General features: G+C 44.3%; 1 protein-coding gene, 1 long non-coding RNA gene and 3 pseudogenes across 9 annotated transcripts; 3 read left to right on the top strand and 2 right to left on the bottom strand.

Moving 5' to 3' along the window:
• Nucleotides 1–168,834: 168,834 nt before the first annotated feature.
• Nucleotides 168,835–170,230, top strand: LOC146866093 (18S ribosomal RNA; annotated as a pseudogene).
• Nucleotides 170,231–171,312: 1,082 nt separating this feature from the next.
• Nucleotides 171,313–171,465, top strand: LOC146866092 (5.8S ribosomal RNA; annotated as a pseudogene).
• A 35,312-nt stretch (nucleotides 171,466–206,777) lies between these two features.
• LOC146866091 (transducin-like enhancer protein 1) lies at nucleotides 206,778–342,993 on the bottom strand. Of its 8 annotated transcripts, none has more exons than XM_085633189.1 (21): nucleotides 342,493–342,969; nucleotides 341,821–341,921; nucleotides 340,574–340,637; nucleotides 340,441–340,485; nucleotides 317,110–317,172; nucleotides 315,251–315,355; nucleotides 299,170–299,247; nucleotides 292,262–292,466; nucleotides 291,501–291,517; nucleotides 265,956–266,072; nucleotides 248,812–248,865; nucleotides 242,807–242,959; nucleotides 241,331–241,475; nucleotides 240,302–240,492; nucleotides 223,337–223,413; nucleotides 215,476–215,725; nucleotides 214,156–214,403; nucleotides 210,292–210,439; nucleotides 209,723–209,873; nucleotides 208,882–208,958; nucleotides 206,778–207,379 (listed from the first exon to the last, which is right to left on the bottom strand). In XM_085633189.1, the coding sequence occupies exons 1-21, from the start codon at nucleotides 342,514–342,516 to the stop codon at nucleotides 207,272–207,274; spliced, it is 2,421 nt and encodes an 806-aa protein (XP_085489315.1). In that variant the 5' UTR covers nucleotides 342,517–342,969; the 3' UTR covers nucleotides 206,778–207,271. The 8 variants fall into 8 exon arrangements, with proteins under 8 accessions (XP_085489315.1, XP_085489316.1, XP_085489319.1 ...); XM_085633190.1 differs by having other exon boundaries at nucleotides 292,262–292,463; XM_085633193.1 differs by having other exon boundaries at nucleotides 315,281–315,355.
• Nucleotides 340,830–527,652, top strand: LOC146866089 (uncharacterized). The gene is made up of 3 exons (XR_014970399.1): nucleotides 340,830–340,937; nucleotides 527,242–527,326; nucleotides 527,637–527,652. It is a non-coding gene; the product is annotated as an uncharacterized LOC146866089 (long non-coding RNA).
• On the bottom strand, nucleotides 358,003–448,915 carry LOC146866090 (uncharacterized; annotated as a pseudogene).
• Nucleotides 527,653–574,756: the final 47,104 nt, after the last annotated feature.

Here is a 574,756-nt window from a genome sequence, read left to right as displayed (position 1 = left end):
ATTCTAGTTAATTACCAAGGGGGCATTTTCCAGGAGGAGCTCATAGGATCAGGACGTCTTGTGCTGTGAGCGGCAGCCTAGCCAGCCGCCATCTTGCTTCCCTAAGGTAAGCTCTCAGGCTGCTATCTGCAAAGTTCAGGGCACAGTTTGGAAAATCGCCAAAGCATGTAGCGAGATCTCGGATCGCCTAACACAGCTTGAGACAAGAGCCTAGAATCTCGAGACTGACATGGTGGCAACACAGCTCCAAACCAAATCCCACGAGGCCAGACTTATAGATGTTAAAGAGTTTTTGGATGAACTAAATGGAAAAAGCTAGGGAAACTAATTCCTAAGACATATTACCAGTGTTGGGAGGATGGAAGTGAGAATGTCTAGGAACAGGCAAAGTCAGAGGGGGAGAATTGAGGAGGAGGAAAGGTTTAATGATGATGTAGATCGTTTTTTCTCACTATTGGTTTTATACTTCCTCGTTTTCTCTACAAACCCTAGCTTCCTTGCTAATATGAAAAATGGTTAGGAGGGGTTATCTTCTTTTTCTTTTTTGTGGGGGCATTGGATTGGGTGTAATCTGTTTTAAGGTTGGGTGCATGTAATTGATTAAAGGGGGGGCTCACGGATCACGGTGCAGCGCTGCCCTATCTCCAACCATACCATCGGTCTGGAAGCTTCCAGGGGCAGGGTGAGGGCTTGGGGGCAAGGGAGGGTTTCGTGGTTGGGGAGGAGAATGAGGACTGGGGGAGGGTAGATATGGCTCTTGCGAGAGCCAGCGGTGGAACTAAGAGGGGAAAAAGCCAGGCAAGGTACATTAAAATTGAGAGAACGGATGGACCAGAAGGACAGATAGACATCAGAAAAGTATAATATATAGATGGTTTTTCCAAATAGCCCAATATGGATACTATGTGGATCTGCTCAGTGAAAGTGGGAGGACTAAATGACAGAGCGAAAAGAGCCAAGATATTCGAGATTCTGCGGTATATGAACCCAGAGGTTATCTTTTTACAGGAGACCCTTATCCCATGAAGCAATAAGAAAGCCCTTCAAATAAGAGGCTACGAGTTGGTAGCCTGTTCCTCACAGACTTCCATGATTAGGGGAGTTGCAATATTCATTAAATATCAGGCTGGCATTAGTAAACGCACACTGGCGGATAAATTGGGTAGATGGGCAATTGTGACATTAAGTACGGGGTGACGATTGGAACTATTTATGCCTCGAATCAGGACGATCCTAAAATCTGGGAGGAGCTTGATTTGGAGCTTGCTTCTTGGCCGACACCACTAATATTATGTGGAGATTTTAACGTTCAACTTGGGATCTCTTGCGATGTTGGGTTGCACAGTAGCGGGAGAAAACCACAGGTAAATCGGGCACTAAATGCTCTTAAAGATAGTCTCAGGCTGGTAGAAACTTGGGCAGCTAAAAACATCAAGGACCCCGGATATACATACTTTTCACATCCTCATCAAAAATATGTTCGTCTAGATTACTTTTTGGTCCCTGCTAGGATTATTGATGAGGTGGAGATAACCAAATTGCTTCAAATGTTTTCGGATCACAATCCACTTCTGCTGGAAATAACATGCCAGGGTATGGAAGGGAAACACCGCCGTTGGTCCTTTGATAGGAAATTGCTAGTAGATGAGAAATATATGAGTCATATTAAAAAATGGACAAGAGAGTTTTCTTATATGACTTGCTTTAGCGCCTCCGGTACTATAGTGTGGGATGCATTCATAGCTGGCCTAAGGGGGAAAGTGATAAGTTATGTTGGCCAACAACAGAATTAGCGTAGGAATGAGATCAACTCCCTAATGACACGGTTGGCACAATTGGAGGTAGAACATACTAATGTGATTCGCTACGGGGGTCAAGAGAGTATAGCTAAATCAGAAATAAATAGCTAATTTCAGATACAAGTGGCCCGGGCGTATCAGCAACATCAAAGAGGGATGTATGAATATGGGGAAATAGCTGGCAGACTACTGGCCCTTCAGACTAGGAAGAAGATAACTAGGAATAATATAACTAAAATCCAAAACACCGAAGGGCAATATAAACCAACGCTTAAAGATTATGGGTGTTTTTGAACAGTTCTACCAAACACTATATCAACTAGAGCCTAATGATGCTACACAAATGGTTACTGTAAGGAGCTACCCATTGTTGAGTAAAATTGACAAAGATATCGGCTTAGAGCTGGAAACAGAATTCACATTGGAAGAAATAGTGACTGCTGTAAACTCATTATCCTCTGGGAAAGCATCTGGTCCAGATAAAATTCCGATAGAGCTGTATAAACCACTTCAATACGATTTGGTCCCCTTTCTACAGGACCTCTTTTTAGAAGTATAATATCGAGGAATTCCACCCATGTCTTGGCAGGAAACTGATATCATAATTTCCCCCAAGAAGGTGAAACCACCAGAGCTGCCTGGCTCGTACTGCCCTATTTCTTTGATAAATTTGGATGCTAAAATCTATTCTAAAGCCCTAGCCAATCGGCTTCAGGGGGTCATAGCCAAACAAGTTTTGCCATGGCAACATGGTTTTGTACCTGGCAGGGGAACTACAGATCACATAAGACAGGTGATCACCTTATTGGACATAGCCGAGGCTACTGGCGACGGAATGGCTGTGATACTCTTGGATGCCGAGAAGGCCTTCGACCGTGTGGTATGACAATATCTTTGGGAATCCCTATCAGAGAGGGGATTCGGCTCCAAATTGATTACAGCTATTCTGGCGATGTACCATAGACCACAAGCAAGGCTACAGGTGATGGGGAACACTTCAGTACCAATCGTGGTGGCCAGGGGAACTAGGCAGGGATATCTGTGCTCCCCAATTCTCTTCGCCATAAACCTGGATCCTTTCCTAAATCAGATAATCTTGAACTCCGCGATCGAACCAATAATAACTAACATCTATGAGACTAAAGTGCTGGCCTATGCGGACGACATTGCCGTTATTACATCTAAACCAGAGACGGCAATTTTAGAGATTGAGAGTATGGTGGAGAAATTTGGGAGCAGATCGGGATACAAACTAAACAAGGGAAAGACACAGATAATCTGTAAAAGCCACTGCATTATGCAAGACCAGTACCAGATAGAATCCACTATGTACCTAGGGGTCAGGATAGGATCCGATATGGATGCATTATGGTCAAACAATCTTGACCCAGTGCTGGACATATCGGTACAGAGCTAAGGCGGCTGGATAAACTGCACCTAACAATAGTTGGCAGGATCAACGTACTGAAAATGAACGTCTTCCCTAGAATATTATAGTTATTCCGATCTATCCCCCTAGAACTGTATTCTACCGCAGTACAGAAAATGAACTCAATGTTCTCAAATTTTATTCGGCATTATCAGAAAACAAGACGTGCACTGAGAACGTTAACTCTCCCGCGGAGAGAGGCGGCTGGGCTGCTCCGAATCCACTATTCTATTACTGGGCAGCTACCCTGCAGCAGAAGGGTAACCTGCTGACAACAGATAGATCTAGAAGTGAGGCTGGCTTACCTTCAATTTATCATTTAGCCATTGGTGATGAAGCAACGGGGCTCTTCCTTAGACAACTGGAGCCCAGCTACTATAAAAGAACCCGATTTAAATGCTTGAAAGCAGCTTGGAAGGTATGGAATAAGGTTAGTAGAATATTGAAAATCCCAAAATATATTGGATATACTCCTCTATGGGGCTCTTCATTCCTTTTAGCTGAGATATACGATGGCATGGCTAGGGGGTGGGAACGAGCTGGTATACAAAGTGTTGCGAGCCTAGGTAATAACAACTTAGAGATCATACCTTTTTCGGAATTAGTCCAGAAATTGAGGATTTATAGTAGGTCATACTTTAAGTATATTCAAATAAGAGGGTGCTTACAAAAAAATCTGGTTATAGGGTCTGATAACCTTGGGGGCGATACCGCTACTGGATATGATATATCGAGGGGACTGTCGGATTGGGGACTACTATAGCATACAGATGGAAACCCCCCCTGCCAACCTGGGAAAAGTAGAGACGAAGTGGGCGGAAAAATTGGGCGATAATGAGATTGATCTAGATATGTCACTAGAATTGGGGGAAAAACTTTTTTAGCGGCAAATCTCATAGCTCAACATTACAAGACCTTGGGTAATCTGTATTATACTCCCACGAAACGTTTTGAATGGGGAAACGTGAGAACGATGAATGCCCAAGGTGCCAACATAGCCCTCCAGATAGCATACATATGTTTTATGCATGTAACACCTTGACTCCTTTAAAAAAAGATATAGACATTTTTTGCCAGGAAACAACCTGGGCTGGTGGGTGAGGGAGAAAGGGTGTAAGATCTGGGTACCCATGACGAAATGGCTCAGTAAAAGATACGAGGAGCAATGGACACGAGTATGAGCGGCTTTAATCGGGGAGAAAAAAAGGGGTTTTCTTTCTTTCTGTCCCATTTCTAATATTATTGTATATTATATGAAATTGGATACTATGGCTTGAGTGCTTTAAAGTAAATTGTTATTTGCTAGTAATGAAATGAGTGATGTTGACTATGGAATTATGATGTTTTTTTTACATACCTTTGTACCTTGTGGCTAATAAAACAATAATATAATAATATTTTCCCATTACCTTTTGTGTGTCCAATGTAACGCCTTAAGTGTCCAAGGGTATGCCCAGACAGTAATGTTGAGCAACATGATCCAAAATATACCTCACGGATGAGGCCTAAACTGGTCTCGGGTTGCTTGAACTCTCTACAGGAGGGGGATCCCCTGGTGCTTTCATGAGGAGCAGGGTCAGAACTGATTAGTATAAGGTGAGCCACTGTCTAGACTACCATAATTGGTGTAAAACAATGCTTTGGAATGCTAACCAGATCAATTGCGAGTGGTTTAATCTTTTTACAAGCATTTCTCACATAATTTTATGAATCATATGAGCAGCTTCATATTAAATATCTGAAAAGTTATTTTTCAGGATTGTCAAGTCCAAATTTTGTTGAAGGGATTTAATCATCTGCAGTGATTGTGTAGGCCACATACACCAAATCTCTTTATAAGAAGAGGTCTTATTCTGCTCAAATGTGTCAAGAGCAAAGATCAAAATTGCAGTACAACAATAGATTGGATTATTTCCAGATTCAATATAATTAGTACAAAAGATTCTTTACTGAAAAATCTGCCTAGAAATTCCTTTATTTCTAATGCGGTAAGACCAGTTTTCTCTAAGCAGCACCCCAACTACTGTTACACACCTGTAAAACTCATTATAAGCTATGCCTTCTGTCAATACCCCAATAAATCCCATAACCCCCCAAAAAAGTGAATAACTAATTTACACTAGACAAATTTACATAATTAACAATATAATCAATGAACATTAAATAATATTTACATTACAAATCTACACTCCCAATCTCCAAATAAACCCATCAACCCGGAAACATGTTGTAAACATAACCATAATTTTGTTAGAAGTAGTTAAAAGTAATGGCACAATAAAATAATGATAAAACACATTTACCATAAAATTCCACCAATCCCAAATAACGATCTTGTTTGATCTTTAGCAGTAGATGCTGGGGGAGACTTGATGGGTTCCACAAGCTTAGCTATTCCATTTTGCCATGTTCACTGATTGCATATGCAAGATATGTCCCCATATCAGAAGCAAATTAACATTTAGAAAATTCCATTGTTAGACCCTTTGATTGTCATGTCCATCCTTATTTTCACCCATAAATAAAAAGCAGTTCTGGCTATAAGCAAAGATGAAATCCAATCCAGAGCTTACACAGGTTTGATTATATCCTGTTGCACAAGTCTGTATAATTCCTTAGAGACTTCAAGAAAGGTTTACTTATCTTTTTATTACAAATAATTAATATGTCCATGAGCTTTAGTCACTGTTCTAAACTCCTAGTCTCAACCATTGGACATTTTAATTGTGCCATATATGCAACCATATAAATATTGTCAGTCAGCACAAATATATTGTGAGCAAATCATTGAGTTTAAGGGTCTCTGTAAAATATTGGTGCACCCCTGACTTTTTCGATTAGTTGGGTTTTTCAGAGAAGGGAACCATATTTGTTGCGTTCTTTCTATCAGAGGATCATTAGGTTATTTATGACATGAGTGTTGCAGTCTGTTTATGAATGTTGTTGCTCAAGGTTCTTTCACTAGAGTTGCTGCCTATCGGTAATGCTAGCAGCCCCTCTGCTTATATCTGCTGAATACAATCTGTTGTGAAACTATTGTTGTGAATCTCCAAACTGATTGCTCACAGACGATATGAGCCTCCCTTGTGTGAAACACTATTGCATAGCACCCCGCTGTCACAATTGCTATATCTTTGCCTGGGGACCAGGGACACCCCCCTGTGTGTTCACATGGAGCAGCATTTCGGATGGAATGAACCTGATCTCCATTTGTTCTATCAATACAAAATGCCTCCCTCCCTCCTGCCCAACTCTATGCTGCAGGGTATTTACGCAGACCTGGATAGCAGCCACATAGAGCTATGGGTCAACACCGGGCTCTGCACTCAGGTGCCACTTTGGTGAAATGCCAGTCTATGTGCTGGGAGTTATGGCGAAAGAAAGGAATATGCAGCCTGAGTCACTTGGTAATCCAGGGGATCTTTAAAAGTCCTGGGGGTACATGATGGTACATAAGGATCTGTCCTTCTGGTTTCAGTCAGACACGTCCCCTCTGGAATGAGTTGTGCATAATAGACACTCTGTACACACTTTTGTGTCCCCTGCTCTTGCTACATGGTACGGTCTGTGATTTGGCACTCACTTTTCTGAATCACTGTTTATTGCTTCATATGACACTTTTTGCAAATGTATTTTAACTCTTATAAAACCAATAAAGAATTTTGACAAAAAGTCATTAAATTAAATGGAGGTGAACCCTCTGCTAGCTACAGCACAGAGAAGACAGGCTTAACTTAGGGCAATCTGTAACAGAGTTATGCAGTACCGAAACAGCAATCAAGTAAAAATGCAGAACAAGGAAAATCTCAACTCGAATTAGAAAAATAGAATAAAAAATGAGTAAACAAAATGACACCAAATGACAAAAATCCAGTAAACGGAACAGAAGTTTTTAAACATTTAAGTAAAAATAATGCCAAGAATCACAAAATGCCATTGATAGTCAATTGATTACGTGTGACCAGGACCTAGGTGCAATTTGACACTGATCGTGATGGAGTGTGGGTTGGATATGCCAATCATGTTGGTGTCCGCTTCTTTTTCCTAGGTACAGAAGACAGCCAGTAACATCCTTTTCATGTCCCGGACAGCACGTTCAGTCCTCTTCTGATCTTCCTCGGGTTTAGCAGTGTTCAGAAGTGGGTGCCTGTAGACATTTATGTCTGGCAGAAATGGGTGGGATTGATTCATGAGCATGCTCTAACCAATGGTGTAAAGGTTCCTGGGGCCACCACTACCCCACTACTGGGCATTTTCAAGGTGTAAGTCTTTGACCACAAAAAACGTGGGCTCTTGGGGCTCGGGCATCTGTGTGGGGATCCTACTCTTTTAATCCTACTGTCCTCCCACATCTAACAGTAAAATCCAGATTGAAGAAGTCACTGTACCCCCAATAAAGCTGGAGACAACAATCTGGTAGAACAAAGCAGAGTTTTCCATCAACCAGACAGTATATACACTAGAATTGTTTTGGCATCCTGTTTCTCCCCTTGATGTGAGCCCAAGTGTTATATGTAGAACCCTAGCAAACCTGTCAAGTAGGATTTGACATTCAAGCTATTTACTCCAATGTCAAAAAGTATGTTCAATATCCTGCTCTGCATATTCTGTCAGGCTCAGATAGGTCACCTCTACCCATTCAGGTCAGCCTATTGTTTGCTCCTTGGAGTCTTTACACTCCAATACACACCCATTCAAATGCAATTACTGGCTGGCTGAAGAAGGGAGAGCAAATGCAAATGGGCCTTCAGAGCTTAAGGCAGAGATAAGGTACCTTTCTAAAAAAGAACTTTTCCTTAGTATTTATCACAATTCTGACTTCACAATGGAATTGGAATTTTAATAACTATCAATAATAGTTGTTTCGTAATTTTTCTACCTGTTTCCTAATCGAAATTAGCATTAATAAATGTAATATGTAACCAAGTGTTTTACTATGGAATAGCCAGCCTTGCTTCAGTAAAATTTGTTTTTGTCAAAAGAGGTCCTTTTGACAGGCCAAATTTGTAGGTTAAATTTGCAACAGACAAATGTTAGACCTGCAGTCATGTTTGCCCTGTCAATATAGGGAATGGCATAATGTGTGCTGCAGTCCACTAGTGACGTTTAACTAAAAAGCTCTGAGTACCCTTTGTACCATTTAACAGGGACCTATAGGCAAGGTTCCTAGAAACATTGAAGTTGAATATTTATTAACTGTTAAAAATTGCTGTTTAATTATTTTCCAAGCAGTTTCCTAATCAAAACTATCATTATTAAATGAAATAATGTACCCCAGTGTTTTCTAATAGAGCAGCCAGTCTTGCTACAGTGAAAATAGCTTTTGGGACTTTTTCACTGTAAGGACATGTTTAACAGTAAATACTTGCATTACGTACTTTTAAATACAACGCACCCTCCCTTCCCTATTGGCAATAAAGACTATATAGGAAGGCTTATCAGCCCTAGGTACACTTTGTACCATATGGTAGGGACTTATAGGTGCGAATAATATTCCAATTTGGAGTATGTCAATGTAACCCTGTTGAAAGGGAAAGCACAGGCACTTTATCGCTGGTTAGCAAGGGTAAAGTGCACAGAGTTCTACAGCCAGCAAAAATATATAGGGTCCAACAAAGGTGGAAAATCCATGGTGACCCTGCAGAAAGGGAAAATTTGCTACAAACAGTAAATGTAACATAAAGTGGCATTGTCAAGCACACTACTCCCCTTTAACGTTACACATAAAGTGCTTCAGGAAAATACCATGACTGGCAAATCGCCCAACATGAGAATACACTGGCAACACAGAATGTAGGCTGTGCAAAGCAAAAAAGTAGGACCTTACCAATTTGGTCTGCATCTGTCCCAAACTGCATAAGCTACATTCATTAATATTCATTAATATTAAAGAGAAGCTACAACGATCGAGTGATTTGAATGTGCAGGGAAGCAGTAATTGCAAGCCTTAGCCCAGGGAACCCAGAGTTAATCTGTAAATTTGTGAGATTTTTGACTACGGCTACAATTGAGTCATCCCAGCCCAAGTTCTCACCAACGTAACTTGAGCCATTGGGTTCAGGGCCACATACCAGCAAAGGGACCTGACCCCCTGGGTTGAATTGCACAGACTGACCAATGCTTGATCTAATGTGTGCACTTGCACAAGCACAGATCTGCCCTGTTATGTAATTATTAAGCTTGGTTTCTAAGACTATGCTATTTAAAAAACGTGATTGCCCTATGCTCTGAAGGCACGACTGCACTTTTCCGTAACTGGTGCCTTTTATGACTTGCATATGTACACAAACAAAGATCAGCACTAGTTTTATAATAATTAGACTGTTTTTGAAGGCAATTTTATTGAAGATGAGATAGTTATATGATTAGTATGTATTTTGTCGCCATTTAATGTTATTTATGGCATTTTATGGTTGTAATTCTCTCATGGTTTAATAACGATGTTGTTATGGTTTTAATTAACTGAAACAATAAAGAATTACTATTATTACTCACCTTTCTAAAGCAATTATGTAATTTACTCCTTGCATCTTTAACAGTGGTTACTTAAAGGCCAAAGGTTTAAACCAACATTAACCCTGAGTTAAAAACCTTATACCAGCCACACAATGCAGAACACCTTACTTAGAACTGAACTAATTTGGTTGCACCAATGGACAACTAGACCAATTTTATTTGACAAAGAGTCTCAATGCTGACATATCCGCCATGGATGTTTCCTTTCCTGCTTTTGCTGACTTGCTGCGACCCCAAGGAGGTGAGCAGTTACGGCTCCCCTGAGGTTTCTATACACCATTGACATCTTAACAATAAATATACATTTTGAACATCACCAGATGCATAAAACCTGCGACCTGTGCCAGCTAACCACCGATGTCTTTGATGAACAGTGTGATCTGTGCAGTTTAGGGTACTGTATGCTAACATATAATCCCCCTTTTTTATAGGTAGCACTGTGTAAAGTACCACAAAACAGCCAATTAAAAGCAAACTCAGAACTGAATCAAGAAATCCGGAGGCCATGATCCTTCAATCAATGTATACAAGGAGGTAGGAATGAGGAGTCTGAGCTTAGAGCCCCATGACATTATGTTATGTCATGCTATGCTATGCTATTCTATGTTATGTTACGTTGTGTCCACTCCAAAGGGAGCATCCTGCCGCTTGGGGGGTTAATAGAGTTCAAAGATATAGTAAGGAAGAAGAAAACAAAATACGTAAAATATCCACGTTTTAAATTTTTGGGGGAAGATGGGCAAGCTCTTACAAGTACAATGGAAAATGGGAGCTTATTCCACTGATAGGGAGCCAAATAAGCAAAGGAGGAGAAAGCCCTGGCAATGGGGTTACTGGAACTTTGATTTATGGTTAATATATCTCTATTTTTAGTTGTTCAAAGATTAACATTCTTTGTGTCCTTGGCTATGGAAGAGCTGCCTCATTTCATGTATATTTACATCCCCGAATGCTATTGCGTTTCTACTGCTGGGTGTCTGATCTGTACTGTACTCTTGACCATGGCATATTTGGGTACGTGTCGGGGCGCACCCATGCAACCCCGAGAACAACCAACCTTTCAGAGTGCCTCTGTCGGTCTAGGACCTTTCCAGAGTCCAAGACATTGTGGTCCCTGCCCAAGATGTGGCCTTAGGCATTTTGGCCCGTCTTGTAGTGGACTGAGTAAACTGTGTCCCATTGTGAAACGGTTATGGTGGCCATTTTGGAACTCGCAGCCTTCCGTAAGAAAATGCTCCCAGTTCAGTTGTGGTCTCTTTAAATAGAGCCATGGCCAAACAATCGCAGCTAGTCAATGTTGACCCACAGTGAGAACAGCAGCAATTTCGTGGGCTCGGATTTGACTCAAGTCTTTGAGCCTTCAAGTAAGAGAGAACTCTTGTCAAAAGGTCTGAGTATCTTCGTTGAATTTAAAGGCAACTTTGGAGATCGAATAGTGGGAGACTTGTGATTTGTGATTTGAGACTTGGGATTTCTGGGAGACCAGACCCGAGGTTTTTGACTGTTGCAAGCCACTTTGGTGATTATTCTGAGGAGAGTCTGGAACTTGAATTTTCGACCTCAAGGGAAATTCAAGGTAATGAAAGAATCAGGAGTTGAAAGGTTAATCAGCCAATTAAAAAAGCCTGTGGAGAATTTAAACAGGTATGCGTACAGACTATGTTGTAAATCCTTGTGGCCGTTTACCTTCGAGAATCCTTAAAGAAAAACTCAAGTGACTCTAACACAATCAGAGAAAAGAACATTGTACAAAGAACTTACTGAAGAAGAAGCTGTGTGAGAAATGAAAGAAATAACCTGTTAAATGCAAATTGAAGCATAGATTTAATTATAGAAGGTGAATGTTATTTCAAAGTCGTTGAATGTCTGTAACAGTGCTATCCAAAATAACTCCTTTCTAATGCCGGTCCTATCAGAGGAGTTTCAGCTGCAGGACAAGACTTTCCCATCACATATAGGGGCAGAAGCAAACAAACTATAAAAGTAATTAGCTGTAAGAATTAAGAATCCAAATTGACGACGTCATCATCTGTGCAGGATCTATTTCTCGGTGACCCCGCCCAAACTCTTTCCCACTCACCTTGCACTGGTTTGCTGTTTGAACCTGATTCATGTCTGTCTGCCTCAAGGTGAGGGTGACCTGAGGTTCCATTCCACTCCCAGGTAAGTATCTAATCCTGACATTATGAAAAGTCAAATACAAAATACCCTAGTCACAAAGGCTAAATCAATCATTTACACAAGTTTTGGCCAAATGTACTTAAATTACAACTACCAGGAATTCACCAACAGATTGCTAAAAGACATGAAACCATTTAGAAATGCCGAGATTTTGCCATCAGTGTAGAGTTCTCCACACTTGTACATCCAATTCAAACGGTGGGAAAAAGTGAGCGTGGCTGTACAGGGCGTGATTAGTTTTGGAGTTTCATTAACCCTAACAAACAAGTATGCTTGTGGGCAATCACAAAGTCCTCTCATTCCAGTTTCCATCATGTAAAGGGTCTGATTTTTACTACAGACAAGGGCTGGTGTAAATCACTTTCCAGGGTGGGAAAAGGAATGGATCCTCTGCAGATTTGCTGTTCGTGTAAGGCAAGGGTCTTCTTCATGAGAAAAAATGTTACCCCTTGGGGGAAAAAAGTTTGCTTTTACACATGAAATCCAATTCCCCCTTTAGAGAAGACTCTGCACAGCGGGAACAGGATCCCAATTGGAATGTTATGTAAACTTCCTAGAAATCTACAAAGATGCCTGTGTGTGACAGAGCGTTTAATGTGGATTCCTGGAAATGTTTGTGAATCCCAGAAATTCACACTCGTATGTAAGTGTTAATCAATGAGTGCAGATTTATGACATTTGGGGCAGGTTAACAAAGGCATGTACGAGTAAGTGAAAGAGTACTCCTGCAGTTCTACATCGCATAATTTGTAAACCGGCCCTTTCTGTGTAAATCAGGCATAAATGTTTGATTACATTCCCATCCTTTAGTCTTAAATTAGCCAAACAATTCCATGAATATTGTGTTCAAAAAGTTTACCCACATACACTTTTCCCTGGTTCAAGCATTCCGGAGAAAGATCCAAAGTGACTATAGCTAGACCTACAATCCAAGGGCTTAGTTCACAAAGGTTTTGCAATGCTGAGTTGACATTAGATGCTCAAAAAGGTCTCTGCTAAGACATAAACTGTAGATCCTGTTTCACAGAATCTGCCGATATTTACACTCACAGATGGAAGCAGTGGCGGCTCCTCCTCCAAGGCGGAGGAGCGTCGCCCACTGCTGCAAAGCAATGAAAGAAAGAACAAATACAATGATAATAACTCCAGGTTATTACCATTGTATTTGTTCCTGCTGCTCGGCTTTGCGGGCTGCTCTGCTCTCAGAGCAGGGCAGGGGAGGAGTGGTTTGCCCACTCCAAGTGTGCAATGACTGTTTGGTCGGCCCTCTGGGCCGGCAAAACAGTTATACGCACTTCGTATGTTCTCCATGCAGGCTGCATTACAACCTGCATGGAGAACATGCCCAGGCCCCCATTCCCTGGCTGAGTGCCGAACCAAAGCGCTCAGACCAATCCCAATGCTGCATTGCAGAGTTGTGATTGGCTTTGGGGAGGGAGCTTGGCTGCTTTCTGTTCTGGTCCCAGAGAGGAGAGAGACTGAGATGATGTGGGAGAAAGAAGGTAAGTTTAATCTTTTTTTCTATTCTTTTTTTTTTTACATAGCCCCCTCCCCCACGGCTTGCCCCGCCATTCCCGATCCATGCCGGCTGCTGCTGGATAGAAGTTAATGAATTTGGAAAATATGGAAGAAGGATAGATTTCCACTGTCAAACGTTTATGAGTAGGACGAGGAACATGGGTGTTTCCAGGGAAAACAGGGGTAGTGAATACACACAAAGGGACCGATTACAATCTAGTTAGGAATCGGTTTCAGAATCGTTTCCGAACGGATCGGGTTTCACGAGTCCGACTGCCAGATTCAGATGCTTCCCAACATCGTTCGGTCAGATTCCCATTGACTTCAATGGGAGTCTGTGTTCTGAACGAGAACATAGGCTCCAATTGACAAAAGGGGTTGTTTGGGAAAACCTTGCACCCTGTGGCGGGCACCCCATGGTGCACCTTGCACCCTGTGGTGGGCACCCCATGGTGCCTGAAACACTGTGCATGCATGGGAAGGGGAGACCCATGGGTACCTCCACAGGCCAGATTCGGAGGTTCCCAGGTGAAGGGGGCCTGCTACGGACCCCCAAAGTTAGATTCCGAGAGGCGATCCGTCTCGGAACAACCAATTCAGAAAGGCTGTCCGAATCTGACATCCTAATCACTCGGCTGGAAACGCGGTCTGTAGACTGCTACGATTTTCCTCCGACCGACTTGGTTACTCTCAATGCTTTTCAGGACTGAGTCAGACAGTCCGAGCGCTTTCCAGTCTTCATAATCGCTTGTTGGGAAAAGTGTCTGAGTCTGTCTGAAAGGCGGGTTTCTAATCGGATTCGGACAAATCGAATACCGCTCGGAGCATTTCTGGACGACATCGTAATCAACCCCAAAGTTGTAAAGTTGTAGATTCCACATGTTTTCACATCAATTTGCAGATGGAAATTTGATATTAGATAAATAATATTATGTTATGTGCTTTTTCTGGAGCAAACATCTGCCAGTTACTTGGCTCCTTATGACTTTTATTGCAAGCATAAGATGTCATGCAGAAATAGGCAGATGAGCGTTTGTCCACAGAGAGTCGTCCATAGGGCTGCCGTGGTGTATCCCAGAGTAGTTTGAGGTTATTTGACTTTCCACCTAACTGGTGTCAGCAATGATAGTTAATCTGTCTTCTTGGAGCCATGATAAAGATCTTGCTGCATATGCTACAACTGTAGTTTTTTCAATGTTAGTAGAGTGTCAATGCAAACCTGTACCTATGTAAACGAAAGTTTCTACCTCGGGTGCGTATGCACATTTGGTAACATGAACAGCCTCTAAAATTTAGATCATGTTCCATATTCGTATTATCTTTTGTGAAATAATTGTTCTTAATTATTCTTGTTGTTACGTTGCTCTGTCAATAACATATCTGAGAAAATAAATTATAGCTCCTATTAGTCTTTTGTGTCTAATTGCAGTCCATTGTAAACTAACAGAACACTCAACCATGGCTTTGTGCCAAGAAGGAGAAGGGGCAGTGTAAAAAGAACAGATGGATTTGATTCTAAATATATTGGGCCTGCTAAATGGGATGTAACAACTGATCCTCAGTTTAAATGGTTCATTTCACTTCAGAACATATAAAGTCTGTTTGTGAATGTATGTCTGCTATGAATTAAGTTTTTTCCAAAGTTGATATGCCCTCTGCGTTTCCCAGCTACCCTGTGTCTCATCAGCAATGAACGACTACCCGCTGTTCCAAGTGTGAGATGCAAAAAAAAACTTCCTTTTAAGTTTTCTGGGCTTTGGCAAAATATCTGTAGCAGGAAAGGTCGCTGCTGAGAAATAAAGAAACCGCATTGTAAACTGACTCAGCATGCAATTTCAGACTGATACATTCTGAGGAGCAGGAGGCACGTTCAGTGCCTACCAGGGTGTGCCTGGGACTATGGCTCTTCAATGCACGAATGTTTAAGTATTGACTTGTCGGAAAACTTTCTTTGACCCTTATATAGGGATTTTGTGATTCAAAATTTCACATGAGAAAAAGGAAATCCGACTATCCAACAAATAATTTTAAAAAACTTGCCCCTTTCTAAATTGCACTGTTGCAAAGTCGGCACACGGGCAAATGTCATTGTTTTTACAGGGCTCCTGTCTGTGCCATAGGACTCGAGCTGCACTGCGTTCTGTCAGAAGTGATACGGTGAGCACAAAAATGATGGATAGGAATGTGGCCTGAATTAATTCGCGGTAGCTAAAATTAATTCAAGTTTTCCATCCATTACCTTTTTCGTTTTTCTCAGTAAAGCAACCTAGGTGTGACAGGTAAGCCCAGACGTGGGTGCTGTGCTCACTGTGCCATATGACTCATTGTTGCACCTCACTGTTGAGCCTAACCAGGTTGAAGCCGGTCTGGGGTTGCTTTCCCATTCAAAGCGGATGTGGCCTTTCACCTTTGGCTGGGCTGTTCCTATGTGAGTAGGACCAAGGCTGATTTTATGAGGTTGGTTTCTGTCTAAGTGGCACAGTGAGCAGCAAAAAGATGGATGACTAGAATGCGAACCAGAATAGTTGTAGGTGACTTGGAATAATTTCCTCATGGTGTTTACAGAGGTATCTGTTATTATGCTTCAAGATATTTGCACTCACAAGTATGGAAAGATTTTACCTGTGTAGATAGAGGATTTTTTGTAGATGGTCTGCGCCACGTCACTATGGGCCATATGTAGGTAGCATCACATTTACCGATTCATAAATACCGAATTTTACCGATTCGGTATTTATGAATCGGTAAATGTGATGTAGGTAATTATTCGGTAAATTTTACCATAGGAATCAATGGGAAGGTATGCCTCATTACCGATTCGGTAAATACCGATTCGGTAATGGGGGGAGCATATTCAAGGGTGGCAGGGTGTCACATTGACACCCTGTTGCACCCCTGAATCTTGCATGTGTGCACATGTGGCGCACATACATGCCCTAAGGGCATGTATGTCTGCCACATGGCATTCTTACATCTGCAAAATATTACTTTTTGCAAGGTATTCGTTATTTATCACCAACCTGTATTTGGTGGTAAATAACGAATTCTTAATACTAATTTTCACTCTTTAGAGTGCTCCCTACATATGATTTCAGGATTCGGTATTTACCGAATCGGTATTTTACCGATTCGGTAATTTACCGAATCCTGAAATTATGCCTCCTACATCTCAAATAGCTAAATACCGGTCGGTAACGGGATAATTACCGAATTTCGGCCATTACCGACCGGTATTTAGCTACCTACATGAGGCCCTAAATGCCTTATTCATAAAGGGCCTGATTCTCAAAGGCAAACTTAGACCCAAAATGTAAGTTTAGACCTGAAGTCTAAGTTTAGACCTAAAGTCTAACTTTACTACTACTAAAGTTAGACTGTTGGTCTAAGTTTAGTCCTGAAGTATAAGTTTAGACAAAAAGTCTAACTTTACTACTACTAAAGTTAGACTTTTGGTCTAAGTTTAGACCAAAAGTCAAACTTAGACCAAAAGTCTAACTTTACTAGTGCTAAAGTTAGACTTTTGGTCTAAGTTAGACTTCAAGTGGTTACCTCTACATATGAGACTCATAGTGATACAGGCCCCCATCACCAGCCAACTGGACTACAGCAATGCCCTCTATGTAAGAATCACTGCACACCTTCTACAGAGACTTTAAACCATATAGAACGCCAGACTCATCCTCGGCCTTCCCCGATGAACCCACATCACACCCCACCTCAGGCAACTCCATTGGCTCCCCGTACAGAAGAGATGCCAATTCAAGCTGTTGACCTATGCATGCAAGGCTCTACTCAACCATTACATTAACCACCGCCTGAACTTCCACCAACTGTCGAGAAGACTACGCACTGTCTTCCTTTCACTTGCCCATATTCCGTGCATCTACCAAAGCAGAAGTGTAAGACGCTCCTTCTCTTACATCACAGCAAAGACCTGTAACAGCCTACCCGCTCACCTCCGGAACATCACCAGCACAAATGGCCCTCAAGATCTGGCTGTTTGAATAAGCCTCCGGGACCTGCAGGCACCTGGATACCCTATTGGGTGATTAAACGCACTTTATATATCCTGATTGATTGATTGATGGCCTGCCTAGCACCAACGCAGGCACCGTTGCATCAGGGTGCAAGGGTGCCTTTATTACATGGCATGCAGAATTGTTTTTATGCAGGAAGGTGTCCATAGAGGCTTAGAGGCATAGTTCTCTTTCTATGTGTGCTGCATAATGCAGCACACATGGAAAGAGGAAATAAGGAGGAGAAATAAAGATACTTTTGCTAGTTACTCCTCTCCTAGTGAGGCGTATCTTTGTGGCACATTCCCAGGTGTACCAGGTTTGGTAAATCTGGAAATGCATCAAAAACCATGGGAGATTCATGGGAACACTTACGCAATGCCAGTGGAATGCCACCCTTGCGCAGAGTAATGCAATGCAATGTTGCATTACTGCAGACTTCTTAAGCCATTCAAAGCCATGCAAAGTGGCTTTGTGTGGCTTAAAAAATCTGACTTAGAGCTTTGTGTCACACATGCACCATAAATATGCCCCCAGATCTCTTCCCCGCTTGGTGTGCAGATATTCTAGTGTTTCTGTCTCAGGGGCAGTGTCGCATTGTGAGTGTCTCCTTGTCAGTGTTTGAGTCAGTACACTAGTGTTGCATCTCCCCAGTCAGTGTCCCTGCATCAGTGTCCATATGATGTGTCGTTAACCCTAGTGTCACTTTCTCAGTATTCTTGTGTACTAGCATTTCGGTGTCAGAGTCCCAGTGAAATTTGCCTGTACCAGTGCCACAGAGAAACTGCCCTATGTCAGTTTCCCAGCACTAATGCATGTGCCCCATGAAAGCGTTCCAGTGTCACTGTTCCCATGTCAGTATTGATGCTTCAGTTTCAATGTCTCCTGTATCAATGTGCTACAGTCAGAGTTGATTTGCCTGCGTCAGTATCCTAGCAGCAGTGCCAATTTGCCATTGTCCCTGTGTGTGTCCCCTTATTAATGTACGAGTGTCAGTGAGTCGTTATCGCTCTAGCGATGTCAATGTCCCCATATCAATGTTGGTGCTCTTACAGGAGTATGCCAATTACATTTGTGGTGCCCTTGTGTCGTTGTTGGTGCTGCTTTGTTTTTCTTAGTGTCATTGTGGTATGCCCGTGATGGGCACTACCCTTAGTGCTATGCAAGGTAATTATTTGCTTATAATCTATTTATAGTATCCTAGGTCCACTTCAAAGCCCCCAAGGAGTACAGATGTGTGATAAATTTAGTGATCTAAAAAATGGATCAGGGTTGAAAAGTGTTGTTTAAGAATGATACATTTAAAAAAAGTTGTGAAATAACTTTTTTGTTTGATAGGGACATTTAAAAAAGGGAGTGATGTAAAACAAGCATTTCACTAATTCATACATTACAGTTCTTAATGTGGTTTCATGATTATGCCCCACAGCAGAATCATTTTGTGTGGCTGACCACTGAGAAGTTGTTTCCCTGATCATTTTAAATTGATTAAAAAAAAATTGAAGTTTATTTTACAATCCTGCACTTGTCTTTAATTTTAGCTTCCATGCTAGGTGTATTATGATGTAAAGGAAGTGTTACCCAGAACGACGTTTTTTTAATCAATCCCTGGCCTACTGCAAGTTGTATTTAGGGACGACAAGCATTTTTATGGAGGGCCCTACACCGGCAGAAACCCCCAAAGCCACGCCTGTGACTGTAGGCTAAGGTCCTGTATTTTTTCTACTTTGTAGGTCAGAACACACATATCATTAATATTTCAAAAGGTTCATGATGATCCACTTAACTTTTGTGAACAGTAGCTAGAGCAGCACCACGGTGAGTGACCCACAACACAAATCAATAACTCTCCAGCGAAGAAGGACAAAGGAACGGATCCAGTGATGCACTCTCCCAACAGGTAGCAAAGCTGAAGCCAAACAGCCTGCTCACTTGGCTACAGCACAAAGAAACAAATGCAACAAATGGAGGGAAGAAGAAATTGAGTACCACAGTAGATTGGAAAAGGAGAAAGCAGCAAGGACAGACACAATACGCAAGGAAAAGCAGAAGTCCGTGTCCAAGGGAGAGCCTGTTGGCTAGCGCTAAAGAAGATTTACACAAATTAACACCCTAAACCTACATTAATCCAGTTCATGGTGGCCAGTTGCAGAAACAGAGGCCCCAATTCACAAAGGTAAATATACAAGTGAAGATGTATTCCTGTGCATATTCAGTACTACACTTAATCGTGACTTTTTACTCTTTTTTGCTATTCACCATTTTTGAGTTTAAAGTTACTATTAGGTGTAGACTTACATGTCTCCTCCTAGTGGAACCCCCCACACCAGGATTTACGAGTGTAAAGTTACCACTCCCAACTTATCCACCATGGCTAATGGCTTTCTTTGAAGTACAACTGGAGATAAATGACAAAAGGAAAACCCTACAACCCACTGGCTGAGGTTCCAAAGTCTATGCGGCACCAAACAATATGATAAGAAATCACAAATATCAGAGAACCGAGAGAATACACAAGTAAGGGCAGTTTGGAAGAGACTAAGCTATCATGGAAAATACCTTAAAGAGAGGTCCAATTATCATGCTTTGGGGTTGGTGTGTCCAGTCTGGGCCCATCCACCGAAATGAGAAAAGAAATCGAATTTGGCCTGTGTATGGTTCATATGGTTTTTACTGGACTGTTTGTTTGTTGGATGTGTGTTGGATGTGTGAAACGTGGAATGAACAACATGTGTGATGGGAGTATGGCACATGAGAGCTCATGGAGGTATGTTGAAATATGTAGTGATGTGGTCTGCACTGCATGGAATAGAAGGGTTGATCAGCTGCGAAGTGCAGCTCACCCTGGATCTTAACTGCGTGGAATAGAAGGGTGGATCAGCTGTGAAGTACAGCTCTCCCTGGATCTTATCTGTGTGGAATAGAGGGGTGGATAAGCTACAAAGTGCATCTCACCCTGGATCTTATCTGTGTGGAATAGAAGGGTGGATCAGCTGTGAAGTGCAGCTCACCCTGGATCTTATCTGTGTGGAATAGAAGGGTGGATCCGCTGCGAAGTGCAGCTTACCATGGATCTTAACTGCGTGGAATAGTAGGGTGGATCAGTTGCGAATTGCAGCTCACTCCAGATCTTAACTGCGTGGACTAGAATTGTGGATCAGTTGTGAAGTGCAGCTCACCCTGGACCTTAACTGCGTGGAATAGAAGGGTGGATCAGATGTGAAGGGCAGCTCACCCTGGATCTTAACTGCGTGGAATAGCGTAGAATAGAAGGGTGGATCAGCTGTGAAGGGCAGCTCACCCTGGATCTTAACTGCGTGGACTAGAAGGGTGGATCAGCTTTGAAGTGCAGCTCACCCTGGATCTTAACTGTGTGGAATAGAAGGGTGGATCAGCTGTGAAGTGCAGCTCACCCTGGATCTTAACTGTGTGGAATAGAAGGGTGGATCAGATGTGAAGGGCAGATCACCCTGGATCTTAACTGCGTGGAATAGCGTGGAATAGAAGGGTGGATCAGCTGTGAAGGGCAGCTCACCCTGGATCTTAACTGCGTGGAATAGAAGGGTGGATCAGCTGTGAAGGGCAGCTCACCCTGGATCTTAACTGTGTGGAATAGAAGGGTGGATCAGCTGTGAAGTGCAGCTCACCCTGGATCTTATTTGTGTGGAATAGAAGGGTGGATCAGCTGTGAAGGGCAGCTCACCCTGGATCTTAACTGCGTGGAATAGAAGGGTGGATCAGCTGTGAAGGGCAGCTCACCCTGGATCTTAACTGCATGGAATAGAAGGGTGGATCAGATGTGAAGTGCAGCTCACCCTGGATCTTAACTGAGTGGAATAGAAGGGTGGATCAGCTGTGAAGTGCAGCTCACCCTGGATCTTAACTGCGTGGAATAGAAGGGTGGATCAGCTGTGAAGTGCAGCTCACCCTGGATCTTAACTGCGTGGAATAGAAGGGTGGATCAGCTGTGAAGTGCAGCTCACCCTGGATCTTAACTGCGTGGAATAGAAGGGTGGATCAGCTGTGAAGTGCAGCTCACCCTGGATCTTATCTGTGTGGAATAGAAGGATGGATCAGCTGTGAGGGGCAGCTCACTCTGGATCTTAGCTGCATGGAATAGAAGGGTGGCTCAGATGTGAAGTGCAGCTCACCCTCTCCACTCTAAGAAGCAACGTATTTCTCCAGAGAAAGGAATAGCATTGAAATCTTGTTTTCAACAAATATGCAAAAAATATTAAGGCAGCAACAAACATTCACCTGTAATCACAATGAAGCAAACTGCACTGTTTCCGGGGTGGGCTGTTGTTTTTGGATTAGTGTGCACTAATTTACTCTTTCAAGAGAATTCGATCCAACAAGGCATGCGCATATGTAGGATATTCTCCAATAGTTCAAAAGGTTTTCATTTTTTGTTTGCTTTTCAGTTCCTCCACTGTCTTCCCTTCTTTTAGGTGTACGTCTATCTGCTTCTTGTGATTAATGCTAGCATGTTTATATGAAACACAAAATCAAGAGCTAGGGCAACGTCTTAATATATCCAGCTCGATCACTCTCGCGTGACGTGAGGTGAACCATGTCGAACATGCTCATTAAAACAAGGGCACAATGCTCAAAGTCAGACTGTAGCTGCAATTAACTGTAACGCTAGAGCAAACCGTGTCACGTGACTGCTCAGGACAGACTGCAGTATGATTATAGGAACCTTACTTTTCCGATGGTTAATTAATACAGTTTGAACATCATTCCCTCTTGCTATAATTGGAAAACACCCCAGGTCTAGCGAAACCTCGGAAATATTTAAACATTACTCTCTCCTCATTTATCAACAGCCAGACACATTGTCGGGTGCTTTGCTGCCTCCACAGCACTAATTTTTCAGTAAAGTGATACGGCCCCTATTATGTGCTATTAGTGCAGTGACAGGAATAGGCCAGCGCAGAAATGAAAGCAACACACAGATGACATATTAGTGAGACCTGCAATTTTCTCATCATTCTGTCTCGTTGGCAAAGAGCGGCTTCCCTAATATGGCCAGGCTATTTATAAACGGAGCGCTTTCGAGAATCCTGTTAATTCTGAAAGTGAAAAACAGCTTTCTGAGCGGATTTTCAAAGCTTAATGCGAATATAATAAATTACAACATTCCTAATGCCTGTTGTAATGAAAAATATATTGGACTATGCTTATTGCCACGTGTACAACGAGCACTGGGCAAAGACAACAGGTTTGGCCCTGGCAAGCTGGTGCGGTAGGTTATTTTTAATTTTTATAGCAAAGTGAAAACAACAAAATAAAAACATTAGTCCCCCTAAACACGAGAACCATATGCTTGCTATACAAAATGTAAATGTATTAATTTCAATGGAACAATACGGGTGTACTTAGAACAGGTATTGAAAACATTTTCAGTTTTAATGGATATCATAAGTAAATATAATTCTTAATGGTGCACAGAAAATGTTCTTTAAGTTTTGAATTACTTGGCAGTACTTTTAAACGATTGTGATCGTGATACCACAAAACGCCCTCTCACAGTTTCAGAGAGCTGGTAGCCACATACAAGAGGTATTTTTAATTTTCACGTTTGATCCATCACAATCTGCTATGCCTAGCCACAGTTGATGGCTCACATAGAGTAACAAATTGAAGATCTCCTTCCCCGAGTGGGAGTTGTAGCCGACACACTGACCCATTGGCTAAAGGGTGTGAGGAGGGACCCGATGATGAAGCATGTCACTATATGATGGGTTAGGGTTCTCGTCCTTAAAATAAAAATATTTGTTTCAGGATTAGGAGATCTATGTTTGGGTTTGGTGAATGTTTCTTAGTACCAATTGGTTTACCCACGGACTGGATACATTTATGCTGTGCTTCTATGAGTTTTTTGGGAGTAATGAATTAAGTGGCATATCAACAACAACCGGCGATAATTATCGCTAAGCGCACTTAGCGCTAGGATAATTATCGCCGGCTAGCGTGGATTTTTATCGCTGAGATAGCGTGCTATTAGCAACGCTTATCTCAAAAGCGATAAAAATCCTAGCGCGAACTGCCTAACGTGAGATTATCGCTGGAAACCCAGCGATAATCTCACAAAATGTGGCGTTAGCTTGTTGATAGGGCCTCACAAACTTAGCTATGATATCCACCCTCCATAGGATATCATGGCTAAGTCAGTCCTGAAGCAGGCGTAAGGAAAGTAGCGATAACAGGGGTTATCGCTACTTTTCCTGCCGCTATGCTTCATAGCGTGGGGCTTGATGAAAGGAGAAATGTCGCTTAGTGAAATTTCTCCTGTCATGTTAGGTCAGGAACGCCCACTTTGCATCTCATTAGAGATGCAAAGCTGGGCGTTAAGATTTCATGCGCTAAAGCAAGATTTCACGCGTTAGCGTGACCTTGCTAATTAGGCAATAAAATTATCTCCGCTTTTCGGCCGAAAACGGTCGCAAAAGCAACGATAATTTTCTATCACCTCGTTGCTGATATGCCCCTAAGGTCTTTAAACACTCCCACGAGACACTTTTTGTATGCGGAGGCTCTGCACGTTGCCTTTTTAGCTATAGGTAGCCAGTGGAGCAATTGCAAGACAGGGATCATGCATTCTCTTGGGTGAAGGCTAAGAAGAAGCCTTGCAGCAGCATTTTGGATGAGTTGTATTTTATGTATGATGAATGCAGATGCACCAGTGTATGTCTTGTTGGCGTATTCAAGCTTGGAGATTACAAGTTTGAGGATGGCTTGCAGCTTATTTCGATATACAAGGTATGGGAAAGGGCAACATAGTGTTTTCATTGTATACAAAGTATTCCATGTGGTATCAAGGATAGGTCTGAATCCATGGATACCCCTAGGTGTCAAACATCTCTTGATATTGTTGGAGGGGCAAAACCAAAGGGGATGATGGACGGAGTGTTGAACATTGCAAGCACTCACCCCCAGTCAACTGACCTGGGTTTAATCCATCATCATTCTTTAGCTCACTCCGCTACCCCAGTTCAGACATAGCCATATGCAAATCAGTCTGACCCTGGGCCTCATGGGAACAGTCCAGCCCGAACTGCCAAGCCATGTCTTCCCTGGACCGGAAACAAGCATCCTGGGACCGGTTTCTGGCTAATCAGCCGTCATCAGCCAGGCTAGCTTGAATCCAGTGGCAAAGTGAGCAAGGGACCCACGTCAGGGCATCCCCTGCCAACTTGGGGCGAACAAAGCAAAACCAAAGGGGATGATGGACGGAGTGTTGAACATTGCAAGCACTCTACCCCAGTCAACTGATCTGGGTTTAATCCATCATCATTCTTTAGCTCACTCCGCCACCCCAGTTCAGACATGGCCATATGCAAATCAGTCTGACCCTGTGCCTCATGGGAACAGTCCAGCCCGACCTGCCAAGCCATGTCTTCCCTTGGGTGGCGGAGTGAGCTAAAGAATGATGATGGATTAAACCCAGATCAGTTGACTGGGGGTGAGTGCTTGCAATGTTCAACACTCCACCCATCATCCCCTTTAGTTTTGCTTTGTTTGCCCTAAGTTGGCAGGGTATGTCCAGACGTGGGTCCCTTACTAATAATAAATCCTAACAAAATATAATAGATGCAGATAATAAATCTCTGTCATCTGTTGTCTGAAAACAACAAAAAAATGTCGATGTTTCGACCCCTAACCAGAGCAGCCAACTTTGCACCTTGGGAATGGGGAGTGGCCCCTTGGGCAAGGGTTGACCAACTTTATTGGGGGAATGTTTTGGCCAATTTGTGCCCCCCCCCCCCCCCCCCCGGGAGCAGATCAGACATATTTTTAGGCCTAATGAAAGCCCCTAGTCACCAGGAATTCTATTTATTTATATATTGGGGAGGGGCCACTTTGTCAAGGGTTGATCCCCTTTTTTGGAGGCATGTATTGTGCCCACTTCTGTCCCCCTTGGGGGCAGATGGGCTATATTTTTAGGCAAACCACTAGGCACCAGGGAAAGTTTCTATGTGTGTGTGAGTTCGGTTGAAGGCCGGTGTGTACTTGGTGCGTGTGGGCTAGCGCTTGGCTGGTGGTGTGTGTAGACTGGTGCTTGACTGGTGGTGTGTGAGGACTGGCACTTGGCTGTGGTGTATGTGGACTGGTGCTTGGCTGGTGGTATGCTTGGGCTGCTGCTTTGCTGACGGTGTGCATGGGCTGGTGGTGTGTGTAGATGGTGGTGTGTGTGGACTAGCGCTATGCTGGTGTTGTGTATGCACTGATGTTTGGCTGATGGTGTGTGAACTGGAGATTTTGCTGGCTGGGTGTGTCGACTGGCTTCTGGCTGGAGATGATTGTGGCTGGCATTTGAGTGGTGATGGGCAGACATAGAGTTTTATAAGGTTAACTGTTTTATTTCTTGCCACCATTTAAGATTGTCATGTTTTTTTCTCCTTTTTATTCTAGCATAAAGTATTTTATTTCCTGGGATGGGACTTCTGCTTACAGTTTCAGCACTAGTAGATTTGCAGTTTGTGTAGTTATGTGTGGAAGGAAACGTTTTTGTGCTGTTTACGGTAAATGAGTATTATTTCCCTGCATGAATGTGATTTTTGTAAATGCTGTAATAATAGCTGCAAATGAAGCTTCTGTTTTAGTGTGTGTGAAATACTCCTTGGATTTGAGCACAATGTGTATTGTCTTGTGTGCCATTTTCTTTCGTTCTTCTAATGTCTGTGCAGAGTAGGTGCTGGTGAGTCTATCTGTCTTTTGCAAGTGAGTGGTATTGTTTTTGAATATATAGGTCTTTGTCTGGCTTGTATTAATTGAATTTTCCTTTCAGATTACCAGTAGATTTACTTTCCGTTTGATAAAGCCACACTTTGTATATTACTTATTTTATACAGTGTTTGGTATTGTTGACTTATTTGTCAAGTTACTTTTCCTAGTAAGGCTAAGGAGGAAAGTTAGCTGCAGGATCACCACTCTGCAGGTTGTTGATATACTTTTCGAGTCTTCCTCTGACCATGATTATGAGACTGACTCTGCATCTGAATCAGAGGAAGAAGCATAGGATTCTGGCAGTGAATTTTCGGTCCGAGAGAAATCATCTGATGATGAAGCCACACTCAGAAAGGATGAAGTGCTGCTTTTAGTTGAGGACACTGATGTGCCAATAGTGCAGCAAGAGGAATCTGGATTACAGCCTGGGGCTGAAAGGCTTCCATTGGAGGAGCTGAACTCTGAGTTGCCCCAAACATGATGCAGCTGGCGTTGCCTGCTTTGAGTGGTGTCGCAGGGTGAAGCATGAATACATAAACCTTTTTAATACTTAAAAGACTTTATTTATATTCATTAATAAAAACAAAATAGCTAAACAATAAGAGCGATAGACAATTAAATAAAATGAATATTTAACTCACTTAAGTCTTTACATTTTTGAGGGAGAAAAAGGGGAAGAGAGGAAAAAACGGGAAAAAGTGCTAATATAACCCTTCAATACAAAGTAACAATATTAATAATATGATAATACCAAGAATATAACAATATAGATAATAATAATAACAAATGTCCTCATTAATTACCTAAAACTATAAAAAGCATTAACAATTAACTATAACAACGTGTCAAAAGATAAATGTAAAATAAGAAGTAACAGGGAGCGAAAGTATTCATGGAGATTGAAAATTCTCAGACATCATACAATCAATAGTAGTAAAACAGTGATGTACATAATTACAAAATGTAGTCAGAGGTAACCATAACGATTGGACATTCTGAGAGGGTGAATATTGAGCAGTGTAAATAGTATCCAGCTTATGATGAGAGCAAACGCAGTTCCACTAAAGCTTACATGATAATTTAGAGGAGGATTTCCAATCAAATGTAATTGTTGAAAAGGGATTGCTAATAGAATATCTGTTAATTTATGCTTAGGAAATGAAGGGATAAAATGAGTAGTTAACGTGCCTGAAAAAAGATACTGGGGATTTAAAGAGTTTTGCAAATGAAAAATCTTTATTATTTTAGGCTTAACCTTATGCCAAAAAAGAAGACTATACGGACACCAAAATAACATATGTATAAGGTCACCGTTAGGAAACCCACAAGGCCTACATTAAGAAATATTTTCTGGTGGGGGTGGGGCTAGCGCCCAAGGAAGATGGCGGCTGGTCCCTGATTCTCCTGTGGCGGAGGCTACGACGGCGAACCTGGCGCAGCACCTAACGCTCACTCAGATGCCAAGATGAAGGTTTAACCTTTAGAAGTGGTACAGACTCAAATGCCACGAACGTCGCACTACGTGGCATCCTGTAAGCAATGCATTTTATATATTGCGCTACGGAGCAGCTCCGTCTCTTGAACGGCCGCCATCTTGAATCGCACATGAGGAGATTTCAGGCGCGGCGCCCTCAGGAAGCGCGTACTTGCAGGCTATCACAGTAACTTTGTTTCTCTTTGCCTTTCTTTTTTTTGCTATGAGCTGCAAATAGCTGGGCTATAATATAGCCATATCCCCTATGTTTTCTTCTCAGAAATGATGTGGTTGGTGCTTTGAATACCACATGTTCATCAACACTTTGTCCCTTAACAGGAAAGGGGCATTTTAAAAGCCCTATTTTTTCTTTTTTGTTTCTCATTGGGAGGGCATGCCTTTTATAACTTGTGCCAGCCTCTTTCTCATATGTGAATAAGGATCATAAACCTTCATTCCATTATTCCTGCATTTTGTGATGCCATACAAAAAAAAATGCAGGGAAAAGAATAACAAGGAATTACATTTATAAGAGGATGTTTGACTAACAAGAAACTGTTTACCCTTCCTGGCCACATCAGTAAGGGTTAGTTAATCTGCATCTCTACTCCATACCAGCATATGATTGTTCAGCACCCAGACCTACATGGACTCTCCCTCAAAAACAACGCGTTGTGGGACACTTTCAAAACCTTTGATGAAAATGCCATTCCTAATATCTTAACAACACTTAAATCGTCAAACCACTTCTGCGATCCACTACCAGCTAACATCTTCAATGAGATTAAAACCTCTTTACTCCCTCTCTGGACTAAGATAGGGAATGCTTCGCTACTCCAAGGGGTTTTACCAGACTGCCTAAAATCAGGGCAGGGAACCCCCATTCTAAAAAAATCCACAGCGGATCATACGAACCCCGATAACTTCCGTCCCATCTCCATCATTCCCTCTCTGGCAAAGCTCCTTGAGAAATGCGTACATACCCAGCTATGCAATCACATTGATCAATTCCACCTTATTGAACAATTCCAATATGGTTTTCGTCCAGGTCACAGCACGGAAACAGTCCTTTCCCACATAGTAGATGACGCACTTAAAATGCTAGATCAGAACAAATCTTGCCTCCTAATCCTCCGAGACATATCCTCAGCCTTCGACACGGTCAAACATGACAGCCTCCTTGAATTACTTAAACACAGAATGTTATTATCAGGGGTTATCCTAAATTGGTTTGCCTCATTTCTACAGAACACAAAGAATTAAGGTTAACCAATCCTTGTCCACTACCACTCCTGTCACTTTAGGGGTCCCCCAGGGGTCCACTTTATCACCTACTCTCTTTAACCTGTTTATGGAGACTCTAACCGAAATTCTGAAATTTTCCAATGTACAATACCACATATTTTTTTTTCAGAGTTTTATATAGCGCGAACTTGACCCGAATCCAATCAGGTATCAGAGCGCTTTACATAGCACCAGTTACGCTACATTAGGACACACATTCACTCTTTATTAGGCACGGCATGTATGCAGACAACACACAACTATACCTTAAAATCTCCTCCCCTGAGGATATCCGGCTACACAACACAACTCTCCAAAAAACCCAAAACTGGCTAACCAGAAACCACCTTAAACTCAACTTGCTCAAAACCGAATTCCGCTTAATTGCACCACCAAAAAGATCCCTCGATATCGAAGATTGGATGAAACACCTAACAGTTTTCAACTGCATTCCACACATTAAAGATTCCACAAGATCACTAGGAATTACACTTGACAAAAATCTCAACATGCAAGAGCACATCAGCTCAGCCACCAAAGGAGCAAACACTCAAATGAGTATTCTAAGAAAAATAAAACCCTTCCCCCCCTGCGACAACCTTAAATCAGCAGTGCAAGCGCTAGTTATCCCTAGATTAGAATATGGGAGTGCTACCCTATGTGGTCTGCCAAGATCCAGGTTGGCTCCACTAAGGGCATCCCTTAACTCTTCTGCAAGGCTTATCACTGGATCGAAAAGGTACAGCCACATCACTCCAGATCTGAAGGCCCTAAACTGGCTCCCTTATGAGGCAAGGATTGAGATGAAAATTGCTTGCATGACCCACAAAGCCTTACATTTCAATATACCGAAGTACCTAGCTGACAAACTGGAACTGTCCGGCGGTGGCAGATCATCTAGAAGCACCAGCACTTTACTGTTGAAACCTCAAAAATTTCACAAAAATAAATCCTACAACCGTGCCTTCTCCGGATTGGCCCCTAGAATCTGGAACTCCCTTGCCCCCTGAAATCAGACTGATCCCTTCAATCACTTCACTCAAAAAAGAAGTCAAACTGCTTTTAATGAACAAATCTCTACCATGAACCCACAAACTTATTCTCTGGATACTGATATGACCAGCTGTTCTCCAACCAGGGCTTGCACGCCGTCTAAGTACTGGTTTATAACTCACTGCCTCACTCCTGATTGCAACGGACATCGTCATCGTTTATGTTTCTTGGTTATCTATTTTCTACTTCTTTAACTAATCTGTAAAGCACTCTTATACCCTCTAGGGTCAAGTTCGCGCTATATAAAATTTTATAATTAAATAAATAAATAAAATGCATTCTCTTTTTCACAATATTGAGGAGTCATCTCAGCATAGCTGAAGGGTACATCAAGGACAGAACTTTCTTTTGATTTGAGTTGCTCTACTTGTTACACCCTTGCTCCGTTGCATGGGCAAACTAATTAAGGTTTTTTCTCAATCAGCGCCCCTGGCACGCAAACTTTCAATTCGCTCCAACTCTCGCTCTCATTGCTTCTCAATGGAAGACTCAACAAGTACATCGCCCAAAGGCACCTCATCATTTGCCATTACTATAGTCTAATAAAGCGTCAAGTAAACGCCTAAAGAAAGATCCTCCTTCTCCGCCTAAACAACCCTCTTCAGTTTCGTTGGACCTGCTTTACGCCCGTTTGTTGAGGAAACTTACTCTAAACTGCAAGTTCTAACCCATAGATGATCAAGTCTGGAGGACAGTGTTACCACACTGGAACAAAATATTGAATCTCTGAGTTCTTCTAACATCAAGATGGACGCTCTTCACTCTCAAGTGTCGACGCTTCAAAAACAGGTCGAAAATCTCGAAAGAAGAAATAAGTAACCTTCTCATATACGGATTACCGGAAGGCTCGGAGGGCTCGGACCCCATCACTTTCTTCAAATTTTTTATTCCAAAAATCCTTAATCTGCCAGAGGATACCCGTCTCAATATCCAGAGAGCTCACCGACTGGGCCCTGTGTCTGCAATGTCTTCATTCACCGTGAGGAAACCGAGAGGCATAATATTATATTTTTTGGAATATACTGACTTGATCAAGATTCTATCAGCTGCCAGAGCAATCAATCGTATTACCTGGTCAGGTAATCCTCTGTTTTTCTTTTTAGGATTGTTCAAAATCAACAGATAGACCTAAAGAATTCCTGGCATTGAGACCAGATCTATGTTCTATTGGTGCGCGTTACAGCCTATTTCACCCGTACCTGTTCAAGGTGACCATCAACAATAAGACTTCCACATATGAAGACTCCATAAAACTGAAAAGCTTTCTCAATTCTTGTCATGCAGATTCTATGGGCACATCCTCATCGCATAATAAGTAGATGCCTTTTTTTTTGTCATGCCTTTGTCTTTTGACGCCTGTTTCAGAATGTTAACAACTTTTTTCTTCGTTTTTAAGTAGTCGATGACAATGTTTTTTCAATGCTTTTGACTGTTCATTAACATCCTTTTTTGCCTTACAGGTCATAGCTCCTTGTTGCATTTCCCTTGTGCTGTACTGCTCGTCGGTTCTGCTTACCTTCCCGCCTTCACGCACAGAGTCTGGACACGTCATTGTTCCATATGGCCTCATCTCCCCCACCTTTCCTATGTCTCGGATTACTTGTAAGTTTCTAGGTATGTTTCATCTCTTGTATTTTTGCTTTCTTCCCTTACTTATTTCTTTTTCTTTCTATCCTTTATCTTCTCCTTATTCTTTGCTCTTTCATATGCTCATTTCTTTTTTCTTTTGTTGTTTTCTCATCTCTCGAATGGAATATTTACATCTACATCTCTCTTTTTCTTGCCCTTCTTTCCTAGTCTGTTTGATTCACTTTGCAAATAGTTGGTTTGTTCTTCGGTATGCTTTCTGTTGTTTGATAACTCTCTTTGATTAGTGTCCTTTGTTTTTTTTCATGGTCGTCTTATGTCCTTAAAACTTGTCTGTTGGAATGTCAAAGGTTTACATTCACCTATTAAAAGGCAGAGGGTGTTAACAGATTTAGCTAAACTGGGGGCGGATATAGCCCATTTACAGGAATATCATTTAACGGCAGAGGAATCACTAAAATTAAGGAGAGGTTGGGTAGGGGATGTCTTTTTTTTACCAGGGGATGGTAAACGTAATGGAGTCATAACTCTTTGTCGTAAATCGTTTCCTGTTAAATTGCTCTCATAGTGTTCTGATGAAAATGGTAGATGGTTGTTTACTAAATTTCTGATGGGGAATGCTCCGGTCTCTTTACTTAATATATACGCGCCCACCCCTGGGGACTCCTCTTTCTGGACATCCTTGGCTCAACAAATTACACAATGTATTGATGATAATTTTATCCTCACAGGTGATTGCAATCAAGTTTTTGATCCTTTTTTAGATCGCAATTCAGCGGTCTCCTTTGTCCCTCATAAAGCACATAAATGTTTTATACAAACTATTAAACAATACAAGCTCATACATGCTTGGAGACTCTGTAACCCTACTTTAAGGGAGTACACTTATTATTCTCCGACTCATCATACCCAATCGCGAATAGATTATTTTTTTATATCGCATAATATCTCTCAGTCATTGGTGGCGGCAGACATTGGATCTCTTCTAATATCAGACCATGCTCCCACTACTATCCAGCTTGATGTTCTACAGAAACCTAGCAAGCTTTGTAAATGGCGTTTTAATAACGCTCTATTTTTAGACTCAACATTTACTCCCTCTTTTATTTCCTTTTCCAATGAATATTTTTCGTTAATCAATCTGATACTTTTCCTTTTCATGTGGCATGGCATGCTTTCAAAACATCAGCTAGAGATTTTATTATTGGTTATGTTTTTAAAAAATGAAAAGCGTCCAAAGAGCTCATCAAAACCCTCTTAGCCACGATAAAGAGATTGGAGCATTCTTAATACTCTTCCAAGTCAAAAGATTGTTTATCAGAATTTATAAATGCCAAATTTCAGATTAATAAGGAATCGACAAATAGTGCTTGAACATATTTATTACAATGTAGTGCGAAATTTTATGGAGGTCAGAATAAAGCCGAGAAAGTATTAGCCAATTATTGAAAGCTAAACATAACAAATTTAACATAGAGTCCATTATGGATAAGCATCAAACACTGAAATTTAAAGATAATGATATTTTAAATCAATTTCTCCAATTTTATAAGACATTATACACATCAGAAATCTCTCCCCCAGAACACCACAGTTCTCAATTTTTATCTGATATTCAAAAACCTTCCAATATTCGATCAGATTTCACACTCTTGGAATCAGACTTATCACAAAAGGGACTCCTTACCGCATTACAGACACTTAAGAAGGACAAAGCCCCAGGACCAGATGGTTTCACTGTTGAGTTTTTTTACACAATTCGCACATCTGTTACTCCCCAAATTACACAATCTTTTAGACTCTTTTTTACACTCAGGAGAATCCTCTGGCTCCTTTTCGTATGCCCTAATTTGCCTTATCCCTAAGCAAGGTAAAGACTTAAGGTATTGTAAAAATTATTGGCCAATTTCCCTAGTTAATATTGATTATAAATTGTTCTCAAAGGCTTTGGCCATACGCTTAAAATCCTATTTGCCTGGCTTCTTAGGAATGGAACAATCTGGTTTTGTTAAAGGCCGCGTTATTACAGACAATACTTGTTTATTTTTGATATTCTGTCCAAATCCTCTCATGTCTCACATTCCTTGGAAGCAATAGCCTTAGACTCAGAAAAAGCGTTTGATAGAGTGGAATGGCCTTACCCTTTTCACACACTTGAGGTTTGGCTTAGGTCCTAAAATTATTTCTTTAATATCAATTTTATACTCTAATCCACGAGCAGCAGTGTGTGCAAATGGTGGTATATCTTCTTACTTTAATTTAGGTAGATGTGTCAGACAAGGTTGTCTATTGTCTCCGTTACTTTTTAATTTGGCCTTAGAACATTTTTTACCAAGAACGTGTCCAAATAAAGATATCCATGGATTTAACTTTAAAGATACTCAAATCAAATTGGCAGCTTACGCTGACGATGTATTATTATTTATCTCACAACCTCAGACATCTCTCCCTGCATTCGTACAAGAGGTTGATTCCTTTGCAGGTGTCTCCGGATATAAATTAAATAAAGATAAATGCGAAATCTTACCTTTAACAAAATATACGTTCAAAGACGATTTCGCTATCTCAAATTTCACATGGAGCCCTCAACATATTAGGTATTTAGACGTACAATTTACCCCTTCTAATACTGTTACAATTACACGCTGTATGGAAAATTGTTAACAGCGAATATCCTCTATGACCACTGAATGGCACCCTTTATACTTATCTTGGTGGGGCCATTTAGATACCATAAAGATGATATTGTCCCCTATAATTCTCTATACAATTTCCAATATCCCATTATCAATTTTTTCGAAACTTTTTAGGAAAATTAACTCTATTTTGACCTCTTTTCGAAGGAGTGATAAAAATCACATATGCCTTTATCAAAATTGACAAGTCCAAAATCAGAAGGTGGTGTTAATATCGTACATAAACACACATCAAAAATTGTGATGCCTATTTCTTCGCTAGATCCTATGGATTGGACTTCTTTCTCCAGCTCCACAATATGGCACAATAACATTATATTGATATGTGATAGGCCTATATATTGGAAACCCTAGAGGCAAAGAGGTTTAATTTGGATTCATCAACTGTATATCCAATATGAGATTATGTCTTTCTCGCAGGCCAGTAGACCTTTTGGCCTACCTACATATTTCCAACCTAAATATCTCCTTCTGAAGCAAGCCATATTAAATGCTCACACCCAGCACGTACTCCCAAATCCTCTCCGGTCAACAAATTACATACTCTTCTACGCATCAACCCCAAGGCCTCTGCTATATAAAATTATTTCATACTTCATGTAATACACGGGAAAAAACTAAGGTGGAGCTCTCTTGGGAAAAAGATTTAAAGGTTTGTTGGTCTACGGCGGTATGGAACAAAATAAGGACCAAAATTAGGACATCCTCTAAAGCAGCAAACACCACACAGACACTGTTCTTTATATATAACAGACTTTTGTTATCCCCGGTTATTTTTAATGCAAGACACACTGAGCTCTCATATACCTGTTGGACATGCTGCTCTCCACATGCAGATTTATAACACTTACTTTTTACATGCCCCCCTGTTCATAATTTTTGGAAAAAATTATGGTCTCAAATCAATTCAATTTTTGACTCCAGTTGCCCTTTTCCTACTTCTCATGTGTTTTTGGGAAGCTTATCCCCTATCTGGGCAGACAGTGATTCTAACACAAACATAATTGACTTATTATTAGCAGTTGCTCTTCAACAAATAACCAAAAATTGGAAAGATTTTACCAAATTATCATATCAGGCATGGTGGTACGCTGTCTGCTATAACCATAGATTAGATACATATTTTGTATACTCTGTTCACATGGCAACGAAACACTCAATTTTATGGTTACCTATTACTCTGTTTATTGATGCTAGTGCTAGACATTCCTTCTCTCTGCCTCAGTGCAACAAGAAGTCTCAAAACCTCCTTGACCTTCCTCATGTTGATATTATACCAACCAGTTATTTTACATTTTGTATTAAGTTTTTTTACAGGAATTGCAACCTTCTTCTATTTACACTGATCAATGTACACAACCCTGTCATTTTCTCTTTCAGGCTATGTTAAACTGACTTATGCATTATTTTGATTCTTAGTTTTAGTTTTAGTTCGCCTTATGTAATTATTGTTGTTCTATTGATCTTTGTACTGTTATTTTGCATTCCCTCAATAAACTTCTTTTTGAACTTGAAGAAATATTTTCTGGTGAACATTTGGCACATTGTACGAGGGTAAAATATAATCTATGGTCAGGAAAAAACAAGGATTGTGTAATGCTCGCAGATCTGGGGATTTTATCAATATGTGACCAACACTTATTCCAAAATGGTATAGTCCAATTCAGGCCAAGATAATTTTCCCATGAAATTTCCGTTTTGGACTTGGTACTAGAGGAATCAGGAAAGGAAAGAGATTTATAAATAGAAGCAGCTTTAGGACCAGATTTAAGAAAAGTAGTTAGATCAGACGAAAGGGGAACAGAAATAGAAGTATATTGTATAGAAAAATATGCATCTAGGAGCAGCATTCATGAGCAGCAGGAAACAAGTATGAAAATGTTGGGGACTGTTGAAAAGCTGCTGAAATTGGGGGAAAGAAATAGGAGAATTGTCTTCAAATAGTCGACCAATCCAAATAAGACCTTTATCTTTCCATGAGCGCCAAAATATCGGACTGTTATTTATCTTAATAAGTGTGTTATATATAATGGTGTAATAAGGAGCAGCGCAGGAGTTAGAATAGTAGGAGAGAATATAGATTTAATCCAGAAAATAGTGTGATAAAAAATGGGAGAATTAAGAAGAGGATATTTAGATGAGAAAGCAGAAACAACTTTAGGAGAAAAGGGATGTAAAAGAGATGTTTTACTGTCAACCATAAAGGAGACAAAGGAGAAAACAAGTATAAGGTCCAAAAGGATGCTTGATGTAATCCAAATGCAGCGTGATAACGATAGAAATCTGGAAAATTCACTTCTTTCAACTTAGAGTTTTGCAAAAAGAATAGAGGTACTCTCAATTTCATGTTATTCCAAAGGAATTTAATAAGCGGGGAATTTACTTTTTAAAGTATTTTTTAGGAATATAAACTGGAAGTATTGATAGAAAATAAACAACAAAAGGAGATATCATCATCTTAATTGAATCTAAGCGTCCCCACCAAGAAAGAAATAAGTGATTCCAGGAAGAAATAGTAAATTTAAATTTAGGTAGAAGTTTATTAAAATTAATGGTGATGTAGTCTGAGATCGAAGCAGTGAACCAAATGCTTATGTATTTAATTTTCGAGGACATAGCTCATTGAAATCCAGTGCTCATACAGGGTTATTTCCATGACAAATTTATTAAGAGGTAAAATTTCAGTTTTTATCTTATGCACTTTGTATCCAAAAATATTATAAAAAAGTGTTATTCATGAACTAAGGCAGGTGAAGAAGTTTCTGGAGAAGAAATAAAAAGGAGTATATCTTCTCCATATGCTGCCAACTTTAAATGTTGATCACCATAACGGAAACCAGAAATAGAAGAATAAGTTTGAATATGGCATAGAAAAGGTTTAAGAGCTTGAACAAATAATAAGGGAGATGGAGGACATCCTTGTCTAATACCACGATGAAGAAGAAAATAAGAAACATTAACAAGAACGGATGCACATGGGAATTGATTAAAAAAAGCGAGGCAAAAGCTAAATTTTAGGACCAGATCCATGCCAGGATAAAGATTTCAACTTGAAGTCTCTATTTACCGTATCAAATGCTTTCTCTGCATCTATTATAATAGCTACAAGAGTGGTTTCGAGAGAGGGACATTTCGCTAAGTATGTTAAGAAATAACCTAGGGGCATATTTACTAAGACGGCGATAAATAAACGCAAAGCGCGCTTAGCGCTTGTTTATTTATCGCCGTCTATCGCAGAAATTTATCGCCCTGGTAACGCGTTATTACTCCAGGGCGATAATATTCCAGGGAAATGGGCCAACATCGCTAGAAAACCAGCGATGTTGCACCCAAAACGGAGATAGTCTTGGTGATACGACCCTGTGGTCGTATCACCATAATCCACCTCCCATGTTAGCTATGCCTTAGTCAGGAATTTAACAGACGTTAAGGCATAGTTAACAGGATTTAAAATATCGCTACCCCTCGTTGATGATATCACGAAGGTGGGGTAGCGATATTTTCCCATGGTGTTTTGTTAGGCACGCCTCCTTTGCATCTCATTAGAGATGCAAAGCGAGGCGTGAACAAAACGGTAGCTGAATCAAGGAAACACGCGCTAGCGTGTCCTTGCAAATAATGTGATATAATTATCGCTGCTTTTCGGCCGAAAACGGCCGCAAAAGCGGCGATAATTATGTCACCAGCCCTTGATGATATGCCCCCTAGTGTTATGTGATGCTAGTCGACCGTTCAGGAATCCTGACTGCTCTTTTCCAATGAGATACGGAAGAAAAGATTTCAAACGGAGTGCTAAAAGTTTTGCTTACACTTTATAATCTACATTTACCAATGAAATGGGCCTATAATGTTTTACAATGAGCTGGATGCTTGCTGTGAGAAGTTGGCCTGGCATATGCTGGTCACTAGTTATAGTGGCCACCTTGCACCAGTCCAATTCGACTCTTGAGGTGATAGGTTTAAAAGACAACCTTTAAAGAAAGCTATCCTAGTGGTAGCTGTGGAGAGCAGCCTTCAGGCTAAGTCTTGCAGGAGTGTTAAGCTTATTGTTTTACCATAGATAACCTCTTGAATGACCAAATGAAAGAGTAATCCACACAGGTATATATATAAAATATATGTATTTATTCCAAACCGAATCCCACAAGTCTCTTTATGAGGCTAGAGGTAAAGTTACAATTCAAACAAGCATTTATAGATACAATAAATAGCACTGGAATCACAGGGCCCCGGGGGGGACCAAACCATATATTGAAAAAAAAGTGGTATGAGAACCACGACAATTCTTCAGACAATGCCTAGGGCATTTAGGATCGCTGGCCTCTTAAGAATCCACCCCAGGTTATGAGGAAGGGGACCCACGGGAGGCGCGTGCAGTGGAAATAGCTGCTATCGGGATCTCTATTAAAGCCTATTGAGAATGTTGCGGTTTGATTTAAACAGATTAAAGACACTTCTAGCAGGAGTTCAAAGTTAAAAACTTAGAGTTAAGCTTTTGGGGAGCCCACTACCACGGGAGTACCGAGGTACCACTGTTACCTGCCCCAGGGAAGCCGGGTGCAAAGGTCGTTTTCGATGTCGGGTTGCGGGCTGATTTTCAATGGGAAAATGTACAAAACTGCTGCTAGCCAAAAGCGTTGATGATGCCGTGAAGATTGAAGTTGTAGATCTTGTAGAGAAGAACCTGAAAGCAGTGGGGACAGAGTCTGGGTCACGGCACAGTGACCAGGGAGCTCAAGGAAAAGAGCCCTTCAATGTCGGGTGCTTCAAGTGAAAAATATGTAGCTTGGATCTGCAGCCACGGGCTCCAGGAGGCTTCAAGGAAGGCCAGCTTCTGGAGAGCAACTGTCCCACGTCGGTTGAGGGTCGCTGCGGTGTTAGTGTCCGGATTGGATCCACTAAGCCTTGGCAACTGCAACCCATGCAAGATAAACAAATCAGCTACTGGTGCAGACCCACGAGGTCTGTGAGAAGTCTCCTTCAAGGAGACTGTAGAGCAGGCCTGGAGCAACCAGGGGAACTCTTAAAAGTAAGGATTGTCCTCCGCCAGGGCCCACAAGTCAAGAGACAAGGGACCGCGGAAGGCAGCAATTTGGAGTGCGTAAAAGGGTGCCCACGGGCCACCGGAGTGAGCTAGGGTGCTGATCTTTGGCACAGTTGCTGCTGAGAGGTTGGCTCAATATTGGGCTAAAGCACAACTTCCCCACTGGTCAGGGTCGTGTGCTACACAAGAGGTGGCCGGTGTCCTGGGGTATCAGGGATCTCGGCACCCACGTGGTCCACGGTGCTCAGACTTGCTGGGCACGCTCACTGGCCTCTGGGATGCTAGGAAACCCACCTCAAGGTTGAGAGGAGTCGTCGATGTCCGAAGGAGCAGCAAAGTTCCAACTGGGTCACTTGCAGGGTTTCAGGTGCCTGCCAAGCAGGGGGTTAACTCCTTTACCCCAAGGGAGAGTTCTTCAGTCAGCTAGTCAGGAGCTCGTCGAAGGTCAAGTCTGTGAAGTCCAAGATTAATCTGATTCTCCGGGGACATGTTATTCACCTTTATCAACAAGATTAGGGGAGTGTCCAGATCAGTGTCCACCAATGGTAGTTGAGGCGGGAAAGGGTGGCTACACCCTCTCCCCTTTGTGTGTTTCCCACCTGGGCGAGGGGCAGGATGCCCCTGAACCGGTTCCAGGCGGTGTATGCAGAATGTAGGCACTGTAGCAGCCTACATGCAACTCTGAAAGGTATCCTATGGTGCACCCACCCAGTTCCAATCCACATAGCCTGTCTGGGAAGGTGCTGGCACCTCCCTGCAACAGGATCTCTATTGTCCAGCTGCTGAGGCTGGGATTTTCCCCAGCAACAGGCCGCCAGAGTCGTGTGGGTGGCGACTAGCATCCATTTTGTGATACGTGTGCACTTTTAAATTGGTGTGTAAATTCTGCCGCTTTTCCCATATCGCCCCTCTAGCAGGGGGAATCATGCCCTCATGCCCATGACTGGACTGGGGGTATGATTCCTACATGTTTGACACAAAACACGATATGGTTCTGTGTAGCCATTCTCTAGTTATCACGCTATCGCGATATACTTATAATGCGGTTAAGAGTATATGGTATGCTACACTACAAACAACCCAGCAATGGTTTTACGAGGGTTGCAGAGGGGCCCTACTCAGGTAGGGGTCCCCCCTCACACATATCTCAGCACTCTGTCTTGTAGGATTAGCAAGGCCTGCTTGAGGGGTGACCAATGAGAATACATGTGTTGTACATAGGTGGGATACAGGGTACCTGTATCCCTGTAAGGGGGTGCAAGCACCAACTTACCCAGACTACAGTAGGGGTCTGGTGGTGTTATTTTATATGGCTGTCCCAGGGTGGCACAATACGTGCTGCAGCCCTGGTAGGCCTCTGAGGGACCCATGCCCTGTGTACCTAGGGTACCATCTACAAGGGCTGATAGGGTATCCTCAGTATCCAATTGGGTTGTACCTAGGGTACTCACATCAGTTTAGAGAAGGAGCAGATAGGATGGGGTCCTGGATAGCAGGGCCACAGCCTGGCTAGAGTCATAAAACAGTCAAAACATCAGCAAAACGTTGGGAGCAACTATGCAGTCGATGCCACTCTCCTACACTTGCCATCCTTATGGATAAGGCATATTGTAGCTTCCTGACAGTTGACAGAAATTTAACTAGAAGTAATAAAATGTTGAAATAAACAAAACAATTGAGGAAGAAGGATATTAGAAAAATGAAGATAAAATTAGACCGTAAAATGGTCTGGGAGAGGTGTTTTGCCCAATTTTAGCTTTTTAAGCACACAGAGATTTCATCAAGATCCAAATTCACTTCCAGTAAATCAAAATCGAAATCTTAGTAAGAAGGTCGAGGGATGGAAAGCAGATACTTTTCAATATCAAATTGGACTGAGATCTCTGGGGTATATACGGTTTGATAAAATTGAAAAAAATCCTTTAAGATATCTTGATGGTTTGTAATCTAAGTACCCTGTGAAGTTATTAGAGAGTGTGCTATACATCTTTGTTTATTTACTTTCAAGTAGTTAGCTAGTATCTTCCCAGTTTTGCTTTCTCACCATAATATCATGCACTAATTCTAAGTAAGATAGAATTAGCTTCATTTGTGGACAATGTATTAAAATGTAGCTTGGCTATAATTACATTTTGGTGGTCAGATGATGATTTAGAAGAAAAATATTGTTGTTCGAGGGATTTAAAAGAGGAAATCAGTGAAGTATGTTCGTTAAGGCATTCTTTCTTTCTTTTAGAGACATAATCAATTATAAAGCCCTGTGCTGCTGCTTTAGATGTGTCCCATAACAGAACAGTAGTAATGAGAGAAGAGTCATTACATGTAAAGATTTCAGATGCGAAAGAGTGCAAATCCAATTTCAAATCCGTATTAACCATGGTGTGATTGGAAATTAATATGAGACTGATATGAGACTGTACGATACATTGTGAAAGGGACTTAGAAACAAAAATATGGTCAAGTCTAGAAAGGGTACCATGTGATACTGAATAAAATGTATCATCTAGAGAGGTGGGATTTTACAATATCCAAGAATCAATTAACACATCTTGAGAAATGGTACAATGAAATTGTTTATGCATTTTATGAGATATGAATTGAATCAGGGATTGCCTATCTAAGAATGGATTGATAATCTGATTACAGTCTCCTCTTAAAATGAACTGAGATATTGTGTGCATTTTTGTGGTATTATAGGCCAGAAGGTATGTTCTGGTTGAGTTGGGGCATAAAAATAAAAAACTGTTAGAGGAATATCATCTATTAAAAAAGTAATAACAATCCATCTACCCAGATCATCTTTCTCTTGCGATAATACAACAAGATTAAGAGATTTCTTACATAGGACTAAGACTCCATTTTTGCTTATTGGATGAAGGGGATACAATACCGATCCCACACATTCATGTTTTAGTTTTAGGGCTTCCATTTTAGTGAGACGAGTCTGCTGGAGTGAAACTAGATCAGGATTGGATTTACTTAAGTAGAATAGTGCTCTCTGTCTTTTAACGGAATTATTAAAACCTTTCACATTCCATGTAAGTACTCTGAATGTAACAATAAATGTAGAATCTAAATCCTATGAGGACAATGCTATATATAATACATTACAATACATGGAAAAACGAAATAATAAGAGAAAAAATACTGTGAAGAGGAAGAGGACAAGGAAAGCAGAGGAGGAGGGTGAGGTAAATATAAGGGGAGAACAAGATGCAACAAGAAAAAATAGTACTTGTCATAAAATGACGACTGAAAATACATACGTGAATAAATGACAAGAGGAAAACGGAAATCTGTGGTGACGATACAAATGAGGATGGCACAGTCCAGAAGGGGGAGACTACGTACCACAGGAGAACAATATACAATCAGGAGGAGTCCCTCGCAGGGTATACAAACACTGCGGCCCTGTAAGAAGAAAAAGAAAGACATGTAAAAAGATATTGAGCAACACCATAAGGAATAGTTCATATATATTGACAAGTCAAGAAAAACATCGAGGAATGATACAGAAAACAGTCAGTGCATAGATTGACCAGCTGTATCTATGCTAATAGTCATATGAGTGTTAATAAACTTTTTAAGTTCAACTGGATCTTCACAGGAAATGGTAATATACTGATAAGTGACCTTAAAGAGGCAAGGATGGAAGAGCACCTATCGAGGCCTGAGGGTACACAGGGAGTAGATTGAGAAAATCTTTTCTTCCATTGGCCATGGCGTTGGATACATTTTGCGATATGAAGATCTTTTTTTCCGACCAGTTAAGTTGTTGTTTAGATTTGGCAGAACTGAGGACCTTCAATAAATCCGTAAATTCCAGAAAAAGAAGGATTATTCCTCTTGACTTAGCAGAGAAAGTAGAGGTGGAAAAACGTGGACCAAGGCTATGAACTTGTTGAATTTTGAGCATGGTGGAAGAAGGTAAATCTAGCAATTTAGGCAGAAACGAAGTAAAAAAAAGAGACACAGTCAGTGCCTTCAATTCCTTCAGGAAGGCCGGAGATGCAAAGATGATGTCGCCGATTCCTGTTCTCCAAGTCATCTGCTGCTTTTTTTAATTGAAGAAACTCCTTTTCTAAATGAGCAATTTAATTTGTTTCATTATGTATGTCAACTATTTGTTGTTCCACCAAAGTAACCCGATTTTCCACGAGAGTCCATTTATTATCAAGATTCTGAATATGTTTGCTGGTCTCTTCAGCAAATGGTTGCAGTGCTTGAATTTCTTCCAACAATATTTCCAGAGAAATATGGAGATGGAGGCTTGTCCAGTGAAGGAGAATCCTGTTTCAAACATTTAGTAGTAGGCAAGGGTAACTGACCATTGTTTGAGGAGCCAGAAAAAGACGAAGTACGAGGAGTCACAGAATTCGCCATATTAGCACTAGTAGGCACCCTGTCCATCAAAGAACTATTAGAGATGGAGCACGTAAGTGAAGAAGGGTCCGACTGTGTCTTTGACATGATAACAAAATGTTGTTTTTTTAGTATACCCATACACTTGTGCTAGACGAAGAGACCAGACAAGCCTACAAACAAGCAATGAGATGACCACCAACAATACTATAGGAGACACAGTAAAAGAAGTAGTAGACCTCCAGATGAATGTGAGAAGGCAGTAAAACACTTTTGAAAAATCCATGCTGGTCAACAAGGAAAAGCAAATCATGCCACAAAAAGGCTGTGTAGCGCACTATTCATGAAAAAGAAGACTCCAATGCAGGTAAGTAATGCAAGTTTTACATAGGCATATATGTCACAGCCACCATTGCCCGTCAATTCCAAAGTCTAGTTGAGAAAATGAGAGCACAAACATCCACATTTTAAAGAAGAAACTTCAATACAGCTAAAAAGCAGGTAGGATGTGAAGCAGAGTCATTATTATTAGTGCTTCAAAAGCATACAGTATAACAGTAGCTGCGGTTAAGGCAAAGAAGGAAATGAGATGGAGGTAAATAACTTCAAAATGGTGGCCACGAGTTAAGGGGTGGCTGCAGTGAGGAAAGAAAAGTCATGAAGCGCTTCACCTGGCTAAAAGGCGCAGTCCTGGTATCCTCACATCATCCACAGGGGACTGGAACCCAAAGCCAATGCGAAACAGCTTCTAAAGTGCAAGTAAAGCATCAGCATGTCTCCTGTGTGGGGGAGCTCCTGATTCAGGCAGCCATCTTAGGTGACACCAAAACCACACCCCTAATGAAAACCTTTTGCCTATAAATCTCTTTCAGTTGTTTATGGGTGATGTCTTTTTTGATGCGATTGTTGAACAGACTAATTTGTATGCTGAACACTATTTGAGGGACATCAGGGCCAGACTTAAGCCCACTCTAGAGCCCCACAATTCTGGATGAGTTGAAAAAGTTCTTAGGTTTAACTTTTTTGATGGGCTTGACAAGGAAGCTGTTGCAGTCTTCATATTTGTCTGCTAGCCCCTTGATGACATTGGCTATGTTTCCTGCAACCATGAGTAATGATGGGTATTTGCTTCTTCTTCGGATACTGCATGTTGTTGTAAATGCTTCAGCGTTGCCAGGAGATAACCCTGATTGTGACCGTCTTTTTAAGATTCGGCATGTCCTTGATCACTTTGTGGACTGATTTTCAGAGATCTATGTTCCATTGAGAGAAATAGATGTGGATGAGTCTTTGGTCCTGTTTAAGGGCTGTTTTGTTTTAGGTAGTAAATTCCTAGCAAGAGGGCACCATATGGAATTAAGATGCATTTGCTGTCTGAGAGTAATACTGGATGTGTCTATAATTTCAGTATTTAAACTAGTAAGGATTCCAGTATTGACCCCACTGGTTTTCCGTCCACTTTTCGAGTTAGTGAGAAAAGTGTGTGAGAACTTGTTAGAGGACATTTTAACAAAAGTCACCATTTATACATAGATAACCTTTACACTGGTATGCAATTGTTCAAGGAATTGTTCAAAGTGGACACTGTTGCTTGTGGCACAATCTGCTCTAACCGTAAAGGTTACCCAAAAGAGCTTGTTTGTAAAACAAACTTGAGAAGGGACAGGGCAGTGCCTTGAGTAGTGATGAAATTCTAGCTGTGAAATCTTCTGACAGGAGAGATGTCTACATGCTGACTATCATCCATGATGAAAGTACTTCACCTGTGACTGAGGTTAGGTTGCTGAAGTCCACAAACCTGTGTGCATTTTAGACTACAATATGCACATGGGTGGTGTAGATAGAGTAACTCAGAGGCTGGAACCTTACGCTGCTGTTCGTAAGGCTTATGTTTGGTATAAGAAGTTGGCTATCCATTTATTCCATTTAGCAACCGTCAATTAATTTTTGTATTTAATGATTGTTCTCCAGAGTCAAAGATGACATTTGCTCAGTTTCAGTCTGAGACAGGCAGCCTTGTTGTAGTGGAACAGGCAAGAGTTCCCAGAGTTGCAGCAGGGGAGGATGTGGCTAAATGCCTTCTGTGAATACCGAAAGTCTTAAAGTTAGGATTTTTCTCAGTTTAGGAGTAGTAAAGTTAGGACTCCTAACTTTACTACTCCTAAACTGAGAAATATCCTAACTTTAAGACTTTCGGTATTCACAGAAGGCATTTAGGAGTCCTAAAGTTAGGAGTCCTAACTTTACTACTCCTAAACTGAGAAAAATCCTAACTTTAAGACTTTCGGTATTCACAGAAGGCATTTAGGAGTCCTAAAGTTAGGACTCCTAACTTCTGTGAATACCGAAATGAGTAAGTGCCTTCTGTGAATACCAAAATGAGTAAGTGCCTTCTGTGAATACCAAAATGGTAGTAAGTTTAGGATTTTGTCTTAAGTTAGTTCTGTCAATCGGGCCCTATGCCACTGGATTCAAGATAGCTTGGCTGATGAGGGGTGATACCCCGAAACCAGTCCTATGATGCTTTTTTCTGAATCAGAGAGGACCTAGCTTGGCAGTTCGGACTGGACTGTTCTCATGAGGAGCAGGGTCAAGACTGATTTGCATATGCTTGGGTCCATACTGGGAAGGCGTGGTGAGCAAAAAGCGATGGATTAAACCCAAATCTTTGTGACTGGGGGTAAATGTTTGCATTGTTCAGAATTCCGTCCATCATTTGTTCTTTTTGCTATCATTATTCTTAAGATCTAAAGTGGGCAATGGAAAGATGAGCAGAGGCAGAAATTGACAGATTGGTTCAGCCAGGCATATTTGACCAGTTGGGCATGTGTAAGTGCCAAGACATGAAAGCAGGCAGGACAAATGTTCATTCTACATATGTCAGATTGATATTTTACTTCATCAGGCAGATTGGCAAGTTGAGAGCAAAAGGGAGATAGTAACATGAAGATTACTTTGGTGCAGCACTAAAAGAATACTATGAATTCAGAAGCACTTAAAAGGGAACTATCTAGAAACTTCTCCTACTTCAAAGAAGGCACCAGGCATAAAAGAGGACCATCAGACTCACCCTTCAGTTCACTTTCTGGACCTGTGCAAGGGATCTCAGAAGGCCACCTGCTACTGTGGCATGCTGAGTACATCTTCAGACTGCTTTGCTGCACCCGGAAGGACTACTCTGCTACCTGAAGCCTGCTTTGAACCCTCAGAGGCCTGCCCTGCAGTTCGAGGCATGTTTCACTACTTGACCCCAGGACTACCAGAGTGATTCCAAGGGCTAGTTGGCTGGCCTCCCGTGCAGAGACTCAGTAACAGAAAGCTCCAAACATAATGAACCCACACCTGGAACCAGCCTCAGTGAGTCTTATCTATCCAAGAGGTGCCCCTCCAGTCCTGGACCCTTGGTGGTGGCATTAAAGGTATCCAGATAGCCAAATTTCTAAACTTGGGAACACTTTTGGCTAAATAAATCTGCTCTGACAACCAAGAGGAGACCAGGACCAATGTGCTTGTCTATCTACTTAAGGTGCATGGACAGTTGACCTTACTTTGCAGCAGCTCCCACTACATTCTTCTCAGCAGTAGCAAATCCTGTACAACAGTCCTTTGCCAAAGTGGCATCCAGCCTCAAGGAACCCTTGTTGGTTACAGCCCCCAGCCTCGTCCAACTGGAGATTTTGCACTTCTAAAAAGGGACTAACCCTGAACATAGAAATCTTCACTGTGACTTTATCCAGTGGCTCCCCAACGATTCCTCCTCCTCAGACACACTTGCAGCCTTGCCCGCTGAACTTTACCTTCTCAGACAACTTTTGTGGAAAGTCTGAAGGTAAGCACTGACCGGGCCCATTCCACTTTTTGTATCTGATTTGTGATCCATCGTAGTAGGCCATACTTTTTGACTTTGACCCGGTATCACATGACTAGCTGTCTGCAGTTGTCGCTTTGATCTTTTAGGTGCTAGATTTTTACTAACATTTTAAAAATTTGTAGCTTCGGTTCTACTCTCTGGATTTTTGTCGTCTTGGAGTCAAATAATGTATTAAAAAATACTATATTTTTCTAAATTGATATGGGATTTGTATTGTGTAGTGTTTTCACTATATTGCTGTTTGTGTGCTACATGAATACTTTACACATTATCTGTAAGTAAACCCTGACTGCTTTTCTTCCAAGCTATTAAAGGAGAGAAGATGTGGCCTAATGGCTAGAGCGGTTGACCTCGGAGTGGGGGAACCAGGTTCGTGTCTCTGCATGAATTCTCAATATCCTGTGATTCTGGGCAAATCACTTAATCTCCCCGTGCCAAACAAAAATGAATGTGTCCGTCTGTAACACAACTGTTGTTATGTTATGTTAGCATTTTGGAAAGCGCCTGGTTACTCCAATTCGAAGTGTCCCCATACGGAAATTCCAAATGACAGAAGTGATAACAGACGTCTCTGCTTTGTTAATTGGCAAGGCCATTTCTAAAAAGTCAGGTTTTTAAGTGCTTCCAAAAAAGAACTTCAGAAGGATCTAATCTGAGATGGAGAGGAAGTCGGTTCCATTGTTTAGCTGCTAGGAACCTAAAAGAGCTGCACCAAGATGCGTTCTGCAAGTTTTGAGAACTCTGGACATGCCTGTTGCAGATTATCTCAGGCATCGGTTAAGAAGATACGGTTTAATTAGTGGAAGGGGATAGCCAGGGCCTTTTCCGTGGAGGATCCTATGAGCAAAGCACGTGGCTTTGAAGGAAATCCTCTCCTCATGTAAAGCACTCTGATACCTTCAGGTCTAGTGTGCACTATATAAAACTCCCCCCACCAAAAAAAGGGTTAAGCCCATGGTAATTTAGTGAATTTTGTGGTTCACCATGATAAGGATTGTGGCTGTTGCTTGAGCAGGGTTAACTCCCCTCTTAATCAACATCCCAATTTCTCACAACGAATAATTACATTTTTAGTTCAGTTATTAATTAACTTGTTCATTATATTAAATTGATTGAAATTATTTTTAGAGATGTAATTTAAAAAATCCTACTTATAGCAAAATGTTCAAATCTATGTATAGTGTATAACAAATACAAAAAATTATGCATAGATTTTTTCAAAACTAATTTATGTCTATAAGAAATTAAAGTTAAATGTATTTAAAAATTCAAGAAGGTTGTTATAATTATTTATAATAATATATTTCTTTTTTTATATATAAGTGCATGTCCCTACCTGAACACCTACTTAGGCTCCCTAAGCTCCTCCCTCCATCTCTCTAAGCCGCTCCCATGTTGTAGCAAGTAATTCCCATTTTCCAGTCAAATCAACCCATCCCTTTCATATTTACTACTAGAATGTAGGCATACATGTGCCAAGATCTCTACAGTTGGTAAGAGGCAGTGGTGGCTGGATACATTTGAAAGTGGTACACTACCAATCAATCAATCAAACATTTAATATAGCGGACAGCCACTCCGAAGAGTGTCCTGGTGCTGACACACTGCAAACAATTCACCCTAACTACAGAGAGATGCCATGCTCAAAAGGTCAGGTCCTCACAAATTTTCTGATTAGGTTCTTAGACCAAATCTTGGAAAAATGTTGAAGGAGCTGATTCCTGGTTTGGACCGCGAGGTAAGAGAATGATGCCCCTCCTCACTTCTTATGTCTGATCATCGGGAGCTGTAGCAGACTGGCATCAGGCAAACAAAGGTGTCTGGTTGCCTGTCGTAATATGTCAGAAATGCAGTAGGTGCCAGTAATATAAGTAGAACTCAAACTAAGATCTTGAAAGGGATCCTCCGAAAGACCAACAACCAATTGAGGCCCTTCAAGTGGGAGAGATTGATGATTGTGTGAGGTTCTTTAAGAGTGGCCTGGCTGCTGCATTTTGTACAACATGCAATTTCTTAAGCAGGTAAGTGGGCAGACACAGGAACAGAGTATTAGCTTAATCAATGCGAGAAGTGATCATAGCATAGATTACTGTTCTCTGCACCTGAAAAGGAAGCAATCCACCCAAGATAATTTTAATGATCTTAGTAAAGCAGAGAAGGAGCGAACTACTGAAGTGATATGAGAGCACATAGACAGGTGAAGATCAATCCTAACCCCCAGGTTCCAAGCCAAAGTTGTTGGAGGGGGAGGAGCGTCAGCCCTCTCCGGGCAGCAATCCAGACCAAAATTTGGTGAAAGAGATCCAAACAGAAAAATGCCAATTTTTCCTGTGTTGCACTGGAGGTTACTGACCCATATCCACTTGGGAATAGCTACCAGCACAAATATAAAAATAGAATATGGCAACAGTAGGTAGACTTTCCACTTCTAAACCACCAAATAACTTCTAGTCAGTTTAACCAATTAAACTCAAAACAGCTATCACAACCAAAGTCTCCTGGGAGGTGGGAATACCTCTTTTCAGGCTATGGGCACGGAGATCGATTGTCTTTCCAAAGAGATGAACAATACTCAAACATGGCTGGCAAGGAGTTCATTGCTAGTATGTGAAGAGGGTGGTAAGGGGGGTGGGCAGGAGGTGTTCACATAAACCTGGGTCCAGACCCGATTCCTTGTGCCAAATGCAACTTTCCTCTGGATTGATAATAAGGCTGCTTGAAGAGGCTCATTTGAGTTGGAAACAGACAATGAAAGTACCTTTACCAAAGCAGGATGCAATAAGACCCAGGAGACAAAAACTCAAGAGTAGATGTTTATTTACAGCACATTTTAATAATAAAGGAGTGCCCTTTGAAACTAGTTTAGTGTTGCACTTTAGAGGGTCTCAGTGGTGGTCAGCGATCCTCCAGTTGTTCTCCCTTCAATAGCCCAGTCTCTGCTCAGCATGTTTGTTCATGTGCATCTGCAAAACAAATGAAAACGTATTCAATTTCAATACTCTCTTCCTTATTTACCAAACTCTCCCTTATCCATGTCCTCTTTATTTAGCACCACCCACCCCACTCCACTTTTCTGTGGCAGCTGACTGGTTCTGTGACTCCCCTCTCATCCCTCCCAATACCCTTCTCTAGTTTTGCACTGCTGTGCTATTTCGATCATTTCCCTCTGAGTAAGACAGCCAGAAGCTCTCCAGAATGCAAAGACAGACTTTCTTCATAAAGCGTCAAACTGCGGTTGAACGCACTGTGAGAACACTAGACGATTCCAGGCTAATGTTTGGATGAAACCCCTTGCACCAAAAGGAAATGAGGCATACAGCAATCCAAGACTGGGAAACCTGTGGAAAATGCATCTGTGGCCACCACTTAGAGCTGGGCATGTCTGCACACAGCTGGTTAAACAAATTAGCTGGGATTGCAGCATGGGGAATATAAGCTGCTGAATGTGAGAGCAGGTAAAGCAGCGAATGGAAAGAGTGACTGTGTGTGGGGACAGAATCCAAGGGGCATATTAACAAGGGCTTTTTCTCTGCTTTTTTGGCTTTAAAAGCCAAAGAGGCGGAGATAAAAATATTGCCCTATCAACAACAGGGTGCTATCATGCAAAATCGCATGTTAGCACCCTTATTTACCACGCTTCCCTTTGCATCTCTAACGAGATTCAAAGTGGGCGTTCCAGAGCAAAATAATAGGAGAAATGTCACTAAGCGACATTTCTCCTATTATCAAGCTTCACGCTAGCCCTGTTAGAAAATAAAAAAGCAGCGCTAACCACGGTTAACGCTGCCTTTTTTACGTCTGCTAATTTTCAGACTTAGCCATGTAATCCAATGGGAGGTGGATTACATGGCTAAATCCACCATGGGCTATCAACAAGGATATCCCTATCCTTGTAGTTTTATCGCTGCATTACCAGCGATAACCTCCCAAAATGCCGCTATCGCTGGATTTTTTATCGCTTAGGCGGCTAGCGTTGTTAATAAAGTGATAACCAGGTGATATTATCCAGTGATAGCGGGCGTTAAAAAAATTTACACTAAGCGCCCTTAGCGTTAATTTTCCCCGTTCCTTGTTAATATGCTCCCAAGTCTCACTGACTACCCCTTCATCAATTAAATATAAATATGAGAAGAGACAGATTATATCAGAGAGTGACCGTCAACACATCTAAGAGCAGTAGTGTATGAATTAAACATTGGCAAAACCAATAGGTCTGGGTTTAAAGTGCAGTGTTACACATAAGAGTGAGGACCATGGGAGGGAGCAAGCAGGGCAATATTTCTTGAGTAGTATCTCATGCAGTTTAATGCAATCATTGGAGGCAGAAGGATGTACCCAAACAGTCAATGATATTAGGTGAGAGAGAAATACGCCACAAGTGTGAGCCAAGATGTGACTGACAAACCTTAAAGTCAGTGGCTAAAAGAAGCTGGTCAAAGAAATCCAATGGTTGAAAGAGATGGATCTAAAGCCCACTCAATGTATATTATATGCAATAGGTCTGCTTGACAACTGTTTTGTCAAAACCAGACCTAACTAAAAGAATCTTGTGTACAGGACTTTGTCAGTAATTGTGTGGTGTCCAGTTAAACTTATCTCAGGATAGACAGGAAGGTGTCTGCACCATCTATTCTAAAGACCAGAGTTTCATATCTGCATGAAGATTCTCTTTGAGTTCAGGATTGCATTATTTCACTGATGTACGTCCTTGTGTGTGCGATATATGTACTTATATTTATTTGAATTTTTCAAGAACCATCATAAGAGTCTTTAAAAACTATTTCATTGCAATTAATTACAACAGATGAATCACCTCTGACAAGTGTGGATTTGTAATGTTGGCAAAGATGATGTGCTGACTGCAGCTTCCTCCCCAGCACAGGAGCATGCAAATCAAAATGCCACACACAGAGCGCCATAACAGACCTCTTTATTCTTTCATGTACCATCACACACTGTACACTTACAGCAAGCTTGTAATGTCCACACTTTAACACCTCCCAACAGATCATGTAACTTCCTTTTCAGAGTCTGTTCAGAACCACGAGGGTCCTAGCGCTCCTAACCTCAAAGACATTACATCTCTCCCTTAGTTAAACATAAAGTTCAAATAACAATTAGCATCACATTTCCTCAATAAGTCATCGAGGTGATCGCACTGGTCGGCCAGATCGTGTTTTATGAGGTAGTTGAGCCCGCACCTGGACTAGGGCTCAGATGCTGGAGCAGGACCTTCAGGCAGAGTCGTCTCTCTCATGACCTCAGAAGCTGACAAACACTGAAGCCGATGTGTATAGTGTGACGAGTCTCTCATGATGGACTTTTGGGTGCTTTTATATGCATCACTTAGCGTGAAAGGGCATTCAATGGATGTTGCTAAGGGCGTTCCACCACAACACCCATTGATTTTGACGCTGCCCCAGATTTACAAGAATATGTAAATCTGAGGCAGTGTGAAAAACTAATGCCATGCAAGAGCAGGCGTCAGAATGGCAAAACGGAGAGAAATACTTTTATTTCTCCTCGTTTTTGATTTTTCTACGTGTGCAGCAGAATGCCATGAATGATTGTTTATGTGCAGAAAGATGGACCTTCCTGCACATAAACATGATGATCTGCTACTTCTATGAGTGCTACAGAATGCAGCACACATAGAAGTAACAAATTGCCATTATCTATTGTTTATGTGCTTATAAACAATCATTCCCTGCAGTTCAGGCCCCCTTGCATGACAGTGCAAGGGGGCATGCATTGGCGGTAGGCTGCTAATTTTAGCACCAGGGCTAGGGAAAACACAGGAGTGCATCATATTGTAAATAGGGCACATCCTTGCATTTTGGAGATGTCGGAGCGTAGCGCTGCCAAATTTGTTGCAGCTCTGCGCTCTGAAATGTTGTTGTAAATATGCCCCAATGTCTCTATGAGCATTCAGATGGCCATTGTGTTGAGCAACAATTGGCCCTAGCCCCACCTGGCTGCCATCAATTGTGATCTCAATATGTAACTGGTGGTCAAACTAGGCCATGTCAGTTGCATTCTCAATCGCATTGTTTATTCTTTTGAAACTTTGGTCGCACTCGGGAGATCACTGGAATGGAACATTTTGCTTTGTCAACTCTCTCAATGGAGCACTCATTGTGGCAAAATCACAAATGTATCTTGAGCAATAACTAGCCATGCCTAAGAAAGTTCACAGAACAGTTACATCTTGTGGGGGGCAGGTGGATGACAATGCCTGCACCTTGTCAGGGTCAGGAGGCATTCCCCCATCAGAGAATATTTGTCCAAAGAATTTAAGTTTGATTTTGTGAAACTCACACTTTGATGCATTCAGAGTGAAATCTGCATCAGCAAGTAGCTGGCACATTTGTGTAAGAGCCTTGCCATGCTCTTTTCTAGTTGTCCCAGTTACCAGTATGTCATCACAGTAATTAAAAACATGTGTAACAGGTTGAATTATTTGACGTTGTCTGCTATATATAAGCCAGGATATCTTTCTCTCTCAATTGCTTTGTTGGCTTGGCGCATATCAACATAGATGCGCACTGCACCTCCACTGTCCTTTTTTGGCACCCCCACTATGGGTGAAACCCATGACGTAGGACAGGTGGAGCGTTCAATAATATCATGCTTCAACAGCATTTCTACTACTTTCTCAATGGCTTCTTGTAAGTAAAAAGCAATTCTACAGTGCCTCTGTGCAACAGGGAAAATGTCCTCAGTGATGTGAAGTTGCACTTTCGTTTTGAGTCTGCCTAAACCACGAAACAGCAACGGGAACTGATTCACAATGTCACATTGGGCATGAAGGTTGTAATTGAGGGATAGCAGTCCTATGTCAGCAGCAGTAGCATACCTGAGCAGACAGACACTGGATGAAGTTCCTTGAAGGAAATTAATTGGTGCTTGCACTGACGTCGTTTTGTGTTGCATGGTTGCCGTGAACGACTCTTGACTCTGCAATGGTTTGAGACAGCCCATGTGTATACCTTCATGTTTGCATGGTACACGAGAGAGGCTATGGAAATTCTCCACTGGCATGATGTTAATTGACTCATCACTGCCTATAATGAAGGTTATGGGGCAACCATTCACCTTTAAGGTAATCTTGGGACAGTGTCCCAAAAGATTTGGTTGCTTCATCTTGTGATTCTTTACCGACTTTCAATCTTCTTTGCAACCAGCTAATCTTACATGTGCACGTCATTCTTTAGTCGACATTATTAGAGCACATCCATCGTCTTCGTCAAACTTGATACTAAGTTTGAAAAGTCTTTACACCATAAACTTGTTCCTGATTAACTTTGTTTAGTTTCTATTTGTCGTAGCTGATGTTGCCTTTTGGCTTTGTGGGTGCAGCGAGAATGTTTCTGGAACTTTCTGGCATTAATTTTCTCTTCTCGCTGTGATGCATTTTGTTTCTCTTTAGCTTTGCAGATCATTATGAAATGGTTTTCTTTCCCACAGCCTTTACATCTCTGTCCGATGGCAGGACATTTGCCTTCATGGGAAAATGGAAATCCACATCAGAAACACACCTTTTTCTTTGAAGACATCGACTTGTGTGCATCTACCTTGTGTTTATGCCGCCTTTTCATGATCAGTGCTGATTCACCTTGCATTGTTTCCAGATTCCATATCAGCAGCCTGTCAATCTGCACGTTCTTCTGCCCTCGCAAGCAGTAGCACTTTCTCTAAACTGAGTGTCTCTCTCAGCATGTGTCTTCTGAACGAGTCTGAAAGACAACCATCGACGGTATGATTTGATAGTATGATACTGCATCAGTTTGTGATATTTTCTTTAACACTCCATCACCAGCAGGGTTTTTAAGTACTTAGTGATTTTCTTATTGTCTGTTTCTTCCAACGCGTCTATGAAATCTCAATCAATGCAGTCCACATGGCGCAAATGTTCTGCTTCTTGGTGGTGTTGAACAGTGATGGTGGTTTCAGTAACACGGCTGCCGTGTATTTCATGCTCCCTTCTGCTGACATTGTGTTGGAACGTGCTGTCTGGGCAACCATGATAGAGGATAGTCCCTAGCACTTGCAACTTCTACCAACACAACACGGCTTTTGGTGCATGGGTCTCGACGTCCGATCAAAGGTCATTAAGCACTTTATGCTCTTATGTTGGTAAGTGCGTTTCTGCTTTCGTACTTGGCTGTCACTTCCTTTAGCATTTGCTTTGCATGGATGATGGCTCTGTGTTATGGTGCAGCGCAATATCTCTTCTTTCAGCCTTATCAGCGGATTCTGGTGGGCTTTTCGAATGTCCTCCTCTGCCGGGCCTTCCACTTCTTCTAGGGCCATGTTTGGGCAGGAGCAGGGCTTTGACTCCACATACGCCAACTTCAAACTGCTTTGCATTGATTTGGGGGGCACGTGGTGTGCACGAGCAGTTTGCTGTATGATTGTGAACTCTCAGGGAGAGCAGTCTTGTTTCTTCACGGCACGCAAACCCTACTCTTCACCAGATGTAGTGCCCTCTCCAGCCCAGAAGCATGCAAATGAACATACTACACACAGAGCTCCATAACAAACGTCTTTATTCATTCATGTACGATCACACACAGCACACATTACATCAATATTTTGATAGCCACACCGCAACACCTCCCAACAGATCACGTAACTTCCTTTTCAGAGTCTGCCCAGAAGCACGAGGGTCCTAGCACACCTAACATCAAAGAAACTATACTGACAAGTGTAATTGCACTATTGTATGGGGCAATGAGAAGCCAAGAAAGGCTATTAATAACAAGCATTGGCAAAGCCAATTGGCCTGCCTTTGGCTGCTAGAATTTTTGCAGTATCAATAAATGTTTTGTATTGTCATGGGAAGATGCTGGGCGCTTGTCAATCTAAAAAAAGAAGAAAAACATTGGCTAACAGCAGAAATATTTTTGGGGGTCTCACAAAAATCAAAAAGCACACATTGCCATAGCAGTCCCTGTGTGTTCTCCTTGTGAAAGGGCAGACTGCCAATCCTCACAGGGAAGTTAGTCAACAGCTTCACTGGGCTGACCCAGTACCCTAGGCTGTTAGCTGTAGTGGGTAGAAGAAATATGTGAACTATACAAGAACAGACTAGCAAATTAAGAAGACTGGTTAAAAGCCACAAAGTATTTTATGCATTTCCTTTTAGTCAAATCAAAACGTCTTGGCTAACATCAGACCCAAGAAGAGTATCAACGACAGCATAAGGCACCAAAGTATATGGTAAGCTAGGGATGTGGCAAGCAAATACAAGCAGACACATTAATAAGCATTATGGGCCATATTAGCAAGGGTAGTATCGCCGCTTTAGCGGCACTTTTTGCCGATAAAGCGGCGATATTTTTATCGCCCTATCAGCAAGCTGTCGCTAACAACTGTTAGCGACAGCTTAATGGCGATAGCGGCCGTTTTTTTACCGCTTTGCATGCCAGCGATATTTATCGCTAATGACATGCAAAGTGGGCGTACCTCACTAAAAGTAATAGGAAGAAGTCTCTAACACAACTTCTCCCTATTAGCAATGCCGGCAAAGCGATAAAAAAACTTGCGCTAACCGCGATTATCGCTGGATTTTAACACCTGCTAAAATCCTGACTTAGCCATTGTTTACTATGGGAGGTGGATTCTACGGCTGAATCCTCACCTGCCTATTAGCGACCTTTTCCTTAGTGATGGGAATTCATCGCTGGTATTCCCGCGTTATTGATGGAGAATCGCCGCTATCGCTGGTTTATTATCGCCTTGGAGATAAACGTTGATAATAACGCGTTATCTCCGCGATCTAAACCAGCGATAGCCGGCGATAAAAAATACAGCACTAAGCGCGCTTTGCGATGATTATCGCAAGTCCTTGCTAATATGGCCCTATGTTTTTAGTAACCCAATCTCCCTAACCTGTGGGGACAGCTTCATTATGGCACTGACCACAGAGCCTGTAAAGTCTGTGTTCTCCCCTCCTCTGACCACTGAATACTCAGGAGAACACTACCGCGTGGCGAGGGGCGGTCCCACGGGGTACACACCAAGGGAACTTTAACAGATGGCGGGCTGTGTATGTTCAGCACAATAAATTCACTTCAGCAAGCACGCGCTCCATACCAGTGTGCCTTGTGTGGCTATATACATACGTGCGCTTTTCAGAAGGACAAATTCCCAAACTATAATGAGCTGTAGTACGAAAATGCCTGTCCCCAGGGTTTAATTTCATTCCACCTCATCTGCTTAGTACATTTCCGAAAAGAAGGGAACAGGCAAGGGCCTCTCCGGTTACGATTAGGGGTAATTGTTTGTCTCCTGGTATTCCAAGCCCAGCCTGCTGTCTAGTCTGCGCCACATACATCCTCAAGCTGCCTGTCCTGGTTACAGCTTTATAGTGGATGAAGGTCAGAAGGAAGCAGAAAGTTTCTCACCAGAGCACAAAACCTATTTGGATTGGTTTTGTGTTCAAGTGATAAATAACATAAAACAAATGCTGTCTACAAACATTGTATTACATGTTACCGACTCATATTATTTTTACGCGTTTGGCAAACCTCACAAACTCGTTTTTAAAGCATTATTTGTTCTTTTTATTTAATTTTAGCTTGGCAAATGGCTGGCTTAGGTACTCAATCCAAATATTTTTGGGGACGTCTCAACAAGAAGGTGCACCGACTTTGGTTGTTTCCTTCCAATGCTTTTGTGCATTTAAGGTATTGCAAAATAATTCATACATAAAATAAAAAATACTGATGATGGGTCGAAATGCTACCCCGAGCAATTGCCAGTTAGTATGATTTTTTACAGGCATTAGTCCTCTCACCTTTTGGAAGCTTGATTGCCAATAGTGTACTTGAAAACCTGCGACTAGCACACCTTTCCAAGCCTGCAATGCCGCTGTTTGTGAATTCTTAAAAGTAGCAATTTTGCACCCATTCAAGGAGTTCTCCTATGGGGGGCAGATTTACTATTTTTGGGGAAATCAGTCACTTTGTATATTTAACATCCCGATCCAAAAATTGAATAAGTTAAAATCTCTCAGTGACATGAGAACCACAAGAGAAAGCAATACACAAAGAGCAGACCTGACTCAGGGACATCCATATCTGACTACCAAGCCAATGATGCATTTGTTTGGGGGAAATCGCATCCCAAACGCCCACCTCCCCCACACAGATTCCATCCTGGCTTCCAGCAACAGAAGTTTTTAGTGGCCGACTTCTAGTGAGAAATTGAGCTTTCTCTCTCGAAGTTCCTCACAACAGGTCAAAAAGGTAAAACAAGTTTAAAAAATAGACCCTCTGTTTTAGGTTTAATGGTTAAAAAAGAAAAATATGTGGGTTGATACATGTTGCCAAGAGGAAGCTGTGGTACACACTGTGGTTTTATTCCAAGTGTTTTAAAAAAAACATTACACACTGACTACACGCACACCACTGTTGAGCCGACTGTGTTCAAAGTCACTGATGAATAAGAAAGCACAGCTGAATGAATGTCTGATTAAATGTGATAATTATGAAACACAGATCAGTCATTTAGTATTGAGACCCGCCTGTGCTAGTATGCAGACACAGCTGACAAAAACACTATCTGTGCCTAAAACTGTGTAACAAGAATTAATAAAGTCAGGAAGTCTCATTTTGTTTTTTAATGAAAATGCTTCTTCAATGATTGGAGCTGTTGTGTGTGGTTGTGTAGATCAGTGAGATGGGGAATATACAAAAATGAATACGAAGAATCTTCATGATGAGTGCATGGATGACCTTGAGTGACTGGTTGCAATGATGGATGTAGGGTGAGTGATGGAGTGCATGAAGGGTTCAATGAGAGCAGACATTAGCTGATTAAATGGATAAGAATGTGGATGGATGAACAGGTGAATAAAATGAGTGAATGCTTGATTGCCAAAGGGTAGGGTGCTGGGTGCACCCGGGGCCCTATTGGTGGGAGGATGTTGCTCTCTCCTCTTTCAAGGCTGCTGCTCATTCACTCATTCACTCACCCTCTGCCTTCCACACACCAATTTATGAAAATTCAGACTTATGGGTTTGAAATTGCATGGTTCATGGAAAAATCTCACTTTCCCCATACAGAGGATTTAAATTTATTGCGACATTTACCAGATGTAAAAGTAGTGTCAGGGGTCTACAAACCATGTAAAACGTGTAGCAATGGTCCTCCTATAGCCAGAATTAGTTCTCTCTGCATATGTAATACTAATACAGATCTCACAGTCACCATGCCATTAGTAGCATCAGAGGGACATGAATGCTATGAATCCCACATAAAAAGTTGTACACATAGGGGGACATTCTCAAAAACGTGTGATAACTACCGCAAAATTAGCTTAACGCAACTCTTCACCTCGCAGTCTCTCGCGGGAAAATAACACCATGTTAACGTTGTAATCACAACACGGTGGCACCATGCGATAGTCCCACGATAACGCGTCAAATGAATACGTTAAAATCAATGCAACGCCGCAAAAATGCAAAACACGAACGCGAATAAAGTTGCAATGAGGCCAACCGCGATACAAAAATCAGCGATAACCAGCAACAGGCCTGCAATTCCCACGCGTCATGCAGGAAAATGTACTATAAAAGCCAAACAAGAAAAACACACCATAAACAAAATAAGCCGCGTAGCAACATGGATGCACCCAGACCGAGTGCTCAGGTCAACGTGAACCCTACAAGCCCCACAGACCACCAGCAAGGAACCTCGGGTTGGGGAAGGCCAAGGAGAAGAGGAAGAGGAAGACGGGGTACAGTCCGCATGAAAACCGGATCGTCGTCACGGAGGTGACAGAACACTAACAACAACTGTCCGTCACCTCCACGGTGTCATTGGCAACACGGATGGAAAAATGGCATTCCATCCTGTATGCAGTCGGAGTGTCGAGGAGGTCAAGATGCGCTGGCATGACGTGAAAAGCCTAAGCAAGCAGAAACCCGCTGCCAACAGGAAGGCAGCAACGGTGACTGGAGGTGGGAGTCGTGCACCACAGGAGGAGCTGGAGCAAATGGTGGCCACAGTCATCAGTGTGGAGACGGTGCAAGGAGTCAGGAGTCCGGACACTACTCAACATGACGACACAACATCAAGAGGGTGAGTAACGAACAGGGACTGGGGGCATGGGGGTGATGGGCACAATGGCAGACATACACAACGACGTGTAGCACATCGCACACCCACAATGACCCTGGGTCATGTCCCTGATCCCCGTGGCACACTGCAGCACACATACAAACATCAAGTAGGCCTCCGTTCATCATGTGCCCAAAGGGGTCCCACCCTACACATCACCAATTCCACAACATATACATACACCCGTGCGAAAAACAGCAAAGATGCGTATTTGTGAGCCACACTGACAATGCAGGTGACACTACATGACGAGCAGCATGGCTGGAGTACAATCACCATGACATTGTGCACGCCACAACACTGAGGTGGCTGAGTGTGGACCACATGCTTAAAGGAGCAGGTCACACTCTGACACATCCACGTGCACAAACAACCACTGATATCAACAGTACATATGCAGACAAACAATGCACAAGAGTACAAAAACCATTCAAGAGCACAAATGACCCAAGTCGCTATCATCACAGCACCTTAAAAGCACAAAATTCAAAGGCACACCACCTCCATGGGATAAGGGGCAGCAAAATCACAGCTACAGGGGCGACTCTCCCACAATGCAGCACACACACATAGCAATGACAGCACATGGACGACAATGTGGTACACAGTGCAACACTTACACTGCAGAACAGAGGACACAACTGAGTTCACTTGTGCGCAGAAATTGGCCAATCACATCTGACATAGCAGGAAACTGTGAGATGAAAATGTACGTGTTCAACCTCACCCACGTCATGTAGTCCAAATGTCCACTATCTCGCATCAAATAGTCCGCTCCTCCCAAATCGTCACAATGTACATTGTCATGCAGTCTGTATGTAAACGTGAACAATCCGTCAACATACATGTCAACACAATGTTAAAATGCATCTCCCCTTCACATTGCAGAGGGACAATCACACCTCCAGCACAGCAGACCAGACAACTCTACAGTGATGCTGAAGAGGACCTCCACACTTCTGACACCGATGCCCTACAACAGTTCATGGGCATCTTAGGCAATCGACCTCTAGGAGCAGGGCAGCCAAGCTGCATCGAGGATATCCCACCCCCTGCACAAATCACACAGCTGGACGCACCCACCACCACGGCTGGCTCCCAGCAGCCCACCGAAGCACACATCGTATTCCAAGGCCAGGTGTATGACTGCCAGAAGGGGGTGGCCGAACAGGTGCGGGTAGGGTTCTACCTCATGGAATCCGAACTAGATCACATACGTGGGTGTATAAGTCCCATTAGGGTACACCTACACTCCCCAATGGAGACCCACACTGTGACAGACAAATGCCTTTGCACATTTCCAGTACTGAACCACAACCAGAGCCACGGGACAATCATCCACACCCCCACGCTGGACTGGCGTACGTCGTCCCAGTCCATGCCTCTTACGTATTGAGTGGGGGACGACCAAGCTACATGTGCAAGGTGCCACCCGCTGCCTGCGATGACATGGCTGCGTCTGCTGTACATGGCACAAGGTAATGTTGTAGGTCCTGGGGCCCCAATTCGTACATCATAAGCACACGGACACACTCAGATAGTTCATTGAACTGGCTATGGGCACATGCGCTCAACACCTTTATTGCCAAGATCACATGTACAGTGACGCCTGTGCTGGATGGGTGTGGGGTGAGTGTAAGCCAGCCCTCATGGAGTCGTTGGTGCTGGCAACAACTTGAACAGTGATCACAATTAAAGCGGAAACAAAAAACACCAGCAAAACATAAACAACTGTGAAGCATCATGGTGGTAGCCGGAGAAAGTACAGTGTTAACCCAATATGCAACCAGAATGGTCTTTGAGTTGTTTGCACTGAGTTAGTGGCATCTGAAGACCTGAGCAGGGTATCAAGAGGATGATGGCACCCACATCAGGTGTGAGCAACTCTGATAGCCTGGCAGTAAGACATCCCCGACTCTGGCACCTGTTGTTTGGAGTTGGTCCTGGCGGCGGTGGCGCGTGCATCCTGCGGTGATGCAACGTCCGGGCAGGTCAGTACTCGATTTGATGTGTGAGCCCAGGTGGACTGCACTTGAGGCCAGAGGCAGTGGACTGCACAGGGCCACAGACACATGGCATTGATGACCCCCAGTCCATCGAGCCAGAGGCCATTCAATATTCTATAAGACAGGGTCCATGACTTGAACTGCACAGAGTTAGTGGCCCCGGATGCACTGCGGCCGGCACAGGCACACCGCGATGGGACGGTGACTTGCGGTGCAGTGAGATAGGGCCACGCGATCTGAGCGGGTCCTCGTTGATGTCGAAGGTGAATGTAATGGAGGGTTGCGGGTGACAGTGGAAGGTGTCCTCCAGGGCATGATGCAGAGGGCAGAAGCCGGCCAGGAGCGGCAAATGGAGGAGAGGAATGCTACAGCCTCATTTTTGCCACAGAGTCAGTATCACATGATGATGAAGACAACCCCCAGTCCATAGACTCAGTCGCCACCAAAGTTCAACCCAAAAGTGTCCATGGATGCTGGGGAACAGACTTAGTGGCACCGGAGCTGAATGGGGTTGCAGTCTGCGATGAGGCCAGTACAATGATATAAAAACTGCCATAAATAAATCAAGACTGAGTTCCCAATGTTTGACCTACTCGACTGCAGTGTAGGCCCGAGGCAGCGATCAGCAAGGGACCACAGACAGATGTTGTTTGGATGCTTTGCACAGATTTGGTGGCACCACATCAAAGGGAGTATAGTGACATAAAATCAGCCATGAAGTGTGTACTCTGCCATTGCATAATCAAAGCTCAGTTCCAAATGTGTGACCTATTTGACTGTAGTGTAGGCCGGAGGCAGCGGTAGAGTACGTCAATGAGACAGGTGTAAAGCGGGCCTGTGTCGCGGAGGCCGTGATGGTCTGAGGAGGCTGCCAAGTTCGCTGGCCTCAGGCTTGGAGCTTGCGCCGGCACGTGGTGAGCCATCTTTGACACACACCGGTGTCTGCAGGTGAGCAGTGAGGCCTGGCTGCGCAGGGGCGGGCATGACGGGTTCGTGGACCAGCGGCCCGGGGTGCAGCAGGCGCACAGGATTGCAGGCCACACCGCTCACTGCGTCGGCCTCATGGCGGGGTGGCAGGCGTCTCCCTGGCAGACACATTGGGCATTCCGGAAGAGAACCCCACCCAGTATTACGTGCTTTTTATTCACACCCCTACGCCGGTCTGGCATACGCCGGGCCAGACGACTCCGCACACGCTCACAGGGGGGGGACGTCACAAGCTAAATTTCCGGGATCTTCTCCACTGGCTGGGGTGACATGGTTGCGTCCACTGTCCACCACACTCCAAACACCAGCAGTGCATGTAGACATGGATACGTCTGTGGTCTGCATACTGCAGTCTGTCCAGCACATCTCCGCCACACTTGGCATTGTGTACATTCTCATTCATGGGTCACTTGCCTCCTTTGCACATGCCTGGTTCCCACCTCTCCCCACATACCGCTATTGTGTGGCTGAGGTGCCATGCCGTTGATGGCTCATGTACATGGCCAACCAAGGTTACCACAGTAAGTTGTGCTGCCATGTCTGGTGGGTGGGCATGTTGTTTGGCATGTTGTATGTGATTTTGTGATGTGTGCATTGCCAGAGTTGTGAGTTGCATGATTGTGGAGTTTAGGTGCGTGGTGTGTTCATTTAGTACTTGCCAACGAGCAGTGCATTCCCATAGGTGCCATGTTGGAAGCGCTGGTTGAGGTTGGACGGTCGGAAGATGAAGGTATCATGCACACTGCCTGGGTAGTTGGCGACGACATTGGTGAAGAGTCCCCAGTGGTCCACTATTGCCTGCACATTGATGGAATGTATGTGCTTTCTGTTGCAGTAATTTTGTACAGTGTCGGCAGGGGGCACAAGTAGGACATGTGTGCAGTCAATTACCCCCAACACGTGCGGGAATCCAGCTATGGCGTACATTCCTTGCTTGGTCTCCAGCTGTTCCTGCGCATTGTGGAGGACATATAGGTACTGGGGTACATAGCTGATGATGGCATCCTGGACAGGTGTGAGGAACTTGGATGGGGCTGGCTGTGAGCCTCCTCCAACTCTGGCGGTTGTTGGTTGAGAGGTACCAGAGTCAAACAGGTGCAGCACAGCCAGCAGCTTTGTCTGAGGTGGGATGTTGGTTGTCCGCTGTTTTGGTACCCTCAGCCTGTGGGCAATAATGGTCAGGATGGTTGTCCTTATGAGCCTGTAGTTGGCATTGACATTGTCTGGTGTTAGGTCTGTGAAGCTGGTGCATTTCCTGAAGGTCCGCTGTCTTTGTCTTCGCTGCCTCTGTGGTGGTCCGGGGGGGCGGTACTGGGGGTGGTGGCAGTGGGCGCTGTTGCCCTCTCGGGGCTCCGGGATGCATGGTCAGTGGCTCCATGGCATCTGTTGTTCTTCATGTGTGGCTCTGGGCTGGGCTCCGTTTGATGGTGCAGGTTGTCGTCTAACTTTGCACCAGGTCAGAGCAGGTGTTAGTTTCCTGCTGCTAACGCGTCATATTGCCTCTTTTGTGGTCTTATCGCCGATCTGGCTGGTCGTTGAGAATGTTGAGGTGTGGTGTTGTCGCGGCTTTTTGCTCGGGAACGCCTACTCTGCATCCCATTAGCGATAGTTGCTGGGGTCATCTGTGGCGATGTTTTTTGCGGATGCTATTGCAGGTAAACTGGTGATATCAGCTGTTTGCACCAGCTTGTGAATGAAGCGATAAATTTATCGCGACTTTGGCTGCGATAAAGTGGCAATTACTCGGCGATAGATCGTAGAGAATATGCCCCATAATCTGTAAATGCAAATCGCCCATAGTTTCCCAAGTCCTCACCGACTCTGTGGGTTGGAAGACTCTTAATACCAAAGTCGACTCAGATGAAGTCAGAACAGACATAACCGAAGGACCAGAGACATACAATAGAGCAGTCAGGTGGCAATAGAAGCAGTAAGTGCAGGAAAAGGGCAGAGAGCTACTTTGTGTCTTGAACATTTGACTATTTTATATTGGCCTTTTGTAACATACTTGTATTATAGCAAGCACTTCAAACAGTGTGCTAAGCGTTGTTGTGTAAGGAGTACAAGAAATGGAATGGCTAATGCCATGGGGACGTCAAAATGTTTTTCTGCACATTGGGGGATAAGTGCATGTAAAGGGTTGGCTGTTGTTCCAGTTTAGAATATTATGGAGAAAACCCAGAAATTCTCTAAAAAAACACAAAGGTTAAAGTGTTCTAACAGGTTAGTTTCTAAGAGCTTAACTTACATTAAAAATACCAGAAATTCACTAACAAATGTTAAAGTAATGTTATATTAGGTGTTGGAATGAAACATGAGCTAACAATAAAAAAAAACACTCTAATACACCAGTTATGGTTAGACAACTAGGTCAGACCCAACGCCCGACAGCCCACTGCACACAGCCAAAGGCCATGCGCAATGGAGGCGGTTGTTGTCCTTGGGGGGTTCGGTGCAGGGTCCACATAGAAGGCTGTGTGCAGCAAGGGTGCTGGCTGACCACAGTAGGTTTGGAGGGGATCATCCATGGGCATTGGGCACAGGTCACCCACAAGGTTTGGGCCCAGGTTCTAGATGGAGGCCAGGACATGCAAATGACCCCCCACTGTGTTCAGCCGAAGGCCATGTGCAGCAGGGAGGGGTGGCTACCCACTGTGGGTTGAACGCTGGTCACCCGATGAGGTTGGGCACATGCTCAACTTAGAATAGAATTTATAAAAACACAGAAATTGGCTGAAAAAAACAGGTTAAGGTTACTTCAAAAAAGTATGGTAATAAGATCTTAATAGGCATATGCTCAACTTAGAACATGTTAAACAAAACACAAAAATGTACTGGAAAAAACAAAGGTTAAAGTGATGTTATAGTTGAAATGACACAAGGACTCACATTTAAAAAAAGCTGACATTCATCAGTCATAGTTTAGTGAACTAACCATAACTTGTGGCCCCATCACACACTTCTTATGACCGCACATATTAAATCACTCAAGACATTTTAAATAACATCTCAAATGACATCTTTTGTGACATAGCTAATGACATTATCCATGATACTGTTATTCTCCATGAACCTATACATCGCATTAAAAAAGATGGTTGGGAGGAAAGGCCTACAGTCATACACAGCACATATTTACTGTGTGTATATGCATGAGTGCCTAAAATGGAAAGAACTTGATCTGATGCCTAGTGTGGCTGTGCAGAGTTGAAGCTTTATGGTGCACTGTTTACCTACCAGTAAATGTTTGGGTGCAATGAGTACACTTTGTTAAACAAGATGAAAGCTGCGTGCACCTGGTGTGGGATGTTGAGGCCAAAGGCTGTTGCAAAAAGTCTGTGAGAAAAGCCAAAGCTTCTGTTAACCATAGATTATCCAACAGTAGATGCCTGGGCACATGTTGATGTTAACATTTGTTATACAGCGCTATAACAAAATTCTACATAAGATGGATTTACAAGACATGGAGGTTTATTTGCAAAATTTCACGGAAGATGTTGAGTCATTGCACATCACTGAATAAGGTAGAATGTGGGGCCGATACACTTGGAGATGATTTAACTGAAAGTGTGGCTCTAAGGTTGTACGCTATTCAGCTTATCTCTGGAATGTGTGCAGTGTGTTTTATGAAACTACTTAGGGTTGTCCATAGGGCCTGGCTGCAAGTGTCTTAGTCTCAGTGGTTAGTGCAAGCATGTCTACATCTTGACTCGGAATGGAGGGTCTTGTGAATTCTGTAAGAGGGTGATCCCCCTTATGGTAAAAAGAGAAATAACACTTTTTTTAAAGGGTGTTCAAAGTTTAAAAAGTGAGGGCCCCATTAAAGTTTAGAGAGGCATTTGTTTATTGGGTGGGTGAATATCAGTAAAAAGATGGTAACATCTACCAGATGTGGGTAAAATTGGCAGAAAGTCAATGTGTCCTGCATGTTGGAAATGGTTATCTCCATTATCACTTGATGGGGGATAGATAATTAGGTACAGGTCTAGCTTGTTGCATTACTTGCATTCCACAAAACCTATACTACACTATCACAATAATAAAATGTTTCCATCAGTGAAGTCTTCAGGTATGTCATTTGAGGTGAAGTACTGGGTATTTTAGACCCAGCGGTGCAGGGGCACACACCCTATGACTTCTGGGTTCACCCTGTTCCAGACCTACAGAAACACAGAGTCTTCTAGGTGAAGTCAAAGATCGTTTATTGGCTGCAGACCAATTACAGGTATCCTAGAAGTACAACAGCGTGTATGTTCTCAGGAGACTGCTGAAAATCATAGAAACGGACTTCATCTTAAATACGCTTTTTCCTGCCTCAAGCATACATTCCTAGGTTTTATGATACGGTAATAAACAAGTGTACATTTCAAAGGAAAGAGCAGAGTCATGATGACCATCCCACATTCCAGTTCGGCCAGCCCACAATGATTTACACAGTAAGGTTCAGATCCCACATTTAGATATCAATAGGCCCCAATTAACATGACCATCTCCTGTTTTGGGAAACAAGCCATAAAGCAGGAACAGTCAGGTGTGAAAGAGATTAGCCGGGGGCTCGTGTAGAATGAAAGGGTTTTATGATGGGTCAAGCCCTGATGCTAATCACAGGTGGACGGAGGAAGGGGAGCTCGTGAGACCAGTTTGACCCGGGGCAGCAGAGCCAGCTGCCCAGGTCACAGAGAAGTCAAAGGAAAAGCCCATGTATTGTGAGGCCCGTATTTGCTCCATTGTAGCCTATGTGAGGGCAATCACAAGATGGCCACTGCCTCCAAAATGGAACCCGCGTAGTAACGTAAAACAACGTGTACACAGTGCATTCATAGCTAGAACGATATATAAAGCACTCGTACATATCGCATTAACCATTTGCAGTTTGCTAATACCAGGATAGACAGGGGTAGGGCCCTGTCCCCTACGCGGTGACAGAGATTAAAGTACGACAGACCCTCCTTTTGCCCTTACATAGGCAATCACTATACTCATCTTAATCCGAGTCTAGGTCAATGTTCACAAAGTCATGGAGATGTTGCTGTAGCATCATCCTATTACTTAGCTCGTCCCTCGATACAGGTTTCCTTACACATAAGGTAGCACAGAGGCCACATATCGCAGGAGCACACTGTATGCACAGACAGAACAGGAAAAGAATGGCTAAGATCATTCCAATGACCATTAGAACTTTCCAACCCCAGGCAGATATCAATTCCCAGAACCACCCCACCAGTGACCAATCTCCTTTATCCACATGTATGGATTCAGATATTTTATGGAGTTTGGAGATGGCTTGATAGACTGTTGGAGCGTTATCTGGTATGAAAATGCAACAACTGGATTGGATAACCTTACATACCCCACCGCGGTCTGCAAGAATAACGTCTAGAACCATGCGGTTCTGCAAAGTCATAAGGCGATCCGCTTGGAGCTCAGCTGTCAGATTACCAAGGGCACCAACCGTTACATTGACAGTGGCTTCAACCACACGAGTCAGTTGTCTCAGGTTCCTACTATTCACCATAGGTCCCCAAAACGGCAGGAAACCCAAGAAGAAGTCTCCCGCTTCCTGACCGGCAGTATCTTCCTTACTAATCACACCTCTCACAACTCTGGTCTTGTGATAATCAGAGGCAGCAGTAAATTTTGGCGGTAGCAAGTTCGCAATATAACATGTGCCCGAGAAATCAGGGGGCAACCATGTATATGCTCGGTCATTGCAGATGAAATATGTGCCCTTGGCAGCCAAAAACGCAGGGGAAAACTGTGACTGGAAAGTGTACGTTTCAGTACAGTCACTTCTCCCCAGTTGAGCTCTAGGATTCTGACCATTACCCTGTAAGCAGAACCGACCCATGTGGGGTACGACCTCGATTGGAGATGAGATTTTTCGCTGTCTTTCACCCAGACTAATACTATACCCCGTCGCGTTCCACCCTTCATAAGCTCTCAGTTCTTCTTTGGGAATGGATGAGTATGCATCAATATCCCTACTCATATCGGCAATTCCTCTCACTAAGGCTTTATTATTTGTACCAGGTCTGATGGAACGCGGTTGTCGTGGGGAGTAAGCATCTAGAGCATAGAGGAACATGGTCTGGAATGCCCATGACGATCCATTGTAACTAAATGGCAGCACCAAATAAGGAATACCCTTGTTAATGGTATGTGGCATTAACCCACACACCCAGCAATTGGTCGTATTCATTACTAGTTGGTGTTGGTGCAAGAGCTGGATAAACGAGTTATTTACAAACTCTGATCGTCTGGTCTGTTCGTGCTCAGGCAGGGGGTGAAAAGAGTGAGAGGAGGCAGTAGAAAGAGGTATAGGCTGTACAGTGGGCGCAATGGTCTTTTGAGAGGAGAAAAACACAAATCCTACGATGAACATTATTATACTACACAGTGTAAATAGGCACAAAAATACAAAACATTTACTTTTTACAATTCTACACATCCTTGCTTTAAAGTTCATTTCCTCAACGGGTCTCTCCATCTTAAAAAACTCCATCCTCTAATCGGGCCGCTCGCGGCGGATGAGTTTCTTCTGCTAAGGAGTACGCCTGTCAGTCCAGGGAAACGCCCTAGACCAACCAGAACCGTTGACCTAACGTCTTCGGCCTGTACCCCAAAGTCTTGGCACCGCGACCCTGCGGCTGAACCCGGATGGTGGTTCGAAAAACAAAAATCAAGAAAGTCCTTCAGATGGGAGAGCTAAAATGTCAAAAAGGAAATAGTAAGGAAATCTTTATTTGTCCATAGGCCTTGGTCTCAAATTATAGCGGAGACGGCCAGGTGCTGTTTGGTCTTGGAACAAAAGTTCAGGCTCTGTGGTGTCCAATCGATTTGACAGTGGCACAGCTTCTTGTAAAATATCGTCACTCTCTTGGTCTGAAGCTGTGTTTCTTATGCGTGCGTCACTGAATGGTACAAAACGAGGTACAGTGTCTGTCTCAGAGTCGGCGATACCCTCCTGGACCCACTGGTCGTATGGCAGAGGCAAGGGGACTACTTTGCAGTGGGTGCCATGGATCCAGTGTTTCTTCCCCTTTACTCGCACCGCTGATCTTGTTGATAAAAGCACGAGGTGAGGGCCGATCCAGCGAGGCTCGTCGTTGCTCTTGCGCTGGAAATTTCGGATCAGCACCCACGTACCAGGGTTGATAGGGTGTCCAGGAGTTTCAGAAGCTTGGGGAAGAGTATCATGTACCTGTTGGTGCAAAACACGCAGTTTAACAGTCAAATCATACAGGTAATCGAGTAGTACTGGATGCTCAATCTCACTAAATTTCGTAGGCCTCGGTACACCCCATACGTTGGCCGGGCGGCCAAAAACCACTTCATAAGGACTAAGTCCCACTCGTGAGTGTATGGTCATTCTGGTGGACAGGAGTGCTAAAGGCAGGGCATCAGGCCATTTAAGACCGGTGCTCGCCTGGATTTTGGCCAGCTTGAGCTTTAAGGCTCCATTGTAGCGTTCTACTAATCCAGCTGATTGGGGGTGATTTGCGGCGTGGAACTTTTGCTGGATGCCTAAACCTTCACATACATTCTTCATCACTTTACCCACAAACTCACTTCCATTATCACACCACACCATTCTTGGCATCCCAAACCTAGGGAAGAATTCTTTCACAAGGGCTTTGGCTGTGGATAGGGCAGTGTTATCTTTCAGAGGATAAGCCTCTATCCATTTCGAGAAAGCACAAACAACCACCAACACATATTTCAGGTTGTTGCACCTTTCCATGTGAATAAAGTCCAGCTGCAAAACTTCGAATGGACATGATGGGGGTGCAAAGTGACCAGCTGGAGTTGGGGTTCCCCTACCAGGGTTGTACTTCAAGCATACCATGCAATTCTTGACCACATTCTCTGCACACTTGGGAATTCCAGCATTCTGCCATACTGGAGCCAACAACTTACAAATTCCTTTCGTACTGATATGTGCCATCCCATGTGCCATTGTGACTACTGGAAGCACATATGCGTCGGGCAACAACCATCGCCTATGTTCTGTCAGATCAATCCAACAACCATTCTCGTCTAACTTACCCACACTTTCTCTCCACTTGCTTAATTCTTTCTCTGTAGCTTCAGCTTGAAGCGACTTCACACAATCTATTGTGTTTTCACACATCCCAACATCATCAACCCATCTTGCGGGGCCTGCCACATACATTCTAGTCTTTACATTCTGTGCTGTTTCTTTTGCGATTTCATCAGCAAACGCATTCCCACGTCCAACATCATCTGTGATTTTCCTGTGCGCACTGCATTTCATGATCGCAACTTGCAACGGTAGGGTCAGTGACTCAAGGAGATCATTCACCAACTTGCCATTCTGAATTTTAGCTCCATGCGACGTCAGGAACCCACGCTCTTTCCACAAACGCCCAAAATTATGAGCCACGCCAAAGGCGTACTGGCTATCTGTGTAAATATTCACTCTCATTCCTTCAGACAACACGCATGCTCTTGTGAGGGCGATTAATTCTGCTGCTTGGGCCGAATTATGTGGCACTCGTGCAGTTTCCACGACCGTGTGTAACGTCGTGATAGCATATGCAGCAGTCGTATCACCATTAGGGAGCTTGAAACACGAGCCATCCACCCATAGAGTACCATCACACTCAGTCAGGGGAGTATCTTTTAAATCTACTCTCCCCTTCGTCTCTTCTTCTGTTCTGAACAGACAGTCATGTTGCTCATTCTCATCTAGGTCTGCTGGATTTGGTAATAACGTAGCTGGATTCAGCGTATTGCATCTCTTTATGTGTATGTGGTTTGCTAACAGTGTGAGCTCATAGCCTGATAATCACGCACTAGTCAAGTGTTGTGTCTTGGTTCTGTTTAATAATGTGTCTACAGCATGTGGAACCATAACGATCAATGGGTTGTCCATTACCAGACCAGCAGATTGTCGGATAGACATAGCTGCAGCAGCTGTCGCTCTTAGACAGCTTGGCAATGCCCTCGCTACAGGGTCTAAGGTTGATGAAAAATATGCGCATGGGCACGGTCTGTCGCCAAAAGGCTGTGTTAACACTGACAACGCACATCCATCTTTCTCGTGAACATACAATGTAAAAGGCTTACTGTAGTCAGGGGTACCCAACACAGGAGCTGAACACAATGCATTGCGCAATTCCACAAAACTTTTCTGGCACTCTTCAGACCATGGGATAGGATTCGGTGTGTCTTTGCATGTTAAGGCTAACAAAGGTTTTGCCAACAAGGAAAAATTTGGGATCCAGTGCCTACAGTATGAGGTAATGCCCAAGAAAGCACGCACTTCTCTCTGTGTTTTTGGCACACTCAACTGTGCAATGGCTTGAATTCTTTCTGGGGTCAGTTTCCTTCCCTCCTTCGATAAGAGATGACCTAAGTAGGTCACTTCTTGTCGACAATATTGCAGCTTTGAGAGAGACACTTTATGATGGAAAGCAGATAAATGGCGCAACAATGACAATGTGGCTTCTTTGCAGATCTTTTCAGTATCCGCGGCGATTAGTAAATCGTCCACGTATTGAATCAGGATAGCGCCACTAGGTAAAACAAGTGCATCAAGCTGCGCTTTCAAAGCTTGGCTGTATATGGATGGACTCTCACAGTAGCCCTGGGGGGCGCGTTTGAAGCGGAAGCTTCGGCCTCCCAGACTAAAGCCAAAAATGTCTCTGCTCTCTTCTGCAATTGGGATGCTAAAGAAAGCATTCTTTAAATCGATCACTGAAAACCATGCAGCAGAGGCTGGAATCATCGTTAACAAGGCAGTTATATCAGGGACAACTGGAAACTGTGGCACAACAATCTTATTAACCTGTCTAAGATCAATCACAAATCTGTAAACAGGTGGCTGTGAAGGGTCCGTTCATTTTAAAACAGGTAAGATCGGACTATTGCAAACGTTGCCTCTTGTCTTTTCAATTACACCCTTATTAATCAAGTCGCCGACAATGTCTAACAATGCTTTTTGGCCTTCATTAGAGATCTTGTACTGGGGAATACGTGGCAGTCTGACATTAGCCTTTAAAGTTACCACATATGGCGGTATCTCCAAGAGGCCCACATCATTGGGACCAGTAGCCCAAAGGACATCCGGAAGGGATGACAATTCCGGCGGCATTGTATTTTTAGACAAGTACATCGGGGAAATCACTTTCCTACCTAATGTAAGTTGTACCCCTGACGGTGAACAATACAGTGTAGCATGCAATCTTTTCAACAAATCTAATCCCAGCAAATTCTCACCACAACCTGTTGTCAGAATCAGGGGTGCTTTCAGCTCGCAAGGCCCAATAGAAAGTGACATGGGACTAGAAATCGGGTTCCTAACTGGGGCGCCAGAAAAACCTACTGAAATATTTATATCGCCAGACAAAGGTGCGCCAGGGAGTTTGGAATGCATAATTGAACTCTTTGCAGCACCAGTGTCTAGCAGAAAGGGCTCCGTTACATTTGCTGTAGTCACCTCAACATACGGTCCACTCTGATCCACTGGCACTGAAACAACTCCCTCTCTCTGTCTACGGCTGTCCTAGTAATCATTATTTTCTGCATCGCCGTCCTCTGCATAATAATCATTATTGTAGTACTGAGCTGTGTTACTAGTTGCGTTAGCTTGCTGATCAAAACTATTGATGGTATTCTGAGGCGGCAGAGGACGCGCGTTCTGGGGAGCATTTCCACGCCCTCTGCCTCTAGGAGCTTGCTGACCACCCCTACCTCTTGCGCCATACGCATTACCGTTCCGCTGCATTAATTTAGGGCAACTATATTTAAAATGACCTTCCTCTTTGCAGTATGAACATTGGTTGGGACCTACAGGGACACGTGGTTGATAATACCCATTCATTTGCTGATTGTTCTGAAATTGTTGGGGTTGGTGATAGACACCTTGGGGTTGTCTATAATTATTCTGACCTCCACGTGGCGGATAGGCCTGCTGTAAAAGGACCTTTGTCTTTAATTCCTTCGTTTTCTTATCTGTTCTATCTTTCTCGTCTTTATCTCTGTTCTTCATAATACTGTGCAGTAGCCAGTATTTGCGCAGAAGAGGAAACAGCCCAAGAACTTTCTGAATCTTTTAACTTTTTACACAGGTCAGGAAGTAAATTCTGCACAAACTTATCCACAAATAACCGTTGGCCACCTTCAGTACTCATATCTTGCCCACTGTGATCAATAAACGTTTCTTCAAACCTGGTAAAGAAGTCTGACACTGTCTCATCTTTCTTCTGCTTGCATGCAGATAGCTTGTCCCAATTTACACGCATCGCGGGCATTATTGTCTTCATATACGTGATGATTCTACCAGGTAGTTCTGCTATTAAAGGCTCAGGTTTCGCGCCACCAGTTTGTCTAGCGTCAGCGGCAATAATGTCTGCCCATGTAGCACCTAGTTCTGCATCGTGATCTGCATTACGAATTGATCCCCATAGAGGCTGTGGAACAACATTACCAAACAACATGTCTATGTCGGCCAGATTCATAACGCATGACCCTGCCGTCTGTGACAACTCTTTATAATAACCTGCAGGGTTTTTACGGGGATCAGGCAATGACTGCTTAAGCGCTAACACCTCAGAACGCTTCCATGGAACATGCACCCAAACACGTTGGAAATGCGCTGGTACAGCAGCGATACCGGCACCGGCATCAGCTGCAACTGCTTCCTTCCATACCGGGGAAACTTCTCTCATGGGGTATTGTCGAGCTTTTACCTTCTTCCCCACAAGGACATCTTGCTCAAACAATGACTGTTGACAATCATCATTCCTGAAGGACAATACAACCGCAACTGCTTTATCTACCTCGCGATCCACAATTGTACCAGTTCCAAAATCAAACCTCACTCTACACAACTCCTGCGGGCTCGGGTCTTTACCACTATCCTCCAATTCTTCACAGAGAATTTCGCACATTTTCTCAAACACATATCTCTGTTTTGGGGCATCCCACTGATGGAAAACGTTGACAACTGATTCCACATCATACAGTGAAGGGAGAACAATCCATCTACGCGCCATGCGATCTATTACCTTTTTCTCATCGGGGTTAGGCAACTGACTACGCAGTTGCTTACGCTGTAAACCAGGAGTCGCACTAGATGACTCAAAGAGAGGAGACATTAACGTAGTAACCACATTAGCTAAGCGCTGTCGCGCTGAAGGAGAAGCTGAGGCAAAAACAGGGGGATAAACAGAGGGGAGAAAAGAGGATGCAGAAACAAGTACTGGAGTGGTGCAAGGAAGAGTGTCAGGGGAGGCAGCTGCTGAACTAGACAAAGTCGCAGGAAGCGCGGGGGCAGTTGGAAACACAAATGGCGGCCCTTGAGAAGGCTGCGCTATAGGGATAGGAGCCGGCTGCAAAGCAGCTGGCGGTAGCGGCAAGGCTTGCAGTATATTGACTGGAGGTGGCATATTCACAAGCTGGGGAGGTGCCGTGGCATTTTGAGCATACGGGGGTGGCGAACTCAACAAATGCGACATCAGGGGATCTTTCTCCTTTTCCTCTAACTCATTCTGCTTAGAGTGTGGTAAAGCTGGGTAACATTTGTCGATCCCTAACTTACGCTGTCTGTGCAATTGCTCATTCATCTGCGCCTCCTCATTGTCTTTAAATTGTACAGCTGCTTGCATTACTGTCATACCTCTCTCCCTTTTATTCTTTTTCGCTAGCTTAATTTCCTTCTGTTTGGCTTCCTTTCGCCATAAGCGGAAAGAGTCAAACATCGCCGGCCGGGCTTTCTTCTTAAACAATTTAATTTCCAAATTATCTAAAATATCGGTATCGAAACTACCATTTTGGGGCCATTTTAAAACACCGTCTTTTCTGGTGTAGTGGATCCATACTTCGTTATATGCAATAGGGCCTACGCCATGTTTTACATAGAGCTCATAAGCTGGAGTTCCAACCGGAGGAACCGGACATGATTCCTCCAGCTGGAAATCTCTTCCACAACCCAAACAGAACAATCTACCAAATATTCTAGAACCAGGCATCTTCGCTCACTAGTCTAGATCTAAACGTCAGAGGATTATCGATTACGATAGTCTCGTGAATACACGAGTCCTCTGGCTTTGGCGTTTGCAAACTCCAAATTACCAAATAAAAACGATCCCGAAGGATACCAAACAAATGGGAGACGCTCCACTTATACTTAACTGAATATTGCTGATCGATGGCGTCACCAGAAGACTCTCTCGATTGTTTCGCTCTCTCAAAACTCGTCAAGGGTCCAAAACAGGCCGATTAATCAGGGCAGCAGTCCTTCGTAGCCGTCGGGACGCGGAGAACCTCGCAGAAAAGACTTTCGGACCACGTCGACATGCAGGGGTCGATGAAGTGGCGGCCTTCCTCCGGAATTTCCACACGAAGCTCCTCACGAACCTCTGGCTTGGACTGGTACCGCTGAAATCGCCCCACGTTGGGCGCCAAACTGAAGTACTGGGTATTTTAGACCCAGCGGTGCAGGGGCACACACCCTATGACTTCTGGGTTCACCCTGTTCCAGACCTACAGAAACACAGAGTCTTCTAGGTGAAGTCAAAGATCGTTTATTGGCTGCAGACCAATTACAGGTATCCTAGAAGTACAACAGCGTGTATGTTCTCAGGAGACTGCTGAAAATCATAGAAACGGACTTCATCTTAAATACGCTTTTTCCTGCCTCAAGCATACATTCCTAGGTTTTATGATACGGTAATAAACAAGTGTACATTTCAAAGGAAAGAGCAGAGTCATGATGACCATCCCACATTCCAGTTCGGCCAGCCCACAATGATTTACACAGTAAGGTTCAGATCCCACATTTAGATATCAATAGGCCCCAATAAACATGAGCATCTCCTGTTTTGGGAAACAAGCCATAAAGCAGGAACAGTCAGGTGTGAAAGAGATTAGCCGGGGGCTCGTGTAGAATGAAAGGGTTTTATGATGGGTCAAGCCCTGATGCTAATCACAGGTGGACGGAGGAAGGGGAGCTCGTGAGACCAGTTTGACCCGGGGCAGCAGAGCCAGCTGCCCAGGTCACAGAGAAGTCAAAGGAAAAGCCCATGTATTGTGAGGCCCGTATTTGCTCCATTGTAGCCTATGTGAGGGCAATCACAAGATGGCCACTGCCTCCAAAATGGAACCCGCGTAGTAACGTAAAACAACGTGTACACAGTGCATTCATAGCTAGAACGATATATAAAGCACTCGTACATACCGCATTAACCATTTGCAGTTTGCTAATACCAGGATAGACAGGGGTAGGGCCCTGTCCCCTACGCGGTGACAGAGATTAAAGTACGACAGAGGTGCCATCAATGAAGTCATTTAACATGGCATGACTGATGCACTATGTAAGGTCATGAGCAGTGCATGATGGGGCCACAATTTATAGTTAGTACATTAAATTATAGCTGGCAAATTTGACGAATTTGATGAGTTTAAAAAAAAAAAAATTCTTATCTCATTTCAACACCTAACTATAATGTCACTTTAACTTGTGTTTTTTTAAATAAAAAAATATATATATATATAACGGACACAGTTCTAAACACTGCAGAAAAGCAACTTCTGGCCTTGGGATTATCCTTTTGCCCCGAAGGTTCATTTAACTATGCCAAATCGCAAGTTGATGTGTATAAGAGCGTAAGAAAATTAAAGCTCCAAAAATTTTATGCACAAGCCAAACCTTCAAAATCAGACAATGTTGACGCAATTGTAGCCAGTAATAATCAACCAATACAGGAAGAGCGTACTAAGGCCACAAGCAACCAAGAATCACAAAATATGGTGGAAATCCTATATGATCTAATACATGAGGAAGATCATGGAAGTCAAGTCAATGTTGAAAATTCACCATGAACTCAAACCATGCAGTGTCAAACACCATTTAGGCCACCTTCAACATTTTATCCACTAATGATCAAGGATACAATTGACATCTTTCAGGAGCAAGTCATCAATGGTTTAAAAAACCTGAATAGATCTTTATACAAAGCAAAAAACAAGTCCACAAAAACTAAGAAAGAACTTCAATACCACCAACTGATGTCAAGATTAAAAAACAACAAGGACATAGTCATTAGAAATGCCGACAAGGGCGGTAACGTGGTACTGTGGAGAAGAGATGACTATTTAAAGGAGGCAATGAGTCAACTCAATGACAAATCGTGTTACTGCGGCAGCAATAAAATGACTTTGAATTTGGTTCATTCAACATACAAAATGAAATTGATGGGTTGGCGTGACACAGGTCTAATAACTACAGATTACACATTTTTATGGATTGCAAACCCAACAACTCCAATAATGTGCTTTATTCCAAAAGTACACAAAGATGAAAGAAACCCCCCTGGGTGGCCGATTATATCAGCTAGAAACAGCATTTTTTAGAACATTTCAATATACATAGATTTCTTTCTACAGGAGCATGTCCACAAACTGACCTTAGCCAAAATGATGAATTTCCCTTGGCAAGAGGATTACCTTTGATCACACTCGATGTAGCCTCACTATACACATCCATCATACACAAGGATGGACTAAGAGCCTTACAATTCTATCTATCTAGGATAGGGCCACATTATGCTGAACACACCAGGATGTTGATTAACATGGTTGAAATGTGTTTAATGAATAATATATTCATGTTCCAAAATACTCTGTATCAGCAATCACGAGGAGTAGCCATGGGAGCCAGCTTCTCTCCCAGCTATGCGTGTTTACACATGAGCTGGTGGGAGGAGCTGGTCCTCATGGAGAACCGTTCAGAGGTCATGACTAACCATGTTAAGTACTGGTGGAGATTCATTGATGATTTGTTTTTGGTTTGGCAAGGTACGGAGGATGAAGCGGTCATGTCAATTGATTCAATTAACACCAATGAGTTGAATTTAAGTTTCACTGCTAACATCAGCCAAACCAGCATAATGTTTTTGGATGTAGAGGTTTAGATTAATCAGGGTAAACTTGAGGCTAATTTGCATAGAAAACAGACGGCAGGAAATGCAATCATGCATGCAAGTAGCTTGCACCCAAAACATCTAGTTCAAAGTATACCTTATGGAGAGCTACTTCGCGTAAAGCAAATATGCAGCAATAGCAAAGATTTAGAAACTGCACAAATTGAATCTCTGGCCAGATTTAAGAAAAGAGGGTATAGTAACAAATGTCTAGCGACAGCCCTAACCAAAAGTAGTCTCAAACAAAGGGAAACTCTATTGAAACAGAAGCCAAACAGGTCCATTCATGAGGAAACTCCAAGTAATTTCAGATTTATCCTGGAATTTAACCGGCAGCAGGCAACAGTAAGAAGTGTCATTAACAAGAATTGGTATCTCATTAGACAGGATCCAGTCATAGGCATGACCGTCCCCAAACGGCCCTCCATAACATACAGGAGGAACGTTTCAATGAAAGATACCCTAGTTGACAATGATCCTTGTGGTCATCCAGTCAAGGCAACCTGGCTAAACCAAAGATTGGGGTTTCACATATGCAAAACATGTAAAGCCTGCCAACATGGGGTGTCAACGACCAGCTATTCAACCCCCTTTGGCGGCCTGGATAGACAAATCAAAATGGCTTTAAACTGTAAAACGGATCATGTGGTGTATGTGCTGGAGTGCCTGTGCAAACTCAGATACATTGGGAGTACAATTTTACAAGGACATAAGCGGGTACTCCTGCACATATGCGCCATCAAAAACAATGATCCAGCGTATCCAGTGGCTCGCCACTTCAATGAGCGGCATGATAACAATCCAAAGGATCTTAAATATTTCCTTATAGATTTTGTTCCGAGGAACAAAAGAGGAGGAGATAGGGAAAAGACCCTCCGGCTATTAGAAATGAATTACATTTTAAATCTTGATACCAAGCATCCTAACGGATTAAATAGCTCGGAGGAGCTACATGCTAGCCTGTTCAGACAATAACATTAGCCTTATACAGAGAACCCTGCTAATCAGTTCTATCAGCAATCTTTCTACAAATAAATTGATCCTCTATGTTCAAATATGTTTCAGGCCTTAAAACATAGCCATACAATCTGCACTAAGTAACTTTACTGTACATGAAAAAACACATTCCCTTACATTTTAATCGCCATTTTTTATCTATTTATTAGGCACTATTCACTTTTTTAAGCACTATTTTTGCACATAGCCATTTTTACAACCAGCAACATTCATTGTGATAATGAAAAACAAGGATTTGTCCTAAATAATTTCAAGCTTAGACTTGAGGACTAAAAAGACAGACTAAATGAGTCCAGGCTTATCATGATTACCACAGATTTATGAACAATCGGGCAATCTAACAAGAAATTTTATTAAAATTTTAAATGTATTTGTACTATTAATTTTGTGGAAACAACTAGGAAGGATTTATCCCATTATTTTCCTATCTAGTTTCTCATTTATTTATTTATATATATTTATATATTTTTTTATATAGTTTAATAATTAATTCTCGAAATTGATTGTTATAACTGTCAATCTACAGTGGTGGAGATTCCAATGTGTATATATATATATATATATATATATATATATATATATATATATGGTCGTGTGAAGAACCCATTAATAAACCTTGGGTTATCCATTCCTGTGAGTGCTTGGTCCATTCATTTGTGCCGTGAGCTATGGATTGCTGATCCGTGTGGTTTCCGTCACCGCACTACTAAAGCACCCGATCGAGAGTGCAAGGGAGTTAAGGCGGGGATTGAGCTTGATATATATATATATATATATATATATATATATATATATATATATATATATATATTTTTTGTTTTTTAATTTATTTATTTATTTACATATGCATATTTGCACATTGAACAATGGACTCAACTGTGAACAACAATCCAGCCTCAATCAGATGTCGTTTTGTCAAATAAGCTCAGGATTTCACCTTTATCTTTTAAACAATGATGTTGGTTGTTTTAGAAAGCACCTGGCACTTTAAACTTGTAATCACGTGGTCTATGAAAAAAACTGGGGGGCATATTTATAATATCTGACGCATCCCTGCATATCAGCAGGGATGCGCTAGTTATTTTGCGCCCCAGCTCCGCCATCATGGATGCGCCGCATTTATAATGCGGTGAACCATGGGGCAAAAACGGCACAGATGCGTCACGCATCTGTGCCGTAAAAGTGGCGCATTGCTGGAGTTGCATCGCAAGCACGACGCAGCTCCAGCAAGTCTCTGGGGTGCCCTATCTGCACAATGCTGCATCAATCCTTACGCCTGCTTCAAGCAGGCGCAGGGTTTTGACGCAGCATGGGCTCAAAAGTGACTGAGTGAAATCTTGTAGATTTCACTCAGCCACTTTTAGGAGGCATTCCTGCACCGGAACGCCCCCACCTGCCCTGGAACGCCTACATGTGGCGCAGGGCTTTACAACGTGACACATCTCCCAGATGCGCCACGTTGTAAATACCCCGCACCATGGCGCAGGATTTGCGCCGCTGCTGCGTCACAAAAGTGACGCAACGGCGGCGTAAATGAGGCGCAAGTCAAACATAAATCTGCCCCTGGGAGTTTTAAGAAAAGAAAAAAAGTGTAACCTTTAAAAATGAAAGGCCAATGGTTGATGCGTGTCATGTGATCAAGTCCCCTGGGAGGGTCGAAACGCGTAATGGCTGCCGCTATGTGTTTGTGAGAAGACAGAAATAAACGAAGCGGTATTTTAAAGAATCCTGTGGTCCGTGCTCTGTTCAGTGCGCTACCAGCGAGAAGGTGCGGCTTTGAAGGAGTGCTTTGCCATATATATATATATATATATATATATATATATATATATATATATATATATATATATGTAACCAACAAATTGCCCTAAAGCATTAGGAGAGCACTCTACAATCCTCAGCCCTCCGGCATTAACATGCAGCCTTCCGGTTTCCTCCGTCTGATGATTAACACTGCCGACGCGTTTCAGGGCTCACGGCCCCTTCTTCCTCGGCAAGGAAAACACATCCGAAGCCTGCATGGGTCATTAACCAACTTTTATTCAAGCCCATCCCACCTTCATTGGGCGTGTTCACATAGCACTTTCCCTGGTGCAGTATGAGGGATGGAGTTCATCATGCAGGAAAAATCTCCTTTAAGTAAGTTTGTTTGTGTTTTGACATTTTCCTTTTTATCCTTTTTTATTCAAATCTCTTAGCTGGTGATTGAAGTATTCTCCAGCTAACGGTGGTGCCTCTCCCCACAGCTGGGCAGCTGTGCAGAATGTAGAACCAACAAATTGCCCTGAAGCATTAGGAGAGCACTCTACCATCCTCAGCCCTCCGGCATTAACATGCCGCCTTCCGGCCGGTTTCCTCCGTCTGATGATTAACACTGCCGACGCATTTCAGGGATCATGGCCCCTTATTCCTGGGCAAGGAAAACACATCCGAAGCCTGCATGGGTCATTAACCAACTTTTATTCAAGTCCATCCCATCTCCATTGGGCAAGTCCACATAGCACTTTCCCTGGTGCATTATGGGGGATGGAGTTCATCATGCAGGAAAAATCTCCTTTAAGTAAGTTTGTTTGTGTTTTCACATTTTCCTTTTTATCCTTTTTTATTCAAATCTCTAAGTGAGTCACAGATGGAAGCAGGTAGGCTCACTCCGCATTTTGAGAATGGTGCCGCGATGTCATGGACAGTCCCGACGGCGGCCTCTCTTAGCTGGTGATTGAAGTATTCTCCAGCTAACGGTGGTGCCTCTCCCCACGGCCGGGCAGCCGTGCAGAATGTAGAACCAACAAATTGCCCTGAAGCATTAGGAGAGCACTCTACCATCCTCAGCCCTCCGGCATTAACATGCAGCCTTCCGGTTTACTCCGTCTGATGATTAACAGTGCCGACGCGTTTCAGGGATCACGGCCCCTTCATCCTGGGCAAGGAAAACACATTCGAAGCCTGCATGGGTCATTAACCAACTTTTATTCAAGCCCATCCCACCTCCTTTGGGCGTGTTCACATAGCATTTTCCCTGGTGCATTATGGGGGATGAGGTTCATCATGCAGGAAAAATCTCCTTTAAGTAAGTTTGTTTGTGTTATCACATTTTCCTTTTTATCCTTTTTTATTCAAATCTCTAAGTGAGTCACAGATGGAAGCAGGTAGGCTCAAACGGTGGTGCCTCTCCCCACGGCTGGGCAGCCGTGCGGAATGTAGAACCAACAATCATCCAATGAGGAGAGAGCATGATTTAAATAAATGAAAAAGGAGCAACCCGCTACTCACTTGTTGAGCTGCTTCTGAAGAAGAGACCTCGTGTCTTGAAACGCATCAGGCAAACAATTGAAAATACCTGCATGCAAAGGCGAGCAGTCAGTGAAACCCGGATGGGAGGCTCATTGCTGAGTGCGTTCTGCGCAGATAGAGGGCATTTGTCGAATCACATTATCGGCACGGCAGCCCCCGTCGTGGCAGAACGCACCATCTCGGCAACATCGAGAGGCCGTGGTCTGGAACTGGTTCGGACTGTTGCTGCGCAATAAGCCAGACGAACAATAATGCTCACCTGAACATCCAGGATCCTATCATGGAAATGAATTGCTTTTATTAAACAAGTGAGTCGGAACCTACTCAAGGGAGACTTTTCGTTGTTCCTTGGGACTATCAAACCCAACATGCATCATGTTTGTGTCACTTATGATAGTGCAGCCCACTCAGGGCAAATCATCCAATAAGGAGAAAGCATGATTTAAATAAATTAAAAAGGAGCAACCCGCTATTGACTTGTTGAGCTGCTTCTGAAGAATAGACCTCATGTCTTGAAACGCGTCAGGCAAACAATTAAAAATACCTGCATGCAAAGGCGAGCAGTCAGTGAAACCCTGATGGGAGGATCATTGCTGAGTGCGTTCTGCGCAGCTACAGGGCATTTGTTGAATCACATTATCGGCACGGCGGCCCCCGTCGTGGCAGAATGCACCATCTCGGCAACATCGAGAGGCCGTGGTCTGGAACTGGTTCGGACTGTTGCGGCGCAACACGCCAGACGAACAATAATGCTCACCTGAACATCCAGGATCCTATCAAGGAAATGAATTGCTTTTATTAAACAAGTGAGTTGGAACCTACTCAAGGAAGACTTTTCGTTGATCCTTGGGACTATCAAACCCAACATGCATCATGTTTGTGTCACTAATGATAGTGCAGCCCACTCAGGGCAAATCATCCAATGAGGAGAGAGCATGATTTAAATAAATAAAAAAGGAGCAACCCGCTACTCACTTGTTGAACTGCCTCTGAAGAAAAGACCAAGTGTCTTGAAACGCGACAGGCAAACAATTGAAAATACCTGCATGCAAAGGCGAGCAGTCAGTGAAACCCAGATGGGAGGCTCATTGCTGAGTGCGTTCTGCGCAGCTACAGGGCATTTGTTTAATCATATATATATATATATATATATATATATATATATATATATATATATATATATATATATTGTGAAAAAGACCGCTACCACAATAAAGCCATTTGAAATGAGCCTGAGCGTGCTGGAACCTGTTTTTATATGATAACGGGGACGTTGAAATATATATATATATATATATATATATATATATATATATATACATAGATATATATATCCCGGCCCTGTTCGTGTTTCCTGTGTTCTAATGAACAACAATTAATTTGCTATAACTATATCTCATTTTTGACAAAAGGTTACCATTGACACTCCTTTTGTGTTCGCCAGTAGATAGTTAGGACCAATGTTTCCATAGAAGAAGTGATTTTGTTTTGCTTAGGCGCCGATTGACGAATCATCGTGAAATTTTTTAAAAATGTCCCATTTTTTATTCAGTAGCTGTGTTGAAAGTTTCATGGTGATCCATTTAGCCGGGGCTGCGAAAAAAGGGGGGGTCTCAAAACGCATTTTCCCCATGTTATGTCTATGGGAATTTTTCCATTTTTGAACACGACTAGAGCCTGAACTGCTGAACGGAATTACACAAAATTTGGCAGAATGTTAGTTGTTGGTCCAGAAAGCGTGAGTTTTGTAATTTGGTGTAAATCCGTCCTGTAGTTTTAGAGATATTAAAGTTTTAAAAATGTAGATATCTGGGGACGCGAGTCTTTGTAGTGGAATCGCGGAGCCTACTAAAATTTGCTTGGATGCCAACACTTCAACCGAGAATGTTAGTCAGCCTTGAAACTCAGATTGAAGTTGAGTCCCAAATAAAAAGTAAAAAAGAATGAAAAGTGGGCAGTGTAGGAATACCCTGACTCCCCAGATATGGTAGGGGTGTCCCAGAGGGACCCCACTGGAATTAAAAAGCATGTATTGGTTTTTTATGGACCCGCAAATCTGTGAAAAATAATTTTTAAAAAGATGCTCCCAAGGGGGCCTGGCCAAGCCGAGCTGCAAAATGGCTGCTTGCTAAGAGGGCTCTGCCGGCCGAGCCCGTGAATCCGACAATTATCCGGACACATCCTGTTGTTTCCATGCAGCAATAACACCAGCTGACTGCACATATGCCAGGAAACCTGTACCCCAATTTTCTGGAGTCTGGGGCGCCGCGGATTCTAATACTAGCCCGCACGGAACATTGCAGCCTGGTGTGGCTTTGTGCGCAAGCCGCCAGAAGAAGCCGGGGACTGGAGTGGGCGGCGCTGCTGTCGATCCTGTTCCTCTGCAGCCCCTGATTGTTGGTGACTCACCTGTGCTGCGGATTGTCACGGCGGACGCCTGAAGATTTGGAGGTGCTGGCTGCTGCACTCTGTGCTAACGAGAGACGGGAGATGCCGTCTGCCGAACTGGTGAGTCACGGGTGGGGGCCCGGGCTGAAACGGGGGCGTGGCGCGCTGGGTTGGGTGGCCTGAACTGGGCCTCCGCATGTGAGCGGGTGCCTGAGCGGCCGCTGTTGCTCTGTTGTGGGGTGCGACCGGGTCGGGTTGGGCCCTATTGCGTGCGGCGCTGGCGTGCTGGTCTCTCGCACGTCATACGCACATATCGGTACCTGAAGGCACACACAGAGAAGTAGGAGACGCAGCAGGCCAGATGTTTTGGGTCTGAGGTTCGCCAGATACGTAGCTCGACCACAGCAGCTTGGCACCTGCGAGGGGGCTGATTAACGCCAGACAAAAGCAGCAGACAGAAAACAGCTAGCAGAGAACGGGCACTAAGGGTGCTGGATGCACCAAGTAGGGTAACGCACACAAGACATAAGAGATCGAGGACATTAAGGCGAACAGGGCCAGAGGCCCCCATTTTCAGAGGCCTACTTGTAGGAAATCTCACTACTCACCACTGAAGAGAGGCGCGAGGGAGACGAAGCACACCAAGTAGAGAGAAACTGGAACATCGTATCTGAACAGCAAAGTGTGATAAATAAGAGTACCACGGTTTCTGCACTTTGCCCCGTTGGAGCCATCGGGAAGTTTTCTGTTGCGGTAGAAGGTCTCAAGCAGCTGCCGGTCGGCGGTGTGCTCACTATTGGGCAAAGTAATGGGGCAAACCAATATAAAGCAGCCCAAATTAAATTTTGACAAAAGAGTGACACAACAGCAGGAGGGTAGTTCCATGCTGCCCAGTGAAACAGCGGGGCTACCATGGACATCACACAGGAAGACAACCGGAGATCCATGTTGAAGGACGTTAAAGCTAGCCTACAGACAATCGATTCCAAATTGGACTCTATGTCTGCACGTCTGGACAAAGTCACCCAGAAAGTCGAAAAACAAAGCCAGACTTGATACGCTGGAAACCACAGTGTAGGATGCTGATGATCGTCAAACTGAAATGCACGAACAGCTTCTGTGCATGGATAAGGTTCTCCACCTAATAAAAGAAGGAAGATTTGGAGGCTAGATCTCAGCACAGTAATGATCGCATCATTGGAATTTCAGAAACGATGAATATTTCAAACATTGAAAAAAATTTGGAAACAATGTTGAAGGACTTATTTGGGAGTGACCTCTCTGACATGTTCTTGGTGGAGCGGGCAAACCGTGCGCTGGGCCCAAGACCGCCGCCCGGTGTGCCATCACGCCAAATCCTTGCTCGACCCCTCCTGAATTATCGGGACAGAGACACAGTGCTGTGGATGGCCCGCAAACAGGGCACGATTCAATATCAGGGCAACACAATCGCTATGTACCCGGATTTCACTCAACAGGTACAGGCGGCATGCAGGGAGTTTGTCCAAGCCAAGAAACTGCTCCAACAGGCCAACATTAAATATGCCCTACTCTACCCCGCGAAACTTCGTGTATAATCAGATGGCAAGCCACTCATATTTACAGAGGCCAGCGCCACATTGAAATTTGCTAAGCAAGCGGTAAAAAAATGACAGTTAGCGAGCCGCGCTGAGGAAGAATCTCCAAGCTGCTGACTGAGCGACAACAACTGAGTGCACTGACTAGAGCTATCGTTCTGTAATATACTACATGCTAATACCACTATGGGTATTAACTGACCATGATCGCTACCCTCGGCTCCAAACATCATTCGATTGCTTCGGTAGGTTGACTACCATAGCACTGCTGGGAGATGGCTCATACTTGCCTTATTTGTATAAGCAATGCATAACGAAATGTCATATTAGAATGTGCTCGGCCACCCTGCTGTACATGGCAGGGACATTTGCCGCCGACTCCACTTCCCCCCAGGGAGAACTCCCACCAACCCTAGACTTGCCTAGGCTGTTTCACAAGAGTTGGGTCGAATAAGGGGATGATAACACAACCTGACTGGGGGGTTGCTGTGGGTGGAGGTGGGTAGGGGAACTTAATTGTTACTGTTTTATACCGCTAGATGTATTGCCAATGTCTTAGTTAGCCAACATTCACTATGCACCACACTACAAAGCGCAAGACCTTAATACTGCATCTGAGTGGGGTGCAACTCTGTGGGCGCACCATTCAGGGGGTGTTGTATTTATTTGCAAATATTCCAATGTCGCTACCTGCACGCTTCTTTAGACATCTCAGATCAAGTATGATTGAACTAGTGTGGGCTGGTAAACAGCCAAGAATAGCTTGGGAAATACTTATATTGCCACTGGCACAAGGGGGATTCAGAGTTCCAGATTTTGCACTATACGCCTATAGAGCACACGCCCAATTTGTACAATTCTGGGAGTAACAAATACCATTCCAACCACATGTGGCCATTGAAATAGATAAGGTAGCACCTCTACCTCTGAACACTGCACTATATCAAGATTACAAACGCCCAAGGCAAGAAATTTACACTACTGAAACATTGAGGTGGTCAAGGCACGGCCTTTGCAAACGTGCAAAAATATACAGACTATATGCGCCAGCCATGCCGCTAGCACATAACCCACTGATTTCCCCGCTAATGGATAGAAACGCTCAAACTAGGGCACAACTAAACAAGATAATAACCGGCAGCGACCTATACCTAGAAGGGCAATTCTTAACGCTCCAACAAATGTGTAGCGCACCAGATATGTCGCGATAGATACACCACATTCCCCGCTGCCCCACCACCATTGCCTGCACTGGAACATATATTAACCATAGATTCCGCCCGCAAACTGGTGACTCGCATATATACCACCACTCAGAAAGAGTCCCCAATCGTTGTCCCCCAATCACGTAAGGCTTGGGAGGCAGACATTGGCGAGGAAATTACAGACTAGCAGTGGACCTTCTGCTGCGGTCAATTAGAAGAGCTGTCCCCGAATTACAGATTACGACTAACATACTCTAAATATATTCACCGCATTTATAACACTCTGACGCAATTATATAACATGGAACTGCGGACAGATGTGACTTGTTGGCGATGCAGGAGCCCTGGGGCGACATTCTTACATGTGGCCTGGGAGTGTCCGACTATGGCCACATTCTGGACTGAAACACTCAATCATATAGAGACTATCACCGAGCATACACTGCAGAGAACCCCCTTAGTGACATTGCTGGGATACGTACACAATACCCCATCCTCAGCAAGAAGTCTTACGGCATTACTTCTACTGTTGGCCAAAAGACAAGTGGCCTTGCACTGGGGAGTAGTACTCCCCCCAACCATAAAGGCCTGGATAAAAGACATAACGTATTGTAGGGATCAGTTGACCTGCTACTGGGAGCTTCTACCGGCCCAATCCTGCCCCAAAGATATATGGGCCAGATTTACAAGCTGGCTCCACTCCGCCGATGTGGGCGACCAATAGATTTACCATGTATTACATACAGTACTTAAAGTATATCCTTGTTGGTATTATGCGAGAGGACTTACAGTTTTTTTTTCAACAAATATTATACAATCAAATGACTTATTGCAGTAACGGAATATGTGATGTGTACAGTCAAAATGCGGGTACTTCCCTAAAATGATGGTCGTCGCTGAAAACGAGAGACTGGTAATTTCATTGTAATGGCAATAATACTGTGTACAATGCAGTAATGTTTTCGTTTTTCTTGTTCCATGTTTACTGATGCTAAAATCTTGATTAAAAAAAAAGATGCTCCCGGGTGTGCAAATCTCGGGGGCATGCTTTATATCAATGTAGGGGGTGCCCATGCACCACCCCCATACTCCGGGGACTACCACCTCCTCAGGGCAACCAAGGAAACTGATGTGGTAATGCCCTTATGGCCTCCCCTGCAGCCCTGGGGACCACCACTTCCATGGGGCTTTATCAATAATGGAAGCGGGAGGCCACACTGACCCTCTTTGCAGCCCCGGGGGTCACCACGTCTCTGGGGCTTGAAATTTAAATTATGCAGAGGGGCTGTGCAGACCTCACCCACAGCCCCGGGGACCACCACCTCCCTGGGGCAATGAAATGTACAAATGAGGTGGGGCCATCCTGGGGCCCGGTCTCTTGTCTGGGTGCCCTGGTCCCATGAGACACAGGGTCAAGACTGATTTGCATATAGCTCGGTCTGAACTGAGATGCCGAAGCGAGCTAAAGAACGATGATTGATTCAACCCAGATCTGTGACTGGGGGTGAGTGTCTGAAAAGTTTCAGCGCTCCGTCCATCATCTCCTCGTGTTTGCTTTGTTCGCCCTAAGTTGGCAGGGTATACCCAGACGTGAGTCCCTTGCTCACTTTGCCACTGGAATCAAGCTAGCCTGGCTGCTTAGAGGTGTTACCCCAAAACCGGTCCCAGGATGCTTGTTTATGGTTCAGGGAAGACCTGGCTTGGCAGTTCGGGCTGGACTGATCCCATGAGGCGAAGGGTCAAGGCTGATTTGCATATAGCTGGGTCTGAAGTGAGGTGGCGAAGTGAGCTAAAGAATGATGATTGATTCAACCTAGATCTGTGACTGGGGGTGAGTGTCTGAAATGTTTCAGTGCTCCGTCCATCGTCTCCTTCTGTTTGCTTTTTTTGCCCTAAGTTGGCAGGGTATGCCCAGACGTGGGTCCCTTGCTCACTTTGCCACTGAATTCAAGCTTGCCTGGCTGATTAGAGGTGTTACCCCAAAACCAGTCCCAGGATGCTTGTTTCCGGTTCAGGGAAAACCTGGCTTGACAGTTCGGGCTGGACTGTTCCCATGAGGCACAGGGTCAAGGCAGATTTGCATATAGCTGGGTCGGAAGTGAGGTGGCGAAGTGAGCTAAAGAACGATGATTGATTCAACCCAGATCTGTGACTGGGGGTGTGTGTCTGAAAAGTTTTAGCGCTCCGTCCATCATCTCCTTGTGTTTGGTTTGCCCACCCAGGGCACCCAGACACTTTGTTGGGGACTGCGGGCGATCCTGTATGCTCCCACGGTCCCTGCCGGCTCCCCATGCCCTGCTAGAGCCAGCATTGATTTTGGATAGAGGGACCTGCTGAACATGCAGCTCTCTCTGCCCAAAAGCAATTCTGCTCCACTTTCAGTGAGCAAGAGCATTTTTAATGCTTTGACTTGCTCAAAGCGGAGCAGCGCTTGCTATGGCTTCGCGGCAGCAGCAATGCTCCATACCATAGCAAACAGCTACGTCCTAGGGGTGGGCACCCTGGGACAAAGCAGGAGCTGGCCCTGGGGAGATGTGGGTCCCCAGGTTCATCTATGGCTCCAGGAGGGGTTTGTGTGGCCCCCTCCAATCTTTAATTTAGCCATGTGGTGGTGATCCCCATGACCGGGGGTCCACAATGGACCCCCTCCATTATATTATTTGAGCCCCGGGGAAGTGGTGCCACCCAGGGCTGTGAGGGCCGCATGGGCCCCCCGCATTTCAATAACTTAATTGCCTTGGTGGTCTGTGGGAATGCAGGGGGAAGTTTTTCTTAAATTATGTGAATATTCGTCAATCGGCGCAAATGGTATTGGCAAATCAAAAAAAGCTTTTCCTATGGAAACATTGATCCTAACTATAGCTACCTGTATATATATATCTATCTATATATATCTATATATATATATTCAGTGAAAAAACCATAGGTTTCACACACGTTATAGTTAGCTGGACATTTCACTCGTAAAAAACCAATGAAATTTCCCCGTTATAGTTAGTTAAGCTAACTATAACTCGCGCGCCCGCAATGCACTGCTGATGACGTCACATATTACATCACTCATGACATGGTCAGTGACATCACTGATGACATCACTGATGACATCTCAAATGACATCACTGATGACATCACTGATGACTTCATCCATGTGATGGAGTGGCAGATCTCCTCTCACCCTAATATAACCTTTGATACACACATTCAAAAATAGAGACTGAAATTTTCAAAAAAATGGACATACCAATACCAATTACAACAACCTCTTCAATAATTCTAAGAACCACATAAACATCCACTCATTCACCAACAGTCCTGTACAGTCACTCATTCGTGTACTCACACATCATATGTACTCATACACCAATACATCCTGTTACACAATGCCACTCATCCACAGAGTTACTGACACATATAGTCACTCATGAAAAAAAGAAAGAAACATACATTTACTTGCATATACAGTTATACACACCACCACACTTACTTCTACAGAAACTTACACATACTTATTCTTTTAAACAATCACTTATAGAAACACATACTTATTCATACAGGAACTCTTTCAATCTCTCACTCTCACATATACTCACTTATATACACCAATAGTCACATATACTAGTTTAAAACATATGTAGTTACTCATAAAGACACTATTGAGACAGCCATTCACTCACTAACACACCCATACACACACTCTTCCACCCATACAGTCCTGCACATATTCTGTCTTCAACACATACAAACAGTGAGTCACTCATTCATGCACCTATGCACTACGTAATACCCCCCACCGAACCATATAGACACTGATACTCAAAAAACCAACTAATAACCTATATAGACACTCATGTAGCTACTCACCAACCCATGCAGCCACTTATACACAAAGTGAGAGACTGATACAGATATTTAAATATTTAAACATTACTCACTAAGCCATGTATTCACTATGATACACTTAATCAGTCAGTTACACAATCAATTTTTCAAAAACAAATCATCCATTTAGACACTTATATACCCATTTATTCTTCCATCGACCTTGAGATATACATATATAAAACATATTTAATTTTCAGAAAAACACACATTCACTGGATGATGTCATGAGTGATGTCATCAGTGATGTCATTTGAGAAGTCATCAGTGATGTCATCAGTGATGTCACTGACCATGTCATGAGTGATGCAATATGTGACGTCATCAGCAGTGCATTGCGGGCGCGCGAGTTATAGTTAGCTTAACTAACTATAACGGGGAAATTTCATTGGTTTTTTACGAGTGAAATGTCCAGCTAACTATAACGTGTGTGAAACCTATGGTTTTTTCACTGAATTTGCAAGGTTTTTTAAATGCTAATTCCTAACTATAACATGTGTGAAACCTATGGTTTTTTCAGTGAATTTGCAAGGTTTTTTAAATGCTAATTTCTAACTATAACGTGTGTGAACCCCATGGTTTTTTCAGTGAATTTGTATGGTTTTTTAAATGCTAATTCTTACCTATAACATATGTGATTCCCATATTTTTTTTTATTGATTTTGTATGATTTTTTTATTATAAATTCTTATCTTAAATGTGTTTTTTTTTTAAAAAACAAGTTTTTTTAAAACTTTTTATTCTCTTAAAACACTATGTTTTTTTTTTTAAAAAATATGCAATATATCAAGTTTTCTCTGTTTTTTTTTTACCAAACAGGTAAGATATATTAGTATAACATAGAAAATATTTTTTTTTTTTTTTTTTTTTAGTGCGCGTACGGTAAGCGTACGGTAAGCGTACGGTTTACGTAATGTCCGTAATTTATCTACTCTGTTTGCGTATAGTTACGCAATTTGCGTAGCTGCGCGTACTGTGCGTGGTGCGCGTAGGCGTGTACGCTACACGCGCACGTTACGCGGAAGTGTTGTAGAGTGACTGTTTTGCGCATGCGCGCGAGCGCGTGTCTTTTTTACGCGCATGCGCACTTTTACCGTAAGCGCACCGTAAGCGCACCGTAAGCGTAACGTAAGCGTAACGTACGCGCACGGTGGGTCATGTGATCATGAAACACAACTTTTGATTGGTTGAAACTACTTTCAGTTCTAGAACTCTCCTACACCACACCCATTCCCCTCATTTCTGCTTGTGATCCCTTAGGAGAAGGAGCTGACTTGTCCTTGTGATACGATGGCAGAACAGCACTCTTCTGCTGAGAGTGAGGCTAGCAGCACCACCATCAGGCAGAGAAAGAGGAAACAGAAGAGCTCTTTCATATGGGAGTATTTCAGTTTTCCAGAGGGTGAGAAAAAAGTCAATGCTGCCTTGGTGACTTGCAAGCTGTGCCAGCGTGTACTTTCGCGAGGTAATCCCAACAAGAAGTATTCCTTTGGGAATCACACTATGTTGAGACACCTTGAGGATGTGCATCCTAGGACACATGCACGACATACTAGGGGCAACCCTTCAGTAAGTCGAGCAAGCACATCCACAGCAGCTCAGCCGAGTCCTTCTTCGGAAGCTCAGCAGAGCCCTTCATCTGTGGGGGCACATTCACCTTTTTCTGAACATCTGGAAATGAACCCTCGGTTTGGTAGGGTTACTATGCGGTGTTCATTTTGCCATGATCTAATTGTTCATAGGGAGACCAGTGTTTCCCTCATTAACAACAAAATAGATCAGCACAAATGTCCAACCAGCTAATGTTCCCATACTTCCTTTCCTCTGTCCCTGCATGAACACAACGGCTCTTTTAAGAGCCAACCTTACCTCTCAACTTTTTTTTATTTTTCCTTTAAAACTTTTTTTTTTTTTTTTTTTTACCGTACGCGTACGGTAAGCGTATTTTTTTTTTTTTTTTTTTTTAAAACACTAAAAATCAATTACCACATCTCAAGATCCTTGAGGAATTAATAACTAAATACTAAAAATCTTTTTGAGATAAAGTGGAAGAAAGAGACCTTCTAATTTCTCAGTTACCTGTCGCACCCAACAATTTAATTTTTAATTAAAATGTAATTGAAATTACTTGAAAAAATGGTTGGTTTTTTTTGAAAATTTTCTTTCACAATCTGAAAAAAAAGAAAAAAGTATTAATATTTAATAAATCAATATATTACACAGTACACGTATTTACATGTTTTTCCCCAAAAAAATTTTGCCTTTTTTTTGCTGTTTTCAGAATATATTGCATTTCACTATAAATTGTGAAATCAATTGCATTCATCATTTAACAGCGGGCAAAAAAAAAATAACAATCTCAAAGATTGTATAAAAAAAGCCCAGAATCTCTTTTAACTTAAACATAACATTATAGAAATGCATAATATTCTAAAAAAATATCAACTATTATCAATACTTATTTCTTTAAAATACCGTCTGACATTTTTGTTTCAGAAGTATAATCACAAAAATATATCTCAAATAACTCCACAATACATCTGGTTCCATTTCCTTTAGGCCAAATAGTAATTTTAAAATTCTTTTTTGATTAAATTTCCAATGGTAATCCAATAAAATTCTAAAGTTTAAATTGTACAGATCTCACCGATTCTCTGTAACATTTTGGTTTCCGAAAGATTAATTAATAATTAAATAAGTCCACAATACAATTGTTTACCTTTCCTCATGGCCAAATAGTAATTTTAAAAATCTTTTTTGAATAAATTTCCAATGGCAATCCAATAACATTCCAAAATTTAAATTGTGCAGATGTTACCGATTTTGTCTAAATTTTTGGTTTTCCAAAGTTTCATTAAAAATTTAAAAAATCCACATTACAATTGGTTACCTTTCCATTAGGCCAAATGATAATTTGAAAAATCATTTTTTTTGAAAATTCCAATGGTAATCCAATAAAATGGTAAAATTGTTTTGTACACATCTTGCCAAGTCTCTCTAAAATTTAGGTTTCAGGAAGATTAGATAGGAATTTGCTAAATCAAAAGGCAAACGTTGCTTGAAAATCAATTGGGAATCATTACACAGTGTCCAGCCTTTTTCACATTTAAGATAAACTGTGTAATGTCCAGAAGTAACAGTAGGTCCTTCATGGAAAATTATTGCAACTGTTACAAAAGTTTTTCCTGAAATTGATAATTGCTGTCCTGTAAACTTCTTTATTAAAGTATCCAATTTTGAACCATCAGCTTTACATCGTTGCATCATTAAAATTACATATTGTCCGTATTGCTTTAAAAGTAACGTTGAAAACATTTCAGATTGACACTCACTGCATTCCATGTTATGATTAGCATCTTTAACTAATTTAGCAAAAGTGACTGTTTTACTTTCTGGCAATGTTAAATAAATAAACCTTTCAGAATCAACATTAGAGTCACATGTATTGTAACAGTTTTCACAACTATGTTCCCATTTATAAGAGAGACCAAACAAATTTTCAATGGGAACCCCTTCTTCTTCCAGTACCTGAAGAAAAAACATCAAGAATTCCTGTGCGTCTTGCTGTACATTTTGAGAAAACTGTGTTCGTCCTGAACATACATCTAAAAGTTTTCTAATTGCAGTAGCACTTTCTATTTGAGTTTTATCATTACTCAGCTTTTGAAAAAGGAGACTCAACTCAGAACAGAATCTTTTTCTCTGATTTACTATTATCTGCTCTTGCACACTTTACAGATAAAATGCAACATTCAGCACTACATTAGCGTAGCAGTTGACACCAGAGCTATTTTCAAAATGACATCCTACACCCTGTTCTTCATTTTCCTTTTTCTTTTTGCTTGCAATTACATCACTCCTCTTTTTTTTCCTCCTCTCTACATCTTCATTACAGATATTCTCATTTCTCCTTTTACGAGAAACTACACGTTTCTCCAACACAGGATACTGACCTAAATGAGGAGCATAGGTTCTTCTTAATCTATTATACTCCTTTACACAATTTGTATCAGCACTAACTTTTGAGTCATCAAAGTCTATCATGAATAAACCAGATAATGTTTTCACTCGTGACAAAGCTACATAAGCCATACCTTCTTTGAACACAGTTGAACCAATGTTCACAAAAGCACAATCTACAGTCAATCCTTGAGACTTGTGAATAGTTACAGCATATGCTAGCGAAAACGGAAACTGCTTCCTACGTACATATAAGTCTTTCACAAGCATGAAACGAACTGAACAACGACAAATGTCTTTAACTTCTTCTATCTGATCAAATTTTATTTTTAAACATTCAATTCCATCTTTTTTCTGATAATTAATAAAACCCACAACTCTTCCCATAGCTCCATTAACTAAACCTTTTTCAACATCCAAATTTCTCCTTAAAAATACTCTACAGTTCATGCAAACATATAGATTTTTTTCTAATCCAGCTGTTTTGGAAATGTTCTTCTCTAGTGAATCCAATTTATTTTTCAGTGTGCCTGTTAATGTGATAGTAATTCTTCCCTCCTCAATTTTGTCCACTGCTTCCAATTTCCTGATATCTTCCTTTTCCAATTTTAAAAGCTCCTCATTGAATATTGAGCATTCACGTAGAGTTGGCATTAAGCAGATGACACTTTTCTTTTCTGCAATGTTCTTGTATATCTTCTCTGCAACTATTTCTTCCTTTGGAAATAAATTATGTAGCAGCCGACTCTGTAATGCTTTTTTGCCAACTTCTGTGAGTAGTCCAATTCTGATATCTTTCAGAATACTTCCATATTCTTCATCGTTTGCTTGCCTCATATTAGTAGTAAGTTCCTTGTACTCAAAGAAGGACCAAATATTTGCATTACCGATGCTTCCCAATGACTTCTTTGTGTCTTCATGTGTCACAGTATTAAACACTGGTTGTCCTTTAACTGGAGTAAGTTGTAGAAGATCCCCAAAAACTATGACATGTTTTCCACCAAATAACACGTCATAGTCTGTCCTTAGAATTTGCTGCATTCTTAAATGCACAAAGGCAAGCATTAAGTTTGATACCATGCTCACCTCATCAATAATGAGAACTTGCATCTTCTTCAATACTCTTGAAACTTCCAAGCATGCTTCTCCAGTTAGCTTGTTGTATTTTATTTTGTTCTCATGCTCCACTGGTAACATTAGCAAACGATGTAAGGTGATTCCTTTTATGTTATATGCTGCTAACCCAGTTGGAGCAGTAACCACACAAGACAAAGTAGAATCCGTTTTTTGCTGTAGGTAGCTTCTGATGACTTTTATTAGGAAACTTTTTCCAGTTCCAGCTTGTCCGCTTACATACATCCTGATTGGATGAAATGATGTGCATGAGCACTCTTTTTTTTCATGTAGAAATCCGTGATCAATTTTGTTTCTGATCTCTTCATAAATTTGTTGCTGCTCTTCATTCAGTTGTCTTTCCAAATTTTGTAAGTCTATAAATTCTTTTTGAGCTTGATTCATAGCCGTTTCCACTTCATTCATGGCTATTGATGCTTCATTTTTAACGATTGGTTGTCCTAGGGGATCTTGACTGAGTGTTCCTGAACTTTGGCTGTCTTGAGAACTGTCTCTAGCTACTTCTGCTGCAATTGTAGTTTCCTGTTCAATTTCTTCATTTAACATTTGCAGATAAGTTGAGAATGTACTGCATTGTATGCTGTCTTTGCAAGCATTAAATGAATCTTCATAGCTTTGAAATTCTCCCAGTAGTTCATCCTCTGTATGCCATGGTTTAAACAGCTGTAAAAGAGCCAAGTAGTAAAATTCCTTTTTGTCAGTAGTGTCGCAACTCAGCTTCCTGTGATTTATCAAACTTCCTTTTGTTTGCTTCACCAAACATCCTTCCTCACCAATGACTTTATATTTTCCATTGTTGATGTCTTCTGCGGCTTTCCGTGAATAAATGTAGTTCTGCAGCACTTCATAGAGACACATGTTCTCCAGATGATGACTTCTTTTTGGATAATATGTGTCCAACATGTTTGATTTCAAAAGATCTGTACTTTCTGGGTCATTCTCGGCCAAATATTCAATTTCTCCAACAGATTTCAGTACCCGATTTCTCATTGCTGCAAGGCCTAAACTTGCCCAAATTATTCTTCTTGATTTCGAGTAGAGACTTGCAGAAGATAACCTATCTGAACATTCGTAGGATCCAATTTCTCGATGCGATAACATCTTTAAACTGAAACTGTACAGCTTCTTACTGACAGTCTTCTCGTGAGAAATCTCTTCCCACATTTCTTTCAATTCAGTTTTTTCAGATTTAGTAATGTAAGACGTTACATATCGAGCAACAGCAATGGAATTGTCAGCTACATACTGTATATCCATGTTAGCATTCCACATGGATAAAATGACTGGGTTGTAGTCATTTATATTTTTTGATTCTTCTTTTCTTTTTAGGTTGTAGGTATTCTTAGGTGATTTTCTTGTGATAGTATGTCTCACAGATGACATAAAACTGTTTACTCTTCCATTTGAAAGAACAGGTCTAGGAAATCCAAATCGACATTTAGTGTAGTATTTTTCTTTGCTCTTGTATTTCCGTCGACAGTATTTTCCACACCGATGACTTTGGAAACGTAAAACTTGCTCCTTTAACTTTTTCTCTTCTGTGCTTTTTGGTATAGCACATGTTGCATATTCTTCAATGTAAGATAACACTGCTTCATCAGCATCTGTTCCAAACTTTGGGGCATCCTTGATCCATGTTATGTTTGGTTATTACTTTATGTCACTATGTGTGTATGGTACTTTAAATGTGGAGATTCTATTGTATGTTCTAATGTTGCCATAGGAACGTTATAGTGGTGTTCTGTGCTGGGCAGATGTATGCTGGCTCCTGAAGGGATACCAACGCTGTTCCTATGCTCCTAATAAACATCTATAATCTGGAATAACAATCTCTCTCTTGTTTACTGGATTTATTGATTACAACAAATGGCGACGATCTTTGGAGACAGCAAGTAGAAATTGATGGATGTCAGAGCACAGAGGAAGTAGCGTTTCGGTGAAAAGAACCCACTTTTGGAATTGACCAAAGAAAAAAAAAAGAAGGAGAGGGAGAAGAAAAGATAAAGCAGCGAATTCAGGATTGTTTTGGACATTGAACGAAGAAAACGGAGAAACAGCGTGAAATTGATGAAATCGGTGACTGCGTCAAACGGTAAAGTCAACTGCTACCTGTTCGTAGATCAACATCTCCACGCGACCACTCCGTGACGTCGGACATTGTTTTGTTTTCATTGTGCTGTTCTTCTGCCATCCTCGTGGACGAAGTTGATCAACCTTCGAGAATCGAGCGGAGGGGACAGTGTCCATAGCTGAGCTGAGTGATCGACGGCAGTGAGTGACGAGTGATAACAGCGTCTCGACGTTTAGACGACAGTGACGCGTGCGTGATGATGTAGTTGGCGGCCATATTGGTTAAGTATGAAGTTGCCGTTGCTGTGGTAACCAACACAAGTTCAAGAGATCGCGGCAGTTTCGAGTGAAATTGACATTCGTATTCAACGCGCTGAAGTGAAATGGACTACGGTTTTGAGCGGTAGTATTTCTACGGTGAAATACATGTTCTGCTTCAGACTTTGGGTCTGATGACTATAGTCTTAACAATTTAACGTATTTATTTAACGTAAAGGTTTAGGTGTTAAGGTAGTGTGCTGTTGTTATTTTTTCTTCATTGTATTTTAAAAGAAAAGTGGAAAGCAGGGGAATATGGAGAGCATTAATGTTATAGCGCCACCTTTATTTCTTCAACAACCAGGTGATCCACCCGTAGAGTGGGAAGAATGGATCGAGATATTTGAGAATTATATTGAGGCCTTAGATGGCAAAGACTTCAGTGCCTCAAGGAAAAAAGCATTATTACTAAGTACTCTGGGAAAGGAGGGGCAACATGCTTTTAAATTTCTACCACCTGGTGTAGATGTGGAAGGTAGGGCTATAGCGAATGTATATTTGGAGGCAAAAGAGAGGCTAAGGAAACAATATGCCAAAGAAAGAAATATAGTGATGTGTAGGCATAAATTCTATACTCAACCACAGAGACAAGATGAAACCATTGATCAATTTGTAACACGCTTGCGTGAATTGTCCTTGGACTGTCAGTTTGGAAATATGAGGGAAGAGATGATTAGAGACCAGTTTATCGTACAATGCTGTAACAAAAAGATGCAGGAAAGGTTATGGGCTGCAAAGAATCCCACGCTCTCCAATGCTATTGATATTGCTAAAGTAGTGGAGCAATCGGAATCGTGTATGAAAGAATTAGAAAAGAAAAAAGAGAGTACCACAGCTGTAACATGCATAAGTAAAGACGATGTAGCAGCGCTGGGTACTAGCAAAAATAGCGAAAGCAATGAAAAGAAGGGAGCACCTGGGAGGAGGTATAGCAATAATTCTAGTATGAACTTGGATAATAATAAGATGCATGAGAAGATGTGTACTAGGTGTGGTAGTACATACCACACAAGTGACTATAAAAAGTGTTATGCTATTGATAAGGAGTGCAAAAAATGTGGTCGTAAAGGTCATTTTTACAAGATCTGCAAAACGTATAAACCTAAGGTATCGGTAGCACAAGGTGAAGTGGGGAACATAACAGCATTATGTGAGGTGGAGGGTCTCAATAAGATTCTGTGTGTGGAGGATGAAAATATAACAGATCCGGTTGGAAGGAGGGTAAGACCCAAGGCTATGTTCGTTATACATGGGAAAGATGTGGAACTAATGGTTGATTCAGGTTCGTTTTGGACAATTATTCCTCGTATTTTGTTCGAACAACATTGGCCAAACAAAGAGTTACTTCCTAAAGATATCAACCCAGGAGGGTATCAAGGGGAGAAAATAGATATCATTGGTTATATGCTAGTAGATATCAATTTTCAAGATAGGACCATAAAGGGAAAGGTGTATGTGGCACATAGTGGACCACCGATATTGGGATGGGTACATCAATATGATCTACACATAGTTATCAACCCGAGAGCTGTAAACCAGGTGATGGTGGTTGATGAAATAACGACTGATACAATCATAGAGGGAATGAGTAATGTGTTTGCAGATGGTATAGGTGAACTTAAAGGGTATGTGCATAAGATCATGCTAAACCTGATGCAATACCAATGCAACATAAGGTCAGGAAAGTTCCTATCATTGCTAGGGAAGAGGTGAAGCGAATGATTTGTGAAATGGTGGAACAAGGTATAATAGAGCAAATTGAGACATCAAGCTGGATTTCACCTGTTGTGATCACGGGCAAACCTGATGGCTCTTATAGATTCTGTGTGGACTTGCGCACACTCAATCAAAATATTGTAGTTGACAACTATCCATTACCAAACATAAATGAACTTATTCTAATGCTAAAAGGGGGAAAATATTTTTCAAAGCTTGATTTACGCAGTGCGTACCATCAGATCAAATTACATGCAGAGTCTAAACCGCTTACAGCATTTATTACTACTGAGGGTATATTTCAGTTTACAAGAATGCCTTTTGGTTTGGCGTCTGCGGCTGGGGTGTTCCAGCGCATGATGGGATCGGTTTTGAAAGATATAAAGAATGTTGTTTTTTTCCAAGACGATGTTTTGGTGTTTGGGGATACGAAGGAACGTCATAATCTGGTTTTAAAAGAGGTGTTATCAAAAATGGATAATGCTGGGTTGACACTCAAAAAGGAGAAATGCAAATTTGCAGTAGAAGAGGTAGAGTATCTGGGGTACACTTTGTCCAGTGAAGGGGTGAAACCAAAACGTGACTTATTGGAGGCGATAAGGAAAGCTCCATCACCCACAGACAAAGATAAACTTAGATCATTTTTAGGTCTTATAGAGTACTATGCAAAATTTGTGCACAATTTTGCGGAAAAAACGGAAGGAATTAAAATACTTCTTAGGAAAGGTGTGAAATTTGTGTGGGACGTGGAGCAACAAGAAACCTTTGAGAAGATCAAGAGGGAAATTTGCGAGGCAGGAATTTTGACTCCATTTGACACTAGGTATAGGTCAATTCTTACGGTAGATGCTAGTGCAGTAGGTATAGGTGCTGTGTTGGCACAGGTTCATACGTCAGGTCCCAAAACTGTGGCATTTGCTTCAAGAACACTTACTGATTCTGAGAGGAATTATTCAATAATTGAGAGAGAGGCTCTGGCGGCAGCTTGGGGAGCAGAATATTTTCGCACATATTTGTGGGGTTTCCAATTTACTTTACAGACTGACCATAAACCCTTAGTGAAGATTTTGTCCCCTGGTGGAGCAGGGAAAGGGTCAGCAAGGTTGGCAAGATTGGCTGCACGTTTACAAGAGTATGTATACAAGATTGAATACATTGCGGGTTGGAGGAACAGTCAGGCTGATGGATTGTCGAGACTTCCATTACCGTGGGATGAGATTGACAAGGTAAATGTGGAGGCGTTTCAGTGTGAAGGTGCGGTTGCGGTGGTGGATGAGTTGATGGAAATGTGTGGCAAAGCAATTGACAAGGATTGTTGGGTTGCTGGTATGTTAAAGGACGAAGTACTTCAGGTGGTTAAAGAATTAATTGTTAAAGGGGGCAGAAGGGAGAGTACCCTTCCGGTGGCTGTGAGACCTTTCTTGAAGGTTTTGGAGGATTTGTCCATACTTGATAATGATGGGAATGTGATTATGAAAGATGATAAATTTGTCCCTCCACAAGAGTTGAGGTTTTCTTTGTTCAAGTTGGCTCATGAGGGTCATATGGGCCAGACACTCACGAAGAAAAGATTAAGGGAGCACTTTTGGTGGCCTGCAATGGACCAACAAATTTCTGATTGGGTTGAGAGGTGTGGTGAGTGTATGGAGAGTGAGAAAAGGTTGAGGGTAGGTAGCCAAGCTGATTTTGGCAAAATTGGGGTTCCTGATATACCTTGGCACACTATCTGTCTAGATTTTATTGGTCCATTTTCTGGGTTGGGTCCAGAATTGAAGTTTGGTGTGGTTGTAATTGATGTAATGTCAAAATGGTTGTGTGTGGAGTTTGTAAGGGAAATTACCACGGGTAGCACTATCAAGGTGCTGGCTAATATTTTCAGGGAGGAAGGGTTTCCGGTAAAGTTAATCACTGATAATGGCACACAACTAACCTCCACGGAAATGATTTCTTATTTGAAATCATGTGGAATTGTGCATTCAAGGACTTCCTTCTATAATCCACAGGGAAATGGTGTGGTGGAAAGAGCTAACCGCATGGTGAAGGGGATTATCCAAATGGCTATAGTAAATAGGAGGGATGTGAGGACTATGGTTAATGATTTGGTGTGGGCGTATCGTACAACAGCAAACAGTGTGTCTGGAAAGGTTCCGTTTGTTGTTATGAGAGGACGTACTGCTAGTACCAAGTTAATCCCGGCATGGATGAAAGAGTGTATGGGGTTGGCCAGTTTGGATTATGATGAATTAAAGGACAACAGGTCACTTCCACTTGGAACATATATTAGACCCAATGACTGGGTTAAAGTTAAACCTGGACGCATAGGGACTGGATTTACGAAATTTCGTGGCCCGTTCAAAGTGAAGAATGTGTATAATAGGCATGTCACTTTATACAATGGAGAGAATTGGAACTTGAGAAGGGTTGCTTTGTATAAAAGAAATTCGGGTATGGACAGGGAGTTGGAGTGTAGACAAGATGGTGATCTTAATCCATACCTTCTTATTAGTGATGGTGAGATGTGTAATAGACAACCTTCTGTGGTCACTGGAGACCATGGTGATAGTATCAATAATAGGGCTGTCTTACAGAGATCCAGATGTCCACCAAGGTACTTACAAGATTATGTATGTGGGGATAAATAAGCAGGTGTCCAGGATGGTGCTTTGGGGAATAACTGGGATATGTGTTCACTTTGATTGTTTTCTTTGTTGTTATAAATATGAATAGATTAAGGGGAAAGGATATGTTATGTTTGGTTATTACTTTATGTCACTATGTGTGTATGGTACTTTAAATGTGGAGATTCTATTGTATGTTCTAATGTTGCCATAGGAACGTTATAGTGGTGTTCTGTGCTGGGCAGATGTATGCTGGCTCCTGAAGGGATACCAACGCTGTTCCTATGCTCCTAATAAACATCTATAATCTGGAATAACAATCTCTCTCTTGTTTACTGGATTTATTGATTACAACAATCCACAACAGCATATGAATATGAGGAGCACCTCTTGCCTGGTACTCTTTTCTCCAAAAGAAATCCACTACTTCTCCTAGAGGTGGATTTTTTTTTATTGCAGATGAAGGACATCATAGCCTCAAATCTATGATTGAAATATCTGCAAACATTAACCGGATCCAATGAGCACAGTTCTCCTGCTGTCTTGTATTCGATGTTTTTAATGTTTGAATTTGCCTCTCGTAGAAAATCCAGTAAATCATCCCAAGCGTACTCAGCACAGCTTAGGGTAAGGAACCATGTTGGTGTTCCTAAATTCCGTAACATGCATTTTAATTCACCATGGCGTCGGTACCAATATTCATTTGTCCCACGCTGACAAGCCATCAGATTGATCAGTTGTGTTTCCAAATGATCATCTCGGTGCTGCACTTTCTCCATAAAATCCTTAGCAGACACATTTTGTAAATGTACTCCACTTTTTAAAATGTGATTTACTGCATAAGACAGTGCAGACAAGTCGCTTTCAAATAAAAGATGGAACAAATAAGGAATACTTTGTCGAAATCTGGGATCTTCAGCATATAGTCTTGTAGTCCGATACTCAGAAGCTGGAATCTGTTCTGGACGTTCATCGTATCGTCCTCCTTTTCCTTTAGGAAACAGCTGAGGAAAACATCGAGCTTCCAAGCTCTCCTCCCATACACTCACGGGAGTTCCTTTTGCTTTCTTCATCTGACACAGATCAATATTGTCTCCCATAACTTCTTTTGAATGAAGAGGATGTATGCTAAAATGTTCATAAATTTCTTCTTCCTTTGACTTGTCCACTTTTTCAATTTGTCCAGTTGATGTTTCTGTGTCTTCTTGTAAATCTTCTTCTTCTTCTTCTTCTATATAAATTGATTCATACCATTTGTTATTCCTTTTCAAATACAAATTTGCTCTTTGTACTTTCCGTACATCTACCAGCTCCTGCCAAATCTTCTTATTCTTTGTAGGTACACCATTAACCAGAATAACTAATGGTTCAGTTTCCAAAGTATCCGCATCAATAGTTTCCATATTTTTTTTCAAATCCAAGGGCAAATACACCACTCTACCTTTTAAACCTCTCAGTAAATCTGAAGGAGGTAATTTACCAGTTTTGGGCTCCATACGTACTATGGTCTGGAACGGATGAACACATTGACTAAGTATAGACTCATATGTATTTAATTCAGAAAGTTCAGCAGGAATAGCATCCAATTCTAAATTATTATGTACAGCTCTGGTCGGCATTCTATTTTCCTCTAACTTGTTGTAACAGTATTTACAAATACGCTGATCTTCACCCAATTCAAAACAATTTTCTAGAAATATATATGTGGCAAAATCTTTCCACTTATAATTATCTTCATTTTCACTCTTTCTGTAGAGATCAACATTCCTAGTTTGTTTTCTATAATGAGTTCTGCGGCAACAAATACAAGTAATATTTGGTCTTTCATTAGAGATTTTTTCAAATTTTGTTATGTGATCATTAAATGTCTTACTTACAGAGGGTTCTACATTCTCTTCCACTTCTTCCTCATTTACTGTGTCCTTTTCTGCACTGTTTTGTTCAGGACCAAAGTAACAAAACTGAATTTCATCAACAACCTTCTCTACATCTGATACCGATCCACGGAACAGAGCCCTATTCAATTTATCTAACTTTATTGCTGGACTTTTAGCAAAATACAACCGTCTCACAAACTTTCTCATTTCAGTATGATGAACAGCCAGCATCCTAAAATGATGGAAAACACTATTACACACTTTTCTAGATAGACAAGTCAGAGAATGACCCTGCAAACCAGTATTCTCTCTCACTCTGCATGGATCTAGACTTTGAAGCACCTTAATCTTCTGTTTTACACTTTTTTTACTATATTCTCTTAGAAACTCACGAAATTTATCAATAGATTCCTGACGCACAGTGCAAATACTACTACAATTCCAAGTGTACACTGGGGCTTTAGGACGTCTCCCCATAGCCTCATCCGCCATCACTTGTACCTCATCTCTTGGAACCATTATCTCCTTCTCCATTATGCAACCATTTTTCACTTCATAAGCACGACCTCTGGTGTCAACTGCATGCAGCAAACTATTACTTTGAAAATAACTCTCTTCATTAAAAAAAGGTTCACTACTTGAACTATGCATCCATTTTCCTAAAAACACTTTACAAAAGTTTGTTCTGTTCACTACTCTTTTCCTTTTGCTTTGTGATTTCAGTACATTAACCATTTTATCTAATGTACGCAGCCTATTCAAAATTAAAATGAATAGTTTCCTTTTTAATTCTAATGCCTTTGCTGCAATGGCTTCAATTTCTTTTTTTCTCTTGTAATATTTTGCCTTTTGCTTATATTTCTTCACATCCTTTATCAAATTGGACATAACTCTTCTCTGAAACATTTTACTACGTATCTCTTTAAACGCTGTTTTTCTGTTTAAGTTAATCTTTGTTGTTGCAGAAGGTATATTTGCATTAACTAAATTCTCAATTTTTTCCTGTTTTTTTCTATTGAAAACATTCTTTCCAGTACAGACATTTTGTACATTTTTCCTTTTTTTGAAGATGTTCTTTAAAAAATCTTTTGTCTGCTTACCAGAAGATTTGTTCTTTTTCCCAACATGAGCATCTCCAACTAACTTAGGTCCTCCAGTTGTCTTCAAATATAGGTTTTTTTTGTGGTCTTTCTTTAGTCTGGATTTTGTAGGCATCTTAAATTTTGTTCACTTCTCTTCAGCAATACCTGAAAAAAACAAAACAAAAATCCTTTATTTTATTTAAATATATTACTGCATTTTGTATGATCTTTTCAAATCTTAAAATACTATGTACCCCTTTCCTACAAGTGAAAATCACAATAACACCATCACAAATTAAATATCTAAAAACAATTCCTGTGTGCACACAGAGTCATGGTTTGAAATTAGGCAGAAAACTAAATTTCTTTGCCAATTGCAAAGCATACTTTCTACTACTTTTTTGGCAAGTGATAAGTACTTTTACAGTCTGACACATTTTGAATCCACTTTTCAGATTCTGAAAACAGCACATGTCCAAACAGCTTTTTCAGACCAGCAACATGTGTAACCTGGGTGACTGACTACACTCCAGCAAGGGCAACCAGCCTTTGTGATGCTGAATGTATTTGCATTACTGATTATAACTTCAAACCCCACTCGGTTGTGAATACTGTGCTTGATTCCACAGGATAAGCAGCTGGTTGTGTGCTAAGAGTCTGCTTCTGCATAAAAAAATAACACCCCCTTTCCATCTATTGCAAATGTAAAATCACCAGAGCAATACCAAACACCTTTTTGAGACCAGCAACATGTGTAACCTGGGTGACTGACTACACTCCAGCAAGGGCAACCAGCCTTACTGATGCTGAATGTATTTGCATTACTGACCACTGTTCCCACTAACCTGCGCGCGCGGGCGCGCGCGCACGACGGTCACCCGCAGCGCGCAGTGTCCTGCATTTGGCGCGCACACTGCGAGACATCCCTACAAGACCCTTCGCGCCGCCGTATTTTTAAACGTGAGCGGCGCGAAATCCCGGCGTGAGGCAGGGGGAGAGACATGGTGCTTGCAGGCGTGCAAAGCCCATTGTGCTTAAAGGGCTTCTGCTTCAGCCCCCCACACCCCCGTCGTGTGTCAGCCCGGCTGAGCCAGCTTCCCGCACCGAGTACTTCACGGGTCTTTAAAAGACCATTTGCATGTCAATGAGCTTTGTCGTATTGGACTCCTCTTCCCAATGGTTCCCGGACTACCAAAAGCACTCTGGCCCTCATTTGCACTCTGAGAAAAGTCACTTCTACTTCCATGTTCCATGACACAAACATCACACATTCTGCATAGAACTGACGAGTAAGTGCCTCCTGTTTTTATTTTTTTAACGCTCTTGGCTGTATTGTTTCTGTTGTGCCGAAGTTCCAAAGAGCAGACTTCCAACAATATGGTTTCAAGCACCTTTTCATATTTTAATATCCGAAAGTGATCAATATTGTGCTCCCAAAAAATGTTATGTCAGGGTTTTTCTGGAAGCCATAAAAGCAATGTTCTTTATTTACTAGATATTTAACTTACTGCAAATACGTTATTGACGTTATTGACAGTACATTTCTTCAGTTACTCCTATAAAGTGATTGAAAAATTAGGAATACGGGCACCTGAATGCTGCACAGGATGTGCCATCAGCACCAGGACTGCAGAATTCTCTTATCTAGCGCTTAGGGTATGTCCGTATGGAATTCTTTGCTGCTAGAACACTGCTCCTCTGCCATGCCACATGGAAGCGTTTCTCATAATTTAGCCATCGCCGTATTAAACACATATTTCCACATTAGCAGCCTCTGTTTGTGTATGGGTGAGGGAGAGAGGCAGCTGTGTATGCCTGAGGTAGTGTGTGTGTTTGAGGGAAAGAGAGAAAGACATCAGTGTATGTGAGAGAGACATCAGTGTATGTGAGAGACAGCAGTGTAAGAGAGACAGCAGTGTGTGTGTGTGTGTGTGTGTGTCCTAGAGAGAGACAGCAGTGTGAGAGAGACAGCAGTGTGAGAGACAGCAGTGTGTGTGTGTCCTAGGGAGAGCATAGTGTGTGAGAGAGACAGCAGTGTGAGAGAGGCAGCAGTGTGAGAGACAGCAGTGTGTGGGTGTGTCCTAGGGAGAGCATGGTGTGTGAGAGAGACAGCAGTGTGAGAGAGGCAGCAGTGTGTGTGTGTCCTAGGGAGAGCATGGTGTGTGAGAGAGACAGCAGTGTGAGAGACAGCAGTGTGTGTGTGTGTCCTAGGGAGAGCATGGTGTGTGAGAGAGACAGCAGTGCCAATAGCTTAAACTCTCGCTAATGCTATTGGCATTTTAAATGACAATGCGTTTTATTTATGTTTTTAAAAACAAAAGCAAAAAGAAAAGGCATTGTCATTTACGATGCCAATAGCTCAAAATTTCGCAATTGCGCGAATTATTGCATTGCAAATGCTGGTGTTTTTACTGTTACTTATTAGCTGAAACAACGTCCCTCGCTTTACCTTCCAGTGGCTCCCCTTACCCCCCCACAACACTGCTCGCAGGCCCCTTGCTTTCCTTGAATCTCCCTGTGCATCCCCTCCCACCTCACCACCCCTCCGAGGCCAAGTGTCCACTGTTCATATGGCGTTTATGTTGTGAAGGGCCGGGACCTCTGCTCTGACCTTATATATCTTTTTATGCTGTCCGTGACTTACTCTGAGCTCCCCTTCACCTCCATCTGGGAGACGCAATTACTGCTTTTGCAATAACTTAATGGAAGGTACTTTCTAATTATAATAGGCAACATCTGTTTGATTTTAAAGAAAAATAATTACAAATCGTATCATTTACTGTGCTCACACCGGATCAGCTGTTTAAAAGGATGGCTAAATTGGGTTTTGTGACAATAGTGGGGTGTTTTATATAAAAATCTAGGCTTGTCAGTTTTTTGGGCACAAGTTTGAAATATCCGCAATATCACATGCAAATGGTAGAATCTTTTCACAAGTGTACGTTGTTTTTTGCGTAACATCTCTGACTGAATTCATTTACATTTAACTTGCATTTGCAGACAGTTGTCCTCATATATGCCAACAACAGTAATTTTGATAATTTTCGACAAAGTGTGGATTTTGTATAATTTGGATGTTTCAGGATATGAATCTGGTGTGTTCGTATTAGCATGTGCATTCGATGGGTCCCGGTTTCCATCCTGTGTGTGCAACCAGCATGTCTTTGTATTGGACTCCTATATGTTTTTTTTTATGACGATTATAGCAGACGAGTCCAGTGAGCACGTCTGGAAATTTCAAATGAGACCACGTCCACTTGCAAAGCGAACAAGCATTTGCAATGCAATAGGTCTCGCAGTTGTGAGAGTTTGAGCTATTGACATTGAAAAAGTCAATGGCTTTTATTTACCTGTTGGTTTTTAAAACATAAATGAAAGGCATTGTCATTTACAATGCCAATAGCTTAAACTCTCGTTCTAATGTGCGCCCGAGGGTTTCTTGGCACAGTATGACAGATGTTTATTACACCACCATCACTAATTGCTAGTGTGTGCCTACATTGGCTAAATAATACAATCATGCCATGATCCATCTCCCAAACCACCATTAGAGTGCCTGAAAGAGTCCAGTTTGAAAACAAACTTGGTGTTGTTTTAGCACTTCCAAATCCCCTGTGCAGCTGCAGGAATTTACCGAAGTCTTGATTTTGCCTCATGGTTCTTCCATCCACCATCCGAAACTCCCTGTCCCTTTATTTCGCTCTTATACGGTCTTTTTCCTCCCTGTTTTCTGACTTAGTCATTGATTTTCCAAATTTCTCTTCCTCCTTCTTTATCCCTTTTGTGTTTTCTTTGCTCTTGCTCAAGGTCGAAGTTGGATGAGCAAAAACAAGTGCCGGTCCAGAAACAACAAGCATTGAAAATGCAATAGGTCTCGGTTTTGATTAAGTTAAAGCCATTTGCTTTGCTAATGGTACTGTATAGCAAAGCAAATGGCTTTAACTTAAAAAAAGGCGAGACCTATTGCATTTTTAATGCTTGTTAGAGGAATGGGACACATTTTTCATTTTTCAGACGGAGTACGAGATAAAGACGGAAAAAGAAGAAGGGATAGGAAAACTGTAAAAAAAGGAGAAAGCATAAACGAAAATGCACCTTTGAGAGGGAGATAATGAGACAAGCAGTGTTGGGGGGGGTGGGGTGAAAAAACAGACATTAGTTATCCACAAGTCTAGCCACTCCAGCATTCGGCTGCTCCTGCAGCGGGCCCCTGAGAAAATCTTTGGGCCCCTGTGCTTGTTATTTTTTTAATTAGGCACAGTCTCTCTCACTAACTCTCATTTCCACGAGTTGACAGTCTATGCTTCCCAGGAGCGAGAACGGAAACAGTGAGGAAAGAGAGAGGGGTAGGGAAATAAAAGGAAAGGAGTGATAGGGATGGACAGGACCTCTAGGAGAGGTGAAAGGGAGGTAAAGGCTAATGGACAGGAGAGTTAGAAGGGCAAAATGAGGGAGAGATAAATGGAATAAGGGGAAAGGGATGAGACAAGGCGATGATTGAAACAAAGATCACCTGTGTGATTGAAGGATCAGGGAAAACTAGAGAAAAGGAAGGAAAAGTAGGAAAAGAGAAAAATCAAGTAAGGCGACGAGAGGTGAGGACAGAAGAAGAGAAAAGCAAAAAGAAGAGGACGAGGGGAGCAATGGGAGGAGACAGAGACAAAAGGAGAAGCAAGACACATGAAAGAGAAAAGGAGAGAAAAAAAGGTTGGGTTAGAAGGAGGCATAGAGTCTTTTGGGGGTCCACTGCCATGGATGTAGTATCTTAAAATAACTATCTTTCAGACGGGCCTCCCTTAACCATCAATCATGTTTTTCTAATGGCTCCTCCGAATCCCCCTCAAAGAATTGTGTCTGTAATTGCACTTCTCTCCAATTATGAAGTGCATTTGAGGTGGCTTGCAAGAAGAGCTTAGCAATTAGAGTTGCATATAAGCCAGAATCTGTCCCACCATATTCCTTCCAGGTGAGTAGATATTGAAGAATTGGGGACTGTGGTATGTAGATAGGTCATGGGCCCAGTTTTCCACGTATTGGGTGCACCAGTAGAGCATATCTCCACTGTAGGGTATGTGGGATATTATGACATTGCACTAAGTCCTGGAAGGTTCTAACTAAAGTATGTCAGTTATCCCTGTCAGCTTGCAGGCTCTCCCCATCGCCCATCTAATTTCTTCTCCCCTAATTTCATTCTGACCATTCCGTTATAATGGCATTTTCAGCTGGAGAACTGCATGTACTTCAGGCAGTCTATGGACCCTCAGCCGTTGGAGTCTTGTGCTTTTCTAAACCTAAAGTGTACTTGCCTGTGTAACCAATTCATGTCATGTCGTTGCAAATCTGCCTTAAGCCCCTTAACGTGGGTTGTATGTGTGGAAATGCACCGTCTTTTCAGTTTTTTAAAGCAAACGTGTGGAGTGATATTTGGCTCTGCGCACAAGCGCGGTCTGGTTCCTGGCGCACACAGCCATGGCTGCAGCGCACAGAGACACATCACTGCCGCACACAGAGGAAAAAAATTAGAGGGAACATTGTTACTGACTGAAACCTCAAACCCCACTCGGTTGTCATTACTATGCATGATTCCACAGGATAAGCAGCTGGCTGTGTGCTAAGAGTCTGCTTCTGCACAAAAAAATGGCTCCCCCTTTACATCTAATGCAAATGTAAATTCACCAAAGCAATACGCAATAAATCTCTGCCTGTAATTCCTATTTGCACACAGAGTCATGTTTTCATATTAGTCACAAAACGAAATTTCTTTGCCAATTTGAAAGCACTCTTACTACTCTTTTTTTTGGCAAGTGATAAACACTTTTACAGACTGACATATTTTGAATCCACTTTTCAGATTCTTAAAAAAGCACATGTCCAAACTGCTTTTTCAGACCAGCACCATGTGTAACCTGGGTGACTGACTACACTCCAGCAAGGGCAACCAGCCTTAGTGATGCTGAATGTATTTGCATTACTGACTGAAACCTCAAACCCCACTCGGTTGTGAATACTGTGCATGATTCCACAGGATAAGCAGCTGGGTGTGTGCTAAGAGTCTGCTTCTGCATACAAAAAAATGGCTCCCCCTTTCCATCTAATGCAAATGTAAAATCACCAGAGCAATACGCAATAAATCTCTGCCTGTAATTCCTATTTACACACAGAGTCATGTTTTCACATTAGTCACAAAACGAAATTTCTTTGCCAATTTGAAAGCACACTTACTACTCTTTTTTTTTGGCAAGTGATAAACACTTTTACAGACTGACACATTATGAATCCACTTTTCAGATTCTGATAAAAGCACATGTCCAAACTGCTTTTTAAGACCAGCACCATGTGTAACCTGGGTGACTGACTACACTCCAGCAAGGGCAACCAGCCTTAGTGATGCTGAATGTATTTGCATTACTGACTGAAACCTCAAACCCCACTCGGTTGTGAATACTATCCATGATTCCACAGGATAAGCAGCTGGCTGTGTGCTAAGAGTCTGCTTCTGCACAAAAAAATGGCTCCCCCTTTACATCTAATGCAAATGTAAATTCACCAAAGCAATACGCAATAAATCTCTGCCTGTAATTCCTATTTGCACACAGAGTCATGTTTTCATATTAGTCACAAAACGAAATTTCTTTGCCAATTTGAAAGCACTCTTACTACTCTTTTTTTTGGCAAGTGATAAACACTTTTACAGACTGACATATTTTGAATCCACTTTTCAGATTCTTAAAAAAGCACATGTCCAAACTGCTTTTTCAGACCAGCACCATGTGTAACCTGGGTGACTGACTACACTCCAGCAAGGGCAACCAGCCTTAGTGATGCTGAATGTATTTGCATTACTGACTGAAACCTCAAACCCCACTCGGTTGTGAATACTGTGCATGATTCCACAGGATAAGCAGCTGGGTGTGTGCTAAGAGTCTGCTTCTGCATACAAAAAAATGGCTCCCCCTTTCCATCTAATGCAAATGTAAAATCACCAGAGCAATACGCAATAAATCTCTGCCTGTAATTCCTATTTACACACAGAGTCATGTTTTCACATTAGTCACAAAACGAAATTTCTTTGCCAATTTGAAAGCACACTTACTACTCTTTTTTTTTGGCAAGTGATAAACACTTTTACAGACTGACGCATTATGAATCCACTTTTCAGATTCTGATAAAAGCACATGTCCAAACTGCTTTTTAAGACCAGCACCATGTGTAACCTGGGTGACTGACTACACTCCAGCAAGGGCAACCAGCCTTAGTGATGCTGAATGTATTTGCATTACTGACTGAAACCTCAAACCCCACTCGGTTGTAAATACTATGCATGATTCCACAGGATAAGCAGCCGGCTGTGTGCTAAGAGTCTGCTTCTGCATACAAAAAAATGGCTCCTCCTTTACATCTAATGCAAATGTAAAATCACCAGAGCAATACGCAATAAATCTCTGCCTGTAATTCCTATTTGCACACAGAGTCATGTTTTCACAATAGTCGCAAAAAGACATTTCTTTGCCAATTTGAAAGCACACTTACTACTCTTTTTTTTGGCAAGTGATAAACACTTTTACAGACTGACACATTATGAATCCACTTTTCAGATTCTGATAGAAGCACATGTCCAAACTGCTTTTTCAGACCAGCACCATGTGTAACCTGGGTGACTGACTACACTCCAGCAAGGGCAACCAGCCTTAGTGATGCTGAATGTATTTGCATTACTGACTGAAACCTCAAACCCCACTCGGTTGTGAATACTAAGCATGATTCCACAGGATAAGCAGCTGGCTGTGTGCTAAGAGTCTGCTTCTGCATACAAAAAAATGGCTCCCCCTTTCCATCTAATGCAAATGTAAAATCACCAGAGCAATACGCAATAAATCTCTGCCTGTAATTCCTATTTGCACACAGAGTCATGTTTTCATATTAGTCACAAAACGAAATTTCTTTGCCAATTTGAAAGCACACTTACTACTCTTTTTTTTGGCAAGTGATAAACACTTTTACAGACTGACACATTTTGAATCCACTTTTCAGATTCTAAAAACAGCACATGTCCAAACTGCTTTTTGAAACCAGCACCATGTGTAACCTGGGTGACTGACTACACTCCAGCAAGGGCAACCAGCCTTAGTAATGCTGAATGTATTTGCATTACTAACTGAAACCTCAAACCCCACTCGGTTGTGAATACTATCCATGATTCCACAGGATAACCAGCTGGCTGTGTGCTAAGAGTCTGCTTCTGCATACAAAAAAATGGCTCCCCCTTTACATCTAATGCAAATGTAAAATCACCAGAGCAATACGCAATAAATCTCTGCCTGTAATTCCTATTTGCACACAGAGTCATGTTTTCACAATAGTCACACAAAGAAATTTCTTTGCCAATTTGAAAGCACACTTACTACTCTTTTTTTTGGCAAGTGATAAACACTTTTACAGACTGACACATTATGAATCCACTTTTCAGATTCTGATAAAAGCACATGTCCAAACTGCTTTTTCAGACCAGCACCATGTGTAACCTGGGTGACTGACTACACTCCAGCAAGGGCAACCAGCCTTAGTGATGCTGAATGTATTTGCATTACTGACTGAAACCTCAAACCCCACTCGGTTGTGAATACTATGCATGATTCCACAGGATAAGCAGCTGGCTGTGTGCTAAGAGTCTGCTTCTGCATACAAAAAAATGGCTCCCCCTTTCCATCTAATGCAAATGTAAAATCACCAGAGCAATACGCAATAAATCTCTGCCTGTAATTCCTATTTGCACACAGAGTCATGTTTTCATATTAGTCACAAAACGAAATTTCTTTGCCAATTTGAAAGCACACTTACTACTCTTTTTTTTGGCAAGTGATAAACACTTTTACAGACTGACACATTTTGAATCCACTTTTCAGATTCTGAAAACAGCACATGTCCAAACTGCTTTTTGAAACCAGCACCATGTGTAACCTGGGTGACTGACTACACTCCAGCAAGGGCAACCAGCCTTAGTAATGCTGAATGTATTTGCATTACTAACTGAAACCTCAAACCCCACTCGGTTGTGAATACTATCCATGATTCCACAGGATAACCAGCTGGCTGTGTGCTAAGAGTCTGCTTCTGCATAAAAAAACCTCCCCCTTTCCATCTAATGCAAATGTAAAATCACCAGAGCAATACCAAACAGCTTTCTGAGACCAGCAACATGTATAACCTGAGTGACTCACTACACTCCAGCAAGGGCAACCAGCCTCACTGATGCTGAATGTATTTGCATTACTGAGTGCAACCTCAAACCCTTAAAGTATTCCTTATTTTTGCCAGTACACCTTAAATTTTCGTGAAAACATAGTCCATATTATTTTACATGTTCCTCACATTTAAATTTCTCCCAAAACAGAAAATAATAAACACAACTTCAACAAAAGGAATTCCAATTCTATTATTCATTTCTTAATTTACCATATACATCCCCTCTCAAACTCTAAACTCACCTTTAAAATTAGTTAGTTGTAAAAGAAATGTGGCACTCAAACAGCAGATTATCAGAGCCAGGATCTCTGTTCTGTTCACCTCTCTCCTCTCAGTAGAACCAGATAATGGCAAACTTTCCCTCTCTTTTTCCACACATATACATGTTAGTTTCAAATCTCAGTGCTTCCCCCTTTTTTTCAAATGTAATCACACATTTCTATTGGTTGAAAACCAACCCTTTTCCAAAAGTACCCTTCCCCCAACTTGACTTCTGCCTAGTACCCTTCCCCCAACTTGACTTCTGCCTGCTACCATAGCAACTGCTCTTGAAACACTGCTGTGTAGAGTTAGGTCAGAAGTTCGCCACACAATGTTTCATTTCCAAAGAGCAGGAGTGCTTGACTTTTCAAACCTAACAGCAAATCCATAGTACTGTTCTTTGGTAACACATTTTTCTGTACCAATACAAAACATGCTTCTATAAATTTACACATACAACCTAGTTTTTATTCTAGAATGGTATGAAACAGCCAATCAGTTCTTTTTTTTATAAAAAAAATATGTATGCCTCCATTTCCAAACTGTCTTTCATTTCTTTTTACCATTCTACTGAATTACACCTCCTGAGTGCATCCAGTTCTCCTTTAAAGATGTTCACAGTGTGGATTGTAGGGCACAGCTATGTCTTCTGGAGTGAAAAGTATGCAGAGAAAACAGATATGGTGAGAGACCTTGCTTTGCCAAATGTAGACATTAAATGGATTGGTCAGAGAGGGTTAAAGTGGCACCAATTGATGCCATTGGTGAAATCCTTCATGCAAATCCAACACCCTGACCTCATAATAGTGCACTGTGGTGGCAATGACCTAGGCACTTTGACTGGGGTAGGTCTGGAAATGCTTATGAAGGAGACCTTTGCACAACTGTTTTCACTTTTCCCTAAAACTGCCTTTGTGTTTTCTAACATATGCCAAAGGCAAAAATGGAACTGGTCCCATCATTTTTGTCCGCAGATTGACAAAGCAAGAAAGCACGTCAACAAATCTGTTTCTGCTTTCCTCCGAGACTATGGTATGGGTTCCATTTACCACAACAACTCGCGTTACGACATGCAAGACATTTATAGAGGAGATGGTGTACACTTCACTGATAAAGGGAACAGAGTCTTCCTCTTGAACCTTAGACTCTGCATCGGTACTTACTTGTAGGTACCACTAAAAAATCAAATCACTTCATAAACACAACGGCTCTTTTTAGAGCCCCCTAATATCTAAACACTTAAATCTGAATTTTATTTCTTTTTTTATTTTTTTTTTCTACCGTATGCGTACGGTAAGCTTACCGTAAGCTTACCGTACGCGTACCCCGCGATTTTTTTTTAAAATTAATAAATGTTTTTTTTGTACTTTTCTGTCCTTCTTTGACCCCCTTTCAAATGTTAGGGGGTCTGTAACTCTCCTCCTTGCCCCCTTTTCAAGTTATCACCCTTTTTTTTCTATGTGAAACACACAAAATGGCGGCCGCCGCTTCCTGGTTTCGACCGATTCGAATGTTTACTAAGATCTAACAGCCAATCAGAATCGCGCTCGCGCACGTCACCGTACGCGTACGGTAAGCTTACCGTAAGCGCACGGTAAGCGCACCGTAAGCTGCCACAGATATATATATTGATTTAAATGCTATTTTCTCAGGAACTACTGAACAGATTTACACCAGACCTACAAAAGGCACTTCCTTGACCTGAGGACAACCTCTCTGCCAAATTTCAAGTAACTCTGTTCAGCCGTTCGGGCTGTAGCTGTGTCTAAAGGTCCTATGGAAAAATGCATGGGAAAAACGCGTTTTGGGACACCCCTATTTTCTCAGCCCCCGCTTGACGAATCCCCCCGAGACTTTCAGGGTAGGAGCGGAGCGTAGCGCCCCACCTATTTTGAACATTTCGCGAGAATTCGTCGACCGGCGCCAAAGTTATTCCAAATAGAATGTTGCGGTTTTCCTATGGAAACAGGGTCCTAACTATAACTACCTACTGGCGACCGCCAGTAGGTAATATATATATATATATATATATATATATATATATATATATATATATATATATATATATATATATATATATTCACTTAAAAAACCATAGGTTTCACACATGTTATAGTTAGGTGGATATTTCACTCGTAAAAAACCAATGAAATTCCCCCATTATAGTTACTTCAGATAACTATAACTCGTGCGCCCGCAATCCTGTGCTCATGACATGGTCAGTGGCATCACTCTTGACATCACTGATGACATCATCCTTGTGATAGAGTGGCGGTCGCGCGAGTTAAGGTTATCTGAAGTAACTATAACGGGGGAATTTCATTGGTTTTTTACAAGTGAAATATCCACCTAACTATAACATGTGTGAAACCTATGGTTTTTTAAGTGAATATATATATATATATATATGTTTTGTTTTCTTTTATGGTTTTTCACAATGCGCGCACAGTGCGCGCACCCCCGCGATTTAAAAAAAAATAATTAAATGTTTTTTTCTGCCTTCGGGGTCCTTCAGGGACCATGACAAAAGGTAGGGGAAGACAAGGATCAATTGTGATCCAGTAGGGCATTAATTACCATTCACAAGAGAATGGAAGGTCCGGCCACAGTCGTAGCCCCAGATATGAAAGCAACAAAAAGAGATGACTGGGCTGTTCCTTAGGACAGGAAAGAGGAAAAGATCACTAGGGAAAAAGGGTTAGTGCTCAATGGAGGACAACCCCTGGGTATCCAATTAGTTGGATATAATGGTCTCACACACCCTTGCGAGTGTCATGCTTCATCATCGGCAATGCTCCTCGTCGGGCAGGCGGTGCAATGCCCAACGGGCTCACCTCTAAGAGGGGCTCTTTATCGGAGATCTTTTATCCAACTGCCTATGAGTGAAGTGGGGGTGAGGGGCCAGGACAGAGTAGATAGTGTGGGTGAGGATAAAATGTGGCCTAAGGTACCGGAAAGCAATTTTTATTCTGGTGGTCCTCTGCCACAAATAAAATCAAGGATAGCCGGTACTCAGGGGGACTATGGTTTCCCGGAATGGACCAGGGCTAGAGTGCAAATGGTGTGGTCAACATGTTTCTCGCTTCTAGTACAATGACTGCGATTCTTCAGGACCTAGTAAAAAACTACAATCTACAAAACATGACCTAATGATTAGTATCAGTTTAAATACAGCACATAAGTTGTACTACCTGTATGACACTGCTCCTACCTAAAAAGTGAAGATAAAGGAGAACATTACCACAGGTAAGTAACAACATGTGACCCTGTAGTGACCGTGAACACACTGTGAAGAAGTGACATACTAGTGCAAATAGTGACTAGTATGTGATTAAAACCAAGTTAAAAAGCTGGTAGCATCAGTATCCATTAGAACTACTACACGCACCTATGGAAACGGTGATACTGTTACTCACCTAAGGGTTAGAGTTATAGGGTGTCAACAGTACCCGGTGGAACTGACATCAAGGGAGAAGCCATAACCTTTCAGGCTGGGAAGAAAAGGACAAAAGTGGGATGGTATTGAGAGGTAAACTCAAATGTAGGGCGCATATGTATCCTGCTGCCTCGGTGCAGGCATTCTGTCTAGGGGTAGAAAGCCAAATGGTGGAAAATTGGCCAAGTAGTATGTGTTTGAGGCACTACACGGCACTACGTGAGAGTAATCTAAATATCCTCTATCCAGCCAGTGGTAACCAGTTGGTAGATAGTGGACTGGGCTGGGTTGGTATCTAACAATGGGGAGACGCTCCCATTGTAGTTGTATTATAAAGATATTGCAAAGATAGCGTCACAGTGCGTACTGGTCAAAAACGGATATTAATTCCTGGTAGCTGTAAAAGCGCACAATGCAAAACTGCTGTTTATTCCTCCCAGGGCCGCTATTAGAATAACAGGAAAATAGTTAGAAAATAGTCAGGCAATAGGACCCTGCAGTGCGGTAAAGAGGTTTTAGTCATAAGGGTTGGAAATCTCTGTTGGTTTAGAAGGCGGTACACTTACTTTCTACTGCTCGTGTCAGGGCCAGTCAAGCCTACCCATCTCACCGGGTCCGGATAGTGGAAAGCCGGTCGTGTGCCTCCTCATTAAATAGCACCCAGGGTGTGTTCCACAGGATCCCAAACAGGAAGTAGAACCCGCCCGTAGATCATGTGGTTTCCCTCGCGAATCGGGCGGCCATGATGGAGTGGAGGGTAGTGTATAAAAATTAGTGAACACATTCAGGGTAATGTCACTAAAATGGCGGTGTCGCTCAGTGATAGGTGGGTAGTGATTAGCCTTATAAAGTGTGGTACGCCAAGGTAAGTGTAATGGCCATGATAACTGTTGTACGACCAAGACAGCAGGTATACACTGATCCCAAACAGGAAGTAGGATCCGCCCGTAGATCATGTGGTTTCCCTCGCGAATCGGGCGGCCATGATGGAGTGGAGGGTAGTGTATAAAAATTAGTGAACACATTCAGGGTAATGTCACTAAAATGGCGGTGTCGCTCAGTGATAGGTGGGTAGTGATTAGCCTTATAAAGTGTGGTACGCCAAGGTATGTGTAATGGCCATGATAACTGTTGTACGACCAAGACAGCGGGTATACACTGAACTTAGCATAGTTCGCTGGGTGGATCAGGGATGTTTTGGAAGAGATGTGTTCACAGAGCACTCCATGGTATATCCTCATTCAATCCCTGGCTGTCGGTGGATAAGCGATGTATCCACCTCTGTTCCTTAAGAAAAAGACTGTGCTTGGATTTGTCTTGGGAGGATTCAAGAACTAACCAGGACAATGAGTCAGCCGTGTGGTTCTGTTCTAGGTAGTGCCTGCACATCTTGGTGTTTGTTTTCTTACAACGGAAGTTGCTTCTATGTTCAGAGATGCGGATTTTCACAGGGCGGGAGGTCATGCCTACGTACTGCAGACCGCATGGGCATCTCAACAAGTAGATACAGTTAGAAGTGTTGCAATTGGTATGGCCACGTAGTTCCCAGCGGAAAGTGTCCGTCAGGGGGATAGTTTTGTATGTGCTGGTGAAGGGGCACACACTGCAGGAGCCGCAGATAATGCCCACGTACAGGCGGTAATTGCCACAGGGTGGTTTGTTTAGGTGGCTCTGCCTTCCTCGGTCTGGTATGCACCAGAATATCCTTAATATTCCTTGACCTTTTGAAGGCAAATCTGGGCGGTGTAAAACTGAGATTGCCCATGTTCAGAATTTGCCAGTGTCTTTTGATTATCTTTTTGATTTCGTTGGAAACTGGCGAAAAGGTGGTGACACAAGTAAGAAGATCTGACTCCTGTGTCGTCTGGGTCTTGTATTCAAGTAGGGCCCCCCTATGGTTATTTTTTGCACGTTTGCGTGCCCTAGAAATCTCTCTAGTGGGGTACCCTCTATCCCTCAGGTTTCTGGATAGTAAGGAAGACTCGGTTTTGTAATCTGACAGGTGGGAGCAATTGCGCCTGACCCGCAGAAATTGTCCGAAACGCAGGTTCAGTCTCAAGGCCTTAGGGTGGTGGCTGGTAAAGTAGAGCAAACTGTTGCGGTCTGTTGGTTTGCGATACATAGTTGTATCAATTTTGCCCCCCTCCAGTCTAACGGTGAGATCCAAGAAGGCAATTTTGGATGCAGACGCCGTTATGGTGAAGTGGAGGTATTCGTTCAGTGTGTTTAGTCAGCTGAAGAACTCCTTGTATAGGGTTTCAGTGCCTGTCCAGAGTACCAGGATATCATCAATGAACCTCCTCCATAGTTTGATGTTCAGATGGTAGGGGTTCTCTGGTCCATTGATGTGTCTTTCTTCGAAGTCTGACATGTAGAGGCAAGCTACCGAAGGGGCAATTTTAGTGACATTACCCTGAATGTGTTCACTAATTTTTATACACTACCCTCCACTCCATCATGGCCGCCCGATTCGCGAGGGAAACCACATGATCTACGGGCGGGTTCTACTTCCTGTTTGGGATCCTGTGGAACACACCCTGGGTGCTATTTAATGAGGAGGAACACGACCGGCTTTCCACTATCCGGACCCGGTGAGATGGGTAGGCTTGACTGGCCCTGACACGAGCAGTAGAAAGTAAGTGTACCGCCTTCTAAACCAACAGAGATTTCCAACCCTTATGACTAAAACCTCTTTACCGCACTGCAGGGTCCTATTGCCTGACTATTTTCTAACTATTTTCCTGTTATTCTAATAGCGGCCCTGGGAGGAATAAACAGCAGTTTTGCATTGTGCGCTTTTACAGCTACCAGGAATTAATATCCGTTTTTGACCAGTACTCACTGTGACGCTATCTTTGCAATATCTTTATAATACAACTACAATGGGAGCGTCTCCCCATTGTTAGATACCAACCCAGCCCAGTCCACTATCTACCAACTGGTTACCACTGGCTGGATAGAGGATATTTAGATTACTCTCACGTAGTGCCGTGTAGTGCCTCAAACACATACTACTTGGCCAATTTTCCACCATTTGGCTTTCTACCCCTAGACAGAACGCCTGCACCGAGGCAGCAGGATACATATGCGCCCTACATTTGAGTTTACCTCTCAATACCATCCCACTTTTGTCCTTTTCTTCCCAGCCTGAAAGGTTATGGCTTCTCCCTTGATGTCAGTTCCACCGGGTACTGTTGACACCCTATAACTCTAACCCTTAGGTGAGTAACAGTATCACCGTTTCCATAGGTGCGTGTAGTAGTTCTAATGGATACTGATGCTACCAGCTTTTTAACTTGGTTTTAATCACATACTAGTCACTATTTGCACTAGTATGTCACTTCTTCACAGTGTGTTCACGGTCACTACAGGGTCACATGTTGTTACTTACCTGTGGTAATGTTCTCCTTTATCTTCACTTTTTAGGTAGGAGCAGTGTCATACAGGTAGTACAACTTATGTGCTGTATTTAAACTGATACTAATCATTAGGTCATGTTTTGTAGATTGTAGTTTTTTACTAGGTCCTGAAGAATCGCAGTCATTGTACTAGAAGCGAGAAACATGTTGACCACACCATTTGCACTCTAGCCCTGGTCCATTCCGGGAAACCATAGTCCCCCTGAGTACCGGCTATCCTTGATTTTATTTGTGGCAGAGGACCACCAGAATAAAAATTGCTTTCCGGTACCTTAGGCCACATTTTATCCTCACCCACACTATCTACTCTGTCCTGGCCCCTCACCCCCACTTCACTCATAGGCAGTTGGATAAAAGATCTCCGATAAAGAGCCCCTCTTAGAGGTGAGCCCGTTGGGCATTGCACCGCCTGCCCGACGAGGAGCATTGCCGATGATGAAGCATGACACTCGCAAGGGTGTGTGAGGCCATTATATCCAACTAATTGGATACCCAGGGGTTGTCCTCCATTGAGCACTAACCCTTTTTCCCTAGTGATCTTTTCCTCTTTCCTGTCCTAAGGAACAGCCCAGTCATCTCTTTTTGTTGCCTTCCTTCAGGGACCCCCTGACAAAGGCTAGGGGGTCAGGAACTCTCTACCCTGCCCCCTTTTCACGTTCGCCACCTTCCTTTTCCACTCTCGCACTGATAACAAACAAAATGGCGGCCGACACTTCCTGATTTCGACCGATTCGAACGTTGACTGACATGTAACCACCAATCAGAATTACGCTGGCGCACGTTAGGGTGCGCGCACAGTGCGCGCATGGTGCGCGGCTATAGATATGTATGTGCTTATAAATGCAATTTTCTCAGGAACTACTGAACAGATTGACACCATATATGCAAAAGGCACATGCCTGACCTGAGGACTACCTCTTTGCCAAACTTCAAGTAATTCTGTTCAGCCGTTCGGGCTGTCCCTTCGACTAGGTCCTATGGAAAAATGCATGGGGAAAACGCGTTTTGGGACCCCCCTTTTTTCTCAGCCCCCGCTTGACGAATCACCCCGAGACTTTCAGGGTAGGAGCTGAGCGGAGCGCCCCATTAGTTTTGAATATTTCGCGAAGATTCGTCAACCGGCACCAAAGTTATTCAAAATAGAATTTTGAGATTTCCTATGGAAACACTGTCCTAACTATAACTATCTACTGGCGACCGCCAGTAGATATATATATATATATATATATATATATATATATATATATATATATATATATATATATATATATATATATATATATATATATATATATATATATTAGGTAGTTATAGTTAGGACCTATTTTCCATAGGAAATCTGCAACATTCTATTCCCAATAAGTCTGGCGCCGGTTGACGAATCATCGCAAAATTTTCCAAACTTTTGGCCAGCTCCGCTCCGCTCCTACCCTGAAAGTTGTGTGGTGATTCGTCATGCGGGGGGCCGAGAAAAAAGGGGGGTCCCAAAACGCGTTTTCCCCATGCAATTTCCCATAGGATCTGTTGTCGCAGCTACAGCCCGAACCGCTGAACGGAATGACACCAAATTTGGCAAAGAGGTAGTCCTCAGTTCAGACTCATGCCTTTTGCATAAATGGTGTGAATCCGTTCAGTAGTTCCTGAGAAAATTAGAGTTAAATGTACATAAATATATATGGCCGCGGAGGATCCGCGGACCGTACACGCACCGTATGCGCACCCTCCCCGAACCGAGCGCGCACCCTCCCGATCGCGCGCTGAATGCTAATTGGCTGTCAAGTGTCTCTCTACATTCGAAACCAGGAACTGTTGGCGGCCATTTTCTGCCTCGGTAGAAGCGAGGCTGAAGAAGCAAGGGGAATAAGTGTGTAAAACATATAAAGGGGGCAGAGTGGAAATACTCTGACCCTCTAGAGGTGCTTAGGGGGTCCCAGAAGGACCCCCTGGGGCCCCCTTTTAAAAACAAAACGGCAAAATGTGCGCACAGTGCGTGCATCCTATCGCGTTGGGTACGCGGATCCACGGAATTTTTTTTAAAAAGACAAGAAATCATTAGTTGTATGACTACTTTGTACACTGAAAGGTAGGGTGTATATTTCTGTTTTTTAAAGGTATGATTCTTATTGGTTAACAAAAACAGATTGTAAGGAACATTATATATGATTAGCTGATATGTTGAAAAGTGAAGCATACTTCCTCTCTTGTGTAGGAACATTGTGTGCTGAACTTCTGACCTGTGTGCTTAGTGCAGTGTTCCATGACCTGTTTTTATGGTAACAGGCAGAAGGCAGATTGGGGGAAGGGTTGAAATGTCTTTCAGTTGGAAAGGGTTGTTTAACCAATAGAAATGTGTGTTTGCTTTTGAGTTTATGTATGAAGGATTGTGATTTGATGTTTACATGTATATGTGTGGAAAATGAAAGGGAAACTTTTCCATTCTTTGTTTTTGCTGAGAGGTGCACAGTGCAGAGATTCTGTAAAAAGAAAATATGGTGAGTGACTGATATACTTCTTAATCTACAAAAGAACTTGAAAGATGAGTTATTTAATTGTGAGGGGATGTATGTAGACTATTTTGATTTTAATCAGACTAATGTATTTCTCCTGCTAAAGTGTAGGGAGTACTTTTTTTCTCTACAATCTTATTGACAGTGTGTGTGCATGTAGAAAACATTCTGTGATAAGCATTTGTGTTTTTCATGTGTTTGCAGACAGATATCTGTGCTGTTTTTATATTTTGGTAGAATTAGAAACCAGTCATTGTTTATGAATTTGTGAAATGAGTTATGTTATGTTTCTATACTAAAATGTAGTACTACTTCTAGATGAAGAAATGTGTTTTGGTATAGTGCAAGGGATACTGTTGTTTTTCTAGAATCACACAGTGAGTTTGTGTGCATTTGGGAACCACTGTGAGAGAAGCATTTGGTAACATTGTGTATTTGCTGACAGATAACTGTTTTAACCTGTCATGTTGTGAAGTTTTAGTAGCATTAGAAGACAGTTATGGCTTATGATTTGATTAAATGAGTCAGGCTTTGACAGAAAAGTGCAGTCCTGAAATATGTAGATTGTGTGCAGTTCCCTTACCACTTGCACTGTAGTGAATGAGTTTTGGTAAACTCCTAGGGATAGTGGTGCTTGTCTAGAATCACAGTGTGAGTTAGTGTGTATTTGGGATCAGTGTGAGAGAAGCATTTGGTGACATCATGTATTTGCTGACAGATAACTTTTTTAAAACCTGTCATGTTGTGAAGTTTTAGTAGCATTAGAATCCAGTCTTTGCTTATGCGTTGATTAAATGAGTCATGCTTTGACACTGATGTGCTGTACTTAAATATGTAGATTGTGTTCAGTACCATTAACTCTTCTAGACTAGTGAATGAGTTTTGGTAAACTCCTAGGATAGTGTTGATTGTCTAAAATCACACTGTGAGTCTGTGTGCATTTGGGTAAGGATTGTGAGAGAATCATTTGGTAACATCGTGTATTTGCTGACAGATAACTGTTTTAAAACCGGTCATGTTGTCAAGTTTTAGTAGCATTAGAAGCCAGTCTTTGCTTATGCTTTGATTAAATGAGTCAGGCTTTGACACAAAAGTGCAGTCCTGAAATATGAAGATTGTGTGCAGTTCCCTTACCACTTCCACAGTAGTGAATGATTTTTGGTAAACTCCTAGGTATAGTGGTTGTTGTCTAGAATCACACTGTGAGTCTGTGTGCATTTGGGATCCACTGTGAGAGAAGCATTTGGTAACATCGTGTATTTTTTAGCAGATAACTCTTTTAAAACCTGTCATGTTGTCAAGTTTTAGTAGCATTAGAAGCTAGTCTTTGCTTATGCATTGATAAAATGAGTCATGGTTTGACACTAAGGTGCAGTACCATGTACTATTCTGTTCACTGTGGCAGAACTGAAAATGTAAAAGTTTTACCTAAGCACTGTCCTAGAAGTAGTCTGATTATTTAGTCAGTTTCTAAGTACCAAATATATTGCTTCATATGTCTATGCAGTATGCATGTAGTGTTCTAACATACTATACACTTATCTTTTACACCTTCAATTCCCTAGTCAGTATCCATACACTTCCAGGAAACACCCTGTCACTCCCTTTGCAGTCCTCTAGAGACCCATTCAACAGCATGTACTAATCCATTCACTGTGCCAAAACCCAAACACTTATAAATTCACCAAGACACTCTCTTTCCAGTACTCTAATGATTCAGTCACTGCCCAAGTATTCATACACTGAGCCAGGTCTTAGCACATGGACTTCTTCAAACCCCTATCCACTATGCATGCAGTCCTCTAACCACCTACACACTTGTCTTTCACACCTTCAATTCCCCAGTCAGTATCCATTCACTTCCAGCAAACACCCTGTCACTCCCGTTGCACTCCTCTAGTGACCCATTCAGCATCATGTACTAATCCATTCACTGCGCCAAACCCTAATAAATTCACCCAGGCACTCTCCTTGCAATACTCTAATCATTCAGTCAGTACCCAAGTACTCATCCAGTGACCCAGGCCTTAGTATATGGACTGCTTCAAACCTCTATCCACTATGCATGCAGTCCTCTAACCACCTACACAATTGTCTTTCACACCTTCAATTCCCTAGTCAGTATCCATACACTTCCAGGAAACACCCTGTCACTCCCTTTGCAGTCTTCTAGTGACCCATTCAGCATCATGTACTAATCCATTCACTGTGTGAAAACTCAAACACTTATAAATTCACCAAGATATTATCTTTGCAGTACTCTAATCATTCAGTCAGTGCCTACGTATTCATGCACTGAGCCAGGCCTTAGCACATGAACTGCTTGAAACCCCTATGAATAATGCATGCAGTCTTCTAACCACCTAGACACTTGTCTTTCACACTTTCAATTCCCTAGTCAGTATCCATCCAGTCCAGCAAACATCTTGTCACTGCCTTTGCACTCCTCTAGTGACCCATTCAGTACCAAGTACTAATCCATTCCCTGTGCGAAAAGCCTAGCACTTATAAATTCACGTAGGCACTCTCCTTGCTGTACTCTAATCATTCAGTCAGTACCCAAGTAGTCATGCAGTGAGACAGGCCTTAGCACATGGACTGCTTTAAATGCCTATGCAGTATGGATGCAGTCCTCTAATCACCTACACAGTTGTGTTTCACACCTTCAATTCCCTAGTTAGTATTCATACTCTTCTAGCAAACACCCTGTCACTCACCCAGTGTGTCTCCTTATAGTACTGTAATCATTTAGTCAGTTAGCATGTAGAGTTTTAGTGAGGTAGGCTTTAGGGCATAAACTGCTTCAAAGTAGTATGCACTATGCATGTAGTGTTTTAACCATCGTCACACTTGTGGTTCAGGGACATAGTTTCTTAGTCAGTATTTATATAAAATGTGTTTGTACAGTAATGGAATAGTATAATTTTGAAAGTTATTAATATACTTTTATTTGTGATTCTTTTTTACAGATACAGAACAGGAGTGTTTCTCATCTGTTTGCACTCTTCTCGTGCAAGATTGTTTGGATGAAGGGTCCTTAGGTGTTTCATCATACTTGCTGTGCCGCATGAGTATTTTTTGTTAGGATCCCCTCGTAACAGAACTCTTTTGAAAATCTTGTGCATGAGAAAGGTGGTATTGGTCTTTGTTTGCCCCTCGAGAAAAGTAGAACATTTCCACATCACTGAAGGAAAACGTTGTGGGCGTGGTGCATCCTCCAAAAATTCAACTTTAGATTTTGTGAATATTTTATAGCGACATCATTTACAGTTTTTGTAAGTTAAAGTTAAAAAATGTTGTTAGCTGTGTGCATTTTATATTTCTGTGATTTGTATTTTGAGAATGGCATGTTGGGTTTTTTTTAACAATCTTTGAGATTGTGTTTTTTTTGCCCGCTGTTAAGTGATGAGTACAATTGAAATCACTATTTTTTAGTGAAATTTAATATATTCTGAGAACAGCAAAAAAGGCAAAAAAATTACTTTGTGGAAATTATGCTGTGTTGTATAAAATGTATTATTACATGTTATCATTTTTTTTCCTTTTCTTTCACAGATCCAAATTTTAAAATAAGCAATTTATATGAATTTATATCTGAATGAAAAACAGAAAAAAATGTATACCATTTTTTATTCCTATTACTGTGAAGGTAAGTTTAACTAAGTCTCAATTTGCAGAATGAAGAGGCCTGCAAGAAGCTACAAAGTTGAAACACGTTTCTAAAAACACTCTGTTTATGTAGTTTTTAAATCTGACCATAATCAGATATCATGTGACCTGCAAAAAAAGAGATTTGAGGGGTTCATAATATTTCACCTTTTTAGCTGTTGAAGGACCGCAATCATTTCAATCATTCTTCTTTGAACATCTTTGCAGACAAAACTCTGTGCTTACCTTCTATCATTCACAAGGAAATTTAAAAACGGAAATATGTCACTTTTTGTAAACATAGTTATTGTGCAAGATTCTCTTTTATATTTATAAAAAGAGGAAAAGGCACTCTGTGCACTTTTTAGACTCCATATAAATATAACCTCATCATGCACACCACTTTGTGTTGAAAGGGTGTTCTATAAGTGTTGTTGTACATGATTGCACTTAATACTCATAGAACAAGACACTCAGGTCCGGAGAGACGGCTTCTTTGGCCGTTCTGCTCTCCGTGACTTTCTGGTGTAATCTATTCGCAGACCCACCACCGGGGTTGGTATTGCTGGGGTATCTATTCTAAGTTAAGGAATCAGAAATCAGAAATCTCGATATGTGTGTGAATGCTACACCATTCTAAAATTGGTGTAGGAAAGCACAACAAGGAGAATTGTTTTAATGTCTCCACATTTTTATATCTTCAATGCATGCTGAAATGTTCAGCATACATTGAAGAAGAAAAATGCATTTTCTCATTGTTTTTGTGCAGGAAGGTGTGTCTTCCTGCAGAAAAACAAACAGCACATGACACAGATATCCTTGCACTATGGTGCAAGGGTGCCTGTGTCACCACATGGCTGCAGTTTATGCAGCCGTGCAGAGAGAAGCATAGATTGCAACATATTTATGTACATATGTTGCATCCCTGTGCTTCGGAAGTACTACAGCACACTGCAGTTAAAGAGGTTACTGTGTGATGCTGCAGCACTTCCTCATAGTTCTGCACTTAAACATTCACCATACGCTACTAATGCATTCATTCAGTCAATTACATACTACACATACATTCATCTAAACTAACACTAACAAAGAAATTTAGCTCTTTTTTTAAACCAGGAAAAATAGTTCTTACAAGAACTTTTTTTTTTCTTCTTTCTTCTTTTATAATTTTTGGGGGGGTTTTCTGAACAATTTTTTAATTTTTTTGGTTTTTCTGCAAAAACAAAAACATAAAAAAAAAACAGGAGAAACCAAACAATGAACTTCAGGGAACAATTTAAAAAAAAATAAACTAGCAAATGTGACTGTCTTGCCGGCGGCAGATCAGATCGATCGACTGCTCACCATAGCACAAAGTCTTATTGAACTTAGTGCAGAGCGCGTTTAAAAATTGAAATTGAGGACGGATGTCCAAGGTTTGGGCTGATGGATGCACTCTTGATGTGCTCAGCTGCGATGAGGTGGGTGGCGCAGGAGCAGGAGTGTTTCTCATCCGTCGGCACTCTTCTTGTGCAAGATTGTTCGGATGAAGGGTCCTCATGTGGTTCATCATACTTGCCGTGCCGCAAAAGTATTTCTTGTTAGGATCCCCTCTCGATAGGACTCTTTTGCAAATCTTGCATGTGACCAAGGTGGCATTGGTCTTATTCTGCCCCTCGGGAAAAGTAAAACATTTCCACACCACTGAAGAAAAACGTTTTTTGGGTGGTGCCTCCGGCAAAAATTCATCCTCAGAAGTATGAGGTGATGCAGGTGATGCCTGCTGCCCTGAAGCCATTTTTGGTTGAAAAAAGTTAGAGCTAAGTGTAAACTTAGTCTAAAAAATCTTCTTCTCTCCAAAGAGATGGTGCTCTAAAGAAGGTCAAAGAAGAATGATTGAAAAGGGCGGGGTTTTTCAATAGTTAGAAGAGAAAGTGAAATGAACCAATCAAATCACTTTTTTTGCAGGTCACATGGGATCCGCGCACCCTGCACGTACGCAGCACGCACCCAGTGCGCATCCGCAAAATTGAATTAAAAAGAAATATAGGATTAGATGTAAAAATATATTACTTTTAAGACTAGTTTAGAGTTTGTCTTCAATTGATATTCACATGAAATACATATATATATGTTTTTTTAAATGTTAAATATTTCGCGGGATCCGCGCACCCACCGCGTCATAGACGTAGATGACGCATCGCGGAAGCGCGTAAACGTCGCGTTACGTACATCAAACGTGTCGCGTATAGGCTGGGAGTCGCGTATCTGTCGCATTGCGATCACGCACTAAACACGTACCCAACTCGTACCATGCGCGGATGCTATCACGTAGGGATCGAGAACGGTGCGCATAGGGTGCGCGGATCCAAAAACATTGAAAAAAATATATAAAATACAGTTTTGAACATATAGTTAAAAACATATTTTGAAAAATATAAAAAAATATGTTTGTAAAACCCATTAAGTTCAAATGACGTTTTTTAATTTTTAAAAGAATTAATTGAAAAAATAAGTTTAAAAAATGGTGATAAAAAAGTGTTTTAAAAAAAAGATAATTAATGAAATTGACACACTGAATTTGAAAAATATAGAAAACCAATCAAAATCATTAAACATGATATCTTCAGAGATAAGTTATAGATAGGAATTAGCATTTAAAAAACCTTTGAAATTCACTGAATAAAACATAGGTTTCATGCACGTTAAATTTAGGAATTGGCATTTAAAAAACCTTTGAAATTCACGGAAAAAACCAAAGGTTTCAGGGGCGTTATAGTTAGGAATTGGCATTTAAAAAACCTTAGAAATTCACTAAAAAAACCATAGGTTTCAGGGGCGTTATAGTTAGCTGGACATTTCCCTCGTACAAAACCCTAGAAATTCCCCTGTTATAGTTAGTTCAGCTAACTATAACTCGCGCGCCCGCAATGCACTGCTGATGATGTCACATATTACATCACTCATGACATGGTCAGTGACATCACTCATGACATCACTGATGACATCTCAAATGACATCACTCATGACATCACTCATGACATCATCCAGTGAATGTGTGTTTTCCTGAAAATTACATATGTTTTATATATGTATATCTGAAGGTCGATGGAAGAATAAATGGGTATATAAGTGTCTAAATGGATGATTTGTTTTTGAAAAATTGATTGTATAACTGACTGATTAAGTGTATCTTAGTGAATACATGGCTTAGTGAGTAATGTTTAAATATGTAAATATCTGTATCAGTCTCTCACAGTTGGTTTTTTCAGTATCAGTATGAGTGTCTGAGTGTCTGTATGGTTTGTCGGGGGGTATTACGTAGTGCATAGGTGCATGAATGAGTGACTCACTGTTTGTATGTGTTGAAGACAGCATGTGTGCAGGACTGTATGGGTGGATGAGTGTGTGCATGGGTGTGTTAGTGAGTGAATGACTGTCTCAATAGTGTCTTTATGAGTAACTACATATGTTTTAAACTAGTATATGTGACTATTGGTGTATATAAGTGAGTATATGTGAGAGTGAGAGATTGAAAGAGTTCCTGTATGAATAAGTATGTGGTTCTATAATTGATTGTTTAAAAGACTAAGTATGTGTAAGTTTCTGTAGAAGTAAGTGTGGTGGTGTGTGTATAACTGTATATGCAAGTAAATGGATGTTTGATTGTTTATTTGTATGAGTGACTATGTGTGTGAGTAACTCTATGGATCCCAAGGTGGCATTGGTCTTATTCTGCCCCTCGGGAAAAGTAAAAAATGTCCACACCACTGAAGAAAAACGTTTTTTGGGTGGTGCCTCCGGCAAAAATTCATCCTCAGAAGTATGAGGTGATGCAGGTGATGCCTGCTGCCCTGAAGCCATTTTTGGTTGAAAAAAGTTAGAGCTAAGTGTAAACTTAGTCTAAAAAATCTTCTTCTCTCCAAAGAGATGGTGCTCTAAAGAAGGTCAAAGAAGAATGATTGAAATGGGCGGGGTTTTTCAATAGTTAGAAGAGAAAGTGAAATGAACCAATCAAATCACTTTTTTTGCAGGTCACATGGGATCCGCGCACCCTGCACGTACGCAGCACGCACCCAGCGCGCATCCGCGAAACTGAATTAAAAAGAAATATAGGATTAGATGTAAAAATATATTACTTTTAAGACTAGTTTAGAGTTTGTCTTCAATTGATATTCACATGAAATACATATATATATGTTTTTTTAAATGTTAAATATTTCGCGGGATCCGCGCACCCACCGCGTCATAGACGCAGATGACGCTTCGCGGAAGCGCGTAAACGTCGCGTTACGTACATCGAACATGTCGCGTATAGGCTGGGAGTCGCGTACCTGTCGCATTGCGATCAAGCACTAAACACGTACCCAACTTGTACCATGCGCGGATGCTATCACGTAGGGATCGAGAACGGTGCGCATAGGGTGCGCGGATCCAAAAACATTGAAAAATATATACAAAATACAGTTTTGAACATATAGTTAAAAAAATATTTTGAAAAATATAAAAAAATATGTTTGTAAAACCCATTAAGTTCAAATAACATTTTTTAATTTTTAAAAGAATTAATTGAAAAAATAAGTTTAAAAAATGGTGATAAAAAAGTATTTTAAAAAAAAGACCCCCAGGGATCCTCTACGACCTGCACAATTTAGAGAATCAGCGTCACTTTGTTTCCCTCCCCTGCGTGATCTTGTCAATCTATCGCTGACGTCTGGTTGTGTCCCTGCTAGCTGGAAACAAGCTCAGGTGATGCCGATCTTAAAAAAACCTGCCTTGGATCCACTAAAGCTGGAGAACTATCGCCCTATATCTCTTCTTCCGTGGGCTGCAAAACTTACTGAGGTTCATTTCAATTTATTTATGTTTTGGCACTCCGAAGAGGGCCACATAAACAAAATACACAGATACAAATACATATTCCCAAAAAATAAAATGACAATTACGACACTCTCCGCTGAAAAAGACAGACTAGACACAGACCTCTATATTTCATCAATAAATAGCTAAAAAACCTTTAAAAAAGTCACAAATATTGAAGCAAAACATTTCATTTGGAGGAGTATATAAAGCCTGCAAAAAAGAGTTCATATCAAGGATATCCAATTGCAAACATATTGATCTTAACCACTTTAAGCGAAGTGGACGCAATACCGGACATATAAACAATACATGATTACGATCCTGTGCAGACATATTACATAAGTTGCATAAAGGAGAGGACCCATACCATTTTGCCAAAAGAGTATTAAGTGGCAATAGGTCCTGCCTCAAGAGGAACCAAAATCTCCGAACACCATGAGGTAAATTCCAGATGACATAAGGTTGGACAAACTTCCTTAGGTATGTATTAGTCAGAAGAAGACCTCCCTTCTTAGCTACCATGGACTTTTTGTCCAACGTAAAACAAAGAGTCCAGGAAGCCTGTTTCAGAAGAGATTTTAGCTGGGAAGGAGAGATAATAAAAATAGTACTCTCATTTAATTCAAGAAGTTCAAGAAGAGGTTCATGTTAATGCCATCTTATCTAACCATCTTCATCGTGCTAACATTCTGGATCCCTCGCAGAATGGTTTTCGACCCGGCCATAGCACTGAGACTGCGCTGTTATTCATGGTTGAGCACCTGCGTACCGTGGTTGACTCGGGTCAAACGGCGGCACTGGTGCTTCTCGATCTCAGTGCCGCCTTTGACACCGTCTCCCACGCTATCTTATTACAGCGTTTGGGTGAGGCTGGTGTCGATCACGTGGCACTTGAGTGGTTTCGATCGTTTTTATCCGATCGTACGTTTAGGGTTGTTACTCCTCCTTTTCAATCCAAACCCTATCCTATCGCTCAGGGTGTGCCGCAGGGGTCAGCATTGAGCCCCACACTTTTCAACCTTTATGTGCAGCCGCTGGCTGCTGTCGCCAAGCGTTGGAACCTGACTATGGTATCCTACGCTGACGACACGCAGTGGGGCCTCCGACCTTGAGGCTGCCAAGTTCCGCGAAGGACTGAGCTCAGTGGCCCGCTGGATGACAGATAACTGCCTGCAACTGAACGCTCAAAAAACCGAAGTGCTCATTGTAGGCAAGCAGAGTCATCTATGGGATGATCATTGGTGGCCATCTGAGCTTGGTCCAACTCCCCTTCCTGTTACTGAGGTTAAGAACCTTGGGACTTGGCTGGATTCCAAACTTAGCTTTGCCTGTCATACCAAGAAAACTGCTGCTACGTGTTTTGGGATCTTACGGGGGCTTAGACCTATTTTTAAATTCTTTGACGCTCCAACCAGACAGCTTATTGTTCAAGCTACGATTTTGTCTAGGTTGGACTATGCGAGCTCTCTCTTGTTGGGAGCTAATCTGGCAGAACTCTCCAGACTTCAATGCGTTCAAAATGCTGCCGCCAGGGCTCTGGTTGGCTTACCGAGATTTTGCTCGGCCAAAAATACCATTGTTAAACTGCATTGGCTCCCTGTTGTACAGAGGGTTAAGTTTAAATCTTTGTGCCTTGTGTTTAAAATTCTGAAGCACTCTTCTCCTCAGATTTTGGAACATCTCATTCTGCCTTATGTTCCCTCGCGCCTTCTCAGATCCTCAGGTGGCTATTTGGTCACAGTTCCACGCTTTAAGAGAGCCAGGGCCGGAGGTCGCTCTTTCAGAGTTCTTGCTGCCAGGCTCTGGAACTCTCTACCTGCTCATATTCGTGCAATCAACGAACTCTTTGCCTTTAGGAAGGCTGTTAAAACCTTCCTCTTTCCTCTGGAATCTTAGTACTGTTATGTTTCTGTTTGTGGTATTACTTGTGTCCGGCTTTCTATTCTCTATAGCGCCGGGATGCCCCTTTGCTGGAGCAGCTGTGCGCTCTACAAATTCCGGATAACATAACATGAGTGGCGTTGTGTAACAGGATGTATAGTTGTATGAATAGATATGATGAGTGAGTACATGTATGAGTGACTGTATAGGACTGTTGGTGAATGAGTGGATGTGTATGTGGATCTTAGAATTACTGAATAGGTTATTGTAACTGGTATTGGTATGTCCATTGTCTTGAACATTTTAGTTTCTATTTTTGAATGTGTGTATCAAAGGTTATATTAGGGGGAGAGGAGGTCTGCCACTCTATCACAAGGATGATGTCATCAGTGATGTCATCAGTGATGCCATGAGTGATGTCACTGACCATGTCATGAGTGATGTAATATGTGACGTCATCAGCAGTGCATTGCGGGCGCGCGAGTTATAGTTAGCTGAACTAACTATAACAGGGGAATTTCTAGGGTTTTGTACGAGAGAAATGTCCAGCTAACTATAACGCCCCTGAAACCTATGTTTTTTTTAGTGAATTTCTAAGGTTTTTTAAATGCCAATTCCTTACTATAGCGCCCCTGAAACCTTTGGTTTTTTCAGTGAATATATATATATATATATATATATATATATATATATATATATATATATATATATATATATATTTATATATATTATTATTACCACAACTGCGGTCGCAAAGTAGCGCGCTCTGACTGCTGGTGCCAGCGTTTACGGATGGACCACAAATCCCTCACTCTTGGAAGATATACTACATATCAGGAGACTGGGTTAGCCTGGATGGTCATGGACGCTTACACGCCACTCTTTGTAAAGCTCTGCGGAGGGAGAGACGTTTAGAAATCGATGCAGCCTGTGATTGGAAATGGGCCCGTGAGATATATCACCATGTGAATTGAATGACAATTCGAAAACTACCTCAAGGTGATGCTAACACTGCACCTCAACTCCCAGAATGCCCCAGATCGGATGAGAGGGCATTTAAACAAATTGGACACACCCACTGTTGCCATCTTTTGGCGTGTTTCCCCAGAGTTTTTGCTTTCTGACCTCCCGGTTTTGACTTAGTATTTCTGCGCACTTTTATCACTGCTGATCAGTGGTAAACTGCAAGTGCTCCTGTGGTTCAATGTGTTATGGATTGGTGTTTCCATGATTGTCCTATTTGATTTATGTGTCAGTCCCTAGTAAAGTGCACTGCGTGTGCCAGGGCCTGTAGATCAAATGCTGTTGGTGGGCTGCAGCCCTTAAATGAGACTCTGACCTGCCATTGCAGAGCCTGTGCGCAGTCTGGTACTGCCATGTCGACTTGGCAAGTACACCCACTTGCCAGGCCCTAACCTTCCCTTTTTTTACATGCCAGCCAGCCATAAGGTAGGCCCAAGGTACCTCTGTGGGCAGGGTGCAGTTTATGTGAAAGGTAGGACATGCCCTGGTGTGTGTGGCATGTCCTGATAGTGAATTAATGCCAATTTCGTTTTTCACTGTTGCAAGGCTACCTGTTCCCCATAGGACAGAATGGGAAGTTTGTTTATAACATCATAAATGGCCCTGGGAACTAGGTAGGAAAATAAAGTTTAGCATGCCTGAACTCAGAATCTAAAGATGCATCTTTTAGTGAAGGTGATTTTTACATTCTGTGTTTGAAAATACCACTTTTAGAAAGTACGTATTTTCTTGCCCAGTCATCCCGTGTGCCTCTGCTGGAATGTGGATTGCCTGTCTGGGTTTTGGATGACAGAAGGCTGGGGAGCAGGAGTGGCTCCAGATAGTCTAATTGGGCCAGGAAAGGGCTGAATAGACCTGGGCTGCAATTGGGGAAGTGGGAAGAGATTTCCTCGCACCTCAAAGGGCCTGGTCTGCCTCTGACAATGCCGTCTCCACCTCCTGACAGGAAGTCACACCAGAGAAGGCACAACTGGTTCTGGCTGGGCACAGACACTCTCTGCCTAAGAGATCAAAGGATTTTGGGATATACATATTGGGGCCCAGACCCCTGAACTTTAGAACTCTTTTGGATCAAGAAGACTGCAAAGAAGAAGAGCAGGAGAAGCTGTGAGGAGGAACTACCACTTTGCTGTGTGCTTTGCTGTGTTGGCCTGCAGTGACTGCTTCTGTCTTGGGCAGTGAAAGAACTGGACTGAACTTTCTGCAATCTACTTTTGTGAGTTTCTCCAAGGGCTTGAGGTAGAGCTTGCCCCCTGTTCAAGAAGTCTCAGGAACAGCAAAGACTTCAAGTTCTTCTGCCCTCAGCACTGGGGAGTGTGTGTTTTGTGCTGCAATAGAGGAAAAAGCAACCCGACGCTGTCTACGACGCCCCTGCTGACTCCGTGTCCTGAAGGCACTGCAGAGGGCACCGCTGCAATGCCGCACTGTGACCCTGCTCCCACCAAACTGCTGCTCGCACCGTGACCTGTGGGCACCGCACTCCGCACCGCCTCGCTTCACAACGACATCTTGGTATCCCCGATGCCGGCGCTCCATGCCGAAATCTACGCCGCTGCTTGCACTGTGGTTTGAGGGCACCGCTCGTAAAGTTACACGACGCACCACCCTCATCCCACACCGCAGCCTTGACCTACCGATGCCGTCATCATCGACTCCAGTTCGTCAGCTGACGACAGCGCTTCAGCCACTACAACGTCGCTGCTTGCACCATGACCTGCCAGCACCGCAATGAGCACTGCCTTCCCCTCACATCGCGACCCTGGTCTCACCGACGATGCCATCTGACGCCGTCACCGAGCTGCTGCTCGCACCACAACCTGAGGGCACCGCAAGGCGCACCGCTGCTCTTCGCACCGCAGCGCCCGACGCCTGCCGACGCCAGCGCTCCTGACTTCAACAGAGGGGAGTTTGACCTGCAACGCGTTTGACTTCAAGGGCCCGACGACTCCTGCCCAGACCTCCGGAACCCACGCCTGTGGACGCCGTCCTTTTGGAAGCTAAATGAGAGGTCGCCGATGCCCTGCATTTCTAAAAGGTACTGTTTGCAGGTCTTCCCATCATCGTAGCTGACCCCTGACGCCACGGTCAGCCAGAACTGTTTCAGATTTGTTTGCTTACGACGCCTTGATAGCCCCGGACGGAGCTATCGATCTCAAAGAACTATTTTTCAAGCATATTTTGAAAATTGAAGATTTTTAAGTACTGTATTGTGGATTTTTATCGTTTTTGGTCTTGTCTTAAGTATTTAAAGTATTGGATATTTTTGTAAACTGGTGTGGTGTCCTCTTGTAGTGCTTACACAGTATTACTGTTGGTTATGTACAAATGCTTTACACACTGCCTCTAAGATAAGCCTGACTGCTCATGCCAAGCTACCAAGGGGGTGATCAGGGGTTATTTTAGGAGTGTAACTCCCTTATCCTGACTAGAGTGGTGGTTTCTGCCCGACTTTGGCACATGCCCTAGCCGACCAAATATCCCATTTCTAATATTGGTTGTCAGCGGTGAGGATAGGACTTGCGCTTGCAATTGACTTACAGTGATTGGTGTGCACTACAACCATATCGCAGACCATTACGTACCACATACTTTTGTTTTTGGCCCATTTTTGACCTTGCCAGTTTGAACTTGCTCCTTCATTATGCCTGAATCAAGAGCATCATCTGTTGCATCCATGGAAATTGCCTTTGAGGAGGATAGGTTGGAATCCTACAACTTGAAGGAGTTGAAAGCAATTTGCAAAAACCTAAAAGTCCAAGTCAGGGGCCTCACTAGGAAGGAGGAGCTACAAAAGGCACTGAGGGCCTGGGTAGCAGCCAGACATGCCAGCGAGCAATCTGGTATTCTCAGTGGAGAGGCGGAGGAGCCTATTCATAGGGTGGATGTGCTTTTGGGAGGGGGGATCCCTCCAGGCCAGGTAGCAGTTGTTTGTCCCCAGAGGAGCTGGAGGACAGACAGGAAGCTAGGAGGCACGAGATAGAGCTTGAGAGGCTCAAGATGGAGTCACAGAGGATGGTATTAGACCATGAGCGTGGGCTCAAGGAGCTGGAATTGAAAAGCAAATCCAGCACGGATGGTGGCAGCAACTCTTCAGTGACATACAAAGGTGGTTTCAAGGGTACGAGGCGGATATTCATATGAATGGGATCCCAGAAAGGAACTGGGGGGCAGGGTTATGGCCTCTCTTTCCGGAAGAAGCTAGGGATACCCTGATAGCTTTGGGTAAGGGGCAGAACCTCACTTATGCTGACATGAAGGACACTCTCCTCACCAGGTATGGACTTACTCCTGAGAAGTACAGGGATCAGTTTAGGTCCAGTAAAAAGTCTGACAACAACACTTGGTTGGAATGTGTAGATTCGTTCTGCAGGTCATTGGATGGCTGGGTGAGGGGCAGTAATGTAACAGATTATCAGGGGCTCTACAATTTAATTGAATGGGGGCACTTGTCTAGTCTATGTTTTGTAGATCTGCGCCAGCACCTAGTCAATAGTAAGCTGACTGACCCCAGGAAGCTTGCTATGGAGGCGGACCGCTGGGTGAGTACCCCGGGTCCACAAGAAAGCATTTGGGGGAGACTCAGCCAAAGGTGGGCAGAGTCCCCAGCAGAAAAGTGGGGGGACAAGGTAAAGCACAGGAGTTCTTTAAAGGCCCCCTAACTAACACCCAGGGCAAAGGTTCCCATCCTCCCGGAGATAAGAAGCAAGGGGTCTCTTCAGGAAAGCCTGCTGAGACCGGCCCCAGCAAGTGTTTTTCATGTGACCAGGTGGGCCACATGAAGGGGGACCCCAGGTGCCCTAAGGGGGCACAGCCACCCACCGGTGGGCAGTTCAAGGCGTTGGCTAGTGTAGCGCTTGGGGAGGAAGAGTACCCAAAGGAGGGTGGGGATCCCGCAGAAATGACCCTCATCTCACTAGGGGACAGTGAGATGGTCCTAGGAAACCAGGTGCCCCCTAACACAAAGAAATACAGCACCTGGGTGACCATCAATAGGAAAATGGTAGAGGCTCTCAGAGATACTGGAGCCAGTGTGACCTCAGTACGGTGTCACCTGGTCTCTAAGAAGCAGGTAGTCCCAGGGGCATTCCACCAAGTAACTGCTGTAGACAATTCAGTGCGCCAGTGTCTGGTGGCGCAGGTTCCCTTCGAGTGGGGGGGGGTCTCAGGTCCCTTGAGGGTGGTTGTGAGCCCTTCCATGCCTATAGATTGTCTGCTAGGTAACGACCTGGAGCAGTCCTTATGGAAGGATGTTGAGCTCAGGTCTCACTTGGAGATAGTTGGGTTACCAGAGTGGGCATGCGTGTCCAATCGGTCACTGGTGGCCAGAGAGGTGATCAAGAGGACTTGGAGCCTGAAACAGTGGCCCAAGTCCCTGTCAAGAGAAAGGACAAGGGGTGTGGGAAACTAACCCCTGAAGTTCCCACAGACCGGGAGGAGGCAGACCTTGAGGGGGATGCCCCGATGCCTACAGGGGAGCAGGTAGCTGAACTGGGGAACATCTCTGAGCTGACCCATTGGCAGCAAAAAGGGGGTCCCACCAGGGAGGAATTCTGCAAGGAGCAGAAGGAGTGCCCATTCTCTGGAGGGTCTGCGGCGGCAGGCTGCAAACCAGGCAGGTGGTGATCAGTCTGGATCACATTGGATCTAGTGGGAGAATGATCTCCTGGACAGCGAGCCTAAGGTCGCTGAGCCTGGGTCAGCCCGTGTGCTGGTGGTACCCCAGCGCTTCAGGACCCTCCTACTGGTTCTGGCTCATAACGTGCCTTTGGCAGGACATTTGGGGCAGGACAAGACCTTTGACAGGCTTGTTACCCACTTCTTCTGGCCCCAAATGCGAAGGCAGTCAGATGGACATTGCAGGTCTTGCCAATCTTACCAGGCAAGTGGTAAGAGTGGGAGGAAGGTCAAAGCTCCTCTCCATCCTTTTCCAGTTGTTGGAACGCCCTTTGAAAGGGTAGGGATGAACATTGTGGGGCCACTGGATCCCAAGACAGCCATGGGCAACAGTTACATCCTGGTCTTGGTGGACCATGCCACCCGGTACCTGGAGGCAATCCCTCTCAGGACAACAACGGCGCCAGGGGTGGGCCCGGCGATAATGGGGATCTTTTCACGAGAAGGGTTCCCCAGAGAGGTGGTTTCTGACAGGGGGACTAATTTCATATCCAAGTATATGACATCCCTGTGGAAGGAGTGTGGTGTAACCTACAAGTTCACCACCCCTTACCACCCCCAAGGTAACGGTCTGGTGAAGAGATTCAACCAGACTTTGAAAGGCATGATTAAGGGTCTAACAGAACCCATGAGGCGTAAGTGGGACGTCCTCGTGCCATGCCTTCTCTTTGCATACAGGGAGGTACCACAGAAGTCTCTTGAGTTCAGTCCCTTTGAGCTTCTGTATGGTCACCCTGTGAGAGGACCTCTGAGTTTGCTGAAGGAAGGCTGGGAGGCAGCCCCCAGGAAAACTCCCCAGGAGGTGTTTAGTTACATGCTGGGCTTCCGAAACCAAACTGCCCACTTCAGGAAGCTCGCTCAGGCGAACCTAGAAGCCAGCCAGGAAGAAATGAGGATGTGGTATTACCAGAATGCCACTCTGGTTGAATGTCAATCTGGACAAAAAGTGTGGGTCATGGCCCCAGTGGGACCTTGTGTCTTGCAGGACAAGTGGACTGGGCCATTTGAGGTGGTGGATCACAAAAGTGATGTATCCTACCTGGTGGATTTGCGGGCTCCAAGGAACTCTTTGAGGGTCCTCCAGGTGAACCCCCTTAAACCCCACTTCGAGATGTCCAAAGTGAGCATGCTCTTGGCGACAGATGATGGGGTGGAAGAGGAGAGTGAACCTCTCCCGGACCTCCTGTCTACCAAGGAGCGTGATGGATCAGTGGAAGTGTGATCCTCTCCCCTACACTGACTCCAGAGCAGCAGAGCGACTGTCACCAGTTGTAGGGACAGTTTGCCCCTCTATTCTCTCTGACACCAGGCATTACTCACTGGTGTACCCATGACGTAGACACCAGTGACAGTTCTCCTGTGAAGCACAAGATTTACAGGTTGACTGACCAGGTCAAGACCAGCATTAAAGAGGAGGTCTCTAAGATATTGGCGTTAGGGGTGATCGAGCCTTCCAACAGTCCTTGGGCCAGCCCAGTGGTCTTGGTCCCAAAGGCTGCTGCACCCAGTGCCACACCAGAACTGCGGTTTTGTGTGGACTACCGTGGGCTCAGTGCCGTCACCAGGACTGACGCACACCCCATCCCCAGGGCTGATGAGCTCATTGATCGGTTGGGAGCTGCCAAGTTCCTCGGCATGTTTGATTTAACGTCTGGGTACTGGTAGATTGCCTTAACCGATGGGGCCAAGGAGATGTCCGCATTTTCCACCCCAGAAGGACATTACCAGTTCCGGGTGATGCCCTTTGGGTTGAAGAATGCCCCTGCAACCTTTCAGAGGTTGGTCAACCAGGTGTTGTCAGGGCTGTAGGATTTCAGTGCCGCCTACCTGGATGACATCGCAGTGTTCAGTCCCAGCTGGAAAGAACACTTGCAGCACCTCGGTGAAGTGTTGAAGGCGCTGCAGAGGGCAGGCCTCACGATTAAGGACAGTAAGTGCCAGATCGGGCAGGGTTCGGTGGTGTACTTGGGACACCAGGTAGGAAGCGGCCAGGTGGCTGGGGAGAAACCCCAAGACCCAGACAGAGGTGAGGGCCTTCTTAGGACTCACCGGGTACTACTGGAGGTTTTTTAAGGGATATGGCAGCATTCTTGCCCCCTTAACAGAGCTGACTTCCAGGAAGCAGCCCAAGAAGGTGATCTGGACTGAGTCCTGCCAGAAGGCTTTTGATGCCCTGAAGGCCGCCATGTGCACAGCACCCGTGCTCAATGCACCTGACTTCTCCAAGGAATTTGTCATGCAGACTGACGCTTCAGAGCATGGTGTGGGAGTGGTGCTCTCACAACTGAAGGAAGAGGGCCTAGACCAGCCTATGGTCTTCCTTAGTAGGAGGCTACTCCCCCGGGAACAGAGGTGGAGTGCCATGGAAAGGGAAGCTTTCGCTGTGGTCTGGGCACTGAAGAAGCTGAGGCCCTACCTGTTTGGGACTCACTTCCGGGTTCAGACAGACCACAGACCCTCTCAGATGGTTGATGCAAATGAGGGGTGAGAATCCAAAACTGCTGAGGTAGTCCATCTCCCTACAGGGAAAGGACTTTACAGTGGAACACGGCCCTGGCACAGAACCCGCCAACTCAGATGGTCTGTCCAGGTTCTTCCGCCTTAGTGAAGAGAACTCCCAGGAGGTTGGGTAGTTCTCCCTACTTTCAGCTGGAGGAGAAATGTGTTAGACTTGGCATCTTTTGGTGTGTTTCCCCTGAGTGTTTGCTTTCTGACCTCCCAGTTTTGACTCTGTTTGTGCTGGCTTAGTGTTTCTGCTCACTTTTCTCACTGCTGATCAGTGGTAAAGTGCAAGTGCTCCTGTTGTACAATGTCTTATGGATTGGTGTTTCCATGATTGGCCTATTAGATTTATGTGTCAGCCCCTAGTAAAGTGCATTGTGTGTGTCATGGCCTGTAGATCAAATGCTGTTGGTGGGCTGCAGCACTGGATTGTGCAACCCACCCAAACAGCCCGTAAATGTGACTTTTGCCTCCCATTGCACAGCCTGTGCGCAGTCTGGTACTGCCATGTCGACTTGACAAGTACACCCACTTGCCAGGCGCTAACCTTCCCTTTTCTTACATGTCAGCCACCCATAAGGTGGGCCCAAGGTACCCCTGTGGGCAGGGTGCAGTTTATGTGAAAGGTAGGAAATGCCCTGGTGTGTGTGGCATGTCTTGATAGTGAATTACTGCCAAATTCGGTTTTCACTATTGCAAGCCTGCCTGTTCCCCATAGGACAGAATGGGAAGTTTGTTTATAAAATCTTATAAACATAACTGGCCCTGGGAACTAGGTAGGAAAATACAGTTTAGTATGCCTGAACTCAAAATCTAAAGATGCATCTTTTAGTGAAGGTGATTTTTAGGTCGAGCCTAATCAGCGCGCAAGCTCTGCTTAATATCTGACCTTTTGGAATCGGTCTGTACTTTTGGAAAACTCATGCATGTACTGCACTGTTTCCAATGAGTACTAGTGCATGTAAGGCATCCACCTTGCGGGAGCAAGCAGCTGCACCATCTGTTTGCAATTATCGTGCCCGTGCTTTGGAAACAGATGGCGCCGCTGCTCGCTCCCGCAAGGTAAACGCTGTACAAGATTTATTGCCCTCTTATCTCGCGCTAGCGGAGGATGCCTCGAGCTCAGTACTTGTTTTAGTCGCCCTCACTGCAGCGCTGCAGTTGTCGGCCATCACCGCGTGGCACGCACCAGCGTACAGGGTGTGTCGGCGATTCTCCCACGGTGAAATGTCCGTAAATCCATAAGGATGTGGTGGCATGTAGTTCGCCGGTGCTTGTAGAGGTGCCAAGCTACTGCTGCCCATCTGCAACTTAGGCGTGGTCAGAGGTGCCCACAGCTGCAAACCACACGATCACCAAGGATGGTTCACATGGAAAACACCCCCAGTCAAGCACGCTGTCCTTGCAGAAGAAAATATGCTTCTTGCAAAAGAGCGCCTTAAAAATAAACTCAGCGCATACCTAAGCTCTTGGCAAACCGCTGCCTCCTCAAACATTTTGACCTATTCATGTTCTGTGCTTAATTTCATCCGCTTATTATTATTTTCCAAACACAAGAGGCGCACATACCAACCTATAATGCCCCGCTCTGTTCTTAATCGCAACAGGCAGCAGCTATAAGCAAGCGCAGCGGGCCTTTTAGGCAATGAAGGAATGTCGAGGAAAGTGAACTGAGCAAGTGTAGATAGCCCGTTGGCAGACTAGAGCTGCCCTGTGGCACAACGTGCATGTTTACGACTGACACATCCCAGACATGCTGGCAGCGAAAGCTTGAGCATGCACAGATGGCAGACCGTCCATCGTGCAGTCCCAAAGACGAGACAGCATTAGTTTCAAGGCTATAAATAGGAAGATGGAAAAATATTGGCTTCTGGCCACAGAAAGGAAGTCACTTACGCACTCTACGTTTTATAATCAACAGCAACAGGTTCAGAAAAAAAATCAAAGACAGGATTTTGAAAGCATAACAATCTTATTACCCACACCTATTATGTACGATATAACCACAGTTTTGCCAATACTTTGCAATGTTTCCTTCGAGGCACACATGACATATGCAGGAAGGGTAAAATACTTTTTACATATACATGTAGTGCAGGGAATTAAGGTTTATCATGTAAAGGCACAGTAAAAAAGGCAACTCTCACTGACTAGTCCCTGCAAAAGACACTTCGCAAACAAACTTGGTTTCAGTTGTGTTTACAAGGTAGACAGTAACTTTAATGTTGCTGATCCTTGAAAATGGTCTCTAGAGCAGGGGTGTCCGACCCTTGCTGTAGGTATTAGAGCTACTTGTGTTCAATTAAAATCATTCTAATCTACTATTATTAGAGTTGGAATAGTGGCATATCAGACAAGATTACATTAGTGGCCAACAGCCATCACTTCAATGCATCAGGCACGGATACCAGCAGCAATGTTAAAAAAACAAGCATTGGCATAGCCAATAGGTCTCGGCTTTGGGACCTTATAAGTGTTTAGTTATCCGGCACAATATCCTTGGTGCAACAACATCAACTGTTGCATGGCTAAACACTTATAAGGTCCCAAAGGTGAGACCTATTGGCTATGCCAACGCTTGTTACATTCTGTGTTTGAAAATACCACTTTTAGAAAGTAGGTGTTTTCTTGCCCAGTCATCCTGTGTGCCTCTGTTGGAATGTGAATTGCCTGTCTGGGTTTTGGATGACAGGAGGCTGGGGAGCAGGAGTGGCTCCAGATAGTCTTGGTGGGTCAGGAAACGGCTGAATAGACCTGGGCTGCAATTGGGGAAGGGGGAGGAGATGTCTTCGCACCTCAAAGGGCCTGGTCTGCCTCTAACAATGCCGTCTCCACCTCCTGCCAGGAAGTCACACCAGACAAGGCAGAACTGGTTCTGGCTGGGTACAGACACTCTCTGCCTAAGAGATCAAAGGATTTTGGGATATAAATATTGGGGCCCAGACCCCTGAACTTTAGAACTCTTTTGGATCAAGAAGACTGCCAAGAAGAAGAGCTGGAGAAGCTGTGAACTACCACTTAGCTGTGTGCTTTTCTGTGTTGGCCTGCAGTGGCTGCTTCTGTCTTGGGCAGTGAAAGGACTGGACAGAACTCTCTGCAATCTACTTTTGTGGGTTTCTGCAAGGGCTTGAGGTAGAGCTTGCCCCCTATTCAAGAAGTCTCAGGAACAGCAAAGACTTCAAGTTCTTCTGCCCTCAGCAATTGGGACTGTGTGTTTTGTGCTGCAACAGAGGAAAAAGCAACCCAACGCTGTCTACGATGCGGCTGCTGACTCCGTGTCCTGAAGGCTCCGCAGAGTGCACTGCCGCAACCCCGCACCGCGACCCTGCTCTCACCGACTATGCCTGCTGATGCCGCCACCGAGCCGCTGCTCACACCGCGACCTGTGGGCATCGCACTCCGCACCGCCTCGCGACGACGCCTTGGTATCCCCGATGATGACGCTCCACGCCGAAATCTACGCCGCTGCTTGCACCGTGGTTTGAGGGCACCGCTTGTAAAGTTACACGACGCACCGCCCTCATCCCGCACCGCAGCTTTGGCCTACCGACACCAGCACCATCGACTCCAGTTCGTCAACTGCCGACAGCGCTTCAGCCATGACGCAACCACTGCTTGCACCGTGACCTGCCAGCACCGCGATGAGCACCGCCTTCACCTCGCACCGCAACCCTGGTCTCACCGATGACACCATCTGATGCCACCACCGAGCCGCTGCTCGCACTGCGACCAGGGGGCACCGCATGCCGCACCGCTGCACTTCGCACCGCAGCACCCAACGTCTGCCGATGTCAGCACTCCTGACTTCAATAGAGGGAAGTTCGACCTGCAATGTGTGTGACTTCAAGGGCCCCGACGACACCTGCACCGACCTCCAGAACCGACGCCTGCAGACACCGTGCTTTTGGAAGCTAAACGAGAGGTCGCCGATGCCCTGCATTTCTAAAAGGTACTATTTGCGTGTCTTCCCGACACCGTAGCTGGCCCGCGCCGCCGCTGTCAGCCAGATCTGTCTGGATTTGTTTGCTTACGACGCCGTGATAGCCCCTGACGGAGCTATCGACCTCAAGGAACTATTTTTGAAGCATATTTTGATGATTGAAGATTTTTAAGTACTGTATTGTGGATTTTTATCTTCTTGGTCTTGTCTTAAGTATATAAACAAATTGGATATTTTTCTAAACTGGTGTGGTGTCCTTTTGTAGTACTTACACTGTATTACTGTTGGTTATGTGCAAATGCTTTACACACTGCCTCTAAGATAAACCTGACTGCTCGTGCCAAGCTACCAAGGGGGTGAGCAGGGTTTTTTTTAGGAGTGTAACTCCCTTATCCTGTCTAGAGTGGTGGTTTCTGCCCGACTTTGGCAAATGCCCTAGCCGACCAAAAATCCTATTTCTAACACCCACTTTGAGAAAGACCAATGGGGTCGAAGCGTGTCAGTGGTTCCTGGTGGTGTGAGTCATAAGTACCTGTGAATAAAGTTAAAAAAACACCTGAGATTGCGGCGCACCTTGTGTGTTGTGTCTCTCTATATATATATATCTATAATTCACTGAAAAAACTAAAGGTTATAGGGACGTTATAGTTAGGCTCAGGTTTCACTTGTACAGAATCAGTGAAATTCAGCTGTTACACTTGGTGAGCTACTATAACTCACGCCCACACAATGCACTGCCTAAGACCTTGCATATTACATCACTCATGACATGGTCAGTGACATCACTGATGACATCACTGATGATATCTCAAATGGCATCACTGATGACATCATCCGCAGAACCACTCCCAACCCAAACATCTCTTATACCCACTCACACACCCGCACAACCACTCACATACCCATCTACAGACTGATACCAGTTGTAAGGAGCCTGAAAACCTTCTCTTTAAATTCAGGAATTAAGGAAAAGAACAAACTCAAGGAGAGATTTCAATCTAGAGCAAGGTAAGTCACTTCTTATTGCTTTTTGTACTTTAAAATGACTCAAACAATGTGTACTGTATTTTTCTACCTAAAATGCTAAAGATATACTTAGCTTGTAATAACAAGCTGTAGAAACGATGCAGCAGTTTTGAAAACGACTGGAAACACTGCTCTTTTTGTTTACACTAAGAGCTCAGGATGCACTGGAACACCTTCTCTCATTGACATCTGCGAACCAGAGACAGTAATCTCCGTTCAGGAATACCCGTTCTCTTCTTTTTTGACAGCTGCGAAGTGGAGACACTAATCTGCATTCCAGCTACTTCAAGAATTTATTGAACTAAACACTTCAGTGAACTGGCAACTAAACTACTGTAAAATAATTTTTAAACATAGGCAGCAGCCTTTTAGTATGAGTAACTTAACTCAAGATTACCAAACAGCTTTATTTACTTTTAACTCAACATTTCTCTGAGGAGGAAGAGCTATTAGAGTTTGGCAGCTGCTAAGTTGAGACACTAATCTCTACTCAGACACTGCCCAGTGACTTCAATGAACACTACAGAGAATAAAAGAGAAACTAGGAACCATCCACAACCAAACAAGGAGACTCCCTATAAGCACACTAGTCTCCTGCAGCACAACATAAATAATCTCAGGACACGAAGAAAACTAAAATGAACCCCACACACAACGTTTCTGCCCTCACTAACTAACTAACACGACGGAGTTTAAAAGAATACTTCCTACCAGGTAAATTGCCTCAGTGCCGTGCACAGAGTGGAATTCTTGCATCAAGAACATTCCACACATTCCACTCTGAGCTTCAAAGGGAAACCCTATAAACACTAGACCGGGGTTCTTCAATGTGCATTTTGGCAGTCATGTTGGAGTTCCTCTTACTCCACTTTATTCTCCAGTCATTTGATTTAACCCCTTCTGTAGAGTTAGGACCTCTTTGAAAAAGTGTTGCATTAACTGTTTATCCCTGAGTCTTAGGGGTATATTCACAAGAACGCGTGATAACTTCCGCAAGAGTAGCGTAACGCAACTTTCAATATCGCATCCTATCGTGGGGAAATAACCCCGTGCCAACATGGAATTCACAACAAGGCGGTAGCATGCGATAGTCACCAGATAACGCGCCAAATGTCGGTGTCAAAATCAATGCCATGCCGCATAAATGCGATACGTGAATGCAAAAAAAAATGCGATGAAGCCAACCGTGGTACAAAAAGTAGAGAAAACAATCCAAAGTGCGTAGCAACATGGATACACCCTGACACAGCGCAGGGGCCAACCCGAACCCCACAACCCCCACAGCAAGGAACAACGGGGTCGGGGAAGGCCAAGGAGAAGAGGGAGAGGAAGACGGGGTGCAGACCACAGGAAAACATCACCAGCGTCACGGAGGTGACAGAACCCTACCAGCAACTGACCCACTGGCAGACCACCTGGATTGCAGTCGGAGTGCCCAGGAGGCCAATCCAGGAGGGCAATAGGCACCGACTACCTAAACCAGGCACAATCCCGCTGCCTACAGGAAGGCAGCAACAGCAACAGGAGGTGGCAGTCCGGCGCCACCGGAGGAGCTGAAGGAAACCCAGGCCACAGTCATTAGTGTGGAGATGGTGCAAGGAGTAGGGAGTAGGGACACAGCTCGAGAGGACCTGACACAACATCAACAGGGACAGGGGGGACAGGGGGAGTGGGCACAATGGCACACATGCACAACGAGGTGTACCACACTGCACACCCACAATCACCAAGGTCCATGGCCCGGATCCTCTTGGCACACTGCAGCACACACACATAGCACAAACAAACAGCACACCCACATTGACGACAACGAGGAACAACGCGCATAGCCGACACTGCAGAACAGAGGACACAACTGGCTCCGCACATGCACAGAAACATGCCAACTACGTCTGAAGGAGCCGAAAACTGTGAAATGGAAATGTACGCATACGACATCACATCCGTCATGTAGATCAAATCTACACTGTCCCGCAGAAGATTCCTGCACCCCCCAAACAGTCACAATGTACATTGCCATACAGTCTGCATGCAAACCTGCACAACGCGCCAACAAACATGTCAACACAAAGTCAATATGCACCTCCCCTTCACATCGCAGATGGGCACACAACACATTCAGCAAAGCACAGAATACAACACACCAGTGATGCCGGAGAGGACCACCACACCGTCGACACCGACGACCTACAACAGCCAATGGATATCCCACGCAAACCACCACCAGGACCCGGAGAGCCAAGCTACTCAGAGAAGAACACCCAGCCTGCAACAGACCACACAGCAGGAAGCACCCGCAAGCACAGCTGGTTCACGACACTTCACCCACCCACACATCGCACCCCAATGCCATGTTCCTGCACGCCAAAAGGAGGTGGCCCAACAGGTGTGGGTGGGGGCCGAACCCATGGAATGCGAACTAGGACACATACGTAGGTGTCTATCACCCTTCAGGGCCCACCAACACCCCACTAAGGAGACCCACACTGCCATGGAGACACATGCAGATGCACATTCACAGTGCAGAACCACGGGCAGGGCCACTCAAATAGCAGACACACACCCATGTTGGCTCTACGCACAATGGCCCTGGACACTCTCCTTACGAATTGAGTGGGTGACGACAAAGCTACATGTCCAAGCTACAACCCGCTGCCTGCGGTGACACATCTGCATCCGATGTACACAGCACAATATAATGTCGCAGGGCCCTCATGCATACAAGACCACAGGGACACACGCAGATATTATGTTGAACTGGCTACGGGCATGTGCATCCGGCCCCTATATTGGCAGGACCACATGTACAGTGATGCCTGTGCTGGATGTGTGTGGGGTGAGTGTAAGCCAGCCCACGCGGAATGCTTGGTGCTGGCAACAACTTGAACATTGGACACCAGTGCAACGGAAACAGCAAATACATGCATGGAGGAAGCTGGAGTAAGGACAGAGGTCACCCGAAATTCAGTCTGGAGGTTCCGTGTGTTGCAGTGCACACTGAGGTAGGGGCACTAGAGATGAGCACGCTCATGTGAAGGAAATGCTAGGATTGTGTCCCTTAGTGTTAGTCCAGATGCAGATGCAGTGGGGTGTGTTACACCTGCATCAACTTCCACATCAACGTTCCAGGTCTCCCACACTGTCTGAGGTGACAGTTGCATGCACAGTCCACAGCGCAATACCCAGTAATGGTTCCGGGCGTGTGGTTCGATTACCACCTCCAGTATGCATTCCTGCCTTGTGGATGTTGCCTCCTGCCCTCCCATTGTCTGTGCCATCTCCTGTGTGCACACTTGACACATCTTCCTCATCATAGTCCCACATCTTCCCCACTGCATGAGGTGACATTGCTACGCAACCACTCCACAGCACAAATGTCAATCAGTAACGGGCAATGGCTTGCGGTGCACTGAGTCACTGGCACCTGGAGTGCTGAGCAGGGTCTCAGGCAGATGATGGCATCCATGACAGGCCTGAGCAACTCCGTAAGTCTGTCAGGACCACCGTGTCGACTGTGGCAGATGGCTGTAGGAGGTGGTCCTTGCGGTTGTGGCGTGTGCCTCCTGCAGTGATGCCACGTCCGGGCCGGTCAGGACTCGATTTGTTGTGTGAGCCCTGGTGGGATGCTCTTGGGCCCGGAGGCTGCGTACAGCACAGGGCCACAGAGAAATGGCATTGATGACCCCAAGTCCAACGCTTCAGGGGCCATCCAATTTCTCAAAAGAAGGGGTCCCGGACCTGACTAGTACAAAGTTAGTGGCCCCGGATGCACAGCGGCCGGCACAGGCACCCTGCCACGGGACAGTGACTTGCGGTGCAGTCAGAAGGGCCATGCGACCTGAGCGGGTCACCATCAGTGTCAGAGGTGTATGTTGCAGAGGGTTTCGGGGACAGTGAAAGGTGTCCTCCAGGGCAAGACGCCGAAAGGTTTGATTTTATCTGGAAGCAGCAAATGGAGGAGTGGAATGCGACAGCCTCATTGCCACCATCAATTCGGTATCAGCTACATGAGGATGAAAATTGCCACCTGGTCCATAGACTCAGACACCACGGAAGCCAGACCAGAGAATGTCCATGATTGTCGGGAAACAGACTTAGTGGCACCGGGGCTGAGATGGGATACAGTCTGCGATGATGCTGGTACACTGATATGAACTCAGCCAATGCAAAATGAAGAGTCTGTGACCTACTGGACCGCAGTGTAGGCTGGAGGCAGCGGTCAGCATGGGCCATTCACCGAGTGCTGCCGGCATAGGTTAGTGGCCCCACCGGCCTGCGTAGTTCAGGTTCAGTGGCACCACGTGTTTGCTCATCTCCGTGACTTCGACCCGGCTTTTGTCCGGACTGAGCCGCATCTTCCTCTTACTCCTCTCTGTGCGACCACTGGTGTGGACTCTGCCATTTGTGATTAGTGCAAAGATGCTAGATGTGTGTCCTACTGGTCCGCAGGGTAGTCCTGGTCCCTTATCCACGTGTCCCAGGCTGGCGTTGAACAGGGTTAGTGGCACCACGTGTCGCAGACTGGCGTTGAACAGGGTTAGTGGCACCATGTGTCGCAGGCTGGTGTTGAACACGGTTAGTGGCACCACGTGTCGCAGGCTGGCGTTGAACAGAATTAGTGGCACCACTTGTCACAAATAGCCCATATGGAACTATGCCTCACTGATCGGGGTGGGTCTGGTGCTGTGGCCGCTGGCCTGGAATTGGAGTCACTGCCTTTCATGAATCTGGACACATTTTCGCACATGTGACCAACTGGGCCGAAGAGTAGTCCAAAGGCGTCAACGAGAAAGGAGTAAACCGGGCCTGTGTCGTGGAGGCCGTGATGGACTGTGGGGGCTGCCAAGGTCGCGGCCCTCGGGCTTGGAGTTTACGCCGGCACGTGGTGGGCCTCCCTTGACACACGCCGGTGTCGGCAGGTGATCATGTGTGGCCTGGCTGCGCAGGAGCGAGCCTGATGGGTTCGTGGTCCAACGTGCCGGGGTCCGGCAGGCGCACGGCATCGCAGGCAACTCCGCTCACGAGGTCGGCCTCGGCCTCTTGGCGGGGTGAGAGGCGCCACCCTGGCAGAGACATCGTGCTTTCCGGAAGAGAACCATGCACAGGGCTACATGCTTTTTATTCACACCCCTATGCCCGCATGGTGTACTCCGGGCCATCCCACTCCGGTCACGCTTAGGGGGGGGTGTAACTGGCAAGATTTCCTTGAGGTCCCCCACTGGCTCTGGTGACGTGGTTACGTCCACTGTCCACTTCACTCCATACACCAGAGGGGTATGTCGTCATGGATATGGGTGTGTGCTGCATACTGTGGTCTGTCCAGCACATCTCTGCCACTCTTGGCATTGTTTACTTTCCCAATCATGGCTCTCCTGCATCCTTCACACATGCCTGTTTGCCACATCTCCCCACATTCGGCTATTGTGTGGCTGAGGTGCCATGCCGTTGACGGCTCATGTTCATGGATTGGCCAGGTAACCATTGTGAGTTGTTCTGTCGTGTCTGGTGGGTGGGCATGTTGTTGTGCATTTTGGTTGTGATTTTGTGACGTGTGCATTGCCAGAGTTGTGATTTGCATGGTTGTGAAGTTGAGGTGAGTGGGGTGTTCATTTGGAACTTGCCAAGGGGCTGTGCATTTCCCTTTGTGCCATCCTGGAGACGCTGATTGCTTATGGACTGTCGGACGATAGAGGAATCATGCACACTGGCTGTGTATTTGAAGGCGACATTGTTGGAGGTTCCACGGTGTTCTGTTGTTGCCTGCACTTTGGGGTGGGACGTGTGCCGGTGATTGTGTGCTGTGTCACAAAGGTGCACAGATGGGACATGTGTGCTGTGGATTGCCCCCAACACGTGCGTGCATCCTGCTAGGACGTGTGGTCCTTACTTGGTCTCCAGTGCGACCTGCGCATTGTGTTTGCCGTATGGGGACTGGGGTAGCAGGGTGATGGTGATGTCCAGGACAGGTGTGACGGACTTGGATGTGGCTGGCAGTGAGACTCCTCCAACTCTGGCAGGTGTTGGTTGGGGGTGCCAGGGGCTAACAGGTGCAGCAGCCAAGCCCACAACTTGGTGTGGGGTGGGATGTTGGTTGTCTGCTGTGTTGGTGCCGTAGGCCTGTTGGGTGATGATGGTCGGGATGCTTGGGGTGGTTGTCCCTTTCAGCCTGTAGTGGACAGTGACATTGTCAGAGGTTGGGTCTGGGCGGCTGGTACGCTTCCTGGGGTTCTGCTGTCTTTGTCAGTGCTGCCTCTGTGGTTGTCAGGGGTGGGTGTTACGGGTGTGGGGTGGGGTCCGGGGTTGGTGCTGGTGAGTGTTGTGGCACTCTTGGGTGTCCGGGCTGCTTGATGGGTGGCTCCTTGACATCTGTTGCACTACCGATGTGGCCCTGGGCTGGTTTCCCTTTTGTGGTGCTGGCTGCCGTCCGACTTAACACCAGGTCAGAGCAGGTGTAGATTTCCTGTTGCTAATGTGACCCTTGACCCTGCTCTGGGCCGGTCGCTCCACGCACCGCGCACACTCCCCGTGAGTGAGCCCAGGCTTCCCCCGCTTCTGCCGAGTTTCGCCGCTGCCCTGCAGCTGAGTTCCTGGGCCTCTGTATTTTGTATTCTGCCTCTGTATTTTGTTTCCTGCCTCTGTATTTTGTTTCTGTGCTTGTTTTTTCTCCTTGTTTGCGCCGTTACTGTGTCCTGCCCCTGCTGCGTTTCCTGCCCTTCTCCTCGCTCCCCGCCGCTGCTCCCCTGCGGCCCCGCCCCTTTTTCTTCTGTTTCCCTTCCCATTCGCCGCCCCGCTCCCACCTCCCAGCTGCTCCTCCCTCCCACTTGGCCATTTATGGCGGAGTGCACGCTGTGGTGAGCAGTGACCCTTGACCCTGCTCTGGGCCGGTCGCTCCACGCACCGCGCACACTCCCCGTGAGTGAGCCCAGGCTTCCCCCGATTCTGCCGAGTTTCGCCGCTGCCCTGCAGCTGAGTTCCCGGGCCTCTGTATTTTGTATTCTGCCTCTGTATTTTGTTTCCTGCCTCTGTATTTTGTTTCTGTGCTTGTTTTTCTCCTTGTTTGCGCCGTTACTGTGTCCTGCCCCTGCCGCGTTTCCCGCCCTTCTCCCCGCTCCCCGCCGCTGCTCCCCTGCAGCCCTGCCCCTTTTTCTTCTGTTTCCCTTCCCATTCGCCGCCCCGTTCCCGCCTCCCAGCTGCTCCTCCCTCCCACTTCGCCATTTATGGCGGAGTGCACGCGTACGCGCAGCGAGCACGCGCAGCGGACGTGCCGATTGCGTGCCGAAGGCGCACCAAAGGCAAGCCCGTCTATGCCCGTCCACGCCTGGACCATGCCCAGCGCCAGAAACCCTGGTCCTCACTGACGCAAGCCCGCCCGACTGAGCTACGACGCCGCCACCCTCCTCAACACCGGCCGGATCAACGACTGCTACCGAGCCACCCCGAGATGCACCCACGGACCCTTCACCTGCCAAGCCTGCAAGTTCACCTGCCTTCGGACCTGCACCGCACCCGCCAAACCCAACACCAGCAGCAACCACCTCAAGTGTATCCTGCTCAACACCCGCTCCGTCCACAGGCACGCCGTCGAACTCTGGAACCTCCTGGACACAACTTCACCAGACGTCGCCTTCCTCACAGAGACCTGGATGAACGCCTCCTCAGCCCCCGACATCGCCATAGCCATCCCGGACAGCTACAAGATCACACGGAGGGACCGCGTCAACCAAACCGCCATCGTCCACAAAAACACCCTCCGCATCATGACCAACTCCGACAACAGCCTCACCGACGCCGAACACCTCCACTTCCAGATACACACCGACCCCAAGACCACCCTCAGAGGCACCCTCATCTACAGACTCCCGGGACCACGCACACAATTCAGCGAAGCAATCGCAGACTTCGTCAGCCCGCACGCACTCACCTCATCGGACTACATCCTCCTTGGAGACCTCAACTTCCACTTGGAAAACAACAAGGACCACAACACCGCCGCCCTGCTGGACAACCTAGCCAACCTCGGACTCAAGCAACTGGTCAACACCCCCACCCACTACGCCGGCCACACGCTTGACCCCATCTTCTCCTCCAGCAAGCACATCTCCTTCAGCCACTCCACCAGACTACACTGGACAGACCACAGCTGCGTCCACTTCACCTTCAGGAGAACAACGATCCACCACCACCCGCAACAGGCCACCCGCAGAAGCTAGAGCAAGATCACCTCCGACCAGCTCACCACCGCCCTCAGCCAGAACCCACCCACCAACACAACGGACCCCAATGAAGCAGCATGCAACCTCGCACAGTGGCTCACCAGCTGCGCCGATGACCTCGCACCACTGAGGAAACCTCAAGAACTCCAAGAAATCCTGCCGCACCCTCGAGAAAACCTGGCGCTACAACCCGACAGCAGACAACATGACAGCCCTCAAGGACGCCACCCACAAACACCACCAGCTGATCCGCACCACCAAAAGGACGTCATTCAAAGAACGGCTGGACAACAACTCCCACAACAGCAAGGAACTCTTCAGCGTCGTTAAAGAGCTCTCCAACTCCAGGGCCAGCAACAACGACATGACACCCTCACAAAACCTCTGCGACTCACTCGCCACTTTTTCCACCAGAAGATCGCAGACATACACAACAGCTTCGGCGCCCAGACCACGCACCCAACCACTGAAGCTACGCCCCCCACTACCACCATCGGCACCTGGACCCCCGTCAGTACCGAAGACACCACCCGCATGATGAACACCATCCACTCCGGATCCCCTACCGACCCCTGCCCACACCACATCTTCAACAATGCCGTCTCCATCATCGCACCCCATCTCCGGGACATCATCAACAGCTCCTTCGCTTCCGCCACCTTCCCGGAGACCTGGAAACACGCCGAGATCAGCGCCCTCCTGAAGAAACCGACCGCGGACCCCACAGACCTCAAGAACTTCCGTCCCATCTCGCTCCTCCCCTTTCCGGCCAAAGTCATCGAGAAGACCGTTAACAAACAACTCTCCGCCTTCCTCAAGACGAACGGCTACCTCGACACCTCACAGTCCGGTTTCTGAGCAAACCACAGCACCGAGACCGCCCTCATCGCTGCCACCGACGACATCAGGTCCATGCTCGACAACGGGGAAATAGCGGCCCTCATCCTCCTGGACCTCTCGGCAGCCTTTGACACGGTATTCCACCGCACACTGATACAGCGACTCAGCAATTCCGGCATCCAAGGAGCGGCCCTAGAGTGGATCATCTCGTTCCTCACCGGAAGAACCCAGAGAGTCCGCCTCCCACCGTTCCGCTCCGGGGCCACCGAAGTCATCTGCGGCGTCCCACAAGGATCCTCACTCAGCCCCACCCTCTTCAACATCTACATGAGCCCTCTCGCAGCCATTGCACGTCAACACAACCTCAACATCATCTCCTATGCCGACGACACCCAGCTGATCCTCTCCCTCACCAACGACCCGCCTCTGCCAGATCCAGCCTCCAGGAGGGCATGAAAGACGTCGCGGAATGGATGAAGCTCAGCCGTCTGAACCTGAACTCAGACAAGACGGAAGTCCTCATCCTGGGACCATCCACCTCCACCTGGGACGACTCCTGGTGGCCCCCGGCACTGGGCACCGCACCCAAGCCTACGGACCACGCACGCAACCTGGGCGTCATCCTGGACTCCTCCCTCACGTTGACCAAGCAAGTCAATGCCGTCTCATCAACTTGCTTCAACACCCTGCACATGCTCCGTAAGATCTTCCGATGGATCCCCACCGAAACCAGGAAGACAGTCACCCAGGCCCTCGTCACCAGCCGCCTGGACTACGGGAACACCCTCTATGCCGGAACCACTGCCAAACTTCAGAAAAGACTCCAACGCATACAGAACGCGTCAGCACGTCTCATCCTGGACGTCCCCCGCCACAGCCACATCTCCGCCCATCTGAGAGACCTGCACTGGCTCCCCGTCAACAAGAGGATCACGTTCAGACTCCTCACCCACGCACACAAGGCCCTCCACGATATGGGCACGAAGTACCTCAACAGCTGCCTCACGTTCCACACACCCACCCGCCAGCTCCGCTCCGCCAGCCTCTCCCTCGCCTCCGTTCCAAGCATTTGCAAGACCACCGCCGGGGGAAGGTCCTTCTCCTACCTGGCGGCCAAAACGTGGAACTCCCTCCCAACCCACCTACGGCTGACCCAGAACCATCTCTCCTTCAGGAAACAGCTCAAGACCTGGCTGTTTGAGCAGTAGCGACCCCCCCCCCAGTGCCTTGAGACCCTTGCGGGTGAGTAGCGCGCTATACAAATTTGCCGATTGATTGATTGAATGCGCCTTATTGCCTGTTTTGTGTTTTCATCGCCGATCTGTCTGGTCGTTGAGAATGTTGAGGAGTGGTGTTGTCACGGCTTTTGGCACGGGAACGCCCACTCTCCATCTCATTAGTGATAGTTGTGGGAGGCCTCGTGGCGATGTTTTTTGCGGCTGCTATCGTGGGTAAACTGGTACTGTGGGCTGTTAGCACCAGCTTGTGAATGGGGTGGTAAATTTATCATGACTTTGGCTGCGATAAAGTGCCGCTAATTCGGCGATAGCTCCTTCTGAATATGACTCTTAGTGTCTTAAGAACAGTCCTGACATCAGTACTCACACACCCACTCACTCCTCCATCGAGGCACTCACTCATACACCCAGTCACTCACTCATACAGCCACTCATACAACCACTCACCCATACAGCTACTCATATAACCAGTCACTCACCTGGAGAGCAGTCACATAGCCACAAACTCACCCATTCAGCTACTCACACACTCACTTATTTACTTACACAGTCACTAACACACCCACTCACTCACCTATACAGCCTGTCAACAAACACAGCCACTCACTCACTCATACAAGCACTCACACACTCGCTCATACAACCTGTTCAAACCCATTAATGCATCCATACAAGCACTCATTCATCCACTCACTCACCCATACAGTCATTCACACAGACACTCACTCTCCAATACAGCCACTCACACACCGACTCACTTAACCAAACACCAGCTCATACAGCCACTCACTCACCCATACAGCCACTGGAACACCCACTCATATGTCCTTTGAAATGTTATCAGTGATATGATCAGTGATGTCACTGACCTTGTCATGAGTGTTGTAATATGTGAGGTCATAAGCAGTGCGTTGTGGGGGTGTAAGTTATAGTTAGCTCAGGTAACTATAACTGCTGAATTTCACTGGGTTTGTACCAGAGAAATCTGACCCTACCTATAACATCCCTGTAACCTTTGTTTTTTTCCGTGAATTTCTACGATTTTTTAAATTCTATTTCCTAACTATAACATTCCTGTATCCTTTGATTTTTTAAGTGGATTTATAAGGCTTTTAAACTTTTCCTAACTGTAAACACTAACCTTCGACCCCGAGTGTGTGAGTGAGTGCATGAGTACCTCAGTGGGTGTATGAGTATCTGAGTAGGTGTGTAAGGGGGTGTGAAATAGTATGAGTGGAACTGTAAGTGGGTATATGAGTATCTTAGTGGCTGTGTGAGGCTCTGAGAAGGTCTGTGAGTTGATGTGTGAGTCTCTGAATAGATCTGTGAATGGGTGGGAGAGTGTATGAGTGATTCTGTAAGTGGGTGCATTAGTGTCTAACTGTGTATGTGAGTGAGTGTACATGTATGAGTTCATCTGTGGGTGGGCACATGAGCGAATGGGTCTCTTAGTGGCTGTAAGAGCATATGACTTGTTCTTTGAGTGGGCGCATGAGTACCTAGGTGGATTCTGCTAATTTTCTGCCTTTCTTCTGCTCACTTCTGACCCTTATGTTGCCTGTTTCTGCTGGTTTCTCACCTTTATTTTGCCTTATTCTGACCTTGATTCTGCCTCTTTTTCCTCATTTCTGACCTTAAGTCTTCTTATTTCTTTTCTTTGCTGACCCCTGGGGGGGGGGACTCATGGCCCTATCCTTCTTTTTAAAAAAACGAAAGCCCGGGGGAGGTGGTAGTCCCCAGAGAGCGGGGGTCCACGAGGATTCGCTCCATTTTTAAGTTAGCCCCAGGGAGGTGGTGGTCCCCGGGGCTAGGGGCTCTGCATGCCCCCTAAGCATTTTATTCCAAGCCCTGGGGAGGTGGTGATCCCCAAGGGGGGTGCTCACATCACCTACTTCCTAATACAATTAGCCTCAGGGAGGTGGTGGTCTCTGGGGCATTTGTAAGCCCTTCAAGGGGGCCATATGTGCCCTCCACCATTTTTTCAACAATACCCACATTCCCCAGAGACTTGGCCCACCCGGGGGCTAGAATTAAAACAAACGTGGGAGTCAGCACTTGTTTTTTTTTCACAGTGATATTCATGAATACTTTGCGAAAATCACTGTAAAAATTAGCTTGAATGGTTTTATGGTGTGATGGGGGGTCCTGATGAACCCCAAGTCCAAGGCTAAGGGGTCAGGACATTCCTATGCTGCACCCTTTTCTTTTTTCCCCATTTTATTGTGGGACTCAGCTGTAGCTGAGTCCCAAGATGGCTGGCAACTCAATCCGGGCTCTGCATTTCCCTGCACAAGCTTGTTATTATTACGAAGTAGTGGCAGCCACAGATATTCTTATTCGCTTTCCCTTAAATTTCTCAACAACTAATGAACGAATTTACAACAAATAACAAAAATCACAATCTGCGTATCAAAAGCTATCTTTCTGCCAAATTTGGGGTAATTCCGTCCAGCGGTTCGGGCGGTAGTCGTGTCTAAAGATCCTATGGGAATTAACATGGGAAACACACTTATTTGACCCTCCTTTTTCTTGGCCACCGCTTGATGGGACACCCCAAAACTTTCCAGGAACAACAAGAATCACCAGCACACTTTCTTTGGAAAATTTTCTGAAGATTTGTCAAACAGCACCAAAGATATGGGCAAGTCATAAAATGGTTTTCTTATCGAAACGAGGTCCTAACTATAACTCCCTCCGGCGGCCGACCGTATAGTAATATATATATCCCACACACACACACTTATGTATACATATTTATGACTTTCAAAAGGCTATTTACATTTTCTTAAATAGTTACTAATACTACCCTCTGAAGTGGTGACTCTCAGTGTGAAGGTAGCAAAACGTATCTACAATTTGATAACAACTGATGCACTGCTTGCGACATAAAGGTAGCACACCCTCGGAGGGAAATGGAGACAAAGTTCAGTAATTTTCAATTATTAACATGTGCAGCACAGCAGAAGACCACAGGAAACGAGGCGCCAAATTTTATTAGATCTTGTTTTCCGTTTGATAAATGCAGTACAAAGAAAGGTGCATTCGGAGCTTGCGGGGGAATTGAAAGTCAGAGGTGGGCACACAAAATCTGTAGTTGGACCTTGGAAAATGTCAGTAACAAAATCCTCAGGAAGGTCTCCTCTGGTCAGGATGGGAACTTGCACAAGTGCACTTTGTACTAGAGATGGGCAAGCCTACAAATTAACAGGGAGAGCTGAGCCAAGGGTCTGGCTAGGGTCTAACATCCTGGGCACGAACCGAGCCATGAAAATGATTTACATATAAATCGTGCAACAAACACTATGTAAAAATACCTTAAGATTCAAAGAAGTGCATTGCTTAAAAATGCAAAAGAGTTTCACCTTAGTACATCAGATTGTACTGCTACATTGAAAGATATTTATTGAAAGAGACAGTTTTTACACGTGAACGCAGAAACATTGATGTCTCCTACCTTAACTTTGACATCCATGCCATCAGTGAAGCAAGACAGTTGTCATGTATGTAGCCTTGTTCTTATACATGAAGCCACACTACTACTACTGAAATACAAGAGTGCATACCCTAAATTTACGAATTGTAGGTGCTACCATATGTGATAATGAAGAAAAAGAAGGCTTGTTGAAATAAAATATGTGTCTAGGATCACACACTTTGGTAAAGTGGGAGAAGCTGAGATTGATTCCATGTTTCCTAATTTCACATTGTGCAAGTCAGAAACTAAATAGAACCTCTTTTTCTCTTATGTTTTACAACAAAGTTTAATGCCTAGTCTTCAATTCTTGGTGCACAATGTTAAAGCGTGAGCAGTAGGCAGAAGCCACCTGAAGCTTAGCTTGCTTTGAGCTCGAGGGTTCAAGTGGACTATGAGCTGAGCCAGAGATAGGTAACTGCTTCAATCCTTCAGGGGCTCAACAACCCCTGGGGAGAGGATGTAGCCCAACGGCTAGGGTGGTCAACCTCAAATCTGGGAAACCGGGTTCGAGTCTCAGCAACAACTTTCAACATCCTGTGATTCTGGGCAAATCACTTAATCTCCCCCTGCCTAACAAAAATGAATGTGTCCTTATGTAACACAACTGATGCTCATGTAAGGAAAAAGATATCTTATGCATGCCTAAAAACTGAAATATGGAGTGGGGTTAAGTTCAGGGAATGGCAATTGTTAGTAGGTTACACAGGCAAAATACAGACTCAGGTGATACCTTAGGGGACATAAAACCCAAGATTAATCTTTGGAAGATAGGTGTTTCAAAACCCAGTCGAAGCATCCTCTGGTCAGCAAAAAAAAGAGAATAGCATAAGCTTTCAAGTGGCACAAGCACTAAAATCAGGAAAATAGGGGAATAAACTCCTTGCAGGCAGTCAAACTAACTGCAGAAGAGCCGAAATGGCTGGCCAAATACTGCCTTTTCTGGCAGTAACTGTAGGTTTGAGAACTGGGTTTAAAAAACAATCGAGAAGGTTTGTAAATACGGGCTAAGTTTCAACTTTGCGGGCATCCTGGGCCCGGTGTAGAGGCAACTGTCCTTTCCAACCTCTCGGAATACCCATTTCATCACCCCTAACCCTGAACTTCGACAAGCAGAATATCTGCTGTGGTGGATGAGACAGACGTTCATCAACGGATGTAATTGTCCGTAGGTCCTGCTTCTCTTATTCAGCATCTACGATGTGCAATTTAGTGGAGCAGGTGCACCGGTAATATGGTCTTAAATGTGCTAAAAAAATAAAGTTGAGAATAGGACCTCAAAGGCTGGTGTCGAGAATGCTTTGGCCTTGAACTCTCTACTGGAAAGCAAAATGAAAAAGCATAATTCATGTTTCAAAAAGAAAGGCATACAATAGATTTGGTATTTGCTTGGAGTTTGGTGTTCACGCAGTGGGAAGCAAAATGATGTCTCTCTAGTGCAATAAAGTAGAGATCTGGCCCTGAGTGGAAAAAGCTGTGCAGTCAGCCAAGGAATCTCTCAGTCCCAGAACAAGAGCATCGTGTTCCTAATGAATTTTCTTTTCTTAAGGGCGCGGATATGGGTCACTTCGTGGAACATCTGACAAAAGAAAAGAAAACACGCAGGCAGATCTTCAAAAATAAACCTTACTCAGAAAAAAAGGTTTCAAAGGGCAAACGGACTGATGCTTGTACTTACTGTAATGGCTACAAAAGCAGCCATTGCTCCTATTAAAGCATTGTAACATCTCGTGATGTAATGTTCCCTGAACAGATTTTCCTCATCTGTCCTAAGTTAAAGGTTTATGGCAGACATGTAACAAATCCTTTGCAAGACATCTGTGGAGTCTGTTTCGCCCTGTCAGTTTAGCATGCTGGAAAATGAATGATTAAATTGAGGCATGAGAATCAGGTATTTGCATTAGAACAATGTAAAGAATGTCAGCACACTAGGCAAAATAATTACTCCCATTCACCCCAAAATTATACTTGTATTTTTCTATTATTTTGTATGAATGTGTTGCCAGCGTTAGGTGGCACTCCAAGGCTTTCTTCCCTTACGGAAGCAATGAACCTGCAAAGGTATTTTATTCATTATGAAGTATCCAAAAAGGTGTCAAGACTTCAAGCCAATCATAACAAGCAGAGACAATTGAATAGGCCAGGGCATAAGTCAATTTGGGGTATTTTACCATGCCTACATGTGTGGTGCAAAATGTGCCATACCCACTTTACTGGGGACATTTTGTACTTAAAAACATAATCAAAACATGTCAGTTCCTTCACGTGACTCAATGTTCAAAATTCCAAGCTGGCCTGGTAGTCCCAATGAGGGCTCATTTGAAGGTTGAAGCCCAGGCAGGGCTCCAGGACACCAGATGCATTCTCTCGAATGTTCCTCTCTGTCACTCGGTGGGCATGGATTAATAGAACTCTGGGGACCTGATCTCTATCTGCCATGTTGCAAAATACATAGATGGGAACCCGCAAGGATGAGAAGGCTTCCCCTGCTTGCTTGGAATAAGAGGCTCTGGCTGGACCCCTGAGCAGGGGCCCGGAGGGAAAGGTTGCAGCCCTGGGCTCTATTCATGGCTCGCAATGTCACTTGGAGCGCAGGATGGGGAACCACCCCTCTGTGTGTGTGGGATAGGAAGCTCCGACAGGGCTGGATGTCAGAGTTCCATCTGGGCTTGGGGTGGAAATTGCAACCCAGGGCTCCCTTCTCTGGTTTGCTGTGTCACAAAGTGCTTGGAAAGCGTTCTCAGAGGCCTGCAGAGGTTTGTCTTGCTTGTCTGGATTCAGAAGTTCTGACCGGGACATGGGTCCCTGACATCTTGGGTCCTGGGTGGAAGACACCAACCCAGGGCTCCATTCCCTGGCCCACAGTGCCTCAAAGTGCTTGGGTTCAAAAGCTCTGACTGGGCCATAACCCTGGCAGGCCTAGGAGTGGAAGCCCAGGCCCTGAACTCCCTTCTCCGGGATGGGGCCCCACAGGCCCGAGAGGTCTCTCTGGCTTCTTTGGGTTCGAAAGCTCTGAATGGGGCATGGGTCAAAGACCCAGCAGGCCGTGAGGTGGAAGACTCTTGCCCTGGGCTTTGTCTTGGCCAGCTACGTCTCAAAGTGCCCCGGACTAGGACCAGCAGGCCCAGGGAGGCCTACTCTGCCTGCCTTGGATAAGTAGATCTGACCAGGCCCGAGGTCAGAACCCCAGCAGGCCCAGGGCAGGAAGCCCTCTGCCCTGGGCTTAGTTCCATGGCCCGCTGTGTTACTTGGAGCCGAGGAAGGTGACCTGCACACCCAGGGATGTCTCCTACGCTTGTTCAGGTTCAGAAGCTCTGATAGGGACCTGGATCTTGGACTCAGTTTCCTGGTCCCCAGTGTTTCAAAGTAGCCTGAAAAGGGATTCACAGGAATGGGGTGGCAACATCTGCTTTTCCAGGTTTAGAACCTCTGAGGCTTTACCCCAGGTCAGAGTCACATTGTGCCCTTGGATGGAAGACCCCAGCGCTGGGCTCCTTTTCCTGGCTTGCTGTGTCACAAAGTGCAGTGGACAAAGGAAATGAGGCCAGGGGTGACCTCCCCAGCTTTCCCGGGTTCAGAAGCTCCAACCTGACCCCAGGAAATAGCCCAGGTGGGCACACGGGTATAGGCCCTGGGCCAAACCCTGGGATGTAAGACCCTGGCCCTGGGCACCCTTCTTCGGTCCACTGTGTTTCAAAGTGCCCTGGACAGGGTCCCACAGGCCTTAGGAGGCCTCCCCTGCTTGTATGGGTTTGGAAGCTATGGCTTCACTCCGAGTCAGATCCCTGACAGGCCCTGAAGTGGAAGACCCCAGTCCTGGGCTCCATTCCCCGGCCTGCCGTGTCTCAAAGTGCCCCAGACATGGACCCGCAGGCCCTGGGTGGCCTCCCCTGCTTGCTTGGGATAAGAATGTTCTCACCAGGCCCTGGAGCAGAGCTATGCCGGGCTCTGGGGTGGAAGATCCTAGCCTTGGGCTCTATTCACTGGCTGGCCATGTCTCACTGTGCCCTGGATGGGGTTTGGCAGAGCCATGGAGGTTTCCCCTGCTTGTCTGGGCTCAAAAGCTCTAAGTTGGCCCTGTGTCAGAGGTTGAGGCCCCCTAAAACCCCTTTAATGATACTCAGCTGGGCTCCGAGAACCCAGGCCTCAGAGAGCCTGTCCTCTACAAGTGACCTTTTTTTATAAGAGACTATGCGACCACATGGCTATCCTTCAAGTCCATGCATTTAGTCACACACCATGTATTCCTATGACACGCCCAGATGACCAGGCTGGCATGGAGGTCTTGATGGGGGCTCATTTGATTATTTGGTCTGAGTCAGGGCTCCAGAAGGCCATGTGTGTTTTCTCTGATGGCCCCCCTCTGCCACTCAGTGTGGCTGGATTACAAGAAAGGGGGGTAACCTTGATCCAGATTGATAGGGACAGGGTACTTGTGGACTCCCTTGTCGTCTAATTGTTCTCACCCAGGTGCTGCCATAGTCTGTGGCTGCCTTCCAGCCCAGTCTGATGGGCCTTTTCTCCAAGCCTTGTTTACTGAAGAGCAGGCAGGGAAACAAAGCTGAGATCCCCATTCAAGGGTGGCCTGCTCATGGTGGGGGGAAGGGGGGGGGCAGTGGGGGGCTGTGGAGACTTAGCCAGCACTGTACTGTGATTGCGATAGCCGGGCTGACATTGAAGTCCTGATGAAGGCTCATTTGACTCTCCAGGCCCAGCCAGAGCTCCAGGAAGTTGGATTTGTTCACTTTGATGGCTCCCTTCGTCTCTGTGTGCATGGATTACAAAAAAGGCAGGTAGTCTTAATTCGGATTATTAGGGACAAGGTTTGAGTGACCCCCTTGTCCTCCAGTTTTCTCCCCAGGTGCTACAAGGCCTAAGGATGCATGTATTTTACGAACCCAGACCAATACAGACTCGCCTGTCTGCTTTGGATACTCTACATAACCTCGGGCTGATCGCACATACCTGTGATGATAATGATACCCACTCCCAACTAAGGGAGGCAGTGACAAAAAATAACTCTACATGATACTTTCAAGACCCTGTAAATGATATGAGTATATTTTAAACCCTTTAACAAGGATCCATTGAAGGACGAGCCTGTTGCCATGGTAATTCTAGCTCCAGTAGTATATATTAAAGTTGTTGCAGGTAAAATGTTCGTATTTGGATCTTAGGATCGAGCGGCGGTCCAACGCAAGGCGAGCTATTACCTGTCCCAGCCCCTGACTCTCGGTGCTCCCTTGATGCTCTTGACTGAGTGCCCTGGGGATCCGCATTGTTTACTTTGAAAAATTTAGTGTGCTCAAAGCATGTTGGTAGCCTGACTACTTTAGCTAGGAATAATGGCATAGGACTCTGGTTCTATTTTGTTGGTTTTCAAAACTGGGCCATGATTAAAAGGGATGGCTTGAGGCATTTAGACTGTGCCACTAGAGGTGAAATTGTTTGACTAGCGCAAGATGAACCAAAGCGAAAGAATTTGCTATGAATGTTTTCATTATTCAAGAACGAAATTCAAAGGTTCAAAGATGATCAGATACTGTTGTAGTTGCGACCATAAACAATGAAAACTAGTGATCGAGTTGCGTTATTCCCACAACCTGCTGATCCGCTTCTGGGAAACCAAAGTCTTTGGGTTGCGGGGGAGTGTGATTGCAAAGTTGAAACTGAAAGGAATTGATGGAAGGGTACCATCAGGAGTGGAGCCTGCAGCTTAATTTAACTCAAAGCAAGAAGCCTCATCCAGCCCCAACATGGAAACGACTGACAGATTGATAGCTCTTTTTTGATTCTGTGGGTTGTGGTACATGGCCTTTCTAAGTTGGTGGAGCAATTTGTCTGATTAATTCTGATAATGAATGAGAGTCCTCCATGCTAACTTGTTTTGTCATGCCCAGCAGTTCGCATTCAACTTCTTAAAGGGACAAGTGGTATTTACCCACATGAGTTTGAGCAATAGCAGGTCTGTGATGCCCTTAGATGTCCCGGTCTGCACGCATGCTACACTGAACGGATCAGCATGTGTCTACCCTTTGCCAACCCCATTTGTAAAAGCGATTGGGGCTTGCAATTATTTCCTATGCACGAGGAATTCCTAGAAAGTGCGAGTGATAAGCTTGGGTTAAGTACCTGGCCTTTGAACACACTGCCTGTGGGTACTACAGATTGGATGGTATAGTGAGGTCCTTGGGTCAGCCACTGCTCAGGTGGAGAGCCGATAGGACAATCAAACTTTACTATCTAGACAAAGTAAAAGTCATAACAAGGTTTCCTTAGGCAAACCTGCAGAAGGATCATTAATAGTGGAGCGGCACAAGCAACTGACAGCAACAGCTTGAACCCTTTGGCCTTTCCCAGATAGAACCCAAAACATGGGGCCTAGCACTCCCCTTGTGCGTCCTGGCTGACAGAGCGGTCCGTGGCTGGCCGCTTGGGTGAGGACCGGGCACAGGGTGGGATCCTCCACCTGGGAGGACCTCAACGCCACATGAGGGAATGGGACAGCGATTCCCCAGGCCCTCTGGGAGGGCACGATGTGAGAGATATCCCTCAGGAGAGGGAAACCTTGTTCACCCAGCATGCATTTGGGGGTAACAAAATTGCAATGTCTCAATGGGCTGGGACCCCCTTGAAGACCTAGGCCCTCTCATGCCTGATATTGGCCTGGCCTGGCCAGGTTTCAAGTGACTGAACAGATAGCTGTTTTGGGTGGAAGGGCAGCCTAGATGAGAAGGAGTCGGGCCCTGAGGGATTCCTGGTTCCCTTCATTGGTTATACCTCGCCACAGAAGCCAGTGTGAACTGCCTCAAGGGGTAGAAGATGCTGCCTCTGGCCTCATGAACTTCCACACATGTACTGGAAGAAAGTGAGTCACTTTGATGGTGTGGGGGAACCTGGCTCTTCTCCTCTTTGTGCCTCCCACCAGGACATGGGGACCCCCGGCTAGGGGCTGTCATCTAAGTTGGGAACTCTCAATGTGCAGGGGCCAAGCCCTGGCACCCACCAGTCCTGGTGGATGATGGATGGCTGATGTGCAGGGGGAGTAACCCTCCCTCATTGCCAGTTACCTAGTAAACTTGTCCTGTGTGGCCACGTTGGGGGTTTAAATACTTGTGTGGCCTATCTGGGAGGGCCAGTGGTGGAGCTTCATGCCTCTGCTGCCCTGGGAGCATCTCGCTTGCCTGCCTACTGTGGCAGTGGGGTGAGGCTCCCAGGCCTAGTGTCTTTAAACACTGTCTTGAATCGTGGAGGATGACTTCCAGAAGGGAAGCGTGATGAGGTGCTGGGCTGTCTTGTTGTACGGGCGGTAGAGAGCTAGAGATGACTTCTCTCTGCCTCCCCTGCACTCGCAGGCGGGCCTATGTTGCGAAAGTTGCCTATGGTATCTTGGTGGTAGATTACTCGGCTTGCGTGTCAATGAAGAATGCAGCAAGCACATGAATGAGTGTGAATTGCAGGACACGTTGATCATAGACACTTTGAATGCAAATTGCAGCATTGGTTTCCTCTCAGGTCTACACCTGACTGAGAGCTGCTTGATAGTCAATCACCTTGGGGCCCTCCCAGGGTGCGGTTGGTGCTGTTGCAGAGGGCTCTGCTCCCTTTGCCCTCCCAAGGTCAGACCCCTGATCACCCGTTGCAGGGCCCGGCCCCAGTTAGCCTAAGCTTGTCAAGTCCATGTTTCGTGCTATACAACTTACATTTATTCACTCCTTACAGAAATAGATCCTAAAAATCTGTGGTATCCATATACCAGATTCGGTTAATTAGCTCAGTGAGTTAAACCTTTTTATGCTTGTATATAATAAAATCTGTGTGTCTTATATTGTAGTCCAGGAAGAGGTGGGTCAATTAAACCTTTCATCTTTCCAAGCTTAAAAACGGAGTACCAATTATGGACAGATGGTCATTTTCTTTAAATTGTTATGTGCTTTTCTTAAAAGTACCAAATAAATAATAGGTGATTATTATAGATCACAGAGCAGTATCCTTGTTCTGACATATAGGATAAAAGCTGCAGTATTTTAATTGTTAATACAACATGGTCAATTGATAAATACTGTGTAAAATATAGGCAAATGCTCTAATTGTGAAACATAACCTCAGTCACACCTAATCAGACCTAAATTTTATAAAATGTAGTATGTAGTAATAACCCCATTAGTAAATCACAACATTGGGCCTGAGAGACTAAACTATCACCCATAACTTAATTTTCATTGGTTTGAAGTACAATCAATCAAAGCTGTTAATGGGTTTACTAAGCACATGTTAGGTTTAATGAGTCCAATATCGTGTTCTATATATTTTGTGTCAAACCCCTTCAAACCACCAGGTTGCTTCTGTGAGCCTTGTTTATCTTTCGGCTAAAGACATTGGTTTTCACATTAGACCTGAAGAGTATTTACGTCACACCATCAAGCTGCTACCTGTTTTAGTGTAGCTATCTGGCTCGAAGGAAGTGCTTTTCTTATAGTGCATTAGAGACTAATTTACATCTGAAGTGTACCCAGATCTTTAACTTGTTACATGCATGGCATAAAATAAGTAATCCTTTTTCGTCATTTTTGTCACTGGAAGGCACATTGGTACACTTTACCTCAAACACATGATTTGCTAGGTATGCTAAATGGTCATTCCATTACTGATTTCCATTAGAGGAAGGAACCCTTGGTGTATCTATCAACTCCCTTCAGCCACCGGGGTTGTGATCAGATTCAGTGCACACTGCTAGCAAATTGGTCTGTCTTATAACTGAAAATGTAAGGCAGACCTTTAGCCTTTGTCAATGCTTGTTTTTCTTCGCATTTACATATGTGCATACTATGGGGCATATTTACAACGGAATAGCGGAGCGTGGCGTTAAGCACAAAATGCTAACACCACGCTCAGCCATTCCAAGAACGGAGGGTTGTGCCGTATTTACAAAGATACAGGACATCCCTGTGTTTCCCTAGCACTGGCGCTAAAGTAAGCTGCCTAGCACCAACACAGGAATCCTTGCACCATAGTGCAAGGGTGCCTGCATTGAGGGGATGATGTGCAGGAGGGTGTCCCTTCCCTCACATAAACAATCTCAAACTGCGATTTGTAACTTCTATGTGTACTACACTGTGCAACACACATAGAAGTTGCAAATCGTCATTTTTGTAATGTGTGCTGCATAATGCAGCACACATAGACACAGCAAAAACTAGGAGAAATAAAGCATTTGTCCTTGTTTCGCTATGTTAAGACCATGTTTTCCCTGGTCTTAATTTTGGTGCTGCCTCTTATTTACGCCACCATTGTAAATAGGGGGCAACTTCAAAATAAAGGGGTTTTGCATCAGAACCCACACCGCAACACCCATTTCCCATCCCTTTCATTCCAAGTATGGCGTGAAAAGGCGCCTTACTAACAAGGTGGCGTTAAGTGACGTTCCTGTGGTGATAGGGGCTTGTAAATATGCCCGCTATATTTAGTGAGAAAAACAAACTTTTAAGCATCAGAACGTGTTGATGACCTTCTCACACCTCAAATGGGACAATGTACGCTTTGAACTTTATTAATTGTAGCAAGACTGGCTCCGTTCCCATTGCTAAATTGATCATTTTATGAAATAGAGCATCACATTTAAAATGCCTTCTGATATTTTTAGCTCAACCCATCCCCTTTATTTCATTGCATTAAGGGAATTGCACAATCTTAAAATGAGGAAAGCAAAACTACAAAAGAAATTGCAAAAAATAAAAGCTGGCTCGGATAATCCACTGACCCATGACCCGCAGTATTTTTGAAGCATTGGTGACTTCTACAATAGCCTTCCTAAAATAACGAAAATAAAATAATATTTTATATGCTACCAAGAAAGAAAAAAAATTCAAAGTCAAGTTCGGTCAACAAGAAAAAACGAAAAAAGTACAAACAAACCCACAGTGTGCCTTTCCTCTTGTCTCATTACTTACCTTGAAATGATTGAAACTGCACACACATTTGACAATTACATTTCCAGGTCGGTAAAGAGTGATGTAAAATGTAAATGACCACTGACTCCACCACTGATTCCCCACTGCAACCTACCGATAACGACATAGTGAACGTGTAGCTGAGAAGGAGTTCTGTTGTATCTGCTACTGCAGGTGGTCTACACGTTTATCAGATCTGGTTCAGGGTGCCACAGTGCAATCTGGGACTGTTGGACTCCAATTGTGGGATTTGGGGTCATTTTCATTTGAAGTCCCGGGTTCCATCCTACAGTGGCTCTGCAAACTGGGCCAAGTGCAACCCCTTCAAGACTTGACTTTCAGTGGTAGCGTTGGCTCAACACAGTGCTCAACTCTCAAGAAAAACATTACCCAAATGCTCATTAGAACTAAACATAGAAACATGTACACAATGCAAATTAGTGTCCACATGCTAGGCTGGCTCTGTGCTTCATACTGCAACTGACCTCAGTCCTTCCCCCTTTTGGCCCAGGCTCTTCCCTCCCAGGTCTGGTTCTAGCATGTTTAGGCTCAGGTGCGGAATACCCCATACTCTTTTTTAGCACAGCCTTTTTGACTCATCTTATTAGCTCCTACCCAACAAGCCTCTTTCTGTCACAAGACCACTGAGATCAGGGTTAGAATGATACTCAAAGTGGATCACCTTGTGGAAGCTCCAAATTGGCTTGCTATTATAGCAGAGTATTAGAGTGGTCAGATGAGGAAAGAGGTTGGGGATAGGGGCTGCAGGGAAGGAGAAAGGAAGGAGAAAACCAGAGGATCTTATTGGATACCCTAACACTCCTCTACACTATCCCCCGCTGGAAAGGTAGGAGCTTGTTAATTCTAGTTACCTTGCGTTTAACATTTGAACTCGCCTATCAAGGGCTAATGCATGCATTTGCTTTCTTGCCTGTCTCTTCTTTCAGTTTCTGTATGTTAAACACAGTGCATGTGCAACTGTTATATTCCAGGGTTAGGCCCATGTAGCGAGGCAGATTATTCCTTACATTGTCCTAGAGAATAACATTTCAGCAATGAACTTTTGCACACATTTGCATACATGACAATGTTGGATTAGTTTCTCTGAAGCTACTCTGTTTACACATCCAGCAGTTCACATCATTATTACGATGCCTTGAACAGCATGAACTAGGCCTCTCTATGCACTGAGTTCAAACGTTGTCCTATCTTCATTCACGAGGTGACAGATTTATCCACATATCAATACAATCACATCGCGAAGGCTGCTTTTTATCATAAATATTAGGCACCCCGATAGTTTAGTAGAGGAGGGACTTCTGCTGACATCGAAGGTCCCTGTCGGCTGAGAAATCACCACACACCGGTCTGACATTCCATGAGGGGTGTCCAAATTGAGACCAAGACAGGGTCCCTCACTCTCTCCCATCAGGTAATGGGGTTGGATCATCCCTTGGGGGGATTCTTGGATCTATACCCATACAAACTCTAGGTACACACAGAGTAGGGTCTGCATCATAGGAGTATGTTAGATTACCATTTTGCATATATGCATGCATGTATTCATTGCTTCAGCACCATGTTAGAAATCCATCTACCTAATTTTTACTCTTTTGGTGCTTGTAATCTCCTTTATTTGCTTCTGTCTCCTAGTCATTGCAGCACACATATTTTATGCAAGAATAACATTGGTTCAATAAGTATTATTGAAAACATCCCACTGTGTATTCTCTGTAAATTTCTCTGAGAACAAGTGAGCACGAGTGACTGAGCGAAAGATTCTGTACTGTTTCCACGATCCCGAGTGTTCACGGTAGTCATGTTCACTGTTTGCCAGAAACTGTTCGCTCCCTGGTTGGTTGGAGGGCCAACAGTGGCACTGTGAGTTAGCTGGTCTATAGGCCAACATATCCTGCGGGGGTGTACGGAATCAGTCTTGACACAAAGCCCTTAGTTTAGAACTACACGACACAACCACTGTTCACATAAATTATACCATATCATTAGCCTCCCATGTCACATACCACAAGATTTATCAAACAGTGTCTCGCAGAAGTACTATCTCTTGTGGTAGTTTTTCTCTTTGCACCCTGCTATGGGTACAATCATAAAGAATTTCTTGTAGATTAGAATATTAAGCAAACAGTCGAACATGCATTATGGAATTCTCCTTTTCTTTGCCTTTTCCCATTCAATATCGCTGGAAATAACAAAGCGATTCAAAATGTTGATTCCCTTATTTTGCTATTTGCCATTATGCCAGAAAATGAATGTTTACAACAAATTTTATATTTTAACATTGTCCAGAAAGCCACTGTTACACTGAGGCGTATTATCGAATACTAATGTCGAATTACAGGCCGTCTTAAGTCAGTTTTTTTGTAGAGTGTCAGACTTACTTAACTCAGTAAAAGCTCTCCTGTATCACTTCAAGTTCAAACTCCTAAAGAATAACAATGATTCCTTGAAGTGGTCACTGTGATGGTGCAGGTGCGCCCCTACTCTGAAACCTGATCTGGACTTTTACACTGCCACCTGGAAATGTAGATCAATTTATTGATCGTGCTGGATCTTGCAAAATAGTGAGCATTGAGTCTCAGGCAGGGACTCCCTTATAGCAGAGAACCGCCCAAGATGGCCAGTGGTCAAATATTTTGGGACTTGTAGTCAGGCATAGAGTTTTGATGGTTGTAATGGGGTTGTGGTAATCTGTGAGCCATATCTGGGGCACTGCCAGTTCTGGTTAGATAGCAAGATAACATCCTACTCTGACCACAAAATGCTGTAAATCAGAAGAATTCCTTGTGGCCCTGTAAAGAGATCTCTTCTTATCTGTTGCAGTAAAAGGAGGCTTCTGGGAGTGTATCACCTCCTTCAGAGATAGCTGAACAGGCACAAACTGAAACCCTGACACTTTCAGTCCATGAATGGGCACATGCTTCTAAGCCAGCCACCAGACTCCTCCGATGCTCGCTCATCCTCTTTCAGGCTGAATGTGAACCTGCCTTCCTGTAAGGGTCCTCAGAACTCATGTCTGGGTGATGATGCTGTGGTCAGGGACGGGTGCTCAGGAGAGGGTTGGATCTTCACAGCTGGTCATGTGGGTGACCAGTGCAGCGCAACATTGGCTCTTTGGGTCTGTATCTGTGCAGTCACACTAGTTTGTTCTGCCATCCCCAGGTAATTGAATGCCCCTCTGCTTGAATCAATATTCATGTTGTGGGTTAGCGCTTAGGTGGTAAGGCAATATGATGTTTATTACATCTGTGCTTGGATTTGCCGAAATTGTATTTTTTAGCTCGTGCCATGATGAATCTGTGGTTTTTACTCTGTTCTATGGGAAGATTCATCTAAAACCCCTCAAATTTGGAGGTGAGCAGGAGACTATTCCGATACTACAAGTGATGCCATCCAGCCTAGAGCGTGCTATTGAGGTGTAAGGTTTTAAGAGTTCCACATGCCCACACAAATACAGGTCTAGTTATCACATATATTAAATATAGTGTGACCATAGCATGAACATAGACATGATATACCAAGTACATACCGATCTACATATGTACAACCATCAAATGCTAAATACAGTCAAAGACAATTAAGAACCTAAAGTGTACATTCAGTAAATGCATTGAAGCATATACAAATACTGATGGAAAAACCATCACATACCCAGGCACAACCAAAACATGCATAGATGTAGTCGCATAAGGCCACGTGTAGCTTCATAAGCACAGCCACACTGAACCACTGCAGCATTGTTATGGTTAGGTGTGGCATTAAATGTCCAGTGCATCCTCTCAAAGAATAAGGATCCCATGATAACTAGTGCAGCACCCCAGCTGCAGATATAGACTGGAACAAAGTGCAGCCTTCCTATGTACATGTTTGGCATCAACAGTTGAGTGCAGCCCCACCCCCAAGCATAGATGTAGCCTAAAATGCGGAGTGCTGTATTAACATGAACAGATATAGCCTCTAAAGCCTAGTACATTCTCCCCTTGTGCAACAATGGATTCTAATGCGAACTACACCCTTGGACAGGTTTAGTTTCAAATGACAGTGCAGCACACCCAGTGTACAAGGAATTTGAGAACTGTAGCATCAACGTCCGGTTTAACACAACTTTACCAAACCAGATTTTTCCTAAAATCATTGTTGTCAGAAGTTCTAGTTGAACTCCCGTAATTTCCTGATTAATTAAATGAAAGAAGAGAAATTGAAAATTGGTGCCCTGCTTATAAGTCATTATTTGACAAGACATCTCCTGGTAGACAGTGTTGAATGTGAAATGCTATCTGATAATGGACAAAAGAAATGAAAATACCAAGTTGTCAGAGTTGATAAGGGTAAAAGAACTGAGAATTGCAGATCATAACTAAGCACTGCGATGAGGACACATCTGCTTAGACATTTTGGGGTTTTTTTTGGAAAGGGGTGGCATAATGAGCCATTTTTTAATGTGCATGGCCTGAAAAAATGTTCTTAAGAAGGTAGGAACAGAACTATTGTGTGCACCCAAAGGCAATATTGCTTTACATGTAGAATGATGACTACTGGGCAGTGGAAATGCAAGTAATCTGTTTGCACCTTTAAACAAAAGGAACAAGTGACAGTAGGAGCCTTTTTAGTTTTTATTTGCTTATTTTTATACTGTTTTTTCTAAGATCTAAATTAATTTATTTTATGAGTTAACTGATTTTATAGCAGCTCTAAAACCACTGGGGGCAATGAATATAACTTCTCCAAGGGTTCTATTATGTGTGGATTTGAATGCTAAATTAAGGAGAGAATACACCGATCAGAGCATTCAATGCATCAGTACTGATATTGCAATTGGAGATTCCATGGGCTCAACCTTGAAGACCTAATAGGCCGTTTAGACTTTGAAGACGTGGTTGACTATTTCCAGGTGGCCTGCCCTGCCAAGCCAACATATAGAGGCGGGGGGAAAGCGTCAGTCATCGATTATGTGTTTGCCTCAAAATGCTTTCTGCAGTGGTGTCGACACTGATTAGCATTTGAACTCAGTGGAGTGACCACAATGCCTTACTTGTCGAAGAGGTTTTCCAATTAGATAGGGAAAGAGATCCCTTATCATTCGATGGTATCAATATTCACTCCAAAGATGGTCTAAGGCTGGTTTGGCACCTTAAAAACCCCTCAGCAGCATTAAATGATTTAGTGTAAAAGTATCTCCCTGTTTTTTTAGGCTGTTTGTCTGATGGAATCATGAATGAGCTATCCCATCTTCATCAGCATTTGATTAGTATTATTAGGGACTCCCTACTGAAACCCTTTAAACCTACAATAACTTATCCACGGTGGTTTGATAAGCAATATTCTGCAGATAGAAGGGTGATCTGGGAGGCTAGGAAGCTCTATATGACAACCATAAAGGAAAGGAAGCATTCTCTGTTCAGCAAGGACTAGGAGGCCTTAGATCAAACTGCTAAGCACAAGTGTAGCAAGGTATTCAGGGAAACTGCACGTAGGCTTTCCTTACATGATAACCCTCCAAACCCTCTTTAAATATTTAATATTTCTGGGCAGGATTGGGTGAAACACTTCACTGAAATGTATTCTTTGGACAGCGTCAGTCAGCATGAGGTTACATGTAAGCAGCCTTCTAAGCAAGCACCAGTTGTAAGGTGCCAGGTCCTGATGGGATCCCCATGGACCTGTTTGAAGCAATCTGGATCTCTGGGGAACTCTTTTGGTGACTATTTTTAACAATTCTCTGTGTTACAACATCCCAGAGACTTGGGCCAGTTCTTTAGTAATGCCAATGTTTTAAGACAGGGTATAGGGTGTCCCCATAATGCTACAGACCAATTTCGCTGGTGGATAGCACAGTAAAGATACAGGAAGAGCTATTTTTAACCGTTTGTAAACATGGGCCTTGGACGAGAAGATTTTATCTGCGCACCAATACGGCTTTCATCCTGGGCTGGGCACAGTGGATCAGTACAGACTCTGGTAAATTGGGAACCCACCTCACAAGTCTAGATGGTGGGTAGTGGGTTGGAAGAAGTTAATTTGACACTTCTCAATTCCTTCTTTACACAGTATAAAAAGTAGTTCTGTACTAAATAGATTGGGTCTTTTTTGTTGGAAAACTGATTTGAGTGGGGGACGACCCAGTCTTGTACTTTTCCCCTTCAGCTCCTTGTTGATATGTCACAGTGGATCAGTGCCTGAATTTACATCGGATAGTGAGCAAGTATACTGTCACCAGGTGCTGTCCACAATGCCTGCCTTTATGGACCTTCCTACCGCATTTGATTGCATAAACAGAACTAAATTATGGCAGATGATGAGCAATCTGGGGGTGGACATTGAGCTAGTGAACGTTTTGCATTATCTCCATGAAAACTTGAGTGCTAGAGTTAGATATGGGCGATCAGGAGGACTCGGATTCGTTTAATTTAGCTAGTGGTTTACTCCAAGGGTGTATGTTGGCACAGTTGCTTTTCATCTTGTACATAAACAATCTTATTTATCAGTCAACTAATGATGTGCCGAAAAATTGAGAACTTAGCCGTCCCGGATCTGTTATATGCGTATGATGCAGTATTGATGGCTAGAACACCACGTCCCCTTCATAATTTGGTTGATTTATTTGTGATCTCCATGAACACATTTGATCTGAAAACCAACTACAAATCTCATATTACGGCATGTGATCCTGGAAAGAAAGCTGTATCAGTACTGAACTGGGGAGATAAACAGATAAGTGGAGTGACAAGTTTTTGTTATCTAGGTCAGGCGTTTGGCTCAAGTAATTCATGCCAGACACAAGTAAGCACTGCACGTTGGAATTTAAGGAGGTTCGCAGATTCTCTTTTTAATTTGGCTAAGAAGGATGGTAGGTCCACTATTACTCCTTTTCTTAAATTATACAAAAAGCAGCGTGTCCCTACGGCCACTTATGGAGCTGGGGTTTGGGATGTTTGCAATGCCACCCCAGTCCAGGTGGAAGAAAATATAATCTGCAGAAGATTGTTGACTCTCCCTCCCTCTATTGCCACTTTCATCTCACACTCTGAATTAAACCTAGAGTACCTACTTGATATTGTTAAATTGTCCCCCCTGTTACTCTGGGTCAATATTTCTAGCAAAAGGGCGGCTAGTTTTAATATGGCAGTAATTAATGACTGCTTGAGCTTGGATGAGGGTTTATCCATTCCTTGGTTGCAATATGTATGACATTTTTGGGCGATATCGGCCTTTCAGAATTGTTTAGCACTCCCGATTTGTTTAATAAACGTAGTAAAAATATAGTGAGACAGAGTTACTGATCATGCTTTTACCAAGCGGTTTCAGGAGATTGTGATCAAGCATACTGTCTGTCATTATCACACTACGCTCGCCATGGTTGACATACCTCTGTACCTTACATTAGAGCTAGCCGGGTGGGAGAGATCACTCCTATATAGATTTAGCTCATGGTCTGTCTGGCGCCTGGTTTGTTTTCATGAACAGGCAGGTGTGTGGAGTAAAGAGCTTCCCCCTGTAATGCAGAGAGGAACAGTCTTTGTTACATTTCATGTTTTTTCTGTGGTTTTTATCGTTGTTTCTTTCAGTTATGTTTCAAATGTTATTTGAGCAAATTAGCCACGAAGGCTACTGGGCTTCTTACTGGCCTTGTAGTTGCTAAATGTCGAATGACTATTGATAATAAAAGATTACCCTCATGTTACAGATCTTGTAGGTTTACTCAGTCAGGCTATAGATGATACTAGGTTTGCACATCCCCCAAATAATCAACACATTGCCACTTAAGCTTCAAAATCGCCAAAGTGCACAATATGCTTTTGACATGACTCAGTGACAGAGGTGCACACTTAAATGCCTTGCAGCAAATAGAAACAGGAGGTATAGAACATTGCAAATAAATAGGTAATTAAAATGTCACCCTTCAAATATGCAGTTTAAAAGCAAATGAGATTCGAAGTGAGGTGACTACCATGTCTTGAAAGACGTTACATTTTCTCAAAAATATTCATGAGAATAGGTCTATGAGCAGAGGTATGGAAGGGAGTATTCATTACGAAGCAGAAATGCACTATACATTTGCAAAGACCCACAAGCTTAGACTTCTGAGGGTATTCACAAATTTGTCTCCAACCCCTTTCCACCCTGGAAAAAGTTAATACTTTAGGGAAGTGTAACCCCCATTCTAAGGTGGAATGGTATAGGGTGCACACACCCACCCATAATTAGTGGGGATTTGGAAGAAAGTCATTGTAGTGATTTGTAATAAAAAAAACACTGGAACTCTTTTGGTTACCACTGTACACGATATGCATGTGACATAAGCGTTCGAGGAAAGAGTTGAAGGCCGTCTTAGAATGTTGAGTTCTGACATAGCCGCAGCAAAATAAAGACATGTAAAATTACTCTCCATGTGTGGCATACTTCTTGTCGAGAGCCTAGTCTGGCAGAACGCTACAACTGGTGAGGAGATAGGGGGTCTGAAGCTGGTACACTGAAAGCGCTCTTCCAGAGAGTTTGCGGTAGTCCAGTAAACTGCTTGTGCATGACACATGTGCCGCAGTCGAAGAGTAGAATCGGCATTGGCACAGGTGGAGTCTCAGCACAACGCCAACCTGCATATAACACTTGAAGACAAAGAAAACAAAGTTGAAAGTATACATGTAGATGGACAGGAAATGGCCACAAATAAGAGGTACTGCACCATTACACAAATTAATACCATATGCTATACGGTGTAAGAACGTTAAAGACAGATGCAGCCAGGTTACAAAACAAAGCAGCGCACAGCAATACTACATTACAAATTACATAAAAATGAATGGGCTACGAAGCAGAGATTAACTAGGTGTTTGTGAAGAAACATTAAGCACAAAGCCAACCCAATATCATAACATTATCTGCTTTCATGGACTAGTAGAATAAAAGGTTTATCTATTTACCAAAACCGTTAACGAATCGTTGTGCCACAATGTGCTGGAAAGTGGCCCCAGAAGGAGGACCAGGGGTTGTGCGTGCGAAGAAGTCCCCAGAAGAGGCGGTCCACCACCAAAGCAGCCACACAGGGAACTGAAACAACTCCCTAGACAGCCATCAAGTAAACAGCATTGATGGAGAGCAAGGGCAAGAATCAAGCGGCAAAAGTTAGTAAGGCTGCCCCGCAGACAGCATGTCACAAGGCGCAAAAGAAGCTCTACCTGATTAATGTTCAAAAGAGGCACCTGAGAGACCACTACTGTGCACCATTATATATGTATATTTGGCTGCAACATTCTTAAAACTGCCTACTGCATTTGATACTGCCAAAACCTTTGCATTATGTATCTGCTTGTTCCTGATGCAGCAAAGAAAAGTCTTCCTTTGCAATTTAATTCGCTTAGGAGATCGAACTCGCAGTCAGGCAGTAATAGCTAGTTTGAATCCAGTTAATACTATACTGAACGTAAACATTATTAAGTTCTTCCTGCTGGCAGCGGCTAAACTGTGCTCTGAAAATTTCATTTGTCCTGCAAAATCCTGATCTTTAGTCTTATCACTTCAGTTACTGCACCAGTACAACAGATGAGGCACATTTTTGGGAATCTGTGGTAACTCTATGTATCTGCCAGTTCCCAAGCAGGTCTCTGTGTGGCACACTTCTGAGCAGCTGCCACATTACCTTGGGGAAATCTGCTGCTCGTACCAGTACTTTCTGTACATTGCTAGGATTCTTTTTAATGAAATGTTGCTCTACACTTGGAGGCAATAAACGAAGCAACCATGCGACGCTCCCCACCACCACCTTTCAATTATGAGATAAGCGCCCTGTAAACACTAGCATTTTTTACTTTTGAAGATTTCATAGATGACAAAAAGATTATAAAGTATCTGGTGAAGGCGTGAAAGAGGCCATGAAAAAGATACCACAAGAAGGTGAAGTTACAAACCAACAAATCAAAAACAGCCTTGAATGAAAAGTTTAATACAGTGCCAAATGACGTTTTTAAAGATACATATTCAGCCAAGAGTGCCCGAGACCAGGTGAGACCATCAATACGTTTGTAGACAGTCTGGATGTTCTAATTAAGCAATGTAAATTCAACGAAGAGGAAGCTACCTGCCTCAGAGTAATCAACAGATGTCTGTCAGATTCCTTTTGATGAAGAATGCTGAAGAAAATGTTAAAGAGAATATAAAATGTGAAGAAATTGCGCTACCCTAGACATTAGCATTGAGCAATGCAGATTGATACGTAGGTAAAATTAGCAATATATGCCTTGGTTTCAGGATGCTATGTGGGTTAAAGTTCAACAGAAAGAAGAAACACAGTTTAGCAAGTGTCTGTTAAATGGAAAAATATGTTTACTGAGCCTTGAAGAGACTGCAATCACATCACACAAGCATGCATTTCATTGTCAATACAGACGTGGTTTAGAAAATATATATCAAAGGTGACTTTAGTCTAAAGCACACAGAGTCAGATAAGAAGTATTGGAAGCAGAACGATAAACATGCCCATACGTTCGAGGGGAAGCTAATATTGTACTAATGTTTTGTTAGAGTTACGATAAGAGAATGTAAAGACAAAATTACAAGCTCTCCCTGCTGCAACAGTAACCCTGCTTTTGCCTTGTCAAGAGAAGTCGTCTTTCTTTACTTTAGTTTCTCCAAAACAGTTGATGAGCCAGCTAGGAGTCCCATTTGTACTCAACTGACTGCTGCCACCGGAATACCACCTACCCCGCTGCATAGACCACTGCGCATTCTTTGATAAGGCAAGCAGACACCGTGCTATTCTGCCTATTCACAGGGGCAGGTAAGACCCGGAGATTGCAGTCTTCAAGGTGAGAACAATGCAGACTTCGTTTCATGTTTTGTATATTTTATGACTTGTCTCTTTGGCAATGGTAAACGTTGATGTAATGCAAATAAGGTTATGCATGCAAGATCATATACAAGCCTTACACAATATTAAGATAAAGCTCTGCGCAGTCAGTAGTGTTTTTCTCAATATAGAGTTGAAAATGGTCAATGTGGGTGACAAGTGGCTTCCATCTAAGGCGCCGATTATGATGTTGTACAGAACGGATCCGAATGAGATTCAGAATCTCAGAATCCGATTCGGAACCTATGTTTCTGACCGAATCGTACACATTTCCAACTGACAGGTTACGATGCATGGAAACCGTTCCGGCTGTCAGATTTGGTTCTGAAAGGCATTCAGACAGCCCGAGTATTTCAGAGCCGATTCGTACAGCTCTATGGACACGGTTTCCGAGCGAGCGATTACGATGACCCATTCGTACAGCCGTTCCGATTCGGTCTGCCCTACACGAAACGGCTGTCAGGATCTGACTCTGGGGGCCCATAGCAGGGCCCCTTCACCCTGAAGAGTCTGGTTGGGGCCCGTGGGGGTATCCAAGCGATCCCCCTGTTAAACCATGCACAGTATGGCAGGCACCATGGGGTGCTCACCACAGGGTGCAAGCTTTTCGCCAACGACCCCTTTTTTCAACGGGAGCCTGTGTTCTCATTTTAGACACAGGCTTCCATTGAAGTCAATTAGAGTCTGACCGAACGATGTTTGGAAGCAGAACCCGATTTGGTCGGACACGATTCCGAAACAGATTCGGTCAAAATAGTTTCCAAACAACATAGTAGTCAGCACCTTAGTATACAGTTTAGAGTAAACAAATGTGAGTAACATTTAGAAGTAGCTGAAGTGTTTATATTTTACATATATTGGTGATGTATGCACGTGTGTGTATGCATGTAAACAGAAATGTGGCCACAGGGTGATGTTGTGATGTATAACATATGACTCAAAAAGACAAACTGATGGATTTTCTTATTTGCGAAGACTAGTGTAAAAAAAGATTGAAGAAGAGAAATACTGTGTGGACTGATAAAAAGTTACATTATAAAAAGTTGCTAGAAATTCGGGGGTCATGGAGACCCCTAGAACATATGGAAAAGACCTTCTTGTGGATAAGAAATATTGTAAAGAAGGGCATAAGGCTACTCAAAAATACACCTACCCCTGGTCAAAGAGAGAGATATTTGAAGATATGATATTAAAACACATTGTTACGCACCATAAGAGTAGGTATACAGGAGTTATGTAACAGAGGCAAGAAACCACTTGAGCTTTGTGGCAAGTCTTTAGTGAGAAGCCATAAAACTCCTTAATTACCAAAACATCTTGTACGTTGTCCGCTCTTCCACCCCCATATGACCCCACAAGTAACTCTCACAAGGTACCCGGAATTTAGCACAGTTCGAGGAAGCTGCGGTGGGATTTGAGAATCCCGAGGCTGTGACTTTTCCACTATCCCCGAAGGAACCCCATAGTGTGGCTCTACAGACAACAAGGCCAAATTACATAAGTACTCCCAAACAATAAACAAAGGGTAGTAGAGTCACAGTTCTCAGGACAATTGGAAGTACAGTTTACATTACATTTAGATCGAGCCTCTCCCCAGGAGGTTAGAAACGAATGGCAGGGTCTAGGAGATGATGACGATCGGTCACAGATCTCATCAGCAACATCACACTTGTTACAAAAAAAAAAAAAAAAAAGAGTCATAACAGGAAGGGTAAAAAAGAGCAGGTCTCTTCCCCACAACAAAGAGATGCAGATGATATAAAGTGGAATGATTATGTAGATAGGGCTGTTGGTATAGCCCGATGGGTAGTACCGCGAAAAAAAGACCACGTTTTTAAAAAGACTGAGGATGGTTTCCCACCTTGGCAAAAGGAGAAAGGAAGTGTTATAATTACAACAGAGAACATTTACAAATGGTTGACAAAAAGTGAAGATAGAAAAGATATGAGAGACGTTCGGAGAGAAAAGAGGATGGCATACAGAATAGAATCATAGGTACACAGATGATATGGGTGAAATACTTCAATCTCAGGAGGCTAGACGCCCCACTTACAACACCAGCACCCAAGAAAGGCTCTTCATCGATTCTGATCATAGAGATAGATCAATGGGGGCCACACTAATATGTTTATAAAGACAACTAGAGAGGGAGAGCACTTCCTCGAATACTTGGAATCCCTGAGCGACAGAGCTCGAGCAGTTATGGTTTCAGGGAACGCATGGTCAGCCATTTCTCAGCAAAAGGATCTTGTCAGATTACAGGTGAACTGAGGCTATGTTATAGACTGATACTATAGCTGAGTGTTCAATTGGCCTCGTGTGTCAATGATCTCAGCCCCAATGAGATAGTTGCTTAAGGAGAAAACAGTTGGTACACTGTTGTATCCTATACAGATATTTTAGCCGGGTGGACTAAAGGCCTAGCCCCATAGATGAGCCCATGGCCAAGAGAAGGGTCCTTCGATCCACATCACATGGCAAATGCTGAAGTTTGTATCCCCTACAGTGAGGGAGATCCAGACTGGGATTATTTCTATATGCAACAGAGTTGATACATATGGCAAACAAAAGTATGCCAAACAGCATAATCCCCAACATCTCTTTATCCCAGTGCACCAGATGCCCCTGATACGCAAGCGACCTGGAACACCTCATTATGTTCCATGGACACAAATGGAGAAGGAAAACCTCAAAAGGTTGTTATCCTCGCTTATTATTACCACCATTTACAAGGGAGAAGGGATATGGATTAGGACCTTTGAAAAACAAATTGCAGGTATCACCCTGGCAACAGGGGAAATAAAGGGTCTACTTAGCACCCTTATAGGTGATGAGACAGACACTGCCTTCCGTAAGGCTGAATTGAGAAATGTCACCCTTACTGAAACCAGGTTCCCATTTAACTCAGCCAGGACAATAGACTGGGATCAGCTGAGGAAAATGTGTCCCGATAGGCCAGACATTGGGTCTCTCATGGCTCAATCGATGCAGCCAAATGAGGACCCCCCCCAATTTCTCAGTAGCATGAAAGTGAAATGGATTCAAGAAGTAGGCCATGGTTGGGAAGTAACAGGAGGAAATGCTGTGCTTTATAATGTAGTAAAGAAGTGTTTACCCTCTGTTGTGCAGGATAATCTTGACAACATAGTGGCATTCAAAGCCAAACCTTGGACAGCTATACAGGCACACAATACATTTTTGCAAAGAGAAACAGAGGAATAAACAAGAGGTAATGGAGAAAGCAGCAGCCAAGTTAATGTAGCAAACACTAGCAAAGAAGGGACCAACGGAAGAGGCCGTAGTAGCAGGACACGCACAAAATACATCCTTATTACCTACTGGCTTTCACCATTAGGTAGTTATAGTTCGGACCTAGTTTCTATACAAAAGTATTCTTGAATGGATTATATCTTTGGCACAGGTTGACAAATATTCACAAAATCTTCCAAACAAATTCAACACTCACTACAGCTTCTGTCTGGAACGTTTTGGGGTGATCTGTGGAGCAGGGGATGAGAAAAAGAAAATGTATTTTCCCTTGCTAATTCCTATAGGGTTTTGGAAGAGGACTACAGCCCCAACCGCTGAAAGGAATTACACCACATTTGACAGCAAGCTAGATCTTGGTCCAGAGTAGTGCCTTTGGGTAGTTTGGTGTAAATCTGCTCAGTAGTTTTTGTGATATTGACCAAAATCCAAATATGTATAGATGGGGACACAGATCTGACAGTACCCTGCTGAAATCTGATTGGCTGTCAACACTTCAACCAGGAAGTGATGGCACCGATTTTGGAACTTGGCTCCAGCAGAGTCCACAAAAAAATTTAAAATCTAGAAAAGGGGCAGGATAGGAATACCCTGACCCCCTAGGTGTGGTGGCTGTAAATTAAGAAACTTTTTTGCATTTTTTGCAGGTAGATCTAAACATTTGTGGCAAAACTGGGAATAAAAAGTGCAGTCTCCAACGCTTGTTTGCACTATAGTTCTCAGTAGGCCAGGTTCCAGGGGCATGCGGGAATTAGAAAATAGAAAAGAAGGGGGCGCGATGGCCCCCTTCTCCGGTCCCATTAGCCCCGGGGTCCACCACCTTCACGGGTATTCATTATTATAATTAGGGCTCATGGTTTTGTTTACATTTTTTGTACATTTCCATCTATATTTATCCATATTTCTTTTTTGCTCATTTTTTCTGTATTTATCCATTTTTATTTTGTGTTTTCTGTATAAATGAAGCTGGAATGGGTATTTTTCCACATTTAACTGATGAATGTATACTCACATTTGAATGCCCAAAAGGTTTCAGGAGTACATAGTGCCATCTGAAAACACTTGCATTGTAGAATGGCCTAAATAACTGTAGATCTGCACGTAATTAAACTTAATTAGGAAATCTATTGTCTTTTTTCATCTCCCCTACCTCTTGGTCTGTAAACCTACAGACCTGGCACTCATGATTGACAGTAGAAACAATCATCCAAAGAAGGCCTATTTTCTGTATTTTTCTGTATATAAAAATAAATACAGACAGGAGAATATGTAGTTTTCTGTCTGTATTTATCTGTAAAAATGAGTCAAAAAGGGAAACTGGGAGCACCAATTAAAATTAAGAGGGGCCATACAGAATCTCCATGGACTCAAGCGAGCCCCAGGGACCACCTCCTCACCAGGTTTTTGTTTTTAAAGTGGAGGGCGGCTGTGTGGTCCCCTGCTCCCCCTCCTAGCGCTGTTTGATATCCCAGGGACCACCACCTTCCTGGGGCAAAATAAAAACAATTAGAGGTGGGCTGCGCAGAACCCCAAGGGCCCCGGGGGATCGCCACATCCCTGGGGCCTACGAAATCGATAGAAATGAGAGGGGGTGCACACCCCTCTCCAAGGTCATATATGGCCCTGGGGACCACCACCTCCTACGGCTGGCGCATGCAAATCAAAGTATGGCGGCCCCCCTCCAGGGAGCCAATAATGGCCCTGGGGACTGCCACCCCCAGTGCTGGCTCCTGCTATGTCCTGGGGTGCCCAACCCTGGGACATAAATGTTTGCTTTCGCTTACCAGGAGCTGTGACAGATCCCACCAAGCAATAGCAAACACTCCTGTTTCGAGAGGACGGGAGCTGCCAAAGTGCTTCTGCTTGCTGGAAGTGGAGGGTTCATCTCTTTCCCTGCTCGCAGACATGTGGGCAGGGAAAGAGATGAAATGATTGCTCTCCCACACAGGGAGCTGCATTTCCAGAAGGCAGGGAACCGTCTGGGATTGCAGGGGCCTCGAGGCTCCACTGGCAGTCCCAAGGAAAAAGAAGCAGAAAGAGAAAATATAAACATCAGAAGCTTGGAGAGAGACAATAAAGGCCAGAAACTAGCAGAAAGAGGCAAAATAAAGGAGAGAAATTAGCAGCAAGAGTCAGAATAAAGGTGAGAAATTAGCAGAAACAGGCAAAATAAAGCTCTGAAATGACCAGAAAGAAGCAGAGTAAAGATCAGAAACTAGGAGAAAGAGGCAAACTAACGGTGAGAAACAAGCAGCAAGAGGCAACATAAAGGTGAGAAATGAGCAGAATAAAGGTGAGAAATGAGCAGAAAGAGGAAGAAAAATGGTCTGAAACATGCAGAAAGAGGCAAAATAAAGGTCAGCAATGAACGGGAAGTGGCATAATAAAGGGGAGAAATGAACAGAAAGAGGCAGAATAAAGGTCAAACTAACAAAGACAAATAAAGGTGAGAAACAAGCAACAAGAGGACGAATAAAGGTCAGAAATGAGCAGTAAGAAGCGGACTAGAGGTCAGAAACAAGCAGAAAGAGGCTGAATAAAGGTCCAAAACTAGCAGAAAGAGGCAGAATAAAGGTCAGAAGGGAGCAGGAAGAGGCAGAATAAAGGTCAGACATGAGCAGAAAGACAAAATAAAGGGCAGTAACAAACAGCAAGAGGCACAGACCCACATATGGATGCACTCACTCACAGACCCACTCTGAGACACATGAATTACCTCACAGACATTCATGTACCCACTCACAGATCCACTCATGCACCCACTTACAGACCCACAGAGAGGGACACCCAAAGAGCCACTCAGACACATGCACCCACTCTCAGAATGACTCAGACACTCAATCACTGACTCAGATATTCATGCAAAGACTCAGTCAGACACTAACATGCCCATTCACTTACCCACACAGAGACTCATCCATCCATTAACAGACCTTCAAAGACACTTGTGCACCCACTCAGACACTCACACAACCACTTACACAACCATGTACACACCCATACAGCCACTCACACACCCACCTAACCACTCGCACCCCCAATCTGAGACCTATACACCTGCTCACACACCCTCTCTGAAAGGATACAGTTAGGAGGAAAAAAACACTAAAAGTCACTTAATAAGCCAAAGGTTACAAGGACATTATTGCTGGGAAATATCATTTTAAAAAACCTAGAAATTCACTGAAAACAACAACGGTTACAGAGATATTATAGTTAGGCTCAGATTTAATTTGTACAACACCTGTGAAATTCAGCAGTTATAGTTTCCTGAGCTATTTATAACTCATGCCCCCGAAATGCACTGCTTATGACCTCACATATTACTTCACTCATGAAATGGTCGAGGACATCAATGATTACATCATCCATATTACCACTCACTCACACACCCACTCACACCCCCATAGAACCCGTCATACACCCACCGACAACCTCACATACTGATTCACAGACCCATACCAGTACTCTGACAACCAATAACCATAGTGCCGCTCACACAATCACTCTCATACTGCCCCTCATACACCCACCCACTAACTCGCCAATATAGCCACTAATTCACCCACTCACTCACCAATACAGTCACTAACACAGTCATACAGACACATATACACCCATTCATATACACTTGTACCAATCACACACCAGCACACAAACTCACACAGCCATTCATTTGCCCATACAGGTACTCACACAGCCATATACTCAACCATACAGCCACTCGCACTGCTACTCATTCAACAATACAGCTACTGACACCTACCCATTTACTCATACAGCCTCTGACACAGCCACTCCTTCACCCATACAACCACTTACACACCCACTTACATACACATTCACACACCCATACAACCACTCACACACCCATTTACATACACATTCACACATCCATACAACCACTCCCACTCCCTGACACGTACAGCCACTCAGACATGCACTCTTCAAAACAGTCACTCACAGCCACTCACCTTTGCACACTCAGTTGCTCACTCACCCATATAGCCACTAAAAACACCCACTCCTTCACTGATACAGCCACTCACACAGATACTCAGTCACCCATACAGCTACTCAGACATCCACGCAAACACTGAGACAGTCAAACAGCCACTCAGATTATACATGTTAGATTAAATAAGACTAATTACTAGTAAGGAAAGAATAGTAATTTAACTTGTACTGTAGCTTAGAATATATCTAATATACAAGTCTCAGAAACATTTATGAAACACTTAGTCACAGAATGATGTCATCAGTGATGCCATTTAAGACACTGTCATGAGTGATGTAATATGTGAGGTCATAAGCAGTGCAATGCGCGGGCATAAGTTATAGTTAGCTCAGGTAATTATAACTGCTGAATTTCACTGTTTTTGTACGAGTGACATATGAGCCCAACTTTAACGTCCCTGTAACCTTTGGTTTCTTCAGTGAATATATATGTATACATATGCACAAACAACACCCTAGATACAAGTGCCAAGACATGTCTTTGCAGATAAAGCAGCACAGATGCACATAGTACAGCATATTTATCTAAGCGAACAAAGGCTGCTAAGTTCTTCCCTAAACCCAATGATGACCAGTAGGTCCACCCCATGATGAATGGCCAACAAGTTTACATACGTAGCCATATCCGGAAATGGAAGTTTCCCAAGTTCAGCTGACCTTTTTCCAACAATGGTCACCGCCACTGCCCTCAAGGTGGATGGCAGGAAATTATGATTTGGGGAGGGATAGTATGCAGCTATAGCGATACACCCCTGCACCTTTGCTTTTGGGACAATTCTTTCGATTTTACTAGAAGTTATGTATTTTGGTTCTATTTTTATGTGTTTCTATACTACTGTTGCATTTCTATAGTAATGCATGCTTAAGCTCTAATCATTATGTCACACCTGTGAAGAGAAGTGTCTGTAAATGCTAATGTGTCCAATAATATTGACGCTAGCTTGTTAAGTAATGTGGTATCAACACATCTGAAATTGGATTAGGAAGCACCAACGAATCATGCTATGTTAGCTCATTAATACCCCATCCCACGGAATCAGATAGATTACATTTAACTAGAGAAGTATCCCCGGGAACAACTGTATGACTAATACCTTTGTAGGATTAAAGCAGGAATGCAGCTGACATGTTTTAACGTGCCGGCTGCATTCTGGCTTTAATTCAGATTAACACCACAAAGTATGACTCCCTGGTAGAAACACTACACATTTTTATAGATAGACAGGACATTGAGGAAGAAATAGCACAGATGCAGAGAATAGGTTATAACAAGACTACCGAATGGATAGAAACATTTCTAGATTTAGGCTTTTTTGGAGGGACACACCCGCCCACAGGATGTAACAATTACCTACTAGATCCCATATCCAGATTGTGCTTGTAGGTCAGGACTTCGAATTGCTGGATTAGTTTATGACCAAAGGTATTCCAATATAGAGTTTCCTCGAAGAGCCATATCTTTATGGAATGGCACTGATATTAGGATACAATTGGGAAATATGAGCGTATATGGGATGATGATATTGAGCGATGTACTTGGATAGATGGTACAGTAAACCCCTGGAGAGTCCTGACACTAATATCCATTTCTTTCCTGTTTCGGCAGGAATGGTATCATCAATGTTGGGAGAAATATCAACTGCAACACCACAATTAATAACAGACATGCAAGGGGGCACAACTGCCTCATGGACTATTACTGGCAGTGTGGAGAACTACTATATTCCCAGTTGCCACCTAATTGGAATGGCCTCCGCACTTTAGTCAATTTGCACATGCCAGTCTTGGTTATCCCAGGAGTCAATAGATCAACATTGTTTGATCACCTCATGAGTTGTCCACTGACTTGGTTACATCACCGGGTGAGAAAAGCTTCAGCATATTATGGTACTACCACTTGGAAAGATGTTCCCCAAGAGCACAGGTTTTTCAATGATGCCCAGTTCTTTGGAAGAGTTCTACCCTTTGTTCGGGAAAAAGCAACTGCTCGATGGTTAAAAAATAACTAGATGGGAACTTCTGAAGACTATTAATGTCACTAAAAATGGGTGTAATGCCATCAAGCAAGAGCTGCGTGCCATGAGAATGCCAATAATGCAGCATCATTATGTACTTGATCTTATAACGGCTGTGGAAGGAAGAGTTTGTGCCAAGATAGGAACTACTTGTTGTACTTCCATCCCAGCAAATGTTATAGACAATAGAAGTCCGAAGCCATACAAACTCCACAATCTACAAAAGAAAACCGACTAAAGAAGGTGCCTCAGATTAATGATTTAGAGGATGGTTTATTTGGCTACCATCCTGGATGTAAGGACTGTTTAAAGCTTTTTCGACCTATCGTGGTGTTGCTTTTAAAAATGCTGCGTTTTCCAATTAGTTATAGCTTTCTGTAAGTGGAAGGATGTGCATAATGGTGGGAGGGATGTTCACAGTTAGGCCACTTAAACAAGTAGTAGACATTTAGGGTAATACATATCATTTGATATAAAGTGCAGATCCAGGATTAGAGAAAGTAGCTGAAATGTCAACTATAGGGGGAATATTAAGGAGTAAATAAAATCTGAAGAAATCAGCACTACCCTAGACGTTATTAGAGAGCAATGCAGAGCGATAGGTGGTTAAATTGAGCAATATATGCCTTGATTTCAGAAAGATGCAATGTAGGTTAAAGTTCACCAGAAAGCAGAAACACAGTTCTAAATGGAAATTTGTTTACCGTGCCCTGAAGAGACTGCAATCACAGCACACAAGCATGTATTTCATTGTCAATAGAGACATGGCTTAGATAATGCAGGTCAAAGGTGACTTTAGTCTAAAGCATACAGAATCAGATAAGAAGTCTTGAGAGCAGAACGATAAACAAGCACATACGTTTGAGGGGGAAGTTATTCTTGTATTAAAGTTTTGTTAGACTTATGATGAGAATGTAGAGGAAAGCTTATGAGTTTAAAGGACACAGGTGATGTTTATATAAAAGGTTATGATTTACTAATGTATTCTTTGACCGGTTATAGGCTTTGGAGATAATTGTAATCTGAGCAGAATTTTGTGTATATAAGAAGCTGCCGGTGAGCAGCAAATTGAGACCAGCTGTTTATCCTGTGTGGGGATAGCTGCTCTCCCTGCTGCAACAGTAAACCTGTCTTTGCCAAGAGAAGTCTTGTCTTTCTTTATTTTAGTTTCCCCTAAACAGAAACTCTGAGTTTAGAACAAGTCCTCAAGGCTGCAAGCGCTGAAGAATATGATGATCGTCAAGCAACTGACATGGAGGCCGGAGGCATCCAAAGTGAGGGAAACATGAACATGAAAAGTAAGCCAAGGTACAAGACTGAGGGACGCAAGGTGATGTCTCCACAGAAAAAGAGAACGTGTTACAGACTTTGATTTTCATTTACACACGAAGGTAAATATTAGTCATTTGACAAATACGCCTTGACTGTGGTAAAGCAAATCATTTCATGACGACTTGCAGGGCAAAGAGTAAAGTAAGTGTGTCAAAGTGTGATGACAAAATGGCCTACCAAACGATACCTCAGTGACTTTCGATGTGCTCCCACAACACCAAGCAGAAACACAAACTAAGGCAAATCAACACCAAACTAAGTCTATCATCAGATAAATCACCGACAGAGTTCCTCAGTTTCCAGTAAAAGTGACAATGATAATTATGCGAGATCGAGGTTTACCTCAGAAAGGTAAACACAGGTGAGACTGGTCAAATGTGAGAAAAAACTAAAAGTGAAGAAAACGTTAAATGAATCAAACCCATTCAAACGTTGTCCAAAGATCGCTAACAATAAATAGGCGTTCAATGCCATTCATAATTTATAGTGGTGCATAGATCAATATCATGCCGGAGTAGAAGTATCATGAATAAGGCTCCCTGTTTTCTGTTTTTACAGATGAATACACAGAAAATCATTTCTTTTCTGTATTTATTTTTAAATGTGGATAAATACAGAAATGGGCTGTTTTGGGTGATTCTAAATGCTGTCAATCAAGACTGCCAGGCCAATAGCTGTGCAGATAGACGGGCAAGGGGATTGAAAAAATATAGGGATTTTAGTAAAGAGCCTTAAACAGAAGTAGATTTGCACAACCTTGATACTAAAATGTACATATTTTCTTACAAGTGCATATTTTACCATTTGAGTGTGTATACATCATTGAAACCAGTCAGGCATTCAGGCACTAGTGCACATTAACTGGTTAAATAAATGCAGAAATATACACATTTCATCTTCATTTTTTCACAAAACCGAAAATAAATATGGATAAATACAGGTAAAATTAGCAAAAAATAAATATGGATAAATACAGACAAATGATAAAAATGTAAATACCATAAAACCGAGAGGCCTACTCATGAACTGTTACCACAACTTACCAAGTCAAAAACAAAAGTATACACATGGGCTGCTTCAACGCTCTTAAAAAGTCAAGGATCCCTTGTATCCACAATGAAATACAAGAAAAATATGGTACAATCACCTATTCATCCACTTCAAGGAACAGCTTCAAATGCCTGTTCACGGAGTTTTAATACTGCTGCTAATATAGGACTGATATCAGCGAACTACTCATGAAATTGTATGTCAATTTCCTTCATTATTTCATAGGCTAGGAAAACTCAAAACATCATAAGTAAAGTTACACATAAATAAGGATGTTCATCCTGTTGCTCAAAGTCACAGATGAATTGCGTTTCACTTATAAGATGCTGTTGAAAAGGAACTTAATTTGTTACTTAAACATGACATCATTGAACACGCCACTGTTCCAACACCATGGGTTTCTCCCAAAGGAGAAAGTGAATGAGCATATGCGTTGATATGCGTCAGGCCAACAAGGCAATTGAGAGAGAGAGAGAGAAACATCCCAATTCACACATTGCTGACATAACAACTGAACGGTTCATACTTCCTCTCTCAACTCATCTTAAATAAAGGATATCACCAATTCGAGCTTGAAGAAAAATCCAGGTACTTTACAACCTTTACTATGCATATTGGTCTGTTTTGCAATAAGCGATTGAGTTTTGGTGTATTCTCTGCTGCAAAAACGTTTCCAAGACGTCATTCGACGTATCATAGAGCCTGTAGCAAATGCATTTAACTATAGTGATGACATGCTAGTTTTCAGAACCACACAGAAAGAGCATGACCAAGCTCTCATGCAAGTATGTAGTTTGCTGACCAATGCAGGTTTAACCCTGAATGCTGTCAAATGTGAATTCCACAAAACAAGATTTAAATTCTTTAGCCATGTCTATTCTGATGTGGGTATGAAACCTGATCCAGCAGAAGTGCAAGCATTGTCTACTGCCAATCCCCCACAAGACATTTCTAGGTTACAATCCTTTCTTGAACTGGCCAGACACTGTTCGATATACAAGACTTTGTTATGGTCAGTGCACCATTACGAGAACCAACGAAAAAGAATGTCTTAATTGGTCACACAAGAGTGAGAGAAGCTTCCAACACATCAAGCAAGCTATTGAGAGTGCTACTAAAATGGCCTACTTTGATGCTGAACTACATATGGAGGTTGTAGTGGACGCTAGCCCTGTTGGCTTGGGCACAATCCTTGCACAGCGACAGCCAAATGCCTGGAGATGTATCGTGGCATATGCCATTAAGAGCCTGTCACAAACAGAACGTGCTTACTCGCAACCTGAAAAAGTTAGTTTAGCAGTGGGCTGGCTTGTGACTATTTCCATATTTTCTTGTAAGGAAAGCTTTTCACTGCAGCGACTGATCGTCAAGCACTGTTGATGATATTTCGCAACCCAAAGCCAAAATGCCTTCTTGAATTGAATGCTGGGGTTTGAGGTTACAAGATGTAGTGTAGGAACTTAAGTAGGAGCCCCACCAGGAGCAGCTTCCCTGCTGCCCAGCCCTTCATCCAACTGATTCACGCACGCACACATTCCAAACACAAACATTCCATCAGGCAGTCATTCTGGCTGAGCAGCAGGATACCACACAAGAATACAACCATACAATTATTCATCATCCAGGGAAATATTGGATTGCACCTGATTATTTTCCAAGAGTGCCATTACATTGAACTGGTACCCCATCTAAGACAGCGGAGGCCTACATCAATCGGTTCATGAAATTGAGCACAGCAGGTGCCCTGTCAGAACAAATGGTCACTGCCACGAGCCAAGATAGTGACATGTTAAAATTAAAAGACTTTATTGCAAACCAATCGTGGAACCAGCACTCCAGACCTTTCGCTGACAGTGAATATTTGAAGTTCAAAAATGTAAGAGATTAACTTTCAGTGACTCAAGAAGGCAAATTGTTATTCCTGAGTCGACAACAAGTAATCTAGGTCACCCGTGAGGGACATCGAGGCATAATTGCCACCAAGAGACCTCTCCGCATTAGTCTGGTTTCCGTATCTCGACAAGAGGGTTGAAAAAGAATTAAAGACTTGCCATCTTTGCAACTGCCTTTCATCTCAAGGCGTTCAGCATCCTTTGAACAGGTCAGAATTGCCACATCATACTTGGGAGAGAATTGCTATTGATTTCTTTGGTGCTCTTGAGAATAGACATCTTCTAGTGATTGTTGATGAATACTCCCGTTTTCCATTGGTGGAATACCTTTCATAGACTACATGTAAAGAAGTCATTCAAAAACTAGATGGTATCCTTGTCACATGGGGTGTATCTGCAGTATTAAAGCCAAACAATGGCCCACCTATCAATAGCTGAGAAATGAAATACTTTCCAAATCACCTGAATAGAAAGCATTTAAAAAAAAACACTCTTCGTTGGGTGGCAATAGATATAAGCACCACTTGTTGTTTCTAGGCCTTACGCTGGCTAAGCGAGATATCGCTAGAGTGTGGAGGAGTGAGGCTCCACCACTGGTTGCAACCTGGAAGAAAGGCCTCGACTTTTGCATGGGGCTGGAGATCCCAGTCTTTACACCGAAAGGGTGTCCCCAGAAACACTAAGATATGGAAGTGGTGGGCAGATTACAGGGGATTAGATCTAGAACGTCCCCCCTCTGTCTCTGCTGTCGAAGAGCTGTTGAGTTGATCGGGCTGTGCTGCACTATAGATGTGGGCTCTACCTACATGTGTGCAGATTTACTTAGACCTGTGTATTCTAGGTCGCTGGGTGCGTCCAGCGATATTGTTATGGCACTACTGTTTGTTGTTTTAAGTTTCTTTTTAATGTGTTTATTGCATCAACAGGACTCCGTAAATTTTGAAATGCTGCTTGTCATTATATACTGCTGGCGCTCTACGGGACGCCGAATCTGTATCAGCTTTCAACAATAAGATTGGGTTGTAAAAAAAAAAAAAAAAGCACTCTTCTTGGTTCGAGGCCAATAGCTGGGTAGAACAGTTCACAAGTACTCTAAAGAAAGTTGTTCAGCATGCTGCATTAGAGAAATACGACCTCAAAGTGGTTTTAAACACTACTCATGGAGTTTACTGCTCAACCCCTCATTCAACGACAAGGGAAAGCCATGCAAATCTCATGTTTGGAATAGCCATGACGATCAAGTTGCCCCAATGGACCAACCTCAGATCTAAGAATGAGGAAGACATTCAAATCAGACTTTGGTCGTAAACAGATGAGGAAAATATATGCTGACCGATGAGGTCATGCAAAGGACATCACTTTCACAAGAGGCGATCGAGTGCTTGTTAGATAATATAGAAGAAATCTGATGCCTGATAGAGCATTCTTGAGAGGCTGCTAGTCGAGCGCTCAGTGCTTATTTTAGCTGCATTTGATTTTTCCCTTGTGTCCGATCCCCCCCTGCACCTGAACCACATTTTTAGAATCATTTTAGGAATCTTCAAAAAAACGGAATTATTTTAAAATCATCTTTAGAATTATCCTACTGAACGCTCCTACCCTCGTTTGGGCTGTGAATTCATTTCTCTTGGTCCCTGATCCCTGGGTGCTTGTTTAGACCAGGTCCAGGGCTCGATCCCATTTTGGCGGCCATCTTAGGTGGGGTCACATTGGACGACCGGTCTAGTTGCCCTATAAAAGGAGGGCTTAGCTACCAGACCGGAGATAGAGCATTCTTGAGAGGCTGCTAGTCGAGCGCTCAGTGCTTATTTTAGCTGCATTTGATTTTTCCCTTGTGTCCGATCCCCCCCTGCACCTGAACCACATTTTTAGAATCATTTTAGGAATCTTCAAAAAAAACGGAATTATTTTAAAATCATCTTTAGAATTATCCTACTGAACGCTCCTACCCTCGTTTGGGCTGTGAATTCATTTCTCTTGGTCCCTGATCCCTGGGTGCTTGTTTAGACCAGGTCCAGGGCTCGATCCCATTTTGGCGGCCATCTTAGGTGGGGTCACATTGGACGACCGGTCTAGTTGCCCTATAAAAGGAGGGCTTAGCTACCAGACCGGAGATAGAGCATTCTTGAGAGGCTGCTAGTCGAGCGCTCAGTGCTTATTTTAGCTGCATTTGATTTTTCCCTTGTGTCCGATCCCCCCCTGCACCTGAACCACATTTTTAGAATCATTTTAGGAATCTTCAAAAAAACGGAATTATTTTAAAATCATCTTTAGAATTATCCTACTGAACGCTCCTACCCTCGTTTGGGCTGTGAATTCATTTCTCTTGGTCCCTGATCCCTGGGTGCTTGTTTAGACCAGGTCCAGGGCTCGATCCCATTTTGGCGGCCATCTTAGGTGGGGTCACATTGGACGACCGGTCTAGTTGCCCTATAAAAATAGCCCGTTATGGCTCCGCGCAGCGGACGCGCGCAGGGGGCGCGCCGGACTTGCGCCGGAGTTTCGCCAGAGTCAAGCCCGTCTGTGCCCGTCCGGGCCCAGACGGGACCAGGGCCATTGGTTATGCCCGACTCGAGCCCCCATCTAGCCTCTTCGGTCAGATACACGAAGGAAGAGCTTTTATCTTATAGAACACCAAAGCATGTCACATGCTGCTATACCGCTAAAGGGGGAAAACGTTTCAGGGGATGCAGAGTCTGCCAACCGGATTTAGGAGTAACTATCCCCACTACCCTGCGTCGTCTTGCCCTGCTGAATTGCAGATCCCTTCCCTGCCACGCTACGGAGATTAATTCCCTTCTCCTGGACCACAAGGTTGAAGCCTTGTTTCTCACTGAGACTTGGCTATCTGACGCCTCGGGTCCGGATGTGGTTACAGCGCTAGCGCCGGGATATTTGATCTACCATCTTGACAGAGGCGCAGGGAGGGGGGGAGGCTTGGCCATTATCTATAGGGAATCACTGGGCTGTAAAGCATGGGAGGCAGGGGTGAAAGATTGTGAGAGCTGCCAATTTTCCCTTAAATTCTCCCCTACCTGCACGTTGACAGGCCTCCTAGTTTATCGTCCACCTGGGAGTGTGGGGGAGTTTACATCTTCGCTTATGGAAACTACCACTCTCCTGGCCTCAGCTTCGTCCAACTTTATTCTGTTGGGAGATCTCAACTGCCATTTTGATGAGGCAACTGACCCAATGGCAACTAATTTAATGAGCGAGCTGACCGCCCTGGAGATGAATTTGATAAACACCGGGCCCACACATGTTAAAGGGCACCTTTTGGACCCCTTTTTTACGAACATGAGGGGTTTATTAGCTATGCCCCCTCTCGTTCTTCCCTGGTCTGACCATTCACTGATCATGGCAAACTGGGAGGTAAAGGAAGATGATACCCTCCCGTCCAGGAAATTTAGAATAGACAGGGCATGGTCAAGGCTCCCGGTAGAGGCCTGGAATGCCCGGTTGGAGGGCTCCCAGCCTGAGAAAGGTCAGGATCCAGTGACTGCAGACGCTATGATGAGGAACTGGCTGACCAACGCAGTGGACCATGTGCTTCCACTCAAGAAGATGCTTATTAGGGATAAGAGAGTGGGGTCTGCCCCATGGTACTCCCCAGAGCTTAGAACCCTGAGAAAGAACTGTAAACGGGTGGAGAGACTATGGAGGAAGAACCCAGAGACAGAGAGCAGGGAAAAATACCGTAGGGAATTAAGGACGTATAAACTTGCTATACGCGCAGCAAAGGCCTCCTTTTTTGGGGAGAGAGTGAGTCATGCTGCGTCCTCATCCAGGGAAGCCTTTCTAGTGATGAAGGAGCTTCTTAAACCACAGGATCCCATTCTTGTCCACGACAGACCACAGGAAAAATGTCTGGAATTGGCCACTTACTTCAAAAATAAAATTGACACCATTATTAGTTCTCTCCCTCCGGTGATGGGAACCCCGACTTCGTCTGAAGACTTAAGCATGTCGGAAAATTTATTGACGTCTTTTGGCCCCGTAACCTCAGGCGAAGTACTGAAGGTCCTCGGGAGCTTGAAGAGTGGCTCGCCTCGAGACCCAGTCCCAATGCGGTATTTAAAGCAGGCTGCCCCATCGATAGGAGAGCCTTTGACCGATTTGGTCAATCTCTCCTTCGCTCATGGCACGGTACCGCCAGACTGGAAGAGCGCAGTCGTTAAAGCGCTTCTGAAGAAGCCTGGCTTAGATCCACAGAACTTAGCCAATTTCAGGCCCATCTCCTTGCTACCAGGGATTAGTAAGGTTGCCGAAAAACTGGTTAACCGCCAACTGTCCAACTTTCTCGAGGAGAATGGTCGGTTGAGAGACTCCCAGACGGGATTCCGACCGGGTCATGGAACCGACACGGCCCTGCTAGCAGTTGTAGAGGAGGCCAGAAGCACTTTGGATACAGGGGGGTCAGTGGCAGTGATCCTCCTGGACCTAAGTGCGGCCTTCGATACTGTCAACCATGGAGTGTTGACACAACGCCTAGCAGAGACAGGAGTCACAGGAGCGGCCCTGGAATGGCTGGCCTCTTTTCTGGAGGGGCGTACCTTCGAGGTTTGGGAAGGCAACGCAAAATCTCCTCCCTTTCCACTTCACTGTGGGGTGCCTCAGGGCTCATCCCTAAGCCCCACGTTATTTAACGTGTATATGGCACCCCTTGAGGGTGTGGTGTCTCCGTTTGGCTTTAAGACCATAAGCTATGCGGATGACACTCAGCTAGTGGTGGGTCTGACACAGCTGGAGAAGCAGCCTGAAACGCTCCATTCATGCTTAAGAGAGGTGTTTGACTGGATGACCAGGTCATCGCTCAAATTGAACGGCTCAAAAACTGAGCTGATGATCTTGGGCCACTCAAACTTCGCCCTCTCGCCGAGCAGCTGGCCCAACTGTATGGGCACTCCGCCTGACCCAAAGAAGGAAATTAAGAGCCTGGGGGTCTGGCTGGAGCCTGATCTGTCCTTTAGGACACACGCCAAGAAGATCGCTGGCGTGTGTTATGGACTGCTCCGCTCGGCCCGTAAGGTTCTCCCCCTCTTACCGGAACTCTCCCGGAAGCTGTTAGTCCAAGGTCTAATCATCTCACGCCTGGACTACAGTAATGCACTCTTTCTCGGAGCACCGGAATCAACGTTCAAAATCCTGCAACAAGTGCAGAACGCGGCAGCCAGGCTGCTGCGGAACGTTCCGGCCAGGCAATCAGCCAGGCCCGCTCTAAAGGCACTCCATTGGCTCCCGGTCAAAGAGAGAGTGACCTTCAAAGCCCTCTGTATTGCTCACAAGAGCATTCAGGGGAAAGGACCTGCTATTCTGAAGGACATGATTCGGCCCTATAAGCCCACCAGAGCCTTACGCTCCGATAATAAACACCTCCTTCAGATAAAGAGAATTAGGAGAGCCCGTTCAGGTGGCAGGAGCTTTTCCATCCATACTGCACACGCCTGGAACTCCCTCCCACTCTCACTACGCTCTGAACCAAACCTGCTCAGGTTCAGGAAACATTTGAAAACTTATCTATTTCCAGAATAATTCTAAATCTGTTCTGCTTCACACAGGCAGCTTGCTCTGATTCTCTATAAGCGCTGGGATGCCTCTGGGTAACCGTGCGCGGTACAAAATTCGTTAATAATAATAATAATAATAATGCCCTTTTTGGAGGTTGAACCCTTTACTATCACCAACACCAAAGGATGCATGGTGGCTGTCCAGTGTCCTGTTAAGTCCCTTACGAGAGATTCCTCTAATTTTTTACATGAGGCCCAATACTCAAACATCGATGTCAATGTAGAGACTGGGTCCAGACAGACTTTCGATGACACTATCTGGTGATAATTCCACATCACCAGTGCAGATCACTGGCACTTCAACTGCCAGTTCCGTGTTTCCAGTGAACTGATCAGGACGGGTGAATCAGGTGCCATGACGCTTAATTGAAGAATTGCAATTGCTTGTGGATCTATGTATTTGTGTATTTACCTATTTTTGAAAGTTTCTTTTATTCAACAAATCAGGAGATGTATAGTCTTGCAATAAAGAACGCTGTAACTCTTTTGGTTCCCACTGTACACCGTAGTCCTGCGACGTAAGCATTGGAGGGATGAGCTGAAGGCAGGCTTAGAATGTAGTTTCAACTTGCACACAGTGGAATACAGGTGCGTAAAATTACTCTGTGTGGTATATGTATTGGCAAGTGCCTAGGCTGGCAGGACGCTACAGCGATTTCCTCAGGGGGAAATGTAGTGTGCCAGGGAGGGGGGGGGGGGGGGAATAGTACATTGGTATTGTGCTGCTGATTTTCTAATGAGAAAATATGCACATGTATATGTTTGCATGAGACAATTGAATTCATAATTGTTTTCTAGTAGTACGCTTAGACATACTTCTGGAAATCTTTGTGAATTCCTTACATTTGCACCAGTGAGGGTGTAAGACTTTGGAGGCAGTTTTGTGAATACAGTTTATGAATTGAGGCACTTGCGTCTAATGGATATGGGGAAGCCAGCCTACTTCTGGATCATTAAACCCATAGTTGCACGTGATCAAAAGTGAAAACGCTGGCAAAATAGTTGGGTCCCATGGAGCAGATAGTAAGCACTTAAAAGATGATTCTGTGCAACAGTGTTGTATAACGCACTCAATGCACCAATCAACTTTGACCAGTCCTCTTATTACTCGCTCCCATCTCTCCCGTGCCCCTGTCACTTCTATCTCTAATTGTTAATTCCTTCAGAATCCTTTCTACCACCGATACCCATTTCTCTTATTCCTTCTCTTCTTACCAACACATGCCTTATTCCTCGTCAAATGGACTCTACTGTCCTATCTCATACATCCGTAGCCTTCATTTCTCTTTCGTCTCCATTTCCCACTTTACCTTCTTGTACCAGTCCCATTCTCTCTACTAGTTTCTTTATTAACTCGATCATTATCTATTGCATCAATCCCTTCCAGTGCCCGGTTTACCTTGAAACGCATCTCATTCCCCCCCCCCCGTCCTATGTTCCTGCCCCCCTTATTGCCTGTCCCTCGTGACTTTAATAAAACCTTTACCACTTGCTGCTCCCACACGTTTCTCCTAATATTTTTTACCTCTCAACGATCTAATTTGTTCACTGTTTCTCCCAATTCGCCTCCTAGCACCATCTCTTATTATCTCACTTCTATCGCCATCTGTCCTGGTTCACCTGTTATGCTTCTCTTTTTCTCGCCAATTTACTCACATGCACATCTTGAATACTCTCAACTCTAGTCCACGCATTTTCCATTTCACCTTCATCCATACCTTTGACCACAAATGATATATGTATTTCCTTCTCATTGCCAGCTTTCTTGCTCAGTCCCTAACTCACCCAATGCCACTTTCAAAGCAATCCCTCCTTCTCTACTCTTCAATCCACAACTCTACAAGTTTCACTTACCCAATCTCTCATTAATTCAGGCTTTCCTTCAGATGCACCTTGCTCTCTGCTTCTCCTCGCATCCATCTCTCTATCACAATGGTATATCAAATCTACTTTTTTCCTCCCTACCTCCATTTCCCCCTTTACGTCTTTCACATTTCTTCAATACTTCTTTCACACTCATCCCCAATCACCGTCATCAACCTTTTCAATCCTTAGGTACACTGATTGTTTTAAGTCTTTCCATCCGCTTACTTCCTTAGTAAACTTAGCCTGGATAGCTTCATTCCTCCCTTGTTCTTTGTCAATCCGCTTTTAGATTCTCTCATCGTGATATTCCCATGCTTTGCCACATATTTTGGCATTTATCTCTTTCCTTTCTTTTGATCAATTTCTTTCCATTGTCTCGCTTTAATGTTTACTTTCTAGCTATGTATTTCTTATCTCATTCAGCATTATTATTCCTCAGCAATTGTGGTTTCTTTTACTCACATTTTATTTCGGTGTCAGCCGTTTCCCTTTCTCTTTCAACTCAGTGTTTTTCATACATATCTTTGTATTTGCTATCACAGTTTTGTTGCACCGTCTTAATATTCGGGTTCTTTCTCTATTCTATATGCTGCACTCACTTTCCCTTTTGCGACCCAGAACATCCGGTAAATGATGTGAATCCATGGGAGAACCACTAAATTTCTGCTCAAAATGAAGACAAGGGCTTAGCCCAGCAAAAGATGGGTAAAAGCCCTAAAGAACCACAGAAGCAGTTTATATTATCGCCACTATGTGGCAGAGACACCCACAGGTTGAGAGAATACCTGCTGACGTATTTGGGTAGGATAGACAGCAAGAGTATAAAGAGGGAGGTACCTTGGATGCAGGGAGCACAGAATGGGGAGAAACTTATCTACCACCACCTTGTTTTTGGTGACTGCTCAATAGACAGGGCTGAAAATTTCTCACAATACATACATTCATGAGATAAAAAAGCTGCTGCCATATATTCAAAGTATATATGGTCTTTTGTCACATTAGTCAAATGTGTTACAGTATGAAAATGACAACTTCTTGTACTAAAACCTTTACTGCAATTAACCAAATATATTTACAATTTGTACAAAATATTTGACCTTCAACAAAAATACAAGAACATTATCACATGATGCAAAAACCAGAAAACAAGTTCGTTGCAGACCATTACTGCTCTACGAAGGACAGAAGGCAAGTTGAACTGAAAGTAAATGAAACATAATCCCATATCTTCAGGTATGGTAAAGGTCTGCAGAAGTTCACAGAAAATCCCAAATCCAATGTTCATCAAAAGTTCATTTCCGAGTGCCCGAGACAGCGAGTTCGGCAACATGTCCATTCGTTTTGCACTGTTCGGTTCAGGCAAATCATAGCAGGTTCCTTTAAGTCCATTGGTTATATACTCCGTGTTCTTTTTATCTCAGGTTTGAATGCCAATTTCAATCTCCTTTATAAGACGCAATGTTTCTACTTCTGCAAAGTGAGAAAGTTTTGGCCCAGTTCAACATAAAAAATGTTCAGATCCCCGAATTTCAGTAGATCACTTCATAAACTGTAGCTTTCTTGTCCCCAGATCCAGTGACAATGTATTTATCATCCACGGAGATGTCACAGCTAAGCACAGATGAAGACTCTTTGGACTGTGGTAATAAAAAAACAAAAAAACATTCAGAATAAAAATTATATACCGAATGAATACTTAAGAGTTATTAGTAGCAAACTAACTGGTCACATGTAATGTTTATTAGCGAACTGTACTAAATACATATGTCAAGTCAGCAAAACAATAACGGACTTCCAACAGTCCTACAATCATATTCTGAGCTAGCATTGTGAACGAGTAAAGCCTGCATTTCCAAGGTTAGCAAGATGTTCACTCACCATACACCAAAAAACATTTGAAAATTACAGACAAATTCCACTTTATATCCTAACCTGGTTAAGAACATCATAAGTGTTGGATGCAATTCTGAAGGACAGCTTATGAAAGAATCCTGCAATTTAAAGTGGGATGCAAAAGCCCGGCCCAATATTCCACTGGAGTCAGAAACTGCGTGACCACCAGAAGAGGGGGTGTTCCGAAAGAAACACTAGATTTACTGCTGAGAGGGAACCAGAGCCTACTTGACAATATGGCCCTTGCTGATTTCCAAAGTATCAAATGATGCCGAGAAGTGCTACACTATTTACTTTCCGTAGTACTAGGATTCAGTAAACTTTCAGAAGAAGCCTATGGCGGTGTGGATGCAAAGTGTGGAACTGGACTAGAGACTGACTTGGTGACCAGGTGACTGTCCATATACTCCTTTGATCCCCTCTACGCTACCCTGTTTCCAACCATCTCCATGTCAGATTTGGTTGCTCTACTCAGGCCGAAGTAGCCGAACATAACTATTTCAAATTTTTCACAACTTTCTAAACTTTACGGTTACCATTGCTTGTTTGTGCTTTAGACTAAAAAGCGGAGAATTAATTTCTACTTAAAAATCTATATCTCCGGAACCCTCCAGTGGATTTCGCCAAGATATAATATAGTTTTATAAATTGGTGTCGGATTGTTTTGTATTGTGTGACTTTGTTGTCTGTTGCTTGTAAATGCTTTACACTAGATCCCTTGTTTAAGACTTGCTGCTCAAAGCCACTGCTACCCAAGGTTAATGGTTTTACAAACGAGTCTGACTGGACCCAAGACAGTTTTGCAAGTGTATTACACTAAGGTAGCACAACCATACCATATAATACACCACAATCCTCAGAGCTATTTAATCGGCATCTTGAACTGCATGTTAGGATCCTTTGCGACCACCTCTCGGGATAGCCAGGATAGCACAAACCTCTAGCAATGCAAACGCAGCTACTAAGCAGGTGTTGCTGGCCCCCCTGGTTTTGCGGTTTTTGCCTGTAGGTGGGCCTTCATCCACTGATCCGTAGGGTTCCAACAACTCAGTGCAGGCACTGGAGGCGCTCATATGCCTATTTTAAACTTCACTGCCTTTCAACAACACTGATTGGTAGAACACAGGGTCGAAAATCTCAAGATATCTCTTCAGGATGGTCATAACTTGGGGCGGTATACAGTCACCCTTCATACACAGCCATTTAAAAAAAAAATTGTAGCTACTGCAGTAGTCCTTGATCTTACCTGGAATATACTCGCTCCATAGGGCGTTCTCCAGGCATTCAAGAGGTTGTCTTTACCAGTACTCACAAACCATTTACCTGCAACAAACAAAATACAGACATTCAATCCAGATACAAAATGCATACACATGTTTTTTAAATGGAACTCTTTTACATAGTGGTTAGCTGTAAAGTCTGATATGCATCTGGCCCTACTGCTCATACAGCATCCTCCACCTGGACTCCGGCATGGGTGATCTCTATAATATGTCATTCTGCCAAACGCCACCCACAAACAAGCAAGGATGCTCGCAGTATTTAACATGGTGGGATCAGCATGCAGGAAATTCAGATTCTAACGAACAGTATTGGTTGCTTTCGCTGTCCATCACCAGCAGCACACTTCCTGCATTAGAAACAATGCTTGCCGTGCCCAAGAGATAAATGTAAATGTATTTGTACTTATATAGCGCACTTCTACCCAGGGGTCTCGTAGTGCTGTATTCATACCGCTGTGGAACCCTTCCTGGTTTTCCTGTGAGATGTCCACTCCTGGGCACCCCCAAGGTGAAGCCAGGCATCCTAGCGCTGTGGGGGCCGTTGTGGAGATTAAGCAAGCTATTGCCCAGAGTTGCACAGTGGGACCCATGATTAGAATAGGCACCGAGGCGAAAATTATCAGGTCCGGGGAAATTGAATCCAAGAGCCGCCGAGGCGCGAATTGAACCCAGGTCCCTGGCCAGACCTCTGCATCAGGGTCTGCCGCTCTAACCATTGAGCCACACTTCTCCACAAATGGCAGCTCTGCACAAATGCTACTTCAGCGCACACTACAGTCGGTTTTACCATGTACTATCACTTACCACAGTTGGCAAACTTCAGGGACAGCACACAGCTCTCGTGCAGATGCAGCTGGTACTTGTCTGGTTTGTTTACATGCAGGACTTCGACATTACTGCTCTCCATCCCCACCGCAAGCCATTCCCCGGTCGGGCAGTATCCAAGCGAGAAGATCTAGAGAAGCAAACCAACATGTGATTACAATAAGATTCCTCACATGGTGCAAAGTGGGTGGCGCTTTAGTGTGCACGGGGGCAACTCCTTCCGACCCCTGGGAAATGTGCACACTGTCTGAAATTCATACTAGTGTAAGGCAAAATAAAACAATAACTCCTGATGAATCACCGGCTGAGAAGATTAAAAAGGACGAGATGCAAGTGATTTGGCAGGCTGGCAGTGTTTGCTTTTGGTGAGCCTCAACATGTACGACTTCCAAACCATTATGAAATATGAAAATCAATATTTGACTTTCCAGAGTGTGCTTTCCTCTTAGAACCGGCTTTGTTATTAAGCGCTGACTGGAGCCGAGCTTGGAAACAAGGCCAAGGTGCAGTGCAAACAAGGCGCGCAGACATCCAGGGGGGTGGCTTACCTGTGACGTGAAGTCATGCTGCTGGAGCTGGCGTCCTTCCCTCAGGTCCCAGGATCTCACCGTGTTGTCCAGGCCTCCCGTCCACAGCTTGGTGCCATCGTTTGAAATGTCAATACAGCTGGCTCCGTCCGTGTGGCCCTGGAACTGCCTGATAAAACAAACAGACGGAATAATGATTTCCTGCCAGCGCTCAAGGTAAACACTGATGTGTTGTTAGTTTTGGACTCGGCCTACATGTGTCATCTCTTCGAGGTCTTCTGAGGAACAAGAACAAACAGATCCTTCTCTTCCCCCTCGTGAGACACCGGGTCCCACTGCACTCGCAAGAGCAGCCTTTCAGCTGAGGGCCCAGGCGGGAGCATCACTACTACAGGAGCCGTCTAGGGCTCAGCCGTGGAACACTAGCAGGGTGGATGCGGTGGAATTCAAAAGCAGGACATCCGACCTACTCTATCAGCATCCGTAGTGTGCACTGGGAAGTGCACACCCGACAACAGTGCAGGTGTTAAGCAGCAGGTCTAAAAGGCTGGAGATGCCTCCTGATACCCAGTGGTGAATGTATCTACAGTCTACACACATGCTGTTGAATATCAGAGAAAGAGCGACTCTTGCCTCAACTCCAATCCTTAATGAGGTTCTCTGTGCTCTTGTGAGGAGTTGGAAGGAGTGAATATTAAACACACATGCGACATCTGGCAAAGACATAAAACCTCACCCATTGTAAAGATGGCCGAGGACCTAAGGCGTTTCCAGTGGCGAAGATTCGCCTTACACAATTTATGCCCAGCAGCCCAAGTTTGCAGTTAAGTAAAGGATGAAACGCAGCCCTTAACTTTAGAAGCTCCTTCATTTTTAGAGACAGCACACATGTAAAGATATGATACACTTTTTGAATTTTTAAAAGACTTTCATGGACTTGTAGAATCGTTTCACCTTAGTTAATCAGATTATAGCAGTGCTTTCAGAAGCATATTTTTCACAAGTGATAGTTTTCAAACTTGAATTTGGAAACGTCCATGCTCCACCCTCACTCTGACTGACAACAATGCCATTAGTGATAAAATCCAAAACCAGGAGAAGGTTTTGTACAGCATGCAACATGAAGTCATGTATTTCGAGGTCCTCTTATATGTGATATTAAAGGGGAAAAAAAGGGAAATTGAAATAAAACAATTGCCCAGGATCACAAAATGTGGTCAAGTGGAGAGGCTGGGATTCATGCCAGGTTTTCTGCTTCTGCATTGTGCAGTTCAGTGAAGTAGCTAGATGTATGTGCTATGATCACCCTGCACCCACTTAACGTAACCTCCTGGTCGCTGGCATCAATGCAGTCCTCGGTCACACCAAAGATCAAACTTTTCGGCCCCCAGGAAAATGTTTGCGAGTACTCGCATAACACGTTCTGATAATCGGACAATCTTAGTCTGCAGAGGTTTGGATGTGATGCAAAGAAAGGGCAGCTAAAGGCAGGTCTATTAAGTGGTGCCGTTCTTTTTGGCGGAACGTCATCGGCAATGACAACTCAGCCTTAAACTGCTGAACTTAGGGGTGCCCAAGATTCTCATCGTCTTTATTACTGAATGACTACGTTTATACATCGATTTCACTGAAAAACTGTCCACCTTCAGTTTAGAAGTAAGGATACAACTTCCAATCATTGGCAAACTTCCCCTATATGCTGTGTAAAACTATGCTGACACAGAACCCAATGAACAGGAGCTGAAGGTAGGCTCTCGGCCACATTGGAGACGGCCATCAATATACACTGGAGGCCACGGACGAAGGCTTTTACCAGCAACGAGGAGCACAATCCCCGCTTCAGCTCACAAGCAGCAACAATGGGGGTCCAGATCCCCTTCATCAACATGTCGATCTCTAGGCAGACTACTCACTTCATTGGGCTACCCAAAGTGTGAGGGTGCTCTCAGAAAAAAATACACCAATAATAAACTAAAAAAAAAAACACACACAAACCACTACAGAAATCTATATATATCTTTTTTTAGAAATAACACTAACAACATTTGCGCTGATTGTAGACACTTATTGCAGTTACTTTTGTTAATCTTTTTACAAAACTTCGGAATCTATGCCCAAAATAAACCCAGCGGTATCCCACAATGGAATGCAAACTGAAATTGCAAAAGTCTATGGTAGAACAGCACAAATTTGTTCGAAGTGGAATAATAAGTAGCTCTAGGATATATTGAAGAACTTGAGGCCTATCTGAAGTCAACAGCTTGCAAAGCATCCAATCCCTGCTAAGGAATGAAAATACCCTGTATCTAAGAAATTAACTCTGCTTGGAAGAATCTGTCATAATAAAGAGGAAATTGGGCTTAGCTAAAAAAAAAAAAAATACATCATTCACTCAGAACTGCTACCCCAATTAACTTATTAAGAGTATATTCCTAGCGATTTAGCCAGAAACTTGATTTTTCAACCAAGTTTGGGCGTTTAATGGAAAACGCTTTTTGTCCAATGAAAGAACAGAATGATCAATTGAGTTATTAAACTCGTGAAAACACTACGCAGATTTTACTTTGCTTCCGCTGTGAACCGGAACAATGTATAGTAATAGGCCTAGTGTAAACAGATCATGCTTTGCCAGTCCCACGCCAAACAGGTTACCTGAGCATCTCGATCAACTTTTCAAGTCAATCCTCCAAAGATATCAAAGCAGTCAATACTTGGCCTAACAGATGCTGCCAAGGCCTAATTCTCGACCCTTGAAATTAAATTTGAGGAGTGACTGTCAGTGTGACAAGACAAGATAATTCCGCCATGTAGAATTTCTTCTAACTAAAAAGTGAGGCAAGCATGCATGCAGAAATCCCGCTTGGACCAGGTCTCCAATTGTGCTAAATGCAAGAGACATAGAAATGTCAGCTTTCCAAAACAAAAGCAAATACAGACATTGCCTAGATGAAAGGCAAAACTCCTCAACTCACCCATCTAAGAACAATTGATAAACGCGTATTAATTTGTTAATCTGTGTCCCTAGTAACACTCTGATTCGTGTGGTTTTCCTTAAAGTCCTTTGCCAAACTATACAAATTAATAAGGTTATCTGACTGGAGGTTGTCCTTATTACATTAGATTCACTTTGAACATACAAGTTGAAAACTGATGTACAGAGATGGCGCATTTTTGTATGTAACCCATTAAAAATGGTTTGAGTAGATTACTGGACAAAGTAGGAGGTTAACTTGAAGACCTACACAGCTTTAGGAATTGTGCAGCACCCTAAACTGTGCAGCACCCGAAAATGGAGCCTACCAATAAGGGTCATGTGTGATTAATAACCGATCACACTATTAGTACTTGAACTGCATTCCTGTGCAGCACCACCAGCTTTAAGTATCCAAAAATACACTTAACCTCTGGATGTCAGCACAGGCAAAATACATGAAAATGGTATGTGACTGGCAGTGGATTAAGTTTGTGGAGCTGCAGCAACTTCTGAAACAACGTTTATGCCATCCCTTCTGCAAAACACATCCATATACAAAAAACGCAACAAAGGCATACAACACTGCCCTCTTTCCACCAATTACAGGGCATCTGTGGAATACTTTTTTTTTTTTTTTTAAACTATCCAAATGTAAGCTTCCAAGTAGGAGATAAAAAAAAAAAAAATTATATATATATATATATATATATACATACACACACACACACACACACACACACACACACACACACACATATATATATACACACACACACACCATAGTGTTTAGTACCGCTTTCCATTTTAGAAATTGTTTTTTAGGAGTGTAAGTCAGAAGAAAAACTAAATAGCAGGAAATACACTCACATGAAATTTAACTCAAACACTGCAAACAAAAAATCATAACCCACCTGACCAGCGTCTGGTTGTGTAAATCCCACACTGCAATGTTGCCATCACTACAGCAGGAGAAGCAGACCTTGGAATCGGGGCTGATTGCCAGAGCGTAGCAGGCCGGAGCGGAGGACGTCAGCTCTGCCTTAATACGGGGTGTCGGAGCTGCCAGGTCCCAAATGGAAAGCGTGCTGGCTTCCCCGCCAACAATTAGGGTGCATCCATCAGGCAACAATTTACACGAACGGATGTAGTTATCTCTGTTCTGTGTCAATGAAAATCAAAATGCAAATTACTTTTGAGTTTATGAAACCACAGAACACAGACTGTTGAAAGCCTAAAGCTACACTCCAACATTGGGGGGGGAGGGGGGGGGAAGGATTCAGATCACTATTTATGGACAGTTTCTACCTTTCTGAAAGGTAGAATGTGAACACCTGATTGAATAGATCTCGAACAAATACACTTTCATTGTGCCAAGTTAAATAAAAGAAGTAAACTAAGTTTGCAGCCACCGCCTTTTGTAAATACCAAAACTAAAGGAGGAAAAAAAAATTCTTCAAGAGCTCGCTTCAGGCATTTCTGCTCTCTGCAATCCCAACTTGACAAAACAAGACAATGGCTGTGCGAGGTTATAAAAGTAGGACTCTGGCATGGTTAATCTAAATCTATTACACTGGATTTATCAGTTATATAATTAAGCAAAGCCGCATCAAATGTGCAACCAAAATAGCCAAGCAGAAGATAGAAGTGGGCAATTTAAAACAGGCAAGAGTGCACTGGTATACACATTCACTACTACCAGTAGAAGCAACTACAAACAATGAAAAAACAACAGGAAGTATAGCGCAGCAGCAAATATTCTTCTGCATAAAAGACCTACTGATTGCACACGCCACAAGTGCCCTAAAAATCATGAGATTTCACCCAAAACTTAGAATCCCAAGCAGAATCTCACTAAAGGACACATACTTTTTTTTGCTTCAATAATTGCGTAAAAGCAACAAAACTATAAATCTAAAGGAATTGTCATGACTGTTGACAAAGACAGACAAAAAGGCTGACTATCTTTGATAGAGACAAGTTTGAGGTTACATTGCTTTTCGCTTATAACGTTTTCACCATATTTGCGAAGAAACGCCAATTAGAATGTGGACGCCCATTAGCAAAAATTAGCACACCTCTCCCTCCCCTTTTGATTGTGCATTGACTCAGGGGTGTTCTATCATGAAAAATGGCTGACTGGTTGTTACGTAGATAATATTGGACATTTTTAGTTACGCAAGCTATTCTCACTAAACTGAGAAATGACAATGCATCAGTTCATATGTATGTACCAAGCAGTCCAGCTGAGAGACGGGGCTCTTATTGCCAGGTTGGCTGATGTCCCAGACTTTGACGCATCCCTTGCCACCCGTGTACACGTGCCGCGTGGGGTTGCTGATGGTGACTGCGCATACGACCTCCCCGTGATTTAGCGTGTTGATCTGACGGGCGTGTCGTGGGATTCCTTGTCCAATCAGGGCGTCTGGAGGAAATGGTACCGGCTGCATCTGGCCATCTGCGGTCACGTGAAATGAGTAGGCTCTGGGTTTTCAATTGCGGTGAGGCGGGCAAGAAAGAAACAGAAAACTACAATTTAAACAGGATAGGATTCTACAAGTTTCTGGTATCAAACACACTTTACACAAAATCTAACATTCTGGTAAATTATTTCTATTTAATAAATGCTTCACAAGTGATTTACTTGGCAGTAGACCGGATTATCTGGCAGCTGCTATTCTGTGGGGTGCAGAATTAGATGGACAAAATATGCACATAGATTGATTGTACATTACATTATTTTTATGGTAAGGACAATATAACCATATTCTGGTTTGAAAGAATTAACTTTAATACAGATGTTAGAGGAAAAGACGCCATAATTTCGAAAGTCAATGGTATAGTTGACTACCTACTGCCAGGGTCAGAAAGCAGTTGCAGAACATTAATTAATTAACTTTCACCACTTTGTTAGCTAAGTTTTAAGTGTTTTCGAAAGAAAAAAAAAAAACATTAAAAATGAACTTTTCACCCAACAGTACTTTACAGTCAAGGTGCAGTAATGGGTTGGCACAAAAATATTGACGTTAAATGTAGAGCGAATGCTGCGTAGGCCGGTCTCATCTCAAAATGCAAGCTGAAACAGATCCACAAAGGGAAGCGACAGAGGATAAATGAAGGACTCTGGGAAACATAAGCATGCCATGGAATCAAAGGTGCTTTAGCCATAAACACCACTGCATGTTGCTGGGATTATATACGATTGTTAAGTGAACTAAATTATTGTTGGGCTATGGTAAAATGCATCACCACTTCAGAGACACCTCCTCGGCACGAGCCTGAGCTCCTTGTATACACACTGTTGAAATCGGGACACAACACTTGCACTCTATCAGACACCAGGACCTGAGGCAGAATGGAGGGTTGCTATAGTAAGAGAGGACAACAGCCTTCACTTGAGATTTACCAAGCTGTACCAATGACAAACAATAATAACTACACAAAACAAAAACTATAGGTGCCAAATCTATAGCGTTCACAACTTACAAGACGAACTAGCACACACGTGCCAGCCCGTGACACACCAATCCTTCTCCAACGTCATTACTGCCATCTGTGCCCATCTGATAGAACACGAAGTTTGGCAACTGCCTAAAACCACCATGAGAAGAGGTCGATTGGTCTCCTATGCACAACGAAGCGAGCTTCACTGCGGTTCTCATTAGTGCTTGCTATCTCCGATTCCCAAAAGTAGCTGGCTCAAGAAAACTTAACAAAAAAAACAAAAAAGGAACCACACAGCTAAAGTATGTAACACACGCTTCTCAATTCTCTGCAAATACATTAACAAAGATGTTTGAGCACATGCAGTCGTCTGTTCGTGTACCCGAGTACGGTAATGCTGCCAACTAAAAATATGTTCGACATGACAGTGAGGAATGAGCCCATAGCCGGTTGTGGCGGGCGGCCACCACTGGCGGTCACGTCGACGGTGTGAAGCGCGCGTGCAGCTGCCGCGAGAGCTTCCTGTCAACGCTGCTGAGAGGCTCGAGGACCCGCGAACAGGGGTCGAGTGGGAGGGCGCGGCAGGAAATGTATAGATGGGAAAAAAAAGAAACCGCGGGGATGTACGAGTATGCCGCTTAAAACCACAAGCGCAGGAAGGCGACTTGGGTGAAACCCAGACTAAAAACAAGAACTGGCAAGGGCACTTGAATTGGCTTTAAAGTGCAGTTCGCTTTCGACACATTTTAAAGACCAACATTGCTTTGTCCAGTGTTTGCTGAATGTGAGCTGTAACCAAACAATTAAAAAAGCCAGCTACAACAGAAAACAAAACAACAATGTAATATGTGATCATCTGTGTACCTACGAGATGTAAAACACTTCCCTTGTATTTTTCAATGTAGCCTTCATAGGTGGAGAATGGCACCGAATCAAACGGGAGGACAGAAATAAACAGTCCTCCGGGCTGAGCCAATGACCCTCTCATTCCCTCATTACGAGTTTGTCGGAATAGGGCGGGCTGTTTATCACGCGAGGTAAATACAATTTATCCGACGGGAAGGCAATTACCACTTGTGGGAAATCTCTCCTAGTCTCTGTTTTGAGCCGGAAAACGAGGCATAGCATGCGAAATCAGTTTTTAACACACTGAATTACGCATGTTTTGCGACACCCCCCCATATATTTCAGCACATTTGACCTGGTGGAGTTTCTCAGGGTAAAACTTCAGGGGTGTGAATTATCAGGCGACTCGGAATTCCGATCCCTGTGTAAATATGGATTTGTACAGGGGTTGGAATTCAGCCCTGAACTCGTAATGAGGGCTTTAGTATATCTGGGAGAAATTCGGACAATAGGTTATGCAAATAAGAGCCTGTGAAGCAGAACATAAGACGAAGACCACGATGAAAAGTTAAAAAAAAAAAAAAAAAAAATACATTGAGAGAGGGACCGGATAATGACGCAATTACGACAAGTACGAGAACAACTAGGTTGCAGAAAGAGGGATTAGCCAGGATACGGCGTAATAACGGAGAAACGACTTCTATCCTTTTCAAGTACAAAACATCAAAGAGCGCGCCCGCACCGTTGGGGCTGGCGGCTGGGTGAATGCCTCGCAGTTACTTCACACAGGGCGCTTAGCTGCACTGGTGAGAAGTGACTAGAGTGTGCGGTGGTTCTGGCTCAGCTAACCACATCGGAGAAGAGCCGCCAGCGGACGCGTTAGCTGCGGAAGAGAAGTCGAAGCAGTGGAAATCACAGCCTAGCTATCCTCCGGGGGAATCTGCACATAAGACTGGAAAACAAAAGGGAGTCCTAGGAGGCAGCTTACCTTCCTGACTGAAACAGACACTACAAGACTGGACAGCGCGCCATACCGAAAGCAGAGACTGCTGAACGCCGCATGGCAACGACACAACAAAGCCACCACCTGCTGAAACAGCGGAGGGCACGGTCCAGCAGGAGCCATAGCCACTGTCACAACATTTTGAGTTCTGATACAAGGGAAGAGTACATGGTACCAGGTCGGTAAATAAGGCAACGAAGGACAATTCGAAACAATACTTCTCACTTTTCAACAAAATGTGAACGCCAAAACGCAACTTGTGTATGGCAGTCAGCCTGGTTCTTTTAAGTAAAGCATTTGACAACAGGACCATGCTCAGTTTCTAGTGTTAATTTCACCTTAAACCTTGCTTTTGTCATATGCATTTTTTATCTTTTCATTTTGCTCAAATGCACTGGGTGTACTGGTAGAAGTTTGGTACTCCATTTCAGGTTTTTACATATGCAGGTCAGTCACTAAGACCTGACTGACATCCGGAAGCAGTGGTAATGAGGGCTCTGTGTGTGAGACAAATTCTTCTCAAGGCAGCAGGACCATGATGAGCAAAAGCAATACGTGTATACTTTTTATTGTGTTAGGTTGGCTATAAATTGTAAAACTATGACCAAGACCACCGGCTCCACTAGCTTATTCCACAGCTTTTCCAGGGTGAATTGGTTTTAGAATTTGTAAATACTGCAATAAAAGACGGTAAACTTCAAATCGAGGAAGGCCTTCGAGCACAGGAGGAAGTCAGGGGTGCCTGAATGTGAGAGAAACGCTGGTCACATTACAAAGGCATGTGCTGATAGACTGAGGGCCGTCTGGTTAGGGCTGAGAGATGCTGCTGAGAATGGTACAAGCAGACATGAGTAAATCGCTCGCACAGAGGTACACATGAAGCACTGTGGCATCTGAACAGGCAGGGGATGTTTTGTGTACCGATGGGATTTACTTGCAACTGAAGTAGATACGACTAATACCAACCCAACACATTCCGAAGCAAAACTACATTTATTCAGAGGCAAGATATAATTATGTTACAGGAGACATGGGCAACGGTCAACCTCCATGTTAATGGGTTTCAGTGCCATAATATTCTCGCCGCAAAACCTAGAATGGGCCGCCCTTCTGGAGGTTTATCTATCTGGATTAACATTTCTGCTGGAGGCTCTTCCAGGGTCATACCAACAAACAACCAGAATTTCCAGGCTATATTATTTAAACAGAAAACTAGCTTTTTCTTAGTAAACTTTTATAATAATGATTTTAGCTCACTACCTAATATACATTTTAGGAACGTTTTTAATTTTATCACCACCCTGGAGGCCAGGGATGATTTTAATGATACCTCCGGCATTGTATTGGGTGGCGATTTTAATGCGAAATTAAACGGTGCTTATCCAACTCCTAAGGATTGTAATTCAGGCTTGGGGTGCCAAAGGGGCGTGGAACTAACTATTCTCTTGAATACACACAATTTGGAGAATGTTATGGACCGCTTTCCCACTGTCCCCCTAGTGCCAACATTCAGAGGTAGAGATTGTTCTTCAATCATTGATTACATTTTTATATCCCCTGGCCTGACAGATTGTATCAGTGAGGCCAAGGTAATTCCAATGACCCAAGGGGACCATAACCCTATCAAGATCAGTTTAAAGATTATCCATCGACCGGTTTATAATAAGGAATGTGGCGCTAGGAACCTTTCCTTAAGCTCAAATAACCTTAGATTAAAATGGAAGGGTATTAATGTGTTGACGACTGTACAGACCTTGATTAGAGACAATTTTGCTCTCTTCCTCACGTGCTTGTCCGATTTAAGTCCCAATACCGGGGTAGTAGATAATTTTGTTAAGATCGGCTCAGCCCTCCGTGCACAGCTCATGATTCCTTTGCGCGCTTTGACGGATGACCAGGGATGGTTTGATCATGAGTGTTCCCTGGCCAACCGCGAATTCCGACTAGCCTTATCTGCTAGCCCGAGGGATCCGACTGATGTAAAAAACGCTAGGTCACGATATAAATTAGCCATTAGGAGAAGGAAGGAGGAGATTCTCGAGGAGCGCTGGGAGGTGCTAGTACAAACTGCTGCCCATGGTAGGGGAGATATTTTTTGGGCCGCGGTCAAAGACCTGCGCGGGACAGGTCGCGACCCCAATAGATTGTACCATCTCCGGAGCTGCATGGGTGGACCATTTTTCTAAGATCTACGCGGTCCCACCTTCTGCGGCGGCCACCCCAATGTTTAACAGCCCCCCACGGGCTGATATATCACTATCTGAGGTAATGGAGGCCATCGCACAAAGCGCGGGGAATAAAGCCCCTGGCCCCGATGGCCTCCCAATTGACATTAAGACCCACCCTGATTTATGGGCCCCACTCCTACTGAATGTTTTTAAGAATTTAAATTTTACCTCTTCACCACCTCCAACCTGGACATCCAGCATCATAGTGCCTATTTTTAAGAAGGGTGACCGTTCACAACCATCATGCTACAGGCCTATCTCCCTCATTGACAATACTCTAAAGATTTTAGGGAGAGTACTGTATAATAAAATCCTGTTATGGGCCGAGGACAACCATATTCTAGAGAGTTGCCAGCTGGGCTTCCGCAATAAAGTGGGAACTGCGGAGCAATGCCTTAATCTGAACCTTATTTTGGGCAAGTACACCGTAGCACGTAATTGCCCAATTTATTTGGCCTTCATGGACTTATCCACTGCCTTTGACCTTGTTAATAGGTCATTACTCTGGAAGGCCTTAATAGTTTATGGTTTGGATGAATCGCTGGTACATATTTTGGCCTATTTACATAGGGATTTGAAGGCCTGTGTTAGGATTGGCACCTGGGGTGAGGTTTCTGAGCCTGTCACAGTCAATAGAGGGGTTAGACAGGGATGTGTCTTAGGCCCTCTTCTATTTATAATATACATTAACGGCCTACACAAATATTTGGTCTCTTTAACCGGCGATGTCCCGCTTATAAAAGATCACCATCTCCCCGCACTGCTATATGCAGACGATGCGGTTCTCATGGGACGCACTCCAAATGCATTACATATATTGGTGAATGGCTTTGTTGCACATATGGACTCCCTAGATCTGAAGACCAATTTTAAAAAATCTTTTGTAATGTCTTGCGGCCCGAAGAGACATCACATTGGCAGTATAGCAGTGGGGGCAGAAAGATTGGGATCAACTGGCAGTTTCCCGTATTTGGGAGTGGTCTTTGCTGCGAACAACTCCTGGAGTGGGCATATTGCCCACGCCAGGAGTAAGTTCTCAAAGTCCATTAATTCGATTTTGAGCCTCCCCCGCCCAAAATTGACTGGGGCATTGCCTGCTATCTTAAAAATATACAAAACTCAATGCGTCCCGGTTGCTACTTATGGTGCTGAGGTTTGGGGCATTGCCAGTTGCTCTGACATAACTACTGAGGAACACAGTTTTTGTAGGAAACTTCTCTGTGTTCCCATTACTTCCCCACATTTTATATGCCACAGGGAATTGGGTTTGCACTTTATAGGGGATTTTATTCGCGCCCGTCCAGCCCTCTTTTGGCTGTCGATTTGGAAAAATCCCGCTGCTAAACTGACTAGGGATATTATTGAGGATTGTCTCCGCTGCGATAGGGGCATGACCATTCCCTGGTTATCAGGGGTGCATAGTATTCTCCGCAGCGTGAACCTTGAAGACATTTTCTTGAAACCCTCTACCACTAAGCACCCCACTAAATGTGAACTTAAAAAAGCACTTTACATGTTATTGGATGCCGAAAGGGTAGCAAGGGAGTCCTCGAAATCTAGTGTTTCTGGTTACTTAGCCTGTAATTTTATAATGTATCCCATACCCAGATATTTATCTCTTCCATTGAGCCATTGGGAGCGAGGCCTTATATTTCGCCTTAGGGCAGGCACCATTAAACATGCACTTAGCTTCCCTTTATGGAATTTTAATGCCCAATCAGTTGAGCCATGCCCCTGCGACTCCCAGAGTAGGCAAACAACTCTACATTTTTTATTTTTTTGTAAATTTTATATGAAGTATATTAAATGGTTTTTAACACCGTATTTTAAAAAATCAAAACCAATTAGCCTGGAAGTTGCATTTTCAATGATTTTGTCCCTGGATGACGATGAACTTGTCTTTCGCGTGAGCTCTTTTTAAAAAAAACTGCGGTTCGTGCCAGGTCTACAATGTCTTAAAGTTTAGATGGATTATCCCCCATGTGTAAACAGTATTTTATTTTATCGCATGATTTTGTAATTGTTCTTTTGCACTTTTATGGATTGTCAATAATCCGAATAAAGTTTTCATTGATTGATTGATTGATTGTGTATACTTTTTATTGTGTTAGGTTGGCTATAAATTGTAAAACTATGACCAAGACCACCGGCTCCACTAGCTTATTCCACAGCTTTTCCAGGGTGAATTGGTTTTAGAATTTGTAAATACTGCAATAAAAGACGGTAAACTTCAAATCGAGGAAGGCCTTCGAGCACAGGAGGAAGTCAGGGGTGCCTGAATGTGAGAGAAACGCTGGTCACATTACAAAGGCATGTGCTGATAGACTGAGGGCCGTCTGGTTAGGGCTGAGAGATGCTGCTGAGAATGGTACAAGCAGACATGAGTCAATCGCTCGCACAGAGGTACACATGAAGCACTGTGGCATCTGAACAGGCAGGGGATGTTTTGTGTACCGATGGGCTTTACTTGCAACTGAAGTAGATACGACTAATACTAACCCAACACATTCCGAAGCAAAACTACAAATTTGCAAAATGAGGCCACATTACAGGCGAAGCAACAAAGACACTTACGGTTTTCCTCCGGGGATTCCAGACAGGTTTGTAGGCATTCCAGGGACACGCATGTGGGGAGGAGGGTCAAAGCCAACCTATTTTATAAAAAAAAACTACATTATTTCAGAACCAATACAAGAGCAAATCTGTTTATTCCCATAATTTACACTTGAAAGACTCCACGAAAGCAGATGTATGCGAATGGTCTTTTTACATGCACTAAATGTTGCTAACATATTTAAGTCAGCCAGTAAGAGCTAAGCCTCATTAAAGAAGTGTAAGAGGGCTGTGTATGAACATGTAGATGTGTTTTACTCACTTAAAACTAAGGCACAGATCAACATGGTATGTATGACATTTTCAGTAGTGTATGCATCACTCCCAAACGGTCAGCCACACAAAGAATACTTTTACTGCTCACTCATTCTCACCTGCCTCGAACACCGCTTACCTAATCCATCTGGGGAGGCAGGAATAACATCTCTCATTCAGATGATGCATCATCTGTATACTTTCAGTGTTAGGCTGAGGCTGCCCCCCTGAGTTCTTAAAAATAGAACTTGTCGCTCAAGTGTCAACCTGACCTTTCCAGGACCAACCAGTGAAGGGTATCACCGGCCCGTGCATACCCTTGAAGCACAAAACTTCATAGATACTCTCTGTTCCGACACTTCTCTACACTTAGTGTCAAAAAGTGCTGTGAAGCATCCATAAAACAGGTTAGTGCTATATATGAAACACCAAAAGAAATGGTTCTGCAAAAGCGTTCCCACTCCAGGTCTCGAAGGTAGAGAACTTGGTAACACACACTGTCATAACTGGTTCTACCAAGTCACAAAACTGTCATTTTCCTATTTGCTGTGGAAACTTTTTCAGGACTCCCAGTGTGTAAAGTGGCTACTGGGCTCAGATTGTGACAATCAAAGCTTTTTACCACTGATGTCCTGGGGAGTCTAACCTTCCTCTTGAGCCCAAAACCGAGTGCTAAGTATACTGGTTTATCAAGAATTCTCGAATTTTGTGATAAAAAAAGGACTCCCGTTTTACCCAGATGGGTTTCCGTGCAGACAATAGTACTGCACTCACCACTGCTCATTCCTTGACAACATACAGCGTGATGCTGAGGTCTGTATTCCCACTGCGTTGATCCTTTCGGATCCAACAGCAGCATTCAATACGGTCAACCACACTGTTCTTCTGACCGGGTGCTCCAAACTTGGTAACACTGCATGGGCTTTACTGTGGATTAGTAACATATCTAAGCATTATCCAGGTCGCAAAGGCCTCATGCGAGTCCTCAAATACTGTGCCCCTGGGGGCGCCTCAAGCCTCTATCTTGTCTCCACTGCTTTTAAATCTTTAAGTTATTCCTATGGCTCTTCTGCTCGAGTTTTTTTCGTTACTCGTTTTATATGCGGATGATACCCAGATCATCCTCAAATTTGAAGGTGACCCCCTCGGCTGCACGGGCTGCCCCTTCAATGTTCAGTGCCGGATCAGTAGACATTCAGACAAACTTAATGAAAGCAAGAAGTTTACACATCCAATTGCCCGGATTTCCGGAACCTTTTTAGGTCTCGCCTGAGCCAGCGTTTAAGCGCTGCTCTGGCGAGAGCTTTAGTAAGCGGGGATTTGGAAGTGCAGACTAGTGCTTTTCAGGCCTCCAAATACAGTGCATGTGCGCCAGGTGTGCGCACCATTTGTCAGCCTGCCTGATCACTTTCGCGGCCGCTTTGATGCTCAGTGAGCCGCGCGGTCACTGAGAACATCAAAGCGGCCGCGAAATTGCTCACCATTTGCCACCCCCTCCCTTATCCCACTTCCTGCTTGTTTTTCCAACAGCGGCAAAATGCAGCGCTTTTACGTTAACAATGGTGCCTGTGCGCTTTTGTTAGTATTTCTGCAGTTTCTAACATTTTTGCTGCTGTCCCTACGTGACCGTGTTGGCGCTGTTCATTTCGGCAGTTTCTAACATTTTTGCTGCTGTCTCTACGTGACCGTGTTGGTGCTGTTCATTTCGGCAGTTTTAAATTTTTGCTGCTGTCCCTACGTGACCGTGTTGGCGCTGTTGTGTTGCCTCGTCGCAGCTTCAAGACTTCTCCATTCATGTGAAACTCTGGCCGAAAGCTTGCACCACGCACTTTTGGGTGAGGAACGTCACTGGACTGAAAAGTAAAGATCATTGGGAAGAAAGCATGGCGGCTCGGATTTGTAGCTCAGCACGCTTGTAATAAAGCGGTGGGGTTTTTCGGCTCTTCATGGCCCAGCGTCACGGGTGGCTTGGCTTGATCACAGTAGTTACAGTCTTTCCCCCAATGTGATCCCTTACTGTAACAAACTGCCCGGCACTCTGCATATCCTTCCCTTACATGCTTGCATGTTTGAAAGGCTCTTTTTGCCTTGCTGAAGGTAGCGTTAACATACCAGGAAATGCAGTTTAATTGTTCCTAGTAATATTTACAAAGAACCGCACTCTTCTCTAAAATGTCGCCGATTTGAACATGTTTATTTAAATGAGGTACTCCTCTCTAAAGCCTTCCTGACTGGAACATGTCTGTTAGTGAGGCGCTAATTTTTTTTCTATATTGTGCAACAGCTGCGTAAATGAGGCACGGTCTCTAAAGCTTTGCCAATTTGATTATGTTAAGTAAATTACGCACTAGTAGAACAAGCATTGGCATAGCCAATAGGTCTCGCCTTTGGGACCTTATAAGTGTTTAGCCATGCAACAGTTGATGTTGTTGCACCAAGGATATTGTGCTGCATAACTAAACACTTATAAGGTCCCAAAGGCGAGACCTATTGGCTATGCCAATGCTTGTTATACTGGTCTTCCTCACTGGTGCCAGTAGCGCTCTCAATGAAAGTGGCAAAGAATTTAGAACTAAAATTTACCCAATACTACCTTTACCAGACGATGTCTCGGAGGTGGTGAAATCCTGTCTTTCAACACCATACTATTGAGGAATGCGCTTTATCTTTTTGCACTTGGCCGAGCTGTAATGTTTAACATTTTGAACGTCTTGTAGCCTCACACCGTGTACCGGGATTCGCCTTCCTTTCAGATACGTAAAATACAGCGGATTCAAAATTATGCAGCCAGGGCAGCGTGGGCGTCAGCCACAGGAATCACATAGCCCCTTTTTCAGCTTCCTCAGATTGGCTGCTAGTGATGGAGGGGATCCTTTTTAAATCAATTTGTCTCACAAAGTGATTTATTCTCCCAAAAGATCAGCAATTCAGCATGGTTTTAAGTGGCAGCTTCCTTACCGCACAATAAGATAGACAAATCTACCTTCTTCTGGCTTCTAAATCCAGCCTAAAATCTATGGATGACAGAGCCTTTCCTACTGCTGCTAGATGTAATATGCTGCCCTTGTACCTTGCTCTGAATGTAACTGACTAAAATTCAGAAAGGTGCTGAAAACGTTATTTCCTTAAGTCGATCAGCCTTCGTTTGCTCTGGTGTATTTGTGCACGTTCAGTAATCTATAGTTTCAGTACCATGATACCCAAGTAAGGGTTATAGAGCACTCTACAAAAACTATACACAGCGGCAAACCACACACATAGTGCTGTACACAATACTTTAACAAGCATTTGCAATGCAATAGGTGTCACACTTACGCAAGTTTGAGCTACTGGCATTGTAAATGACAATTCCTTTTATTTATTTATTGTTTTTTAAACCATAAATAAAAGGCATTGTCACGCAAGACCTTTGAAGCCCTGGTGTCTTAGAAACAGCAGGTGGAACCTAGCAGTGGCATGTGTGGGTTAAGCTTCAAGGTCTGTCCCCGACAATCCATACTGAAGTTCCTCTTCAGTCTTGCACACAGGCCTTTGAAGCAGCACACCTAGAGCAGCAATGACTCCGGCACCGAGCTCACAGGACCCTTAAGAGAGGACTGCTCCTGGGTTGTGCAACCGGTGTGACCTCACCAGGCACTGACTTTGGGTGGGGGTGTCACGTTTGCAAGTATATTATAGTTTTAAAAGATCTTGATGCCTCCTTCTTGGCCTCCAGGAATTTTCGGCAACAATAAAAATGTCTTGATGACTCTAGTGATTAATGTTCTTCATGGAGAGAGATCAAAGTTTTTCCTAGTGGAAGTTTTGACTCATGGAAAGAGTGCAGAGGGTTAATGAGCTTGCTGCAAAGAACACATTACATGCAGATCACAAAGTGCACATATTGTAAATAGGTCATTGGGTTACTGCTTTTAGCAGAAATATCAGTGAGCTATTAACTGTAATCTATGAGGTGCATGCAAGGTATAAATTAGAGCGTTATAGTTTTCCCTCCCAGTCTTTGATTATCCTAATGTTGCAAAAAGTGTTCGTTCAGATGGAAATCAATTCTGATATTTAAAGAGAACCCCCAACCTTGGTATTAAGTTTTAAATTCTGAGTATTAAACTATATTGCCTACTAGTATGGTTGTCATGTGACTCCTACACCTTGTAGTCCTTTGTCTTGTATAACATTTCCTATACTATGATTTTGACAAGTATAATTGATTGTCTCTGTGTAATGTGTGTGATGTAAAGTGCTCCGACACCTTACACTAATATAAGTGGCGCTGTAAATCAAATTAAATGCATCTGAGAGAGAGTGTGGTTATGGAGACTTGAGTGGCACTGTTAAAGGGTGGTAGCAAGGGAATACGTGGCAGAGGTGGTCATTGGGGAACACCAAACACACACTGTGGCACAGGGTGCCACCAGCACTAGAGTCGGCCTTGCCCTTGAGGCCAGTCCACCTCACCCATTGGTACCTCCATTGGCCTTGTTTCAGCAGTAGTAGCTGCAACTCACCAGGGTTCGGCGAAGCAGGATTTGCACGCACACCAAACTAAGTTGGCAAATTTCACAGTCTAACAGCGCTATCCCGGGTCCTAGAAAGCTGCTCTGCCCCCGGCCCACCCCGTCTATCCCGGTCATCTAACACCACCCCATGCAGACAGATGATTTTACCCGGTGCTCCAGCCTGGCAAATCCCCGGCTCATGACTCCATAGTTCTGGCCCACATGCAGGGGGTCAAAGGTCACGCACAGTAAACACACGGTTAGTCACACTGACCCCCTAGAGCCAGTCTTACCCAGGCTAAGATCAGCTGTTCCTCTGCTGGTCTCAGCCGTCTATCACAGGATGACTCCTCTCGCTGAGTCCTGCTTGACAAATCCAGCACCAGACCCCCTCCCCCTAAAGAAAATAAAATAGACGCTTAGCAGGCTTGGAGTGGAGTTTGAAGCGCTATTTTGGAGAGAAGATGTGGCTAACAGCCAGACCTCCTGACTTTTGAACTGGAGAACCAGGTTCGAGTCTCTGCTTCAGCGCACCATCCTGTGACTGTGGGCAAATCGCTTGATTTCGCCCTACTGGCCAAAAGACGCATGCGACCTAGTGCATGTAAAGCACTCCAGTACCTCATGGTGGAGTTCGCGCCATATAAAACTGCAGCAAAAAAAATACAAGGAAAATAGTAGTGTCAGAAGTTTAGGTATAGGATCGCCGAACTCTTCCTGGGTTTGCCATGGTAAATCCGCAGATCTTGAGAGCTTGGACAGACACAGTGTGTCAGAAAGTACAGAAGACCATCATGTCTGTCGTGTCCTCAATCTCTGGATGTACCTTGGACAACCAGCCAGCCTAAACTATTACCGATATTTGTGAGCACTGCAATTGGGTTTAAACAGCGTCTCCTACCCTGGACAAGCCGTGTTTAATCCAATGGTTACCGATTACGGTTGGAAACTGGAATTATTTTTTTGCTCCCAACGAAATCATTTCAAGCATCTGTTCCGGTTTCTCTCGGATTGATAAGAGGGGGTGAGATAGGTACCGGGGCCCATGTGGGTTCTTAGAAACGGATGGGGGACTTAGATGGACGAGAGGAGGTAATGTTTTGCTTAACTGTGCGAGTATGGTTCAAATGAGGGTAGGTTATGGGCAATGTAAGGAGATGTTGGCAATTTACAACAGGCTCTCCAAACACTGCTCGTTTGTTACCGCCCGGTCTCCTTTTGGGACGGCCCATCCGGACAGGAGCTCACGGCTTGTTTATATAACACCTCCTAAAGATAAGAAATTGCTTTGCAACAGCCACAAAGCAGACGAGCCAGTCCGGATGGGCCGTCCCAAAAGGCGAAAGGGCGGTAACAAAGAAGCCTCATTTTTAATGGAAGGCCATCGTTTACCATAAACAATGACGCCTTCCAATGAAAATGAGGGGCGGGGCTTCAAGCCCCCTTCTGAAAAGTCCCAGCCACAATAGTCTCGCCGAGCGACCAGCGCGTATGCTGCAACGCTAGGCGAGAGCTAAAAAGCAGGAAACGATAATATTCCAACAGTCATTGGTTATTGGGGAGAAAGCGTATGCTGTTACCATGGAACAGCCTCTTATGTTAGCCTGCATGCAGAAGTTCCGAACAGACTATGGATTTCCTGAAAGGGTATTAGTAAAGATAGACTTGGTTAAGTTCCAGGACTTTTTTCGCATCCTAAATTTACAATGGGCTTCCCCCCTTTGGGGTTGCAAGGCACCTTTGCTGTTTGTTCGATCGCTGTAGAGCACTGTCAGCATCCAAGGTATGTGCTGAAGAGCCCAGATAGCCAAGTCTCTGTCCAAGCCCAGCCAACCTAAGCATGCGCAGCAGTTGGGGTGCAGACATGTCTAATCAAGTAAGTCATGGCAGCACCCACACTAGTTGGAGGAACTGCATTGCTGGTGGCCAGTAGTTACTGAAACTTCGGTTCTTTGACAAACCAAATCACAAAATCTATTTTCCAAATAGGCAAGGTGCCCCTTCTGGTCATAATGGTGAGATCTGGAGAAGGCATCTTAATGCAGGTTTATCCTCCAGCTCGTGGACTATTCCTTTGTTGGGACCGCAGACTGTAGTTTGGTTTCTTCTATTCCCTTTCGACTTCAGAAGGTTTAGGTTCACAAAAGAACCTGTTTAGTCCAGAGTCCCTTAACACCCTTGTCCGCAGTGCAGAGTCATGTCCTCACTGGGGGAAACCTTGGGACTCCTGGGTACCTCTCTCTCTCACAGTGGTCCATATCCTGCCCTGGTGCTGCAGCACACTTCTTTAGCTCGTCTTCAAGGCAGTGTCACCCTTGTTTAAAGGCATTTTCAATGCCCCTCCTGAGAAGTTGGGCGATCACTTCCTTGAATCATGTTTCAAATAGCCCTCCTGGAAACTTTGCCAGGTTTCTGTCCCAGAAGCTGGCAAGATAAATTGTCAGTAGAAATCCAACCCTGGATCACAGTTTTAGTTATCACTGGTGTGGAAGCCCCACATTCCAGCAGATATATTTTCCCACACTGGCTGGACTGTATCATCTTTATACTAAAGTTAAAGACAACAGTTGTGCATTCCAACAGGCAGCTCTAAAATCAGTTTTGTGCAGTTCTTGCCTGTCTTATTCCACTCAGATTGGCCAAGCCAAGGACTCTGGTTAGGCACTAGCAGAAAGTACCTGGGAGTCTTCTCATGAAAAACCCAAAACAAGGGTACGACAGATATGGAAGCTGTTCCTCTAAACTACCGGTTAACCTGTGGGGTGGGGGAGGATAGGGTCTCCAGTGAATAATGTGTCAGGAAAGGGCACGGGGAACTTCCTTGGCTTCAGGGGCATTCTTGCATCTCTCATCCGCACACAAAAGGCTGTCCCATTACAAAGAATCTCTGGAATGTCTTGGAGGAGCCCTGCGATTCATATCTGTGATTTCAACTGTCTCAATCTGTGCATCTCAGGTACCACAAAGGCAGTACCAATTACAAAATGAAGGCGTGTGGCAATTGCCACATCTCATGCGCCACACACGCCCTTTATACTAGCAGATAAGCATACATGTGATACATCCATGCCGCACGTTGATGGGCAGTAGTAGTGAACTCGCAGAGCCATTAAAAGGTGGTAGATGCAGTAGGCAACTCCTCCCCCGCCCCTTCAAGCAGGGACTAGCAAAAAAAGCCCATCTTGACACCATTTTTTTTATTGTTGCTACCACGGTCAGTCTTATACAGCCTGGCAAGCTAACAGTAGACGCAACTGTCCCTACTGTCAAAAGATCCCTACGTGGTTTCCATCAATGTTACACAATGCCTCCAGGATGATAGTTATGTGTTGTGCTACTGCCTCTGCTTTTTTACCCAGAGTAAACTCCTCTCTAGCGACTGATTTTCTGTCACTGCAACACAAGACTATGAAACTTCACTCCTGGGGAGAAACAATGTGAATCCAAAAGCGTTCCCAAAGGTAATTAACTTGTTCTTCTGTTGGATACTTCTAACAGCAGATTCCATACCAAGTGACTAGATACCAAAGCAGTACCTACCAAGGTGGTGGATTTGTGGAATGGCACAAACCATAAATTCCTGTTTTTGCCTACATGGCGCCTGCTGTCAAGGCAATAGTGCTTCATGAACATGTGCACAGATGTCCTAGTAGCAGCCTGACAGATATCTAGCAGCCTGACAGATATCCAGAACAGGCCCTTCAAGCTCTAACAGTGGTAGCAATCTTAGCTCTGGTGGAATGAGCGCTTATATCTCCTGGAGGCTGCTTCTTGACCAGTGCATAGCAGATTTGAATACAGAGGACTATTCATTGTGATTTGGTCAGCTTCTGCACCACCATGCCTTTGTGTCACAGAGATCCCCACAAACAGCAGATAGCCCTCCCGGGTCACTTTAGTGTAATCAACATAAAAGCTCTTTTGGGTCCAAATGGACTCTCTTCCTCTTTAGTGGGATGAGGTGGAGCTAAGAATGTAAGAAGAGTAATGGATTGTCAGACAAAGGATTTCTCAGCCTTCAGCAGAAATGCTGCAGTCCTTCCCAAGTGCCATGCATGTCGCGTCAGGGTAACACAATTTAAGTTAAGTTCCCACATTACCGCAGGAGGGTTAATTTGTCAAGATGAAGAGACAGCTAAGCGGGATATCTCCAATTCCCTGCCTTGTTGTGAATGGGTCTACTTTTTGATTAGCTATCAGACAGTGACACCTATTGGCAGCCAGCTCTGTTGGTCAAAACAGCCATAAGAGCTCTGCTGACACATGGGCAAGCTTAAATAAGCACCCGAGAAGAGGCGTTCGTTCTGGAACACTCGGACGTGGTCAGGTTAGATGTTGCAGCTGCTGGTAATAGCAAAATAAATCCAATACATTTTTCAGGTCCAATTTAAGTTGATGAAAATAAAAAAAAATAAAAGACATCTGAAATTCCTTGGCCTGCAGGTGGGAAATGCCATTAAATGAGAAATACTATTTATATTTTTGCAGGCGTTTTGTGCTTTGCATGCGAGGCAGTGGTTGCCAAGTGGCATTCTCTCATGTGATTTACACTTTCCACCAGTTCTGACTGTGCAGATTAACTATTAACTGTGTCAGTTGGCTACATTAAATGCTGGTTTACACAAAGTCATTACTGCATGATATCACATGCCTTACAAGGATCAATGAATATAAACAGGTTTTAAAACAGCCTTGTGAATTGCCTTAATGTGCAGGAGCGGATATATCCAACACTACTGTCAATTTATATTGGTCCATCAGGCATATCAACAGAACTCAGCTGAGCTGCGCTTATGTTCACTGAGTGTACAGGGTGGGATACGGACATGCACTCTTTAAATGACAAAACCGCTTGATTACACTCGTTATCAAATATCACTCAAAGTGTCACACAAGGCAATCTAATGTCACACAAAAACTACGAATACACAGAAATGTCACAGTTAAGGAATAAGAAAACTTGGCATCTATGATGCTGCTCTGATCTGCACACCATACTGTATGGAAGGTGGTGGTGTAGGGCAGCTGGACAGAAAGAGCCTAGAGCTCGCTCACACTTGAGCTCAAGTTATTGCACTAAGAGACTGTTTTGAGAGTCAGAAGATGCAAACGGCAGTTGCGCATTGGCTCAAACAGTGTGTACATGAAGAATGCTAGAACCAAATTAAAGTCTCGTTGAGGCATCCTAAAGGGTTTAGGTGGAAACATATGTACCACACGTTTAAGATAACAAATCACAAGTGGTACAGTAAATGCAAGAAAGTCGAAAAGGCAGACAAATATCCTTTAACTGTGCCCACTGCAAGTCCTTGCTGGGCTAAAGACAGCATAAAAGGCAAGACATCCAACAGCTTTGCCTGTAATGGGTCCATAATGTGGGAACCACACCAGGCTACAAACCTAGCCCAGATATCGGTGTAGAAAGATTTTGTAGAGTGGCATCTAGCTGCTGCTCCAAGAGGGAGGTCAAATAAAAATCAACCTCCGTTCCACAATTTTCACGCATAGAGGTGTACACGGTCAGGCCTGGGTGCATGACACTGCACTGCTGCTGCTACAGAAGATCCTCCCGAATTGGCAGCCAGATAAGAGGACAGATGCTCATGTCCAGAAGTTCGTGCTACTGCACTCGTGGCCGAATCTACAGCCTTTAGGATGACTTGGGCCCAGTCATTATTAATCTCGTTCATAACTCTGGGACAAGAGGTAGAGGCAGGTAGACAGGAGTCCCAAATGCCACTACAGACAGAATGCAGCTAAAATGGACAGCATAATTGGGAATCCCAGCGTGCAAAGTTGTTGACATTGCTTGCTCTCTGTGATGGCAAAGAGATCAAGCCAGGGGTTTCCCCATAGCTGGAAGCCTCTCTCTAATCTGAGGGTGTGACTGCCATTCCTGATCTACTAGGCATCACCAACGTAGTTCATCCGCCTTTGCATTCAAACATCCCTGCCCACCTGGCAGGGAACTGCTCAGACTTCACAGCCAGTGCTAGAGGCTCAAGGCCCAAATCCTCTAATCTCCAACTCTCCCAGGTGACCGTCCCAGCCCAGCAGTGATGAATATGGCAAAGCCATCGGCTCTGGGTGTGGTAGAGAAATGGGTCTGCCACCAGTCCAAATGCAGCTGAGCAAAAACCACTGCAGGCCTTTTGCAGTTTCCTTCATAACCAGAATGGAATCTGGCAGGTTACCTTGATGCTGAACCCACTGAGATTTGGGATCCCACTACAGAGTCCCCATGTGCCTCATGAAGTTGCAAAGAAGCATGAGGCCAAAAGGACAGGAAGTCTAGCAACCACTCTGAGATCCAGGACTGAGGTTGAAACATCAGGATCTTATCCCGAATGTCCTGGACTCTATCTGAAAACTGCACTGTACGGAAAATGGCTCAGATTAATGGGAATCTCTGCAAAATAATCAGGTACGACTTTGGCATGCTGATCGAGCGCCTTCAGCATACGGTCACTGAGGTAGGGTAAGGCGGATATGTCTAGCCTTCAAAGATGTGCTGCGACCAAAACCATCACTTTCATGAACACCCCAGGGGCACTGGAAAAGGCTGAAGGGGAGGACCTAAAACTGAAAATGCAATTGGCCCACCTTGAACCACTGCTCAAGCTTGTGGTACAACAGAATGGGGATAAGAAAATAAAGTGTCCTGCTGATACAGTGCTACCATCCAAGTCTCCAGGAACCAGGGCTGACAATCTGGACCAGCATGAGAATCTTGAATTTGTCCTTCAGGAAGGACTTTAGACAGCGAATATCTAAAACAGGATTAAGGCCTCTATCCTTCTTTGGCATCAGGCAATAACATGACTTACAGTACCTATTTCTGATGTGCAACCCTCTCAATGTCTTCTTTGTCCAAAAGAGCCCAGACTTCCTGCAGCAGAATGGGCAAACTGTCTCCTTAAGTCCATACCGATGTAAGTGAAATATGCAGAGGGCTAGACAAGAATGGCAGGGTGTAGGCTTCATGGACTATTTGGAGGGCACATTTGCATGTAATGCTCTGCCTCTTCTGGAGGTCATTATCTATCCTGACTCAGAGGATGGCAAACTAACACAAACTGGAAACTGAAGCGTGAGCGACAGAGGACTGGACCGTACATTGTCCCTGCTGACCTGGACGTTGAGAGCTGAATCCCTGACCACAGCCACAATAGGACTGGAAGGCCTGCTGCTGAGCCTTGACATGGTAAGCCATGCCTCTTAGGAAGCCTCAAAAGGGGCCGAATTGCTAGAGATACTGTTGTACGGGTGCAGAATGCTCCAGTGAGCATGCTGTGTGCGCTCCAGTGCAGAATCTTTGTCTCGAAAGCAATGGGTGAAGTCAAATGCTTATCGATTATTAATGCCTGGCCATCACCCACAAAAACTTGGACATCATCCAGGTGTGATGAAGAAGCACCACACTGGCACAGAGCATCATGCCCAAGCAGTCATTCGCGTCTATTCCTCAGTGGATGGCATTTTATCACATCTTGGCCATCCTGAATGATTTGCGCAAGACTTGAGCAAAATTCATCGTCGACTGTTTGCAACATCTTATTCACCATGTCTCACAATACCTGTGATATCATCCAAGTAAACAGCTAGCATTGACAGAACGAGCAGCAAGATTGGCGGAGGAAAACACCATTATTCTGAATGTCATCATACTTTTCAAATTCCTATCTGGAGGAGTAGTACGGAACAAGTTTGGGTTCACTATTTGTAGATGTCTAGACCACTAGTTTCTCTGTTGTGGGATGCTGAGTGAGAAAGGCAGGGTCAACTCAACCATAACATTAGATTTGGCCTCTACCTAAGGCAGTCGTAAGTCAAACTTCAGCCGCACCATTTTCTGTGACTTGCATGAGGATTTTGAATGGGAAGAAGATCTGCTGCAAAAAAATGGCCTCTAGAGAGGGGAGCAAGTCTGTGCCCTCGAGTAGAATTTACACATCTTCAGTCGGTGTTCGACAACAGTTTACTTAGCGGTGCTGGATCGGCTTGGGGATCATTCAGGAGCAGCCCTCGCAAGTCATGGACTTGTGCAATGATTCTCGACACCAGAGGCATGCCTCCTGGACATCTGTCTCGGGCATCAATTTGAGACACTCCCTACAAAGCTTTAGCCCGGTTTTAGCTTGGGACATTTTTCCTTGCATACTGACGAGAAATTGACGCAAACAATCTGGTCAAAGATGTGGGAAAAATTTAGGAGCGACGTTCGGCTCTGTGGGGTGGCCATTATATGCTGCTAGCATGACAATTCCAGGGTGAAATGAAGCACATGACTTTACCTGCTGACATGTAGGAGCAATGCTATGAAAAATCTCTGGATCCATTCTGGCACGTGGGCGCATTTACAAAGCAAGGAATCTGGTGATTAGAAGTATCCATCAGGAAACAGAATCCAAAAATCCATCTGTATTGCACATGAAGCACAAGGATTTTTTGGGAAAAACAAGGGGACACGCGGGAATGTTTTTGAGCAGTCTTTGTCAAAAATTATTATTCCAAAGGGGGTCAGATGGGACAGGTCCAAAACAATGCCAGGGCTTGATATATACAGGGGCCGTATTACATAAAGTGCCCGAAGGGCGCAACAACAGTTTGTGCCCACTTTGCGTACCCCCATGGCACTTTGGTATTACAGAAGGGGCCGCAGATGCTAGTGTGGCCCCTTCTGCAATACCAATAGTACCGGCGCACATAAAGTGCCAGCGCTATCTTCAAGGGTGCGTTCCCTCACCTGCATCAGGCGTGCCGCATGCAAAGGAGGCCACCCCTTTGCTTCTGCGTCCACGCCGTATTACCGAAGCAGGCACAGAGGGGAAAAAGGCTCTCAGGAGGTGCACCAATAGGTGGCGCACGGTCAGTGCACCTCTTGATGGAAGCCCTCTGTCGGGGGGGGGGGGGAAGTGGGTCCCATGGACCTCCCTTTCATCCTATTGTAGGCGGGTGCAGTCACTGACTAATCCCCTTCATAAATGCAGGCTGGTTGCTGCCTGCATTGTGAAAACACGGAGCGGCTGTAAAACAGCCACTATGTTTTTTTACCTGAATGCGCTGCCCTCGGGGGCAGCACGAGTTCACAGCTGCCCCGGGGGCAGCGCATTCATCATAAATAATGAAAATGCGATTGTGCAATGTGGCCCCAGATTGGCACAGGGGAAATGAAAGGATATCCCTGTAAAATTCTGTGACCACACTTTTTTTTAACAATATAAAAAAGCATTGTTAAAGGATGGAGAGAGCTGTCTTTTCACACAATACACAATGTTTTTCTGCAAATCTTGCTGCATGGAGAGCTGCACCCACACCTGCTGTGCAATGGAAAGACTTCACTTCCAACATTAGTTATTTCAGCTGTAAAACTGCTTGCTTCACTGAGATTCTGCTGAATCAGGGAGCATAGCCTGCCACAAGAGGCAGAAGATATTTCCAAAAGTTATTTTTCCTATTAGGTCCCATTCTTAATGGGCAGGTTAAAACACAATTTATTCTCGGAAGCACATCAGGCAAAGCCCGGGGAACCTACATCAATTCACTGTCAACAAAATAACCAACAAAGTTAAACAAACCAGCATGAGAAAGGGGGATGGAGGGCGTACATGCAGCTGGAGAGCAAGGCCTAGGGCGTTATAGCAAGCATAATGTCAATTTAGTAATGTTGACAATGGAACTTGTGTTTTTAAAGAGACGTGGCAAATGGACAGCGCCACAGGTTCCAGTGCACTTGTGTGGTCCACACATGTAGACAGAAGCATAAGTGGCCATTTCTTTACAGATGTCGGGTGAGTTGATGAACGGGACTTTGCCTTGCATATTATGGGCATTAAATCATGAACAGCTCTTAGCAGGATTGTCTGAAGCTTGAATTTCTGGCAAGTAGACACCAAAAGAGATCAAAGCTGGATGCAGCACTGACCAGAATGAGAAACCGTTGATCCGACCAGATGTGATTTCAATCAATTTTGACTATGCGAATCTTCAACTCAGGAGTCCAGATGGGGGGAAAACAGGTGGTATTAAACATGGACCAAGGCACAGGCGTTTTATGCCCTTTGCATCGTGCATATTCCATTGTCAGACTGTTTATTAGGATAAGGATAGGACGCAGACTTCAACACTGCTTATTAGGCATTAGGTTTTCTTGCAGGGTGAAGGGTTTCGCCAGTAGAAATACACACTTCTTGGTTTGAGAGGCTGCATAATTATTCCTACATTGTTAGACAACTCTTTTTAGGCAGCACGCTTCTCAACTAAATAGATCTAGGTATTCTCATCTCACTACTTAAATCACATCGCAAACTTCTGTCGCCTGGAGGGTTTGGACAGATCCATTAGTAATGGAACAATACATGTGATAAAAGTGTCTAAGGAGCCACAGGGACGGTGCTGTTCCCAGCACCATCAACTGCCACCAGTCCACGAGGAGGAATATAACATAGGTAGTGTTGTGGCTGGACACCGACAATCCTGTGGAATAGGATCTTCTGATAATTTTTGACTAAAGCAGTACTAGGGGGTACACTGGAAAGCCAGCCCTTTATGCATCAATGTTCTACAAGAGAACGGTCATCCCCATTTGTCTTTATATTGCCCAAGACTATATGATTTTTCACCCTATTTCCAGTTTGTGTTTTTTTTGTTTTACCTCAAGAGTTAACTGCTACAATATTCTGTAAAAAATACATCTAGATTTCTCTAACCCTGCGATATACCAATGGGACAGACTTTAGTTTCAGAAAGCGCAGCCAATACCCTAAGCCTTCTTGAACACTGCGCACACGTTTGAAGCAGAATATTTTCATCAAGTGGAAGGAAAGACAAGGGGTCAACTCTTTCTTTAAGGTATCACACAGAATGTAATCAATGACAAGTGAGGAGACTACAGCAATCACTCTTCAATCACGCGTTAACGAGTTAGACCCTTGTGTTCCTGTAGAAGGACCATAAATCACAGAACCTGCATTGAACTAGTGAAGGTCCGGGAAGGAGGTTAGGGTGTTAGAGCACAGAATAGACTTGGTGCCCAGAAGCAGCTGAAAGTGCAGCATGCAGGGACATTTTCAATGACAAACAAAAAGGTTACATTTCCTATAGAAGGACAGATCAGGAACAAAAGCAGGCTTAAGTCACTGAGTTAAAAGGCATCCAAGAAGCTGGAAGAGGTTTAATTGAAGAAAGTTCAGTTATGTCAGCCATGAAAGCAGAGGTCATAAGAGGAGTTCAAGCAGTTAACAGAGTGCCATTTGCTGCTTGCAGGCAGATTGGAAGGGATGAAGTGGCAATGTAGAGGCAGGCAGCTCTGACTAACTATTCCTACAGAGGGACGGGGGGGGGGGGCATGTGGGGCCGGACAGCTGGAGGCAGGCTGTAAAACCAGGTTCTTTAGATTATTTAGATGAGTTATGGTCGTTATGACCAGACTCGCTTGGGACTGCATCTCAAATGGCCAGAAACCTATTCCTTCTCAGCAGCAAAACAAAAGCATAGCTGCTAACACCTACAAGCATAACTGCACCAGAACAGAAATTCCCGCATGGAAACATGAGCGTATTCCTTACTAAAGCAATCACACAGTGAAACAAATGCCCCATTTCCCTAAATGAATAACAAGCACTTCAGTAATTCATTCGCTTTCAGTTTGTTTGCATGATGTCGTTTCTGAAGACTTCATCGTTTTCATTGTTGCTGCTGGATTTATGAGGAGTCCTGGTGTGAATAATCCCTGGTCTAAGACAAAGTAGGTATTACATTTCAGGAAGGCAGAGGTAACAGTTTCTGCTCATTAAAGGAAAATTTTAACGAGAGAAAAGGATAACTAAGGATTAGTGGATGTCTTGAGATGGGGAATCGCAGTCGGTACACAAGATTTAAAAGTAATCCGGATCAAAGCAGCTGGCGGATAACCACAGCTACTGCACCTGCCCAGGACAATCGCATTCAGAACCACCAATATCAAATGGGCTATTTTTCACATCAAGGTATATTTGGCATTGCTTAATGAGCAGAACACAGTTGTAAGCTTAAAAAACCAAAGGTTATTAGGAGAGCACAATAACCTTCCAACCACACATGGAAAACAGTGGCCCACTTGTAGCAGAGCCTGACAGTATGTCAGATGCATAAGGCTACCTTTTGCTTCAAAACCCTTTAACACACTGTGGCCTACCATAGTGGATCGTCCATAGGCGACCGCAGCGGCAGCTGCAGCAGCCGCACTCATCTGGGGCGACATGTTATGTAGACTGGCGTAGGCTGCGCCGGGACTTGTCAGATCTCCATTCATGCCCGCATGAGACACCATCCCAAAATGTGCGCCATATGGGCCCGGAACGGCCAGTGGTGTCCTCAGACCCGCAGCTGTGGTAACAAAGTGCAGAAAACACATACATCTTAGTCCCTGTAGCCTTCTCTGTGCAGAGTAAGTCACCAACATTATTTTGCAACATCTTATTCAGGAACATGCATGGTTTCACTAGCACATCAGCTAAATGTGCATTCAAGTCCGCATTGCTGTAACAAGTTGCATTAATTCAAAAAGGCTAGCAACGCAGAGGATTTCGAAAAAATGCATTTAACCACCTATGTACGATTCCATCCACAAATAAGACCCAAAATAAAAGGTAAGTACAGCAGCATTTATGGAAAAACAAGAGACAGAGCACTAGTCCACGTTTCTGGCACCCTAAAGAAAACTTCTGCAGATTTCACATTGGCCAATGCAAGTGACATTTATGTGCTGCACCAACTTTGTCACATGATATAGTGGTTCAAATGCTACAAAAGCACCACTCGCTGAGCCCCAGAAGGACAATGCTTCGTTTTTGAAAATGCATGCCTCGGAGGATTTCCTTTAGGACAAATCTGGCAGTAGGTCAACAACTGCACTGCCTTTTCTTCAGACAGATCAGCAAACACTAGTTAACTCGGACCAAGCATGAGAGGTCAAAGGCGAGCTTTAAGAAGGAATGAAAATAAGCAGGAATCTTACTGCCCTCTTTGTAGATGCTGGATTATTCGAAAATAAACTAAAGCCGAGTGTAAACAGTCTGGCGAAAGAAATTGGTGCAGCTGCCGAAAACTAAGTAGGAACATCTGCTTCTCATCACCCCTCTTCAACGTGAAGGAGCGAGGCGGTGAATCCAGTTAATATTCATGGAGTGTTACATAAAAAACCATGTAAGAAAGATCAGCATACCAGCTTGGTTAACCAGAGGGTCCATGGAAGGCGGCTTTCCCAAGCTTGGGCGGTGGCCAGAACTTGCGCTCGAGCCTGGAGTTGGCACGTCACCGCGCGGCGTTGGTGTGCTGGATTTCAGGCTGGGAGTGCTGGCTTTTTCATGCTGGTATCATTAAACAAATAAAACGAGTATTATTTTTAATCCAGGCCATATTACACAATTTATCACAACAGCAGCTGCCCCGCTAGGCACCCACCACCTACTCCGTGAGCCAATTTTCATAAATCCACGCAATGTTGACAGCATTAACTCGTGAGCAAGAAAACGTTGACCTTTTCCACTCCTGCCAAAATGAAAACCCGAGCAAGGACTGCAGAAAGTGATTATATGTTTTTCTGCTGCCAAAAGGCAGGAACAATCTTGGCTCGTGCTAGGGCCTTTGCTCCACATCAACATTTTTCAATTAATTCCTGCCCCGGGAATTTAAACAACCAGGTAACTGCCGCGCGCATGGCAGGGAGGGTTCAAAGAGTGGGTGGCATAACTTCGAAATTTCGATATTGACTGTATCCTCTGGTACTAAAGATTCAAGAGTTTCTGGGCTGTAGGACTAATTTACATTAATTACTGGCTCACAATATTTTCGTACTCTGCAGAACTGTGGTGTGAGCGTGCCGGCTTCACCGCAGATATACCATACTATTCGTACAGCTCATGAGCTATTGTCAGGGATATTTGACTACTTTTATTAATTTTTGGAGACCAAAAAATTGCGATATGAAATCTTGCTGCTCAATACGCTGACAAATTAGGTAAATATCCCCAACAAATATTTGTGCCAATATTTGGTCTTTTCACAAACATTTCTCGAATGCTGTGAAACAGCCCTGTTTTGCTCGATTAGCTCTATTAAAATAAAACTAAATAAAACCCATGCCAATTAAAAAAAGTTTGAGTAAGGAAGAAAAAGAAATTGAGTAAGAAGAAAAAAAAATCATAAGTACTTCGAAAATGGATCGTGGGTCAACAATTTTTCGAAAACAAAATGGGAGCATCTCATTTTTCTGGGGCGTTTTAAAATTATTTCTCTAAGAAGCATCTTATTTTATTAATTGCAGTGGCCTCAGAATAACTTTTGCTATAAAAGCCCCTTACAGTAATATACCGAGTTGCTCCCCATGGATCTGTCGTTTGTTCATAGTAAAGTATTCGTACCCTAATCCTATCACCTGGGCTTCCAAAAAACACAAAACACCTATATTTTAATTTGATTACAGCTCATATTTCTATGCATCTGAGTCTGGGAGAAGGCAGCCCAGTGTCACATTTCTGTAATATAAAAATCCGGGAATCCCATGGAAGATTTGTGCTGGAAACCCTTTATTTTAAGCTTTCATTCACCAGTAGATCTTTCAGTGGTTACCTACTAACTCAATACAAAGACAGAGGATCACAACACAGCTTCTCTTTGAAACTGCACTCTGATTATTTACCATGCTAATTTCTTTGGATTTCAGAGAAGCTGAACTTCCCGAGGAGGCTGTTGACGCGGGACTGCTGGAGGCGTCTTTTTTCATCAAGCGGCTTTTATCGATGCCGTTTTCTCGTGGTGAGTGAGCAGGACTTGCTCGCGGAGATGAAGGGTCCTGATTAAAACACACAAACAAAACAGAAAATTATCTTCATAAAAGGATTCCCATTTAAACATTTACACTGTTTAGGAAAATATGCATTCACAGCGTCCTTATGGTTTTAGAGAAAAAACAACTGGGAATCTCATGGGATATCATTGCTTAGAGTGGGGGACCTCTTTTTATCCACCCACGCCGATCTACCTATGAAGACAGTGGAAAAATGGCTGTCAATTATCGCCAACCCTACGGGGATACAAGTCCAGATAATAAGAGGGCAGAACTTCCAGCATCGGGGCTTTGGAGTGCTCTGGTTTATGCTCTGCCACCTAGAATTCTCCCACCCATTTAAGTGCTGTCAATTGCCTGACCCAACTAAATACCTTTTAGAAAGTTAAATTATGAGAATTAATATACATGCAGACTGTACATTCTAACCCCAAATTAACAGGGGGATCAAAAGCAAACCTCACTCCCTACACACTTACCAAATCAAGAGATCCCGCAAAGGCATGTTTACACTAAATGGAATGCAATCTATGGCTTATTCTAAAGACACTTGACGGTTACAAAGATTACATAATCGGGCAGTTAGAATGAGTCTGGAGGTAGATTAACGTAATTATGCAAATCCAGACCTGAAATTACCAGAAAGACTGTGCACTGAGTCCTAGATCAAATGTAAAATACTGTTTATCATGCACAAGACCTACTGAAGCAAAGTCTCCGAACACTTACAAACAATAGGCTCACAATCAGTTACCAACAGCAAACTTTTGGATCCAACAATCTGCACTCAAGCGTCTAACAGAGAAAGGTAGTTGCTTAGGTGTTAGAGGTACTAAATTTGGAATGACTTTATTGTAACCTCGAGACCAGAACCAACTCGTGCAGTTTGGGATTCTTTTCCAATAAAGATCAACCAATGATTGGTCTGGATTCAAACTACCAGGAAACGTTAGATCTTCATTATTCTGCTGGAGAAGCAAAACCTGTGAAGTAGTCCTCTAGTGGTGGGAAACAAAGTCACTAAATAATGCAGTTTGCTGTCAAATAAAAAAACTAAAAAAAAACATCTTACCCGTACGACATGGCAGTCTAATCTGACCTTCAAAATGTTTAACACAGAATATAAACAATGTAGTGAAGAAACCAGGGCATGGCAGTGGGGATAAAGATCGTACCCCATATATTGGGCCCTTATAACTCCATGGAGCTCAAATCTTCAACAGGGGGAGAGGAGAGAGGGGAGGGAGACAGAGTGGGGAAGAGAGAGAGAAGAGAGAAAGAGGAGAGAAGAGAGAAGAGAGAAAGAGGAGAGAAGAGAGAAGAGAGAAGAGAGAAGAAAGAGGAGGAGAGAAGAGAGAAAGAGGAGGAGAGAAGAGAGAAAGAGGAGGAGAGAAGAGAGAAAGAGGAGGAGAGAAAGAGGAGGAGAGAAAGAGGAGGAGAGAGGAGACAAAGAGGAGGAGAGAGGAGACAAAGAGGAGGAGAGAGGAGACAAAGAGGAGGAGGAGACAAAGAGGCGGAGAGAGGGAGAGAGGGAGAGAGAAGAGAGAGATTACATAATTTCCCAAAAGCAATCAACCATACCCAGTCACATTGTTCACTGTGTGCATCTAAACATATTTATGAAAAATCCCATTCATTAGGAGTGTTTTGCTGCACCAATCAACTAAAGAGACTAGTTGGTATAGGGAGACCTGTACAGATGGATGTACACTACCTCAGCTGAGGTGCACAGTTTAAGGTCACTCTGGGTAAGCCACACCAGAATGCCACCAAAAAGGGGAGCAGTTTCTCTGAATTATATGTCATACTTGCACATGATTCCTCTGATGAGGTTCTTTTTCATTTAAGGGAAAGGTTTCAAAAGTACTCACTCTTTTATAGAATATTACATAAACGATTGCCTTCTTTCCCTACCATGAGCCATATTGAGACAAATTCGCTTTACTACTTACAAAAGCCTGGGCAAGGAGTGAAGGTATTGCTACAATCAAAACTGAATCGTCATTTCTGAACTTCAGGACCAGAATCTGGTGTTAATCTTCGAATTCTGCAACAGGAAATGCAAATGACAGCATGGCACAGGTGAAATGCGATTGTGGACCACTTCGGCAAATATCAGTCCCAAGTCAATCTGAAGGCTTTGAGGTAAGGAGGAGCTCTTGTGAATTGTTCCCCAACTGCCTTGATAGGACAGTCTGCCATTTCCTTCCACGTCTTCCAAAATTATAAGGAAATGCTTCTTGCAAGTACTACATTTGGAACGTCGGCGAGTATTCGAAGGAAACAATCTACCATTTTTGGAGACCTAAATAACACATTCTTAGTTTAGAGCAGAAGGATAAGGTAGTGGTCTGCCAATTTAAGCGTGATGCGCACTGAAGGCTTTTCAGGCTAAGAATTTTGGACACGCGCAAATAAAGTGCCTTTAAAGCTTTGGACACAGGCTAGATGAAACCTTCTGACCAACACTGGTGGGAGAAAAGGTTTGTAACTGTAGTGTATGGAATCCATGCTGGGGGTGGATGAATTGCAACAGTGGGCTTCACCCACTGAACGGTGCTACTCCGAGTCCTTTTGGATTCCAAGTACATTAAGATACATCACTGTGCAGATGACCAGTAACTCTAGCCTAACACAAGGTTGGACATCACAAATATCTGCCTCGATACCAACAGAGACTCGCCATCTAAGGCTGATCTCAAACTCTAAACAACAAGTGAATTTCCCCTCATCACACCACAGACTAAACAAAACATTCAAGGCTGGCTCATGAGTGATTCTAGAGGTCTCTACAACCAAACTGCTTAGCACTGGCAATCCACTTGGTTTCCCCAAGGACTCCTACTGTAGCTTTAAAATCCACCACAACAACACCATATTCGATATAGATGTCCCCCAGTTTTAATCTTCCATCTCATTGGGTCTCCCAAATGCACCAACCTTTCCTATCAGATCCACAAAATGCAAGGCCATCACCATGGCTCTATACATGGCTAGACGGGCCATCACAGCAATGTGGGGGGAAAAGAACAGGCACCAGAACATCAAAATACTCTGCATTACACAAGTTTGCCCGGAATGGAACATTCGAGTGTAAAGTGATAAGGGCACCGTATATCAGTCACAGAATTGATGGGGAGCAGGGCACCAGAGGGGTGAGGGGTCTTTGGGGTTTCTCTTTTTATTGTTTCAATATGTATTCCATTACTACTAGAAAGATTTTACAATTTGACACTCAACCGGTCTGTGGAAGTAGAGGGCAATATGTGATAACCTATCTTTAAAAAGACGCGAGCCATAAGATGCACAATAACAAAGGAAAGCAACAACCCCTGCAGCTTTGGAATATCAAATTCTCCTTTCCAGAAACAAATATTTAGAAAGAGATACAAGTTCTGATCCTCTTGCTCCTTGACAAAGGAAATGATCCGTTGAGAGAAGATTCAGAAACTCTCCTCACACCCCAAAAAAGTATCACCTTTCTTCAGCAGGTCTAATGAAAAGTCTGCAAAAGTTCAAGAGATCACACTAGCTGTCAGCGATGAGATTTCCAGTGCCTCCCCTCATTCCCTTCAAGACATGTTGCATCCTTTACAAAGTACTCCACAAGAAGCCCATCAACCACTTTACCAGGCACTTACACTAGTCACAGGTGACCAAAATGGAACAGGCTCATCAGAAAAGATAGATGCTAATCAGTATCAAGGATTACATCAGTGCCTATACTCTCCAGGTTATCAAAATCAAGCCGTTTCATTCTCTAGCAATATCAAGGTTTAATGGTTTTTAGCTTTACCGCCAACAATATGGTTCTGTACCTAAGCCAGCTGACCTCATCCTAGGATAACCATCCAAATCTGAGAGGCCACTTCTGCCACAGTATTAGAACTCCCACTGCATGAGATGCACTGTCAGTAGTGACATAAATGACTGCAAACAAACATTTGCTAATGCAAATATAAAAATGTATGGTCCTTATAAAAATCCTGGCAAACAGGTACCACAAGACAAGCAGTCAGGAGTATTCTGAAGCATGGGCCACTGGTAAGAAAATGCATGCAAAGAAAAGAGAAAAACGTGCATTCACTGGTGGACAAGAAGACCATGAGTTATGTCAATACTGTGTGTGATTAAAAAAACCTTAACTTTTTGTTAGTTCTATTTTTCGATGAATTCCAGTCCAACCACTGGCATCATGCAGTAAAAAAAGATCAAATAACTTCACGCAAGAAAAACAAGCATTTGCAATGCAATAGGTCTCGCATTGTTGAAAGTTAGAGCAATTGATGGTGGTAAGCTACTAAAGAAACAGACACTGTACTCTCAGAAGCGTTGCCTTTGCACGGTCAGCTAAAATAAGAGTTGATCTGCCTCTTTATTGCGTTGCCCCCTTATCTGCCGGGCATGGAACTGCAACCAGAAACAATGCCCCTGTGCCGGGTGTCTAATGCGCAAGCGTAATTACGGGACAGGGGCTGGTTTAGCAGGAGATGGGTGGGTGCGTTAATGCAATTGCTTTGCTGATGCCTTTGTGTCTTGGACACAACAGGTTGTCAACGAAGGGCGCTTCTTAAGCTTTAACATGAGCTACAGTGGACGAGATAGTGGGCTATGGTGTTTTGTAATAACATGCAGCATGTGCAGCCTGCACGGACGCTGGTGTCCTCTTGCGGGCTGCCATTGGTAAAGATGAACCGCAGCATGTCGTGCTCAAAAAATAAAAATCCACTGTGCCGCGCACAACAAAAGAAAAGACATGCGGCCGCTATTGGCAAGGATCAGGTGCGGCATGCCTTGCTGGAAAATAGAATACATAAAATGCTACCTTACACTCTATTGCAACCGAAAGCATAGAAAAACACACCTAAAATTACAAGAACTTGTCAGTAAAGTGCGGTTCGGCAGTGCATAGCTGTTGTACCTGCAGTGGCAGCCCTGCCGAAGTTATTAACAAAAGAGTGCTCACAAACTCTAAATCCATACAGGGAAAAACATGTAAAAGGGGCAAGTCCTTATCGGAGGTTAAAAGAGTAAAAAAGGAGGGACTTGTAAGCAAAGTAACAAAAGACAAAGCATTTACAAAAGACAGTCACAAGAACCAATTGAAAATATCGGCGGGCAATGGACGGAGCCTGAACACAGCAGGTCTCGAAGAGACCACGGAAGAACTACCTGGCAGAGAAGCAAAAAAAGTAGTCTTCCTGCTGACAGACTGGATAGTGCTAGTATGTACACTGTGTGAAAGTATTTATCTACATCAATTAAGATGGAGCCCTGGGGCCATTCGAGGAAACTGACAAACCACACCTAGACGATACATTGGAGATGTTTTAGAAATACCTACAAGATGTACAGAGATATAAACACACCCTCACAAACAAACATCTCGGTAGCTAGCTCTGGAAAGCTTTAAGAAACTATCCAAACAGAGGAGTCTCCGATCGAAGGGGGCTGCCCCTATTTACAGCAGTGGGTGCAAAGATGAGCAATCATGAAGAGTGCAATGATTTGCAAACAGCTGCTCGTGGGTTGCTTAAGGATCTAATTTTTTGGGAACAGTTTTCTGCATTTTATAAAACAGAAAAGGTGTAGCAATTTAAAGGAAAAGGAGGAAATAAGCAAATCTCTTAAGATGTTCGTTTAGCAACATCATACTCATCAGTTCTGGTTTCCTTCCCCCTTCGTTTTTTTAAATCTGTAGTATCAGCGTGGATCGACAATGCCCCTTAACGCACAATACCAAGGAGATAACTGTCAAGCATGTTGTCTAAAATATATTACATATATGGCATTCATCGCTTGAAACTTACAATGTATAAATTGAAATTTTTAGAATATCCAAAAAAGCTGTTAATTACCTCATTCGACACATCTACTACCAGGTTATCGTCACTTTTGTCCCCATCACTGTCCTAGAAAATATTTACATTCAGTTAATACATAGCAGGCAACACTGATGGTAGCCTTTTAAGAAAAATTGCTTCCGATTACAAACTAAATATATTCAAGCAGTGTGCAACAAGGAGTTTGAATTAATGCATTTGATATTGATAGTTGTTTGCTATCTAGTTATTTTTGACACAACACCTCATCATATACATCCGGTTCGGACAGAGATTTGTCTTATCTTGCCATTAGACTACATTTCCAGTGCTGAGGCAATATTAACGTACACCATTCTCATCACCACAGATACATTTCTCTGAAAAACATGGGACTTCTGCCATCTACTGAACCACCAGCTTTCATCAACAGCGAATATTAACCATCCTTCAATGGTACACTGAAATTAATAAGTGGATATTAATTAACAGAGCACAAAGAAATACTGAGCCGCTTTTGTTACATCAGCATCATACTTGCTATAGGGGGGAAAATCCAACCTAAAAATAGTTATCTTGATTGTTCCTGTACAGAATCCATACATTAACAAGGAAAATCAGCAACCAATGTATTACTGTCGTCATATACATGTGGGGTAAGTGTGTGAAGGAAATTAATTATCTAAGAATAGATCAAAGGTTGTGTTAGAAGGAATATCCATATTCTCAGAGTTGTATTTAAGCGGCTTTGCGAGTTCTATGTGATGCTAAATAGCTGTAAAAGCAAATAATGGTGCTCAGCCCATCCAATTCTTCTAAACCGGCTGACAAAAAAACTGCAAACACGGAGCAAAGTTTTAGGACCTTTTTCTTGAAATGTTTCAAACGTATGCTCCACTGGGGAAAGACTAACATGGCCTAGACAAAAGGCGTGCTGCAAGATCCGGCAAAAAAAAAAAACCCTTTTAATAAGAACCCATCTCTAACGCTCTGTGACATGTTGCTGGGTTGCCCAGTTAAAGCACTCTTTCTAGGAACCCATCGGGTAAAGCACTCTCTCAAGGAGGCCATCGGGTAAAGCAGTCTCTTTAGGAGGCCATCGGGTAAAGCAGTCTCTCTCTATAAGCCTATCGGGTAAAGCCCTCTCTAGGAGCCCATCAGGTAAAGCAGTCTCTCTAGGAGCCCATCGGGTAAAGCAGTCTCTCTAGGATCCCATCGGGTAAAGCAGTCTCTCTAGGATCCCATCGGGTAAAGCAGTCTCTCTAGGATCCCATCGGGTAAAGCAGTCTCTCTAGGATCCCATCGGGTAAAGCAGTCTCTCTAGGATCCCCTCGGATAAAGCAGTCTCTCTAGGAGCCTGCCAGGTAAAGCACTCTCTTGGAGCCTGCCGGGTAAAGCACTCTTTAGGAGCCTAACGGGTAAAGCACTCTCTCTAGGAGCCCATCGGGTAAAGCAGTCTCTCTAGGAACCCATCGGGTAAAGCAGTCTATAGGAGCCCATCGGGTAAAGCAGTCTATAGGAGCCCATCGGGTAAGGCGACAAAAGTGGAGAGAACCTTTGTTCTCAAGCCCTCAGTGTCACTCGGAAGGACAGAAGCAAATATACCACAACACAAGATAGCAGGGCCTCTCTTTGTAACATCTCATCCGCTGAAGTTTGAAAGCACACAATCCAATTCTGCTATGGAAATATTTTGAGAATGGTGTCAAGGCTTGGGGGAAGGTTCAGATTGATGAAGAGAAGAATGACCCTAGTTGTGACACGGTTACTGGGCATTTTGGTCAAAAGTAAATGTTGGAGTACCTGTATACAGCTTCATCGAATGATCCAGTGTTTAAAAATGTATGGGGGAGAACATGCATATTTAACCTTTTTGACGGGTAAGCATAATCTTTCCTTTAATCAAAAAATGAGGCCAAAGGAACGTTGGTGGAACTGCCAATGTTTAACTGGGTCCCAACAGATTTTTATTTTATATCTAAGCAAGTGCTGAACTATTGTAATGCTGCACTTGTTTCTAAATGTCAATACACATGACCTGCTGTAATGGCGCTCGGCATGTCATTAACCACAAACACATACAGAAGAGGGAGAATCTAACATTTTCAATTTGACTTCACACAAAACAAATTTCTCCTCTTGGACTAGGCATTCACAGTTAAAAATGGGAAACTTTTCTCAGGCTGATAACTTGAGCACTAGAAATCCGATATTTACGTTAGAGATATTAATGCAATAGAGGAAATGGACCAATGTTTTTTATTCCGGCTGTGAAGGGTCTTCAAATTTAGGCTGGGCTACACTGGAAACCAAGACAATGATGGATAGAGCCAAAGGGGAGTATGTGGAAAAAACGGTCAGTGTGAGCCACAGCTATGCAATGCACAGACTCCTTTTTACCACAACTCTCACTCCACCAATCTGGAGGGCCCTTCGTCCATGACCAGACAAAGCTGCGAACTGGAGGGGAAGAACGTAACAGTATGACACACTGCTACAACATAAAAGTGGCATTTAAATTGACATGACAGAGCAGCAGACCAACAGCCACAAACAGCTCCTTCATAAGATGAAATACGTACAGTTTCTAAAGTTGGAATGAGGCTACCTCTCTGCCAGACATACAATGATGATTGGCATTGGTCATCGTAATATTTAATAGCAGAGATGAAAAGTGATTGAGTAGTACTATTGCCCATGGGAGATAAAGCCATTCAAGGGTGAGAGATGGGGTTTATACCGCTGTGGTGTCCTTTAAGGATCCAAGAGTTTTTCTTTGGACCGGCTTGCGGTCGGCGAGGGTTTAGACGATAACGCAGTCTTAGCCTCTGTTTTTTGGGTTTCAGCCACCAGCTTTAAGGATGCTGTGTCTCTTAACTCAGTTGGACGTCTACTCAGCATCTACGATTTGAATCTCTGCCTCAACATCTCCTTCTGGCCACTCAGCGACATTCTCCTCCTCGTTGCTAGACAGGCCCAAATCTCACAGGGACGTTGGCCTTGCATGTTATGGTGGGTCACTCTTACGCTCAGGGCCTTCAGTGCAAAAACTATGCAGGTGTTACAATCTTCACTGCGATGGTCCACCAGTAGGCAGAGATTGTAGACTGGGTGTGGGTCCTTCTTTGGGAACTTGTGAGGACAGATCTTGCAGAACTGGGATGGTGTCTTCTCCATCACAGAGTACAAGGTGCCCCAGCATGAGCATTTTCGGTGTTCGTTTATGAAAATACTTTTTTGTGTTCCCGGACCTTCTCTGTATCTTAACTCATTCTCTCCAGCTTAGAATTCAGTCTTTCTTCTCTGGTTCTTCGATAAATTCTTTCTTCTCGTTGATGGAGACCCTCCTGCATGCATTTAGACCCAACAGCAGGAAAAAAAAGATTCAGAAGATGCCAACCAAAGGTGGGAGATTCCGGAGGAAGCACGACTACGTCACAAGGTGCATCATATGGAGGTGCATCGACCAACAACAAACAAAAGTAGTAGGACAACAGAAAATTTTAGACACCATTACGGACCCAACCAATAGATGGAGGAATCATGCACAGCATGTGAATCCAGAAAGATTAACGCTGCCGAAAGCATAAAAGTACACATAGAAGTATAGATTTACATGGGAGAGTTTAAGTATTTTAATAATGTATAAGTATTTTAATAATGTATAAGTATTTTAATAAAGCATAAACCATTAAAAGAAAATTCTATTTCCAACAAACAGGAACATAATAGGGCCTTTCGACAAAACCCATTATCTAGCAGCTAAAAAGATACAAAAGAATAAAAACAGTTAAAATCTCTAAAAGGGAGCCGTAAACCCGTTTAAACTTAAAGTGCATGGTGCGCTGGGGTATTGATAACTGTTTGTCTGACATGCTATATCAACTAAGTAGCTGGTAAATGACAGCTCCTAGTATCTGCCCTGCATATTCAAGGCATTTTGCCCTTCGTCTAGCCAGAGAAGGCGACAGAGGGTGATCACGCTGTTTGATGAATGCACCACAGAAAAAGAGTAGATGCTTCTTGTTCTCAACTGACTGACAACGCATGGGGCAAGAGATTGGAGGAGTTAAAATTACTCCCCCCCCAAAAGGAGGTCACATAAGCTGTGTGTATGATCCCCAATCTAAATTTGATATAAAAGAGACCTAGACAATGGCATATTCACATAGTCCACAACATCTCCATAATGAAAGACACATTTAAAAGACAGGTACTGATTAGATGGACTGCCAGTGGTAACAGCAAAAGTTTTAGAGCCCAGGACAACATTCCAGTAATGGTCTTTAATGAGATTTCGGGGGCTGCTAGTCACGGATGATGGTTGCAGCCAGAAATCAGGCTCTCCTAATTTAACCAGCTATAGTTTGGCATGGGCTAACCACAGGACCCTAAGGGCCAAGTAGCGGCCAAGGCAATCTCTGTACGGCACAAGTTGCTCTGTTGTCCATTATCTTGCCCAAAACAAAAAAGGATTAAGATGGTCTGTGTCTGAAATTTGCTTAACATTTATGTCAAACCTTAGGGGAAGTAGTGGAGTACCTTTTGGTAGCTTCAGTATAAGATTAAAAAATGAATTTGCGCCTTCATCCTACATGTCCAGATTGCAATATCCCCAACAAATCAGAACCATAAAGAGTAGCATTGCATGCTGGGCCCTATGCAATATCCCCAACAAATCAGAACCCTAAAGAGTAGCATTGCATGCTTGGGCCCTATACATTTCCATTGCTGGAGAATTAGGATAAGAGGAGGCTTTTTTAGCAGATCTAATAGACACTGCTTTGTGGTTAAAGGACAGAGCCTTTTTCCATCTGCGCTGACCAAATGGTGGAGTTAGACAAACTCACTGCTAGATATTCAAATTCTGTCACCTTATCCAATTTGGTTCCATCTAGAGCTACATTCCCTTTGACTTTCTTACCATGGGTGACTATTATATTTTGTTTTAGACTTGTTTATTTCAAGGACGTGGTCTTTACAAAATGTGTTAAACTTCCCAAAAGGACGTTAAGGCCGACAGCAGTTTTGGATAAGAGGATGAGTGCATCGTCTGCGAATAGCAGACTTGGTATTTCGGAGCCAGCAATTTTGGGACAGTCATTCACAAAATTCATTAAATAGGGTATACTTTCATTAAGAGATTGTAAAAATAATGTTGGAGCAAGGACACTGAAACACGCCCTATTGGAAAGTTCTATGGTCCCCCTCCCCCAGCCCGCTGGCTCCATCCGACTCTGGCATACTTAACAGTGTCCAGATTCTGAATCAACATCAATAGCCCTGACGGAACCACGATTTTCGTGAGGATCTTCCAGAGGTTGGTCCTTGGGACAAATGCTGCACAAAAATCAACGAAGGTGACACCCCCTGCCCGTTCTAGGTCGGCACCTTTCCATTTTAGGGTCTAAAACTGAAAAATATGGTCCACAGTGCTAGTTTTGGGAGTGAAGCCAGGTTGGAGGTGGGCTAGGGCTTCATTGGAGATAATCTAATCTAAAAGTCTTACCAGAAGTTGTTTACTATATATTTTATGTACGTTATCGATCAGGGATATAGGGCGTTAGTTACCAGGCTCTTGGCTTGAACAAATTATTTATAAATAGGCATTATTTCAGCCACTATCCATGAATTGGGGATAGGGTTCACTCACTAAGATTGCATTAGTCAGGATATTTATTATAGGGAGCCCATAGCAGAGGTCCAGCACAAAACAGGTCCGAGAGGAGCCATCAAGGCCAGGAACTTTCCCCACTTTCTGGTCTTTCAATGCAATGAATGATTCATCGATGGTGAAATATACTACCTCCTCAATAATAGCCCTTCCAGAGGAATAGGAATCCAGGTTTTTTGGGGATATTTTGAAGAGTGGCTCTGCATAGAGGGTCGTAAAATGCTCCACCCAGTCAGCCTCGGGATATGGCATTTGGGGGATGCATACTATTCGCTGCCATTGTGGATAACCAGATGCCAGAACAACCTAGAGTCCCTACCCTTAGCAGCTTCCAACAGATCCTCTCAAACTTTCGCTTCCCACTGGGACTTACTGGATTTAATTTCTTGGGTGTAATTCCATCTGGCTTGTAAAATATTTTACCTCATATTCCTTTTTAAAGCTTCCATCAGGGCTGTTTTAGCAACCGTGCATTTTTGGACAACCCATTTATGTTCTAATGGCAGCTCTGCAGGGTCGGATTTTCCTCTCAAAAAAAGGTTTCTGTTACCCAAATAATGCTTCATGCATGGCAAATATCTGATGGGAGAGCGCAGGCCTGATCTATACAATTGATGAGTGCGCTATGGACAGAACCATATATCACTTTGAAGCCTCGTTTCTTACAATATCCACCCACTTTATTTTGCACCTATTATTGCTCAAGGCCATGGTGTAAAGGGATGTTGCTCCAATACTAGCTTTCACCTTGATCCGGTTCCCTTTTAGTGTAAGGGCAAGAGGAAAGTGATCGCTCTATAAGCTATCAGTAATCTCCATATCTAACATCTCATGCCAGATCGTAAGATCCAGTAAAATGTCATAAATGTTGCTGGAATAGTCTCCTCTTAAAGGTTGGCTTATCAGTGAGATCTGATGGGGTACGTCCATTACAGGCTCTTAAGCCATAGGTGGCGGCAAGATCTGAAATCTGAATGGCGATTGCACTCATCTTGGGGCTCTTTGTCTTAAGTGAAGGCAGGAAACACCCCCCCAAGCATTTTTATAGTTTGGGACAACTTATTAAAAGACGACAACCTTTTGTACACATTTACCAAGATGGCGGGAGTACCCAGCTTCGGAGACAGTTTAATTGAGAGGAGGATGAGGGGGAGGGGAATCAGTACCCATAACCTCAATAGAGTATACGAGAGGTTTTAATCCATATAAGCAGACAGCCTGACGGTCTACCTGCTATGGAGGGGAGGGTATCAATACTGAATGTAGAATGTCCTAGCTTAATTCAAATGAAAAAAACTCGTCGGCAATTCTTCTTTTACAACAAACGAAAGACAATCAATTTAAATTAAGGGCGCATGTAACAATAACCAGAAGGACACGAGAGTAGATCTCAAATACAATACATTTATTGTTAAAAAAAGGGAATTTCAAAAATATAACAAAAATAAATAAATCTCATCTATCAGCCAACATACATCAGAATGATACAGGTTTCAAGTATTTCAATCATACAATCTCTCATACCCTCTCATACAGCCACAGCATACATCAAAAAATAGAGGTACAAAGTTATTTGGATAACAAAACACATGTGAAACATTACAAGTACATCTAACAGCGAAAGAGATAAATATCCAAGTGTTTTGATTTGTACAAGTTTCAGCATAAAGGGATTTTTCATGACATTTGCGAACAGTGGCTAACAAATAATGTTTTCTTTCTACACGCATTTAGGACCATTGCCTTTTACAGGAAGCCACAGGGTTTATGTATGATGCGGATTTTTACGGCGTCTACAATTGTGTAAGGATAAATAGATGGAAGGGGCAGCTGTATGTGAGCAGCATCCGAAACCTAAAAAACAAGCATTGGCTTAGCCAATAGGTCTCGCCTTTGAGGCCTTGTAAGTGTTTAGCCAGAGTTATTGACTTAACCAATGTCTTCAAGCTGTGCTGTAGAGAAGTGTGGCTGCTGCGCAGCATGCTGAAAAGTTATAATAAAAAAGTGTCAGAAGCATTTTTACCTTATATATAACCAAGAAGACATTATGTACAACTGAACGACCATATTAAAAAAAGTATGAGAAACTACTAGCCGCAGATTCCTTCACATAGAATTATCCCCAGGCGTGAGACTGGATCAGGAAACTTTTTGCCACAGCATTCCTGTGCGCCGGGGGCGACATCACGCGACTCCGCCAGGCGTCGTCCGCATACGTGACATCAGAGAGGTCACATAAGACCCGCCCCGGCACGCCTACGTCAGTTTTTTCATTTTCCGCGTTCCTCGGTCTGTTTCGGCGGACGGCTTCAGATATGGCTGTGGTCGCCGTCCTCGCCATTCTCCAATGTCACGTCAGCGTCGCTCCCCAGTGGGTAAGTGTCGCAGTTTTTTCCCCGGGGCCTGGTTTCTGGCCTACTGGGGGTGTGGACTCTCCGTGGGTGATGCGGCCCCGCGTGTAGTCCTATCCACCGTTTCCCAGTGTTGGGGCGTCAAGAGTCCAAATGGAGACATACGCGGTGGCTTTGCAGGCCTCGCTGGAGTCATCTCCTCCTTCCCCTCCTGGGGCATCGGCGGATCCCTCGCTCTGCGCAGGGCCCTCTGCAGCGCTGCCGGTGGCTCCGGCGCCGACTGGTTCGGATCCAGGCTCGGAGGATGTGGTACTGTTGGGGTGCGGCTCCTCTGGGGCACCTCCTTCAGGCCATGGAGTCTGTCTCGCCGCAAACACCCGCGGGGGTCCCTGTGGTGTCGCGGGAGGTCGCCGGGGCTCGGGTCACATCCCGAGCCCCTTTCGGTCCTTTGACAAGGTGGTCCTGTCTAAGGCCGAGGTGACGCCGCTATGGCGCCGGCAGCAGCTGGACCGTGCGGAGCCACGGGGGTCAGTGGACCCCCCCTCATCCCGCTCCGGGGTCAAGGGAAGACCCCTCGTCCCTCTCCAGGCCCCTCTCGTCCCTCCCCACAGGCAGCTGCCGTGTCGGAGGGAGAGTCGGAGGTTGAATCGTCCCTGGCACCGCCACATGGGTTGCCGAGCGATCTTCGCCTCATTCTGGGCCGCGGCCAGTGGAGGGCTTCGTGCCACTCCCCAGGCCCGTCTCGTTCCCCCACACAGGTGGCTGCCTCGGCGGGGGTCGGGGTCACTCTGGCGCCGCCCCGGGGCCGGTGCGGCTCCAGCTCTACTCCAGTCTCTGCTCTGGTGCAGGGTGACTTGGAGGTACCTTGTCCGGTGACGCCGGCTGGTGCGGACGTCCTACCTCAAGCAGCGGATTCTATGGTGCCACGCAGGGGTCGTACCGCGGATTCGTCTTCAGAGGCTCCTTCTCCGGAGGCAAGCTGCATATTGCCGTCGTCCTCCCCGGAGACTGGTCGCCGTGTGGTGTCTTTCACCGGCATCGAAGGGTGGCTCCCCGCACTTCCTGGGGCAGAGGTGTTCGTTGGAAGAGCGGCAGGTCCCTCATTCTTCGGCTCCTTCTGACTTCCAGGTCTGGCCCTTGCCCGCCCCGCATGGCCTCGGGGACGGGCGCCTTAGTTTGCAGCTGTCGCCCAAGGAGGAGCTGATTTCTCCACCGCGGGGCCCTACGGAGGCGGGTGCGGCCTTCACTCACGCGGTGTCCACGGCTGTGGGCATCCTGCACATGGGTGGCTCACTTTCTGGTGGACCATCTATTGGAGGTCCTCCACCAGGGCTCTGGTGGGAGGGAAATCTTACTTCCCTTTGAAGGTTCGCTCCTTTCTTCCCTGACGGGGGCTTGGAGGCGTTCTGCCTCAAGGGACCCGGTGCCTCAGCATCTTCTGCACCGCCACCTCCCGGTGTCGCATGACCCGGCGTGTCTTTCCCTTCACCCCTCAGCCGCCAGCCCCCTTTTGCGGACTACTTTTCCCTCCCTGCCACCACTGTTGACTCCGCCGTCCGAGAGGCCCGCTGGCTGGACTCTGGGGGACGCAACATGTTTGCCTCGAACAGCGTGGCCCTGCGGGCCCTTAACACCTTGTGTGTGCTGGCTAGGACCTCCTCCTGTTTGTGGGACTCTGCTGAGTCTCTGGGATCTGCAGCGTCCCAGGAGTCTGGCCTGGTGGACTTACGGCATCATGCATTGGATGGCCGGGAGCTTGCGGCGTTTATTCTCCGCTCCGGACATCTCAGAGGTGCTGGGCCGGGCCATGGCTTCCTCAGTCGCTCTCCGTCGCCATGCTTGGCTTCGGGACGGAGAATTGCCTGAGAATATTCGGGAGAGACTCAGAGACCTTCCATTTGATGGCAGCTTGTTGTTCCATGCCCCGGCTGACACCGCCATCCAAAGGCTCTTGGCAGGGCTCTGTCCTCCTCCTCCGCCTTATCCTCCTCCTCCTCTGTCCCCTCCTCAGTGAACTTCTAAGTTGGGTTGATTCTGAGCCTTCTTAAGCTGGCTGTTCTGGCTGTGCAGTCTGTCTGTCAGTTTACGTCCTTCCTTGGGACTTTGGCATTGTTGGCTGCGGGACGGCCCTTGTGTGGATGGTGTGTGGTTCTGCAGGAGTTGTTGCGCAGGCTTGGCCCTGAGATTGGGCATTCTGCTTTGCTTGGGCTGCTTGTCAAGCCTTCAGCGGGGGTGTTTTTTCCCCGTGGCTCTTTTGTTTTTTCCTCTGCTGCGAAAGTTCTTCCAAAGAGGGTTCCCTTATCTTGGGACTTCACGTACCCTATGTGGGGTAGTGGTAGCGGTCATATGGCTTGTGCTCTGCTAGAGGGTTCTGGCCGCCTTCGGGTGCCTGTTTTCCATGGCATTTAAGTAGGTTGCTTTTGCTTCCTGTGGTCGTGTGCGCGGCCACTCGTAGGGGTGGCCCGGGCATCTCCTCCTCTCCCTGCTGCTGTCCTGAGGTCTGGGATGATCCTGTGTCTCGCTTACCAGGCGGCACCTACTCTGCCTTCCTGGGGCCTCGGGCTGTCCTTCTTGCTTGACTGCCGGCGCTGTTCTGGCTGGCAGGCTTCTCTCCATCTGGAATGGGTGCGCCTTCTTTTCCCTAGTTTACTTGGGCCCTCTAGACTTCTTTTTCTTCCACTTTCCTATCTTGGCGCTGGGCGAAAGCTGTGTTGCCTTGTGGGGGAGTGGGGTGCTTTGGCCTCTCAGTCCTTGCCCTTGGTTCCTCTGCTGTGAGTGTACAAGCCTCTTCAGCCTTCTTTCCCTCCTACAAGCCCTTGGGGTCCGTGTGGTCCTGCTTATGGGGGTCCCCTTGGCCTGGCAGGGGCGAGGTTCTACCTGGTCCACAGATGCCCTGTGGGGTCCTCTGTTCTGCATTGGCTGGTGGGGTCCTTTCACAGACCCTCCTTCCCAGAGGGTATTGCTAGGGTATCTATTCTACGTGAAGGAATCTGCGGCTAGTAGCCTATCAGATGTACGAGTTACTAACCTTCGGTAACGATGTATCTGGTAGAGAAGATTCTAGCCGCAGATTCCTTCACGGCCCGCCCTTCCTCCCCTATTCTGCGAGGACCTTTGGGTGGGTCTTCGGTACTCTCCTCCCAGTGGGGGGGGGGGGGGGGGGGGCTGTGTCTCCTGTGTGTGCCTTCCTTGTTCTTGTCGGGTGGCTCCGTCTGGGGGCGATTCATTCCTCCTTGGTCCTTTGGAGAATGGGGTTCCGGTGCTCTGCTGCTCTGGTTACTCCAGGTTGGGGGGGTGGAGTGCCTTCTATCACTGTCCTCCCTCCCCTTCCTTCCATTGCTATCCCCTGCTTAAGGGTCATCTGGCCTTGTCTTGCCCTTGTACCTTGTGGGTGGTTGCCCTCTAGGTTGGGGTGGCTTGGAGGTTTGTTGTCCCTGTCTGTCTTGGGACTGGTCCCATTCCTTGCTCAAGATGGGGAGGGGGGGGGGGAGCTGGACGACGAGGACTGGGTGTCTGCGGTGGCCTCCCCGAAAGAGGTGGCCATACCGGCCCGCCTTCGCTTCGTCCAGCTCAAAATACTCCATAGGGTCTATGTTACGGGGCCGGGTCTGATGCGTATGGGATATTCCGTGGATGGGTTGTGTAAGCGTGGGTGTGGTTCATTAGGGACCTTCGTCCATATTTTGTGGGAATGTCCGGAGGTGGCGCGATTCTGGCGTGGTGTGCATGCGGTGTTGCAGGCGGTCACACATGTGCCGCTGCTTCCTGAGGCGAGGAGGTGTCTGCTAAATGTGTCGGAGCCAACTGATTACTCAGTGCCGCAGACGTGGTGGGTGACTCTGGGCTATATGGTGGCCAAGCGTGACATAGCGCAACTGTGGGGCTCCCAGAGGTCGCCAACGATCTCGGCATGGAAGGACAACATGGATTGGTGTATGTTTCGGGAAAAAGTGGTGTATGTCGCGAGAGGTAAGCCTGGGAAATGAGTGAAAGTGTGGGGCCCCTGGAACTCCTACCGTGGCGGAATTTGTACCCCGCCGCTGACGCCTGATCTGGCACTGGCCCCGTCTCCCTAGTCTCCTTGTCTCCTTGGTTCTGGGTACTGAGTCCACTTGTCTCCGCTCTGGCCTGTCCGCCCCCGCTTTTCCTGTGGATCGGTAGGGTCCTCCCCAGGGGAGCTCATACTGCTGCTTCAACTTCTTGCTGCCTTGTGGATTTGTTTGTTATTTCTTACATAAAAATGGAACCGCCATCTGGGGGGTCCGGACGGTGTGGCCGCCAACGTTTTTTCTTTCCAACTCCTGTGATCTCTCTCACGCTGCAGCGTGTGTTTCCCACTTGTATTCTATGCTCTTATTGTTTGCTAGCGGCCGGCCCGAAGGTTGTAGGCCCATTTTTGAATCTCTTTTGACTTCTGTAATAAAGGTTTAAAAAAAAAACAAAAAAAAAAAACAAAAAAAAACAAACAAAAAAAAAAAAGATGGGGAGGGGGTGGTGTTCCTCCGCATGCCATGACTTTTACGCATGTTCTTGCCTCCGGGGCACAGGGATGGGAAGTTGTCTATATGCTGGCAGGGTGACTGCGCAGGTTTCTGCGTGTTCTTCTTCTTTCCCTGCCCTTGGGTTCTGCGGTGTTGGCACTACTCTGGTGGCGGTGTTAGTCACAGTTTCTTTCCAATTTTTCTGCTCTTCGCACACTGTTCCCATGCTTCCACAGTTTATCTGATGGTTCCGCGTTGTGGTGCGGAAAAGTTCTCCGAAGAAAACTGACGTAGGTGCGCCGGGGTGGGTCTTATGTGACCACGCTGACGTCACGTATGCGGACGACACGTGGGTGGAGTCGCGTGATGTCGCCCCGCACCCCGGCACACAGATGCTGTGGCAAAAAGTTTCCGGATCCAGTCTCACGCCTGGGGATAATTCTACGTGAAGGAATCTGTGGCTAGAATCTGATACGGATACTGATGTGGCGGCGCCGAGCGGCGATGCTGTAGCGGCCCCGAGCGGCGAGGCCGCGGCGGCCCCGAGCAGAGGCCGCGGCGGCCCCGAGCGGCGAGGCTGCGGCGGCCCAGAGCGGCGAGGCTGCGGCGGCCCAGAGCGGCGAGGCTGCGGCGGCCCAGAGCGGCGAGGCTGCGGCGGCCCAGAGCGGCGAGGCTGCGGCGGCCCAGAGCGGCGAGGCTGCGGCGGCCCAGAGCGGCGAGGCTGCGGCGGCCCCGAGCGGCGAGGCTGCGGCGGCCCCGAGCGGCGAGGCTGCGGCGGCCCCGAGCGGCGAGGCTGCGGCGGCCCCGAGCGGCGAGGCTGCGGCGGCCCCGAGCGGCGAGGCTGCGGCGGCCCCGAGCGGCGAGGCTGCGGCGGCCCCGAGCGGCGAGGCTGCGGCGGCCCCGAGCGGCGAGGCTGCGGCGGCCCCGAGCGGCGAGGCTGCGGCGGCCCCGAGCGGCGAGGCTGTGGCGGCCCCGAGCGGCGAGGCTGTGGCGGCCCCGAGCGGCGAGGCTGTGGCGGCCCGAGCGGCGAGGCTGTGGCGGCCCCAAGCGGCGAGGCTGTGGCGGCCCCAAGCGGCGAGGCTGTGGCGGCCCCAAGCGGCGAGGCTGTGGCAGCGCCGAGCGGCTAGGCTGTGGCAGCGCCGAGCGGCTAGGCTGTGGCAGCGCCGAGCGAATCTGTGGTGGCGCCCAGCGATGCTGTGGTGGCGCCGAGCGATGCTGTGATGGTGCTGAGTGATGCTGCTGCAAATTACACCAACTTCGTCATCTACATTAAAGGTTATTCTATTGGTCTTTTGACGAAACCTGCGTGAGCCGTAGCCCCGCCTGTAGGGTAGAGGAGCGCGAACTAGAACCATGCCCCTTGAAGCACTGTACAGTGTACACAGATTGTCGTACACTGCGACCCTGAAAGCTTCAACAGTATTTCGCGGATTCAACAGTGTGAGAGGCGAGGCCAATATCAGGGGCAAAGTAAAGCATCACTTCCGTCCACGATTTTCAGTCAAATATGAAAACTCACGAGAAGCTCCTGCGACTTGCAAGTACCATCCTGAAAACGAGTGACGCCATTACTCTGCTGTTGAAGGGCACCGCGCGTAGTCTTTCAGCAGAGACTGTTGGCCGATAGGTAGGCGGGCGAAGGAAACAAACAGTTGTTTCATTGGGTGCCGTGATGTGGTGTGGGAAAGGCAGGTAACTTGATTGACACTATGAGCAAGTTGCTTGTACTTCCAGGCTGCAGCGGGAGAGAGAGGCGGAGGGGTGCACCCACGAGTGGTGCACACGTGCTCGGGAAGAGCACTCTGCTCTTTTTCAAAGCACATACTCATGCTTGTGGCGCGCTGCTGCGCACTCCCGCAAGGCGTATGCCACCACAAGCACGAGTGTGTGCTTAAAAGAGCTGAACCACGGCTATAGGTCTCCTATGCAGCGCATGCACGCTGCGTAGGCGAGACCTAAAAACTGAGTGATACTGCAAATATGCTTCTATCTCGGTTCAGTGCAGGAAATGTGATGACCGGCCTTCGTTGGGTTGTCCCTAAATTAGAGCAGCGATGCACAAACTTATTTGGTCTTTTTCTTACATGTTAAGGAGCATCGCAAAATACGTATGGCCAGAGTGCTGCTTGGTCTAGAAATGGTAATCTGTTGGTTCGGACATGAAACTCACACCGTTACGAAGTGTCTTCAGACCTGTCGGACCTCAAAGTCTTGCTTATAAAGCTTGTCAACTGTCCAAGTTTCTTGGAAAATGCAGATTTGAAATCCCTCCAGAAAGTGGCCCCAATTTGCATCCGGCATCTTGGATTTAATGCCTGCTTTGTTCCAACTCACAAGCCGGATACCCACTGTAAGGGCTCACGGGTGCAGGACTTGGAGTACCTAAACTGGTAGAGATGCTGTGGGCATTGTACAAATTACCAGATTCACAAACCTCAAGAGAAGGAGGTGCCATGAGTAGGATGCCCTCTTCATTTACCACAAAGCCTGGAAGGCAGCGTGCAGCACCCACGTGGAATAAGGATGGGGGATCTAGCTATAGTATTCTGGGAGGAAGGGTTGGAGGACTAGGGCAGACAGTGTGAATTTGTTTGCGCCCTCATGATGCTAATGGGAGGGGGGGGGGGGTGTTGGCCTCACTCCCGCCCCCTCTGGAGGAAGCCAACAGTTGCCCCTTCTAAAAGGCTATTGCTTTGTTGACCCACCCCAACACTGATTCAATCAACTCTATCCAGCACATCAAAACGATCTGAGACTTATGTTGTAGATCCTATTCGAGGATTATTGATCATAGGAAATAACCTTGGTGGAGAATGGGAGCAAAAGCAGCAGCCTCGGGAGGTCATATTTTAAATAGTGTTTAAGTTGTAAAAAATAGCAGAAGTTGCTTCCGATAGATTGAACGATGTCTGTGGCATACCTCCTGCATCCAGGAAGAATCTCATCTGTCAAATAAATATCAGTAGACTTCGTCCCAACTGCCCTCTGCAGCATCCGGTCTATTGATGTGGTTTTGGGAAGGGGATCGCTGTTACAGAACCACCAACACCAGCACACTTCCGTTTCCCCAGGTTGGTCACAAGGTAGGGGGGAGAAAAGAATCGTCAAGGTACAAGGAACCGGCCAAGATAGGGGAAAAATGCAAGATAAAGAACAATCGCAAAAGTGACAAGGCCAGCGAAGTAGGTCAGCAGTCTGGCAAACAATGTAGAAATGAAGCAGGGTAAGGTCCAAGGCTCCAACAGCAACAATAGCAACTGTGGTTGTTCACTTACCTCCCTCTCTTGGACTTGCTGAAGCAGCCCCCTCCACCCACACAAAGAATGGTGGCAGGAAGATTGGTAGAACAGGTAAAAGCTGGGTAGTTAAGTCCCTGTGGGAGCCTCAAACTTTCAAACTGACAGTCCACTCGCTCACGAGACATGCTGGGGTTGCTTGGTTAGTAGGACCCCAAGACAGATTGCACGCGGCTGGTAACCACTAATGGCCAAAACACACGTGCAGGGAGTCCAAAGTGCCAACAGAGTGCCACAACGCAGCCCAAAATGTGACTCAGCACGGAATACAACCGCTAGCACAACCACCACGTGCCCTAGCTGCCCTGCCATACACCTGTACCTGCCAGTCTCCACAAACAGGTCAGGTATAGTTGCCGTGAAACAGCAGCAGCTGTGCAGATAGCTGGTGCATCAGTACTTGGAAGTGAGCAGCAGCCCAGTTACCCTGGTAGACCTCGTGATAAAAGGGTCTGGAGAACAGGGCCAGTAAATTGGCGACGTTCAAAGTGTCCAGGTAAACTCCCCCAGGGCAAAGCAGGAACCGTACACAGCGACCTCCCCTCGTGGCTCCCTTGGCACATGTTACATGTGTGGGCGGGCACAAGCATGGCTGCTGGGGAGGGGCTGATCCAAGTCAGTTTCTGTTTTTGATATATTTGACAAATCGCTGACATTTATATTTTGCTGTTTATAAGACATGGGGATATCTGCATGTGCACATATGCGTCCAGCGAGCCTCAAAAACAGTGAAATTATGAGTCAAACACGTTGAACAATCATCCATCATATTGAGCATTTTGAAATAGCAAGGAGATGCTTTGAAAACTCAACATGCGAGTAAAAACATCCATATAGGACAACACATTCCCTTTAGAAGAATCAAAATAAAGGGAACAGAAGTGGATATAAGGGGACCCCAAGACCCATGTCCAACCTCACTTCATTCTCTCATAACAGCAAACCTGTCTTTTTACGGAATGTGGTGGTTTGCACACTTCAGGGTCCAGGTAACTGCAAGTTGACTCCGCTGCCATGCTGTGAACACTGCCAGAACCCTAGCACTCTTCCCTTTCTGCCAATGGAGCAAGAAGAACGCTCATGGAAAGCTGTGGTGAGGCTTTCACTATACCCTCCACTTGCTTCTCATCTATCCCTATATCACAATTCCACCAGTTTGGATGTTCACTTAACAGAAATGGTACAGGAATGAGTCAGTCTATCAGAGGGGCTATAAACCTTCCACAGTACACGAGAAGGCACTTCTGGGAGATATATTTTCGCAAATTGACGTGTCACAAAAACAAAATGGTGTTTTAGAAAGCACACAATACACTGCTCTCTCTCCTAAATATGGACGGTTTCCAATAACAGACATACAATGTAAACATTTACTTACATAGTGGCTGGAATCTTTATCGTCCACCTTCCGTTTCTTGAGGTCATTCGAGTAATCGGGCCCGTTCCGGCGTTTATCTAAGCCGCGCAGGCTGTCGGGGACCAACAGTGAGTTACTCTGCAGAAACAACACACAAAACGACCAACAGGATTAATTCAATATAACTTTGTGCGCACGTGAAAACCCCAAAATGGGTTGGCATTTCAGAAATGCGATACCTATGCAGCTCGATGGCAACCTGACCATCCAGGCTAAGTTTGTGTAGAGGACCACACATTTTTTTTGTTTGTTTAAAATAAAAAAAGAAGCAGCAGCAGCTGAATGTGAATAGATCTGTGAATCACAAGGTAGCCCCGGTCATCAGTCAAGTTCTATTTAGCTATCCTGTCAACTAATCTCTTTTGGTGGTGGCGCGGGGGGGGGGTTGGGGGGGGGGAGCGTTCTTTGCTGCTACCTCTTGAACGTGCACGGACTAATTGAAGGGAATGACTACGCTTAAGAATGTCAAACGTAAACCAGGGAAGTTTTCCACCCTATGCATTTCTACTCAAAAGTAGAAAGAAAAAAAAAAAAATCACGAAGAGGGGTTAACTAAAATATTCCACAATTAGCTGCATTTTCTCTTTTCTTTGAGAGAGGTCCTAATTTTATTATTCTAGGAAAAGATAAAGATTGTTATTTTGTGCGCCATAATAGTGTTTACTGGCTTCAAAAGAGGTCTCTTTGAAAACACTGTTTATTTAATCACAACCTCACCACTTGAGTCAACAAAGAGCTCCATTCTGCGCACAATAAGCAATGACTAATCTTTTCCACAAATTGCACAGGCAACTTAGCATTCAGATGCGCTCACTACTAACTGTTGACCCGAAGAAAGCAAGAATTCGATAGCTGTGGGTCACATGACAATTTGACATGCACTGCATTCCCATCTCCCCTCTGGCTACAGCACGAAAACATGTTACAATGAGTCCTTTTAAGTGCCGGATTAGCATATGCAAGGAGCAATTTGTTCAGTGATGTGTTAATGCCGCTAACAATGCTGAATAAGTTGTGTGAAAAACTCCTTTCAAAAAGCACAGATAGCTCGGGGTTTCAAAAGCCCTCTAAAACAAAAGCATGAAAGGCATGGTGCCAGCATACATTTGCATTGCTTATGTACACTGGTTTTTTGCCGTGCGATAAGATAGCCCAGCTTTTGACACTATAGCTGACCAGCTGCGGGTGCATTTGCAGTGAATACACTGGATAGCTGCGCCTGTGCTCTCCTGGCACAAAGTCGTTTCGAAGACGAATCCATTCATGCACAGGAGACACAATTATGTAGCCATTGGTCTTGTGGCTTTAACTGCTGAACCAGTGATCTGTTGTGTAAGGAGCCTTAGTAAGGTGCATTTTCACCATTTGTATGGTCCCACTGTGCCTCTGGAGTCTGTTCGCCAATTATGGTCCTGGGTGTGTTTCTCGGGGACGCAGCAGTTGCTTGGTGACTGTCGTACAGTAAAGAGTTTGATCCTCATTTTCCTTGTAATCACACCAGTAGGATAAATCAAGTAAACTAAGGCTTGGATGAAAATGCATCTGATGCATGCACTTTGCAGCCTACCGTCACCAAAATCACTTCCAAACAAGTACATTAAGCATGGTCGAGGTGGGCCCAGATGCAGGGAGCCTTGCTTCAGAATGATGCATTAAGCTTATCTTGCAAATTGCTTTAAATAATCTAATTCCTGGCTAAGACGGCTGTTGATTACATTTATTTAATCGCCATAAATTTTCCTCGCTCCCTTCCCCCTATGCCAGCCTTGCCCCTCAGAGCATTGCACTTCCAATTTGACACAGATGAACAGAAGGACAAATTTGTTTTTGTCTGGTGCCTTATCTGAGCAAAGGCCGGACCTACTTACCTGGTTCATGTCTCCAGTGAGCTCCAGGTTCAAAACCATAGCTCTATGATTTGAGAAAGAATTACATCTTCAATAACTTGCATGACTTACAGAAATAGCACACATAATTAGCTTTCACTTTGAACTCCACCAGAACTTCATTCTAGACTCAGGCACCTAAGACTGCCATTGAGTCTGGTCCTCAAAAATGTGGGTAACCCAATTGTGTGAGCAGCACCTGAGTGGAAGTCAAGGGTTGCCCAATGACTTAGAGGTGTTGGGTAATTAAAGTGCACATCAAGACTGATCACAATGAAAAAAGTTCAAACATGCAGCTTCTCCCGTTCCTACAACCAAGCTAAGTTTATGGGTTTCAGGAGTTATCTACAACCTTCCCTTGATTCATGATAAACTGTCAAATCCGCTTACAGATTCACCTACTAAGACAAATCAAGCACCTCCTACAGACTCATCTCCCGCAATATAGTTCACACACGGTTGAGTACCCTCATCAATAAGTACTGAGCTTCCTGAGACTTTCTAGCCACTAAAGGCAGTACTATCTTAGAACTACACATTATTCATGACAGAGTCCAAGTGAAATTACCACATGACAGCAGTGCTCAAAGTGCTTCACTAGCTCCTCTGAAATTTAATATAGCCTTATAGCCCGCCGTAGTGGGCTATCCTGGCTGTTAAAGGCCCGCTGCAGCGTTAAAGGCCCGAGCCAAAGCCAAAGCCTGCTACGAAGGGCTATAAGGCTATTAGAACATTCTGCCCTCTAGTGGCAGAATGTTCTAACAGAACAAAGCCTTCAGGGAGCGCGAGGGGATTGAAATCCCCTCAGGCTCCCTGAAGTCTTTGTTCACAGCCAGAGCTGTGAACAAAGACACATTGGAATGTTGGTGCTCTGGGCTTATACCAGCCATTATAAGCCCGGAGCACTCCATTGTTTTCAATGGAGCTCCCAACATTCCAATGTTCTAATAACATAATCTATCAAGTCTAAGCATTCTTCCATTTCCTTCAACTCTACATCTCAGTTCTTCTAACTCTCTCTAAAAGGTGGAAACTTCCAATTTTAAATGAAAAACAAGCCCTCGCCACTCCTTTTCAGGCTTTCCATATTCACTTTGAAACTTTCCCACAGAAATTCTACGCATTCCCTACTTCCTTAAAATTGTTTCCTCAACCAACGGTCTTTATGGTGTCTTTCCTCATTGTAGTAACGAGGAGCAGCCTGCTAGCTGCTCAGCCCCTCTCACCAACTGTCATCACTCATCCAGTCACATAGGCATTCCACACTTAGCCCACACACCAATATTCCACTCAGAACACTCACACAGGCTGAGCAGCCAGGGAACAGGAGAACATAGGAGAGAAACCATTACATCAGAATACCACACTCATGTATGTAATTTTGCATATTTTGATTCCTTAACTTGCACATCCCATAACAGTTTTGCCCTGAACCTATCCCTGACTTTACACAACACATTAACTCCCCATCTCCAGCTTTCTCCAAGACCACCATGACCACCACCAACCCAGGATCAATCTCACTTTTTTGCTTAACTTATTTTCGATACTGGTAGAATTGTGCACCTGGACAACTGTATTTTAAGCTAACTGGTAACCCTACTTTTCATTTAGGTTTGATCGTCATTAAATAGCAAAGACTAACTTTCCACTGTTTAAAAGGGAACTAACTACATTTAACTTTTCTCCCTTACCTTATTTATTGGGTAAAAGGCTACCATGCACAGTGGGGTTCAGCACCCCTCGAATCATAGTAAAAATAACAGGGTCAAAAAAAAAAAAAAACACGAATCAATGAAAAAACCCAGTAAAATAGTAACTTCAATTATAGTGTCTGAACCAATAATTAGCATGTCTAACTACATTCTGTGGCACAATGTTGATGTATCGCAATCAGCGTCCAAGGTCTGATGCCACTGCTTCGTTTTGTACCTCTTTAGACAATGCCGTTATTTTGAAGCAAATGGGTGAAACAGACCATCTGGACAGCCTCATCCTATATTGCGTTTATGTTTAAAAAAGCATGTTTTGCAAACTAAAATGGGTATTCGTTTTGTTAGTGTTCAACTTTTTCATAAGCAAATGCTATTTGTTGCAGAAAAGGCACCGTGTCAAAATTACACATTTTGTAAGTGAATGACACTATATTTGAAACTACATTTGCTGTCACCACACAGTCAGCTGAGGCTTGGGTTGCTTTCCAGTAGAACAGCACTTGCATCTCCAGTTGCGTTTGAATCATCACCTTCAATCTCCGTTATACCGCAATCGCATTCAAACTCACAAATTGCTGCACCTCAAATACAATGGATACAATAAAATAAAAAAAAAGCTTTTTCCAATTGAGGGGCTGCATAAGTGTCAAGAATGTTTTGGAAGTGAAATCCCAAGGATTAGAAAGCACCCTGACAAAGTCCATAACGGACTCTTGCAACCAACTATCCCCGGGCTGTATTGGGGGGTGATGGAAGTCAACACCAAACTAAGACTATGGGGAGAAATAAGTGTGTATAGATATATATATTTTTGAATGGTAGTAATATCAATATTTTAATGAGAGGGGATTCTGAAGAGGTGCAAATAGCCAGCGGGATACGAATCGGAACATTTACGGGTAAAAATCTGAATTTTATCATTCTGAAGTACAGTGACTGGAATTGGGGAAATAGTAACCGCGGCACCTGCAGCACTATTGAGCATCAAGAAATCAATAGCGCATACTTCGAGGAAAAAGAACTCCATGAAATGTTCCTCGCCATGACTGTGATTTGGATTTTATAAGCAGGCCAAAGTGAATCTAGGAATTACCTTAACAGCGATGTGGCTGGTTCAGGACTTCATGTCCACTGTGGTGCTAGTCCACAAATGAGCATTTATTTAATTACCAAGCTTTTCACTCAATTATTAACACCAACGCTGTTAAGGTATGCTGGTTGCCTCTTTAATCTTGGCTTGCAGAAGAAGGGAAACAGTAGCATTAACCCCCAAGGGCTCTACTAAATAGCAATCACGTGGAGCTGTATGAACAGGCCATCAAGGCAGGCCCAGCCACTGCTTGAAGGACCCTGTAATGTCCATTCCTACTGCCTCTGCAGTAGACCGAAGTCACATATTAACTAGCCTTGGCACGCATCACTTGGCAGGTGAGGTAACCTCAATTAGCCCTCAGAGCAATAGTTATGTTAAGAGGTTTTGTAAAGTGCTATGACCTGAATGGATCTAAGATTTGTTGCAAATGTGAATGACCTTATAAACTGAAAGCACCAACTTCAGGAGAACAAGGTAGTCCGTGTAATGAGTTAATGCTTATCCTGTTTTAAAAAAACTTTTTTTTTTTTGAATGTCAGTATTTTAATTTTATTTCTTTACAATTAACTTATCTGCTCCTTCCACAAAACAATGAAAGTGATTCAACTGTTAATTTCGGGATGCTTAAGATTACTTGGAGGGTTGTAGCTCACTTTCCTCCATTAAGGGGACAGTGGTTAGATTTCAGTGAAGAATTAATTCTTTGAGTTAAGTGACATCAATTAAAGAGACTATTAAATGAAGAGTGGGAGCTGTTCACTCCTGCCACTAGTCTGACGTTTGCAGTTTGAAACTTCATCAGATGCCTTACATTTCCTTGGCAGACCTGTGAGAAGGTGGTTTTAATACTGCACTTTGCACCTCACCTTGAGAACTTTAGAGAGTGGTTATTACAAGACGAAATCAAATAGTTACTTTTATTGCACATTGCGGTTATTTGGTCTTGAGTAAACACAATGAGCTTTGTGAACTGTTGAAGACAGGTTGTATCTGAATTCGGTATTCTTGAGTAGATTCGAAGATGCTGCAGAGAGACCTATGGGGCATTACACTCCACCCATGAACTAGGTTGTACATGCACAGTCGCACATAGACTAACATTTTAGCTGCGAAGCCGGAGAATTAAGTTACCAAGCAGGTAAGGTCTATGGTGGTTAAACAAATAACGCAGGTTAATCTGTACAAAACCTACTTCTCAGAAATTCTAGTTATTACAGTTTCTCCGAACTCAGCTAAATATGTCCAATCCATAGATAAACAAAAGTTAGCAAAAATAAGAAATTCCATTTCCACCCATAAATAAGCACTGGCAAAACCAAAAGGTCTGGATATAGCCTTTTGGCTTTGCCAGTGCTTGATTTGTGTTCAAGTTTTTGCAACACTTTCCAATATATATATATATATATACACATATATACACACATATATACACACATACATATACACAAAGTGGTTAAAAGCAAAAGTATGTTTTGGTTTAAAAAACACACACACACACACACACACACACACAGTAGTCCCCACAATTATGCAAAGTACTTTGTGTGGCTGTACTCCTGCGGAAAGGGCAGAATGTGGTCACTCGAGGTATCAAAGGCTGAAGTGTGCTGGCCCATGCTGTATGGTGGGCAAAATAATATTTTGAATGACAGTACCTACCTAATACATAAACAAGGCTGGCTAAAAGCCCCTGTAGATTATCATATATATCAATTTAGTAAAATCAAGTAGGACTTGACTAACGTCAGACCTGAAAAGAACATGAAACTCAGAGCAGCCATGTTTCCGGCTCAGACGATTAAATCCTGTACCTCATTAATTTTCTTCTTACAAAAACTTTGAAAGCCCTTGCAGATAGAGCCAAAGCTATCATAAATTTAACATAACCTGCAATGTGAATAGAAAATCACCAATCATTTTCGGGTCTTCGATCTATAAATCCCTGCTTCCTGACGAGTTATCATACCACACATTAGAATCATTCGCTCACGGACACAAAACTGTTTTCATAATGGTCACTGATCAGTACAAATAATGAAATATTGCAAAAAAGTTACAGAACCATTTCCAAACCAGGAATTAGATAAACTGCACATTCCTAAATAAGATTCTTTGCCTGAAAAGAAGTATTCTTCAGTAGTAAGGAGGATCTAAATCTTTACATATAAATTATTTCCTACTAAAATGCCCCCGGTCCTAAAGGGTGTGGGGGGAGGAGGGAGGTGGACTGAGTGTCCCACATTATACATTCTTGAAAATAAAAGCCCAGGCTCTGCTGCAATCTACACAGGCAGGTAGTACCAACAGTGGGTAGCCAGTCAAACGAAATGCAACACCGCAAAATACTACATGCATGTGAACTTCAGTCTAATGCCAGCTGTCAGTTACGCTCTGTACCATTTGCACGGGTCAATCATTTCAACAATATTCACACATCACTTTAGTACATTCATGCATAGTATCCTATTGCAGCATGCGCTTCTATTAAGGATTTTCTGAAGTGTTATGTATAACCTACTGAAATGCCAGTTTGAGTGTGCATTAGCAAAGATTATCGAAGCAACAACAGACTCGGCATGAAGGACAGAATGCAGCATTAACTCTCCCACTTATCAACTGGGCAGCTTCTGTGGCCTGGTATTGTACCAAAATATGCGCAACAAGGGTCTTTGCAGGACTAAATCCCATAGGACAGAAGTCTCTTCTGTACACGTTACACAGAGTGAAAGACTAGCACAGGCCTGTGGATTAATTTGCTATACTAGTTTCATTGTATTTTGTTATTTCTCCTTCCCTCCTGTGCCATTACTGTGCCCTTTTGCCTTGTTGTCCTTTTTGCCTTCTGTAGCCCTCGCCGCTCCTCACACCCGTTCTCCCGCCGTCCCGTTTTCCCGCCGCTGCGTCCCCTGCGGACCTGCACCCCTGCTCTCCCATTCGTCCACTCCCACCTCCCAGCTGCTCCTCCCTCCCACCTCCCCTTCTTATGGTGGCCACGCGCAGCTGGCGCGCTTAAGGCAAGCCCATCTGCGCCCGTCCGTGTCAGGACCGTGCCCAGCGCCAGAACCCCTAGCCTCCGCGAATGCCACGACACCCGACGCGGCTACGATGCCAGTACCCTCCACGCACTCAGACGATCACACACCTGCTTCCTGACCACCCCGAAACGCACACTACCCTTCTCCTGCCGGAACTGCAGCTTCACCAGCATCCGATCCGCAAGTCCACCCACTGGGAAAGAACCCAACTACCTCAGATGCATCCTTCTCAACACCCGCTCCGCCCGCAAACACGCCGTTGAACTCTGGGACCTACTCGCCTTAACCTCCCCAGACGTCGCCTTCCTGACGGAGACCTGGCTGAACCCCTTCTCGGCACCAGACATCGCCATAGCCATCCCGGACAGCTACAATATCACCCGCAGGGACCGCACCAAAGGAGTAGGAATCGCCATTGTCCGCAGGAACACTCTCAGAGTCTCGACCAACACCGACGACACCCTCAGCACCACCGAACACCTGCACTTCCAGATCCACACCGATCCCAACACCACCCTCAGAGGAACCCTCGTCTACAGATCCCCCGGACCCCGCCCACAGTTCAGCGACTCCATTGCCGACTTAATCAGTACACACGCCCTCGCCTCCACAGACTACATACTTCTCGGAGACCTGAACTTCCACCTCGAGAACAACAACGACCGCAACTCCACCACCCTGATCGATAACCTCTCCAACCTGGGACTCAGACAACTCATCACCACACCCACCAACTCCGCCGGCCACACGCTTGACCCAATCTTCTCCGCAAGCTCCCACGTCTCCTTCAACACCACCACCGAACTCCACTGGACCGACAATCGCTGCATCCACTTCACCTTCCGGAAACCAACCATGCATCCAACAGATTCCCCGCCGCTGCTGGAGCAAAGTCACCGAAGACCAGCTAACCACCACCCTCACCCGGAGCCCACCCGCCGACCCCAACGACCCCAACACCGCCGCCCGCAACCTCAGACAATGGATCGACAACTCCGCTAACACCCTCGCCCCGATCAAGAAACCCTCCAACAGACACACTAGCAAGAAAGCCAGCTGGTTCACTGAAGACCTCCAGGCCTCCAAGCAAACCTGCCGTAAGCTAGAGAAGAAATGGCACCGTGAACAGACACCGGACAGTTACGAAGCCCACAAGAACGCCACCCGCAGACACCATCACCTCATCAGATCCGACAAAAGAGCCTCCTTCAAAGACCGCCTAGACAACAACGCACACCAGCAGAGAGCTCTTCAACATCGAGAAGGAACTCTACAACCCCAGCTCCAACGACATCCCACCTTTGCAAGACCTGTGCGGCTCCCTTCCCAACTTCTTCTAGCGCAAGATCGCAGACATCTACGACAGCTTCAACGTCACGACTGCCACGACAACCACTGAGACCTCTGTCCCCCACAGCCACCACCCGCACCAACCGCCTGCTCTCCTGGACCAACATAAACGACGACACCATCAAAATCATGTACACCATCCACACCGGATCTCCGTCAGACCCATGCCCACACCACATCTTCAACAAAGCCAGCATCACCAGCTCACCCCATCTCTGGAAAGCCATCAACATCCCCTTCGAGACAGCAACCTTCCCGGAGAGCTGGAAGCACGCTGAGATCAACGCCTTACTCAAAAAACCCAAGGCTGACCCCAAGAACTTCCGGCCCATCTCCCTGCTCCCGGCTAAGGTCATCGACAAGACCGTCAGACAACTGACCCGCTACCTCGAGGAGAACAGCATCCTTGACCCATTACAGTCCGGGTTCAGCAGCAACCACAGCACCGAAACTGCCCTCATTGCCGCACCGATGACATCAGGGCCCTGCTGGACAACAGAGAAACTGCGGTCCTCATCCTCCTGGACCTGTCAGCCACCGCACCCTACGCACACGCCTCCAAGACGCTGGGATCTGAGACAAGGCTCTGGACTGGACCACCTCCTTCATCTCCGGCAGCACCCAGAGCTTCCACCTCTTCCCTTTCTGCTCCGAAGCCACCGAGATAATCTGCGGCATACCCCAGGGCTCATCCCTCAGCCCAACATTGTTCAAGATCTACATGGCACCGCTCACCCACGTCGCCCGACTGCATGACCTCAATATAATCTCCTATGCCGACGACACCCAGCTGATCCTCTCCCTCACCAAGGACACACTCACCGCCAAAACCAACCTCCACGAAGGAATGAAAGCAGTTACAGAGTGGATGAAGAACAGCCGACTGAAGCTAAACTCGTACAAGACGGAAGTCCTCATCCTCGGCTCCACCCCCTCGGTCTGGGACGACTCCTGGTGGCCGACCGCACTGGGAACAGCTCCAACACCCACCGACCACGCACGCAACCTAGGGTTCATCCTCGACTCTACTCTCTCCATGACAAAGCAGGTCAACGCTGAATCGTCCTCCTGCTTCAACACCCTCTGCATGCTTGGCAAGATCTACAGGTGGATCCCCACAGAAACAAGAACGGTAACCCAGGCCCTCATCAGCAGCAGGCTGGACTACGGAAACGCCCTCTACGCAGGAGCCTCGGCCAAACGCCCGAAACTAATTAAACGCATTAAAAACGCCTCTGCACTCCTGATCCTCGACATCCCTCGCCGCAGCCACATCACACCCCACCTGAGAGACCTGCAGTGGCTCGCCGTCAACAAGAGGATCACCTTCAAGCTCCTCACCCACGCACACAAGGCACTCCACAACACCGGACCAGCATACCTCAGACAACTCCGCTTCTACACCCCCAACCGCCAACTTCGCTCCGGCGACCTCGCCCTCACCACAGTCCCCTGCATCCAAAGAGTGACCTCCGGTGGCAGATCGCTCTCCCACCTCGCCGTCAAGACCTGGAACACCATCCCCATCCTCCTACGGAAGACCCAAGACATGCTAACCTTCAGAAGACTCCTCAAGACCTGGGTATTCGAGCAGTAGCACCCCCCCCCCCCCCGCCTTGAGACCCTCATGGGTAAGTAGTGCGCTTTACAAATGTTCTGATTGAGTGGCAGCTGTAGGTGTGCCACATGAAGGTCACTAGCTGCAATGCTAGCAGGTGGACTCAATGTTTTACTCCAAGGAGGACGATAAAAGCTGTCAACATGCCGGGAAAATATAAACTTACAGCAGTCAAAGCCATGTTATGAAATCCTATTTACAAACGGCTGGTGCGCTGCTAGAGATCTGCGTGTGGATGAGGTGGGCAGCCACATCGCCTGCAGGGTGGCGAAGTCATTAACACACTTTGTGTTTCGGAAACATCAGTGTTCACCCAGCAACAAAACAAAGCATGATGAAAATTCCAATAGGCTCAAAAAGCAAAGGTCATATGTATAGAAGCAGCCCGGTGTCTTCTAAAGCAGGTGCACGGACAAGAATTTGTAGTTTGAAACTGGTTTTCGAAAATGAAAGGCAACTCAAAAGGTATAGTACCATTAAAATCTATCACCACTACTTCGTGCAGGGGTGCAAAGTAGGGGAATGTGAGGATTACTGTGAAAGTCATCATCGATCTTTAAGATGTGATCAAAATTTAACAAGAGTACTATTGGGCACTGTCCAAGTACTAATAAGACATAAGAGTGAAACAAAAGATGTTCATGACCATTTTGGGCCAACTGGGATAACATCGTGTGAAAAGCGCAGAAGCAATGCATTACCCAAAGAATGATTTCAAGGCATTTTCACCTTCACAGGAATATCGTTCTTAGATAAATTGAATTTGGCCTGTTTCTAGCATTTATTCTATACAAATTTTTGAACTGTATTCTACATAGTTCTGAGCGTTTGTCTAACAAGCATTACCTGAAAGATTATGAGAAAGCATCAGTAATATCCTTAATTCTTAGTGAAAAACTAAAACCAATGTTATCATTTCATACTGGAAAACTCTAAGTATCTTTCAAGGAGTTAATAGGGGACACATGAATTAGTGCCATTGTACAGTTGCTCATTAGGTGTTTTGCTGACATTAAGCCAAATTCACAAAATCCCCCCCAAAAACTGAAGATATTTAGCTACCCTGTAGTACCGCTACTATTTTTGGGCATATTTCCAGTTTACAGAGATTCACAAAGAAGAACTTGAGTACTCGTGAAAAGTCACCTGCACAACTTTCAAACAGCACTTTAAAGCATACAATTTATTCAAGCAAAATTAGCACCTGGTGAAAAACGCCACATACACAAGTCTGCCACAGAGCTGCACTGTCAGACAAGTTACTTACCGTCGGTAACGCCTTATCTGGTAGAGAGACGAATTAGCTGCAGATTCCTGATCTTCGAATCTTCCCATGTAGCCAGACTGGATCTGCAAATCTCAGCAGTACCACCGGTCGTCGAGCGACTTCGTAGCAACGTCGTCGAGCGACTTCGTAGCAACGTCGTCGACCAAATGTGATGTCAAGTGAGTCCTTATGAGCCCTTCCCCGACACCAGTTTCTAATGCGACTATTTTCACGCTAACAACATGGAGCCACATAGATAAACAGCCTCTGAAGATAGTGTGCCACAAGGGGAAAAAGACTGAAACAAGTACAAAATTAAAGATCTTGAGTAGAATGCAAGGAGGGAATCCAGGAGACAGCAGTGTCCTCAGTTCGTAGTGCGGGGAGGCAACCCCCAACAGAAATGCAACCTAAGATCAAGGAATGAAGAGGGACCAAGGACAATAATCCGTAGAGTCCAGGCTGAAAACTAAAATGAAGAAGCATACACAGTGGGATCATCCTCAGCCAATAACTAGAACTAGTAAAGAGCACCCACCGATGGTAGAGTAAACTATCCTAAGAAACAGATGTGAAACAAGAGACCTTCAATCATAGAATGAAGAGAGAAAGAGCACACTGAAGAGCATGGCTAGAAAAAACAACAAAAACGACTAAGAACGGTTAAGAAGCCAGTCTTATAGTGAGAGCCTTGATACACAAGGCATCCTCCGGAAATATGTAACCAAGACGCTCACTGAAGAGAAGAAAACAGACAAGTACAAACAAGAAGGTTGAACCAGGTCACCAAGAAGGGTGTAAGTAAAATATAGCGACATACATTGTATAGAAGGCCAGATGACCATATGTGCAGCATGCACACAAATATATACCTGAAGTAAAAGACATCTACCTGAGATCCATTCAAGAGATGGGAATATACATGCAGAGATACATACATCCAAGATAACTGTATACGAGGATATAGATATATATATATATAAAAATTTCCACATAGATATGCAAGTCATAGAGGGTCCAGTAAAACTGTATTCACTCCTCCGAAGGCAACCCACATCCTCCGCTAGGGAATGAGAGGACGAGAAGTGGAGGAACGAAGGGTAGTCCAAGAACAGAGGTAACCAAGGGAGGACAGAAATAATACATTCCACCATCAGAAAGAAGTTATTACAGGAACTGAAGTGAAACAGAAAGACAAGTCTGGAAAAAACACCAACACCATGCTTCCTAAGAATACGAAATGGAAGGTAGCGCCCACTATAGAAAAACGGCAACATATGAAGAACAAACGCCAGAAGAGGTAGTAGTTGTAGAAGAAAAAGTAGTAAAAGCAGAAGCAGCAGCAGCAGCAGTAAAAGCAGAAGCAGCAGCAGCAGTAGTAAAAGCAGAAGCAGCAGCAGCAGTAGTAAAAGCAGAAGCAGCAGCAGCAGTAGTAAAAGCAGAAGCAGCAGCAGCAGTAGTAAAAGCAGAAGCAGCAGCAGCAGTAAAAGCAGCAGCAGCAGCAGCAGTGGTAAAAGCAGCAGCAGCAGTGGTAAAAGCAGAAGCAGCAGCAGTAGTAAAAGCAGAAGCAGCAGCAGCAGTAAAAGCAGAAGCAGCAGCAGCAGTAGTAAAAGCAGCAGCAGCAGTAAAAGCAGAAGCAGCAGCAGCAGTAAAAGCAGAAGCAGCAGCAGCAGTAGTAAAAGCAGAAGCAGCAGCAGCAGTAGTAAAAGCAGCAGCAGCAGCAGCAGTAGTAAAAGCAGCAGCAGCAGCAGCAGTAAAAGCAGAAGCAGCAGCAGCAGTAGTAAAAGCAGCAGCAGTAGTAAAAGCAGCAGCAGTAAAAGCAGAAGCAGTAAAAGCAGCAGCAGTAAAAGCAGCAGCAGTAAAAGCAGAAGCAGTAAAAGCAGCAGCAGTAAAAGCAGAAGCAGCAGCAGCAGTAGTAAAAGCAGCAGCAGCAGTAAAAGCAGAAGCAGCAGCAGTAAAAGCAGAAGCAGCAGCAGCAGTAAAAGCAGAAGCAGCAGCAGCAGCAGCAGCAAAAGCAGCAGCAGTAGTAGTAAAAGCAGCAGCAGCAGCAGCAAAAGCAGCAGCAGCAGCAGCAAAAGCAGCAGCAGCAAAAGCAGCAGCAGTAGTAGTAAAAGCAGCAGCAGTAGTAGTAGTAAAAGCAGCAGCAGTAGTAGTAAAAGCAGCAGCAGCAGCAGTAGTAGTAGTAAAAGCAGCAGCAGCAGCAGTAGTAGTAAAAGCAGCAGCAGCAGCAGCAGTAGTAGTAAAGGCAGCAGCAGTAGTAGTAGTAAAAGCAGCAGCAGCAGCAGCAGCAGCGGAAGTTAAAGAGGAGGTGCTGATTCAGGGAGATGTGAGAAGAGATAGAATAGACCCAAAGAAAAAAAAAAAAGGACATGAAAGACCGCCACCAAGGAAAGGGGGGGGGGGTGAAGTGTAACCCCTCCCATAGAAAAAAGGGAGGGGGTGGGGGGGGGTCGGGGGGGGAGGAGGGGTGCACCATAAAGGTGGGGCTGGAAAGGAGAAACCCTAGTCACTAGTGAAAGAAAGGTACCAGTTCAGGATCCGAACAAGGAAGGGGACTGGTGTCACAGGTAAAGGGGACCGTAAAGAAGAGCAGACACAACAGTTATCCCATGAATACGATGGGAAATGCGTATAAAACAGGCACCAGAATACTAGACTCCTGAAGACGAACAGTCACAGGAGCACGACAAGGCTGGAGTAAGGGAACCAGACCTGATCCAACAGGAACCTAAAAGAGTTTACCTGCCTGCGGCACCAGTAGAGCCCATATGGATAGAAGGACAGAAAAGGAGGACAGCTAAGTCCCTATAAGGGAAACAAAGTGTAAGAGTAGCTCACTAAAATGCCTTAGAGGCATACAAATCAGGTCCCAGAAAAGGACAACAAGGCTATAGTGCAACTGCACAACAAACAGAATACCTGCCACAGATTCAGCACTTGGGTAGGAAAAATCCAAGCTGTAAAAATAAAAAAGGCAAAGGACAGACTCTAGGAGACCACAAAACAAGGTAAGTTACAAATGGCTGGAAACTAAACTGGTCACCGATGGCATAAACGAGCCAAAAGGTACCTGCAGAAAGCAGTAACACCACACACTCTAGGAAAGCGGGAAAGAACAAGGGAAACAACTGTCCCCAACAACCGTAGTGCAATACCCGAGTTAAGACTCCATACTACCAGGACAATCACTGAACGGCATAAAGCAGAGTCAGCATGCACGCCAAAAAGGGAGGTGCCATCAAAAAGCATGTTGATCAAAGCAGTTTGCACAGCCTCTGAGAACCTGGAAGTACACAATCATGTGCTGCAACATAAAGTGATGGAAGAGGCCATAGCCCTACAAACAGAATTGCTGGGATCCATACTACATCAGCTTGCTGCCCATCTTGTACCAGGGGAGCAACAGCATTCTGGGCTTCCTCTAGAAGGGAAAGCAAGAGGCACTCCAGAGTCTTACAAGGTATGAGAGAAAAGGGCGAGCACACAAGAAGTATTCAGAAAGCGCAGAGCTGCACTAGAGGAGAAAATACGCCTACCACAAGAGTCCAATTTCTTGGCCTCCCTTTTCGAAGGAGTGGGGGAAGGAAATCAATATTCTGCATGGCTAAGGCAGCCTGAACCACAAAGCTTTTAGTAGAGAGATGTCTATGTAGACAAGAGGGATGCTCCGGGGCCGGGCGATGCCTGAGAAATTGAGCGATTTCACAGGGAACCTCGTTTCAGTTTACTCCAAGCACCCAAAAGGATATTGAAAAGAGTCACTATAAGGAAGTACAGGCTCAACATTAGACTGGGCAGGGTGTAGAACACCAATTAGGGGGTCTGATGGAAAATTTCACTGAAGAAAGGTGTAAATCCAGAGCAATTGAAACACAATGGAGCATGTCAGTAACCAAACCGGGAGGAGACAGTAGGCTGGGAAAGATAAGACACTGGTATCAGCCAATTTAGGTAACCAGCCAGATGGCATACGGGGTGGTACCGTGTCCTGAATTGGAGGACAGACCACACCTTCCATAGTACTTCAACACCATGGCCCTCGCATTAAAAAACAAAAAAGGGGAAGGGAGTCTGAGACTGTCTGCTGCATCAGCACCACATCAGATGCCGTAACGGAAGCCGGTCAACTCCGAGAAGGCAACATCTCTACGTCAGAAGGAGTATCGATCGGTGTCGCCAGCACTACTATCGGAGCCGGCCAACAAGAGCTCAACACCTACAATGGAGTTGCCAGACTAGAAGCAGGAGCTGAAGGTGGAAGCTGCGATGGGCTGTGCAGCTGCACCGCTGAAGGGTCAGACTCAAGAGGCCGACCCGAATCTGCGTGTTCGCGCGGAAAAGAAGGAACATCCTTTAGCGAGTCGGGGAGGGCTTATATGGACTCCATTGACGTCACATGACGAAGTAGCTACAGAGTCGCGCGACGCTCTCTGCTGGGTACTGCTAGGAACATTTTTACAGACAGGAACTCTTGCAAATTTACCCCATCTGTATTTCATACTGCTGAAATTGCATCACTGGTAGAATTTTCGCATTTGCCAATACTAACTCTGAGGGTAAAGTACCACAGTCCGAAATTCTGTATATTTAAATGTAACCAAAGCTAACAAAAAAGATTTGGGAATTAAGCCTATGATTTTGCTTCTTTATATTTTGATAATGGCTTTCTTTCAGGTTCAAAATCAATTTTTTCCACATTTAGACATGGCTTACTCCAAAACCTTGACTCACAATTAAGAGGCAGGTATGAACAGAAAAATGCAAAGAACTATGTGCTCTGACAATGCAAATTACTAAAGGGTGTTAATAATGTTCTCATGTTCTAGAGTCTTTACTAGGTAAACTGAGGTCTGGACTGCCCCCCAAAAATATTTTTTACTTAATCTTCTTTAAGTTGTAGCCCCCGCTCCTAGCTTACTTCTTTGTTGTTCTGCAACAAGCTCCATCATTCTGCACACCAAGACAAGTAGTATTAGAAATTGAATCTACTGGAGAGAAGTCCTGTTTGAGAAAGTTGTAATGCCAGAGTTCGAACAGACATTTATTTCCTTACTTTAAGCAGAGGGGCTTTATTTGAGTTTAGATTCTGAAAATAAAGTGTGGAATAAACTTTTGTTGATCAGAGCCCTGGAGGCAAACCACTGCAGTTTAGTGCAGAGTTTATTATCAAAGGATTAATTTGAACAATGAGGCAGACAATGTTAAAGTCACTCAAGCGTCCATTGGTGTTCACCCAAAATCTGCTAAGAGAGAAAGATAGGCCACTAGACACCTCAGAAAAAAGAAAAAGCCTCCCCATCCCAACACAAAAAAGGGCAGGCAGACTCCCCCAAGCATTGCGCTGCACTCCCATCCTAGAATTCACACTTTCTGCCTCACCAGGTGGCAGATTGAAGGAGTTTACCCACAATATGTCCCTGGTGGACAGAAAAGCCACTAAACACCATGGGGAAAAAAAATAGGAACAAAATGAAACAAGCATTGGCATAGCCAATAGGTCTCGCATTCGGGACCTTATAAGTGTTTAGCCATGCAACAGGTGATGTTGTTGCACCAAGGATATTGTGCTGGATATCTAAACACTTGTAAGGTCCCAAAGGCGAGAACTATTGGCTATGCCAATGCTTGTTTATCAAAAGTCTGGGAACGCAGAATAATAGGACATTTGTTATCTACCAAATGTATTTACATTTTTCTTCCAAATGCAAGTCACCATGCAAGAAAGAAGGTGAACGATAGCAGTGAAATGAGCAACCGACGGGAATGAGTGACATACAAAACAAACCTAGACGACCCACGATGTGAAGCGATAAAGATAATAAGCCAATGGATACGAGGCGACACCCATGGGGAAAAAAACGTGCGTGCAAACGTCACAAGTTGTGGACCTTACTAGAGCCTTGCACTTACTGAAAATAAAAAGAAAGAACTGCCAGTATCTTGCAAAATGACAATGTATTACGAACTCCTGAAACAAGGAGTTAAGCATTAAAAAACGGAAGCAGTAACAAAGTATGTCGAGTGAAAGTGATGAACAAAAAAATGCCGATACCTTATGCATGAGGTACGATAATGAACTGCCAGTATCTTGTGAAAAGACAGTTTGCTACGAACTCCTGAGACAAGAAGTTAAGCGGTAAACAACCGAAGCAGTGACAGAATATGCCGAGAGAAAGTGATAAACAGAAGAAAGCGGATACCTTAAGCATGAGTCACGATAATGAACTTCAACAAATGCGGGTCACCTATAATGAAAATGATGAAACACACTAAGGGTCATAGAGTACTCCCAAAAGGTCTGCATCGGTACAACTAAAAAGGAAGCCAGTTCCTGAAACTAACCTGAATGTATGCCAAACTTTTTCAAATGCTAATCTCGTGGCTGCGAGTAACACAATGCTATTACAAGCGTGTGCATACGCGGGCTCAGTTTTACCAACATGGGGAAGGTCATGTGATAACGTGGCGGATCGCTGTGAACCCAACAATATACGGCGACTATATCGGGAAGGTGTGGTGATCCTGAAAGCTCCGGACACCCAAAGTGAAGAGTACACATAAATAACAGCGCAACAAAGGTTACTAATTGCAATGTGGAGTTAATTAGCGACAAGATGAAAAAACCTGAAGAGAGATAACGGAGCCATCAGCTGAGCGTCAGTAAACACAGTACGGCGGCGGCGGCGGCCATGATGGAGCAGGATAACTGGACTGGGAGCTAAAGGCGCACCGTGAAGTGCGTCTGCAAGAAATAAAGCGCATGCATGTGATCTGAATGCTGCGGGAGGGAGGAGCAGTGAGGATTGAAGATGCATTGCTGCCTCATTAAGGGAAAGGCTGCGTCTATTGTGAAAGTAAAAGCGCGGCATGAGTCACATGATGTTTTTGCGTCGCAGCGCTCCTGCCAGCTGTACATGTGTGATCTGTGGCGGGGGGGGCAGTTGAATTGAGGAGAGGAAACCAGAGCGGCCACAACAAGTGAGTCACATGATTTTTTTGCGGCTCAGTGGTTCTGTCTGCAGTACATTTGTGATGCCAAGGCTGTGGCTACACGTGCACGCGCCAGTGGGCTGAAGCGCTTCCCCAAACGGAATGCATGGCGGCACGATGCACGCGATTGTGCACGTGCTCGCCATGCAATCCACTTTTGGGAGCACTTTGAAATGCCCCTCTTATTAGAGTCTCGCATTGCGATTGCGTAAACGCAATAGCTAGGCGAGACCTAAAAAGGGTTGACTAACCCACGCATCACACCTTGCCCCATGTCCAGAATGAATACAAGAGTTTTTCTGTTTCGCTGCAGCAGATTGTGGGCAATTACCCCCACCTCTTTTTTAAATAAAAGAAAAAACACTTTGATCTAAAGGGCTTTCAACCCTTTCAGGGGCCGGTCCTACTATCTGTCCCAGATGGGTGTAGGGGGTGGGCAGAAAGACTGTTAGGGCAATTTTTTAGGTGGGAGCTTAGCCTGATGTCTGGGGCAAGCTGCCAACCCCCCTTTAGGTATATTAAGAAAACCTCCTTGCGGTCTGGTCCATTGACCATTTTCCCCCTCCACTAGGGGGCATAGTCCTCATACAGAAAACACCTCCTGGGTGTCCAGTGGACCTTCTGCCACCCCTGGAGGGGCAGTAAAACTTTAATGGCCTTGGGTGAGTGGAGGAGGAAGCTTAAGTCCAATATGCACAAAATACCAGACAACAAAACAGATTTTCCACAGGCACTATTCAAAGTGACAGAGTACTGTAACAAACTGCCAAAATAAGGCTGCAACACAAGTCAAATTAGAAGCAAACTAACATTTTACTGTAAGGTGAAGTAGAAATGAGAACCTTCACCTACTTGGGCACAGATTTTGCACATAAACTGAACACCCCAAAAAAGGGAAAAAAAGCTGAACTGGTGACAGGACTGGAAAGGGCTGCCACTAAATAGTAATTGCTTTAATAATAAAAAAAGAAATTGGAAAAAAAAACCTTTACAGTGGCGAGTTATAGGGAGTATATAAATACCTCTTCCACGATTCGCACAATGCAAAGACTATTTTACCAACTTAAGATTCAAGTCACCCAGGCACTCTCCCCAGATATTAGAACCAGATTGCGATTATACACTTCTAGTACAATCAGCAATGGAAACAGTGGTAAATTATGCCATTAAAGTATCCGCATAAGAGAATTCAAAACTTATTGGCAGTTGATAAGCAAGTGTTTATGGAAACAAACCACACAGTCTAGAGCGAAGGTCAATTAAAGCAGCATCTCATGAGTTGGCCCCAAATCCATAAATGATGCTGAAACAAATGAGACTAGGAATCAACTGCACAAGTGACCAGGAATTATTGGCATTAACCCCTCGTCACTAGATCCTTTCCCTAAAATGCTACAGAGTTTGGATATGCAAAGCTGTGCAGAAAACACCAAGTCAGTGACTGTGCAGAATTTTGTGGTAACAAGTATAAATATACTTCTCTTACTATAAAGAACAAACATGGGTCAAGAGGGAGGAACACATAGTCCCGCCATCTAAATAGGGATTGGTTTCAGGTTTTCTGCTATTGGTACCCAAATCCAAGAAGATGCTCTTAGTGATAGATCAAAATAACACAGCTTCAAAGGCTGTGTTTCGGTTTATCAGGTTCTATCCTTAAAAGCTAGACAACAATTTGCACCAAAAATACCAGCAGAAGAGATCAGTCACTGAGCATTAGACATAAGTAGTCAGTATGCAACATACTGGATATTTAAAATGATTTAACTTCGTGCGGACTAGTCATATACAATAGACGGTGCCGTTTTTCCTATAACTGAATTTACGTAGGTGGCCAGCATGCAGAAGATTTCCTGTAGCTGGGTTAGTGGTAGTAGAAGTGATCAAGATTGCAAATAGTTTGAACTGCCATCATCGACAACTTCGGATGATCTTGAATTCAGTGTTTTGGCCCAGTCAGAGCATTCCCACGAATCTTCCCCAGTATGTACAATAGAATAAAATCAAGAAAAAGGGCAAAGCAAATCACAGAGGTTCTCTCCTTATTGAGAAAACTCTGTTTTACAGTGCAAGGTCATGAAAGATCACTACTCTGGATTATCCCTGCTCTGGATTATTTACAGATCAAGATCTGTGATCCATAGGCATGGTCTGTATACCAGTCTTTTTCAGCCTGCTTTTAACCTTGCTATTGAACATTGCTGTGAATATAGTGGGCATTTTTGAGACCCACCTAAAACTGCCAACAGGATCTGTAGATATTTCTAAAATCTTGGTTTGATATTTAGCAAAAACAAAATAAGTCTGGACCTTTCTAGAGGTAGCCTTTGTGGTCCGTATGAAGATACGTCTATACCAGTGGATACAAAACTTTAGAACCATGACCCACTTTTTAGATTGACAATCTTTAGTGACGCACCTGCTTTTTATGGTCAAGAGGTGGGGCGATTTTTTTTTAATGTACCTAAAATTGCAGACAGTTTTAATGATATAACTTTGCAAGTACACAAATGCATCACCAATTACAGTCTTGATTGTTTTGAGCCTATTACAATCTCATGCACAATTCACAATTACAAAAAATATGCTTCATTTTTGCTTTCCTAACTGTTGAAAGCGCAGTCATTTTACATTCGGTTGTGTTGCAAAAAAGCAACATCCTTTCCTTCGTCTATACTCCAGAAAGAATGTCACATACACTTTATAAACAAAACTAAACAGTAACTCACTTGTTAAAATAAGGCAACCGGACATTCAACCTCGGTCTTTGAAGCCCCAAATGTAACAAGATAAAGACAGAATTTAAAGGCATCTTTATTTATTGCTAGGACTTTCCCGACTCACCAAAAATCTGCTGGTTTTGGGAAACCCTGATCCATACCCTTCAGATTTGGCCTTCTCAATTTCCTATATCTTGCAGCATAGGTGTGTAGAAGGAAACTATCTACAGAACTATGCGAGTCCAGTTTAGCAATTTCTTTGTTCCCACTCAATGGGCTTGTAGTCTTAATTAAAGCTAACCTGAACGTCGAACTTGAAAAGCGCTCGGTGCCAGTCTGCACTAGCAACACCACCAGACCAAGGACTTGCAAGGTGTCCCGGCAATTAACCAATTCAACTAGCTCTGAGCAAGGCACTACCTCGACTCCACGGATAATTAAAGGGCTTGGTGTAAGCTAGATAAAAAAGTCTTGCAAAGACCACATTGGTGTCTCAATGGTCATTTCAATGAAATGTTAAATTAATAAGCAGATACATTGTTTTAGAAAGGGCAGCTACTGCGGTTTTCACTCCTCTTTTGAAGCAGGAGATACTGTGTGCTAGAAAAGCCTCTCTGTCTGTAGGAATCTCAGCTGACAGTAGGTTTCTCCTTTTTCTACTGAAATTAATGATTTTAATATAATGCCAACTGCAGAATATTTACATGTTTAGTCCTACTGACGAGGCACTGAATTAAAAAAAATATATATATATTAATTTTAGTGATAAATTCGACTCGGACGTATTCCACACCTCGCCATATTTAAATGTATTTGTGAGGAATGTAAAGATAAATAGAAGGGGCTCAGCAGTGGTCATGTGGATGCTCAGAAAACAGAGGCATTTTTCAGAATGAGTGTGGTGAGAAAGCCTACCGAGAGGCATATATCAAAGGTTTTCAGCCACCCTTCAATCCCACGCATCTAAAAAGTACCAGATTGAAATCTTCTGCTCATTAGTTAGAACTGGTGTGAAGGGACTACACACATCTTTTCACCAAGATGACCAAGTCTACAGCAGCGATATCATAGCTTTTCTATAATATGAGCTACTTATTTTCAATTAAAATAATCTCAAGATAAACAGATTTTACTTTATAAAAAAAACAACAACAAAAAAAACCATCCTTATAAGTTTTGGAAAGTTACCAAATTTAATAAATACAATTTTCATTTGCTAGGTTGAGCTGCACAGAAGGGAGCTACTCACAGGCAGCTGGAAAGCTATCAGTAGCTCCCAAGCTATTCCTAGGCGAACTCTACCGTACTGCTTATAAAGTAAGCCTGCTTCGGCATGTCTGCTTTGGGCATGGAAGGGGAACTTTGGGGCAAGGGAGTCTGCTCAACGCTTAGGAGACCACCCGGGCCACTGAGAAGTGACATATCCAAGCCAGCCTAGTCACGCATCACTTCATCAAAATCAGAAGTCCAGTGGGTTTCACTTGCGTGACAAAAAAAAATGAATTAACTATACAGTATTGCATTCTAGCATAATACAGTCACAGATGTGGCCCAGAAGCACTTGGTAATAGTTGCCCACTTTGAAACAAACCTCTATAATAGGCATGACTAACAGTTCATTTGTAATGTGATCAATGTGGATGGTAAGGAGTGTATTGCGTGGGAACAGAGGACTGATCCAGAATTGTTGACGAGAGCATGCTGGTGTTTGTCTCTTCTGTCGGAGATTACGGGTTTGAAGCTGAAAGGGTACAACTCACTGGAATATACCATTCCGAATCAAAAGGACTCTAGGTTGAAGCAATGGATACCGATGCGTTAATGGAATATTCACTGTACACTGTTCCGAGTCACCGGAAGTGGTGATGTGAGGATCAAGCAGCATCAGAGAACGAACAAGCCAATATAGCAGGTGATTATAGAGTTTTCAGATTCGTGTTGCGAGTACCAGATTTTGGCATCTGTACAGAATAGGATGCCCCATCAATTCATGATTTTTTTAAACTGGGAATGGTCAGACGCGGTGCCAGTCTTAATCTAAGGGTTCTTCTAGGCTGTCACTGGTTTCATAAAAATCTTCCAAGAATGGCTCAATATGCAATGCATTGTCTGCTCAGGGGGAGTGATCTAAGACACAGATTTGCAAGCTAATACAGATTTTCCTCTTCATTGTTTTTTTTTTTTTGCTTAGCCATTAATGGAGGCAGTTGAGACTTTTGTTCATGGAACTGCTGGAACCCATTGGAAATACTAGTAAGTATAGAGGAACAGGAGCAATTCGGGGGCAATAGATGAAATTAGGGATATATACCCTGGTTAATAAAATGCTATGTCAGCAATTGAACCAAAACACTCTAAGCCACAGTTGCGCAAGGCCAGAAGAGCACAAGAGATGAATCCATTCTCAATCATAATGGAAGTCATGAAATCTATACATTACGAATCTAAAATCAATTCTAATACATACTTAGTTATCCTGAAAAATCGGACATAGATAAGAGTCACTTGAACCCATGCTGGCACCCTTGACTCAGCTGTAAATGATTCACTTAGGCACAAGTTTGCTGTATAATATAATGGCGAGTCTTCACAGAAGTCTGTATAATTGATATTATGATTTTATTATAAGCACCTTGACTGACATGAGAGCTTCAAACTTTCAAAAACAGCTAACACCCAGTCATTCAGTTTCACCGTAAGACTGGACTTGTGTAGATTGGACTCATCGACTTGTCAAGATAACATGAAGTGTGTTTACATTAGTGTAGAATAAGCCAACTGGACAAATGAATTAACAGACATTAGACTGGCACAGTGGTTTATAATCTGTGGTCCGTGGACCCCTTGGGGAACATGACTCCTAAAAGGGGGTGCAGATTAAAGTATATGCAAATAAAAAAACAAAAATGTAAAATGGCATATTTTAACATCCTGTAAATGTGAAGGAATTTTAAATTAGAGGCGAAGATGAAGTTGTTATCCTTAGCTGGATTCGTGGGATCCGCCACAAACAGCATATAGCGCAGAAGGAGTGGCCTCGTTTGGAGAAACGATAAAAAGGGAGGACACATACGGAGCAAAAAATAAAAAATAAAACATGATATGCTAGAGTCTAGAATTTTGCATCATCTTCTAGAATTAAAAACTACATTTAGAAAAGGTTCAACCTTCCCACGAAAATTTATTTTATTTGTAAACTGAAATAAATGCTTTATTCATTTGTGAATCTATTTGATGTATACTTGTATTGATATTTGTGTGTACCGTTTTAAGGTTCAAATAGTACAAACTGGTTAGGCCGGGATCCCAGGATTCCGGTAATGACTGAATGAGGCTCCCCCAATTCAGGTAATGACCCTCCCTGGATTTCAGTAATGACTCAATGAGGGGACATAGACGGCAAAAGGTGAATCGCCGCTAGACCAGCATATCCGGTAGGCCAGCATTTAAAGCTCTTATATACAAGTTGAAAGAAATCATGCACTTTAAACTCTGCAAGACTCCACCCGCTTGGCCATCACTAGCTTCAGAACCATTAAACAGAACCTTACAATTTAACATGATCTGGGAGAGCAACATTTCGGGTGGGGAGAGGTTTGCGGTTTTGCAAAACCCTACACAACGCAGCTCTTCTGCAAAGCAGCTTCTAGCTGCTCAGTTATCACGTACATTTTAATTATTCAATTTTCACTAGCTCAAAACAAATGTATGCACAACAATTTCCATTTATGAAGAAAAGTTGAAACAATTACATCTACAGAGATCAACGCAGGTGCAAGACAATTATTTTAATCTTTTATGGTGGAAACTTTTTAATGTTTGCAGTACTTACTGTGCCTGGTTCTCTTTCTGTTCCCGTAGTGACCAAGTGCACAGACATGCCCGTTCAGACACATAAGCAGAACAGGAAAAACAAAAAAAAGGAGGAAATAATTATTACACGAACGCCAATGTTTTAAAATGGCTTTTATTTTTTAGGTCATTGCACATTCCTAATACAGTAAAATCCTGAAAATTACATTAATTCATAAAGATAAATGTACAATTTAACCATTTACAATGCCTAATTCATTTTAGAATAAATTATTTTTCTTCCAAAAAAACAAGTGCAATTTGCTTGTACTGGATGCGCAATTCTAGATTGGATATCAAATCTTTACAGGAATATATGCAATTATCAAAATCAGTTGTGTACATTTAATTTACATTTACTTCATAGTTCTCACTCGTGCCAGAAAACGATTTTCCAAACTAACCACATATGCAGTAAAAAGTAGTCAATTTTTTTTTTTTTTAGGCACAGACCCATTTGATAAATAGGTAAGATTTGCCAAGTTAAAGTATCTGGGACAAAACACAGCCAGAACACGCCAAAGAATCTTGTATTCAATTTTTTGCAGCCACTGAAATTTTCTCATGCCGATTTTTGCACAAAGGTTTAATACTTCCATAATCATCTGCAAGGTGCATCAACTTGCATTTTCTATTTACTTGTCTCAAATTCTTAACAAAAGTACACAAACTTTTGTGAGCATGAATGTTGAAATCACTAGACCAAGAAAAAGTCCTAATCAGGTTTTCCCCGCCTCTCACCTCGGTGGTGATCTGAATCATGATGCTTCTTGTCGTCTTTCATGGACATGTGGGACTGCCCACCCAGTGCATTAGAGAGGGCAAGGAGACTAGCACTGCTTCCAAGAGATGGCATTCCAGGGGGTGGGAGTCCTGTTGGATGGGGAGTGAGAGGCACTGGAGGTCCATGGCCATGGGAGAGGTGTTGAGCTTGCAACTGCTGCTGCTGTTTTAATTGTATGCCGCAGTGAAGTGTAAAATGTTCGATGGAGGGGTGATGAGTCGGACAGGAAGTTTCAATAGAAAAGAAAAGAGAAAAAAAAAACTGATCAGAAAATTGTGTTCACCCACAACATATGCTTAGAACATTTTAGGCAATTTTCATTCTACCTTGCACTGCAATTACACGATCAAGAAATAGAATGACAATTTTAGAGCTACAGCACTTGCATCCTAAATCAATAGAAGAGAGGAGCCTTCTAAACCCCAATCTTATATAGCCATGTACATCACAGCAACACACAATGCAATGCTCCACCTGTGCCCAGATACCCTCTTAAAGTGCAATGTCGAGAAAAATTTAAAGAAAATGCATAAGACATCTAGTAGTATAATAGGTTGACAACAAAAATCACAAGGCTAGAGATTTCACAGAATCGAAGCATGTTAACCTTGCTCTTAATCTTGCACGCATCAACTTTGAAACTGAAAGCAACCAACCAATTTTCCCATCACCAAATGCAAGACAGGCTTTTGAAGATGATAACCTGTGAGCATGGAACAATATTGATATTTAATGTTCTCCAGAGCAGATAAAATAACCTGATGCTCCCATTTTAGAGACTGATGTTATATAGAAGAAAAGGCATAAGGATGGGCTCAATCAAGATGGAGGACCACACAATAAACTTGCCTAGGATCTCCAGCAGTTCATTTGCCAAACTGGCCTGACAAAAGGCCATCAAATTTCGCCTTCACTTAAAAGTGAAAAACAGAGCATCTGAAACATACAGAGATCACCTACAAGGGTGTAGTTCTACAAAACACTAGTGCCAACATATTTTTGCAAGATTACTGAGTAATTCTTTCAAACATACCATCGAGGTATATGCCATGTGGTAGCTAATCAAATTTATAAACTTGAAGGATCACATTCCTTATATGTTAACAAGAGGTTCATCCACATTCAATCTATGTTGTATCTTCTGGAGATACATCAATTTTTCTTGCCTGGATACTACACCAGTGGTCTTCAAACTGTTTAATGCCGCGCCCCACTCAGTGGGGAAATAAACAAAAACACAGCTCCTGCCCCCTCAGAAATTATTCCCAATTATTCTATTAAATTGTTAATGTGTAAATATGTCTAAAATTATTTAAACACTGCAGTTATGTTACCATTTACAAAATGCAATCGAATACATGATTGCCAGACATACTATTCTGGTCAGGCAGGCCTTACTAAAATGTAAAAATATCCAAAGTGCAGGGCTGGGCGCTTTGAAGAATATTTGGAGTCCCTTTCATTTTGACACATACTCTCAGCTAAGATATAAATGACAAAAGAGGCTAGTGACGGCCCATTATAGGGCGTCTAGAGTGTCGCTTATTTTATTTCACTTAAAACAAAGCACTGCTATCAGCATGCTTCTTTTGGCCACAGCACCCCCACCCTCCTCCCAATTTGAAGACCCCATACTACACTTTAATCTTAGTTGACTGCTGGAGCCAGTAACCCTTGGTGGGACAATTTATGAGGCCATGCCAAAATAGAAGCTATACTGGTTTTCCCCCGTGTTTGCGTGTAGCGATTCTGCAGCTGCGGGATAACCAGCAACAATGTTTAAGTAAATCCAGCACGGTTGGCCAGTTACAGTGAAATTTGCAATAGTTAATGAAAAGTGAGTGCATTCGTTTTCATCTATCCTAGAGGAGAGATAAATGAATTGTCACGAACCGTGGTTTCATGCCCTTATTATCGCCATGAACGAACTTCAAAGGCGAGCAGACAAGTCAGGCATCTTTTTTGATACTGCTCGATATGTCTGCCGCCTTTGACACGGTGAACCACAAGATCCTACTGAGTCGCCTTTAGGAGGCGGGAGTGAGGGATACGGCACTGCAGTGGTTCCACTCTTTTTTGCAGGACAGGCAACAAGCAGTCTCTCTACCTCCTTTCCAATCTACCTTCTCCCCGGTAACGCACGGAGTCCCTCAGGGCTCGGCCATTAGTCCTATACTTATTAATATTTACCTTAGACCACTTATTCGTTTGATCAATAGTTTCGGTATCCAAACCATTAACTATGCTGATGACACGCAGATGATCCTCTCCTTGGAAGGTGAGGACTCTATCTCCATAGAGACCTTACACAATTGCTTGCGGGAGACATCAAGGTGGCTGAAGATGAATTCACTTCAGTTTAACGCAGGGAAAACCGAGGTACTTTTTAACAGTGGCTCGAGGACTCCCGGCCCATTCCCCAGCAATTTCTGGCCCCCGGAAACAGCTTCTAAGGTACAACCTGCTGTCTCTGTCCGCAATCTAGGGGTCATGTTTGACCACCAGCTCAGCATGGAGACCCATGTTCAGAAAACCTCTGCCTGTTATGCCATTTTGCGCTCTTTAAGGAAAGTTCTACCCCTCCTACCCACCCAGGCTCGCGCTCAAGTAGTCAGATGCACTATCCTGAGCAGGTTGGACTACTGCAACGCCCTCCCGCTCAGGGCCCCGGAGTATCTACTAGACAGGCTACAAAGAGTCCAGTCTGTGGCTGCAAAACTCGCCTTGGGGCTCTCGTCAAGATCTCATGGACCTTCCGCCTTGGCACAACTACACTGGCTTCCCCTTAGACAGAGAGTGCAATTTAAGGCCCTCTGTATTGTTTTTAGGGCTCTCCACGGTCTCGGTCCTGCCCCTCTTCAATCCAAGTTTGTGTTGTACGTTCCTACCAGAAAACTCCGTTCCTCGGATGCCAAACTGGTGGTCATCCCCAGATTCAAGAAGGTACGTTCAGGAGGCAGATCCTTTGAGGTGACTGTCGCTAGACTCTGGAACTCTCTCCCCGCCGACATTAGACATACCGATGACCTTCTACTTTTTAGAAAAAAGATTAAAACATGGCTCTTCCCGGGCTAGCCCTAGCCCCCCCTGTCTCCTCCCCCCTTCCTCTTCAGACTCTGTCAGCGCCAGGATGCCTGTCATGGCGACAGTTCGCGCTTTACAAATTCGTAAAATAATAATAATGGGCCTAGGGTTTTGGAATGCTTACTGCTTGTCACATTGAAATGAACATTTCAGAAAAGGCATTTTTGCCAATAACAGTTATATTTTGTATTAAACAGGCTGAAAAGGAAGATAGATGTCAACTACTTGAAATAATAAAGTAAGCAAAAATCCGACAACACTGAAAAAAAAGCGAACTGCGAGCTTGACCTCTACTAGGTAATGTCAATGAGCGTGGTCAGCAATGAGACAACTGCCTGGGGGTGGAAACAACCCAAACCGTCGAATAAAAATTCGCTCTGCCAGCAATCACAATTTTGTGAAAAACAGCATAACTAAAGAGTCAAAGACTTTAAGAGTTCTATCCCAGTGCAGAAAAAAAAAAAAACACTGGTTGACTGCAGGATGTGAAACCCTTTCGATAAATTGCAGCCGAAATGCGGATACGGAAACCGGGATGCGCAATTTCAAGATGAGTAAAGTTGTAATTTTTATTTAGAGACCAGCTGACTCTAGTTACTTGAAAAACATTGAAGGTATTACAATTAAGATGCAGCTATCGTAAACACGACATCGCTTGTCTCGAGGCAATTGACTGCAGTAATTAAAAAAAGCGAAGCAAACACGCAGTCCAATAATTATGTAAACTACATTTGCTCAGTGTCAGGCTAATTCCAGGGGTACAACCATGCACATAGCCCGCGAACAGACTACACCTCACTGCCTCAGAAGACAGACGTATAGATGGTTAAGAGCTTATAATCTTCGGGCCAGGATGACTGGTGCAACTTGAGCAAGAAGAAAACAGGGGAAGACTCACCAAACATTTTGCCAGAGTAGGGGGTGATATTTGACATTGTGGAATACCATCAGGGGCAAGGAGAAACCTATGACATGGCATGGGATTTTCAAAATGATACATTGATTGAGGAGTGAAACTGGATGCATACATTTGAAGAGCACATCAGAATGCAACACAAGCTTATATATTGGACTGGCTGCGACATGAGAAATGCCAGGCGTCGGCTGAGAAGAAAACTCACTAGTACCCGAAATTAGGAATTGGCTACCTTATAGTGCAATCGGTGGCATCAGTCAGCATGAGAAAATGAGAAACTGGTTATTTATTTCTTCAAAATGGTACTAAAACACACAATCCTTTCACCAAAGATAATATATTCCTTACCCCACTATCCAAGGGTGCATTAGTACAAAAGCTCGTACCTACTGATAGTACTCCGATAATGCACATTATGTGATTAACCGTATGAATAAATACTTTGTTTTAACTCAGAGTGGATTAATGAGGAACCACAGAGTACACTATATCTGCTGTGCCTATAGCACTGAACGTACCCTACCATGATTTCAAGAAAAGGGACTAATACTGCAAATTTTAAAATACACTTTACGATATAAATTTTAATCTAACAATTATTTTTGCCTTTACTTTGCAACAATCAAATCTGTCCTCTTACTACCCCTTACTCGAGGAACATCTAATACCATGGAATATATGAACCCTTTCTTTACTCAAGTACAAGCTTTGGGTTAACTGCTTAATTACAGAGTCTCTGGGAGGCCACAACAAACACCCCGCCCCCCTGTCGGACGCTTACATGGAAAGAACTGGGAAATGAACACGTATACTGCCATCGATCAAGATTGGCTATCCTACAAATAACCAGTTGTGTGGTCTTCCACAAATCATGGCTCTACAGCTTTGAGACGTACATTGAAAACCATGTTCAGAACCATGTATAACTATTTTCATCAAGGGTGACTATCCAATTCCGAGATGCTTTCACAATTTGAGGTCAAGGGGGTATTGCGTCAACCAGAGATGTGATCAGTCTCGTGCTTTTGTAAAAAGATAGAACTCTGATATAATTGTGGAATGATTGTAAAATCAACAGATAAAGATGGCTGAAACAGGATCCACAGGAAAAGGAAAAAGTAAAGTTTTCCTTAAAAGTATCCAATATGACAATAAATAGTTGTAGGAATGCAGATAGTGAACGCATCATCTTTCCTCCTCCAGCTGTTTAACCATAAACAAAAGTAACAGCAGCAGCTTTTGTGCCAACCCTTATACTGCTTAAAGACACATCATTAAAGGTTTAAAGAAACGAAACACAGGGTATTCAACTGTGATTGGGCATCTTTCGGTATTTCGCAAAGTGCCCATTTCGCCCTTCAGTTCATTCGATCAATGTACTTTTGTATTGCAATATTCCTACATTTGTAGAGGACAATGGCCATAATACCGAATCCAACAGCAGCAACTATCAGCGGGAAAAAGACCTCCCTCCCCCTAATTCTAAGCTTCTTCACACCCACTTATTCAACTGGTGATAAAATACATTTAAGATGCTGATGGTTTTCACCAGAGCACATGATCAACCTTCTTTTGTATATCCTAAGACTTGGCAAAATGACCTGAAAGGGACAGCCTCTAATTGTTTACACATGTCCTGAGATATATATATATTATATATATATATATATATATATATATATATATATATATATATATATATATATATATATATATATATATATATATATATATATATATATTCATGTTCCGTAAAAATGTTTTTAAAAGTTCCCTATACCAATACTTTGATTAAAATTTACTGACAGACGAGAACCGTTTGTTCTTCCAAGGTTTCCTCGTGTGCTTTTAATTGGAGGTCCTTTTGTCTGCCGATTGTTGTTCCTTCAGTTCGTTTCCTCTCCCATTAGATAGTCGAAGGAAGCGGAGTTCCATTGATGCAAACAGCCGGACACCTATTTCTGTTAGAACCAGTGCAACCCTGAGTGGAGGAGGAAGTCCTTGAAGCATTGCAGTAAGCTTCGGAAAATGTACAAACATAACAGCTAAGCAGAATTGTGTGCGAGGGGAATGTTGATAACCAAAAGGTAGATTTCAAACAAAACAAAAAAAATGTTTACCTCTTAATAATCTGCACAATTTAATTACTAAAATAAATATCAATTTCTTGAGACTTTATTCTTGACGTAGACTACAGAAATCGTGTGCCACACTAAAAGGCATTAGCATCACAACAAAGTCAATAAAAACGGTTGGATTTCCCCGAAACTGCAGAAATCGGAGTCAATACAGATGCGCTCCACAGCCAATTCACTGCCTCATGCAACCCTGCAGCCAATTATGGTCTACCAATGGAATGTCAGAAGGGGCATAAGATGCGAGGGTAAAGCACCAGACCAAAGACCTGCACACTAGTTGAAAACAACCAGAAAGGAATGCCTATCATCATTCTGAGGTTGATTAGCTGAGTACCATTTGCCTTTGGGTCCTGGACGAATCGGTCATCGCCCACCACCAAAATGGCTGAATTAAGGAAGAAGCCCCTCCTATCCGAACACTCACCTAACCGTTCTTATGTTCCTACTTTATCAAAATGTTTTACACATAGGAGCAACAAAGAATCAGAGGACAGGACGAGTTTCCATCAATAAGAAAGCAACAGGATTCATCTCTCTGTGCAAGCCATTGCAGACAAACACCCTTCCAAACTTCGGCTGATTAGGATAACTCTCACTTTAGACAAAACAAATTCACATTTCTGAGGCTGAAGATCTGATCATAAAGCTCAGCGCAGATCTCAGTGCAGTTATTTGGAAAGTAAACATGCATATTGTGAGAGCAGTCACTCTCTAGGCTCAGTTCTACCTGAAGGCAGCTGCTTAACCCTTGGCTCCAGACAGGCAGGTTGCGAGCTCTCATATTAGCATGCTGGGACTCCAGGCACTGATGAGTTAATAAGACATTTGATTCATAGTAAATGTAAATACCAATGTAGAAGCACAGACATTTTTTAAGACATTAGCGACACAATAAACACACTTTGAGAGGAATTCACCCCTCATGCAACATGTGACAAACCTGTTTAAAGTAAAGGTAGTTTTGCATAAAAGTTACATGTTTCGATTACCTAATTACAGAGGTGATTTCAAAGAGACACCCACGCACCGAAATACGTCGATTACATTTGGAGTCTGTGATTAGCGCGATTTTAGAATTTTTAATTCCAAGTACCTCTAGATATGCTACTCACGAAAAGCAAAGCCCCGAAGTATGGCATTTGCTTAGATACATTCTGACCATTGCACTAACCATTCTACCCAGCTTTCCTGTAAACAAACGTGCGCATTGTAACAGAGCAAGCATACAGAAATGATGCAATATGATGAAAGGTGCTTGCGGCGATGAAAGGAAAGTGTGCGTAGAAACAGCCCTGCCAACATGTATCATCCAGCCAGAAGCTACCACCAACTAAGACACCGCCACCAACCTACATCCAAGGAACTGCTGTATGCATTGGAAAGATGCTGGCTGCAAAACAGACCTCACCAACGAACTCTGGAGGCTGCCAAGCAGAGAATGCCTGGCCAAAAGCGAACAAGGAAACCTGTGCTAGGAGTAGAAATATAAGACTTTTGTTACTAGTGAGAGCCAAAGAAAAAAGCAAAACCACCGAATCCAATATTGAAATCTGTATCCCACATAGCCTTTCGGGTTACCGCAATAGAAAGGAGGCCCAGAACTAATGGCCTCCACCTCAACAAATTTTGGGGACAATGTGGTAGACAAATTCATGTGCATTTTTGGACTGGTGGGGTGGCAGAAACAGGCACAAATATAGATGTGGCTTCTACACCAGAAAAATACGTTCCAAAAATTGTTAAAGGGTGAAAATTCTTTAGACAGAGTTGACAAACTGCCATTTTAACCTCCTCATAAATCTTTTAACATGGGGGACAAATTCGCCCCCGTTTCTGTAACGCTGGGCATTCCTTTTCATTGTTATTTCTGCAGCACGTTCCATTCTTGAGCTAAATAAGTGTTACTAAGTTTTGTGTGGTGCACAAGACCCTCTGTCCAGCCCCCTCTGTTTCAAAGCCGTGCCCTCTGCCCTCCAATAGAACAGAGACAGCACTGCCCCAATAGGTTCTCGGAGAGGTCTGTCAAAGCAGCCAGGAATTTCTTTATGATGTGACAACGGTGGGGGATAACTTTTCTTACCCCCTGTTACTATGTCACAGGAGTGAATAAGGAGATTTTATAAACTGGTGCACCTTTTTGGTTAAGCATGGTTTAATTTCAGTTGTATTGGACAAGCATGGAACAGAAAAGTTAAGTTTTTACTGAAAGTTTGCGAATAATCAAGATTGGATAGCAAGGGGATAGCCAAAAAAATAAAATATTTCCCACTTTGAAAATATCCTGAATGTTTGAGTAAGTGAGCAACACTTGCACTTATTTGGTTGTTTGCCGGTTTGGTTGAATTCCGAAAACAATGTAGTCAAATTATGCTTTTTCCACCTCACTTCTCAAGGACCTTTGTTGTCCATCCATCTCTCCTTACCTTCATCCTTCCATCTCCCGATCTATCCTTCCCTCAATCCATTCATCTTTACCATCCATCCTTGCGTCTCTCCATCCACCCATTTTCCCTTCACTGATCCATCTGTCCATTTATCCATCCGAACTTCTCTGCATCCTTCCTTCTATGTTCCCTCAATACACCTGTACATGACAACTCTGCTCCATCATTCTATCCTCTTGCCATACTATTTATGAGCTTCCGTTTGGAGACTAGTGTCTTCGATCAAAGATAAAGGAGCCATTAAGAAGGCTTAACGTGACGCAAGTTGCCCAGTTGGACCCACCCACCCACCCTCTGAGATTAATGTAGCGCTTAGGTCTGCTCATAAACTGGTGCATTCTACGACTTTCGTCTTGTTGAGTGGTGGCCCGAGATCATCCCACACCAGTGGACAGGCGGCTGGTTTTGCCCGTACGAATGGCTAGAATGCAACTGCAAACTTGAACCTTAGTGTTGTGTAGCACACCGTCTGATATGTTGCTATTATAGATATGCTTTGAGGTATGTTTCAATGTGTCTGGAATGAGTTTTGAAACTTCTTTTAAAGGTTTTGAGCAGGACTATGGTTTTGAAATGATGCTGGAATATTAAATACAACCATTGTTAAACCCATAATTCTAATTTACGTGTTGGCTGGTTGTCCACGAATCATATGAGTTGGAGGTACTTGGGAACCTAAGTGAACATATTGAAGCCTAAATATTAAACCTAGGTAGACCAACACAAACTCATGCATCAGGCTAACAGTGGTGACAGCAGAAAGCTCAGTGGTGTGGAAGCTCAAACAAACCAGTTGAAAGCACGTGCCATTAAGAGTCCACAGCCCCAGGTAGACATCGACTGCACGCCTTGTCTGATGCACGCCATGGCTAGATAATATATGCTTTAAGAGTAGAATGTTAATGTAACCACCGCTGCACAGTTATACCGAAAGTACAAATGCTGAAGGCTCCCGGGCCTGTTGTAGTCGTTTTTCCTTTCGCTCCAGTTCCCTGCTTATAACAAAATACACCGCCCGGTTATTTATAGGCTTTCCTGGGATTAAGTGGATCCTCGTCCGAATAAACCCTCGAGAGGTTAACCTCATCCTCTTAAACCTCACACAGTACAATCCCGGAGATAGCCAAGGAGAGAAATAAACCGACATCTTGCTAATCCGTTTGCCAATCACCTCCTGCAAAGAGAGCCCTCAAGGAGGGAGGACAGCTCAATCTGCCTGCACAGACTCCTGCGTCTAGCCAAACCCACACGAAGATTTCACACAAGAGCGAACTGCGATAGCTAGTGGAGAAAATAGTTTATGTTTTCACTTTTTGGGAACGGTTTGCCTTTTGCGAAAACAATTCCCCGTAAAGCATTTCAATTATCCACCTACGAGCAAATTAAACAAATCTATAAAAATCCAGTAAGTCCATATAACAATTATATACAGTGAATCGAAATAGGACACATTTACATAGTCTGCAGTTGTTCTTTAAAGCTGGCTTGGGCCCGGCCTTCTGGGCCGAAGCTGGCCACCCCTGACCTGCACAATGGATGCACGATTTAAACACAACCCTTGAAGTAGCAATACCGGACACTTCAACAGCTTGGTATCTTTGTCCATCCATGTCTCTATTAAAACATCTCTAGGTCAGCCATTAATTTTGAGGTTTCTTGTGTCAACAGATTTCACTCCATGGCTCCGAAGGCATGACTCAGACATGTATAAAGAAGCCACAAAACGAAGCGTTGGCCACGTAGTGTTAGCCAATAGAACCCCTTAAGGGTAAGGCACACTACATACAAAATTAGTGATGCAGACAACTGGCTAAGAGAACCAGATATATCCTTTCAGATTAAAAAAAAAAAATCTATCTAGACGGAAAGAAATGCAAATAATGGAAAACGTTATGGGAAATTGCAGAATGTGAGAACAAGAGCTGGATGTAGGAGATGAACTAGCTAAAGAGACAGAAAATATATAGATGTATTTTTTTATACACACCAGATTACACTCTGGTCAATTACACAGGAAGTATTCTGCAGGCACCATGAACTCAACCTCAATGAAGATACCACCATAGCCGACAGAAAAGTATGGGTAAAGATACTCAATGTGCTTTGATGATGGCCTCAACAGTGTGCACATGAAAAAGGATCAAATTTGGCATCTGAACTCAATAAGATGTGAAATTTTCTCCACAGAGACAGAAACGTTATCAGACCTACGACAAACCAGAAGTTATAGTTCATATATATTTTAAACAAGAGCTTCAAGATTTGGAACGAAGGATCGTGTATGGCCATGCAAAACAGGTCTAGCAAATTAAAGATAAGGTATGTATCTTCACATGCAGTAAAATTTCTACTCCTATATTTGCCAGTGTCCTTAGTCACAACATCAAAACAAAAATAAAGGTTGACTGAGAAAAAGATATAGGCTGAATCAAGTTAGTCTCTGCTGAGACAGTTACCTTCCTCAGAAACATGGTTAGAACATAGATAGCACTTAGTAGATATTGACTGTTATCACGAGTGAAGAAGCAGTAAACTTAGTTACGGTGGTTTCCAATACTGTGAAAGGGATGTGTTCATGGTCTATACACAATGGACGCTTGACCCGATAGGTAGGAGTTATACAGAAAATATGGCATGCTTATGGGCTATCCATCACAAAAAAGTGGCCTGAGGATTAAAGGCCTAAGAGATTTCAGGGCTGGACTTGCCATTGTGCCACTCTGCCATTCCCAAGCAGTCTACAGTCCAGGGGACTGCTTTCACATGGGATAGACTGCAAAGATTCAATCATGTCTTCCATGAGACCACCCTAGTTACTGCATTCCATATTTAGGGTGCATATAAACATGGTTTTGCAACGTTTGCAGCAATGACTGCAATGTCAAAAGGTGAGTCAGCAGTACGCTCTGTCAAAGTGATGTCTGTTTGATTGACCCGTGGGCCTTCAGAGAACTGTCAATTCAGCAGGTGCATACATCAAAAGTACAATGCTAACCAGTTATCTAATGTGAATTTCAAAAGGCTAGGTCCTCTAGAATAAAATATAACACATCCGCTGTACTGGCATGTTTTAAATATATACAAAAAAATATATAAATTCATTTTTTTTTTTCAAACACACATTTAGACTTAATGGCCAACCCCTTGAAGAGGTGCCGTTTAACCGCTTGCATTCCAAATGCTCTTGATTCATAAACTAACCCCTAGAAGACACCATAAGCTTTGATAATGAAATTGAGTTAGTTCAGAAACAACCAAGTTTAAAATCTCCAAAACATTAGTTTTTGCAATTAATGCCATCAAGAAATCTAATGATACGCTCGTCCCCTCTCTGGACCCGAGAATGTTTTGGATAGGCTTCGTGAAACATCCAAGATCTCTTCCAGATTACCATCTTCTGGGTCTACACATCCCTCTAAAGAGTCTACTGTATGTACGGGATATTAGGCAATCGCTCAAGAAGTTTTCATGCTCAGAGGATTACATTAACTTACATTATGCTGTCCCTAGGTCTGGTGCTTCCACTTCACTCCTACAGATTACAGCTACAAACTGGAGCAACAGCAAATCATAAAGATCAAAAAACATTTTAAGTTCAAATGTTGGGGAAAATCACTCCATGGAAAGACCACTGCCGAAAAAAAAAAATAGCACAAACAGAGCTGTGAACAGACCAGAATTATTATTTTTTAATCACTAAATCCACTGAAAAGAAAAAAATATGAAAAGACTGTAAAACGGTCAGTTTGTTAAGACCGAGACTAAAATCTGATGACTTTCATTTCTACTAAGTCCTGAAAATCCATCAATGAAAAAAAAAAAAAAAAAAAAACACCTCACTCCCAACTGCTTGAAATAGGCAGAGAGCCCTAGCTGCGGCTCTGTCAGCCTCCCTAAAGTAGCAAAGCCAAGTGGACATCTCTCTCCAAATCTACCAAGTCTACTCTTTCTGCTTGTGAAAGCAGAACATGAGCCTCTGCTGCTCAAGTTTGTTGCATGAGCCACGTTTTTAAAACAAGCGCATTGTAGTCCGATTGTGTACCCAGTCAGCCTGTGCCTGGCGGGACGTGCATTCGCTAGTGGAGTTTTCTATACATTTCTTGACAAATAATGGACAGGGCCCATCCGACATATGGCACTGTTTTGGGGAATTTAAGTAGAAGTATTGTTCTGGCACGGAGAGCCCGGCCACTACAATGTAGTTTGTGGTTATGTATAAAGTGTAAACAAACGATAACAAAGTGTCTCTTGGTAGAATGGTATTGACAAGATATGATCAAGGGAACTATGAACAGAAAAGCCAGGTCTTCGTTTTTTTACTAAAAGCACGAGCTAGGATTCTGATCAGACAGGATGAAGGAGAGAATTCCACAATTTTAAGACTTGTAATCTGAAATTGGTTGCTCAAACGCTGCCAAGAAGAAAACTGCACCACAATACTTGGAAAGCAAGCCTTTGACCTTCGTGGTGGGCTGGACATGTAGCCAATCTCAGTTAGAAAAGTTAGAGCTATAATCTTGCACAAGTGCATGGTTCGTCGCTGACTCCAGGGTAAAAAAGACTGGGAGTCTCAAGTGCAAACTACATCTTCCTTTAAGAAGCAGAGACCATGAATAGAGTATTAAATAGCAATATTGTTCAGTGTGAGAAAACATTCATAGCAAAAGACTACCAATTTGGCAAACTGACTGCCTTTCTCAGCACAGACCCTCCAGCCATCCGTCGGTGATAATTCATTACTTCGGCCAAAACTCTCAAAAAATATTACATGATGGGCAAATCCATTTCCGTTTTTATTAACAAAATACTTGTGTGAACATCTGGAGGCAATTTATTCTTAGCCTTAATAAGATTTTAAAAACACTATGAAAGTTATTTGCCCCAGGGGCTGCTCCCGCCACCCTACGTCTTAAAAGAGAGGCAGGGGATTGACTGGCAGACATCAAAGTGTTTTCTTCATGGCAGAAGGTAGAGACTGGGTGATGCCAGGCAGTGGCGCAGGTGCAGCAACAGACCGATAAAGCAGAGTAAAAAGCCAACAAAGTGTCACTTTTAAACATCTTAACATGCCAAAACATAAAACAGAACGAGGAGGCCGCCAGGGAAGGTGCACCGGAAGTCATTTACCAATAAAACACGACTCAGTATTTTGCCATTATTTGCTGAATCCTGAAATGGCATTCTGTTCACAATTACTTTTTGGGGTTGGGGCAGTGTTTTAAAAGCCTTTCCCCATTAATTAAACATTGGTACAGCTTGCAGCAATGTACCCAATCATATAACATGTATGTTCAGGGACTACCTGTTCGGTAACTTTATTCAGTGAGCCACCAAGGCAAAATACTGGAATAAAGTGAGCAGCAGCTTTTGCGGACATCATGGACACCACTAACTATAAGTGCGGGAAAAGTCACAGTAAACAGATTATGAAATAACACAGCAAAACCTCAAAGAAAGTTTTTTCTGAGGGAACGGTGCATATTAAAAGGGGAGGTGATGGCAGCCTAAGCCTTCTCGCATGAAGCTAGTTTTTTTATCCACTTCGCAATGGTTTAAATCCTGCTTGTGGTAGACACGCTTTGCTCAGGGTGCCTACTGCAGTTTTCATCCATTCATTTATCCCATTAATTGCAACTGTGAGCTGCCTCAAAGCACTGCATGCCAGTTATGTGAATGTGGAGGGTGGTGACCGTCTGCATTCCACACTGACTTGCACTTTAAACTGCAATATCACCAGACTCCATTTTACCCATGGCCTGTTGACTAGACTCCGTTACCTATTAAAATGCAGTATAAATCATGAATACATCAAATAACAAACTGAATGATTTCCTACCAGGCACATGAAGTCACAAGTTTTCACGCACAATATATTCGGACTTTGGCGAGTTATTTCTTTAACTTATTTAGTCATAGTTAAAGCAAGGCAATCAGGAGCTCCCCGTAGGAAAAGAATCATTTAAGAGAAGGTTCCCTTAACCCCTTCGACGCGCATGACGGAGCGGTTCCGTCATGCACGACGGTTGCGCTGTGCGCATGACGGAACCGCTCCGTCATGGCCCCGCCCGCGCACAGAACCTTCAGCGTGGCGCGGAAATCCGCGCCGCGCTGAAGGGGTTAATAAAAAAAAAAAAAATGCAGTACGGCAAGACCTACTCCTAGATGCAGAGATTGTGGAGCAGTTGCTGGTCCCATTCCTGCATGCCAAAAGTCTAATCTGAGTCATTCACCCCTTGAACATTGGTGTGTGGCCCCAAAGGGCATCTAACCATAAAGATTCAAGAATGGGAGGTCACAGGTCTTAATATTTATCACCAAGGCGCGGGGGGGGGGCACATCTATATAATACTAGGATCGTGTACACCTAACCTAAAGAAAGATCGGAGAAGCGTATGCATCAGTACTACTACGGGGTAGTACAGAAAGAGCATGCCAACAACTGATCGCAGACAGAAGTGGGCAGCAACTTTGGCAAGATAATGGAAATTACCAAAGCGAGAAATATTGCTAGGCAAAGAGTATGTAAACAATACTTCAATAAGTCTGGTTTTACCTCGAAAGTAAAAGCCCTACATTTTTGGGGTAATTATCCCTTTTGAGTATGGAAGGATCCTTAATGAACATATAGATTACCCAGATTCTTGCTCATACCAGCACGCTGCTGGAACACTAGGAGCGTAATCTACTTTACTTTATAGCCTCACAATTTCAATGAAAAAATGAATAGATGAAAAAAATTATCTTTGAAAATGTTGCTATACAAGCCATTTCAATGCATCCTCATCTTTGGACAAGTAACTTCTTATCTCGTTGACTTCTATTATGGGGGCAAATATGCAGTTGCTTTGATGAACAACAGTGAAATACCCTCTTTGGCTAGCTGGTTTCCTCTTCACTAGATTCGAAGCACGTCAAAATCATTATACTGAAATTCCTTGCACAGGATCAGGCTTGGAACATTTATGATTTTTTTTGCTCAGGCAGACAAAAATTTGATGCTCCTGAATGAAAATTTGCCCATCAAGGCCAGTTGTGTGTCTTTGTAGGGAGAAAAAAAAATCTGGTTTCACAACAGGTTAAAAATGGATTTGGCCAAAAGGCCTCATATCCCTGGGTTGTCCCTTTCAGCTCCCCCACCGTACCAATAATCCATCATGCTCATTGGCTTGGCTTCCAATAAATAGCATCCAAATTCCTGCCTCATGAGAAAAACATCCTACACTGGTTCTGACAAGCAATAATAGTTTGATGGGCCTGTCACACTCAAAATCTTCAACTCACGGAGAGACGATGAGTCCAGAGACAGCATTAGGGACGCATGATAAATCTTCAAGACATGGAGGAGACTGTCTCCTGATGCTGCGTGCACCTCATGCCGCACACCCTCACTTCTTGAGGCATCGGTCCGATGCAAAGAACAGCGAAATCTCAGGTGAGAGACTGGAATGGATTTACTTTATAAACAAATTCCTAAAATAATGCAACACATTCCAGTGTGGGAAAACTCATTTGTACTTCAAAAATTTGAATTTAATAGGTCTGCTCAGATTGTATATTTCACTGGCAAGTAGAAACTGTGCACATGCTTCGCTTCATCGTCCATGCCAACAAGATCTGTGTGAATATCAGCCGGAGCAGAAGACAATTAAAATCTGAAACCAAGTTTACATCTGTACAGTCCTTGGCGAGGCAGATGGGGAATCCTGGAATCGCACTTCTCAGAATACATAAAAACTGATTCCACAAAAACATAAAAGTAAGGGCGTGGCAGGGGAATGATCAATGAAAGAGTGCACAGCACATTTGATTTTGTGAAATAAATCTCCTGGCAGGACAGAACAAATAGACTGCACATTAAAAGCAATCTGTACCGGCAAAGTGTGGGCCACTAGCTACAAAATTCAACGAGAAGAAACAAACCGCACTGTTTTTCAGCACACACATACATTTGCATAAAGCGCCAAAGAGAAATATATAAATAGAAAATTGCCACCCATTCTGCTACTAGACAATACATAAGTCTATTCTAACCTTGTCGGACAATATACAACAGGACTACTCTTTATTGCATTTGAAACAACCATATAGAATTTGTCACTTTGACTCTGTTTAGTAGGTAGCCCAGAACCATAAAAGGCATTGTTAAAGCGCCCTAGGACCATATAAATGGTACTAAGCGCTACACAAATATTTTTTTTTTTAGTTAATCAGCCGAACAAGCGTATTCCCAAACCAAAATGTAAAAAAAAAAAAAAAAAAAAAAATTGATTTCTGTAACAGGACAACGGAAAACCTACCCTCGGTAATCCGCATTTTGTTTGTCTGCATATACACATGTTCAATAAAAAAAACACATTAAAAAAAACTTATGAATCGTGGAGGAAGGTAAGCCTTTAATTATAGCAAATCCCCACCAGTCCCTGTCATTATAACGTGGCTGGCACCAACGCTTGTTCAATTATTGATGAACTAACAAAAACAATCCATTGTGGGCGTGGTCGGCCGGGTTAGCACCCTTTGAACAGCCCGAGTCTGAAAGGAATCTAAAAACGATGGGGATTGCATTTGTTTGCTGTGCGTGCTCGGTAGAAACAAACAGTTGCATGTACTGCACACAGCATCATTAGCAAAAAGATGCAAAACCTGCGACTTGTGGCGACGAGACGTACACGCATGGGACACCCTCCCCAGCGGCTGCCTCCAAACATTTGTTCGTGAACTTTTACACTCGTAATCGATGTATGAACTGCGGAATTAACATCTTTCGCTCTCTGAGCCTCGGCGACGCTGCTCTTTAAAAAGCAAAGCCTCCTCCATTGTTCTCGACACTAAATCGGCTCCCTGAACAATACTGACAGCTGCTCGAGGAGCGCCGGGCGCAGCTGCCGCTCGCCGGAGCAGACAGGCTCCGCGGCCGCCTCCCCCCGGGCAGACAGGTCGGCACACTGCATGCTCAATCAAGGGGAAGAAGGGGCCACTCAACTGTCAACCCAATTTTACGGCTCCCTGACTCCGGAGGATGCACACTACCTTTCAAGTTAAATCCAGCGTATGGCAGAGCATGAATCCCATTGTACTGAAGGGATAATTGTCGTTCACAGGCACTGGGAAGAGGCTTGAACAGTGGAATAAATCGAGGGGTCGCGGATAGCATCACACTCGGAGGCCAGGGACAACCAGAAATCTCGCATGGTGAAATGCTGGCCGCTTCAAAGCTTCCACAGTGCAACGCATTTTAACTGAAGATGCGAATGGTCAAAGGTAACAAGTTAAGTTCATTCACTGGAAGATGCACATCTAAAGGCACATGAAAGCATGCAACTAAAGGTTTCTTAAAACAAGAGAAAAAAAACAGGTCGCGAGGAAAGACACTAAACGTGGCTTTGCTTTTTTTCCTAAACAAGCTTCTCTAGTCCACAGAAATCAGTGTGTTTGAAAGCAGGCACCACATCACTCCGGATCCCTTGCAACTCAAACAAAGATGGGAAACAGTGCACACAGAGGTGAAAGCTCTAAAAATTATAAAAACGTTGATTGCATTGGCTCCCGAACCTTTAGTCATTTGAACTAAAAACACTGCCCGTAATCATTCCATCGCCATTTCCAGAGATGGAATGTGCCTGTAATCTTGACATTAGATGATTAAAGTAATTTTCAGACTCAATCTTCACTGCTCATCTGAGATTTCAAGAGAGGAAAAGGACTACGTTAAAACTGATGGCATTATCCAAAAATCAAAAGCTAAAACACAATAAACAGAACACGGGAGAGTTAAGCTATCAAAATGTGTCCGTTGTCACTACTAACAATTTGCGTTGTAGACAACCTCATTTGATCACGAAGCAGCCGGGAAGAAGCATGAAGTTGGACAAAGTGTGATCTGTTACTCAACTCGCTTTAGTTGGCGCTTGTCCTGCAAGACAGCAGAAAGTGAGGCAGCAGTAGTTTCCAAGCTGCATGGTTCTCCTACATGTCTCAACTCTGGAAAGACCATTGATGCTGAGGGGGATCTCATATTTTACAGAGGGAGTACTAGTTGCCTGTTTAGGAGTTTACGGACGCTCTTTCATCTTCCCACACAGCTGCGGAAACGACAAGCAAGAGATCAGGCGTTGTTAGGAGAGGCCTGTACAGGACTGGGGCTCTGTACCCGCAGAATTCTGTTAATTTACCCAGGAGGATGGCACCACCGTGAGGTCATACGAGTAGAAAAGCATGCCCTCCTGCCATTCCATGGATATAGCATGTGTTGCTACTACCTTGAGATTACAGACAGTTTAAGTAGTTCCGGCATTGAGGTGCTGTACAGAAAAGCAGGTGGTGTACCAAGTGTCACCCGTCAACCTCTCCAGGATTTGAATTGACTTATGAAGTGAAAATTAGTCACTGAAATTATTTAGGAAGTTTTCCATCAAAACGAACAGACCTGTTTTACACACATTTTTTGAGACAATCACTACCATGACAACAAAAAGCTCAACCCATATATATGTTGGCGGTGTAAGTAACAGAAGAGTGAGCGAGCTGTAGGGAGAGCTGGTATGTTTGTGGAAGTCTAAGCTTTCCATGGTAATAAAGCAGCTGGAACAAAAATGTAAGCTGAAAATCCACCAAAGCGCCACATTTCGGGGTGGATATAACTATTGAAGGGAAAAGAAGGTCACCCTCCCAGTTTATTTCACCTAATTGACTGCCAATGGCTTACCACTGGCGAGCTCACCGCGGCTCTGCAACTGAGCAACTGATGAAAGGAGAGTTTTCAAGCTGGCTCCCACTCTTTATCAGCACTAATCCTCCCTCGCTCTTGCCATTTTTTCCACCCCATCTCCAGTTGGGATGTAATTTTAAGCACAGATGGATTAACTGGTCCCATTGTCTGCAGACGTCACCGGACTATGGGCACTGCTAATCCGTGCAGCAGCATGTCTAATTATCATTACAAAGTGTCTGAGCGAACCGTAAAGACCAGCAGGGCATCTTCTCACAAGCAATTAACATAAATTGATAAATGAGTAATTTGAATTAGCTCAAGCCGCTCGCATATGAATAAAATCAGTAAGGACGCGCCTTGTTTCTGCAACTTCTTTCTCTGGGTCTGGGAGGGCGGCAAACGGTAGAGAGCGGGAGACTTTGCGGCAGGGAAACGCACTCATGTGGTGGAAGGAATGCATGGTTCACAGGGTGCATTAATGCAGAGCAGGGCACCGATGACTGACAAGCTGTCACAGGCCGGCCATATTAACTCATCTCAGCACATTCAGAGAGCAGAAAAGAAATATGAAAGGACAGCCAGGCACTTAATACAGACTCCACTGCCTGGCAAGTTAAGTTTCTTTTCCACAGATGTAAAATATGCATAAAACGTTTAGCGAGTAAATGACAGAACAGCTATAGAGTAAATCGTCTTGACAGGAAGAAATGAAGTAGGTAAGGGAACCGCACTCCCAATTCCACTATGAATTGTGAATGCTTTACATGAAGCCAAGCCTTTTTAGCGACTTCCAATGGGGGCTTTCAGTGAAACCTCATTTTCGCAGTGCACAGCTTAAGTGCAGCAAGTTGCAGTGGACTTGGTAAGCATTGTCTCTTAAGTGAGTAATAGAAAATTGATGAACTGAATTCAATTAAAACTGGATGTGGAAAGTAACTGTATAGTCCAAGATGGTGTTATTGATACAAATATCTACAAATACACAAATGTTGAAAGTGTAGATACAGTTAAAGAGGAGTCCATTACCATGTGGAGAGCATCAGACTTCTACATTATCAATATGAAGCGGCGAGAAGCTAAGATGTTGCAACATATAATCTAAACATCCATACAAGGTAACATGCTCGGTGGTCCTGTGGCAGCAATTAACGGCCTGGTCACGCTTCCAGACCAGTTTCCCTTCAACCTTGTGGTTGATCAGGCTACAGAACCACTCAATGAGTCTTTCGGCTCATAATGTATGGTTACACATACTTGTTTTTACGGATATTCACGTCTAACTGAGCAGTATGTGTTTGCGTGTCATATTGTGATGCTCAAGGTTATAGACCATTGAAAGACTAGTCATGTGGTTGAAGTGTAGTGGCCGCTCCGTTGCGAGTTAATGGGACCAATATTGTTTGACATTTTTTTAAAGTGGGAAAATAGGACATATAGGGTGTTAGTGTGTGGTATACAGGTTTCAGTAGGAAACCTGCTTAATAAGGAATATAGTCCCAAAATCTAGAAAATATTAATCTGGAAGACTGGTAACAGCTCATAATATGAAGTAAAATCAGAGCGAGAATCAAGCATCACTTCATGCATTTTGAATGTGAATCTTTGATTTGAAAGAAGCAAGTCTCTAGCTTTTTCAAACCACTTGTAGAGTTGTTAATAGGTCTATAAAGAGTAAAACCTTAGGAAAGGGTTTTAGCCCATCCTTTCTATAAGGCAGATATATATTCATGAAATGCACTCTTAATACTACTCAAATAAGTTCATGTTTAGCGCAGCTTTTACCCTTCTACAGGTCACTGCCAATTACTTCTACCAACATTTGTGACTGAAACCTGGCAGAGCTAAACAAGGTTAAAGGTGAATGGCAATCACAAGCAAAATAGGCCAACTATCATCGCGCAGTACAACGAAAGCGGATCGTCTGGAATTTTGAGGGAGACGGTTACTGGGAACATACTGTGCTCAACGCAGTCTCTGGCAGAAACGGGCACGCACGCTAGTCCCGTTCAGTCACTAATTTTAAGGACGAATGGGTCTCGAGCCAAGGAAATTTGGATGGATACACAATGGGGGTGAAGAAGCGGGACATCTCTTCAGCTGAAAGGGAAGTAAGAAATGTGGGATCAAAACTGTATTTTCACCCTAGCTTTTTTTTTTGAACCAGGAATCGTTCAGTAATAGTATGCCTTTACCTTAGTAACCGGATCAGAATCTGAGGTATGGGGTGTGTGGGAGCTAAGGACCACTGGCCCCCAAGGAAAGGCAAGTAAGGAAGCTATTGAGCACAAGCAAGCAGCCAGACTGATAAAGGTCCGAGTGTGTAATGCTGTGGGCTTCACGTGCATCTTTGATACTGCCATTCCTCATTTCTTTTGTTACAGGTACTTCGTATGGAGCTCCACCACTGCCAGGCTAGTGTGTACTATTTAATTTTTTATTTTAAAGACAATTTTTCTTCTTCTTTTGAAGAGGAAAAAAAAATTACAAATCATAGCCAACGTGTGTACTTTTGGCACCTGTGCAGGGTTCCGAATCTGAAGTGTCTTATGTACTGTGAAGGATGGCTCATATTTTAGATGTTTCCTGGAACAAGAGGTAGGGCTTAACTTGGGATTTAGTGCGGGCCACGGCAGCGGGTGCCAGATACTGTAGCAAAATGCCTTTGCCTTGAAAATAAGTATCCATGTAATATACAGAGCAGAAGCACACCACATTTACGCAAGGTGTTCTATGAACACAGTTCCAGTTACTGGCGTTTGCTTCTGCTCAAGTTACAATTAACATGTGGTGCAATCAGCTGTTCATGTGGACAATTTTCAAACTTGACCAATATTCTTGTTCGAGGTCTTCATGACATGGCACCCATCTTTCATGGCACAGGTTTAATAGGCGACTGGGTTGGAGCTGCACAAGCCCAATTAAGAAACTGGGAGAAGTACATATAACAGTCTATATGTAAACGAGTTGGAAGAGCAGGGCATCCGCAAAACCCGTCAAGGAGAGACTGGTATTAGCATTGTGCAACATCAGCAGACCGAGTGCTGTTCATTGCAACCCCATTTTAAAGTCTGTTATAAAGAATTTGAATTACAAATTATGCGGAAGGGAACCCCAAGGAAAAATCTATGCATCAGAGGATATCACCCGCATCATTTTATTGTGCAAGAAGAATGTTTTTTGGGACTGACCCGACTAAAAGAACTACTAATATACTTCTGAGTTGAGAAAACATCTACTATAACCTAACTGCAAGTGAAATTATAATTCTGTGCTTCACATTCCAGCACTCCCACTACATTTTGTAACAGGAAATCGAAAGATTCAACTGTGCATAAATCTTAGAAAGGTTTTCCGTGTTTAAGTGCAAGAACTTTAAATAAGGTGGTCCGAGAACCTTAAGCACCACTGAGATGCAAATAATTAATAGATCTTGAAAAACATAGGCAACCCCAGACATACCCAAAGTTGCATGTTACCCATGATGCTGGCTCATGAGGATGCAATTAGCACAGAATGCGCTTCCCTATACTGCAGGAAATGTTTACTAATTTTCTCTCATCTCCCCAAAACATAGGTTCTTAGTGCAATGCATGACAGTTTAACACTTCACAGTAGCCTCATCTAACAAAACGGTAAGAAAATGAAATACACACGGTAGGAGGTAGACCAGGAAGGCCACGTACCCCGATGATTGCATTCAGCTCTGCCATGGTCACTTGCTTGGCACGCTCGACAGCTTGGGCGACTTGTTGCTGATGCTATGAAATAAATTATAACATTTTAGGTTCACAGGACTAAATATAGCCAAAACGGTCGAGTCAGTTTCCTCTTGTCTTACAGTTATTATGTAATAGTCAGTTTTGGTGGAAAAGTTACAAACATTTAAACATTCATGAATTTCAGGGAAGTCTGAAGGACAGAAGTTAAGAGGCAACAACGCTGTGTAAATATTACAGGTCTATCTGCACCCTCGCCAAACATGCATGTGGTAGCTCAAGAGAGACACCCAATTCTACGTTTGCAGCCTTCTGACTCGGGAGAGTGCCGATGCACACAACTCAAATGTAGACCTTCGTTGTTATTCACACTAAATACAGCGTAGCATTTGCAACTTTCTAAACTGCATTTAAGGCCACTGAGATTATGCAGCAGGGAGATGACCAAATCAGGCGGTAAGAAGACACAAATTATGCAGCATGATGAGCACATTTTGCGACAGTACTACGATTAGTCATTTTTACACGTTAACTCAATCAAGGCAAAGGTTTCACCCTATAAGTACCAGTTTGTCACCCATGAACACTAATTAGCAACAGAAAGCTGACTCCATCTTTATGAATGGTATTCCACCACACAGCAACATGTTGCCACATTTGTTGTAGCTTTTGATCTGTTTGAGCTCAAACTTTGTTTTGTTAAACTCATCAGCTTATGAAGTAAATGGCGGATTATGTGACAAAGGCAGCAACTCTAAACGCAACCAGAAAATGGAGCCGCAGCAAAAAAAAAATAAAAAAAAAATTGCATAATTCCAGTGACCTACGTTACATTTTTTAGAGACACTAGGGGCAGATTCTCAACAGCTATAAATACAACCGAAGGCCTGCAACTGCGCATGGTTACAGATTCACAAATTTACAGGAAGCACGCTGTTGATGTGAGCAAAATGCAGGGCATTCCCCACCCTATAACAACCACTACACGCGCCGCCACCTTTTTCCTGATGGATTTGCGAGTCCCTTGGAGCAAGTACATCGCTTTGAAACTGTTAAGCCACCTTCTGGATTTTTTAACACTCGCAAAAAGGCTTTTTCCACATTTAAGTTAAATTTACGCACGTAAATGGCTTTGTTAATAGGGTCTGGACATGCCGGCCAAGAGAACAGTGCCATTCGGTGCCTAGGGAGAGAATCTTACACGGTGCATGAAAATAAAGGGAGGAACTCTTGTCATCCAGGTAAAAATGTAAATCCAGTAGTAAATAATGCAGTTATTGTCCAATTGAACTTCTCCCATTCTACCCAGTAGTCCCCGTTGCTCAGAAAAACGTCAGTCATCGTTGCTAGTATTGGAGTAGGCCAGGTCGAATAGTTGTGCTACCTAAGCTTGCTCCCGGAGCAAGAGCAAATTGAGCCGAGTACTTGCAAACAAACAGATAACCGTTTAAAAAGACAAGTGGACCATACTTCTCTTTGAAGTACACAACAAAAGGGCGCCACTGATAGGGAAGCCCTTCACTGATCAAGAGCTGCCAAACATGCACTACCCCCTCCCTTCCGTTGAACCACCCAAGCGCACTTCCGGGTAAAGATCAGTTCAGAAAGGAGCACGCGCCTCCTGCCGCAAAGTATGTATGATCTGATCGAGAATGCCAAGCAGGCAGCACGCGCTTTTCAACTAGAACAGATGTTCTCGCATTTGCGGGTTGTGATAAAATTAACATCTTAAACTAGTTAATTTGCAAACAGAGAAGAACATAATTGCACTTTAACAGCTGAACAGTTTTACTTACTTCCTGGGAGAGAAACGGAATAACTTGGGCACAGATCGTGTTCAACCGCTTGGCAATTTCAGTCTATGAAAGAGAAAATATGTAGGTGAGAAAATGGAAATAAAGGCCGAATTTACATTTGTAAAATAACGTCTATTTAATTAGGATTTATAATTCTAAGACGATACATCATCTAAACCTCTGGCCCAACTATGCAATGAAATATACAAATTAGAGTGAAAAAACAACATATCTCTGAACAAGCTGGCCCAGTTTCCACTTCAAAAAGGACACTGTAGATCTGTAGACGAGTTGATCAGTAACTGGTCTCTCGAACTATGTCCAGTGAACCCCTTGACATATAGACTTCAAGATCCCATGGGTCCAGATAAATGGACCTTTAACTTTGGACACATTCCTTGGCACCCATAATCCGTCTTTTCATTTTTCGGTAGTAGAGAATCCTCATTTCACTTTTGATGGGGTTCTCAAAAGGTGTGCTTGTTGAGTTTTTCTGCAGTTTCTCATACAACTTCTGACTTCCACCAAGTTTTCAGTCTCGCCATGCACCAAGCTACCATTTTGAAGATAAATTGAAGGTCAGACATAGCATACTCGATTTATTGAGCACTGCCTCACACTTTTGTTCCTAACTACACAAGTGAAAAAACCACAGCAAACGAACCGAGAGCCTAAGATAGCCAAGAACTAATGAACACACTCATTAAGATACCACTCAAGGAATTCCAGGTTATTATTTATTGTAACACCCGACTAATTAAACGCTGTGAAGCTGTTGGCGTTCTAGCCGTGACCGAAAAGAGATCGCATCCTCTGCATTTGTGGGTTCCTGGTTTCCACTGCAATGCATTCTTAGGCATTCATAACAACCCATTCTTTTTAATAAAAGCTGGCAGATTTAATTTGCACTAATTATGAAATTGGATCAGAGGCTCAAACCTGTAGTGTCAATTATGCACAAGGTTGCATTCGGATAAACCAAGCTGGGCGTAATAGTAAATAACAGCATTCTGGTACTAAAAGTACAAACATTACCACATTGTACAGCAACTGGTGCCTGTACAGAGAAGAAGTCCACAAAGCATCAGAAGCTACTAAATGTCATTTATGAAGCCAGAGGGTAAAACACTTTATTGCAATACAAGCATTCCTGAGCAGTTTTCAGTGTAAGCTATACATTTCAGAGAGCCAAGAATTAAGAAACTGCACTTTCTATAGCTGAAACAGTGGTACTTGCCACTTCACATCTCCCAGTATTTAGCCTTGATTATAGACAGCACTGCACTCCAGAACAAGTCCCAATTATCTCAGGAGAAGAAACCTAGAATATAATATTGAATGGGAAGCCTTTAAATAGTCCTATGCGTGATGGGAATGTGTAGATTGCAATCTTGATCCAAGGGCAACAGCAACAAATAAGGCCAGGATAGGAATTAGCCACACACTGCACCCACACACCACACAAAACCTGCATTGTGGGCAGAGGTAAAGCGTTTACAGTACAGCTGGTCTGGAGAAAGACTGTATACGATGGAGAGTCTGAACCAGAAGTATAGAAAAGCAAAAATGAAACAAGCTTTTTCTTCAGCAGGGACTTTGTTCTACAAGGACAAGGCACGTGGAGAGTAGAGAGGTTGGCTCAGGAGTAATGAAGGTAAAACACTCCATTACCAAAATAAGGTGGACTATACTTTGAATCTCTCTACATTTGGTGGAGGTGCCACCTCTTATAAAAAATATTCAACAATTCAGAAAATCCAGTTAGGATGTAAGCACAGTAAGGCGTAAAATGCTACTCGACACTGTCCTCATCACAGTATGATTCAGCATTGGCCACCCCCACTAAAATGTTCAAGAGTGAACAAGTCCATCAAGATACAATGGTATCAATAAGTATGATGAGGGAGTGTAAAGATAAAAGTTCTCCAGCGGCATATCAAGCAAGCGGTCAAGGAAATAAAAAGATACAAGAGTCCAAGCAATACCATAGCTGACACCAAACTCTAGTTCAGTGGCCCGAAGACAGCCAAAGGACAATGGACAAAAGGAGTGGTCACATCCACCTACTACAGCAAGTCATCATCTTTTTGGAGATAGTGGAGACAGCACTAAGAATAGGAGAACAGCAAAGCTTACAACATTCCACCCTAGAATTCGCAAACATATAGGATTGGACATTAACACAAGATGGGTCACTCCACAGTCTGAAAACAACCAAAGATTCTAGAACACCATTAGAAACTAGGTTGCACCAGAGACCGATTTCATTTAGTCACTTGGGTGAACGGACTAGCAAACCGCCCACATGTAATGAATGGACAAGTCCACATGCAGCGAGCACAACACAGATTTTGAAATAATAATTATTCTAGCAATAGGAAGAGTGGATATGCAGGGGCTTGAATAAGGGGTGAAAAAACAACAAAGCCTCATTAACGCGTAAATGGTCTTTTATAGACCTGTGAAGTACTGGGATGCGGCTGGCAGCTCCAAAACTGTGTGCACGCCCAGGAAGCTGTCTTACCCCGGGCTGACACACGGGGGGGGGGGGGGGGTCAGAAGGCCTTTGAGCACTATTGGCATTTCACACATGATGTGAAGGCATTTGTATCCCCCAAGTCTTAGTCAGAAGCCCCTTTTTGGGCGGCACCCTGATCTGGTCAAAATACACCACTGGGCCCAGCAGCTACCTCATCCCTTTGGTCTTCGCAACTGCAACTGGTCAAAAGAGTATGCCTTTGTTCCGCATTTCTCTTAGCTCTGATCCATACTTTGGGGACCCTCCTGCACCCACAGGGTGTGTCCGAACTGCGACCCTTTGCAAGTCGAAACTGGTCAGACAGGAGGTCCTGTATGTTTAAGGCCTTTGACATGGCTGCCGCCACCGATTCAGATACTGTCAATTCTCACATGATGATAAAATCCGTGTCCATACCATATCTCACTGTTGTGTCCTGCCTCGTGTACCCATGCTCTTCAGCCATGTCTGCGTGGAGATGAGTGACAAAGGGGGACTAGGGATTATCAGTGTTCAGCAATGCAAACAGACCCCACAGCCCTAGCTACTGTTGAAACTTGCAGGGAAGGCAGAGATTGAAATGGGAGAGCTCACAGGGGAGACTGCCCACTGGAGCTCTCCTCGATCCATGTGACGTTTAAAACCGGAAGCGTGGCCTTCTGCTGCAACATGTGCTGAGGCGGTGGCACCTGTCGCAGCATCACTGTAGCAAACCACAGTCGCACCCACACTGGCTCCACGTCAAAGCGGGTGTTGCACACTACCCAGAATGAGATGCCAACAGATTTTATTCCAGAATCAAAGATACTTTTTTCTGATATCTTGTTTAGGGGCAAGGATGTGGCACAACAGCCAGAGCTGATGACTGTAGAGCTGGGAAACGAGGTTCAATTCTTGATGTCTGCTCAACATCCTGTGATTCTGGGCAAATCACTTCATCTCCCTGTGCTTACAAAAAATGAATGTGTGCTTGTGTAATGTAAAAGATGCTCCTGTAAAGCGCTCCAATACCTTTGGGTCATGTTCTCGCTATATAAAACTGCAAAAAATATATTTACAAAATTTTGTGAGCACTCCCGTTTACAGGTACTGCTCAAGACTGAAGTGGAGCACAACCCAAGGATGGCAGAAGCAAGAATCCATCCACACTGTCTGTGGAGAAAAACATGCACTCCCACACCTGTGTTTTGGGAGTGTTTTTGCCAATCTATCCTAAATGTTATGCTTTATGTGAAAAATAAAGCACCAATGCAATTTTTTGTGCCAATTTTTTTCTTGGAGACTTTTCATTTGAACTTTAGAATAAGCACATGTACTACAAAAACGTCAGTTTACTAAACACTCTTACTTTATTAGTATTTGCCCAATACGACCTGGGCCCTGCAGGAGGGAATGGCCATCAATGATGCAGAATACCAGCTTCCAGAACTTTGTCAGGTGGTGGTGGTGGTGGGGTATTCGACGTGTAAAAAGGTTTAGATGGGTGGGGGCGCTCGACCGACAAAAGTTTGAAGACCTCTGCGCTAGAGTATAGTTAAAAGTAACTGTTAGGATGAGAGGCAGATCTGGCACCGTTCAGATACAAGCTATCGATGTGCACGCGGGTTACAAACATTTCTGCACAAATGCATTACCCGAATAGCAACACGAGCTACGAATTTCTATTCGATACCGTTTAAGAACTCGCACGTTTTACTGCAGTGACCTTTTAGCACACACCGCCCACACGCCCGTCTCAGAATCCATGACAGCGCGTCACGGGAATGACCCCGGAAGTGAACACACCCCTGCATCATGGCAGGGTAACACGACTACGGTAATTGCCCATGTTCTCTTTGGCAAAACAGAGTGCTAGGTCGTGCATGTCAAGAGAAAGCTCTCGCAGCAGCGAGGCAGCCCTTAACAGCTCATCTCAAGTGCCCCTAATTGTTTATGTTCTTAAAGCACAGCCTCTTGAACACATTCATTTTTTAATAGCAGGCTCGAACGCGTGGCCCATCAAGGAATGACAAAGCATTTCTGCTCACGCAATGATAGTCTTTTGATTTATGTCTAAATGACAAGCTTGGCAGCCTCTCCACACCAGCCTCAAGTGCTGCCCTCCTTTCAAGAACTCCATTAAAACGAACAGGAAGGATTCAGCTGCATTTTCCAAAGCACGTTAAGCCTGTATCCAGCATGGTCCAGGGCAGTCTTTTTCTGGTGCCATCTGATTAAATGGCTTTGATGATTAAGCTTAGCTATTGCCGAGCATGGGCTGGCTTCATTTATAACCATCACAGAACTGGCACGCATGGCAAAGCATCACCAACTACAAGTTTTCCACTGTCAACATATTTTAAGGAATCTTTAAACCCGCATGCTATGTGTATGCAGGGATACGCTCACATTACAAATCTAGAAAATACACTGTTCAATATAATCTACCCTGTTTACAGTAGATTTGATGCTGCAGAAAGCACGTGTTGATGGTGAACTCACTACAACAGAGCGATGAACGTAGACACTGGGACAAACAATCCCTGGTTCGAAGCCCCAAAAAGGTGTCTTACAACTGAAAGGCCCTCAGTTACTGGCGGGTTTAGACTCCATCAAACCCGCATACTGTCAGTCATCCACTCACTAACTCATGCTCGCATTCATCCACACACCCACCAACAATTAAACACAAACTTTAACAAGCATATGCAAAAAAATTAAAGAATAAAAGTAGAAAAAAGGGGACCCAAAGTCCATTTGTATATGTACATGTGTTCATGCATTTTTTAGGATGGTTTTTATTACAAGAACTTGGCTGACTGCTAAAGCGGTCAGGTGGGATTTAAATGCATTTTAATACACACACTGTTAAATGCTAGAACATAAAGCTACAAACATGTAGAAAATTACTGCTGGCAAAGTACACAACTCGTCCTATGAGCAACAGCAAAAATTCTTAAATGCAAATTTTCCACCCCTAGGGTTGGGCAGACAGTGGTAACAAGCTGAAAACCATTTACTACTACAGTAATCTGCCAGGTCGCACACTGAAAATATCTGAACATGTTTTAGGAGTATAATAACAATCCACTTTAGAACCCTATATCATGGGTTTCCACTATAACTGTCAGCCTTAGTGCCTTTGTCACAGCTTTTTGAATAAATAAGTATAACAGACATAGCGAATCGGACAAAACTCTTTCTAAATAACCAATGAGATCCGCAGCCTTCAGCAATGGCTTGTCCCTTTAGCCAACACTGATCAGCTGCGTGGAGCATAGGATTTGCTACAAGGCAACAATCAGGCATACAATTATAATTTGAACAAAATGCAGTTAGCAAATTATACAACATTCCTAAGTTGGCAGAACAAGGATTGTCATAGTATAAATCTTCTACCGTGCAGGTTAAAAGGCAGGAATCAACACCAAAATACTTGCTTTTACAAAAGATTTGTGGTCAGGCTTTACCACAGAAAAATAACAATTCACCCTAAAAAGACTACTAGATCGATATATGCTTTTCACCATAAACAGGTCACACCTACTGCCTTTGTAGTAGCTTTTGGTTACAAACAGACCAGACCTAGCCATATGGCACCTGACAAAAGTATTCCTCCATAAACCAATCAGGCCTTCAAAATTCATAAATAGCTTGCTTCCATAACCAACTCCGACCTACTGTACGGAGCATAAACTCTCACAAGGCATTCAGTCATAAAATTACAACCCTATACTGTATGACCACTGGCCAGAATTATAGAGATACACAGTCCCTTCTGAGAGGGCAAAGAAGGATTATTCTACTAAAAATCTTCACCCAGGTTGTGTCATAAATGAAAAGCAACACAAAATCTTTTCCAATAGTCTCTGAAATTCCATGCGACAGAATATGTGGCATCAGGCTTTCACACAGTGTAATATCAACCTACCTAGAAATATCTATTGCCTTTAAGCAGGTTTACCTGTAAAAAGTCAATCCTGCCGATTAAATCGTAATCTTTCAAAATAAACAGATTACAACTACGGAATTGGATATAACTTTTCCCAACGAACCTGGCAGCCCTCATCAACAAAAGCCTTCTATATTTATTGAGCATAAGATTCCTCATAACGCAAGAGTGATAGAACTTCAATAATCTAAAACCAGCGCTGGCAAATCCATATACAACAGGCCCCAAAACCATTTAACAAGGATTATCAGAAAGCAAATCTACCGTGAGTGTTTGTCAGAGGCGATGTCCAATACAAAAAACGTGTTTACTACAGTATTCTGTATGACAAAGTACCAGTCTACAGGCTGCATAATAACCCACCCATAAAAGGTTACTGGCTTTAACATGCATTTTGCAATATTTCAAATTAAACGGATCAAACCTATGGCATCTGACTTAAATTAACCAGTCAGGCCTACACATCATTTGGTCATCACCATAACAAACTCAGACCTACTCTATTGCACATAATCTCCCTCACAAAGCAATCTGACATACAGTACAAAAAAAACAAGCATTGGCATAGCCAATAGGTCTCGCCTTTGGGACCTTATAAGTGCTTAGCCATGCAACAGTTGCATAACTAAATACTTATAGTTCTCAAAAGCGAGACCTATTGGCTATGCCAAGCGGCTGTGCGGCTGCAAAAGTGATCGAGATCAAACATCAAAGCGGCCGTAATCGCGGTAAAAGCGGCACGCGCGCCCACGCACTGTAGCTCCAGGCTGGCCTGATAGCACTTTTTGAAGCCCTCTCAATAAGTCTCGCCAGACCAGCGCATGCGCTGGGTCAGGCGAGACCTAAAAATAGGTACAAACTTACAATTGGCAAAATATACACCCTCTTCAAAATGGGCCAGAATGGAATTCCTAAAGTCCAAATCTTCTTAGTGGTTTGTCAGAGGGCAGTCACCTCCAAGACAATTTCGTACTATGATAATTTGTGAGATTTTACATAATAAAATAAAAGTGTACTGTTTTGACTGCAGTATAATAACTATCCACTCTTAATGCCTACTGAGTTTGACATACGCTTTTCAGAATAAATAAATCACACCTACAGCATTTGTTGAAAAGGTTGCTAATAAATAGAGGAAACGTATGGCATCTAACAAATATCAGTCATTGGCTTGTCATCATAATCAACTCAGGACTACTATACTGAAAGTAAGCTTTTGAACAAGAAAGCATAAAACAAGCACTTTTTAAACAGAAGCACACAACTTCTGCCAAAAACAATGATGTGATTAAGGGAATGTGGGAAGAGCTGCAGTCAATCTCCGGTAGGATCTCTTTTTCTGCTGCACATAAGGTATGGCTGAGGCGGCTTTGTCAAGCCAGCCCTAACAAACACAAATGTGCAAGGAAAAAGCAAAAAACGGGCACATACTTCTAAATACATGCCACGATCTATGGCTACATAATAGTAGATTGAATTTGCACCGTGTAACAAGAGCACAGTTATTGTATTGCTGTGCCACTCGACCATCGGGCACCCACCCATGTCATTAGAAACCTCTCAAAGCATTTACAACTGACAGCACAATACAAGAAACGGACACCAAACCCTGCACATCTCCACAACAATACCCCCCCATCACTGTTCTCATACACTAGCAAAGTTACCGAAAGACAAAACCATCATGCCATTTACACCTTCCAACACCACTTGTTAGTCAACAATCCCACAATGCATAACCTACCATCAGATCAATACGAAAAGAGACCTCTTCACGCCTTTGTTGACAGATGTGGCCTAGCAGCAAGAGCGGCTTGCTTTGGAAGCGGGTTGAAATATTAGCCCTCACTCAACATCCTGCTATTCTGTGCAAATCACCTTATCACTGCATGCCAAAAATGGGTAACATCGTGTTCTCTTGCAAAGAGCTCTAATATCCTAAGGCCATGTGATTAAAAGGAGGACGACAAATAACAAAAAAATACAAAACACCCTGGCAGAGTCAATAGGTCTCACCTTTGGGACCAACGGCTTTGTCGTTTGCATTTGGTGGTGCTATCAAATCAAAATGCACTCATCGTACCATTAACACAATTGCCGTTTGCATTTCTTTTTAGCAGATCCAAGATGGCAGATTCCACTTTGTAATCAAGCTATGCTCCAGGGAAGGGACAAACAAGATAGACAATGCAAGCCTTTGAATAAGAAGCAAGAAAATTACAGTGACAAAGTCAACCAATGGGAAGCAACAGGCAGGCTATAAGCCCACTGCAAGATCTTGCTAAGCGGACATCTTCTGCAGACAGGTTGCGCTGTCTGCTATGCCCAACCTAAAAAATATAAAAATCCAAGGAGCTCCACTGGTGCCTCTACATAATTGACAACATAGTGTGCCTGAAGATGAATGGGCCAAGTAGAACTCAAAACACAGGCCATGAATTAAACACTTGCATTGTGGATCTGCCCAAATCAGAATTCAACAAGACAACCACCATCCTCTCCTCCCCCAAGCAACTTCCAACTAAGTGAATAACTCCCAGAATGTGCAAGAAAGAGCTTGGAGTGGTCCTAACCACTCTCAACATGTTGCAAAAACAAGGGGCAGTGAAATCTTGTCAAGCAATTAACCAGCACTAAATAAGACTAATAAAGACAGGATTACAAGATAGAGTGAAAGATAAAAAGAAAGCTCTACTAAACGCATACCTCTTCATAACAGATCAAAAGCTGTGTGAAAGTACAGAGTACTGTCACTCAGAATATATGTAGCCAATGGGCAAAGTGGGCCGCCCCACTGTTCGATGCTGTAGTGGGCACACGAAATATGTGAATGACAAAAACAAGCCAACTGATGAAGATGGGTGGCCGGAAGCCCCCCCAAAAGGAACAATCCTGCCATTTACACAGTCTAACATAGGTCTTGGCTAGTAGTAAGCGTAAAAACAGGGAGATATGATAATATATACTAAGGGTACCCTTGAAAACTGGGAAAGAGGCTAGGGGTAGCCATCACTGATTGACTCAATGCTGCTACAGTATAAGTTCAGAACAGATGCAAAGAGAAAAGGTAACAGCAATAGCAGGTGATAAACGTAGATGTGTTAGGTCACATCAAATCTATTAGCACCATTTCATGATCAGAGTACACATACCTAGAGCATATACTTTACATATTTAAAATAGATCAGTGTAGAGAAAAACGTTACTACAAGTTTACGAAACCACTAGTATGATAAAATCTGAACACTGTCCCATGTTACACCAACAAAGCCATGTGTAAATCACAGGAGGGCCTGAGAAACCTTCCATTGCACTAATGACAGTGGATGGTTCCAGAAAAATCAGTCGACATTGTGGTTACAAAATGTGGCAGTTTCCGTTTTACAACAGGGTTGGAAGTAAAGTAATGTCACAGGCAACATGCATCAAGCAATATGCCTTCTTACATCCACCACTGTCCTAAACTCATAACTGACGTATTACCAAAGCACAATCTCTATTCTAACCAAGTCCACAATTTGATTACAGAGTACCAATGTACCTCAACACAGAAAAGACGAGTAGGAATAGAAGAAACATTGAGATCCGGCTGCTGTGCGGGTACTGAATGAACTGAGTAACAGTGGGTATTAAAGAGCAAAGCGCAAGGAGGTCTGCACATCCCGTGTCAGAGCGCCGACCAGGTGACAAATTCTTTGCTTCTGAGCAACTGGTCAACTAACAGAATGGCAATGAGATTGTAACTGAATGAATTATTTGGGCATGCAATTAAGCTTGAAACCAGCAGGAGTGGGCCATGGCTCTTGAAAATTACACAATCAATTTTCCCTGGGGAATGTCTTGTGCACCGATTTTTTATTTTTTTTTGCAAATCGGAAGAAATGGAGAAAACGCTTTCTGAACAAAGCCCAAGGGGTACGCGTGGATAATGTGGAAACATACTGGCAAAGCGCCACTTTAGGTTTACCAGAGCATTAGAGGCCAAATTGAGAACACGGCTTGCCTTTCACAGGTCTGCGCCTGCACTCTGCAGGCACAGGAGGCCGCGCTCAATAACACTGAACTACTTTTGGCTGCACAAAATGGACTTCCTGCCATTTATACAGTGTAACATAGTAAACCACCAGGGAATAAAGGTCAGCGTTGCACTTTTCGTCATTACTGAATCATTTGAGATGATCTGTGCTGAGGATGAGAAGAAAATCGAAGGCTGCGAGAATGCTGCAAATGGCTTATTGACCTCAGACCAATTTTCAACTCCATCTGTCTAATAGCAGACATGTGGATAAAAAGCTCTCCTTACGGGGCACTCTGCTGGCTTTTTTAGATTTTAAATCCATGTCGCTCATCTTAAATGCTAGCCACTCATTGTGTAAGCCAGGAATGCATGCATTGATTTGTTAATAACAGGGCGGAAATACACATTTAAAACCCCACATTGCAGTTTACAGATTTTCACCCTCTAGAAAGACAAATGGATTTCAGACGCCAGCTCGGAACTTTACTCTAACAAGCCTCTAAGAGGGTTTCGCTGTAACTGAAAGTACTCTATTTTCTGGAGGCAACAGTAAATATTGAGCAGAATAAAGATTTTATTTGCTTTCTCAGGTCACCCCTTGATAGAAAAAAATCAGCCAGGGGATTCTGCTCTGTATTATGTATTTCCACGAGAAATTGGACAATTTTTATTTACGAAATTGTGTGAATCACAAGTTAAATCGGAAATTCGCTCACACAGTTACATGGTATGTGAGAGAGAAATGGTCCACTACGATAAGTGTATTCAGGAAGGATATAAACTATTAAAGAAAAACATGAACAGTTGAGGTATAACCCTAAATAGTAAGGATTACTCAATACTCCTGCCGAGTGCCAGGCGAATGCCTGTGTCACACTACGTTGCACCAAAGCATAGATACCTCAACTTCGAGAAATAAGCAGTTAGGAAGCTGGGATCTCGAATGAAAAAAATAAGTACTTTTTATTAAATGTTCTTTTCTTTACCTATGAATACATTATGGGTGTAGGTTTAAGCATCAACAGCAAGATACAGACAAGGAAGAAAGAGGGGGGGGGGACACAACATACTGCAATTATATATATATATATATATAAATAAATTTTTTTTAAAAACACACACAATCTCTGTTCCCAGCAGTATATCAGTGTCAAACAACCACACTGCCGGCCCAGATTCAATTCAGGTAAGTGCCCCTGCCAAATGTTCTTGTTCCCAGGCGTGCTTTAAGATTATTTTATTGCTTAAAATGTAATCTGTTCCAACTGGCGTCTCCATGACAACGTTGGCTAACCCTGCAAATCATTTGGATAATTGGATATCTTATCTCTCTACGGCTCTCAAATCCAATGATTCTGCTGAAATTGCATCAGCCAATAAAATTTACAGGCCACCTGAGTGTAAGCAGCGCAGGAGGAGCCACATTTCCATGCCCCGTCCGACCACAATCACCATCATGCAAATAAGACTACTTAGCGAGGCTACACACTTCGTTTTCAAAGGAAATGTACAGTCCCAACAGTTGTCTTAGCTCAAGCTCGCGCTTTGTTCGCTCTGCAGTGTAGATCATGGTTGGCCACCTGGGATATATGCTTCCATTCTATTAACACAGTCAGAACTACAAACACGCTACTATTGTTTTAAGTGCAACCCGACACGAGCAACAGCAGAGCCCAATGAATGTAGGTTCTGCTCACTTTTCTTAAAGTTAACCTTGCATGCTTATCTCTTTGATTTTTTACAGTAGACCATTAAAGGTAGGATGGATAGTTCGAAAAAGAATTTAAATTATTTTCAGAATTTATGCAACTTTGCATATTAATCACTCTTCATTTATATGAGCATTACCTCCACCATCCTTCATGCTCTGAAGGAAACTAGAAATTTTGAAAAAAAGGAGGCAGAATCTTAGCGTCTTCACCTCTCAATGCATTGAAGTTTCTCCACGACCATGCTACGTTATCTACAAAGCGCCACACTGCGGAAGCACAGTGGACAGACGCGATAAACAAGGAGCTGATGTCAGCCATTTAACCGCCATCATGATTCGCCTCCATGGTTGCTGCCAACTGCTAGCAATAAGATCAAGCAGGACGGTGTGTCCATGAAATATTATTCCAAAGAAACCCATTATCACTGAAATCATATCTTCGAGTCAAGGAACTAGCAGCTCTCTTCCCTCCTCTGGCAGAGCCTACTCAAGACGGCCAGTAATGAGCTGCATTCAGCCTGCCTCCAGCCTTTCATGAACAGAAGCATTCATGCGAGCACAAGAACGAAACCGCATGCAATCTGCACACTGCTGCAGTGAGCATGCAGCTGCCATCCCATCCATAGGAGAAGACAGGCCTATACCGAAAGCCAATTTGACCAGGGGAATAGGTTTTACCAATGGAGGCCAGTGTCTTGTCTTCAAAGTACTGTGATGCACAACACTAGAATTACCTATCAAGAACCTACAATCACTATCTTAAGGGCACACTGTTTTTTTTTTTCTCTCCAGTTTGTGTTAAATAAATTCATACACAGTCCTGCGTGCCTTGTGGATAAGGGCATCGGGTGATGCACATAAGACCCCCGCTATTCTCAATGACTGAAGTTACAGGGAGAGAGCACAGCTTTGAAGATAAATATTCGTGTAGCAAATTGAAGCTAAAGACATTAAAGGTGCGCCGGAAATATGCCCTCACCTGATGAAATAACAATGCCTGAAAAGTCAAAGCAGATAGGACACCACTAGGTTTTCTTCCTACCATCTCACTTGAGCTTGTAGTTGCCTGCTGCGACTTGTTCATTTCTGAGAAACAAAGCTACTTTGGACGACCTTGCCCATTAGAGCTTGCAAGGTATCACATTATTCAACATTATAAGATTTAGGTGCCGTACGTTTTTGTGTCTCTTTGCAGTTGGAAAGAAATACCAATACTAAAGCAATGGCCAGTGGCCATGGTGTATATCTAAATCGCGTTACTTGTTGTGTTATGTAAATCAGAGTCCAAAACATTACAAAATAATCAAAAGCTTACTACAATCACTTGACATCACTAAGCTATGCTGGAAGTGTTCTCAAACTGAAGGAGAAAAAAATATATATTGTGTTCGGAGACTAAAACATGATCAGCATCTCAACTAGCAGTATCCAAGTTTACCTTAAGTTAAGGCAACAGTTTAAAACTAGGCAACAAAATCTTGCAAATGCAGAAGATTGAACCAACCCTTCCACTCCAACAAGCAAAAAAAAAAAATTAACAGGGCATTAGACATTTCATTAATGAGTCGGTTATCCTGGGTTAACTTCATCTAGGACAATTCATACCAAGATCTCCACAATGTGTACTTCCTAAAAGAATTTTCTTTCAATATAAAAGGGCTGGGACACAACCTGAAACCGTAACACTGTCTCCTAAACTCAAATGCCCTCCAGCCACAGCACCATCCCATACAACCAACCCAGGATCACAGACCCCATGCCTTTCAACCAACTAACAGATACAGTATGCAACTCAAACTGTGTCAGTGTCTATGCTAAAGACAAACAAATCCGTGATAGCCAACAAAATCCACGAGTCAGACAAAAATTGCAAGCCGGTTAGAATATAGCGGTTACTTGAGTCAACAGGAAACTTGACAGCTTGTTATGTATGGTCTTTTGCCAAGATCAGAAATACCTCATGGTCTAGCCTCCAATTCAATGAAGTAGACACTGTTGCTATGCGACCACTAAGGAAACAGCCATTACAAGGCAGTCATAACCACGAGTGACCATTACCATGAAGTCATTACCAAGCTTATACCTTTACCACGCATGCTTTTACTACAAGTACGCATTTACCAGGCATGTCTTTACAACGAATTTCTTTAAAGCCATGAATTATAAAGGCATTTGCGTGGTAATGGCGACAAGAACGCGACAATATTTAACAAAAAATATAAATAGGTTTTAGGGGGCAGTGTTCGAGGTGGTGGCTAAAGTGTTAAGGGGTGTGGCCAAGCCTGTAATGAAGGATGTGTTCTCCGGAGCTTATGGCCCAATCTGAGGCCCCTCGGACATAAAACCAGACTATGGGCTTCATGGAGCCACTACGCCCTAACCGGACCTCCACTGGAGAATTGGCTGGGGTCTCCCTGACTGACCATTACTAGAGTGTGTGCAGCTGGAAACTGGTCCGCAAGACTGACTGACTACTAAAATAGCAGTGGTCTGACACTGCTTAAGCAGTAGCCGTCTACACTGCTGGTTCGGCGCCCAAGGGTACGGCTTCCTCTGGCTGTACCAGCTATCCTACCCAAGGATCTACAGTCCAATATATGAGGGTGTCGTAGGTTTGCAGCCGGCGTCCCTGCCCTCATCGCAGTACCCAGAGAAGAAAGGCTACAGAAGCAGGACTGCCTTGAGACAGCACACCAGACGTGGTGCTGAGAGTATCGCATGATATACTGCAGGTACAGAGGAGCTGGGTTACTCCTGGACTTTGCTGCCCCCCCTCCCCCCCCCCGGGCTAAGTGTTGGGTGCAGTGAAATTAGAGGAGAATACGAGGGCGAGAGTGCATTTTTGCTGCCTGAACTTCCGCCATGGCAGATACCCCCAAAAAGGAGCCACAGAGCTGCCAGATTGTTTGAAGGCAGTTTTCAGTGTTATAAGCAGTACCAAACATACCTCAATTGAATTTTAAAAGTTTGCGTGGGAGTGGTATGTGTGGTTACTGTATGCGCCGCAATGGCACTTTCAATGTGTCCTGGTAAATGTGTGTTGTAATAGCATGCATGGTAATGGGGTGCGTGGTAGTGGGTCATGCGTGGTAGGGTGCACTTTCTAAAAGCATGTGTGATTGATGCATGCGCTGTTCCATCAAACAGCCGATAACTAAGATCAACCAGGAATGCAGGTATTGCTTTATGCTACAAGGTTGTTGGTAAGACAGCAAGAGTAAGCTGTACGCCTTTACAACAAGTGGAATAAGTAAGTTTATGTATGCAAGTTACCATTTGAGGAAAGAGACACTTAAAAAAAGTAAAGAAAATACAAGGAAACAGATTGCCAATAGAAAACCGAGCAAAGAGACAGAACGCAACTCGCTGAAGAATACATATGCCGGCATGCGGTTCATTAACATTCTTCCAACACACCATCCACTGCCCAATATGTGCTGAAAAAGTTTTTATTTTTTTAAATTTCAGGGCTCACAACCGCCATTCCACAGATAGTTACACCAGCACTATTAGCTACATTACAGTAAAAATGTAAATCTTGAACCTACATCACACAAAATCATTTACACCTTGATGAGTTCCAACCTAAAACCGTATTATACATTAACTGCTGTAATCCAAGTAGCCTGAGATGGATTATAGGCCACATGGTTATGGCAGAAGCTGAACCTGCACATCACAGTAGCAGGCTATTTTTGCTGCTAGGTTATCTAAATTATACGTTATGCTATTTATAATGCTCAAAACACACACACACACACGCAATCCAGCATTCAGGGATCCACGTGGGAGCCTTGCACTCACCCCCTTCCCCCCCCCTCCCCGAGGGTGAAACCCAAACTGCCCTGTACTCAAGTGAGAAACAACCCTATCACTGAAAAAGCATATTGCACCACCCATTCGTAAAGGCATTCATGGATTATGCAAGAGGTTACCCACCCACCCTCCAAACACTCACAAATTTCCACATGTAAATTTAGGCAGGTCAATACTGCCAATATCTACCACATATAAAATGCACAGTATATAAATGCAAATGTTGTGATGGAACGCACCAAACAAATCTCCAAGTTAGTATCCCCCATTATTCAGGCAACAATCGTAACAGGTGTCTTTAAAAATCGGACCTGATCAATTCCGAACCGAGGCATCTCATTTTTGCAATTAGCAAGTGTGGGGAAAAAAAACAACGTTGTCCCAGGGGCAATTTGGGCCAGGCTATTACAAGAGATGGGCTGTGCCTAATTTTAAATAATAGCCTTAAAGAGCCTCCTGACAGAGAGAGACTATCACTACACCCTCAAAGTTAGTGGCAGCAAACTAGCTTGTTTTGGAGAAGTGTAGGTAGCAATTCTGGTGAAAGCAAATCCGTCCAACTGCTACAAATATTCAATAGAGGCCTGCAATTGTAGCAACTCACAAAACATTGAAGTGCTGCTACTGTCAAGTGTCGGAACTGAAACAAATCACTGGAAAATTGGGGGAAGTGGACGGACGGGCCACAGAAGGGAGGTCATATGCCTTTTCGTGGAATTGTCATATACATTGGACGTGTGAGTTTCGGTGATCAGGGGCTTTTCCCTACAAAGAGCCCATGGGCGCCAGAAGACATTAAATTTATATTAACGTGGGCCCTATGCTACATGCTGCTAGCCGCCAACACTCTGCAGGCAATACCAGAGTTCAACATGTTCTAAAAGTGGAACCATGGCCCAAAGCAAAAGAAGATAGCACTGGCTTAAGAACAGTCTATTTGAGAAGTCAGAGAGGCACTTCTCTGGCAGCAACCAGCTTCAGCAGCTCCAATAATGCTATTTATTGAACTTTGAGCTGGCTTAGAAATGTTCGGCTACTGGTTCAATGCTAGGGTTCTGGCTGGAATGACAGCACAGAGTACAGTGCCCAATTAAACTGCTTGTTCACGGAGCCCAGTGCTTCTGATAAACAGCATACGTGTGGGCATAATACCTTTCCCCAGTATTGCGGTTCACCATCTCCAAAGAACGCAATCGTACATTACAAGCAATCTCATTTTAAATTTGGGTCCAAAAGGGCATGTCGAAAGTTATTGGCATTTTGAGCTCGGCAGTTTCAGAAGGAGCTGCGGTACGAGCAATTTCAAAACAGCAAAGGGCTACCTTTAAAAAAAAAAAGTTAAGAGGAAATGTGATGCCTTCTGCGCCAATGTGTTGCCATTTTTGTTGGCACTGTAAGGCAGTTGCATGTGGAGGCCTTAATGGAGGAACAGTCGAGGCCACATGCGATTTGGCTGAGGTGCAAAGCCACCCTTAACTCAAGAGCCAATAAATGAACTAAGAGTGCCCAAGCAAATCACCACACTTTTTAAATACGTAGTCCCTTAATGTTACCACAATATACATTACAATAAAACCCTCACATAGGGGGTCATTAATATTGAATCCACAATACATAGTTACACCTCCGCTAATCTATATTCTTGTGGGAGGAATGGAAATACTTTCAGCATTCACTGGCTTTGCACCACATGAAGTTCAGTTTCAGGCACAAAAATTAAACTAGTTCAACATGTTCTGCGAATTAGCCTCAACAGCACTTGTTCATAGTCTAAAAGTGAAATATCAAAAGTGCAATGAATCCCTGTGAAATATGGGACCATGGAAATGTGCCATCTTAAAACTCAACACTGCTCACTATCGGCTGCCAACCAAGGAACAGAAAGGTATGCAACAGATGTCCCTTCCAATCTGCAGAAAGCAATATGCAGGAGCTCAAGATGTACATGCCGCAGTTAAAAGTTTGTTATTAAACTTGATAACGCTCAGCACTGCTTTGGAACTCGCTCAACTCTAAAGTGCAGTCACAAGATACATTTCATGTGTTCAATTTCAATTCTCAGCATCAGTACACTAAAAGTAGCTCCTTGTCAGCAATTGACCAGGCACAGCGAACAACGGCCCGGCCCACTTGCAGCTGCAGATACTGCTGAAGTGCAGCCAACTGGCAAGAGCAAAGCTGTTGTCAAGATTTCTAAGAGCTTTTCCCCTCACACATATTTAGTATGTCAGGACTCTACTTAAAACCAAGCTAAACAGAGCAATAGTCATCCACAAGCAGGGTTACGTCCTGATTTCAGCAAACCATGACCAGGCACTTCTGCCAACATAAATGAGTAGGAGGGACAGCAACAAAAAGCCACCGGGCACTATGTCTGTTGACTTCTGCAGAACACACAAGTGCATCATCGCGAGCAGGGCACTTGAACTAGAAACCTGGGAAATACCCATGGAAGAAATCCCAATGTTTGCCCGCAGCTCACTGGAAGACCAAACGCCATCAGAATGGTAATGGTTAAAAATTCCAATCTCTCGGGTATTCCCAGAGCAAGAGGTAGATAGTAACTAATGCAGCAATTTGACCATTTAATGCAAGATGTAAACTGATAAATAATTCACGCATTCTTTCAGAACACTATTCCACAACTGCCACTTTATTAAGCTGGATGATGGTTTGAGTGCTTGACACACGCATTTGCAACTTTGGCCACCTTGAAGCCGCATTCCACGTCTCTGCCACCCAAACAGTCACTCTTACTTCACAAAGGAATGTCCTCTACATGGACTGATGGGCCTAGAGAGTCACCTCTTCTCCATCGGAGGAGGCAGCGCAGAGTTTGGATTGCGTTGGTAGAGGTAAATACACTGAAAATGTGTGTGATGGAACATAGAGTTTTGCCTGGCAAAGTTTAAGTGAAGTAGCTTATATGCGCCTCGAATGAACGAAAATCCAGACAACGCACCAGCATTCGTCTTCTACAGACAATCACTTCAAAAGTGCCAGACAAACAATTGTAGCATTAAACGGGCAGTCGGTGGATCTTCTGAAAAACTAAAAACAACGAATTTAAAAATGGACACAGATTACAATGTCCTTAACTTGTAAGAAGTAATTATGAGTGCAGGCAAAAGAAAGCCCAAAAGAAAAAAAAATACAATTTGTTATCTTCGTTTATTTACCATTGTATTGTCTGGCTGCATTCCTCCAAGAGGGATCGTAGGCAGATATGGACTCGAAAATAAAATATTTGTGTATTTACTCATTAACAGACACCCAGTCAACAATCTGTTCTGAAGTCGATTTTCAGCCTACCATCAACTAAATGTTCCAGCAAGAGGAAAGAACAGTGCCTTCCTTCCTAATTCGAAAATCCATACTGCCACTGCCCTTGCAAACTGCTAAACAAGCACTATCGGCAACCCGCTTGTGCTGTGTAATGTATTTACCGCAGGTCTCGGCGGCCGGCCTGCCAAGGCCGCGCTCTGGCGTCTTATTGTCAATACACGGCCTGCTAACCTCGCTTGTAAGCCTCTCGCACCCAGTGTTTACTCAAGGCACCCAACAGGCCGAGAAAGAAAATAAAGCGGGCAGCGGAACCCGGGGCCTCTCATTAACAGACTACTGTGCAAACAGCAATTTATCAGCAGCTCTCCGTGGGCGCCCCTCCCAAGCACGCACTTACGCCGCCTGGATACAGCGCCAACAGCAGCGTAGCGGCGCGAGGGCTCCCCTTGTACGTAAGAAGCTGGCGTGCGCCCCCCTTGTACGTAAGAAGCTGGCGCGCGCTCTCCTTTCCCACAGCTAACACCAACGCGAGGGTGCAAAACAGAGAGTACTAAAGCGCTAGCTCCGCCGAGGGGCAGTCTACTTTACTCTCTGGGGCATGGCAAGGAGGAGAGGGATTTTAGATCCAGCGAAGGACAGGAAAGCAGTCAAATTAAATAAGAACTTCCGCGGCTACTCGCGGGCCGGTCCTGTGGTAATATAAAGTTGTATTATTACGTTGCATTGTATGTGTGTTTATTTTTTAAAGCTAGAAATGTTTTTTTTTTTTTTTTTTTAAACAATAACGCCATTTGAACTGCACTATATCAGGCCCAGCGTGCCTCAAATCTCTTATGAAACGCATCCCTAAAGCTTCAGAAAAAGGGAGCCGCGGCGTCTGGAGAGGCTTCTGTTTACAGGGGCCCACGCGACCACAGGGCACCACGAGGCAACTGACATTTTTATTTACATCAGCTACCATCTACTCCTCCCTCGCCTCAAAAAAAAAAAAAAAAAAACCAGGAGCGCCCCACAAATAAAGTAAGGGAGCATTGAATGACTGATGTGCAGACGCGGGTACACAACTTCCTCCCCCCACCTGTCACGCAGTGTGGACTGTCAGGGGGCTTAGCGCGGATGAAGCTCTCATGGCAGCCTGCCAGCGAACAAAGGCTAATCTTACACCTAAACAATCCAAGCTTAAAACACACAGGAAGCTTTATCTCCAGACCTATTCCAGAGGGGGATAAACGACAGACATGCCTGATGAAAACAAAGCAGTGTGGCGCTAATGCCTGCTGACAGCAGCCCTTAAAATACAGTAGCGCCATTAACGCCCTGCATGAAGCTGAAGAGGGGCCACAACCAAGCATCAACTCAACACCCCCACCAACACATCCTGTAGTGAATACACTTGACTAAGTATTAATGAAGAATGATTTATTGAATTACTCAACCGGACATGTAAATTGCGCCCTGTCCGGAGTCAACACCAATTCCAGTTTGCCTTAACATACGATAACATTTGAAACCTAACACCAGTTCTGAACCACAGTATACACGTGACAGAGTACACAAGCCTGCACCATTTAAAGGTAAACATGTTCTCGTTCTGCTTTGTCCTCGTGATGACAAAGCCAAAGCGACACGCGACAAAGCAGAACGAGACATGAAACACTACACATCTCCTCCTTCGGCGGGGCGCTACCAGCGCATCAAAACAGTGCTGCTCCATCAGTGCTCCCACAGAGCAAGGATTGACTACGCCAATGCCTTCGAACCGCACTTACTCACGTTCTGATCCACAGTAGTCAGTCAGCTCTAAACTGGTAAACAAAGATACATTTTAAACTGAAGAGAAACAGTTACAGAGCATGTTTTAATCACACTCCTACACCACCAAACAACTTAAATGCCAAAAAGAGCACCGCCATACTAGTCAACACACAAAACACCCCTCTACAAACCCACATGCGTCCAACAAAGCACAGTCCATGGAACAACTAACTACCACCACACAGTTCACAAAGACATCAAGTAGTGAGCATGCCCAGAGATGTGCACAATTTGGAAGGCTGGCCGTATGTTTATGATTACCCACGGCTATATGTGGGGGCTGACTAAGAGACAAGAAGAGTGCAAAAGGCACTGGGTGCACCACTCGCTGCCAACCTCGACGGGACACCTCACTTGAACACTATAAAGCTCACCTGCTCTAAACCATCAAAATCAAAGACCAAGGCCACATGAAGGCCTCAGAGAGCGCCATACAAGCAGGTGACAGGCCATTAACAATCCGCAGCGCGCTCTCCGTGCAGGGGCCGTATCAAAGTGCCTCTGGTAACAAAGACGTTGTCAGGGATGACAATGTTCTGTGTCCCCGGTGAACCCTCACTAGCATTTGGTTATTTGCCATAAAGCACGCATAATTTGCGGCTGTCAGGAGTCCAGCTAATGCCCAGTTTCCCCCGAGAGAACTTCTGTCAGACGTAATGAGAGCTGCAAAGTCCTCTCCGCAATATAATGAGCACTTAGACCATGCTGGTGATCAGTCAGCAAAAAGCATCAATCGCAGGCTGGCTGCACCCCAGGGCCCGGCGTCACTGGCTGCAAGGAGAGTTATGATTACTTGTGCCGGGGCCTCTATCAGCTATTGTTGCATTGCGCACTCAAGAGCCCTGCACCTTTCCTTCCTGACGTAAGACAACCCCCCCCCCCTCCCCCATACCGGGCCCTGCCCTTCTGCGCCGCTTACAGGACACCCCACGAGGATGCTTACGGCATTTTTTGCTTCAAATTACAGGCTCCCTCTGTGCATAAACGTAAAAGCTACAACATGGGGGGCAAAGATACGAGGAAAGAACACTGCAGGGGGGGGGGGGGGGACACTGCCCTAAAGGCGTAGGCTTGAGCAGGAACCATGACAACAGCCGCAAAAAACGGCTCTACACAACTAAAGCGCAAACAATGTCCGTAGGAACACAAATGTGGAAATCCCACACTGGGCCAATTTTCTAGTTTGGACTGCAGCCGTAGCCTTCTCTCAACACTTCCAAAGCAACATGAAACGTCAACAAACACCAGTTTAGAACAATACAACTTGAAAATAATAAAATTCTATTGAAAAATAGAATAACTTGGCAAATCCAGTTAATATTGTGAGACAGGAAGCCCAAACCAACCGATTTCTTCTAGATGCAATCGTCGGTCATCAATGTTCTTGAACGGCATGAAGCAAGGGCAATCCGGTAAGACAACAAACACACATGCAACGAGGACTGGAAGGTTGCATCTTGAAATGAGCCCCACTCCTTCTTGCGATAATTCCTTCCAGGAGGCGAATCGCTCTCTAAAAGTCGCGCTGTGCCCTGGTCCTGATGAGGAGCGCCTGGACCACCCCTCCACTGACAATGACCGCTCAATCCGGGTCCTCTGGGCGCAGCCATCACTCAGCTCTCCTCGCTGCCCTGTTCCACTCCCAGGAGCTTATTATACACCCACGTCCTCAGAAGTCGAAGTGGGAATGCATGTAAAGCCAGAGACCGGGCTTTCCTCACACTCGAGTTCTGCATCCCAGAACAATCGTATGTTCAGTTCTAACAACAAAATATCACGGAAAACTTAAAAAGATTTAAGATTGAAAGTCGATGTACGAAGTCCTTTGTTCATTTTTATCGGAGTAAAAGTATCAAACATTGAAAGAGGAACAAAACAGCGAACCACAATCCAATAGGGTTACCAGAAATGAATATGGAACTTCCAAAAGCAGCCTTTGTTGTTTTATCCACTATCGCCTCTGCGTGTAATCAAAGAGCAATTAATGGTTAAGTCCTTCGACAAACGCGCTTTCCCACAACTCTCTAAGCAGAGCAAATAGCAGATGTTTGCTCTGCTCGGCATATCAAATCCGAACATACATGTGTGTACCGAGCAGGGAAGACGTTTACCGAGTACTGGCTAACAATACCTGCTGCGCTGCGGCAGCCTCGTCAAATATGTGCTCAGCAGTCAGTCACACGGGCCACTTCAATGTCCCTGCCGAGGCCTGCGCGCCACCTGCCACCACAACTCACCTGTTTGTGCATTTCGATGTTTAATCCGTAGGACATCTCATAATACTGCAAAGAGAAGGGAGAACCGTGTTAGGATAGCACGTTGGTGCTGCAACTTAAAGGCCACAAACACATGTACAAGAATGACACCCACCATCACGTAGTGCCTCTGCATTTCGGTCTTCTCGCTGGCCAGTTTTTCGCATTCCAGCTTAAGGCTATAAGAAAAAATGTAAACATCAGGTGCTTTGGAGAGCCTCGATTCGAGCACCGAGGTGCTGTGCCATTTGCTTAGCTGGATCTAATGAGAGGAGCAACTTGGCGACCACAGAAGGTGCTCTTCAAAGAGACTGGAGAACCCCCTCCCCCCGCTAATCACGTGGGCCTGCATAGCCTCCCTGTGTGGTGCTTACGAAACAACCTCCCACCCCATGGCTGCAAAAATAGGGGACGGTGTTCACGTGTCAACCGGCGACATCTATGTATCCAAGGTCAACAATTCAACTCACCATTCAGGAGTAAGTAAACACCGACAGCATTGTGGAGTTTTTTTGGGGTGGTGGGTCGCAAAACAATGAGGGCATATGACAACTACTTGAATGTAACACAGCAAACGTGGAACATAATGGGTGACCGTTATACATGCTCATTCTTTGTAAAGGAAGACAAGCCAGATAAGATATTAAAGCAGAATAATGTTTTTCACGTGATGTTTGCTACTTTACACTACACATGACGACTGGAACTGTCACGCATGGGTATGATGCCATACATGTACACCACTGGCCCAAACCATTGTTAATGGTGGAATATAATAAGCCTTCATATGTTTATAAGCCAAATCAATGTTGCCCATCACAGACATCAGTCGGACCGTTGATGACAGCATCATTAGATGGCATAACAAATGTACTCTTGGCAGGCAAGTTAAGCTCTGGACTAAAGTGCAAACTTACATTAGCCCAAATCTTCAAAGAACAAACAAGCACATGGGCTCCATTAAGGTAGTGGTCGAGCCGTAGAAAGGTCGTAACATCGACAGGCGCAGGGGGCGCTATGTTAAAAGAGGTAAAAAGCTCCTGTGGTCAACAGGGCCTCTTAGCACACAAGCCACGCACTGTCTGCCGTGTCTGCTTACGTAGGCAAACAGAGACCCACCTGACGCTCTCTACTCGAAGCTTTGTAACAAATGGAAGGCAAATATTGACTGCTCTCAGGGAACTTGAAAACACAAACATAGAGCTGTGAAGGGGACAGGCGGGGCAGGAGCGCCGCTTAACACCCTGCCCCCTTCCGGTAGGAGGTAAGAAGGGCGGCCAGGGATGGAGATTAAAAGCCGGATGTCCTCAGGCGAAGGGGACATTTCTGAATTTAACACAAGCAAGGACTCTGAATACGCACCTGTGGTACTGCGCCTGCAGGAACTGAAACTCCTCCTTGATGCGGTCCAGGGACTCCGGGATGGTGAACTTGAAGGGCTGCCCGGCGGCCTGGTGCGGGGTCTGGGGGAGCAGAGCATACAACAACTTCACCAAGGCCACCCTGGGACAAGGATGGAAGGGGTGGATCACCAGCTATACTGGGGTGCAGACCATTAACAACCAGAACCCACCACACACCAGAGATCAGCTACGTAGTGAGCCACCAGCACCCATGTGATAGCAGGGATCACTACTCAGTGTGCCACCTGAGGGGAGCACCCACCCAAACCTGCAACTCAAGTAGTTAAGCACCTGGCAGAGAGACGTCCACGCGGTGGGATCACCCACCCATCCCCCACACATTACAGATGAAAAGGAAGGAAGAGGTGAAAGAAAGTAGGGCCTACGAGTAGTAGAATCCGGGACAAGGACAGGTGGAGAGACTATGTGGACACACCGGGCAGGGCACAGCCAGAGCTTTAGAAGGCAGGTATGAGAATGTGGTAAAGTTACTTGTGTTTGGAGTAAAGTACATGGGCGAGGTTATCATGGCATAACTTTGGGTAGACAGAGTATACGCGTGTAATGTTAGCTTTTTGGCCCCCCTACCCCGCAATTTTTTTTCACATTTTTACACACGTGCGATACTCACAGGGTGGCGGCTCTGGGGGAACATAGCTACGGCCGCCCCTCGGCTCCTCTGCAGCTCAATTCTTGAATGTTTACCAAAACCCACCTCCGGAAACCACCGACCGCGCGAGAGTCGAATACCGGGGTGTGTGGGGGGGGGGATTCCAACACGCAAAGGGGAAGGGTCCTCTACGAGGTATCAGAGGGTTCAGGTGGGGGGAGGCCCCGCTCCACTCATGCCGCCGCCAGCCTCCGGCTCACAAAGCACCCTAAATCCTGCAGGGGGTCAAGTAAATCCGAGATACGGAAGATCCAAAGCGAAGGCGCGCGGACTCCAGCCCACGGGAGCGATAAATTCCTTGGCACAACACGTAAGCGGTCCAGTGGATTTGGGGCTCCGGGTGGTCACGGGTCCACCTCCTGGGCGGGTTGGGCCGGCGTCGATGTCTCTTCTCCTGGGCTCAGCTCCGGCGCTGGCCGCATTCACACGCGGTTTCACACTCCCCGAAACCCGGTCCTGCCCACTGGCAAGCGTCGGCCAATTAGAGGTAGTCCATTCCAACGTGGGGTTCTGACGTACACATCACACGACGGGCCAATCATCTCTCCCTCCGCAGCACTTGGAAAGGAGGTTCACCAAGGCTGCCTGCAGTGGGACGCCAAGACGGGCCAATAAGGGGGGAGACTGGGGCTGGTTGATTGGCAGGCGGAATAGGAAGGTCGGTGGAAAGGCGAGCCAGGGCTGCTCAAAGCTGTCAATCAAAGTAACGTGGGGAAGCGAAAAGAGGACATGGAGTGATGGAAAGCGAAAACAGACTCGGCCTCCCTCACCCGCTGGTGGAGGAAGTGCTCAGAGGCTTTCATTCTCCCACAGGCCGTGCTCATTAACCAGAGGAGGGGGTCGGCGCACAATGGGCCAGATGCTGCTGGGCTGTAAATATATAAATCATCCAGATTCCCACCCTCTCCCCTTTGCTTCATTTGCCCAAGCCTTACAACTGTCTTTAGAAGAGAATGTCCTACTTCTGAGATCTGGGTTTCTACGCTCTTTGTTGTTCGCCCTTCAAACTAAATCCGTTTTTCTGCCTAATGCTTTTCAATAAGGGTTGGGGGCAAGCCGTTGTAGAAGTCTTCCTGAACTCGGGGGAGTCTCTGACATTGTAGGGAGGACAGGAGTGGATGATTGCGAATGAACAGATTGATAATATGTTGCATTTTGATCTATTGCCAAACTAATAAATAGCTACATTTTCTATTTAGACGGCAGACTCCTGTTTTTAAACAGAAAATTCGGCTTTTGTAGCGTTCTGCTGTCCAACATCTCCTCCACACCAGCACAAGTAAATGCTGATATTTTTACCCTTGAATGTAGACGTGAAACAGCAAATATCCAGGGAATCGTTTCAAAAGGATGTTAAAGCTGTCTAATTGACTATCTAGTACAGGATTGTATTGTAACATTTATATAGTGCTTACTATCTCGCCACCCCCCCCCCCCCCCGATATAATTGTGTGTGGGGCTCTGACTCGCTTGCCTACATGGATTTAATGCTACCCTAGTTAGGGTGTGTACTGTGCTTGGAAGGGTTTTGTCCTTGTTTTGATCCTATGCCAGATTTTTAAAAATGTTCATGATGACCACCGAGTTGCAGCTATTATGATATGGGTCGCATTGCATTAAGAAGTGTGGGCGATAAACACCCTGCTTATAGTTTTTAGTATAGTGGCAGCTTCAATTAGCTCTGTAGGCCCCTTTATGGTATTCTATAGCAGGACCGGAGGCTTCAGATTATGCTGTCTCAATTTCTTTACTGACTCTCAGCAGCCAATGAAAACACAGTAACATTAGTAAAAAAAACTTCATTTCCCGTGAGGCTTTGATCCACGCCTCCTGTAACAACCAATAGAATGTTATATTCTACAAAATATTGAGGCACCATCTTGGCTTCCTCTTTCTTTGCTGCTCCGCAGTCAAGATAAGTGCCACATTATTTTGTCTCTGATTCGAGTTGCCTTTTACTGGTATTTAAACTTTGCATTGGTTTTAATGCTTATAGTGAATACGAGTTGTATCCTGATACTTTTATTTGTCTTACTGCTGCGCCGCATGCATGCCTTCTCGTTGTGGTAATTAGTTTTATTTCACAGTGCGTGTTGCACTGTTCATATTTCTCCGCTTCAAAAACAATATTGCCGCTTCCGACTCTCGCACTGAGTCGAGCGGCTGTTCTTTGATGCGCGCTATCGGGGACTGGCCCCCCGCGAAGGAGCGAGGCGCACGCTAAGACCCGACTGGGATCTGTGCGTGCGTCTCGGGAGCCTGCACGCGCCAGTGCACGCGTGAGGCCCCGATCTTATAAGCTGGTGTGACGCCTTTCTCCCGGGCTGAATTGGGATCTCCACACACATGCAGATGGCGGAGCCGGTACCAGGGCCCGATTTTGATAGCGCTTTGCACCGCATCTGCAGGCACATTTAATTTAACTCTTTCAGGCCCAAGAGGGGCAAATTGTGGTAAATAAAATAAATATTACCGGACTGAATTTCATGCGGAATCTTAAATTAAAGTAAAATAGCTCAAAATAACGAGAGGCAGAATCCGTGGTATAAGAGGTTTCTAATGGGCTTTATTCCATTCAAAATGGCCGACTCGAGTCGCGGCCCTCAGGTTCCGTCACCACGAAGGTTCAGGAAGTGAAGTACAATAATTTATTAACAGACATGTATTTTTATAATAAGTACATTACAATGAAACGAATGTAGAAGGCGTAACATTTGATAAGAAAAATGACGTGACAGTGACATAATCGAAACTAGGCGTAATAAGGAATAAAAGAAACATGATTGGTTAGAATTATCAGACATAGGTGGATCTATAAGATAATACTTGGCATAGATGCGCGCGCGGCAGCATGACGTGTAATTGACGTGCAACTAGGGGGTGAAGGGGACTTGACATTTAGCTCTACATGTGGAGACGAGAAGTCTGGGGTCAAGTCATCCTAATCCCAAATCATATCTAACATCCTATGTTTAAAGAACTATGTTATCCACAAGGAAGAGACTCTCGGACAGAATCTATTCTATACTGACTGTGTGCGTGTACAAGCGTCTAAGTGTCTATATGAGATGCGAGGGGCAGAAAACTTTCCATGGCAACAGGGCTATGAATCACTTGCAGGAGGACGGAAAGGCTGAGTCCTTTGCTTGTGAGCTAAAGGAAATGTTTACCTAAATCACTGGACAGGAATGCATCGGCTGGAGAGCAGAATAGATAATTCGAAGGTGAAATACAACTTCTTGGCAGACAGGCGAAAACTGGCCGAGGCAGGCACCGTTAGCTGCACAGGGAGTAGGACAAAGTTCATGGATACAGATGCGAGCTCAAGCTGAAGCTGTCAGAGACAGAGAGCAGGGAAAGGCTTTGAGGACAGAATCGGGCCTACTCGCCTGAACTGTAAAAATGGAGTAACTTAGCCATATAAAGTCGGTGGCCTTTCATACTAAGGAATCGAATATCCAGCCCATTGATGGCGGATCTGACAGAGAACATGTTGACGGTAGACACACATATGTTTGCGTCTTAGAAACTGGAACTGGAGAGAACATACATGTACTTGTAACATGCATATAAAACCGTTGGGGTCCAAGATAGGGGACATAACTGATCAGGAAAATCCACATTTCCACATTCCCTCCTTGTCCCCTTCTTGCCCTTCACGAGACATCAATCTTCATTATTCCATCGATTTGCTCATGGAGCATCATTTCTTCTTCTTTCTTCTTCCGGGATCTTGAACGAAAACCTTGATGTGGAATGCATGATGTGGCACACAGACCACAAATCGCTGGTCCACATTGTAGGCATAAACAACAACTGAATAGCATAAGAAGGCCAATACCTAGGAAGGATAGAACTCTCCATCCCCAGGCTGATATCACACTCCAAAACCACCCGGACCACGTCCAAGTGCCTGGATTCTCGTGTATCTGGCTTACAATCTTATGAAGGCGTGTTATAGCTTTATATACAGATGGCGAATTTTTTGGTATGAATATACAGCAGCTGGATCCGATGACCCTGCAAGCTCCGCCCCTATCGGCCAGGATGACGTCAAGGACAAGACGATTCTGGAGAACTACAATTCTCATCACTGATTGTTCCTCTGTCAGATTGCCTAGGGCGGCTATAGTCTCGTTTACTACAGCTTCAAGAGTCTTGGTGAGTCTGCGTATCAGCTTACTATTTGATATTGTACCTATATAGGGAAAGATACCTTTATTGAAATCTACATACTTGTCCCATGCTGTCTCAGTATAATCGACAACTGGGAGATCTCTCCGCTCTCTATTGTGTACTAAATGAACATCTCGATAATAATCAGGGGGAGCTAGGAAAACAGGTGGCAAAAGGAATGCGATGTAACAGGTACCATCCCAATCTAGAGGCAGACGCATATATGCCGTCTGACCACATATGAAGTAGGAATGGCGAGAAGCTCTAAATGAAGATTTACCTTGATCACTATATTCTACTGTAGTAACGCATTGGCTATGGCCCATATGTATGGAACCAACTTTTCTTACACATAATTCACCCTTTACTGGAAATACTGACATAGTGGGCAGAATTAGTTCAACTTCGGATTTGACATTCAAAATCATAAGATTAGGCGTAAAATTACCTAATTTATACACTTCATTTTCTAAATCAGTTCCTGTTCTACTGGGGTGACCCTCCTTATTAGGGTGACAGACTTTGAATAAAACTAGATTCAGATTTCCCCATATCCAATGTTGTTGATAAACTGCTGTGTCTGGGTCTATGGAATTTAATAAACTAAACCATGCTCCACAGGAGCCATTGTGTGTGAATGGATGTGGAAAGAAAGGCAGAACTCCTTTGTTATTCTGATAGGGAGGGAGTCGGCCACACACCCAACAATTGGTCGCATTACTAGTCTGATGAGAATGATGTAACATACTAATGAATGTGTTATTGCGCAGCGCAAGTCTATAGGATAATTCATGTGGCGGTAGGTCACTAAAAGAATGTTCATCAGTTATATTGAAAACACGTTTAGAAACAGGATAATACATATGCAACAATATACTTGCAGTAACTATTAAAAAACTCAAGGAAAACAAAATTAATAAAGTCACAATACAGTGGTTACGCAGTAATTTACAATAAGCATGTCGTTTCATTATGATTCTGGACTCTACATGATTCAGACCTAAGGGATACATGTCGGGACAGATTCAACCGCTTCACCTTGGAGAGGACTTAAACAATCAAATCGTCCGACAGTTTAGATCTGGACCTGAGTTTCTGTTTATAGCACTGAGAGTCATTTTGTTCAACAAAAGGAAGTTTTGAATCAGTCTGTGAGGGAGTGCAGGGCACAGTGTCTATATCTGAAGGTAGTCCATGAAATTTTTTTACGTGACTGGAATGAATCCACCCTTTTCGTCCCTCGATCTTCACGGCTGTTCTTGTGGTCAACAGGACCAACTTGGGTGCTTTCCACCTGGGCTCCAATTGACTCTTCCTGTCGAAATTTCTCACAAAGACAAGATTACCCGGAACAACGTCATGGGGTTTCGCCTCAGTGTTGTCGGGAAAGGCTGCAGCTACCTGTGAACGAGAAGATTGTAGTGCAGACATCAAGGAAGCCAGGTAATCTGTCAGCATATTACAGTCAACATCAGTTATTTTACGTGGTATAGGCGTCCCCCACATATTCGGTGGTCTACCAAAGATCACCTCATACGGGGATAGCCCTGTTCTAGAGTGTGCTACCATTCTCATGTAAAAGAGTGCAACTGGTAATGCTACTATCCAGTCGACACCTTTCTCTCTACATATTTTGGACAGTCTGATTTTCAGTGTCTGGTTATGTCTTTCTACGAGACCTGCTGCCTCGGGGTGTCGGACACAGTGGAATTTCCACTGATATCCCAACAAGAGTGAGACATGTTTCATTAATTCGGATGAGAAAGGCTGACCGTTATCTGAATATACAACACGTGGTAAACCGTACCGTGGGAAGAATTCTCGAACTAGCTGCTTGGCAGTAGTCGGGGCAGTGTAATCTGATACGGGATACGCCTCTGTCCAACGGGAGAGAGCGCAGACAACTACGAGGACATATTTGAATCCTCGACAACGTTCCATCTGAATATAATCCATCTGGAGGACTTCAAAAGGATGGTCAGGAGGCTGAAATCCACCCTGCTCTACGGGAACACTCTTTCCTGGATTAAACTGGCAACATATCATACAGGTACGAACTTTTTGTTTAGCTGCTGCTCGTAAATGTTTGTTGAACCAAATGTGCTGAATGCTGTCTAGCATAGCCTTCTCTCCTAAATGTGCTGGACTGTGAACTGTAGCTATAATGGCTTGAACCATGGAATCAGGGAGAAACCATACAGATTTCTCCTTCGTCATCCATCCTTGATCTGTCTGGATCCCTCCTAGTTCAGTCCATTTCTTTATTTCTTCTGCTGTGGCATGTGTCTGTATGTCAATTACGTCAAGTGTGGGATCCTTAATTGTCATACACTGTGTTGGGGTCTGAACTATTGGCTTTGTCATGTCTAATGTGCGATTCTGAGCAGTCTGTTTAGCTGTTCTGTCAGCTAAATCATTGCCTTGAGAAATGGTATCAGTAACCTTCGTGTGTGCTTTACATTTCATAATCGATATAGCAGTGGGTAGATGTATTGCGTCTAACAAAGCATGAATGAGGGGTCCGTGCTGAATGTGGGCACCATGGGACGTTAGATAACCTCTCTCTCGCCACAGCACACCGAAGTCGTGTACAACTCCGAATGCATAACGTGAATCAGTGTATATATTAACTTTCTTATTTGTGGCTTGAATACAGGCTTGCGTTAGAGCAATAAGTTCTGCTGCTTGGGCTGACAGAATATCTATACAATGTGTCTCAATAACTTCAGTGTCTGTTGTGACTGCATACGCGGCCACTAAATCTCCTTTACTTGTTCTCATGCATGATCCGTCTACATACAACGTCAGGTCTGGATCTAACAATGGAACGTCTGTCAAGTCTTGTCTAGGTTTCGTCTTTATTTCAATGATTTCAACACAATCATGAGCTAGTGGGTCTGTTCCAATTACAGGTAATAGTGTAGCAGGATTCAATGTATTACACCGTCGGATCTCTATGTGTGGTTGAAACAATGTCAGTTCATAACCGGTAAGTCTTGCTATGGTCAAGTGTTGTGTTTGTGTTCGGTTCACAAGAACCTCTACTGCATGTGGTACTTGTACTGTCAATGGGTGTCCTAATACTATGGCATCGCTTTGTCTGATTGCTAAAGCTGTCGCTGCCACTGATTTCAGGCATGCAGGCAAAGCCTGAGCTACGGGATCTAATGTACTGGAAAAATAAGCACATGGCTTGCGTGATCCTGCTTGATCCTGAGTGAGTACTGACAAGGCAGTACCTTCGCGTTCTGTAACAAAGAGTGTAAAAGGTTTGCTATAACATGGTGTTGCTAAAACAGGTGCTTGACATAAAGCTTCCTTTAGGCTTTCAAAAGCTTGTGTATGTTCCTGAGTCCAAGGGAGAACAGTCGATGTGGCTGCCTCCTGTGTGGTTAACTGAATGAGTGGTTTTGCTAGAAATGCGTACTGAGGGATCCACTGCCTACAATATGAAGTGAGGCCTATGAAAGCCCGCACCTCCTTTTGTGTCTGGGGTATTGACATGTTAGCAATTAACTGGATGCGATCGGGTGTAAGCTGCCTTCCCTCCTTGGACAGCGAGTGACCAAGATAAATAACTCGCTGAACACAGAATTGCAGCTTAGAAGGGGACACCTTGTGCCCCTTGTCGGCTAGGAAATGTAAAACTGTCAGAGAAGCTTTTTCACATTCTGGCTCGCTTCTCGCGGTGATCAGCAGATCATCGACATATTGAAGCAGTGCAGTATTGACTGGCATGTGGATACTGTCAAGTTCTCGTTTCAGTGCTTGGCTGTAGATGCTGGGGCTTTCTGTAAATCCTTGGGGAGCGCGTGAGAATTTAAAGCTGCGCCCATTTAAACTGAATCCGAACAAGTATTGGCTTTCCGGATCTATTGGGACGCTGAAAAAGGCATTCTTGAGATCAATTACAGTAAAAAATGTTGCTTCGGAATCAATTGCTGTCAACAATGATGATATATCAGGGACCACGGGGAATTGTGGTACAATACACTTGTTTAGTTCACGCAAATCAATAACCAATCGGTACACTGGTGGAGCAGTAGGATCAGTTCGTTTAAGAATCGGAATTATCGGTGAATTACATACATTGGAGTCTGTTTCTACAACTACTCCCTGGGCAATTAGCTCATCAATGATTTTCAACAAAGCCACTACAGCATCATGCGGTAACTTGTATTGTCGCATTCGTGGTAGTACCACTCCTGCTTTCAATGTAACTCGATAGGGTGTAATGTTCATGCAGCCAACATCCGTAGGGCCTTGTGCCCATAGATGTACTGGTAAAATCTGTAGTCGGGGATCCATGTCTCTAGACACATAGTGACCTTTAAAATCACGCAAAAACAACCTTACTCCTTCCGGAGAACAACATATTATGGCTCCTAGTGCTTTCAGAGTTTTAATTCCTAACAAATTTTCTGGACATGATTTAGTAAGCAATAAATCTGTAGTTCGTGTCAAAGGTCCTATCGTAAGTGGTAGAGGCTGTGATACTTCATTAACAATAGGTTTTCCTGAAAAACCAAGGGAAACATTTTGAGAGCCTGAGAGGGGTGCCCCTGGAACTTCACTACGTTTTATGGTTGTTCGACTTGCCCCTGTATCGAGTAAGAATTTTCTATCTTGACCTAATAATTCACTATGTACATAAGGTCCTTCTTGATCTACCGGAATCTCGATAAGCGGTAAGTCAACTTCCCTCTCTAGGCTGGTTCATGCGTAACGCTGATACTCAGGGTATTCATACTGTGCAGTCTGATACATTTGTTGTGTTGTGGTTTGTGTGGCAGTAGCAGGCAACGGTGGTGCAGCTGGCACAAACTGTATGGGTTGCTGTGAGGCTGGCATGGACTGTTGCTGAACTGGCATGGACTGTCCATGCTGCATAGCTCCTTGTTCATTCTGATCTTGTCTAACTAATCGTGGTCTCTCTTTTGCAATACCTGTAGCTATATTTCGTTTCAGGACTTGACAATCATGTACATAATGGCCTAGTTGTTTACAGTAATTGCAGGTTCCTTTTACAGGAACTGCAGAATCACCAGAATGTGTCACACCCTTTTTGTGACCATCTGCTGGTACTGTCTGAGAAACTAACATTTTCATTTTTGTATCCTTCATGCGTCTATGCTCGTGTTCTTGTTCATCCCTAATTCTATTGTGATGATACTGTAACATTTGTAGCATTTGCGACGGAGTGTTACTTTGCCAGGTACTCTCGAATTTCAATATTCTATTCTTCACTGGAGGCAATGCATTTTCCACTAATTTTGTCACAAATAAATGTGGATATGAGTCACTACTTGCTTTTATACCACTATTTATACCAAAACATTTTTCAAATCGAGCATAATAATCGCTTGTGTCTTCATCTTGCTTTTGTTTACAGGCTGTGATTGCACCCCAATCTTCCTTTTTTGTAGTTAATAAACGTGGCAATACCTGTACTAGTAAACCTGGTAATAGTTTAACTTTATCCCCGAGCCCCGAACCTGCGGCTCGGCCTCTTTCTTCCTCTGCTAATGCTGTCCAGTCTATCTTTTGGTCTCCCACTTCCCACTCTTTTTCTTTCAGTTTTTCATATATGCCAGCAGGCAAAAGCACCTTTAATATCGTCATAATATCAGGAAAGGTGTACTCTCCCATCAGTAACATGTCTTTAATTTCTCGGTGGAAACCCGCTGGGTCTTTGTCATGACTAGGTACTACTTTCTTCATTTCTAATAATTCCATTTTTGATATGGGTGTGTAAACAAATACACGGTGAAACTCATTGTCTTCGCCTTTTATTGGGTGCACTTCTCGTAGAGGATTTTGTCTATCCATGTAGTACGGTGCTCTTTCTCTGGGGGGCAAGGAGAGAGAATCTGGATTTACAAAAAGGACGTACTGTTTACGTGACACTAATATCTCTTTAATTAGCTTGTTACTAGAACCTCTCCATCTGTTCGTGAGTAGTTCCGTTAATATATCAGGTAAAGGACCAGGGTCAGCATGTTGGCTCTTATATAATATGAGGAGTTGCTGAATCATATAGATTCCAGCTAAACGTTGGTCATCTGTACTGAGGTTGAGAAACGTGTGTGCTACGGTCTCATCACCGTATTTTTCAGGACTAACAATCCAGTGAACGGCTGATCTGGCTAATTCTTGCTCATCCATGGAATCGAGGAGGTGGTAACCTCTTCGTTCTCGTAGTATTTTTTCTGCGGCTTGAAACGAATGTTCAGGAGATTTCAGATTTATTACAGGCGTCGGATACGTTCTGCTATTATTTGGACATACAGAGTGTATGGGATCAGAAAAACATCTAGTATTTTCACAAGATCTTCCTCTGCCTACGTAGGCTATGGTCTCTGACTGTCTTGCAGAGTCCCCTGATTCGGACACTTCATCTTGCTCAAACTCGTCTGTTCCCAATCTCTCTTCATGAATACGCTCTATTTCTTTACGTATTTTTCGGCACATGGCTATTATACAATTTTGCTTATCGTGTCTCCCTTCTGATATATTCTGACTCCATCTTGTAAGAATAAGCATTGCATTCGGGTCTACCCCCGGACGATCTTGATTTCTGATCACACAGTTTATGAGGAAACGTAACAGTTCCCCCTGTATCTCTACTTTCTGGAATTCCATAGCTCTGTTAATACATCCTGGATCTCGTCCTGTTTGAACAAAATGATATATGTTATCCAGATGCGTAGTCATTCCTGGTAACCTTGCTAAATACTCTGCGGCTCGTCTGATACGTAATGATGCCAGGACCATTTCGTCCTCTTTACCAACCACTGGGTCATATCTACAATTTACAAGGAGTTCCTTAAGCGTACGTTCATTTACGAACTTAGGTGTACGTGAATGTGCTGACTCTTGAAAAACAAGTTTATTTATTCTAGGTGGTGTAAAAATACTGCTAGCACCTCCCGTGGCCCCATCTGGGGCGTCGGGCGTGAATGGGTTCGTCGAACGTGATACAGCAACTATGGGCGTCGATACCCCTGTAGAGTCGACTGCGGAGACAGATGCGGAAACAGATGTGCTTGCCGAAGCTTGTATCGGGACTTGCTGTTGCACAGGGACAGATACCTGATCCTGACGTTGAACCCCTCCGCCAGACGGTCTATGTGGTGCGGCGTTAGCATACTCGGGAGCTGCGTCATCTAGATACGAGGAAAGAAAAACATCTTCTGCGGTTCTGGGATGCCCCTTTGGATGTACCTTAATTGGAAATAATGGGGGTGGCAAGTCTTTTGGCACCTCCGTAACAGCCTTAGGTAATCCTTCGGCTAGAAGGGGATACATACCATTCATAAGAGCATTCCTTTGCCTATTTACTTGTTCTGATTTCACTCGGATACCTTCCTCAATTAATAGATTTTCTTGAACTTTATTTGAACTTTCTTTACTCCTCTCTTCTTGTCTACGTGCTTTTTCTGTTCGTCTATGAGATTCTTTACGCCATAACTCGACAGCGTCTTTCTGTGACTGTCTGACCTTTCTTTTCCATAACTCTTCCTCCACTTTCATGATGCACTCTGCATCCCAGGTTCCCGCTATGGGCCACCTTTGACTTTCCGGTAATCCTTTGGTATAATCTACCCATAGATCAAGAAACAATATGGCATCTAAGCCATGTTTATGGTACATGAAATGTCCTGGAGTGTCTCTAGGAGGAATAGGAACTGCTTCTTCAAGCACCCCTTTTCTGGTAGTAATCTGTCTTAACTTCGAGAAGAGCGGCATATTGACAACTGACCTGATACTTACTCTTGAACTTACTTAATACGAGAAACACAATAATGAACAGTGAACAATGAACAATCATTCATACCACAATATGCAAGACATTTTCTGAATACTTTAAACATTAAACATTTAAACATTATAACAATGATCGACAATGATGACAGTCTGCCTAACTAATCACCACGCTGAATTCTTGACAATAACTGAATACTTCGGAATACTTGATATACTGCTAAACAGTACATATACACTGCTAAACAGTGCAGACCGGATTTGTGTACCCAAATCCGTCTTGACCGGCACAACCTATGTGCGCGTCAACACGCCTCCTCGGCGATGGTACTCACCGAGTAGCTCCTTGAAACGGAAGGCCTCAGAGAATGGACAGGACTCGATAACTGCGGACATCGGACCCTCTGGACGTCGGAATTTCGGAAAACCTGGTGGGCCTCTGTATACCTCGGATCTTGCTCTCTCAGCTAGGCTCTGGTCGGGATACTTCGCACTTCTCACCGCCTCGTCTGGGTTGATCGCAGCCTCAGTCGCCCCCGCTTGACCGGAGGGAGCTTACAGGAAATCCTGCTGGTACGCGTTTATGGTCCGTCCAGCTGTGGCAGGAGACCGGGCCTGCAACGCACCGCCGGCGCGTGAGATGAGAAAGTGTCCCTATTCGGGCGCCATTATGTGGTAAATAAAATAAATATTACCGGACTGAATTTCATGCGGAATCTTAAATTAAAGTAAAATAGCTCAAAATAACGAGAGGCAGAATCCGTGGTATAAGAGGTTTCTAATGGGCTTTATTCCATTCAAAATGGCCGACTCGAGTCGCGGCCCTCAGGTTCCGTCACCACGAAGGTTCAGGAAGTGAAGTACAATAATTTATTAACAGACATGTATTTTTATAATAAGTACATTACAATGAAACGAATGTAGAAGGCGTAACATTTGATAAGAAAAATGACGTGACAGTGACATAATCGAAACTAGGCGTAATAAGGAATAAAAGAAACATGATTGGTTAGAATTATCAGACATAGGTGGATCTATAAGATAATACTTGGCATAGATGCGCGCGCGGCAGCATGACGTGTAATTGACGTGCAACTAGGGGGTGAAGGGGACTTGACATTTAGCTCTACATGTGGAGACGAGAAGTCTGGGGTCAAGTCATCCTAATCCCAAATCATATCTAACATCCTATGTTTAAAGAACTATGTTATCCACAAGGAAGAGACTCTCGGACAGAATCTATTCTATACTGACTGTGTGCGTGTACAAGCGTCTAAGTGTCTATATGAGATGCGAGGGGCAGAAAACTTTCCATGGCAACAGGGCTATGAATCACTTGCAGGAGGACGGAAAGGCTGAGTCCTTTGCTTGTGAGCTAAAGGAAATGTTTACCTAAATCACTGGACAGGAATGCATCGGCTGGAGAGCAGAATAGATAATTCGAAGGTGAAATACAACTTCTTGGCAGACAGGCGAAAACTGGCCGAGGCAGGCACCGTTAGCTGCACAGGGAGTAGGACAAAGTTCATGGATACAGATGCGAGCTCAAGCTGAAGCTGTCAGAGACAGAGAGCAGGGAAAGGCTTTGAGGACAGAATCGGGCCTACTCGCCTGAACTGTAAAAATGGAGTAACTTAGCCATATAAAGTCGGTGGCCTTTCATACTAAGGAATCGAATATCCAGCCCATTGATGGCGGATCTGACAGAGAACATGTTGACGGTAGACACACATATGTTTGCGTCTTAGAAACTGGAACTGGAGAGAACATACATGTACTTGTAACATGCATATAAAACCGTTGGGGTCCAAGATAGGGGACATAACTGATCAGGAAAATCCACATTTCCACAAAATAAGAATTTTTGGAGGCCCTGAGCCCGATTACGCAATTAGGGGCCACGCCCTCCGTTAGTCCTATCGGCCAGGAGCACATTTGGTACCTTTTGCCCCCCCCGCTTCAGCTTTGCTCCTACCTCACGCCCTTGGTATTGTGAACTCTTTGGGCTGCATGATTGAGCTTCCCTCTGGGGACCTGTGATTTCTTTTATCTAAAAGAGCAGATATGTCAGACTGTGAAGACTATCAAGAGGAGGTGATTGCGTGTGATGACCCTGAGGATGCAGGGTACTACTATGATGAATCCATGGAGGAGATCATCGACAAAAGATTGGATGCTAAGCTAGACAAGGTCCTGTCCTCCGCCCTCTTACCTATAAACCAATGTTTAGAACAACTAGTTACAGGTACTCCCAACCCCTCTCGTATCCCTGCTCCGGCCCCCCTCCTACTCCCAGAACCAGTGGGGCTTTCCTGGACGCACGTCAAGGTTTACTACTCTCTATACAAATCCAAAGAACAGGCCACGGCTGATGCCCTGGTTCCCTTTCCCGCCCCCTGAGCACTGTCCCTGACACTACGACTGACGCTGGCACAGATACCGACTCCTCTCAGGTATCCAAGCCTCATAAAAGCGCCAAGAAGCGCAAACATTCCTCCTCACCCACCCTTCCCTCCCCTTTTTCGTTTGATCCCTCGGACATAATCCACCCCCGCTCCGCAGACTGGGTTCCTCCCCCGGCGGTGGCGGAATATATGCAAACTCACCTTAGGAAAAGTTTTGACAAAGATGTAAGAGCACGCTTGAAATCAGAATGTCCCCAACCCGACTTAGCACATAAAGTGGCGGTTACCCCTGACATAGATTCTTCACTGACCACTTTGCTGAAAAAATACAAAAAAGATCCCAAGAACCAAGAAGGGTATAGATCGCGCCCTCCGGGCGTGCCAGGACAAAGTATTGGATATCACAGGTCCTCTTGCAAAGATCCTTGAATTGGCATTGCAGGCTCAAGAAACCGGTGCAGCCATTCACCCGGAGGTGCTGGCTGGGTGCACCCAGAGAGCTATTTGCCTCCTTGGTAATGCCAACTGTGCCCTCGCTTCGGAGCGACGTAGGTCTGCCCTGTTGCGCATTGATCCACAGCTCATTGAGTTGGCGACGGCTGAACCAGGCCCATTGTCTGAAGGGCAACTGTTTGGCGAACGGTTCGTCAAGGACATTGACAATTTTGTCAGTACCTTCGCCTCTCTGGATAAATCCCAGTATTCTCTTAAGAGAGTCTTTCATCAGGTAGGGCCGGGCGTGGCAGAGTACTCTCGACCGGCCACTACGTCAATCCCAGTCCTCAACGAGGATTTGCCCCTCGACGCAGAGGGTACACCCAAGAGCCTGACGAAGCGGGCTTCTACCCATCGAGATCCCGTGGGTTCCGAGGACGCTTCAACAGGGGTGTCAACAGAGGCCACAAAAATTTCAATGCCCAGTCATCTGGTAAGACCTCAGTTGTTTTCAATGACCCCCCTCGGGGGCAGGTTGTTTAATTTTCTAACGAATTGGTCACGCCTGACCACAGATGCGTGGATTCTCCACACAGTCCAAGGCTATCAGATAGAACTTTTAGACTCCCCGTGTCAGATGACCCCTTCTCGTCCTCTCCTTTTTTCCCTACAAGAGCAAGCTTTTATAGATTCAGGGCTGCAGGAACTTTTGACCAAGCAAGCCATTGCCGTAGGACCCTTCCTTCCGAGAGGTTTCTGCAGCAACGTTTTCCTGGTACAAAAGAAGGGAGGAGGCCAGAAATTGTTGTTAAATCTCAGAGAGTTCAACCCCAATGTGGTATACAGGCATTTCAAGATGGAAGGGATCCATCTGTTGAGAGATCTTCTGTTGGAACAGGATTGGATGGTCAGATTAGATCTGAAGTACGCCTTCCTCACGGTTCCCATCTGTCCTTCCCATCAGACATTCCTTCAAATCTCATGGAAAGGGCAATGGTACCGTTATTGCTCACTTCCTTTTGGCCTGTCCTCAGCACCCCGGGTGTTCACCAAACTGCTAAAACCAGTGGTAACATGCTTGCGAGAAATTGGAGTGAGGTTGATAGTTTATCTAGACAACAAGCTGATCCTGGTTCAGGATCGGGACCTTCTTCTCACCCACTTGGAATGGACGATGTCCTTGCTACAGGAGTTAGGTTTTGTAATAAATATTTAAAAATCCATGATTATTCCAAATCAACAGATAGAGTTCCTGGGATTTCAGATAAATTCGGTCTCAGCTCAGCTTCTTCTGCCCATAGCAAAGATCAGATCTATCAAGAGGGAGATAACTTCAACTCTGTCCAAACAGATGATCTCGTTAAGAGTATTGGCGAGGATTGTGGGCCTCCTGGCGTCATCTATCCAAGCCATCTTTCCAGGCCCCCTCCATTACAGGGCCTTGCAACGACTGAAGATCTAAAAAAAGCGAAAAATCCGGGTGGCCCATAGTGTCAGAACCACCTTCTAACACATGCAGCGCCCAGCTGATTCCTACAGGGAAGAAGTAGCCACTCTACATGGGTACACTTCCCGTAGTCAGCGATAACTAGTTATAAGGGGTTCTTACCAGACCCCCCTTACTGACCAGTTATCCGCTTAGACCACCTACTCCTCCCATCCATGAAATCTCCACCCATGACAGGGATCCCAGACTACCCTAAGAACCCTCCAGGCTCTGGTTAGATACCTCTAGGTCACTCATGGTCTACATGGACTCAGCCTAACTAGGCTCACCTTTGCCCTTGGGCATGCAACACTATGCCTACCACTTCTCTGGACAAGGGTCCGGTGCCTCAGCACTGATGCGGTCTTCTGGGACAGGTCTAAATCCCATCCCCTCGGTCACTAGCTGGTCTCCCTTCCAGAGTTTGTTCCAACCAGTACCCTCTCTCCGTTTGGTCCTTGCACCCCAAAGATGCAACCTCTCTGGACCCTCACCCTCATCCTGCCACTGAGGTCATTCTGCTGCCACCACCCTTTCGGGATGACTGTCTTCCCTAAAGAAAGCACAGCCACTTGTGCTTCCCCACACAGAAAAGCACCCTTTGGCCACTGGCCTGGCTCCCTGATAGGACCTCAGACCGACCTCACCACCACACTGGCAGTGCCAGGAAGGAACACTGAGGGTGCCTCATCAGACATCCTACAGCTCATTCGCCCCGTCAGTAGCTCCACACAGAAACTACCCCGGGAACCTAGACTCCTTCGTTGTTCTCCGCTGCGAGAACAGGGCCTATGTACCCTTCCCTCCGAGAGGTGCGCTCTCCCCCCGGAGTACCCTTTGAGAGCCTGTGGGTCCCGAGTTAGCTAGACCCAGGCCCACCTCTCAGGGCTCTCCCCGGTCTCCCTGCAGCACCTTGGGAGACCACCCAGGGACCTACATGGTCCCTGGATGGCCTGCACCACCCCTTATGAAGAGCAGGGTCCCTTCACTTAAGATAGGCCCCACCTGCCTTCAGGGTAGTACTACCACTCTCAGCCAGGAACCCTAAAGATCCTGGCTAGGCCTGCACCACCCCTTCACGAAACACAGGGTCCCTTCACTTAAGATAGGCCCCACCGGTGTTCAGGGTGGTAATACCTGACAGAAGTCCACCTCCTGCCTCGAGCAAGGGGAACACCCCCATGCTCTTGGGTTCAAGTCCCACAGGACCTACCTGACTGGTTACCGGCTAGGCATTGCCCCAGCCACCACCTCAGGTTTCCTCCACCAGCTCCTGGTCCTGGGGTTCAAGTCCCACTGGACCTACCGGACTGGTCACCGGCCACCGACCCCGACACCTCAGGGTCCACCACTAACCCTTCCCCTGGAAACTAGGGAGCACATCGCCCCCACTCAGATCTCCACTGGATCAGTTACCTAGCCCACCGAGGGTACCTAGGGGATACCACTACACACCATCACTCAAGAACTACCCTCCTTGGGGGCCACCCACTACCCGGGGCCACCCCTGGGTTGCTCACCTCCCCACCAGTTAACCTGGGGGACCTGCTGGACACTCAACTCTACCACACCCTCCTCCCACAGTGGGAAAAGTTTCTTGGGGTCCCCCACCATGGGAACCCCTGGGGCGCTACTACCCGGGGTAATGAAACCTCCTGCCCCACCCTTCCAGTGGTTTTGGCCTGCGCCATTAGCAAGAAACTTCCAGTGGGGGAAGGATATCTGGGGCCCCTCCTGTGGAAACCCTCCCTGCCCTTAAAAAGCGCGGGAACCTCCCAGGACCCTACTTCTCCTGTCCCCCTTGAAGGTCAATCCACCCCTACACCCCCACCTGTGATGTAGGTATCAGTTGCTGTCCCTATCTCTTGAGGAGACACCCTCCTCATGCAGGTGTAGTGTATGTAGTGTTAGGGGTCAAAGGTGTACAATATGGCTTAGAACTTTTGTATGCAATCATTTCCTGGAAAGCACCATCCCGCTAGCACATTATAATCAACATAGCGCGATCATATCAATACAGCTTACATTGAAACCATAATAACTTCACATGACACATATGGGCGCTGGGATTTCCTTTCCCATGCCTTTAGTTCACATAACCAAAACTTTGAACCCTTCTCAGAGCCTTGCGCTCTTCCATTTGCTCATTGCTTCATAGGTAATGTGTGGCAAAACTGGACTTATCAAATGCTATAAATGCGCACCAGAATGGGATACTATGTTTCCCGCCGCTAGACACCAATGTTGGAAAACGAGGCAGCATCTGTGAGGCCTGCACAAATAACATGACTATATTTGTCCTTCACTGGGAACCAAACACCCAATTGTAGCGCCTGACTCTCAGAGGGTAGCGTTGCAGAGCAGTCTGAGGCTTACTCAAGGGAGGTGGTGTGGGCTAGTAATCACCATTTGCAGGTGCACAAAAATAACACTCAATAATTGATTGTCCAGTCTGTACTTTGTTTTATAAAAGTAAGAGTTCATTTATTAAACACACACACTACTCAATACTATGCACCAATTTACAAATATACATAAGCTATTGGAATTACTTTGTGACACTGCATAACATCTCCACCCCTCCCGCAAAGGGGAGGTGGGGTCTAGTACCACCTCTCCCATGTACGCACATCAACTTGCTCCCAATGCAGATAGTTGAACATAACCTGGAGCGAGGGCCCTGCGCACTGGCACCATCCCAGTGGCGACCCACCCCATTACCTCAACAAGCATTAAAAAGGGGAAACCTGCCTTGGTGACACATAACCCTGACTGAGCATCTCCTACTGACCATAAAGTATGCACCTCTATATCCTAAGGGCTAGCAGTCTGGGGACTTCACCTAAGCGCAGCAGCAAGAATCCATGTTTACGCACACTTTAGAATGACAGTTCTCATCACCTTGGTTGATCATTTGAATGCATTGCAATTACAGCCCCTAAAGGCATCACAGATCAAATCACAGGATTGCGCATATACAGCCAGACACCCTAGCAGGACTGTCTGGCAACAAAGCCCCACTTGGCTTATGACATCTCCTTACACATGTGACTTACAGTCCTTCAAAAGAAGTACTCCTGGCAACTACACTTCTCCTGCAGTGCGCCTCTTCACTTTAAAAGGAATCACAGGTAAAAGCATGGGATTACGTAAGTACAGCCAGACCCCCTAGCAGAAAGGTCCAACAACATAACTCCAGTTAGCTTAACATCACCTTACACAGGTACTTCACTTTACACATGTGACTTCCAGTCCACCTAAAAAGAAATAACCAATAGTAAATGCATTTCGGTGCAATTACACCACTTCACCTCCAGGGGATGCCCTTCTCCAGACATCCCCAACTCAGCCCTTCACTCCATGATGCACTTCATAGTACACCCTCAGCTGTAGAACACAAGTTCCAGCCTAGAAGGTGTTAAAGGCTGGCTGAGCCCTTGAGGGGTTATTCTTTCAGATGCCCCGTGAAACTTATGGGTGGACTGTTCTTCTTTATGCTGGGGGAGGCTGCGGTGCTCCTGCAGCCCCCCTGCACCCCTTTTCACACATGAGGGTGAGCCCCTCCTCTGGGGGCCACCAGGCACCAAAATGGCAGATTTCTTCATGCTGGGGGGGGGGAAGACTGAGCTTCTCCAGCAGCTCCCCCAGCACCTTTTCACAAGGGAGGGTGATCCCCCTCCTCTGGGGGCCATAAAGCACCAAAACTGCATATTTCCAAATGCCTGGCGAGGCATTATGGGGCGCTTCATGCTCCTCTTTACCAGCCCCAGCCACTGGGAACACTCTCCTCCGCCCTCAGGGTCGCTGATACAGCAGGGTGCTGTCTTCACTAGCTCCCTGCGCCAGCCTTTCGCCTGGCTCTCCTTCGTGGCCTCTCTTCTCCCTGTGCAGAGGCCACTGCTCCTGCACACCGGTCCTGGGCTCTTCTTCTGGTGCTGTTAGGGTCCTGGGGGAAGTCAGGGGGTCTCTCCTTCCAACTGCCCATTGCGCCAGGCTCCAGCACCTTCAGCCTCAGCAGACCACACCCCAGAGAGGGCTTCTCTTCCTGTGCAAGCACTTTTTAAAAGTTGAGTAGGGGGCTGGCAGGAAGTCTCTGTTGGTCCTATCAAACAGCGACACATCACGTCCCTGCCCCTGCTCCCTCCTTCTTGTCCAGCCTCTGGGCTTGTTCAAAATGGTGTCCTCCAGGGTTTCTGGCCACATGTCTCTGAAGCCCCTTTCGCCCACGCTGCCTTCCCTCCTTGGTGCAGCCTGGTGCCTGGCACCCAGTGACAGCAGTTGATGGATTGGCCTGTAGCCCCTCCCATCTTCTCTTCGTGGAGAGGAGGCCCTAGCTTGTGGAAGAAAGGTTATCAATCCATCCAGCTGAGGTCAGCCCTTAGCCTGGGTCTGGACCTGGCTGGCTCAGAGAAATATGACAGTTCTGGATGACCCAAAAGCAGTACAAATATGACTTTGGACTCTGCAGAATACTTCTTTTCACATTTGCTACATTGGACTTAAGTGCATGTCTGGAATCTGTAGGCCTAATGGAAGTAAATCTAGCCCATGGCTCCACATTCCTATAGGGGAATAATGAAGTGAAAAAACAGTAAGACACACTGACTTTCCCTGGCATGTTTCTTTCCAGGGTATAAAGCCTATTCCATGTCACCACCCAATACTGCATAAGTCCTGCCACACCATTCACTTTGTAGCTGCTCCTGGACTGCGCACACTAGGAATCTCCCCTGCGCAGCCCGTACACGTGTGCACACGCATGTACACATGTGTCTGCATGTAACCAGCCCGGTGTCCCTTACTCCAGCTGCTGAACAGTGGCCTGGTCAAGCCAGGGGAGCACCAGTAAAATCCCCATGCAGTCTCTTACATCCTGAGTTCACTGTGGGTGAGTCCCAACTTATGAGGCTCCCCCACAGTAAAAGCTCCACAATTAGGTGCTCAAAAAGCGAAAAGTCCGGGCGGACCATAGTGTCACAACCACCTTCTAACACTGTCCAAACAGATGATCTCGTTAAGAGTATTGGCGAGGATTGTGGGCCTCCTGGTGTCATCTATCCAAGCCGTCTTTCCAGGCCCCCTCCATTACAGGGCCTTGCAACGATTGAAGATCTAGTATCTACAAAAAAAGTTTTCTTACGACCATCTGATTTCACTGTCCCCAGACGCTCGAGAGGAACTTCCGTGGTGGTTGGAACACACAACGGCATGGAACAGAAGAGCTATTTTTGGCGCCTCTCCGAACACCATAATAGAGTCAGACGCCAGCCGCTGGGGTTGGGGCGCTCAGTGTGGGGAATTTGCCACCGGTGGACGTTGGTTCGCCAACGAGTTAAAGTTGCACATCAACTGCCTAGAATAACTGGCGGGCTCATTCGCTATAAAGTCGATTTCCCCGCTGAAGAGCAATTGCTGTATCCTTCTTCGGATGAACAATGTGTGCGTGGAACAATACATCAATCGACTCGGCGGGACGAAATCCCGAATGTTAGCCAACATTGTGAAGGAATTTTGGCACTTCTGCCTGGATCACAAGATCAGCGTGGTGGCGGAGTATCTGCTGGACAAATTCAATCAGGTAGCGGATTGGAACTACAGGTTCCTGAGAGATTACAGTGATTGGAGGCTTCACCCCTCATTGTTTGCAGAGATCATGGGTATGCGAGGCCCGTGTCTAATAGACCTATTTGCCTCTCGCCTCAACACTCACCCATCTTTTTCAGTTGGAGGCCGGACCCGATGGCAAAGGGAACGGATGCGTTCCTTCAACATTGGGGACCACAGAGGAATTATGCCTTTCCACCTTTTGATCTGATCCCGAGAGTGGCGGCACACATTTTCCGGCAGGTAGCGCCAGTAGTGTTGGTCACACCCTTGTGGAAGACTCAGTCTTGGTTTCCGACACTATTGGAGTTATCGGTGGATTTACCATTTCAGCTCACGATATTCCAGATGCTTCTCCAGGACCCAGTGAGCGCTCCACACCCGCTGGTCCTGCAGAACCAGCTGTCCCTCATGGTTTAGACGTTCTCAGGCGACATGAGCGAATTGAGGGCCTTTCATTGGCGGCTGCCGAGTTTATAAACCAAGCTTGGGCTCCATCCACCCGCAAGCGGTATTCAGCTTCATGGAAACGATGGATGGGTTGGTGCCTTCAACAGCAGGTGGATCCCTTGGGATCAGATCTAAATGAAGTATTACATTTTTTGTCAGAATGTGCGGAATCTGGCCTGTCCTACAGGTCTGTGAATAATTTTAGGTCTGCCCTTGCAGCTGGACATAATCATATTGATGGTAAACCAGTAGGGATGCACCCTCTAGTGTGTAAGTTACTCAAGGGTATTAGAGTGGCTATACCGCCATGACCTCGTTATACCACATTGTGGGATGTTTCTAAGGTTTTTATCTTTGTTGGAATCTTGGCCTGATAATAAAGACTTATCATTGAAACAGTTATCAGCCAAGCTCACAATGCTCTTGTGTCTGATCTCCTGTCGCAGGGTTTCAGATGTTCATGCATTAGATTTGGCTGGAAGAATTTTTCCCCCGCAGGGTGTCTCTTTTCTCATCTCGAGCCATACCAAGACCATGTCATGTTCGGTTGAGTATCCTACTTTTCCACACAATGCTAAATTATGTGTTTTACAATGTTTAAAGACTTATGAAGAGCGTACTCTAGCCCATAGAACTGTTCCCTTGGGTCAATTATTGTTAGCTATACAGAAACCATTCCGACCTGTTTACGCAGCCACGTTGGCGCGTTGGGTAAGATGGGTGATGGCAGATTCTGGCATCGATGTTTCGGTTTATGGTGCTCATTCATCCAGAGGCGCTATGGCCTCTAAGGCGTATATTTTGGGATCCAGATTAGAAGACATCCTTAAAGCGGTGGATTGGTCTTCAGATTCAATGTTTAAAATGTTTTTTACAAACCTATTTCGCATGTTTCTTCAGTTGTTGGTGAGCTTTGAACCAGCATAATCTGAAGCCTCCGGTCCTGCTATAGAATACAAAATGTTCCAGCTATCGCAACAAGAATTTTTGATTCTATTAAGGACACGGAGGCGAGGATTATCCCACCCGATGGGATATGTATGATGTAAACTGTCATAGTGCATTACATAAATATTGAACCATTATGGGTTCCATGTTTTTATGACTTTCTGTTTTCAGGAACCGACTCTAAACAAGCTTAGTGTCCTGTGCTTTCCGGACATGGATCTTCCTGTTGGACGATGTCTACTGTTTCCAGGATCCTGGATTGTGTTTTCCGTTGAGAACGAACCCTGGTGTTAGTACTCTCCGTTGAGAGTCAGGACTGTTATTTGGTTTTCGGACATTTAAAGACTGGTTTGTAAAGAAAGAGGAAGCCAAGATGGTGCTTCATTATTTTGTAGAATGTTATGTGTAACTATTGGTTGTTACAGGAGGCGTGGTTCAAAGCCTCATGGGAAATGACGTTTTTTACTAATGTTACTTTGTTTTCATTGGCTGCTGTGAGTCAGTAAAGAAATTGAGACAGCATAATCCTCGCCTTCGTGTCCTTAATAGAATTAAAAATTCTTGTCGCGATAGCTAGAACATTTTATATTTCTTATGATCACAGTCCGCTAAGCTTCCTACTGCATGTGATTGTCTTGATATGACGCAGCAGAAAATCGGCAGAGAGCCGTCAGAGAACCAGAAACAGGAGTGGTCCCTTCTCCCAATGCCTTCCAGTACATCAGGAGACGGTAGCCGGGACAGTGTTTGTGGTCTCCTGTTCAGCCGAATGCTGCCCTCCACAGCAGGTGATGCCAGCAGCAATAAGCGGAGGGGGCAAAGCGCAGAACTCCATGGCCTGTTCCCTGATCCCCTCCACATGTAGGACTCTGTGGCTCCACACAGCTAATTTACAGAATCCAGGCAGGAAGAGAAGCAGCAGTGGCAGAGGTCACGGGTGCGAGCCCCGGGGTCCCCGTGGAGGCTACCTGGCTGGAGTTGGGTGCAGCTTGCAGGGACCCTGGAGGGCCTTGTCCACTGCACCTGGAAAAACATTATTGTATACCTGCAGCTTCAGTGAACCCTCCACCCAATTTCACCCAGGTTGGGGAAGCTCACCACTCAATACCCAGCTTAAAAGCAACCAAAAGGGAACAACAAATCAACGGCTGCTAACATCAATTAAGGCAATTACACACAAGGCAGGGAGGAGCAACCTGGCCGTAAGAAGACTAAGGATATCAAGTAGCAGAGGGGTACTGGGACTGGTGCTCTACCACAGGGGGGAAAGAGGACTCCACTCAACACATTTGCCCACGAAAAAGACCCTTAAATAATGACATTTGGACCCTGTCCCCAGCCTGTGGGTGGCAAATTACAGGCAAGCTGACAGCAAACATTCCCTAAAGTTGAGCTTTACGGTATTATACACCTCCAATATGCTCTTAGCTGGTATCCTAAAAGGCCTAAGAAGTGTGACATGCCCCCTAAACATATAAAAACTCAACAAATATTACACCCCCAGGGAGCCGGACAAGCTAGATCGACTAATTTATTTTGATAAACAAGTTTATTGTTATTATATGCAACAAAAACAATGAGCCTTTCAGACCAACAGTGCACATTAGCCCCATCTGAGAAACATTCCCCCCCCCGTCCCCTCCCCGAACTACCTTCCCCCCCGCCCCCACCCTGCACCGCAAAGTCACACTACATTTCCTAGCCATTTCCCCCAAACCCTATGATACTTTTTGTGGCAGCCCCGAGCCTGGTAAAGAGTCCGCTCCTGCGCCGCACACCAGTCCACTCCCGCGCTCCACCTGGTTAGACTGGGTGGCTGCAGCTGTTTCCAGGCCGCCGCAATATCCCTTTTTGCCACCATTAATGCCGTCATAAGAAACACTTTTTCAGCGCGCGTGCCGTCCAGGCCGTCAGTGATGCCCAGCAGGGTGTGTTTGGGGTCGTGCGGCACTTCGCACCCCAAGACCTCCGTCAGATCAGCTTCAATGCCACGCCAATACCCCTCCAGTTCCGGGCATGACCACACCATATGGATGAAGTCAGCCGGGTCAAAGCTACAACGAGGACAAGCTGCGTCAGTAGAAAGGCCCGCACGGCGCAGACGCGCTGGTGTGAGGTAGGCCGCGTGAAGATAGTAGATTTGAATAAGCCTCAGCTTGGCAGAGGCCGTCACCAGCCTGGGAGCCATAAGGGCGTCCCGCCAATTGATCTCGTCTAAGGGACCCACCCACTCCTCCCACCGCTCCTTCAGACCCTCCCGGGGCGCGGGGGCATTGTTAATAAGGGAGCGATAGATTCTGGATATACCTCCCCTCCCTAGGTTACCCATCAGAACCTGAGCCTCCGGGGGGCTATGATCCGGCAGCCGGATGTCCAGCGGGGTGTATGCCCGTATAGCGTGTCGCAATTGAAGGTACCTATAGAATTGGGACGGGTGGAGAGAAAAGCGCGTCTGCAGTTCCGAGTACGAGCACATGCGTCCCCCCGCCATACGTCCCCCAGCTGAGAGATGCCGAGCAAATCCCATGGCCTAAAACCCTCCAGCCCCGCAACCTCCCGCAACCATGTCCCATGCCAGAGGGGGGTGGCGCGCGTCAACTTCCCGGTCCACCTGGTGTGGCGGAGCGCCGCCCGCCAAGCCAGAAAAACCGCCTTAGTGATGTCGGGGCAGGAGGCGGGAATAGGGGCGCCGTACATGCGGTCCTGAATACTGGAAAAACCCAGGGCCTCCAATTCCACCCTGTAAGCTGGGTCAGACCATCCTCCCCCGAACCAGTCGTGAATGACCAGAAGTCGGGTGGCCAGATAATAAAGGTAGAGGTTGGTCATGCCCAGCCCCCCGTCAAAGGTGGGGAGACGGCAAATGGATAGGGCCAGCCGAGGCCGTCCACCACCCCAAAGGAATCTGGTGGCCATCCCGTCCAATTCGCGGAACCATGACCGTGGAAAGGACACCGGAGTGTTCTGCAGTACATACAGAAACCGGGGGAGAATCATCATTTTGTAGAGCGCCACTCTCCCCAACGGGTTTAGTGGGAGCGAGTGCCACCGTATGAGATCCGCGTTGGCTTTCTTGCCTAAGGGGGCCACATTGAGTGCCCAGCTCAGTTCCGGGAGGAGGGAGACCCAGATCCCCAGGTATTTGAAAGACAGCCGGCGGAGGGGAATCGTGGTCTGCCAGTCAAAGCATTCCCGGGAGGGGTGAAGAGGCACGAGGACCGACTTGTGTGGATTTAGATGGAGGCCCGAGGCGCGGGCAAAGCGGCCCAAGATGTGGAGAGCCCGAGGACCCGAACGCGCCGGGTCACCAAGGTACAGCAGAACGTCGTCCGCATAAAGGGCGATCCTGTCTGCCTCAAGGCCCGGCCACTCCCATCCCCGAATGAGAGGGTCCGCTCTGATCAGGGCCGCACGGGGCTCCATGGCGAGCGCAAAGAGAAGGGGTGAGAGCGGGCACCCCTGCCGCGTGCCCCGGCCAATCCGGAACGCTCTCGACATCGCCCCATTAACCAGCACTCTGGCGCGAGGGCGCGCATACAGAACCCGCACCATCCCGACAAACCTGGGACCGAAACCCATGTGGGTCAGGACGTCGAACAGGTAGGGCCACCCCACCGAATCGAAGGCTTTCTCGAAGTCGGCAAGCAGGAGAGTGAGGTAGGAGATAAGCGATGGCAGTGTGCTAGCGCCACGTGAAGGCGGCGGAGGCAGTGGCGGGTGCCCCGGTCCGGCATGAAGCCGCACTGATCTGGGTGCACCAGGCACGACAGGAGGGGCCGGAGCCGCTGGGCCAGGACCGCAGCGTACAGCTTGATATCGGTGTTGATCAGTGAGATCGGCCGGTAGGCCGACCTGTCACTGGGCAGCGGAGCGGACTTAGGCAAAACCACAATCGTGGCTATGTCGGCCTCCGGGGGGAAGGAGCCTCTTTCAATCGCTTCCGCGTACAGGGCACCCAGCCGTGGAACCAAGTGATCCTTATAAGTGGCGTAAAACTCCTGCGGAAACCCGTCCGGACCCGGGGTCTTCTCGGCGGACGTGCGCCCTATCGCGTCCCCGATCTCCTCGGGAGAGATGGGCACCTCCAGGCTCTCCCAATCACTCGGCCTCAGCCGGGGAAGGCTTAAATCACCAGCGGCGAGCAGTGAAGCCAGGGACAGATCCGATGCCCGGGCCCGGTAGAGTTGTGAATAGTACTGAGCGAAAGCGTCCGCTATAGCCACGGACGAGGACTGAAGCGTGCCACCCGAATCGGTCACCGCCGGGATGATGCGTGATGCCCTGGGGTAAGTGGCCAACCGGTGCAGGAGCGCCCCATTTTTGTCACCCCAACCGTACACCCTCGCCACCGAGGATTGCCAAAGAAGCTTGGCCGCGTCAAGCGACCGCTGACGAATCTCCTCACGTAGGAGCCGCAGCTGCCGGGTCTCAGCCGGATCGCCAGATTCAGAAACTGATTGCTCCAGGCGCAGCGCCTGTGCCTCGCAAGCCGTGAGCTGCTGCAGCTGCGCCTGGCGGTGTTTCACCACCTGAGCCTTGGCAACCCCCCTAACCGTGGCCACATGCCTCCCAAAGGGTGCCCGCCGAGGAGACCGATCCGTCGTTGTCGCCAAAATAGAATGCCAGCGCGGACCCCACTTCCCTACGGAGCGTCTTATCCTGCAGGAACCATGCATTAAAGCGCCACATTTGGCGAGCCCCATGAGGCGGGGGACCCCAACCCAGAAGAAGCGGAGAATGGTCGGATATCCCCCTGGGGAGGATACGGACGTCCTGGATGCCCAGACAATCGGCCGGGGGGACAAAGATCGCGTCGATGCGTGCCTGAGTGTGGTGGGCGGCCGAGGTGTGCGTATATTGCCGCGTGTGTGGGTGCCAGAGTCGCCACGCGTCGCATAAGCCCTGTGCCTCCGCCCAACCGGCCAGCTGCTTCGCCCGCGCCGCGCGGGAATCCGAGACCGGACCGGAGGAGTCAAGGTGTGGGGCCGAGACGGCGTTAAAATCCCCTCCAAGGACAATAGTGCCAGGCGGAAAAGTCGCCAGCCAGAACGCAGTCAGAGATAAGGCCGAAGACAGCCCCATGGGCGGCACATAAAGTGACAAGAGGCTGAGCGGCCGGCCCTCAAGCGTGCCACTAACCGCAACCCCCCTCCCCTGGGAGTCATGGACCACCCGGGCCAACACAAAAGGGAAGGAACGGCGCAGGAGGACCGCAACCCCCTGCGACCCGCGTGAGAACCCGGAGTGCCACACCCGATCATACCCAAAGCGCGCCAGGAAGGGACAGTTCTCGCCGAGGAGGTGGGTTTCTTGAAGCAGGAGCACATCCGCACCCGCGCGCTGGGCGTATCTAAGGATGGCAGTGCGCTTAAGCCGGTCCAGCAGGCCATTCACGTTCCAGGACAGGATGTGCACCTGGGCTTTGGGAGCTAAATCAACCATGGCAGCAGTGAGTGTGGAGCGCGCCGGGAAGGAGGCAGGCAGGGAGCGCCGGGAGGACACCCCTGGACCCGGGTGCCAGCGGAAGGGGGCACGGAGCGCACAGGTCCCGGAGGGACCACGGACCCCCCATTAGGGGAAACCATCGGACGAAGACGGAAGGGGAGCAGCAGTGGAGCGCACAGGTGGATCTGAATGAAGTGACACGACGCCACGCGCCACGCAGCTCTGTGTGAAAGGCTCAGTAAATAACAACCTCAACCCAAAGAAAACAGTCTCACAAGGAGAAACATCAAACAAAAACCAACCCCCAACCCCCAACCCCCCACCCCCCACCCTACACTTCGAAACCAGAAGCATCTGTCGCCCAAACCGAACCAACAGTCACAAGACCCCAAGCTCAGGCGCTCGGGTATAAAGAGCGTGGTGGACCCCTCCTGAAGTACGGATAACAATGTCCTGACCTGGGCTGGCACTGGGGAGCGCAAGATTATGGAGCCCCCCACCCCCACCCTCGGGCAAGGCCGTCGCCTCTCCCGCGAATACGAAAGACAAGGAGAAGTCATATAGCGGGACTGCGGGAAAGGTCAGATGAGTCAATGTGCGTGTTGAGGGGGGTCGGAGATCCATCCGGCCCAGGCGACGCCCGGCGCCGGGATCCCCCGGCCGCCCGGGAGGAGGCTTCAGAGGAGGCGGAGGAGTCTCTCGCTGGTCTGCCGGAAGCGCTCGCAGACCGGGCCTTGGTGACCGCTGCCCGGCGCCTCTGCCGGGAGCGCGTGCGCTTCCCGCGTCTCGGCCTCTGGGACCCAGCCACGGCGGGACCCCTGAGCCCAGCAGCGGACGGCCCCCGGCCCGGCTGTCGCAAAGGCCGCTCCTCGGTAAGCCATGTCCAGGCCGCCCTGGGGGTGTCGAAGAACAGCGTCGTACCCTGGAAGACAAGGCGGAGGCGGGCCGGGAACTGAAGCTGGTACTGAAGGCCCAGGGAGCGCAGCTTTTGCTTCACCTCCGTGTAGGAGCGGCGCTGCTCCTGGACCTCCCGGGTGTAGTCCGGGAAGATCATGATGGTGTGGTTGTTGTAAGTCAATGGGCCACTCACCCGTGCCTTCCGCAAAATGGCATCTCTGTCCCTGAAGTTAAGGATCCGAAGGATAAAGGGGCGTGGGGGGGCCCCCACCGGGGGCCTAGACGCCAGCGACCGGTGCGCCCTCTCCACAACGAACCAAGTTGACAGGCTGTCTGCTGGCATCCAGGCTTTAAACCAGGCCTCCAGGAAGTCGTCGGCCCGGCCCGACTCAACCCCCTCCAGAAAGCCCACCAAGCGAAGGTTGTTGCGACGGGCGCGATTTTCGGCATCTTCCGCCCGCCTGTGCAGTTCCTTGGAGCGGGTTGTAAGCTCCCGGACCTGGTCCTGTAATTGGTGAATGTCATCCTCCGCCGTGGAGATCCGCGATTCCGCGTCCGTGATGCGGGCCGTGGCGTTGCGGAGATCCTGCCGTAGAAGCGCGACATCTATCTTCACCTCCCCAACCATCCCTTCCAAAGAGGTGCGAGATGCATCAATAGCGTGTAGGATGGTGGCCAAGTCTTTGTTTGGGGTGGGCGCCTCCCCCCCGCCGTCACCCGGGGGGTCTGGGGTCGCAAATCGGTCAATCTTCGTCTGGTGGGACGCCGCCGGTGGCTTAGGGCCTTTTTCCTTGCCCATGGCGGGTCTACGCGTTTCACTCTCCGGATCTGGGGCCGGGCCTGCACCGTCCCCCCACTGGTCCTGCGCCACCGGCAACTCCCAGAAGCGGCCCCCAGGCAAGCCGCGACACTCGGGCCGCACCAACACTGTCCACGGCCTCAATCCGCAGGGTCAGTCCAGCAGCGTGGGGCACCGCCACTGCCCCAGGTCAGGGCCAATAGCCAAACCCTCCCGGGACGCAGGGGTCGTGAAGCGCCCCCCTCCAGCCCCGACACAGCTCCGTGGGCAACCTCGCCGGGTAAGGAGGATGGGGGGCACTGGGCAGGGGGGGCCCCTTCTTCAATGGCCCTTAAACAGATGGCGCCGGGCAGGGACAGTCCAGCGTCGCGCCCCCTTCAGGTCGCCGCCGTGGGTGCAAGGGCGCGACACCACTCCACGCGCAGAGGCCCACCACAAGGCCCGGGGGCGACCGCGCCCCCGCGGGAGTCAGCCCGCCAGCAGCAAGTCCTCACCAGGCGTGCAAAGCAGGAGGACGGAAGGGGCAGAGGGAGGCAGTCCTCCGGAGGGACGCACCAGTCCACCAGTCAAATCACAACGAGGCAGCGGGTGGCGGCAACTGCGTAGCCGGGCCCAGTCCCACAAGTGAGCCCCCACCGCCCGGGCCGATCCGCCCGCCGATCAAGGCCTCGCAGCCGGAGGTGTTCTGGGGAGGCGCTTGGGATCCGCCGCCCCCCCCCGACTCACCCGCAGAGCGCCGCAGGTCAAGGTTCCTCTTCGCGGACTCCTCCCGCCACCGGCCAACCGCCAGCCGTCACCGGCCTGCACCCCTCGTTTGACGCCGCGGGCACTAGTGACAGGCGCCGCCGGGCGAAGAACCGGCCGAGTGCGCTCCCCAGCAGCGGTGCCGCTCTCAGGCGGCAGAGCTCGGTCCACACGGCTCCAATTCTGCCCAAAGTCGCAGCGAGGGTGGGGCTACCGCTCCTCATCAGGTGGCATTAAGCGGAGTGCGCCCAGGACAGCGGCAACGGAGTCAGGACGGATGCGAGGGGTCAGGCATCACAGAGATTTACCTCGGCGCGGCCATCTTGGCTAGCGCCACCTAGCGCTCTCGCTAGATCGACTAATTAAACAAATTGAATCACCAATAGCACACCATGCTTCCTTGGAAGTCATCTTTTTTGGAGATTTTGACATGCACCAACTGGGCGAATGGATCTTTCAGGGCAGGTTCAGTGGAGACAACGCAAGTCTCAACACCCTCCTCCGGACCCACAATCTAGAATCAGCCTAATCTGTATCAACACAGGCCAAACCTGGGTCAGTTTACCCACTCACATTTAACAGCCAAACAACTATTGACTATATCTTTCTGAGCCTGCGTGTGGGCAAAGCCATGCTAAGACTCACAAAAACATTCACAAAGCCCTGCTGGTCAGCCTGGAGGTTACATCTGGAAAAAGACACATCCTCTCCCCCATCGAAAGATCAAATGGGTAGGAACAATATAAACTTCTGCAGAGAATAAAATGGACACAAATGACCACCAGCAATTTTGTCAGATAGAAATCCACCTGGGGAAGTTGGCCACCAGGAACAAATAAACTGTCCACCATAGAGGCCTGGAAAAAGCTTGTACAAGAACTGGGTACGCTGCTCGGAGGAAATAGTCCATCATACACTTGGCACAGTCCTGGAGATCAGACAAAGTGCATTGCTGTTAAAAACCAAACAAAGGGTACATAGGATAATAAAAAGGGAACTCCTCAAAAAGGCAGCTAAACGCAGCAGCAAGGCAACACAAATAACTTATTTGAAAACTGAAACGCAATGTACATGATGAGAAAAGGATAAGAATCTTCGAGCTGCTAGTTCCCAGCACATCCCAACAATTCTGGCAGTATCTAAATAATCTAACTCATGGGGCATTCAATAGAGGAAACAGGGTCCCAGCTGAAACATGAGTTGCACATACTAAATTGCCGTATGTTAGAAACCAGGAAAACATTGGCCCAAAAAATATAACCCGTGGAGGACATTAAAAGACAGGGGAACCGAAGTATATGCTGGCCCAAACAAAGCAGCAGTGCTCATCATTAAAAAAAAGATCAGAAGGGATGGAGCCCTGGGCCCAAATGGCCTCCCAGGCTACCTATTAAGAGAGGACATGAGGTTTTGGGCTGCAACCCTTCCACCATTATACTCAGAATGCAGGCTTCCAGAAGAAGTGCCAGACACATGGAGAGGCTCTTTTTTACAGCCTATATTTAAGAAAGGGGCAAACACTCACATTGGACATCAAGGGAAAGGCCTATTCCAGCACCTTGTGCTGAAACTAGCAAATTGGGCACACAACAAAGGTCTTCTACAATTCTACCAGACAGCCTTTTGCACAGGGGGCTCGACAATTGACAACATCATTGTTCAATCATATCTAGCCCAACAAGCAATCTCTTGTGCTTCCCCTCTCAGTTTTCTCTTGCTTTGTCAACTACTCTGCATCTTTCGACTGGGTAGTCTGCAACGTCCTGTGTCAGAAATTGGAGGGGTGCAACTTTTGCCCAAAGTTACTGAGAGCCATAAGGTCACTATATTCCAGTGCCTGGGGAGCCGGGTACTCTTTGGCGACATAGTGAGGGGGCGAGGGGCCTACAAGCCCCAGCAAGCTCCAGTAACACCGCACGAGACTGATGTCACACCGCACCCAGAGGCGCTTTTCAGCAACAAGGGTCTCCAACAGTGAAGGGGAACCTGGTACTCTTTGGTGACATAGTGAAGGGGCGAGGAGCCTACAAGCCCCATCAAGCTCCAGTAATTCCGCACAGGACTGATGTCACACCGTGCTCGGAGGTGCTTATCAGCAACACGGGTCTCCCGTAGTGCAGGGGAGCCCAGTACTCTTTGGAGAAATAGTGAGGGGGCGAGGAGCCTACAAGTACCAGCAAGCTCAAGTAACGATGCATGGGACTGCCGACACACCGTGCCCGGAGGTGTTTTTCAACACTGTGGGTCTCCTGCAGTGCGGGGGAGCCTAGTACTCATCCCCGACATAGTTAGGGGGCGAGGAGCCTACAAGCCCTAGCAAGCTCCAGTAACGCTGCATGGGACTGAAGTCACACTGCGCCCAGAGGCACTTTTCAGCAACACATGTCTCCCGCAGCACGGGGAAGCCCGGTACTCTTTGGCGACATAGTGAGGGGGCAAGGAGCCTACAAGCCCCAGCAAGCTCCAATAACACCGCACGTGACTGACGTCACACCATCACACTGTGCCCAGAGGTGCTTTTCAGCAACGCAGATCTTCCGCAGCATGGGGTGTGCATGGGCATGCCCGGGCCAAGGGCGGACCTGTCCACGCCCGTCGGAGCCCGAAGGAGACTGGGCTGGCCCCCCCATAATATGTGTGATTCCAGCTGCCCATGCACCCCGGGCTCCGGTCTGCAGATGGGGAAATGAGAGCCTACCCCAACTACATTTGGAGGTGAACCTTGAAGGAAGTGACCCGATTAGGGTCACCCGAGTAACTCGCTACCACCTCTCAGCCTTCCGTACAAATGAAGAGTCGGTCAGACAGTAGAGAATACAAACCAATATATGTTTATTCAGATACACTCGAGCATAGCCCTGTCTGCCCAGTCTCTTAGGGGTGCTGCAGAGAGGACTGACATCAGCGAACATGGAGATACATTATGTACAATTCAGAGCAAATGAAAGTACTCCCATATGCAATTTTCCAAGCAGATGCAGCTAAACAAAGAAGTACAGAAAGATAGGTATCGGTTGTGAGGCTGGACACACACTATCTCCAACCCACGGTCACTTTGCCAGTGCCTGCCACTAGACTAGTGGAAGAAGGCCTCTACCTATTGGGAAAGGTATGCACTAATAAGAACAGTGTACTCATTAGCAAAGCAAGGCCCAACCTTGGAGAAATGAAAGTTTCCACAACCTGTTTTCTCGAAGAGGCAAGGAGCAGTTTCGAGCATAGTTCAAATTGGCGGCCAAACATATAATGGTGCAACGAATGATAACTTACATAGAATAATACACAGGCAGAATAACGAAAACATTTTCATTCCAACAGACCCTCCTTTTACCATGAGCTAACAATTTGTATAAAATGATCGAAGAAAATATGACATTTTCAAGGACAAAGGAACATCAGTATTAGGAGCAGGTCATAAAGTCAGTATCAGAGATGGAGGCTGCAAGGAAAGACGCAGTCTCAAAAATGCCTTCATCGATTTGTATCAAGTCGTCAATATATTTTTGTATCATAATCGCAGTATTAGTATCATGAATTGATGTTTTCTGTTTGAAGTGAGGATATTGACACAATAGGAGCAACAAGTTGGGAGACATTGTATACAGAGGCAACATGTAAAGATGATACCGGATATCACAGCCAAAGAGAATGAGGATCTTCCAACCCCAAGATGTTAGCATATTCCAAAACCATCCCGACAGAGTCCAAGTGCCTGTCTCTTGGTGTATCTCAGATGATATTATATGTAATTATTGTATAGCTAAATAAACATTGGGAGTATTATCAGGTATATAAATGCAACAGCTACTTCCAATGACGCAACAGGCCCCTCCACTATCTGCAAGTAAAACGTCTAACACCATCCTGTTCTGCAAAGTGACTAATCTCATAGCCTGGAGCTCAGCAGTGATATTTGTCATTATCCCAGCAGTCGTATTGATAACCCCTTCAACAACTCTTGTTAGCTGACAGATTTAAAGGCTATTAGCCATGGGGCCCAAATAAGGACATAGGTCCTTCACAGCGTCCCCAAAATGCTGTGCATTGGTGTCAGTCTAGTCTATATATTTGGTATCAACAACCCTTTTGACTCGGGACAGGAATGGAATTCTACGTTGCAGTTGATGACTTTGGTGATAGTTAGATGGGGAAACATATACAGGGGGAAGAAGGAAAGAGAGGTAACATGTGCCAGACCATTCCCTCTTGAGCCAGATGTGAGCTTGTGATCCACAGACAAAATAGATATTATTGGGTAGGATCAAAGGCGGACTATTAGTCGTATTCAAGCTGTAGGTAAAATTGCATTTACTGTACCCCACCTTTATCTCCCTGGACACAAAATCTAGCTCCCTGTGAACATCAGACGCTCTCCGACCCTTCACACGTTCAGGAAGGACCTCAAGACCTGGCTCTTCAACTGATACGGAGCTGCCCCCCCCCCCCCCACCGCCTTGAGACACTCACGGATGAGTAGCGCTTTATAAACACCAGATTGATTGATTGATTGAAAATACTCAAATGTGTTAAACCATTGGAAATCAGCCATTTCCATTTGAAACCAGGCATAATGCTTTACTTTACGATATGTATTCAAACATCACATATGGATGTCAAGATGTTATTTGTTAACTAAAACAATAAAAACAAATTAAAAAAAAAAAATGTATTCAAACATCACTTTGAGGACAATGTGCCTAGAGTTCCTTGTCCTGCCGGTCCTATGGGGGTAAAAACCCTGGTAGAAGTGTAAATATTCAATCGCAGTGTGAGAATCAGAGGATGTTGAACCCAAAGTAGAAGGATGAAATTGGAAGTACACCAGTCAAATAATTCGTACCAACCATTGCAGCTGCCAGTATACGACCGTGGCATTGAAAATAAATTGCGATCATATGAGTGACCCAAGGAAGTAACCCACAAATCCAACAATTAGTTGTATTGGACACATTATGAGCCTGATGCAACATTTGTGTAAAATACCTTGTCTGTGTAGAACTCTCTATGCGCTTCTTTGTGAGGGGCAAGAGTAACAAAAACGTGTTCGGGGGAGGGGGAGTTGTACCAACCAAGGAATGCATAGGACATTTCTCCTCTAAAAACCAGGATATTCCAAGTATTGTTACTAGTGCAATCACAACTATTAATATACCTATTATTTTACTCCTTGTCGACCAATACCTCATTGAACGTGGCGGTGTAAATGGCTGTTCCTCCTCCTCATCAATAGGTCGGCCAAAGGGATGCATTATTGAGGAAGGAGAGAATGCAACAAAAATGATAGTAAAGTTAAGTGCTCCCAGTGTCCGTCAGAGCCTCACTGGTACAGGCTCCTATTGTTTATCAAATGTTGGCACTCTTGAGCACCGGCATTGGAGCTTGCTCAGTCCTAAGCTCATGATGTATCCCACGTCAATCAGGATAATGTACCCCCCACCAAGGGAGCACTCTCAATTTATCATGTCCAATGTCAAAACAGTGCAAAAATCTCACTTCACCCTAAACTAACTTAGTTGGTACTACAGCACATCCTAACTTGCACAGTCCATCCCTGTCTAATCTCACTTCTCATTTTGTGCACCTTCCCTCAACTGAGGACACAAATTGTACCTGGTAGCCCCAGGCACTGTTGGATCAACAAACAGCTGCTCCTTTATACCTCATACTTCTGGGGGAACCTCTGCACTTAGCACTTCATCATTCTCCTTTTCCGTTTGGGTCCAAGTCAGCTTTGCATCATTAAAGGGGACAAACTGGGGCACCTTCTCACATTCAGAGTCCCCAGCCACTGGTCAAAGGGCAAGGGCAGTGGGATCCTGTGGCAGTGGGTGGCGTGCACCCAGCTCTTCCGGCCGGCAACCTTCACAGTGGTGCGCGTGGATAGGAGGACCTGTTCTGGTCCCTTCCACCGCTGCTCCAAACTCTTCTTCTGCTGGAAGTTGCGCATGAGGACCCAATTGCCAGGCTGGATATCATATCCAGGCACCTCTGGTATATCTGGCAGGGTTTCCCGGACCTGTTGACGAATAGAACACAGATTTTCAGTTAACTGGCAAAGACAATCGATCAATAAAGGATACTCAATATCTGAAAACCTATGAGGATGCGGGACACCCCAGACATTTGCTGGGCATCCAAACATGACCCCGTACAGTGACAATGCCATCCTAGACTGTGCCATTGGTCTTATCGACCAAAGAGCTAATGGTAATGCATCAGGCCACTGTAACCCTGTTGTCTCCTGAATCTTTGCCAATTTCAGTTTGAGAGTACCATTGTACTTCTCAACCAAACCTACTGACTGTGGGAGGTTTGCAGCATGAAACTTCTGTTTTATGTGCAAACCATCGCAAATTAGCTGAATGACCTTGGCATTAAAATGACTCCTGTTATCACTCCAAATCAAACGGTGCAAGCCGAAACAAGGAAAGACCTCCTTCAGGAGTACCTTTGCAGTCATAACAGCTGTATTGTCTTTACTGGGGTAAGCCTCAACCCATTTACTAAATGCACAGACAGCCACCAACACATACTTCAAATTATTACACCTGTCTAGCTCTATGTAGTTCATCTGGAGGACCTCCAAGGGGAAAGTAGGTGGTGCAAAATTACTGGGTGGCGTGGGGGTACTTTTTCCAGGATTGTGCATCATACACACCATACAGTACTTCACTAAATGTGCAGCTGTTTTTGGGATGTTGTCATTCTGCCATACAGGGTCTAACACCTTGCAAATACCTTTAGCGCTGATATGGGCTGGGCCATGGGCCATTGTGACCACAGGGAGGACAGATGCATTTGGCAACAGCCATCTCTGTTTCCCTGAGATCTCAATCCAACATCCCTCATCATTCATTTGTGCCGTGCTCTCTTGCCATATTGCTAATTCCTCTATTGTAGCATCGCTTTGTATTTCCTTCACATTTTCAAGCGTATCCTCAATAATAGTGACCTCAGGCACACAGTTAGCGGGACCTGCTACAAACATTTTCGTCTGTGCTGTTTCCTTAGCTGTCTGGTCAGCAAAAGCATTCACCCTACTTACATCATCAGTAATTTTCCTATGGGCGCTACACTTCACTATTGCCAACTTCTTAGGGAGCAGCAAAGCAGACAAAAGCCTCACTATAAGGTAACCATGTTGGGTCTTTGCGCCATGTGAAGTAAGGAACCCTCTCGCAGTCCAGCGTCGCTCAATTTGTGGGCGACCCTGAAGGCATACTGGCTGTAAGTATAAATATTGACAATCAGTCCCCTGCTCAATTCACAAGTTCGAATAAGGGCGGCTAACTCAGCTACTTGGGCTGATTGATAAGGGACTCGTGATGTCTCTGCCACTGTACGCAATGTGGTGATAGCATAAGCAGCAGTTGTAGTGCCATCTGGTAATTTGAAACAAGAGCCATTGACATATTGTTCCCCTTGTGGGTCAGATAAGGGAACATCAGTCAAGTCTAACCATCATTTTGTCTCTTCTTCCGTCCGTAAGATACAATCATGTTTCTCATTTTCATCATTTTCAGAAGGGAAGTGACAGTAACGTGGCTGGATTCAGAGTGCCACATCTTTTGATCGTGATGTGTTTTGCAAATAGCATAATTTCATAACCGGTCAGACGTGCACTGGTGAGATGCAGTGTCTTGATCTTATTCAAAAGTGTATCCACAGCATGGGGTACCATGACTGTGAGGTCAGTATCAAGTACGAGTCCAGCCGATTGTCTTATCGAGACGGCCTCGGCTGCGACTGTTATTAGACAGCTCGGGAGGGCTGTTGCGACAAGGCCAAGAACAGCGGAAAAATAAGCAAAGGGCCATTGCTTATCTTTGAATTTTTGTGTTAGAACACAAAGCGCTCAACCAGCTGTCTCATGGACATATAATACAAATGGCTTGCTGTAGTTAGGCGTGCAGAGCAAATCACACTCTTTAGTTGCTCAAAAGACTGCTGACATTCAGGCATCCAAGACAGGGGCTCATGCAAATCTTTAGTGGTTAGTGTGAGCAAGGGTTTGGTTAGTATGGAGTAGTTAGGTGTCCACTGACGACTGTAAGAAGTCATACCTATGAAAGTGCGCACTTCTTTCTGAGATTGTGGAAGGGCATTTTAACAATGGTACTGATGCGCTCAGGAGTCAATCTCCTACCCTCCTTCGACAGTAGGCGACCTAAATAGGTGACCTTCTGTCAACAATATTGAAATTTGGAAAGGGACACCTTATGTCCGTGCTGCGCAAAATGCAACAATAGTTTAACCATACTATCCCTGCAACCTTGTTCCTTGTCAGAAGCGATGAGGAGATTGTCAACTTACTGAATCTATGGATTACCTGTAGGAAGTGAAATGGAATCCAATTGGCTCTTTAAAGCTTGACTATAGATACTTGGACTCTCAGTATAGCCCTGAGGAGCTCAACAGAATCTAAAACCTCTGCCAGCTAGTGTAAAACCAAACAAATACCTGCTATCTGGATGGATAGGAACACTGAAGAATGCATTTTTCAAGTCAATGACAGAGAAGAATTTAGCAGTGGAAGGCATCATTGTCAAAAGAGTGGTAATGTCAGGGGCCACATGAAATTGGGGAACTACTATTTTATTAACTTCGCGCAAATCAATCACAAAACAATAAACAGCTACATGATCATCAGAGGAACCTGAAGGTGTCTGTTTTAGAATGGGAAGAATAGGACTATTACAAATATCAGCAGTCGTCTCTTCGACCACACCTTTCTCAATCAAATCCTGTACAATTTGCAATAAAGCTCGCTCACCTCCCTGCGGTATTTTATACTGAGGGATACGAGGAAAAAAAGGATTGTCTTTAACTTGAATCGAAACCGGCGGTATCTGTAACAGTCCCACATCTGTGTCGCCTGTTGCCCACAAAGTGGGCAGCACATCCTTAAACTCAGCAGGAAGAGGCTCATCTTTGAACACACACTGTTTAGCGTGTACCACATCCGGACCCATTGTCATGTAAAACACCTGCCAGGGAGCAGTAAATCGTAACATGCAATTTGTTCAACAAATCCCAACCCATCAAATTTTCTCCACAATTAGATGTCAACAAAAATGGCAAATTCACAGTGAAAGGACCAATAGTCAATACAAGAGGTTTTGAAATGGGGCTTACAACCGGTACACCAGAAAAACCTAACAAAACATTTTTATGGCCAGACTGAGCTGCCCCAGGGACCAAACAGAGAGAAATAGAACTGTTTGATGCACCTGTAATCACCAAAAATTCCTTAGCCGAGACATGCAAGTCCACAGTAACATAAGGACCACGTTGATCTACAGGTATCTGAACTGGTCCCTCACTCCGTCCCTGGCTGCCCTAGCTGTAAGACATTCCTGTCACATCATCTGTGTCATAGACATCATGATCGAACTGTCCGCCCGAGGGTCATCAAAGTAATTATTATCAGAACGACACTGTGAGGCTGCAGAATTCTGAGTCCTGTCAGCCCCACCAGCTCCACGACCTCGTCCACGAGAACCTCGTCCTCTAGGGACCTCTACCTTCTGCAACAACACAGGACACTTGCTACGTCAGTGTCCCTCCTCCTTACAATACGCACACTGATTCGGCCCTAAAGGCGTAGTATTAGGCTGCTTGCTAGAGCGTGGAAGCTGTCGGGCCAAACCACCACGTCCTCCACCATTCCCTTTAGAATCCTGCTGCAACAACACCTTCGTCTTCAAATCCTAAGGCATTTTTCTCCATCCTCTCTTAATCCTCGTTTTCCCCGTTTCATAATACTGCGCCATATTCAAAATAACAGAAGGGGAAGTGGTGGACCAAGTGCTCTCTGAAGACTGCAATCGAGTCACTATTTCAGGAAGCAGATTGGAAACAAATCTATAAACAAACAACCGAACACCTCCCTCAGTAGACAAATCCTGCCCACTATAATCCAGGAACACATCTTCAAACCGAGTGAAAAAATCAGACACACTCTCATCTTTCTTAAGACGATAAGCTGATAACTTGTCCCAATTAACTTTTCTCGGTGGAATAAGAGAATACATAAACGTGATAAAGCTGCCTAGCAAAGCAAAAATCTCTGCCTTAGGCTTCTCACTGGACTTCCTCTCCTGATCCCATACTTTAATTTGATACCAGGTGCCACCCAGTTCCGCACCATGATCCTGTGTGTGCATTTGTCTTGAAATATCAACCGGAACCAGTAAACTAAAGAACATTTTAATGTCTGCAAGCATCATTACTGTTGAAGAGGTAGCTTCAGTCAATTCTTTATAATAAGCAGTAGGATTTTCCCTAGGATCCGGTAACTGAGTTTTAAGAGACAAAACTTCACTCCTTTTTCATGAAGTATAAACCCATTGTTCTTGGAAACCGGCCGCCACACCTGGTCTAGTGACAATACCTTGCTCGGTTAACTCTGGTATTTCGGGGTGATATATGGGATAAACCTCCCGCCTCAGAAACTGAGATACTGGGGTGGGGCTCTTCTCAAGTAGCCTACCCTGGTAAGCAATCAAGTTCGTAATACTGCCAAAAACTTGATCAGGCCCCATATAAGTGACAGATACATGACCTTTAATGTCATAAGATCTGTGGGGCTGCATCTTTGAAACACTGCTCCCAAAGACCAATCAGAGTAGCAGACATATGCTTAAGGGCATGCTGTTGTACAAAAGGCTCATGATCTTTCACCACGTTCCACGGGTCTTCTAGACCGTAAATGGAATTTCGAGCCCACTGGGCAGCCTGATTAGCTACTACGCTTTCCTCTTCATCTCCCACATCAGACCATACTAATGGCCCTATACGTTCCTTAAATTTCGTCCAGTCTCTATCCTCAAACCCACATACTGGTGTCCCACTACTCAATAATGTCGGGATGAAAAGCACAGAGTGAGAATAGCAATGGAAATAACCGGCACTAACGTCGCTGCTGGCTGCATCGTAGGTGTAAGAGCTGGCAAAAGGGACGCTGAAACAATAGGTGTGACAGGATTACTAAGAGTCATAGTTGCCACAGATGGCGAGGACAAAGAAATGACGGTAGTTGCCTCGGCCAAAGCAGTCTGATCAACAGTAGCAGGAGCAGAAACAGCAGGCACAGAAGGAGTGGATGGCTGGGTCTGTGAGTGAATAGCGGGATATATCCTCTGCGGGGTATATGGAGGTGGCGGTCGAGTTTCTAACAATTCTTCCACTAAAGTGTCATTTTCTTTTTGGGCCACTTCAGATTTATCAATCTGTAACAAAACCAGTGCTTAATTTGTGCCGGTGCTTTCCGGTGCTGAGCACCGGCACTTATTCTTCAGGGCCGGGTCTACACTATGCGTCGGCACGTCATATGGCATTGTGTTTAAGTAAATATAAAATTACCTCCGTGACTCACAGCAGAAACTGTTGTTCCTCCCCCGAGTCTCCGGTAAAGAGTTTTGAGGCTGTGAGAGCCGACGATAGAAAGATTCCATTCCAGCTATCCATGTTGTGAATATTAGGCCTTAAGTTCCGTGTTGCCGGTGGGCAGGACACTGAAATTGGGCTGGATTTGGTTCTGCTGGTAGGGGCTGTGCGCGCAGCATGCGTGTGTGCGTAGATCATTTTCAAATTGCCATGCCCTGTCAAACATGCGCCAGACAGTCGCCATCGGTTCAGCTCGACCTCGATGGCTGGCAGAAGCAGCAGGCCTATTAATAAAGACAGTGCCGCCCACCAGTAACCGTAAGTAGCCAAATCAATGTTGCTTGCTTGCTAATAAACAGATTTACACACACAGCTGACAGGCAGCCGACACTACATTTTCACACGCAGCGCCGTGCACAGCCCCACGCACACGTTCGGAATAACTGCCATTTCCAGCTTGGTACCAGTAACTAAATGAATAGCTCTGCTTTGTTCTGCAAAGCATTTACTGCGAAACACCTCACTTGCACAAATGATGCCACAAAAGCAATGGTTGCCGCTGCGTGGTTCAATCACTGTACAAATCAGGACAGGTCACAGATATCGTAGCTCTGTGCAGCTCTAGCGGCACTTACCATCCACTTTATCCAGATCGCCTCGGCCCAACCGCCATCTTCTTCATGTACACAGCCCACAGCAGCAGAGCAATCATCAAGTCTGACAGAGGAACTCTCAAAGGGCTGCCAGGCGACCTTCAACTGCTGTCCTCGGGGCTAATGAACCCCAGTGTGGGGGAGACTGCAGGATTTTTTTCAGGCAGGTGCGAATTCACTAAGTTATGCGACTGACAAACGTTTACGAATTAGGGGGTAAGTGGCAGCTGCTGAAAGTGCCCATAATTGAAAAAAGGTACATACTTTAATATAAACACCAGCGGATGTATTTAGGTTTTCTCGGCCAAAATCCCCACTCCTCGTGTTGGCAACGCAGATGTTGTTAGGAAACAACAGGTAGTATGGCCTGAAAACATGTGCGCCACATCCTCACCTCCTTCTCCCAGCCCAGCCTGCAACGCTCAATGCACCAAACGTTGTTAAACCCAGTGTTCGAAGTGCAGGGGATCGGCAGGGCACGGCGTGCCCCTACTTCTTCAATTCCAAGGATTCCGTTCCCCTACTTTTTAGGTCTCGCCTGACCCAGCGCATGCGCTGGTCTGGCGAGACTTATTGAGAGGGCTCCAAAAAGTGCTACCAGGCCAGCCTAGAGCTACAGTGCATGCTTTGATGTTTGATCGCGATCACTTTCGCGGCCGCACGGCCGCTTGGCATAGCCAATAGGTCTCGCTTTTGGGACCTTATAAGTATTTAGTTATGCAACTGTTGCATGGCTAAACACTTATAAGGTCCCAAAGGTAAGACCTATTGGCTATGCCAATGCTTGTTTATTTTGAAAATCCGTCCCAGGACACAAGAAATCACCATCGCCTTTAAATAAAGCTCGGCGTTTCCAGGATTTCGAGGACGGGCGGCAGAGAAGTAACAGGACTCTGTCTTTTCCTTCTTGCTCAGAGAAGAAAAATACAGTGTCCACTTCTGCTCTGCCGCTTCAGCTGCCCCCCCCTTTCCTTTTTCCCTCTCTTTCTGTCTCGCAGTTCTTCTCTTACTGAAAACCGTGACTTCAAGATGGGGTTCTGAAGTGTATTCTCTCTTTCCTCTCCTTTCTTTTATGTGCTCCCCTGTGAAATGGATCCAAAAAAGAAAATAATTTTTGCTGGAAATGTCGTATTTTATTTCCAAAGTGCAGCTTCTGGAATAAAAGGTTACAAATATGAAAAATAGCTAAATAAAGTAAGACCAAGTGGTAGCAAACTGGCCAGATTGATTTTATTCACACCCAAACACATTAGCGCCACTTTTACAGACTTTACCAGTGAAGCGCTATTTTTGTTTTCTTGTCTTTGTTTTCCCTGGGCTTGCAACTACTGCACCAATCCTGGAGGTACTGCAAAGTGTGGATTGGAAAACAAAATGTGTACTGTGGCTCTGCGTCCAGGGATTTGGTCTTTTTACCATACTGCTAATGTTTTGTAAGGATATCAGCAATGGACATTGAAATGGGTCCATTCAAGGCCCTGTAGTCATGTCCTTAACTTTTCAGGCAAAAGCATTCACTGATTTCTGAATGGTGATTGTAAAAGCGCTAAGGTAACCATGTTGTTCCTGCTTACATTTCACATTGTTTGCTGAATTTTGCATTCCCTATGAGTGTTTGCCTTTTCCAGGATGTTGTTACTTTTTTTGTAGGCCACATATTGCTCTTGTCTAGTGCGTCATTTAAATTGAGCCTCATCCAGGTGTTTATAGCTGGCAGCAATTGGGTTGTAGTTGAAGGCAGTGTGAGTTTTTCTCAGTGGGGCAGTATAGTGCTCAGTGGGGGAGAGGATGTGGCACTATGGCCAGAGCTGCTGAAATTGGAACTGGGGAACAAGGTTCAGCCTTAATAACCAGTCCACCAGACGACTCTCCTGAGAGAGCACAATCCCATGCTAGACCTTAGAAGGCTTCAAAATACCTTAGAAGTCCTGGTGTCTTAGCACCAGCAGGTGGACCCTTGCCGTGGCAAGTGAGGGTTAACCTTCAAGGTTTGTTCACCACAATCCATACTGAAGTTCACCTCCAGTCTTGCGGGCAGGCCTATGAAGCAGCCCAGCCAAGAACAACAGTGACTCTGTCGCTTAGATCACAACACCCTTGAGAAGGGCCAGCTCTAGGGCAGTGCCACCGGTGTGACCGGGCACTGACTTTGGGTGGAGGCATTATGTTTGCAAGTATATTAAGGGTTTAAAAGTGCTTGCTGCCTCCTTCTTGGCCTCCAGCAATTTTCGGCAACAATAAAAATGTCATGATGACTCTGATGTTTAATGTTCTTCCTATAGAGAGATCGAAGTTTTGTCTAGTGGAAGTGTTGACTCTTGGATAGGTAGCACAGAGGGTTAACGTACCTGCTGCAAAGAACATGTACCATGCAGATCACAAAGTGCACATAATGTAAATGGGTCAGTGGGCTACTGCTTTTGTCATATAAATCCTTTTGTTCCTTGCAGTTTATAAGTTAAAATCCTAACACAGAACAGTGCGCTATTAACTGTCATCTAAGAGCTGCATACAAACTGCAAGATATAAATTAGAGCATTGTGTTTTTCCCCCAGTCTTTGGTTATCCTCATGTTGCAAAAAGTGTTCTTTTGGACAGAAATCAATTCTGATTATTAAAGAGAACCCCCAACCACGGTGTTACGTTTTAAATTCTGAGTTTGTGTAACTCCAGACCAATCACTATTAACCTATATGGCCTACTAGTATGGTTGTCATGTGACTCCTACACCTTGTAGTCCTTAGTCGTATGTAACATTGTCTATACAGTGATTTACACACATATTGATTGTCTCTGAGTAATGTGTGGGATGTAAAGTGCTCTGACACCCTACACTGGTATGAGTGGCGCTGTAAATCAAATTAAATGCATCAGAGAGAGTGTGGTTATGGAGACTTGAGGGGCACTGTTAAAGGGTGGTAGTGAGGGAATCCATGGCAGAGGTGGTCATTGGGGGACAATAACAAACATTAATGCACAAGGCACCACCAGTGCTAAGGCTGTCCTGCCCTTGAGGCCAGTCTGCCTCACCCATAGATACCTCCATTGGCCTTGTTTCAGAAGTAGAAGCTGCAACTCACCAGGGATTGGCAATGCAGAATTTGCACGCACACCAAATTAAGTTCGCAAACTTCAGTCTCTCTGCTTCATTCACAAGCACTTTTACCATGTGCTGCTTGCTGTGGGGCCACTGGAATTAATTATGCAGCAAGCAAAGGAGGACACTATTATGCCACAGTGTTGACTAAATTATGCATTAAAAAAAGGCTGCAGAGTAATGCAGTATATTTTCTGATATTTTATTATTTTGACATGTGTACACATGCTAACAGTCTCTGGAAAGATTTTGCCTTATAAGTACCAGTGTAACATACAAATGCAAAAGTGAGAAAGGTGATCAGTCAACCTTTGTAATAAGCCATCTACTCCGCAGCAAAACAAGTCACATTTTTTATTAACTTTTGATACGTTTGAGCTATAAACAATTTATTAGTTTAAATGGTCAGATCATGCAGCAGATCTTGCATTATGAGGCAAATATGGCAGAGCCATAATTATATAGAAAACATTTGCAAACTAGGATATTTTGCCATTCATGTTTGAACTGCTGTTGTGGAAAAAGGGAGAAGTGCTGATGACAGAAACTCCATGGCTCGGCGACAAATGGCTTGTGCTTCCACATTTTCTTGTATTTGGGACATTCTGTGATTAGAAGCATATCCCTCTTTGTGAATGTGTTTTAATGTCAATAACTCATTATAACCGTAAAAAATCATGTATATCCATTGGTTGATTAAACTCGGCAGTGAAAAAATTGGGATGGTTGCGCATTCTGGCCATCCCTCTGATTCTCCGCCCACAGTTTCTCTACTTTTTTCCCCCCACTTCGACCACTGGTTAAACCAACCTCCACAGTGCAGAGGCAGTGCCCCGGCTCTCCCCTACCCTCCCCTCACCCTCCCCATATAACGCGAGCTGTGCTCAAATATCGGCCTCGGCCTCAAAGTGCGGAACAAAAAAGAGTCACCTGCTTGTTCCACTTGCGGGCTAGCAGGCAGAAAATCACTGCAGGTCAAAAATGATTGAGGGTTATCCTGGGCCTGATTCTTTGTGACTGCCCCTGTTCTTGCTTCTAAGAGTCGGTGTAAAGAATGGTAAACCTGTGAGCACTTCAACATTGGCGATTCGGGCACCTGGTTTCTGGCCAATGCTGACTTGTCAGGCTAACCTACATTGTCCTTTTTGTTCAGGTGCTCTTATATCGCAGCTGTACAACTAACACATGTCTAACACTACAAAGTGAAATTTGAGTCCACCCCCTTCAACCACTGTCTTTCTTCGACTAGCCTCTGAGCCATGGGCTTGGGACTTTATAAACCACATCTTGCCTCAATCCTGCTGACTAAACATCTCTCACCTAATGTTATTGGCTGCCTCATTGTATCCTCCCCGCCTCTGCTCCAGTTCTTGTATTGAGTTGCATAAAGGACTACATTACAACTGTTACCCTCTCTGGCAGCTCCCACTGGAATCTTCCCAAGTATCTCTCTTTAATGTGGTAATGCCTCTTGTGTAAGCAAATTAAACCTAGATCTACTGCCTTTGCTAATGTTTGTGCTACTTACCCCTTACTGCTCACCTTTCCATCATTGCATTACCTTTGGATATGTAAATAATTTAAATTTTTGTTAGCCAACGTCAAGGAAGAGTAGATATAACTGAATCTAGAGGAAAGTGAGCGTAGACTGACAGGGGAGAAGGTCGCAAGAAGAGTGTGTGACGCCTGATCTTAGGAAGAGTTCCAGCACATCAAAGTGTTAGCCATAGGGCATCAAAACCCTCAGGAACTTCCATAGAGTGCACCTGGAGCGGGGTGTATCATAGGTGTTGCCTGCGTTCCATTTACATGACCTCTGGTGCTCATCACAGTAGCCTCCCAGAGCACCAATGTGGCCTTCTTAGCAAAGAGCAAAGCTACCATCTTGCCATACATGGAAAGGAGCAGATCTCTCTAGCAAGACAGTGACGGGAACAGGTGTCGCCACAGTGCAGGATGATCTTGCCACCGTGATGTTCTCAATGTGATGTGGGGTAGGTAGGCATAGCTTATCAGATCAAGGAGGTGATGAGTGTCTTTAGTATTAGGAAACTATAGGGCAGGGGAAAGGCACCATTGTAATGTGGAGAGGAGTCAGTAGGTGATGGAGGGTAGTCACTTACTTGGTATGAAGTGTGAAGTGAACCGAGTCGGAGGCCTGGTCTCTCAGTGGAGAGTTTCATTTGCCAGGTCATGAAGTCCTTCTGCTCTCGTCGCAGTGTACCATTCGCCCAGTGACAATGACACCCGCTGCATAGCTGCCAAGGTTTCAGATTCCTATGAGTGCCATTTTCATCATTTCTGTCATTTCAGTGTAATTATGAGTGACATTTTAATGACTATGAATGACACTTTCTGGGGAGCAAAACCTAGCAATGAAGATGAGAGAAACATGTAAATATCAGACATTGCACCCATTTGTGCATTGAGATTGTCTGACTCCTACGTTTTGAGCTAAATCATCACCCTTTATTAAAGCATCCGCTACATTATGCTCCCAAACAGGGCGTTGTGCGTCCATGATTGTTCAACACCTTTGAGCGATGCTTGTAATTTTTAGGACAAGGTTATGCTGAAAATGTACTCTATTTTGCTCCGGAGCTAAAATATTTCTCTAGTGTGGCCTGCAACAAAACCGGAGTCCAAAATATCTATAATACTTTAGGCCTCCTATTCTTAATCCCTAAATTCATTACATTGAAGTTTCTTTTTCAAATGTGTAAGTTTGGAACCGCCTGTCAAAACCTTACTATGAGGCAGGCTCCCTTGCTGAAATTCAGATCTGGTATTACATCTGACTTTTACCAGTTCAGGATGTGGGTGGAGTCAATAGAGTAAGTGGGTGAAGCCAGTGGAGGAAGTGGGTGGAGCTGGTAAAAGTAGGTGTGGCTTCCGACAAACATTTGAGCACCTGCACTTCATATTTTACAAATTAAGCACTGAACAAAACCTTCTATCTTCAAATTCAACACATTGCTCCTGCTTTTCCCTGTCATATGCTATGGCCTTCTGAGTTAATGTCTGCATTCCTCCCTTCCGGGCCTCTTTCTCTGCTTTCATTTGCCTCTGTTTAGCTTCCTTTTGCCACGTTCAAGGAGAATTAAACATAGACTGCCTACTTCCCTTCACAAACAATTTTTCCTTTAAAAAACAATTTTTCGCTCATCAAAAGTGCCCGTCAATGGCTACTGTAACTCGGCATTGTCCCTCGTATATTTTTGCAATAGCGTAATAAACATAATAGCGCCAAGGCCATGTTTCACATACATATCAAAATTAGGAGTGCCTTCTGGAGGCGCCGGCTGAGCTTCTTCCAAACCAGCATCTGCAGTGCAACAACGACAACAAGAAACCAAGAATTGACTAATCCCATGCATGTTCAAAAGGGACCCAAATTTGTTATGTTGCCTTGCAAAGCAATTGCAAGTTCTTTGATCCTAAAGACAGTCCTCAGACCGTACCAAATACAAGTCAAAATGGTACCATATCCACAAAGAACCAAAACAAACTCTCCTGATATATGCAGGTCAAAACGAATTTATTCTCCACTGCCGACTCTTCAGACCAAATGGTCAGATTCAAGGGTTTCACCTATTAGGACTCCAGTCGGGATGACCACTTGACGAGGCACCGTCTGGCAGGACAGAAGGGGCATCTGCGAGTACAGGAAATCTCTCATGCAGGGATCCCTGATCCATCCGTCCGACCCAACGATGGCCCGACTTCCCCACCCGTCCGTGGGAGGAGATGGGTCGCTCACCTGAAGGAGTCCCTGTTCGGGCACCAACTGAAGGAAGTGACCCGATCAGGGTCGCCCGGGTCACTCGCGACCAACTCTCAGCCTTCCATACAAATGATGAGTCGGTCAGACAGTAGAGAATACAAACCAATATATGTTTATTCAGATACACTCGAGCAGAGCCCCGTCAGCCCAGTCTCTTAGAGGTGCTGCAGAGAGGACTGACATCAGCAAACATGGAGATACATTATGTACAATTCAGAGCAAATGAAGGCATGCCCATAATGGAATTTTCGGAGCAGATGCAGCTAAACAAAGAAGTACAGAAGGATAGGTTTCGATTGTGAGGCCAGATACACACTATCTCCAACCCAAGGTCACTCTGCCCGTGCCCGCCACTAGACTAGTGGGAGAAGGCCTCTATCTAGTGGGAAAGTTATGCACTAATAAGAACAATATATTCAATAGCAAAGCAAGGCCCAACCGTAGAGAAATTAAACTTTCCACAACCATTTTGTCGAAGAAGCAAGGAGCAGTTTTGAGCATGGTTCAAAATGGCAGCCAAACATAAAATGGTGCCACGAATGCTATTTACAGAGAATAACGAAAACATTTTCATTCCAACAGCCTACCAACACATTAGACTCATTTTTATTAAGAGCTGCTAATGTACTGGACAAGGAGATTCACTCCATTGAGCACAGACTCTACATGGGGGTCTCGGGGGCACTGGGCCTATTAAGTGAGTCTTTATATAGTGAGTTTTCAGCGGTTACCGCAGCTGACACATTACACTCAATGTCAAATCCAGCTACTACTAGTTCAAAATGCTTGGTTCCCCGCACAGAAAGTATTATACTTTCACCCTCGGTATCTTCAGAACCACCTTCAAAGAAGAAAAAAAGTGGGGGGGATTAGCCAAGCCAACTTCAGCTGCTCTCCAAGATCCCATTGTGGCTTCTCCGCCTATCTCGGATATTTTGATTTTAAAAATTGAACAGTCAATCACAGCATTACTCCAACCGCTTGGAGACAGACTGATCAGAATCAAGGCTAATATAGTGACTCTTTGTTCAGTAGCGGAAGGCCCAACTCCTTCCAATTCGTCGGCTCAAGTAGTAGAGGCACCTATTCCCAATTATCCAATTCCTGCATCGTTGTTCCCCTCCCCCCCCCACAATAATTGTATGGATAACCTGGGCACTCCGAGAGTGGCCAATAGTGTAAGGCCCAAACACTCTTATTTAGGCGCCATGACAGCAGGGGACCATATAACCTTGGTTCAATCGCCAATGCAGCAACCTAATCACTTATCCCTTTACCCACCTTTTGCCAATATTAATGCCCCACAGTTCCAGGGGATATCCAAGGGACGTCATTGCCACCAACAAAACCTGACAGAGAGAACGCAGCGAAAAGAGGGGGCGAAACAGACTGCCATATGAGTATGGCCCTCCCCCCAGCAGCTTGTCCTTGCATTGTAGTTCTGGCAAATGCTCCCAAATTACATAGTATTCAAAAGGAAACCACAGACCAATTGATTTCAAAAGCATGCTATTGGAATAGTAACCATGTAGAGGGGCGGGAGACGGGGGAGAAATTGCCCCGATTTCTAATGGCAAGAAGGGTGGGCTGGGTGGAGGACTAATTGAAATCTATTGAGGGGGGCTGTGTGGTGGTCAATTTTAACTCGTACCATCAGCTCCAGCAACTGTCTCATTGGCTTCCGATGGCGCCATCATCGCTCACCCAAATATTTACATTACCGCTGGGCTTTTTTAATAAACCAGTCAGGACCAGCCCCTGGGGACAAGATCCTGTGGCTCTTCTCAGTCTCCCCCACCCTGAACCCCATTTCCTTTTGTCGGGACAACCCTTTATCTCCTTTCCTACCACCAACCGATTTAATGTATTCACAGACTTAGAGGGCTGTGACTGACAGAGGACTCCTGTTCAAAGTCACATTATATCAGATCAGAAAGCCCCAAGCAATAATCTGCATTATGCAATCAGACCGATCATGTTAAATTAATTACCTGGAATATTGTTGGTTTGAGTTCCAATCTGTCGGACCCTGATTTGCTAAAAATGTTCACCATCTTTGACTTGATCTGTTTTCAAGAAACATGGGAAACTGAGCCAATTAGTCCATATGGTTACCGCTCTTTTTACACCGCCACCCTTCCGTCTAAATCAGGTTGTGCCAGGGGAGGGATCCTGACTCTGCTGAAAAATGCTTTAAGTCTGGTAGTCTTGTCATACCATAATGTTTCCCCTTATTATCACCTATTACATTTAAAAGGCCCAGGTGGTAAAACAGTCCTCCTAATCAATTTTTATAATAATAACTTCTCCAACGATTTTAAGGTGGTTGTAGACCAGCTGGAAGGGGGAAATCAATGTACTTTTTAACACCTCCAAACAGATTCCGAACATCCTATGGATGGGGGATTTTAATGTGCACTGTTGTTATTTCTTAAACTTAACAGCTTGTCGCTTAATCGATGAGGCAGGTGAGCCTTTATCTCATTTTACACATAACTATTATGGAGATGCCCTGAATAGATTCCTTGTGATTAACCATCTAGAGATTCAGAATCCTATGGATTTAAGATCAGGCATGTTACAAAATACATTTGGCACACCTACCCAGGGTTCAACTATCGATTATTTATTAATTTCTGACCCTCTTAAAAAATCTATTTGCAATGTAGAAATTAAGTATTTTTAACTTTAGTGATCACACTGCCCTTACTGGTGAGCTGGAATGGGAAGTTATCCTCATAGAGCATTCAAGACATATCGAACCCACGATAGTAGGGAATAAGGGATTTCCTCAAATGGGTCACAATAGACAAAGCATACATTGTTCCAGCCGTGGGTGCAAATAGGCAAATCGATATCATGACCTGTCTAGAAGCGGAATCCAATCCTTCCCAGGTTACTATAGCCTTTGGACTGATATTATCTGAGATCAAAAACCTCCTAATCAGAAAAAATCCTACTGCCAAAACCTCAGACCCTAGATGGTTCGATCATGCTTGTACCAAATCCCTATCAGACTTATATCAGGCTCTTAGAGCTATGACTAGAGACATGGAATTAGTCAAGTTTCTCCGTCTCTAGTATAAAGAGGCCAGGAAGATCAGAATTAAAACTTTAAAGGAAGAAGCATGCAAACAATTGCATTTAGCCGCTATTTCAAATAATGCTGGGGACTTCTTGAGAGTTATCAATGCTCCCTTCCTTAAACCATCCACAGCCCGAGTCTGGATTGTCATGTAGATGAGGAATCTTGGGTTACACACTTTTCCCTAATATTTGACCCTAAAGCTGAGGGAGCGACTACACAGCGAGCAGCTATTTCTCTCCCTATCAAACCTCTGCTTACCTTTAAACATCATGAGATAAGAGAGCTCCTTATGCAATGCTCCAGCAATGGAGCCCCCCCCGGATAGTACTCCGATAGATTTCTTTACTGAGCTGCCAGATCTATGGGGTTCGGTATTGACAAATCTTTTTAACGTAGTCGCCACAGTGGGTCCACCAGACTCATGGACGAAGTCTATTTTAATCCCCATCCACAAGAAAGGAGACAAAGCAGAGGACAAAAATTATAGACCAATTTCTCTCATGGACAGCACTGCTAAGCTTATAGGGTCAGGTTCTATTGAACAGACTCGAGGAATGGGAAACCAGTAACAATGTTTTGATCCCAGTTCAATACAGTTTTAAATAGGGGATGGGTACCCAGGATCAGTGCCTTAATCCGAGTCTGTTAATTGCCAAGTGCACCTAAGCCAAGCAGGGCAAGTTATACTTGGCTTGTACTGACTTATCTGCAGCATTTGACTGTGTGGCACATCACCATGAAGGAAATGGGTATCGATGAGGCAATTACTTTCTTTATGAGGCAGCTTTATTCCTCGGCTTCAGCCTGTGTCCGATATGGAAGGCAGAGAGAATGTACTAGGGAATTTCCAATCAACAGGGGCGTCCGACAAGGTTGCATACTTGCACCATTTCTTTTTCCCATCTATACTAATGGGTTGGAAACTTCCTTGTCGGACTCAACACCAGATGTTCTCAAGATTAACAATGTGCATACCCCAATCCTCCTGTACGCAGATGATGCAGTGGTAATTGCCCGCAGAGGCTTAGCCCTACAAAAGTTATTAGAGGCTTATGTGAATTACATGCAATATTTGGACCTCAAAACCAACGAGGTCAAGTCTTTCATTTTAATTACCAGGCGAAAGGACAGGAAGGCTCCAAGTTTCTATATAGCTGGCCAGAAGGTAGCCCAAACTGATACCTTCTCTTACCTTGGTGTGATCTTTGATAGACAACTAACTTGGTCTAATATGATTACTACAAGGGATCTATCACTAGAAAAAAGCATTATTGACCTACATTCTTTCATTAAAAAAACTAGGCGTTAAACCTATTAATATGGTGAAAAAGGTCTACACAGCCAAATCAGATTCGGTAGCAACTTATGGGGCAGGCATCTGGGGTTATTCTAACTCCTCAGCTCTCCAGATCACGGAGGACATTTTTTGGGAAAAATTAGTAGGCCTCCCCGTAAGTTGCTCAAATTATATATGTCACACAGAAATTGATGTTCCATGCATTAATGATAAAATTAGCCTGGCTCCAATCTTTTTTAGGTCTTGCCTGACCCAGCGCATGCGCTGGTCTGGCGAGACTTATTGAGAGGGCTCCAAAAAGTGCTACCAGGCCAGCCTAGAGCTACAGTGCATGTGCGCGGGCGCGCACGCCGCGCTTTACCGCAATTACTTTCACTTTCGCGGCCGCTTTGATGTTGGATCGTGATCGCGATCACTTTCACTTTCGCGGCCGCATGGCCGCTTTGCATAGCCAATAGATCTCGCTTTTGGGACCTTATAAGTATTTAGTTATGCAACTGTTGCATGGCTAAACACTTATAAGGTCCCAAAGGCGAGACCTATTGGCTATTCCAATGCTTGTTTGGTATTCTATCTGAGGAAGAGAATCTGTACCCATTACCCAGAAGCTAATAGAAGACTCTCTCTCTGGAACATGCACACAGGATTCCATGGATTATATTTATCAAAAATAGTCCCTCTTCTCTTGGTTTAGGGCAACTATTTGTTTTGCCAAATGATTGCTCTAAAATTTCTAAACAAGAGATTAAAACTTGTTTTCTCACACAAAGGGCAAACGAAATATTGAAAACCAACTGTCTAAAAGTATCAATAAAATCTTATTTCGAGGGACCTATTGTCCTGGAAGGAATACCCCCATATTTACTTATGGTGACAAATTTATGTCACAGATTTCTTTACTTAGGTTTCAACTAAATGTTATGCCTTTATGTTGGCTCATCCATCAGGAATGTTTTCTATGCATGATCTCCCGTCCTGTCCCTGTGATGGGCTTTCCGCTCAATCAAATGTGCCAATCTTTTCTTTTGCAAATTTTATGTGAAACATCACAAAAGATTCATATGGCCTCTTATGTATAAACATAATTTTACACAATGCCGCATAGGAATGTACTTTTTACAATCACTACCTGATCCCCTTGTTTGCTACTCCATGGCATCTTTTTTATCCTTATCATACAAAACTAGGCGATTGTACAATACCCAAGAATGAACTGTATGTTATGTCAGTTAGTAATTGCTTTTAATCGATTGCTTAATTATTCCGAATGTACTGTACGCTTTTAATGGGTGGTTTTATTTGATCTTTTGAATTTTTTTGTACTAGGATGGATGTTTTTATTCTGTGAATCTGTACTTTTATGATCTTACAACATAAGTATCGAATAATGTGAATTGACTGACTGACTGACTGAGTAATTATCAAACTCACCAGGGAGTCTGCCACCAAAAACATTCCTGCAGACCGAGGGTTAAAGCAGGGGTGCATGATGGCTCCACTATTATTCAATGTATACACTGCAGATCTGGGCCCACTGCTAAGTGGAGCCTTTCTTCTTACACCAAAAATTGGAAACCAAAAATCCATCTGCTGCAATACGCCAACGACGCAGTCCTTCTAGATCACACCAAGGTAGACCATCAAAGAGCACTTAATGCCTTTTATAAATACAATCTTCAGAACAAGTTGGTCGCCAACACAAGCAAATCCAAAAGAATGATCTTTGGCAGTTACCCAAATAACGGCTCTCAAAATAGCGGCTGGGCCCACTTAGCATGGGCTGCGTAATAACTACCTGGGTGTTTGGCTGTGCGAATCAGGCAGACCCTCGTTCCATCTACAAAAAATGAGTCTGAAAGGTAGGATGGTGATGCACGCCCTTTGCAGAGTAAACACTGTGCTTGAAAGCCCTACAAAGATGGCAATACCAAGGGTGATACTGGCCACATTGCTACAGTCGGTCAACTACGCGCAGCAGGCATTCCGCGGCATGCTCGCCTCGGACCTGGAAAAAATTCAATGCTCAGCCTACAAGAAACTATTCCATTTTCCCTCCTGCATAAGAAATACTCTCTGAAAAATCGATCTTACTCAACAAAAGCTGGAAGGGCTGGCCTCTTTGGCAAAATATGTTGTCTTAGCAATTGCAACTCCAGACAATTCCATGAAGGCTCTCATAAAAATCATTTTTAGCAACCCAAACAACCCCTGGTCTGCAAATCTCATGGCTGTAAAAGAATCCCTGCAACTGGCCATGGAGAAATGGGACCCAAACATTATCTACTACACAATCGTCAAAACATCAATAAACAAGCATTTACAATGCAATGGTCTCGGCATTGTTAAAGTAGAGCTATTGGCATTGCTCATGACATTATTTTTGTTTATGTTGTTGTTTTTAAAAGATTTAAAGAAACGGCATTGTTATTTAAAATGTCATAGCTTAATCATTCTCAAATGCTCCTGCAAGGGAAACGCTTTGTGTGCTCTTGCACTCCCCCCCCCCCACCCCTCCCATTTGTAGCGCGAGGCGCGCGCTTGTTTAAACTAACGATGTGTATATTCACAAAGCGCTTACAGGCTGTGAAGTCAAAGAGCTATGAACACCCACCTCTGCGGCCCCCTTCTCTTCCTAAACCTATTGTTTATTTTTTTGCAGGTTGATATAGCGCAACCTCTACCCGAAGGTATTGGAGCGCTTTAAATGACCACCAGTTACCTTACACAAGACACATTCATTTTTTATAAACACGGGAAGATTAAGATATCACAGGATGCTGAACCAAGGCCGACACTCGAACCCTGTGTGTCAGCTCCAAAGTCGGCTGCTCTAGCCCTAAGTCTACGTCCTCTGTTTGAATTATAGGACCCACTGACCTGCCTCTTGACCTCGACCACTTAGGAGACTTTGAAGGCGAATTAGTTTAAGTTGTCGTGTGCCCTGATCCATGCGTGAGCAGCTCGCCGAGTTAAGGTTTTTCGCTGTGCCTTCTAAGACTTGTAGCCCTACTTTTAACTCATTCTTACAGGAGAATTATAAATCCGAACCTGTAACAAAAATACAATCTGGGTAGGATTAACTACCCTCGCAAGGACCAAGGAAACTACACGACCCATCATGCATCTGAGCTCACACTCATCATGTAAGCAGAACGCGTTGCCCCGAACAGTCAGAGGTTGTTAACTTTAATCTCCCCCCTCACAAGTACTCCCAAACGTTCCCTTCCCACCACAGCCGCACCACAATCACTATGTCTGCCAACTTCAGTGCTGAAAGGAGGTGCAGTAAAGGGGTAAGCTCAAAGATGCTAGATCTGCCGGAGAGAAAAGAACCAATGTATAGTGTATGCTAACATTGTGAATACAATCCTCGAGACAAATAAGAGCTAAGATAATACAATTATAGAGCATTTCTTTCCCCCCTCCTCCGCCCCTTTCATGGTATCATCTAGATTGCTGTTGAACAGTGAAGGGAGTGAGTAGAATGTCCTTCACATTAGCAGCCTCAGAAGGATTAAAGGCTGTGTTACCTGCAGGACTATTTTTATCGACCTCGGAAAGATGACATGCCTAATTTGAATTATGATATTTATTATCTCCTAGGCCACTCGAATGACGCAGAAAGGGAGGACCAAACTAGGAGGCAAAAAAGGCAACTATGCAGTATAATGAGGCACTTTTTTATAGTATTGCTTCATTATTTTGTGTTTTTTTATACTTGCTAACACTTTCTGGCCAAAGATTTGACCTCATTGGTACCAGTTTAACAACCAAATACGGTCATAAACAACTGAAGGATGGATAACCAGTCAACCTTTGCGGGTGGCATTCTATTGTGCGGAAACAGGGGTCGCCACATATTTAGTAACGTTTGATGTGATTCAGCTAGACGCATTGTTTGGTTAAAATCTGCAGATACAGCAGTGGATGGATCAAGTGGCAAATGGGGCAAATCTATAATTATGTGGAAAACGCTGCGGCTGCAGAATCGCATAATTCAAGTGGCCCTGATTATATAGATCTCCGAAGGATAACAGGTTGAGTTTCACATATGGCTGTAAATATATCGACCTCGTAAGGATTGCGGCCTATATCTGCCCAATCATGACAGCCTGGGTTTAACGGTACTCTTTGCAGTAGGGTCCCAACACACTGAGCTGCCTTTAGAGGGGTGACCTATAGCGCCTTGCCCATCACACGAGGGCACTGTGGGACGTGCCAAGACTTGAAGGTTCGCCACCGCAGCGCCTCATGAATAAGGCACATCCTCCCGGCCTGGCAGAGTCTGGCGGCTCTTAAATTGCATCAGAAGCTTGTTAGCAAACAATAGAGCGCTCAAGGGGCCGGGAGGGGCCGCGGGGGGTGGAAATGGCGCTGTAATTGGCTAGGGCGGATGCACTGTACTTAAAGGTAGGGGGGAGGATCCGTGTCAAGCACCGGTACTGTGCCATAGCTGAGAGCTCCGCAAGGCTAACTGCAGGGGAAGAAGAGTGCACCTGTGGCACCCCACACACTCACCTCGCACTCCCAGCTAGACCCATGCTGACCCAGGGGTGCCAGGGCACCACGCCCACTCTTCAGCGGATCATTCGTTCTCCACCCGCTGCAGCTGAGGGTGCAGTGCACAGAGGAGCCAAGGGCGCATAAGGAGCGACGCGGCAGGGACGGACCCTTGGACCTCCTTTCTGCAGCTCTGCCAGCACCGAGGACATCCTGGGGTACGGGGGACCCCAACAGTGCGGCTCCAGTGCAGGAGGATGCAGTCTTCCAAGATAAGGCTTAATATTGGAGCTTAGACCGTTCCTGGGGAATCCGGAACTTTGCACTGGGAGTTAAAGTGGTTTGCGCAAGATCACACGGTTGGTGTCAAGTGGAGAAACCAGGATTTAAACGTGTTATGGTTTGTGACCTGAGTTGGAAACGTAAACATCAGAGCACACCTCACCACAAGCTCCAGGTTGCGAGGATAGGGCAGCGAGAGCCATGAACACCGCCGCCTTTCTCCGAGGCGAAGCAGAAATGCCTCGGAGAAACGCAGCGGCGGTTTCGGATTCGGGGCGTGTTTGTCTTTTCTCTCCTCTTGCCATTGGCTGGAGGAGAGAAAAACACGCCCAGCGAAAAGTAGCGAAAAAACACGCACCCGAATCCGAAAAGGACGGGGCTTGTTTTGCGAGACAAAGACTCTTCTCCAATGGCTGGCCAGCATTTAAGAGGCCAGCCAATGGAGAAGAGGTGAGAAGAGGGGCGGGTTCAAGCCCCTCTTCTCCAAAACATTAAATCTCGGAGCGAGACTGCGCAAGCGCAGCCTTCGAGCCGAGACCTAAAAAGGGCGTGGCTAAAAAGTGGAAAGAAGAGCACGGAACACGCCCCCGAATTTGAAAGAGACGGAGCTTATTTGGAGGGATGGCTCTCTCCTCCAATGGCTGGCCACCGTTTAGGAAGCCAGCCAATGGAGGAGAGCCAAAAAGAGAGGCGGGCTAAATAGCCACTCTAAGCATCATAAGATCTCCGGACTTCCGGTTCTGCCTTCGGCAGACCGGACGGTCCCTCGACCTAAAAACAACTGAGCCTTCAGCCCCGTTCTCTAGACCTTGAATCCCTCCCGGGAAGTAACCTTTACGAAACCATCAAATTGTCACAAATATCCTCTGGAACAAAACATGATCTTAGCCAGGCCGTGTTGAGACGGACCCTTAATCAGATCTTAGCTGCAAGGCTGCACAGGCTCCTCTCGAAAGAACTGTACCCAACCTGGAAGACGCTTGGATGCTCCACGGAGTACAGACTTTGCAAATATAAAAGGGAATCGCTGGTACACTTACTCTTATGCTACCCAGCACTGCAACAGATACGCCAAATTCATCTTAGGCCTATTTTTAGCCACTCGCACAGCAAATGAAGCTCAACGACAGCTCTATGTTCTATACCTTGGAAACTGTCAAACACATGGGCAATTGTGGTAAATTTGTACATCATAAACGCTCCCTTTTGAAAAGTAGAATGGCCGCAGCAGGCAGTGAATAAGAACAAGATGACCATGCATGGCCAAACATATGGGGAATGTAGGAGTCAAAAGCACTGGCACTTTATTGAATAACTTCAAACAACAATATCTAACAGCTCTGTTTTAATTTCACACAAGGAAATGGCCCAGAACCAATGCACTCTGCTCTAACTTTGCCAGAAGAGCCCTTGCCAAAGAATCCTATCCTACTCTACACACAACCGAATAGTCACTAGGCACGTGGTGACAAACAAACACTGACACTTTAACTCCAAACGACAACAGCTCTGTTTTAACCCGCCACAAGAAACTGGGCCAGGAACCAACATGCTTTTCTCCAACTTTGCCATAAGGAACGTGGCCAAGAACCATCGCAACAAGCTTCAAGTAGTGGACAATTTTATAAAGCACTCTTGTATTTAATAGTGATTTAAAAAAATAAATATATATTTTTCTTTTTTTTTTGCTTTCCCATTTCTAATGCTCTTTTCTAATGATTTTAAGTAATCACACAATAAATTATAAATTCATTCATATGATTGTCCATTTTGAGATTTTTGTTTGTTTATGATAATGCAAAGTCATTAGTTGGAGAGAGGGGTGGTATTGAGATCTGCTGTGATTGCGTTTTATTACAATCATCCCTTATATGATTGCCATTGTGAGAGGTAAAGATGCACTCTTAGTATTTAGTTAGTGGGGATCTGTAGTGGTGGATTAAATTAGAATCCTTTGGTGGCTTGCATTTATATGGCAGACCTCTCCAGTTATACCACGCATGTTCAGTTTATGAAATGTTGTTTATTGTTGTGTGCTAATACAGTACTGGGCAATAAACATGACATATAGTAGTTATGTAACGTCTTACGTGGGTGTGAGAGGGCCAAGCAGTATAAGGTAATTCATATGCCTACCATCTGTCTGCAAAAACACTGAGTGTTATGGTATTAGACTTAGTGATGGCCGGGAGGTTTACACTTAAATTTACATTACTAAAGAGTACCCAGGCAAGACGCAAGTCAGGACTCTTGAAAGTAGGATAATGCCAAACTTTAGAACAGTTAGATACTATTACGGGCACTCTACAATAGTTAAGAAACCACAAGAAAAATGAAAGGGACTGGACTCAGTCCTCAACTTTGAAGAGTATGGAGGAAATACCTCAAGGGAGAGACATGGGATCGCAGAAATAACAGTTACTATGGGGCTTCTCAAATTTGGCGCTCTCTCCAAGGAGATTGAGAGGTCAGTGAGGCAATTTGATTTGTTAATGAGTTTCCTGAGTTCTTTACATATAATGCCTGCCAGTGTATCTGACATGTTACTCCTACATTGTGCAGCCCTTATTGTCCTATGTAGCATTTCATAGATATTGGTTTACACATTTGCCTGATTCATTGTCTCGGTATACTACGCGTGTGTGATGGAAGTTTCTCTCACACCCAACAGTGGGATGGTTAGTGCTGTAAAATAAATTAAATAAGTGCCAGAGAGGGGCTATGGTGAGACGAAGGGCACTGTAGAAGGGTGAGACTGAGGGAATTCCTGTAAGGAATCTCATGGTTCGCCTCCATGCCTGACACCAGTTGCTCATAAAAGAATTCACTTCACTCATTCAAGGTCCATTGAGTTTGCCGACCTTGATAATCATCATATCTGAAGGTCATTTTCCCCTTTTCTCATGATCTCTGATACTGGCAACTGTGTACTTCTTTTGTTTTTATGTCATGTGATTCCCATTGAAAACCTCTATAAGTAATCTTAAGTACTTGTGTTTTGATTTTGCTTAGGGAGCTCACTTCTTTTATAGTTGCTGAGGTACCTCTGGTCGGACAAATCTGTAGCTTACTGAACACATTCCCTTCCATTTTCTATAAACCCAGTCATATTGTGATTGGCATGTGCGCTTTTGGATTGGCATGTGCGATTTCTGTTAACATTACTGGTGTGTTGGCCGTTAAATCCCTGCATGAGGTGGAGATCAGAACTGGAATATATGCCACACTATAACCCTACATACAACAAGGTCAGACAGAGAATTCTCGGGGGAGCCATGTGTGGAGCACAGCATCTAACCTGCTAATCAGCTCATTCAGTGCTAGCGTTCTTAGAAATGTATGTAATTTGAGTTCTGATTGTTTTTGTTGACTGTACAAAGATTAAGTACTGTAAAGTGAAATTGTTATCAGGCAGGTGACAATGGCATAGTCCTGGAGATTGTAGTGTGTTTGTTATCCAATGTATAACATAGTAGGCTCTACAAAATTGTGAAGTAGGGAAGTAAAGAAGTGCCTAGGATCCCTAGGACAGACTCTAGCAGAAGAATGTGTGAATGTAAAATGTGCTGGGGTCTATCCACCCTGGAACGTCTGTGAGCCCTGAAAGTTTGTGACCGTAGGTCTTCAAATGCAAGGGGGTCAATGTACAGATGTGAACGAGCTCTCTTACCTCATTCCTCAAGAATAGACAGGCCATACTTACCCTTCTTACCGTCTATCACACACAGGATGATGAACTCTGGTACAAGACCGTCAGACCCCCTACATAGTATGAATGACCTTTCAGTAAGGAAATGGGAGCAGAAAATCCAAGCTTGGAAAGCCTCAGGAAAAGGGACGCTTGACCATGTGATGCACTACTGTTCTAGAAAAAGCATGTGCAAGTATATCGAGGACTGGATCAAGCACACTAATGCTGAGGATAAAGCATATTTTTCAGACGCAGTTACATTTGACATTGAGCACTTGAATAACCTCAAGAAATGCATGAAGGATACTAAATATAAATGTAGCCAGATCTATGGTTTGCTTTTTTGAAATTGGTACATAGAAGCCATAAAACATAGGCAAGGTACCTGGATTGAAAGCCACTCATGAGAACTGAGATGCCAAATTATTTGATAAATAATGATACAAGTGGCATGACGACAAGCAAGAAATTGGTACAAGGTTCATTTACTACCCCACAAATCCAAAACAATGCATTGGAGCCGTTGGACTCACAGCCTAATCACCACTCACCAGACTCTAATAAAAACCCCGGGTCAAAGGGCAAGAAAGACCAAAATAAATCCACAACTAGAAAAGCATCCCTCTTCAGATAGTAAGGAAGACAATGATATCCCTAGTGATATTGCCCATGCCCTGTCTGATGCCCTACGTACACTGGAGTAGGTGGCTTAGTACCTGATTACGATCTTGTTGGATGGGATACTCCATCAGAAATGTGACGGATATCCTGTCCATCGTATTACAAGTTCCATATCTGTCATGTTTGTGACGTGGTATCCCATCCTCCAAGATCGCATTCAGGCCCTAAGTCACCTTAAATGTTCAGTGGTGCCCAGACGGTCTAGTAAACATCAAACGCCAGTTTCCCAAAAAACGAGCTACTCATTAGCCGCCAATATGACCCTGCGGAGGGAGAGAGCTGCAGCAAGAGTCGCCACAGGACTCCCTCTCCCATGAGCCCCCTGGGACCCCTATGCGCACAAATATGTGACTCAGTCCCGTGGCCATGTAGCCGCCAACGCAATCCTGCAGAGGGAGAGAGCTGCGTCAGGAGACGCCACAGGACTCCATCTCCTGGTATCCCGGGAGAGATAGAGCACTGCTCGCAGATGGGAAACGGAGAACTAACCCTACAATACATGGAGGTGAGTCTATTAACACTTAGGACTCACTCCTCATAAGGGCATCTGATGCATTGGATAAGAAAATCCAAATCACTGAGCGTAGGCTCTCTTTGGGGGAACTAGTTCCTAAGAATGAGCACCCAACCACCGTGTCTTCATCTGTGACTGTTAATGACCCCCAAATCTCCCAAATCCCAATCCAACAATTACCTGCTCCAACCGCCTGATTCCACAGAGTCCCTGACTGGGCAATATCTTACTCTCCCCTTCAGAACCCCCCTCCAAGAAAAAAAATGAGGGGCGCAATCGAGCAAGTCCACTCCCCTCCACCAGGCCCTACTGGGGATATCCCTTCAGTTTATGAGGCATTGATTTTCAAAATTAAGCAATCGATTACAAATTTGTTACAACCCCTCTTGGAGAGACTATCTAACATCAAGACTAACAGAGCAGTACTTACATCAACAAGGGGAGGGACTTTACGGAGTAATCTGACAGGCACCTGCCATACCCACTTATAACAATCTGACAGTGCCCACCCGTGCCGTCCCAAAAAAAGCAATGACTCTCAGGTTTCAACGAAGGCTGGAGGTGGGGGAGGGATCAAAGGCCATTTAACAAGTTGCGCCCTCCACAAGGCTCCGAGGGATTCTATAAGCTCAGCCCTTCACTCATCCCAGATAACCATTTGCCTGTCCCCCCAACCTGTTTCTACCAATTCAAATGTACTACAATCACAGAGGCCAACTAAGGACAGGGACCCAAACCTTTTAACTTCAGTGAAGAGGCCAGAAGGAGGACACATAGCTGAACGAAAGAGCCAAGCAGGATCTCACACGAGATTGGCCCTCCCGCAGCAGCTTGCCCATATGTGATTATCCTGGCAAATGACTCTATGACGAGCTAGATAGAAACCAAAAGGAAAAAACTGAACAACTAATGTCTAAAACATGCCACTGGATTGATAAACACGTGGGGGGGGCCTGGGGGAAATTCTCTATAGAATTCTAATGACTAGAAGGGTGGGCTGGGTATGGAATTCACAGAAAACCTTTCGGGGGACTGTGTGGTAGTAAACTTTAACTCGCACTCTATGGTACAGCAACTGTTAAGATCAATACCTAACAGGCCATCATCGGACACACAGATGTTTGTGTTGCCGTTAGGTTTTTTCTATAAACCAGTAAGGCCTATCCTGTTGTTCTTTCCAGTTTTTCTAACCCAGAGATTCAATCTCATCCTATGAGACATGCCCCCTCCCAACCCAAATTCGGTTTACTACACTAGCAGACGTTGAAACCTGTGATTGACAGAGGGTGAATATGAGGATCCCTAATTCTGTTCCCAGCTAGGATACAGTAGGGTCAGAGTACCCGCTGCATGGGTTAAGCAGATTGCGGAGATCATACAGGAAAGCAGATTGCTCTCCTGGGAAGATTTGTCTCTGATTACATAGGATTGCTTGACTAGGTTCAAATGCTACCTGTTGACCAGCTGGGCATGTAAAGCAATTCAGGAGGGTAGGGATAAGTTTGGATTGGGGTCGCATCCACAAGATAACTCTCCCATGAAGAAAGAGGTGCAGCATGGTACTGGATGTTATTGAAAGGAATGGATGGCGACTTCACCTTGCCAGAGGAGACCTGGAGAAGGGACCTGCCATCGCTTGAGTTAACAAACTTTAAGCAAGTATCAATGTCTACTGTGTATAAATTAGTGAATTCTGCATCAAAAAAGCACCATTTGTTTACTTTGCACAGAGCGTACTGGACCTCGCAAAGGCTGCCAAAGCTGGGTAATTGGCCTGCAAAGTGCTGTTTTAAATGTGACCTTGAGATGGCAGGTGACATACACATGTTTATGCAGTGTCTTGGAAATCAGCTCTTCTGGCAGAAGTGGGTAAGGCTCTATCGGAGATACTGGGTAGAGAAATTAAGGTAAGCCTTTCTTTGGTGATTTTTGGTATCTTTGAGGCTAATGGGTCTTTTGTTAAACTTCCCAAGAGCCAAACCCTACTTTTATTCACATTAGTCCTGTTGATGAGAAGGAAGCGATGGATAAAATGGGCTTCTCCTGTTTCCCCACGGTTTTATAGAGTAGGTCCAATTAGCACTGCGGGTGGACAGACACAATAGTAACTGGCAATCTCTAGGAAGGGGGGGGGAATGTGGCTCCATGTAGAGAACTGGTGGAAGAGATTGAGCATGAGGTGAGTACTAAAATGAGTTTGAAGGTGTCCGATGATTTAGACCCACTGACCAATGCATCGAAGGTACCATGTGTTCAATATTTAGGTCACAACATCTCAGCAGGGGAATGACACCTGACTTCAGACTGAAGTGAAGATATCTGTAAGCTGTCCAGACCCATTGCTGTCTCCAAGGTACATGTTCTTTTGGGGATGGCGAACTACTGTAGGCATTGGTTCTTTCACTATGCAAGAATTGTCAAAACCATTGTACGATTTTATGTAGAAAGACACACCTGAACCTCTCCCTTAGTCAGAAGAGGCAGCAATGTCTTCTGCACCTGCATTAGGGATACCTGATTACTTCAAACAATTAACTTTTCAGAACTGAAACATTTTCAGTTTTAATTATTTACAACAAAATCGTTGTTACTCGTTTATCTTAAACAGCTAATGGTCATTGCCAAAGCCAATAGTCTTGAAGAGTTTTAAGTGTATGTCAGTTGTTCAGATGCAATAACATACATAATGCTCAGAGAGGCATCAAAATACCTGTTGGAAAATACACTATGGATTCACAGAAATGAAGTTTACACTTGTAAGCCATGTGGCCAAACAGTCAGAGATGACGACTTTGGAACTGGGGGAGCAGGTTCGAGTCTCTGCGCCGACTCAACATCCTGTGATTCTTGGCAAAATACTTAATCTCCCCGTGACTACCACACAATAGTAATGTATGCTTGGGTAAGTAACTGGTGCTCATGTAAAGCGCTACAATACCTTCGGGTCAAGTTCACGCTATATAAAAGCTGCAAAAAAAACAAAAAGTCCATGTCACTTTTAGAGACAACGACTTTTTCATACCACTTAAAGCTCTGATGATGAGGGCCCTCACATTATTGCTTAGGCATTTTACGCTAGTTCGGCTGCTCACTGTGAGAGTCGAAATCCTCCCATTGTAGAACGGCATCCTACTGCTTATCTGGGTTCTCTTCTTTTCCAATACCCGGTGGCAACCCACCTTAAGAGGGACAGCAGAGGAAGATGGCTGTTTGAAAAATCCGAGTTAGGTGTAGTAAAGCAGATGTGAAATTATATGATGTAACAGGGTGAGAAAAGGATGCGCGTTGTGGGGAATGGCCACATAGCAGCATTAACGAACGGCTGTTTTAAATTGGTAGTAATTAAAGCATATTATTGCAAGTTGGCAATAACTTCCTCTTTGAGGATTCTATCTGTTTGCACTTATCGCATACTTTCCACTCTGAATTCTATGTAGCGAGTAGTTTGCCGCTGCTGGCTGCCAGCTGCTCCACGGTGCGGCAGGCACACTATGCAAACTGCACGTATGCCATTTGCCTGTGTGTACAAGCTGTGGTTTATACACGCCGTTGTTTGTTCCTGGCAGATCACACAGAGGCGGTGAAAGACCTTTGCATAAAATAGTATAACCAGACACACATGCAGGTCTTGACAGTGACTTGTATTATTATAAACGACCATATGTAATGAAAATCTGAGTGAAAGGAAAGCGTTAGAGGCCTCTGCATTCGCTGCTAGATAAAACGAGTAATAACAGGATGTGCTGTATGACTGGGGGTGGGGGGATTCTAGGGAGGGGGTGAGAGAAAGAGAGAGAGAGATTTGTTCAAAGACATGAAGGTGCTGTTTGCCAAGCATGTTAAAAGCATAATTACATCATCATCACCATTTTAAAGTTGACTGGCGAGTTCTTTCCAGTTGTAAGGCATACAACCTGATTTTTAAAAATTGTGGGAATTTTATGTATTTGAAGTATATATTTTGTAACACTCCGTGGTGTGTTGTCACCCAAATCATAGTGAGTTACAAAGAGATGTAAATGACATGGTTCCTAACAAATTAAGACTGTGATCTCCTGCATCTCATTGGTTCAACTGCTCTTATCAATGCCCCTGAGCTAATCTCGCATCACAATCATACATTGTCTGCCATATTTGATAACCTTGCTCCGCTCAAATAAGTGAAGAAGTCAGCTCTCTGGTTCAGCTCACTAGTCACACTACATTAACTATTACTTGCCACTCTACCATGCAGAGTGTTCTGAGAAATGATGTCCTTTGAGATGTGATGTGTTGTTATGAATGCTGTGATTTTACATAATGTATGTGATGTAATATGAAAGGGTAAAAGCACTGCATGGTAAAGGCGCGAGTTATAGTTAATTATGAATTTTAAGTTATAATTATAACTTTAGAATTTCTAATCTTTGTGTAGTTTAAGTTGGGTATCTATAGAAATAATACAAACGTTTTCCTAACTATAACTTATCCTTAACCTTGGGGTTTTTTTCATTGTATTTCAATGGTTTATATTTTTTCATTAAAATGTGTTTCAAGTCGCAGAGTTGCGTGTCAAAGATTGAAGTGTTGTTAAGTTGAGTGTCATACAATACAGTGGATGAGAGTGTCAAAGTGTGTACTGTTGTAGAATGGAGTGTTGTGGAGTGGAATAGAACAGAGTGGAGTGGCTTAGCATACAGTGAACTAAAGAGTTATATAGTGGAGTGGCGGGGGGTGTACAGTGGACTGGAGTACTGTAGCGTGGAGTGGAGAATTGGACAGTGTTTTGTTTTTTTACATAGTTTCATCGTTTAAAATTAGTTTTGAGTACCTTGGTACTTCCTAGGTTGTACCCCAGTACTCTGTTTAATTTAAAAAAAGTAAATAGAAACTATATATAATTTTTCCAAACCTATTACCATGTTAATAAAGTAATAGGGAAAAATTATAACACCTAATTCTTACCTATATCTAAGCCCCTAACCCAGAACACAGTGAAAGAGTCCTTAAAACAACGTGGCTGCCTTTAACTTTTGTAAAGGCAGTCATTGGCCAATCACATAATGAATTGTCATCGCCATGTACCATGATACCTTCATGAAGTACCACAAAACTTGTAACCACCGCAGCCACAGATATGACTAAATTTAAATGCCTTAAAACTTTCAAAATACTTACCCTAGATACCTCTAATACCCGTCAAAGGATCATCTGCACACCATAATGTATAAGCCTGCCAAATATCATGGAGACCCATTCAGTTCTTTGGCTGCTTTGCGTGAGTACAAAGTCTATGAAAAATGCGTGGGCCAAAATGCGTTTTGGAACCCCTGATTTTCTTTTCTTCCCCTTGACGAATATCCACTAAACTTTACATCATATGCCAATTTAGAAAAAGCTATAGGTCTAGAAAGCTTTGCGAAGATTCATCAAACAGGCGCACAGTTATTAGCATGCACAAATCAGAGGAATTCCTATTTCCTTGGGGGTCAACTACTTCTCCTGTTACCTCCAGTAAGTCCCATAGAGCAGAACTGCTGAGACCTCATAGGAGGCCACACTCCTTTTCTTCTTTTGGGAAACTTTTTTTAAAATCACATTATGGTTGTCACATGCTCTGACTGTGGAGAGGAGCTCAATGCCTTTTTGTTTTGGTTTGCTTTGATTTAGTTTTGGTTCATTTGAGAATTTGTTTGTCAGTGATTTCAGCTGGCTAAACTTAATCTGATAGCCACTTGGCAATGATTACAATGAAAGGAGAAAATATGGTGTAAAACACTGGACTTTGTGTCGTTTTAATTTATTAAGCCTCATAGCTATGAACATCGATTATATTCATTTAGCCACAGGGCTTCTAGTATTGTATAACATGTTTGTTTTCACATGGTGATCATGCTGGTATTTTGTTATATGTTTGAATTTTTATTACAATATTAATATGACCTTCATATCACTTTTTCTTAAATTTTGCACGACACCGTGTTGTTGTAGAAATTATTCATTTTGAATATTTTTGTACAAACTGTCATGCCACTGTCAATTTTATCCCTTACATTATTGTGTTATGAGTTATGAAAACAAGTGAACCATGACAAACCTAACATTAAGGGGTCTATTATGATGTAGGGCGGATCGCCACCGCCCGCATGGCGGTGGCGATCCGCCCTACATCATACCCCGCCTGCCACCCATTTCCCCCGCCATATAAGTATGGCGGGGGGACCCCGGCGGACGGAAAGACCGTCCGCCGGTTTTCTGCCAGTCGACCGGACGGAAGAGGCGCTGGATATGGTGACAGTGTCTGCTAGACACCGCCATCCATATTAGCATGGGCAGCGATGCAGGGCTTTCCATGGCGGAGACCCCGCCATGGAAAACCATGCAGAGTTTGCTTAGGGGGCCCGTTGCGGGCCCCCAGGGTATTGGGGGGATGGGGGGTGCACATTGTCATGGACAAGGTGGCAGGCACCGCGCGGTGCCTGTCACCTTGTGCATGACAATGCACAACGTGCATTCCCAGCATTGTGACAGGCAGTGCTGTGAGCACCACCCGCCACAATGCTGGGAATGGAGGATGCCACCGCCACGGTGGTGGTGGCATCCTAATTGCTGGTGCGGGACCGCTGCACCACTGGCGGCCGGTCCCTGCACCGCTGCATCCTCATAGGCCCCTAAGTTTTCAATGACTGGCTTTATTCCAGTCCAACCACTATTATCCTATTTTAATTGATGATATGTTCAGCTCTCACGCATAGATTTGCCTGTTGATCATACCAATTGCTAATCATGTTCTCTCCATGTAAAGCGCTCTGATACCCTCAAGGGTCACGTTCACGCTATACAAAACATTTGAAATAAATAAATAAAATGTGCAGTATTTTTTTTCATGTGTGTCGCTGGTTGTTTTTTTTTAAGGAAGTTGTGCACAATGTATTGTAATGACGCTGTGATGAAGACCCAGTTGGGATGAAATTAGATTTGCCCTCCTTTGGATTTGGAGTGGGGTTCACACCCGCTTTACTGCACTCTCCCTGTTTATATATAAAATATATATAATATATGTATATCTATCTATCTATCTATCTATCTATCTATCTATCTATCTATCTATCTATCTATCTATCTATCTATCTATCTATCTATCTATCTATCTATCTATCTATCTATCTATCTATCTATCTATCTATCTATCTATCTATCTATCTATCTATATATATATATATATATCACCAAATCCTCCTTCAAACGAAAAGAGCAAAGGCCACACAGGGGAATCTTGGAAGCTCTTTTAATGAATCTATGGCAAATGCATTTCGGTACAAACGACCTTCTTCAGTGCCAGAAGTTATGGAGAGGCTGCCACCCACTGCTTGATATTAGTCCTACCATGTTTCCATTGGTGGAAACCCGCTCCTCCCCCATCACGTAGCTGATCACCTGTTCACAGTTCACAAGATGCTAGTGAACTGCAAGTCCCAGGATACACTTCTGCCGAGGTAGGTGGTGCAAGGGGTCTGTATTGCCAAGTGGTTAGCGGCAAGCAGGATCGCAGTATAGGTGAGTGCCAATATCCTTTTGTGGTTCAAATTAAAAACGCCTCCTCGAGTCCCCTATACCGTTGCAGCCTCCGAGTTCAGGATTCGTTTAGGCAGGGGCAAAAGAAGCAATCCATTCCGCCCAGCACGGAGTCAATGACTCCAGTACACCGCCACCTCTTCTCCCAAACCGAGAGGCGGGCTGAGATCAATCCAATACCTTGGAGCACAACACGACACCGCCGAAGCAGATACCAATGGTGTCTCAGCCAACTTGCGCAGCGGGAGCCTCTGAAACGCGTCACTGGCAAACGCGTACCATATCACCAAATCCTCCTTCAAACAAAAATATATATATATGTCCAACACATAGTCTCCAAATGTTGAGAGCTGAGAGCCCCTATCCCTGCAGGTAGCTTCGGTACGGGTATGGAGAACCCCGTGAGCAACACCACAGCAAAGAAAAATAACAAAGGTGCAACTCAATGATTTCTTGCCATTAGTTTTAATATACTGGCAGCATGTTCATCCTTACGTGTTTCGGCAGAGTAGCCTTGTTCACAAGTGATCATAATCATTCTATTACTGGCCCCTTGAAAATGATACTCCAATTACCTTGTAGATTCAGCCATCTTTTGCCAGTAAAGTCTAATGCAAGGTTTTTTTGCATCAACATTTCTCTAAATGCTAACATTTCTACATTTACCAGCTTGAAAGACCCTGCAATAACCATGACAGGTGCCCCCAATATATCCAAAACTACTTGCACTTCAGCTGCTTGAGCCACAACTGAAGAAATTACCTCCGTAGAGGAGGAGCTTGGCCTTAACACAAGCTTTTCAGCTACACCTTCCAATGCCAATGTCTTGGTCAATAGCCAATTAGCCACAGCCTCTACTAATTTCAATTCTGATATGTCATAGAACTCGCTAACACAGGTCCTAATATTACTTCTGCAGTGGCTACTGTACAACCCGCACCCAAGGACCAAGCATTAGACCCGATCCGACCAACCGGGAATAGAAAGAAAAAAGCCACCCCAGTCATAAATTGGGCAGTACTCGTAAACCACGTCCCGAGCTCGCTGAAGTGGACAGCATTTGCTATTCTACCCCAGCACCAATAGGCTCAGAAAGCGCCTAGGTGTCCTTTGCTGCTCCTAACCCGCTCATAGATTCTCTCTTAATTATGCTGTAGACCAAAGTGGAACTTATTTTGAAGAATTTGCTGGAGCCTATTCATCAAAGACTTTCTTTCATTGACATGACCCTTATAGGGCTCAGAGACCACATTGAGCTTTTGGGAATCAGGAGAATGGTGGCTTGGTTTCAAAGCAACATTTCTCTGCACCCAGTGGCCCTACAACTCCAAATTCTTGTTTTTCTAGTCATCATAGGGCTGGAGATCAGGCCGATTTGATTCTAAGCACCATGAATGCATAGTCAATTGCTAAGGATCTTCCCCCGCATTCCCTTGGGTCATCATCTCCGACGACTCATAAATGTACTCTCTCGGTTGGCGCACTGACTTGCCAGACCACCTCTTCTGTTGGCTCCAACAAGCAGTTCATCGTGATCTCACCTTTCCCTTTAAGAGTCAGTGCTAAACTTGGCTGGCAGCTCCATAGACTTTCTTATACCCACAATACAAGCTAGTTCTGGTTAATGTTCTGCAGCTGAGGGTGGGTGTTTATGAAACTACACAGCAGTTAATATATACACAGTTGCACTGGTATAATGGTCAATAGGGGATACTCTTTCTTTGTTTAATCATGGCAAGATTGGTTGATCGGGTAAGTGCAGGACAGACGGTATTTGCTGGGGAATGTGTTGTCATAAACCTTGACAGACCTGTGATAATAGTTATTTTGCTTTCATGCCTTGCAGTCACTAATGTTGCTTGTTCACCCATTTATGTACTGCCTTTAGGCTTTATGTACTCGCTAACAATGCATTCCCCCACCCTAGTTCTCTCAAGGTTGGGGCTGAGGTAAGTGTCAAATCAAAACCCCAGATATGTTCCTAAAATCCCCACATTTAATTCATTTGAGTCATTAAGTTCTTTGGATAGCCAGAATTGACTGGGTTCCCTTTCAATCTCTCCTCCTGTTCCTTAGCCTTTGCAGTGGAATGGCAAAGTGCATCCTGATTTTGCCTTGGATGTCCCTAGGTGATATGTTGCAAGTTTAAAATCAAAGAAACACTTTATCACTTAGCTTAATTTTATTGGGAATTGTTAATTTTATTTGTTTTGAGGAAACTTGAGCTGTTGATCTTTCTTTCCAATTTAATGACTATACTTTTTTTTTTCTTACCAGCCAATTCCACCTCTATTGCCCAAGAAAAAGGAAGCCTGGTTACTTTGTTTTCTTTGAAACGGGGCTATGAATTCTCTCTATTGGCCACAGACTCATCACATATCTTGGCTACCCACCTACAATTTTTCTAAGCTCAATAGCTTGTTGGCCCTTAATTTTTATAATTCTCCCTCATCTTTAGACAGGTCTGAACATTTACTGGCACTTCAAGCTTTTTTAACTCCCACTCATCAGTCAAAGTCCACCAAATCTTGTCAGTATTTTGTCACTGGCAAGAAAATTTCCAATTATCTAGGGTTTTTTGTCAATCAAAAGGGCACTTTGCCCATTGCTTTAGCGCATAAAAATCCTTATATGAAGAGGTTCATCTCTTCCGTTTTCTGCCAGACTGAGAAATAAACCACCCCTCACTATGATTAAAATACTTCAGTCCTAGGGTCTCTCTGCTGCGGCTTACGGGAACGACTTTTGGGGTTACGAGGAAGTCTCTATTTTGCAAACCTTTGAGAACTCATTTTAGAGACATGTCCTGTCTCTTCCTAAGGGTACACTGGCCTATGTTGCTCACAATTAACTCTGCTTGGGGTATCTGTCTGACTTTCTCACCCTGCGCCCTTCACAGATTGTTCTCGGTCTAGTTATTAGTTTTTAACTTATGTTAAGTCATTTTGTGCCCTTCGTCGACTTGATTGTTTTACTAGAGCTGACCCGAATCGGACGAAAATCAGTTTTTATAATTACTAGAGGGCTGTTGGAGAATCTGAGCAACATGGTGATGGTAAGTAGCACAAATACCCATTTTCTCTTCTCTTAAGACTAAGCTTATTGCAGTTTCTGTTGGTGGTCCCAAGAGACTGACACAAGGCTGGGAGTCTGGATCCTTGCTTGTGGGAGTCAATCTCAGCAGAAGACAATTTACATGTAGGTTTTGTTTGCAAAGTTTATGCTCGCTTGAGGGCTTTTAAAGGATAAAAATGTTATCCAAACTAGACCAGCCCTTTTGTTTTTACACTTACTCTCTTTTGAGCATATATGTTTTTCTGTGGCAAGCTTTCTAAGAGAAGCCATCAAATTGAGACGCGCAATTAATTTTCAATAGCTTTATATTGAGTGTTGTAACACCCATTTTTGAGGGTTTTTCTAATTTAATGTATTTTGATTTTCTTTTCCCATTGTTTTGTTTTTTTGGGGGCTGCTGGTATTATGTTTTATGCAAAGTTCTACTTCATTCATTAAATGGAATTGTATATTTAATATTTTTACTGTTGATGAATTGTGATTCTATTGTACTTTTATCATTTATTTTCTTATAAATTGAATAAAAGGATTATCAACTGATTCTAGGGAAAACTAAATTTAAATAGCACTAACCCACTTAATTCTATGGCAATTTGAAATAAGCAGTCTTCCCACAAACATAATTAATTCTTCTTATAATGCGTTCTTACTCTGTTAGAAACTCCCCACTAACTTCATAGGTTTTATCACATGTACTTGCAACAAAAAACTCAACCATACCTCCTTCCATAGGACTACGACTACCATGCACATTTCATATGTGCTTTCATGCTCCATCCTCAATCTTAAATTGTAAATCCGAAAACCTATATGTTTCTTCTTCCTTGATCTCTTCTAAAGCAGTCTCATGGTCTTCTAAAATTCTTACCACCTTTATGCCTCTCTCATTCTATTCCATGACAAAACACTCTCTTCCTTACCTAATAATCAGAAATAAGCAACATCTGTATTAGTTTCAGCTTTGATTTTTATCATCTCTTTTAAGAATTTACCATATTTTATCTGTTTATCATTTTCACCAATGAACAAATTCTCTAGTGTCACTATAAAATCAGTCAGTCAAATACAGAGAAAGGAACTCCTTACAGTTAAAGATAGCTACACTACGCAAGAGTACTTAGGAGAGCTCCAGTTGTTCACAGGTTGCCCTCCCCAGCTGATTTAGGAAGAAAATTGCACACAAAGCAGTTTTCAACTTTTATCACCACAATATTCTCTTTGATCATTCTTATTTATACATTATCTCTAAAATCAATCACTAAATGGTTTTCCTGTACAGGTATTGCATGATCTAAGTCCTTATGATTAATTCTAATTGCAACATCACTGGTTATATGCTTTGCAACACTTCCCACTTTGAAAGGAATCACAGGTAAAAGCATGGGATTACGTAAATACAGCCAGACCCCCTAGCAGGAAGGTCCAGCAACATAACTCCATTTAGCTTAACATCACCTTACACAGGTACTTCACTTTACACATGTGACTTTCAGTCCACCTAAAAAGAAATAACCAATAGTAAATGCATTTCGGTGCAATTACACCACTTCACCTCCAGGGGATGCACTTCTTCACACATCCCCAGCTCAACCCTTCACTTCATGATGCACTTCTCCACACACCCTCAGCTGTAGAACAAAAGTTCCAGCCTAGAATGTGTTTAAATGCTAGCTAAGCCCTTGAGGGGTAGTTTCCTTTAGGTCCCCATGACACTGAGGGTGGGACTTTTCTTCGTGCTGGGGGGGGAAGACTGCACTTCTCCAGCAGCTCCCCCAGCACCTTTTCACAAGTGAGGGTGACCCCCCCCTCCTCTGGGGATCACAAAGCACCAAAACGGCAGATTTCTTCGTGCTGGGGGGGGGGGGGAAGACTGCGCTTCTCCAGCAGCTCCCCCAGCACCTTTTCACAAGTGAGGGTGACCCCCCTCCTCTGGGGGCCACAAAGCACCAAAACGGCAGATTTCCAAATGCCTGGCGAGGCATTATGGGGCGCTTCATGCTCCTCTTTACCAGCCCCAGCCACTGGGAACACTCTCCTCTGCCCTCTGGGTCTCTGAGAGGGTAGATTCAGCAGTGTGCTGTCTTCACTGGCTCCCTGCACCAGCCTTTCGCCTGTCTCTCCTCCTTGGCCTCTCTTCTCCCTGCGCAGAGGCCACTGCTCCTGCGCACCGGTCCTGGGCTCTTCTTCCGGTGCTGATAGGGTCCTGGGGGCAGTCAGGGGGTCTCTCCTTCCAACTGCCCATTGTGCCAGGCTCCAGCACCTTCAGCATCAGCAGACCACACCCCAGAGAGAGCTTCTCTTCCTGTGCAAGCACTTTTTAAAAGTGGAGTAGGAGGCTGGCAGGAAGTCTCTGTTCATCCTATCAAACAGCGACACATCACGTCCCTGCCCCTGCTCCCTCCTTCTTGTCCAGCCTCTGGTTTTGTTCAAAATGGTGTTGTCCAGTGTCTCTGGCCACATGTCTGAAGCCCCTTCCGCCAACGCTGCCTTCCCTCCTTGGTGCAGCCTGGTGCCTGGCACCCAGCGACAGCAGTTGATGGATTGGCCTGCAGCCCCACCCATCTTCTCTTCGTGGAGAGGAGGCCCTAGCTTGTGGAAGAAAGGTTATCAATCCATCCAGCTGAGGTCAGCCCTTAGCCTGGGTCTGGTCATGGCTGGCTCAGAGAAATATGACAGTTCTGCATGACCCAAAAGCAGTACAAATATGACTTTGGACTCTGCAGAATACTTCTTTTCACATTTGCTACATTGGACTTAAGTGCGTGTCTGGAATCTGTAGGCCTAATGGAAGTTAATCTAGCCCCTGGCTCCACATTCCCATAGGGGAATAATGAAGTGAAAAAACAGTAAGACACACTGACTTTCCCTGGCATGTTTCTTTCCAGTGTATAAAGCCTATTCCATGTCACCACCCAATACTGCATAAGTCCTGCCACACCATTCACTTTGTAGCTGCTCCTGGACTGCGCATGCTAGGAATCTCCCCTGCGCAGCCCGTACACGTGTGCACACACATGTACACATGTGTCTGCATGCAACCAGCTTGGTGTCCCTTACTCCAGCTCCTGAACAGTGGTCTGGTCAAGCCAGGGGGACACCAGGAAAATCCCCATGCAGTCTCTTACATCCCGAGTCACTGTGGGTGAGTCCCAACTTATGAGGCTCGCCCACAGTAAAAGCTCAACAATTAGGTGCTCAAAAAGCGAAAAATCCGGGCGGCCCATAGTGTCAGAACCACCTTCTAACAGATCGGCAACTGCAGTAGAATCTTGCATGAGCTCAAAAGCTGTACAAATTATTTGAAACTCTTAGTTCTTAAAATGAGTGCAACAATCAGTTTCAATAGAAGTCGGAAGGCTGAAACTTGGTTTCAACTCCCTCAACAAAAAGTTTACTACTGTAAGGCTATCTGCTCTCCTAGTGGTGTTGTGTGGCCACATAGGCCTCAGGCAAAGAACACCACAATTTTTAAAGATGACATCTTTCTGAAATGATGTTTTCTGACACACATTTGCTTGCGTGCCCATATGGGACAATATTCTTTGAAATGGATTTGCTTACAATTACACTTCGTAGGCATAGGATCAGGGCTTAGAGCACTCTGTACCAGGACTTAATTCACTGTCCAAAATGTTGATGTTTGTTGTTGTCTGCATGGTGACATTTCTGCAAGGGTAGAGTCAATAATGACGGCCTGACTGGAGCTCCAGCATGGTAACATGGAAGAAGTTTTATTATATAAGCTACATTAATCTTTTGTTTAGACAGATGAGCATTTCGCTGGCACTGTCGCCCCATGCAGGAATTCCTGCCCAGCTGAATCCCATTACCATCCTGAGAATGACAGTGGCCTGTTCTAAACCAAAAATGGGGTCCCAGAAGATGCATACCCTAAGGTAGATGGGGAGTTATTCCATTCTAGGGTATTCTGACAGATATGCACACCCAATGTCACAGCACAATGAACGACCTGTTTCTTTACCATTCTCGGAATGCTGATTACTCTGTTTTGTTTCCTTCTATTAATCATTGCAGCACATGTATTTTACACAAACATCTTATTGCTCCAATAAATGTTTGAAATGCCAATTTGAGTATTTCTTGTTTCCCTTTAGGCATGCCTGAGTTACTAACAAAAGGTTTAGATCTGTTTAAACTATTTCCTTGGCGAATCAAGGTTGTCATGTTTTGAGGTTGCACATGCCACTCGGTACCTTGTAGGGTTTATGGGTCCAAATGGTGCACTGTGAGCTAGCCACGACTAAGGTCAACATATCCTGATGGTGTGCACATACTTAATCCTGCATAGTTTTGAAGTTTATGTTGTCCAAATGCACAGTCTCACTGAAATAGTATGAACGTACAACAGTGGGCATTGCCTTGACCCATTGGAAGAACAAACAGACTGCTGCCAAGATAATTTAAGGCCATTACAAAGTGGCATCTCAATAAATTCTGATTGCAATCTTGTAAATGGGCCCTCTGATTTGCCAATGTGATTCATGACAGCAACAGCCTTTTTACCTTGACTGTTTTAATGGCAAATTAGACATCTTTCAAATATATCTTCAGCAACATGTCGAAATGTATGTATTTTCCCTGTATTTCCTAAATAACCCGATTAGACTATCTCTTCCTGCATGAGTTTGATTGTGCAAATATTTACGCTTAGGCTGTTGCATTGCATCAGGTAGAATACGTATTTGATCTTTATTCAATGCAAATCCAGATAATTTTTTCATAACCCAAATTTATCCATTTCAACTTTTCATTCTCTGGAGCATGTTCCAGCAGATTTCTTAGCTCACTTAAGGAATTCTGTGATGACTTCATAAAGAAACAATTCACATTACTTTAATACTGTGTAACATCATCATGTGTAAAATTCTCATCTTCAGTTTCCTGAACCACTGTCCCTTCGTGCAAGGCACAATACCTTTCCATTTGATCAGCATACCTATTACCTAATGTGACCAAATCCTTGCCAGCCTTAAGGCCTGGCACTTTACAACTAGCAATTCTTTGGTTTTTAAAATTCCATTTGTTAGAAACTGTGTCTCTAGTTTGGCAGAGGTATACACCCTTTCCAAGTAAGGACTGCAATCTTTGTCAAGTTTTGTACAACACACACACACTAACAATGAAAACACCACAAAAATAGTCCACACAGCTGTAAAGAAAATTGAGATTAATTTTATAACTCAACATTGTAAATAACAAAATAGTAAATAATTCTATCTTTGACAAATTTCTTTGTTCTCGTGGTGTATTTCCTTTTCCACCCCTTTGTAAAAAATCACTTGAGGACAACTCGGAATTGAGATTTCATTTTGTATTATATGCACAGATCAAAGCAATTGTAACTTCCCTACAGAACCAATTGTTTGATATATTATTTTCCAACAGCGTTCTACAAATCCAACAAAATCCAACAAATACATACTATTATTAATGGGAGCTCCTGAAGATGTCATAAATCCTCTTTGCAACTAGAGCTGACTATAGTCATTCATAACTCCAAATCCTTATGGGCTACCTGTACAGATTGTAACAATTCTCTGATAAGGAGTATGTTCTGGTTAGAGCAGTTAATTAAGCTACTTGTGAATATGTCAGTTGGTAAGGAATATGCCTCCAGCATTTCTGAAACAGAGCATACTGAGTAAGCAGCTCTCAATCCTTCATATGGATTCCTTCGACAGGAACCATCAACAAACCATGATAAATCTGAGTCCTCCATTGGGACTTCTTTAATATCTGATCTTGGCTTTGAGCATAACTCAGTAACCTTAATACAATCATGCTCCAAGTTGTCATCAGCAAACTTTCCCTGCCTTGACATTTGCCTGAAATCAGAAGCATTGTCTCTGGATTTAGGATAATACACCTTTGAATTGATATTGAAAGGAACGCCTGCACAAGTCAATGACTGTGTACCATTCTGCCTCTGCTGGCATGTGGAACAGAATTACTGCTGGATTCTCTACCATAGCACAGCAAGGAACCAGAATGTATTAACATTTTAGAGGTCTTCCAACAATTCTTAATTTCCCACTCGGTTTCTTAATTCCCATTATTGGAGAATTGCATAGATTGCCAAGAACCTCTTTAGGGATTCCATGCTCAATCATTTTCTTAATCATTGATGTTGTTCCCTCCTCAGCCTCTTTAATTAGCATGTACTGGGGAATATTGCATTTGGCTTCACCTTTATTTTTCCTAGTTCTGCCATTTTAATTTCCAATCTCTTTCCCTAAAAAATCTCATACCTTCTCTCTGACGCTAAGTCTTAAATCTGGAGGGACTGGAGGGAGGACTTCTTATGTCAAAACCAGGTACATATCAATCCAATAATAATCTGCCTGTATATTTTTTAAAGACAGGTCTAACTTTCTGCAATTTTATCTATAACTGTATTTATTTCTTTTAGCTTATTATAAAAAAAATTGTAATTGACAAAATAAAGATTCTTACTTTAAAAAAAATTGCAGTACTCTGTGCTAACTAATTTTAAAAAGGAAATCCTCATCATGTGTTTCTAGTGCAAGACCATCCTGTGTAGAGTAAATAACACACGTATTCTTGCAAATCCCTTTCAAGCAAGTTCACTGGGCTTGAATCACATAGAATCAACAGATTTTAAACTGTATCTGTCTTTTTGACTGGCACACTGCTGAAACTTAATTAACACTTTGTTTATTGCTGACCTCTACAACTTGGACTCCCTTAGAGGGGTGGGTCCGGGACTTATACAGGACGAACTGTAGAACAGGTAGCCCCCGTATCAATAAGAAATGAAACAGACTGGCCATTGACTCCTCCGTCAATATATGGGCCACTCTGATCCACCTCTAGAACTGCACAAAGTAAGCAGTCCTCCCCTCTCAGGCACCATCACTGTGAACTTGTGATTGCCATCCCATCAGTGATAATCATGATTATATGCATATTATTTCTCACGTTTCGCTACATTACTAGAGCAGAAGGTACTGGCATTTTAAATGTTTTCTGGTTCTGCATGTTCTACATATTTGACATGCTTTCTGACTGTGCATATTCTTCATATTTGACATTACATTATTTCTCTGCACCTGCTGATTTTGTTGTATATTGTTCTGAATTCTCTCAGGATTCTATCTGAATTCTCTTTTCCAATGCCCAATCCACCCACACTCCGTGGTTGTTTTCCTCATGTAAACATTTTCAATCATTCCATTTACTTCATTACCTTGCGCCATCTGATTCATCTAATTCATTACATTTTTCACAGAATTTGTATTGGAACCCATTTGTCCCCTTTTAAATTGCTTTTTCTAAGCAATCATCAAACTTCTTTTCCAACTTTTCTGCTTCCTTTCAAGATAATTACTACTGTTTTTAACCGATTTGCAAATCTCCTAAATGCCTTTTGTTGACCAACACTATTCAGTTTGCTGAATATATTTGCTAATCTTTAATCTCAGTTTCTTCATGAAAGCAGAAACAAAACCTCCAATAGTATCTTTGTTTGGACTTTTGACTCCGATATGGTTTTTCAATATTTGCAACAACCTTTGACAATAAGAATGCTCTGACTCTTCTGGGCCCTGTGTTGTCCTCAAAACCTTTTACCAATGTATATCCTTTTCTGGAATTTGTTTCTTCAAATGCAGAATCACTGGCTTATATTTTTCTGGTGATGGTGCATTATTAGGATCCTGTTTATATGGTTCCTGCGTCATCTATCCTGCTACCACCTTACACTCCAACCATAAATCATCTGGAACAACAATCTCAAATAATTAATTCAAATCTGTCCACAGCATTGGAGAAAGTTGTGTCAACTTATGGACCTCATCATACCATGTTGCCAGATCTTCTCTAAACTCTGTCACTGTACTCGTCCCCACCTCTGAATAACTTGCTAAGAATTTTCTTGCCTTCGCCTCTCCTTTTCTGTTGCATGCTGTCCCATTTATTCAGTGCTTTGAAGTGTGTAGTTCTAGGCATTGGTTTCATATCATTTGTTTCCCCAGAGTTTTGTATAGCACGAACTTGACTCGAAAGTATCAGGTATCAGAGTGCTTTACATGAGCACCAGTTGCATTACAGACGGGCACATTAAATCTTTTGTTAGGGAAGGGGGATTAAGTGATTTGCACAGAGTCACAGTATGTTGAGCGTTGTTGCCGAGACTCGAACCCGGTTCCCCAGATTCGAGGTCAACCGCCCTAGCCATAAAGTCACATCCTCTAGTCCTTCTCTAAAAGTCTAGTTTCTGAAATCTAAAGGTACCCTCCATAGGAAATTGCAATTTCTCATTTATATATTTATTCCATTAGGGAATCCACACATATGCATAATACCCAACCTCTTTCACAATTTCAAATGCTGGTGTGCCTTCTTTCTGCATTTCGTACCAACCTTAGTCTTATTCTTTCTCTTAGGTTTAAGTTTTGTCAATACTCCACCCATGCATTAGACTTACTCAAACTCAAATGTACTTAAATAATCAAAATAATGCTAAAAACAAGTTTAACAAGCAGCAGCCAATCACAGAGTGGCTCTGTCAAAGGTCACCCTTTCCCAGAATGGCTACAATGACAAATAACAAAACAGATCACTGCTAGTGGTGACATCACACCATTCCCTGGCTGATCACCAATCTCAGCGCGATTTCATTGTGAAGAGGAAAACAACTACAGAACCACAATATACTTCCTTGTCTGTGAACTCTAGAAAGGAAAATAAATCCGTAACAGAATCTTTAAGAATTTCTTTATTCTTCTCCATTTTTGTCTTACTTTATTTTACAGGAAGAGATTGAGTCATATCCAGCCTGTCATTCTCTTCTGACCAGGTTGACCCATGGGAAGAAGAGAGGTATTTGTTCATGAAAATTAAATAAAATAATGAAAAGAAGTACTAGGATTATATATTCTGAATTTACTCTCTTTCTTGATTTTTCTCTCTCTTGTCCTTAGGTAGAGTGTCTTTATGACTTTTCTTTTCTCCAGTGGCTTAGAAAATGATTGCTATTCTAGTGAGATAGCTAATGTTTTTTCTCCTTCTGTTTTTGATTACTTGACTTCCTAGCACTTTTCGTTCAAGGTGTTTCTCTTTCTGGCTTCCTTTTCTTAACACTTTTCTTTTTATGTGGCAGTTACTTTCTTAATCTCACTTACTGGCTCTTTTATACCTGAGTGTTTTATGTACTTTTCTTTATTCCACCTTAATTAAGATATATACTTACTTTGTGAATGACAACCCACAAGTATACATAAAAAAATGAGCATTAATAAAAAAAGAAGAGAAATCCTCAAGCCCACCTGGATTTTTGCCCCCACTCAGGCGCCCAAGCTCATTCACTCAACTGCAGGCCACGGATTATTCTTGAAAAATGATGGGGCTGTGGTTTGTTTGACAGTTGTGGAGCTTAGAAACTACCAGTCTTTTGACCAAGCATCCTTTGCATCCTCATCTTCCTGTTCTTTCAGGTATGTCGGATCTGTGCCTCCCACTCCCTTATCATTGGTGGAAGTTGTGAGGTTCCTGGAATCCTGGGTGGAACTTGCAAAGACTACTGAATGGTCACCTCATTCTCTTCCCTCCCTGACCAGCATGCCTTTTTGAGCATTCTTTCTGTCCTTTTTACTGCAGGGTGCAGCTTCCTGAAAAGAACATAATCCCTCATCAGCCTCTCTTTTTATAGTCTCTGTTTCTTTATCTTCTATCTCTTAGTCTGTCCTGCTTGTCTATAATTATTGTTCTTAGTCCTTTCTCAATGTTGAGTCCTCTTCTGTCTTCCCTTAGGTATCTATGGGGGCCATGCTGAGAGACTGCAAATCCTGAATTAGAGTAAGTGCAGCCCATGACAACGCCATTATGCAGTTCTTCTTACTTTTAATTATTAGATACAATTATGTCATGCAGTTGAATTAGACTACCATTGTGTTTCACCTGCTACCTGGTTTTCATGCTAATTAACTCTTGTTCGGGTAATGCTTAGTGACTAGACAAGGAACAGTAAGTAACAGGCATAATGCAAAATTCCCCAAATTATGGGAATTTCATTGGCATCATTTAAATTTTGACAAGGTTTATTATTGTAAAATAAAAAAAAACACTGTCTCCAGGGTTCACAAATTCTCTGTGACGCCAAAGGTATCCACTGGGACTACGGCACTGGTTGCCAGTACCACAACTCCAAAAAGTTTGAGAACATGGACATTTCGAAATGCAACAATACAATTCTGGGTTTCAGTTTGCTCTTAGCAAATCCCCAGTCTCAAAAATAAACTCACCTAGTTTTTTTACCAAATCTAACTTTGTTGCCCCTGAGGATCCTTGCCTCCACCACATGCTCAACCTAGGACAAAGCACCATCAGCAAGGAGCTCACGAGATTCATCATCGCTTCCATCACATCTGCCTCTTTACCTGAAGGCTGGAAACATCCAGAAATCAATCATCTCCTCAAAAACACCCATCACAGACCCCTAAGACCTAAAAAACAGCCCGATCTCCCTGTTGCCTTTTCTAGCCAAAGTGCTAGAGAAAACAATAAACCTCCTACTCACTGCCAGCCTGCAAAAAAACAACCTTATAGACCCCTCCCAATCTGAATTTTGCTCAAATCACAACACTGAGAACACCCTGATTGCGTCCGCAGATTACATCTGGGCCCTCCTAGACAGGGGAGAGACCGTGGCCCTTATCCTCCTTGATCTCTCTGCAGTGTTCGACACTGTGTCCCAACACACACTCCTGCTCTGTCTCCACCAATTGGGAATCCATGGGTAAGCCCTCAAATGGGTTTCTTCATTTGCATCCTGACAAACATAAAGCACCGGCCTCCCACCTTTCACCTAGGGACCGAAAAATATAATCTGCCGTGTCCCTCAATGATCCTCTCTACGCCCGACCCTTTTCAGCACTTTGATGGCACCTCTGGCCACCCTGGTTGGATCCCTTGGCATGAACATAATCTCCTACGTTGATGACACTCAGCTCATCCTCTCACTCTCCTCAAACCTGACGAATACCAAATTTAACTTACACAGGTGCATGATCAGCGTCGCAGGCTTGATGCAGAGTAGATGCCTCAAACTCAACACAGACAAACCAGAAATACTTATCTTTAGAAGCAGCAACTGCCTGGTTGCCAACGGAGCTCAGCCCCTCCCACAGAGCACGCTAGAAACCTCGGAATAATACTCAACAGCAAGTTCCCAATGAGGAAGCAGATAAATGCTGTCTTACCTTATTGCTTTCTCACCGTGTGCTTACTCCAAGACATCTTCAAATGCCTCTCCTTCAAAATCAGATGCACCCTCACCCAAGTCCTCATCACCAGCCGCCTGGACTACGGTGACTTCCTCTGTGTGGAAATCACCGCTCAACTACTAAACAATCTCAAGACCATCCAAAACACAGCAGCCAGGCTCATCCTCGACCTCCCGTGGCAGACCCACTTCTCCCCCCACCTCAAAGCCCTAACCTGTTTTCTCATCAGCAAAGAGTGCCATTTGGAACTGCTCAACCATGCCTAAAAAGCCCTTTACTACAAGGGTCCAGCCTATCTCAACTACAGGGTGAACTCTCACCAACCTACCCAAATGCTTCGTTCCCCTATCCCTCTCGCTGGCCCACACCCCAGTATTCACAGAAGCAGGAGCGGCAGCCGCACCTTCTCACACCTGGCAGCCTTGTCCTGGAGCAGCCTCCCCCTCCACCTCTGTACTTCCCCAACCCTGCAGGCATTCAGGTAGGACCTAAAGACCTGGCTCTTCAACTCACTCATCTCAGCAGCAACACCCCTGCCCCCTCCAGCGCATGGATACTCTCATAGGTGATAAACAGCGCTCTTCAAATCCTATTTGATTTATTGATAGAGTGGTTGGAACTTTGTAAAAAGTTACATGTTTTGTGCTACAGGCTTCAGACTATGGTACCCAGTCTCGCAAGAATACTGTAGCACTATAGAGTTATTCTATTGTAGATGAGGAGGATATGTGTATCCAAAACATTTAAAAAAAATGAAAAGAGCTATCTGGGTTGGCAGACAAATGACACTTAAAAAAAACCAGGCTACAGCCTCCAAAAGAAAAAGCACAACCTTTGAATGACACCATTTTGACTTCCCTTTTGACTTTTGACATGACTGATGACATTATCCAAAGACACTAATACTCTGCTCTTTTCATCTTTACTTAATTACTTTAAAGAATGTAATTATTTAGTGACTCACCTCCGATATTTCTATTTCTATGTGAATAATAGTTTAAAATTACTCAAATACTGATACACACATTTGTTGGCTTGAATACATAGAGCAGTAATATGGTGTGCCCCATTAACCGAACATAATGGATGTTTACACATTCAACTACAGCCTTATCAGAAATACATTTTATATTAATAAAAATAGAAGAATATTGTGACAGAACACCACTGTTAAAAAGTAGTGACAGAACACCACAGTTAAAAACTGGTGTAAAACAAACAATGCTAAAAAGATACCCATTTCCTCCATAGCACACATACACCATTAGATAAATACAAGGGAAACCACAAACAACTGCTTTAAAAACGCTAAATGTCATACTACAATGCAGTTCATGATTTTGAAATACTTCCTTGTAATATAAATGTGATAAAGTGGATTATTAGATGAGGTGAATGGTAGTAACCACAAGTAATAATAGCACTATTCTTGTTAAGTCCAGTAAAGGTTTCAGTAGTTTAAATATGAGCTCAACCCCTGGTTAATATGCACAGAGCATGCAGGCTTAACTTAAGAAAATATGTAAACCATTTAGAAGTTCAAAAACAGTTAAAAAACAGAATACTTAATAAAACGTCCCGCTCCAATCTATAGAAATAGAAAATATTTTTTAATGACAAAATGATATCAAAATGACATGAAAAAGTGCCAAAGAGTGCAAAATACCAACCACAAACAACTGGTCACACTAAACCGAGACATGGGTTAAGCTTTGAGGCCCACTGCGATGGAACACATGTCAGGTATGAGCACAAGGATGGTCCCAGTCAAAAGAGTTGCCTTCAGAATTTCCAAAAAGGTAGAATCATCAGCGGGGCAAGGCTACAGGCTGTATATGAAGACTCCGTGAAGCCTTCGATGAAGGTTGGAAAAGCTCCAAGTTGAAGACGTCTGTAGATCACACCCAGGAAGTCAGTGAAGTTGAATGGATGCTGCTTGGTGTCAGGCCCGGTGAAGATTTCTACCTTCAGACTTAGGCTCTTTTCTGGAAGTCTGCAATGCTCAGCGGGGCAAGCCTGCAGTCTGTAGTTGAAGAGGGTTCAACTTCATCAGATGTAAGTCGACTTTTGACTTTCTGAATCAAATTTGCTGCTGAAGAGAAGAATGTAGAGGGAGCCAGGCAAAGTCATGCCCACTGGTTATGCGCCCTCAGTGGATTGGCTGGCACTTTGGTCCCAGTCCCATGACAGTTCTCAAAGCAGAAATTCAGCAAAAAGTTTCAGAATCCCAGCTTTTATTGTTCGGCAGGAGGAGTACACTCTGACACCAGCTAATTGTTACAGGGTCTCAGGAACAGTACGTGGGGGTTAGTGCTCACTCTACCAGAAACCACCGGCAGGGTCCAGAGCAAGTCAGCTTGGCTTTTCCAGGGGAGCGGGCTTCTTGCAGATTTTTGGTCCCTGTAGCTTAACAGGAGGTGAGTTAACTGACCCTTCAAGTCCACGTTTTTGTCCTGGGTACAAGTGGGAACAGATCCAGCCCTTAGGTATCTCCTCAAAAGTCACAATAGGAAGTGCAGTACTTCTTCTCCTGTCTTCCACAAGTCCAACAGTGTTCAGAGTACCACATTTATACCTGTCGCTAGTCTGTGGGTGGGGTGACTCCTAGCTTTTCCCAAACCACTAGGGAACAAGGTGCCAGAGGTAACCTTGCCCGCATTTGCAGCAGTTCCTATGTACCCTACTGCAAACAAATCCAAGAGTGCCCCTCTCTACCTAAATTAAGCATTGCAGAATCTTTTTACCCATGTTTAGAGCTTCTGTGACCCATCCTATAGGTTTCCTAGGGAAATGAGCAATCCCTCCTCTTGGGTCACTCAAAATTTATTCTGGAGGAAGCTTCTCTCCAATTGGGATTGAAGCCTGGCTGGCAGGGACGCCAAAAGGGAGGCAAGGCCAGGTTTGAGCTACATCTTCCAGTGACAGTGTAGGCATCCTTTGAAAGTAACTAAGTTGCTGGCCACAGCCCATTTGGTCATCCTTTCAGAGGACCAAAACACCTCCCCTCACCCAAGGACTTTGTCTCAGCTCTGGGAGCCAGTTCATACCCCTTGAAGCAGCTCATGCAAATGGACTTCTAGGGACGTTTAAGCAGGTTAAATGTGACATTTTTTAAAGTAGCTTTTGTAAAATGTTTGTTACTAGTGTGACTGTACCAATGAATTGGATTTGTAATAAATATTCTGAAAAGTCTAAGAATCAAATGTATAACTGGTTCCTAGGCGGGGCAACGTTTTAACTTTAAAAATGTATCCCTATGCTTTTATGGAATAGTTTACCTTACTACAGTTAAAATAGCTTTTAGGGCATGGTGACTGTAAGGACATGATTAACATTAAACTTTTACAATTCTGACCTTTAAACATCATGCACTCTGCCATAAGGGCATTTAAGGTCTACTTAAGGGTAAATTATTAATAGTTAAAGATGGTTTAAGTATATCAAAATGGGATTATTTTGACAGGTCAAGTTATCAGTTTAAATCTGCACAGCCGGGATACTGGTGGCAGGCATGCAGACATGGTTTGCATTGTCACTTTGGTGGTGGCAGAATATGTGCTGCTGCTCACTAGTGACATTACATTTTCTTGTCCTGGGTACATTTTTTACCATACACTAACAACTTATAGGTAAGTTAAATGTATGAATTAGGAATAGAGTCAATTTCGACACCTGTTAGGGGTCAGAGTATATGCACTGGGGCCTGGTGAGTAGAGTTCCAGAGTCAAAAACCAGCAGCATTATCCCAAAAAATGAGGGTAATGATGCAAAAAGAGACATTTTCTCACAATTAAAATCCCAAAGGTATCATACAACCACACATCCACTGCTGAATACAAAAAAAACAGAGCCACATAAAGTACTGCAATCATCAGCATATATAGATCGTCATGTACTCTGTCAGTATATAACATATGGTAAGATAAAAAAATCAAACCCCTATTTAGTATATGATCACAAAAAGTGCAAAATATAATTGTATAAGCATTATACAAACATTCGACTATTTCCACAGAAGACACACTCAGTTATATTGTGAAATAAAATACTTTAGCAATAAAAATCTCTTAATTACTTTAAAATGACACAGTCAATAAAGCAATAGACCCAAACCAAAGTATTACTAAAATGTAAATATCTAAATTTTGCAATCACATGAAATGTCTATACATTTTCATCCTTAATTTCTCAAAAACAACTGAACAGTTTTATACAAAATCACAAAAGAATGATTTCTGGTTCAAGATCTAGCTTTCTGTCAAATTTGGTGTAATTCTGTTTGTTGAGGTAGATTAAACTTATTTCTGGAAAACAATGTCCTATGCCACTGAGTAATATATATATATATTCACTTAAAAAACCATAGGTTTCACACATGTTATAGTTAGGTGGATATTTCACTCGTAAAAAAACAATGAAATTCCCCCGTTATAGTTAGTTCAGATAACTATAACTCGCGCGACCGCAATCCACTGCTGATGACGTCACATATTACATCACTCATGACATGGTCAGTGGCATCACTCATGACATCACTGATGACATCATCCTTGTGATAGAGTGGCGGCTGCGCGAGTTATAGTTATCTGAACTAACTATAATGGGGGAATTTCATTGGTTTTTTTACGAGTGAAATATCCACCTAACTATAATATGTGTGAAACCTATGGTTTTTTAAGTGAATTTGCAAGGTTTTTTAAATGCTAATTCCTAACTATAACGTGTGTGAAACCTATGGTTTTTTCAGTGAATTTGTACGTTTTTTTAAATGCTAAGTTATGTATGTATTATTATTTTTTTTATATATTTATTTTACAATAAACTGTGTATTAAATTAATTTTTTTAATTTTGTTTTGGGGGGGGGGGTTTTCACCGTGCGCGCACGGTGCACGCACCCCCACGATTTTTTTAAAAAAAAATTAAAATGTTTTTTTCTGCCTTCGGGTTCCTTCAGGGACCCCCTGACAAAGGCTAGGGGGTCAGGAACTCTCTACCCTTCCCCCTTTTCACGTTCGCCACCTTCCTTTTTCACTCTCGCACTGAAAACAAACAAAATGGCGACAGACACTTCCTGATTTGGACCGATTTGAACGTTGACTAACATGTAACCACCAATCAGAATTACGCTCGCGCACATTAGGGTGCTCGCACGGTGCGCGCACGGTGCTCGCACGGTGCGCGCACGGTGCGCGGCTATAGATATGTATGTGCTTTTAACTGTAATTTTCTCAGGAACTACTGAACAGATTGACTCCATATATGCAAAAGGCACATCCCTGAGCTGAGGACTACCTCTCTGCCAAATTTCAAGTAATTCTGTTCAGCCGTTCGGGCTGTACCTTGGACTAAAGGTCCCTATGGAAAATTGCATGGGGAAAACGTGTTTTGGGACCCCCCTTTTTTCTCAGCCCCCGCTTGACGAATTCCCCCGAGACTTTCAGGGTAGGAGCGGAGCGGAGCGCCCCACCTATTTTGAAAATTTCGTGAGGATTCGTCAACCGGCGCCAAAGTTATTCCAAATAGATTGTTGCGGATTTCCTATGTAAACACGGTCCTAACTATAACTATCTACTTGGCGACCGCCAGTAGATAATATATATATATTTATATATATATATATATATATTTGGTATGCGCACATTCTTCACTTGATATGTATGACTTAGAGTAAGATTGGTGTACTATACCTGTATTTGCATGCACTAGTCGTCAGCAGCAGTTTTTTCCTTAAATATAGACACAAAAGCACTACCTTGGTACTATACCTTACGCCTTTTAGTATAGACACGAATTACTACTATTTTTCGTCTATCCGTGACTGACTTTATACAATAAATATTTCCCAACTGCAGGTTATACAATACATTAATGATTGTCATAACGAACATGAATTGAAAATACAATGCTGATATTGTAGAGTTATGGTCACAAACACGATGTACAATGTTACAAGAATGATGACATTATGAAACTTTAATAATTATTACAACCATGTTTCCATTGTTCGGGAGATATATGTCCAGTTATGTATTTTCTTTGACTAATTTAGTCTTGATAAAAACGAACACTTTTATGTAATCTGAAGAACTATCCCTCTGTTGTGACCAAATCTGTTTTCACTTTCTGTTGGTGCACGCTGCGACGTGCCCGGAACTAATTTTGATATATACTTCCTGGTTCACAGGCGAGGTCATGTGACCAAGGCTGCTTGTCAGCCGAAACGCGTCTTCTGGTGTGAATAAACTTTACACTTTTTTTCTTGCAACAACGGAGTGGCTCGTCTTCTTTCCTTGGATGTATGGAGAGAACCTCGATGCAAAATATATATATATATATATATATATATATATATATATATATATATATATATATATATATATATATATATATATATATATATATATATATATATATATGAAGGGTCTGGGGCTCCTGTGCCTGGAGGTTTTTCGTGTGGATATTAATCTGGAGCTCGACTCACTCAGCACCAGGAACCTAACCCAGGCAACGCTACTCAGCAAATCCATGGTGCTGTTGGAAGGGATTCGAAGCTGGGTGACCCCCGCTTCTATCGTGCCGGAGGACAGACCTTGCTGCAGGTACCACAAACAAACAGAGCACTGAGCACGATAAAATCAACATCGGACAGTTTGGAAAAATATACCCACTAATTGTGATGCCAGTATGATTAACAAACTTTTAATATGAAGGCAGATGGAGTTCATAAAATTCCCTGCAGGAAACATTCAATGAAATGCATCATGGGAATTGAAGTGCATATCAAACTGTCACATGACTTTTAACTTTAAAAGCGCGCACAAATGCATTTTGCAAAGACAGACTCCAACCTGTGATCAAGGCGAAAGGTCGCTGAAATGCGTAAGGGGAGAGGAGATGAAATTTCTGTGCGCTGCTGTACCTGCAAATAAAAGAATTAACTCCGGTATTGGGCTTCACTTTCCTCTGTGACGAAAAGTTAGCAAGATGGGTCTCTCCGGGACCATTGTCGTGAGGCCGCCCTGAAGGGTCTGGGGCTCCTGTGCCTGGAGGTTTTTCGTGTGGATATTAATCTGGAGCTCGACTCACTCAGCACCAGGAACCTAACCCAGGCAACGCTACTCAGCAAATCCATGGTGCTGTTGGAAGGGATTCGAAGCTGGGTGACCCCCGCTTCTATCGTGCCGGAGGACAGACCTTGCTGCAGGTACCACAAACAAACAGAGCACTGAGCACGATAAAATCAACATCGGACAGTTCGGAAAAATATACCCACTAATTGTGATGCCAGTATGATTAACAAACTTTTAATATGAAGGCAGATGGAGTTCATAAAATTCCCTGCAGGAAACATTCAATGAAATGCATCATGGGAATTGAAGTGCAAATCAAACTGTCACATGACTTTTAACTTTAAAAGCGCGCACAAATGCATTTTGCAAAGACAGACTCCAACCTGTGATCAAGGCGAAAGGTCGCTGAAACGCGTAAGGGGAGAGGAGATGAAATTTCTGTGCGCTGCTGTACCTGCAAATAAAAGAATTAACTCCGGTATTGGGCTTCACTTTCCTCTGTGACGAAAAGTTAGCAAGATGGGTCTCTCCGGGACCATTGTCGTGAGGCCGCCCTGAAGGGTCTGGGGCTCCTGTGCCTGGAGGTTTTTCGTGTGGATATTAATCTGGAGCTCGACTCACTCAGCACCAGGAACCTAACCCAGGCAACGCTACTCAGCAAATCCATGGTGCTGTTGGAAGGGATTCGAAGCTGGGTGACCCCCGCTTCTATCGTGCCGGAGGACAGACCTTGCTGCAGGTACCACAAACAAACAGAGCACTGAGCACGATAAAATCAACATCGGACAGTTCGGAAAAATATACCCACTAATTGTGATGCCAGTATGATTAACAAACTTTTAATATGAAGGCAGATGGAGTTCATAAAATTCCCTGCAGGAAACATTCAATGAAATGCATCATGGGAATTGAAGTGCATATCAAACTGTCACATGACTTTTAACTTTAAAAGCGCGCACAAATGCATTTTGCAAAGACAGACTCCAACCTGTGATCAAGGCGAAAGGTCGCTGAAACGCGTAAGGGGAGAGGAGATGAAATTTCTGTGCGCTGCTGTACCTGAAAATAAAAGAATTAACTCCGGTATTGGGCTTCACTTTCCTCTGTGACGAAAAGTTAGCAAGATGGGTCTCTCCGGGACCATTGTCGTGAGGCCGCCCTGAAGGGTCTGGGGCTCCTGTGCCTGGAGGTTTTTCGTGTGGATATTAATCTGGAGCTCGACTCACTCAGCACCAGGAACCTAACCCAGGCAACGCTACTCAGCAAATCCATGGTGCTGTTGGAAGGGATTCGAAGCTGGGTGACCCCCGCTTCTATCGTGCCGGAGGACAGACCTTGCTGCAGGTACCACAAACAAACAGAGCACTGAGCACGATAAAATCAACATCGGACAGTTCGGAAAAATATACCCACTAATTGTGATGCCAGTATGATTAACAAACTTTTAATATGAAGGCAGATGGAGTTCATAAAATTCCCTGCAGGAAACATTCAATGAAATGCATCATGGGAATTGAAGTGCATATCAAACTGTCACATGACTTTTAACTTTAAAAGCGCGCACAAATGCATTTTGCAAAGACAGACTCCAACCTGTGATCAAGGCGAAAGGTCGCTGAAACGCGTAAGGGGAGAGGAGATGAAATTTCTGTGCGCTGCTGTACCTGCAAATAAAAGAATTAACTCCGGTATTGGGCTTCACTTTCCTCTGTGACGAAAAGTTAGCAAGATGGGTCTCTCCGGGACCATTGTCGTGAGGCCGCCCTGAAGGGTCTGGGGCTCCTGTGCCTGGAGGTTTTTCGTGTGGATATTAATCTGGAGCTCGACTCACTCAGCACCAGGAACCTAACCCAGGCAACGCTACTCAGCAAATCCATGGTGCTGTTGGAAGGGATTCGAAGCTGGGTGACCCCCGCTTCTATCGTGCCGGAGGACAGACCTTGCTGCAGGTACCACAAACAAACAGAGCACTGAGCACGATAAAATCAACATCGGACAGTTCGGAAAAATATACCCACTAATTGTGATGCCAGTATGATTAACAAACTTTTAATATGAAGGCAGATTGAGTTCATAAAATTCCCTGCAGGAAACATTCAATGAAATGCATCATGGGAATTGAAGTGCATATCAAACTGTCACATGACTTTTAACTTTAAAAGCGCGCACAAATGCATTTTGCAAAGACAGACTCCAACCTGTGATCAAGGCGAAAGGTCGCTGAAACGCGTAAGGGGAGAGGAGATGAAATTTCTGTGCGCTGCTGTACCTGCAAATAAAAGAATTAACTCCGGTATTGGGCTTCACTTTCCTCTGTGACGAAAAGTTAGCAAGATGGGTCTCTCCGGGACCATTGTCGTGAGGCCGCCCTGAAGGGTCTGGGGCTCCTGTGCCTGGAGGTTTTTCGTGTGGATATATATATATATATATATATATATATATATATATATATATATATATATATATATATATATATATATATATATATATAAATATATATATTATCTACTGGCGGTCGCCAGTAGATAGTTATAGTTAGGACCGTGTTTCCATAGGAAATCTCAAAATTCTATTTTGAATAACTTTGGCACCGGTTGACGAATCCTCGCAAAATTTTCAAAACTAATGGGGCGCTACGCTCCGCTCCTACCCTGAAAGTCTCGCGGTGATTCGTCAAGCGGGGGCTGAGAAAAAAGGTGGGTCCCAAAACGCGTTTTCCTTATGCATTTTTCCATAGGACCTTTAGACACAGCTACAGCCCGAACGGCTGAACAGAGTTACTTGAAATTTGGCAGAGAGGTAGTCTACAGGTCAAGGATGTGCCTTTTGTAGGTTTGGTGTAAATCTGTTCAGTATTTCCTAAGAAAATAGCATTTAAATCAATATATATATCTGTAAGCGCGCTCCGAGCGCGCACCGTAAGCTTTCCGTACGCATACGGTGCCGTGCGCGAGCGCGAGCGCGATTCTGATTGGCTGTTAGATCTTAGTAAACATTCGAATCGGTCAAAACCAGGAAGTGTCGGCCGCCATTTTCTCTCTCGCACTCTGAGGGTGGGAGGAAAAACAAAGTTGGATAACATGAAAAGGGGCAGGCTAGACAGCTCCTGACCCCCTAGCCTTGGTCATGGTGTCCCAGAAGGACCCCCAAGACCAAAAATTAAATTTTATTATTTTTTTAAAAAACGCCGAATGCGCTTACCGTACGCGTACGGCAAAAAATAAATTAAAAAAAAACAAACTCCACATATTCCCCCCCCCGTGTGTAAACGGTGCCCGCAGGGCATCTTTCGTACATGGCATATAAATTGTGGTTGAACATTTAATAGATATCCTTTGTCAATGAAGCGCATAATATGTCCTCCGTGTGCGGACGGTGCGCGAAGCGCATCGTGCGTACATGGCCCATCCAGCGTAACGTTGGCACGTGGTGCGCGTAGCGCACCGCGTGCCCACCGTGCGTGCACGGCACCAACTGCGTAAAGTGGGCGCGCGGTGCGCGAAGCGCACCGTGCGCGCACGGAACGAACTGCGTGAAGTGGGCGCGCACGGCACGAACGGCGTAAAGTAACTTAGCATTTAAAAAACCGTACAAATTCACTGAAAAAACCATAGGTTTCACACACGTTATAGTTAGGAATTAGCATTTAAAAAACCTTGCAAATTCACTGAAAAAAACATAGGTTTCACACAAGTTATAGTTAGCTGTACATTTCACTCGTAAAAAACCAATGAAATTCCACGTTATAGTTAGTGCAGGCAACTATAACTCACGCGACCGCAATCCTCTGCTGATGCTAATACTGTATTTAGACACTTATTTGCCCATGTCTTCTTCCATTAAATTTTAGCTATACATATATTACAAATATTTTTTTTTCATAAAGACACATATGTCATCAGCAGAGGATTGCGGTCGCGTGAGTTATAGTTGCCTGCACTAACTATAACGTGGAATTTCATTGGTTTTGTTGTTATCAGTGATGTCATTTGAACTGTACTCAGTGATGTCATCAGTGATGTCACTGACCATGTCATGAGTGATGTAGTGTGTGAGGTCATAAGAAGTACATTGCAGAGGCGTAAGTTATGGTAGCTCAGGTAACTATAACTGCTGAATTTCAATGGTTTTGTACGAGTGAAATGTGAGCCTAACTATAACATCCCTGTAACCTTTGCTTTTCTCAGTGAATTTCTACGTTTTTTAAATTTAATTTCCCAAATATAACATCTCTGTACCCTTTCGGTTTTTAGTGAATTTCTATGTTATTTATGTAATTTCCTAACTTTAACGTCCCTGTAAAAGATGTTTTTTAAGTGGATTTCTAAAGGTTTTTAAAAATTGTACTTCCTAACTGTAACCTGTGACCTTTGCGAGTGAGTGTGTGAGTGAGTGCATGAGTGTTTCAGTAAGTCTGTGTGTCAGTGTGAGAGTGTCTGAGTGGGTCTATCAATGGGGGTATGTCAGTGGGCCTGGGAATGACTGTAGAAGTGTCTCACTGGGTATATGAGTGGGTGCATGAGTGTTTGAGTGGATCTGTGAGTTAGATCGTGAATGTCTGAGTGGGAGGATGAGTGTCTGAATGGGTCTGTGAATGCGTGTAAGAGTATATGAGTGGGTTTGCGAGTGCCTTCACAAGTATATGAATCAGTCTGCGAGAGAGGGCATGAGTGTCTGAGTGGGTCTGTAATTGGGTGCATGAGTCTCTCAGTCAGTCTGTGAGTGAGGGCATGAGTGTCTGAATGGGTCTGTGAGTGGCTGTGAGAGTGTCGGAGTGGTTTTGTGAGTGGGTGCATGAGTGCCTGAGTGGGTTTGCAAGTGGCTGAGTATGTCTGTGAGTGGGTGCGTGAATGTGTGAGTGGGTCTATGAGTGTGTGTGTGAGAGTGCTTGAGTAGCTCTGTGAATGGGTATGGGAATAGGTCTATGAGTGGATGTGCGAGTGTCTGAGTGGACCTGTGAGTGGGTTTATCAGTGTCTGAGTGAGTTTGTCAGTGGGTGTGTGAGTGCCTGAGTATGTGAGTAGGTATCTGTGTGGGTGTGTCAATAACTGTGTGAACAACTTGGCCACAAAGGAACCACGCCGGTGACTTAATCCAACAAGACTCCACAGTTTTGCACAAAATTACCACGCAAGTGAGTACTTTATACTGGTTTACTACTAAGTGCTACCTCCTTGGGTAAATTTCCAGTACATATTCTACACTACAGATTTTTTTGAATTTCCTATATCTTTGGTGCTGGTTGACAAATCTTCACAACATTTTCACAATAAAGTGTTCCAGTAATTCTAGTTGTGCATAGAAAGTTTGGGGATGATCCGTCAAGCGGGGGCTGAGAAAATAGGGGAGTGGCGGTCCAAAAAGTGTGTTTACCATGTTATTTTCCATAGAGTGTTTAGAGAGGCCTACACCCAAACCGCTGGATTGAATTACACCAGATTTAGCAAAAAGATAGATTTTGTTCCAGAGATGCACACATTTTTGTTATTTGGTGTAAATCCATTTAATAGTTTTATCTGGGCATATGTGGTACTTTTGTAGTGCCATAGTATATATGTTTAACACTGATAAACCTTTAGAAAACACTCACAATCACTGGATGATGTCATCAACAATGTAATTTGAGATGTCATGAGTGATGTAACTGACCATGTCATGAGTGACAAAATAAATGAGGGCATAAGAAGTGCATTGCAGGGGCATAAGTTATAGTTAGCCAGGTAACTATACCTGCTGAATTTCACTGGTTTTGTACTAACAAAATCCGAGCCTAACTATTACGTCCCTGTAACCTTTGTTTTTTTCAGTGAATTACTAAGGTTTTTTAACATTAAGGAAGATGTCCATCACAATGGACAGTGAGCGGGTTGAATGCAGGGCCTAGCCTTTCATTGTGCTGCCCCCACCCAAGCTTGATGGTCCTGCCTCCTCCTCATTGACATCCGTTGACCAAGTACATGACCCTGCCCCCTCATTACAACTGTGTGTGGCCATTGTTCTGCCACTGCTCTTCCTCCCTGCCCTAATTTGTTAGCTTGCTGCCCAATACACCTTCTTCCTACCCTCTGTTGTCCAAGTCCATGCACCAGCCCCCTCCCTTCTGCCTGCATGGTCCGATGTGTGGCCACTGCCCTCCATTTAGCTTGATGTCCCTGTTACCTTTGCCTGTCCTCTGTCCCTTAATTCTATTCCCCATCATTGCCCTCCTGCTTAGCCTCTGTGCTTAGCTTGCTGCCCTACTCTCTTTCCCCCTGCCCTCTGATGTCTGTGTGTATGGCCCTGCTCCCTCCTTTCTGTCCACCATATTCCTTGGACCTACCACCCTACTATCTACTCTGAGTGTTCTGTTGAGCTTCCACTGCCCCTCCCACCTGCCCAGAATGGTCAGATGGCTACCAGTCCCTGCCACCTTCACCATGCCTGTCCGAGTTCTCTGCCCCTATCCCCTCCCTCTTATCCTCCATGGTCCATTTTGCTGCCACTCCCTTCTGCCTGCCATGTTCTGTTGTGCTGCAACTACTGCTTCTGTCTGTCCTTCGTGGTCTCTTGTGAAGCTCCTTCCCCTGCCCTCCATGATCCTTTTTGCATGCCCCTTCCCCCTTCCTCTTGCCTACCATGGCCTTTGTGCTGCCACTAACCCTGCTGCTTATCATGCATGTTCTTCTGCACTGCCACAGCCCCTCCCAGCTGCCCTGTATGGTCAGCTTGCTGCCCTTTTGATCCCCTCCCACCTTCCCTCTGTTGTCTGTGCATATGCCATTATAGTCTCACTGTCGCCCTCCATGGTGTGTTGTGCCTATATTGCCTGCCCTCCATGGTCAGCTTGCTGCTCCTGCCCTGCTCCCAAGCCCCTGTCCTACGCTTTCCATGTGCAGACCCCTATCCCCTCCATCCAGCCTTGTCTTTTCCACTGTCATGCCCCTACCTCTTCCTACTTCAGGGTCCTTTATACTGCAACTGTCCCTCATGACTATGCGGTATGGCCAGCTTGCTGCCCTTGCCTCTTTCCCCTCTGCTCTCTGTTGTCCATGATGTGCATGGCCCTGTCCCCTCCTTATTGCATTCCATGGCTCGTTATGCTGCACTGCCTGCCATCCCGCTTGCCCTGTGTGGTATATTGTGCCGCTGCAATCCGTGATATCTGCCCTGTAAGGTCAGTTTGGTGCCCCTGCCTATCTCCCTCCTGCCTCTCTTATCCAAGTCCAAATCCCTACCCCATTCCTCCTGCCCTACATGAGCCAATGTGCCTCAATTGCGAACATTTTGAACTTAGTAAGAGGGAGATGTTGACCAAAAAAACCTGGGGTATTGATTTTCCGGATTGATTTACATTGAAAAAGAGGCGATTTTAGGCAGGAGACAAAAAAAATAAAGCCCTCTGGGCTTTAAATATCGGTAGTCTCCTGTCTGAATTGGGACTGTTGGCATGTATGGTCTTCTATATTGCCACACCCTTTCTTGCCTGTACTGCATGGTTGGTTTGCTGCCCCTGCCCCCATTTCCCCTGCCCTTCATGGCCTGTTGTGCTGCCGCTTCCCCTCCTGCCTGCATAGTGTGGTCAACTTGTTGCCTCTGCACCCTCCTCCATGAGAGGGTCTTATTCCCATAGAAAGTGTGGTTAGTGCTCTAAATATCAAAAATGAGGAATATTTTCTGAGTTCTCAAATAGCGGCAAAGCACCTATAAATAATTTGCTATCTTTATATTTTTTTAATCTAGTTGATCACTTGATTATATGTTACACTTAAGGGAGAGGATGTGGCGTTACAGCCAGAGCTGTAGAATTTGCAACTGGAGAACCAGGTTCAAGTTTCGCCATCAGCTCGACATCCTGTGATTCTGAGCAAATCACTTAATCTCCCCATGCCTAAAACCAAAATGAACATGCCCTTCTGTAATTTAACTGATGCACATTTAAAGCACTACTATACCATTGGGTCAAGTCTGTGCTATATAAAACTGCAAAAAAAAAAACAAATTAAGTGTTTTGCACACTTCTGTCATAGGGCTAGATTGGGCTACAAGTGGGTGGTATTTGTGCTATATTTGGGCTCTTTTTCTTTGGTGGCCATCTTAAGATGTTATATACCCCAATCTAGGCCTAAGTAGCTACACAACCTTTCACCTACATTTGTCCTACCTTGCTCTGCATAACGGTTCTAGCACTGACCTTTTACCTAGTTATGTGCTAAATAAATGTCGAACAGTTTCCTTGAAACTAGCTTCATTTATTATGCATGATGATTCTTAGAAAAGTTCCCTACACATGACGTACATAACAGGATTAACATTCTCTGTATAAAAGTCATGGTCATCTTCATCATACTCACAGCAAATCGTTTGTGTTATGAACCCTGGGGCTATCTTTATGGTATAAAAGAACCATACCTACACTAGATAGACAGAGGAGAAGCTTCCACAAGACAATGAGGTCCCGTCCTGCAGAAGCTACAGCACGCAGCGGTCTGACATTTCTCTCACAGGGTGTCCAACTCGAGACCAAGACGGGGTCCTTTGTTCTCTCCCAACAGGTAATGGGGTTGGCTCTTTCCTATGGGATATGCTAGGCACAATTGGGTAGGATTGTATCGTAAGAGTACGCTCGATTACTGTCATATTTATATGCCTGCATATATTTACTGTTTAGCACTATGGTACAATTCTACCTTCCATTTACTCTGTTAGTGCTTGTAATCTTTAACATTTGCTTCTGTCTAATGATTGTCATGGCAAACGTGTTATACTAGAATGAAGCTGGTTCAATAAATGCTTATTGAAAACGTCCCCATCGTTTCTTCTGTGTATCTCTCTGAGACTAAGTGAGCACGATTGACTGAGCAAAAAACGTACTGTACTGTTTCCACGATCCCTGAAGGATCAAGGGTTGTTATGTTCGATAGTTGCCGGAAACTATTCGCTCCTAGGTAAGGTTAGGGGGCTTATGGAGGCACTGTGAGCTAGCTGGTCTAAAGGCTAACATATCCATCGGGGGTGTCCGGAATCAGTCTAGACACCAGTCCCTTAGTTTATGGTGTCTAAACGCACAGATCCCATGTATCTTTAGGAACTACATGACAGGGAGACGTATTTGTTATGAAGCTCTCTAATTTCCTCATTTACTGCAGTATCCGCAGTAGAAAATGCTTTCAGTTTTCCACTTCGATTCCATCAAGACGAAGTTCATATGTACCACACTTTTGGTATATGTTCAGTATGTTAGCACTCTAGTTGCTCATTAGAACACTGTAGTAAAAATGTTGATCACCCAGGAGTTAACCGGCAGTCTGCTGCTGGTGTTGAAAGCGCATGTTTCAGTCTGAATGTCAGAATGTTTTAACAAAATAGAAGAGGAAGATATTTGAGAACACACTTAATATGTGTCTAAAAGTTTTCTTGCTACAACACTAACCATAAGTGAGATTTTCCTAGCATTGGTGTCTGAAAGGCTAGATTTTATTAAAGGCACGGAGGTGTGTACTATTCTTAACTTCTCCTGCTTTATTAATATTAGAACTTCATTACCCAGAAACCCTGGGAAAAGAACACATTACATCACAATAGAATAACCAATAGAATGTCGAGTAGCACAATAATTTTCCTGACTGAAAGCAACAAACTATTTTTTTGTGAGAGTCAATCAAGATAAGATTTAGAAATTAAAAACCTAACTGAACAGAGAGTCAGAGTCAAAGTCACCAAATCCAAAAGTAAGTTCATCAAGGGAAAAACGGCTAAATCCGGAAATGTAGAAGTGGAAAAAAAGGTCCACCATGAGAAATTTGGAGGAGCAGGGGGTCTAATTGAATCAATTGGATGCTGCCAAACGTGTTGAAGGTGCTGCAACTGCAAATAAAATAAACCCAGGAGGGTTAAATAAAGAGTGGTGGGATAATATTTGCCTCTGTGTCTTTATTTAAATCTAGCCTTTCAGACACCAAGGCTAGGAAAATCTCAATTTTATTACAAGACTGGAGGCTCATATTATGCTTGTTTAAAGCAATGAAATAACAGAATCAGAGGGCTGAGCAACTGGTTCACAATAAAAAGTTCCAAAGGTGTTAACGTTTGACCAAACTGCAGATCTGAGAATATCATGTAAACTTGACCCAGCCCAAAACGCCTTGGAGGCCATAGTCCTCTGGCTTAATGGGCTCCAAAGGAGACAGTGCAATTCCCTTCCAGGGACATGACCCATCTTACTCAACTGGACAAAGTAGGAACAGAAACAGGTCTGTGGGGCTTCTGAAAGGAAATAAGGAGCTGAGAGGATGAGGAACTTCTGAGATCTACAGTTTGCGAAACGGAAGATTTCAAATAATTACCAACACATAAATTGGGCTGAGAAGGGAAAAAAGGGTAGTGAACTGACATCAAATTTGTTTTAATACGTCTATCCACTTGAAAATGTACACCTGAACAATGGTATTGGAAAGAAGACACATCTAATGCTCTAAAATCAGAAACACATTTGAGTGAGACCAAACACAAAAGCATAGTTTGCTTGGCAGACAAATGCTTAAAAGATAAATTGTCATTGATTGGCCATGAAATAAACAAACGTAGAACTAAATCAACATCCCAAGTGACATTGTACTAAGGCACCGGAGGTTTAGCAAAACATACTCCTTTTAATAGTCAAAAAACCATAGGATGTTCACCAATAGGTCTTCCTTCAACTCTCACTTATTTGGCAGATATTGCGGACTTGTATTTGTTGATAGTGCGATAGGCTTTACCCCGGGACGCCAAAGATGCTAGAAAATTAACCAGAAATGCTACATTTGCTAAAATCGGATCAGTGTTCCTGCCCAAACACCAGCTACACCAGACCAACCAGGCTGACCTGTATACCTTAGCTGTGCTTGAAGCCCAGGATTGTTGTATAAACTAGATAAGTTCTTGCAAAATTCCTGGGGTTCTCCAGGGAGACCCGAATTCCACCATGCTATGAGGAACAGAGAGCCCTGAAGAATGAGATTGTGAGGTAGACCCTGAGGCTTAAGCAATCGATCCGCAAAAGGTGGGAATCAAAACAGGAAGGTCCACTGACAGTTCCAGTAACGTTGGGTACCAAGGCTGAGTTTGCCAGTACGGGGTGATTAGTACCAAGGCAGAATGTTGACGGCGAAGATGGGCAAGAACTCCTGAAATTAATAGAAATGGAGGAAAGCCATAAAGAAGAGAGGGTTAGCAAATCCGGTCTCCAACTGAAGAAGGATGGGAGTTGAGTATTGATGTGTGAAGCAAAGAGGTCTACAGACAGGGAGCCGAAGATTGAAGAATGACGATTGAAGACTAAAGGGTGAATTGTATAATCGCTGGAATCGTGAAAATGCCTGGAAAACGAATCTGCTGCTATACTTAACCTGCCTGGAAGATACTCTGCTTTAACAGAAATATTCAGTTGAAGGAAAAATACCTGAAGACTCTTGGCAAGAACTGCCAAAGTTCTGGAATTGGTATCTCCGAGATGGTTTATGTATCTGACCGTTGACAAATTCCACAAAAGTACTGTGCATCTGACCCTCTCTTTTATAAAGGACTTGATAGCCAAGGAACCCCCAAGCATCTCTAAACATTTGATATTCAGTGACGACTCCTGAAGCGACCAAGTACCTCCAGTTGAGAGTTGAACAGATCTTGCGCCCCCATCCTACCCGACTTGCATCTGACTCTAAGACAAGATCTGGGGTGGCAGAGAAAATTATTCTCCCGTCCCAGGCAAAAAAGCCAGTGAGCCATTAAAGGAGCACATCCCTGGATTCTGAATCTAGAGAAACTGGATCTGAAAAAGCCAACCCTCTGCGCAGATGGCAAATCTTCAACCTCTGAAGGGCCCTGTAATGCAGAGGACTGGGAACTATGGCTTGAATGGAGGAGGTTAGAAGCCCTACCATACGGTCTAGAGATCTAAGGGAACATGTGGAAAGAGACAACGCGTGATGTATCTCCATTTTTATTGGATCCACCTTCTGTAGTGGGAGTTGGAGAATGGATTGAGAAGTGTCTATGATGAAACCGAGAAATTCCAGATGTTGAGGCGTAACTAAAGAAGACTTTTGGATGTTTATTAGGAAACCGAGGCTTGACAAAAGATACTGACGAAGATGAAGTTGAGTCAAGAGACAAGATTCATCCCGAACCATTGTTATGAAGTTGTCGAGATAAATAATGAGATGCACTCTTTGATCTGTAAGGAAGGCTACCATAGGTTTGAGAATCTTGGTGAAACACCAAGGAGCTGACGAGGGACCAAAAGGAAGAGTTTTGAAATTTAAAAAGGACTGACCCCATTGGACATGAAGGAACTTTCTGCAGGAAGGGTGGACAGACAGATCTCTGTGATGAAGGATGGTCTCCATCTTGAAATGACGTTAAACAACAAAATTGTTTAAAACTTTTAGATTGATAACCAGAAAATACTCTTTGTTCATTTTGAGGACCAGAAAAAGGGTGCTTAGGAAGCCTGATGGGTCAAAAGAAGTTTCCTCTGTGGCCGGTTTGGAAAGAAGAAACAGTTTTTAGGAAAAATGAAGAGGAGGAGGAAAATAACACTGAATTGGAATCTGATAAAGATCCTTGCAATACCCTTCGACAGTTTGAATAATCCAAGGATCTGCTGAGAAACACAACCAAGCATCTAGACAATATGCAAGCCTGCCTACTATGGGAGGATGACCAAGATTGAAAGTTCTTACCTGGGAGATGATCTCCTTTGTTTCTTTATCCCCTGTTCCGGAATCCACAGGAACGGCAGGGATAGAACTGAGGTTTGTATTCCTGATAGTACTGCTGGCAGCCTTCATTGAAGGAGCCTCTGAAAGACTGGCCCCTTGAGGAATAGCGGCCGGCAAAGTGACTCCTGCCATTGCTGGCCCTGCTAAAAACCTGAGGGGAAAAAATCTTCTTCATAGAAATTTGGGTCTTGTCGATTGTAGCAAAAGTGGAAACGTACTTGCCCATTTCCTTTGTAAATAAATCACCAAAAAGAAGGACCATCTTCTTTTGTTGCCAGACTGTTGAGCTTTGGATTGATTTTCAATAAGAGACTCTTATGCCTCTCTTGGGAAATAAAAGTGTTTACATTCTCCAACAAACAAATAGCTTGTTGAACCCAATTAGAGAGAGTGTAAGGATTCATCCTGATCCTCACCCATCTTAGCCTCTTCGGCCAAATCCAAAATTCTGGTCAAAGGACCCATTATATCCAGACTTCTATCCTGGCAATTGGATCAGGCTCTGTTGACACACTTTTTGGGGTCCTTGCCAAATTTGGTTAAAAATAACAACATATTTGGGTCAATAATAGGGGTATCAGCCACTTTGTTAGGGAGGGAAAGACGGGGGCACTCTGACTTTAACTTATCCCTAGAGGATTTATCTAACGGCTTGCGTATATAAAAGGAAACATAATCTGATTGTCAGGAAGGATCTGAATGTCATTATCACAAGGCGTAAGACAGTGGGACAGCATCGGGTGTTGGTGAAACCTTCCCTCTGCAATTACTGGACTAGTGTCTAAAGGCTATGGACTCCGTTCTAAGATGGCCGCTCAATTTTCCTTACTAACTAATGAAGTTACGAAGTCTCGCGAGAGAGGAGACTTCTTTTGCTCACGGAGCGCGTTTTGCCGCGCACTTCAATTTAGTCACAGTCGAGTGAGGTAGCTTTAGTTCTCGCTCCTCGACTCGAAGTTTCCCTCAGTAATTAAATGTATTTTGGTCATAGCAGGTCTCTAGGTGTAGTTAGAGACATTAGTGAGGGAGTAATTCTGAATTAGTCTGAGCCAATATAATCCTTGGTCAAGTAGAGATAGAACCCAGAGTGGGAGAGTAACTTGACTCCGCCGTCTCCGAAGATATTTGAGGTAATTCCAGGGTCTCCTTACTCCGGTAGGCTTACCGTCGAGTGAAGGAGACCGGCTGCAGTATTTGAAGATAACTCCACACAAGTAAGCCGTTACCGGAGAGATTTGAGAGCACCAGAACTACCACACAAGTAAGCAGATAGCAGAGAGACTTGAGCACACCTGAACTTCAGTCGATGAAAACCGTTCTTCATCTGTTTGCTTCTACCCTAACCCTCCTTGCGACTTACCTACTCTTACCTTCCTCTGTCTACCCTACCCTGTCCCTTTTTGCGCGTAATCCAAGTAACGCAAGAAGGACACAGTGAACTGCATTCTTCACCTAGGAAGCAGCTTAGACTAAAACTTCTGTTCCAGTCAGTTTGTCAACCAGAGTGGCAAGGAAGGCTGGGAGAATTGGTAAGAGGGCACAAGGGTAAGAAGAGTATAAGAATTGAAGAAATGAATAAGACCTAACCAGTTCTTTTATGTGTGTATTAGGTCTTCCTGTAGAACAAAACCAGTGATCATCGAACTGGGAAAATAAAGAGAGGCATAGCTCCTGCAGAGGAACTGGTAGGGTAAAGGTCCAGGGGAAAGCACATTGTCTAATAACACCAGTTAGAATGTTGAATGGAATTTTGTTCCCTTCTGTGCATTAGGTCTTCCTGGGCAATTACTGAAAGACGAAGAGGGAGCCAGTTTTGCACGAGTGTCTCTTTTCTGTCCACTTCCCCTTTCCCCCTGCCTGGAGCAGTTGAGTCAACGCAGCTAGCTCCGGGAGGTGGGCATTGGGAATTCAGCTTCATTCTGCCTCCGTGAAGATTCCGTCTGGCCTTCCTGATAGATTGAAGTGCCCACGTAGTTCCTTCACCTGGGCAGAATGGCAGAGGGTTTCAGTTTAAAGGCTTTAGGAGAGATGTTGGAGGGTATTCAAAGAGAAATAGGGACCTTAAGTGAAGAAAATAAGAATTTAAGGCAAGAAGTAATGGCCTCCAGACAGGAGGCAATATTATTAGCTCAGAAGGTTAGAGAGATATCCTCGGGGGCTACACCCGCTCAAACCTTTCCTAGAGAAACCCAGTCCAAGCAAGACCCGCACACAGTAGCTCAGGTTGTTCACTCTGTTTCCCCCATCATTCCACTTGCCCCTCCCGAAAGATATTGTGGTGATCCACAAAAAGCTCAGCTCTTTCTCACCCAATGTTCTTTGCATTTTATGTGTCGAGCAAATTTGTTCCCAGATGCTCAATCACGGGTGGCCTTCATCTTGTCTTATTTGGGTGGGGATGCTGCTAATTGGGCCATGCCTTTAGTTACCCGTAATGATCCCTTTTTGTATAATTTGGAACAGTTCAAGGCAGAATTCCTTAGGATTTTCGACAGACGCAGAGTTTCTCAGGCTACAGACAATGAGCTCTTAGAATTGCGCCAAGGTAACCGGGATCTAATCTCTTACCTTACTCAGTTCAATAAACTGTTGGTAGAAACAAATTGGCCGGAAGAGAAGAGATCTGCCTTATTTTATCGAGGATTACGTGATGACATCAAAGATACCCTGGCGCAGATTCCAAAACGACCTATGGAATTCTCTGAGTTGGTGGATTTGGTTTTGGAAATCGATTTCCGAAGCTCCGAGAGAAGAGGTGAAAAGAAGACAAAGGATCTTCGCTGGAATTTTCCACGCTTTGATCGGATAAAGACAGAAGCAGGCAAGACTTCAGGTGGAACTGTCGAAAATGAACCTATGCAGATTGGATCTGTCCGGGGACCGCTAAGCAAGGAGGAGAAGGAGCAAAGGAGGCTGAAGAAGTTATGTATGTACTGTGGGGGATCGGGACACTTCGTAAGAGAGTGTCCGAAGAGGCCGAAGTTTTCGAGTTCGGGAAACTCTCAAAACCATCTGTAGGCGGAGTCGCTCAGATGGCGAAGTTGGAAGATCAGACTCCAAAGGTGCATCAAATATCGAATACCCTTCAGACTCGGACACCACATGTAACCCTACAGATGAAAGTGAAATTTCGAAGCCAAGAGATTGAAGGAGTGGCGATAATGATCGATTCAGGTGCCACTGGCAATTTTTGCGACATAAATTTTGCCAAGAAGATGGGAATCCAGGCGGTGCGCAAGGAGCAGAAGGAATCAGTCCGGGCGGTAGATGGTACCAACCTCTCTTCGGGTCCGATCACCCATCACACTGAAATTTTGGAATTAATTCAGTCTAATGGTCATCATGAGGTCCTTCAGTTCAACTTGATCGACGCCCCTCAGTTTCAGTTAATTTTGGGACTCCCCTGGCTAACCCTGCATAATCCAACCATCAATTGGGAGGATCGAACCATCAAAATGGACTCCTCCTTTTGTGCGAAACACTGCTTCTCTTTGGTTTGTGACACCCATGAACCATCCGTGGCCACCTTGTTGTCATTCAGTGGAGAATCCATTGGGGTCATAAACACCTTAGAAATTCCCACAGAGTATAAAGAATTTGAAGATGTCTTCAGTGAACAAGAGGCTGAGAAACTCCCTCCACATCGTTCTTACGATTGTACCATCGATCTCGAACCTGGGGCAGCGCTACCTTGCAGTAGGGTCTACGCTCTAACAGAAGCGGAGAACAGTTATTTGAAGGAATACCTAGATCGTTACTTGGCGAACGGATTTATCCGGCCGTCACAGTCCCCAGTGTCGTCGCCGCTTTTTTTCATTCCTAAGAAGGTGGGATCACTGAGGACTTGTATCGATTATCGTGCCATCAATCGGGTGACAGTAAAGAACCGCTACCCCCTGCCTCTGATTTCGGTCCTTCTAGATCAGATTAAGGACGCCCAAGTATTTACTAAACTGGACCTCCGAGGGGCGTACCATCTCATTCGAATGAAGGAAGGCCACGAGTGGAAGACTGCTTTTAGAACTAAATACGGGCTATTTGAATATCAGGTCATGCCCTTTGGCCTGTGTAATGCTCCGGCAGCCTTCCAGCACTTCATCAATGACATCATGGGAGATTTGGTGGATCGGATAGCCGTGATTTATTTGGATGACATCTTGATATATTCCACCGATCCCAGAGATCACCCTGATCATGTCAAGTTAGTTTTGGAAAGATTACGAAAACACCAACTCTACGTAAAATTGGAGAAATGTGCCTTCAGTGTGCATACAGTGGAGTTTCTGGGATTTGTGTTATCTCCAGGAGGGATCACAATGGAGGCCAAGAAGGTACAAGCAGTGGTAGATTGGCCATCACCTAAGGATGTTAAGGAGATTCAGAGATTCTTAGGATTCGCCAATTTTTATCGGCGATTCATCCAGGGATTCTCGCAGAAGATCATCCCAATTACCAGACTGCTCAAGAAGGGAGTTAAGTTTCATTGGTCGGCAGAAGCAGAACAAGCATTTGAGTTTCTAAAGAAGAGTTTCACTTCGGCACCCATCTTGCTTCATGCAGACCCTGCAGAGCCTTTCTTTGTAGAAGCAGATGCTTCGGATCAAGCGATTGGGGGAATCTTGTCCCAGCGGCACAAGTCCACCGGGCAGTTGCATCCTGTGGCTTACCATTCACGGAAGTTGAATGCAGCGGAATTGAATTACACCATCGCCGAAAAGGAACTGCTGGCGGTTAAGGACGCTTTTGTGGAATGGAGACACCATTTGCTTGGGGCACGGCACACAGTTACGGTGTTCACCGATCATAAAAATCTTCAATTCCTTAAATCAGCAAGAACCTTAACTCCACGTCAATTACGATGGTCTCTTTATTTCGCTGATTTTGATTTTGTGATTACATACCGCCCTGGAATTAAGAATGGTAAGGCAGATGCCTTGTCCCGGATCCAAACTGAAGTTACTGAACATTCTGTGGCTCCGCAACCAATTATTCCTGAATCAAAGATCGTGTGCGCAATGTCTGGAAGCAACTACAAAGAAGGAATCAGAAAGATTATGTCTTTGACGGAAATGGCTGAGTGGGCTAGTCAACAGGAAGGTCGAGAGGTAGTGGATTCCTTGCCGTACCAAGATGGAGCTCTGTACTTACCTACCAAAGAAATGCAAGAACAAGTGCTGAAAGACTGTCATGATCAGCCGTTAGCAGGCCACAAGGGTGCCTTGAAAACTATAGATCTGGTTCAACGGTACTTTTGGTGGCCCAATATGATTTCTCAGATTAAGAAATTTGTGGAGACTTGTGAGGTTTGTGCCCGAGGAAAAGCTAGTAGGCAAGCTCCACAGGGATTGTTACGGCCCTTACCCACCCCACCACATCCTTGGCATACAGTCACGTTAGATTTGATTGTAGATCTTCCACTGAGTAAGGGTTATAACACAATATTGGTAATTGTAGACACCTTCACCAAGATGAGCCATTTTATTCCTGTCAAAGGGGTCCCTTCAGCTCCAGAGTTGGCCAGGCTATTCAGAGAGAACATTGTAAAGATTCATGGGGTTCCCAAGATTGTGATTTCAGACCGTGGCCCCCAATTTGTGTCACACTTTTGGAAGTCATTCATGAAGGGAATGGGAGCGGAGGTCAGGCTTTCCACCAGTTATCACCCAGAGACAGATGGTCAGACAGAGAGGGTAAATCAAGAGCTAGAACAGTATTTACGTCTGTTTCTTTTAGATCAAGGGGGTGACTGGTCAGATTTGCTTTGGATGGCTGAATTCGCACATAATAACGCCAAGAGTGTCTCTACTGGCTATTCTCCATTCTTCTTAAATTTTGGACAGCACCCTAATCCTTTCAGTAATCAGGGAGATTTTGGGGTTCCAACAGTCAACAATTTGTTAACTAACTTAAATCAGGCCCGCAAATCTGCAGAGTCCAATCTCCACAAGGCTAAGGCAGGTTACAAGAAACAGGCAGACAAACACCGGAGGAAGGCCCAGCAGTATCAGGTGGGGGAGTCGGTTTGGTTGTCTTCACGGCATCTTAGGTTAAAGGGAAATAGGAAGTTTCAGCCTCGTTACGTAGGCCCCTTTATTATTGAGCAAGTGCTGGGTCCGGTAACTGTTAAGTTAAAATTACCTACCCAGTTAGGCATCCATCCTGTGTTTCACGTGTCACTCCTAAAGAAGACAGCTCCTAATCTTAGATTAGAGAAACCACCCCCTCCTTTGTTAATAGACAAACATTTAGAGTACGAAGTAAAAGGAGTTTTAGATTCAAAGGAGACAAAAGGAAACTTATTCTATCTAGTCGACTGGAAGGGGTTTGGACCTGAGGAGAGATCATGGGAACCAGCAGATGACGTACATGCCCCAAGACTGGTAAAACGATTTCATGCACAGCATCCTTTGAAACCAAGACCGAGAGATCGGTCTTTGAGAGGGGGTACTGTCAGGAAGGATCTGAATGTCATTATCACAAGGCGTAAGACAGTGGGACAGCATCGGGTGTTGGTGAAACCTTCCCTCTGCAATTACTGGACTAGTGTCTAAAGGCTATGGACTCCGTTCTAAGATGGCCGCTCAATTTTCCTTACTAACTAATGAAGTTACGAAGTCTCGCGAGAGAGGAGACTTCTTTTGCTCACGGAGCGCGTTTTGCCGCGCACTTCAATTTAGTCACAGTCGAGTGAGGTAGCTTTAGTTCTCGCTCCTCGACTCGAAGTTTCCCTCAGTAATTAAATGTATTTTGGTCATAGCAGGTCTCTAGGTGTAGTTAGAGACATTAGTGAGGGAGTAATTCTGAATTAGTCTGAGCCAATATAATCCTTGGTCAAGTAGAGATAGAACCCAGAGTGGGAGAGTAACTTGACTCCGCCGTCTCCGAAGATATTTGAGGTAATTCCAGGGTCTCCTTACTCCGGTAGGCTTACCGTCGAGTGAAGGAGACCGGCTGCAGTATTTGAAGATAACTCCACACAAGTAAGCCGTTACCGGAGAGATTTGAGAGCACCAGAACTACCACACAAGTAAGCAGATAGCAGAGAGACTTGAGCACACCTGAACTTCAGTCGATGAAAACCGTTCTTCATCTGTTTGCTTCTACCCTAACCCTCCTTGCGACTTACCTACTCTTACCTTCCTCTGTCTACCCTACCCTGTCCCTTTTTGCGCGTAATCCAAGTAACGCAAGAAGGACACAGTGAACTGCATTCTTCACCTAGGAAGCAGCTTAGACTAAAACTTCTGTTCCAGTCAGTTTGTCAACCAGAGTGGCAAGGAAGGCTGGGAGAATTGGTAAGAGGGCACAAGGGTAAGAAGAGTATAAGAATTGAAGAAATGAATAAGACCTAACCAGTTCTTTTATGTGTGTATTAGGTCTTCCTGTAGAACAAAACCAGTGATCATCGAACTGGGAAAATAAAGAGAGGCATAGCTCCTGCAGAGGAACTGGTAGGGTAAAGGTCCAGGGGAAAGCACATTGTCTAATAACACCAGTTAGAATGTTGAATGGAATTTTGTTCCCTTCTGTGCATTAGGTCTTCCTGGGCAATTACTGAAAGACGAAGAGGGAGCCAGTTTTGCACGAGTGTCTCTTTTCTGTCCACTTCCCCTTTCCCCCTGCCTGGAGCAGTTGAGTCAACGCAGCTAGCTCCGGGAGGTGGGCATTGGGAATTCAGCTTCATTCTGCCTCCGTGAAGATTCCGTCTGGCCTTCCTGATACTGATACATAGGGAGAAGGGAACCACTCAGTGGAATTGGGATGATGGATGAAAACAGGATCAAACATAGGTTCTCCTGAAAAATCAACCACATTATTTGACTCTGAGAGGAATGAACCCTCAAAAGGAGACGTTTCTCGCCTTTTCTCTGAAGGCCCATTATCATAAGAGTCATCCATAACATTGCCACTGACCCATCATCCTTTAGGTTATTGTCATTGTCACAATCAGTGTCCTATAACATTGTAATGTGAAGGGGAGAGGAGGGGAGCCCCGAAGAAGGAACCTCTCGGCAGGGTCGGATTGGGACCAAAAATAGGCCCGGGCAGCCTCCAAAAAGTGGCCCACATTTGAGGAGCGCGACCTTTCACAAAACATTGCTTGGTTGGCACCAGGAGGCTTATTTTTGGAGAAATGTGTGGTACATTAAGCATTTTTAAGCTTGAAGGGTCAGTAGTATTGGTGAAGACTGGAAACGCTGGAGCTGTGAAAACTGAATACTTATTTCAGTCTCAACACCTTGTACAAGGTTGCAAGAATCCTGCTCTCAATCAAATAGGTCCTCAACTCTGATTATAACATCAATCAGAAATCTAATACAAATCCAAGGGGCAAAAGGGGTTAGGTCAGGATCCCTGTGAAAAGAACCTACATTGACAAATGGAAGAGAAAAAGCGGCTCTGAAATACCTCCTCTTGATTCACTACATAGGGGTTACATAGAATAAAACCTGTTACTTTCAGTAGCGCTCCCCCTTCTTTCTGCCCTCATTTTTATAATACCAGTAATAAATAATACCCATTTATTAACTGGTATAATAAAAAATGTGCCCACCCTCACAGTCATCAGCGAGATTGACCAGGACTAACAATGTCCTAGCCTGGGCCTCTGGATCCTGCCAGGCCTCAAGACCTCTCAATTAGTGGCATGCTGTGGTGTCACTGGTACAGGTAGCCCTGGGCACTTTTGTGGTAATCCCTACCGTGCCCAGCGCTACCCATCAGTCATGCTGTCAGCTATTCCTCTCCCATCTCATCACGCGGGAGAGGGTTTGGCAAGAACATCATTCACCTTATGACAAGATGAGGTGAAAAAGCAAGAAACTGACAGCTGGAGCCAATGCACCACTGTGCAGACTCCAACTTTGTGCTTCAGTTTTTTAGGCTGGAAGAAGGTCTGTATCTGCCCTTAGAGTCTATCCAATACCATCATCTGAAGCCTAGCAGGTCAGGTAGCTGCAGGGAAGTAAGTAAAATAAAACCATGAGAAATGTTGTGTGTGTACCTAAGTGAGACTGAGTGAGTCAGAGAGAGTGGGAATAAGTGAGACTAAGTTTGGATTAGAGAGTGAGTTAAAGTGAGTGTGAGCTAAAGTGACTGAGTGAGTGAGAATGAAGAAAAGTGAAGTCGGTAATTCTTGTTATATGATGTACCTAGGTAAAATGCAGGCACACAAACTGTAATTAATTAATCTTGGTGCAAAGGAAACCTATGGCAAAATACAGGCACTGGCATATTGGAGGTAATTCTTGGCATATGGGATGCACCACCCATGGCAAAATGCTGGTGCTGTCACACTGGAGGTAGTTTGTTGTCTATAGGACACCAGTGGTAAAATGGTGGCACTGATATTAAAATAATTTCTAGCTCAGTCACTTTAAAAGTTACAAAAAACGTGGCGATACATGTTCCTGCGCATTGGAAGGCTCTTCTCAAAGGTTGACTGGTCATCTTTCAGTTGTTATTGCTGTATTGGATTATAAAAGTTTTACTAATGAGGTGAAACGTTTTCCCAGACTGGGATGACAATGTTATAGAGTGACAAAATAATGAAACAATAACATCAGAAAAGTTGCATAATTTGTCTTTTCTTGCCCCAAAATGTAGCCAACTGCTGCTTAATTTGGCCCTCCCTACCGCATAATTCCAATGACAGTGATTCTAATTTATAAGCTGCAAGTAACAAAAGGACATCTGAGCAACAACCAATTGATCTTTGTACGTAAAATACACATCTTTGATCTGCAAGCTACAGGTTGTGTTTGCAGCAGATATATAACCCTCTATGCTAAATTATTGATGAGTTAAGCCTGAATAGACAAAACACGGATCTCTCCAGCAAGTACATGCTACGAGTACAGAAAACAAACTGGGAATGTGCTGGGTAGATTACTTCATGAAACTTGAACTGGCCAGGTCAAGGTGAAAATGGCCATAACACGTGACCGGCCTGGCCTTCCAGCGAGGACTTTCAACGTTTGTGCACTCCTCCACCCCCTCCCATTAAGACTTAAATGTGAAGTCATAGTGGAGGAGGGAGTGGATGAAAGGTGAATGACATAGCTTCGCTTCTGGGACAGGCTGGCCCCATGGGGGCCGAGGTTAGAACTGACAACTAGGTGAGAATGGCCCAGAGGCCACAACAACACCTGGCCTCTTCAGACACAGTGGGAGGTTGAAAAAGGCCCCCAAAAAAGCAGCCCCCTGCCGGCACTTTAGCACTGGCCCATCGGCCCACGCCCGATTGCCCGCATTGGCAATCCGACTCTGCCTCCCGGGTAGGACGACTAATTTTTACAGAAACGCCTTATTCAAAAACACACTGAGGAGCAACACCTTTCTTTTTTTGGAACCATCCAATAAAGAAACAGAAACTGCTTTTTGAACCGAATCTTTAATGAAGGATTTTAAATTTTCTTTCACGAACTGGGTTGCCTCATCCTCATACATGACAAATTGTATTAAAAATACAACAAAACAGTCAGAACTACCAATAAACAGGATGAAAGAGACTTAAAGGTTGACACAACTATATACTGAAAAACCCAAGTAAAAAAAACTGGGAACTATAGTGTTAAATCAAACAGGGAAGCCAAGGGGAGGGTTATAGAAGAAAGAAGCGTGACCAGGGGTGGGGTCTCTATTGGGAAGATCTCACCGGCACCATGAAGAAAGGAGAAAAGCTGGGAGGGGCAAGCGGACGCTTTCAACAATGAGCACGGAGAGCTGACACGTGCAGAAGTAACTGTTGGACTTAAAAAAAAATTCCGGGGTGCGTGGCCAACCAACCGGGGAGCCATCCGATCAGCTCCCTCCCAGGCCCTACGAAATTGAAAGTAACAAGGCACCTTACCAACTTGGTGGAGGGCGCTCCGAGATGCCGGAGTAGTGCTGCACCGGGAGGCGTAGCCTGCTACGTCCGGGGACACAGAGGGCATTTGATTGCAGCCCAAGAAGAGGCAGGCAGCACACAAGCAATGGAGGAAATGGCGGCCACCCGAACGCGAATGACGGGAGCGTGCGGCTGAGGATCTCCCGCGAATGCTGCACTCCGCTCCCGAAAAGCCTTACCGCAAGTGCTAGGGAGGGGAGCAGTTCTGCGGTCCTTGGACTCCTGGGAGCCCCCAGTGAGCATACACGGAGGGGGGCGGACCTGCCCCGGACCTGCCACGGAGCAGCGCGCAGAATGGCTGACGGCGCCCACCCACAAAGCGCATTTGGCAGGTTATGACATCTGCAGTTGCGGCCGCCCTGTCCCCAACAGTGAAGCCCATCCTGCACCATCGGCTCCAGACTGCCGGATGGAGCTGAGGCCTGCCGTGCCCGACCCACCACGAACTGCATGAGTTATTTAACCCCTGGGGTGATTGGGGGTGAATGGTGGTGCCCCAGGGGTGCTCTTCAAGCAGCTGCAAGCTCCTATCTAACCGGAGCTGCGTCTCCACTGGGCTAGAGTGAGTCAAGGTCGCTCTATGATGGGGACAGATGTTCTCAGTGGGGGATGCACATGAGTGGAGTGCCTGAACCCGATATGGCGGACGGAAGGTCCTCTCTCACTGAAGTGTGATTTCTGGTTGGTGCAAGGCGACGACAAGGAAAATCGTCTAGGTGGCAGAGCTGACGAAGCATGCAGATGTGGTGACTGGATGCTTTACACGCTTGAGCATTCTGTCTCTTGTGAGATGTCGAGAAGGGCACGGTGAAGACGGACTCTTCTTGGCCCTGAGGGGGTGGAGCAGTGAGCCTCAGAGAGCGGCGAGGGAATCTCTTCTAGAGATTATTGGGAAGGCGCAGTTTCTACGTACCTGAGAGGCGGCTGAGAGCTGACCGAGTGGAGGGCCCCTTATGCCACCCAAGAAGAACCCCAATAATAAGGTCTCCAACTACTTCACTTCGGCTGGAAGGGGGTCAATAGAAGATGGAGCTACCATGGCGTTGACACGTGAAGACCTCCTGGCCTCTCTACGCGACTTTAAACAAGAACTACGCACCGAGTTACGGGCAGATATCAAAGCAGACATAGAAGCCTCCTTCGAAACCTTCTGCGCGGAGGTGCGTGAGAAATTAGTGACTGTCCAAGCAGATATAGATTCCCTGGGCACTCGCACGCTCGACTTGGAAGCGCAACATCAGGAAGTGGTGGGCAAGATCTCAACTCTGGAAGAAAGCACGGCCGACCTCCGCAAGCAACTTCGCGACTCCTTACTCAAGTGCAAAGATTTGGAAAATCGCTCTTGTCGCGACAACATAAGAGTCCGGGGCCTGGAGGAAGGTTGCGAAGGATCAGATTTAGAGGCGTTCATGGTGGGCCTCTTCTCCTCTACCCTCGGAGAGGGTGGTCCGGAGGTTCGACTGGAGAGGGTCCATAGAGATGGCCCACACCTTTCGGGGAGAACTGCCGCCCACGGGATGTTCTGGCCAAGTTCAGCTCTTTTAAGATAAAAGAACTAGTCCTACAAAAGGCTAGGGCCTCTGAGTCCATCTCTTTTCAGAACACAACGTGCACCCTCTATTAAGATGTAGCCCAAGCCACTCTCCAGCGTTGACAGCAGTTCCGACCGGTCATGGAGCACCTAAGGGAAAAGAACGTCAGGTACCGCTGGACATACCCTTTTGGGATAGTCTTCCTATGGCAAAATAAACAGCAACACTGTGTGGATCTTTCGGAGGCGGTAACCTTGCTGGGTTTGGAGCTTTCCAATACCTCGTCGGTGCAGGAAGGAGGTGGCCGATCGGATCGTCGTAATGGCAGGCAATGGCGCAGAGTGGGAAGAAGAAACACATAAGCTCCAGAATGAGTCCAATGATTGAGAGACCAGAGTGATCCCCAGCTCCTTGTATGGCTGGTCTGATGACTGAATGGGAACCCTTTTGAAGGGAATCCCGGCCATCTTGAGACGGTTGTACCCACTCACCTCTTTCCTTCCCCCACAGAAGGGGTCAGGCGGGGAATCCTGGGGACTTGGATGGAGCGGGGGACTTACATCTTACGCATGTGGCCGGGTTCTGGGTGCCCCGAGGCAGCCGGGGTCCTTACTTCTGATGCCTGACATGGTCAATACGGGAGCACAACGGCATGGTGAAGTCAGGTCAGAAGATGACTTCTATACACAAGGGGGGGGTCTCGAGGGGAAGGATCTAGGGTACCGGGAACTGCTCACATCGTGAGATGGAGCTGTTCTCTATAGACAGTGTTGTGTTTATTCACTGCTCAGTTCAAAATGTCTTAGTTCAAGAGTACTCAGTTTGGGAGGGGGTCTTCTTTGACTATGCAGGATTGCCTTGTGTTTTTTTGCTTTGATAAGGGTTGGGGGACGGGAAATGGTAATGTCCCTAGAGTGTAGTTTAGGTTTGGGATTCCCCTCTAGGAGGAGGTCACCACACACTCATTTTACAAGTTTGTTGCGCTTTTTTAATTTATTTAGATGTATTGGTGCTTTTTTTTTTATTTGCTTGGGGGGAGGAGGAGAGGAGGGTCCAGATGGGGTTAAGGTGGGGGGCGATACCGTTTCTAAGGCAACTGTCTTCCTCATGTTCTCATGGCAGTTAGAGTAGTTTCATGGAACGCTAGGGGGAGGAATTCCCCAAACAAGCGCCAGCGATTCTGGAAATACATGCTTGATCACAATGTTCAAATTATAGCTCTTCAAAAGAAACACACCTCAAAAAATCCGAAGATCAGAGATTGCGCCATAAGGCTCACCCCCACATATTTAGGTCCTCGCACTCTTCGAAACAAAACGGGGCGGCACTGGTGTTTCATGATGGGTTCCTTTTCAGGCTCAGGACACTAAAACGGACAGAAAAGGGAGATACATCATGGTTAGGGGAGATCTTCGAAGTCGCCCTGTGCAGCACTCTATGCACCTAACACAGGCAACAAGATTTTATTCTTTCCTTCCTTATGACTCTAGAAAACTTTGCCCGGGGGGATATACTGCTCTTGGGAGACTTCGATTTAGTCTGGGATTTGGACAGAGATATATCACATTCACACAGGGCTCCAGGGGGGGCATTTGGATCGGAGCTGTGCTCACAACTTCAATGCTTGGGGTTGGTAGATGTTTGGAGGGATGTCAATCCCACGACAAGAGACTTCTCTTTCTTTTCGCACTCCCACAGAATGTACTCCCGTGTTGATTATATCTTCCTGAGCCAGTCCCTGCTACCATCTGTTTTACAATCACAATTTCACCCAATTTGCCTCTCGGACCATGCCCCCTTAGAGATGACGATCACATGGCCAAATCCACGCCCTAAGCATGCCCGATGGTACTTTCCCAACTTTTTATGCAGAGACAGACTCCTCAGAGATGAACTTAGGAAGACTATTAAGGAGTACCTCGAGATAAACGACCCTGAGGACACCTCTCACTCTAACACTTGGGACGACCTTAAGGCAGTAATTCAGGGCAAGTGCATTGAAATGGTCACTAGCTTGCGCTCCCAACAATGTGCGGAGCGCCTCCAGCTCGAAAGCGAACTTAAGTCCGCTGAACAGGTACATAAGACCCAACCCTCAAGACTTATAGATTGTGCTTGGCTCGACGCAGTGACAATGAAAGATCGCACGAAGGGGCCCGGGCATGGATGGCTCTCCTGGACTTGTTCAAAGGTTCGGTTATGGGGGATGGGGGTGATCCGGTGGGGGATGACGGGACCCCGGTTCCTTGAGTGCACTATACAGGGCTTCCCCCCTCTGCTCTTGCGGTACTGTCTGTTGGGATTGCTGGGAGGCGGACTCGACGGGTGGTAGCTGAGGGTTTGATGTACATGTACTTCTGATAGATACGGGCGACATGCTTGGGTGGGTGGGTAGGGAGGAGGGGCTCGTTGGGGGGGATGTTGGGAGATGGGGTGGGGGTATTCTGGCTGTCTCGCACACTCATGGTGGATTACTCCTGTGGATGCACTACCTAGTAGCACGGACATTATTGGGGTGAATGCTGTACAGAGGTAGCTTATGTGCCGGGGTGATTATTGCAAGATGTCCTGATTTGGCTGGGGGGAGGACTATGGGGGACGGGGATTGACTGCATTGTGTTCTGTGACCTAATAAAGTTTGTTTAAAAAAAAAAAAAAAAAAAGAAAAATAAGACCCAACCCTCAAGTCTGACTCTTCAGAAGGTTACGTCAATAAAGGGGAAACTACAGGCCATTTACACTAATGGAGCCGAAAAATCTATCTTACGGTTGCAAGCCAGTGGTTATGAGAGTGGGAATAAGGTGGGCACCTTATTGGCGCGCAAATTACGGGCCAAACAGGAATGTGAGTACATCAAACACATAATAGATGGCAACGGCATCTCTCACAGATCGGAGGAGGGTAAGGCTGGAGCCTTTGAAGATTTTTATAGAGCCCTGTATACCTCGGAGGCCTCTGGGTCGAATGACCCCTAGGGCTACTTAGATGCACTAGACCTCCCTCAGGTAGGGGTGCGAACCAATGAAGAGATGTCGCAGCCTATCTCTGTTGAAGAAGTGCAAAAGGCGATAGATTCCCTTAAACTCCCAAAAGCTCCCGGACCGGATGGTTTTTCAGCCCACTTCTATCGTACCTTCGCACCGAAGCTTGTCCCCTTCCTAACTACTCTATTTAATTCCATCGCTTCTACTCACAAGGTTACTCCTTCCATGGGAGAGGCGATAGTGGTTGTAATTCCTAAACCTGGTAAGGATCCAGCACACTGCTCCTCATATCGCCCGATCGCTTTGTTGAACCTTGATGCCAAAATGTATTCCAAAATCCTGGCTACACGTTTGGATTCTATCTTACCTGCGCTCATGGATCCGGATCAATCTGGATTTATTAAGTGGAGGCAAACTCATGACAACTTGAGGCGCATTATTCATATCATCGAAAAGGCCAACAAGAAAAATATTCCCGCAGCGCTCCTCTCGCTAGATGCGGAGAAAGCTTTTGACTGCGTGGAATGGCCCTTCTTATTTAAAGTACTTCAGCGCTTTGGCTTCAGCGACACCTTAATTGAGATGATTCGCGCTAGCTATCACTCTCCTCGTTCTCGGGTCCTTGTCAATGGAGTGGCGTCCTCCCCATTCCCCCTGACACGTGGGACGAGGCAGGGATGTCCCCTTTCCCCCTCCTCTTTGCCTTGAGCATTGAACCTCTGACGCATAGGATCAGGGGAAATGAGGAGATTCGCGGGTTGACTTTTGGCGCAGATGCCTATAAGATATCGTTATTTGCCGACGACGTGCTACTTTCGGTGACGGATTCCCAGGTTTCTCTCCCGGCCCTCCAATCTGAGCTGAAAGTGTTTGAAGAGGTGGCAGGCTTTAAGGTTAACCGAACAAAATCCTTTCTACTGAACCTAACAATTCCCAAGGATGAATGGCGACGGATCGAAGGGTTGTCACCTTTTCGCTGTACCTCGAGGGAAATTACCTATTTGGGATTTAAGCTTACCCCCGGGTGCAGGACCTATACCAGGCTAATTTTCCTCCTCTTCTGCGCCAATTAATGAGCGACTTGGGCAAATGGAGTGCGGCGTACATCACCTGGTTAGGCAGGATTCATGCCATTAAGATGAATGTGCTCCCCCGTCTACTTTATCTCTTCCAGGCGCTCCCTATACCGGTTGAAAGGGGACTCTTTCAGGACCTGAGAACCATGCTGACCCGATTTATCTGGCAGGGGAAGAGGGATAGGCTTCCATATAAGTTGCTAATCAGACCACGCAAGGAGGGCGGCCTCGCGCTACCGGACTTTCAATCCTATTACAGAGCAGCACAAATGCGGGTAGTCACGGAGTGGTCTTTGAGGGAATCAGAGAAGCACTGGCTTCACATAGATCGACAGATAACTGGGCGCACTATCTGGGATCTCCTCTGGAAACCTAAACAAGATAGGCCACTCAATGCTTATATTAGCACTCCTACCTCCACCACACTGAAGGTTTGGGACACTCTCACCTCTACACTTCAACTTACGACCTTTCCATCCCCCCACACGCTTATACATTTTAATGCTGCGTTCCCCCTGCTCTAAAGGACGGCCCCTTTGACGCGTGGCTGGAGGGGGGGGTGCCTCAAGATCTCCCACTTGTTTGATAAGGGGGAACTCTTCACGTTCTAGGAATGCAAGGCACAGTTTGCATTAACTAACAAGGAAGAATACCATTACTTGCAGCTGAAACATTGGGTGCAACAACCCCTGGTGCGGCAGGCCGCAACCAGGGAGTTGCTCCCTATTGAGAGGTTTGCGCAGTCTGGGTCCTCTTCCAAGGGGTGTATCTCCTTCTTGTATGCTCTTATCCAAGCGCTGAGCCACAGAGCAACGCCACGCTTCAAACAGTTTTGGAATGATATGTTTGAGGCCCTATGGAAGACGAGCAGTGGGAACACTTGGGTAGGCATATAGCAAAATTCAATCGTTCCATGTATCTCAGGGAGGCACACTACAAAATCATGTATGATTGGTACCTGTACCCTCAGAAGCTACATACGATATTTCCGGGAACCTCTGATAGGTGTTGGAGGGGGTGTGGACTCTTAGGCGATTTCAGACACATTTGGTGGGACTGCCCTGTCATCAAGCCTTTTTGGAAGGAGATCCTTTCTCAAATAAAACTTATCTTGGGCTACCCCATTCCCGACTCTGTGGAACATGTCTTACTGGGGTCTCGGGATCCACTTCTGAAAAGACAGACACAGAGTGACAAATCCGTCCTATGGCTCTGCTTGGGGGCTGCGAAAATGGCAGTAGCTGCGGCTTAAAAGAAGCCGGAGGCCCCATCCCTAACCCAGTGGCATGCACGACTGTGGTGGGCTCTGGCTCTGGAGCGAATGACTGATATTGTTGAGGACGCCAGGAAGGGTTTTGATTACATTTGGTCTCCACTGGTCAGATACCTCTCAGTGGGGCTCCCATTGACAGCTTGAAACCCACGGCTTTGGGCTCTCCATCTATTCCTACTCTAGATAGCCACCATCACAAAGCGCCAGGTCTGATGCGCTGATCGTCGGGGCATGAACTTCGACTCCCCAACCCCCGCATCCATCTCTTTTTTTCTTTTCATTGGCACCAAGACATCTTAGTTCGATTTACTCCCTTTTTTCCCCTTTTTTTATTTTCCTTCTTAGGTATACTTAAGTTTCCTTTTCATGTTACTCTCAAGGGAGGGTAGATAGTTATAAGCTTATACTATCGGGTTTGCGACTTGTCCTGATGAAACAGTGTCATATATTAAACTTCATCCGTTTAGAAGTAGGGGATAAACTCTAGCTCTTATGTTTATTTGTATACCTGGGCGGATGATGCTTTTGAAATTGGTCGCATTTGTAACGCTTTTTGGATGAACACTCTGAGTAAAATTTCAATAAAAACATTTTGGAATGAAAGAAAATTCCTCACAGCAAGAAGCGCCCGAGCCACGTGCGGCATGCCCTAACTGACCGCATAGACAAAATGCCCCAGGGAAAGAATGCTGTGACGAAGGGAGCGTGCACGAGGATTGCGCTGAGAACAGAGCATAACACATGTGCTAACTGCCTAAATAAGTGCAGCACAGACACTGCAAGTTAACAAGGTACTATAAAATATCAAATGAAATGCATAATTATCCACAAGAGTTAATAGCTAGCAGAATACTTAACTTGACAGCGAGCAGCAAGAAAAGAGGGCCTGTTGCTCTCAGTAGAGATAACTATTGTGGTACTCAACATCCTATTGGTTATTCTATTGTGATGTAATGTGTTAGTTCTTTTCGCAGGGTTTCTGGGTAATTAAGTTATTTTCTTTTCTTGGCTGCTGTGTTAACAAAGCAGGAAAGGTTAACCATATTATGAGCCTCAGGTCTTGTAATAAAATCTCTATGACAAACGGAAGCCCTCCATTTTGTTCTTTCTAAATTAATTGTTTTATGTTTTACCAGTTTGATACAATCAACGTGGCTTCAAGGGTACCATACCTTTTTCATAAGTTACACTGTTAGCGCTCTAGTTGTTCTTTAGAACACTCTGGTAGGCTGCAGTAGAACACAAGTGAATCACCTGACAGGCTGCTCTTGTTGTTAGTACATTATTTACTGAGAATGTCAGACTTCATTTTCATATGGCTGAATTTATAGAAAACATGTTCTCCTTTTAGCTGATGAAGCACCTTCCATAACTTTTATGGGACAATCATGAAAATCGTGAGAAAACAGTTTTCTTTCAAACATGATTTATGAAATCCCAGCAGATGGCTTTTCCACAGGATAAAATCACCTTATCACCCTTTATAGGTTCTCCTTTTTTTTAACTCTCAAAATCTGCCATTCACTACAATGCTGTTCAATGTGGTGCTATTGTGTAGATTGGTCCTAAGATGGCTGCCAACACTTCCTGGTTGAAGTGTTGGCAGCCTATCAAATCCCACCATGAGATCTGTGCTTAGGCTCAGCCCAGGTATACAAATGTGGTTTTCCTTTAAGAGCTCCTAAACTACTGAACAGATTTACACCACATAACAAAAGCATAATCTCTGGAGTGCAATCTTCCTTTCTGCCAAGTGTGGTGTAATTCCATCCAGCGGATCGGCTGCAGGCGTGTCGCCCTTGCTGAACCTATATTCATCTGAAGAAATTCAAGAATCCATTTCTTCATCCAGCTACAATAATCTTTAAAGATATGGATGGAAAACTTGTAGAGACACCATCTCTGGTTCAGGATGCCTTTAAAAAATATTATGAAACATTATACATGGCCGAACCAGTCTTGAGTCCTGAGAGCTATCTTCATAAAATGCCCTGTGTGGGTTTAGAGGATAAGGATAAGGAATGGTTGTCAGACTCCCTTTCTTGGGGGGAGATTAAAACTGCAATGCTTTCATTAGCTCCGGGGAAGGCGATGGGACCAGATATGATTCCTCTGGAGTTTTATGTTAAGTTTAGAGAGCCTTTAGAGGAGATAATGATGTTAGTATTTCAAGGGGCGTTTGAAGGGGTACCCCCAGCATCCTGGTCGCAAACAGTAATTGTGGTGTTTCAAAAAAAGGGAAAGGATCCTCTTGATCTATCCTCGTACCGACCAATATCCTTAATTAATGCGGATAATAAAATCTATTCAAAATGTCTAGCCAAAAGATTGGGGGTAGTCATCCCTTCATTAGTTTCATTACGTCAGCATGGATTTATTGCAGGGAGGGGGACCACGGACCATGTTAGACGGGTTATCTCTATATTTGATTGGGCCAAGGCAATGAGTCTACCTGTCGGGGTGGCCCTTTTGGACGCTGAAAAAGCGTTTGATAGGGTCTCTTGGGAGTTTCTCTGGGCAGTGATGAGGTGGAAATCATTTCCGGATGGTTATATACGGGCGATACGCTCAATGTATCTTGCTCCAGGGGCAACAATACGGCTGACTGGAGAGGAGTCACAGAGGTTTTCGATAAACAGAGGCACCCGACAGGGCTGTCCCTGTTCTCCACTTTTATTTGCTTTGTTTATTGACCCTCTCATATCCAGTCTGGAGGCGGACCCGGAAATTAGACCAGTAATGGCATACTCATACTCTGTTAAAGTCCTGGCATATGCTGATGATCTGGCTGTTTTGTCCAGTGATATGAATAAGGTACTGCAAAGAATTGAGGTTATTACAAAAATGTTTGGGGCAGTGTCTGGTTACAAATTAAATCTGGGGAAAACCCAGGTGCTACATACAGAAGTTGGACTAGTATCTGGGATGGAGGTAGTTACGGAGGCTATCTATCTAGGCATAATTATTTCACCTCAAATTCAAACTATCCCAGAAAGAAATGTGGAGCCGTTGATTGCTTCCGTTAGTAAAACTTTGGAACGGTTAGATCGGCTCCATCTATCACTGTATGGAAGAGGTAATGTCCTAAAAATGTCTGTTTTCCCAAAATTTCTGTACCTCTTTCGGGCTATTCCAATCCTTTTTTCCAGATTGCTGTTTACCAAAATAGAACGAATGTGCACACGTTTTTTATGGGGATATCACCGATCAAGAAGAGCAATGAAATTCCTCTATCTCCCAACGGAACGGGGAGGTTTGGCTCTCCCAAATTTTTATTTGTATTACTGTGCAACATTATTTCAATTTATGGGCGTGTTGGTTTGTGGCCCGATAGCGATTCTGGATGCTGCTTTTTCTCCTTCAATATATGAATGGTGTCTTGGTGATTCAGCACAAGGCTTATTGTTGAAAATTTTGGAGCCAAGCTATTACAAAAAAACTAGGTTTAAAATTATTCAGGCAGCTTACTCAGTCTGGAAGGGGCTACGTAAGCAACTGCATATTCCGAGTATTCTATGGGAAACACCACTAGATTCTATTGGTATCTTACCTGGGATATTTCATGATGTGGTTATGCGGAGGTGGGCCCATTACGGTATTAAAAGAATTGGGGATCTGTTGGTGCAGGGAGAGATGATCTCGTTCGTAGCCTTGCAGGGCAGGTTTAATGTTAGTAATGCTGATTTTTTTAAATATTTGCAGCTGAGAAGTTTTCTTCAGGGTGCAGTCGCGGGGGGTAGATGTCAGATTCGACAGATTCGTATTTTGGATTTAATACAACAGAACTCTAAAATACGTCAGATTTATATGGATCTTATGGGTATGCAACGGGATGATATGGCTAGGCAGGAAGCAATATGGAAGGAGAAACTATCAGTTAGTAATTTAGACTTAAAGTTGGTAACCCAAATTGCTGGTTCCATTTTGCTGTCTGGTGGTCTTAAGAGCCAGTCATATATGGCTCTGTTTAATCTGTATTATACCCCGGCAAAGATAGCAAAATGGAAGGGTGGGAGGGGTGATAAATGCGCAAGATGTGATCTCTATGCTGCAGACTCAATTCATATGTTTTTTTCCTGCCCTGCCCTTCAGCCTCTGTTACTAGAGATAGAGGGGTTTATGATGCAATATCTGGGGATACAGATAACTATTACAGCAAGTCTGGTATTGTTTGGAATCGAACCTGAATCTATCTCAGATCCGATTGGATTACTGGTGCCCTACAGAGGCTTTAAGTTTATGTCTATGTCGGTTTTGAGGTTATGCATAACGTCGCAGTGGCTTGATCCGGACCCCCCATCCTTCTGTGGTTGGAGGGCCAAGATAATCTCAATATTTAACACCGAATCAGCCCTGTATAAATTGAAAGGTCTCTCAAAGAAAAAGCTAGGGGCTCAGATATGGGAGCCAATGAGAAAATGGATACAACAATGATGGTTATTATTTGTTTATATGCTTTTATGTATGCATTATCTTGCTACTTTTCTGTTGTGTACAGGAGAAATATCTGTATATTTTTGTTTTATTATGTAATGCTTCCTCGCTGAATCAATAATAATAAAAAAAAAAAATAGATACTAGTGTCTAAATAAGATGCTCGAACATAATCTCTGTAAACTTTCATTTAGCATGTCTTCTCACGAACTGCAACTCTTGCGCAGCCCGCCCCCAGTTCCAACACTTCACACCAGCTACAATGTCGTCATCCACCACAATATAATGTCCTTCAATACACTGATGCAGCAAATAGATAAGCACCAACTAGCTAATCTTTCAACAAAAATGTCTCACTCAGTCACCTAAAACTATATTTTTCACACATCACACTAATCGAACCCACGATTGTCCGCCTCTTCAAACCATGTGCATTATCCATCTCTATAGCACAGAAAGTCCAATGCCATAGGTTATGTCCGCATTGTATTATAGAGAGGAACACAGAATGACAGCATAGTGTGAGCACGGGGCTTTAGGTCACTGTTGTACATTTCCAGTAACAGCCTTTCCTCGTATAACCTATTGTAATCTAGAACGCTGGAACAATTATAGAGATTCAATGTTATGTTCATCTGGTGAATTCAATAAAAGTAATGTATGCAAATCGGAGCTAAGAGGTGCGTACCAAAAAAGGATACGTGAAGATATCCGTTAAAAAGTACACATTTAAAAAAACGAACAACTGGTGGCTTCTCATTTAAAAGCATCACAAAAAGTGCAAAAATCTCCCTCCCTTCTACACTATTTATAACGTTAAGGGAGAGTGTAAAATAAATGGCAGCATATGCGTCGACTGTGCCTAAATTTGTGACATAATACAGCTGTTTGAGATAATCGGCAATTGTTTCCCTTACACACCTACTTACGTGACATCATTTTGTCTTTGCTTAGGAATGGACATTGACACCCCACTGCCCCATCCCTACTTACATTGACATCCTAGGCCCCTTCCTGTTCACACGAACCCTCCATTGTATATGCTCTCGCATCCCCACTTCAGGTATACTGGTCTGGTTGCCATTCAATACTGTGGGAAATGTAGTTCAATTGTAAAGACGAAGTCGGTCATTCGCATAGGAGTGTAATTCCCACTGGACTACATCTCCTAGCAGATCAGTTCTGGGTCCTAGTCGGTACTAAAGAACAGCAGTCGGCTCCAACGATTATGTGTGCATTGCAGTAGACATAGTACTCCACTGCAAACAAGTCGCCATTTTGTAAAAAGAATCATCCGCCTCATGGTCACCCAAAAATACGTATATCGTTCTAAACAGTAGCTGACATTTTAAAAATAAAAAACGTATACAAAGAAAACAGCTTACTTATAGAGGCCATCTATAGATTTAAAGATATGTTGTATAAAATAAAATGTTCTGCCATTCCACGACCCTCATGTATTAATTAAATATGCCAGATCTATTGCTTTATGGTGTCTCTTTAATATTAATTTATTTACTCAACACTCAGAGCTCATGCACGCCCAAGAAGACACTTGCTAAATGAGAAATACGAAGCAACCTAAATACGGCGTCCTTTTTAGGTCTCGCCTGACCCAGCGCATGCGCTGATCTGGCGAGACTTATTGAGAGGGCTCCAAAAAGTGCTACCAGGCCAGCCTAGAGCTACAGTGCATGTGCGTGGGAGTGCGCGCCGCGCTTGCCGCGATTACTTTCACTTTCGCGGCCGCACGGCCGCTTGGCATAGCCAATAGGTCTCGCTTTTGGGACCTTATAAGTATTTAGTTATGCAACTGTTGCATGGCTAAACACTTATAAGGTCCCAAAGGCGAGACCTATTGGCTATGCCAATGCTTGTTTTTAGGTTGAGCCCTGCTATGCATGCTGTATTAGGGTATGCACTTGAAGTCCCGCCCACTCTCCACCCATATTTGTAATTGGTTTGTGTGATTGTCCTTCAAAAATGCTGACTTCTGAATCATACATAGGCTTGTTAGTCCCGCCTTGGTACCGCCTTGTCTGCTTTTGTTACCGCCCATAACGACTGGACTTTTTACTAGGCTTGTTAAAGTGGGTGAGCACTATTTTCTTTAATTGTCTTTCCTTATTCCTGCGCAGTCAGCTTTCACTTTAACGTCCGCGCTGCTTTATTTAATTATTTTGCAGCGCGGTCCATATAAGTTTAGTGTAGGACACGCAAACAAGCATTTGCAATGCAAAGGGTCTCGCATTTACGCAAGTTTTAGCTATTAGCATTGTAAATGACAATGCGTTTATTTATGTTTTGGTTTTTGAAACATAAATAAAACGCATTGTCATTTACAATGCCAATAGCTTAAACTCGCGTAAATGCGAGACCTATTGCATTGCAAATGCTTGTTGAAAATTTCATGAGAATCATCAACCCGCACCAAAGATATTGGCAAGTCAACAAACGCCTTCCCTATGGAAACATTTTACTAACTATAACTACCTACTAGGGACTGCCAGAAGGTAACAAGTGTGTGTGTGTGTGTGTGTGTGTGTAATTTCTCTTGAGTGCCTGTGCCTTCCCATCATCGCCATGTAAATTAACTCACATGTTGAACTGTACCCACAGCTATACTTATGTGTAAACATAAGTGCACATGTGAGTAACAGCTATGGTTAAATAAATTACTACATATAAAACTACATTTCATCTGCTAAAGAATTAACCTTAAACATATCAACTTGAATTACAATAGGGCTTTTAAGCAGGTTGTAAGAATGCATATCATGGCTCCTACAATAAAACTACAACAAATACAATTTAGTATTATTTTAGCATGAAAGATCCTAACTGTATATGCAAACAACAGTTTATTAAAATCCTACTTTATGTATGTAATAGTTAAAAAATGGTAGAAACCAAGCCTATTAGTCTATAAATAGGTTAAAAGCTCCACTTGTTGAGAAAGTGTGGCTTTAAAATTATGTTTCTTCTCTGAAAAACATCATTGCTCCCTATTGTCTATACCTGGCTAAAGTACATAATTAGTGCACTTGTTCATGGATACTAATTTGCCCAAATATTGATATTCTTTTGTTTGTGAGAATGGATTAGTCAGAGCTGAGTTTGTAACACCAGCTACAGACTCTAAATAGTTTAACCATTTCTCTCCAGCACCACATTTTGCGAGCATTCATGACTGCATCAGCTAGAATTGATAACGCAATGTCAGCACAAATGAAATAATGTCTTTACAACACAGTACCTCCTGGAACTGCATCACTTACACCTAATCATCTTTCCTTTTGCTCTGGGGCTACCAGAGAATGATTTATTTGGATTTGTCTTGACAGACTGGGAGGAGCAGTTCAGAAATGTCTACTTTTGTTTTGGACTTGTCATTACAAGCAAGCAGTCCTGTACTTTCAGGTTGACAAAAGAGGCACCCCTTCTTGAGAGGCACAGCGTGTCATCTTTATCTCCTCCTTACTGCTAACACAATATTTTGTTTCTCCACTCCAGTAGACTGGGGAATGTTCCTTCTGATTTTTATATCAGGGTAATTGGGCTTTCAGTTCCGTGCTCTGACAAGCCTCCATCTTGACAGCGGTAGAATGAGGATACTTGAAACTACGTAGAGTGGCATGCCATTTTTGGGCTTACAAGTAGCATTTGCTACATCAATCATGGTAGGACAGAGAATCCCTATCTGTGTCTGGATTTACAGATTACATTGTGGATGCAAATTACCAGTAGCCATAGGCAGCAGCTGTTTGCCTGTACTTGGGCTTTGTACCTATGAATCTGTTCTTGCTACCACTCATCTCAGTGGTAAAAAGTCCATCAAGATGAACAGAAAATAATTGAGATCCTATGATCCTAATTTCTTTTTTGTAGGTTACACTTCTTCCAACTAATAGGAAAAGATAGGCTCAGAAATGAAAATGAGAGGGCGAACCCCATCATGTCACCAGATAGCCAAGTGTGCCGATGTCACTTTTGCTTTCACCAATATTTTGTTGAGTCAAAGTCCAAGGGTTACATAACATGTTGCTCGTGTTTATAGCACAGGCTATTGATTTGTAAAATGGTTCTTTATCTGCAGTGAACCTGAGTAAATACGTATGTACAATGAATATTTCTGCAACTATGTGTTTAAGAATTTTATCTTTTGCTTAAGCATAGTTTCAAAATGGAAACATGATACTTATATTTCACCATACCCAAGGCATCCATAGTATGGTAAATACATTAACAAATATATAGTAAATGAATTTTTATGAGAAAATGTTATCTTCCAGAACTAGTTTACGGTTGCTGGTGGGAAATTGAAACACGATACCCTAAAACATATTAAACACATTTTCCAGAAAAAGTAGGCCACGTACAATTTCATATAAGAATTTAGGAGAGCAAGTAAGTCTAGATAACGAGAGCATAATTGTAAAGTGTGTTGAAGAAGACCAAGGGCCAGTAGAGTTTATTTGACACCTCAATCAGATTCCGGCACTAAGATGAACAAGGGTGGTGGTGTCCAGGATGGAGATTAGATGTTTTAATATAAACTGACTCGGGATGGCTGGAGAAATAAAAAAGTTTGGGCATGAAATTATTTGAAACTGGTGAATGATCAATGGGATTATCAATGGTCTGGAAAATAGTTAAGGCCTTTTTGAAGGGAAATTATTTATTTCGCATGCAACATATATAAAAAAGGCCGAACAAATAAGGAAAAAAGAGGAAAGAGGAAAAAAGTAAATGAGATTCTGCTCATCACGAAACAAGTAATAATCCTTTAGAAGAAAATGTTAGTAAATTAAGGTCAATAAAGACAAATGTAAGATTACTGAGATTAGAAAAATAATTACTTGATCAAAATGCAATCCATCAGCGGGTATTTGAAGAAGATAACAACATTGCAAGATTCTTAGCTTGGAAGATGTACGGTATAAATCAAAATAATGTTGATAACATTTGGATGAAAAGAAGGGTGTGAGTTATTGAGGTGAAACTGCATGTGGGCACAAGGTCTTTTTGAAATTTGATCAACAATGATATACAGAATAACTTTCCCCTACTAAGTATATGATCGAATATTTTTGTCCACAGCGTAGCCTAAAAAGATACATTTGAAAGTCTTAGAATAAGAGGGTGAAAGAAGCACTTGTGGCATTCTAATGAGGGAAAGCAATTAGGGGGGAGCTGGGGCTATAGATGGCCATCCAGTGCCAATTTATAAGGCACTCACAGTAGTATTGCTTCCTAAGGTGGTTCACATTTTTTATGGAATCTATGTGAAGCAGTATATACTTGGTCTCTTTTTTGAAACGCCCAAAACATCCTGTGTCATCTTGATCATGCTGACAAACCACATCATTCAAAACAGACTGCAAAATATGAATGAAGTTATTAATACGAATGATGAGTATGATCCCAGACATCATGCATCCTGAGCCAGTAAATTTCATTCCAGACTGATTACAGCATCCAAAACACATTATCATTTAGACGCTCTAGATTATTGGCGCCACACCTCTACACTTTCAGCAGTTATTTTCTTAGATGGAATAAATACGTTTGATCTGGTGAACTCTGTATATTTGGACGTCCCAGAATAGATGAATATCTCTACCCAGTTCACCAGGGTGATTATGTAACTATACAGCTAAGCAACAACTAAAATCTCAGATAATGACAATGCTTAGAGTCAGTTAATGTGGAGAGGGAACCTGACAAGGAGAAGATATTCAGGGAAGCACTAATGTTTTGGGAGCTTCACAAATCTGTGTGTGATGTAGCACTTTATATAGGCCCACCGCGGTGGAAGAGCATCAACAAGGTGTATAATCTGAAAGATCAAGTCTCACAATTTTCCAGATACCAAATTAAGGGTAAAACAGACGTACTAGGCTCATATATTTCAAATGGAAAATTACCAATTACACTGCAGGGTTAAAATCAACTGCTCCCAATGAGATATTTGGCAATTAGGACTACCTCTAGGATGGAGGAATTGTAAACACGGAACTAGAGTCAACTTTTAGATAAGATTAAGCAAGACTTTGAACAATGGGGACACATCTCACGATTGCTATTTTGGCATTTTATTATGGTGAATATGATCATGCTTTCCCCATGCTTTTTCCATTTAAAAAATTTAATAAATCCATAATAACTTTATCTGGGCAAGTAAAACCTTGACAGTTGCTAGATTAAAATTAAGTGCCAAATTGGAAGATGGAAGATGTGCTTCTCCCAATTTCAGATGGGAGATACCTTTGCCAAGAGGATTTTCTGACACTTTCTTCTTCCTAGCAAAAAGCTCTAAGCAGGATATACTAGGATATCTTGCTTTCCAAGGGTATACCTACCTGACAAAGTTTCATTCCTTTTTCCTGGAGTCTAAAAGTTGGGAAAATGACCAAGTCCCACAAAGGTCTTGCTGTTGGCAAACTACCTCCTGGTCACTCCTATAGTTCCCATGTCCTTAAGGTAGGATTATAGACACCTATTTCCCTCTAGCCAAGGTACACTAAAGGTCAAGTCTTAACTGGTCATTTAGGTTTTCTTTATAACCCAGAGCCATTCTGCCTTTTGTGTCCCTGTACTAGCAGCAGGAGGCAAACCACGTGACCCTTTGAGAGCAGTTCCAGCCCTGGGTGCCGGCAGAATGTGCCACATTGCAGCCTCTGTTTGCAACACGTTCTTTCCCTACTTACTGCCAACTTTCCCGGAGCCCACCAATATAGATTGCACTCGCTTTCCTCACCTTCAGGGGCCATGCCAATGTGGAGATCACGTATCCTCCACTATCCTAGTGCTGAAACTGATTTTCCCTACTGCAGGGAGCATGAATGTTTCCCATTCACGTGACTCCAATTTAGAATCTTCATTTTCAAAAGGAATAGCTATTAAACCTGCCTTTTGTGCTGCCATCTTTTGCGCTTTTCATCCCAGATGTCTAAGCCCTTCTAAGTGACATTGTTGATACCACTTCAGGCTCCCTGCTCCCAGATGCATTTTCATTGTCCTCCACAAGGCTAGTCATTGACATCCATTCTGGGATGTGTATCTCAGTCTCTGGAACAGGATGATTGGCACACTGGTAGTAAACCAGTTTGTCCACAGGTAGCAAAAAAATCAGTCTTGTTCATGAAATATGAAGATTTACCAGCACAGTGACAAACAGCTTTTTGCAGCTGTTTACTGTGCATGCATAATTTTCCTTAATTATACACACACCCCACCTTTATATGAAAAAAACACCCAACCCTGTGGACTTAGATGACACACTTAGATAAAATATAAAAACACTTTCCTTGCCTTGTATCATTACAGAAGCCTTAAAACTGAAGCCCGTCTGAGCACAGTACTTGCTCTTGAGCCATACACTTTAGGGCTTGGGTACTCACATACCTTTTCTCTGCAGCCAAAACATTTTGTCTAGTGTGTAGTTGAGAGCCGCATTGGTGCCTTGGCTTTCCCAAGGAGACGGTGAAGGGTTGGAGATTATGGGGACAGGAAAAACCACACCCTTTCCAAAGATTACTTGAAAATATTTCTTTCAATCCTTTTTACACATTGCAGCAGCTCAACTGACACTGTGTCCAGAGTATACATGTTTCAAATTGTGTAGCCTACATTCTACTGTATGTAATATATTTTAAGTTAATTAATTGCATATTCACATTACTTTCTGTCACAAGATGGAATCTCATTGCACTATGAATGCTCGTAATTTTCCCTAGTGCACCAACTAGGTTTTAGCTCAGTGACCTTCTGGTTACACACACAGACATTTCATTTCTGTCGCGTTCGTTGAACTTTCCTATCAAATCAATGCATTTCCACAGATTAGGTAACCTTGCATTTTGGGGCCGATTCCGATCTGGGTCGGAAAGCTCTCCGACCGAGCCGGATCCAGAGTGTTTTCCGACCAAGCCGGACTCCTGCAGTCCGACCGAGCGAGTACGATGCGGCCGCATGCTGCTGGACTTGGTTCGGTCGGACTCCCATAGAAGTCAATGGGAGCCGATTGTACGACGCGTACATGTGCTCCCATTGACTGAATGGGTACGTCTCGCACAAGGGCACCCCCTACAGTGGGTACGCATCGGTGTCATCTGCGCCGTTCATGTCTGTGCTGGGGAGACTCTTGGGTCTCCCCCTGTGTCCGAGTCATAAGGCTGCGGGTGATGGGGGTCCGACGTGGACCCCCAAAGGCAGCTTCCCGGACGTTTTGCAAGCTGGAAACTTCGGCTCGATCTGGCTGTCCGGCGGTCTTAAAACGTCTCCATTGCACGGTGCGAATCGTGTCCGTACAAGTCAGTCAGAGCGGGTCGGACCCGGAAACGGTTCGGTCCTAACAAACACGTACAGTCGCATCGTACTCGCTCGCTCGTACAGGTGTCTGATTCGGTCGGGAAACACACGTCCGACTCATTCCTTTTTCCCGCCGGATCGCGTTCGGAGCCCTTCCGACCCAGATCGGAATCGGACCCTTAGTGTTCGCTGAAAAACAAAACAATGCATTTCCACAGATTAGTTTAACATGCATTTATTTTCATTTGAGGTGTGTGCATTAGATTATATACAAGTGGGAAGGGAGCACACTGCCTCTCATCCCAGCACATTTCACCCCATTGCATTCTGGTAAATACAGTATGCTTACTTCAGAGTTGCTGTAGTTTTTCACCTAAATTAGTGCAGGTAGTGCTGTTATCTCTAAACACTTGTTTCTGGGTTTAGCCCTTCAACAGTGGAGAGCAAAAGTAATAGAGACCAAAAGAAAGTCATCTGGGGTTGCTGTCCAAGTCTTCACAGGTCACAGTACCACTCCACAGGCACACAGGTGCATCCGAGGTGAGCTCGTCAGCTTGTTGGCACAAGGGGGCCTTTTAAGCACAAGGGGGAGAGAGCACGCTGCCTCTAATCTCAGCACAGTTCACCCCATTACATGAGAGGTACTGAGACCTGAAAGGACTGTGGCAGTATTCTCAGCAACCCCTGATGTAATTTGTTTTCTGATCTATACTGATGAAGGCTAGAACCCAGAAAACTGTGTCTAGAGATGAACAGCACTGTCTTCATCACCTGTCAACTGTGATGAAACACTACAGCTAATATTCAACTAAGCACAAACATTTTAATTCATTTACCATAATGCAAGGGGCCAAACTGTGCTGTGATGTGAGGCAGTGTGCTCCTACCCCCGTCTATTTAAAAAGACTCTCTTGAGCCAGCAAGCTGATGAGCATTTGGAGATGCACTTGTGCACCAGTGAGAAGTACTGAGACCCGAGAAGACTGAGGCAACTTTCTCAGCAACCTCTGATGAACAGCATTATGAGCACCCACTGTGGTGAAAAACGTCAGCTCAGATTCAAGTAAGCACAAACATTATACTGCATTTACCATAACACTAAGGGGCGAACTCTGCTGTCATGTTTGGCAGTGTGCTCCCATCCCCCTTCTGTATTGGATTATATATTTAGTTACCTCGATGTTGTAAAATCCACAGTACAGTCACAGAACATTTTGGGGCTGATATCGATGTCGGTCGGAATTGCCTCTGACCGACACCATTTCGGTGTGGGAACCGCCCGAGGTCATCGGTTCTGCACACCTCATTACGATGCGACCGCATATGGTGCAGTTGCAAACCCCTATTTCTCTATGGGAGCTTGTGCGGCGGGTGGAAACCTCCCGCAGCACAAACTCCCATTGAGCAATGGGAGCTTGTGTAAATTCCTGCAACGTGTGGCACATGGTGCAGGAATTTTCATGGGATTTTCAGAGGGGCACCATATGTGCCCCCCAGGGCCACAACAGGAGGGCCAGGGGGAAAGGGGCCCTGCTAGTGGCCCCCAAAGACACTTTCCGACAGCAGTTCCATTTCAGAAGGCCGACATGGAACTGCTGTTGGAAAGTGACATCATAATCTCGACGGCGAGAACGCTATCCGTTAGGGATTATGATGCCCTTCCGTCGGTAACGAGACGGATTCCCTGGTTGTAATACGGCGGTCAGAGTTCAAACCTACGATGTCGGTTGGAAAGTCTCTGAAATCAGCCCCTTTGTTCTTTTTAACTCACTGTCTTACCCGATTGCTTACACTCACTGACCCTGCTCCATTGTACTCACGATCACTGTTCTCATTCTTGTTTATGCACTTCCCTGTTGTAATCAGGACACACCATTTGTGAGTCTTCTTCTTAGTTTAATGTCAGGAGAATAGCAGGTACCAGCAACACCAGACACCTTTACAAAGCATCTCTTAATCGCTACAGAACCCCGTTACCTCACCACAAACAAACCCTGTACATCACTGACTACATATACAGTATTCCAATCCAGATGAAAACCTTCATTGTAGCAATGCCATACAGGCCAACACTTTACAGCTACAAAAAGAAAGATTTTGAAGAAAAATAACCTGAGGGGAATTTATTTTCCCCATTGATATATATGAAAGCAGAGGCAAGTTTAGAAGGGAGAGAGCTAAAACAGAGATATTTTCAGCTTAAAACACTGGGAGCCTCCTGCCTGAAATGGGTCTGTGGCAGTATAACTTCCTCGGTCCTCCCACCTAAACTTTCACTAGGAACAGGGTTGAAACCTGTTTCAGCAACTTATTATTTTTTATTTTTTTTCTGATTCTTGGCCTTGTTTCAAATGTCACTTTAGCTTGGTCTCTGAGCAGGGCAGTCATGATAATAAAACAAGGAGAAGTGAATATAGAAACACTGGCCAAAATCCCAAAACGATGTTGCTTGGCTAAAAGAATTAGCCCCAAAAGAGGAACTCAAGCAGCTTTCTCTGCTGCACTCTTGGTTTACCAGGGGTTCCAGGAGAAGATCTGTGCACCACTGCTTTAGGCGTACATGTGACTGGTGTAGGTACACACAGCAGCCCACATATCACATATAATTTCTACATTCTGGTGCAATTCCAGCACCAAATTAACATGGACTTTATATATATATATATATATACATATATATATTTATATATATATTATCTACTGGCGGTCGCCAGTAGATAGTTATAGTTAGGACCGTGTTTCCATAGGAAATCCGCAACATTCTATTTGGAATAACTTTGGCGCCGATTGACGAATCCTCGCGAAATTCTCAAAATAGGTGGGGCGCTCCGCTCCGCTCCTTCCCTGAAAGTCTCGGGGGGATTCGTCAAGCGGGGGCTGAGAAAAAGGGGGGTCCCAAAACGCGTTTTCCCCATGCATTTTTCCATAGGACCTTTAGTCCGAGCTACAGCCCGAATGGCTGAACAGAATTACTTGAAATTTGGCAGAGAGGTAGCCCTCAGGTCAGGGATGTGCCTTTTGAAGGTCTCGTGTAAATCTGTTCAGTATTTCCTGAGAAAATAGCATTTAAATCAATATATATATCTGTAGGCGCGCTCCGAGCGCGTACCGTAAGCTTACCGTACGCGCACGCCGCCGTGCTCGAGCGCGATTCTGATTGGTTGTTAGATCTTAGTAAACATTAGAATCGGTCGAAACCAGGAAGTGTCGGCCACCATTTTGTCTCTCGCAGTCTGAGGGGGTGAAAAACAAAGGTGGAGAACGTGAAAAGGGGGCAGGGTGGACAGTTCCTGACCCCCTAGCCTTTGTCAGGGGGTCCCAGAAGGACCCCCAAGGGCAAAAATTAATTGTAATTTTTTTTCAAAAAATCGCGGAATGCGCGTAGCGTACGTGCACGGTGTAAACGGAAAAATTCCGCAGACTTCGCGTAACAATTCCGCGACTACGCGTACCATGCGCGCACGGCAAAAAAATTTTTACAAAAAAAACTTAGCATTTAAAAAACCGTACAAATTCACTGAAAAAACCATAGGTTTCACACACGTTATAGTTAGGAATTAGCATTTAAAAAACCTTGCAAATTCACTTAAAAAACGATAGGTTTCACACATGTTATAGTTAGTAGGACATTTCACTCGTGAAAAACCAATGAAATTCCCCCGTTATAGTTAGTGCAGGCAACTATAACTCACGCGACCGCAATCCTCTGCTGATGACGTCAGATATTACATCATTGATGACATATGTGTTTTTCTGAAAAAAAAATATTTGTAATATATGTATAGCTAAAAATTAATGGAAGAAGACATGGGTAAATAAGTGTCTAAATACAGTGATGTAATATCTGACGTCATCAGCAGAGGATTGCGGTCGCGTGAGTTATAGTTGCCTGCACTAACTATAACGGGGGAATTTCATTGGTTTTTCACAAGTGAAATGTCCTACTAACTATAACATGTGAGAAACCTATGGTTTTTTAAGTGGAGATATATATATATATATACATATATATATATATATATATATATATATATATATATATATATATATATATATATATATATATATATATATATATATATATATTCACTGAAAAAACCATAGGTTTCACACATGTTATAGTTAGCGGAAATTTTACTGATAAAAAACCAATGAAATTCCCCCGTTATAGTTAGTGCAGGAAACTATAACTCACGCGACCGCAATCCTCTGCTGATGCTAATACTGTATTTAGACACTTATTTGCCCATGTCTTCTTCCATACATTTTTAGCTATACATATATTACAAATATTTTTTTTTCATAAAGACACATATGTCATCAGGAGAAGATTGCGGTCGCGTGAGTTATAGTTTCCTGCACTAACTATAACGGGGGAATTTCATTGGTTTTTTATCAGTAAAATTTCCGCTAACTATAACATGTGTGAAACCTATGGTTTTTTCAGTGAATTTGCAAGGTTTTTTAAATGCTAATTCCTAACTATAACGTGTGTGAAACCTATGGTTTTTTCAGTGAATTTGTACGTTTTTTTAAATGCTAAGTTACTTTACGCCATTCGTGGCGTGCGCGCCCACTTAACGCAGTTCGTTCCGTGCGCGCACAGTGAGCACGCGGTGCGCTTCGCGCACCGCGCGCCCACTTTACGCAGTTAGTGCCGTGCACGCACGGTGGGCACGCGGTGCGCTACGCGCACCGCGTGCCCACGTTACGCTAGATGGGCCATGTACGCACGATGCGCTTCGCGCACCGTGCGCACATGGAGGACATATTATGCGCTTCCTTGTGATAGGTAATCTGTTGAAATTTTTGGGGGAAATGCTGTGCTCTTTTATGCCATGCACAAATGGTGGCCTTCGGCCACCATTTGCACACGGGGTGGAGAGAGTGGGGTTTTTTTTTTTTAATAATTTTTTACCGTACGCGTACGGTAAGCGTACGGTAAGCGTAATCGGCGAAATTTTCGAAAAATAAAAAATTACCGTTTTTTGCCTTGGGGGATCTTTGAAGACTCAACTAACATGGTTATGTGCATGGGCGCTGTCTAAACAGCCCCTTTATATGTTTTTGGCATTTGTTTATCAGCTCCCCCCTCAGAGTGCGAGAGAGAAAATGGCGGCCGCCGCTTCCTGGTTTCGACCGATTCGAATGTTTACTAAGATCTAAGGGCCAATCAGAATCGCGCTCGCGCACGCCACCGTACGCGTACGGTAAGCGTACCGTAAGCGCACCGTAAGCTGGCTCAGATATATATATTGATTTACAGGCTATTTTCTCAGAATCTACTGAACAGATTTACACCAAACCTACAAAAGGCACTTCCATGACCTGAGGACTACCTCTCTGCCAAATTTCAAGTAATTCTGTTCAGCCGTTCGGGCTGTAGCTGTGTCTAAAGGTCCTATGGAAAAATGCATGGGAAAAACGTGTTTTGGGACCCCCCTTTTATCTCAGCCCCCGCTTGACGAATCCCCCCGAGACTTTCAGGGTAGGAGCGGAGCGTAGCGCCCCACCTATTTTGAAAAATTCGAGAGGATTCGTTAACCGGCGCCAAAGTTATTCAAAATAGAATGTTGCGGATTTCCTATGGAAACGTGGTCCTAACTATAACTACCTACTGGCGACCGCCAGTAGGTAATATATATATATATATATATATATATATATATATATATATATATATATATATATATATATATATATATATATCACAACCAAACCCGATCTTCATAAAATCGGACACCGACACAGGAGATGCTGTTAGCCATCCGGCTAGGGTTTATTCTTCTTTTTGCAACGCGTTTCGGCACAACTGCCTTGCTCACACAATTTAACATTACGAATCAATTTCATTTAAATACGAGTCACAGAGTCACATGACCATTTCCAAAATAACCACTGAAAACAGACTCATGTTATTTTTCTCGTAATGCTGATGCTTTTAACACAATAATTTTTAACACCGTATTCAATTATAGCTTAGTGCCACACTCCCTCCTCTCTTAATATATTAATATCCTAAAATTCTTTTTCATTTAAGGATTTCAAAACCCATAATACTGAAGCATTTCAGTTATATTAAAAAAACAATAATTGTCACAGAGGACACCGGGAGTAAGTGATTCTTAAGCATAAAAAGCCTTAAAAATGTTAATACAGCATTACACAGTAATATAATTAATACTCATATATTACAAAAGAACAGTGGTAATTTTCAAAATTTGATGCAGTGTTTCTGGGCAAGTGCCCCATCATTATCAACAGTTGATCATTAGATGTCGTATTGATCTGGTATAACGTAGTAACTATTTTCTGTCAATCCACTGTTCAGACCTTAATGTGGACAAGAAATCAAAAGAGGAAAAGAACATTGTAGAATGGTCATTTTTTGGTACATACCATTATTTATATTGTACTGTCTTCTTAACAATAAATAATATAAATATTACAATTATTGTAAAACACTTGTGCGCATTGGTTCTAGATAAAGTGCTAGTGCCTGCTGTGTGCAAAAACCGCAATTCCAGTAAAGTGCAACTCCATTAAAGTGCAAATGCATTACAGTACTTAGTTTTAAGACAGTCTATAATTAACTTATTAGGTATATCCTTTCTTATCATTACAACGGATGATGAGATTCTCTTCATACCAGCACCTAGTTATTAATGATGTTTTTAAAGGAATTTGTCTAATTCGTTTGTGACCCTATGACAATTTAAAATCTATAAAATTTGGACTAAAAAGAGGAGCAGCACTCACTCTTAATGGATACTTCTATATCAGATGTACATGGAGATCCTCTTCAACATTCAAACCGTTTGGACTTTTCGTATTAAACATCAATATATATTTAGACTCCAATTTCCGTAACTTTCTTTCTCTATCTCCTCCTCTCTGTTCTATAGGGATCTGGTCAATAGCAAAGTACACTAGTTCACTAGTGTTGCCTTTATGGAATTCATTCATATGGCGTGCTACTACATAGTTTTTGTCATTATTCCCAATTGCCCTAAGATGTTGTAGGATACGTACATGAACCATGTGAATAGTGCTTCCCACATACATCTTTGGGTATATATATATATTTACCCTGTGGAATTTAAGCACATTCTAATCTGCATTTTCCGTTTCATTCAGAATTTCGTAAGGGACTTCGTGTTGAAGAAACTGTAGAATGGATTCACAATAATGAAGTTCAAATTGAGATGCATCATTAATCCATAATATTATACGAATATGATGAAAAGACACAAGGTACACACAGTTTTAAACATGAAGATGTTTACTGAAGTACACAACCCACAGACTTCCTAGGTTGGCAGCACCGGTCAGCTCTGGAAATCATACAGCTTTAAATCAGAAAACATTCTACTACCTCTCACTGAATAAAGGTTCTACATTGCAAAGCTAACATTACAGTGGCTAAGCAAAATTCAACATTTTCCTCGCCTGATATCCTTCTCACGACAGGAAATGTGTGATTTCTCCTCGCGGTGAAATTCTTGGAATTAACTTTTAACACTGTTGGAAATGTATTTACTTAATTGTGTGAAACATTCATTGGTTCGATCAACCATCACTGTCTGGATGTCATACTGTCAATGTCTGATACACATACGTTAATTTCCTATAGGGACATATGTAATTCATCCCAACTCTGTTCTGCAAAGCTTGTAGTCTTGAACCAGGTTGGTGGTCCCACATTTTGTAACATGCAATGTACTACAGATTGTTTACGATATCAGTATTCTTTGTTGTCTCACATGATTGCCGTATAGAATGTAGTAGTGATGTCTTCCTTTTATTAGAAAGCATTGTTAATTTGGATATCCATGCATTTGTCATCAAAAAGGAACTATCGTCCTTTTTTTATAGAATTACCCATTCTGTGCATCTACCTGAGCATGCAAGTATGTAGTAAGGTAGGCCCTGCGACGTACCCCGGTATTACTGATTGATAGATCTCAGGTGGGAGGACTTATAGCTGAGGCGGAAACACTCGCGACGGAAACTCTTGATCAAATCCACAGATAGACGCAGCAACATTACAATGGTTAGTGGAGATTGCCCCAATAAAACACAGTTTGCCGATGGGGGTACGTGCTCCTAAAAACACCATAAAGTTAGATGCTACATGAGTTAGGAATACATAGCCAATCAGGGCCTAGCACACGTAGTGATCAAATGCTCCCCATGGCGGACATCTGGACACATTGTCCGCTGGCCACACTGTGTCCACTCACGTCAAGACCCACCTGTAATTACCATTGACCATTCATTTATGATGCCAAGGTCAGCAATCAACATTCCTCACCATATATGGTAAACCATAAAGCTTTTATTGCTATTGTAATATTGTATATAAAGAAACCCCAAACTTGATGTAAATTGAGACAGTCCTCAGACCTAGTGCCTGTAACTGTTCTCCCGGCTGAACTGTTTGATTAAACAAACTGTTCCTGTGTTGCCAAACACCTCTTGTCTTCTGTTTTTTAAGGATATCCAATTTGAGCAATAGCATAATGGTCTAAAAACATTTGTAATGCCTTATTAGGTTTATTTAAATGCACCAGATCATCCATAATTTGTGTTCTTTAGTTTGTCCGAAATTAAAAAGTATCATATGTTTGTCATCCATATTTCTTGGAAAATGTATTGTGTCTACATTCTCAACATCATCCAAGGATATACATGAAACCTTTCCACATATTTCTATTACCAGTTGTTAGAAATGGGATTTCTGATTGGCTAGGGGAAGCGCCTAAGCCAGGTAGAAACCATCACTCTAGTCAGGGTAAGGGAGTTACACGCTGAAGATAACCCCTGCTCACCCCCTTGGTAGCTTTGCACGAGCAGTCAGGCTTATCCCAGAGGCAACACACTAGGCACACCACAAAAGAACCTCCACACAAGGTTATAAAAATAGCCTTTGTATTATCATAAACACATTAGAAAATAATCACAAATGTACACTGTGTCATCTGGCACTTGGTAATACTTTACAGGGGATTATATACATGAGAGGGCCAATTGGGCCACTGTCAGAACCATTAGAACCGGTAGTAACAGATAAAACAACCAGTAACTACTGGTAAAATACTGTACTCAGTATAAACACATTATGCATAAACACTGGGCATAAACACATTATGCATCATCACATTAGGCATAAATATATTAGGCCTAAACACTGAATTAAGCCCCCGTGCACCACAGTAACTCTGATAAGGTGCACAGGAGCTCATTAGCCCCTCATGGCCATAAATATCACTGTTCACGGGCACAACGTGCCTCCAAGTCCCCAAGAGCCCACTGGCCCCCATGAGGCCTTCACCCTGGCCTCCCTGGCTGCCGATGCAGCCACAACAAATGTGCGCAATGAGAAAGAGGCCTGGGGTGTAACTCACCCCGATCTCCTAAAAAGAATGCCCCCACTTTGCAGCTGCCTGCCCTCTGGCGTTGCAGCTGTGAAACCCGGCACCACAGTGCCTTGGGACCCCCTCCGTCCCAGGGCTCCGCTTTGGCGAGAAATTAGGCACCCAACACTTGGGCACCAACAGTGCTCCCCCTCCAGCCCCACTCACCGGGGCCTCTCTTCTCTTTCTATGGGCCTGGGGGGAGCGCTGCTGCCTCTGTGTGGCGCGGCCAACAAGACTCCGGTGGCAATGTTGCGGCACGTCCAAGATTCTTCAGGATCTCCCAGACCACCATGGCCAGACTCCCGCCAGGAAGGCACAATCCTTGTCAGCCACGTGGTCGTCGCACTGAACTCCTTTCCCTCATTCCGGCCGAGAGGGTATGAGGGGCTCTCCCCGATGCTGTGGGAGCCCCGCCTTTAGCCAGGCGTCCTCTGCCTGGCTTCCGACCTCAGCTCTCTTTCCTCTGGCCGGCCCCGTCCAACGTCAGGTTCTCCTTGCCTGACTTCCGGTTTTCTGCTGTGCCTCTCGAGTCACTAGGGCAATCCCCAGCCTGGGATTCCCTGTCGTTCGTGCTCATCTCACAGCCCGGGGGCCTCGTAGCAGAGCCCCTGCTGCAGGACCAACCTTTTGGGCCACGGAGGAGAGTATAGCGCAGCCCTCATTTCTCTGCAAGGCCAAAAAGCACTCCTCTCATACCGCACCGATTGAGTCCCCCTTCTGGGTTCAGGCAGCCAAAGATAAAAGCGCTCACCACACGCTTCCTCCAGGAGCCTAGGCAGATGCTCTCCTCAAGCCAAGTGCGCTCCCCAGAAGCCACAGCCCGTAGCTCTCCAAACACAAGGGGGAAACCCCAGAGTTGCACAGGGCAGTACTGGGCCCAGGCAGGCCAGCTCACAGGGCCCACCAGCAGAGGGGCAGTCCTTCGTGGCGGTTCCTCCTGGTGCCCAGCAGTCCTCTTCACCCAGATCCAAGTAAGCACACAGACATGGTGTCACAGCCCCAATATTTATATCAGGCACATCTTTGTTCTCTCCCCCTGGCACAGGCATAGGCCTGGTCCAAACCAGTTCTGGGGGGCATTCTAACATTTGTATACAGTGCTAACACACCTTCATTGTTAAATTAGGCTCTGGCCCCAGACACACCACAGGGGGGTGGAGCCAGCATTGTACAAGGCAGGCACAGACCTTTTCAGGGTCAGGGACTACTACTCCCACTACTCCAAATGCAGATCTGCCCATTCAGCCTAGCGCTGACTCACCCAGCCCCTCTGGAGCCACACACCTCACCAGCCCCTGTCACTCCAGAGCCATACATGCAATACACATCAGGCAGGCACAAAAACACATAGCACACAGAAATGGCAACTTCTAAAAGTGGCATTTCTGAAACAGTGATAATAAATCTGCACACACCATTACGCAGCATTTATTATTACTATTCCAAGCATACCAAACTTGACCACGCTGCTTCTCTCATATCAGGAATTACCACTGAAACACTTATCAGGGAATCCCCAATGCATTCCTATGAGAGGGCTGCCTCACAGCAGTGAGAAACCAAAATGGCTGTTTGTCACTACCAGGACATGTCACACATTTAAGGTACATGTCCTCCTTTTGCCTACAATGCACCCTGCCCATAGGGCTAGCTAGGGCCTACCTTAGGGGTGACTGAGATGCAATAAAAGGGGGATCACAGACGTGGCACCCACTTTATGTGCCACGTCACAGTGGCAGTAAACTGTGCGCACAGGCCCTGCAATGGCAAAGGCCTGAGACAGGTTTGAAAGGCTACTTTGGTGGGTGGCGCAAGCAGCACTGCAAGCCCACCAGTAGCATTTAATTTACTGGCCCCGGGTAAATGAGCTACCACATTACTGGGAACTAAAGGTAAATTAAATTAGCCAAACAGATGTAGACCAATCTTACCATGCTTTACCATAGAGAGCACATGCACTTTACAGTGAACAGCAGTGATAAAGTGCCCAGAGTCCTAAAACCATCAACACCAGGTCAGAAAAAATACTAGGAGGAAGGCAAAAAGTTCAGGGATGACCCTGCAAAAAGGGCCAAGTCCAACACCAGTCCTTTAGAACGAACTCAATGTGTTTTGTTTTAAACTACTATTTAAAAGGTATACATTATTCGTGTGATAACACTTTCAAACAAGTTTCATTTTGAATTACTTCAGGCAATCACCATTGTGGTAAGCCCACTTCCTGTCAGTATTTTTTTCTTTAAATTTAGTGAAAAACATTTTCTTATTATTTCATTTTCTTTTAACCGTATTTTTTCAAAACAAACAATGGGGTCACTTTTCAAGTTTGTTATAGGACGATAAACATCTGGCTCAATATTTTTTGGTAGGTTAACTTTTTTTAGGGTTGGAGTAATCAATATGATAAGTGTGGTTAATACAAAACAGGATTCCTCTTGATCAGTGCAAGTGGAACTGGATGTTCAATTTAGAAATGTTCTCTTTTCATGGGTCATCTTCTTCGTCTTGTTGTGTTTTGTATTTGAATTAATTTTTCCAATTCTTTGAAGAGTAGGATTTGTCTAAATTTTGCTTGATGGACTATCATGATTGGGTCAAAATAATAATAAGAAACATAGTGAGATCTTGCAAGATTTGCAGATGGCGGCCACTTTGAATCTCACGCTACATTAAGCCCATTCAATCATGCCCTCATTGCTTGAGCTTGAGACGTTCTATTATGTGGCTGTGTTGGTGTGGAGATCCTGGAGAACTACCTTTAGGTGTTTGTGGGAGCAGAGTGCGGATTCTCTTGGGTTCCGGTCAGAAATCTAATTCCTGTGTGGCTTGAGACACTGATTTTAAAGTGAAAAGTCATTTAGAAGGTTATCTCATAGATTGGAAATATGCATGCACTTAAGCAGTAATGAAAGGAATTGGAAACATGTACCAAGCAAACTAAACCAACTATTGAAAGCATATACATAGAAAATTAATGCCAATTTTTTTTAAAAGCACCACACAAAGTAAACAATAGTTTGAAAGGGCGTACAGAGTACATTCGAAGGATTAGAAAACAAGCACCATTAAAATTAAATCAATGTTTGAAAGTGTGTATAATGTGATCTAATTACATGAATGTGGAAACGAGCATCACAAAAGAAAACAAAGATTTGAACATGCATATGAAGTTCGTAGCATAGCATTTAAAGGTATTGTTAATACAATTTTGTAAGAAATTGGGGTTATTTGTTGAAGCAGGTGGAATAGCCACTCAGGCAACAACAAGGGCCCTTTCCATGGTGAACCACAAAAGTTACTCAATTAACCTGTGCTTAACCCTCTGGTAGCTTGGCACAAAAGCAGTCAGGCTGAACTTAAAAGCAAAGGGTACATTATTTATGCATTCTAGTAAATAAAATGATACCATAATGATAAAAATCCAATCAGTAAAACTAGAGATATTCAATTTCAAAGATTTAGGTACATAGAGTACCTAAAAGCACAAAGCACTACTCGTGGTCATCTGGTTGAGGAGTGTGGATTGGCTACAGGGACCAGGTTAATAATGCTGAAAAACTTTACTATCTAGAAGTCTGGAGCACAGAGTTCCATTTGAGTGGCCACGGGGAGCAGGGAGAGCATTGCGGATGGTAGTCACTGTAGTGAAAAACAGAGTGGGTGGCGTAGGCTGTCGGTGCTGTAGAGCTAGGACTGGTTGGACGTAATAAACAGTTGCTGCTGGATCTATGCATTGGCAGTCACTGCAAGCTGTGGTTGCTGTAGCTCAGAGTGCAGGTCTCACATTGCCGGCCATCGCTGGTGCTCGTTGTAGCATGAAGAGTCAGCTTCACCAGAACTTCGTGTTGGCGGTCAATGCAAGTGGTAGAGTCTTAGTGTGAACGTGCCTGTGTGATGTTGCGAAGAGCCCAGAACTTTAGGATATCACCCTATCCCATACAAGCCCAACAACCCACAACAACACTATACATCATTAATTACATCAAAAAACTAATTCACCTAAAATTACAAACTACTTTTTAAAAAAGAAACAACAATCATATCAACTATGCTAACACCAAAAATGAATATACTAACTAAAACACACTAAAATAATTGAAAATTACATTTTTGTACAACTATATTACTGTAACAATATTAACAACAACATTTTTCAAAACGATATAGCTTAACAAAACAACCTACATCCTTGATGATATTCTTGACAACAATATTCTAAACCACAATATTTTTGCATCATGATCATGTGTTCCGATATTTTTAACTCAATATTTTGTCCAAACACATTAACATTGTCCCACAGCACACATTGGTCCCATCAGTTTTATTGGCTATAAGTGTATTAGCAGTATAACAAAAAAATACAAAAACGTTTTTAAAAAATCAATGCAAATCATTGTAATTTCATTCAGTAATAAAACCAAAAATTGAAGTTATTCTTCATCATAACAAGCAGTGATATCATCCCAAGTATTTTACAAGAAGATCTCTTTGCCACTGGTCATATTAGGGGGTTTCTAAGACCTCCAGCAACAAATTATGTGTCTACAAACAACAGTACCATCCATGATTATAACGCCACTCCTCATACCATATGTATCTAATCCAAAAATCATATATCGTTTTGTCTCAAGAATGATTTATGCTACTTCATCAAATATTGGCCAAAAGCATATGTTCCACCAGCCTTAGCATTGCAAAGATTTAATCAAATTACCACACTGAGGTACATTTATTAACAAGTATTGGGAAAGACAAAAGGTCTTGCTATTGTTTAAAACACATTCCCTAAGCTAGTAGTTCTCACTTGTAAAAGAAAATGCTAACCAGATCTATCATCTTTGCTAATGCTTGATAGTAGAAATCCCTCCAATTCAGCATAAATCCTTGTTGTAGTAGGCTGACGTACCTTAGGTAGTTACTACAAGCCTCTACAATTAGACAAACATGCTTTATGTAGCAGACTCTGTGAAATGAGACAAATCCTTTTTCACAGAAGGATGCAGTAACATTGAGCATCACTAGAGGTCCCTGGAGCAAAAACAAATAGAAGACACAATATCAATAAATATGGAATCAGTAAATCTCTGCAATGTACCCAGGACATCGCTAATCTCAGATGGCATGACCTAATATTACAAAATATAATGGTCATCAGTGTTAATTTTACTGAGAAGACAACTCAGGCACTCTTACTCTTTCTTCAGAGTTGATTAACTTTTTGTTTCCCATACTCTTATGATGCCTTATAAGACAAATATATATTACATGACATTGGTTATACTAGTAAAGATGGGGCAATTTCTGCTAGTAGACTCTCTCTTTATCTAGTCAAATTACTCTCAAGGTACGTATCAGCAAATGTTCCTGTTAGGGCTGATAAAGATGACTGGAGCAAATATTGGGCTTACCACGAGGCAACAATCTTGATAGTCCCAATAATTTAGGACCTGTTTAATGAGATTGGCGGTCTTGAGGCCGCCAGACTTGCGCAGGCGGTCCACCGTTTGTTATATTACCACAGTTAAAGTCGTATCTGCTGTAGACTGCTGGCTGTGCCAGGGAACAGTTGTTCCCTGGCAGTGACGAAGCTGGGCCACAATGCAATATGCTGAGCGGTGACTGGTGCAGTCCCGCACAGCATATTATGAGTTTGTCCACAGTCAGCATTTCATGTCGGAAGCCACACCATTAAAAGGTTGGCAGTGGAGGAACAAAGGAGGCCCTACAGGGCCCCCATGCACCCGCCATGAGATACATTCAGGGGGGCACATGTGCCCCCCATCTGGATTCACACAAAGTTCCAGCACAGCATGGACGTCCATGCCGTGCTGGAACATTTTTGCCTTTCCTATTGCGGTGCCTGTTTTCCAGGCACTACCATGGAAAAGGCAAAGGACTGCCGACCATATCACAAGTTGAACTCATGTAACACAAGTTCAATTTGTGATACTGTCGGCGGTTCGTGCACGGGTTTGGCACAGCGGGCCGGCGTTGAGCTGGCACTGTTGTGCCAAACTCATAATCAGGCCCTTAGTGTCCTTCATTTGCCATTTTTCCTTATGTCCAACAGTAGGATTTTCAGAATACAATAGGTACAAATCCATATTTCTTTATTGAATAGCATTTTCAAGACTGGGAAATGCACCGAAGATGGAATGTTTACTTGTATTGTAACTTGCCAAGCGCAATAATTCTCTCTTCACTTTCTTGGAAACACTGGTGAAAGGGAAAGTGATTAATTAAAATATCTACAGCATTTTTATTTTTTTATTTTTTATTTTTATTTTTTTTAGTTTAAATGTATTTATTGACTGCAAACAAGGCATAGTAATGTACATATCCGTGCGCCACCAACCAGGGGCTCGCCACCTTTTCTCATATATCAACCAACTGTATCGGCTATCCCACATCCCGGAGGTCGGGCATCGCCGTGCATAACTGGTTTAATACCCACTGCTTACCGAGTGTCCCTCCACATCGACGCTCGTTTGCGGGGCAGTCCCCCTGTCGGCGGCCAGGCTCTAGCGTGTTCCTCCCTCAGAACGTAGGGCACTGTCACGCGTTTGTGGCCGTAAACTCCAAACCCCCTCCCTCCTCCCACGATTCCCCCAACTCCCCTAACCCACCCACCCCAGCTAAACAATTGAGGTCCTAAGTCAGTCGCAGCCCCATTCGCTTCCCGCACTCAGCCTCCACTCATCTTCCGCCCGAGTGGCACCCCAGCACCTTCCGTCGCCTCCTCCCTGATCGCCGCCGTTGGGTCATCTTGCGTCCCCCACACAAACACCTCCCCCGGGAGCTTCCTCTTCTGCAATCTCCGTGACGGGACCCCCATCAGGGCCCCCCGCTGCAGTCTCCCGCCTGCCCAGATAGTCTACGTACAGTTCCCAGATGTTTTTTGGCCGGCTACGCGGTGGCAACAACTCACTGAACCTCTCCGCTTGGGTGCAGCAGTATAGCACATCGCGCTTCCACTGCTCCACCGTGGGCAAGGGACCACGCATCCAGCTCATTGCAACTCGTCGCTTCGCAACGAGCATCCCCATATCCACCAGGCGCCGGGCCGCCTTCGGCACCACTCTGGAATGCCCCAATAACGCCACTGCCGGGTCCGGAGCCAACTCCACCCCCGTCACCTCTACTATCTGGTGGTATACCGCCTCCCAGTAGTTGTATATGCCCGGGCATTGCCACGCTAGGTGAAGGAAGTCCGCCGTCGGGTGTTTGCACCGTTCACATACAGGGTCTTCACGCAGCCCATATCTATGTAAGCGCTCCGGCGTGTAGTAGTACCTGTTGAGGAACTTGAAATGGACGAGCCGATGCCTGCCATGCAGAGAGATGCGTCTGATCCCTGTGCAGCAGTATGCCCACATAGCATCGTCAATTGTAACACCTAAGTCTCTTTGCCAGTCCAATCTGCATTTTGCGAACTCATGCACCCTATGAGATTGCGCCATTCGGTACAGCTTAGAGATCAACCCTTGGGGGTTGTCATTCTTAATTATGTACGTCAGTTCCTGAACCTCCGCTGGCTCCTCCATGTCACACCCCAACAATTGCTTCCAGGCATGCCTGACTCTGTGATACTGAAAACGCTGCAACTGCGTGCCCTCTACGCCCGAGGCTGCCACCGCCTCCCATGTCTTGACCTGTCCGTCAGCAAACATGTCACCCATGGTGTGTACACCTATCTCTTTAAGCGATCGCCGCACCCCGTCCTCATTACAAGGGGCCAGCCATACCGCCCAAGCAATTGGCATTGCCGGCGAATAAAGCTGCGCCCCCGACTCGCGCTGTAGTATACAGTTCCAGGCATGCCTAGTGGAGTTCAAGGAATCGAGGAACCCCGTGCGTCGGTCCGGATGTCCAAAAATGACCGCGGGGAGCGGCTGCGGCGCCGCAAACAATGTCTCTAACTTGAGATACGGGACAGTCTCACCACCGTGTATCCAGCTATGTGCCTGGGCCCCCTGCGCCACCCGATAGTACAGCTCCATATTGGGCGCCCCCAGGCCGCCCATCTGGTAAGGCAGCATCAGTACCCTCCAGCTGGTCCGCGCCTGCTTGCCAGCCCACGCCAGCCTCAGCATTGACGCCTGTAGCCGCGCGAAGAAAGCACGGGACAGCACCATGGGGATGTTCGCAAACAGAAACAGAAACCGAGGGAGTACCACCATCTTCATGATGGATATGCGCCCCAATAACGAAAGGGGCAGCTTGATCCAGGTCTCCACGTCGTCCCCCAGTTTACTGATGGCGCTTCCGTAATTCTCAGACAGCACCACCTCTGAGTCCCTATGGAGCTGGATCCCCAGGTATCGGACCGGTTCCTCAGACCATTGCAACGGGTATTCCATATCAAATGGGGTCATGACCGGTGTCAGCGGGAACACGATAGACTTGTCCCAGTTAACCTTCAGCCCGGAGAGCGCTCCAAATTGAACCACCTCCCTCAACACTGGGGCCAGGTTATTTTCTGGGTCCCTGACATACAGCAGCAGGGTGTCATCTGCGTACGTGGATACCGTTATCCTGTAAGTTGGAAAATTAATACCTCGTAGGCTGTGGTATTCACGCATAGCGCATGCCAGCGGTTCTGCCACTAGGGCGTACAACAGGGGCGACAGGGGGCAACCTTGCCTCGTGCCTCTCGAGATTGTTATCGGTTCCGTTACTCGATCGCCCAATCGTATTCTCGCCGTGGGGCCACTATACAGCACCCCTATCATTTGAAGGAAGATCGGGCCTAGCCCCATTCTCGTCAGGACCTGCCGCATAAATGGCCACTCGACAGAGTCAAAGGCCTTTTCCATGTCGAGGAAGACAGCGAGCGCGCGTGCGTCAGGGCGGACATGTTGCATGACGCCAAATACCGTCCGCAAATTGTATGTGAGGTTCCTGCCCGGAATGAACCCCGCCTGCTCTGGGGCAACCAGTTCGGGAGCGAGAAGGGCCAACCGCGTGGCCAGGACCTTGGCATATAATTTCGCATTCCACGTTGAGCAGCGATAACGGCCTATAGGAGCTGCACTCATCGGGTGGTTTGCCCGGTTTCGGTATAGCGACCAAGAGCGCCTCGCGCATGGACGGCGGCATATGTCCCTTAACACACATATCGTCGAACAGCGTCGACACGTGTGGCAAAAGCTGGTCTATAAAAGCGCGGTAGAACGCGACAGTGAGGCCATCAGCTCCCGGGGCGCTCTGCGCCTTCATGCTCGCAAGGGCCTCTAGAATTTCATCCCTCTCGATGGGCAGGGATAGAAACTCCCTGTGCTCGCTCGCTAGGAACGGCAACTTTATATAGTCCAGATAGTCCCCTATGCTGTCTTCCATCCCGGTTTGCTGAGAAGCGTAGAGCCCGGCGTAGTACGACCTAAATCGCTCCACCACGTCTTCCTCCGCCGTGAGCAGCGAGCCATCCCCAGACTTGATCTGCGTGACGGCGGTTCTGCGTCTACGGGCCTTGAGCAGATTAGCTAACACCGACCCCGGTCTGTCGCTCTCACCATAAACCCTGGCCGTAGCATACTTCCCCAGATGTAGCACCTCTGCATCAGCAGTTTCGTGGTACTGTGCCAGGAGAGTTTTTATCTCCTCAGTAACGTCCTCTCCGCCCGTCTCTAGTAGTCTGGTCTCCAGTGCAGTCAGACTGCGCTCCTGCGTCGCAAGGCGCTGCCGGATATCTCGGAGAACCCCCGAGTGTTTGGCCATCGACACTCCTCGAATGTAGACCTTAAAGGTCTCCCAGACAGTCTGGAAATCCTCCACGGAGCCCAAATATATCTACAGCATTTATACACAGTAAGATCAACTACAAATAAAAATAATAAAACGAGAATCATCCTGGTAGCTGGGCATACGGCACAGAAGTTGCAAAGAAAGAGTATACTTTTACAAGCGACCATCACGGTTAAAAACTACTCAACATTTATTATGAATGTATTTGAACTTAAAATCAATAATTTAACAAAGCAACGAATTATAAGCACAGTTTCTCCACAAAACAAATGGTCCAAAGTTTCTTGACGAGTGTGAATTATTCTTTCATGAAAAAATAAAGGCCTTAGCCATAAACGTCTGACTCTCATAATGACCTCAAATGTAGTTGTTTTAGTGATTCCGGTAGGTAACTGGCCCTTTGGTGCTTTGGTGGATGAAAACTTTTTCAAACTCTCTCAAAATGTCAAACTTTCTGGAAGTGACATTGGCACAGCACAAATGTAAACAGACTGTCAAAGGTTCAGCCTTAACATACCCAAGTGCCTTTCTATATTTATTTCTAGTCGAACTTAACACTTCACAATCAAATGGGGCACGCGAAAAACTGTGTGAAATGTAATAAACTGGGCTGTTGCCAACGATGTTGATAATTGTCCGGTGTAGGTTATTCTGCCATAAGTTTGTAATGACATGAGCTTCACAGATCCAACCCTAAGAAATAAAATCATCCAGGAGAACAAGATGAACAAAAAAATCTACCAAGCACCAGAAGAGAATCAGTGTGACTGTGGCAGTCCACTAATGCACCTGACCTAGGGAGGACTGTAGGACCAAAAAGAGTCCAACTAAAGTAACAGCAAGTGGGCAAAAACAAGCAACAAAATGACTACCATGATGTGGCAAACACACCTATAAAAATGGAATGGGAGTATTTTTAGGCACATTTCCATTGTCGGATACCCATTAAATGTGGCTCTTTATTGCCATTTGAACAAGTGAGGGACTCTACAGAGCAGCCATCATAGAATGGGAAAATCATTAATTTGGAAGCTTAGGTGGCATCTTTGAAAGGGAAATAGAATGTTGTGACCAGCCATCAAGAAGCGACATGAGATACTTCCTCCAGCAACCTGACTCATGTCCAGAGGAAGAAAGTGCCAAGTTGAAATACTAGAGTCTGCCTGGTAAGGCCAAGAGATAAAATAGAAACTAAAGAAAACATGTTTAAATTAGATTATTTCTGAGATTAGATGTGTGATTTGACCCTGAACTGGAGAACCGTTAAATTTTAAACTGGAATATTTGAAATCTCTTCTTGATATTAGGTGTTTTGAAGCAAATTACATGAATTCCGTCAAACGTCATCCCAATCACTAAAGTCAGGTGAGAGAAATCAAAAGAAATTTTTGAGGTCAATAGCCAAGCTTGAGCATTGGCCTGTCAATTTTCTCTGTGCCACACAAACACCACTTGAGACATTTGGCTGGAGTGGAACATATCCCACCCCACCCATGGACGCAAAATTGATTACAGATATAACTAAGCATGGATGGCCCCTTATTCCAACAGATAATGTTAACTGTGCTGATCATTAATATTTGACACTTCCCAGTGCCCATTTGCTGATCTAGTAAAATGTCACGTCAGTGTAATAGTTATAGTGCCAACATCAAGAGTGAAAGGAAACATTATTTTAGGCAGCGATTAGTGTACCTGAAGCCTGGCCAGTAGGCCTAAGCCCTCAGCTGATGCCAAATATCCGTCGGCACTAAAAAGAGGGAATACTGTTTTCAGGTGAGATTTCTTACAGCCTGTATCTCATTCCTCTGGACTATATAAATCAAAACAAGAAACACAGAGTAGCCTTTAAAAGAGCAGCAAAATTAGATTATACATATATATCTGCATAGCATGGGGCCAGCACTGATTTAATTTCTTAAGATATTTAATTACTGTATCAGAACATTTGCAGAAATATTCTGAGTCTACCTCTCCTTTCCCTTCACTCCTTGTCACCAGTTTTCCATGTAAATGTGTATGCATCTTCAGCATGCTTTCTTGTCTTACTCCAGGGGCTTCTAAAATTATTTGACTGTTCTTCTGTAACCATGACAGACCACAGCACAATCATTGTGATATGAAATGCAAGTAGGGAGTGTGTGAACTGTTCAGAAATGCTTAGGTAAGCAACATAAGTATGTAAGATGAGGGACAAGTTTACATGCTGCAGCCAGGACATGTTGTGAATGACAGTCTTATAGCCCTTAGACTCTTACTTATTTTCTCCTTCAGGATAGATTTTTTAACAGGGTTGTCCTGAATGTTTGTTTCCACCTTCCAGATCACTCTCCCCTGCTTGTCAAGAATATATGCCTTTGTTCCATTCCTACTTTGTCTTCATTTCGACTACTTCATCACATAAAAATAGACCTATTTCTCTTTCATCCCATGGAATCATTAAATCACAGACTCAACTGGGGAAACCATGTTGTAATCCTGTTCTCCACTGATCACACTCTCCTGCTCTCTATCTTTTTTCTAGTCCGCATCCCACTATATCTCCCATCAAATGTTTATTCACATCTAGCAGTTTTCAGCATTGTACAGTATTTAAATGTTTGATAACATGATCAACAACAAGCATTTGAAATGCAATATGTCTCGCATTTATGCAGTTTGAGCTATTGGCATTGTAAATGAGAATGCCCTTTATTTATGTTTTGGTTTTCAAAACATAAATAAAAGGCATTGTCATTTACAATGCCAATAGCTTAAACCTGCGTAAATGTGAGACCTATTGCATTGCAAATGCTTGTTTTGACAGTGCCCGGGCCAAATTGTGATCCCAATCTGACCCTGCCTGGCTCCTGAGAGGCAAGGAAAGGATCGGCAGCCCGGGTCCAGGGCAGGGGAGGGAAGCCACTCCTCTGATCAGACCATTCACTGATCTGCCAGCTGCTCCAACACCTTCCGGCTGCCGCTTCTCGTGCCCTCCCATCCAAGGTGCTGGGTTCTTAATGCCAGGGGAATAGAATGTTAGAACGTTTATGAATTAGAAAAGTGGTATTCAAATGTTTCCTTTGGAACGGTGGCAGTTGCTGATCCCTGCCAGGGCTACTGGCCGCTCTTTGATGCTCATTAAAGACTTCCACAGATTACCTTTGGAGCTGCCTCTTTTTACAAGCACACAGACAGTGCATAAATGCCTTATTTGCATGACCATAGTTGTTAGAATCGCGTAGCTCGTCATGGTGCTGCAGCACCCGATGTGTCGTTTCTCTTGACACTTCTATACGATTCACTTTGACAATATCATGTTTAGTGCAGTTCTACGCGTGCCTGATACAGCCACTCTAGAGTCTAGACGTTGAGCTGGCAGAGGGCAAGGTGGCAGTGCATGGTGAGGGGAAACACAGGGCTGGCAGTGCACATCGGAAGCAGGCACTGGGCTGAATTCTTGTCTGACACTCTGTGGGACTGGTACCATATATAGATAACATGCAGAGCACAGGGCTGGCCGCCTCTGGTGTAGGAAACCAGGGTTAGAGCCTCGAGGTCGCGTCCATATCCTGTGATTATGGGCAAATCACTTAATCTCACCATGCCTGAATGTGTAATGTAAATACGGTGCTATGTAAAGCGCTCCAATACCTTCGGGTCGAGTTCGCGCTAAATAAAAATGCAAAAAAAAAAAAAAAAGCCTGGTAGTATGCAAAAGTGAGGAGTGTCAGGTAGGTGGCAGAGCACTGCATACCGGGCTGAGAAATGGGCTACTTTGTGGTTGCCAGTGTTCAGGGTTGGCAGCAGACCGAATTGGCAGTGTTCACACCTACAGAACAGAGCAGAATCAGGCCTTGGTGGACAGCATGTGGCTTCTCTGCTGCATAATGAAGTTCTGCATGGCTACAGAAGAGGGTGTGGTCCATCGGCTAAATTGCCGACTTTGATGCTGGAAACCAGGGTTCGAGCCTCGGGGTCGCGTCCACATCCTGTGATTCTGGGCAAATCACTTAATCTCCCCGTGCCTGAATGTGTAACGCAACCGGTGCTCATGTAAAGCGCTCCAATACCTTTGGGTCGAGTTAGCGCTATATAAATCTGCCTTAAAAAATAAAAAGGCACGGCTGCTCACTAGGACTGTATGCGCAGCGAATCAGCTTGGCGGTTGGTGCCCAGTTTACCTGTGCACGTGCCTGTCAGAGCGCACGTGTACTAGGAGGGCTGACTGCGCAAGAGCTGCACTCCCCAGGGCTGCCGACGCACAGGGTTCTTTCTCTGTGTGTAGGACTTCCAACAGAGCATTCTCAGAGGACATCTTTATTTGTAAGGCTGCCATTGCACAGGGCTTGAAGTGCACACGTTACCCACTCACAGGGCATCCTGTGTCGAAGATGCCTGTGTGCAGGGATGGATGTAAGCTCTTTATGCAGGGCATACATCTGTTAATGTGACAACCTTTCCTTAGTGCGTGTGTAAAACGGCGCGCACACACACTGCTGTTAACATGCAGTCCTGTCAGTGCACGGGGCTATGTGCAGGCCCGGCCACTGCAGAGAGCTCTCTTGTACAAACAGTGGGCAAAAAGGGCGTCACTGCAGGATGAGGAGGATGGAGCTTGGGTGGAATGCAGAGAGTGGAAAACAACAGCAGCCGACTAGGAATGAGGAGTATTTGAACTGAATGCGATGGCGAACAAAATTATGTTTTTTAGTTCAATTGTTACCCAACATGGTTGTTCTGCCCTCGGAAGCCTAAAGAGGAAACCAACATAGAGCCTCGTTAAACCGGCAGCGAGAAGAGCCAAGTTCTGGGCTGTTTACGGAAAGTCAGAGACAGGGTTGAAAGCAGAGGGCATGGAATTCCAGTTGTGTGCAGCCAAGTAGGACAAGCCCGGTGCAGCGTGGCGCGCACGCTTGGAGGGGCGGAGGAGCGCATTCCAGGCGGGGGAGCGGACCCTTTGAAGTGCGATGGCAAACGGATTGCATGGCGGCACGATGCGCGTGATTTTGCGCATGCTCGGCATGCACTCCGCTTTTCGGAGCACTTTTGGGAGCCCCTTACAATAGTCTTGCTTTGCGATCGCTTACGCGATAGCAAGGCGAGACCTAAAAAGGAACAAGGGTACTTTTATGATTGAGAAATTTCAAAATATACCGAAAGGAGAAAGAAAGGAAATCCATTGGATCACCTATAACACACAAGTGCAGGATAGGTACAAACAAAAGAGCAGATCTTAGATGTGTGCACATAAGTTTAGGGAGTCACAGTCAGGGAGGGGCATATTTACATGAAAATGGAGCAATGCAGTACCGCAGGCGATTTTGCTGCATCATTTTCAATACGGATGTGCTGTATTAACAAGAATATGGCACATCACTGTGCTCACCCCTGCCCTCGTGCTAAAAAAGCTAACCAGCGCCAACGCAGGCCCCCCTGCCCCATGGTGCAAGGGTGCCTGTGTTGGAGGGGTGATTGTGTTTGTGCGGAAGGGACATCTTCCTGCAGAGAAACAATAATTAATGGCATTTCGCTCACTCTATGTGTGCCGCAGAATGCAGCACACATAGAAAGGGCCAAAAACAAGGAGAAATAAAAGTATTTCTCCTCGCTGCGCCACATTAACGTCTCCGTGTGAAAGGTGTTAGTTATTGGCGCTGCCTCAGATTTACAGATCCTTGTAAATCTGGAGCAGTGTCAAAAAGCCATCTGTGTTGCTGGCAATACCCACAGCAACAACCAGGCAAGCCCCTTTGCTGCAGAAAACTGCATTGCAGAGGGCCATATTTGCAAGGCTGTGTTAAGTCACATAAAGTGTCTTAGCACAGCCGTGTTAGGTTTGCTTACAGTGCCACCGGAGGGTCAAAAAAAGTGAAGCTCTGGTGCCGCTAGTGGCTTGCAAATATACCCCCTAGTGTTTTGCTAGGAAGAATAACATATGGAATTATAGATAGATAACAGCGAATTATGGGGATGTTTTTCTCCGCGGCTTCTGAGGGACATCAAATAGAAAACAAGAGTGAAGCGCGAGTTGTCTAGGATGTCACTAAGAACCACGAGATGAAAAGCATCCCCATAATTCACTTTCTACCTATCTATAATTTTATGTTACGTATGGCCTCCAAAATCATCTACCTCTGCTTTCAACTGCTACATAGGGGCAGAGGATTAACGGAAGAGCCATACATAACCAGTGGTGCTGGAACTATTTTCAGTGTGAGGATACTGTCATTAATGTTATATCACTGTAGTCAAAGCAACTGTGAACAATCCAAGTATCACACAAAAACAACTGTGGCAAACCTGCCATGCGCATTTAACAGGAGTTTGGTTATGTTGTGGTTTGTAGCAGGTGGTGTGTTTTGGATAACTGGTGAGAGCACAATTTCTGTTGAAATGACCATTAAATTTGCACAGACATTCGGTTTTACTGGTAAAACTATATGCGGCACAAACGATGAGGTGTGGAAATTGGGTATCCCTGAATATTTACAATGTGCACCAAGTGTTTTGAATTGTGTCCTATTAAAATCTGCTTCCATGATAGTTCAGAATTATAAAAAAAAACTGCTTCATTTGTGCTTTCCTAATTGCTGATATATTTTTAAATATGCGTTTAGTTCACTTACATGTATTTATATGTTGGTCTCTATTAGAAAAAAAACCTGTACCCTACAGTGCTTCCTTTCACTTTCTGTACCTCAGCAAGATTGTCACCTAGGTTAATTTAAAAAGATCCTCTCACTGCAATCAGAGAAATAAAAGTAAACACCAGCTTCCAATTAAACAGGGATCTGTCAGAAGAGATAGCCTGACATTTGACCTTTGCCTTTGAACAGGCAGCAAATATGACATAATAAAAACAAAATCTAAAGACATCTTTATTGCTCATTCATCTCCTGAACTCATGGTTATTTTTAGGGGTGCTGCAGACCCGTTCCCGAAAAAGCACCCCAACTTTCAGCTATTTTGTACATAGCAGGGCCTCTCTTCCCCACCCAAACTGTAAACAAAACATGAAATACCCGGCCTCCTGCGACCCACCTCCACCACTCTACTCTCCTATCAAAACTGTGCTAGTCAGAGTGCTTCTAACAGTGCATGAGTTGCGGTTTTTGAGCAAAGTTTCAGGAGCCAAGGCTTGTGGGAAGCCACGCCGGAATATCAGGAGGGCGCTATCACGGATATAGTGGTGAGTGCAAGGGAAACATGCAACAGCTTCCCTGTGTGGGAGTGCAAGACTTGAGCAAGGCCGCGGACCGACGCCGCGGAATAAGAGACAAGACAGAGCCGGACAGCAAGATACGCAAGGCAAAAAGACGCAGCAAAATCAGCAGCGTCAAAAGACCTTTACCGGCCACCAGTGTCTGTGTATCTTATCTATGTAACAGAATATGTACATGAAAGAAGAACTTGCCGTTCTGGACTTTATCGTGTACTTACAAAATATTAGGCTAATGTTTTAAACCCGACCACGTATTGAAAATGCTCCTACATTTCCAGTACACGCTGTTAGAGTAATTAAAAATAGACGGAGCGTGAATGTATTCAGTATGGCGAACATGATGTTTTTCTGATATTTTTGGTCTTCAAATTGTTCCGCTCTATTGAGTTGCTGGATTACAACCACTTCAGGGAGTTCTGTGCTAATATGCCACCTTCACACGTCCAAAAGCAATCTGATGCAAGGCAGAAATGTATTGCCCCAGTGCCGACGAGATCTAAATATTCAACATAAAATGTTAATATCGGTGAGATGTGGCCAGTATCATCCGTAGAGGAAGCCACCTGGGCCTATACGGGGCAGAGTTTTTTCCCGATCGCTGACGTTGCAGCCACAACACAGTATTATCAAAGTTGTGACTTCAGGGTGTGTGTAATACAGACCCCTCGGTTTCAAACATTCAGGAAGCCATCAATCCTTCTAGGGCCCCCCAAGCAGCCCCGGGCCAATGAATATCAATGAGATATGGGAGACTCGAGGGACCCTCATCAGTTTCTGCAGGGGAGCCTCGCCATTTTGTGTTAGCCAGTGCTCCTGTCCAGGATGACAACATTGATTCTGAGACAAAAAGCTCTGCTTCCAAAACCTCCTTGAGTCTCCAGTTTTGATTGATAGAACAGCCAGGGCCTAGCTCAAAGAAAGCAGTGAGAAGGTTGAGGCTAGTTAAAGTATAACACGTTTATTGTGACAACTGACTGTTTAGCCGCTAGGATTTATACATTGAAAAATCATTTCTGTTTAATTACACCTTAAAGTAAACTAATTAACGAACAGCGGCAAGTTATTAACACAAAACATTACACTGCTGAATCTGCTGTTCACAATAGCAATGCTGTTCACAGTCACTGTGCTGTATACAAAATATGAAGATAACAAGTACCTCTCCTAGGAAATAATAGCCAAATATTAATCTAGGAGGTTTTACTCCCATCGGTAGCTCCTGCTATGTTCAGACTGATGTGTTTTTTAAGTGGGAGTCAATGGAAGTGCATCAGAGCTGCCCTGAAAAGATACTGGCTTTGTAAGCCTTCCAGGGAACTCATACTGACCCTCCCACCTGAATTGTTAACTTGTTATGGTGACTAACACAAAAACAGAATATTCACATTTTATATAAACATCCATTAAGCTAATCTGTAACAAATCATGTTTATACCCCTTTTCCATAAATGTGTGGCCAAGTTTTTATGAGTGTCTCTGCAATACTTCATATTTCAGGGACCAATATATCAGGATCCAGTGGTTGCAGTTTAAAAATTCCATCTCCGATAGGCTGGTGGAGTTTGAGCTGGCCAACTACTTAGGTTAGTAGTCAGATGATTACATTTAAGTGAGTATACCTTCTGACCCATTTCTCATGGTAAAGTAATTCCAACTGAAGATTGCTCAGGAAGATCAGTAATATCTTGGATCTCATTTGCCCTCGGTATGTGCCTCCAGGCCCATGATGAAGCAGCCATTCAGATCAAGGGGACAGTCCAGCAGGGGAACCCCCTTCACAGGGACATCTTAAGGATTTGGGGGGCCCTGGGCCAAACATATTTTGGGGGCCCCTGTTCAGAACAGATTTGAATTTATGATCCAATTTGAGCCCCTGTTTCTCACTCAGTTTCCGCTTCCTAGCAGTGTTAGCGATCCAGTTTGCATCATAGGCATTAGCCTATATATTCCTGATGTAAACGGACACGCGCAGCTGACAGTGGTAGAATTTAGTGTTTCGTGCCCTCCTACTATCTTTTTAAATTGTATATGTGTGGCTGAATGACTCTGTCCTTTTTAAAAATTTCTCCTACCTATGCGCACTTGCACTTTATTTGATTCTGCTTGCCTACACCTCCTTAGATGCTCTGATTCGCATCTCGCTTTTCCTCCAGTCCTGGTCTGCCATGGCTGATACACCGATTGTGTGGAGGGCTGTGGCTACTATCAGGCTCCTCACTTCTGCCCACGCAGTTTCTGCTTCTTCAGCTGTGTTACCGATCCAGTTTGCATAATAGACATTAGCCTATATATTTCCAATGCAAACGGACTTGCGCAGTGGACGCGTGCTGCGGCGCCCTAGTGGTGCCAAAGGCAAGCCCATCTGCGCCCGTCAGTGTCCCAGAGGCAACCGGCACCTGCCATGCTGCCCAGTTCCCCTCCGGTGAGTTTATTCCAATATATTATAATAGGGAAAAACTGCTTAGCCTTAGGCGGCTACCATTATGTCAGTGTACAGCGGCTGATCCGAGCTTGGAGGTAAACTTTCTATGAAATAAGTGCAGCTGGTCTCTCCTTCAGCCCTGGAAACTTGCACCAAAGATCCTCCCACTGAACAATAAGTGTAAAAACAATAAGAAAACAGAGGACTTAAAGCCCACCCTTTTAAATTGTCGCTCTATGCAAAAGCATGAACCACACATTTATTACCCTTTTAAATTGTCGCTCTATGCAAAAGCATTACCCACACATTTATTACCTACTTTTAGACGAACAGCCTGATCTTTTATTTCTCACTGAGATCTGGCTGTCAGAAGCCTCCAACCCTACTATCATCTCGGCCATTCCTATGGGTTATAAAATCCTTAGGAGGGACTAACCGAGTGGAAAGGGGGGCGGTGTCGCCATCAGTAACAATAAAAAAACTAGACTGCTCTCCGATCCCGACGGAAATCATCAAAGGGGGGAAGATTCCTTAGGCTTCCGCTGTACCTTATCCCTCCATTATAGCATAGCTGCTTTTCTGATTTACAGACCTTCCGGAGTAATTGGAAATTTCATTATTACGCTTAATACGGCCACCATCTCCCTGGCCTTAAAATAGAACAACTGCCTTATTCTGGGAGATTTCAATATACATATGGACAGTTGAAAAGGCCCTCAAACCATTTCCTTGTTGGAGACGCTGCAGGCCTGCAGCATGTTTCCATCTATTTCTTCGGCCACCCATGAGAAGGGCCATACCCTAGACCAATTCTTTCACAACTTTGGCATATCAGTAAGCCTACCTCTTCCCATTACCTGGTCTGACCACCTCCTGTTAAAATTCGTCATTCCCAACTCTGCAGCAGCCCCTTGGGCTAACGCAGGGCAGAGGGTCCCTAATTACAGAATGTTCCATAAAATATCCATCCCGATGTTAGCAGACGCCCTTGGTCGTTCCTCACTGGAGCAGTCTGGCTTCCCTGACTCGGACACCCTCTCAATAGATTCATTGCTCCGAACGAATATTGGTGCAGCGGTATCGGTTGTTTGCCGCTCCTCAGAGAGGTCAGCCCTACAAGCCCCATGGTTTAATGATTACCTCAGATCTAGCAAAATAAATTGTAGAAAAATGGAACGGAAATGGCGTTAATCCTATCTACCTGAGGACAGGAAGGTGTATAAAAACACCTTAAAAGCTCATTACATTCTCGTGAAGGCAGCCAAGAAAAACTTCTTTCAAACCAAGATAGAAAATGCCCAAAATAAGAGTAAGGAAATCTTTAGCATAGTTAAATCCTTTACCGCCCAGAAAGCCGGCACAAAGGAAGGGCCATGCACGGAAGAATGGTCTAAGAAAATAGCTCAATTCTTCCACAAAAAGATCTCCGTGATCCAACAAGCCTTCACTAACATCTCAGAGGAAGAACTGACCTTCTACCTTAGATCAAATAGCAAATTTCACCTCTTGGATCCTCCATCTTTACTAGGTTTCCCTGAGTTTCAGCTTTAAGAGTCACTGACCCTTCTCCAAAGCATTAAGTCTGGCTCTCCTTCAGACCCATGTCCAGCGAATATCCTGCACCTATTAGCTCCCACCATAAACCCCATGGTAAACCAGCTCTTTAATGCTTCCCTCTCCTCAGGCAACATGCCAACATTTTGGAAGAATGCTAAGATTCTTCCACTGATAAAAAAGGCTAACGCCAAACTGACGACCCTACAAACTACAGGCCAATCTCCCTTCATCCGGCCCGACTCCAAAGTATTAGAGAAGCATGTAAACAAGGCCCTCCAAAAACACATTAAAGATGGGAAGCTCCTTCATGAGTCCCAATCCGGTTTTAGGGCTAACTACAGTACGGAGTCCGCTCTGCTGGAAGTGACTGAATTTCTCAAGGGTAAGCTGGACCAGGGAGGCAAGGCTGTTCTGATACTGCTCGATCTGTCGGTGGCCTTCAATATGGTCTCACAAGAGAGGCTCCTGGAGATACTTGCTAACATCGGCCTGCGGGGGACCGCCTTAACATGGATGTTATCCTTCTTGGCAAATAGATCTCAGGAGATCTGGCTCCCCCCTTTCTCATCCCAGGTTCCGGCCATGAATATAGGTGTCCCTCAGGGCTCCATTCTCAGTCCTACCCTTTTTATTATATATCTATCCCCCATTGCATTTCTGGTACAGGAAGAGGGCGCCAAAATTGTTTCCTATGCTGATGACATTCAGCTGATTTTTACATGTGAAAAAGGAACCAACTTTGAAGGGGCAATGATTAGGTCTTGACTCACAAAGGTTTTTAACTGGCTTAAGCTCAATCAGCTGAAGTGCAATCCTGACAAACCTGAAGTTGTTTTCTTTGGTAATCCAGAAACACCTGACTGGAGCTCTTGGTGGCCAAAAGATCTGCCGTCCCTGCCCGTGGAAAAGGAGAAAGTCAAAAATGTAGGAATTGTCATAGACAAGACACTCTCCATGCGCTTTCAAATCCAAAATCTAACTGGTGCTTGCTTTGGCATACTCCGGATGCTAAAAAAATTCCTGCCACTGGTACCGCTTGAGAGCAGAAAGATCGTGGTGCAGGCTCTGGTGACATCAAAGCTGGACTATGTCAACAGCTTGTACCTCGGTCTTCCCAAATCTCTTATCCAGCACCTACAAGTCATACAAACCGCTGGAGCCAGAGCCATCCTGAGACCTAAACCCAGATCTAGTATGACCCCTATTCTTAAGTTTCTACACTGGCTCCGCATAAAAGAACGGATCGACTTTAAAGCGATGACCATCTTCTTTAATGCTTTCCACTGCTTAGGAGCCGGCTACCTAAATAAGTGCGTTAATCGCTACACAACAACTAGACCCCTAAGAGCTTCCAATGCCAACCTGGCCATCGTGCCTAAAATATGCTGTGCACACACTGGAGGCAGATCCCTCAGCTTTCTAGGCGCAAAATTGCGGAATAGACTCCCTGAGTCTCTGAGACTAACCACAGACCTACTCTCTTTCAGGAAGAACTTAAAAACCTGGCTTTGTAATAGCTGATGGGTCTTTTACTCATGTTTTTCTCCGGCTGTCATGCACCAGGACACTCTAGTCTGAGTAGCTGCGCGCTTTATTAAATACACTATTTCATTTCATTTCATTAGGTCCCTGACAGTGCAAAGGAACACTCGTCCAAATTCTAAGGGCCTTATTTATGAGGCCTTGCTTCACTTTTATACCTCCAGTGCGTCACTTTTTGTGACGCACCAGCAGCTTAAAAAATGTGCCATGTTACGCTCTATTTACAAAGTGACACATCTAGGCAGATGCGTCATTTTGTAAACCCCTGCACAACGTTATACCTGCGCCAGGTATAATGTATGCAGGTTGGGTGTTCCCCTGCAAAAAGCCTCATAGAAGTGGCGTATTGAAATCTATGAGAACTCATGGCGCCACTTCTAGGACGCCATTGCGTCAATATCTTACACCTGCCTCACAGCAGGTGTAAGACTGATGCAGGCCATTTTACATGGGGATTTCACCATGTGAAAGGACACATTGCTGGAGTTGCGTCTATTTTCAGACACACCCCAGCAATGCATCACTTTTGCGCCTACAGATACGTCAGAAATACTGACGTATCTGTAACTCCTTGCAACATGATGCGTCATACAGTAAATATGACGCATCCATCATGTCGCAAGGAGGGCGCACTAAGAAGTGACACATCCATGTTTTCACACAGCGATGCATCATTTCTCATAAATAAGGCCCTAAATGTGTTTACATCTAATATTCAGGTACAGTTATGTGGGTTTTCAATATTGTAACACAGCAGCAGCTCACCAATATTACTGCAAATAATATCTGTGACACCCTCCCATTTCTTATATGTTAGGCCTTGTTTTGATCTAAAAGAAACTTTTTTAATGTATATTGCATGAAACATAAACACAACATTTCTCTGCAAAACGGCTGTACTAGACTCTCACACATCAGGTACTCTAAAAATAAATTAAAGGTAAACAGTATTTAAAACAATCTGTTTAAGAAATATACAAGGTCATTGGGGTAAAACTCTGGAGAACGGAGCTGACTCTGTCAGCGGGCCCCCTGAAAAGCTGGAGCACCGGGCCAGAGCCCACTTTGCCCATGCATTAAAACGTCTCTGCCCCTTCAGGCCCTTGCTGAGCCCGTGATCATGCCACACCAGGTGGAGAAGAATTGGTGCAGGGATGGGGAAAACTGGGGTTCACACAAAATCAACAAAAAGTTGTATTGATTCAGGACAACTTTATACCCAGGCATAGCTACCACTACAGGGTGCTGACATCCGCTTATATTCTTTGTAGTTTCTTCTCTTTTGGCTTTTGTGATAAGTCTGGAGGAAGCCTGGACACTATAGTTAGCCTCCTTGGGGGTAATAGTGTTTTTTCCTGTAGGGAAGAGAGCACCAACAATGCAGAGCAGCTGTCATGGTCAGTGGTTTCCATCAGCATTGTCGCCCACAGCACGCCATTTACCACTCTATAAACATCTCCATTATCAATTGAGGTCCTAAAGAGACAAGGTCAGGAAAGGGTCTCCAGATGACAGTTATAGTAAACATCTCAGACACAACTGTTGCCTATGTACAGTAAGAGTTTTTCAGACATCAGAAGGCCCAGTGTTTTAGAGATCTGTAATACCCTGAGAAAAGAAAACTCTATGGTCTTTTAGTAATGCAAAGTCTTGATGGTCACCTTGGCTTAAGTTCCATAAATACCATACTCAAATCTTGAAAGCTCTGTTAGGTAATTAAGATTTGGATGCTTCCACAGATTCAGCAGCCTTGCACCTTAACACTTATCTGTTGAGTGGGTCCCACATCAATGTGCAGAGCCAGCTTTCTGAATTGATTTCTAAAGTTCAAAGCAACGGTCGAATGCTGAAAAGCAGACTCATCTGAGAAAGTACCTAAAAAAAAGGTTAGTGCGTGCACACCTAATAAAACACAATTACATATTGCGAAAAAACAAACATTGTGGATTCCTTTACCATTGAAGCCAGTAAGTTCAGTGATCACAACCCCCTCACTATACATATGACGGGTCCGTGGTTAGCAAAGGAAGGCACGAATACCTCTTTAGGTAGAGTGAGTCTGACAGATGGAAGACGTCGCCTAAAATGGACTCAAATCACCCCAGTTTTATTGTCCAATGAGATTAAAGCTGCAGGTGCAGACGACATCCTGGCTTGTATACAAGATGGTGCATAGCCACATAATGTCCTCAATGCCTTTCAAAGCTTAGCGGATAAGGTCTCAAAGCTGTTGTCAGCACCAGCAAAGAAGCTGGAGACTAGGGGACCCAAATGGTTTAACCATGACTGTTCTAAAGCCGCTAGAAATTTAATAATAGCGCTGGCAGCTAAACCTAGGATAAAGGCAGAAGTCCAGGTATCTCGAAAGATATATAAAACTGCTATTGCTCGACATAAGGACTTTCTTAGGGAAGAGGCATGGAGTGAGCTACTTGATCCTTTTACCCTGCAAAGTAGCTCTAGATTCTGGGCAGAAATGAGGAAGCCTTTTTTGGCTCAGGAGCCGGGTGATGGCCTGGAATGTCACATCTCTAAGGAGGCCTGGGAGGCACACTATGGGAAACTGTACTGTAGCTCGGTAGTTGAACCTCCCAGTCCGGTCACCTCTGTTGGGGGTGAAATAATTACCTTCAATCGTGGTGAAGTTATTAATGGAATTGTGGGGCTTACAGCCGGTAAGGCACCAGGCCCAGATGGGATCCCTCCGGACCTTTATAAGTCTGAGCCTAACTTTTGGGCTCCTATACTTGAATCTGTTTTTAATGCCGCTGTGAAAGCTGGGTGTCCACAATCATGGGGCGTCTCTACAATTGTCCCGGTTTTTAAGAAAGGGGACAAAGGCAGCCCACATTGTTATATACCTATTTCTTTAATAGACTCTACGGTCAAAATTGTAGGCAGAATCTTATTGCAGCGACTTTCTGATTGGGCAGAGGAGAATAATATTATGTCCAATTCACAGTATGGATTCTGTAAGGGTCGCTCTACAATCACCCAGTGTCTTAATCTCTTCCTAATTCTAAGCAAGTATACTGTAGCGCAGAAGGGCACCATCCACCTCGCCTTCATGGATCTGTCCTCAGCTTTCGACTGTGTTAACAGGGGAAAGCTGTGGCAGTCCATGAGGGAGAAGGGGGTGGATGGTGGTGTGGTTGTCTTTCTGGCTGACTTACACAAAAATACCAGAGCTAATGTGAGATATTCTCAAGAATTGTGTGTATCAAATAATTTTAATATTAGCAAAGGTGTACGTCAGGGATGTATCCTGGCCACCTTTCTTTTTAATTTTTACATTAATGAGCTAGATAGCGTGTTACAGAATGTCCAGGCCGACTATCCTAGAGTAGGCAGGCGGGGAATTCCCATTTTATTGTACGCAGATGACGCGGTTTTAATTTCAAGAACGGAAAAGGGCCTGCAATCTCTTCTAGATGCTTTTAACTCATTTATGATAGATAGAGATCTGATGGTCAATAACTCTAAATCTTTTGTCATGCAAGTAGGGCAGCAATCAAGGAGGACTTTTACATATAAAATTAATGAAGCAATAATTCCGTCAACGAAAACATTCTCCTATCTTGGGGTTCTCTTTGACTCTAAACTTAACTGGGCCCCGCAACTTTTAAAAAAGAAAGGAGAATTCGTAAGAGTTAATGCCTCGATATTTAACTTTGCTGCCAAAATTGGGAAAAAACCCATTTGTGCCATGCTTAAACTGTATAACGCAAAGTCAGTGGCAACTGTAATTTATGGCAGCGAAATCTGGGGATATGTTGCTGGTGAGCAACTGCAGACTGCTGACAATTCTTTTTTGAAGCGTCTCTTATGTGTCCCTACAGGCACATCTAACTTTGTTGTGCATGAAGAGCTAGGGGTGCAATACTTAAGTTACTTGTTTTCCCTACGTCCCCTGACCTGTTGGCTTAAATTATGGCTAAACCAGGATATACCATTAACACACCTGATCTTTAGGGATTTTCTGGGCCGGGACAGGATACTGTGTACTCCTTGGATAAAATATTTGAAATCAAACTTTTCTAGGTTAGGTCGACTAGAACTGTTTGAACACCCGAACAAAATTGTACAAGGGGATCTGGAGCTCATTAAACAGGCCTTCCTTATGGACAGGAGGTCCTGGAGGGAATGCGTGGAGCTCCAGAAACAAAGCGTGCGAAAATTTGTCATGCCAAAAACTTGTGAAACAATTGAACCGTACCTGTCTGGCTCTTTGACTACCCATGAAAATTTTTTGCTGACAAGGTTTAGGCTAAACCTCTTTCATCACCTGCTGATTCGACCAAAATTAGACACTTTTAAAAAAATGGTAGCACCCTGCGGCTGCGACGGAAAGTCTCCGCAGGATATGCTGCATTTTATATTTTTATGTAAATTTTATGACTTCCCCCGTAAGCGCTATCTGGTGACTCTTTTAAAAAAACTTGATTTTACTCAAATCAGACTGGCATTAATGTATCTACAACTTTTGTACAGTGACTGTATCCTTCAAATGAAGGAATTTTTAAAACTAACAGTTAAACTAAGAATCTGTATGGACCAGTAATGACTCTTCGCGTATTTGCACTATTCTATGCCTTTATCCTTGGTAATGTTGTATTTTGTGGCAACACGTGCAAGTATTTATTATCTGGCATTTTATCTGGAATGTGTTTATATTTGTGTTATGTATTTTGTATTGTATATGTACTTTTATGGTCTACAAAAGAACCGAAATAAAGTATTTATGATGATGATGAACAAACATGTAGGTTTGAGTAAACAATTAAGCAAAAGCAAATTCACTTGTTGTGACAAAAAAAAAAAATAGAGAAGCAAGCTTTGGGAAAGCCAATAGGTGTCGTCTCTGGGACCCATTGGCTTTGTCGATGGTTTTTAGCCATGCAGTACAGCATCCCCAATGCTATGCAGCATGGCTAAAGTTAAAAAAACAAAGTTTTACGCAGCTGTCCGTGTCATTCTGCAGGCGCATGTACCATGCATGCACATGCATACAAAACAATACAACATATTTGTCTTCTTTAACTATCAATTCAACTTAGATTGGTAACTAAAAACAAAGCAACATGTACAGAAACATTTTTAAAAAGTTATTAAAGTGATTGTGGGGAGCTGAAGCAACGGAAGTTGGGATCAATGAGACACAGCAACAGGGGGACATGGAAGCAACACAGGAGGTTCAGATGCACCACAGAGAAGTACACAGGTAGGGGCAACATAAAGGAGAGTGGGCAGAAGAACAAGGGACAGGCAGCAGCATGAGGGGGAATAAGTATCTGAGGGAAATGCCTTGAAAACACAAGTACTTTCTGTGAGTGCTTACACAAAAAGTAAAAAGTAGTTTCCTGAAGTTGGGCACAAGCACCAGACAAACCCAGTGCTTGCAAAAAAAGAAAAAGTAGTTCCCTGCTATTGAACACAGAAACCAGGCGAACACACACATGGTAAAGAGGCAATGCTCCATGGGAGAGAAAAACACAAAATTGGCAAGCTGGGGCATGAATAAGAAGCAGACAAATGAGAGTGACAAACAAAGCCAACTAATTGCAAACAATGGGCAGGCTCCTAGCTCAACTGTGTTCATGGTAAGCCACAATATGCCTAGCAACAGACAGAACATGTGCTGTCGAGTAGGCTCAACCTAACTAGCAAGCACTTAAGTACTAAGATAAGACTTAAAAACACTTAAAAAGAGAGCAGGAACAGAAAAACACTTGAGAGTACAATGGTAACCAAGGAATTCTAAATTCATCACTGTTGTTTTTCAACCAGGTGAACAAGTGATATTACTTGACGAAAGAGAACTGAAAACTTGGGGAGCATTAGACAGACTATACATGACAAAAGCAAAATATCGTTTTTAGGTTAGTTGATTTGAAGTTCAGGGTATTTAAAATAGGGGCACCTCAATCAAAACCAGTAACTACACTGGAACTTTCGGAGGCAAAAGTAAAAGGGTACTATGGGACAGCTGAGTAAATTGGCTTGGACATTTACCCTTATAGCTCTTTCTTACTCCATTGGACATGATAAAAAGATCTATTCTCGCTAGGGAAATCAAGGCACCTGGATACATAGACTGCCACTTGCCTGTGGCCTCCAGTTCCTGCTTGTTGCAGGCAGATCCAGTGATACTGCTGCTGCCCAGGTTTTCCCACCTGGGTTTTCCCACTCTCTGTTCTTCCCGCCAACAGAAGCACTGCCCAACCCAGGACCTACTAAATGCAGGTTGAAGGCCAAAGACACACCAAAGCAGCATGTTCAAGCCTGCCCGTGCCTGGACCACGGGCAGTGCCATAACCCATGGCCCTCTGGCCCCCCTGCGCACCCCTGCGCCCCCCTGCGCCCCCCTGCGCCCCCCTGCGCCCCCCTGCGCCCCGGAGATACACCATTGCTGAGCTCCACACCTTCAACCCTAGACACCCCAACAAAGACTGAAACTGCTCTAACCAATGCTCCATGGTTGGACCTTCTCCTGCACACACTGTAACTTCATCTTCCACAGCACACACACACCAGCAAAATGACCAGCTCCACCCCACCCCACCCTGAACACACAACAGACTCCACCTGAACAAAAACACCAACTTGCATGCACCCTTCTCAACACACGCTAACTATGCAAGCATTCCACCAAATTATGGGACCTAATCACCACCCTCGCACCCAACATCGCCTTCCTCACTGATATCTGGCCCAACCGCACATCTGCCCCCTGAGACTACCGACACTCCTGAGGCGGAAGCCGGGAGAGAGACACTCGATTTTAAAACACTGCAAATTTTAATCTTATGTTTTTACCTGTATGCTTGTAGCTTTCTGGGCACTTTAATTCCCATCTGGCTAATCCCGCACAGCAGATGCAAGCGCTGTCGCGGGCTGGGATCTCACTCATTGCCGCCATTCTTCGAACAGCCCACAGGCCACGCCCACGGACGTGAGGCCACACCCCTTTCTCCGCATCCTATAAGAATGTGTATATCTCGGACACGCAGCGGACGAGCGCAGCGGGCGCGCCGTCAGCGTGCCGAAGGCGCGCCTAAGGCAAGCCCGTCTGCGCCCGTCCGCACCCTGACGGGCCCCAGGGCACGCCATGCTACAGGGCGGATCACCTACTCCCGTGAAGAGCTGCTGGCCACTAACAACGGCCAGGGCCACCTGTATGAGTCATCACGCAATCGAGCCCAGAGACTGGGGCTCCTAGTCAACCGCTCTACCATTCTTGATAACGCCACTTCGACTTCTGACGGCCCCATTACTCATACAGCGTCCGACTCTTGTCCCCATTCCCTGTCTATAGCTTATCTAAACACCCGCTCCATGGTGAAACACAACCTGGACCTCTTTCTTTTACTAGGCGAGGATAATCTCGACATTCTCTTACTTACCGAGACTTGGCTCACCCAAGACTCTGCCCCAGATATCATAGCAGCACTGCCACCAAACTACCGTATCATTCACGCTGACCGTGGATCCGGCAAACCTGGCGGGGGAGTGGCAGCAATCTTCCGCCACGACCTGAGCGTCACCACCTTGACCTGCCTGAATCTCTCAGACACTGAAAACTTGGTTCTAAAAATTGATACTTCCTGCACAACTATGGCATGTGTCCTTCTTTACAGACCCCCTAACAACATGCCGTCCTTCCCTTTAGCGCTCAGTGAACAAATTGCCAACCTAGCCATTGATCATGCCAGGATTCTCCTGGTGGGGGACCTTAACTACTGGTTCAACGATCCTCTGGAAGGTCCTCAGTCGCGTGAACTCACTGAGCTTCTTACAAATCTAAACTTCGAACAACATGTACAATCACCAACTCACTGTAAAGGCCACATTCTGGACCAGGTCTGGACCAACTCTCTTCTAGTTACGACCCCGGTCACCTTTCCGTGTCTATGGTCGGATCATCTTCTTATCAAATTTAATTTCATCCATCCCCCTAAAAAGTCCACCGCCACAGCTATGGGTGGAAGAACTAGGAACTGGAATTCCCTAGACAGGCCGGAATTCCTACAAACTCTTGCTACCTCCATTCCCTCCCACAACCCTGATATCAATATAGCAGAAAACAATCTTTCTCTCTGGCTGCAATCAGCCAGCGACGCCCATGCTCCATACAAGACGATCAAATTGGCCCGACGCGCTGATGCCCAAAAATGGTTCTCTCCTGACTTAAAAGCAAAAAAACTGGCCCTTCGACAACTTGAGCGACGTTGGCGTCGCAACTATGCCCCTGACGCTAAAACTCGATACATCTCTGCCAGGAAGGACTACATGAAATCTATTCTAGTTACTAAAACTGCTTACTTTTCCTCCCGTATAACCAACTCAACCAATAAATTTAAGGACATCTTTTCTATTCTTAATGAATTAACCAACGTTGACAATGTTCGGCCCAGTTTGCCCCCGACCCAGGTTCTCTGCAATTCACTGAACGTTTTTTTTACAGAGAAAATCACGGCCATCAAAGCCAGTATTCCACAAACCTCAAGTCCTCTCCTTTCTGTTCCAAGCCCCAACACTATCGACTTACTTAGCAGTTTCCCCCCCATCACCCCAGAATTATTCCAGGAATTACTGGTAAGAGTAAAATCTGGCGCCCCATCTGACAGATGTCCTCCTTATATCTTGAAAGACTGTCTATCAATTATTCCGGCTCCCGCCTGTACCCTTCTAAACAACTCTTTGGCCACTGGACTAGTCCCCCTCGCATTCAAAGAAGCTATCGTAATACCCCTTCTGAAGAAACCGGGTGCAGACCCGACCTGCAATGCAAATTATCGTCCAATCTCCCTTCTTCCCTTCCTTGCAAAGGTGTTGGAGGCTCATGTCGCCAACTGCCTGTCCAACTTCATAGAGACATCAAACTTCCTTGATCCACATCAGGCGGGCTTTCGTCCAGCCCATTCAACAGAGGCGGTGGTAGTGGCAGTAATGGACACCCTTAGGGACTGCGCAGACAATCGCATTCCACAGGCTCTAGTGCTTCTGGATCTGTCAGCCGCATTTGACACGGTCGATCACACCATCTTGATCGACCGTGTCTCTCAGGCTGGCATCCGGGGCACGGCAGCCGGCTGGCTGAAGTCCTTTCTAGCAGACCGTTCCCAGGCAGTTCACCTGGGTAACTTAGCGGGCACCAAGCAAGCCATCATATGTGGTGTACCCCAGGGCTCGTCCCTGTCACCCCACCTGTTTAACCTCTATATCTTCCCTTTAATCCAAGCTCTTAGAGACAAACAGGTAACGGTGCTGAACTACGCGGACGACCTACAGCTCCTATTCACAATTGACAACTCAGACACGTCCATCTCCTTCTTCCAATCAACAATGAGGTTCATCCAAGCTTGGATGAACCAAAATCATTTGAAATTGAACCCAGGAAAAACCGAGCTGGTCCTGACTGAGGACAGCGCTAAATACTGGGGCCCACATTATTGGCCAACAGAAATGGGTCAAGCTCCGATCCCTTCATCTTCGGCAAAGACGCTTGGCATCACCCTAAACAGCGACCTTTCTATAAAAACGCAAGTAGGCCAGGTGGTCTCCAAGTGCCTCTTTCAAATGAGAAAAATCCGGAAGGTTCGCCGCCTTTTGACCCACGAAGCCCTGATACAGGTGGTGATCGCAACTGTGATCTCTCACATAGACTACGCTCGATATATTTGGGCCTCCCCCAGTTCCTTCTGAAACGACTTCAGATGGTGCAGAATCAGGCAGCAAGACTGATTTTGAACCAGCCCAGTTGGCATTCTGCCACCCCCCTTCTGAAAACACTTCACTGGCTCCCGGTTGCCCAACGCTGTACCTTCAAAGTCAGTTGCATGATCTTCAAAGCGCTCCACTGCAAAAGCCCTACCTTCATCACAAAACTCATTATAAAGTATGCCCCGTCCCGTAGCCTTCGCTCGGCCCAACAATGCCTTTTACAAACTCCATCCTTTAAACGTAAACGCTTGGGCGGCTGCAGATTTGGCACTTTGGCACCTCGTCTGTGGAATGCCCTCCCCCTTGAGATCCGGTTATGCCCCAACCTCATATCATTCAGGAAATCCCTAAAGACCTGGCTTTACCAACAAGCATACTACTAATCCCGCAGACTTCCAACTCTGACTGTTCTCTGTCTCTACAGCGCCAGGAAACCAACCGGTGTCAGTGCGCTATACAAACCATTGTTAACATAACATTGCCACAGCGAACCCCGGCAGATATAAAATCACTCACAAGGACCGGACCAATAAGCTTGAAGGAGGAACAGCCATCATCCACAAAGAAACCATACAGTGCAACACTACCAACACCAACAGCACCACCACCTCCATTGAACATCTCAACTTCAAGATCCATGTGGAAGACAAGACAGCCATTAGAGGCACCATTGCATACCGACCCCCAGGCCCATGCTTCAGCTTCTGCAACACCAACGCAGTCTTAATTGCATCCCTAGCCTGAGAATCGAAGGACTACATCTTGTTCGGTGACCTCAATTTCCACATATACGACCCCTACGACAATAACATCTCACTCCCAGAATTCCAAATAGTCCTCAAGACCTGGATGGTATAATAAGCCTCCAGGATCTGTAAGTGCCCTGGATACCCTATCAGGTGATTGGCTGCACTTTATAAATCCTGATTGGTTGATTGATTTATTGATTCATCAAATGGATTGAATTTAGTTGAAAGTTTATCTACATTGCTGTGCAAAGTTCTGCCCATCTGCAGCCCAGATTCTCTCTTTCGGGAGGAGGAATTCCTTAAGCCTTAGATCATTCCAGGTAACCCTGAGCCTTTAAGTTAAGGCAATTTGAAGCTCTAAATGTAGAGATGTTTCTGAGTTCAGCCTTATCATATAATGAAGATGTGGAGCACTATGGCTGATTGAGGGCAGGTTCATACAATGACGCTTACCTGGAATGAGGCCTTGTGTACTCTAAATAGTTCTGCCTTATGTTTAGGGTACGCTGGCTAACCCACAAAGATGACTTGTGAACCTGGATGTAAACTAGGTTGCCTCTAAAATTGTTTGGATTATTCATGTACACATCTATGTGCACCCAACACCACAAAAAGAGACAAGATTGAGTCTGCATTGCTTGTAAGCCTGGTGTAAATTAATGCTGCTGTATTACTGTATTACAGTAAAGCTAATAGGTATTACATTTTGTCTAGTTTCTTCCTGTTTTCCACTGAAATAATTAGCAAACTCTAAATACCAATTATGCATAAATTTATGTTTTTTGAGGAATAGTCAGAAAATCTTTTATTTAAAAAGAAAGTGTAATGAACGTTGTCAGAAATCATCTGATTCTACCTAACAGAAGGTAAAAACAAGCATTTGCAATGCAATAGGTCTCGCATTTATAAGAGTTTGAGCTATTGGCATTGTAAAATTACAATGCCTTTTATTTATGTTTTGGTTTTAAAACAAATAAAAGGCATTGTCATTTACAATGTCAGTAGCATAAACTCGCATAAAAGCAGTGTGTGGAGTGCAGCAGTGTGCGGCGTGCAGCAGTGTGCGGCGTTCAGCAGTGTGTGGCGTGCAGCAGTGTGAGGCGTGCAGCAGTGTGCGGCGTTCAGCAGTGTGTGGCGTGCAGCAGTGTGTGGTGTGCAGCAGTGTGTGGCGTGCAGATGTTTGTGGCATGCAGCAGTGTTTCATGTAGCAGTGTGAGGCATGCAGGACTGTGTGGCGTGCAGCGGCGTGCAGCAGTGTGCGGCATGCAGCAGTGTGCTGCGTGCAGCAGTGTGGTGCAGCATGCAGCAGTGAGTAATGCAGCAGTGTGCAGCAGTGTGTGGCGTGCAGCAGTGTGCGGCATGCAGCAGTGCGTGCCGTGCAGCAGTGCGTGGCGTGCAGCAGTGTTTCGTGTAGCATTGTGCGGCATGCAGCAGTGTGTGGCGTGCAGCAGTGTGTGGCGTGCAGCAGTGTGTGGCGTGCAGCAGTGTTTCGTGCAGCAGTGTGCGGCGTGCAGCAGTGTGCGGTGTGCAGCAGTGTGTGGCGTGCAGCAGTGTGTGGCATGCAGCAGTGTGTGGCGTTCAGCGGCATGCAGCAGTGTGTGGCATGCAGCAGTGTGTGGCGTGCAGCAGTGTGTGGCGTGTAGCAGTGTGCAGTGTGCAGCAGTGTGCGGCGTGCAGCAGTGTGTGGCGTGCAGCAGTGTGAGGCGTGCAGCAGTGTGCGGCGTGCAGTAGTGTGAGGCGTGCAGCAGTGTGAGGCGTGCAGCAGTGTGTGGCATGTAACAGTGTGTGGCATGCAGCAGTGTGTGGCGTGCAGCAGTGTGAGGCGTGCAGCAGTGTGAGGCGTGCAGCAGTGTTTTGTGAAGCAGTGTGAGGTGTGCAGCAGTGTGCGGCGTGCAGCAGTGTGTAATGCAGCAGTGTGTAATGCAGCAGTGGGCGCAGCAGTGTGTGGCGTGCGGTAGTGTGCGGCGTGCAGCAGTGTGCGGCGTGCAGCAGTGTGTGGCGTGCAGCAGTATGTGGCGTGCAGCAGTGTGTGTCGTGGTTTGTAAACAACAAGAAAAGCGGACATCAAAGGAAGGGTGGGAGGGAACGAGCATATGGGGTGTGAGTTATAACGAAAGTTAATTTTTGTAAGAGGGGATGCAGGAAGTGAGGCCGAGCGCGCACTGGTGAAAGCAGTCTGCTGCTTTCAAGTCCGATGCCAGATGCCAGATTTGCGTTTCAATGCCTCACATGCACTGGCCATAAACCGCATTCCTAAGGTCTTGTGCCCCTTACTAAATCTTTCTGAATGCGTGAGGCAGCGAACGCGCATGAAGTAGCTGGTAGCAAATGGAATGCGCGTGGTTGTGCGTGTAACCGCCACCCGATCTGCCTGGGAAGCCCTTGGGAGCATTTTCTGAAGCCCCTACATAAGTCTCGCCTGGCGATCGCTTACGCGATAGCCAGGCGAGACCTAAAAATGAAATGGAGCAAAAAAGGACTATGGGCATCCTGCTGTCTTCAATGCTACTGGCTTGAGGAGACCTTTTTTCAGATGCAGAAAGACTTGTTTAAAATCAGAAATCCAAGTATGTGTTACTGATGCTGCGAGGTGGTGAGCACCACTGGGTACATACCTTTTGTGGTGCTTTGCACAGTTCTGATAGTATCTGCAGAGGATCCGAATCGCCCTCACATGGATCTTCTTGGTAGCGGTTCATCAAATTCACAATGGACTGAATTTTTAGCTTGACAATTACATCTTTCCATCCTCCCACTTAAATACGGTATTTGTAAAGCACCAACTACTCACCCTAGGGGTCTCACGGAGCTCTGGGCCCTTGAGGAGATTAAGTGAGATATTGCCCAGAGTCACATGGTGCTGAACCGGGTTGTTGACGGCGCCAGCCCTGTGCTCCGGAGTCAGCTGCCCTGGCTGCTGCGCCACACCTTTTCCCCTTGCATTCCCAGATGGATCACCACACATTTCATAATCTGCCACTTGATAGCCTTTATCGTAAGCTTTTCTTTTTTTATTTTTAAAGATAGCCACGATGGTCAGCACAGTATGTGTAACGCATCATATAACTAGGCGATACAGAAGGAACCTTAGTGGTTGAGATATGATTTACCAAACCTTACAAAGTGGCTGATGTGTTCTTTAATTCAAGAGGCATGGCACACAACTGAAACATGCTTCATGAGGTGGAGAACCCAGCTTGTCCCTTTACTAGCAACCTGAAGGTATCAGAGAACTTCACATGTGCACCAGTTGCATCACAGATGGACACATTCACTTTGTTCCGCACAAAGAGATTAAGTGATTTGCCCAGGATGACAGGATGTTGAGCGTCCCTGCCGAGACTCGAACTCGGTTTCCCAGCTTCGAGGTCCACCACTCTAGGCATTAGGCCACACCCAGTTTGCTAATAACTGCTTGCCAAACTGAAGATACACAAAAAGTGAGAGGCCCACACTATGTCAATGAGCTGGTCGGCTCTCAGGATAGGATGGGTAACAGTTTGGTGATCACATTGAGTCCTCTTTATTTTTCAAAATGTACATCTGAATGAAAGTCTTATCTTTTCCAATACAGTGGACCAACACGAGGTTGATGTTCAGTGGGTCCCTAACAGAGTACATCTAGGGTGACATTTGTGGAATTTGCTATTGCATAGGCTTTCAAAACTGTTGGCAAAATTAGACATAACTATGTATAATTCCACAAAATGCAAGTCTGTCATTCAGCACTATATTTTAGAGGGAAAAGTATCTTTGTGTTAACCTGTGATGCATTTTGCTCTGAAAAGTAGTGCAAAAATACAAAAGCACTGCAAACAACAGCTGCTCACATTCTGTTTATCCTATGCTTTTGTTGTACATTTTTACTATAAATGGGGCTTAGATACACCAAGTAGCACAATAGAACATTTTGGGATTTTCATATAAGTGTAATACAAATTTCCTGAAATAATGAAAATTACACCAGTGTAATTTACATTTTGTCAGGGCTAAGTGAATCCCTATAATTTGTTATTTAATACTGAGTAATATCTCTTTAAGAGAGAAATTTGTAGCATTTGCTTACTTACTGTTTGGTGTTTGCCTAGAAATGGAACCAGGCTTGATTTCAGCAGTGGCAAAATGGTCTATCCCAACAAATGTATTGTAGTTCATCAACTTCTAAAGAAGCTTAACCAACAAGAGTTCTACTGGCTTTTAGAAAAACCCTATCTGAATGGTGACACTTGGGGGCCCATTACGATGTCCGCCCGCCACTGTAACGGTAAACGGGAACGACCGCCAGAGGTGCGACGGTCCCGCTGTGCCCATTAGGATACGACCCCCACCCTGGCAGTCGCCTCCAGCATATTCAACATTGTGGCGGGCGGTGCTGTAAGCAGCACCCGCCACAATGTTGAAAATGCATGTTGTGCATTGGCATGCACAACGTGACAGGCACCGCGTGGTGCCTGCCACCTTGTGAATGTCAATGCAGGGGGTTACCATGGGCACCCATAAGTGCAGCCCCCCACCCCCCACACGCCCCGGGGGCCCGCAACGGGCCCCCAAATTAAACTCCGCCAGGGAAAGGCAGTTCACCGCACACATCATAATATGGATGCATCGCCACCATATTATGGGCTTTTTCCGCCCGGCAGGCAATCGTGACGATTGCCTGCCGGCAGAAAAGCAGCGAATGGTCTTTCGGTCCGCCGTGGTAACCCCCACCATGCTAATGTGGTGGGGGTAAATGGCCATCCGGCGGGGTGTTTTGGTGATCCGCCTGCCATGATAATAGGCCCCTTGGTTAGGTGCCAATCAGTTTTAAACATGTACTAGCCACTGACATTTACAAATTCTTCCATCAACTCTATGTTGTAATACATGTCGTTTATGATGCATTTTCTAGTTGAATTTCTATGTTCATCCATCCCTGAGCTATACGACAACCATTCTGGTAAAATTTCTTCGGATGATCTATCCGGAAACGGTGATATGCGAACAGGAACAAATACCTATTCTTTCTTCCCACAGATGCATTGCTATTTTGGCCTATATTTAATCTAGTTTAAAGACTCTTTCCACCAATAAGTAAATAATTTCCTTTGGCTAATGTACAGAACCTTCATACTGCTTATCGACAATGGATACCTTCATTTTCACAGTTGGCCATGAAATGATGTGATTAATATTGTAAAGTGGATCTCTTAATATTTCCAGTGGCTTGAACTCACATGAATCGTTTTCCAATACGTTCGGTCATGCAGCTTATGCACACAATGTAAAATATTTTGGGCTCCTCCTTTGTGGCCCTGTACAAACTCTCCCACTTACTACTGAACATAGGCTGTTGATTTTCATTGATTCTATTGTGAATATTCCTGCATGCAAATTGTATGTATCTACTGCCATTAAGGTTGCCATGGATATGAACTTTAAAAAAAGCACATTGGAGCCCACTAACTAAAGTCCTTCTTAGCAACAAAACTTCAATGTCCTTTTTACTTGATAGATTATGCTTGCAGGGCCCACCAAAAAGATAGATGCTGAGGGGGCCGCAATATATAACTCTTTTTTTCTTTTTTACCGAAAACTGTCCGTTAAAGTTTAGGGATCAAAAAAGACTTTTCTTCCAGTTACAACCACGAAGTCGAAAGAACAGAAGTAAATGACCATTCAGATTCTTAAGCAATATCTCAACGGTTTTGTTACTGTACCTTAAAAAATTGGAATCTCCTGTTTTCTGTAAAACTAGCACAAAGCAGTACATTGATGGACCTGTCTTCTCTTTCTTTCCCACAGTACAGCTGTCATACAAAGAATGCAGACTACTGAATTGTTTGACCGCACATCATCTTCCTTCCTCAAAACTGTAATGTGTTGTGAAATCTCTCTGACAATTTAAATTAAATGGCAGGGACTGTTATTTTAAATGTCGAAAGCACTCAGATAACGTTTTAGGGGAATTCGTGGTTATCTTCCACATTCCTAATCTCTGAAAGTTTTTCTCATAAAGTTTAATTTCACTTTAGGGGATTTCACATCGATACAATTGATGGAGCAGGATTTCACAAACGAAACCTGCTTGGAGCAACACCCCCATAATATGTACTAAGGGTAAGTAGAAATAGAAATTAATATGCACCTTACACACACACACACGTGGGTAAAAGCGTTGCATACATTTGCACTAATGAGAAAGGACTAAAACCTATAATTCGCTAAGCTTGAGAAAGATGCATGTTTAGGTCGCATGCGCGATTCGTAGTTGCATGTTGCATTCTGCTTCAGAATACCAATTGACACAGTTTTTCCGCTTAAAGCTTCTGCTAGGAAATATTAACTGGGAATAGAATATTTGAGTGGGGTACGGAGTGAAAACTACATGGTCATATAATTAATAAACTTTATTTAAATTTTACTGTAGAATGCGGGTCTCAGCCCCCATTTGTCCAGAGCCGTTCCGATTGGTAGGGGGAAGAAAGAAAGAGCACATCAGAGCTGACAGAAGCGAGCAGATGTGATGTGCTCAGCAGCAAGTGTGCCCGAGGTGAAGGACATGGGTCCTGGAACAATTGTCAGTTTGCCAAGGAACATGGTCAACCGTGGGATCGGATGTCTCTTCCTCAGAAGGCACTCAAAAGTTGAATTAAATCTATCAAATTGTAACATTTGCATGTAGAATGAGTAGAGAATTTGAAAACCTATGGGAACAGAAAGTGTGACAAAGAAATGTCTAATGTTTGGGTGAAGCCACCATAGGGTGATAGAACCACCTACTGAGATACCCAATCAGCTGTTAGAAAATGCGAGTTGTTGCAATTTAGGTGAGATGGTTATGGAGATTTTTAGGTGTAATTGGGATGCCTTTAGGGATATGGTTTAGACTTGCAGGGAGGCAGAGAAGAAGGGTGGATGCATCGCTGATCGTCAGTTTGCAGAGAGGTCTAGCTGTTCCTGTTCCTTACCTGTCTCGGGTCCTGTCTTCTTTGTTCCCTGATCCTTTCTCGGGGGACACTCACCATTCTCTAGGCCAGGGTGTGGATTTCCTACAGACCCACTAGGTTTGTATTGTCATACATGCAAATGTATTATTCTGAAACTTTTGTCTCTCCACCTATCCACTCCGTCATAATATTGTTTCTTGCATAATAATTGCCGAAACTGCTGTCTCTTAATCTATCCCCTCCGTTAAATGGTTATCATTCTTATTGATATGAGATAAGAATGTGCTTTAGTTGCATTTAAAGATGACTTCTCTTCTTTGATGAATTCATTGTTTGTGTTGTACCACTTTGCAAATGAGCATTACAGAATTTAGAACAAAAATTTGAAATAAACTTAATTAATCATAGCGAGAGTCTGTGATTTATTCAAACAACTAATTAGATAAGTTAGAAATGTCATATCATTGCCATCAACTCTTCAACTAATTGGTCCATCGACCAAGTAGAGGGAAAGTTGAATGTATAAGGTAGATCTATCTATAGATGAGATGTTGTCTATGAAATAATAAACAACATTGATTAGTGGGATTATTGAAACAAAATTGACCCCAATGTATCAGGGATATGGGTGAATGTGTTTGGGCCATTATTTGAGATTTTTGTAAGTTTTGATCCCTGTTTAGAAATTTAGGTTGTGCTGGATCAGTTTTTCTGGTAGCAGAGAGGATGGTCATTATTGATTAGTTTGGTAATGATTACTCCTTATTGAGTATGTGTTCTTAACACGAAAAGTTACTGTCATATTCTATTTTGTCTAAAAGTACAGGTACGGAGTTGCCTGAGGAATCCGGGAATTTAACCTAAGGTAGGCAGTAGGAAGAGTGTGGATAAAGAAATAACACTGCAGAAGTACTCTGTCTGTTGGAAATAATACCGAAAAGCTACGCAGGGCTGTCAGTGTTATAATTAGGGAATTTCGTATAAAAGTAGAGTGTTTGAAAATAGTGAAGGGTCCACTTGCGAAACTCAAGCCTTATCCCCAGGGGAGTAACAAGACCTCTTTTTATACCAAAAAGCCCTCTTGTGAAACTTTGGCCTTATCCCTAGAGGAGTAATAGGTCCACCCGAAGCTTGTTAGAGGAGTAAGATAACGCTGGTCGTTATTATTGCTTGCAGTGAAAGGAAATTCTTGAAAGAAAGTGAAAAACTGCCTCTTTCTTAGTTAAACAGACAAGGTAGCATTGTTTTGCGTTGTCAGTAATCGTATTTTTGATTAAGGAGGTTTAGAAAAATATTGCTGTAATAATTTGTAAAGGGAGTGTCAGTAGAAGAAGTAATACTGACGTCACAAAAAGGCCGCGCTGACATTGGTCAGGCAGCCGGAACGTACTGAGCACTGATTGGTGAGTTGGTGTGAGCTGCGCTAGTATTGGACAAGGAAGAAGGAATGTAGTGAATCGTGATTGGACAGTTGGTGTAAGACGCGCTTGTATAGGTCTAGAGCTGATAACTTCATGGTTTTAGATATGACGGTACGCAACAAGGGTCCTACACATAGAGCTGGACATTTGTTAGACCCTATCATAACAAACATGAAGGAACTCTCTTGGCTTGACACTACGCCCGTTCTCTGGTCTGATCATTTTCTTTTACGTTTTGCCATCTCACTTAAACCTATACATCGCCCAGTTACGACCGAGCTAGAATCCCGTAGGAGAAATTGGAAATCCTTAAATTTGGAGGATCTTAATAATGCGCTGAGGAAAGATCATCCATGCCTAGATGGAGACATGGATAGCATAGCAGAAGCCACACAAAGATGGCTAAATGATGCAGCGGATTCTTGTGTACCCTTATCCCGCTGTAAAGGGAAAATACATCGCCCTCCTGCCCCCTGGTATACTGAAGCTCTCAAGAAAGAAAAATCCATATGTAAGAATCTTGAGAGGCAGTGGCGAAAAAACTATGAACTCCATCAAAAAGAAGTCTACCGTAAAGCCAGAAATAGCTATCATTCAGCATGCATGAAAGCTAAAGCATGCTATGTGACCACCAGCATTAATATGGCCGTAAATAAATCTCAGACTCTCTTTAATACCGTAAGGGAGCTGGCTGGTGAAAATTCAAGAGCGGAACCTACCCCCCTTAACACCCAGCAATGTCAAGACTTGGCTTCATTTTTTACTGACAAAATTGATAACATTGTCTCCAACATCAATAGGGACAGTATAACCACGCATAAACACTTTAACATCCCTCAAGTTGTCAGAGGAATTTGTCATCTCGGGGCCTGGCCTCCTATTAATCTGAATACACTGAAGGAACTCCTAAAATCGATTAAATCAGGCTCCCCACGTGACATTATTCCTATAAGTATTTTAAGTAAATTAGAGGACTCGACTTTGGTCCCCATAGCGGAATTACTGAACGCCTCCATTGAGCAGGCTTCAGTCCCTGCACTATGGAAACATGCAATGGTCACTCCTCTACTTAAAAAGCCGGGCGCAGACCCTTTGATACTGGCCAACTACCGCCCAATTTCATTGCTGCCTGCCTTCTCAAAAATCCTTGAGAGGCACATCCACAAAGCACTCTCATCCTATGTGGAAAAAAACGAGCTTCTTCACTCGTCCCAATCTGGCTTTAGGAGTGGTTTTTCCACTGAGACGGCCCTACTTGGGGTCACAGAAAAAATTAGGGAGCTCATGGACGATGGCCAAACGGTAGCACTGGTCCTGTTGGATTTAAGTGCGGCCTTCGACACCATTTCTCACTCCATACTGCTTGACAGGCTGGGGGAGAATGGTGTCGAGGGCAAGGCACTTGAATGGATTAGATCATACTTATCCCTCCGCACTTTTCAGATCTCTTCCTCGGAGGCATGCTCTGAGATATTCCACTCTCCTCACGGCGTGCCACAGGGATCGATACTGAGCCCGCTGCTTTTTAATTTGTACCTTCGTCCATTAGCAGGTCTAGTTGAAAAATTTGGCCTTGTCTTAATGACTTATGCAGATGACTCTCAAATTTTGTTCTCTCTCTCAAAATCCGATTCATCTGCTCCATCTGCACTGAAAATAGGCCTCCAGGAAATATTTAATTGGATGTCAGTTAACCAACTCAAACTAAACGGGGAAAAAACGGAGGTCCTCCTCCTGGGAAATAGCAAAGAGCTGTGGAGCGATCCCCACTGGCCATCATCGTTTGGTAAACTTCCTCCTCCTGCCTCTCAGGTCAGAAACCTCGGAGTCATCATAGATGATAGTTTATCCATGACACAGCAAGCTAACAAAGTGGCTGGCACATGTTTTGCCATTCTTAAATGGCTTCGTAAAATTGCCTGGATGTTACCCCCTTCCACCCAGAAGACCGTAGTCAATGCCTTAGTGACATCTCGGCTTGACTACGGAAACATCTTGTACCTGGGTTCAAATAAAGTGGCAATAAGACGGCTGCAACTGGTGCAAAACGCCGCTGCCAGACTGCTTTGCAGAATCCCCAGATCCGCTGGGATCACCAAATATCTTAAGGACCTGCACTGGCTCAGGGTCGAAAACCGGATTCGGTTCAAAACCCTGATTTATTTATTTAAAATCAAAGCCGGTATCGCCCCTAAATATTTACAGGACCTTGCTAAACTCTATTTTCCCAATTGCAGCCTCCGTTCAGGCACTGCTGCGAATTTTGTGGTACCTAGGTTCAAGCGGGCCAGAATAGGCGGAAGATCGTTTTCCTATTTGGGCCCAGTTCTGTGGAACACCTTACCCATCCATATACGTAAGGAGGAAAATCTCATGAGCTTTAGAAAAAGCATAAAGACCTGGTTGTTCGATAAATAATGTGTTTCAAGTTTGCTCCTTGTCCAGTGGACGTTTGTACGTGACGCTGATCCGGCGCCGGGAAACCCTTTGTGGGTAGCTGTGCGCCTTACAAGTGTTATAAAATAAATAAAATAAAATAAGTAATATGGAATTACGGAAGGTTTTTCTTGGTTAATTTGAGAAAGTATAACATTAGAGAAGGATTGGAAAAATAAAGCTGCAACAGAAGATAAATAATTTTTTCAAAAAAGACAAACCGATTGTGACTAGAGAAGGAATTCTTATTCAGCCCCCAAAAACGCCTGCTTCATTTATGATGTTAGAGTGAGGTCATCATACGTGTATATGGTTAGAGAATTGGGTGAACTATACGAAGGATGATGGTGTTATAGCTTTTCCACAACATGGTACGTTTAATATAAAAATATTGCAGAATTTGAGAAATCAAATGAATTCACTAGAACCTAATCCTAGATTAACACAGTATGAGGTTTTGGAGGAATGGGAAGTTGAGGCATTTGAATGAGAGAGACATTAAAATGGTACTGAAAGATACAGAAGTGGGAGACATGGTTACCCTTTTGAAAGCAGAGCAGAAAAATTGAAAAGATGGAGAAGAGCTGTAGTAACAGAAGGGTTCTATCTGGTTTTAACGGTTGATGAACAGGTTGGAGGTAAATGTAAAGAGAAAAAGAAAAATCCAGAGGCTCCAAGTGTAGGGGGTGATGTGAATGATTCTGAGGACGATGAATTGTTTGAGGTTATCATGAAAAAAAGACTTCCACCTTATGAAAAAAAATTAGGGGAAATAACTCCAAGTGCACCGCAAATGGGAACCCCGTTAACCCCAAAAATTACAGATATAGCAAAGGTAATACAGGAAAATGAGTTAAATTTGCTCAATAAGTTAAGAGAGAAACCAGTTGAATGGTACAAGCAGGTTGATAGGTTTGTGAAATTTTTGAAAGTATTATTAAAGGACTTGGATGGATTATTTAATAGTGTTGTACCTGCAGATTTGTGGACAGAGTGTAAGGTCACTGTTGATTGGCCAAAAGATGAATATCCTAGAGATTCTAAAACAGGAGCCCCATCAGAGGAGATAATGAAAATATATGATCACATTTCTGAAGGGAAAGATTTCCCTAAAGGAAACCGATTTGGTCAAGATTGACAAAACAACTAAAGAACTAAAAGATCAGTACACACTTATTATGAAAGGTTGTTGCAACTGTTTAAGCAGTATAGTAGTTTTGAAAATATTGGAGATAAAGATATGGGACATTTTGTGCATCGATTTGTGTTTGGGCTAAGACCAGAGATAAGCAATATGATACAGCACAGCCTTTTATTTGTTGACAGAGCAAGACAATCGATGAAATTTTGAGGTATGCAGAGTATTGTAGTGATGAAATAGATACGAAGCATAAAAAGTTGAAAGAGAAAATGATGTGGGCGCTAGTGAAGGTGGCAGAACAGCAAGAGACTAACAATAATTCACAGACAAATTATCATATGAATGGACAAAATCCGAGTGGTCAGGTACCCAGTGGAGGTAGAGGCAGTGGGAAAATGAGTCGAGATGAGGCTAAAAAGAAATACCCTTGTCATGCGTGCGGAAAAATTGGACATTGAAAGAATGAGTGTAGATCTGTAATAAAGAATAATGGGGCAAATCAGAATGTAATTCCACAGATGCAGAATGAGGTGGATGTAAATCAACAACAGCAGCAGCAGATAGCTACCCCACAGTAACAGATGCCATCAGCTCACATGCCCAATAACGTGAATGCTCAGATGCAGAGTTACTGTGTGAACACTGGATGTCAATGAGGTGAACCAGTCTGTAAGAATCAAGTAGTACAAACAATTCTGCAATATTTGTTGCAAAGCAATGAGAGCGATTCTGACTCATATCAGTGACGGTGCCTGAGGGGGGAGGACGGGTGCATGCTTGGCGCATCTTTGGCGGTAGATCAGTCAGGTCCATTTGTTGACGGAAAAGTAGAAGGGAATGATATTACCTATCTAGTGGATACTGGTGCTACCCTTTCTACTGTGAGAGCAGCAGAAATTCCGAGGATGGTGATTTGGGCAGGGTTCCTGCCCTCTGGTTCTGGAGGAACAAGGGATTAGAAAAGGCAAACATTGCCCTACACTTCAATAGGGTCATTTTTGACCTAGCCCTCACTTTCTGGAGACTGGTCCTGTACAACAGACCTCAGGAGTGCTTTGGAGCAGCCCTACAATTTAAATTGGTGTTCGACATAATCCCACCAACATCCATATTAGGAACCACTTGTGCTGGAAGTCAAAATGGATTGTAGCGCTGCTAGTCATGCACAGCACATACACTCCGTGTGGATCCTACTGCACATACTGACTGCAATCATACATGTGCCATCCATGCCCCATATGGCTAGTGTGATGGACAAGTTGCATGGACTGACAGATCAATTTAAAACAGGAAAAGGCCAGACAAATCTCCCTAGCCGTTGACAGATAATAAGACCAGTTCGACCAGTATAATCTATTGTTGCAACCACTGTTAGTACTCCAAAGTCCAGTGAGCTGTACCCTTGGAAGGATGTACATGGCATGCACCTTCAAATAACAGTACCCCACCCTGGGTCACATTCCATGTCACGGTAAGCCTTCAGAACACCTGCATGAATGTTGTGTGTGGCCTAAACAGCATAGAAACACCAGAAGCTTGCTATGGGAACACAAGGCAGATGGGCACAGTCTTATGAGATATACTGGGGATATTTCTAGTACCAAAAGCTATATAATGGGATGTTAATATTTATCACATATTGTTGGAAAACGAGGCAGCATCTGTGAGGCCTGCACAAATAACATGACTACATTTGTCCTTCACTGGGAACCAAACACCCAATTGTAGCGCTTGACTCTCAGAGGGTAGCGTTGCAGAGCAGTCTGAGGCTTACTCAAGGGAGGTGGTGTGGGCTAGTAATCGCCATTTGCAGGTGCACAAAAATAACACTCAATAATTGATTGTCCAGTCTGTACTTTGCTTTATAAAAGTAGGAGTGCATTTATTAAACACACACACTACTCAATACTATGCACCAATTTACAAATATACATAAGCTGTTGGAATTACTTTGTGACATTGCATAACATCTCCACCCCTCCCGCAAAGGGGGGGTGGGGTCTAGTACCACCACTCCCATGTATGCACATCAACTTGCCCCCAATGCAGATAGTTGAACATAACCTGGAGCGAGGGCCCTGCACACTGGCACCATCCCAGTGTCGACCCACCCCATTACCTCAACAAGCATTAAAAAGGGGTAAAGCTGCCTTGGTGACACATGACCCTGACTGAGCATCTCCTACTGACCATAAAGTATGCACCTCTATATCTTAAGGGCTAGCAGTCTGGGGACTTCACCTAAGGGCAGCAGCAAGAATCCATGTTTACGCACACTTTAGAATGACAGTACTCATCACCTTGGTTGATCATTTGAATGCATTGCAATTACAGCCCCTAAAGGCATCACAGATGAAATCACAGGATTGCGCATATACAGCCAGACACCCTAGCAGGACTGTCTGGCAACATAACCCCACTTGGCTTATGACATCTCCTTACACATGTGACTTACAGTCCCTTCAAAAGAAGTACTCCTGGCAACTACACTTCTGCTGCAGTGCGCCTCTTCATTAAAGGAATCACAGGTAAAAGCATGGGATTACGTAAATACAGCCAGACCCCTAGCAGGAAGGTCCAGCAACATAACATCACCTTACACAGGTACTTCACTTTACACATGTGACTTTCAGTCCACCTAAAAAGAAATAACCAATAGTAAATGCATTTCGGTGTAATTACACCACTTCACCTCCAGGGGATGCACTTCTTAACACATCCCCAACTCAGCCCTTCACTTCATGATGCACTTCTCCACACACCCTCAGCTGTAGAACAAAAGTTCCAGCCTAGAATGTGTTTAAATGCTAGCTGAGCCCTTGAGGGGCAGTTTCCTTTAGGTCCCCATGACACAGAGGGTGGGCCTTTTCTTCGTGCTGGGGGGGGGGAGACTGCGCTTCTCCAGCAGCTCCCCCAGCACCTTTTCACAAGTGAGGGTGACCCCCCTCCTCTGGGGGCAACAAAGCACCAAAACTGCAGATTTCTTCGTGCTGGGGGGAAAGACTGCGCTTCTCCAGCAGCTCCCCCCAGCACCTTTTCACAAGTGAGGGGGACCCCCCTCCTCTGGGGGCCACAAAGCACCAAAACGGCAGATTTCCAAATGCCTGGCAAAGCATTATGGGGCGCTTCATGCTCCTCTTTACGAGCCTCAGCCACTGGGAACACTCTCCTCTGCCCTCTGGGTCTCTGAGAGGGTAGATTCAGCAGTGTGCTGTCTTCACTTGCTCCCTGCACCAGCCTTTCGCCTGGCTCTCCTTCTGGGCCTCTCTTCTCCCTGTGCAGAGGCCCCTGCTTCTGTACACCAGTCCTGGGCTCTTCTTCTGGTGCTGATAGGGTCCTGGGGCAGGCTCCAGCACCTTCAGCCTCAGCAGACCACACCCCAGAGAGGGCTTCTCTTCCTGTGCAAGCACTTTTTAAAAGTTGAGTAGGGGCTGGCAGGAAGTCTCTGTTGGTCCTATCAAACAGCGACACATCACGTCCCTGCCCCTGCTCCCTCCTTCTTGTCCAGCCTCTGGGTTTGTTCAAAATAGCGTCGTCCAGTGTCTCTGCCACATGTCTGAAGCCCCTTCCACCCACGCTGCCTTTCCTCCTTGGTGCAGCCTGGTGCCTGGCACCCAGCGACAGCAGTTGATGGATTGGCCTGCAGCCCCACCCATCTTCTCTTCATGGAGAGGAGGCCCTAGCTTGTGAAAGAAAGGTTATCAATCCATCCAGCTGAGGTCAGCCCTCCGCCTGGGTCTGGTCATGGCTGGCTCAGAGAAATATGACAGTTCTGGATGACCCAAAAGCAGTACAAATATGACTTTGGACTCTGCAGAATACTTCTTTTCACATTTGCTACATTGGACTTAAGCGCGAGTCTGGAATCTGTAGGCCTAATGGAAGTTAATCTAGCCCCTGGCTCCACATTCCCATAGGGGAATAATGAAGTGAAAAAACAGTAGGACACACTGACTGTCCCTGGCATGTTTCTTTCCAGTGTATAAAGCCTATTCCATGTCACCACCCAATACTGCATAAGTCCTGCTACACCATTCACTTTGTAGCTGCTCCTGGACTGCGCATGCTAGGAATCTCCCCTGCGCAGCCCATACACGTGTGCACACGCCTGTACACTTGTGTCTGCATGTAACCAGCCCGGTGTCCCTTACTCCAGCTGCTGAACAGTGGCCTGGTCAAGCCAGGGGAACACCAGTAATATCCCCATGCAGTCTCTTACATCCTGAGTTTACTGTGGGTGAGTCCCAACTTATGAGGCTCCCCCACAGTAAAAGCTCAACAATTAGGTGCTCCAAAAGCAAAAAATCTGGGTGGCACATAGTTTCAGAACCACCTTCTAACACATATGGATCAAGAGTAAATCAATGTGTGTTCTGTACAGAACACAATTTAGAAATGAATTTAAAGATGGCCATGTGGCATTTTCCCGTTGTGATGGCAATAGGCACAATCTGTATCCTCCAGGGTCTGGTTGAAGGGGACAAGGCAGAAGGTGTGAAAAAAGGCAAGCCTTGTAGGTTCTGAGTGTCAGGAGACTGTGTGCTCCTGTGTAGTGCCAACAGCTGTACTCGGTGAGTTTGGTCACAAAGGAACTCAGGGTTGGGCACATCTGAAGGTCATGCTTATGCCCAGATGCTGAATAGCACTGCCCTATACCATGCTCTTTAGACTTTGAAAATTGTGGGACTGGTTGTAGGGTTTGCTCCTGTTGGCATAGTAAGGGTTGTTGCGCGCAGGCTTTGGGAAATGGAGTACTGGATGCATAGCATGGTCAAAAGATATGCCCTGCACATAACGTATTTTATGCAATGCCAAGCTACTCTTTGCGTATTAACTATACCACAGTGCATCACTCTGGTTCATGCAACTGCCAGACCAGCTATCATCTGCTCCTTCTGGTCAACCTTCAGGCAGTTGGAGCAGACCGTCAAGTGGACCAAAGGCAATATTGAGACAGCTATAAGAAGGTAAAAGGGCACAAACTAAATTGTCAGTGCTTCCTTCTAGACTCAGCATCACACCTGGGGATTCAAAGATGTGCCATCATGTTGACAAAGTGAAATCAGTGCCCAGTCAGATCTGTTTACATGAGAGTCAGGTCCAGGCTGTAAACATCTTGTATCCAGAGCCTTGTTTCAGCCGTGCAGATCCATCTCAAAGGGACTGAGTGTATGATCTGCAATCTGCACCATTTATTGAGCCGAATGTGCTGCACTTGGAGAAGGATTTGTTGATAAACTAGGGTGTACAGAAGGGATCATAATTTGTGGTATTTTTCAAGAATGACAAATTTCATTATGACTGTGCAAGTTTGTGTCTCCTCTTCCCCAAGTGCTCCCTGATGACTGAATCACAGGGTGAAGCATTTTACAACTCACTATGTAAATAAATAAACAATTAATATAACAGCAATACTACTTCATTACTCAAAGTGTGTTTTAATGAGATAGAGGGAGGTGCCTATCCATAGGATAGGGGAAGACAGTGCTGGTGCCTATCCTAATGTTTTGCTTTTCATTTTCATTCTTGCCCAGTCCATGGTGTTGGTGGAGCAGGTCTGTCAATAGGTCAAAAGAAAGGAAGCAGATATAAAACAGCCGGTCAACATTCAACCCATCCTCTTGTAAATATTAGTCTGCACTTCACCCCTCTTGGCACACTGATACACAGATGGCAAAGGAGTTAGAAGGTGGTATCTGACTGAGAGTAGCCTGGCATCAGGTGGGGAGGAGTGAAGGCTTGATGGTTTCCGCTGATGTTTAGATTATAGAATGATATTTACTTTTTTCCATCAAATGGAAATTATTCCATTGATATTTGGGTAAGGAGATAATTCAAAACAAAATTGGATCAATAGGGAAATAAAAACATGGATCACTATCCTTTGTAGAAATGTATTACAATGCAAAAGAAAACGTACTCTGCATTCAATTATCCTTTACGAATTCTATTACTCATACTAAAAATAAAAGTCACTCTGCTCTGATATCGCAAATGGCATTCAACCAAAATATCTTCTGTCTAACTCATTTCCCCATTTCTGTTAATACTGAGACAAGTGTAGCTCTGAAAGAAAGTCCTAAACCTGCTACTCTTTACCCTGACAGTTCCAACATTCTGCAAGACCCAGGACCTACATAATTGTCAAAATCAGTCCCTGCAGACACCCAAGTATTGACCAACAAACTTTTCTATTTACTCTGCTGATTTTATTTCACTCCTTTTCCAACATCAACATTACCACCACTACAGCAAACCCTTACGCTTTGCCTTCAGATATGCTTCAGTCATTTACTGACCGCCCCCTCTGACCTGATTTTCATTATTCATGACCCTGTCCCCACAAGTAACACCATAACAAATACATTTAAGTCGAGGCCATTCCTTCTGTGTTGAGGTCCACCATAGATCAACCCAATTCTGGACTTTATCTCTTAGCACTTTGTCATCAACGCTCTTTGGATGCTTGTTGTCTTATACTTCCACCACGCTGTGTACCCTGATTTGGATCATTCTCACCATCTGCTTCCTCAAGTACAAGATAAGCACTATTTTCCTGGTCTGGATTAAATAGCAAATCATCTGTAAACAGAAGCAGGCCCTTTATACCTTCACAACAGTACTTGGTTTGATAAAGGTTATGCCACAATTATCACATAATTGCAGCTCTTTAGCCATTCCCAATTAGTTGCCTTGTATGATCAAATTTTTACTCTCTCCCATTGGTCACTGAGGTGGAAGGAAGGCTCTCTGCATTCATATTTGTTTCCTTGTTCACCTGTTTTTGGAAACGCCTGCAACAACCTTTTCACAGTCCTCCATGCACATGCCTCCCCCATTTCTCCATCACTGTACTTAAATTACATGCTTTCCCCCAGGTCTCCTTCAGAGCTCACCCCCTACCCTAAATCTGCTGCACCCTCCTGGCCTCAATGTGAACTGTGGAACTTTTGAACCTCAAACTATTAAACAGTCGACGTCTTCCTTCAGTGGCTTGCCCTGCATCTTCATACCAGTCCGTCCTCCCTGGTCCCCCTTACTATTTCTTCCAGTACTTAACTGTTAACATATTGCTCAGATCCCTTTAAATTAATCATTCAATGATTGTGAGTCTTCTCTTTAAAGTGCTAACAGTGTCCTGAGGACACCGAGGTGCTGGATTTAGGAAAGAAAGTGGAAGCTCATTACAATACTTGGGTTCAAACACCAGAAGGGTGCTGCCCCAAAACAGGAAAACTGAAACAGGGTAAGAATGAAAGGCTTTAGAGTGGAGAAAGTAGGGAGATACATAATCTCCAAAACACTTTGAGGGGCAGTGAGACTTAACCCATTAAAAGGCTGTATGAGCAAGGCACAGGATATGAAAGAGCAAACATTGCTTATCAGGAAGCCAGTGGATGTGGTGTTGCTACTCAGTGATCTGGTGAAGTTACCATGGTCAGAGACCACCGCAAAGCGGGATTCCAAACCAACTTCCTGATGGTACAGGATGGAATACCTGAGTAACAGTCCAGCCATGATAAAATGGAGGCTTATATCACGAAGGTCTGCTGCTCCTGAATTACTAATGGTGGTATATTTTTCATGATACAAATCTGGAAAAAGTAGTCCGAGGCAGCCATGTTGATTTGTTCTTGAAAATGGAACTATGCTTGTCAAACAGAGTGTGGTAAGATCTGAAAAGAGGGCATAGAAACTGACTGAGGTGGGCCACAGAGAGCCTGATTAGTACTGGTTTATCAGTCATGGGTTCGCCAGACAATGGAAAAGTATGGAATGGTCCACTATGCCATAACATTTTCATCTGTTCTTAATTCTCCAGAAAAATCTCTAGCTATTAACCTGTGATTGCTTTTCCACTTTCCAAGGCATTGTTAGCCCAGGCGGTGCGATAACTGCTCCATTTGTTTGGTCTCATTGTTTCTTCTCTTGCATTTTTGAGTTCCATTTGTAATGATGTTGCATGGCTTGTGGTGTTTGCTCAGACATTTGCTCATACTATCAATAATGCAAACATATTGGTCAGTGCGTTAAATGATCAGTTTACAAAACTTCTGTGAACAGATCATGAGTTTGAATTCCAGCAGACCAACCTAGCCTTCCATCTACTGGAATTGGCAGAATGAGTAACATTAAATAGAATATTGGTAACACTTGTTATTTTTAGCCTTTAGAGATAGCCAATCTAGAGTTTCAAAACAAGTCTTCAATATTTTGATTGCCTAACTTTAGTTTCAGTTGCAATTCAGTTTCCAGTTTGTATTATTAATGTGTCATTGCTTTGTTTTTTTCTTTTGTACAGAATATACTATCTCTTATAGGTATCATGAAGTTGTAGAAACAAAGATTCTGAGGGGCCGACTCCGATCCGGGTTGGAAGGGCACCGAACGCGATCCTGCCGGAAAAACTACGAGCCGTACGCGTGTTTTCCGCCCGACTCGTACAGCTGTACGAGCGAGCAAGTACGATGCGAGCTACGTGAAATTCACCGACCGAGTCGTTCCCAAGACCGAACCGCTCCGTACGTCTCGGTCGTAAGCTAACCGTGGCGTGAAATGGGTGCGATTTACGACCGAGCCAATACAATGCACGCGCCGGACAGCCTATGCGAGCCGGAGTGTCCAGCTTGCAAAACGTCCGGGTGGTTGCCTTTGGGGGTCCGCGTCGGACCCCCTGTCACCCACAGCCCTACGACTCGGACACAGGGGGAGACCCAAGGGTCCCCTCAACACAGGCATGTACGTTGCAGATGGCACCGACGCGTACCCACTGTAGGGGGTGCCCTTGCGCGAGACGTACCCATTCAGTCAATAGGAGCCCATATACACGTCGTACGACTGGCTCCCATTGACTTCTATGGGAGTCCGACCGAACCGATTCTGGCAGCATACGGCCGCATCGTACTGCAGGACTCCGGCTCGGTCGGAAAACACTCCGGATCTGGCTCGGTCGGAGTGCTTTCCGACCCGGATCGGAATCGGCACCTGAGTGGTTAAAAAGCCAAGCTCTTAAAGCCTTGAGGAATTGTAGGTGTAAGAAAGGGGCATGAGCTGGTCAGGTGGTCTAATCAACAATTGAGTGGCCCAAACCTGAAAAGAGCAGCCATTGATATGTAATCTGCCAAAGGGAGGTGTTTTCAACAACAGGTCAGATGTGGACCTTAACTTTGTCAATGTAGATTATTGTCCAAAATTATCTGTAATAAGAATGATACCCATGCCAACAAATGCTTTAAGGACGGTAGAGAAGTTTTGGAATTAAATCCTTTTATGGTCTGGAAACGAATACAATTGATGTAACGCTGGGCATATACCATCTGCTTTGTCCAAATGTACTAACTGGTTCTGTGCACACTGATGCCTCTGAACTACATAATCATAAAAATCAATATGTATCCCCTTTCCAATACCCAGAGGGGCCTAAATGAAGGCATTGATTGTAGTGACAGTTAATGCACATGGCTAGAGGGAACCATTAATCTCTGTTGTCTCAGATGGAAAAAACAGACAATAGGCACCATGTATATATGATTTGTCATACTGTCCTGAAGAATCAGGCTATTGCCTCATCATCAGAGACGCCCAAAAGCTGACATGCCAGGATGAGAGTTAGTCTTTGTGAACAAAATTTCCCACTTAGCTCAGTTAAGCTTCAAGAAAGTTGATGGGCATCCACCACACCATAGCTTGTAATATGCCATAGAGAATCTAGAGGATGAACAGTTGAGCCAGAGCCATGGTTGCATAGCATTTGTGTAATTAATAATCAACTCTGTAAAAAGAATATAGTTTGGCCAAAGGTCTCTGATAAAATCTAAAGAGAAGGGGAAAAATTGGTGTATTGCTTTAAAACACCTGAAGAGGAAGGTTGGACTGCTCATTTCAACAGAATAAAAGAAACAGATGTAACTAAACAATCCAAGAATGGGGCAATCCAATCAATCGCAGTAGCCCTTGTGTATACTCCTCAAAGCTGTAAGAGCGGGGTCGAGCGTGATCCAGCAAAATAAGTACTCTATCAACATAATCATCCACCTCACTCCGGGAATAGTTAGGGAGTATGAGAGTAAACCAGATAAGGTGCCTGTAGGTGGAAGTGCCTGTAATAATCTATGGGAAGGGAGAGCTCACAAGTACTACTAAAGAGAGAATGGGCACAACGCTACCAAACAGGAAAGGAGCCATCTCTCACCTGGTTTCCAGAGGAATTGAGGGGCTCATTACAATGTCGGGCAGATCACTACCAACTGACTGTTGAAAAAGAAACTGTGGGGGGGAAAGACCACCAACAGGATTCACGATCCCTTCGTGGTGTCAGTCATAAACATATTCCATTAATGGCAGCGGTGCCAAGCAGGCATCGCCATCTGGATTATGATTACCAATTCCCACAGCCTTTTCATGACAGTTCCACCATCATGGAACGGCTGTCTGAAATAGCATTTGGGGGTCCCTAGCAGGCCTCCCCATTATGGGCCATTGAAAAGTGGCCCTGGGAGCACATGTAGTGCACCCACACAGCCATGCACCGTGTGCCATGCACTATGGTGCATGGCACACGGTGCATGGATGTGCACATATTGTCCTTTTCCATTGCAGAATGTGATACAGCCCTTTACCTGGGCCGCAGCACAAGCTGCAATAGAAAAGGACAGTTTCTAACCAACACACCAGTGGTTCTATCATAATTTGGTGGTCAGAATGACCGCCTGCATATCTGGCTGTCTTCCGATTACCATGATGTTGGGCAGTGGGCCCGCCATCCAGCATCATAATCAGGCCATAAATGCAGAAAAATTGAAGCTCAAGAGGCTGATGTGAATCAGAGCACTTTGGTGAGGCAGTGCTCCCTGTTATTGTGAGATCCCCTTCCCATTGATTACTACCTGGACTTTCCTCCAGTTATAATGATTGGAGTTTTGTTATTTTGGTGACATTTTATTTATGAAAAGTTACTGTATTTTTCTAAATTGATTTGAGATTTTTCTTGTGTTGTGTTTTCACTTTATTACTGCTTGACTGCTGCATAAATACTTCACACATTGCCTCTAAGTTGAGCCTGACTGCTTTTGTGCCAAGCTACAAGATGGTTAAGCACATGTTTATTTGGTGACTTTTGTGGTTCACTCTAAAAAGGATTGTGTTTATTATTTGATTGGGGCTTCCATACCTAATAACCAAATATCTTACAGTCATGTTGTCCTTTTTTTACTTTTATTGCATTTACAAATAAACTGGCTTTTTTTTACAATATTGTAATTTTCTGTAGTGAATCACTCATGGGTGTTATTAAGAACAAATACTAGTATCGATACCAATTTGAGTCTACATGTTGCTCCTGTTGTATTTAAATGATGTTTGAACTGCAATCACAAATGTGGGCCTTGTATAAGGTTCTTCAGCACTCATAAACAAAATATTCCTGACATCCTGCGATTTTTCGCAGTCTGTGGGGAACATTTTGATAAGATTTCTCTGCTGGACTGCATTGGTTCCAGTGGCAGTCCTGCTCAGAGTTAATGCCACTGAAAATGGCATCTGATTGGCTGTCCTAAAAGCCACATCCCGGCTAATACCTTTCCCATATTCGTCAGGTATGCCATAGGTGTGTTCCTGATGTAGCAGCTGATGTTTAGTTTGTCAAGGGAAATCATCCTTCTTCTGTCTTCTGAATGAGGTGAAAAATGAAGAGGAGAGTAGACAGGAAGGGAAACATCCATTACCAAGCATTCTTTACCACACATTGCGCTTACCAAGCAGTCCGGTCATTACAATGCATGTGCCTTTACCATAAATGTCATTGCTACGCATATACTTTTACCATGCATGCCTTTACCACACATACCTTTACCACGCATTATTAGCATATACCTTTACCACTAATGTTTTTACTACGCACACCTTTACCATACATTAGATATGTAAGTCTGAAGTGGTGTTGTTATCATGTTTATTGTTGAATGTTAAAAATATAAATATGTAATGTTTTTTAGAGGTTTTTCTGTATGTTAGCAAGCATTATTTGGTAAGTATCTAGGTAAGTATATGTAAGTGTAGATTTTAATATGCTGGGGAGTACTGGAAAAAATAAACAGATATATATGATATATTTTATTTATAGTTTTAAATGTATGCAATATAGTTTGATATAAGATTACTATTATATATTATTTCTAAATTAACAAAATAAATTATTAGGGATGGGATGCAATGAATATAGTGATATTGGGTTGGGAAGCGTATTAATATATATTAATTTTTTTAACTCGAATTTAAAGGGTTTTTAAAACTGCAAGTATTTTTTTAAAATATTTTCTAAATTAGAAAACAAATCTTTAACAATGTGGTGCAAGGGATATAGCTGTATTGTGTGGGGAAGTGTATTAATACTCAAGTATAAATTTTAATACCGGAGCATTCATTTTCATAGCTTGAATTTAAAGGCTAATAATTTCTATATTTATTCTTTAAAATAATTTTCAAACTAGGAAACAATCCTTAATGGATGGGTTGCAAAGGATATAGGAGTATTGGGCGGGCATGTATTAATACTAAGGTAATAAACTTAATACCTGTGTATTTTTTTAAATATTTGTAAAATCAGAAAAACAAACCTTTAGTGGCAGGATGCAAGGGTTACAGAGGTATTGGGTGGGGAAGGGTATTAATACTCAGGCATTAAATTGAATGCCTGAGAATTAATTTCCATACATTTTACTGTATCAGTATTAAATATCAAAATATGTTTATTGCATTGTAGCACCAACTTTCAGGCATGGGAAGCTAGGATATAGGGGTACAGGGTGAAGAAGTGTATTGATTCTCAGGTATTCGTTTTAATGTCAGAGAATTAATTGTAATTCCTTTATACATAATAATATTAATTATTTAATATGGGCATTTATTTACACCATCATATTTTTGGCATAGGGATATTGGGAGGGGAATTATATTCATATTCAGGTATTAATGTTAATAGCTGAGAATTAATTTGAATACTTTATAAAATATTAAAATTAATTATTAAAAAATAGATGCAGCATTGCAACACCAACTCTTTGGCATTAAATGCAAGGAATATAGGGGTTTTGTGTGAGAAAGCATATGAAAAATCAGGTATTAATTTTCATACATGAGCATTAAGTTTTTTAACCTTGAATTTATCAATTTTTTTACCTTATAATAATTCTTTCAAAATATTTTTAAAACTGGAAAACAAACCTTCAGGGATGGTATGCAAGGGATATTGGGGTGTTGAGTAGGGGACGTGTATTAATACTCAGGTATTAATGTTAATAACTGAGCATTAATTCTTAAAACCTGAATTCATAGGGTATCTATTATTACAATTCTTTAAAAAATATTTTTTAAACTAGAAAACAAACCTTAGGGGTTGGATGCAAGATAAACAGGGGTATTAGCCGGGGAAGTGGAATAATAGTATGAATTTGTAAAGCATTATTATATTATATATTTGGCATCATCTAGGAATAATTCGTAAAATATGGAAATTGTTTTTAAAGAATCAAACATCATCAGCAGTAATTTCTGAAAAAATAAAACCATTTAAAATATTTTTATTGTAAAAGATTAAAAAAAACACCAGGTGTATTTATTAAAATATTTATTAGAATAGTTTGTCAAAATCAGATGAAATCAGTAAAAAAAACACCTAATTTTATAAAAATAGAAAAAAGTTGAAGTAGTCCAGAACATTTTTTTTAATGATTTTTAAAATATAGTGAGAGGCCGATAGATGGGGTACAGTAAATAAATGTATTTTATTGCTGTTTTAACCACTTTTACAACCCCATGCAGTTTGAGTTTAAATGCGTACTTCGAGGCGGTTGTTTTTTTTTCCAGGTTATGTTTAAAAAAGATGGTGAAAATTAATGGATACACTTTTTTTTGCATCGGGGTTTTTTAATCTTCTTTTTTAGCTTTTTATATAGCGGAAACTTGACCCAAAGGTATTGCGTGTCAGAGCGCTTTACATGAGCACTAGTTGCTTACACAAGGACACATTCATTTTTTGTTAGGCATGGGGAGATTAAGTGATTTGCCCAGAATCACAGGATGTTAAGCGCCATTGCCGAAACTCGAACCGAGGCTACATCCTCTCCTCTCCTTATCATTTTGTGACTTTAAAAGACAAAGACCACAGCATTAATAGATATGCTTGGAATTCATGGATGGATTGCTGACTTTTTTGGGGGAAATTGTTTTAGAAATTGGATACCTTTTTAATTTTTTTTAACTGTTTTTGGGGGGTATTCCTTTGATGGATTAATTGGGCGCCGGAGATTTTTTTTTTGTTTTAAAGAAAATGCATGTAGGTCTTTTGCGACTTTGGATTTCACACTTTGGGGCTGATTCTGATCTTGCTAGGAAAGGCCTCCGTATGACTTGGATACAGAGGGCTTTCCTAGCAAATCGCGCCATGAGAGCCTGACTGAACGAGGACGATGCATTCGTATGCTGACGAACTCGGTTCGCTCGGACTCCCATTGAACTCTATGGGAGCCTGTATACCGATCGCGTACACAGGCTTCAATAGCAACAAGCATTGGCATAGCCAATAGGTCTCGCCTTTGGGACCTTATAAGTATTTAGTTATGCAGCACAATATCCTTAATGCAACAACATCAACTGTTGCACGGCTAAACACTTATAAGGACCTAAAGGCGAGACCTATTGGCTATGCCAATGCTTGTTTTAAAGGAAGCTGGGAGGGAGGGAAATCTTCTTTTTCTTGTTAACTTTGTACTGAAATCTCAATTCAGCCTCCTTTTTTGGAACTTGAAATAAATCAGTCCAAATTTTGTCTTAATAACAAGATAAAATTATGAAAACTTTTTGATTTGGACTAATTAGATAATTTTCAGTGATCACTAAGAATAGCTACCAATTATTGGTTATTTTTAACAACTGTGGATTTCCTTAGAATGGCAGTCTTTAGCTGAAAACAATTGCACATTGTAAGCGTTCTTAGAAGAGAGAAAGCGCGCATCGTACTGTCAAAGATGGCACTGGAAACCTTGTCAGGTTTCACCTGAGAGTCTGAGACCTGTCGTTTGCACTCAAAATTTTAGCCCATGCAATTTAGAAAGGAATTGCTCTATATTTATTTTGAGTATGCTTGATATTAGTTTCTATGGCTCTGTGAGAACGGGTCATAACAAAAAAAAATAACTTAAATAACAGTTCATCCCCATGATAAGTGTTCACGGTGGATCCTTATAACCCACTACCATTTGTTTGGATGAAGGTACCGAACATAGTTTCAGGCGTTGCAGATCCAACACAGATTTTCAGGCTGCCAACATAAAATAACTTAGGCTACAATGAAGCTTTAGAGATTCCATTCACAAGGTTCGAGGTTCTCCTGAAAATCAGGAATGGACCAGGCCCTCCAGGGCCTATGTTGAACCAGCCCGTGGCATATGACATTGGGTTCAACAGGTCCATATTCTGCTGGGCTGACATAGCAGAAGCAGAGCTTATGGCGCTGTCATGCCACGTGGTCTACTGGTCCGTGCAAGGAGGGTATAGGCAAAGTGCTTCTTTACATCTTTACAACTGTAGTACAGTTTTGTAAATACATACAAGCAGGACTTTAAGTTGGATGAAAAAACTGGCTTTCTCTCAGAGGAGCATAGCCGATGTAATTAAGGGCGTGGCTCAAAAACACCTAAGCTTAACATCTGTGCTTAACATAGTGTGCCGCCCGACTGGTATTTTGCTGTTTCTGTCATTGCATCCAGATATACAATACAAGTAACATTATACCTACAACAATCCAGGACTGTTGTCTTTGTCAATGGTTGTTACTTGCATAAGATAAATAAACAACAATGGCTTCGTTGTATACAATATTGAAATTGCTTCGGCTCTGAAATGATGACACTGTGAAAGAACTATAACGAGTCTCTTCGAATTTACAACAAAGGCAGTGAAGGGTGGCACTGCTGCTGAGTTGAGATGTTTCACCCCGAGGGTGAGGGCAACAATGGAGAGCCAGATAGGGACCCGTCTCAGCCCCTGCTTTTTAGAACTGCCGGTGCTGAGCACTGGCAGGATCCGGCCCACATAAAGCCCTCAGTACAAGAGCCATCCATTAAAGGCAACTAAAGTTATTTGGTGTGAAGGCCTGGTGTAACTGGCAGTACGGTTTATTGCGTGTAAAGTAAATGGTACTTTTCATCAGTGGAAACATCTCAGGCCAATACATGTAGTTACGGTAACGGTGTAACTGCTACTGAGACGATAGGTAATGGAAATTACTAGGTCAACACCCGCATGCCAGCTTCAAGAAGCTGCACTCAGTGTCAAATCACGACACCTTCATAAAATCGCTTCTTAATCATAGGAGTAAGTGGAAATGGAAGATGAAAAGGCTGTGTAACTTTTAAGAGGTGTTTGCTGCTCATCGTGTTGACTTCAGGAAGCCTGCGTTCTATAGTTTAGTACATTATGGCATGTTTTATTGCTAGTTCTTAGCAAGCTGTCCTGAGGCTCAATAAAGATGTCTAATAAATAGGAAAAATAATTTACATTTTAATATGGTACTTTTTGCTTGTTGTGTGTATTAATATAGAGATATGTCCCCAACTCAACAAGGCGCAGCACTATCACATGTTAGCCTTTGGCTTACAAAATGTATTCATGCTGGACTTAAGAGGTGAGAGAGAATGCCTTCCTCTTCCGGCATACAGCCATATGTCCTCTTATATTGTGCTTTGTGGGAATCAGATGATGCTGTCCACAGTGAGGATATTTAGAAAAATACCATAGAACCAGACCAGTCCTCATGATGATCGTAAAGTCTCACTGACTCAGACATCCATCTTTGTAAAGGACAAAGAGCTATGGGACCCAGTTCTTATACGGGGCACTGTAAGTTAATGTGCATGTGTTTCAATGCGGAAACATTAACTGTGGGGCTCTGAAAAACATTCAGTAGCTACATGGACGTGCAGTTAGAATAGTAAACGCCGTCTTTGAAGTCGGCGCTTGTCCTCATAAAGATTGTTAGATTGAGGTTTGCGGGTTTGTGTGGAATGCGTTGAGTCCGAGTGTCTGTGGCCCCTCCATGAGTCCGTGTACAATAGCCTTTGCATGATGGGATTGTGTTTCAATCTTTTTAATCAATTTGATCTTCAAGTCCTTTAATTAGTGGGAAAAAGCAAGAGCTTCTGAAGGAAATACAGATACAGGGTCTAATGAGGGTAAAGGGAATGTCTCCGTGTGCCTTGTGCTTGGCTGGCGCCTCGGGCATGTTTACTGCGGGAACACATGGGAATGCAAAGCCATTAATCAAGCAGGATGGCTCTGTCTCCCTTCACGCCCAGGGAGGAGGGAGATGCGAGCAGAGCATCAAAGAGCTGGGTGAGAAGGGAGGGGGGAATGCAAGGAGCAGAGGAGCAGCTGTGCACGTGCACGCCATTGTGCACTCAAGCTCTAGGCCAGCAAAACCATGTGGGTAGCACTTTTGAAAACCCACTTACAAAATGTCTCAAAGAGACAGCTTTCGCTGTCTCAGCGAGACCTAAAAAGGGGTGTTTGGGAAAACGCTACACACTGTGGAGGGCACCCCATGGTGACCGCCACACTGTGCATGCTTGGGTCATGGGGACCCATGGGCACCCCCCGCATCCGATTCGGGGGGCCCCGGGTGAAGGGGCGCCGGCTACGGCCCCCTGAAGTCCGATTCTGATAGCTGTTTCAAATGAGTCGATATGGCTGTCCAAATCGTGCATCGTACTTGGTCGTTCGGAAGCCAGGTCCATTGTGCGGTATGATTTAGCTTTGAATGAGTCGGACTGACAGGTTAGGGTTAAGAAACGATTCGGTTGATGAGTTCCTTGCATCGTGCTTGGTCGTTCAGAATGGGGTACCATTCGGTCGGAAACATAGGCTCCGAATCAGTTTAGGCAATTCCGATTCCAATGTGGAGCCCTCCCGACCGAGATCGGAATCGAGCCCTTTGTATTTTTGGATTGCTTAGGACTCTTGGTGACAGGTTTTAGGAAATATCAGCAAGAGTTGAAGTAAGAAGACAACTATAGGTAGGAATGTAAAGTGTTACTTCATTTTGTAAAAAATAATTTTGAAAAATGCCAATTAAGTTTGATAAAGTTGTGAAAGCAGGCGAGTAATTTGAGAGGGTGTAGGTTCATGTTAGTAGTGTAAGATGTATGCAATATTGTCTAGGGAGTCTGAAGCTCCCTTCAATGGAAAGTGGTGGATTTTTGCCACTAGTCTCTCAGACATTTCCTTCCTTTCTTATGGAAACACAAGGATTCAGACTACCTGACACTAATTTCACCATTCTCATTTCCTGGAAACTTTGGGCCTAATCACGATGCTGATTGGACCAACTTCCGTGGTCCTGTTGGAGGCAGTCAGAGTGCCGCGGTCCCGTCAGAATCGGTTGGTCTGACTGCCAGATTACGATGCATGCATTGTGTACTCTGACTGACCGCTGACAGACCGTCAACTCTGACAGCCTTTCTCCATCCGCTGAGATGGTGGTCAAAGAAAAACAGCAGCCATAGAGCTGTAAAGGGAGTTCCAACTGCCGTCTGTTTGCCGATGTGCATTTCTGACGAGCCGACCTTGGTGGTCCGACTGGCTGCCTCGACTCATCAGAAACAAAGGATTTGGGGTGCATACTCACCCAAATCAGCTTCTGTCTGACAGTCTCCAGCATGGATCCCTTTCTCCAGGTCCCCCCTACACCACGGCAGCTGAAACCCGAAGACTTTGACCCTGTGGGTGCCGAATACAGGTAAATCCATAGGTGGCATATATCCCCATTGACTGGACTGTGCACAGATTTCCACACTCCACATATGGGGTACATATATCACAGTGCATATCCCCACTTATGTCACGCATGTGTGTACATATCATATGTTTCCTGTGAGTTTGTATGTACTTACATCGACATATTCGGATGTATATGCACTGCCATAGATGAGACTGCTGTGGTAGCAGCAGTTGCATCGTAATACGGCGGGGGGAACATTCCCAGCCTTGGTGGTCAAGAGTCTGTCTGACCAGCATCATAATGAGGCCCTTTGTTCTTTCTTCAAAATTTCCAGGCAATTATAAAGGTTAGAGTGAGATCTTCCAATAGATTTATTGAACGAATGATGCCATCCCTTTATGGCATTTTTTGTTTTTGCACCTCCCTCTAAGCAGGTTGAGTAACAGTTCCACCAGTCAATGGGAAACCTTGGCTACCTCCTGTGACCCAACCTGCTTAGATAGCCAATCCAAGTATCTTCGAAATAATTTAGGAGTGTAGCCAATGGTTCCACATTTTGTGTAAAGTATTCAGATTATATAATTGAGCCCCTGAATGTGTGGAAAACATCCACACATTCAGGAGGTACAAAACACTAGGGGGCTCATTAGGCTGGCGTAATGATCACAAAGTCCGTCCGCCGCTTTTCCGCCAGTCGGCAATCGTTACGATTGCTGGCCGGGCCTAGCTGGGCCACTAATATGGTGGCAGTGCCTAGGAGGCACCGCCAGCCATATTGGGATGTGGGTTGGTTAAAGGCCTTTCCATGGCGGCGATGCTGCCATGGAAAGGCTGGTGGGGATTGGCTTCGGGGGCCCATTGCGGGCCCTGGAGGGGAAGGGTGGGGGGGTGCACTTGGGGGGTACCCATGGTACCCCCCTGCAGTTCCCTGCACCAAGTGGCAAGCACCACGTGGCGGCTGCCACGTGGTGCAGGGAAATGCGGTGCATGCCCTTTTACCATTGCAGATGGTGCTGCAGGCGTAACCTAATTGGGCCGGTGGGACCACCGCACGTCTGGCGGTCGGTCCCATCGCCGTTATGATGGGGGGCAGACTGATGTCCGCCTGCCATCATAGTGAGCCCCAAAGTTGTTAGTTTTTTCTTCCCATATTGTAGTTTGACATATAATCCTCGGATAAGGATGTTTTTGAATTTTTTGCCAATATGCCTGGGAAAAGGGAAATAAAACATTCTTGAATTTGAGTGTCAGGGTAACTTTTATTTCTAGCGTTAATCATCTGTAATTCAAAATCAGTTATAATTTTCCTGGGACTTTTATTCACTATTTTGAATTTTATTATCAGTGAAAATTCAGTGTAAGTTTAGGATTGCTTGTCAGGGAGAAAGCGATACACTAATGGGACAGTCGTATTGTTAATGCTCACATGAATAGTGTAAATGTGGGTGAATGGATGGGGAGTGGACCTAAAATTTCCATCAATCACCCAAGTTTCAGTATTCTCCAGGGTCAACAAGTTATGCATTGTACTAAAGATTAGTAATCGTTTGAGAGGGTTCTCATTGTTATACAGTTGGAAAGGTTTGTTAGTAAAAGTAACTGTAAGTTCAGTGGAGATGTTAACATCAGAGTTGGATTGTGGTGTCATTCTTTGGGAATTACTCACCTGCTTTTGTCTGTGAAAATTCTTCTTAAATTGGGTATTGTGAGCATAGTACTAGCAACATGCATGGGGATGTTTTAGGCTACCTCCTGCAAATCAGAACCATATGGTTCATTGGAGGTGGATGCTAACATTTTTATTTGGTGGAGGTTCTCCCTAACTTCAGTCTCCATTGCAGAGTCAGAGTGGTTATGCTCCGTGGTCCTTTCCACAGTGTCACCCATAGTTACCACTCTGTCTTTGCAATGGGAGTAAAATACTCAACAGATCTCTAATGAGTCAGGGACGCAGGGACGCAGTTAATGTTTTCTTACGATAAATTTAGCCACCATACTTCAGCAGCCTGTTTTCGTGTCTAGATTGTATGAAGCTTGCTTGATTTCAGTTTTCCACTTTACAGTCATCTGTTGGTAAAAAAGAGAAAAAATTCCCCATTAGTGCAATGCACCGAATGTGTGCTTTACATTCATTGACAAAATTGTGGTTGCCAAGGGAAAACTTTTGTATTGTTAATCTATGCACTATTTTGAGGAAAAATATTTATTAACCCTGCTGAAATTGAGAGAAAATGCAATGTTTTAATGCTTGTATTCTGTGGAAAGAAAGTTGTTAGGTTTTGCAATTTATATTTTAGCAAAAACGGTATTGAGTTTTTTATGGTGTCCCTAAGGGGTCTCCAAAAATCAGAGATGAATTGCAGGTTTTCTGGTGTGCTGGTGGTCTTCTTTCCTGGATATCTATTTAAGGTTAGAAAGAAAATGTTAAAATATTCGGTGCTTTTTTGCATAATTGTTTTCTTTGTATTTTCCATGTTTTGCATTTAATTACTTACTTATGTACTGTTGCTTTTCTTCCAATTATGTTTTCTGATTGTCCACTGTGTCTTTCTATTGATGTGGAAATGCTTTCCTCATTCAATGTGTTTCATTCTTTTAAGGAGTAAAAAAAGAATAAGTACGTACTGGAGTTATAATAGAAATGTTGCCCCTATTCACTATCCAGCACCTTCCCAGAGTTAAGTACTTGATGGAGTTAGAATAGTAATTCTGCTCCCCTGTAACCATCCAGTACCTTCCCTGAGGTAAGTACTTGGCAGAGTTAGAATAGTAAATTTGCGCCCTGTTCCTTTCTAGCACCGTCACTGAGGTAAGTACTTGGTGGAGTTAGAATAGTAATTTTGCCCCCTCCCCAGACACTGTCCAGCACCTTCCTTGACATAAGTACTTGACAAAGTTAGAATATTAATTTTGCCTTCTTTCGATGCCCTGCACCTTCCCTTAGATAATTACGTGGCGGAGTTAGAATAGTAATTCACCTTCCCTGAGGTAATTAATTGGCAGAATTAGAATAGCAGTTTTGATCCCCTGTCACTGTCCTGCACCTTCCTTGAGGTAAGTTCTTGGTGGAGTTAGAATTGTAATTTTGCCCTCCATGCACTATTCAGCACCTTGTCTGAGACAAGAACTTGGCTGTCCAGCACCTTAGTACTTGGTGTAGGTAAAATAGTAATTTTGCCCCCATTTGCTGTCCAGCACCTTGCCGAAGTAAGTACTTGGCGGAGTTGGAATAGTAATTTTGCCACCCAGTCGCTGTCCTTCACCTTGATTGAGGTATGCACTTGGCGGAGTTAAAATAGTAATTTTTCCCCCCAGACTCAGTCCAGCACCTTCCCTGAGGTATGTTCATGGCGGAGTTAGGATAGTAATTTGCATCCCAGTTGCTGTCCAGCTCGGTCCCTGGGGTAAGTACTTGGTGGACTTGGCAGAGTTAGAATAGTAATTTTACCCCCCAATTCATTGTCCAATGCCTTCCATGGGTAAGAACTTGACGGAGTTTGAATAGTAATTTGCCCCCCAGTCGCTGTCCAGTACCTTCCCTGAGGTAAGTACCTGGCAGAGTTAGAATAGTTATTCACCTTCCCTGAGGTAATTAATTGGAAGAATTAGAATAGTAGTTTTCCTTCCCAGTCACTGTTCAGCACCTTCCCTGAGGTAAGATTTTGGGGGATTTAGAATAGTAATTTTGTCCACTAGTCGCTGTCCAGCACCTTAGTACTTGGTGGAGTTAGAATAGTAATTTTTTTTTTTTATATCAAATATTATTAGGTTATTTTGCAATCAGTAGGGGTCACAGCCCCACCATGGTCAAAGAGAGTACTTTTAGTTTGCATCAATAACCATATTTCTGATATATAACAACACCCACCAAACACGTAGGTGACATAAACGAAAAACTTACAGACAGGTTCCGGTCTCCATGTTCGTACAAGCGGGCCATCGTCATAGTGTGCCACATTAAATATATACCTACACATTTTAAACTCTCATTGGGGATATACCAATACATAAAAAACATAACGAAACAGTTTCAGGGGTCTGACTCGGGCAAGGGGGGAAGGTCGATACCACGATAGTCCTCCCATCGAGTCCAGATTTTGCGATGTTTAGCGGGGCATCCTCTGGCCTCAAAAACAGCTATCTCAACCCCCATACAATTATCTAATTCAGTTTTCCATTTGCCCAAGGTCGGGGGCGATGTTGCCTTCCACATTGTGCTATATCCCTCTTGGCCACTGCGAGTGCTAAAAACAAGAGGTGCTGCTTTTACCTATTCCCCCCTATATCTTCCGTGAAGTGTAACAAGAAAAGGCGAGGGTCGAGCGGGAGATCCCATGACAGCACCTCATGGAATCACAAACGAATTTGGTGCCAAAACAGCTGTAACGCCGAGCAACTTCAAACCGTGTGTAAAAATGACCCCACCTCCCTATCACACCTCAGGCAAATGGGGGACTGAATAACGCCCATCCGCCACAGTGTAGTATGCGTGGTGTAAATACTTAAATTGGATAAGCCAAAAACGCATGGACAACGCCACACCCCTGCGGCTGGCGATGGCTTCGGCCCAATCATCGTCGGTGAGTTCAGGTATATCTGCTTGCCATGCGAGCCTTGTCTTGTTCAATGTGGTGGGTGTATAGGTCGTCAGTGTCTGATGGACCTGTTTGATCTTGTGAGGTGCTAGGTCTCCTGTGAGCAGTCGCCCCTCTAAGGGTTGAAACTCAGGGAGGGATTCTAATGTATGGAGCTGGGGTAGAAGTGTGTGTCGGAGCTGAAGGAACTTATAGAAGTGCGATTTATGTAAATCGAAATTGGTCTGTAGTTGTTGAAAAGATTTCATTGTTGTGCCACGCGTTACATCGCCAAGAGTCGAGATCCCGACACGGTCTCACCCTCTGAACCCCGTTAATGTCGGCACGGATCGGAGATATTTGCCCTGCCATAAGGGAGTCATTTGAGTAAGTGTCCCCCGCCAGCCCATCTGTCTGGTCTTAGCCCGCCAGAGTTGTATCACCACTCTGCTGGCCGGTGGTAGGTGATCGAAAAGAACCGAGCTGTATAATAAGTGGAGGAACGGGACCTGATCCATAGCAGCATGTTACGCAAAATATGCTGGATCTGTGGGGGAGCAATACCACCATTCATTTATTACCATCACATGGGACGCTACTTAATAGGCATAAACGTTTGCTGCGGCGATTCAGCCACAATATGTGGATTGTGCGCATGTGCGGAGCGCCCCTCTGATCGCCCCGCCGTTCCACATGAATTTATTTTGTATGGCTGCTACTTACACAAACCACGTGCGTGGAATGGGATATGGGTAATTCTGAAGGTGATATAGAATACGGGGCAGCAATACCATTTTAAAAATGGCTGAGCGCCCGTACAGGGCGAGAGGGAGAGAGGACCACACAGTGGTTTCATTGTGAAGGCTAACCAAGAAAGGAGAGATATTGCGTGCCCAGGAGACTTTCGGACATGGGGAAATATATATACCAAGATATTTGAAGCCCTCCGTCGCCCAGGAAAGCTGCGATGCCCAGGTGTCGCGTCCCTGATGCCCGCACACCGGGAATAGAATAGATTTGGCGGGGTTAGCATGGAGGCCCGAGTTGCCACCAAACGCCCTGAGGATTTCTAGTATACGGGGACCTGAGTTCCAGGAATCGGTCATGAAAAAGAGGACATCGTCCGCATATAAAGCTATACGGTCCGAGCGCGACGGGACTGGTCGAACCCTCGAAGGACAGGATCACTCCGAACCCACGCCGTCAGGGGCTCTATCACAAGAGCAAATAATAACGGGGATAGGGGGCATCCCTGTTGGGTGCCCCGCTGAATAGTAAAGGGCTCTGAATGGTGTCCCGCAACTCGGACCGACGTAGTCAGCTCCGTGTACAACAGTCGCACGTAGGCTAAGAAGCGAGGCCCCAGATCTATCGCCTCAAGGAGCTGAAATAAATACACCCAACTCAAGGAGTCGAATGCCTTATCTATGTCGGCAAGGAGCAAGGCGGCTGGCTGACCCAACGTCGGGGCTGCCGCCATGGCATTGTGCACCCGTCGGATATATGTCGAGTAGCCCTGTGTGGCATAAAGCCGGATTGGTCCGGGTGAATCAATTCACCGATGCAGCTGCGCAGGCGATCAGCTAACACCTTCCCCAATAGCTTGGGCTCACAATTTATAAGGGAGATGGGGCGATATGAGTAAGGATCCTCCGGGGGTCAGCCCGGCTTGTGAAACAGCACAGTTTCTGCGTGTCGCCAGTCCCTAGGCAGAATGGCAGACTCCAAAGCCTCCTGGATTGTTGCCAATAGATGGGGCCCCAACATGTGTATGTTCGGCCTCAGGAATTCCATTGGGAACCCGTTAGGTCTGGGAGCGCGGCCGGGGTGAAGTGCATTGAGGGCCTCAATGAGTTCCTCTGTGGTAATGGGAGCATCCAGTTGTTCACGGAGGTGATCGGTAAGACGATGGGGAGGGATATCCACCAAGAATTCAGCAATCAGTTCTGGTGAAATTTGTTTGTACCTAGTATAGAGGGTAGTAAACTGCCTAGCGAATTCCGTAGCAACTCCCTGTGGTGTCGCATGGAGGGACCCGTCGATACCGCGAATGGCAGGGACAACCGCCGGCGACACATCTGCCCTGCATAGTCTATGGAGCATCTTACTGGACTTATCCCCCCATTGATAAATTTGGTGCTGTGATGCCTCCCATATCTCCTTTGCTTCACCCATGAGGTGCTGCTGAAGATCCTGTTGAGCCTGCAACAGATTTCGGCGAATAACTGGGTTAGGATCGGTATTGAGTTGTGAAGCCAGTGATGCTTGACGTGTCTCTAGATCCCCCAACTGCTCCCGTCACACCCGCTTTTCATTCGTGCGATAACTAATCTCCACCCCGCCAAACGTCGGGTTTAGGGCTTCCAATAGAATAGTCCCAGAGGGAGCTGTGTGGCCATTATCCTCCAAGTATGCAGTAACGGCGGTGTGAAGCATATCCTGGTATGCCAGGTCCCGGAGGTGCCACGGTGACATCCGCCACCGAAAGGGGGGTTTACGGGAAAGGGTGTGGCACTGTAATCGCAGCGGAGAGTGGTCGGAGAGCCCACAGGGCATATGAGTTACATGAGAGAATCTGTGCAGATGTATCCACGGGGCAAAGAAATAGTCCAGCCGCGATTGTGAGCCTTGTACCGCGGAAAGATAGGTAAAATTAAGTTCAGTGGGATGATATTCGCGCCATATATCAGCCCACCCCAAGGTATGCAGCTTAGTTTGCCCCTGTAGGGGTGCACTGTCCGGGCTGCGTTGACGATCAAGTGGTCCCATGGTGTCATTCCAGTCACCCCCCAACAAGGCCAAACTCTTGTGTACCTCGCCCCACGTTGCAACTAGTTTGTCAATAAATGTAGTCCCTAGATGAGGGGGCGCATATATACTGCCTATAGTGACCCGCTCCCCAGACATTGTGCATGTGACAAAGAGGAACCGGCCACCCAAATCCACCTGATGTGTAATATATTGAAATTTGACCCTGCGATTAATGAGAATAGCCACCCCTCTGGATCCCCGGGTGAAACCAGCATGATACACATGATGGAAGCCAAATCGAGCTAGGCAGGGCGTCTTAGTGCCTAATAAGTGGGTATCTTGTAAAATAGGATATCGGCCCCATACCTCTTGGCCTGGCGCAAGATTGCACCCTTTTTCACTTTGTTGAGAAGACCCCTGACATTCCACAATACTACGGTTAGATCCCCAATCGGGGTAGCCTCACCTGACATCAACACCCCTTAGAATAAGAATCACAACCAAGGGAGGATGGAGAGCATGACCTGTCTGTGAAAAAGAACATGTTACTGCACAACAAAACTAAATTCCCTTAAAACCCCCCTACCCCACAGCCGACACTGCCAAGAAATAGGAGTATCTGTCGCGGTGTGTAACCCAGGAGACTCCCAACTTGGGGGCCCCCGCACCCACACCAAAGGATCCCTTCCCACCCCATAAACATACACAACAAAGAGGCACAACGAGTCTGTGGTCTCACAGTCCCATGGCCACACCCCACACCAACCCAGAGGAGACTAATAAGAAAAGGTTACTGAATAGACCAGTCCCAAGTCAACTTGCGGTTAAGATGTAGACACGACTTCCGGATCATTAAGGTGGCCGCTCCGGACTTGCCGATCTTCTGCTGGATCCAGAGCCGCGCTGCTTTTTGGATTTATTGCGCATTGGACATTGAGTGCGTGAGCTGCGAGAGGAGTCCGAGTCCACTACAGGTGGAGAATAAGGTCTCAGTTGTGGGCACTCATCAGTCCATGCAAAAACGACCTCAGGGGTATCAAAGAAAAAGGATTTGGAGTTGTAGATCACCCGCATCCTGGCTGGATATAGCAGCATGTATTGCAAGTTCAGCTGGCGTAGCCTGCGCTTCGCAGCTGTAAAGGATTGGCGCTGTTGCTGAACCTGGTGTGTGTAATCCGCAAACACCATGATGGGGTGAGAGTCATACTGGAGGCCATCTTTGTGAGTTCTGGCAAACCTTAGGATCGCATCGCGGTCAGCATAGTTCATAATCTTGGCGATGACTGCCCCTGGTGGAGGTTTTTGTGTCAGGGCTCGGTGGGCCCGTTCCACTACAGAGGACGATGAAAGGAGATCCTTTGGCAAGATATCTGTGAGTCATTTGGGGACGAAGGTGGCCATTGAGCAACCCTCACATCCCTCCCGCAGGCCCACTAAGCAAACATTTTTGCACTGTGCGTGTCCTTCTGCGTCTTCCACTCTGGAGGCCAGCTCCTGCGACACCACAGTGATCTTGTTCACTTTTTTTTGGAGGGAGGACACTGTGTCCTCTACCGTCGAGACCTGGGTTTCAGCTTCAGTAATCCGGTCCACTGCTTTGCGGAGGTCCTGGCGTAGGAAGGAGACCTCAGACCCCACTGCGCCTATCTTGGCAATGGTTGATGGCTGCCAGGAGGGCTGTATTGTCGGGTGCAGCGGCGCCCCCATCTCCTTCTGCAGCCCCTCCAGCGGGCGTCGTGAATTGATCAATGGTGCCCTACTTGGGGCCCGCCCTTGCCCATCTCCAAAGGACCTGGACGCGGGGGGAATGGCAACACGGTGGAGGAGCCAGCCCAGAACCTCAGCTCAGCAGCGTCGATGATAATGGAACTCTACAGGGCTCTCAAGGCACCCACACAAGTCAGCATATGAGAGGGAGGCCCAAATCCAAAAGCTGGGGATGTGGGGAAATGTAGCTGTCCTTTCCTGGGTCTTCTCAAGACCTAGCCTGGCACAGGCTCTCCGATTTTCTCCCCACAGGTCGACGCCGCCAACAGTGGGAACCAGTTCTTTGCAGTCCGCGCTGGTCAGGTGAATGTTGGCCTTCCCCGTGCCGATTGCGCCACCAGATGGAGCCCTGCAATGTGGGGGGAGGGATGTTTTTTGAGCTCCCTGACGTGGCGAGGGCTCTTGGTTGTCCCGCGGTGCCTCCCCTAGATGTGAGAGCGAACCCCCCCCAACCGGACTCTGCATATAGGCACCTCACTCACCGGTGTGGGGGAAGGGGATCCAGCACACCAGTCACCGTGCCCAATCTCTCCCAGGCCCTGCAGCAGTCCCCAGGGCCTCACACACAGCTCCCACAGCATCTCAGTGGCGTCTAGGCCGTGAATCTTAATAGATGGCCTTGTCCTCAGGAGCGGGTCTCACTGGGCCGAAGACCTCAGAGGGCACCAGCCGAAGCTCCGCAGTACTTGCTGAGGAAGTCGGAGGCCGCGGCACGCATCGCTGGTCGGCCCAGCCGCGCCTCCGATTATGCAGGCAGATCCCAAGCGGAGTCCCGGAGTAGCGGGGGGAAGAAAGGCCGCAGCTCCCCCGCCTCAAATCAGGGCCGGTACCTTGTGTGGGGGCTTGATGGAGGCCGGCGGCCTCTCTCAGCGCCTCACCGACGTGCAAGCGCACGCCGCAACACAACCCGGCTGCTGGGGGAAGGGCCCAGCCTGCGTCCCTCACTCCGGATTGCCATCAGCTGAACACCGCCACGGCAGTGCCGCGATCCCGGAGCTGACACCAACACCATGGCCTCAGCTGATTGTGGCATCGGTCAGGGTGATTCACAGCTCCTCAGGGCAGGATCTGTGCAGGATTATAGGCGCATTCGTGCATGGGTGGACGGAGCCCGTTCAGGCTGCGTCCGCCATGCTTGCTACCCAAGCCACGCCCCCTCAGAATAGTAATTTTGTCCTCCCCAGTCACTGTCCAGCACGTTCCCTGAGGAAAGTATTTGGCGGAGTTAGAATAGAAAGTTTGCCCCCCATTTGCTGTCCAGCACCTTGCCTGAGGTAAGTACTTGGCAGAGTTAGATTAGTAATTTTGCCACCCATTTGCTGTCCAGCACCTTGCCTGAGGTATGTACTTGGTGGAGCTAGAATAGTAATTTTGCCCACCAGTCGATGTCCAGCACCTTTCCTGAGGTACGTACTTGGGAGAGTTAGAATTGTAATTTTGTCACCCAGACACTGTCTAGCACCTCCTCCAAGGTAAGCACTTGGAGGAGTTAGAATAGTGATTTTCTGCCCAGTCACAGTCCAGCAACTAAAATTAGTAGGTGACACGTTTATTTTTTTATAAATTTTTTTAACTTAGAAATAAGGTTGATTTTATTACCTTACGCTAGTACAAAACTAGAAAATCAACTGAAATTGTGGGTTGTAGATAACCTTGATATTGCCCAAAAAAATGTAAAAATGTAAAAATAAAGATTTGTTTCTGTGATAACGTTAGGATTTTTAGAGGACATTCATTTTTAAGGTTATACTTACTTGAATAGCTAGATGGCAATGTTTGGAACTGGCTGTGCTTCCCTCTCCTGGTCTCTGTTTTGCATGTGGTTACATCAGAGGGCAGTGTACCACTGACAACAAAATAGTGGATGGCTGTTTTTATATGTTTTTAAGGGGTATTCAATAATTCAAACTAACATAAGCTTTTGAAAGTACTATTTTATTGTGAATTAAATCGGGACTAAAGTTTTATTTATTTTGTTTGTGATAAATAATGTGTTTTTTACTTTCTTGGCAATATGTGACAGCCATCTTGTTTGGGACAAGGGCCTTTGTTTATGATGAAATGAAAGAAATACAAATGTGTTAAACCTGTTAAACTGTTTCATAAACTGTTTGTACAATTTTTAGATGTGTTTTTCAACTTTTATTTATGTTTAGTAAATGTGTAAAACAACTTAAGTGTTTCCTTAGTTTGCTTTGTATTGAGCCACTTTGTAATAATGTTTGTGTGATTTGTGCAGTGTTGTGCTGTTTTGGTATGGGTTGTGCAGTACTATTGTGCTGAAAATATTTTGTGTTGCGCAGCGATATATTGCGTGTTTTTTCAGCATATTGCTTAGTATTAGATTATGCTCCTTGGAGAGGACCACGCAAAATCGTTTTCTTCTAATAGAAGTGTTTTGGTATCATCGTATGTAAAGTCAAAATTGTATTGTTCCAATCATGTATAAGTGCAGCATTTTACTCTATATATTAACTACTATATATTTTATTTTGTGTTTAACACGATTTTTCGAAAGGAAAATAAATTGTGTTTAAATTGTTAGTGTGGTAGTGGTATACTGGGAAGGGTATGAGTGGTAATGTTACATATCATGTTCTCCTATGTATGTTCATGGTAGTGGGAGGTTGGGTGGCAGCTGACCACAGGGAGGTCTACCCCTTGGGATTTTGGGAAAGGGTGCAGTTTTATGACTGCGATTTTTCTTGGGCTAATAGGGAGCCTAATGTAGCCTAACAAAGCTATATAGGAGGCTTCTTTTGGGCTTCCTGCCACAACTTTAGGTTTCAGGTGACCTGGTGGCAGGTGACAGGGGGTCTGCGGATTCATTTTTACTCACCCGCCCACCCCTTAAAAATAGCTTTTCGGTGTCATTTAGTATCTTGGTGTTTTTTCTCTGTCTTTGGCTCCGTAGTTAGGACAGGTGCACAAAGGGGGGGGTTTGTTGTACAGTTGTCACTGAGACAGGTACGTTGCAGTGGTCTGGAAGGTTTTGCAGGAGGTTACAGAAGTTGGAGTGGCATTGCCATTGGTGAAACATGGGGAACTGGAGGGTAGGCAGGAAGTTCAAGGTCAAGAAGTTAAGTTGCTTAGAGGTTAATGCTCGCAGTCAGGCTCTAAAGGAAACTCAAGGTTGATAATGTTGAAATGCTCTTCAATAGCAATGAGATACTCGCGGGATGGCGTATGTGGGTGGGATGGTAGGGGTTGGATATTGGATAGTTAATTGGATGTTTAGCAAGGTTTTAGTTTTGTAAGGGGGTTTGCCCAGGAATAAGTTGTAATGCGCACTTGTTTCAATAAAGCGGCCTTTTTCACACTATACAATATGGTCAGTGGTGTATGCTAATCCCCTATCTCCAAATGACATGCGCTGTAAAAACGTGCTTGGTATTGGTATATGCGTGGTAAAGACTGTTTGTCAAAGGCGTGCTTGGTAGTGGCATGCTTTGTTCCATCATACAACCAAGAAGAATGCTGCCTTTTGAGGCTGAAGTCATCTTATTGGTCTACTCTAAATAAGAACCTCATTCATTCTAAATATTCAGACAAAACCTTTTTCATCAAGGCACCTCAGCCTGTGATTATGAAGAAAGGGGTTTTAGACAAATATATACAAAAACATATAGAGCTACTTCCGAACTTCTTTTACTAGTTATGCATTTTAAAATAGCTCGCCTGGTGTCAGTAAGATTAATGAGAGTTGGGACATGACACCCAGAGTGCAAATGAATGTTTTTGCGAGTGTGTCAGTTTGCACGTGCACTTTTATTGCTGTCTTGCGACACACCTCTGCACTTTAGCAGATTGTGGTTTAATCTCATTTTCTTGGTGACTCAACCTTTACGTGTTTACACTATACAGAATCATATCTTTGTAACTGTTAAAACTTCGATAAGGTAAAGAAGTCGCCTCTTATAATCAATACACTTGCTCATTGGAATTGGGCAGTCACATCAAGGTGACAAACATCAACTTAGATCAAAGCTCAATGTGACACACTTTAACCCAGAAAGACAATGATAAAAACAAACATTACAGGTTTTTAGAAATTGTTGTTGCAGCACATATAGGACTGTGATTGCTTAGTTGTCAATCACACCCCTCAAACACAATTTGGATGTATGTTCACATTTTAAAGTACTTTTGAAGGACAAAGCGGGAGTCAAGATGACCAAACATAAAAGAATGCCACATGTCTGGGTACAATTAGCTACCGCACCCCCTGCAGCTTGTTTTGTCAAGATAAGTGGTACATATCTTTCAGATTAAATTCGGTGTAGTCTTTATTTTTTTCCACTAGTTGGAATTTCACTCTCTGCTGCATTCACAATCTCTTTCCCACGCATTTTATAACGGTTATTTTTTATGTTTGCCTATTCAGATTAACCAGTCAGAACACTTAAATGGCATGTAAAATGGGAGGCATTTCTGATTAGTAACTTGTCATCTGTCTGTTCGAAACCTAATGGCTCTGCCATGTGCATGATAGTAGTTAATTGCCGTTATTTCAAATTCCCAATAAAAACAAGAAAGGAAATACCTTTCAAAACAAGCAGTGCTAACTGCCAACTCTTACTCAGAATTTGATGTAATAATACTGCCAAATATAGAAATGGGACATTGAGGGGAGGGATAGAAACCAACATCCTTCTCATAAAATAAAGAGGCTAACACAACCCACGTTGAGCAGAATTCAGTTTTGGGCCAGGTGTCTAAAATGGGGTGAAGAACTGGCTTAGAGACACATGACAGAGGACTATTAGATCGAGTCTATTCTTACAATCTCTTTTCTACTCATCTGCAGCTAAGGAATAAAAGTTATACTTTACAAAACAATATGACGGTTCTACTAATGTGCATTCAAGTACACAAAAAAGCGATGGACGGAATGCTTGAATTACTCTCATCCACAGGTATTTACTCTGGGCCACATCCCAAACCACCGTTAATTTGCACACCATGCCTCCTCAGTTTGGCCTAGCCATATGCAAATCAGTCTTGACCCTGCTCCAATGGGAACAGTCCAGCTCGAACTGCTAGGCCCAGTCCTACCTAAACCAAAACATAAGCAATATAGCTGGAAAAGGACTAATATAGTGACTGTGGTATCTGTGGTTAAAAGGAGACTAGCGGGAGCGCGCTGCGGCGGTGATCCAAGATGGCCGCTCCTTGAATCGGCTCTGCGACACGGAGGAGCGTTTCTCTTTGAAGGGCTTACTTTACTGCTCGGAGAGAGAGGAAAATAATGGATTCCTTTCGCGGGAGTTGTGCTGTGTGCTGAGGCAAGTTTTTTTTTACCTTTGGGTCCTTTTTGACTGTTTTGTTTTCTTTTACTCTCCGCCTCAGCCGGCCTACACTGTGGCTGCCATTTTGTCTTCTGCAATATCCACATTTAGCCTCATTGGTTATTATGCCACAAAAGTCCCTCAGAAATAATGTCTCTACTCAACCTAGGTCATTTTTAGAGGGCATTATTTCTAAATGAGATTTCGTTTACATTTCTTCAATGGATATTTAAATATTCTCCTGTTTTCTCTATTAATGCACTAAGGATATTCAGCAATTTTTTGTTAAGCCCTGCATTCGGGCTGTTGGTGTCCTTGCTAATTGGCTGCTACTAATTGCGACCTTAGTGTTTTTTGTCCTACGAGTACTTATCTACTGTTCTGCTGTGCACTGAGCCCCGCCATGGACTCGTCACACTCAAACCAGCCCCACGGGGAAGCTGGGTCCACCTCTGAAGGTCGCAAAGATCCTGTTGTTGGCACCAACAAGCGCGCCAAAAAAGATCCGTCCTCCCCATCGAAGTCACCTCTTCCTCTGACATTAGAGGACATCATGGACGAATTGCGACATATTAGACCATTCATGACGGACACTACTGCTACACTTTAGAGAAATGGTCCGGCCTTGAGTCAAGACTTTCAGATGTGGAACAAAAAATAAGTGATGCACAGGACGTGTTGCCAGAGTCGACATCCTCACTAAAAAAGTTTCTCAACTTAAGAAGGTTACAGAGGATTTAGAAAATCATAATAGGCGCAACAACCGGTATTCCGAAAGGTTCTGAAGGCTCGGACATGATCTCCTTCTTGAAGACTCAAGTTCTGCAAATTGTTGGTCTGTCGAAATCTATAAACTTTACTATTCAAAGGGCGCACAGATTAGGACCTCCGAGCTCATCTTCTGCAGCCAAACCAAGGAGCATTATCGCTTACTTTTTATTCAACGCTGCCAAACAGCACAAGCAGATGCTTTGGTCTGGCCACAAAGTCTTTTTTAGTCAGGATGTTTCCAAGCCAACTGCCAACCGACGAAAGGAATTTCTAGACCTTAGATCATCATTGAGATCTACGAATGCCTGTTACGGTCTCATCCATCTGTGCTTTTTTAAAGTGACTTATAAGGACAGAACTTTTACTTTTGATGATCTAGCTGACCTTCGGAAATTCATCCAAGGAGAAGTTATGGAACTGAGCAAACCTTAACTGTTTTCTTGTTTGTTCTCTTCCATGTTTCTTAGGTTTCTCTGTGCAGTTCTCATTGCTGATGTTCATACCCATGTTCTCCTTGTGTCTTGTTATGTATGACTCACTCCGTTGCACTGTTTCCCCAATGTATGGTAAGTTCCCTTCCATTTTGTTTCATATGTTTACCATTATGTATTCAATTTTCTTTTGTCTTATCTCTTCTTTGTTCTAATTCAGTAAACTTGCCCTTCCTCGGTGCCCCCCTCCTTTTTCTTTTTGGAGGGTCCACTTTATTTTTTGCCGCCCCCTCATTAATGTTCTTCTTGTCTTTGAACAATATGACTAAAGTCTTCTGGCTTCTTGTCATCTTTTCATTGTTAGCTCCTACTGGGAGATTATACTCCTCTTCATCTTCTCTTCTGTCCTCTTTTCTTCCTCTTTCTTCCCTTCTCTTCCCCTCGCCTCTTCGCTCTTGACTCCACTGCACATCTTTTCTTCCACCTCCCACTTGTGACACTTTATTGTTCTCTTCCTTGTTTGTCTTTATGGCTACACCAAGCTAGCTGCTCTATTCTCCTTCCTCTTTGTTCCTTCCTATCTTTCGCTCCCTATTGGCTTTTACAGGTCTTTATTTTATCTATCTCTGCTTTTCCCCAATACTGGCATATCTCTTTTTTTGATTGGTCTTTTACATCTTTTTTTTTACTGAGTCTTTAAGTTTGATATATTTTCATGTTTAATTTTGCATACTTTTTTAGATGAATGGTCTCCGTATAATTTCATGGAGTGTTAAAGGTATTCGTAACCCTGTTAAAAAACAGCGAGTTTTGTCCCACTTTGTTAAACTGAAATGTCATATAGCGTTATTACAAGAAACACACCTCAAGTCACAAGATCTGCCTTCACTGCGCAAACAATGGGTAGGAGATGTGTTCTGCTCCCCGGCAAAGAATAATAAGAATGGTGTAGTTATTCTGTTTCATAAGTCACTAAATGTTCTTCTACAAAATGAATTTAAAGATACTAGTGGTATATGACTTTTTTTGAATACTAAATTTAATAATACTCAACTCTCTTTTTGTAATGTTTATGGCCCTAACGGTATTGACTTATCTTTTTGGAATGATTTTTCTACTCTTCTCTCCTCTCACGCCACTGTTAATTTGATTTTATGTGGCGACTACAACCAACTTATGGATCCCTTTCTAGACCGCAAATCTCAAACTAAATATATCCCTAATAAGATGCAGAAGACATTTCATAAGGTTATTTACCTCTAGAGGTCTGGGAGACACATGGAGAACCTCTCACCCTGATGTCTTGGAATTTTCCTTTTTCTCCCCTGTTCATAGATCTCACTCCTGATATATTTTTCTCACACAACCTGCTCTGCAATTCATGACTAATGCAGAGATTGGCTCCATTCTCATCTCAGATCAGGCACCGGTCATTTTAGATATGAATTATCCCTCACCTTCCCCTACATCCCGTTGATGGCATTTTAACAATTCTCTTCTTCTGGATTCTCAATTTGTCGAACAATTCACATTTTTTATACAGGAATTCTTTAACAATAATCTCTTCTCCACGTCTCAATACCATTTTATTTGGGATGCCATTAAAGCTACTGCCAGGGGCTATATAATTGATTTTGTGTCCTGGAAAAAGAAAGCACTCATGGACCCAACATCCATCCTAAAGCAAATTAAAACTCTAGAACATAAATACTTCACTACCAATTGCCCTGATACATTGTCAAATCTCATCAAAGCAAAAATGCAATACAATATACAATCTTGGGATTCTGCTTGAAGTAATCTCCTTAAATTCAATTCTAAAATGTATGGTGGGCATAACAAGGCAGGTAGATCTTTAGCCAACTATCTTAAAATCAAAAAACAAAAATACAAAATTGTGGCCATTACAGATAACTCTGGAGTTCGGCATATTACAGATGCTAAGAATCTTGATTGCTTCACTGAATATTATACTTCCCTCTACACCCCAGAATCCACCCCTTCTCCTGATCAAATTGATTCCTTTTTCCAAACTATTCCCAGATCCCCTGAGAATAACATAGATCTCTCATCTCTGAATGTTCCCATCTTGGAACAGGAAATCACTGATGCCATCAACCTCTTGCCCAAAGACAAAACGGCTGGCCCACATGGTTTTTCCGTTCGATTTTTTTCTCCATTTTAAACAACTTCTGTTCCCTCAGCAATTCTCATTGATCAATCACTTTCTTAATACCGGCGAATCATGAGGATCTTTCACCCAGGCAATGCGATCTCTGATTCCTAAAAAAGAAAAAGATCCCTCTCAGTGTAAAAACTACAGGCCCATTTCTCTGATTAATACAGATTATAAAATCTTTGCTAAATTACTTGACCTCCGTCTCAATAAGGTAATCCCAGACCTCATCAATTTATACCAATCAGGGTTTGTCAAAGGATGATCTATCACAGATAATTCGAGAACCTTCCTTAATATCATCCACTTGGCTTCTAAAATAGATTCACCTGTCGCTGCCATTACATTAGACGCTGAGAAAGCATTCGATAGGGTAAATTGGGAATTTATCTTTGGCGCATTAACATGTCACAGTTTCAGCCCTCCTATTATGAAATACATTCAGTTATTATATTCTACCCCCTCTACCTCCATTTGGGTGATTGGTTGTCAATCTAAATATTTCCCACTTCTTTGGAGGACTAGGCAGAGATGTCCTCTCTCCCCACTCTTATTTATTCTCGCTTTAGACCCTTTTTAGAGAAACTTAGATGCTCATCACACTATACTGGACTCCAATTTAAAAACATCAACAGCAAATTTACTGCTTATGCACATGATATTTTGTTATATATATCCAATCCATCTACTTCTCTGCCGGTATTCTTTTTCTTGTTACAAGATTATTCTATAGTTTCTGGTTATAGACTGAATATCGATAAATCCGAAGTCATGCCTTTAAATAAGCACTGCTTCTCCCACATGTTTCACGACACAGGTTTCAAATGGAATTCCAAAAGTATCAAAGGCTTAGGCATTCTTTATGCTAATAACATTAGGGAAACTATTAAAATTAACCTTGCTGACATACTTAAAAATCTCTCTGTTCGCAAACTACGCAAACTAAGCGAGCGTAGCATAGTCCTATGCCCAGGGTTAAAAATGATGCTTCTTCCAATTATCAATTTTTATCCTTTTATGCTTCCGGTCTCCCTCCCACTCTCTTTTTTTAGTACCATCAATCGCTCCCTGACCAAATTTCTGTGGAACAACCGCAAGGCCAGGATTTCACTTTCTCGTCTCCAACAACCCAAAGAGTTAGGTGGAGTCAATTTTCCCAATCTCAGACGTTATCACTCTGCATGCACCCTGAAACAAATATGGACCTTTTTAACTGAATCCACACATACACCTATAATGGCCTGGAGCACGTTAGAACAAGCTAAATACACACCTTTTTCCTTTATCACAGCTATCTGTTTATCCCAACCCCCGAAGTGTTTCTCTTCACCTACCTTTACTCATTCCAAAGCACTCGCAACCTCTCTGCTCAGTACTCCTCTCTCCTCTGCAGACCACCGTTCACGCACTCCTGTCTGGTATAATAAATATTTAAAGATTAACAACAGAGCTCTATTCTGGAAGGAATGGATTGGCAAAGGCATTATTACACTTGACCACTTGTTCAAGGACGGGTCCTTTATGGACTTTTTGGATATCCAAAAGTCTTATGGTATTTCCTCCACACATGCCTTTCTTAGAGAGTCCCTGACCCGTTTCTTTTCCCAGGGCAGTTCCTTTGATACACCTAACCAGGCCTCCTCCCCCCCACTTGATTTTTCTATCCAATTTAAAGCAGCTGCTATATACAAGATATTATCGTGTTCTGTTGATGCTAGAACCAAATCCAACTTAGAACTTCTGTGGGAGAAGGACCTAGCACAGGATTTTTCATTTCAAATATGGGACTCCATCTGGTCAAAAATCCATACTTCCTCACGCTCAGCTAGTACAACTCAGACTTTATATTACTTTTATGATAGACCTTTTTTTACACCTACTGATCTACACAAATTCAAATTGTTAGATTCCAAAAAATGTTGGTCTTGTTCACACGAGAGCAGTGACTTTCTTTATATGTTCTTTCACTTCCCTTTGGTTAAATCTTTCTGGTCTCGTATATGGTTGAAATTGAATGAAATATTATCTACCAACATTTCTTTTGATATTGTACATAATTTTTTAGGTAGTTCTTCACCTATTTGGGACGCCCACAGCAATGTGGGTAAATTAATTGATTTATTTTTAGCTATTTCTTTTTAGATTATCACTACTAACTGGAAGGACACATCTAAAATTTCATATCAAGCTTGGTGAAACTTGCTATGTCACCATCACAGGATTGATCGTGCCCACGCCACTTCACTACCTCTGTTGATTAAAAAAGACTTGTTGAGGTCACCACTAACCTGTTTTCTTTCTTTTTCTATCCAGGTTGGATACTTGATTTTACTCTCATCTATGGTACCAATTTCTCTCTTTTTAATAATTCACAATGTCAATTTGCTTCTCATTGTTCTCTCTAACTGTTTTAACTTTTGATGTACTCCTCTCCTCCCCCTTTTCCCCCCCTCTCTTTTCTTTCTCTTCTTCTCATTTCTCATAAAATTTTAAAATGTTAAAATGCATTTATTCTATGTACAGGTTTTCCCTTCTGAGGGTTTTATTGCCTTACAGTTATATATATTTTACTTCTACTTTCATGCTACATGACTATGTACTGATGTTTTACTTTGTTTATCATCTCAATTAAGCATTCTAAACTTTAACAAGGAGACTAGCAAGCCAAGTAGGACCCCTAAATTGCAAACCACAGAAATGTGTGTAGATATTGTCTCAAAATCAAATGGCAAAGTAAATTGGAAGGTCTTTATTTAAAGAATAACATTTTACTGCTTTTAGACCACCCCATTTTGGTGCATCCAACTTTTGACTTACAAAAGACAATTTGGTAGCCTGATGTTGTTATAAACCATAACAGTGGTTTGAATCTATTGATAGAATGGGTAATTCCTATTCCTAAACTCCTTGTCCCGAGGACATTGGACCCCTTGAGCCAAAAATGATTTTGAATGAGGTGATCACATCCACGTAATGTGCCATGTTTCATCACTGGCCACCTTATGTCACCCATGTAAGATGGCACTACCAGGGCGGACTCGACCCCAATTAATGGGAGTGTTCTTAAGATATATTCTTTTCCTGGATAATACAGGGATTACAATATCTCAAGGTATACCACTGGTATATCCTTTATTTTGTGGTATCTCAGGTATGATTAATGTGTGAATAAACAAAGTATTGGATGCTTAGGGGTACCATGGCCCCCCCACCCTTTGAAAGTGCTAACATGTTTCTGGCCACTCTAAGAAAGGATACCTTGTTCTAATTCTATGACTCACAACAGAGGTCAGCTGGCATGAGGGGAGATAATAGGTATTAAGGTAGCCTGTTCCCTTTAACAGATGTATGACTAAAGGACCCCTGCCAGACCATGAAGTAAAGACTTGCTCTAAATAGGGACTTGAAATTCAAATAAGGGGAGGCAGGAAATTCCAGTCTTTCCAATACAAACTATGTATTGAATCATACACTCATTGAATTAGAGTGAGGGATCGTTTTTGCCCTGAGTAATTCATGTCAGGTGTGCAAAAATTGTACCAGCACTGCATCCAGGCCTGAATCCAGCAGCATCTCCCACAGCCTACAACGATTCATGCGATCAAAGTCAGTGGAGTGGTACATAAACACCAGGTACAGTGGTCAACACCTAGCGATGGTATATTTCTCCACAATGAGGGGCAGGTTTAGTCCCTGCTCCACGGTACCCAGCTGCTCCTTGAAACCCTTCTGGCTCAGACGAAGTATATTATGTTGGCGAACCAATACTCTCATCCTATTAAAGATAACTCTTCCTATGACCTTGTCCAAAGTATCTAGCAGTGAGATAGCTCATTAATACTTTGGTTACAATCTATCGCCATTCTTGAAAATAGGCACGATCGTTGAGGAAGCCTAAGACTCCATCAAAGGAGGAGAGGAGGTTGTTAAGTATGTTGGTAATAAATGGGGCCCAGAGCTTCATGTTTCAATTAACCAGGTTAAATGCTGGACCGTCCAGTCACAGGCCTAATGAACCAGAAGATTGACAAATAGCTTCAGTGACCGCATCAACAGAGAAGGTTACTCTGGAGTGCTTCTCCAAATAATTCTCTGGATAATAATAAGACAAGAAAACTGCTGCAGGGATACAGAATATTGTAGAAAAGTGCTTGACCCTAACATTAAAATTAATATTGCTGCACATCTTATTTTCCAAGGGACCCCTTGACTAGCACAATTTGAGTGTGGTCCAAAAATCCTTATATTCTTTCTGTTTGAGAGCAATGGTAAGAACTCCCCAGTCTTCCTCATTCAGCTAATTCTTACTTCTCTTTCATTGTTGATTATACAGTACTCAGACATGAGCTTTCTCTTGTAGGACCCTAGGTTAGCTAATAAGGATATCCTGAGCTCTCTGTTTGAAACACTGAAAACCTAACCATCTAGGGCAAGCTCGAGTACTGTTAACTGGATGTAGCAGGAACATTCTAATTAAAGTATCAGTCCCATCAGACGGCTCAGAAAGACATTTTGGGAAAGTTGTGAGATTACTAAGTAACAATCTGGCCAAATGCAAACCAGGACTGCACATAAATCGACAAAATCTTAAGCCATTATCACAAAGTCAGGGTGGAGGCAATTGCTTCAATGGCACATTACCACTGTATATAGGTAATGATAATGTTGCTGATAAGGCATATTGGGCCAGATATACAAAAAGTAGTAATTGCGATTTTCAAACTGCGATTCTTACCGAATCACAATTAGGAAATTGAAATCGTCCAACTTTTAATTAGCGATTCCTCGTTGGTCACAAATCGACCTACCGCATGAAAATTAATGCTGTTAGTCACAATTTGCGAACCAATATGAATTGCCGCCATCACAGGGATGGTGGCCTGCGGAGGTCAGCAGAACACTATGTCTGTGATTGCTTTTAAATAAAGCAATATCTTTTTTTAATGCAGCTTATTTTCCTTGAAGAAATACCAGGAGTTTAATTTGTTGAGGAAGCACTGGTCTATGGGACCACTGACTGCTATTAAAACATATTTTTTTAACATTCTCAAAGGGCAAGGGTCCCAATGGGA

This window comes from Triturus cristatus, chromosome 2_1 (genome assembly GCF_964204655.1).
Source record: "Triturus cristatus chromosome 2_1, aTriCri1.1, whole genome shotgun sequence".
NCBI lineage: Eukaryota > Metazoa > Chordata > Amphibia > Caudata > Salamandridae > Triturus > Triturus cristatus.
This window is presented reverse-complemented; position numbering and strand designations above follow the sequence as displayed.

Bases quoted from the DNA above. Each gene is read 5' to 3' on its own strand.
- LOC146866091 (XM_085633189.1), bottom strand. From the start codon at position 342,516: ATGTTCCCCCAGAGCCGCCACCCT. The intron at 315,356-317,109 runs GTAAGTAAAACT...TTTATTTCATAG, and splicing joins TTCCGTTTCTCTCCCAGGAA to CATCAGCAACAAGTCGCCCA. The intron at 214,404-215,475 runs GTACATACATAT...TCATTGACACAG, and splicing joins TCTCTCAGCTGGACTGCTTG to AACAGAGATAACTACATCCG.